General features: G+C 36.6%; 1 protein-coding gene and 1 long non-coding RNA gene across 4 annotated transcripts; one reads left to right on the forward strand and one right to left on the reverse strand.

The window, feature by feature from the left end:
* Positions 1-41,858: 41,858 nt before the first annotated feature.
* Positions 41,859-397,367, reverse strand: cdi (serine/threonine kinase). 3 transcript variants are annotated; one of them, XR_014128697.1, is made up of 10 exons: positions 396,522-397,367; positions 212,570-212,691; positions 154,269-154,317; positions 121,367-121,516; positions 94,632-94,720; positions 87,539-87,791; positions 75,339-75,519; positions 56,960-57,082; positions 44,051-52,665; positions 41,859-43,865 (listed from the first exon to the last, which is right to left on the reverse strand). XR_014128697.1 is itself a non-coding variant. In XM_081742092.1 (9 exons), the coding sequence occupies exons 1-9, from the start codon at positions 396,777-396,779 to the stop codon at positions 51,158-51,160; spliced, it is 2,733 nt and encodes a 910-aa protein (XP_081598218.1). In that variant the 5' UTR covers positions 396,780-397,367; the 3' UTR covers positions 41,859-51,157. The 3 variants fall into 3 exon arrangements, 2 of the variants coding, with proteins under 2 accessions (XP_081598218.1, XP_081598219.1); XM_081742092.1 differs by having other exon boundaries at positions 41,859-52,665; XM_081742093.1 differs by lacking the exon at positions 56,960-57,082 and having other exon boundaries at positions 41,859-52,665.
* On the forward strand, positions 378,578-411,779 carry LOC145672897 (uncharacterized). The gene is made up of 3 exons (XR_014128698.1): positions 378,578-378,939; positions 399,494-399,754; positions 409,324-411,779. It is a non-coding gene; the product is annotated as an uncharacterized LOC145672897 (long non-coding RNA).
* The last annotated feature ends 164,937 nt before the right edge of the window (positions 411,780-576,716 follow it).

The following is a 576,716-nucleotide window of genomic DNA, read 5'->3' on the forward strand; positions in this document are numbered from 1 at the left end:
TAGGGAATGAGAAGTTCTCGAAATAAATTTGCAAGCTGAATATTTGTTCGCGACATAAGTGAAGAGTAAGTATATACCCTTGAAGAGTACCCTGGAGAGTAAGAAAGCTCTAAGCAAAATAATCATTGAATAAATAGCAATGTAATCACAGTAATGTTTATATATGGCATGTTGTATTTCTACCAGATTGTCAGAGCACTAATTCTCTCATTTTTTGATGTGAGCGATCTCGCTATCGAATTTCCAGAAGAACATTTAAAAAAAGTTGTATTTAGGTCTATTCCATTTTAAACAAACGAAATACGTTGCGTAAAAGAACTTTCCATGTTAAAATATTTGATGGGTAGAGTAGTTTGTGTGGGATTTGATTGTTATTGCATGTATCTATTGCATGCTGAATAGGTAGCTGGGAAAGCAGCCAGGATATTCATTCTGACGGTTGCAAGCCCGTGAAAATACAGAGCAACAGTTACTCCAAGGGAGTAGATAATAGATAAAAATTCTTAAAACTACCGTGGGAGAGAGAGCCGAAAGAGGGTATAGTGTGAAAGTTTGGGCCGGAACTAGGGAAGTTCTGCCAGGAACGCAGAATCACCTGTATACAGCTCTCATTGTTGAGACACTAACATTTTTCAATTACTCGTGTACGGAAGATAAACATTACGAAACTATTTTTATTTATTTATTTATTTACTTATTCCTCGGGGGGTAGTCTATCTCAGAAGATTACGATTAGCATAATTCTATGTTTCAGGAGTGCGCTTCGAATCCACCCCCCAGAGGCGTTTTTTTGGGCGGGCGAACTATACCTTGTCCGCAGGTCCACACATTAATTAAAGTATATGTAACACACATGTACGTATATATATATATATATATATATATATATATATATATATGTGTGTGTATATATATATATATATATATATATATATATATATATATATATATATATATATATATGTATGCTAAATGTAAAATATTTTTGAACCAATGTTTCCAATCCAAATAATAGAGCCCCACGGCTCCAACTCGCCAAAGGCTCCATAAGAACAAATTCCGCCTGTGTCACCTTCTACACATCAGTGGCTATGCCCATAGTATATTCTATGATAACAATTGACTGAATGTGCTTTTCAAGTTTCACTTTCTTGGAAAGAGAATGCGTAAGAGTCTCTTAGTGTTCCAACGAGACGGGACTCGACTCTTTGAAGCGAGACACGATACAATACGAAACGTTTTGTGAAATGTGTCGTTTCGTGTCTCGAAAAATACAAACACAGTTTCTGAATTTGCTTAAAAATTTATTAACTCGGAATAAATTATTTGCCTTCGAAATGTATACCATCTTTTATTATTTCAAATGATCGAAATAATTCAATGTTTCAAATCCTACAAAGAACAGGGAATACCTAAAGATTTTTTAAAAAATGATTCTTACAAACAGCTTTCACTTCCATTTTTCAATCGATTCAAGTTTAATTATTTTGTGATAGTGCTCCAGATTCAAACACAAATGTAAAGCGTTCATTGAGATCAGTGTTTCAGAAGATTTTATTCCAGGGGCTGGTGGAGATATCTACGTATAAAAATCCTGTTATAGAAGTACAAGTAGAAGTGGCAATTTTATCAGTAACTAACTTGTTTCATGGTCTTTCTCGTTCCGAACCATGACAGAAACGTGTCAGCCTTTCTCGATACTGAGTTTTGAAAAGATGCTGATTTGACAACAAAATTTATCTTTTTTATTGTTTTATGATGTTATTCGAAGCTAAACCATTTTTTAAATGGGAAAGTTACATAGGCCTCCTTATTTGTTGAAGTGGCGCCAGGGGTTCTGAAAAAAGTATATCAGAATAAATGGGGAAATCTTGCCTTTCGACTGTACTGACGGTATTGACAAATGTTCCTATCGAAGTAATTACTGGTTCAGTCGAATCTAAGCAGTCGTTGCTGGAAGATTGCAGTCGTGTTGTGTGTTGTGCTACCAAACAAAACTTGGTTAAAAGTTGTAATTTTAACCACTTGGTATAACAGCTCTTTTGTGGACCTCAGCCTTTCTGGTGTTGCCACGAGACGAGACAGAACCATTCGATACGAGACGAGACGGGCAGATCTTTTCTAGACGAGACGACACAGCCAGAAATCTCGTCTTGTCTCGTGGCAACACTAGACTCTCTAGATATATCAGTAAAAGGAATGACAACGTTCCTCACGGAGCACGTGTTAGCTCTCAGCCTCTTTCTTTCACTGATGTTTGTTTACATAGTAGATGAATATATAGAGAATAACAAAAGGATGAGATATGCAGATTCTCCTGAAACCACATTAAAATTGTAGCAATATTTGGAGCTTGTTATAAATGGATTTACCGGGGAACTAAAATAATTCTTGGAATTGATCATACAGTATTGATATTAAAAAAACATGGAAACAAGTAAAGACAAAGAACTGAAATCGTGAATTTGTTTTCAAAATACAGAAATCTCGAAGGAATATCTGTTTAGCCGACTTTAATTGTAAACGAATTTTGAATAAATTTGCATTCCTTGAATTCTTATACATAAAAAATAGAAATCTTTCTTTTAGCGTACGAATGAGAGGCTTTAGGAAATTAGGCCAAAATAATTAAAATGATACTGTCCTTTACAAAATTTAAGGGGAATACCATGATCGAAAAAGCATCAGTCAAACTATAAAGGTCAATGGTAGCTTTTGTCATTTCTTACGACCACTATATGCACCTTATTGCGAAAAATTTATTCCTATTATAAAACCGCTATCGTTCAATAAATGTCAAATTTAATAGATCTTGAGAGATGAAATTGTCATTACATCTGTCGCGTAATATATTCTAGCTTTGGGACCCATGTCATTATATGACTTTCACGATAAGTGACAAGAAGAATATAAATCCCAAGTTCAAAACGTAAGGAAAGAAACCGGCTGTTCGCCCTTCAAATTATGAAAAATGTACCAAAATGGTTGAAATTATGATTTTGTATTTCTTTACGAGAAAGAATAATAAAAATAAAAATTGGAGCAATTATGTATGTATAAGGCCACTATCTTCTTCAAGTTACTAAACTAACTTTAAGTGTTTCAACCATTTTTGACACATATCTCGAAAACTTTTAGTGATATTATAGGCAAGAATACGTGGCTGATAATGAGCTTTTTAATTATGTCACAATACTTTTGAACTTTACCTTATGAGAAATTGCATATTCCGAAAATAATTCAGTACCACCCTAACCTGAATTTTACCAAAAGATTAGCGAAAGTGATACGGTGTGCGTCGTCCAGGGTTTAATTCCCGGTGTGGCACTCAAACATTGCTGTGTTGACCAAACATCGAGAGAAAAGTTGGGAACCTAAAAGATAGCGGACTTCAATCTAGACAGCCGGCTACGTTGGGTGTAGTTGTGCTGACCACTAACATAAGCCCGCTGCAGACTCAGATCACAGGGACTGTTGCGCCAGGAGTTTATATATATATTGGTGTTATTATTTTACCTTACCTCTCAGTAGCGTAAGTAAGGACGAATGGGCCTCCCCGCAAAAATGTTAAACGGACCCCCTCTATCCACATCCATGAGTCACGTAAAATTTACAGAGAACAGTTTTGACTTTCTATGTTCTATCTAGTGAGTCACAACTTGCTCATATGCAAAAAAGGCACATTATTATTATTATTATTATTATTATTATTATTATTATTATTATTATTATTATTATTATTATTATTATTATTATTATTATTATTATTGTGCTATAGTTTTCGTCTATTCTGCTGTACCAACCTCGAGAGTCTACGACATCCGACATTTTTAATGAGGTGTAGTCGCCCCACTTTTTGTTGTTTGGTTCGATGCTGGTTTCACTGTCCTTTTCCCACCTTTGAAATACATAAGCACGGCAGATCGCGAAAACTCGACAAGTCGCGCTGTTTCCGAAATGAAGCTCCCAGCCATTTACTCACCCTGATATATCGTCGTCCTTCCCCATTCAAGGCACAATCACCACACTGACTAATCGAGTGAGATTCTTGACACGTTTGGCGCGCGGTTGTGTTATGCCTTGTAGCTCTTATCTCTACACAATGATTTCGTTCAAAAAGTAGCGAGTGGTCATAATGTTTTCGCTGGTCAGTATAAGATTTGTTGGCATTTAATTTACTAAATAATCGCTCAGGTGTTACCGTCTTCACAGGTAAAAATGAGATATAGTTGGAACATCACATAATTTTTAACATCCTAACATTATAAAGTTTAACTTCGAAACTGAAATGGGCTTCTCAATGTTGCGGGCTCTGCAGGCTCTTTAGTTGCGCCACAGCATTCTCTCTACTCAGAAGGATAGGGACAAATAGAAAAATCAAAATTCATTCTGTCCATTTTTCAAGCATCATACACTTCAGGAAAAAAAAAATCACATAATACTGATATGTAAGAAAGTATTGGTATTGTTTGTTTTCTGTATACAAAGAACCATTTAGGTTTTTTATCTCATATTCTGGTAATAATCGAAAAAAAAAAAGAAAAGAACTTCATGTGATAAACGGACGAAAAAAAAAATTGTCAACGCGATGCGAATGACGTTCTCTGCAACCTAATTCACGTTTTTCGTACAAAAACTCTATTCCTACCTGCAAAAAGAAAAGATTTCTGTTACCCGTCAATGGTTGAGATTTTGCCCTGCGGTTGAACAACACGGCTTGTAAAAATAGACTCTGACTGACTGCAGGTGCACGAAGAAAAAAAAACTGTTGGATTCCTCTCCCCGCCCACTTCAAGTGTGGATATCCTGGACACATTCAAACTGAGCGGTACGATCTTTCAGTTCTTCCCAGTAGAGGTACCAGCAGTGATTGCTAAATGAAAAAGTGAGCATCTGGTAGCGAAAAGGCGAAGTGCTCGGACAAGGGGGTGGGCACAGTAACCTTAATTCGAGTGGATTTTACGTGTTACTTACGCAGATATTCGGTATCTTCACCACAGATATTCCACTAAAACAACTTCTTAAAATCACACACACACACACAAACTATAACATTAACTCAGAAAAAAATGCATTTGTAGACTAATCAAGAATCATCTTCATTCTCTCCACCTTTTCTCACTTATGTGGGATCGACGTTTCTGAAAAGTCTTCCCCATAAAGCCCTGTCCGAGAATTCTTTCCCTGTTGGATCTTTCTCTCTGAAGTCATTCTTAACCATGTTCATTCATTTTCTTGTGGGGCCGCGGTGGGTCAGTAGTAGAGTGTTCACCTCTGGTGTGTAGGGCCATAGTTCGATTGCAGGTCGCGCCAAGTGAACTTTGTGGTGGACAAACACTGTGTACATAGATTTTCTCGGGGTTCTTTTGTTTTCTCCCACTTTATTCATTCCACAATTTCATTCATTCTTCATCATCATCGTCTCCTTTAGCCTAGCCGGTATCACCATGGGCGTAAAACTAAAAGATTTCATTTCATTTAATTTTATCCACTTACTTCTTGGTCTCTCTCTGTTTCTCTTCCCAATCACTTCTATTGTCATCACTCTCCTGACCACATGTTCTTTTCATTAGATAGCAACACCATTACAGTCTTTTTTCTTGGATCTTCTTAGATATCTCTGCAACCTTGGTTGTTTCTCTACTGTCTCATTAATCACTCTGTCTCTCTTGTTATCCCATACATCCAGCGTAGCATTCTCATTTCGGTAACATTCAATCTTTTTTCATGTGCTTGCTTTATTGGTCATATTTCTGGTGGCCTAACTGTAGTTTTATAAATCATCTGTTTATTCTTTATCGTAATTCTTCTGTTACAAAGAACGCCACATGCTTCCTTCCAAATTTCGCCATACTGTTTGTATTCTGTGTTATTTGCACGCCCAAATAACCGTTCTTGGGAATAGTTGAGCCTAAATATTTAAATATTTTCACTTCATTCAATTTTTTATTCTTTATTTATTTATTTATTTACTTATTTATTTATTTTTAGTTTATTTGTAGTTTTATTTCCTCATTTCTTTCTCCGTTAACTCGATATATTCAGTTTTCTTTCTGCTAATATTTAGGCCTCTATCTTCCAAAGTCTTTCTCCAATTGTCCACTTTCCTTTCCACTTCATTTCACCTTTCGTGTGTGTACGGCGTACCTGTGGGATTAGGTCAATACGCTGCTGTGTCATACGTGTTAACTACAAAGTAGGTTAACAATTTATGGTATATTGCACACAAGGTTTAGTACATAAATTATGTTAATAAGCAGGGGCTTTTAATACAAATAACACAAAGGACTCCAAGACACTGCGGGAAGCATTTGTAAATATTACAAAAAAAGAAAGAAAAAGAAAACAGAAAAAAAAAACGAAAAATCTATCTGCTTCTGAGAATTTATAAAGGTTATTTGAATTCTATAAATTCTATTAGTATCTGCATTTATCTTCCTTGAACTTGCTACCTGCATAACATAATCTCTTTTTCGTGAGTACAAATTTAACATCACACGATATCCTTACATACGACATGTACAGTACCAAATACCGGTAACACCGTGAATTGGCTGTGTATCGTGAAAGAAAACATATATAATCATGGTCATAGACCTACCTTGAAACTGGAACCCAGGTTAGTGTAAAGAACTTCCAAAGACTCCATTTCACCACAGATTAACTTTTATTACACCTTTGAGCAGTGTGCGAATTAGATCATCTATATTGGGGGGGATAAAATTAGGCCAAAGGACATAGTCTGAAGGTTCAAATTTCAAAATGAGACAATAAATGCCTTACCCCCCATATATATATATATATATGTGTGTGTGTGTGTGTGTGTGTATGTGTGTGTGTGTGACATCTGTAATAAACAAGAGATTCATTAATTTAATAATCTACCGACAATAACTATGCACATATATATTGTCTGACATACACACACCCCACTAAACCTTTCTGAACGTGTTTTAATGTTGTACTCACTCTTGTCCCCGTAGCTCTCTTTAAGGTTTATTTAGTTAATAATTCGCCTCGAGCGATAGCCATGATCACAAGCATATGTTAATTTTTCCACTCATATTGAAAGCTTCCACTTTGCATTAATACATACAGGTTGCGAAAAGAAACCTACTTCAGTCTTGTGAAAACTACTAAAATTATCAGATAAACCGGACATTTTTCTTTTTAAAGAAAATCTAGATATTAGCCTATCAAATAAGAAATGGATTGTTGCTGGTCCCGATTTCTCACATCAAGGTCAAATCGAAGGCCAAATATTTAAAATCTCTCAATTCAAATTTCGAGCTTGTGCTTCTACTTCTCGCTAAAGCTGTGCTCATCACGACTTTTTTTCTCCAAATATTGATTCCGTGATGGGCACAGGAAGTCAACACTTAAAAATTACTTTACTGTTAGGTTGAAGATGAGTTGATTCACTATGGGCTACGTTATTCAAATAAAGTAAAAAATTACAGTGAAGTTTTTCAGACAACATTAATTGCGTGGACAGCAAACTGTACAGCGAAAAGATGGAAAAATGAAGGGTTAACTTAAAAAAAAAAAAAAAAAAAAACGCTTCAGTTCAAATGCTTATACAGACACGGACAATGACACGGAGAACCAGTCGTATTAACAAATGCTAAAACAAATCTTGAATTATTCGCTTATTCACCTAAAAATCAACTTCATTAACATGTCTGCTCACTAGGAGTGTATCCCCCAGCGTGTACGTTAACATATACTTACGAGAGAATACCTATATCTCAGATTTTGAGTACAGTTTCAAAACTTCATTTCCGTAAACTGTAAAAGCAGTGATTATTATGCTAATTATCACAAATTAAATGCAACTTTTGAGTTGCATACACACAACCTACTAGGGAATGAAGACCATGTGCTAACAAAGAGTACACTGGAAAATGAAATAACATGTTATAACAAAAATTAAAATAAGATGATAATCGATACAAATATAGAGGATGAATATGACATATCCGAACTTCGCCAAGTATGGTAGAAGAAGCTATTTGTTTACTTCTTCTTGGCCAACCGCTAATAACATTTATAAATCTATATGTGGCTTTGTTATACGCAATTAGTACATTCAAATTCACAAACGATGACGAACTGAAGGGTACGAAGGTACAGTTGCAAGTAACAACTGTAGTCATAATAATATAGTTCTACTAAACAACGTTGAAAATAGTGGGTAATTAGGCAGTAAGTAGAAATGACCAAGATTGAACAGTTTACATCGATCATTTCGAAATACAGCTAGAAGATTAAATTTACAAGAAATAACAAAAATCAGTGAAATTTGGAGTTATACTAAGCATAGTTTGAGGGGGAAAGCGAGCATCCCCGGTAGGGATACTTCAGCTGACTTCTTTGGGGGGGGGGGGGGACAAAATGTGATTGAGGGGGGAAATCCCCCTCATCCCCCCCGGTAATTCGCACCCTGCCTTTGAGTGTATAAAGAATAAAAAAATATATACACCAATGAATATTTAGACACACAATACCTTCTCGAACTCGGTAGTGAATTTTATTTTTTGGACTATATTATGTAGTTTCTTTAGTAGAATGTTCAAATTCTTGTTCTCTCTCTGTAGAGAAGTAATGTGTCTTCTGCATATCTATAATATTTCAGATATCCCTATTAAGTATTCTTGTTTCATAATAATTCATGACTACATAACATGTGACAGAGAAAGAGTATTGCCCATTACCAAATCTTCAATTGGTAATAACATTTGTCTTCAAATAGGGAATAGTTAGTTTGTGAGTAAAGGTCTAGTATTTTTGTGGTTTTAGATCAAGTCTTTCGTGCTATATTAGAGGATTTTTTAAAAGTAATATTTAGTAAGCGTAAGAAATTTATTAATTATAAGTTTGGTTGCTCTGAATTATAATGGTGAGATGATTTTGCATATACGTTGGTTAAAATATTTTTATTATTGTTGATTAATCTATAAATATGTTTTTCTTAGTAAGCGTTGATTTTTTTTTAAGTGACTAAGAAATTATTTTAGTGGAATACCTATGATGAAGATACTGAATAACTAACATGTAAATATCTACTCGATTAAAGGTTCAAAGGTGAAGTCCACTCTGACAAAGATACCAGGATCACATGCATCGAAATCATCAAGAGTCTAAAAAATTAAACTTTCCAAAAGACGTGTATATATTTTACTTCATTATGTAACTCCTTTGTTCAATATACTTTTCTACATATTTAGCTAATTTGAGTGCTAATGTCTGTGAGAAGAAATCAGACTGATTTGAACAATATCGTTGTGTATATTTCGTAATCCACAGATGATTGGAAGAGATAAAGCTGAAATGACTTTCCTTAGTTTACATTTTTTTCGTCCAATAGCTAAAATTCACAGTGTCCGTATTCCTTGCATCATGTCTAAGCGAAGCATTTTGACATTATTACCCAAATAACTCTTTGATACAAGCCGCATACGTACCAGCAATACTTACTGTCCTGTGGTCTTTTTTCCTAACTATGAAAACATTTGTGTTGAGTTGAAGTTTACACAAAAATAAATCTTTCACAGTCTTTGATAGTTTCAGAATCCAGGAATACTTGAGTTTTCTGTGTTTGTTAATTTCTCTCTCGCACACACACATAGAAATGGATTATCTTGTTGGGATTCTATCTTCCGCAAAATGGGAAACCCGAAATCATACATTGATAGTACACTGACGATACACTTGTCATATGGCTCATTCAATTAGTCATATCGGCATCCATTTGTGCAGTCAGTCAGTCATCGGATTATATTTAGTCTCGCAGCAACCAGTTTTCATTTTAGCAGAGTCCGGCATAATAGCTATAATTATAGAGATCTATTCCTAAATCTCTAGCTGACAATAACTCACAAAGATATTACAAATTGAATTACAACAATATGACTCATGGTAATGACTTCTCGCTTAGCTTATTTTATTTATTTATTCTTTCCTTCTTTTTTTAAAAAAACTACGTTATTTAAAAAAATAATTCACATTAATAATCTATCTTAGTAACAGCTGAAACCTCACTGACGATGGGCCATGTTGATTTCCCCAAAAGAAATCCTCTGTTATGGCTGAAACCTAGAGATTCATATTCATATATCTCTGGCCATGTTGCCCTCTGAGGAAGAACCTCCATAACGTACTAGCATTTGCTAATAGGCATTAAATTGATATCAAATAGTTGGTTTTATTTCAAAATTTCTTTAATGTTAATAATAAAATTGAAAATATTTACTTAAAAGTCTCCGTTACCTTTCTTCTTTATTTTTTTCAATCTTGGTTTCGCATTCCCTTTATCCAATAAAAGAAATCAACTCAAAATAGAAAACTAAATGAAATGATGATCCATACAAAATTCAACTAAATTTTCCTATTATTTCTTTTCTTGTCCTTGATCATTAATATTATGACTTCTTCTTGACTTCTTATTCTTTTTGCATAATTTTCATTAAATAACATTTTTTATAGACTAAAAGTCATATGAAGAATATACATACAAATAATTAAACATATGTATACAATGATACTATTGATACAAAGTAAAATCTTTTAATTCATTAAAAACTGATGCTTAATATTCATTTTCTTTTCTTTTCTCTTAATACACAACTAAATAATGAACTAATGAAATTAAAAATGTATAAGTTTCAAAGAAACGAAACATTTAAATCGACAATACTTCAATAACTATTAAACGAAATATTTTCAGGGATTCCTATTCGCCTTTTCAGTAACTTATATATCACAAAATCATCAATAATGGCCATAGCATTTGTATAAAAATAAAAAATGGGAACTAGAAATATATCTTTAACTGTAAAAATTGTATAACATGATAAAAATTATTAAATTATTGACTACTGAAGAAAAATAAAAAATTTGTTTATATAAGAATATATGCCTACTCGTTTTCGAAATGTACTAAACAAAACATATTGTTTTTTTTAAAACGGCATATATATGTACGCCCTGACGTAAATTATTCGGACTGACGAAGATTTATAGATACATCGAAACCTAAAATACTAGACACGAATCAAGCCATAAATAGACAAGAAGAACAAATCGACTGAAAAAGATTATATTTCACACCTAAACTATAACATAGTAATAGCATAAATGTTGTCGACAAACATCGTTATTGGTTTCCTAACGTTATTGGTATTTATGCTTTTTCTAGTAAAAGCGCTTCAAAAAGCTGCTTATGCTGTAGTAAAGATCGGATGTTTAAAAATAAGAAAGAGCGCGCGATAGTGCAATGCAGAATATTCATATTCATATTCATATTCATATAATATGGATTGTGACTGGATACCGTTTAGACTTCGGTTTCAAGGACATTTGAGTGATAATATACATTATTGCCTGAATATGTGGGACAGATGTTGGCGTGGAAAATTGCCTTGGCCGCGGATTGAATTTGTTGAGCGATGTGATCTCGTAGGAATGGGTGGATGTTTTGTAGCGAGAGGGTTAGAAACGTCAGTAGCTGATGAACAGTGACAGGTTGTTGTAGTGCAGGATTGGTGGAAGTTGGATTTGTTCTGCTATGCGTCATGGTGCTACAGTCTCCGGTTTCGATGGCTCTGGATCTGGCTTGGAACGACATTTGTAACTGTATGTCACGGAGAATGATCTTGAAATGTGGAGCAGATCGGAGGTAGTTTTAAATTTGTACAGCTGCGTGTAGGATGGGGTCCAGAGCAGTAGCCACACTTGAACGGGTTTTTGCACTGTGAAGTAGAGTGCTGGCCATAAACCTGACATCGCTCGCAGCGAAGAGGTAAAGGAACAGAGGGGCTTGATAGTTCAACGCGATGATGCTGTTTGTATATGTATGCGCCACGAGTTAGTAACTCATCGATAGTCTGTTTAGAGTTGGTGAGTACTCGCACCATATAGGTCAAACCATGGTCATTTTTGATCCTGAGACATTTAATGACATTATGACCTTCCAGTTTTAGTTCTTCAAAGACTTCCTCGTCAGTGTAACTCGGATCTACCCCTCGAATCACGACAGGCAGTGTGGATGATATTCTCTGTGATGGTGGCTGTTTCGTGCGTTGATCAGTGAGCTTGGTCATAGTTGACTTAGATCCAAAGATCTCAAAACTGAATTTGTTCCTAGTCGTACAGAGAAATTCCGGATCTGGCGTCTTAATAATCATACCGTTCCGTGTTCGGACTATCTGAGTGATATTAGCCCGAGGCCTATACTTTGTGATCTGCACCAAGAGAAGCTTTGGATTTGAAAATTTCGGATCAAAATTCTGGAGTAAGAAAGAATAAGTTGGTGGTCGACTCGGTGGAGGCAGGTTGGGACACTGGGCGATCATCCTGAATGTCAATGATCATTGATGCTTCAGAGCTTGCATCGCTTAACTTATGCTGGCGTTTAGCAGGCGGCAGCTTGGTGGATGCGACAGGAGAACGTTGGCGAGAAGTAGAGCCCTGGCTGGTGTTAGAAAGTCAAAAATTAGTGCAAGGTATTTATTTTTAATTAACCTTCTAAACTACTGTAATTCCCAATGAATATCAAAGCAACTTCCTGATTACTTCAACTCTTTAATGCACCTGTATATCTCTGGGTAATTAACATACACTTTACAACCACTAAGGTTCAGAGATAACTACACTTCAACTAACTTTCACAATTATACAAAAAAACTCAGCCACATAGGGCTCATATCCAATCTACAGATAACTTCAGCCACTTATGGCTCCATTCCAACCTAAACACATTTACACATTGTTTATATTACATAGTTACACTAGTTACGCCCTTCATTTGTTTTTACAATTTCTTAACACCTTGTCCGATTATTTAATAGCAAACATCTTGCCCAACTAATTGACATCTTGCCCAACTAATTGACAACCTAACCTAACAGCTGGTAGAAATGCGTTCCAGAGAATGGCATCTCCGTCTAATCGGTTTCCCGGAGGAGCAAGAAGGTTCCGGTGCTATAGGCGGCAAGCCAGAATGTTGTCCAATGACAGGTTGGGACGCCATAAATCACGGTGAAGATAATGAGTAAAACAGTGTAACGAAATGAAAAGATGAAAGGAATGAATGAATGATGAAGCTAAGCTTCCAAAAATATGTACACTAATGTGTACGGTAACGCAGTCTCCACTCGAGTGAAACCCTTGATCTCTCCCACTCTCTCGCCCGTTGCTGAGACTTGCCGTACTTGCGTCCACAAATACGTAATAATCACAGCCTGGACTTGACACTGAAAAACAATGCCTCCAATGGGAAAGCTGGAAACCAGCGAAGTATGATTTATCCACTTTTTGTAGGAGCATTAATAGGTAATTTATGCCTTTGTGCTTCCGAGTATTTAGCGATACAGTCTTGGTATTTGGCACAATAGCCAACGTTACTTTTTGGTTATGACTTCGTTTATTTATTTATTTATTTAAATTCATTCTTAGCATTACTTGCACCTACAGCATTAAGCCAATCCTTTATGAGGTGACATTCATCTAGGGTTGCCAACTCCGGAAAATAAAATAAAAAAAAAAGACACTCCCTTAGTTCCCTACGATATAAGTCTAAGTTTGAAGAATCTCTGTTCGGATCCATCCATGGGAAGAATATGTACTATCGTAAACAAAAATGCATTAGCACCTGTATTCTGCATATCCTTAGTACATTCACTAATAAGCTTAATAGATACATTGTGCTAAAAATGAGAAACTGAAGTCGGTGTTGATCATTTTATTGTATTTACAAGTTCCATTTCTTTGAAATTATCGAAACAGATTAACAAAACTATATTAATCTTTACGTGACAATCTTGGATTTGGAAAATGAAGTTTATTCTTTAAACTTATACTGAAAATATAGGAAATTGCTTTAAGAGGAGTTATTGCATTCTGTCCAAGTTCGCTATTGCCATTTAAATCCATGGTAATCTATTTTCGCTTTAATTCTCTTATCATGTGAGATATCGTTGTGCTCTTTTTTTTGTTAGATAGATTAAATTGTATGTAACAGTTGTCTGTAGTTCTTTCCTCCATTAAGCATGGTAAAATAACTTTAATTAATAAAAGTATTAATAAAATATCGAATTGACAGCTTGTCTATCAATTACTCTTCAACAGAGAAACAAATTGTTGCGTAAAAGAAAAAGTAAAAACAGGGATTTGTAGATTGTTCCTTTTGCTAAACGTTCCTGAAATCAAAATCTATTTTGAATGCATATTAGCAAAATTATTACGTAAAAAAGAAAATGGTACGTTAAAAAAAATCTAGCCAGCATAGGCGGCGTTTGCTGCAAGCATAGACCCACCCACTTTCTGACGTCAGCGCGGAGTGATACTATTCCTTGCAGTCTGCCTCACTCAACTTCTTTGAGGCGCGAAATACGAGTTCAGTTCGTTCAAAATCGGCTGCTTGCTTATGTCACGTTCGGGAATCCTTTCCTCTGTTGATAGGTTTGTAATCTCCGAATTCCAGGGCGAACGCATAGTGTGTTTTTGTTTTGCTTCCGCACTGTTTGTGCAGCTTTGAAGAAAGTAATCGTTAGGAAAATGCCATCTCAGAAAAGGAAGAAGAGCGGCCTTTATCTTTCTGCAAGAAGGAAGAAAAATCGAGGCGAAAATTTAGCTGCCTGGAGGGGGTAAATTTTGAAACTATTGACAAAATTTTCTTCATTCATTACTTGGGTAGATTTTTAATTAAATTTTTAGATAAGTTGTTAGTTTAAGATTTTGATTTGTAATTTAGTGCACCGAATACCCTAAATGTTGATGGCTTTTCTATCAACTGAACATCTTCAGCATAAAAATTCTGTCTTTCTTTTATCAAGTATATCACTGTTATGTTTATTACTCATCAATAAAGACTATAAGTATTTTGATATTTTGCCTATGCGAAAGAAGTAGTAAAGAGCTTGAAAGCAATGTAAAGTAGGCGGGGGTGGTCGCATAATTCACAATCAGTAGCGTACCGTACGTAGGAATTTATTTCGGAGGGGTCAAAATGAGGGTATTTTATATCAAAATTCCTAAAATTGCCCCTAAACTTAGGCTAAATTTATACAAAAGTCGAAATTTCGGGGGGATCCGGACCCCCAGGACCCACCCCCTGCGTACCTCCCTGTTCACAATCCTTATCAGAAGGACTTCTTGTTTTATAAATATTCTCGGTTCTGTGGCAAAATAGCGACCGAAATCACTGAGGGAAAATCAAAAGAAAAACACTACTGACTAGAAAATCAGTTTATCTAAGGAAGGTTACGAGAAATTCAGAAAGCTGGAGTCATTATCCTTTCTAGGACCTCACAAATAGGCTATAATTTTGAGTACATTTTGTTGGTGTGCTGCAGATACATTCTTGGTATTGTCTCACCTATTACTGCTATTTGACTTCGGTTTCTCTTCCCGAACATCATTTCACAAACCGGGCTAGTATTTAGTCAACGGACATTGCTAATATTAAATGATAAGTTACAGTACCATGCCAGTGATAATAGTTACCCTGGCAACAAATACTAAAAACTTTTTTTTTTTTTTTTTGCGAATACCACGCATCTAACATTACACGTGCCTGCAGCTATTTATTTCTTTTCTTTTCTTTCTTTCTTTCTTTCTTTTTTTTGTTTGTTTGTTTTTGGTGAATGTATCACTTTACTTGTACGTATCGTAAGGTGAGGTTACTAGCGAAAAAAAAAAAAGTCTTGCACTTGAAGTGATGTAGAAAGAAAACGGAACTTAAAAAATGAAGACAACTAACGATGTACACTCATGTCCAAAATTATTGTCGCATGTCTATAACTGTCTTCTTGTAAGAATATAATTTGATAATGATTTTGCGGGGTACTTTTAATACTGATACTATGTGTATAATCGGGAAATGTATATTTGTGGTAAATTTCATAGGAAAAGAATTATAAATACGAAAATTAGAGTGAGTAAAACATAGGGTGACCAGACATACTCTTTTTAAGAGTATTATACTCTTTTCGAGGTTCATATACTCTATACTCTTTTTTCTTCCAAAAAACATCGAATTATACTCTTTTAACGATCTTCAATTTCATTTAACGTTTAATGCATTTTCCCATTGAAAATCGCATTTTTTTCCTGTAAAAACTTGAACGTCGACAGCACTGTTTAGTACTTCGTAGTAGCAGACCCGCTGTGCTGTGCTGCGTTTCTCATCCTCGTTGCATTGTAGGGTTGTCAGATTTTCTTTTTGCAAAAGAAAAAAATAATAATATAACTAAACTGTTTTTATTAGTTAGTACTAAAACTATAGTAAAGACGGCAAAATTAAAGTGATAGACTTATCCAGACTTTCAACGTTTTAATTATAAAATTGTTAATTAAATTGATTGAGTACCTGGAATGATTTATATTTTCGGAATTTATATCTGGTATTCATACAGTTCATGGCACGGGGTTTTGTTTTCCCTTCAAAGTGAGTCAGTTTTTGGTAGTGGGAATCGCGCAGTAATTATTATTCTCATTAACGTGCGTACGTACACTCAATGAATTATATTATTCGAGGATTGGAAGGATTTATTTTATTAACAATGTCGCGAGGAAAATGTCAGTATAATCAAGAGTTTGAAATAAGCTATCCTTGCATTAAAAGGGCCCGCAGTAACGATGTTTACAAAGCATGGTGCACGGTATGTAAGAAGGAGTTCTCTATAAAAAAAAAAAAAAAAGGTAAATATGATATACAACAACATATAAAATCTAAGTCGCACACTGAATGCTCATCAACTTCCGAAGCAGGTAAGTTGGATAGTTTTTTCACCACAGAATCTTCAGAAGAGTTAGATTTAATTCGACTAGAACATGTGTGGTCATACCATAATGTTAAACATAATCGTAAAACAACCAAACTCATGCCTGTTTTAGTGCGCTACTGTGAAGTAGATGCTGATATTAATATAAAAACATGTCTTCTAAAAATTCATAGCATGTCAAATGAAACCTCGGAAACTGTGTCGAACGTATTAATGGGTACATTACGTCAGTTTTGTTTGGAAAATAAGATAATCGGTTTTGTAGCTGATAATGTACCAATAAATTTTGGAATCATAAAAAATGAAACAACAGGAAACGTGCATAGCGAACTAGAGTGCAGGTTGAAGAAAAATGTTTTGCCTATCGGGTGTGGGGCTCATATCCTTCACAATGGAATTTCTGTGGCGTGTTCGAGAGTAATACCGATCGATGTTGAGAATTTGGTTTCTAAAATATACAACCATTTTAGTATTTTTACTGTAAGGACAGAAAATTTGAAAAACTTTTGTGAGTTCAGTGGCTGTCATTATGAGGGTGTTTTGTTTTACTCAAAGACGAGATTCTTGTCTCTGCTTCCGTGTGTAGAAAAAATTATACGTCAGTATGAACCACTTAAGGGGTACTTTTTTAGTGATTAGAATGCTCCAATAGCTATAGTCAATTTCTTTCGAGACGAAACAAGTGAGTTGTGGCTGTATTTCCTGCATGCTCAGCTAATCTTGTTCACTGAAACAATTACAAAAATTGAAAGGGAGGATATAATAGCGACTGAAGTTTCTGTTGAATATTTTGAACTTCTGAGGAAATACAAAGATATAATTGAACACAACTTTTTCCCGTTTTCTGCTAGAAATTTACAAAACTTGTAAAAGAAGGGAATATAAAAGAGGAATATGCCTACTCAGTATCAAGAAGGTTTTACTTTGAAGTGATAACATACTTAGAGATGTGGTCACAGCGTTTTTTCGGAGAAGTAAACAAGATGAAATAATTACTACTTGACACATCAGTTATCTATGAAGAATTTCAGGAGTCGTTTGCATATTTCTATGAGCAGGTAAAACATGTAGACAGTTTGTTAGAATTCAGTGATAATGATATTTTTGACACTTACTGTGCAATATCCAGATGTGTTAAAGAACACCTTGAACAATGGGGAGAGAAAAGAGAGACAATGATGGGCAAATGGAAAATAGTGTACAAAGATTTAGTGCGGACTGGGTCAAATTTAAAAGTGATTGTGCCACTCGTGCAATCCTTGTTTACTTTACCGGGCACTAATGTTGATTGTGAGAGGCTCTTCAATGCTATTAACACTTACTGGAGCGAGGAAAAAAGTCAACTCACAGTGTCGACACTGGAACAAGTGATGAAAGTGAAGTTCAATGTAAGGATGACCTGTGAAGAGTTCAGACTGACAAAGGATGACATTAACTTACTCAATAAAGCAAGATCGTCGCAGAAGTATGAATGATGGTGAGTAAAACTGTTTTAAGTATTTAACTCATTTGCATGCGCATTGGATAAAATACTGTAATTCATCTTGTCTTTATACTTACTGTCATTTTTTTTTTTTTTTTTTTTTGAATATACTCTTTTGGATTTAAACAAATCTGGTCACCTCAGTAAAACAAAATGTTGCTAAATGGACAAGAAAGTTTTATTTTCGTTTTATTGTTCTTATTTACTGCTCTTTTGACATGAAATTTACCACATACATGTCTTTGCTGATTATACACATACTAACATTATAAGAAATACCGGGAGAATTCGTTATCAAATTATATTCCTACAACAACATATTTATAGACATGCGACAATAATTTTGGACATGAGTGTACATTTTATGATGATGAGTGTTCTGTCCGAAAGTAGGTCTTTAACCCGAATATCTCTTGGCAAGGTGAGCCCATTATCTTCTACGGGATTATGATGTCCAAAGGACGGGATCTATAGTTTAACGTGAGACACGAGCCACTTGTGTCCCACAGGGAATTGAACCCAAGCACTGGTTAGAATGCGACGAGCGTAACCACTCATTCCACCAGGGTCACTGTATAGTATGTAATTGACTTGTATTTTGCATATTTTTACTGTTATATATTTTACTATGAAACATGGTAATATAAGGCAGAGGTAATATTATCAATGATTATAATTCTGCTAGAGTAAAGCAGAAATATCAGGGCAGCAACAGTCCCTATTGGCGAAACTTTCCATTTCTCTCTGAAAAACCATATTTGCCCATCTCCTGTTAATGATGATAAGTAATCATATTCCATATAATACAATTTTCACAAATGAGAATGAAAGTTCAATTAGCTTCAAATCATACTAGGCCAAAATTGTAATAATGGGTATAATGATAAATAACAACGTATGGAGATTAGAAGTTTGCCCCAGAAACTCCCTGATTTGACATCCGTTTCACCGTTCCAGGTTTCTAGGGGTGGCCACTGATTTATCAATGAAGACTGTAATACTTAGGGATGGGCACGAGCGAGTTTTCTTTGAAACTCGACTCAACTTGAAACAGATATCTTTGAGCTCGACTCGAAAACTCGGCTCGAAAAATTTCTTCCAACTCGACTCGAATTTGGGTCAAGTTTCGAGTCGAGTCGAGCCAAAACGAGCCAATTTGAGCTAAACCCTGTGTAGTTCCAAGTACTCTCTTCAAATATCCTACATAGACAGTATAATTATCAATGATGATGATGATGATTATACTACTACTACTACTACTACTACTACTAATTATTATTATTATTATTATTATTATTATTATTATTATTATTATTATTATTATTATTATTATTATTATTATTATTATTATTATTATAACACTGTGTATAAGCACGAAAGGTCGGCGGTTTGGACTGAAATACTTAAAACAAGTTGACTGTCGATCTCGGTCTTCGAGGAGTCTTCAGGAGGCAAGGACATCGGTCACGAGGTTCTAGGTTTGAGTTCCGGAGGAACAAGTATTCGGGCTTGAGCCAAATATTGTTAAAACTCATAGAGCGTCGGCCAAACATGTTCATAGCTGCTCGGCCCGAGTTTAGGGTTGTCAACGGCTTGATGATTAGCATTAGATTTTTTGAAAAAGAATTTCGGTGGACTTCAGCCTGAAAGTCTCAAACTCCGTAAATCTTCCACTAATTACGGTTGGGATGATATTCTTGGGTGTAAGGAATAACCTAGGCAAATCAGTTCACGGGGATTTTTTTCTGTTCCTGAGTTGGCATTTATGTGGGACATATGCTGAACTATTAGCATGTAGTCCCTGTGCCGGTACCAGAAAATACATAATTTTCTTCACAAATATTGGTAATTCATACTTAGTATCGATACCAGTACCCTCGTTCTAATATCAATATTTGTAAACTGTATGCACTTTTATGTAGTAAGTAAATGTATAAATTCTGAAGGGAAAACATTGCACAAAAACGTTATATTCGTATGTTAACATACTTTTTTGTATGTTGTGCAAAGTGACCCCAACTATGGGGTTACTTTTCACCAAAGTTTATATTTCAGTAACTATGGTCATACTGAATGTTTACTAATGAACTTATACGAATGTTTTCCACACATATCTAGCTATAATATGTTTAAAATACAGTGTTCTAAATCATTACGTTTCTAAGTTACATGCGATTTTCTTTAAAATTCCTTAAATCATGTGCAAAGTAACCGTGTCTGACGGTACCTGCAAAAGAGAGAGGGGATGGGAAAAGAAACAGAATCGAAACGTAAGTTATTCAGTGTATGGATAATATGTAAATATAACTAATTTGAGCATGTGTCTTTTTTTTTTCATCATCTTGTTTACTATGTAGTCATATAAGGGAAATAATGGACCCAATACAAAGTGTCTGTTTCTGTGATATGAGACTTTTTATTGTATGCAAGTTCAGTATGTAAGCACTTTATTTAAAAATATACATATTTACTTACCTAATTTCGTTTTGATTTTCAGAAGACGACTATATGTACAGTGGCGTCACTAGGCCTTATTTGGGGGTTAAAGCCCGGAAATTTCTTCCAAGCTCCCCTCCCAAATCTCACACTGAAAATACGTTATATACTGAGAAATTTATTTCAAAAGTAAGATTCTAACGCGCCATCAGTAGACTCATGATATATTGGGTTGCCTTCTTTTTGCTTCAACAAACAGCAACGCGTTCTGTATAGAGTTCTCAAGTTCAGTCTTCGGCGAGCGACTACAGATACTTGTTGATGTGTTAGATTTAGCTGAGAAAAGCGTTAGCTATTATGATTATGACATAATCAGTGGCGTATTTAGGGGGACTTCCGGGCTTAACCTCCCCCCCCCCGAAATCTTACTATAATAAAATAACTGAAAAATCTTGCAGAATTTTCACATTTCCAGGCAAAGCTCCCCAACCCGAAAGTTAGGAAAGCCCCTTCCGAAACAAAATCGTAAATACGCCACTGGACGTAATTATGCTTTTCTATCGTATTTCTCACTTAGAAATACTATGTGAACTGAACTTCTCATTCCTTTACTTCTTAGTTTCCGCAAGGTGAGGTCTCAATTATAAACTATCTCATGCGGCAAATTTTAGATGGATAACTTTTAAGAAATTTTATATGTTATTTATTATTGCCTATTTTTATCTTATTGTATTACTATTTCAGGCAGGTCAGAAGTCGAATATAAAAATAAGATTGCTGAGAAAGAAGTTTTTCATGAAGTATTTTTAAGAAAAATAACTATCAAGGAAAGAAGGAAATGAAGGAAGAAAAAAATTGCATGATTGTCGCGTATCTGAATGAATCGATGAAGCACAAGATGTGCATTTCCGCAACGATAAAAGTGAAACAAATAAACATGACTATGATAAAAAATATGAAAGCGTAGAGCAGCAACAATATTCTCCACCCACCCACCCCTTCCCTCGCCCAAAAGCGAATTTCATTGTGTCCTTGATTGAAGATGATTCTAAAATACTAAACGGAGTTTTTGGGTTGTTGGGGAGTATGCCCCCCAAAAGATCTTTAGCCCCCCCCCCAAACAAAATATTACTGACGCCACTGTATATTAGCATTTTTTGCGTGTGAAGTATTGTGATATACGTTTCTGAAATTGCATAGGGCATATGCTTTCTTACAATGGGAGACTAAAAAATAAATCTTCAGGAAACGCAACACAGCAGTTCTCATTACGAAGTCCCTTCATCTTTTTGACAAACTGAAAGGTCTCCACAGCTGGAAACCGTGTCAATGGACTGTGGAGCGCGGCAATAATTTTACTATCTGTCCGGCAGGTATCAAAAGTCTGCGCGCGCGTTTCTAAGAAGAACCTGTGTTCACACGTTGTGAGTGTGTGTGTGTATTTGTGTGTGTGTGGTATGTCGCTTATTCATATCTCTAGCGCTGTTGCAGAGTACAGGGTAGTTTCGAAGTCGACTACAATGCAACTTCATTGCCATTCAAGCATCGCGGAAGTATTGCAGTAAACTGTCCCAGAAGTATAGGATTCATCGTTTATGCTGAGATCAGTGTCTGTAGGGATGTCAGGAAGGTTCACTATGATTGTTTTCAAGCAGTGAAAAATTTTCAAGAAAACTTATAACCGAAATTTACACGTTTTATTGATGGAACTATTTTGGGCGGAATTTCAAGGTTACCATATCTGATATGAAAGAATTGTCTAAAGGAAAAAAATAATTCGACAAGAAAGTTAACGTTCTGTACGAAATCTGCAAGAAGAACAGTAAGAAATTTGTAGTATCTTTTGTGTGAATACGTCACCTATGAGAATGTGGTAGAATTTTCCTAACAAATGACAAAACAAGAGGAAAATGTTTAAGTACCGATAACGATATTTAATGCAAAGTGGAAACACTACAGAACGAGTTCGACTGACAGACGAATGGCCACACCTACGCTACCCTTCTCCCCGCTCCCAGAACACTGAAATCTGACATGCTAGAGAAGTAGTGAGGGCTCTTAAGAAGTCCTTTTTCACTCTCAATAAATGTATAAAATTCCTTACAAGCAAATTTCAAATTTTCCCTAATACAGTTCCTGTCATCTCTGTAAAGTTATCAAAACAGATGAACAAAATATATTAATCATTGATAGACGTAGAAAGATGACAGTTGTGGATTTATACAATGAAAGTTACTTTCTAAGTCTTTATTTCGAACTAGATGAAATTGCTTCGACCTAGATACAAATTTGATTAAAACGGTCATAAAGGGGCTGGTAAGAAGTTTGTACCGGTCACCGGCTTTAATCAAAATCACAGCAATATTTCCGGCCAGGCCGGTGAAAAACCGACCATTTGACAATCCTGCATTTCTCGGCAAGTACACTATCTGCGAAATGAAGCAGCCGGGAACCTGTATGATACTTTTTCAATGTTTGCCAGGTATGAATCAGGAAAATCGAGTGTAAAACTCACTCAGGATGCGGATTGGTGGCCTAAGAAAGCTGTTACATCTTTTCGACCGAGCGTTCTCACCGGTAATCGGATCCGAGCGAGAGCGTTGGGGACTAGACTATGCGAGACCATGGTTATGTTTTTGTAAGAGAATCTTATTTTTTACTAACTGCTATTGCAAAAACTGTGCAAATTCTGGTTCTGCACTTTATACGAAATATACAGAGCAAGTTTTGTCTAATTTAGAGGAAAAAAAATATATATATATTTTTGTGACATCGTTTTGTAACAGAATGTAAACATCTCTTATCTTAACTATATATATAAAACTACATGAGCTGACATTAATTATTGAGCACTTCCTGTAGGGCTACAATAATTAAATTTGGCATGATTGTAGCTTTCCGAGACTAACCGACAGGAAAATTGCCAAAAGTGTATATTTTTAATTTTTAGGAGTCTAAAGAGGGGATGAAAAATTTCCCCATGTTATTTAAATAGGCCTTTTTTTTGGACCTATAATCTCATGTTTTAGGTACTTGGAATTGGAATAAAAACTTGAAATTCGGCATGCTTGTACGTTTTCGTTAACACTACCTAGACACGTAGCCCAGATTTCGTGAAGGGGGTGGGGTCTGTGACATGAAATACTGTGGTCATCACACCAGCGACTCGATAATTCTAAACTTTTTTACTGGAACATATATTGGTTCGTTTAGCAAGGATTTCGTAACGGAGGGGGGGGGGGGGGGCGTGACATGATTTTACAATATCTGCGTTCCTTTCTCTCTTGAATCAACTGTTAACAACTTTCTTTCCACATAAATTTTTGTTTTTATTATTCCGTCAACTACTGTCTGTTCCAAATGACAGGTCAAAAGAGCAGTAGGAAATTGTTTTTGAAATAACATGTTTGATACTGCAAGGATGCGATGAAAAATTATGATAGAAAAAAAATGTCCACGCTGTTACACAACGGCACTATCTTTTCGGAAGCTTGAAATATTCCTGGCTAGTAGCAGAAATTCTGAGAATTCCGTAACTTTTCTAGAAATTGCAAATTCCCTGACTCTTCCAGGATATCTCTCTCACCTCGCCACCATGTATTGCTAGTAATACAAATCTCCTCATAAGAGAGTAACCAAAAGCTTCCTGTATTTTATTTTCAACACTGATCCTTCTTTTTCTCATTTCATTTTGTTTCATCCTTCCTTATTTTTTTCATTTCTGGTCTCTTGGCTACGTGCCTGCACTACCTAAGTAAATCAGTAAAAATAAAAAAATCCAACTTTGGAGTGGTTTTATGGGGAACTGAAAAATCTTTCCCATGTTATTTATATGGGACATCTTTTAGACCCCAAAATTATTGAGCACTTCCCGTAGAGCTACAATGATGAAATTTGACATGATTCTAGCTTTTCGGGACAAACCTACAGAAAAATTGCCAAAAGTGAATATTTTTATAGAGGGTCTAAAGAGGGGATGAAGAATTTTCCCCATGTTATTTAAATGGGCCTTTTTTGGGCCTATAATCCCATATTTTAGGTACTTGAAATTGGAATAAAAACTTGAAATTCGGTATGCTTATAAATTTTTTACGTTTTCGTTAGCGTTAACTAAGTAAATCACTAAAATTAAAAATTTCCAAGTGTAAAGTGTTTTATGGGGAACTGAAAAATATATATCAAGTTTTATTTATATGAACATCTACACCCGAATGTTTAGGCACTTCTCACAGGATTAGAATGATGAAATTTGGCACGATGGTAGCTTTCCGGGACTAACCTACAGGAAAATTGCCAAACGTAAATATTTTTAGTTTTTAAGGGGTCTAAAGGGAAGATGAAGAAATTCCCATGTTATTTAAATGGGCGTTTTCTTGAGTTACAAAATCTTATCTTTTAGATAGTTGAAATAGGAAAAAAACTTGAAATTTTGTACAATTGTTGATTTAAGAGGTGAGAGGCCGTACGCCGAGCAAACGCGTGGGTCTGGGGGCGAAGCCCCCAGTTAGCCAAAGGCTAGTTTTCTACATATAAAGATATATTTACAACAAACAGCGATAAAACGCAAACAGACAAACGATGCCATGCTTAACTAGCTATGCATAGGCTATTGCTAATGAACGTAAATGTGGTGGAAGTGGTAAAATGGCATTCCTTTGCTCCGGGAAAAATGGCATAGTGAGCCATTCTACACTGTTAGTTTCAAAATTTACGAACTTTGTTTATACCTTACACATCGAAATTGTGCTTCAAAAAAAAAAAGCAATAAAATTTTTAAATGTATCCCCTTTAATGACATAACACTAATTGATATTATAATTTTTTATTATATTAATCGAGTAATAAAGCTTGTAATAATGTGTTGATGTGAAATATAAACAAAAGAATATTGACAACAATCAAACTATAATCCATGGTGCCAGTGCCGAATGCATTTTCAGTATGCTAGTACGAGGGGAAACTGAAAATTTTTTGAACCTAACATAGGAAATGAGAATCTAAAATAGAATAATTATATGTATTAGAATAGTACAACCTTTGATATTAATGTGTATCAAGCTCTTGGTTCTAAGTAATTTCTTTTGTCTTTTACATGCTCTTGAAGTGAGTAAGATTTCAGAAGTTGGAAAAATGTTAAAAATCGAATACAGGTCAGTCATCAAGTATCTGCAATTAAAAGGAATGTCAGCGTCTGAGATACACCAGGATATGGTCAGTACCGTAGTTGAATCTGCCCCTTCATATGCCACCATCAAAAGATGGGTGCAAGAATTCAAGTGTGGTAGGCAAGAGTGTTGAAGATGAACCGAGATCTGGGAGGCCGTCAAGTGCTACTACCACGGAATACATTGGCCCGGTACTTGATATGATCATGGAAGATCGCCAATTGTCAACTCGACAAATAGCAGACAGGCTGGGTATATCTAGTGATGGGCAGTGGGAATATTCGCGGTGGGAAGGAAAATAAAAAATGGGAATATTCCCGGGTTTTTTTCCCTGGCATATAAATTCTCGGGAAGGAATTTATTTTTATTTCTTTACTTTATCTTCCAAATTATAAGAACCATATGACTAATTACTTTATTTTCATTTATTATGATTTATTTTTAGGTTTTAAATAATTTGGAGGTTAAAAAATTAAAATTCGTTGACTGTACTTTATATAACTAATAATATGATTTTTAAAGTTCCATTTCCATTTGCACTAAAAAGTAGCAAAGTACTTATTTACAAATGATGAAAAGGAACCAGTATGTAAAGTAATGTAGAAATTATGTAGAAATAGAGATGAAGTACTATTAATACACCCCGAACCACCGTTAGTATTAATAGACGCCGGTCTGTCTCCTGTCTCCAACTCGAATTTCTGAAGAGGTACTCTGACTTCTCTTACATGTGAATTAGTACATGAAATTTCGAGAACTAGGTAGGAGGAATGGTCGTGTATGGCAATGTTACGTGCAAAATTATAAAGATAAGTAAGCATGTTGCAAATATTGTGAACATACATATTTATGCGCAAATGTTGATAAAATGGTGAGACATGTGTCTTCTGGCAGTTACTAACCTAATTTGTTTATAACATTTAAAAATTTAATATGTTTATATTATCAGTAGTAGAGGTCAAGTTTAGAAAATCAACTTACATATAAATTTAAACTGTTTAGCGGTGTAAAAGTATGTGGACTTACTATACCATTTTCTCCACATATTTACTTCCATAGAACATATTGTAAGTAAATATCCATTTATGCGTACTCTCTAAATTTAATAAAATATTAATAAAATAACATAATACCGTTCAGAATATACATTTTAAAGAATCCTCTGGAGACAATAGTAATAATATACTGTAATAAAAAAACGAATTAAACTTTGAAATCATAATATAGTAATAGAATACAATTTTCTTTGTGATTGTACATAAATTCCCGGAAAATTCCCATTTTTAGGAATATTCCCGAAAAATATCTTCCCGGGAATTTGCCCATCACTATTCGCACCTCATTCTCTTTAGAAGAGAACAGCTTTCGAACGTTACTATTCACATCTCCATCACGAATCTGAAGCAGGAAAATCGCAAAAAAAAAAAAAAGATTTTTTGTTAATCTTTTTGCCTCTCTGGACTCTCCCCCCCCCCCCTTTGTTAATGCAGAGATCTGAAACAAATCTAAAAAATAATAAGGGGCGCACTGAATGCGTGTGCAAAATTTCAATCTTCTAGGTCACCGCGCTCGTGGGTTTTCTCGGGATCCTCCCGTTTCCTCCCACTTTCTTCATTCCACCATTTCATCCATTTCTCATCATCACCGTCTCCTTTAGCCTAACCGGCATAACCGTGGGACGTAAAACTAGAGATTTCATTTCATTTCATTTCAATCTTCTAGGTGCAAAAGTAAACTTGTCAAATATAATAAAAATAGGCGTAACAAAAAATTCGCTTGTCCTCACAGCCCCTGTCTCCACGCAGAAAGGCATGAAACATTACCTAACATTTTCTACAATGCCTCCAGGCTTGAAAAATAAAATTAAAAATAAAAAAACGAAGTAAAAAGCCTTATTAGTAGACCCTACTTTTTAATCGAATAATGAATATACTATCCAATCGTATCCTAATCTTTATTGTATTGTTAAAACTTCAAGCACAATCAATCAGGGGCGGCTTTAGGATTTTAATTTTGATCCCTCGCTTATGGATACATAAACACGTTTGATTGATTAGTGACAGTATGAAAATTACTTTCACAGTAGTGATTGATACTATTTACAAATATATATATATAATTTTTTATTTATATATTTATTTATTCACTTTCCATTGGCCCCAACGAGCTAATGCTGACATTAAGGGGCAGTACAATCTACTACGTACATATTTCAATAATAATAAAACATGACAATATATGTTTGTCATAGACTAAAAAAGAGACAAATAAAATAAAGAAAAAATAAAGAAACAATAATGGAAATAAAGTACAAGAAAAGGAAATACATGGTAACTACTAAATACACGGAACAATAATAGAAATTCAAAATATTGCATAAGATGTTAACTAGAATCAGGGGCGGATCCAGGGGGGCGATTGTCCCCCCAGAAGAGGAAAATTTCTTATTTTATATATATAAATAAAACCCATCCCAAAGTTTGGAGCCCTTAAAAGTAGCAGTATGACAACCTACCCCCCCTCCCCCAGAAGTCGGTCCTGGATCCGCCCCTGACTAGAATAACAATATATGAAATACATGAAACTTTTATAGTTATGGATTATATATGAAATTTACATTAACAACAAATTTAGGAAAATGTCATATAGCGTGAAAGTTATATACGATTAATATAAATAGTGGAAACTATATTTACTCTTTATTGTATCTTTTAGCGTTTATATATTTTTCAAAATTTTGGATAGGACCGTGCCTATCCGCTAAAGCCGCCTCTGCTATCAATGTACTCTAATCCGATGAATGCCCTTTATTTATGCTCAGTGTTTTGAAGTATTTGATTATTGAGAAATAGTACAGAAACAATAACTAGATGGCAGCATGTTACAAACAGAACTTTCATACAAGCAATTTCAAACAGGAGAAAAGTCATATAAATTTAAACTGGTATCGTAATAGCTAAATGTGGATACAACATTTCTGATTAAAAAGTAAGAATTTTTTTGCTGTGTGTTAACACTTTAAGGAAGAAAGTATAAGCTCTTAAAGTAGAAACTTAAAAAAGTTTATTATTTCTTTCAGAGTGGGTGCAACACTAGTTGCCATATTCGATATCATACCTAGTCTCGCACGCGATAATACTTTTTAAAGAAGCATTAATAGGTCATTTATACCTGTTGCTTCAAAGTTGTTACTGATCAGATATTCGTCGCAATACGCGGTGCCAGATCTATAGAGCGTCCCACCCTTAGATTGCAGTACAGGAGTAAATGACAATGCTTTTCCTTATGCCCATTGTTGCCAAACTTAGCCTGAATTTTAGAAATAGTTTCTTTTAGTAGGTATGAATAAATTATTGTAGAACATTATATTCTCTATCAAATAATCTGTTTTTCTCATATCAAGAATAATTTTCAAATATTGAAATAAATTGAAAGAGTGAAATCTTGCTAATGGCAAATTCTAACGTCGCGTTAAATATATCACGTCATAAGTTCGGAACTCTAAGAGATACAACGATGAAACTTTTACAGCTATTAATACCATATTTGGTGCCAATGTTGGAAAAGTTTGCATTCAAAAAAACTTTTTGAATTTTAAAATAAAAAATAAAATGTAAGAGAAAGTGCATATACTATTCTAATGCAATATCTAAAAAGTTGACTAGTGAGAAACTTTTTTATTTTTCAGGTTAGATGGGGGTGCAAAGCGAGAAAAATATTGAGAAAAGATTGAAATTATTTTTAAAACAATTCGCAGGTCAATATCTTTCTTTATTTAGGTTTTATGACTTTTAGTGTTAAGCATCAACTTTCCAAAGCGGTCGCATCTGACCAGAAGAAAAGCAGTGATAAAACTTGCCGATGATATTTTCCTTATAATGTTTGTTTTAAAGTTACTGATGTAGAGTATTGTGCTATAACGATGAGTGTTTACTGTTGACGGTATGCGAGCACGAATCTACTGCTTAACGTAAGCTTATTCGCAAAATCGAATCCTGGACCTCACCTACGATAAACATTGCGTCAACTCCACTCAATCTCACGTTCCACTACTTACTTCGCTCGTTTTCCTTGAATTGCACACACACACACACACACACACACACACACACATATATATATATATATATATATATATATATATATATATATATATATATATATATATAATATGACCAATATCTATTAATAATAAGTCTCCTCATTCCTGGTGATAAAAAGTTATTAGTTTTGTAATTGATTCATTTATAGTAGTCCTTAATGCTGTTTCAGATGCTGACAATTTTGACAATAAAAGTTGGTTTCGTTTGCAATTCCACTTCTCTTATAATACTTTGAATTGAATACACATATGAAAATGACAAAACCGTTCATAACAAATAACTTTATGAGCTCACAAAGCAGAATGAAAGGCCTCTTTATTCTCCCCCCCCCCCATGCTTCTTTAGGAAGCAGGGTTTGATAATTCTGTTTGGTTTTGTTTCCTTGCCCAACGATCTGTATCTTGTTGGCTGTCACTATACGTGATTTAAAGTCACAACTTGCGCGTTTGTTTAATGTTAGAACGGACATAATGGGGTTTCTTTTCATTCTTCTTCTGTTTCCAGACTGATAGAGGTGTCAGAAGTGAGTATAGAAACTAGGGAGGTTCAGTTCCTATTCACCATTGCATTTGTCATAATCATCATCATCATATTTTATTGGCAGGCCACTTGCTGCAACTCAAAAGCTTCCACGGTCTTCGGTTAACCTCTTCGTCTTCACGTATGATTTTTCTATTTTGATATCGTCCAGTAATTGTAGTCTCTTTTCGTCCCCTCCCTCTTTTTCCTGCCACCACACTCTCTAGCACGTCCTTCATACAGTCTTAAAACATCGGAAGTGGGGAGAAGCCGCCTTCACAATATACTTTATGATGTAACTTGTTTGACAAACGGAATTGGATTAGCGGATATTTTGCTTACACAGACGAATGAGCGTTCTCATACGTCACATTTTCTCATCACTTATCACTATCACCCTACTCCAGTTTTCACTCTTATCCAACTTCAGTAGCAGTATCTCACCCATTGCTATTCCTTAGTTTGCCGCACAATCGGTACAGGAAATTTGTGTGTGGAACTGCTTAGCCTGCCATTTATTTCAATCATATGTTTTCTATTCGTTTCATATGTTCTCTCGATTTCGTATTGCTTCCATCAAAATTTTATTGCAACGATTTATAAACCATCATTAAAAAAAAAAAAAAAAACTTCTAACACACAATTGTTAGACTGTTATTTCGTACCCTCCAATTCGCCGTTCTAAATGAATTTGCGCGATTGGAATGACAAAAGAGTTGAAAATATATGAATTTAAGAAGGATTTATTTACAGACATCACTCTTTCTGTCTTTGTTGTTCTTTCTTCGAAAGAAAACATACGGCGGAAGAAATGTGGCAACAGCGCGCTCCATTTACTCTGTACTGCAATCTAAGAGTGGGACGCTCTTTAGCATCTTGCTTTTAGAATCCTGCCCAAATCTAGCATAATAGCAGGAAGTTCAAAAAAGCCTCAAAACCTGGAGATGAAAAAGAATTGCAGAAATGTATCCTCTCCCCAGGGGTGTAGCCAGCAGGTTTGTGTAGGAGTAGGAGGGGCCCGTCGTTTTTGAGGGGGGGCAGCTACAATGTACAAAGCCAAAAAAAAAAAATGAGTTGCTGCTTGTGTTTTTGAGGCCTGAAATAAAGGAAAATTTTGGTTTCCTTCTGGAAAACTAAAAACACTATTTTAGCTTCTTCTTCTTCCTATTATTATTATTATTATTATTATTATTATTATTATTATTATTATTATTATTATTATCCATAAATTATATTCAAGATACTTTTTATTATGCTTAATCTAGAACTACTGCCCGGGACCAAACGCTATACTTTTGTGCATAACTATAAAGGTAACCAAGAAAGTTCTTTCCCTTTTCGTGGAGGTCTGCGTTCAATTGGATCTCACACCGTGAGTTGAATGCGAGTGGAGATAAGGCGAACGTCAGTTGTTGGTGTGGGTATATCCAACATACGACTTGGTTGTGGCATTTCAGATACACCGTGAACTTGCGTAAAGACAGAGGGAACATGGGACATCCACAGAGCGTCATAAGAGCATGTATGCTGAACGAGTTCAAATGGGGGTCAAACGGTGCTGTAGCGGGACAGAAGATATGCCAGGCCTTTGATGAGGGTGTCGTGACGACGCGGACATTGCAGCGATGGTTTAACAAGTTTAAGGACGATGACGAAACACCCGAAAACATCACGTGTCAGAATACCAACACATGTACAAAGAGGAACTGGGACTACAATTCAGTGTGTGGAGAAACCATTCGGCAGCTCATCCATCCACTTGTGAAGCACTACAAGTTGGGTCGATTATTCTCACATGTTTTGACTCCGGGCCAAAAGGCGATGCGGCAGTCGCCTGTGTTTATTTACTGTTTCGAAGCCATTTCTGGGCAGGGCGTTGACATGTAATAAAAAGTGGATCCTATACAAAGCTCCACGGCGCCGTCATCATTGGTTAGCATCCCATGAACCGATTTCAAAACAGCCGAAACCAGCACTGTACCAGAAGAAGGTCCTTCTGTGTGTTTGGTCGGTGCATCGTGCACTCGTTTACGGGACAACGGCAAGTCCCACGTGGCCAGGATGACTCAGGCGAACATTTTCGGCCTTGGATGGGAAACAATATTGCAACTACTATATTCCCCGGGTATTGCACCGTCCGATTATCACTGTTCCATTCTTTGGACAATCACCTTAGACGACGCCAGTTCAAATCCCTAGTAAAAGTCCAAAATGTACCTGATACTTTCTTCGTTTCACGGCACACCAAGTTCTACCGCGATGGATTCCATGGCCTTCCAGAACGTTTTCAGAAGGTCGCCGATGCTGGTGAGGACTATTTTTGATCTTCCAGGTTAGGTGACATATCGATGTTCGAAGGTAGTGGGTGAAAAAGCAACAAAACTTTTCTTGGTTACCTTTATATTTAAATTTAAGACCTTGTATACAGAACCTATCTACACAAGATTGATTTTCTTTGAAATTTCACTTAATTTCTTTACGGTTTCCTGACAAAAATATTTATTTATTATTCGTGATTAAAAAAAAAAAAAAAAACAATTATTTTATTACACTGAGTAGAAATAAAAGAGAGAGCGAATGAAATCCAAATTGAATAAAAGCATTGTTTCTCACCAAATTTTCATCCTCTGTCTTTTAAAACTCTTGTTAGAGCATATAAAAATATACTGTACTTACAAATCAGTTTAGTACCTTTGTTTTATGGCTGTATTTGTAGTACCTTGTTAAAACGTTTGTCTTCAAATTGTCAAATATAAATTGCAGTATTATGTAATCTGCTGTCACAAAAAAGTATCCTATTTTTCGATTGGTATGGAAAAACAATATTTCTCCATACTATCTTACCGTAAATTATTAATTGTCAAAACCTTTGTTACTTTTAAATGAATGAAGCGAGATAATTTTACTATGATGTTTTAAAAGCTGGTCATTTGGGGGGGGGGGCAGGAAATCATTTGGGGGGGCGATGCCCCCCCCCTTGGCTACACCCCTGCCTCTCCCATTGATTTATACAATCGGTAAAACATACAGGCAGTCTTATTGTACGAAGCAAATTTGAAAGGGCGGGAGGTCATCCCTTTACCGATGCCTTTAGAGAAGGGGCGTGGGAGGAAAAACAATTTACTGTTTCTGAAAATGAGTTTTATTGGAGACAGTAGCTTCTTGACGTTAAGATGAAACATATTCCACACAAATGCAGGTGACCCAAAGGCCTTTCGCCATGTGTTTGACCCAGTCCACCCCAGAGATACTTTATTTTCTTTTCTTTTCTTTTTTCTTTTTTTTCTTTTTTTTTTTTTTTTTTGATCCACCCAGGGTTTTCTAATCCTTTGACTGCGAGGTCATTTTCTTTCAAAATATGTAAACAAACACTTTGCATTCATTTATACGGCATAATCTTTTTCGTTATTCTTAGAAGCCAAGCTAACAAAAATGTAAAAATAAATAAAATAAAATAAAATAAAAAGACTTTCCTACATCCTGAGTTATTTTTAATTTTAGAGACTTGTTTCATATAAAAAACAATTAGTAATTATGAGGATCTAGCATAATTTGACCGAATCTAACAAAATTTCGATCAGGTTTTGGAATAATTCCGAGCCGTGAGTCTGGCAACGCTGGACACAATATCCGACGCTACTTTTAGTTAAGAATTTGTCTATGTTCATGCGCAACCTACGGTAGGTTGCGCATGAACATAGACAAATTCTCTACTTGATGATTAAGAACAACCAATAGCACTCTTCTTTGCTTATCGTTTATGCTTATAGTATTAGTAGTATGACGTTCATTTCTAGACGAAGATATATATATATATATATATATATATATATATATATATATATATATATATATATATATATATATATGTTCTATATGGAATACTGAATCACATAAGGATATGACAGTTTTGAAGTTTGAAATCATGCATGTTAGAACGCACACACAGTCATATAAAAATTCTAGTTTCTGTTGCTCCTTGAACCATGATTCTCTCTGTTCAAGATAACGTCTGGCTGCAAATTTACGGTCAACATTCCTACTATGAATGAATGAGATATTCGATTTCGCTACATATCACGCAGCAAACCCTTGCTCTTTGCACTTTTAGTAAGTCTTGTTTTAAACACTGAATCTAAAAGTGGACTGGACTCCTCTGATTTGAATCAAATCTGGGATAACAGTTGATCTTAAACGACTTGAGAAGATTATGAAATATCTGGTCTGCAGGCTTTCGGTTCCCGAATTATGGACCATCCAGTATAGGATGCAGACTTACTGAAATTGTTGCCATCCATTTTTATTAAAGATTTTCTTTACAAAAAATCAATGAAAGATGGCATCGTTGCTCCCTCCCCCCACAATTGGATAACTAACACTTGTTAGACGTAGCGATTGTGTTGAAAAATATCTGTGCATTTTTCAAGAAAACTGGCATTTCAAGTATGCTCTAAAATACTCCAAGTAACCCTCACAACATTCACGTGTTCTCTTTATACGTGTATATACGAAAGAGAATTCAACATTGCATTGTAAATTAGATTGGTGCAATTGAAATGTCCATACCTGTGCGTCATTTCCAAAGAAATGCGCTGATACATACGCTCATTCAAGTCTCCCTCTGTCAGTAATGAACGCTGGAGCTGTTGTTAATCGCAGAGAAGCTGAAAAGCAAAGAAAATACAACCACCTTCTCGAAAAGTTTGTTTTCACTCCAATCGCTATTGAAATCAGTGGTGCTTGGGGTGCAAGAAGTCTTGAATTCATTAGGGAGGTAGGAAGACGCATTTCTTGTGTTTCCGGCGAAGTTCGCTCCACATCTTATCTAATACAGCGCATATCCGTTTCTATCCAACGTGGTAACGTCTCGTCGGTCCTTGGCACTTTACCACCTCACAAGGAACTGGCTGAGGTGTTTATACTCTGAGAAGAATTGTTTTATATATAATAGTTCCTGGACAATAGTTTTTCTTTTGACGTTATAATTACATATTTAAATTTAAAAATTCAATGGTGTTCATATTTAACGTCAAATAACAATGAAATATATTTAAGTTCTATTCCAAACAATGATTCAACAATGTGTAATGGAATGTCAACAATGTTCTCGATTGCCGGAATTTGCAGAAATAATAGAATGTATATATTTTGATTAACTAAAAAGAATTAAAAAATACCTGCTAATCAAAACAGTCATTATTAATGAACATTAGAAACAATATATATATGACCTGCAGAATGTATGAAATTTGTTTCTGGTTTACACGTACTTACAGAATGTTTAAGACTGTTTAACGTTTCAGCACTCTTTAACCAATGTTCACAATGGTTAATGGAAATAATGACATCTGCTACAGAAACCGATAACCTGCCGATACTGAATGTCTTAAGCACCCCGTAAGCATCCTCCATACCGTATGTATGGATTTATGAATTTCCATTTAAATCATCTCCAAACTTGCTTATTACCGTGCGCATTTTCGCCGAACCCAAGCGTTTCAGTATTCGCGCGCTACCCTAGCCAGCTGCATGTAATATGTACAGAAAAATTCGGGCAAGTCTTTAATTTTCCCATTTGATGTTGAGAACAGGACCCAACCAACCCCTGCGGGGCTTCTAACCCGTTCCTACTACTACTTATACTATGGATCCGTATAGTAAAACTGCACGCTAATTTTAATGAAAAAAGTGTTATGAAAATTAAAATAAATAAATAACTAAGAAAAACTTTCCTTGAGCCGGGTTTAAATCCACAACCAAAAGTGACTTTCGCTACTAGTCCGCTCGGCTACTAAGGCCGACAGCAGCTGGTGTTTGCTTTCTGCTATATATGTATGTCATGATTCTTGATGTCTTATCTGTATCGGCCAATAAGATCAGAAGATATCTGAAACGCTTACCGTGTGTATCTGCAGGCTATCCTAGCAGTGTTACAAACTACAGACAATTATCTCTAAATCGTTCGCTTCGCATTTTTTTTAAGGGGAAAAATATGATGGAAATCTCCAAACCAAGCGCAATTTAACGTTATTTGCACTTGGAAGAAAGCAAAATAATATAGAAAATAATAATTGTCAAATAACATTGGAGCATCACTATTATATAATAATACACAAACACACATTATATATAGTGTGCAGCGGCGTGCCGTCAAGGGGACTAGGGGACTAGGCTAGTCCCCTGGAATTTTAATTAAAGTATTTGTGATAAATATATACCAAAGAAAACGAAAACATTTCTCTATTTTTGTAAAATAACACTCTTTCAATTGTTCTGACACAACTATCGTCAGCGCCCGTGTGCTGGGTGCGATAGCGAAGTGGAGATCGGAAACGCTCGGGTTTTAATCGGCTTTTCTCGGGGAAGGGAACAGGGTCCAGTCAGCTAGTCCTCATATTATGTTGTCTAAGCTCTAAGCACGGGCGTTCTGCCGTAAGCGAATTTATTTCTCGTTTGCTTTTTACAGTTAATAGTTTTAACGCTATTAAATTTACAGTATTAATCTTGACACTTTAAGAAATCTAGTGAAGTGTGAACTTTTTAGATTATCAATATATTTTGAAAATGACTCAAAGAATAAAGTATGGAAGGGGACTCGTTTGAGAAACCGAGTCCCTTGCAGCAAAGCGATGGCGCAAGCAGTGATATTACTTCAATTGGTATAGGGGACGGTAGGGGTGGGGATCGGCTGTTTCAGTCTTGTATTCTGGACCATTGGATTCCTTAATTTTCAAGAAATGCAACAAATAATAACCAGTGGTAGAACAACTCCAAGCATTTCCATTTAGACAAAAATGAAAGATTATATACATAATATCAATACGGATTATTTTGCTTCTTCAAAATAGCTAACTGCATGTAAGACAAGAAACAAACTGTATTGCTGGCCTTGTATTCTGTTCCACATAGAAAAGGACGTCTGGAATAATGATGGCTTTTGTGAATGAACAATTTTCACAAACCCAAGTTGCGCCAAGAAAAATGTTATTCACACCTGTCCACAATAACTAAATTGAAAACTTTTGGGAAACCAGAATTGATTTTTAATTGAGCAAGCAATGCAGAAGTTGATTCAAACCGAGAACTAATGAACCGATTGATTTATTCCTCTTGTTTTATGGCTATCATTTAGAGGTCTTAACGAACAGGAAGATTCTGTCAATTAGAGAAATTATATTGAAGTAATTCAGTTACTTTCTAAGTACGATACTAAATGGACTTGCAGGGGCGCCTGAAGAAAATTTTCTAGGGAGGGGCCCATCTCCATGGTTGCTATGTTGCATCTGGTATTTCTGGTATTTAATATACGTGGTTTGCTATATTACGTATACATTTTCGTGAGCCAGAGGAAGGTCCGGGCCCCACCCTGCCCTCTCGTTCGGGCGCCCATGTTGACTTGTCATCTTCACACCATGGGAGTGTTTAAAGGAACGTCAAACAGGATTCAGAATTATATTATTAAATATGTTGGTGAGTAATTCTGGATAAAATTAAGTCAGAAATAAACAATACACTTCTTACAGCAATAATGTTGGACAAAACTACGGACATTGCAAAGATCTCTCAACATTCAATCGGTACGTGAAAGACGGCAATTCGTGAAAGATTTATTTGTTTTGCAGATGTTACTACTAAAAAAAGCAGTGATTGCACTGCGACTGCTCTAAGTAAGCATGCTTTCCAAATTCTCTCTCATTTTAATTGTAAGCAAAAGCTTGTAGCACTAGGCTATGGATGGAGCTGCCACATTTTCTGGACATTTGAACGGTTTACAATCTTTTGTGAAATGATATTTTTGAGTTTTACGTCCCACGGTTATGCCGGTTAGGCTAAAGGAGACGGTGATGATGAAAGATGAATGAAATGGTGGAATGAAGAAAGTGGGAGGAAACGGGAGAACCCCGAGAAAACCCACGCACACGGTGTTTGTCCATCACAAAGTTCACTTGGCGGGAGCAGGGTTTGAACCCGGGACCCCAAGCACCAGAGGTGAACGCTCTACCACAGATTGTGAAAAAGTGTTTGAGTGCACTCACCATACACTGCTATCATCACAGACTCAATCTCGTTGTTCCACAGTCTGTTAATCACATCAAGGATTTTTTTTTTTTTTTTTTTTTTTTTTTTTTTAAGAATAAGTGGCATTCCAAATTTCTTTTGATATTCATCGAAACGCTGTAACGCGCTTGCTGAATCAGAAGTAATTAAGCGATTTCCAACGGTTGCCACTATAAGATGGAATTACAATTCCAAAATTGTGAATGCAGCAAATGAACATCAAATAGAACTCTTACGGTGTTCTGAGAACATTGTAGAAGATTCAGATAATTGCGACACCGAAGCTTTCATGACTACAAAAAAGAAAAAAAGAAAAAATGTGAGAGTTATCATTGAAGGATTTCGATTTTGCATTTCTCCGCACGGATATACTATTCAACATTCTTTAAAGTAAAACCTTGGATGTAAAATATTGCATCCAAAAAGTACAAAAGATGGTATCTCAACTTAGAAATGCAAGAAACGATTTTGAAGACTTATAAAAAAGTAGAATTGGATGACAACGGGAATCTTCTAATAAAAGACGTAAAGTATGTAGATGACTGAACAGATTCAGAAATTAAATATGTGTGTATCTTCAATGACATTATTGATATTGTGATTTCAAGATCTCAGTGAGTTACAATTTCTTGAGCTATTAGATTTAAAGAATTTTCAGTGCCTGAAATCTCGATTTCCTGATTGCTTGTTTTTGACCCTTAAATCAATTTGCGGGAGTTTTTTTTTTTTAATTTTAACAATTTGCGGAGTGAATTAATAAAGGTTTACAGACTCTTAGATTTTTCAAATAAAACTGTGACTGAAATTATCCATTTCTTGAAAGAAAGAGGCTTGGTAGAAGAAGCGTTTACAGAAACATATAAATTGTGTTATTTGGCGTCAACAATACTACTCAGGACCTCCACTCTACAGTACACATTCTCTTCGAACCTAGTCCCCTGTGAGAAAAGTCACGGCACGCCACTGATAGTGTGTGTGATTACATATATATGTCCAGAATAAGTCCATGTAAGAGAGTAGGTCGTATGATCGTTTATATGCGTGCAGCAATTTTTTTTATATCAATAATGAAATTGCTGCACATTTTATTTAAGCCATAAAATGATCTTGATGGCTTGGTTTTCCACCTGTAACATGTGCTTGTTTAAACTGTTTATTATCCAGAGTAATGGCGAAGTATTTTGCAGTATTACTGACGACTAGAATGGTCAAGTCCCTGGTTTTATCGGTGCGTATACATTTGTTGCATCTAGATGGATGAATTTGTTTTCTTAGGATTAGGTTTGGGTTTCCAAATAGGACACTAGCCCATGATGTTTTTAATCTGTTGACGTATTCGGAGATAAATGGTTGTTGTTGATTTGTCAGTAGTCCAATACGAGGTATCGTCCGCAAATAACACACTTGATATGTCGTATTCAAGATCTTTTGCTACAGCCCCAAATGTTTGAAATCTCTAAGAAAAAAGGGCTGACATTCAATAGCTATCATCCTGCAAAGGGCTCACTTGCTTCGTTTACAGTTTCTAGAGATTTCATCCTCGGAAGATTTGTCTGTTGAAGGAAATGTATCCTTCTTCCCTGACTTTCCAGTTTGTGGAAAACCCGGGAATGTATGCTCTAAAAGTAAGAGGGAAAAGTAACATAATACTAAGAATTTTGGATTAAATACAAATGATATATTAATTATAGAGTACATTTTAACCTTTTCTAACAAACAAAGGCCAAGACCCTTTTAAAATCTGGCCTTTTTAGGTAAATTATAGACTTGCAGGATTATGGTTCGTACCTAGATTTTCTCACAATAGAGTCTTTTCAAAAGGTACAATTCACATTTCCCTATCGTGTCCCTGAGGTGGGAAATTTTGAGAGAAATCGGGATTTTTTCAGAATTTTTTTTTTCGAATTTTGAGCCCCACTGGACCCCCTGTGTTAACGCACAGATCTCAAAATCAACTGAAAAATACTGAGAGTGTACTAAATGTATGTACAAAATTTCGAGCTTCTATCTTGAAAAGTAAGAGAAAAAATATTTACCAGTAAGCCCCACAATGCTCCAAGATTACCACAAAAGACCACCCGCATCTCAGGTATATATATATATATATATATATATATATATATATATTATATATATATATTATATATATATATATATATATATATATAACCTCCTCTGATATCCTTATTTATTTTAGGATCATGGTTCGTAACCTCATTCTCTTCAGAATAGAACAGCCTTTCAAACGGTACCATTCACTTGTCTCGATCATGGATCTGAGGCGGGAAAATAAGGAGAAAAAAAGATTTAGTGAAAATAGTATCCCTTTCTTTACCTTTCCACCTCTCAACCCCCCCCCCCCCCTTCTGTGTTAACGCAGAGATCTAAAAAATACTAATCGGTACACTGAACGTTTGTTGCAAAAGTAAGCCTGCCAAAAAATATTAAAAATAGGCCTAAGAAAAAATATTTTTTAAAAGGTATGACGTCATTACATATGTCTCGGCGCAGAAAGATGAGAAACAATACGTAACGTGTTGTACAATGCCTCTATGATTGAAAAAACAAACAAAAAAAAACTATGTAAAAAACTTTTATTGGTACTTTTTGAATCAAATAATGAAGACACTACCCTAGTACCTAAAAATAGGTACTAGATTTGAAGTCTTAGACCGGGGGTATAGAATCCCGGCAGGAGCCTCACTTGGAGAGCCCCTCTTCTCTTCCCATGGTGGGAAGGTGGCTTTTCTTCATAAAGCTGTCAGCCTTATTTATGAGGTAATGGGGTCCCAGGCTGGGGACCTATTGTTTCTTTATGGTGTTGCAATAAATTGTTAAACGACTAACAGAGGGACTGACAGGACTTTATAAAAGTCAGTCTCATTTCGGCATTCACGGGGCCCCAGTACACATTTAGACAAAATGATGCTGGGGCCCCATTCTTCATATTGTTGAAGTATATTCTTACTAGGCCACAAACAGAGCTTTATAACACTGTTAGTTTCATTCCAATAATGGGACACCAAGACTATATTCAATGCTGGGGGTCACCGAACTCTGGGAACGGAATAAACTGCAACGAGTAACTATGCTCCAACACAGCAGACATGTTTTATCTTACTTTCCATGTTAATCAATATTCATTATTTATATATATTTAGAGGGGGCCCTGGCAGGGATCCCTGCCCTTCTGCCCTAGCCAGTCAGACCCTGGAACTTAAAAGGGATAAAAGAAAAACACATCAATTGCAAGGTAACATTTTTATTTTCCAGGCATCTGAAATATTTAAAAGTAATTTAAAGTCTTACGTACAATTTATATATATATATATATTTATTTATTTATATAGAAGTGTACAGGTATGTATATATGTATATCTATATATAATTACTTACAATGTAAGGTAAGACGTTATTACAGAGCAAACACTTTTGTTAAAAACACAACTGAATCAATACAGAATCAGCAGAGATCAGTCTCTAAGTACTCAGGTTAACAACTATATATTTACCGTCTCAGGGAAGCCTTGATAACTTCCAGTAACAGAGCTGTGAGCGCCATGTTAACACTCGGTACACAATACTGTGGAAGACACAACCATTCAGTAGTACCCTTTTCAACACGAAACAAAAATAAATAGAACACAGATACAGAAAGTAAAATAATTACCAAATAATATCAGTAATAACAAGTTTGCTGATGATTTTACATATCATTGAAAAAAAAAATCTCATTATCATTCCCACTCGTAGAATCTGGTCCAAATAAAATACCAAGGCAAATTGTAGAAATTATTTTCAAACGACTTTTTAAAAAGAAATTTTTGTTTCTCTTTCTCCCAGACCACTTTTTAATATTTAACAATCACACAACGCATACATACGTGTAAAGACAAAAAGATTTCTGTCATCAACGATGTATATATTAACAAATATAATAATAAAGTATCAGATTTCACACTCTCACATTCAGTAAACGGAGAACATTATAAAATCTACGGCATTCTTATTAGATAGTTACTCGGATGTAAACAAACATATGTCATAAAAATTCTCGGTAGAAACGTTTGTCCTATATTAACTTCTTGCATATTGTCTCACGGGCTAACAAAAGCATTCTGAATATTTTCTTCGACATTAAATTGGACGAACACACACCCTCTCTTCCTCCTAAAAACAATGCTTCATAAATCATTGGGGTTTTCAGTTTTTTTTTTTTTTTTCACACATGATTACGAGAAAAATAAATTAAACAATTTTTGCTTTGTTTGTTACTTCCAAACAAACAAATGCCAGAGTTTTTATGATATCCTTAGTATATATCGTTTTACTCTCCAAGACATCTAACAAAAACTTGGTGGACGTTTCTAACATGAGACATAAGTTTTATATTTACAATAATTTTAACTTTTCTTTAAAGTACAATCCCTTCATTCACCTCGAGGGATTAAAAGAGAAACAGTATAAGTCACCATGATTGATCGGTTGAGTTGCTGAAGACAGAATTGGTGTAAAATGTTTTGATAGTTAGAATAGGTATCGACGCGTAAAATAGTTATCAAAAATTTTGATAATGAGGTGTAAGATATCTATTAATAAATACCAAACATTACTGATCAACAACAAACAACTGCGCTTAGGTCAGATACATTCTATTTAATTATTTATATTAAAATATGCGCCACACTAGCTAACCTAACATTATCATCATAAAAAGAAAAAAGCGTTCCCGCCTTGAGTACATTTTTGCTGTTGTAATTTGACTTATAACGACGAACATTACTGATCAAAAATGTAACTGAATCACAAAAAATTAACATTTAACAAAAGTTGACCTAAAAGTATGAAAACGAATTGTCGAAACGGAATAAGCACAAAATGTAGAAATATCCCAAAATATTTTTACAACTGAGAGAAAAGGCTGTTAAACCAAGTTTAGAAACAAGTAACTTTGACAAATTTCAAATAGGTACATTTAAATAATATGCTCGGATTAACGGGAGATCGAGTGTGTTCGAATCATGATTTTCCCAAAAATGAGAAGTTGATTTTTATATATCATCGGCGTTCAGGCAGAAGTCACCAACTCTAAAAACATACGAATCGAGTTAGGTACTTCTTCCAGTACGACAACGATACACAAGGTGAAATACACGACGTTCTAACATTGTCAGGCTAGATGTAGCAGATGAAAATTGTGATGCTAAGCGTACTTATCCTTAGCGTAACAATGCCATCTGCTACATCTAGCCTCATAATATGTATCAGAACGTCGTATATTTCACCTTTTATATAGTTCTCGTACTGGAAGAAGTGCCTAGCTCCATCCGTATGTTTTTGGAGTTACTGACTTCTGCCTGATGAGACTAGATGTAGCAGATGCATTGTTATGCTAGGGATAACCACGCTTAGCATCACAATTTCACGTGCTACATCTAGCCTGACAATGTTAGAACGTCGTGTATTTCACCTTGTATATCGTTATCGTACTGAAAGAAGTGCCGAACTCCATTCGTACGTTTTTGGAATTAATAAGTTCTGCCTGAACGCCGACGTATCATTTAAATGAAAGAATGATAAAATTCCATGGCGATCACAATTTTAGCCTTGCTCTTAACAATACTCAGAAAGGGACATCTTACAATGCAGATTATACCGTATTAAATTGACAGAAAACCCCAATGATGTGTCGCATAGGAAATCAAGCACAACAAAAAAATATACCTTCAAAAGCTTCTAACGAAAATTCTGATAATTAAGTAGCTGAATTTCAATTAAAAAATACACTCTGTCGTCTGCAATTCGGATTTTGCAAACAAAATATGCACACAAGAAAGGAAGAAGAAAAAAAAGTAAGTTCCAATGGTCCTACATTTGTAGACAACTTACCTTCAAGTAGTGTACGAAGTACCTGACATAAAGACATCACGCTATACAAACAACTTAATAATTATTAATTACTCAGTCTTTGATAATTAGGCCTTCGTCAAAAAGTGTAAATACCAAATTATTATTTATGCAGCTATCATTGCGTGTACAAATTATTTCCAAGTGAAGTAAAAGAAAACCTTGAACAAGAAATAAATATAATACTGAATACACTTTTCATGGTGAAAGCAAATACACCTTGTAGTAAAAATTGCAGACAAATACTGGTATAGTGTTTCGAGATAGAAAATATGAAGTTATTGCAACTTTTCAGGTGTTTCCAAAATTAGCAGACAAAACACAGAAAACTGAAAGATCGATGAGTGTAGGTAATCATATTTGCTTCATGGTCTATGGTTGAGGTATTTTAGTTCCGGCTACATACACGTAAAACAGAGATTACAGAAATTCTGGAAACAATCCGTCTAGATTCAGGAATATGCATGAATTATTTCAGTTAATGGGACGGCTCCCCATTGATTTATAGGGATAAACACTTCGATAGGAAATCAATGTTTCTGAAGGAGATGGGTTTTATCTCTACTAAGCAAGGAACATTGAAAAAAATATGTAAAACAAAGGAACTGAATGCGCCCAAAATCTATTGTACAAAATTTAAATGTTTGTTATTTCGTTCCGAAACAATGTCGATAGCTTGGTTTCCAACTGCTGTGCTACGTATTTCAACAAAAAACATTGAACCTGTCAGGCGTTAGAGGAGAAAGAAGGTCATGTAGATGCACAACTGTGTTGGACAAAGATGGTAAACATCAACTACGTTTCGCAGAATGAATAAAAATGTCCTCTTAATCAAGGGAGATCTCTCTCATAGATACACTCTCTTGTTTTAATCGGTGAGTTTTTTAATATCAACCACGCCATTTGGACCGTATTACATTCCCTGGTCAGCAGGGGCGGACTGGGATATATAATAATAATAATAATAATATATTTTCACATACTACCACTGAAGAAGAACTAATTCTATGCGAACAGATATATATATATGATGAAGCCCCCTTGAGTACGGCCATGTCCACATGAGAATTATAATCTGTTTTATCGAGTGCCTGACTACGCTCTTCTAAAAAGAAGTGCACCAATAGCCACAGGACTTCATTTTGGCACGCGAAGTTTAATAGCCTATTTTAAAAAGAATAAACCCCTAAGGGTAAAACTGCCATAACGCCATATTTTATTAGGTATAGGGGCGCTGTGGCTCAGTGGTAGAGTGTTCACTTCCGGTGCTTGGGGTCCCGGGTTCGATCCCAGCACGCGCCGTGTGGACTTTTGTTGTGGATCAAACACTGTGCTCGTGGGTTTTGTCGGGGTTCTCCCACTTTCTTCATTCCACCATTTCATTCATTTCTCATCATCATCGTCTCCTTTAGCCTAACCGGCATAACCATGGGACGTAAAACTTAAAGATTTCATTTCATTTCATTTATTAGGTATATTGAATACAGCCATATGAAGTTACTCAGTACCTGATTACGGGACCTGAAGAATCGTCGGGGCCATTTGTAAATTTACCGAGCCACGACCGCTTTTTATCGGTAAAAATTTGCATTATATAATTAATTTGATTCTTTAGATCAGGAATTTCTCTACATCATGGACACTTGGAAAATGATGGATACTTGTATCATGCAAAAGAATCATCAGAATCACATGACGGCAGAAATTTTTGAAAAGTATTGCTATCAGCTTCTCATTTAGATAGTATATTTACAACGAAGGGGGAGGGGGGGCTGCATGTGGACCCCTACATCCGGCCATATATATGTGAAGTGAGAGAGGACCTCCATGATTAAACCCCGCCTGGCCCTCTACGTCTCAGTCCGCCACTGCTGGTCAGTGTGTAGTAGGGTAAGAAAGTTAGAATTCAACAGCAACTAGAATGAGTGACAAAGTCTTTAATGATTTTTTTTTCCTTTCCTTCTTTCGTTCCTTCGAAAGAGTGATACTCAATAACTAAAGACGAATTTCGCACTGGTATAAAGAAAGCCTTCTATTAATCCAAATGCCCCTTGAACTCATGCAGATCCTCACAGTGGATTGCAGTACGGTCCCTAAAAGCTTACGTGAAATAAAACATCACAGAACAAAACAGGTGACGATCCTAACTAAACTTCGACGATTTTGTAACAAATTTTCACTCAATTCAAAGCAATTTATATTTCTCTCCGAACGTTACAGAACTAAATAAGATTCTACAAGTATTCTCATTAACGTAGCAGTCTTGTATATGTAGCTGAAATCCCCATTTCTTCATTTAACCAACAATACCAAATGGAAATATATGTTTATATTTTATTTTTTCAGAGTGTTTCGTCGAAACGTCGCTACAGTGAATTACGGTATTTCACATACACTTAATATTTACCAAAATGTTTATAATTATAGAAAACATCTTTCGTTTGTAACACAATAATGAAAAGTTAAGTATTTTCTTTTATTAGAGGTGATTTAACGTTTTACTAACTGAAGTAAAGACACCCTACTATACAAAATTCTGAATTATTAATGAGCCATTCCATGTGAAATCAACCAAATTTTCAGAAAAAAAAAAAAATAATAAAAAAAATTCGTCGTCTCAGAATTGGTATCCCAGGTGTTTCTCCCGACATGGTCACACGAAAATCATTGTAGACTCCAAGCCCATTCTTGGCCCAAGTTGACATTTGGCACACTTATACCGAACATATGGGGCTATCTTAGTATCCAATTTCCCGGCAAATGATATTTGATTTTCAAATAAATGTTTCTCACATATCTTATAGCCTATTCTTTCCTCTTCAAAATGGTATATTATTTTTCTCTCTAGCTTAATACTTACTGGAGATATGATTAATTGAAGCCAACAAGATTGTACAGAAAACATCAAATTTGTCTATTTTTTACCACCCTCTACTCTGAAACCATAGGGGATACAGGGCTACAATTTGGTGCATGATCATCTCTCATAGGGGCCTACATGTACACCAAGTTTCATCGAAGTCTGACACCATGAGGTTTTGGGCTTGATTGATTACACATGGGATGACCCCAATTTATTATTCACGTTTTGTATCAAACTGGAAGGAAACCTGAAGATATCGAGAGAATTGCACAGAAGAGAAAAGAACTGAAATCTACATTGTACAACACGCCAAGGACATTATCTGCATGATGACAACAAATATATTGATATATAAAATTCTTGAGTTATCAGTCTACCGTTTACTTGGCGCCACCAAAATTTTATTGTATTGTTTTGAAAAAGGAAGGCTTGTCTTACGACAGATATTGCTGTAAAACCATTTATATTTTTAACATGATTTTTCCAAATATAGTATACCGAACACATTTTTTTCACTTATTGTTAAAAAAAAATACACACACTGATCGCAGCTTTGTAGATGTATTTTCTTTTTTATATCTTGTACCAAGGCACTACAGAAGTAATCTAATCTAATTTGAGCAAAATTTTGAATACTAAAATGCTCTTTATCATTCAAATTTATTAGGTAACAATGTGTACTAAGATTATATACCTGTTCCTTGAAGTTTGTTTTCTTTCCATTTTTTTTTTTCCAGTTCTAGATTTTGTAATAAAGAAAGCTCAATCAACCATACATATATTTATCACCCTACATCCACACACGCAAATACACACATATTCGCACACCTGATTATGCGTACACATCTAGCCACCAGCAACTGTGCATATCTACTACTTTTACATATTCTTTTGTTAGTACGTGAACTGATGGGTCAATTTAGGTACAGTTTTCGGTAACTAATTATGTTCTGTATGGGTTAGAAAATGATACTCAAAATCGGCTCCATCGTTCATTTGGTTATAGACAAAAGAACATCTAAAGGGTAGATACGGTAGTGACTGTAAAAAATTCTTTTTTACATATTTTACAAACATCAACGTTCTTTTCTTTTTTAATTTACGTTCTTACTCTTCTCGCTAATGAGAAGAAACATTGAGGATTATACGGAAGGACTGTTAATTATTAGGACTATATTGCACTCTTTAATTAGATCCATATACGGATCCATGTTAATTATTAGTTGCACGGGTGTTTTATTCACGGAAGTTCAGTCAATACAGAAAAAAAAAAGCTGCACTGCAACAATAATTAAGAAAATTAACAGACAACTGCAATGATTGACTTCCTTACGAATTAATTAATATTTCGAAGCTGTCAAACAAAAAACATATAAACAATCTTTCTCTCAGTTTCAAATACAAATATACACAGATAAGTCCACACCGTAGTCAATGCTGAAATTATTTCGCATTAAATCACAATATTAATTGTTTTGCAAATAAACAGTTACAACTTGTAGTATCCTTGTGCATTGTTGTACATATTGACAACAAAAAAATCAGACTTTCTTTTGTCACACAGCAACTCATAAATCTATACACACTTTAGGAAGGATCTCCTTACACGTAAATGGACTTGAAAACAATTTTTTTTTTTGACGAAGTTAAGTATATACATACAAAAAATTCAATATATTACGCACTTCTTTCTTTACATCAACGGTAACTATTATTATAACCCAGTTGAAAATTGAACACTATTTTTTTTTTTTTTTTTTTGTTAAATTATGCACTTCGACCGATTATTATCGTTTATCGTTCACGAATTACTAAAAAAATATAACTTCTTTCTTTATTTTTGCACATCTCTCGCTTAATTATATATGTACACACACATAAAAGTCATTCTTTTTCGAAATTAGTTCTTTTTTTCTTCTTTTCTTAAAGAAGTTTAACATACGTAGGAACTCCTTGTGTGACTCTCCTCAATATATATATGTACATTTTGTTTGTTAATACCATATCCATTGCTTATGACTAGAAATGTTTCCTATCTATAATTCAGAACGCGCGGAAGAAGCTCTCAAACATGTATTCCATGGATTATTTAAAAAAAAAATCTAACCCGTAGAAGAGAGACATGTAGTACTGTAACCTCAAAGCTGTAAAAAGCATATACCCTATGTCGACAAAAGGAATTTTTATATTGATGATCTGGTTTTTGATACTCTATCGGAAACACCAGAAAATCATTAAGTATGCAGATATTACTTTTATATTATTTAGCTTACCGTCAAAATCACAACAAGCAATCAAAACAATAAGAATATAACGGAACACTGCAGAAAAATTTCGAGGTTCGAGTCCTTCCTAATATATTTATATATTTCCTGTGGCATTGTAATGGGTGTGCTTCCATCTGTATCTATGAAAGAATCATCAATCTATGGAAACTGTCACCTATCTTTTAACGTAACTTTACTTACCTAGGCATGACCTGCTATACAGTACTACCAAAGTACGCTTATAAAAGAGCAGTTTCCTTATCAAAAAAGGTAAAAACAATTTGTATAGAATTATGGCCACGATATTATGGCCAACACCGAAAGTTGATTCAGAGAGCGGAACAATAATAGTTCACACGTTACACCACCCTCTTCATTTATTAATTGTACTTGAGTTTGCATTTTCATTCTCTGAGCCAGAACAAAAAGGAGGGAAATTTATATATAGGGTGTTACAAAAAATTTCACAATATTTTGGAAATACATTCCTCACAACAAAATAAGAAATAAAGTTCATATGAACCTGTTGTCTCAACTGCATAGTTTCGTAGTTACAGGGTGCCGAAAAGTAAACAAATTAACTTTAAAAGGTCCGTAGTTCCACTACTATAGGGTGGTCGGGTCAAGACATCACTGAGGAACTATTATATGAACTATCCAAATATCCATCTTTCAGAACCTCCAGTACTTACATAAAATTTTTTAAAGAGGCTGTTTGGGAGTACTTGATCACTCTCCACCTACATCTCTAAAAAAAATGGTGTGTAAGTACTGGAGCATTCTTAAACACGGATATTTGGATAATTCACCTACTAGTTCCTCAGTAACGTCTGGACTAGACTACGATAGGTCTCATAGGAGTGAAGCCATGAACTTTTAAAGTTCAGTTGTTCCACGTTTCCGGCACCCTTTTGAGCACAGGTTCATATGAGCTTTTTTTTTTTTTTTTTTTGTCTATCTTATTTCGATGAGGAATTTGTTCCCAAAATATTGACCCACTTTTGTAACACCCTGTATATATATAGAAGTTGTATAAAGCTTTCTTTCTTTAGCTTTTCCAGTTTTTACCAATGTGGCGTCCCTTAAGAGCCATTACTGTATACACACATGTTGCACATTAGCATAATAGTATTACTTACAATCTTGTAAGTAAAATTATTTACATGATAGCTAACAGAAGGATAAACCAAAGATTACTGATATCTTCACAGACACGGGTGGAAGATGAATGTAAATCATTACACAGCCAAAATTACAAAATCTCGCGGCTGGAACACTCTTCACGAAAACTATGGTTATTATCAGCGTTATGGAACAATAAACATTACGTATTTTACGTATTTATAGGACAGACAATTTGAAATTTCCACTAAATGAATATAAAGTGACCAGAAACAAGTAACACTAATTACCAGATTTCAATTAAGGAAAACTCATATTATTTCAAGAAAAAAAAATCCATGGAAAACATGTTTGATTTCGTTTCAAACATTTCTTTTAAATGAAAACAAAACTCTATAATTTAAAAAAGAATTATAATCAACACCACATGAACACACATCAGCTATGTTTTCACTTCTTGTCAAAAATTTGCAGTTTCGATTTGACTGCTCCTTCACAAATCATAAGCCTTTGACTATTCTTTTTAACACCTATTTTATCGCCTGGTTCCACCTTCTCCAACGACTTCTGCAACAAAGCTATCTTTGGTGACCTGATGCTGCTACTATCCTGACTAATCACACTGTAGTCCATTCGTCTGGCAAGATTTTCAATGTCAGAGAATTTTTTAGCGTAATATAATTCTCGTTTTACGTCTAGCCGATCTTTTGGCCAATTCGCTGAATCAGACTCTCCGCCCTGTTTACGTTCAAAGTACTCCACTATCTTGCTTATCTGTTGTGGCGTGTTCCGTTCTCCCGTCCTCTCATCCCAACCAATGTCACCACCAAGACTGGAAATATCTTCCGAGCTGTCGGTGTAGATGGACGAGGAACGTTTCCCGAATAACGAATGCACTGGATTCTTCGTTGGGTAGTCATCCAAATCACCAAGCTCACTGCTCCCAGATCGCAGTGACGCTGCAGCTTCATCGAAAGATGGATGGCCAAATTCCGGTGATAAATCACTGGTACTCATCCGCTCGGCATCACCAACACTGAAGAATCCGGATTCACACGATCCTCTTCGGCGAAGCAACGGGTAACCCACTGGCGGGAGAACTGTGTCGAGAACGGAGTCATCCTGTGCCGTGGTGATAGTGTGCAAATTTGAGCTTGAGCTACAAGCCCGCTGCTGAAGAAGCGGGTGGTTAATGGTCGGATGAGTATGGAGAGGGGGTAACTGTAAAGTACTGCCCATACTTCCGCTACTTCGATCTCCTTCCTTTTTGCGCCGCTCATCAGGGACTTCGGAAGAGAGTGTACTTCGATCCTTACTACAAACTTCTCCGCTTTTAGTCTGAAGAACCCCTTGCGCGAACAGTGGATGGCTGAACAGTGAAGATCCTTTCACAGCTGGACTCGGGCTAATGGACACTGTTGCTGCAGGAACCGGCAGGGCAGGAGGCACATCTGATATGGAGCTGATATGATTGGCACAGTCTTTACATTGTGGATGGCTTAAACCCAGAGGCCGCACCGAGCGTCTGGCCGCCGTCGGAGACGATGGAAGAGAAAGGGCTTGCGAACGGGACGAACACTGCCACTGCTCACGCGGGATTACTTCTAAATCATCGGACGTCGCTGGCGTACTGGGCGGCGTCGGGCCGTAGAAAGGTGACGGAAGCTCACAGCAAGAGGAAAACAAATCTCCCTTCATGTTCCCAAGTATTTTCTTCACACCACGGAACTGAGAGAGGTTGGCGAATGGGTTCTGGTTTTTGGGACCTCGTTTATAATGAGGATCAAACTGGCACATGCTCTCACCCACATGTTTAGCAGTGAGAAAGTTCTCCTGTTCGTTTTCGGAGTCTTCGTCACTTCGATGTCGAGGCAGCAGCACGTGGCAACGAGCCTTGTCACTTGGGGTGCTGTGAGTACGGACGCCAACATCTTCGGACAAAGAACGACGATGGCTTACTGCAAAAGAGAAACAAAAATAAACTTTGTATAGAAACAGTTTGCAATTTCACTACAAGAAAACAACAAACTTCATAAAGTTTTCATACAGATCAAGATATACTAACGGAGAAAGTTACGGCATTTTATTCATGTTTTAAGCTACTTTAAAATCATATTACTTAGATTTCGAAAACTGAAATTTACGCAGATGGGATTTAAAATGTAATAATTAATGAACACACAAATTATTATTATTATTATTATTTAAAAAAAACCTACAGGTTTCGATGTATTCATATTAAAAATTTCATTAATATATCAAACACTAAGCTGAGTCAAAAATGTTAGCACTGCAAAACCATGCATATTCTAGACCCACGTTTGTGCTTTATTAGGATTAAAAACCGCAAGTGTATAACTAAAAGAAATCTATATTAAATACTTCTTAGAAACTATTGTAATAACTTATTTATTTTGTAATAATTTATGAAAGTTTTATAAAATAAATAGAAATATTATTTAAAAAGTAGTAAACAAGGAACATAGACAGCATGATAAGTCATCAATTACCGTTGAGTTAATTTTTCTAGTCACTGTCTTAACCTAGATTTTTGACTAACTCAAATTCTGGTCATACTGTAATTTCTATGGATGGCAACACTGAAAATTCTTCCGATTCGTATTTTCGGGTGTAGAATAACATTATCTATTATTGTGGTAAGTTACATTTTATTACCTCTTTCCATTTACGAAAAACGGGCAAAAGAAAAAAATATTAGGTTTTCAAAAATATTTAGTAGTCTGCCGCCTTAAGAAAGTAAAAATATTTATTACATCAGGATCGATGTGCTTACTATACGCTGAATGACAATGAATTTCGTGCTGCAACAATTCTCTCAATAAAGTAGTCGCATAAACTTAATACTTTCTTTTAAAAGGTGAAAATTGAATAACGAATTTGAAGAGTATTAAGCTAACTTTACGATCTAGCAAAACAAATGTAAGCGTTTATTTTCTGTTTATCAACATTTTTAGTGATACCATAAATTAAGTTACAAGACTTCCGACTCAACTTTGTCCTGTAATTACCACATACACTCAGTAATAGATTTTAAGAGGTATAATCACTGAGAAATTAAAATACCGCTAATTTTACAGTAATCATGTTCAGTGTTCAAATAGATACAAGATAATCAAAATGTGCAACAAAAGCGCACTAGACAATATAATTTTCCATGAGGTACCGTTATCACGAGTCACCTAGTAGCTTTCCGATTGCAGCCATTTAGAAACGCGAAAATAAATGCCGATTTTCAAAATGGCTGGAAATCAAAAGCAGATAAGTAAGTCGTGATAACGGTATCTCATGTAAAATAAAATTGTCTAGCGAGCTCTTGTTCCACATTTCGATTATCTTTTATGTATTTGTAGATATCACATCATTACTGTAAAATTAGTGGTATTTTAATTTCGCCGTGATGGAGCTTCTAAAAAAATTTTAAAAAAAAGAAGACAATTACTAGTAGTCTTACACAACAGTTTTTATTAAATACAAGATTTAATACGAATATTTATTCATTAGAAAAACGGAATTTTACACGTATTATATACCATATACCAATCATGCTCAGAAAACTTTGTGCTCTATCAAAAATATAACAGAAAAAGATAACGTTATATACAATAAATACATACAAACAGACTGCATTATGAAGTATGAAGCAGTAAGTGTACATGCGGATTAATATAATGTCTTCAAACAACGTGTGTCAAGAAAGAAACTTTTTTAAACACACAATTCAGTGATATTATCATATATACACATCATGCTCACAAACAAAGCAATTTATGTACCTCATTTGTTTTAACAAGGATAACATTAAATGTTTCACTTTCCAGTAGACACATCAATTGCAACCATTTGTAAAACAGTTCAACCATAGTACAAGAATAGGGAGAAAAAGAGTAAGAAAGAGTAAACATAGGTTAAAATTCAAACTTAAAATAGAATCTAAACAAACATATTTAGCTGTTATGCATCGAAGAGCCTATTCGTCCACGTGTAAAAACGATACATGAGTGTGAGAGAGAAAGAAAGAAAGAAAGAAAGAGAGAGAGAGAGAGAGAGAGAGAGAGAGAGAGAGAGAGAGAGAGAGAGAGAGAGAGAGAGAGAGAGAGAGAGAGAGAGAGAGAGAGAGAGAAAGAAAGAAAGAAAGAAAGAAAGAAAGAAAGAAAGAAAGAAAGAAAGAAAGAAAGAAAGAAAGAAAGAAAGAAAGAAAGAAAGAAAGAAAGAAAGAAAGAAAGAAAGAAAGAAAGAAAGAAAGAAAGAAAGAAAGAAAGAAAGAAAGAAAGAAAGAAAGAAAGAAAACAAGAAAGAAAGAAAGAAAGAAAGAAAGAAAGAAAGAAAGAAAGAAAGAAAGAAAGAAAGAAAGAAAGAAAGAAAGAAAGAAAGAAAGAAAGAAAGAAAGAAAGAAAGAAAGAAAGAAAGAAAGAAAGAAAGAAAGAAAGAAAGAAAGAAAGAAAGAAAGAAAGAAAGAAAGAAAGAAAGAAAGAAAGAAAGAAAGAAAGAAAGAAAGAAAGAAAGAAAGAAAGAAAGAAAGAAAGAAAGAAAGAAAGAAAGAAAGAAAGAAAGAAAGAAAGAAAGAAAGAAAGAAAGAAAGAAAGAAAGAAAGAAAGAAAAAAGAAAAAAAGAAAGAAAGCAAGAAAGAAAGAAAGAAAGAAAGAAAGAAAGAAAGAAAGAAAGAAAGAAAGAAAAAAAGAAAGAAAGAAAGAAAGAAAGAAAGCATATTAGAAGATTACAAAGTATAGGAAAGTACAGATTACGGTTTGGCATGGATTTCCAAGAAATTAAGTTACTTAAAAGGATCGAGGAAGATAATGTTGCAACTTGCAATTGTAAGTAGGAGAAATTACGTTCTTTATCTATGCAGTCTCCTTTATAGTGCAAAATGATGCTATTCCGCCGGAGATGTAGAGCACACTTCCAGTAAAAACAAACTTCAGCTACTGAGGAAGACACGAGGCTTTGTCGAAAATGTTTGGAATTTTTGAATCAAGCTGTTTAGAAAGCAACTTTTGCTAAATATCGTGTCCTTGAGAAAGAGTCGACCAAAACTTAGTTTACATAACACTGACATTTATATTGAAATACCTGCACCAGCGATTGTTTGCATCGAATAGAACGTCGTGAAATCCTAACCGAAATGAAGCTATAGGTGCAATCTTTTTGATACAATTGGTTGCTCACAGTTTCAACTAATTTCGCCATCTCGTTTTGAGTTCTTTTTAACACAGTAATAAATTTTTGCAAAAGCTAGAACAACATGAATCATTTTCGTTTTTCAAGTAATGCATTATGACATCACAGAAGAACAAATACAGCTTCGTTGAATAATAATAATGAAACACGTACGTACATAAATAATGTTAATGAATATAATTGGCTGATTACTATTACCAATTTAATTAAGCACTTTTAGTTGGTAGCAGTAAGCGAAATACAGAGACAAAAGAAACAAGAATTTTAGGAACGCTCAAAAAAAATAATAATAATAATAATAATAATAAATAAATAAATAAAATAAAAATAAAAAAAATCAAAACATTGGGATCTTAGCCAAGAATTGTAGGAATGATCAAAAAAAAAAAAAAAGCATCAAAAGATTGCGATTTTGGCCAATAATTAGTTTTTGGATCAGGGGTCACAAAATTTTTGAACGGCCCCTAATTCGAGTTTTAGTACGTTTTACGGAATAAGCACATTATACTGAATTAAGTGATAGTTTGGACTTGGCTACACTATATGTAGTTCTCCAGATGTAAGGTGCACAAGAAAATTTTTGATTGAAATAAAGTGAATTTTTGATTAAATAAATACATAAATAAAACTTGAGTGACCATCACATGTAGCCAATATTTCGTCAGTTTCAAACAAGTGTTCGAATAAAAAGTGACCATACAATAAAATGAAATGAATCTGATTGCTTCGAATTCGTTCGGTTCAATTTCACAGACTTTAGACGCAGACTTAGTGCCTTCAGCTTTTACAAAATGTTCTAGCACTACGTGTAAATGTTCTTAGAACTGAAGTTTAAGAAGCCTTCAGTAATAAATAAAGTACTTACGAGCCTGATACGTTGTTTTACGCAATTTTACTTTTTACAGTGTTCGAGAATCAGGTGCTGGTGCTTGAAATCAGTATAAAAAAAGAAAGAAAAAAAAACGAAGAAAATCACATCAATGTGAAGCAGTCGTGTGTTCGAAAAGTGATTTTGTTTATAAAATTACACAGCAATGCTTAAAAAGTTCTTACAATTCTGAGTGCCTAGATCAATGCTTTGCATTGCAAGATAGGCAAGTCCAGGGGGTGAGGAAGTAGTATTCTGTCCAAGTCTTCGATTCCAGTGACGCTTCGCCATTGCACTCGAAGAAACGACTGAAATCAACCAATAAACACACATGGAGGTAAGAATTATAATTAACACAAAAAGCCACAACCATCCCAATTCAATGCCCCACATGCAGTTAAATAGCGGAAGCTCAATTTTAAGAGAAAATTGTTAAAAAGCAAGGTTTGATAAATCGAACATGAATTATACAATACATGTTTAGACAACGCAAAAACCAAGCTCGGGAATTCTATCATCCTATTTACAGATTCCTGTAATTCCTAAATTTTCTTTGAACTTCCAAGCTTTTGACTCTCCCCTGAAGTCTTGGTCACGGAGGTTAAAAACAAGAAGAAAAAAAGAATAGAAACATCAAGGAATAAAAACTGAACGAACTTAAGAGAAGAGCTGTGTGGTACGAAAACACGTTGTCAAGTACGCCAGTGGGCTCCAGATGAAGATACAAACTAAAATATGGCGGAGTCAATTTGTGCGCCTTTGTTGTTCCTTGTTGGACGGTTGCCAACTCATGTTGTTAATTTTTTTGTCATGCCAATCCTCTGAAAATTTTGTAGTTGCCGCCTAACATTCTTCACTCAACTATCCTGTGTCTAAATTTAATTATTAACTCCGCCATATTTTAGTTTCCATCAATTTCATCTAGAGACTACTGACGTACCTGACAACGTGTTTCCGTACAATACAGCTCTTCTTTTGGTAAGTCCGTTCCATTTTTATTCCTTGATGTTTCTAGGGGGGCACGGTGGCTCAGTGGTAGAGCGTTCACCTCCGGTGCTTGGGGTCTTTAGTTCGATCTCAGCTCGCGCCGTGTGGACTTTGTGGTGGACAAAACACCGTGCCCGTGGGTTTTCTCGGGGATCTCCCGTTTCCTCCCACTTTCTTCATTCAACCATTTTCACTTATTTCTCATTATCACAGTCTCCTTTAGCCTAACCGGCATAAGCGTGGGAGGAAATAAGCGTGACTTCATTTCATTTTTGATGTTTCTATTCGTTTTCTTCCTGTTTTTAACCTCCGTGACCATGACTCCAGGGCAGAGTAGAAAGCTTGGAAGTTAAATAATAATAATAATAATAATAATAATAATAATAATAATAATAATAATAATAATAATAATAATAATAAAAATCAGGAATTACATTAAGCTATAAGTAGAATGATTGTTCAGTTTGGTTAATATAATTTCAAACTACAAACTAGACGACATCTTGGAAAATCAACCAACTATCTTCATCTTCCTTCCTTAATTTGATTAATAATAATAATAATAATTAAAAGCGGTATTTATTGAACTAAATACATAAATATTTACCTCCTACACTTATATCCTTGTTACTACAGCCCGCAGAGAACTATTTCTGATCAGATGGAACACGTTCAACTGACTGATGCATCACAGCTCCTACCTCATTATTCCTAACTTTCAGAGTTAAGTTTTTTACTTAATAATTCGAAGCTTAAATTACCTCATGATGTTGCATTACAGCAAATTCAAGCCTGGTTTACAGAGAATCGAACCACGACTTTCCTAGAGCTGACATATTGCCCCCCCCCCCCCCAAAAAAAAAAATACTTCCCACACTTCTTGTGCTTCGCATATGTATATCTCACATCTGAGATCACTTTCCTGCAGACTCCATCGACATGTATGTTTAAAAATAATTTTATTGAATTAAACGTCTTCAAATTAGTATAAAAAGTCCAAGCGTGGACGCTTTCACTATTGAGATAAGTGGTACTTCGAAGATCCAATTCTACTGGATGGAAAAATAAAGAATTTCAAATCATGTCATTTTATGTAGCAACAAGTTTTCTTTCGATCTGCTGAGGAAGGGGTGAGGAATGTCTCGAAACTGTTCGGAGATTCGTGTCTTTATGCTTAACGTGCACGAATATATATTTACTATTAATATTCACAATAATCCAGTCATATTGAAGGAGCCTGTGCTGTGAAACTTTGTTGAAAAAAATTAAATTAATCAATAATCAGAGACTAAAATGTGCATTTTTTCATTTTGATATATTTTGTTTGGTTGGTTCTTTGCAAAGAGAGTATTGTAAGATTTTTATCGAGCTGTAAAATAAACTCTCTGCAAAAAAACGAAACAACTGAAAAACTTTACATGGCTTATCTTCTTCGATTAAATTTATTTAATGGAAAAAAGTGTAACTTTGAACAGTCATTGAATTTCAAGCGCACAGTCAATGACTTTCTTTTTCTTCTTCATTTGAAAGAAAGAATAAAAACAACATTGGAATTTTAGTAAGTTACTCGGGCTATCAGTCAGGTGAAGGTATTCACGCCCGACGTTTCGAATGCAGACATTGCATTCATCTTCAGGGATTATAATGAAGAGCATGTATATATGATGACTATTTAGAGCCAGAGCTATGAATGGGGGCTTGTGATTGGCTCAGGAAAATACTGGCTTCTGATTGACTGAGCGATGCTAGCTCCTGATTGGCTGTTGTTATGATTACGAGAAATGGCTGTGTTGATTTTTTTTGTTCCTGAAAACGGCCAGAAAAAAAAAGAAGACATTCAACAAAGCCATTTCTCGTAGTCACAACAACTGCCAATCAGGAGCCAACATCTCTCAGCCAATCACAAGCCCCCATTCATACCTCTGCCTCTAAATAGTCACCATATATACATGCTCACATCTGAGGTCTCTTTCTTACAATTCCTGAAAATGAATGTCTGCACTCGAAACGTCGGATGTCAATACCTTTACCTGGCTGATAGTCCGAGAACACTTACTAAAATCACGTCGCCAGAAAACATTCAATTCTTTCATTGGAATTTTCTAAGATGGCGTCTTCAGTGACCAACCTATAGCGTTATATTGTTTTAGATTTTTTTTTTTTTTTTTAGTTGAAACTGCTTTATTTAGGGGGAAGAAGAAAGGTAAAGTATTATTTGTATAAAGAAAAGGACACTTTTCTGTTATTTGACCTACATTACAATATATTTCCAGAAGGGGGAGGGGGTGAATTCGCTCCCTTACCCCCTCTGCTGTCATCGTCACTGATTATGCTATTTTCAGTTTTTTTTTTTTTTTTTTAACATTTCTTGATTTCTAGAAATGCAATATTGTGTCCGAGATCTCTGTTAATTTATTTGAAAGAAACTTAATTAACTTTCCAATTCTAAATATTCCATCAAAAAATGAACAAATAATGTACGTAGAAAGTTCAAATTTAATCTGATTCTAGTAATTATGCTTGTCAATCAATGCTTATTATTCAAATTCAAGTACATTGGCAATAGTACGATCTCATGCTAAGACAGCGTATTTTTTCTGTTCATTTTCGTTGCTAGAACTCCTCCTACAATGCAATAAGACAATGACAAATTAACATGTACGTCGGTCTCCATGCAACAGTGCATAAATAGCGAATTCCAGTTAACGAAAGATGTGAATAGCTGTGAAATTCCCAGAGATTTAAAAAAAAAAAAAAAAAAAAAAAAAAAAAAGTTTAGTAAATCTTCCCATTCAGCAGAAGTTTAGAAGCGTAAGACATTAGAGGGGGGCAAAAAAAAAAAAAAAAAAAAAATGTGTTCATAAAGCTTGCCGGTCATACCTTATGCGGTTAATTGCCGACGTACTATCTACCTTGTTTGAACGCTCTACGCCATTATTAAGCACTGATGAACTAAGAAGGTAAGATTCACAAAACTGTGCTTGAATTAGGATTTCGATTTCTGAGTTTTTGGCATCTATGACCATGTTAGCCCGTCATGTTTGAGGGATGACGTCCCATGGCGATCACATTTCCGAGGAAAGGGAAGGAAGAAAACATTGGGGAAGGAAGGGAGCGGTCTGGGGCCTATACGTTAGGTACCACCCCAGTATTTGCCTGGTGTGAATGAGGAAAACCCAGGAAAACCTCTTGCAGGATGACTGGCCTGAAAAAGCTTTTTACACTTTTTCAACTGAGTGTCCCACCGAGAATCGAACCCGGGACCGAAAACTGTGCCTGAAAATGCTGATGAATTTTACTACCGTTCAACTTCCTGCCTTAGAAGCTAGAAACACATTCACTTGCCACTGTCTCTTGCAATGTGAGGATTAAAGAAAACCAATGAAAAATATGATGTTCTGTTAGCTTGAGATTCCAATGTTCCAAACAAAATAAAGACATTTATTTCAGAAAAAGGTATCAGAAAATCAGCTTTGAAGATCCCTCGTATGCAGTTTAGTATTACGATAAACGTGGTACCAACACATTAAGTACTTGTATCACTACAAACGTAACTACTAAATGTAAAATGTGTGTTCCTAAATATTTTTGAATCTGAAGATTTCAGCAATAAAAATGCGTATTCATCAAACATTTTGTGTTTTTGTCAATAAGACAGGAGTAAATGGAACAATCTGATATATACAGAAGGAGGTCGGGAATTCTGCTCGTATCACAAACAGAATCTCGAAATACAAACGTGACATATCAAATTGTATGTGCTAACTTTAATAGTAATGCTTTGAAAAGTGAACACTGAAGTGCTCCAATTGGGTTGAAAGTCCATCTCTCTCTATATATAGGCATGTAACAAATTTTGATGCAAATTCGGAGTGTACGCACGGAAATGAGAAACTTTGGTTTTTAAAATTTTTCCTTTTGGTTTTAAAATGACATTGTAAACCTAATCATTTTCACATAAGGGACATCGCTTTTCATTCCTTTCTAAGATTACTGTTACTGAATTTTATTCCAATGTTAAACGCAATAATAACTAAATCCTGAATCTATTAAGTATCAAAATATCAACTTCCAGGAATGGACCCGAAGTACGTAGTACAGTGTACTAACTTATCTTCCGATTTGGAATACACACAACAAAATAGGAAAATTTGGTTTAAATGTACTTTCACAGTGATATACAAAGAGTGAAAAATTCTTCACAAAGGATAAAATTTTCAAATCTCACTCTTATGGATGAAGGAAATATTGTCGAAATATTATAAACGGAGAAAATAAACCGATTTTATATCACACCAATACATGCGAATTCAATGATAAATACAAAGAGAAGCCTTCCCTACTGGTCTAACGGCAGCGGTTGTGTTTTTGGTGCACGTGATCCCGAGTTGTTCTGAATAATTTACTTTTAGTACTCACCCATCTCCTTTAGCCTAAGAGTATATCCGTGGGACGTTAAAAAACAATTAATTTCATTTTTAGAGTGAACAAATGCACGACTGAACCGAGAATCGAACCCGGGTCTTTGGTTTACCGTATCGATTCAAAATGAAAAAATGAAATCTTTAAGTTTTACGTCCCACAATTATGCCAGCTAGGCTAAAGGAAACAGTGACGATGATAAATCAATGAAATGGTGGAATGAATGAGGTGGAAGAACTCCGAGAAAACCCACGTACACGGTATCTGTCTACCACAAAGCTCACTTGGTGCGAGCTAGGATCGAACAGAGGATCCCATGCACTAGAAGTGAACGCTCTAACCCTCAGTTCCCGTGGCCTCCTACCGTCCCGATGCGTTACTCACCACACTAGCTAGCCCTGTTCCTTAACAGCAATACATTCTATCATTTTTGACATCAGTGCTATGAATATTCACAGTGTGGAGTGGGTAGCGTAGTGGTTAACGCATCGGCACAAAACCTAAAGACCTGAGTTTGATTCCTAACCTAGTCGTGTTTTTTTTTTCACTCTAGATATAATTTAATTCGCAGATACAGAGAAATTAGTGGTTAACGCATCGGCACAAATTCTCCACGATGTTTTCTTTATCCTTACACTGACAATGAAAATTGTCATTTACGTAAAGCGTTTTCTTCGAACTTTCGACACCATTTGACGGGCGTCTTCAAATGTTAAACACAATAATAACTAAATCCTGAATCAATTAAGTATCAAAATATCAAATTTCAGGATTAGGCCTAAGTTCTAAATGTTCGAAGGAAATTATATAAGTAGATTCCAAATCTATATCAAAATCTACCATATTGTGTTGTAAAAAAAAATCTGAACAAGCCACTTGCGGTTTGGTGTGTTACAAGCTTTACCATTTAATAAAGCACTTCAGTTTTAATTGTCATAGTATTTAATATTCTGACAAAATTTACGTTCCTCAACCTTAGAAGGGATAAATGAGTACTGTCCTATATTAAACTAATTTTTACACTATATTTTTAATGTAATTAGCTCAAAAAACAATTTAAATGAAAGAAAAGTATAAAACAAAAAATTCTTACATTCTAAATCTGGGTAAAACTTCCTATTTTTAAATTAAATAATAATAATAATAATAATAATAATAATAATAATAATAATAATAATAATAATAATAATAATAATAATAATAATAATAATAATAATAATAATAATAATTATTATTATTATTATTATTATTATTATTATTATTATTATTATTATTATTATTATTATTATTATTATTATTATTATTATTATTATTATTATTATTATTATTATTATTACACACTCCTTGTTTAGATAGGTTGGTTTTGGAAGTTTAGAATACCACCATTAAGTATGGCATATGCAATTTGATACGTGATATTCTTGTTTCAAGACTCTGTGCAATATGAGCGGAATTTAAGAGCAGATACGAAATAATAGCCTCAAGTTCTATATACTAAAATACACAAACAGAGGTATGCTACCGGAGACTGCCGGGAAATTCGTCCTTCCGAACTTATAGATTAGGGATAGGTATACACTGTCAATAGAGATTGTACACAACATATGCATACTTCTACACATACCTACATATACAAAATTAATATATACAGCCTGCCAAACAATAGCATAACCAAACTTTGAGACGGGATTCCTTATAACAAAATTCTAAAAAACATGGGTTTTAAGAGAGAGATTCCTTCGGAGCTGTAAGCTATCGAAACTGAGGACTAGCTTGGACCTTGTGAAACTGGAAACCAGGTAGGGTAAATGATATAATTCTAATCTTGTACAAGGTTAGTAGTATTTTACTTATAAATATGTACTATAAAGCGTCCATTAGCAAATAAGGTAATCTGTTTGCAAAATATTCATGTTCGCCAATCGTATGCTTCATTCATACAGAAATTATGTAATTGCTGGATATCTATCCTTCCAATAGTCACAATCATCTTTTGTAATTCACTGCTTGGTTTTCTGGAACATTTATTATTTAGCTATAACTTAGACTGTTCATTTAGAACTTCCCGTAGTTCCACATTTTTGAGCTACGATTTTATTATATACTCATGAAAGGAGGAAGCAACCGATTTCTTTTCTACACACCAGATCCTCTATAAGTGCGAATTCTATAACATACAAAGAATGAAAAAGTGACTGACTGGACTGAGAGTCGAACCCGGGACTTCCGCCATACCACGCCGACGCGGTAACCACTACACCACCCAGTCCGTTTGTCAGAACAGCCACTCACTTTCTTATTTTCGAGGTCGGTGCTCTCATCTCGCACCACGTGGGTTGCACCACAGCTCCTTGCTCTGATTGGACAATCCTGTGTCCATATACCGAGCATCTTACGACGGTTGTGATAACGTCGTTGTGGCGTAGTCCGAGGTAAGAGCACCGACATCGAGAGTGAGTGGTTGTTCTGGAAAGTGGATTGCGTGGCGTAGTGATTAACGCATCGGAACGATATGACGGAGGTCCCGGGTTGAGTCTCGGTCCACACGTCATTTTGTAACAATAATAAGAAAACTTATTTGACAAATTTCCAAAAATAGAAAACCAGAACCTTACATTTCATCCCTACACGTGAGTAGTTGTAAAAGGTAACACGGAGGAAATACATAGTTTCTAGTACTAACAATATGGTTTTCGGAGGATTACCATGTAACGTTTCTACTACTTTGTTTTCACATTTTCAACAGCTTAAAGCTCCGAAAGGACGCGTCTTTTGGTCCATGCTTATTGGCAATACCTTCTTGTGCTATAAGGAATCACTTCTCGATCTTTGATAACAATGTCTGTAAGTAGGCTGTATATTTTTGTCATCATTTTTTTCTAAAACAAATAATGACTTTACCTACCAGAAACACAGGATCTGACTCAAATTTACAAAATACTTCTAAATTGCTGATACGAGTAGTAATTCCTTGAGGATGTTTCAAATGCGGTACAAGTAACGAAAAAGTAAATATGGTACCCGGTCACTTACTGATTTGTCTTAATTTCCTGATGCATTTCCTCGTTTCTTCTTTAAAACTGCCCTAAAAATTTTCCTATCACTTTCTTTCCTACCTTCCGCAGCTATCCCAGCATTCCATAAATCGCCATTTTCTTAACCTTCCTAATGAAGAAGATATCAACAAGAAGAACGGAACAATTAGAATGGAACAGTTTTCGTTTTGCTTTAGTGTAGACAGAACATATTCGTATCATTCACTGAAATTTGTTCGATAAAATGTTACATGTAAATATTCTGTAGAAGTGGAGTTTCATTTGGTAGTTCCTCGATTCTTATTATCTATCCCATCTCATGTCTAAGCAAGCACAAACAACTTGCATTTTTTTTAATAAAAATAATAAACACATACGTTTCAAAGATCAACTGTAATCATCCTCTGTGTGCCTTTCTGAAGAAATCATGCTACTTGTACATCTATATATTCTGATAAGTTTCTTCTACTATAGAAATAATATTAATGGGTCTTAAATTACTGGCATCTTTATCCTGACAAGGGAGTTTAAAGGCAGTGTTTCAAGATACATTAACACTAATTTATTATCCACAATGGAGCTAACAACTCAAAATATGTAGTTCCTACAAAAGCAGCATAATTTGTTAAGAATATGCACTAAAGATGCTGACAATTGGTCGTTGAATTGCTATGCAACGTGTCCATAAATTACTATCATATTTTAAAGTGGTATTACGTCACTTTGGATAACCATATTTAAATGAAATTGCTCACATTTGAAAAAAAAAATGTGCATGTCAACAATAGACAATATCAATAATGGACGAGATCAAACAATGAAAAAGTGAACTCCCTCATGTTTACTTTGTAATTAGTGGATATGGGTTCATTGTTGGACATTTAGCAGGCAGTTGCTGTTTCTGCTGAAAGTCACTCGGGAAGCTTTTATGTTTCTGTACTGTTATGCCGTAATGTGATTACGTAAATTTATTTCCTTTCGTTGTGTTGTGTTGTTATTAAGGAGTTATGGCGACCGCACAAGAACTAAGTTAGTATGTTTTGGAATATCATAGCACGCAGAGTCTGGTGCAGGTTCAGAGTGGTTTTAGGCGAAGGTTTCAACATTAGGCTCCTACACACACGCGTCAATTTTGAAGTGGTACCGTGATTTTGTGGATCGTGGCTGCATATATCATCAAAGGAAAGGACATTCAGGGAGACTATCTGTCAATGCGGGAATTATGGAACAAATACGGGAGGCTTTTGTACGTAACCTTAAGAAGTCTGTCCGTCGAGTCCTGCGTACGCGGCTGAAGTTTCACCCTACAAACTGCAATTAGTGCATAAGTTGAAATCTAATGACACTGTAAAATGATTAGATTTCTGTGAACATTTTATGGTACTAATGAAGGATAATAAAGAAGTGTCAGGAAAAATAATTTTCAGTGATGAGGCAACATTCCACGTTAGTGGAAAAGTGAACAGGCATAATGTTAGGATCTGAGGGAGCGAAAATCCACATGCCATTTTGGAAGTTGAAAGAGACTTCCCTTAAGTGAATGTCTTTTGTGTCGTATCGAAACGTCAAGTCTATGGCCCACTTTTCTTTTGAGAGGCCACTGTCATAGGTCCAACTTATCTTCACATCCTCACTAATTGGTTACTTCCACAATTGGAAGAAGAAAGCGGCGGCAATCACTTTATTTTCCAAAAAGATGGACCACCTCCTCACTGACATTTACATGTTTGAGAACATCTGAATAAGCAACCACCAGGAATATGGATTGGACATGCTGGAAATAATGATAATGTCTTCTACAAGTGGCCGCCGAGGCAGCCTGACTTGCTGGTTTGTGACTTCTTTTTATGGGGTTACGTAAAGGATTGTGTCTATTTACTCCCATTGTCTCAAAACCTGCAAGAAATGCAAGTTCGTATCAATGCTGCCATCCAATCCATTTCATCCGATATGTTGGAGCGTGTGTGGCGTCAATGGAAATATCGTCTTGATGTCTGCATCGCCACTCGTGGGGACCATATTCAATGTCTTTGATGTATCGTAAAAAAAAAGTTTTTCTTTCGAATGTGACCAATTTTATTTAAATAGAATTATCAAAAGCGACGTAATACCACTTTAAAATATGATAGTATTTTTATGGACACGCTGTATGTGTCCTTTGATGATTACTTCTTTCTGAATAATTGGTATGCATCCTATCGCGTTATTAAGTATACAACGAATAATTGAAATACGCTTATTTGCTGCTGAGTTACTGATGCATGTACTTTTGCCTGTCGCTAGTGTTAAAAGAGTCATATAGAGTAAGAGACTACGGGATGCGTATCAAAAGTACGTGCTGTTTTGACATAATTCAAAAGCTAATAAGGATAGGTTAATATAATTACATCTGAATGGACTTTAAAGCTTAACTGTGCACAATTTTAAGCTTCTATGTTTGTTTTGATATTTTCAACTGAGAAAGCTTTTTTCCTTATGCTCATCTGAAATGACATATTTCACTACAGAGGTACCTAATAAAGATTTTGTCCATTTGTTATGATAAAGATATCGACATTTATCGCCAGTTCAAGGATTTTTGTGGGGACACTACCCTTGCCAGTTGTATTGTGCGGAAGTGGAGGCGGATTTCAAATGAAGAATACCAAGGTTCGCAAATTTAATTTGTTCAATCACCTCTTAAAACACTGTTCCTGTTGAGGTCCTGGTAATGGAGGACAAAAGGCTAACCTTTCAGGATTCTGTCATTGCATCGTGAAAAGAATTTTGACAGCCACTTGAAGCTGTCAAAGACGGTACGTGTTTAGGTCCCTCGACAGTTGGGTGAAGACATGGTCTTTCAGATAAAAAGAGGACTCTTTTTTTTTACACAAGATAAGCTCAAAGAGGCGTTCTTCATCTGTTCTGCCCCCAACTCAGTGACTTCTGTATGGTTTGGAAACGGAAAAATTCAAAGCAAGATAGGCGTTTTCAGTCCAGAAATGCGATCGAACAATGTTTTCTAGTATCTATAACATACCCTACAAAAAGACTTTTCAGACGCTTCTGATAGCTAGATACAAACTAAATAATAAACTAATCGCTGAAGAAAGCAAACCAACTTTATTATAAAACGTAATAACTTGTGACAGTCGAAACTACTAACCTGTGACAGTTACTTGGCGAAAGTGTCACAAGTTATCAGTTTTATGATTAAATTGGTTTGTTTTGCTCACCGATTAGTTTATTTAATTATATATTACAGGCAAAGCTGGTATAATGGAGAATATTACAGTTGAGATACAAAGTTGTGTGGAAATGGACGGGAATTGCGTTGAAAACAGAGAAATATGCAAATCGAAAATAGAATACTGTAGAAATTATGAGAAAACGGCACGTACTTTTGGAATTCATCTCGTATAATGAGAAACAATAACAAGGTAACCATTAGGTAATAATAGTGCTAGTATACTTAATGAAATTAAAGTACTGCTTCCTGGTGCAACGAGTTCAATCATATTTTGAATCGTGTTTTGGTATGAATGACTACACGTAAAAACACTTGTTATATTCTGAAAATACTTTATCAAAGATATCTTAACGGATCTCCAATTTATATTCGGGCATGAGATGCGCGAACATTTTACACCGAGGATAGTTAGGGCTTGGGTTTCCTTCTGTAATTATTTTCAGTTTCAGGCACAAGCATGGGAAAGTTTCTAAGTTCACTCCAGGGATGTGTATACCTAGTACATTATTTCTTGGTAAAGACTCGCCGGATTTAAACCAAATTTGGCAGACAAGTAACACATTATCTACGAAATACAGTTCACTATATTTAGCGGCCAAGCTCGGCTCAGGTTGTGTGATAATTTATTTCTCGATAACTACCAGCCGGAATAGAATCGAATTTGGTGCAAAGTAGCCTATCGTCTAAGGAATAAAGATTGCTATATTTGCTGGCCAACAACAGGCTCGGCTCGGCAACACAGGCTGCACCCAGATGCATCTGAGATCGGTTCACCAACTATTCTCTCCTTTCTATTTATTATTAGGGAAATCAAATTTATCTGTGAGCTCCCACTTTTGAACAAGATTGTGCAATTATGTAACATCAAAAGTTTCTAACATTGTTCTGTAATTCCATATTCTACTAGATTTCTGAAACTCTGTACGTAAGTTTATACAGGGTGTTACAAAACTTGTGGAAAATTTTGGGTCAATATTTTAGAAACACATTCCTTACATCAAAATAATAATAATAATAACAAAGGTTTATACGGACCTGTGCTCAAAAGTGGATAGTTTTGAAGTTATAGGTTGCCGAAAACGTGAAATAAGTGAATTTTGAAAGTACATAGCTCCACTACTATGGAATCTATCGTAGTCGGGTCACGACATCACTGAGGAACTGGTATGTAAACTATCCAAATATTCATGTTTAAGAATGCTCCAGTACTTGACACCAATGTTAGAGAGAGAGAGAGAGAGAGAGAGAGAGAGAAAGAAAGAAAGAGAGAGAGAAGTGGGGAGTGATCAAGTACTCCCAAACACCCTCACTAAAAATGACTGTGCAACTACCGGAGGTTTTGAAAGATGGATATTTGCATAGTTCCTCACATACTAGTTCCTCAGTGATGTCTTGACTAGACTACGATCGGTCCTATAGTAGTGGAACTATGGACCTTTAAAGTTTTTTTTTTTTTTTTTTTTCGGCACCCTATAACTACGAAAATAAGCACTTCAGACAACAGGTACATACGAACTTTTCTTTTATTTTGTTGTGAGGAATCTATTTTCAAAATATTCTGACAAATTTTTGTAACACCATGTATAATGTCAAAACATTACACGAAAATACCGCGCAGCAGTTCAGACACTTAAATTTGATCACCTTAGTACAAAAAATACGTTCTTTCTTTTCTTTCTTTCTTACAGCACGTAAAATATGTTTCATGTTCATATCATTTTATTTTGCAATTCGTCAACTTTTAGCTACTAATATGACATTTTTTTTACAAAATCATATTTCATAAATAATTCCTAATTCTACTTCAGAGTATCTACATTACTACTCCCTTTCATAACGTTAAATTGATGGTGCAAGTAAACATATATCGAAAATTACTAGTGCACAACAGACAGCACAACGAAAATATGGTTATACACCAAGAAACTACTCGTCCAAAGATCACACTACTTCTGCGGTACTTTCTGTCATGATGTATGTTTTTATAAAGCATGATTTATATCGAAAGCTTTATAAAAGTTCCCATTATGTAACTGAAACGTCCTAAAAGTTTATTCACAACAAATTAAGACTATGCAAGGTGTTTCCAAACAACACGACAACGTTTGGGAGGTGATTCCTGACACCAAGATAAGACAAAATGCATAGACCAACTTGGGTGCACAAATGCTTCCTTTTGGAGTTATAGGCTGGCGAAAACATGAAAAAAATTACTTTAAAGGTCCATAGCTCCAAAACTATGGGACCTACCGTAGTCGGGTCAAGATTTCACTTAGGAACTAGTATGTGCCCTATCCAAATATTCAAGTTTCACAATTCTGCAGTACTTCAGCAACGATTTTTATAGAGGTAGTTGGTGAGTACTTCAAATTAAATGCCTGTAGCCAAACTCACTGAAAAAAAAAAAAAAAAAAAAAAAGTTGCGTGAGTACCTTAGGATTATGAAACTTACTTTTAGATAGCGCACATATTAGTTCCTAAGTGAAATCTTGACCCGACTACGGTAGTTCCCATAGTTTTGGAGCTATGGATCTTTAAAGTTCAGTTTTTCACGTTTTCGGCAGCCTATAACTCCGAAAGGAAATATTTGTGCACCCAGGATGGTCTATACTTTTTGTCTTATCTTGGTGTCAGGAATCACCTCCCAAACGTTGTCGGTGTTGTTTTGAAACACCCTGTATCTATAAAAATAGTAGTTTCAAGTATATAAAAGTCTACTATGTGTATATGACAGGGTAGTCGTGTAGGCTATTGAAACATTTGTACCTTACGTAATAAATAAGTAGAGAGGTTACAAAGTTATTCGTATCACGATTTTCTAGTCTCTCTCTTCGCAATCACTATCGACTGCTGTTATCCATCTTCCTGCCACTTCTATAGGGGAAGTACGCGGTAATTAATAATGTTCTTGCCGTTTTCAAAGTCTCATTTGATGAAGCGCTCGCACAGACAAAACGAAGTGACTTTCGCGCCAGAAAAACGAGGAGGAGGTACTGTAACGCTTTTCCTTATCAATACAGGCACGTTCGACACCCACAGCGATCACAACTTGTCCAGTGTCGAAAAGAAATGGAGGAATTGAAGGAGCTCGTTCGTCAAAAAAGTCTGCAATCGTTGTCTGCTGTAATCCTGCGAACACTAGTTTATGATCGAAATTTGCTTGTAACTACTGTATCTGCTGAAGGTATCAACTGAAAATTTTATTTTTAAATTACAGGAAGTACTTTCTGTGCTAAAAACATCCGAACTGAGAATAAATCCTATCCGTTATGAAGACGTTACTAAAACGTTGGGAGTAACAAAAGTTTGTTCGTGTCCGTATCTGACAAATGTCCGTTAGAAGGGGGTTTCTTTTCCATAGTAATACACACAACTCTGCCAGAACAAAAAAGTCTGTCCGTATTATATAGGTGTCCGCTATTGAGAACAGGTGTTTTTCCAGGATTTTCTGTGTTACATATATATATGAGCTGAGGATAATTTCTGTCCGTTATGAAGAGGTTACTAAAACGTTGAGGGTAACAGAAGTCTGTCCATGTCCGTTAAAAGGAAGTTTCTCTCCCATAATAATACATATAAATTTGCCGGGGCAAAAAAGGTCAACTCATATTATGGAGGTGTCTGCTACTGAGAGATGTTCCTTACGGTTTCACTGTATGTACCACTCAAAGTTCTCTCAACAAAATCTCTACTGCTCTTTGATTATTTCTACAATTGCCACCAGAGAGCTGGTCAAAAAGACTTCAGGAATAAAGAATGAAAAATACAGAAAAACTTTGAAGAATGCACTTAATGCCTTCTATATTAGGATAGTAAAATAATTTATCCGTTGAAACGTTATGTTAACCATAATTCATTACAGTACCGGTATTTCGTTTCAGTTTTACTTTGCTGGAAATATTTTCAGGTAGGTATATTAAGAATAACATCTTGACCGCTTTTATTTGACATCCTGTAGGTTGCTTCTACCTGTATATCTACAGACAAACAAAACAAAGACTTCCATTAGTTATCTTGAACCACACTTGATAAACTGTAATATAACTAGAAAATCTGAGAAAACAAAGCCATTCGAGCGAGTAATACCATGTCTCAATTTTGATGGTTGTTCTGGTTTTTAGTGGTTCAACCATGTTAGAGTTCAGCTCCTTCGTGGCTAAGCGGTTAGTGTAGGCGCCTTTGGCGTGGGAGACCCGGATTTAATTCCTGACGGAAGCTCATGTGGTTTGGATTCCACATTAATCAGTAGGTCCCGTCTCATAATTCGTCTATGTTTTGTAGTTCTTTGCATATTATTGATATGCTAACGTTTAAAAAGTGTTTACGATGGCCCATATACGAGATTCTGTGCTCAATTGTCAGCCAATGAAATCATATACAGAGTGTCTCAAAAATCCAATGACATAGGGAAACTATGTTATTATCAGAGTTACAACAAAATGTAAGAGGGGAAACCGGCTCCAGATATGATGTTTTCAATCTTAAGTGAAGGAATTTTTTAAACCGAACGAGCCGTTTGGGCTGTACACTCTTTATGAGCCTAATGAAAATGTAACGTTGCCAATTATCTGTATCCACAACATAAAGTGAATGGAGCATGTTTGAAATGGGGGCGGGGGGGGGGGGCATCGATATGTTAGCGTAAAAGACAGTAACTTCATTCACTTATGTTGTGGGTCCAGGTAAATTGCAACGTTGCATTTTCATTTAACATTGGCGCATAAAGAGTGTACAGTCCAAACGGTTCGTCCGATTAAAAAAAAAAAAAAAATCTTTCACTTTAGAGCGAAAACAACATACTTGCCCCCCCCCCTTATATTTTGTTGTGACTCTGATAATAACAGAGTTACCCTATGTCAGGAGACTTTTGAGACACACTGTATATATATTGGGCGTCGCTGATATTCCAACGAGCAAAACTTAAGGGCTCATGTTAACATATCAACAAAATATATATATTAAAAAAACTACATAACATGTAACATTTGTTTTTCTTTCGAGTTTCTGTCACTACATTGACCCGTATATTTTAAAGACAAAAGTAATACGTTACCTCCCCTCTACACGTTCTTTTTTGGTAATTGTCTCTGTGTGTCTACTTCAAGAATTTTACTTGTTTATATCATCTGCAGTGTTTCTTACATATCGATTAAACTGTCGTCAAATTGTATGAGGACTTCTGATATACCGGGGTAAAGTTCTTGCGCCAAAATAATAGGTGCACCCCTAGTAGATGTTCACTCAAATCTGGAGTGTTCGATAACTTTTGAGCGGTACTGTACATACTTGACAGTGTTTTCAGCACGGTAAAAGTTAAACAAAATATCATAATGAATTATGATATAACAAAACTTAAGGGCTCATGTTAACATATCAACAAAATATATATATTAAAAAAACTACATAACATGTAACATTTGTTTTTCTTTCGAGTTTCTGTCACTACATTGACCCGTATATTTTAAAGACAAAAGTAATACGTTACCTCCCCTCTACACGTTCTTTTTTGGTAATTGTCTCTGTGTGTCTACTTCAAGAATTTTACTTGTTTATATCATCTGCAGTGTTTCTTACATATCGATTAAACTGTCGTCAAATTGTATGAGGACTTCTGATATACCGGGGTAAAGTTCTTGCGCCAAAATAATAGGTGCACCCCTAGTAGATGTTCACTCAAATCTGGAGTGTTCGATAACTTTTGAGCGGTACTGTACATACTTGACAGTGTTTTCAGCACGGTAAAAGTTAAACAAAATATCATAATGAATTATGATATAACAAAACTTAAGGGCTCATGTTAACATATCAACAAAATATATATATTAAAAAAACTACATAACATGTAACATTTGTTTTTCTTTCGAGTTTCTGTCACTACATTGACCCGTATATTTTAAAGACAAAAGTAATACGTTACCTCCCCTCTACACGTTCTTTTTTGGTAATTGTCTCTGTGTGTCTACTTCAAGAATTTTACTTGTTTATATCATCTGCAGTGTTTCTTACATATCGATTAAACTGTCGTCAAATTGTATGAGGACTTCTGATATACCGGGGTAAAGTTCTTGCGCCAAAATAATAGGTGCACCCCTAGTAGATGTTCACTCAAATCTGGAGTGTTCGATAACTTTTGAGCGGTACTGTACATACTTGACAGTGTTTTCAGCACGGTAAAAGTTAAACAAAATATCATAATGAATTATGATTAGCACAACGCTTTAATCCGTAAATTATTTGACTATTCTAGAACAGAAAAACTTGTTATATTGTTGATAGTGACATTTTTAGAATAACTACTAGACAAGTAGGGAAACAGGGCGTCGAGTCTCTCACAGGCTCCAGATTTTTCAATTAAATTTAAAAAATTTAATAATTGTTAATTTTTGAGAACATTCATTAGTTAGAAAGAAAAGCATATCTACTTACAGTCGTAGCCATCGGAAAACTAAAAATTCCCATGCCGCATGCATTATAATTACAGTGAGAAATTATTTTTTACGTAAAGAAAAACGGAACACACAATTACATGCGTATTATCTCTAAAAAAAATTAAATAGTAATTTATTTACATAAATCTTTTACAATTACAAAATATTAGTTTTATTTTTACTAAGTAAAATCTTTAGGATAAGCCAAAGAATAACTTTATGCCCAAAACATTAATCAACAAAACATGCTGACAAGCTATTTAAAAAGTTATTTTTTTAAAAAAAAAAAAAAAGTATAAAAATTAGTTGGTACACGAAACACAATTAGAAGTCAAATTTACACACAATAGAGACACAGACACAGAAATACACAGTAAAATTTAAAAAGAAAAAAAAATCAGCTACAAAATAGACTGTTTCTAGAAAATAAACATACAGAAACAGTAATTTTGATCAATCTTACGTTTCCTTAATGGTGTTTTATCCCCGTTGACTGCTGTGATGGCTTCCTCACTCTTGGCGCCCGCAGTCTTCATAGCAAGCAACCGCTCTTGTTCTATTTGGCAACTTCTCTCATAATCCTCAATCACCCTCTCCAGCTTCTGTACGATCTCCTTGAATGAGGGACGGCTTTTCGGCTCAAACTATCACAACGATATAAACATACGCATTAGAGTAACGCCAAAAGATTCTTTCCAAATAACATACATTTATAAAGGTTTTACCAGGGAAGTAGTAAGACAGGATATCTACTAAAATTCCAAAATGAAATTTCGTGACCTTTCCCTTCCCACATTTGGTAACATTCCCAAGAGCGAATTTGGGTGCGAATTGGGCCGAATTTTCATGCATGCGATAGATGTGTGGTTTGTTTGCGATTTGGTAGCGTCTAAAGCCGACCAGAGACATTTTTGGTGGTGAAATTTGACGTTTTATAGATAATTTTCCAGTCTATACTTACTTGTTTGATTTGCACAGATAAAAAATAATTCGTGACCCAAAAGCCTAATCTCGTGACTTTTTCTTGACTTTCATGACAGTTTTCTGATTTCGTGACTTTTTCATGACTTCCGTGACTTTCGCGACCGATAGACACACTGTAAGAATGATTTTATCCCGCCAAAACGTGGTGAAGGAGGGGGATGTTACTACGCTGGTTGGGTGGTAGGAGGTCTTAGCCACCAACGCCCAGTCATCTCCAAGCCTTCACAGAGTGTAGATCGAATTTAACGTGAACCCCTTTCAAGGTGCAATTTAATAATATAATTTGTTGAAAGATAAGGTAAAAATCATATACATCCTATTATTGTAGAACTAAAATAAAACTTCCTTCTCATTTCCACAATGAACAGTTTGTTAGAGCAGCGTTACGCTGTGAAGTTTTGCATCAAGCTAGGTAAAACTGTGAGTGACCCATGACATGATCAAGACTGCTTATGGGAGTGAGCAATGAGATGATCAAGTGTTTTGCAGTGGCACAAATTGAGCAAGTCGAAAATAAAATTGATGGTGATCATCTTTCTTGACTGCAAAGGAGTGGTTCATAGAGAGTTTGTACCACCTGGTCAGACTGTGAATGCTGCGTTCTACGTGGAAGTACTTGAAAGTCGAAAACGAGTCGCCCGCGTCGTTTCAGCAATCGCTAGATCATGGAATCATTATCACGATAATGCACCGAGCCACACCGCCTTTGCTGTCATGGACTTCCTGACTAAACATAGCATCATACAGCTTCCCCAGCCACTCTACAGCCCAGATGTTGCTCCTGCAGACTTCTTCCTCTTCCCCCGTCTGAAAAATGTCATAAAAGAACGGGACAACGGCTCGATACACGCCATTCAGGAGCCCATGACGAGAGAGAGCTGAAGAGCATTTCAGTTTCTGCGTTCGAGGGAGCCTTCAGTGGTTGGCAGACTCGCTGGAAACGCTGTGTTGATACAGAAGGGGCATATTTTGAAAACTATTAAGACGATGAGTCAAAACTGTGAATATATATATAAATTATGTCCTACTACTTTCCGGACAAACTTTGCAATTTAGAGGTTTTTCTAATCTCAGCGACAAACATCGTCTATTTTGAAAGTGAAATGCACAATGCAAACACAATGAAGCTTATTCCTTTTGCCACTGTGTTTGTGCAATAACAAATAGCACAAATATTTTTTTTAATTATTACTACATCATTTTTTAATTATTACTGAATCAGTCATTCAACCGATTTGCGTGAACCATTCGTTAAAATTTTTCAGGTTCGCGAATCGGCTGTTAAAATTCCCTCTCATCTCTAGATCAAGTACTCAAAATTATTATTATTATTATTATTATTATTATTATTATTATTATTATTATTATTATTATTATTATTATTATTATTATTATTATTAATAATAATAATAATAATAATAATAATAATAATAATAATAATAATAATAAATAATAATAATAATAATAATAATAATAAATAATAAATAATAATAATAATAATAATAATAATAATAATAATAATAATAATAAATTCTCTAGCACTTCTTTTGAGAACTTAGTATATATATATTTAATTATTCAATGTAGAGTTTAATTATTCTTTAATGAATCAGATCTTACTAAATACATTAAATTCAATCAAAGATCTTGGAGTTACATCCGATACGAAACTGATATTTAATAATCATATAGTGAACATAGTTAATGAATCTCTCAAGATGTTAGGGTTCATAATTAGAGCTGGAAAGGAATTTAACAATATTACCACACTAATAAAAAATGTATTATTTCTATGTTCGATCAAAACTGGAATATGCTGCTGTGATCTGGAACCCATCACAACAACAATACTGACAGCAATTGGATAAAGTCCAACCTAAATTTATCAAATACTTGGCATACAAGAGAACAGGAATCTATCCGTCTTATGAAAATGATCTAACATTAAGATTGGTTTAAAGGGACAAGTTTTGTCGATAGATGGCAGTACTATCTTCGTATCTCTTTCATGTATTTTTTACCTTTCACGAAAATTCACGATTTCTGTTACAAATTTCAACCTACACACTTCAAATTTTTAGAAAAGTAACTTCATAATCTACGAAGGCAATAATTCGTGCCGATTTTTTATTGAGAATTTTCTTCATTGTTGAAATGGATATCTAAACCTTTAACAATGGAACTGTTTCAACAATGAAGAAAATTCTAAATAAAAAATCGGCACGGATTGTTCCCTTTAATAGGTTATGAAGTTCCTTCTCTAAAAATTTGAAGTCTTTGCGTTGAAATTTGTAGAAGAAATTGTAAATTTTCGTGAAAGGTAAAAATACATGGGAGAGATACGAAAACTGTAGTGACATCTATTAGCAAAACCTGTCCCTTTACACGAACCTTAATACACAACTTCTGTATCCCTACACCTGAAGAAAGGCAAAAAGTCATAGATCTGATTTTTCTCCATAAAATAGTACAAAACGAGTTTAATTGTACAGATCTCATATCGACACTAAATTTTCATGTCTAGACCCTTAAAATTCGTGCTGACAACTCTGGGTTGTTCTATTCCAAAAAAGTAAAGACCAATGCATTATTGAAATCACCAATCTGGAGAATGTGCTATTTTTATTACAAAATATGTATCGAACACAAAGAAATTGACATATGTTATATGAACTATAAGAAAACTATTGTAAATTTATTTTGTAATATAACAACATTATAATTGGGCTTATGCCTGTTGTGTTGATGACAAATAAATAAATAAATATTTTTTCCCTATCCAGCTTTTAAAGACACAATTCAAACTGTTCCAATTGAGACACGGCACTTCAATTTTCTCCAGTTCATCAACGGAATAATTAAATAATCTATACTAATCACTGAAACGGTTAATAAATAACTTGAATGACATCATTGATTACAACCATAACTCACAATATTCATTTGATGAGTCTTGCAGAAGAAACAATACAATAATCCGCCTTTGACAATACCCAGCTATAAACTTCAGTTTCAGAAAAGACTAACAGGAAAATACTCTCTTGTTTCACAAGTTTTCTATCTAAAGGTTATAAACTATTACTTCTCTGACATTTTCAGATTTCTGACAAAGCTAAAATTTAAAGGATATTATGCTAAGTTTAACGCTAAATCTTAAGAGCCTGCCTTACTAAAAATAATACAAAATTGACCATTTTTCTTTTGTCTGTTTATTCATAAGTGAAAGGAGATAATGAAATGCAACTTACCACAATCATAGATAATGTTATTCTACAACAGAAAATATGAACCTTAAGAATTTTCACTGTTGCCATCCATAGAAATTTTAGTGTTGTCCGAATAACAATTGCCCCAAAATCTAAGTTAAGGCAGCGACCAGAGGAATGAACTGAATTGCATTTGATTACGTATCATGTTGTTTTGGTATCCTGTGAACTACTTTTTAAATAAAAGTTGTATTTAGTTTATAATAAACAAAATAGTTTAACATAAAGTTATTAGAATTAAATAATAAAGTTATTTAAAAGTAGTTCACAGGATACAAAAAAAAAAAAGTAATCAAATGCAGTTGAGGTCGTTCCTCTAGTCGCTGCTTAACTTAAATTTTGAGAGAATTGTTATTCTAACAACACACAGAACTGTTATTCTGTAATTTCTATGGATGGCAACACTGAAAATTCTTGAGGTTCATATTTTCTGTTGTAGAGTAACATTATTTATGATTGTGGTGAGTTGTATTTCATTATTTCTCTCCACTTACGAATAAAGAAGCAAAAGAAAAATGGTAAACTTGGTATTATTTTTAGAATGGTAGGCTCTTAAATGGGTGTATAATACCAATATGCCATGTATCTGAGGCACGAAATACTGAGAAAGAGAGATTTATGACATATGTAAGGTTGGGACAGGCATACCCAACACATTAGTCCTATGCTATCTTTCACTTGAGAACACTGTCTAAAATATATGACATGATATTGAATATTTAAGTTCTTTAATTCACATACTCCTTTCGACTCTTTCGTTTAAGATTACATTCTATATTTACTTGGTATGACAGGGTGTCTACTAAAATTTCAAAATGAAATTTCGTGACCTTTTCTTTACCAAGCTATAAAATTTCGTAACATTCTCAAGAGCAAATGTGGGTGCGAGTTAGGACGAATTTTCATGCATACGACAGAAGCATGCTGTTTTTGTGATTTAGTAGCGACTAAAGCCGACCATAGACATTTTTGGTGGTGAATTTTAACGTTTTTTAGAACAAAATTTTCCAATGTGTACTTATATTATAACAAATAATAATAGAAAATTAAACCTCGTGACCCAAAAGCTAAATTTCGTGACTTTTTCTTGACTTTCATGACCGTTTTCTGATTTCGTGACTTTTTCATGACTTTCGTGATCGATAGACACCCTTTATGATTTATTCATAAACAAAGTTTATTCATACACACAATACGAGATAATTTTACTTGGTAGACTTTTTAATATGAAAAAAAGAATTTGGGAACAAATCTACAACGCTTCATATTGAGAAACTTATCAGCCACCTGATAAGACTCAGGAAATTTTTTTTTGTCTTCTGAAAAAAAAAAAATCTTTAAATCAGCCAATCCTAATTTGTATTCAATTAGTTATCTCCATATTTGAAAGTGGCAATAATTTGTTGTATGTAAAAGTACTGTAAAACTTTGAACTGCTGTGAAGTGATAAAATGTAGTAAATTACTCATTAGATATACCTGTTAAGTATGTCCGATAATACACACGGTAACTCTAGAACGTAAGTGATTTTTTTAACCGTTACTACACATGGTAACTCTAGAACAAAAGTGAATTTTAACCATTATTACACATGGCTTTAGTTTCGCATGATCTTTACTGTCTTTATTATTATTATTTTTATTTTTGTTATTTTTTTATTTTATTTATTTATTTATTTATTTATTTATTTTTTTTGCCTGGAAATGTTTCTTCCACATTTCTCGATCTTCAGCTTCCTCTTTTAAACCCCAATATTTTCTTCTATTTTTCAAATCATCGATCACTTGTGCTCTTCTTCCTATTCCTCGTTTTCCTTCCATCTTTACTTCTATGGCAGTATGAAGAAGACATTTTCTTCGCAAGATGTGTAGCATCTAATTGGCCTTCCTACGAAGGATGCTGGTTAAATGGATCCTCTTCTCTCCTATCCGTTTTAAAACATTTTCGTTTATTACTTTCCCTGTCTATTTTATCTTCTCCATCTTCCTCCAACACCACATTTCGAAGTTCAATAAATATTTCTTCTCTAACTTCCTTAATGTCCAAGTCTCTGAACCATAGAGTCCAATGCTCCATATATAGCACTTGACCAACTTCTTCTTAAGTCCAATATTGAGCCTGCTAGTTAAGAGTGATCTTTTCTCGTTGAATGCTTCTTTAGCTATGGCAATTCTTGACCTGATCTCTTTGGTGCAGTAAGCATTTCTCGTCAAAATACTTTCCAGATACTTGAAATGATCGACCTCTTTAAGTTATCTTTGTTCTACTCTGATCCATAAGGGCGCGTTTCCACGGGATATTTATTTATTTATTTATTTATTTCATAAGGACAACACAACAGGTTTAATGCCCAGTTATAGTGTCGCAAACATAATTATCTAACTTACATTTTTGTACACACATTATTATACATACACAAATATACGTCGTTTAATTATGCAGAGATTATTGCCTGACAATTGTTTTGAACTTGTTTTTGAACGGTATAAATACATCTACTACAGGAAATCTAATCATTTCGTTATATGAAGCACACATTCTTCACAGACGAGACTTATGTAACATGTTAGTTCTTACTTTTCTACAACAGAATTTTCCCCAGTGTTTGCTGTTCTAGTCTTACCTGCTGGGGCACGTAACATTACTTCTGAAACTAATTCTGAATAATCAATTTTACCGTTTAATAATTTATGTAAGAACAACAAATCAAAAATTCATCTTTTTTCTTATGTTTAAAGACTAAAATTCGTTATTAAGTCTTCGTAGGGGACATACTTTGGGTAGAAACCGGTTTTCTTGTATGCAAGCATTAAAATAAATAAATAAATAAATAAATAAATAAATAAATAAACTGCATATTTTCTACTGCATCAGAGTATGACTTTCCATTTTTCAATGTTGATTTCCATTCCATTCCTATCTTTACCAGAATTTACTTTAAGTTAGATTTAAGTGCCTATTTAGATGCTTTCAGTGCATAAACATCCGGTTTCTAGTTATGGTTCATTCTTTTTTTTAATGAGTTTAACCACAAAAGAAGTCTAAAAGTGGATAAGAACGAAACAAATTTATGTAATTTTTCTGCTTACTTCTGTTTCTTATAAGATTACGTAAGATACGATACGATCTTTAAACCTTCCCGCAATAAATTAAAACGTTATCTGTTGGCAAGGACAAACTAATTTAGCAGCTAAAAATGGATTAAATACAATACTTCCTCAACTTTACGACAGAACAATTTCATACATGTGTTGTGTTTGTTGTAAGCATGAAACAAAAATTCCACCTAAAGAAAAAAATATAAGTAATTGTAGTTGCAAGGAAAATTATCTACCAATTAATGCAACATACATCTGCGTAATCGATATTAATAATTAAGAAAAAATAATGCACTTGTTTTATGTATTTATGTACGTATAAATAGTAAGTCTTACAAGGGTTAAGCGTTTCACACTTTCTCAAGAGCAGGGTTTTTTCAACCTTGGGGTTGCGACCCTTAGGGGACTCGAAGATAAGCAAAAGAGATAAATATACTTAGAATCTAATACCGAAAAATATTTAAATGAAGAGGTACGTTATGAAACTAATGAGAACTGCATATTGAAATACAACTAAAATTGAAAGGTAATGAGATACCTGAGCATGGTATGATTTCACTAGTGCGGCAATGTCCGGTTCAATCTTCGTGACGCACATTATTAAGTAATTTTCAACTGATAAGCGATTTCTTGTCTTTCTTTTAATGCTTACCATGGAAGGAAAACCATTCCGGCCAATGGTATTCACTTTGTATGACGGATCGGATTAGATATTTTTAATATGAATCAACTGACCAAATTTGGTTTTAATCCATTCGCTTTTAGGGAAGTCACTGTATCCACTATGTACAAGAAATGGATTCTATTATTATAGAAATAGATGGATATCGTCAGATCTTCGCAATAGGTATATTAAAAATCCCACACAAGATTATTACAAACCAGAAATTATAACGTCGCCGGCAAAAGGATGGTGATAGGGGGGTCGTGATAGGGATTAGATTGAGAATTACTGCTCTTGAGGAAAGTAAGATACTATTTCTGAGTGAGTAAACAAAGAATCTTAACGTTGGAAATATATTTTCTATACATATACACATTTTTTGTTCTTGATATCCCTGAAACTACGTGGCCCAGTGTAGAAGGATGCTGCGTTTGCAGCCTAAGTTTGCATGTTTGAACCATTATCATGCTTATAGATTCTGTTCGATGCTTATTTACAAGTAAACAGATAAACTTACCGTCGAAATATCTTTTCTTTATATATATATTATTCATGACACCTCAGAAACCACCTAGTACAGTGGCAGGGTGCTCATGTATACAGTATACGTTCAGGGTGCGCCAGGATGTAAGCTGAGAGAATAATTTGATCATTATTTAGTCTGTGTTACTGTACGATATACTGACGAAACAAGACTTAAAACTGTGGCCCCGCGTAGCGTAGTCGCTAACGCTCTCGCATTCGATGCGAGCGGTCCCAGGTTCGATTCCCGGTGGGGTTACTCGGTCGAAAAAGTGTAACACGCTTTTTCAGGCCAGCCACCTTGAATGAGGCTTTCCTGGGTTTTCCTCATTCACACCAGGCAAATGCCGAGGTGGTACCTACCGCTTCCTTCCTTCCCTTTTCCCGGATTGTGTACTCGCCGAGGGACGTCATCCCTCAAATCGTGAAGGGCTAAATGGCCTTAGATGCCGAAAGCCCAGAAATCTAAATCCTAAAGACTTAAAACTTCTCTAACACTGCTTAATCTCAACTGACAAGGACCCGGAACATATTAAAAGAATATTAGGATTAATCGAATACGTTATAAGGCGCTATTATTGTAACTTGTGAACTAACGAAGGAAGACCTTTGAAATTTTGCACGATTTGATGATTATTAATGCATATATAATTACATTAATCTACTCTTAAGTTTTTCAACTATGGCAAAAGGGAACGTTCTTTTAGTATAAACCTCGCACATCGGTACTTCTAGAATAAATGGATTACATCAGCCATAGGTAACTTCCCTTTTTGTACTTATTCATTATGAGTTATCTTATATTACTATGAAAACGTCTTTAAAAAAATGGGCAAGTTGGAAGCACATGTACCACTTCGAATCGAAAGTTAATCACTTTGATCGTACTTCGATAAGCAAACTACCACGATGAAGACCACAGGTGGCCTGAGATGTGTGTATAAACATCTATTCAGAGGTTAAGAAACTCACACCGACATGTTCAATTGGGTTCCTTAACCTCTTGAGCTGTTTAATTGACCGAACCGTTTCAAGTGAACAACTTCCGTCTTCATCAGATAGAGGAAAGTCAAAGTCCTACAAATTCATCACATACTGAAATGAACATATTTGAATCTTTTTACATCAGAACCACAGCGCAATACTGAATTTAGACAGAGGAAACTTAGATAAAAGATGGGACATTATTATTAAAATACAAACGAACTAACAAGTACTTTACAGATAGATGTCCTATACATAGGTAGGTCTTTGCGACACATGGTCGCTTACTCTGAGGGAAGAACATAGATTGAAAGTATTTGAGAACAAGATCTTGAGACGAATATTCGAATGGGGAATGGAGGAAACTTCATAACGACGAACTACATAATTTATACGGTTTACCGAGCATTGTTAGGGTCGTCAAGTCTAGGAGGCTTAGGTGGGCGGGTCATGTAGCTAGAATGGTAGAAAGTAGAAACGCTTTCAAAGTCTTGACTGGAAGACCAATCGGAAAACGACCATTAGGAAGACCTAGGCGCAGATGGGAGGACAATATTAAGATGGATCTCACAGAGATAGGAATACAAAGTAGAAACTGGATCCAATTAGCTAAGGATAGAAGTCAGTGGAGAGCTTTTGTGAACGCGGCATTGAACCTCCGGGTTCCATAGGCCATAGAGTTAGTTGGTTAGTTATACATAGGTAGGTCAAAGGCCTTTGACTCTATTGATTATAAATTACTTCTTGATAAGCTAACAAATATTGCACTATCGTTAGCATTGATTAGATAGTTTTAAAACTATTTATCAAATAGAACTTTAAGGTAAAATTGGGACCGTATCAAATAGTCGAAATCACATTTGGAAAGGAATACCTTAAGAGTCTCTCTTATGATCTCCCCCCTCCTTTCTTTCTCTCTCTCTCTAAATGATAACCCCGAAAAAGTAAAATATTTGAGAATATTACTGTACACAGATGACAAATTTTTTAGAATAGTTAATAAATATGACAATTATTTGCCACAAAACGATTTACATACAATAAATATAAACAAGAGTTAGCTGCCTATTGATTTCGAATTCGACCTTTAATTTACGTCGATATGATGTGCTTCAGTTCCTTCGCTGCTTTATAACGAAACGAATTCATGTTATTTTCATTAACAGGTTAAAAGATTTGTCCAAACATTAAACTCTGTACTGAACTTTTATGTCTACGAAGAAGTATAAGCCAACTACCATCTTTTTAAAAATTATCTTTGTGTTGAAAAATTTCTTTGGAAAATTTAAGTGTTTTAGCAACTATTGTTCCTTTTAGAAGTGAATACTTATTCACATTTGAAAAGTTTTAATCATAAGTTACTTTTATCTTCAATTTAAGGATTTCAGGATTTCAAGATTTCAACCATTTTATTGATGTTTTCTGCAGGTTAAGTTTTACTCTACCGCCGATAAAGGCATGAGTTCTTGTTGAAACAGATTGGTCATTTACTTAATAAGTAGCTTTAGGTGAGTTTCATAACATTTCAATTATGTTCCTATAATCTTTTCACAAGCCTTTGAGTGATGGAGTCACAAATGCCTGATATTTCAATTTTATTTACAACTAATGTGTGTGTCACGGTTAGGAATATGCTTCTTAACAATGTACTATTTTACATGCTTAGTACATAAACACACAAATGATCTCAAAATTATATTGGCACATGAGAGGATGGATGATTCATTAACAAAAAATTGGCTACTTACCAATGATTTCTCCCTTGGGAGCCTAAATATTTTCCATATGTTTCGGAACGCCAAGCTGGTTCCGTTTTCAGTGGCAAGGTTAACAAGGATAAAAACTGATAGGAGATAAAAGGAATACATACCATTAAATAAATGTGACGTAAGGAATGGATCCTGAAATGTCACGAGCAGAGCAAAGCGCAAAAAGAGTGAACTGAATGGAAGGAGGCGCGGTGTCTATGTTACGTCACTATTGCCAGATTCAAAATATGCATCAAAGATTGATAACCAAATTCTATCAGTGTTGCCGATATCCATATTTAAAGCAGGTTTATATTTATGAATAAAGAATGATTCTTTAATCTCCAGTTGTTTCTTTGTTTTTGCTGAACCTTGGATAAGAATTCTTCACTTGCCACAATTATCGACAAAAAATCAACGTATTTTTGCAAAGCATAACATATCTGCTTCTAGTATCCCTCCCTTCCCGAAAAGTCTACAAAAACATTTCACCGGATTTAAGTATTTTTGTTGATCCACTAAATAAGTCAGGTATTTACCACGTTCAATGCGAATGTGACTCCTCATATATAGATCAAACGAAACGCAGTATTGACACCCGAATTAAAGAACATATTAGACAATCTAAAAGGTCCCAAGAAGACGGCATGTTGGGACTGGCGTTTCATTTAAAACAACATACACATAATTTAAAACAAGTTAATGTAATAGGTTTACCAAAAACAAAGAAACAACGGGAGATTAAAGAATCATTCTTTATTCATAATTACAAGCCTGCTTTAAATCTGGATACTGACAAAATTGATAGAATTTGGTTACCTAACTTTGATGCATATTTTGAATCTGGCAATAGTGATCTAACATAGACACCGCGCTATCTTCGATTCAGTTCACTCCTTTTGCACTTCGCTCTGCTCGTCATATTTCAGGATCTACTTTTTACGTTACATTTATTCATTTAATGGCATGTATTCCTTGTTTTACACCTTTTATCTCCTATCCGTTTCTATCCGTTATCTTGCCAGTTTGGTGTTCCGAAACGTATGGAAAATATTTAGACTTCCCAAGGGACGATTCATTGGTAAGTAGCCAATTTTTCGTAATACAAATTACCTGTTTCTGCAAAATGAAAATTATCAATTACTATAGGTAACGAAGACATACTTTAGCAGCATAAAAATTAGCTTCTCTCGATTCTAAGAAGCCAGCATGACAATACACAAGGAATCTATCACTGCGACACCCTGCTACTAAATTACGCCTTTTTCCTTTCTTTCAATATTATATATTTTCACATTCAACCACAACAAATTCTGGCAATTATTTTTAGTCCCACTGAAACTAGTGGTAACCTAAATATTGGTGTTTGAGCCGTTGATGCTATTTTGGGTACTCACTGTACAACAAGAGAAGGCTAATTTGAGGAATTCTGGCGGACAAGGACCACACATTTCACTGAAGGCAATGTAGTCGAGTCCAAAGTTTTCAGTCCGAGGAAGCACATCTGGGTCAGCCTCCACACGCGCTATAAGTTCACACAAGACAATGCCATAGGAGAAAACGTCAGACTTCTCGTTGTACCATTCTCCTTTCAAGCACTCTGGAGACATCCAATACGGTGAACCAACTGTGGGTAGGCGATACCGGCTCCTACAACAGAAACATTCATATTACTTTTCTACAATGACAGCAAAATAGACAAATTATCTTTCTAATTAGCGAATCTTGTACATTCATAATCATTAAGTTTGCATTATAATTAAAAACAACAGATTTTCAAACTTAAAACTAACACGCTAGAACTCTAATAATAAACACTACTTGTTACCTATTAAAAATGATCTACAGATACTGTTCGTTCATCTGTGTGATTTGTGGTTAATTCATCAGCTCTCAATACTGCATATAGGTTTAGGATCAGATTTCTGGGCTTTCGGCATCTAAGGCCATTTAGCCCTTCACGTTATGAGGGATGACGTCCCGGCGAGCACACAATCTCAGGAAAGAGAAGGAAGAAAGGATTGAGGAAGGAAGGAAGCAGCCTGGGATCTATAAGTTAGGTAGCACCCCGGCATTTCCCTGGTGTGAATGAGGAAAACCCAGGAAAACCCCATTCAGAGTGGCTGGCCTGAAAAAGCGTTTTACACTTTTTTCGAACGAGTGCCCTCACCAGGAACTGAACCCGGGACCGCTCGCATCGAAGGCGCGAGCGTTAGCGACTATGCTACGCAGGGCCACTATACTGCATTTTCAAACAACAGTACATGGAAAGGCGAATATTGTTACTTGTGTGGTGAGCGGATTATTATTATTATTATTATTATTATTATTATTATTATTATTATTATTTCCCAACCCCACTGTTTCCTTATTCCTGTACTACTCCGGACTTCTCAATTCATACAACTCTGGCATTTACGAGGACTGATCAATAAATAATGATCATAAATGAATAAAACATAATTATATGTACTAATCCTTCAAATGTTGATGGTCTTTTCAAAATAGTCTCCATTAAACGCAATGCAACGTTTTTGCCAGCCATGAAAGACATGCTGGAAGTCATTTTTGGACAGATCCTTCAAAATCACCTCCGTACCTCTCACCAGTGCCCCGGAGATTGCGAAACGCCGTCTCCAGAGGAAAGAAATCACTATATGGAGGATGGGGTATACATAGAACGTTGAGCTTTGCAAGACAGTCAACAGTGTACTGTTCTTCGCGTGTCACTTCCATATTGTCTTAAGCGAAACTGAAACTACGTGTGCTTGAACGGCTGCTAAGGTCATATTCCTGACGTCATGGCCTTCAAACTTGCTCAATCTATCCGTCACTTCTGCCTCTACACAGACGCGTTTCGTTTTCTGTGTCTCGCTGTTGTATTCACCCCATAAACACTGATGATCAGTCTTTAATGATCAGCCTACGTACAAGCTGGTACGCACTTGTGACCAAACCTACGTTGGTACCACAAAGAGAAACATTGGAACTAGAACTACAGAACATATTAGAGACTCCACGATAAGACCCAGCAGTTTTAGGATTACCAAAACACCTAAGCGATTTAACCATTCCAGCAAACAAACGTTTTTCACAAAATTTCCCCGTTTCTAGAAAAACAAGTGTACGAATTATTCTTCATCAAGACCAAGAACCCAAAATTAAACGCGGACAAGGGTAGCTTAGACAAGCAACATTATAAATTGCCGTAAACAATATCTTATATTCACTGTTAATGGATATAAAAACACTGTTTCAACGAAAGTCCTCGTCGTCTTCTTTCTCTTGTTAATCATAACATGGAAATTTTAAAACTTTTCTCTCTCTTGGGAGAGCTGTTTTATGCTCTGATAAGTCTCTTCTTCATAACTGCATCTAGATATTCTATCTTCGGTCTTCCTCTTCCTGGTTCTCCTTCTGCCTTTCTCTCTATCACCACGGTGATCCAATCGGAGTGCCAAATAAGATGGCCAAGCATGCTGTTTCTTCTTTTTCCTATTATCATCATAATCTGTCGTCCTTCATTACCTTCCTTTAGTACGTCTTCATTCCTTTCCCTTCCAGTTCATGATATGCGCAGCATTCTGCGCCAACACCACATTTCAAATGCTTCTAGGTTGGATATTTCAGCTTTTCTCAATGTCCACATCTCTGATCCGTAAAGCGGCCACGCTCCATACCAGAGTCTTAATAAATCGTTTCCGAACGTCCAATGGCACATCCTCTTTTCCTATTGAATGCTTGTTTGGCCTGCACTATTCTTGAACTTATGTCTTTTTCACTTCTTCCGTCCGAGGATGTTAGACTTCCTAAATAGGGGAACGTCCTAACGTCTTCGATTTTCTCTCCCTCTAGCCATACGTTTGTCTCTTCCTGTCCTGCTCTTGTGCCTTTTATCACTGTTTTTTTCTTTTTTCTTATTTATCTAATGCTTCCTGCAAGTCCTTTTCGTTCTCCGCTATCAGTGCTACAAAAAAGTCATACATTTAATTAAATTTTGATCCCAAATCTTACAGTTAACACAAGACAAAGAAAGAACGAATGAAAGAAACAAAGAAAAACAAGTAAATATGAAGCAGTTCGAGAAATAATCTGGAGAAATACGTAAATAAGAAAGCACTAACTATTTGAGAACTACACAGTAGGCAAAGAACCCTTGACGCACTACACAGGAAACAGTATTTAATCTTTTATATATTTCTGTTCGATAATATACAGAGAGTCTTAGAAATCCTCTGATATAAGATAACTCTTATTGTCAGAGTTACAACAACATGTAAAAGGGGAAACCGTTTCCAGAGATGTTGTTTTCAATCTAAAATGAAGGAATTTTTAAAATTGGACGAGCCATTTGAGCTGTACACTCTTTATGCGCCCAATGTTAAATGAAAATGCAAAGTTGCCATTTACCTGGATCCACTACATAAAGTGAATGGGGGCATGTTTGAGATGGGGGCTGGCCATCGACAAGTTAGTGTAACAGACAGTAACTTCCTTCACTTATGTTGTGAGTTTAGATAAATGACAACGTTGCATTTTCATTTAACATTGGACGCGTAGCCTAATGATTGTACAGCCCAAACGGCTCGTACGATTAAAAGAAAGAAAAAAATCCTTCACTTTAGATTAAAAACATTATATTTGAAGACGGTTTCCCTTCTTACATTTTGTTCCAACTCTGATAATAACACAGTTACCCTATGTTAGAGGGCTTTTGAGACACCCTGTATATACATTGATATACAGTATTAACTTTGGATGAAGTCTATTATGTGACACCATATGGGGACAATGTGACCGATTTACAGCATATGAACTTTCATGTCTCAAAATACCAGGTGTTTCCGATTATTCTTCCACACCAAGTCCTGCAAATTACTGTTTGGGAATTTTCCTAACTTTCCAAGCCCTTTGGGGAAAAAAAAATCTCCTCTCATAAATATTAAATATAACAGCTAGAAAATAACATTATCTATGATACTCAGCAAACTTACCACAGCTTTATACAATATTTTAGAGTTCTTTTCCTGATGCTAATTCTGGAACCTTCTTTTACCTGTTTTCCTCGTTCTTAATTACAAAGCATTTAAATATTTTAAACGTTTGAGCAACACAGATGACCCAAACAACAATATTAAAACAAAAGAACTTAGTTTTTCTTATTATTTTCTTTTAACTAGTCAGAAAACAACAACACAAGTTTTCCAACTATTTCTACTACAAAAAGAAGACAGGTTTATAGTTACCTTATTACTTAACAACAAAAATAAAACTGAAAAGAATTAAGCATCGGGATGATTGTCTACAGAATCACGTGTGCTCATACCGTGTGTTTAACTGTTCTCTATATTTACCAGAATTTACACACGCTATTTTTTTATGTATATTAAAAATTTTATTTTTGAAAATAAAAAAGAAACGGACTAAGTTTCTATAAACAAGAAAATACACTTTCAAGGAAGTGAAATCAGGAAAATAAAAATTACAATGTCAAAAATACAAATCACAAACACCAAAAGGCCAAAAACAAAAATATATAAACTGACTAAAAAAATAAGCAAAGAGGTCAGAACGTCAGGAACGTCAATTGCGACAGACTGATTAAAGACGACGTTATAATTTGTATTAAGTTTAATTCACGTTACTTGACAAACAGAGTTTAACTTATCAAAATGGCCTACAGTTTGTTCAAATCTTCAACTATCTTGCAAGTAAAACCTTTAATTCAATTATGTAACGAAACAACATAAAAGAAGTTCATAAAGCATGGAGGTATTCCTCCTTCACAGATTTAATCTATTGAATTCAAAATTCTGTAATTTTATTGTATCAATGACTTAATTAAACTCAATGTAACATTATATATATATATAATATAAACAGATAGATGCATCTAACTTAATTCTTATTACTACCGTGATATCAACCACATATTTTCTCTCTCAAGAGTAATTGTTTTCATATTTTGAATATTAACATGAAAATGTAACCAAATATCTATCAACTTGAAACAGTATCATGATTTTATTATTTAAAAAAAAAAAAAAAAAAAAAAAAAATTAAAAGTTACGAAACCATATTATATTTCATGTCAAAATCGATCAGTCACTAAATAAATAAATAAATACACTCATGAGCAATTGATTACAGACAGCTGCTGTTCTCGGAAAATGGCGCTGTGCTCAATCCGGTGAATTTAATAGAAGGGCGTGTCATGTTACAGCCAGACACAGATGACCCAGACTGTTTGGGTCTGATCTCGTACGAGCTGTGTGAGTAACAGCTGATGCGACGGATATAACACTAGACCTGAACTCATTCGTTTGCGACCAGACTGTCGGGGCTATATGTATGGACTACTTCAAATGTGAAGTCGTTCAAGCACTGGATTTTCCAAGATTAATTGTATCGAGAGTGTACCACAGGTAACTACATAGTCTGGTCAAAAGTTCTGTCCCAAGGTTAGCAGACCATAAAAATGAAATGAAATATGGAAAGAAAGAAATGTGTAATTCAATATCTATATATACAAGGGTAAGTGACAAATCATGGGTACAGCAGTTATTCAAAATGTCGTCTCTGTTCATGGACACAGGCTCGTAAAACACGCTATCAATGGCAACACGCACCACACTCATGTCTATGTGAGTCACTGCTTTCACTACATCAGACTTCAAGCGATCCACAGTCATAGGAGGTTGAGTACACTCCTAACCGGCCGACCCTAAACAGGCCCTGGCCGATACCTTCCCAGATCCTTTCCATTGTTATTATTGTTGTTATATATCCAGTGTAAAATGGCTTCTGAACTGTATCTGGTGATTGTTAAATAAATAAATAGATAATCTAAATATGACCAGATCTTGTGCTCTTGAAGAGGATTTAAGTCTGGACTGCTGAACGCAATTTTGTTACGACGAAACAACTCCTGTGTCATCTTCGCCTTCTGAGTTGGTGCTAAATCCTGTGGGAACACTCAAGGCGTATTTTTTAACATATTGGTCTCTGTTGAATATAGTGGTGCACGCTGTTATACGTTTTCTTACGGCAAAACAATATTTGGTAGCAGTCATTCATCGAGAACTTTGTGCCATGTATTGACCAAGTGTGATGAGTGAAGGAGTTGGTCGTGAATGAGTTCGTTCATTTACAAGTGGACGAACAAACACTCATGACGAAGAGAGGAGTGACAGGCCATCAGTGATCACTGAAGAACTCGTTCAGAAAATTGATGGAAAAGTTCGTAAAAATCGACGTTTCACAATCTCGGAGCTTTCCGATGAATTTCCACAAATTTCCAGGACTGTGTTATATGACGTAGTGACACAGAGGTTAGGCTGCAAGACAAGAAAGTGGTGGTGGTGATGATGATGAGAAGGAGGAGGAGCTAAAAGATGCGGTCACAGGCTGGCTCAAGGCACAGGCGGGAGATTTTTCTGGTGATATAATTTCTAAACTAGTGCAGAGACACGATAAGTGCTTGAATGTTTATGGGAACTGTGTTGAAAAATAGAGCAAAGAAGAATTTTTCGGATGTCTATATAACAAATTCTTATTTACTTTGGTGTTTCTTTTTTAATCAATCGGATATTACTTTCCGAATGGTCCTCGTAATTAGACAATATTGTTCTATAACAATTTTATGCTTCTCCTTTTTAACTAATTTAAGACCATTGACTTTTTCTATAACATTTTATGCTTCTCCTTTTTAACTAATTTAACATCATTGACTTTCTCTACAACATTTTATGCTTCTCCTTTTTAACTAATTGAACATCATTGACTTTCTCTATAACATTTTATGCTTCTCCTTTTTAACTAATTGAACATCATTGACTTTTTCTATAATATTTTATGCTTCTCCTTTTTAACTAATTGAACATCATTGACTTTTTCTATAATATTTTATGCTTCTCCTTTTTAACTAATTGAACATCATTGACTTTTTCTATAATATTTTATGCTTCTCCTTTTTAACTAATTGAACATCATTGACTTTTTCTATAATATTTTATGCTTCTCCTTTTTAACTAATTGAACATCATTGACTTTTTCTATAATATTTTATGCTTCTCCTTTTTAACTAATTGAACATCATTGACTTTTTCTATAATATTTTATGCTTCTCCTTTTTAACTAATTGAACATCATTGACTTTTTCTATAATATTTTATGCTTCTCCTTTTTAACTAATTGAACATCATTGACTTTTTCTATAATATTTTATGCTTCTCCTTTTTAACTAATTGAACATCATTGACTTTTTCTATAATATTTTATGCTTCTCCACTTAACTAGTTTAAGATTATTGACGTTTTCAATAATATTTAATGCTTCTGTATTTTACTAATGAAAGTTACAATGAAAACATAAATATTCAAATTTACTTATGCGATCAATATAATTAAACAAACAAACAAAAACTTACGGCTATGACTTTACACATGCACCAGTATTACCTTCAAATCTTTTGTATAACAAATCACTTACAATGGATCTGGAATTTTAGCTGCCAGCCCAAAATCTCCTACGACCGCTTTCATGTCACCAGTCTCTTCATCTTTCTTAATTAGCACATTCTGTAAAGAAAGAAAGAAACAACATTAATTAGTTTATTTATGTACAAAACTCAGCGGTAATACCTGAATTTCAGATAGCAAGAATTATTTTCTACCTGATCACCACAGAAGTTAAAAAGCTGAACATAAACGAATACAAGTAACTAATCTGCATATTTTAAAACCAAGTTTAACTATCAGTACACAAAGGTGTGTGATACAGATGAAATTGTTTGGACCGTTCTTTCTTTAAGTCACTTCATCAGAAAAGCGCTGTTTCTTTAATGGGGGAAAAGACTACTAAAATAATGTACGAGGGCATGCTAATTTTCTCCTAGTTTTTATTTTCTCAGGTAACTTAAAAAATTATTGAATGAGGGCAGCACTGTGACTGATGGTCTGTGACCTTGAGATATACCAAGCGTGACTGTATTCTGGGAAGCTACAGGTGTAAACATGACAGTATGTTTGGATATATGTTCAAACAGCGGGCAGTGATACAGTTTCTCACAGAAGAGGGTGTTCCACCTACTAACATTCATCGATGAATGATGCAAGTGTATGATGCAGCATGTGTTGATGTGAGTACAGTGAGACGTTTTTGTCCGAAACGACAAGGACGCGGATCCAAACACCTCATTACTGAACGATGAACCTTATACAGAAAGATCAGTGAGTGACACATATGATAATCACAAATATCATGCTTATGAATTGATTCCCGGCCTTTGGTTCCCTTCTCACGCGAAGGGATGGCACACATTATTCAATGTTTAGTGTACCGCAAGGTGTGTGTCCGTTGGGTGCTTCGTCTGTTGACAGAAGAAACGAAGCAGAAGAGGTTACACATTTGTCAACAACTTCTGCACTGGTACGAGGCTGAAAGGGATGCATTTCTGCAAAGAATTTTCACAGGTGATGAGTCATACGCCATCATTATGACCCTGAAAACAAAAGACAATTTATGGAATTTCGCTACAGTGGTTCTCCAAGACCCAAAAAAGCCAGAACACTGCATCAGCAGGAAAGGTGCTCTGACAGTGTTTTGGGATAGCCGAGGTGTTGCTCATTGTGAATTCTTGCACAACAGGGAAAGTGTAAACTCTGAGCTGTATATGGCAACATTGAGACGATTAAGGGCACGTGTCAACAGGGTTCGACAGGGAGTGGATGTCCTCTTACACTATGACAATGCAAGGACATAGAAGCCACATGATTACAGCTGCTCCTGAAACCACAAAGTTATTCGAATTTTAACAGAATTAGTTAAAACGCAAAAAGCATATCACAATGTCAATCCATCGTATTTTCCATGTTTAGAGACACAAATGTTTCATTTGAAAGATCGCAGTCTTTTTACATACAAGAATCGTCAATGATGAGGATGAGAATTTGTAGTGACTATTCACTAAGTAGTGAGAGCATACTATAAATACAACAACAAGGAAATTCCTGTTAAAGTACTTGTTTATTTAACCTTGGCGATTGTAGTAGAGGATTTTAGTGATGAACTATAATGCTGAAGATAGAAGATATCGTTGTTGATAATTATTGTTGAAGAATAAAAAATATTGTAATTAAGAAGCCTTTATCATTCGGATGGGTTACAATGTCGTAAACCACTTTTCCAAACCAGTAGTGTAAGTGTGACTCGTACAACTTGGCTGATAAACAAGAGTTCTTTCCTTTATCACTAGGACAGCCATTGCCATCTGTTGGCAGTTGAATGAAGCTCTGACTGACTTCACGTTTTCTGTTAACAGACTGACTCATATCTAGATTTGGCTTCTGATTTGATTCCAAATTTAGTGTTCCTTTCAGTAGCGAAGCTATATGAGACACGGATCTACAGCTTAAGGTGAGATCTGAACTACATGAACTTCCGCCGGGAATCGAATCCACGCCGAAGGCGCGTACGCTAACCGAATCTGGCTTCTGTGTCCTTTTCTTAAGTGACTAACACCACTGTAACCACTACATTTGTATGAACTGTATGTTGCCAGAGATGAAATAAATACTATGAAATTACACTGAAGTAACTACTCGATAATATGACGAAAGTAGGGCTAGTAAGCTGAGAATAGCACGCAGATAAAATAGTAGTTAACGTTCCACTTGTCTTAAACCTGAAATTGTTAATCAAACATACAAGATACCTACATGTCTTTTACTGATCTATCAAAATCGAAAAACCGATACAATTGCATATTTAATAACATTTCAGTATGTTACATATAATGCTTTTCATACAAATAATGATAAGGTTCTTTGAGGTGGTCCCGACACTTGACACTTGGGGAATTCCGAGATTTCTAAGCTTGCAGCCCTGTAGCTCACTTGATTTTCGAGGAAGACAAATGGAGTTAGTAGACTAACAAGGGTTCGAGTGTGCTGTAAGCTGTAAGAGCAACTCATCATTTCTATGATTATTATCCTATCGGATAGACGCGTTTAAGTCAGATGAGCTGTTTAAATGCCTATCTATAAGGTAGTGTCATGCAAAATACGGTTTCACGCAGCTAAACCTAAACTTGCTTGATAAGAGAGATAGGAAGAAATAATGCACCATATGTAAGTTGGCGCTCTAAAGGCTAGAGTATGGCGGGTGGCTGTTGCTGTTTCAGCATTTCTATATAACGATGAATTTAACTAAATGTGGCCAAGTCGTTGCGGGGTATTCGCAGCAGTGAATGTTGGGGAGTTCCGACACTTGTGCGTTTTTGCAATGCGTACAAATTATTATACTAGCATCAAATCTAAATGTTAAAATTAACCTACAAGTATTTTACATTTATAACTGCAGCAGACTGGTATGTACTTATCAACTTAAAACTGGTCAGTGCAGTTGGTCAGTAAGAAATATGAAGTGCCGTTGAGGCTGCTCGAAACGAAATGCCACTAACAACTGCAGTCAGAGAATTTGATGTGCCTAGAAATAAGTTACGAGAAAGGGTTTTCAAAGCAGATAGGCTCATTAATAGGAAGTTCAGGGGCTGTCCAATCTTCTCAGAAAGGAAAGAGAAGCAATTTGTAAAATGAATCCTAAAATTTGATGCCGTGGGATTTGGTCTCACTATCACAGTATTCCGTCGGCCAACTTTTTCTTTTACTGCTAAAATAAATAACTAAATAAATAAATAGAACACCAAGAAGTCGGAAATAGCTGGATATGACTGGATGTATAACTTTTAAAGTCGGCATTCGTCAGTGACTACACAGTAACTTCAAAGATTAGTATTTGCTAGAGCTAGAGGCCCAACAAAAGACAGAGAAGAACATTTTTTTTTTTTTTTTAATGTTCGGAAGAATGTTATAAAAATAATAATTTTTGGGATAAACCAAGACAATTTTTAAAGATCGTCTAATATTTTAATGTATGGATGTACTGCTTACATATGACACTTTTATCTATACCTGTATTGCTGTATTTTTATCTTTTCATTTCTATTTAAAAGAAGTATCGGAACTCCTCATAGCAAGTGTGGGAATTCTCCAAGAAAATTGAAGAAACACGGCACTGCGAAAAATTGAACAGATTACAATTACGTTTGAGGTACGAAAGTAGTACGGTTATGAGAAAGAATGTTTAAAGTATTGATGAGAGTGCAATCATTTCGATGCAGATAAACTGAAGTTGTCTGAAGACGAAAATATGCTTAGCGTGTCAGGACTACCCCAAATTACCTTAATTTGCTATACTTTTCATGATACCATTTCAACTACCATTCATTACCCAAGATCCAAACGTAGCCTTACGAGAACATTTTATCTTAGACATCTTATCTACACAGAATCAAAAAGAATATTTGGAAGGAAATTGGTCTGTCTATATATTGACATGCACCCTCTCAGCATTCATTCCGCAAACCCCGTGGAAATAACTTGAGCGTCTACAGGATTCGAACTCAGTCTTCCTGATTATGAGACAAGAACGCAAATTTTTAATTTACGCATGTTAAACTACAGAAAAAATCTGATTAGTTCTATGAATTGAAACAGAGACTTCTTGATTTCAGGGACACGAACGACACCACAGTGAATAGCTTTTCTTCTGAAATACACGTACATTTGAGTCATAGGACCAAGGACGAGTACAGAAATAGCGTGGGATTTCTAAGAAAACTCATACTTCCCGCATTTTCACTTTTATTCACTTCTAGACTATTATTTACTCCGTTTTTGGGTATCATACTACATCTTAATACTATAAATGTGTACCGGAAAGGACATTTTAAATCTCTAGATAATCTACAGTTGTCAGGATAACATATCGTCTTCTACATACGTTGGTGGAATGACATTGCTACTCTGTGCGTCACCACCAAGGTAAGATTACCGAAAGACAACGCAGCATGAGGGAGAACCAGTTTCCTGGTCAATATTTATACACAGAAACTTCTCTCAACAGGAAGCCAAAACACAGATGTTCCTCCTACGAAGTGGAAGTTACTTAGCATATCTGGTTTCCATTTGGATATGAGTGGATCATTGTTACAAGACCTTCTTTCCTTTCATGGGAAGTGAAATAATCATTTTATATCTTCACCAAACGGGGCACCATTACCATTTGCAGAAATAGTGGCTCTCTCTGAAAGATGGGTAACTCAATAAATATGTCAAAATGGCTCCAACAATTATTAGCAAGTGCATGCAGACGTAATCAATAACCAAAAAAAAAAAAAAAAATATATATATATATAACGTCGCATTATGCATCCTTATACGCTACATATTTTACAGAAATAGTTTTATGTAATAAGTAAAAGGTCAATTTCAAAACGTCATGGAAACCTTTTTCAGTTATAACGTAGCTTTCCATAGTATTGTTTTTAAAATATACGCAGATGTTTATTTTTGGATCAAAAGATCCAATACATTTCAGGCAAAATTTTTCTTGTAAGTCTTATATCTGGACAACTACATATAGTGTGTTCAAACCCAAACTATCACTTAACTCAGTATGATGTGCTTATTCCGTAAAATATACGAAAACTGGATTAAAGGGCCGTTCAAAAAGTTTGTGGCCCCTGATCCAAAAATTAATTATTGGTCAAGATCGTAATCTTTTGATCCATTTTTTGATCACTCCTGAAATTCTTGTTAAAAGTATGTTTCCTTCAATAAGTTCTTTACCGAATGACGAAGTTCAACAATTCGAGTTCTTTCATAATTGGGAGTGTTCTGCGTTCGAATATCATGGCCGGTTATCCTGTTTTCACAAGGTTTCTCATAAGTAACACCAGACAAATGATGGATGGTATTATGCTTAGACCCAGGCTAGCTTTTAACCTGAATTCCTTTTCTGCCTTCATTGCTTCCAGCCCTCCTTGTTGGTCTTGTAGTTAGCACGTGCGCCTGTGTTGCACATGTCGTCCCGGGTTCGATTCGCAGTCAGGGAGCATTATGGTGGCTCGGATTCCACCTTAAATTGTAAATCCACGTCTCACATAGCCCCGTGCTGAAAAGGGAATTAAAGAAACAAACATTATTGATTGAGTTGATTTATAGTTTAGCGTCCCTTTCAGCAACGAGGCTATATGAGACGTGGACCTACTGATTAATGTGGAATCCCAACCACATGAGCTCCCGCCGGGAAAAACAAACATTATTATTTTGAATGGAGTGCCGTATTAACAGTATTATGGGCCCCTGGAAAACCCGTGTGCTGGGTCTCTGAGTCTAAATTTTACGTAATACACATAATTAACACATTGATCGCCGGTGTATATTTTGTAAATTTTACTGTCAGTGCCAAGTTGACGTGTATCAGAAATGATATACGAAGCGCGGGCGGAATACACTTAAAGAAAAGTATTCAACTGACACCAGAATTACTGCTGCAATATGATTTTCCGGCGCTCTGACTACAGGTAAGATGTGTTAAATGAGCCAGCATGTGTATCAGATCATATACACGTAGTGATACAAAGAACGTTCGTTGTGTATCAGAAATGATACGCGAAGCGTAGGCGGAAGAGGCCGTATGTATCACCTGTGATACACATGGCGATCGATGTGTTAATACTGTAATTCTGTTAGTGTGGCTCGCGAGCAAGTGATCTGCCAGCCTATGAGTTAAGACGGACCTGTTCCAAAGTAAAGTTTGGTTTCACAATTGTATTTAAATTAATGATAAATATACGTACAACAACGACAATCTTTAAAAAAAATAATTTTTCTCTTCAACAATGATGATTTTGTTAATTAGTTGTTAAGATGTCTAGGGGAAACGGTGGCTCAGTGGTAGAGTGCTTACCTTTGGTGCGTGGGGTCCTTGGTTCGATCCCCGGCCAAGTAAATTTTTGGTAGACAACAACATGTGCCTGAATTTCCTTGGAGTACTCGTTTCCTCCCACTTTCTTATTCCACCAATTCTTCCATCATCATTCACTTGCCTTAATCTTCCTTAACCTAAAGGACATAATCGTAGGACGTTAAATTGAAAGATTCAATTTCATATTTCAAGGTGTTTACCAAATTTGTTAACTTTTATACTGACTATTCACTACTTTTTTTTTTTTTTTTTTAAATAAGTTAAGCGAGAATATCAAGAAAACGATACGAAGGAAAATCAAAAAGTGAGAGGTTAGCTCCAGAAATTCGAGCATTGCGACAAATGATTTCACCATTGATATGTACGGGGGAATGCTTTGTCATACACTTTTTTGTTTTCGTAGGTATTTCTCAGTGTGGATTCAAGGATGACACAAAAAGACTTCTTGGCAATAGAAGGATGATCAGCTGCTAAACTCCTGCATGGCCATATATATTAATCATAGGAGGAAATAACCAATTCTTTATTTTATTTTTATTTTTATTTTATTTTATTTATTTATTTATTTATTTTTTTTTTTACACACCAGATTCTCTGTAGGTGCATATTCAATAACAGACAAAGAGTGTAAAAGTGAATGACTGGACAGAGACTCGAACCCGAATCTTAGGCATACCGTGTCGATGCGTTAACCACTACGCTACCCAGTCCACTTTTCAGAACAGCAACACACTGCCTCACTCCTGAATTGATGCTCTCTACTCTCTGAGCCGTTAGTGTAGTGCTTAACGCATCGACACGGTATGCCGGGTCCCGAGTACGAATCCCAGTCCAGACATTCGCTTTTTCACTCTTTATGTCCCCCCCATGGCCAGTTTAATAGTGTAGCATGAGGCAATGCTCTAATCTATGGGTGGCCATTGTCATCCCATTTAACCTACCCACCACTGGAGGAGGCTCAGATACGAATATGAATGTATAAATAAAACATAGAATAGGTTCACCACATAAATCAAAGATAAATAAATAAGTACACTAAATGAAATTACATGAAAATGTGATCTGGGCTCACTTCAGTAAACTGTGTAGTATTAGAGCCTCCAATATATATATATATATATATATATATATATATATATATATATATATATATATATATATATATATATATATATATATATACAGGGTAGTAAGAAACTATTTGTTTGGTCAGTGAAGGGTAGTTTCGGCGACATAAGGTGCCAAAAGCGTGGGAAAAATAAACTTCAGAGGGCTGTAATTAAAAAAACAACGCAAAGTAGAGAATGCGCTTTAGAACATAACGCTCGAAGTCATACCTGCTCGACTGAAAAATGTATGCTTCAAACCTGCGCAAGGTGTGTGTGTGTGAGGGATGCCCCAAAGGAACGTAGGGATCCGATATTACCTGGCAAGTAATCTCTATATATATAAAAATTGAGGGGAACAATATTTGACACAACTGGAAGCATTATATATATAAGGCTTCCAGTTGTGTCAAATATTGTTCCCCTCACTTTAACTACTGAAACATGTCATGGGCCTACCATCATACCATTCCCAAAAGAACTGAAAATAATTTAGTATGTTACTGTTGAAAATATATTTCCCTAGATAAAGCATAAATGCAATCTGGGCTCTATTTCAGTAAAACACCAACTAGAGCCCCTAGAAGTAATAACAATGTTTATTACACGATTTAAATTTTAGGGGAATTAATAATACATACTAAATAATAATAATAATATATATCGAGAGAGAGAGATGAATGAAGATTGATCAGAGAGAACAGGAGAGCATTTTACTCAATTTTCAGCAAATACGCGCGTAATTACATAAGAACCCCTCCCCTTGAAACAATTATTTTTTCTTATTGTCCATCCTCACGCAGTTTTGTGAATTTAAAGTGAGTATACCCTGCACAATAGAAAAATTAAGTAGATATTTGTCAAATGAGTAGAGAGGGCCTCTTTACTCGATTGTTTCCCTCTGATGTTTTTTGGATCGTATATGCACGCTCCTACCTCACACGCTAATCAGTTGGATATGGCTGCCTTAAAACTTAATTGTTCCCCGAAAGTCTTGGGCTTGTCTCCAAACTGACCGCAAGCTAGCCAAATCGCTCAGCGTTAGATAGGAGGCAGTGCATCTTGCGTCAACTATCAGACCGTAAACTAGTAGGAATTATACACAGAGTGAAAACGTGAATGACTGGACCAAGATTCAAACCTGGTATCTCTGGCATACCGTACCGATGTGTTGACCAGTATGCCACACAGTCCGCCTCCCAGAACAGCTACACGCTCTCTCACTCATGAAGTCGGTGCTTTCCACTCAGGCAAAATGACTTGTATCACAACCTCCTGCTGTGCTTGGACAATCCAAATGACCATATATTGTGAACACTTTTGACGGTTCTAATTTCATACGTATATATTTATTTCGTATATATAATGTTACTCACAGACTGAGACGACCTGCTATTATAATAAGGATTTTGAAATTTTCAAGACTTAAGGCTATATAGACGACGCAGACCAACTTAACGAGACATCCCAACTACACAAGTCCCTCCTGGATTCAAACCCAGAAATATTGAACCAAAGTCATGTATGCTGACCATACAGTTGCGAGGGAGCTTATTTGACATGCGTCCGTTTCAAGGCAAAAAAAGAAAAAAAGGCATCAAGTATAGAGAGATTTATAACAACAACAACAACTTGTATCATTCGTAATCTTTTTTAATATTTTTTAAAAAAATCTTCTTTCGTGCCTTGCCCTTCCCCGCTCTTCGTCAACAGAATGATTCATGTGATGCCATCTGGAAATATCATACGATCAGTCAGTCTCCTTCAGAGAAGACTTACTGCTGCTGTTGAGGGTATTTTCGTTTCGGGATGCAACGCAATGATCTCATAAACTGTCTGAGTTCTAAAAAAGAAACACGCTACCTGCAAACTGTGCGGATGTCCAAAAGAAAGAAAGAAAGAAAAAAAAAACACATTTGAAAACTCACAAGTGAACTTAAAAGTGAGAAAAAAAAAAGTGCTTTTTAAACACCAGTAGTTCATTCCAAAACCATTTCTTGTAACATTTTGGACTGAAACACCTGTACATCATTGAAGTCTCAGCTTTCGTCACGGCATATACATTTGTAGCACATATTAAGTTGGCACAATATATTTATGAGAACGTACGTTAAAAAGTGACACCATTTCACTCTTGGCATATGCGATGGACACGCCCTTCTTTAGCCTACTTGTTTGCTACTTTGGTAAATAACAACAATGCCAATTTTAACTGTTAAACTCCAGAGATACATTCTCAAAGACACGTGTACTATTTCGAACTATTGTATTTCAGAGGAATCTCGAGTAATTCGCACTTCAATAAAGGCAGAATTATAAAGATTATGCTGAAGCTTCGAAAACTTTCGTTTTTTTGCGAAAACTAAAAACCAGAGATTCAAGCGATTTTTTAATGATAAAAGAAAGTATGAGAAGTAGAATTGCTAGTATCTATCCTTCCTACCCATGCTTACATATCTGGGCTCTCTTTCCATAAATCTGAGGTGCTTCCGCAATTTGAATAACGTCTGTTATATTTTCCCCACAGTATTCAATGATTTATTATATTATACTTTATGAACGTCTTCAAGAGATGTTTTTGAAGACACCATGTTTGCCGAAAAGTTATCAATCCTAAAAAGTAAAAGAAAACACCTTCTACGATTTATTCACTTTTAGAAATCACCTATTAGAAATCAAATCTTCACTCAGAGATGGAACTAACAGAGAACTTATGGAGGCAGGATGGATCAGTGGTAAAGTGGTTGCTTCTGGTGCGTGTGGCTCATAGTTCGATTTCCGGCCAAGTAACTTTGTGGTGGATAACCTCGTGCCCGTCCGTTTTCTAGGGACACTCGTTTCCTCCCATTTTCTCATTCCACTAATTCTTTTTATCATCGTTCACTTACCTTAATTAGCATCAAGAGCCTAATTATAGGACGTTAAACTAAAAGATTTCATTTAATTTTCGAAAGAGATTTCTTGGTTTACGTCCCGCAGTTACGCTCTTTAGGCTAAAGGAACCGGGTGAATAGATGAAAGTGAATGGTTGAGGAAAAAATGAGAAAAAAATCTCTACAAAATCCACGGATATGATGGTCCCCATCACAAACTTATGCACCCGGAGATTGAACCAGGAGACCCTCGCACCAAAGGTGAGCACTGAGTCACTGTGACCCTCTAACATAGAACTAAAGAGATTGATACCCATTCCAAACTGAATGCTCTGTGATGTCGCAGTCTGCTGCTCGAATTCTTAGCAAACTTCTCACATACAGCAAGGAAAAGACAGCAAATCTGGTGTTCAGGCCCGTAGCTAGAGACGGCCAGTGCAGCTCAACTTTCTGAAACTTTTTTTTTTTCATGTGGATGTATACATAAAGGTGAATTCAATTAGCTCTCTCCAAAAACGATCTCCGTCTCCGTTGTATTAGTGTTCTGGTTACAGGCCCGTTAGTGCTGACACAAGGCAGTGATGAGAGGCAAACAATGCGTAGAGATGGTTCTGGAGATATACTATTCGTGAATTCAGAATTAACAGATCACTTTCAACTATGTTTTATTCTATTTCATCTATCTCCTTGCCTCCTCTTCTTTGCTCAATCTATTCTTTTTCCCCTCGCTCTGATTGTAAAACTCCTACGTCAGACATTGGTAAGTTGGAAATTACTGGAGTAGGCTCTGCAAGCGAAGTAATGCCTGTAGAACACAATGTTTTACGTAAATTAATCATAATACTTGTACTATTCTTCCGAACAGGATTGGTAAATTGTAGTTTTGACAAAGCATGTTCCGTGGTCTTCTGATAAAAGTTCCTCATTTCATGCAAGAAAACAGAATCGAAATAATTATTTATGAAGAAGTACGCTCAGTCATTCGATTTCTGTGAGCGAAACAGGTAACCGCTGCTGAAATTCATCGGTAACTGGTAGAGGTTTACGGATAAACTGTAATGTCTCGTCAGCATGACGCAGAATGGTGTCGAAAATTTAGGGTTGATAGAGAAATGGTCACCGACGAGGAGTGCAGTGGCCAACCCACACGGCATCAACACATCTTCAACCTCATCCCACGATGCGATAAGTGTCTCAACCGACACGGAGACGATGTCCAAAAATAACCTAATGTATGCACTATCTGTTGGCTGTATTGGTTGTATGACATCATACATGGTGACCCAAATGTAGGTATACAGTCCCGTACTGATCAGCTCATTGCTTTTTTATATCATTTCTTATCAGGTTGACTTAGTTTCTTTATTATTTGTTCTTAATGTATTTTTACTTATATCTTAAGCTCGTAGTAGCCGAAGCAAACAAAGCTACAAGCTAAACCCTGTTCGGCCTAAGCTCTAAACTACGATAAATAAAGCCACATGAAACTAAATCACGCTGATTTGCTGTTGGCCTACAAACGCCTCCGCAAAATAGTTCATATGATTTGATTATTACTTTTACTATGAAGCTCCATATAAAACTACTACATTATTATAAATGACAAAAATATAATACAGATTATCTTATAATACTGCAATCGAGAATGGTTAATGAAACAATATAAATAAACACTAAGCATGCGCAGTAATTATGGCGCCAATTCAACTGTGGAAGCGTATTCTGCTTTTAAGTTTGAAAGATGTCTAACATGAACCTCAGTTCCGCGAGTGTTGTGGTGAAACACCAACACGGGAAAACCTATCCTCACTAAGTAACAATTGCTTACCAGATAAATTTAAACTTATCTTTCAAATCTTTTTCTTTCTTTTCTGCTGCTGTCGTAAGTATCTGGACAACACGAGGAAGTATTGTCACAATGCAGGTATATAATTTGTTTCTCCCCCTGGGGAGTGGGATTGATACATCACTAGCCAATCGTATTTGTGACGAGCGGAAGGATACAAATATTTTGTTTATCGGAGTTTAGAGCACACGCTGAACAGGGAATAGAAATAAAATGAAATCTTTAAGTTTTGCGTCCCACGATTACGCCGGTTAGGCTAAAGGAGACGGTGATAATGAGAGATGAGTGAAAATGGTGGAATGAAGAAAGTGGAAGGAAACGGAAGAACCCCGAGAAAACCCACGGGCACGGTGTTTGTCCACCACAAAGTTCACGCGGAGCGAGCTGGGATCGAACCAGGGACCGCAAGCACCGGAGAACAGGGAGTAGAATGTTATACTTGATCAATGCAGTGTATACTTACTTTTGGACCACCCTGTATATACACGTTTCAGTACAAATTTTGTAACCTTACTTTCTGATCACCCTTCGTACAGTTCAACGTGGGATATAACCAGACGAGCTTCTGGGGAATCGAACGGATAAATAACACCGAAAGCTGTATAAGTAACCATTCAGCCAGAAGGAATGCATTTCCTGTACGAAGTTAACTGACCTTCCAATGTTTCAGTTCATTGATCATTTGCACATGCCTGTTATTGAGTCAATTGCTTTTGGATACCACAACTATGCAGGATGCATTAAAAGCTTTCTCTGTCAATCTCACTATTAGTGAGGTGAATATACGATTTAAAAGTAGGCTAATGTATATCCTCCACTTCAGCCTTAAACAGAAGGGAAGAGTTCTCAAATCGAACAGTTTCAATTACATGGATCAGATAATTATCTATCAAGTAAAAAAACTCTATTACAAGGCTGGCACTGGAATTTTATGTAAATTACATTATACATACTTGTTTTTATATGTCAAGAAGACAAAAGAGATCAAAAGTTTCGAGTGTAGCAAGCAGAACAAACTAAATGCATATTTGCATGCAAAATGTTTATAATGAATTGCTTTTCTGTCTTGCAAGCTGATGCAGGCAATAGTTTATATATATATTTATTATATATATATTTATTTGGTTGGAGTTCGTTACGTTTCAGTGAAGACTCAGATAGAAATTCGACCGACTAAATGTTTTAGTGTGTGACCATGTAACACCCAAACGCCCAGCTTCTTTTTACACCCAGGTTTCTCCAAAGGATTTAATACTGTTTTGTGATGGATGTTTAGGTCATGACTGCTCAGGACGAGTCCTAGGCAATTTGCCGCCCCGTGCAATGGCATCATTTGTAAACCCCTTTCTCCAGGAAGACCAAATCTTAAAAGCTACGATTTTATGTATGCTACCTCATCATGAACAACGATGGGAAGAGAAAGGCCTCAGTTTTTCCTTTAAATAATGTCTATTATATTAGTGGAAGATAAAGCAAACACACCTGCAGAGGAAAGATGGTAATAGTTTTTATAGAATTCAATATATCAGTTTGCAATGCCAATGCAATTAACTGTTTTATCTTTATTTCTTGATTTTTCCATCTACATCTGTTAAAAAAAAAAAAAAACTTGTTTCCACCTTAAATGATAAGGAACTTATTTGTGACGAAGACAAGACTAGTTTTCATATCAAAACTATGATAACTAACTAAATAGAACAGGTGTTCGCTACTGTTCGAGAATTAAGCTCTTGTATTTGATAACAATCAAGCAATTAATGTTGTAATTTGTTTGACCATTTGCTTTAGCACTGTCCATGTGATCTTAATCTAATGCGACCTAAACATGATTTATGACTGTAGTATTCAAATAGAAGGTCAACTTAGTAAACTTAACTACCATCATCATGAAGTCTGTTTCCAACAAGAAACATTTATTTTATATAATATAGTTATGACATATTTTGTCGCCCCGTGCAAATGCACGTGTTGCACACATCCAGCCCTGTGTCTCCTTAGATGCCGGTCTTACTCAGCTTTTGCCACAATATGATCCACTGTTCCTGTAATTGGTCGCCCACTGCGAAAAACATCTGAACACAGAAATCGGTTCTCGAACAAAACCGACTGAACAGATTTGAAATCTTCTATATCGTTAATTGGTTAAAGTGGCTTCAGTTAATGAAAGTTGGAATTAGTTATGTACGGGTAACGTTTAGCGCAATGGTGCCTCCAAGGTTTTATAAAGGAATCTCCACAACTATGGGAGACAGTTTATAAGGATCCTCCTTCGCTCAAAGTGGCCCCCGGAGGTGGGTTGGGATTAGGGATTTCTTTTGCCCAATGCAGCTACCGGAGATTATGTAGGTAGAAAAACTCCTTTGTCCAATGTGACATCAGGAGCGGGTGTTTTAGGTTAAGTGATCATTGGTCAACTAATAATTTGGTCCTCTTCTGGTCTTCTTTCATAGGTAATTTCTGGATGTTTCGTCCAGGGGCGTCACTTAGGGAGGGAAGGAGGGGGCAATACCCCCCCAAGAGTTTGAGGAATATATATACTTTAGTCGATTGTCTACTAATATACTAGTACAAAAGCGGGAAGTATTATGTCTGTGGTGCTTTTGCTCCCCCTCAAGCGAAGTCTGAAATGACGCTCCTGGTTTCGTCCATCTTCGGATTACACCGCATCGGCTTCGTTTCTTCCTGTTTTTCTCTTTTTTGTATCGCCTGTTTTATAAATAGCACGTGTTTTACAATTATAACATGTGCTTAAGAAGTAATACACAATGAGGTGGGTATCCTTATAAGATTGTTTTCCAGTTATTTGATAATGTCCATCACAAACTCACGTGGCTTGGGATCTAACCAATGACAGATCACATTATAGCTAAGTACTCTACTACTGGGCCACCCGTGTCCTTATTCAAAAAAGAGTTCCTCTCTACATTTCAGTGGCTACTCAAAGGGAGGTCCTGGTTTTGACCCTTATGGAACAAGATATTACGAAAAAAAAATACCATACAAAGATATGTACACAAAAATCCTGAAATTACGAATATGAGCTTGACTTCCACCCCTCTTGATGAAATTTCGTGTACGCCACTGCATTTACATATGGCATTAGTATCATAATCTTGAGTGTAGCATCGAAATTCCAAGAACTAGTTATAAAGAACACATTTCCACGACACAATTTCTTACACCGTACCCTACACTAATTTTCTTTTTATAAATAAGATCCCGTTCAGAAGTAAAAAGTCCCGTTTCATAGGATGTACGGATGTTTGGGTCATTAAAATTATTCTACTTTATATACACAAATATATGAGGCATCCACGTGAATTTAATTTAGAAAAATGTTTGTTGTAAAGAATCTCAGTTAATCTGGCAACACTCACCCTGTTGGCAAGCAAGGGGAATTGCAAAATGCCGGATCTTCATACCGTGACAAGAGAAGTCGTTACCGAATTCAATGGCACTTAACCAATCTTCAACTAATTACAGCCATGCAAATGCATTACATAAGCATATAGCACTTGTTTCTCGGGAAAAGAAATAAAATCGTGGAGACTGGTTGCTTTTCCTCTGATTCCACAATACGTTTTGTTCTGGTTCCCTTCATTCGCAATCCAATGACGCAAAATCTCTGGACAATTTGTGGGTTCTTTTTTCCACTAAGGATTTCCGTTGGGATCACGCAAGCAATGTGAATGTTACCTCAGCGCAGAAAAAGAGCCATTTGAACGCTGAAGAAGTGAAAATTGGCGTTATCCTCTCATTACAGTCAGGTCACAGCGTTAGAATCGTATAATTCAGCGATTGAGAACAGCCATAGAAGACTCTGAATGGGTTTCTATTAAACCTCTCTACGACCAGCCAAACGGTCTCCACCTCATTTTCTTATATAGATGACATCATTAGAAACATCACAGAGCACATAATTGGATCTACATACAATATTCTATGATTCAATTCTTCATGTGGAAACGACCTCCACAAAGATATGCTATGGAAGAAAAATGATAAATAACCAATTAACGATATAGAAGATTTCAAATTGCTCAAGTCACAAAGCATTAAATTACAAAGCCACCAACTAAAATTGGCAGAATTAATTGGAGTTAATTGGATTGCTTGAACTTGTTTAATTTATGAGTTTACAAAAAGTATAAACACGTTGTTTGTTTATACATTCTGCATAATTTTCACGGAGATATCTGTAATTAAATGAATTAAATTTTTTGTGTTCCCCACCCGCGTTTTATTTATTTTAACAGGCGTTTGAGAAGAACGGGCAATCATTATTATGAATGTTTCACCCTACTGGTGCTGATTATAAAGACAGTCAGTTATGAACAGGGCCCGGATCTTGTTGACAAGTCAACTTTTTTCTGTTACGCACAGGACAAGGCAAGTTCAAATAAAAACGTATCCATCAACTCTAGGTTCTAAATATATAGTTTTTTAGGGTCAACTTTTGGTCACTTTTTGCCGTTTCGAAATTTCAGGTCATTTTTCTAATATTTTAAGGTGATTTTTAGGTCACTTATGGTCTTTTTATTCTCTTTCTTCTTCATAAGGAAATCTTTAAATGAACACGGTTTACGGGTGTGGAAAAGACGAAGTTGAATAATATCTTTTCTTGCTTCCTGACTATTGGGGTGGAAAAACTGCATTCTTAACAAGCTAATGAAAACTAAGCTGTAGCTGGTTAACGAAAGGTGGGGTTGGTAGGTGGCCTAACAGATAGTTTTCGGTTGTTGAGCACAAAGGATGTGATCACGTGAATAACTAAAAATGGATTAGAAGGCGTACACAGATTTTAAACAGGTTTTTATCTATTATTCTCATGTAGTGTACACTTGGGAACTTTTATTGTTTAAGAGTGCTTCTTAGTTTCAACTCGGGAGTGAATTGACGCTTTGAATACTTAGGACCTACAATGCCGTACAATGGACCGATCAATAGAAATAAATGATCAATGGAGTGCAACTAACTGAAACTTTTTTTTTTTTTCAATATGAGTAGAAATGTTAATTAAAAATCCAATGGATATTAAAACATGTCAATATTTAATGAAATAAAAGTTTAAAAAAACGCAAGTTTTAAGGTCAATTTTTGTGATTTTTAGGGTCATTTTACAGGAATTTTAGTGTCATTTTATAGGTCACTTTTTAGAAAATTTTAGGTCAACAAGATCCGGGCCCTGGTTATGAAAAATGAAATCAAATGAAATTTTTGGGTTTAATGTTCGACGAGTATGCCCGTTACGCTGAGAGAGACACTGATTAAAGCAAGTACATGATAATGGAAAATTGGTGGAATGAGAAAGTGGGAGGAAATGGGAGTACTCCGAGAAAACGCGCGAACACAATGTTGTCCACCACAAACTCACTTGATCGGGGATCGAACCAGGGACCCCACACAGCAGAGGTAAGCGCCGTGGCCATCGACAGTCAATCATCTTCCAAACGTTTGTTTAAATAAGTAAATCACGGATGAAACACCAAAAGTTTAATTTATGTAATCGCATTTTATGCCATTTAGATGAAGGGAGACAGACAGAGGGATTTAAAAATGAATTATTAAGTAATTAGTGAGGGAAAAACAGAAATACCCCGAGAAAAATCGATACGGTGCTGTCCACTACAAACTAGTGTGGCAAGAGATCGAAACAGGACACTGTTGAAGTAAATGTTTTTAATTTCTTTACCTTTCTTATATTGACAGTTTATCAAGAGATTAACCTTTAACGAACCATGTTTTTGTAAGCTAATGTTTAGTCTATTTATTAAAGCCTTTGATGTTGAAGTGATATATTGTTCCAGGGGATCATGTTCTTTGTAATCTGTTTTGAATCTCCAGGTCTCTAATCTTGTTTTCATTCCCGTTTCTTGGAGCTTTACATCAATTGGTACTGATTCAGGTTTCACTCTTGGTTCTTCAAATATCTCTTCTTTACATGGAAACAGTTTTAAAGCTCTCTTTCTACCTAATCTCTTAGGTTTTGGTTTTCCAAAGATGTCTTCTTGAAACGGAAATGTTTGCCTAAAGTTTAATCTGTTTTGTTTATCTTCATGTTGTTTAATACGAAGATCAAAGTATTCTAGAGAGTTTAAAAGTTTATTATTCCATCCTGAAATTCATCATTAGTGGATTGATTATAACTGTTTAAATCGGAATCAACACTCGCCGGCTAATTCAACTCGCCAACTACACTCTTTACTAACTTTCTGATTTAGTCTCTAAATCGTGATATTAAAATCTGTTATTTACTTAAGAACACACAAAGAGTGAATGACTGGACTCGAACCTGGGATCTTCGGCATACCGTGCCGATGTATTAACTACAGCACTACCTAGTCCGCTTCCCAGAACATCTGGGACTGCCAAAATTGACTGTTCATACAATTGAATGTGTTTGGGGGTTTCCTCTCGATCACTAGTAGCAAATCAAGCATGAAAGCTAAAACATTGTTCAGTTTCAGTTCTTAAAATATTTTGTTTCCTGTCTTTTTATTATTTTGTTAATAACTTACAAAACACTGGCACCTGACTTTTCTATGCATAGTCTTCAACATTTTTTCCCATATACTTTTCTCAACGTTTAAGTCCTTTAGGCTAAAAGGGAAGGATGATTAATGAGAATAAATTCTAGTTAAAGTAAAATTTTAAATGACTCTTAAAGGGAATCCAACACGAGATATCAAAAATTATAAGCTCTGCTTTAACTATCTTCATCGACAAACGATTCATTTCGTCACTCCAAAATAATCTAAATGGAACAGAGAATAGGGCTAGTAAGTGAAAAAGTTGCCGGACATTTAATGTCCGGTTTTGAGGTCGTACCGGACACCGGACAAGGCGGTCAAAAACCGAACTGTCTGGTAAAATACCGGACGGTTCGCAACCAGGCCAATAAGGAAGATGCATGAAGATAAATTCATCTCGGATTTTATTTTGGGAAGTATTTGGTAATGATTAATGAAATATTCTTGAGTTTTTAATGTGCTTTACAATCCTCACCGTTGGTCTAATGGTTTACATATTTGAATTGTGAATACTTCTGTCCCTAGTTCCTGAAAGTGGCCACCATAAGCCTCAAAGGAGCGAGAATATAATATAATTCATGTCTACCACTGAGGATCTCTTGTAACAGCTACAAATTGGCAGCAGAAATGTTCAAACTAACAATTCTGGCTCTTGAGTTCAATCTAGCTGGAACTCATTAAATGATCGGGAGATCAAGCTAGGACGAGTCTAACTGAAATTCGAAAATCGAAATATATAAATAAAATAAAATAAATACATAAATAAATAAATAAATAAATAAATAAGAAAACAATTGTGTCCTTTAGCAACGAAGCTCCTTCTACAGATGTGAGGTACCAATCTATAGGTACGTGTCCCTATTTCATGGTCAACAACAAAACCGTATGCAATTTGTCGCGAATTCGTCAAGCGCGGCGAGGTCCCCTTTGAGCGTGAGCTGAGCGCACGCAAGCCCGAGTGACCAGTGACTGCAAAACGAGCATCTCTAATTGATGGTCTGTATTATCCTTTTATATAGTTCCATGTAAGATGGAAAATGTTCACTTGTTTTGATGTAATGCACACAAAAGATAGAACTGTTAAGTAAGACCAGTAAAGTTTAAGCTAGGTTGCCCTGCTGCAAGAATCTTGTAGCTATCATTAAAGAGTCTTGCAACCCCATCTTTCTATTTACTGTTTACACAATACAACTTTCTGAAAGCAAAAAATATATCTCCACCTATGCAGCACTGCACGTAAGTGGACAAATAATGAACCTCCTCATTAAAAATGTGTATTTTGGGGTGATTCCCTCTCCGTCCAAAAGAAACCGTCGTTTCGGAAGCGGCGAAACTTTTTTCTTTGTGTCAGTGGGAGGACGATAACAGGTAGCAAGCAAGACCCAGAAAGTTGCACATGGTTTGACTTTTACCAAGATGAAAACATTGTTGCATGTCCCTTTTAAGACTGACTATATTTACATGGAGAAACATTGTAGGGTTGCAAGATTTTTTTTTTTTTCATGACGGCTATAAGATCCCTACAGCATGGCAACCTAGCTTTAGAGAGTGTGATAGGCAGCGCCACCACATTAACCACTCTTGTGAAATATCTTTGAAGTCCCTATCAGGCATATTGGCTGGTAGCAGCAGCGAATATCGAAGGTATTTAAACAAGGAAAGGGTGTGGACTCTCTCTCTCTCTTGACCATCACACGGAAGAACAAAAAAAAAAATCTTTCAGTTATGTCCTTTAGGCTAAAGGAAACAGATGATTAATGCAAGTGAATGATAATGGAACAACTGGTGGAATCAAATGTGAGAAGAAACGGGAGTACTCTGAGAAAACCTACGGACACGATTTTGTCCACCACACTGGCCGGGGATCGAACCAGGGATTCTATGTACAAGAGGTAAGCGCTCTACCACTGAGCTACCATGCCCCTAAGAAAGAAAAAAAGAAGTCTATCCATGGGAGCACATTATTTTCCAATAGATGAATGCATCGAGTGTAATTTGGAATAGTGCACTATTCAATTATTGAGTAATGTGACCAGTTATGGACATTGTGTCATTATACAACGTCACGGTGGCTAAAAAGTATACTGGACTAACACAGGTTAATCTGTGTGGCTGAAGGACTAAGACAAATCACAGAGGAATAATCTTGCCATTCTAATTACAGCTATCTGTACAGTCTTTACGAAGCCATCCCTTGTAACTAATCAATTTTTATATACGTCACAGGCTAACACTTTTGCCTTTTCTTTCTTTTTGAAACCACTTTACTGACACCGTAGCTGGCTTTCAAGCTTCTGTGTTGAAACAGGAATCCTGAGGAAACTCTGACTGGAGACAGAACTCGGAGGTACAGTAATCTCTCTACACGATAAATCTTGGAAGGATTCTCACGCGACAAAACCTCATCTATGTTTACAGAAGCACTTTACGAAATCGTTTATTTCCAGTGTCATTACTCCTAGTTTGTCCTTCTTTCAAATCAACTGTTAAAGCTATTAGCGAGTCAGAAAAGCAGCTGTAACCACAGAGTGGGGACACAAGAACAAGGGAAACACCAATTTCTGTCAACCTATAATGACGGGAAAGTAGTAGATGTAATGAGTGCTTTATGTAACTGAGCAGCAGGTCAAGATCAGGGCAACGATGCCTGAGAACTTTTCGACGGTTCACTTCATTCAGACGTTCACACGATGTTAAGCAAGGCAGAAGAAGCGGATGGTCGTCTTCTTTGGAATACTCAAGGACATTCCCTATTGAATAAACAAGTAACACTCACTCATTTAGGTAATTAAACATTCACTCTCTAACAAACAGACGAGTGCAAAAGCGCTGTTTCCTCCTATATATCACTTTTAAATATAGTGTTTACTTTTCACAGGGTGGTTACAAAGTAAGTAACAAGTCATTTCTAACTGATCGAAGTATGACGGAGGAGCTGTGCACTTTTTCAATCGGAGAAAAACAAAGAGGGAAACACAATGACGAAAGGAGGGCAGATAATGAGGTAGGACAGCAAATGTTGGCAGCGTATGTGCGGTCATGGATCCATGAATAGTATGCCTTTAGGGCAGTGTAGATATGTGTAGTCATGGATCTAAGAATAGTATGCCTGACAATATTTGTGAAAGGTTATGACAGCCAATTTTGTTGTCAAGGTAGACGGAGACATACAAATGTAGTAAATCTAACATTCATCCCATCCTTATTCTGGGGAGGAGGAGTACCCCACTTAAAGGTTGTGAAAGATAATATGAATCATGTGATATAAGTTTAAAAAAAAAATATTTCAGTCTATTTCCCAAAATATCATGCAAGTTGTAAGTTGGTACAATATTCTAGACTTTTATAATGAATTTTATTCTTTTAAAAAAAAACCTCAGTAATATTTACAAATATTATTTGAACTAAAATAAACTGATGGAACAGTATTCCTAAGAAGTATACAATGAACTTCCGTCCATCTCCAAATCTTATAGGACACAACTTCTCATAAAGTTCTCACCTAATTTCAGAGAAAATTTTCTGGAAAGACGATAAGAAAAACCTTTTAAACGTAAGTCAAGATAATTCACTTACTTAGAAATATTGTGTGTACGCAGGCCGTTTCAGAAAGTGATTCTGGAAGGTTGACTACATTTTTAGACTTAAAAAAAAAGAACTTTTTAACTTAAAACAGCAAACTTTTTAAAAAACGAAGAAAAATGACAGGTCTTAATACTTTTCACGAAAAGGAATTGATTCAGAAATAATGCAGGTCGGAACTTATATATAGGCCTATATAGGGTACACTATACAGACAAAGTGTACCAGTGAACTTCATTTAAATTTGAACAATCCTCGTACTTTATGGTCTTGCTAAAACTGAATCGATTATTGCAGAAAAGCACCTGGGTCCATTTTATGTAGCTCTGATATATTGAAGGAAACTTTAAATCCTGAGCTGCAGACCTCTCTTGCGCTGAAGGTTGTAGTGTGCCACACGCGCCATCTCAATTGGCGCCAAAATTTTTGCCACACTCCACAATTACTCAAACAATTATCGACAATTATTTTTCTAATTGCGTAGACAAGTTTATTTTTTCTTAAATCTTAAAACAAGGAAAAACGAGAGAACAGGGAAATGTTAGTCATTCACTTCGCGCTCATTCGGCTCTTTCCAGCTGTCTTTATTTTTTTTTTCTTGGATGAAATATTCTGTCTGCTTCATCCCTCCCAGCCAGCTGACTGCCTGCTCAAGAATCAGTTAAACTATAACCTTTCTCGTCTGGAGAAGATAATATTTCCGCCTACAGGAAAGTAATAGATTCCTACTTTTGGTTATCACAACTCTTAAATAAATAGATACGACAGCATTAATCCGATTTTCATTTAGTTAACTTAAAGGTTAAAAAGGTTATTTTGCTAGCCAGTAATATATTCAATAACTCTGACACAGAGTCTCATCTTCCCGCAATACAACCACAAGTGTTCGATTATAAATTTGATTATTCACTCTGTTTTTGGACGTTTTAGTAATATAAATTGTCACAGACCTAAGTTATTATTTTTAAGCACACTTGCAAAGTTTGAACTTTTGAACTCTCGAAATTTTATTAGAAATATAATGTGTTTGGAGAGTCATGGTGTAATTAAAGTTGTCTTAGTAAATTGTACTATCTGTAACTAAAAGTGACTCTTTGTACACATGAGGTCAAAAGTTAACCTTCTCAGGTTATCAGGGTTTTTGGTATCAAGAAATTTTCTCATGTAAAGGAAGCTTTTAGGATACGCCCTCCGCCTGCTTACGCAGTCGCAGAAACTTAAATTCGTTTCATAAATAATTAGAAATCCAATCAGGTAAAACCCTGACTTACCCCTGTATTCACACGTCCCTATTCTAGTACCGTGTGAACATGATAAGGGCTAAACAAAAAGTGAGTACATCTCTCTTTTGTGGGTCATTAGGCAGTTAATTGGGGGATTATTCGATAGCTTTTCGAAGAGGCGCGGGCCTCCGCCCGTTGCCCCCTTCGGGGGAATTCCGATAACCTTAGAAGAGGCACAAGCTCCCGCTTGTTGCTTCCTTCGGGTAAAGTTCCATCAAACTCCAAGACTTGGACTTATCGTCCGCAGTCTAACTTGGAACTACGCCGGAACGTTGACACTCTTGTTCTAGCCCGTTCTTCGGTCGGGAGAAACTTTGTTACATCATTCTCCGACTTGTGCTATTGTGTCGGCAGTGACTGTTAATTTCCATCATACGGCGTAAGGACGGTATTCCTTTCACTACGGTCAATTCATAAATATTCATCATTGGAGACGAGCAGTGTGTGTTATCGTTAATTCAATCCTAAGTGCTCAACTGGACAGTACCTCTGTTCTCACTGTGAGTATACAATCAACCTACAAACTTAGTTACTTCTACTCAGATTCTGTTTACCTAATCTGAGCACTGGCTCTACACAGATCTTTTCAAGATCTCTCATTAACTCAACCTTTGTGTACCTAAACGCTTCCTAAAACAATACTCGTTAGTCTGTGCTAACGCTGAGTTACGTATCTATCGAAGACCTCATGTAGGAAAGTCACCCTGTAATGTATCAAGTCCACGGACTTATTCGAGCCAGCTAATAAAATTCTTCCTAACTCGAACTTGCGTTGTTTACGTCATTCCAAAACAATCTCAATACTTCCTTTTGGTGAACGTTTCATAATCTTTCTCAATATCTATATTAACGCCTCGTATCGACGTGCCCAATGTTGTAGTCTACTGGAGATAGCAGATGACCTTTGGAATGAAATCCTGTTGGACGTAGTTCGAATCTGGGAACTGCATTCACCATTCGTCTCACCTCTATTCCATCATCCATCCAGGAGAAGACCAGCCTGTGCGAAGTCCCAAATTTCCGAAGACTTCTAATCCCGTACGAAGCTCAGTGACGACATCGTCTTACATGAAGTCCTGATCGTCGTCCGTCTATCCTGCTCTTGTATTTCAGCCGCTCGAAGTACAAGTAAGTTTTATCGTAATAGTGTTTTTAGTGCTGTTAAGTGATTGTGCTACCTGGTGCGTACGAAACGGCTACAGCAACGTCGAAGATAACCCCGGAGTCTTCCCATCTCGACTTGGAGTGCCTGGAGGTAGGACCACGGACCTCAGGTGGGTTATCACTGTTTATTTAATATTTTCATGTAACTGTCATTTGCATTATCTTTTCATCAAGTCGCTTACTGTAAAGGGGATCACCTCCCAAGTAGTTTCAAAATTACTTTGAAACCTTTTTTTGCTTAAATATCGTTCGTGTGAATGGCTAATTACTTTTGATTTCCTAGATCTCTTTTAATTCGAGCAGTGATCTCGTGTTTTATTATAATGATGTAATATGTTCTGATATGCTAATTTGCTAAGTATTCTGAACTGGCTGATAGCAGTGGTATTCCAACTCGCCGACGCCTTCTCGCTAATATCTTAATACTCGTAATCATTGTTTTCTTGCGTACTGACCACACTCGTCCTCATTCCGACGAAAACCGCCTTGCTTTTGTTATTTGTCTTGTTACGGGACCCTAAAGCTGTCTCCCTTGACGAGTGGTCATTCGATAGCCTATTTGCTTGAGATGGACATCTGCGCCTTTGCGCCCTCACTTGGTTGTTATTGAAATTGTATGTCATTTAACCATCTATCATCTGAGCTGCATAGCTTCTCTTTGACACGGACTAATTTAAAGTCCCTATATAAACAGCCTTTTTCAAGGCTACCTCTTGCTATTATTCATTATTATTGTGCTAATAACAACCTCCTCCACCAAGACATACTTTGGTGACAGATTGGTGGAATGTGCACGCGCGACATAATTGTTGTCGGCCTGTGACATGCGATACCCCGCGTCACGCACATAATTTGATAACTGAATCGGAAGGATATGTCACCGCTGACATAAAATGGTGGCAAGCGGTAAGGATCTGTAACCAAAAAATGGTGGCTACATTGAGATTCGAACCCTGGTCCACATAAATGGTGGCCCCGATGTGAATTAATCTTGTTGTGATATAATTATCCTCTGGCGGTATATAAATACTTGTTGTTCTTGGCTATCGTTCTCTATATCGGTGTCTTCACACCCTGTCAGTACGCCCATAAATTAGTTAAGCGCTCGTGTATATAAACCTATATTTTGACTTCTACCAGAGCTTACTTGGGAGCGTGAACAAACTATTCGTTGTTCTTTAAATGCAAATGATAGAATCGGTGTTTTACAACTTTCTAACACTGAGAATCCTACCAGTCCACCACGAAGGTCTAGTGTTCCCCTTGAGACCGTTCGTGGCCGCGACAAGGTGTAGTTTAATGTGTGTTTACCCGCTGCAGTACCTTCGACACCTGATCTTTCTATACAAAAATTGCGTCTACCATAAAGCAGTGGTTATCAACCTAATTCCTATCACGGCCTCCGTTTTATCACCCCCTTATAATTTCTGATTTGTAATAAGCTTGTGTGGGATTTTTGATATACCTATTGCGGACATCTCACGATATCCATCTATTTCTATAATAGTAGAACCCATTTCTTGTATATAGTGGATACAATAATTTCCCTAAAAGCGAATGGATTGAAACCAAATTTGATCAATTCATTCATATTACAAATATCGAATCTGATCCGTCATATTGTTTCAAAATGGAGGCCATTTGAAAATTTTAAAACTTCATAACTCCCTTAATTTTGGGTCATATGATAAAAAAAAGAAAACCTACTGAAAATCTCTATCTCTTGTAAATGTTTTGTAGAGCTATTTTTTGTTGGTCTTGAATGTATAAAAATAAAAAAATGCCTATCAGAAGAAAATTCAAAACAGCATTTCCAAATATTTTCCAGTATTAAGTTCTAATTGTATTTATATCTTCCGTTTATCTTCGAGATCCTCAACCCTCTCGCGACCCCCAGGTTGAGAAACCTTGCCCTAGAGAACTGGAAAATGTCATGAATCAAAATCCAGAAAAGTGTGACTGCAATCACCGATTCAATAGTTAAAGATAGAAGAAACGAACTTGCGTACTTTGGAAGTGAGATCCCTATGGAAGACGCCCCTCGAATGCAGGTACTCCATGCCTCGCGCTATGTCAAGAGCCAATTTCATTCGCTGCAAGTACGGTAACTCAACTGCTCCGTTTTGGATTAGCTGCTCCAAGCTGCCGCCATTGATGTACTGGAAACAAAAGAAAAAAGAACACTTTAGGATGCTAAAAACATATAAAAACATTAGTATCTATCTATAAATTGGAATTAACAAATTCGTAAAAATTAATTAATTTCATTTCAAATAAATCTCTGATCTCTTCTGGTACTGTCGGCTCATCACAACTGCCTATCTCTAATCAGGAAATACCAACACGTACACAAAATTATTCATACTCAAGGTATTAGTATATCTAAATACATAGGCGCCGAGCTTGGGAGGGCAGGGCACTTTTGGCCCCCCAATATTTAAAGGCGGGGTCTTCACCCCCCCAATATAATTCAGTTGAGGAAGAATTAACAAAGAGGAGCAAGAATATCTGTAGTAAATTTCGTCTTGCCTTTAATTCAATATCAGGAACAGCCTTCTTATTCGCTAGAAAGCGCCGTTTTCGAAACGGTGTTTAATAGAGCACTGAAGCTTCAACCAGCACTATGGCAACACTGATATGACAAGTGAAGATCAATGTGGTGCAGCGAAGTTTCCAGAATTTGAACTTGAATTTGTTTCAATGCCTGTAGACAAATTTGACTTAGCTCATGAATTTCGCAGCGGACCGAGATCAGGGGGAAAGGGGGTCTTTATCAAGCAGTTGATAGAAAACGGCTGAATATGACTATATATTTATTCATTGTTTGCCCCCCCCCCCCGAATATTTTCTTCAAGTCGGCGCCTATGTCCATTGGCGTCTCTGGCATGTAAAATTTGGGGGGGACATCAAAGGAAATGATCTAACTGCTAGTATCTCAGCGGAATTTTAGATCATGTCACTTCAAAATATTGGGGGGGACGCGTCCCCCCCGTCCCCCCCGCCAGAGACGCCCATGCCTATGTCTAAATAGACGACTGACTTGAATGAAAAAGATTAACATGGTTAAATCAGTTTTAAATGTCATTTATTACAAAGTTTCCTTTTGCACTGACGTGAGAACTGCGTGATTTGCAGCTGTATATTCACTGAACACTTGGGTTCATTGCTGAATCGGCACTTACTGACGCGGCACAACGAGGTTTTTATTCACGATCTACAGACGAAATGATAATGGAAAAGAAAATAGGGTGGGAACTAAGTGAATCCAGGGGCGGCTTTAGGATTTTAATTTTCGGTAGGCCCGCTTCCTCACTTATGGATACATATATACTTTTGATTCATTAATAACAGTAGGAAATTACTTTTACAGTAGTGGTTGATGCTATTTGTTAAATAATTATCGACCATCAATGTAAATACAGGAAAATACATTTACTCTTTATTTTATCTTTTAACGTTTATTTTTCAAAATTTTTAGATACGCCCGTGCTACCCAGCCTACCCGCTAAAGCCGCCACTGGGTGAATCATTGAACATATTTGGTCTAGGAATTAATTCGTGCGGGTGGACAAGAGATGGCGCAACGAACTGAGCGTCCCACAGTTCCGTGTATCCACACATGTGTTGCAAATCCCTGTCATCGCGTATCGTTCGTAGTATAGGGCAGTGGATTAAAGCGTCAACAACACCAGTTTGTAGTTAAGTGAACATGGCGCAATTTGTGCCTGATAAAGTGTTTTTGCGGGGTGTCCTGCTGCATTACTTTAACATGCAGAAAAGTGCGACTGAAAGTCATCGTATTTTGGTGGAAGTGTATGGTGACCATGCTCTAGCTGAGCGAACGTGTCAGAAGTGGTTTGCACGGTTTAGAAGTGGTGATTTCGGCTTGGCAGACCAAGAGCGAGCTGGACAGCCAAAAAAATTTCAAGACGAAGAATTGACAGCATTGCTCGAGCAGGATTCGTGTCAAACGCAGGAACAACTTGCAGCAAAGATGTCACATTGGGTTCCACATGAATTGAAAGACAGAGACGTTGAAAGACGAAAAACCATTTGCGAATTGCTACTTCAACGACAGAGCAGAAAGGGGTTTCTGCATCGAATTATTACGGGTGATGAGAAGTGGATCCATTACGAGAACCCTAAACGAAAAAAGGCCTGGGTGAAACCAGGTGAACCAGGTCCATCACAACCAAAACGAGATATTCACTGTGCAAAGGTTATGCTGTGCATATGGTGGGATATGAAAGGTGTGGTGTACTATGAGCTGCTGCAACCGGGTGAAACTATGAATGGAGAACGTTATCGACGACAATTAATGCGTTTGAAGCAAGCTCTGGCCAGAACACGACCAGAATGGGAGAACAGACATGATAAACTTATTGTTCAACATGATAACGCTCGCCCACATGTCGCAAAACCGGTCAAAACCTATTTAGAAAATGTCGGATGGGAAGTTTTACCCCACCCGCCGTATTCACCAGACGTTGCTCCTTCGGACTACTACTTGTTCGATTGCATGAACAACGATTTGATTAGACAGCGGTTTACTTCTTCAGAAGATATCGAAACATGGGTCTCTGACTGGATCGCTTCCAAGGATGAGGACTTCTTTCGCCACGGAATCCGTACATTGCCTGACAGATGGGCGAAAGTGGTGGCTAGCGATGGACAATATTTTTCTTAAGGTATTTATGTATTTTGTGTTTGTACTACAGCTTCAATGTGTGCGTACCAACCGCACGAATTAATTCCTAGACCAAATACTTCCCTGCTCACTTGAAATTCAGCTTTCTATGAAAATCTACAGATTATTCATGACTGAATCAGACAATTTGGTCTAATAATACAGAAAAATGGCATGGTACAAAGGCATTCTTATTTCAGAGAGAAGAGTTTTTATCTGCAAATCGAATTTCAGTATGCGGATAAGGTCTTATGAAGGTGCTTTTCCGTTTCATCACGGTGGAGTTATCTGTCATCTCCCAAGAAAACGATCTGGGATGGAAGATTTGTCGTAACACTAAACGTATAGGAAATTAAAAAAGAAAGAAATAAAGAAAAATAAAATCGAACGGTTGGCACCAAAGCCTCTTCTGTTGGGAAATAGTGCCAAATTCGCCTACATCTTCAGTTTTTCTGCTCATTCCTTGGCGAGCACACACCTTCTGCTGACCTTCAACCGAGCCAGGGCGAAATGAGCGCTGCTTGTAACCTAACACGAACCACAACTTCATCTTTTCTCCGCCAGATGCTGCTGCTATCTTTTGGAGATGGTGATTCCAGTGGCATTCTTATTGGCTCTTCAATCGGCGAGGTCTTTCCTCGTGTTACCCTTTCCTTACAGCATTAGTTCTTCAAGTGGAGTCCGCGGGACCTGGCCAGGGCCCCGCGACGCCTTAAGAGTCTTCAACCCGGCGAAATTAAAATACCGCTAATTTTACAGTAATTATGTGATATCTTCAAATAAATAAAGATAATCGAAATGTGGAACAAGAGCGCCCTAGACAATATTATTTTACATGAGAAATCGTTATCACGACTCACTTATCTGCTTTCGATTTCGAGCCATTTTGAAAATCGGCATTTATTTTCGCGTTTCTACACAGCTGAAAACGGAAAGCCACTAGGTGACTTGTGATAACGGTACCTCACGCAAAATAATATTGTCTAGGGCGCTCTTGTTCCATACTTCAATTATCTTTTATCTATTTGAAGATATCACATAATTACTGTAAAATTAGCGGTATTTTAATTTAGCCGGGATGAAGACTCTTAAAATTGAAATGTGTTGTAATAAAATGGAACTCTCAGCTGTTATGCAAAAAAAAAAAAAAAAAAAAAAAAAAAAAAAAAAAAAAAATCAGTTACTAAAAAGAAAGGAATTAGAAATTATACCTACGTTTATAAACTTAAATGTTTTCCTACTTTACTAAATTTCTGCCCTGTGAGTATGAAGAGTTGTCTAAAAAGGCATTGCAACATTTGATGCCTTTTCCTAGCACTTACTTACGTGAGCAGACCTTTTTTGCTCTTTGCAATATCAAAACTTTAGAGCGAAATCATCTTAATCTGGAATCGGACCTAAGATTGATGGTGACAAAACTTATTCCGGATTTTAATGCAATGAAAAAAAGAAAGAAAGAAAGAAAGAAAAGAATTTCATTTCTCATATTAGTGATCCCACATTTGAGAACACTGTTTATCAAATGGATTTCCTTTTAAAAAGAAAATGATTTTCAGTCTTGAAAGTTACTGTATTTTCAATTAAAATTTCGTTCACTAGGGAACAATAATGTACATTGAGAAATAATTACTTATTGCATTATTTTTCTTGAACTTTTTCTTGTCAGTGGTAATTCTAATCAGTGTATTTTCTAATACCATGTTAAATTTCAGATAGCATTGCAAGCGGGTCCGCAGACACTTCCCGAATGAACAGGGGTCCGCGTTATCGGAAAGTTTGAGAACTACTGCCTTACAGTAAACTTCTGATTATCCGCGGAATGGATGGCGCGGCAACCACAAATAACCCGCAAAATGACCGAAAAAGGATACAAATCAACATGGAAATGGTTTTGAACTTTTTGTGTCTAAATTTAAGTACGGGCATACACCTATAAGTATCCTTAATCAACAGCAGTTTTCTGTACTTACAAGTTTGTTGGTTTACTTTTCCATACAGAAAAATTGGTCTAGTTTTTCTTTTTTCGTGTTAAAATATATCTTCTTTATTTGTGACTGAATTTTTTTAACAACATTTTGTCAAAAAAAAAAAAAAAAAAAAAACTGAATATCCCTAGGATCCTATGGGACTGCGCGACACACCGGAAACCATAACAAGAACCATCAAAGTCTTAACAGAGGCAATAAAAGAGCATCTGAATATAAAAGTTTTCACATTAAATACAATCATATACGTAAAAGAAAACAGCTCTGATACTGCTCATTACACATGTACAGAAGTGACACCATGCATGTAATAAGATCTCGGGTGAAAATAAAACTGTTCTTCAAAAACCACACGCGAACAGTGACCCGAGAGACACGCTAGGTAAAATTTTCCGCACCACGTGCAGAATGAATAGAAATTAAATAACGGTTTTACATTTAAAGCATTAGAACAAAACGTAGGTCATACAATTAAAAAGGCCCTTCCTGACAGGTATCAAGGAGTTCTTTTAGCACGAAAAAAATAAAAAGTGTTTCTGTCTCCGTACATAATACAGCCCAACACAAGCGTTCATTGAAACTCCTTGATTTCAGAGCTCACTCTGTTCATCAATGGTGCGTACATAACAGGTGTATTAATCTGTTTTATTCAAGCAATATCCGAGGCCTGACGTGTACACTATTTTTATTAACAAACCAGCAACCAACGTGCGTGACTTGGGAACAATGCGATGTGTGAGTAAAAGTTTGGATATGCCCCGGATGTGTGTACGATATGCATGTTGTATTTGTCAATACAATACCAATTCAAGCTGTAAAAGCAACCAAGAGGGGAGAGGAAGAATAAGGTAAAGTAAAACTGTCATAAACAAGGATTATATTACCAAACACACAAATAAACAATTTATCCCAAATCAAAACTAAGTTGCAGTTCTCGAAAGTTATATTAGGGTCGATTTGAAGTTTGCCATACCTTGTCGGCTCCGAAACTATAACTTAGTGTGGCATCCGACCCTCCTCAGCTCCCACTGGGAATCGAACACCGCTCTCCCGAGCATGTATGATACGAGGGAGCTCACAATTGAAGATGTCTATGCTTCAATAGAAAAACCTTTACGCTAGATTGCCATACTGCGAGCATCTTGTAGCTGTCATTAAAAATCTTGTAACCCCATCTTTCTATTTACTGTTTACACATTACAACTTTCTGAAAGCAAGAAAGGTATATCCACCCATGCAGAACTGCACTTTAGTGGACAAATAGTGAACCTCCTCATTAAAAAGTGTATTTTGGCGCCCCTCCCCTCCCCGTCCGTCGTTTCGGACGCGGCGAAACTTTTTTCTTTATTTCAGTGGGAGGGCGATAGCAGGTAGCAAGCAAGACGACTCAAAGTTCAACATGGTTTGACTCCTTGCAAGATGAAAAAAATGTTGCACGTTCCTTTCAAGACTGTTTGCATGGATAGAGACTGTAGGGTTGCAAGATTTTTTTTTTAATGACAGCTGCAAGATTCTTGCAGCATACCAACCAAGCTTTAGGTTAATGTCTCACAATTATGTTTTGAGGCTTAGAGAGACAGTGATCAGGTAGAGGAAATGGAATTACGAGTGGTAGACGAAACGGAAGAACCCCGAGAAAATTCACACGGTGTTTGTTCATTACAAAGCACATTTAACAGGAGGTGAGACCCAACCAGGGACATCACGCGCGCTCTACTACTGAGCCACTATAGCTCCTTGAAGATTATTCAAAAAGAAATCACCCATTGGTATCGGCAATGATAAGCCACGGAAATTTACACAGGACCATTCTGATACAGTTAAATTCCGGTGGTAGTTTAAGAATAACCAACATTTATGCTGTGGCCAATATGCCGTTTGAGAAACTGTCTGTGTATATATGATGCATTCTGGTACCATTCTACTGAGACAACGAGTTTATCAATCAAATTTAAACTCCAGTCAGATTCTCTGTCGAAAGTAAAGCCACCATTTAAATTCAAAATATCAAACACTACTTGTTTAAACTGGAATTCGTATCGCAGATACCATCGGTCGAAATTCAAATTCAGACACGATATTCGTCGAGATCTAATTCTAAACTCCAGAACTTTATCAGTCAAATATTTAAGTTCTGAATTTTGTCAGTTCAAAGTAAAATTTTCTATCTTTCCCTGTGCAAAATTTTGATTTTTTTTTTTTTGTGTGTGGGGGGGTCCAAAATCAGAGTTTATCGATCCGAAGTCAACAGATTCATCATTTAATTTCTTAAACCTCAATAATAGGTTTATTCCATATACTTTTATACTACCTAGGTAAAAGGCATTATATTATTGTTAGTATTACTATTATTATTAGGTAAAATTTGGACTAAATTGAAACCCGAACTTTGGTGATCATAACTTGAGAACCACGGCCTCCAAATAATATTTGATATACATCGCGTACGATATATACTGTAATGGTGGGCACAAAAACAGGTTTTTCGGTATTTCTACAAACCCGTTTCGTCCATCCCTAATGCACACCACCCTTGTAACAAATAAATAAATAAATAAATAAATAAATATGGACAGAAAGATACTGAATTTAAATATAGGGGTTATAACTGTGAATAGCTTTTTATTTATAGTTTCCATTGATATTTCACAGACCAAGGATGAGAGATTGTTTACACTTATGTGTGGAATATAATCGCAGGTAGGTGTTAGCCATTATGGGCCTCACGCATACAGATCCTGTGTAGCACCTGATTCATAACAGAGGTCAACACTTGTGGTCCGAGTGCTGGTATTTCTACACGAATATTGACCTTAAGTTGCTGTATTGTTTGTTGTTTGTTCACATACACTTTGTCCTTCAGATAGCGTAGGAACAATATTCGTGCGAAACTACGGGCACTCGGTTCAGAAGTGTAGCTCCTTGTCATGAATTATGTGATATCCTGGGTTCGTATCTGTCAGGCCCATAATGGCGGACACGTATCTGACATTATATTGTTCACATAATAATTGTATTTTTATTGTAAACGATCTCCCACCTTGGGCTTTAAATCTATAAAATATCAATGGAAATCAATGATAAATAAAGAAGTTACAGTTATAATCCCTTCATGATTTTTGGCCCACTCTTATAGAGGCGAAATTAAAATACAGATAACTTTACAGTAATTATGTGATATCTTCAAATAGATAAAAGATATTCAAAAAGTGGAACAAGAGCTCCATAGACAATATTATTTTACATGAGATACCGTTATCACGACTTACTTATCTGCTTTCGATTTCCAGCCATTTAGAAAATCGGCATTTATTTTCGCGTTTATAAACGGCTGCAAACGGAAAGCTACTAGGTGACTCGTGATAACACAACCTCATGCAAAATATTAATATCTAGCGAGATCTTGTTCCACATTTTGATTATATTTTTATCTATTTGAAGATATCACAATGAGGCCTCTTCAGCTGGACTAGAAATGGTCGCTTACGGAAGCACTGACTGTAGTACAATTATGTATTCCGAATTTAGTAAAAATCCAATGAACACGAAGAACGAAGGAGACGGGGAGGTCCTAGTGCTGATGTATGTGAAATGACTTCTGGCGCAGACTACAGACGTCAGGGCAGAAGAAAAGGGATAAAAAAAATGGCCTGGGCAACGCAAGTGGAGTTGATGGCCAAGTAAAATACTCCTCTTTCTCCGTTGCCTCTCAACGGAGACAGACATTCATCCTCGATCTTTTCCAAAACAACGCCCACTTTCACTGGCGCATCATCATAAACAAGTTTCATCATCTACCCCCAACAACACAAGAAATTAAAGAATGCGTTTCTCTCTCGGTGCAGAAATGAGAAGATTATGTATGTAAGCTCTAAAGAAATCAAGCCTAACTCCGGAAAAATTCTTCCTCATACTTGTCATCATAGCGTGTGCTACCTGCGAAGAATAATATTTGGTAAATATTCACATTTATTATTATTATAAAAAGCAGGAAGAATATATACAGTCGAATATTTAAAAATATCGCATTAAATCAACATGAAGCCTGTTCGTTTATTTTCAATCTCGGAAAGACCGACATTCAATACCATCAATGTCAATATAGCCTTCTGTTGCTGTATTCTTACTCCAGAACCCTAACCCACTCATATAAGACCTCTTTTGGAATGAGCTTCTAAGCACGTATAGTATTACGCTTAATGTCCTCAAAATTCTGCACATTTTGTTCTTTCAACTAAAGATAAAAAAAAAAAAAAACTTTTTAAAAAAATTTGCACCAGCTTCAAAAAAGACGCTGAAAGGCAGGAAAATAATAATAGGACCGCTAAAAAGTAATTTATAAGAAAATAATTTATTACTATTATCTATAAAATATTTTTGAAGTCGTGCCAAACCGAAAAAAATTAATACCTAATATAAAACTACTTCGATGGAAACTTTATGAGGTACTAGCAGAATACACGTTCTTCGCACCGCAAGAATACGTTTCATTTTGAACATAAAGGGCTGAATTTGGATTTAAACGGCATTGGAAGTGTCACTATTCGTCTCAGCGAACCCGACACCTATGGATTCGACATTAATACCGGTCATTTTCTATCATTTCTATATTTCTTCTCCACTCAAGTTGCGGGGCTGAATTTGGAATTTAAACAGCACCAGAAGTGTCACTGTTCATCTCAGTGACCCCGAAAACTATGGGTTCGATACTAATTTCGACCATTTTCAAAATATCTTCCCTCCCCTAAGTTGGACTGGCAAACTGAAATGATAAAAAACATTCCAGGTCCGAACCGTATCTATTTTCAAAATTTGATCGAGATCGGTTCGGTGGTTCAAAAGTTACAGTAAATTTATTTTATATATATATATATATATATATATATATATATATATATATATATATATATATATAGATTAAAATGTATGGCTTGGCACGACCTTATTTTTTTTAAATAATAGTAATGGGCTATTTTATAGTAATATCTTACTTTCTATCTTTAAGTACTTTGTTACTATTATTCTCTGATTTTTAGTGTTTATTATTTTCTGCCTTAACGCTTTTATTGAAGTCACTTCAAATTTATTATTATTTTTTGCTTTTTAGCGCGTTTTTGAAGTCAGTTACTTTTCTTTTAATTTCTTATTCCCCCCCCCCATTTTTTCGTTACTCTGATAGGTTAGTTACATACTTAAAACTAAAGGTAGGTGACTGACTTCGTATAAAATGAGTTTCCATACGAAACATGCGTGAAAATGAAATGCAATCAACTCTTTTAAGTTTTACGTCCCACGCTTATGCCGGCTAGGCTAAAGGAGACGGTGACGCTGAGAAATGAATGAAATAGTGGAATGAAGAAAGTGGAGGGAAAACGGGAGAACCTCGAGAGAACCCAAGTATACGGTGTTTGTCCACCACAAGGATCCTATGCACCAGAGGTGAATGCTCTACCACTGAGTCATAGCAGGAATTTTCAGTGTAGAAATTAGGGATGGGTAAAACAGTTTTTTTTTTATAAAAACCGGAAATCGGTTTCTGGAAAAACCGAAATCCGAAAAAAACATTTCGGTTTTCTCCTATGGCGGGGTTCGGTTTTCTTCAAAACCGGTTTCGGTTTTCCCCGAAACTGGTTTACGTAAAAACTTTTGGAAAACAAAACTATTTCTGTTTCGGTTTCCGGAGAACGACACACTATTCTGGTCAGAAATAGAACAAATTTTGGAAGAAACCGGAACCGGTTTTGAAGCAAACCGAAACCGGATCCGTGAAAAACCAAACAGATTTTGGAGAAAACCGATAACCGGTTTCGGTGAAAAAGTTTTTGAAAATTTTCAAAAAACGGTTTTTCGGTTTTTGTGCCCACTACTAGTAGAAATCTACCTAGAATGAGTCACCGGAAAACGAAAGATAGACTCAGAAACTGATCATTATAGCCAATTACCTGATTCCCACAGTAGGAACATGAAGATTTGACTTTTGGTAGATGTAGTAATGGTTCTAGGCTTGTGGTTTACTTGTATATTTATTAATTCTGTTTGTTATTATTAAAAACAGCCTGGCACCCACTTGTTACTTTTCTTCAGGAAATTCCACCCTTCTTCGAAAACCTCTTGGTATACTGGTGGAGGAACAATACTAGGCACCTAGTTTTTTTTTCGTGAAAAATACTAAACTACCCTTAAATTGGTTCGTTAATCTGTCTACTACAATTTAAAATACCGTAAACTGGGGTTTCTTGGATTTTTCTTCTTTTTCATACTACCCCTTGTTATACTGTATATTGCAAATAAATTTTCTTTCTCTTGTGATGTTTCTAGAGCTTAGTCCATGTTACTTTTTTTTCTGCAGTCATAACAAAATTTTAATGAGACTGAAGCCTCCCAGCAGTCAGAATGTGCTGTTTCCAAGTAGCCCCGCTTTTCGGGCTATTTGGAAAATATATGCCTTTTCATAGTAGTAAGAGCTGTGTGAATCATTGGTCTATTTGCAAGGACCACTTGCAAGATCACACTTTCCTGAGAAGATTGATACACAACATGCCTATGTTTCTTTCATAGTAATACATTCCTAAGCTGTTTTTTAAAAAGAGTACTCTTCTTTTCGCACAACCTTTTAGTTAAACAATAAATTGTTGAACCAATTTAAAGTAACTACAGTGGTAAGCTTGTCTTTCTGAAGACCTACAGAACCAATATGCTTTTATAAACGGTAGTTTTTCAAACAATGTAAGGAAAATTTTGGCAAATGTCAATACACGCATAAGCTCTTGAGACTTTAAGACACTAAACTATGCCCTACATAATTTTATGAAGTTGAGTTGATTTTGAGTTTAACGTCCCTTTTCAGCAGCGAGGCTATATGAGATGTGGACCTATTGATTAACGTGGAATCTGAACCACATGAGCTCTCGCCGGGATTCGAACCCAAGTGTCCCATGCCAATAATTTTATGAAATTCATGAATGTTTCAGATCAGTAATTGCCTTACAAAATTAGCTGGTACCATTTTTACAAGTGTACATTTACGTTAAATCTCTGCAAAAGTATCGTATGGTACTGTTATAATAATAATAATGTAACATAGTACGATAAGGACAAAAATTCACATAATTGAATTTCTTTACTGCAAAGTCATATGGAAAAATATCTTGTTCTCTGCGGTTAATGGGTAGGTTCAGGCAAAACTTCAATAATGTCATCGTTGTCTATCCCTTGATTAATATCATTTTTACTAAAATAAATAAATAAATAAATAAATAAAAATAAAAAAAAAATGAAAATGGCCACAAATTGTCCCAGAAAGGAAGTGAAAATGTAAAGCTAATTCGTCTCATTAGGAAATTTCTGAAGGCAATGATATTTAGTACAACCAGGTAAAAAAAAATCACTTTTCATTAAGGAAACACAGAGACAATTTACAGAAAATTAAAAAAACACACACACACACAATTATTAATTGCTGTGAGAATTTTTATACCAATCTATAAATAAGACACAGCACTTATGACCATCCATATTGTTTCTTTTAGGTATATACTTTTCATTGATCTGAAAGAAAACGACGGATCTGTCATAGTTCTCTCATTATTATACCATATAACACAAAAAAATTGTCAGTTTTCCAAGTAGCCCCAGTTTATGGTACCAGAGAAAAGAACTATTGTATTTCGTTTTCGTTTCTGCCTATCGGTTATTTTGTTTCAATTATAAAATGTTATGGAGAAGCAACGAAAACCTTCAACACGACTTTTTTTTTTTTTTTTTTTTTTTTTTTTTAATAAAACTCGTGTGCATATTTTCTCTACCTCGCTAACAGTTCGCTATACCTTGAACAGTTCGCTATACCTTGAGGAACTAGGACGGAACAAGAATACTTCATTATTTCTTCTTCTTTTTTTTTTCTTTCAGCATCTTTCACTGGAAACTTTACTTAACCTCTTTGCAAGGTATTTCGTGGCATTTAAAATATGGATGAATTCTTTCTCAAGATCATTGTTTTTAAGTGAAAAGAAGAACACAATCTGTGCTCCTCTAAGATTACGTCCATGTCGCTATGGAAACCACAATGACGCAGGTTGGAAGTCTGCAATATCCGAAATGAAATATACAAGCGTTACTTGCAATGCAAGGATTTACAACAACTAGGTGGCTTTCCTCTTGCGTCAAATGCTATATTCGTATCAGTGATGCAAATTTATTAAAATTTTCATAAAGCCTTGGTGCACCAACCTGCATACGCCAATGTGTCTTTAGCCTATTCTATGTTTATTCTCTGCAGCAACCTTGTACAGTCCGCAGCAAAAAACCCTACCTCTAACAGCGCAGGGAATCAACATAACGTCTAAGTGGCATGAATCACACCAGAAGAAACCTCGGCATTCTCACCTGCACACTAATTTTGGAGCAAAAGAATTCGTCGTTTCACAATAAACTTACATGCTCATGTTGCAGGTTTTTTGCTGCGGACGGTACCTAGGATAATTACGCAACTACCCTAACTTTGCAGGGTATTCCAGCTAGAGGATAAAATAGTCAAATTCCAGACGCAGGGCATGATGGAAAATAACGTCAATTCTTCCAAACGAGGAGAGCGCAGTGGCTCAGCGGCAGAAAATGAAATCTTTGCTTTTACGTCCTACGATTATGCCGGTTAGGCTAAAGGAGACGGTGATGATGAGTAATAAATGAAATGGTGGAATGAAGAAAGTGGGAGGAAATGGGAGAACCCCGAGAAAACCCACGCACACGTTGTTTGTCCACCACAAAGTTCACTTGGCGGGGGCTGGGATTGAACCTGGGACCCCAAGCACCAGAGGTGAACGCTCTACCAATGAGCCACCGTGGCCCCGGCTCAGCGACAGAGTACTTACTTCTCCTGTGTGGAGCCCCTGCTTTGATCTCCGGCCAAGTACGTTTGTGATAGACAACATCGTGTCCATGGGTCTTCTCAGGGCATCCCGTTTTCTAGCACACTGTCATTCCATTATCACTTACTTGCCTTAATTATCCGTTTCCCTTAGCCTAAACGGCATTTCACTTTATTCCATTCTTCTTACACGAAATAATTCGTGTGGCAATGTAATCTTGTAATTATAAATTAAAATAATTATAATATGAAGAAAGTATACGTTGTTAGTACTTGTCTATCTAAGTTCAAAGTCTGTCTATATATTGCAGTGGCGGTACAGAAAGGCCATTTGGTGGGGCAGATCGCCTGGACGATGAAGGTGGGATCAAAGTACAGCGTTTTACATCAAAACAATATAAAGCACCGATATATATCATCATATGGTAAGGTATAATGTCAAATTGCTTATACATGTTAAATACCTGAATTTTGAAAAAATGATAGCCTTTGCGGGAAATGTCACCCCACCACCCGCCCTAACTCTGAACTAGGGATGGGCAAAACCGGTTTCTAGAAAAATCGAAAACAGACATTTCGGTTTTCTCCAAACCGGTTTTGGTATTCTTCAAAACCGGTTCGGTTTTCACCGTAACTGGTTTCGGTGAAAACTTTTGGAAAACACACAAAACTATTTCTGTGGAAACAGATTCGGCTTCTGGAGAACAACGAAACACTATTCTGGTCAGAAATAGAACAAATTTTGAAAAAAAAAAAAAAAAAAAAAAAAACGAAATCGGATCTGTTCAAAAACTGATAACCGGTTTCGGTGAAAACCGAAAGTTTTTGTAGAAAACCGAAACAGTTTTTTTGAAAATTTTCAAAGACCGGTTTCGGTTTTCTAAAAAACGTTTTTTGTGCCCACCACTACTCTGAACTCCTCGTATCCGGTTTTCCTCCATGGCGGTTAATGTTGAAATAAAAATGGTAGTACTGTATGACGACTTAGTATGAATATAAAGGAAAGGATGGAATTTATACTTCAGAAGCTGAATCCATCTTGAAAAAGGGCTTCTTGCTATCTATTACCGTTTCTGGTTTGTGGTGATCAATGTTATAACCGAAAATAGTACGTTATACCACTTCCGGTATGAATACAATGTTGAAAATATAATCTGACTTTAACGTCCCATGATTATGTCCGTTAGACTAAGATCGTTTATTAGACGATGATTAAAGCAAGTGAATGATGGAAAAATTGGTGGAATGAGAATGTGGAACTACTCCGAGAAAACCCACGGGCACAATGCTGTGCATCACAAACTTACCTCTCCTGGGATCGAACCAGGGATCCCATGCACCAGAGGTAAGCACTCTACCGCTGGAAGTAGATAGAACAAATTCTTGAAAGTGACTCCATAATATATTTTTTATTTTTTTTTATTTAGGGTTTTGTATTGATACTTGTGAACCGACAGACAGTCGGACACGGTGATCCTATATAAGACTTCCTCTATTTATGTACAGCATAGTTTGAAAAGTCTTAACAATACAACTTCTTGTTGATTCATTTTGCATTTGCAATCTTTATAAATGTTACATGTTTAGAGAAACCCAGTTGTATAACTTCACTTTTGAGGGAAAGGTAGAAACAAAAACATCTCTTTTCACAGCTTTAACTTCTGATTTAAAAGTTGTACCTGATCACACATAACTTTCTACTAGTGCTCATGCAAAAATAGAAAGAAGTTGAACTTTAGACAACTGCCCAGTCACATGTTTCAGCTAGTTTATTTTTTTTTTTTTTTTAATTTTTATTTTGCTATTTTTCTCTAGCTAAGATATGCAAGAAAGTAAATCTGCAAGCACAAGACGGAATCCACCACAAAATTTAAATGAGATTTTCTAAGCGTCTTTTCTTCTTTTTATATTATTATTATTATTATTATTATTACTGAACAGTACATGCACGAAGTTAAACTGAGTTATTGCATTCTTGTTTTTCAAGTTTTCACTGGTGTTATACACAAACTAATAGTAGTAGTAGTAGTAGTAGTAGTACAAGTAGTTGTTGACATTTTAAATATTAATGTAAGAAACTAATAAGGATTTAAGAAACGAGCAGTATTAAGGGGAATTTGGTTTTGGTTTTTGGTAAACCGAACTCATGAGCAATCTTCATTTTACGAAGCCTAGTCTGAAATATAGCACTTTATCTTAAATTAAATTACGTATAGACCTACTTTAAGAGCTTGAATATTTGGAAATAGAAAACATTTATGTTTTTAAGTTTGTCGAATAAAAAAAAAAAAACATTTAGTTTCATTAAAGCGTTGTATTCCAAGGACAAATTAGAATTTTGTATCCTGAGCATTATACTAAACCGCAAATTGAAATTGCACTGCGGGTAGTCTACCAAGCAGGATGATCGATAATTACTTCCATACGGATACATGGGTAATCGAAGTTTGTCCATATTATGGGTTCAACTTGATGTATAACCTCCTTCAAAGAACATTATTCCTAACTTTTTACCCTCTCTATTGGGCAGAATTATTAACCCATCAAGTAGTTTTTTGAAATTTTTTCGTTCCCGAACAGACAGTAAATATATAAAAGGAGGTTTTGCTAAAACCCAATTCTTAAAAAAAAAAAAAAAAAAAAAAAATATTCTTTTATATGAAATAAATTAAATGGCTCAATAAAAAAACAATAATCGACTAAGCATTGAGGACGTCAGGGTGCCTCACATGGCGTCTGTAATAGTGGAATGAAGAAAGTAGGAGGAAACGGGAGAGCCCCGAGGAAACCCACGCACACGGTGTTTGTCCACCACAAAGTTCACTTGGCGGGAGCAGGGTTTGAACCCGGGACCCAAACACCAGAGGTGAACGCTGAGCCACCGCAATCCTTCTAACTGTTTTCATGATGTGGTATAACTTCAATAAGCATGGTGCATAATATTCTTGTGTAAACATTACTTGTTCGCAAAGTACTTTTGTTGCTTTAAAATAAAAACACCGGAGGACAATAATAGTTCAACAGATGCAAGATGTGTTCAACTGAACATGCTCAAAGCAGTGGAAGAAATAAAAGGACAGCAACCAACTGCTGTTAAATTTGTTCATGAATCTGGAAACAAATGACAGTTTATAGAAAGGGGGAGAAATCTTAATTTTCCGAAAAAGACAACCATGTTCAAACCAAACGCCATCATCTCCAGACAATGAGATTTTCATTTCCCCCTCGCTCGTGGCATCCCAATGTCACGTGATGTATACGATGATTCCTTTCCCACATTCAGTCGATGTCTCATATCCCACCCTTTTTCCACGTTCATACATCCACGTCAACTCCCAACAGTGTCAAGGTATTAGCAGGCCGCTGCTCTTTTCAAGGGGGGAACGCCAAAATCAAACTGTCGAGCAGCTTCTTCCCTCACTGTGGTCTCATTGTGGATTTCACCCTCAGAAAGGGAAACAGCTTTTATACTCATCCTCAATGTCAGGTTTACTACGACAATTTTCAATTCTACAATATTATATATATATATATATATATATATATATATATATATATATATATATATATATATATATATATATATATATATATATATATATATATATATATATATTCGATGTGCTTGAACGAAAAATGGTTTAACAATGGTATTAGTTTTATCATTTACAATCTACCGCTAGTACACAAGCTCCATCCAGAATTAAGAAATACGTTTTCTAAAATTTTTTCTTCGTGATACTCTCCTAAATACAGGGTGTATTGAAAAAATGCGGCGATTTTTTTTTAGCAGCAACTACTGATGATGCTACAACCATTTGATGTAATGTGTCCAATAGCATGATCTCTTGAGATAAGCAGCGTCAAGTTAGAACACGTTCTGACTTGCCAGTCAGCGTCCAGAGCCACTAGAGTGAGTGTGTTTACTGTGTCTGTTGCGCATTAACAACGCGTGAACACTAAGTTCTGTTTCAAGTTGCAAAAAAGTGCCAAAGAAACTCATCAAACGTTGAAATTGGTGTATGGTGATAATGCTATAATTCTGGAAACTGTTTACAGATGGTATGAGTGATTTCAAAAGCGGAAATAAGTCGGAAGAAGATGAGCAACGTTCGGGACATCGTTTAACCTCAAAAACAGCAAAAAAGTACAAAAATAAAAAGGAAAAAAATTGCTCGTTCAAACAAGCAAATAACTTTTCGAGTGTGTTCCAAAGAACGAAACATCTCGTACAGGTCCGTACCAAGCACTTTAACCATCGATTTGGAAATGAGAAGTGTGAAATTCGTTCCCCGACTTTTCAATGACCAACAGGAGTTTTTGGCCGAACTATTCCACGTTATGCCTATCTCTTCACATCCACCGTACTCTCCAGATATAACATGACGCGACTTCTGTCTGGCTCTTTCGAAAAATTAAAACCATGCTTAAAGGAAAACGTTTGGACACCGTTCCTGACACTGAGAGGGCCACAACAAAGCAGCTGAACGCCCTTCCAAAAGAAACCTTCCAGAAATGCTTCCAGTTATGGATTCAATGTTGTGATAAGTGTATTGCTAACCAAGGACAGTACTTTGAAGGAGATTAAATCAAATTCCATGTAAGCTTATTAGTTTGTTTCTAACAAAATTATTCACGTATTTCTTGATCACACCTCGTATTAAATTTTAGAACTTCAAATAAACAGGGTCTTCGACAAAGAATGGTGGGGTTTTGTGGAGCTGTAGTCTAGGAGTGATAGCACTTCGATAATTGCAGCGTATGCTGTTAAAGTGCATTTGCATGCCAGTACGTTTGTATGTATACTATTCCCAGCTACGCGATAACAAATTTCACACTACAAAAATATCAAGCGGATCTAGCCAACAATCTGAATCCCCTCACAGCAGGTTCACATTATAGACTGTAACACAGTGCACAGTATCTGATAAAATTCCACAAGAAACATACTAATACATAAACACACTAATTTCTTTTATGCCATAGTACGAAAGTCATCTTGAAAATAAAACATGTCTACTGATACAAAATGGAAAACACAATATTTATTGAAAAAAAAAAAAACAGTTGTTATATCTGAAGCTTCCTTTAGTTCTCCACATAATCACCTCCTGCATTTAAACATTTGTCGTATCTGTTTACGAGTTTCAGAATTCCCATGTTATATTTTCTCCCGCCAGTTAGTTACTGCTGCTTTAACTCAAGAATTGCTGGATCAATTCGGATGCGAAATTTTTCATCATCCACCCTAGAGTCCGGACCTTGTTCCTAGCGATTTCCACCTTTTTCCCTAAGCTGAGAGTTCTAGGCAGTAAACGTTTTGGAAGTGATGAAGCGTTGGAGAATGCAGTGATCACCTGGCGTAATGAACTGACTTTACAGATGATGAATGATGTAGGGTTTCAATGTCTATATCATCCTACTTATTTCGCAGATCTAGCTCCGTCAGACTATTACTTATTTCTCAAACTTAAACGCTTGAAAGGGTGCTATTTTGGTTCTAATACGGAGATGGGTAGTGCTACTGAACACGGTTGCGGGGAACAATCATTAGATTTTTTTAAAAACAGGCCTGCAAAAATTGGAGCACCATCCAAGGAAGTCTATTGAACTTCGGAGAGGGGGGGATATGTAAAATAACTTTCATAATTTCGTGATTTCAAAAGTTCATAATTTCACGTGCACTCCTTCTAGGTTGGGCTACAAATGGTTCAGGAGCCCCTCGTATACATACAACATATAATTACAACAAAACTACTAACAGGGGTAGTATTTACGTAATTATAGTATACGGACAAAAATCCAGAAAGGGGACTGCGGTGGCTCAGTGGTAGAGCGTTCACCTCTGGTGCTAGGGGTCCCGGGTTCGATCCCAGCCCCCGCCAAGTGAACTTTGTGGTGGACAAACACCGTGTGCGTGGGTTTTCTCGGGGTTCTCCCGTTTCCTCCCACTTCCTTCATTCCACCATTTCATTCATTACTCATCATCACCGTCTCCTTTACCCTAACCGGCATACCCGTGGGACGTAAAACTCAGAGATTTCATTTCATTTCATTTCAAAAATCCAGAAAAGGGAAATCTCTACCATTCTCGATATATTTGTGAATGCACTAATTACATTCGTGGATCTGTTATTGTATTAAATTTTAACTCTTTTTCTCATTTAGCAGCTATCATCTCGGTTGACTTTCTTTCTATAGAACATGATTTAAGTAGAAACAACCACGAAAAAACAAAATTTCTTGGTGTTCAGAGAGGAGGCAAACACGTAACTGGCACACAGCCACTCTTTGATCACCTTAAAAAATTAATAAATTTATGCTTAATCAGCGAATGCATGGAGGAGCCATTTCACTTAGCGGTTCGTTGAACTTCGGTTGAAACACTCTCGCCAGTGCATCAAAAGAGAGATAAAACCAAGATCTTCCAGATTACGACACTAATATCGTATAAGAAAGATTTACACACTTAATCTGGTAAGAATCTCAACTTTTACCCAGCACGAAATAAAGAAGAAGAATATGTGTCAGAATTGAACAAAAAAAAAAAAAAAAGTACAAGTGAGTGAACAAACTGTATGGTACTTGTGTATAGTTAATGTGCCACATTTGGATTACTTTCTCTGTGGAGTACACACGGTCCAGCGTGAGATGCATTGTTTGCGGGTGAAATACCTTCACTTCAATAAAAATATCTCTCTCACACTTTCTCCTGCTCAAAATGTCTGATCTACTTTCTCCAAGGTCACTCCGGAAACGGGACGCCCTCTGACTGACAGACAAAAGGTATTATCGCATCGGGAACAATTTGTTTCAAATAAAACACTTCAGAAGGTGAGAAGGAGGATATCGGCATTTAACTTTTTGTAAACACTTCGTTCAAGTAAAAACGATAGAATGTATAGCTCAAGGTCTTTCCCTTTATTATGTATTTCCGCACAGCTTTATACTATCGCAAAGTACATTTACACCGTTACTAATTACCAAAACAGTCCGGAAGAGGGCTGCAATTATTTACAGTGACTGGGAATGTCATTAAAAGGAATACAATTGTGGGGTCATCAAAACCAAAAAGTTGCTCTTACACAAAAAAAATCTCTCCTTAAACTGAGTAAAAGGAACACTAGTCATTGATTAACACATAGCAACAAGTTTTTAATTTCTTCGCACCAGTGTTTCTCCAACTTTTCTCAACTGGGGGCCACTTTCATTAGTAACAGAGTTCAATGGATCACTCTACTCTTGTCCCTTTCGTATATATATATACCGTAGTTCTTCGAATATAAGGCAGACCTTTTTGTCAGCTTTTAGACGTCTAAAATTCAGGTGCGCCTTAGATTCGATGTATATACTGCAATATACATATGTATTCATTCCACCAGACCCGAAACCAGCCATAGAGGTTTGGGAAGCCATGGATATGTTAGGGGGGCCAAGTCATTAAAAATGCTCTTACACATACCTAAGTCGTGTTTATTGTGTTGAGGTCTGGAGGGGCCACGAAAAGTTTAAGGGGGCTCTGGACCCCTAGCCCTCCCTCTGGTTGCGGACCTGCATTGCACGTAGATTACAACATAGAAACTACTGCAGTCTTTAATACTGTTAGTTACAACTAATTTGCTTAAAATTGGTTGTATTACAACAATGAGAGACTGCACAAAGATGGTAATCGCTCATGAAAAATGAAAAAATGAAAATGTTTATCGAAGGAATGTATTTATTTGTACATTAGTGCTGCGCCATAGATTCGAAGCTTTTTTTTAAAATGAGTTTAAATGAGGTGAAATTTCAGGTGCGTCTTAGATTCGATGGCGCCTTATATTCGAAGAAATACGATATATATATATATATATATATATATATATATATATATATATATATATATATAGGGTGTCTCAAAATTTCCCAGACATAGGGTAACTCTGTTATTATCAACAAAATGTTAACCGTCTCCAAATATGTTTTCAATCTAAAGAAAAGAAAATTTTAAAATTGGACGATCCGTTTAGGCTGCACACTCTTTATGCGACCAATGTTAAATGAAAATGCAACGTTGCCATTTACCGGGAGATGGATAACTTTTGTAAGAGTATGATGAATGGGGGTTGGCCATCGGCACGTTAGCGTAAAAGACTAACTTCATTAACTTATGTTGTGGATCCAGGTAAATGGCAACGCTGTATTTTCATTCGGCGAATTTGACTACGGGCATTTAATTTCAAGTACTCACCAAGTCCCTCTATACAAATTGTTGCCGAAATATCTTAGGATTCTGACACATCGATTTTTGGATAGGGCACATACTACTTTCTAAGTGAAGTCTTGACCCGACTACGGTAGGTCCCATAGTATTGGAGCTATGGACCTTTAAAGTTTATGGTTTTTCATGTTTTCGGCAGCCTATAACTCCGAAAGAAAGCATTTGTGCACCCAGATTGGTCCATATTTTTTGTCTCCTCTTGGTGTCAGGAATCACCTCTCAAACGTCGGTGTTGTTCTGAAACATCCTGTATATGAAAACTATCGATCGATCGATATATCGCATAGCCCTATCTGCATTTTTGTGATTCTTTTCCAGTTAATACCCAACTGTCCTTCTCTTTGTTTAATTGGCTCTTTCCTCTACAGATGAATTCACCATAACCAACAACTATTTTGTGATTTCTTGTTGCTTTGACTGGGATCATGTTTACTTCCGTGTTCACATTTGCTTTGTGAAAAATTCAATCAAATTCAGATGGTATCTGTTACCACGGTCCACAGTTACTATCACAATATGTAACCTTTTCTCCCCATTCACGAGACTTTTTTTTTAAACGTAATCGTATACAATATCCTCCTAATGCTCATGCAACCTGCAAGGTCACAAGTGACGTGTGGGTTGCATAATAATCACTGCAAGGTCGCTCTCGAATTTAAAAAAAAGTATGAACCTTATGGAGAGTCGTTTTGACGTATGGTTAGCACCATATTAAGGGTTCGACTAACGCATGGTTATTAGATGTGTATTCAGAATCTCTGATTAGCAGATAGTAGTTGACCAAGTAAATCACATGTGAATTAACTAATTTAGAGCAGATTTAAACTATGAAGTAGCTATTTAACCAAGTCCTCTACAACAAAACTGTTTCTTAAAGTGAACAGTGAGAGAGGAATGAAAATTGTCAATTTTTGAGGGATACATACAACTGACCTATAAATTATCTTCCCTTATAATTAGAACATAAACTTTATATTGTCTCTAATATTAATTGACTTCACTCATTCCCCTCGTAAATACATCCCTTAGAAACGAATACATTAATTATAATCCGATTTCGCAACTAGTATTTTTAAGCTGTTGTGATGTCTAACCACAAAGAAAACATTTTCAGTTTCGTATTTCATATATTTTCATTTTTACAGACTATGCACGCGCATGTCTAAATTTCCGTAGTTGCCACATTTATTTTTCTCACTCGAGGTATTGGGGTTATATTAGTCAATCATATCTAAATCAACCTATTAGCTGAACTCCAAGCAGATTCTGAATACCAAAAAGTACTATTTCCTTAGTACAGAGCTAATACGACACTAACTAATTGCATGACTAATGTTTGATTAAGGAATTCTCTCTGAATGCCACCCTTATTTATTTATTTTTAAATCACTTACATCTTTTCAGTATAAGAATAAGGCTTTTTAAACACCAATTTAAAATTCTTACTAAACAAAGTTTTAGTAAATGTTTCAAATGGTCATTAAAAACTGTTTAATTAACTAAGTCTTCTATAAAATTGAAGTAGTTTCAAAACTCTCATTTACAAATGTTTAATAAGCTAAGTATATATATTTCCCAAGGAAAAGTTCAAACGTTCCGAACGTTATTTAAAAATATTTAATGTAACAACGAACGTTAAACCATTCTGCACAGTGCAATCCGTAAGTTCCCGGACTAGGGCCACTCGAAGAAAAGTAAGAAGGCTTGTTGTATCATGTTTTTAGTTTGTTTATTCAAAATAGGCTCCATTTTAAGAAATACACATTGCTGAGCATGTACACTCATGTCCAAAATGATTGTCGCATATCTATAACTGTCTTCTTGTAAGAATATAATTTGATAATAATTTTGCAGGGTACTGATACTATGTGTATAATCGGGAACTGTATATTTGTGGTAAATTTTATAGGAAAAGAATTATAAATACGAAAATTAGAATGACTAACACAAAATGTTAAATAAACAACAAAGTTTCATTGTCGTTTTATTGTTCTTATTTACTGCTCTTTTGACATGAAATTTACCACACACATGTCTTTGCCGATTGTACACATACTAACATTATAAGAAATACCGGACGAATTTGTTATCAAATTATATTCTTACAATATCATATTTATAGACATGCGACAATAATTTTGGACTCGAGTGTACCTATTTCCAACTTTTTCATGATCTTGGAAATCTTTGGTGGAAATCCTGTTTAACTAGTCAATCAGTTTTTTTTAATCTCCTTAATGCTATCGAATTTTTCCCATTTAGCTGCAACTTCACCTTAGGGAACAGAAATTAATCGCGCGGAGGGAGGTGTGGAGAATGAAGGGGATGGTGCAAGGTTATGATTTGTTTTTGAGTCAGACACTGCGGAACAAATCTTGCGCACACTTTCCATTTTCTCAAGTCTTCGGTTAAAGTTCATAAAACACAGTTTTTGGTATATCTGTTATTAACTGAGTGTATCTGTAATTAATCGAGACGAAAATTATCCATCTACTTTGACCATTTTAGCGATGTTGTAATCGATTCGGGTTGTTGTGGGTCGACTAGTGCGCTCGTCATCCTTCACTCACTCCGTATCCTCTCGAACCGTTTGTGCCACTCAAAAAAGGTTGTTCGTCTTAATGTTGCATCACCATAAGCTTTCTGATTCATTTCTAATGTATCTGTTGCATACATATGTCTTGTGTTCTCAGTCAATTTGCACTCTTGTTAAGTAGGCCTAGTACTACGTAATTCAATTGCTGTCAAACAGATAGTGTTGCTACGAAAGTAGGAAAAAATCAGTCAGGAAACTTCAAACTTGCCCAAACGTTTAAACTTATTAAGATCATAATCATCATCATTATAGGTATTTTGCCATTATTGACAGGAACTTGCCGCAACTGAGCTTCCATGCTCCACGGTCCTCAGCTAACCTCTTCGTCTTCACGTAAGATTTTTCTGTTTTGATACCGTCCGTCAACTGTACCCTTCGCCCCCTCCCTATTTTTCCTGACACCATACCGTCTAGCACGTCCCTTATGATACAGTTTTTTTTCTCCACCAATGTCCCAACCAGCTTCTCAATCCCATCCAAACGAATGAAAATTTTAATAAAAATGAAATACACACATAAGTGGCTGTAAATCTGTAATGTTCCATAAAAATAGGTGAAATCATAAATAAACCATAGAATCGTAATTAGATGTCCACTGAAAACAGTGCTCGAACATACGTGTACAATTTGTGTGTGTGTGTGAGAGAGAGAGAGACAGAAAGAGAGAGAGAAAAAGAAAGAGAGAGACAGAGAGAGAGAAAGAGAGAAAAAAAGAGAGAGAGAGAAAGAGAGAAAAAAGAGAGAGAGAAAGAGAGAGAGAGAAAAAGAGAAAGAAAGAAAGAGAGAGAAAAAAGAGAGAGAAAGAGAGAGAGAGAAAAAGAAAGAGAGAGACAGAGAGAAAGAGAGACAGAGAGAGAGACAGCGAGAGAGAGAAAGAGAGAGAGAGAAAAGAGAGAGAGAGAAAAAAAAGAGAAAGAGAGAGAGAAAAGAGAGACAGAGAGAAAGAGAAAGAGAAAGAGAGAGAGAGAAAAAGAGAGAGAAGTCTTCACCACCACAGCAAAGAGCAGTTTAACAAAAAAAAAAAAAAAAAAAAAAAAAAAAAACCTTCGGAAGTTCAAGATTTATCATACATATGTTTATCAAAAGGCTGATTTTGTCGAACAATTCAATAATCCCTTAAAGTGAGTTTCTGTGTCCTTTTATTTGACTTTCGTGTAAAACAGGAAATTACAGCATCCTCCCCTTTGGTCAACAGAAAGTTTTCAACGACTCATGCGATCCAACTAATAGCTTTTTCTGCTGACTACAACAATCAATCATCGGAAATCTTCCAAGCTGTCTAACAAGGGGAATCTATATTAAGATTAATCGAAGAAGAATTTTGGCTGCCTCTAGTTTAATAAGCGCTGATAATAGCACAGACAGGCAATTTAAAACGTAAATCAATACTTGTTGTTCACCGTGAACTTTCAATTGATTCTATCTGTCACGGTTGTTCTTTTTTTTTATATTATATAAATGCACTAATTACGGAAATATTGTACCTAGAAGGAAATAACGAAGAACCATCATTTATATGAAGACAGATTATAATTGTCTACTTCTCCCCAACATCAAAAGGGTTTTAATCTCACCGCTAGGAACGGATTCCCTTGGGATAACCTGGAAGATATTTAACCACTAGGGATTATTTCGCAGTAAGAGGTGGATTAAATTCCTCTAGAACAGAGAAGAAACAACCCTCCTCTTTTCAAACTATTTTCAGTAACATTTAAAAAAAATGTGTTTCGAAAATACTATTCCCAATAATTATCTTTCTTAAATATCGGTATGAACAAAAATGCTTTGGTTTTCCAGATTCTGCAACATACTCTGAAAAACCATTGTATATATAAAGAATGTTTCCTTAATGTGATGGTGTCTTCTGTCCGCAAATTGTAACTTCTACCTTCTGTGAATATGCAATTCCAGAACACTTACTGTAGGTTTTTTTACCCCCGGATATTTCTGTCCGGCACTGTATAAGATGATTTTTAAATATCTCGTCGGGCTTAAGAGTAATGGCCAGTTCTACTATCTGTGCAGCACGTGCATTTGCACGGAGCGGCAAATGTCTGTCAGAACTATATTATTTAAAATAAACTAGTTGAACCTGCGCTCTCTACACAGCGCATCATTCGCATATGAGCATAAATCATCTCCTCATTCCTCACATCTGTACATGTCCCTTTACAGACACAAGTGAAAGAAGTCTTGATTTTAAAAAAAATCGGCAAGGTGTATCATAAAGGGGATCTCAATATTACGCACCGTTTGCAAGATTTGAGCCTACTTCCGGTTGGATTATCTAATTCATGCATGACCAGTGTTTTCTTTCTTCTTCCATGCAGTATGTAATAACCAAATACATTACATACGCAATTAATTATAATCGAAGTTATATATGGTGTTCATTGGGCAAATCACTCTAAAAATAAAGATTCATCTTCCTGGTTAAACTGGAGAAATGGTTATCGTTCCTTTTTCATTATTTACTTGGCCATGAAATAAACGCCTGAGATATATGCAACCCCTATTTACAATAGCGTGGTTTTGGAATGTATAACGCGTAGGTTAAGTTGTTTAGTTTCTTTTTTTTTAAAAAAAATTCAACGCTTCCATGTGTACCCTAAAAAATGTAATAAAGAAATAACGGCCATGTTTTTAAAATATTCAAGTAGAACTGGACAATCTACGCAAAATTTCCAATCGATCAGTGAAAACGTCATCTTTCTAGAGCCTGTAGTTTCCGAGATCTCATTGTCGAAAGGATTGGCCACAAACATATAAATTTCCACAACATATAGTTTAAAAGAACTCGGAAGATGGAAGCACAATTCATGTGCATTGATTTTAGAGAAGGCTTATTAAAATACAAAGGCTTGGAACAACAATTTTATATCAAACTTTATGAAAAAGATCTAGTTAACTGATTTATTTAAAGTACTCGTACTTAAAATGTTTGTCTCTGTTAAACGTGAAATCACACATAACCGTAAATGAAAGATTTGAAAGCCATAGTTATACACTGGAGCTTGGGCGCCTTTAATTGCTATTGTAGCATTTTAATAGATAGATACTTCTTGTTGGAAACAGACTTCATGATGATGGTAGTTAAATTTACTAAGCAGGTTTTCTATTTGAATACTACATTTATAAATCATGTTTAGGTCGCATTAGACTAATGTCACATGGATAATACTAAAGCAAATGGTCAAATAAATCCCTGCATGAATCGCTTGATTGTTATCTAATGCAAGGACTGAATTCTCAAACAGTAGGAAGCAGCTGTTCCATTTAATTAGTTATCACAGTTTTGATATGAAAACTAGTCTGTCACAAACAAGTTCCTTATCATTGAAGGTGGATATTTTTTTTGGAGGGGGGGGGGTAATTTTAACAGATGTAGAAGGAAAATCAAGAAATAAAGATGAAAGAGCCAGTTGCACTGGAATTGCAAACTGATATAGAATATTGAGATTGAAGCTTGGTATTGAATTTTATAAAAGGATTACCATCTTTCCTCTGTAGGTGTTTGATTTATCTTTCACTAACATCATAATATGTTAGACTATTGTTTAAAGAAAAAACAGACACAACGTGATTGTTGTAGTGTTTTAGCCCTTTCCCTCCCCTTCGTTGTTCATGATGGAGTAGCATATATAGAATCATGGCTTTTAAGATATATTCTTTCTGGAGAAAAGGGGGACAAATGACGCTATCGCACGGGGCGGCAAATTGCCTAGGACCAGCCCTATTAGAAGTATAGTCAGTGGGGAATCTAGATCGGAGCCGGAAGCCTAAGTTCCCCAGTTTTTTGAATGACAGAAACAAGCTATTACTTACATATTTGTAAAAGTTTATAGTAAACTCATGATATACCTATCATAGTCTGGGTTCTGGCTGTCTCTCAGTTTCTACCTTCTAGATCCTCCACTGCTTAAGCTATTATTTATATATTTTTGAAAGTTTATAGTAAACTCATGATATACCTATAATAGTCTCGGTTCTTGCTGTCTCTCAGTTTTTACCTTCTAGATCCTCCACTGCTTAAGCTATTATTTCTATATTTTTGAAAGTTTATAGTAAACTCATGATATACCTATCATAGTCTGGGTTCTGGCTGTCTCTCAGTTTCTACCTTCTAGATCCTCCACTGCTTAAGCTATTATTTATATATTTTTGAAAGTTTATAGTAAACTCATGATATACCTATCATAGTCTGGGTTCTGGCTGTCTCTCAGTTTCTACCTTCTAGATCCTCCACTGCTTAAGCTATTATTTCTATATTTTTGAAAGTTTATAGTAAACTCATGATATACCTATCATAGTCTGGATTCTGGCTGTCTCTCAGTTTCTACCTTCTAGATCCTCCTTTGCTTAAGCTATTATTTCTATATTTTTGAAAGTTTATAGTAAACTCATGATATACCTATAATAGTCTGGATTCTGGCTGTCTCTCAGTTTCTACCTTCTAGATCCTCCTTTGCTTAAGCTATTATTTCTATATTTTTGAAAGTTTATAGTAAACTCATGATATACCTATAATAGTCTGGATTCTGGCTGTCTCTCAGTTTCTACCTTCTAGATCCTCCACTGCTTAAGCTATTATTTCTATATTTTTGAAAGTTTATAGTAAACTCATGATATACCTATAATAGTCTCGGTTCTTGCTGTCTCTCAGTTTTTACCTTCTAGATCCTCCACTGCTTAAGCTATTATTTCTATATTTTTGAAAGTTTATAGTAAACTCATGATATACCTATCATAGTCTGGGTTCTGGCTGTCTCTCAGTTTCTACCTTCTAGATCCTCCACTGCTTAAGCTATTATTTCTATATTTTTGAAAGTTTATAGTAAACTCATGATATACCTATCATAGTCTGGGTTCTGGCTGCCCCCCCCCAGTTTTTATCTTCTAGATCCGCCACTGAATATAGTAGATCCCGGGAGGAGAATTGCGTAAGGTTCAAGAGAAGGCACAAGATACTTCCATGATACCTTTTCGATATTAGTCCCAAATTGTCTCGAAGGTAACCTTAATAAAGAAGGCACAGTGAGTCAGTCGTACAGCGATCACCTCGAGTACGAGGAGACCTTGATTCCACCCCCGGAGACGCGAGTGCGTGCTGGACAACACTATGCCCGTGGATTTTCTCGGAGTTCTCCCGTTTCCTACCACTTTCTCATTCTACCAATTAATTCGTAATCATTCATTTTCACTACTAATAATCCGTTTCGTTTAACCTAAATGACATGACCATCAGACGTAAAATTGGAAATTTAATTTAATTTAATTCTCTGAGACATCGCGCTCTAGCTATCAGACTATAAAAGAGGTCTGTGATTCTGTGCTTCCAGGACGTTTAATATTTCAATGTTAAGAATTGTCTTTTCCCCTACATACTGCAGAAAACTAACAATTCGCAAGTGTGGAACACTTTTTCTTCTTCCTAAAATAAAAAGACTTTCTCTTTAACACCCTCATTAATATTCCCAACGACGCATTAAAAACCTGAGAAAGTGAAAAACACTTTTAATGAAAAAAAAGGAACATAACGAAGTCGTATATTTATGTGCGAATTTTGCTGAAATAAAAGAAAAGAGCATTTCCCCATTGAGATTCGCCGTCGATGAGCCTGTAGTAAACCCCCTGAAGCCTCGTGTTAACATTTTTTTTTTTTCCTTTCCTGAAAAATTAAAAAAAAAAATAGTCTCGGGACAGGAGGGAACAGATACAAATCAATACAAGGCGCTACACGCGTTCTGTGGCTATCCCGTGATTATACCAACTCGTCTGTGAAAACCATATATTCGCACGACAGCACACTAACAATGGATGAGACACGAAACAATAACAATGTGTAGTGATTTCTTTTCTCCTTCTTCTGATTGCGGCTTTTCAATTACGATTCTTTGTATGGAGACTACTGTTAGCTTCGGCTCCACCTATCCGTTAGTTTATACTCACCCACAAGAGATCCTCATCTACCGAAACAATATTGCCCATAAGGGGCGGAGGGGGCGGGGAATCATATTGAAACATCACGAGAGATAACCAGCGCGTTTTCCTTTCTGGCGGTACAGAGTATCGCCACCCTTGAACTTATTTAAAACTATGAGACCCGTAAACATTTAACAAATCGTATTAATGAAAACATGATTTCAATGTAAACTTACTAGTTGTTCACTCCGAGCCTTAGGCTCGCTGTACGCTATAAGCAGAAACGTCACAGGATTTTTTCCGAAGAGGAGCAAAAAGCTGATATACAAGCTTAGCAAGGGCGCCCATGTTGTGGTTTCTAAGGGGGGGGGCAAGTACAAGCGACGTTTGAAATATAGTTTCAAATTTTGCTCTAACGTAAAAACTCTATTGGGTTTTCGATATTCCCAAGTACAATTTCCTCTTAGGGGGGCAATCGCCCCACCTTGCCCCCCCCGTGATGGGCGCCCTTGAAGCTTAGTCGTGATTATACACACCTTGATACAATATTTCATCATGTGAAACAACTACTATTGATGCACAATACGTACCTTGCTTAATTACAGTAAATATATATCTGATACTTAAATCTAGCCTAGTATGTTTTGACATGTATTTCGAAGAAATGAACCTTTTCAAAAATCTAGGGGAGGTCAATTGCCCTCCGCTGGGGGCTTCCATGGCTAAAGTTAACATCGTGCTTAATTAAAATTTCTAATTACTATTTAGAAGTTCACGATTAACTTTTTTTTTAATCTGCCCAACTTTTCAGTTTAACGCTGTACGACTATGCCCTCTAGGCTAAGGGAGACGATGAGTAAGGGAAGTGAATGATGATGGAAACATTGGTGGAATGAGAATGTGGGAGAAAATCTACGGACACGATGTTGCCCTCCACAAATTTACTTGGCCGGGAATCGAACCAGGGACCCCACACCAGATGTAAGCCCTCGGCCAATGAGCCACTGTGCCCCCTTCAGTTTGCCCAACTAACTTGTGGTTACACAAATATTAATACTAAAATCTTGATATGGTTACAGCCTGTTAATGGCAGTAGTACAGGTGAAGGTAAACTGTAACAACTGTGTTTATATACTGTGTTCATGTTGCTTCGTTAATAACTTATACTGTGACCGACATGGAATAAATATTTGTAGATTTTATGGAAGTAATTATAACCTTATTACGTTATAAGATCGTACACATAAAACGGTAATAAGAGTGACAATGTTGTACAGCAATGAAACCTGGGCAATCAGAAGAGCCCAGGAAAAGAAATGCAACTGGCGGAAATGAGAGTGATATGGTGAATGTGTAGTGTGATAATGAAGATTAGAATAAAAAATGATTATATAAAAGGTACTATTAAAGTAGGAACCTAAAGAAAAACATTCAAGTATGGAGGCTAAAATGGCTTGGAAACGAAGAAACGCCGATTACATGTGAAAGAGAATCGATTAGCTCTCGAATAGATGGAAAGACAATATACAAGATAATGGGACGTCGAGGGGATGGAGAATAGAGGACGCCCAGGATAGGGGAAAGTGGAAGAAAAGACAGTAATGCTGACCTTATATCAGGGTTTCCCAACCGGTGTGCCGCGAATGGTCCGCTGGTGTGCCGCGAGGAAATCGAAATAAAATTATTAATTCATGGCAATCAAATTGCAAAACATAGGGGAAAATGTATATTTGTATTTTACATTACTATGAACCTCTACTATGAATCTAGAATTTTAATTTTCATACTCGGTTACTTTTCTGTACATTTTTAATGTTGAAAAAAGTAAATTTGTTATCATTGTTATGACCATTATTGCTTCTTTATTGTTGCAGGCTGTTTCGTAATATAATTCAATCTTTTCGACAAAGCAAACATGCATACAAATATGTTTTAAAAGTAAAAGAGATTTGTTTGTTCGTTCGTTATTTAGTAATCTTCCTTCTTAGTGAAAGGCTGGATACAGTTTTCGAAAAAGAACGTGTGTCTTTAAAAACCTGAGTCTTATATCTCATTGCAATTGTTTTCTATTTTTAAATTAGAATGAAAAATAAGTATAATAATTTACCGGAAACCAGTCATCGAGCTTTCTTGTCTGTGAGGAGATCAGTAATCACAGAAATAAATTACCACGGTATTTTATATTTACAAATAATAATAATAATATTATGTACATGAGTGTGCCACGAAAATTCAAGTTACACCTGTAGTGTGCCGCAAGTTGAAAAATGTTGGGAAATGCTGCCCTATATAAACATGGGAAAAGGTGGAGACAAAGAAGAATACGTGGCATGATCACTCATTTATTCTCATTCTGAGATTTCTCAAACATTTACTTAAAACCAGGGAGATAAAAGTGAGGGGGAATGTACGATGACGCCGTTCCCCCATTTCCAAAAAAATATACATGCCGTCCCAGCACTTAGTAAAAAAAAAAATACACTCGGCAAAGATAGGCACAGGGGACGGTGTGCCGTCATTCGTCCTCCCACATTTTCATATCCACTTTTACCCCTGCTTAAAACTATTACTGAAAGTTATTAAGGCAATACTTACTTCAGTCAGCGCGTGCAGCTGCCCTTCATGGACGCACACACCCATGAAACTGTAAAATAAAGAAGAAACATTCTGTAAGTTAATCAGTATACACAACAAGTATAACAAATAATTTAAAGTTTCATTGTTGGACGGATAACGCTTCATCTTGTTTAGTCATATTGAAACGTGATCTCATTTCGTCACTTTTCATTTTCCAATGAGTTCGGGCAGATTGACTAATACTAGCTTTCCTTTGCCATTCACAAAAAATAATACACACATTATCATAATTGAATTCATTAACAAAATAAGATTGAAGAAGGTTTTTGTTAAGAAGGAACCTATTTTTAAATGTAATTAAACGCTAGACACAATACTCGAGACAACATAAAACTTACTTCGGATTAGTTTATTTAACAAATTTCTCAATACATGGCATGAGAACAAACAAAGTAATAACAAGGACGTTAAAAGTACAATAATATAGTATTATGATGAACTATTGTTTTGGTACAGGAAAAAAATTTAACATTCAGACAAGTCCAGGTAAATTAAATCGATAATCAATTATACCTAAAAATAACCAACCTATTAGGATTGTTGCAGTGGATGGCTATATATGCAAGGGCGCCGATCCTGAGGGAGGCACCCCCAATGCTCATGTGGGCCCGATGCATTTATGAATATGTATTTTTACATGCATATTTTGTTACATTTATGTTTTTAATGAATATACAATATTTCCCATAATTTGAACTCAATTTCGCTTAAAATCCTCATATATGACTTCTTGGACCCTTGTCTGCAACCAAACACACATCTGAATGACCAGAGAAATCGGCGCCCACGTATACATGGCTCACTGTTCTGTTCGACTACAGATTCTAGCCTACTTACAAGAACATAGCCTGGCGGGGCCACCAAGTCCGTAAGCAGGGATAGGACAGCCAGTTCATTTCTCTTGCTGTTTTTTTTAAGTGTTATGGAAAACTGGAAATTGAAAAGCTGGGAATACAGAAATAGGCTGTGAATTAGAATTAGTGATGCCACACATACGAAAATTATATAAGTATAGATTCGTTACACAGGTAGTCACTTGAATATGTCAATTAATAGGCTATTCCTCCAACAGAAAGCACACTGATTGGCTACAACACATAGTACAACAACCAGGACCTTGTACTTGTGAAATTGTATTAAGACTGCTCCTTACAGGCCTCCAAGTTCCAGAGGACACCGAGTAACTAAATGAACTAAATAAGTGAATTTGATTCGTACTGTGGACATACGTAGAATTGTAGGAGTTGGTCCACTTTTGTAAGGAACTCTTAAATAGTAAATCCAATATACAAAGCAGCAGTGATGGGAAACTGTCAAAATACGTCCACCAATTCTGTAACTTACAATCAGAAGATGAACAATTACAGCCACTTCATACTAAACGTGGACTGTCCATGAATAAATACAGAAATAAATAAATAAAGATTAGATAGGCGGACGATAGGCGGTAGCCGCAGCCGACAGAAAGAAAAAAAAATGAAGCAGGAGGTGCTTAGCAGCAAATTCAACACAAAAATTAAGAGCAAAACAAAAGTTATGAGATGATTATATACATGTGACTTAATAACTCTTCAGCCACAAGACCAATCTCGATCAAATTTTTATCATAGATGAGATTCGAGCATGGTATGGTTCATATCACTTCACTTGGACGGTGTAACTTAAGGAAGGGGCAGAGGGAGATGATCCAAAATAACAAATATAAGTGCCGAATCCATAGTTTTCGGGGTTGCTGAGATGAACAGTGACACTTCCGACGATGTTTAAATCCAAATTCCAAATTCAGGACCGCAACTCATCAGAGAGAGCTTCAGCAATATTAAAAAGTGACTGACTAACGGAAGATATTACTATTTTTTCGTATTTTAACCAACGAAGCGGATAATTGACGCTGGTATAATGGTATAGAAGAACGTTAAAAATTAGACGAGTGGATAAGCTATCATACAAAAGAGTTCGGAATGGTAAAATAAACTGAATACAATAAAGACTTTCGAAAACAAGAAATAAGATGATTAAGAGTCTTCATCCCGGCGAAATTAAAATACCGCTAATTTTACAGTAATTATGTTAAATCTTCAAATAGATAAAAGTTAATCGAAAAGTGGAACAAGAGAACACTAGACAATAATATTTTAGATGAGAAACCGCTATCACGACTCACTTATCTGCTTTCGATTTCGAGCCATTTTGAAAATCGGCATTTATTTTCGCGTTTCTAAACAGCTGAAAACGGAAAGCCGCTAGGTGACTTGTGATAACGGTACCTCACGCAAAATAATATTGTCTAGGGCGCTCTTGTTCCATATTTCAATTATCTTTTATCTATTTGAAGATATCACATAATTACTGTAAAATTAGCGGTATTTTAATTTCGCCGGGGTGAAGACTCTTAAGTACGTTATTAAGACATGGAAAGTCCGAGTAGGAAATTTTTTGTCCACGAGCTTTTATGTCGAGAATGACCTGAAACAAGGAGATGCATTGCGCCATTATTATTCAACTTTGTTCTCGAGTACGCTATAAGGGGAAAAAAAATTTAAAAAATAGCAACCACGGTCTACAGTTGAACGCTATTCACCACATTACGGCGTATGCTGATGATGTAGATTTCATAGGGGATGACAGAATAACAATAGAAAGAAATGCAGAAGTCTTATTAAACGCTAGCAGGGATATGGGTTTAGAAGTAAATGCTGAGAAAACTACATACATGAAAGTTCGTTAGGATTGTAATACGGCAAATTATGGATGCATTAAAATATCAAATAATACTTTCGAAAAGCGAATGCTTTCAAATATCTAGGATCAATATTAACAGACCAAAACGATATTTACAAAGAAATTAAATGTCGACTAAAACCAGTCAATACTTGTTATTATTCAATTCAAAATCTTTTGCCGTCGCGAATTCTATCAAGGAACTTGAAGCTTAAAATATATAAAACGATAATCATGCCTGTTGTCCTGTATAATTGCGAAATACGGTCGCTTACTCTGAGGGGAAAAACACAGACTGAAAGTATTTGAGAACAAGATCCTGAGACGAATATTCAGTCCCAAGAGGAACGGGAATGGGGAATGCCAGAAACTTCATAACAAGGAACTGCATAATTTGTACTGTTTACCAAACATTGTTAGGGTTATCAAGTCTAGGAGGCTTAGGTGGGCAGATCATGTATCCAGGATGTAAGAAAGTAGGAAGGCTTTCGAGTTTTAACTGAAAATACAATCGGAAAACGACCATTAGGAAGACCTAGGCGCAGATGAAAGAAATAGAAATACAAAGTAGAAACTGGATCCAGTTGCCTAAGGACAAAACTAAACGAAGAACTTGTGAATCTCCGTGTTCGATAGGCCATAGACTTAGTTTGTGAGACATGGTTACAGAGGGAATGGCAGAAAGAAAAATACGGAGAGGAATGCAGCAATTAAAATATAGAGACCAAATAATAAAAGGTGTTCGACGAAAAAAATGAAAACAAACGAAAAGTGTGGCTAAGAATAGAGAAGAACGGAAAGCTGTGTCAAATGAATCAAGAGAGTGTTGACCGAAAAAGAAAAATACCAAAACATGGACTGCTTGGAAATTTATCTTCACTGGATGACATTTAATGATACAATCCGGTCGTCTGCCTTTCATTTTCGACTTAAAAGCATAAAATCTTCCTTTTTCAACACAGGGAAATTGCTTTATTGACATCCATGGGAAAGCATATTTACTTAAAACTTTCGTGCGTACACACGCACACTACATATCCGGATGTAGCGTCTATAAATTTTGTGAAGAAAGCGCCGCTCAATAGGTACCAATCGGAAGATGGTGAAAGTAATGTAATTAAAAAAGAGAAAAAACGGAGATGGAGTTTCCGTACGAAAAATCGATTACTAGTTTCCTATTTTATGACTAAGGGGAAACCTACAAGGAAAAAATGGCTTCCTCCAAATTGAGCTTAACACAAGAACAGCCTCCGATATTTGATGATACATATAACAATCCATCCCAGTACATAGTTTTTACATGATACAAAAGGGACGTACGATGCACATACACAGTTAAGAGGGGGTTCTTAAGATTTTTTCCCCAATATTTGGAATAATAAAAGACAAAAGACTACATTATAATTTGGGATATAAAGTGGTTGTGATATTTATTTACATTTGTACTTTATATAATTCACTAGCTGAACCTGCGCTCTCCACACAGCACATCATTCACATATGAGCATGAATCTCCTTGTTACTCCTCACAACATCTGTACATGTCCTTTTACAGACAAAAGTTACAGACGTCGTGATAAAAGTCGGCAAAAGGTGTCATAATGGGGAGATTTTTAAAATTATTTTTTCAATACCTTGCACCGTTTGTAAGATTTGAGCATACGTCTAGTTGGAGTTTCTAATTCATGTATGATCAGTGTTTTCTTTTTTCTTGCATGCAGTATGTAATAAGCAAATTCATTACATACACAATTAATTATAACGTTAGTGATATATGGTATTCATTGGGCAAAACACTCCAAACAACAAAGATTCATCTTAGACTGGAATAGTTATCCTTCATTTCTCATTATCATCTGACCATGAAACAAACGCCGGAGAGATATACTAATCCGGTATACAAATGTGTGGCGTTAGAATGTATAACTCATAGGATGTGATGCTTTACTTTCCAGTGTACCCCTAAAAACTGTAATAAAGAAATAATAGCCATTTTTAAATATTCAATTAGAACTGAACAATCTGCACAAGACCTGGAATCGATCAGTGAAAACGGCATCTTTCTAGAGCTTCTGATTGCCGAGATACCACTGTCAAAAGGATTGGCAGCAAACGTTTAAACGTCCACAAACACACAAACTTTTCTTCACCACAAACATACAAACCTAGCATTTTAATATAGAGAATATCCCATGCTTTATATTATCATCCCATATATTTTGTAGCCAGCCCAATATATTTACAATCGTATGTATTTACTCACAACTCATGTATTTCTTTCACCTGGTATCTCTATTGTAATCTTCACTTTCCTTGTTTCTTTTCATGTGCATTTCATAACTTTCGTTTTGCTCTTGTTAATTTTTGGGTTGAATTTACTGTTAAGCATCTCCTACTTTTATTTTTTTTTTCTTATTGTCCGCCAACAGCGCAATGTGCGTCCACGTTCAGTATTAAGGGTCTTCACTACAGCGAAATTAAACTACCGCTAATTTTAGAGTTTTTCTCTAATATGTTCAAAACAAATAAAAAATATTCGAAAAGCAGAAACGTAGTGAACTAGACAATACGATTTTGCATGTGATACCGTTATCACAACTCATCTATCTGCTTTCGATTCGCAACTGGAGATAGATTTAGCATTTTTTGCGGGTTCTGTAAATAGCGGCATACCAAAAGTAGATAGGTGAATTGTGGTAAAGGTAGCACATGCAAAATCGTATTGTCTACTTCACTACGTTTCTGCTTTTCGAGTATTTTTATTTGTTTTGAAGATATTAGAGAAAAAAAAACTAAAATTAGCGGTAGTTTAATTTCGCTGTAGTGAAGACCAGTAAGTGGCTGTAATTGTTCGTTTTCTGATTGTGAGCTATAGAATTGGTGGACGTATTTTCACATTGGCTCCCATCACTGCTGCTTTATATATTGCATTCACAACTAAAACTTCCTTACAAAGTTGGGCGAACGCCTGCAGTTCTATGTCTTTCCACAGTATAGTAGGAATCAAACTCATCTACTTAGTTCAGTTACTTACTCCATGTTCTCTGAAACTTGAAGGCCTGTAAGAAGCAGCCTGTAATACAATTTCACTAGTATAAGGTTCTGGGCACTGTACTCTGTAGTAGGTCTGTTGGATGAATAGCCTATTAATTGACGTGTACAAGCATTGCTTGTGTAACGAACCCATACTTACATAGTTCTCGTGTATGTGACGTCAGTGAATCTAATTTGGCAAATAAAATTTGAAAGAATTTCAAACTTAGTCTCCCTTGAATTTAAAAATTCTCTATAACGGTATGTTTTAGAGGGGGCACAAAAAAAAATAGAGGTGCCCGTTTTAGTTCCTTCCTGATCACCGAGCTGTGCAAAATACAGGGTTAGCATAAATGATTTATTTATTTTGGAAAGGCTATATTTTCAAAGCTATTACATATACACACACAAAAGATATATGAAAAGAATCACAAACTCACCAAGTTTATACACCCTCTACAAATGTTCAATATGTGCCTTTTTGGTGACACGACACACGCCCAGACGATACTCGACGTCTTTTTTCTTGCTTTCTTCCCATTTTCGACACGTACTAACCTCGTAGCTCTGCCAGACTGTTACACCCGATCGAAAAGATAATGGATCGTGCTGCCACACAATACAAACTTGTGAGTTTGTGCTTCTTTTCATATATCTTTCAAGTGTGTGTGCGTGTAATACTTTTGAAAATATAGCCTTTTCGAAACAAATGAATCATTTATGCTAACCCTGTATTTTGACGACGACAATGAGGTTAGGGGAGAAGTCACAATGTAGTCCCAGATGCAAGCGCCGGATTTTTATCATTCTGGAATACAAAAACTTGTTCCGCGTTTGAACGAATGCTTGGATAATTCCAAGGATCTTATAAAATAGAGGATCTGCCCTTACAACAAAATCTTGAAGCCATACGTCACAGTTTCGCCACCCCTACTCTGCCCACTCCGTCCAATAGGATCGCAATGTTTTGAGCCAACAATCATGGCGGAAACTAATTTAATAGGATGACGATACATATGGGCAGATCCTCTATTTATAACATCCTTGGATAATTCTATCATTATGTGGAGAATACCCTCTGTACCAGTGTAGCCTTCTTTACGTCTAATATTTTTCTTATTATATGTCCCTTATTTTCCGTTTGTGTATTTATTTTCCTGATAACAATAATAATAATAATAATAATAATAATAATAATAATAATAATAATAATAATAATAATAATAATAAAAACCCCTGTTGAAATCCCTATCCAAATACTCAAAACTATCACTAAGAATGTAATAAACTATTTGCAGAACTATGTATTAAAAACGGGGGTAGGGCAAAATACTACCTAAATACCTATAATTTATATCCAGTAGCTTTTACAACCTGACAAGAAAATGAAAACATTACACGCAAGGGTTGGTAAAGTACAAACCACGCAAAATATATTGTCACATAAGCAAATAAACAGGAACGCCCACTTTTGGACGTCGTTCGCATGCTGATTAATCTACGGACATCTATCTACTTTGCATGTCCAGTTGTTTTGAGCGTCCCAACACCAATCATTTTCTTTTGTACCACGAGCTGTTAACCGTTTCAAATGAGTCACGTCACCGCAAGCAAGAATACCATTAACACACACACACACAAAACATGCATGCTTCGTAACCTAGTTTCCAACTCTGCATAATAGCTTTAAATATTTCGCTTATAAATACCTAATTTTCATTTTATTAATAATAACATTGGAAGAATTCCGTTGGAGCACTAATAATTAGCATACCATAAAATAAACTGCAGTGATAATAATTTGGTCATAAAAGAAGAATCTCAAATGCTTTTTCTTGCTTCAAATACAGTATTGTTTGTATCACGTTATCTACGGTGATATTTAGTATTTCTCTCAACACAGTGGTTTTGTCAATAACAAAATATAGAAATAAACTTGTCTAAACTGGCAAACCTACTAATCATTCCCAGATTAGCTTTTAGCCACTATCAAACCCCATTACCAATAATTACCATTTTCAGTCACTATCAAACCCATTACCAATAATTACCATTTTTAGTCACTATCAAACCCCATTACCACTAATTACCATTTTCAGTCACTATCAAACCCCATTACCAATAATTACCATTTTTAGTCACTATCAAACCACATTACCAATAATTACCATTTTTGGATCAAAAGATCCACTATATTTCAAAAATTTTCTTGTAGGCCTTATATCTGGAGAACTACATATAGTGTAGCCAAACCCAAACTATCACTTAACAGTATGATGTGCTTATTCCGTAGAAAATACGAAAACCCGTTTTAGGGGCCGTTCAAAAACTTTGTGATCCCTGATCTAAAAACTAATTATTGGTCAAGATCCATTTTTCTCTAAAATTCTTGTTTAGATCTATGTGTCGTGGGGACAAAACTTATTTTGATCTATCAGATTAATCAAGAATGAATTAAAGTTTCTCGAGGCGAATTTCAGACGATGACCAAGCTTCCATTTATTTACTCCAAGGTTTACTACTGTGGCTTTATTTTCTAGATTATGATCCTTACCTCTACTCTTACAAAGATACGATGATAAGGCTATGCCAGTATTGCAGAAATACAATCCCATCCTATTAGTTATTACCACCTCCCACAACGATCCTTCTCAGATGGAACAATAGGATACCCTTCCAGTTATACCTCTGCCGTGTCGTGACAAAACGCTGTAACTTTGGCGAAGAAGTTTTGCGAAAATGAGCCTTAAAGTTTTCATCCGAAAATGTGATCTGTATCGCGTAGAAATAGTGTATCTTGACTTTGGAAACACGTGGTTACATGTGATGGTACGTAAATGCATGTTGTGTGATTAAATTTGGTGAAAATTGATTGGTTGGTCATTATTGCCTAGTTACACTAGTTCTACACGATACAGATCACATTTTCGGATGAAAACCTTAAGGCTCATTTTCGCAAAACTTCTTCGCCAAAGTTACAGCGTTTTGTCACGACACGGCAGACCTATTGCTTGTCGAACTCTCCCTACTACGTAGAAGTTCACTGCTAAATCCAGTTCCGCTTTAAGGTTGTTCGCGAATTTCTTCATATTTTACGTCTAGCGTACAACAAGTTAACTTCACAGAATAGAACCAATTGAAAGTTGTACTAGTTATTTAAGGAACGCACCAAAGACTTCCGTAACTTGTTTAATATATTTATTTGTATTTTCACAAAAGTACTGAAAGAAACCGCGAATATAAGTATCTGCTTGTGTTTCAACATCAAGGTACAGAATATCTTCTTAAAACAGACAGGAAACAAAAAAGTAACTCTGCTGAATAAATTCCCTAAATAATGGGAATATTTTTTTAAAAAAATTATTTTCGCAAAAATTCGAAAGATTTCGATGTATCCGCTTAATTCTTGAAACCAATGGTTGTCTAGTTCCCATATGACATGGTGGTTGGGTGACACTTTTCAAACGCAGAATTAGGATAACTGTAGAATAGTCATTACGCTCACCTGACCACGTCCACGGACTTCGCCATACCAAGACATGTATGCTGTGAAAAGCTGGTCTTAGTGGGTCACTTCAAGAAGAATAACCACTGCATCCGCTGCTCTTGCTCTTAGACCACATTTTTAATAAGACAATGCATTATTTATGTTCTGAAAGTACTTGTGAACAACATACTAAGAAGAATATTCGGATCCAAGAGGAATGGGAATGGGGAATGGCGGAAACTTCATAACGAAGAACTATATAATTTATACCGTTTACCAAACATTGTTAGGGGCATCAAGTCTAGGAGGCTCAGGTAGGCATGTCATCTAGCCAGAATGGAAGAAAGCAGGAACGCTTTCGAAGTTTTAACTGGAAGTCCAATCGAAAAACGACCATTACGTAGACCTAGGCGCAGATGTGAGGACAATATTAAGATAAATCTCCTAGAAATAGGAATACAAAGCGGAAATGGATCCAGTTGGCTAAGGATTGAACTCAGTGGAAAGTTTTTATGAACGCGGCATTGAGCCTCCGGGTTCCATAGGCCATAGAGTTGTGAATTCCTAATTTTAGAGTTACCTTGTTCTTCGTAGCTGTGAATTCCCAACTTGGACCGCTCGCCGGATGTGAACAGAACAGTGTAAATGACCTTTTGACAGAAGGTAGTCTCATCATTTTCAATAGTATTGAAGCATCAATTTTGTGCGCATCAATAAGCGTGCATGAGGGGCGTTTTCACAATATGCCATGAGAAGTAGATGCATATGAGAAGAAAACCCGACCGGAAGATCAGTCTTTGAGGTATTTCCGACACTTTTTACTCCGTTGCCGGAAATCTTGCCTGAATGCTTACAATCCGAAGCGTTCGTGCACGCGCAGTGTTGTAGCCGAGAAAAATGCAATTCTTTCAGAAGGTTACATCACTGTTGTGTGTAGTTTGCGTGCATTCTTCCACTATATAATTAATTTGTTGGTCTTCTGGCCGCAGCGGCGGAAATATGCTTGCAAGATATCGTATTAACAATCGTCAGGTGAAAGTGAGAAAGCTGACAGTCAGATACCTTGCTCTAGCCACTAAAGTCCTAAGTCCACTATTGTACGTTGGTCTATTCTATATTTGACTTTTCGAAAAAAAATCAGCGAATTTTCTGAATTTCAAGGGTACATCTACAACAAGAACCATATTCGTGCATTTATTACTATGTAGTGTAACATCTGTCATTAGCATTGAGGATAATACGGTCTTTAACTTGTTATCTGAACTAACATACCTTTACCAGGAAATCAAGTCTAGGTTTACTGCAGCAAAGGCGAGATTTTAAACAATCCAACTATGAGGAAGATAGCTCTCAAACCGTATCAATTATTTGAGTAACTGACATCCGAATGCGAAATCGTAGTACCAAATTATAGCATTTGATCAAGCTTCTTGATTACAGAGAATGATGTTATCAATTTGAATTTTCTAATACGTAAATAACCAAAGTCTTGAGTTGAACACACACAAAACTACTTGGAACACACTTTCGATCGTTAATAGGCCATCGTCAAATAAGAAAATCGAAATCTTTTAAGTTTTACGTTCCACGATTATGCCAGCTAGGCTAAAGGAGACGGTGATGATCAGACATGAATCAAATGGTGGACTGAAGAAAATGGAATGAAACGGGAGAACCCCGAGAAAACCCATGTAGATTAGATAAAGTTAATATTTACGTATATAGATATCTGAATTTGTTGGTTGCTACACAAAGTAATGTTTTGACATCCCAGCAACATCTGAGAATTAATCTTATGCCTGATGAAGGTACTGATATGGTATGGAAAGATTACAGTGAATATTGCTTTTTGTTAAGTGTACATGTCTTACGATCACAACATCAAACCAATTGAATAATAATAATAATAGGTCTGGTTTCGTGCTGCAGCATTATGAAAAATCAGACTTTTTTGATACCGTTCATTCCTTAAATGAGCTTGACTGAGTTTAAGGTCCCATTCATCAGCAAGGCTATATGAAACGTGGACCTACTGATTAACGTGGAGTCCGAACTACATGAGCTCGAATCGAGCCGGGAATCGAACCTGGGCTTCCCACGCCAAAGGCGCGTACGCTAACTGCTTAGCCACGAATGAGCTCTCGTTCATTCCTTACATTTTATCTCTACATTCAACTAAGTTTACACAGTGTTGAATGACAATAGATTCCCGGATCTGTGCGCTTTAAATTTATATTGTTCTACATTCTAGTCAACGAGTATATGGAAAATACACTGTATATTATTAATGTACCCCAACTTTTCGGTTTCAACAGAGGCCAATCATCGGAGCACTGTCGATAAGAACAGGTTATGTCATTATAAACATATGAAGGTTGTGTAATGCCGGTTAGTCAGCCTACATTCGCGCAAACACCTGCTTCCACAGCCTACAAACCCTGTCGCTGACAAATTAATATTACACACTTGCTTACTACATAGTGAAAGCTCGCGTTTATAATGCAACTTTCGATTTTTTACAGTATGAAATTCTAAACAAACAACGGATTCCAGGCCTTTGGAAACATCCAGGTGCAATCCAAGCGCATTAACCTTTGTTCAAGAGCTGAAGAACATACATTGGAAGGTCGCATTCACTTTCTCCTAAGACTGCTATTTTACTACTAGTACACTGCACAAAAGGTACGCTTTCCCCTGCGGCAGCTGAATGTCCATCCGCGTATGCTAATCAGCTCGTGTTTCTCACACGCGACATCTCATTAGCACACAGCAACGAAGCTCACGGATACACAATACGAATTAACTCATAGGAACAATAAATATGTTTCGTGTGACACAATATTCACAACACTTATCGCGATATTATGTAAGTTTGATGCTCTATTAAGTGTGTTCCCTACATTCCCCAGCAACTGAACAACTTAAATACAATAAAATAAATAATTAAACAATTAAGTAATGTGTCAGATATCATCTACAAAATGCAATTAGATAAATCATATCCAGGGCTTTTTTTATAGACCACAAATCTGGATGCAGTTTGATATCACGATTGGTGCGCACTGAAATTTCTGCGAGTTCTTGAAAATATAAATGTAATTAATTATGTAAGTGTTAAACAATTCACTTTACAAACTTGTCATGTATATTGAGTTTATTTATTGAGTCATTGACAATAAATAAATAAATAAACAAACAAATAAATAAATAAATAAATAAAATAAATTTTAAAAAAATGGTGGTAGCCAAGGGCGCCGAGGGCGTCCCCCCAAAACTCATGTAGGCTCCCATGTATTTTTATGAATATATATTTTTAAATGCATTTTTTATTGTTATAGTATTGTTAAATGTATTTTTTGTGAATGCCTACCCCCCCCCCAAGTTATAGGGAAATCGGCGTCTTTGGTGGTAGCAAGTGAAGACGCTAAAAGCTACGAAGTGTGGGAATTTATTATACATTATTATTATTATTATTATTATTATTATTATTATTATTATTGCACCAGAGGCGAACGCTATACCACCGTGGCTCTCCTACAAAAAAAAAGTTTACACATGAAATTGTGAAAGTGTTTTCTTTAAATATTTGTTGTACCTAAATATTAAGTTAGATAATGCCTAAAGCAGTGTTTCTCAAAGTGTGGGTCCCGCCCCGCTTTTTCATGGGTCTCGAAAAGTTTCTCCTTTTAATTATCAAAATTTTATTTTGATGCAGAAACATATGTTGTGAAGTATTATTCAGAACATGATAATTGGAAGCGTTTGTTACTGAAGTGAAGAGTAAGTGGTTACTCAGAGCCCTGCCCTGTTGTACAGTCAGTAGAGATGCTGGATTAGGATTGAAACAGAATGGGTGAGTCAAAATCTGTCACGGAGTAGGGTACTGCGTCGGAACTAATGTTAGTTCTGTGTAATCTTTTTTTTTTTTTTAAACACTTTAACCCTCTTTCCGCATGCGTACAATTTCATATAACAAATACAGTTATTGAGAAAGAAATTTACATTGCACTTGCTCGATAGTCACCGACTGACGTTCTTGTACCGACAGGACCACTATATTCATAAATTTACATTACAATTTAATTTGAAAGTGAGATATTTACGGTAGATATGAAAGCAACCAACTAAATTTTGCTTTATTAAGATGTAAGCATCGAGTTGCACTTTGTAACATTCGTGGTCGCTAGGGGTGTTTACAACATTCCCAAATAAATTTAACTTTAATCATTTATACGGACTGTTATTGAACGAACTGGAATTAGAGATATAATTTATAAAATTTAACTGTTTTGAAATACACAACCATTACGTAGAATGCCAATGTGTATTTGAAAAAACGTAGGTGGGCCACAAAATACCTTTTATTATTTAATGCGGGTCGCAGTAACAAGAAGTTTGAGAACCAATGGCCTAGAGTATATATAAAAGCTATAGGCACAAACGATCTAACCATTGTAGGACGTTCAATGTTTACCTATTGGGGATCTAATTGGAACCTTGTACACGCGCGCTAAGATACACACTAGACTAGTGAAGATGTATATCTATTTCTCTCTCTCTCTCTCTCTCTCTCTCTATCTATCTATCTATCTATCTATCTATCTATCTATCTATTATATAGATAGATAGATCCACTCGACAGTGGTGTGTACGTTTTTACATTTGGCGAGTATAAACACTGACTATTAAAAAATGGTCTGCCTAGTAGAATTTTTGATTAGCTAGTACTTGCAAGCAAGATTTTTCAAGTTCTGTATATTTGCCACCCCCCAAGCAAAATCTGAAATGACGCCCCTGTAGGGGAATGCATTTTCGATAACTCAAGGTGTTCCATTGGAGCACAAATTCGGACACACTTTTATAGCATGTATGGCAGGAATAAAATTCATGTATTAAGAAAATAACATGTACGTTTCATTATTACGATTTAATGAACTTCTTATTCTTAGTTTTGGAATTTTTCTGGCATGTTGAAATCTCAACAAACACAGAAAAAAAATAAAAGTATGGAATCACCGTAAGCATGTGCACATGGTGCTATACAAAACAAGTTATTAAAAACAACAACAAACTGCTCTTCAAAACATCACGTAACATGAGAAAGGCTGTTGGCTGTGGGATGTATTATCCACAAGGTCATTTTGTATTATCTCAGTTATAACAAGTTACGCAAGAGCGTACACCACAAAATGTACAGTTGTGTAAATTCCTTCTCTAAGCACAACTAGACTAGACTAACAACTCTGGTGTTTATTGTTTTCCAAATCCATTGCTAGTTTTCAGTTAACCGTAACCATTCTACAAACACGTAATAACGAAAATATTACTAGGACATCTAATGCTGGAATGGCCTTAATAACGCTTCAGTAAACCTGAACAAATTCGCTTCACTTCTACCTACATACTTCATCAATGTTGACGGAAATTCATTATCTGATTCGTGCTAATAATTTCCGTCATTAAAAAAAGGTCTTAATTTCATCCGTCAGTGATAAAGACTTCAACCGCTGAAGATACATGGAATTACATACAATGTTAAGAAGTATTCCCCTTTTCCTAATTCGATCTTTATAACGTACAACGGGTATGACCTGTGCCTTAAAGGATATGAATAAGAATTTATCATTAATTTGTAATATTGTTTTTATTATTAATTCACAGTAAACCTAGTCCAAGGCTTTCCACAATTTCCAAATTTATCAAATTCTGTCAGCTGGTCAATATAAACTTCTACCCTCTCAGTAAGCCTTCCAAAATATACTATATTAACAAATGAAGGAAACGGTCCGAGTGGTTGGGGACAGACTTCTAAATGATACAACATATCAGGTCCGGTGTATGGCCGTCCAAAAAACAGATTGGTAACGTAGAAACTTGGGTTCGAATCTCCGTCCAGTCGTGAATTTTCACTCTTTGTACTTTCCAAAATATAATCTAAAAGTATCATTGGGTAAATATACTTTTATTTTCCACTTTGAGTCGTCCACACATGCGTATATGTGTACACTCACCTCGGACCTATCACATTATATAATACTAGTATGTCCATTACACCAATTTCGTGTGCTCCTGCTCAACTACAATATCGTACACTATTATTTCCAACATGTCCTACACAGCAACCGGACGGAATAATATACTCCTTCTAATCATTTCACAACTTCTAGGAAAGAATGTGCTAAATGTCTTAATTTCTTATATTTTCGGTACTCTTCCCAAACGCCAACAGCTATAAAGATCATAACTATAAAAGAGAAACATATGTATATCGAAATATGTATAAAATAAAAAGTTTCCCTACAGGCCCGTAGCCAGGAAAGGGCTAAAGTGGGGAAAGCTCGTCCTAAATCATTTTTTGCCCGCTCTACCAGAATGTTGTCGATTTTTTTTTTTAATTGAAGCGAAACTAGATATGAAATGTGTGCAACTTTTATATATTATTATTTTTTATTTATTTTTTATTATTTTTTTTTACCACGCTAAATTTAACTTAGCACACATTACTAATTTCTGTATAAAATCATATGATTTTTGCTGGATGCATCAAACAACATCCATTGGCAATTTTTCCAATCTAAGAATTTCAGAAGTACCCTATGACTGGACTACGACAAAATCAAGGGGATGTGACCAAATCTTTTTTCAAAACTGTAAACCTGTTCAAAAAATTCAAGACTGTAAAGTGAAAACTAGTTACGCCTCTGTTATTCCATAAATAAACAAACAGCTTTGTGGTGTTCTTTGATGTCTGTCATTGCTTCCTCTAAGAAATCGGGCTGGTTACAGGGTTGTTCCCAACTAAAAGCACTACCGTTATATTCATCTACTCTAACAACCACTATACTTAAAGAGGGATCGTGAACACTCAAAGGAAATCCATGGAGAAACTCTACCACAATGGGTGTCCTTGATTCAAACTCATACCACACGTGCATGACCTGGCCTGAGATCGAACCACGAATCCTTCCGCATCAGACTAAGCTTTTCAGCCTCTACTACTAAGTCATTGTGCTCTCTGGGTAGCTTTATGTTTAGATTTGTTTCTCTGTGAATTCAGGTATCATAGTGTTGACAAAATTTGAATTTGGTAACACATATTAGAAACAAAAGACATGTACTTAAGCCAAGATTGACTACAATTTAACCTACGTATCAATATTGTTGGTAAGATTAATAATGACCATGAACCCATAGTACTGAAAATAACCCTCATGGTATTAACAATATGCAAATACATATTTTTTGATGATATATCATTTTTGCACAATAATAATGTTCCAACTTATTTAATGTACACCTGTCAAGTTTTAAAAAATGATAAGGCTTGCAGCTAAGAGAGCATGAATTATACAACAAATTTTGTTTTGTCTGTAATAATAATAATTTAGAGATATTAAAGAATATGTTGGACAAATGTGTATTATAAACTAAGAAAAGTAGTGGGTCACGAAGCGAGCCTTGTGGAACACCTGTACTTTTTCTATATTTTTTGTGAGTTATATTTCTGTATTCAGCTCAGCAAGTAGAGAGAGAACGAGATTTGCAAATTGTGTGGCAGACCTTTTTGTAACGTAAAACTACTAACATGGTATGGTGACAATACGTAACGAGAAGAACCATCAAATAAAGTACCTCCACGGTGAATTTTAACTGGTCGTACAGCTGCAGGAAGCATGATTTGTAATCCGTGTCGCCTGTCATTTTTCCTCGGCTGTCACACTTCAAATTGTCTCAAAGCCTTTGTAACTCTCCGACATCCGACAAGAAGAGAGCTCACAAATTACTTTTCCTTTCTTACGTTAGCAATCCCCTTTTCATCTCGCAGTCTTCCATGTTCGCCATTACTTCAGTAAAACACAGAAACTCTTTACTGACGGACGAATGAAGTCATCCGTAAGTGAATGTCGTACCCTCGTCTTGTTCTGGGGTATTTTTGTAGTGGTATTTTCTGTTTCCTTAACACATTGTGTTTTTCTACAGAATTACTTCTTACAAAATAATCGAAAATCAACTCACATACACAATGTATTTTTTTTTTTTAATTCATACTTTATGTCTCATAAAGATACTGAGCATTTTTTAACCTTGAGATGATGCATATGTGAGTCATGGCTATCACATGCATCCACATGTAGCAAATACGCAGTTGATTCAACAGGTAATACAATACGTTTCATCGTGGCTACATGATTAGCATGCACTCTTTTTGCATACGAGACCCGGCTTAGCTTCCCGATGGAGCTTATATAGTCCGAATCACTGTTATTTCTTTCAGGCATACTTCCGGGGAAGTCTGCTTCCACGGACATGTCGACAGCGTTTCTCTAACAAAAAGAATGTTCAGGAGGGGCCACACTTAGTATTCGGAAGCGCATTGCTGGTACTATTCTATTTATTATTATATTACAGACCGTATCAAAAATCTCCTCTGGGGAACTTCAGAGCTGCGGGGGGCAGTGCTCCTCCCCAAAAAATGTCTAGAAGAAACATTGGGTGTCAATTCTCCCCTTCTCAGGAGCTACGATGAATTAAATTATGAAATCATGTTATTCTTGTGCACGGCACGTCCGGTTGAGCACGGTGTCTCTACCCTCGTATTTCGTCTTTGTCTTCACGGACAAAAGGTCCTGGAAGAAAGCCTACAGATCCACGTTAAATGGTAGATCAACGTCTCATATAGTCTCAGTGGTCAAAAGGGCACGTTAAACTCCTCAATGAACCTTCAACATCTAATGTTTTGTCGGGGAAGGTTCAAAGCATGAATTTGACTGTTGAATTAATTGACTCGTATTTTGGAAAGGTAAAACTTTTGTGTGTAAATGCACTATGTAGTGCATAAAACACATGCACGAAACATATGTAGTGCATCCATTTGTAAACCTATGCTGAATATTTCGAACATTTAAATGACTAATTGTTAGGATAGCAACGAACTGCAAAATTCTCATTATAATTATTACAGAATTTACATTACATATGGAAAACTCAGCAAACAAATTTCAAGAAGATTTCCATAGTTTCTACTTAGTTATCTTCTTTTTCAGCATTCTGCAAAAAGATAGGTTTTAGCCCATGTACTGTACCTCGCCTAGGTGAGGTCGTTAAGGTAACAGAATACAGGTAGGTTCTGTTACCTTAGGTCCTTTCGATCGTCTCTGTTCTCGAAGAATTTTTTGTATGTACAAAATGTATTCCCTAATTATCCTCCAATTTCATCTAGAAGCTACCACAACCGTTTCGCGTCACGAGAGCTCCACGAAGGATGTAATATAACAACAGTACGCCATATTTATTACTGAAGTATATTGTGTGTATAATGACTTGTGCATATTTTAAACATTGATAAATGCTATTTATTGTGTTTATACCATCACTTTATCAACTTATACTTTGTTACTATGAAACATGTAACACTAAAACATAGGATATCAAACTTTTAAATTTTACGTCCCACGCATATGCCGGCTACACTAAAAGAGACGGTGATGATGAGAAATGAATGAAATGGTGACATGAAGAAGGTAAGAGGAAATGGGAGAAGCTCGACAAAACACACACACACACACACACAGTGTTTATCCACCACAAAGCCCAATTGGCACGAGCTGGGATCGAACCAAGGACATTATGCATTAGAGGTGAACGCTTTACCACTGAGTCACTGTGCCCGTTAAACAGTGTTTAAGTTCTAAGACTTGGGTGAAGAATAGTTGTCCACGATTAGGATTAGGAATTGGAATTAATGTCCGGGCTTTCGGCAGCTATGGCCATGTTGGCCCGTCATATATGAGGGATGATGCCCATCGGGGATCACTTTGCCTGGCAATTGGGAAAAAAGAAAGATGGAGAAGAAAGGAAGTGGCCTGGGGTCATTATGAGGTACACACGAAAAAGAAAGTATTCTTCAGTTGACAAATTTTATTTTTCCCAATGGCTCGGGAACAAATGAATTAATCTGGATCCTTTTGTCGTTATCCTTAGAATAGTTATAGTTTGATAACTTGCCAAAATCAGTACTTTAATAGATTAATTTATTCTTGAATTATTAGGAAAAGAAATTATGTCAACTAAAGAATACTTTTTTTCGTGACTCTACCATCCCGTCATTTGCCTGGTGTGCATAAGGAAAACAAAAAAAAAAAAAAAAAAATCACTAGGGATGGTTGGCCTAAAAAAGCTGTTACACCTTTCCCACAGAGTATCTCCACTGATAATCAAATTCAGCGTTGGCGAATCCACAACGCGGAACCATTGTTGTCTACGACAGTCGAGAAATTTCTCGTCTCGTCTCAAATACATTTTTCCTCTTGTTTTCGAGACGATAAATTTCTCATACTGTGGGCAACACTGCTTAGCACATTCCTCCGGCAGTCAAAAGTTTTAAGACAAAAAGATATTTGCTATTTGAATACTGAAACAGGTGAATTACTGAAATGGACCACATACATGGGACCACTTCCAAGGCTTATAATGAGTCACTTTGTCTTTGAGTGTGATAACAAATGCAACGAGGACAGCCGCTGAGGACAAAGCTGATGGCAAGGACCGCACATAAGAGAAATCCATGACCTTATTTGCAATTGTTTACAGATGCAACAACTTATCTCAACTGATCCTTCGCAGAGTGGATATGATGAAACCATTGGTCACACTTCACGTGTTATTTATACACAAAAGAAGCGCTCTATAGCGGAAGTTAGGAGATGATGAAGCATTCAGGTTGTTTTCATTGATCAGCAATCCATCCATATCGCTCTGACGTAGACGTCAATGCCACAGTTGATTGGAAATTCATAGTGCTTCACATCTGGCTTAAGGTGTGTACATCCTCAACGGATTATGACAACTAGCTAAACCGTTTTGTTAACACTGACGAAAGTTTATATATACAAGATCATCGCCAAGATCAACAGGTGCAGATCGACGACTTGTGTCGGCAAAGGTAAATTTACGGTTAAAATGAGTGATTGCGCATGAAACTGGGGTATGTTAGATACAATTAGCATTGGTTCTGTACTCTTCCATAACACACGAAAGCTAAATCTTATGTTTAGAAGGTGAAGGCTACAAGTGTGAACGATTACTGATACCACAGGAAGTCATATTACTTGCGCGACATCAAACGTGGTTAAGTGCTCGGAGAAGGCTGCAGAGTCTTAACTTCACCACGTAAAAGAAGTCATAAATAAAATAAATAAAATGAAATGAAATGAAATGAAATCTCTTAAATTTTACGTCCCACGATCATACCAATTAGGCTAAAGGAGTCAGTGATGATGAGAAATGAATGAAATGGTGAAATAAATAGTGGAAGGGAATGGAAGAACTCCGAGAAAACCCACGTACACGGTGTTTGTCCACGACAAAGTCCACTTGGCGCGGGATGGGATCGAACCAGGGACCCCGCCAGAAGTGAACGTTCTACCACTGAGCTACCAGGGCTCTGCGTGACGTCAAGTACTTGCCTATGTAATAATGAAAGGAGATGAAAAACACTGAATTGAAACAAATGACTGACTGGCTTGTATTCCATGAAATAGAAAGTCCTCTCAACGTTAAAGTTTGCGCTCTTATAGTTCGAAAGAAATAATGTTCCCCCTCAGTCTCTTTAAGCGAAACATTTTTAAAATTTGTGCCAGAAAATAAGATACTTCTATTCTATGTATCAAAATTCTCTCGTATACAAAAAATCACTATTTGATTTCCTTTATACTTAATTGTTTTATAAACTAATTATCATCCCTTTCTCCTCTTGGGACTCGGCTTCCAAAACCCTGAAATTCGAGTCGGCTTACGAGTTTACACATCGAATTTCACATCTCAATTCGATCTTCCGATTTATTTCCATTTTACCTTTGGTACTTGAATGCGAAAATGCTCAAATACTTTTTTAGATAGAAAAAATATTTTTTCATATGGTTTTATGTTCAGTTTGATAGTATCCTTAACTTCAGGAAATCCTGTGAGACTGTTCCTAAGTAATAATAATCTTTTATATAAAATAATGTGTGTGTGTGGGGGGGAGGTATCATCAGGTTTTCACATACAAAGGAGTGACCTAGAGCTACCTAATTTGGTACAAAGATAGAACTTCACTAGCTCTAATCCTGTAGGAAGACCTTTTCTCGATTTTCGGCTCAGGGGGGAAGAGAAAATGTATGCACGTTTTTCGGAATTTCTAACGCCTTGTGTGTATGCAACCCCATTACGATACTATTACGCGGGCTTACATAACAGCACAGGGTAAACACCGGGGAATGGAGTAAAAACATTTATTTCCTCTTTTTCAATCAATACGAATTAAGACCTGACAACAATGGTGCTTATAGCTAATAATAATAAAGCCTTCCTTATCCCTCTTTTGCATTTTCCATTATTTTTAAAGCCCCTATCTGTATCATGAAAAAGATATGAAGACTGAGTTACCTTGAAGGAAATGAGCTGTAAGCTGGAACTTCTATGGTACGTCAATGCTTCTATGCTTAATGCTGCAAAATGCGACTTACTATGATATTAACTTCGATTTTTGGTATAAAGTGGGAATGGTAGCACTTCAAGAAAAGTTCAATAAAGAAGGACATAGGATCATAATCAAATACCTATTTTTGCAAGCAGATCCACGAAGGAATGTCACAGACTTCTGGTGAGAATGGCAACAGTTAAACGGGCCATTTTTGTGTTGACAGTGAGAAACTCAATGGAAGGCGTGTTTCTATCCTTGAAAATGTGAAAGACATTCATGACATGACCATCGCGAATGTCAACCAAATTATCGCTCTATGTTTGAGCACATCATGTGAAATAGTTGAAGCATTATTCACAACTTAAGACATACGGAAGCAGCAAAGACGGTCCCCAAACTTTTGAGAAGCGAAGAAAAGAAGGAGCATGGATATTTCGGTAGCTATTTTGGAACATTTTGCAAAGTGTGAATCAGATTTGGTGGACAACCTGTAACTGGTAGTGAGATGTGGATCTACTTTTACGCGCCTGCGACCAAGGAACAGTCTAAGGACTTGGGTGTTTCGCCCTGTGCAGAAGTCAGCGCAGAAGCTAAATAGTAAGAATCTTTATGGATACGAAGGGAGCTCTGTTACTGGATTACCTTCAACAAGGTTCATCACTTTGGCGTGGAAGACCCGGGTTCGATTCCCGGCGGAAGCTCATGTGGTTCGGATTCCACGTTAATCTGTAGGTCCACGTCTCATATAGCCTCGCTGCTGAAAGGGACGTTAAACTCAAAATCAACTCAACTCAAGGTTCATCCATCAATGCAACATATTACTGTTCTCTAAGCTGAGGGAAAACACAAGGAAAAACAGCGAGGAACGCTCTCCAAAGGCGTAATCATACTGCGTGACAATGGCTCGTCACACTTGGAATAGCGAAATTGACCTTTTTAGACTTTACAGTGTTATCCAACCTATCTTTTCACTTGGTTCGGCACCCACAGACTACCATCCATTTCCTAATCTCAGGAAACATCTAAAGAGACAACACTAGCGGCAGAGTTCAAAAGACAACTAATTCTGGAGATGAGTGGCAACACCAGTAATCGTACGAATTTTATTTGCTGAGACTTCGTAGTACAGGGCAAATGCACTGACTTACAGAGGGATTATTTAGAACAAGTGGCAATTTCAGTTTCCTAGTTGAATTCCTTCAAGTTAAAGCTGAAACTTCTTCAGTATCCCCTTCTATATTATCCACATTTGATATTTCTGAGTACACTACTTTCAGCTGGACGTTGCTGAATTAGTCATTGAATCACTTTACCCTGTTATATTTAGATAACAGTTTTCTTTCTTCCTGATAGTTATAGAGGAACAAAACAAAATGTAATTTCGCAAGAAAACGGGGAAAAGTATATATTTCTTATATAAAATACGTAACAGTGTAGTAACATCTGAGAACACATAAAGGAGCAAGTCACTCGCTATCGCTATGACTACAAGTGTAAGTATTCACAGATAGGAGTAACATTTCCTCATCGGAATACTTTAAAAAAAATAATAGCTCGTTTTCCCGAAATACAAAGAACTCATGGGGAAACCCCGAAAATACTTTTCCAGGTTTTTGCCTATCACTATTATGTGGTTAACGAAAGCTGGCGTCTCACAAATAGCTGCATGTGTTGTAAACAAAACGAAGCGGACGGCTGTTCCCCGATCACTGCAGTATTCTTTCACGCTGGTCACTGACCGCACTGTTACCGGTAGTTGAGTGTTGAAATGAAAATGATATGAAATCCTCCTGTTTAACGTTGCACGATATTGCCCTTTACGCAAAGGGAGAAGATGATTAAGAGCCTTCATCCCGGCGAAATTAAAATACCGTTAATTTTACAGTAATTATGTGATATCTTCAAATAGATAAAAGATAATTGAAATATGGAACAAGAGCGCCCTAGACAATATTATTTTGCGTGAGGTACCGTTATCACAAGTCACCTAACGGCTTTCCGTTTTCAGCTGTTTAGAAACGCGAAAATAAATGCCGATTTTCAAAATGGCTCCGAATCGAAAGCGGATAAGTGAGTCGTGATAACGGTATCTCATGTAAAATAATATTGTCTAGGGCGCTCTTGGTCCACATTTCGATTATCTTTTATCTATTTGAAGATATCACATAATTACTGTAAAATTAGCGGTATTTTAATTTCGCCGGGATGAAGACTCTTAAGGTAAGTGAATGGCGAAGGAAGAATTGGTGGAATGAGAAAGTGGGAGGAAACAGTATCCCGAGAAAGCCCACAGATACAATATTGTCTACTACAAACTTACTTGACCGGGGATCGAACTAGGGACCCCATGTAACAGAGGTAAGCGCTTTACCACTGAACCGCCGTGCCCCTCCGTGAGCCTTACTCAGGATAATAAGCCTGAGCTCACGCGAAACTTCGTGACTGCTAAATGCTCCGACTGCAAAATGAACATCTTTGGCACAATCATGCAAGATCATCCCTTGCATATGGGTCCTATCCCCTTGAACCAATCTCGCGTCCACGCGAGCAGAATTACATGACCATGCTACCGATTTAAAGTAATAATCCAACCACTGTAATGCACACGATGCTCTTCCACCAGGAATCGAATCGCTGTACTTAAGAATTACACGGGCTACAAAACATATACCCAAAAACTACAAACAATAAATTTCTTGTGGAGTCAGATGAATTTTCACAAAGATGCTGACTTTTAAACCAGTTTCAGGGTAACCAGGAAGTATAGAGGTTCGAGTAATGTTTACTGATTTCAAGAACTACCGACGAATAAAACAATGCTTACAGAAAAATGACCATCGCCGCCAATAAACAATATTGGCGAACACATGTAATGGCTCTTTCTTCTAGAAGCACAGACGGCATATTTTGTAAAAATGCATCCGTTTTATTATTTATTGCAGTAAATTTTGTGCAATCTTGAAATTGAGTGTCCTACTGGCACCCCTAAAATTGGTTTAAAAGTTAGCAACATTTTTTTAAAAAAAAGAAATACATATTTATCTGGTTCCACAAAAAAAGAAAAAGTGTTCGTCAATATGATTTGTCGGGGCTAGTTTTTGGCTAGACACTTTGCACCCCCAGTAAGTCTTGAGTACGGTAAAATTTGAGCAGCACACCGAAATCTCATGTACCAAAGTCATGCACGCGACGTGATTATATTCTAAGTGTATGGCCTCACGAGGATGCATTTTCGATGTGTTACCCCTGTAGCGAACGAGACCTAGGTGGCTATTCGGTAATTTTACTTTCACCAGTTATAAATCATACTGTGAGTCAGTCAGGGTTTCCAGCTTACTGCCACACACTTATTATTCTCATTCATGCGAATCACGAGAAATTACCCTATTGTGTTACATAGATTTTTCTGTGATTAGCTAATTTTTCGGAATTTCCTTGTATTTTGTGAATTTTCTTTTGTTATACACACACATACTTTATAATAGCAGAGTTCCAATACTTTGCACAAGGCATCATCCAAGCAGCTATTTCTTGCTAAAATACCCTTGCCTGGCAACACGTCTTAACTTTTCTCCCCTTCCTTTAGTTATCTTTTACTCATTCCAAAACAGCAGGTGGTCTATTGTTCCCAAACGCACCAAATACGCTCGTGCGGACGTATTCTTCGAGTTTTTATTGCTTTCGGGTCTGCAGCACATTGTGATTAGCCATCCACGTTTAAATACATGGTCAGCGTATTCCAAGCGTACGCATGAGCCATAAAAACGCGTTGCGAACGCATCGGTTAGCCGTGCACTAACTCTGAATCTGTGACATCTCTACCGTCTCTACATCAACCACTCATTGCATCATTGTTTCGGAATATCCTCCCCAACAACACAGACACTTCCCTCTTCTTCAATACCTTATGTTAAGATTGGCACGTACATATTACGACCACCATGGCAACTGACTGTTCATAAAATCTTCAAGGGTGGAAGAAAAGAAAGCGACCAGACAGACAACCTGCGTCAGTCCATTAGCACGATTAATGAGGAATTTCACGGGTCCATCGACTTTTCACACACTCCCTCAAGGGTTTCACGGTTTAATGAGATTGGGTAGAGAGAGTCTTCAAGGTGTAAATCAACGCACTATACCACAAGAATCCCGCTGGGTGAAGTAAAACGCTCTTACCCTCTTGGAGACGTAAGAAAAGCTAATATACGGTGTTGAGTCATTTCATTCCAGTCTTCAGACATTGTTCCTCCAACAACGAAGCTGGAACGTGTGTAAAAGAGGAAGGCATAGCAACTAAAATGACACAATGAAGCAAGTCAATATACATTTTAATTCCCGTATCGTATGTTTACAAATCTAGCACAACATTCAGTGAATAACGACTCCACGGCTATCAAGAACTAAACTACTTCAATAACTTCCTACATGAGCAGCCTAGTTATCCTATTAGAAGTGGAAATAGGAACTAATATTGTAAAGCCAGAAAATTCATGCAATAGCAATCTCTTATATGCAAATTCATCGTTTAATGATCGCAAGAGAAGCTCTGTCGTATCTTCTATCTATTGAGATTTTCTATATACTGACTCTTCGGAAAGATCACCCTCATTTTCATTTTGCAATTTTTATGAACATTCTGTTCACTAATTTCTCTTAATATCAACAAGGTTTCTATATTTTTAAGCAATAAACTGAAAAATAGCAGAAATGGGAGCTCTAATAAACTATATCACAATTTAAAATGTAAAATGGCTGGGAATTCATCTTCTGATGTATATCTCCATGGAACAGATACAAGGTTCAATGGTGCCCACAGACGGATATTAGGGACCAGGTAGCGCTAATGAGATTATCTGAGGTGAATTTTCATGAAAATTATGCAATTAAACTGAAGAATGGTATATAGTGGATTAGGATTAGGAATTAGATTTCTGGGCTTTCGGCATCTATGGCCATGTTAGCCCATCACATATAGAGGGGTGACGTCTATTGGAGATCACACTATCTGAAGAAAGGATTGGGAAGAGAAGGAAGTGGTCTGAGACCTGTATGTTAAGTATCATCCCGGCATTTGCCTAGTGTGAATAAGAAAAATCCAGGAAAATCTCTCAGGATAGCTGGCCTGAAAAAGCTTTCACACTTTTTCGACCTACCGGAAATCGAACCCAGCACCGCTCGCACCAGTAAATTAGCGGAAAATGGTTGTGCGATGGTCCCTTTGGGAGTATAGACACTGCTGTAATAGTCAGTCATGTTGTTCGAGTCAGTTCGACCTCCTAATGTTGTCCAACTTTGCTAGAATGTTGCTCCGGTGAGACACACTTATTGCTCTTAAAATCGTTTGAATAAGTGTCCAAATTCTCTTTCCACTCTTATTCGAATGTTCCAATATTCATTATCTGATTAATTCTACGAATATTAATGAGATATTTGAACATGAGATATTCAGGCTCGGTGCTGAAAGGAATATTAAATTGCAACTCAACCAACCGAACTCATTTCCCATCTGCAGAGCGACCACAAGTACCAACGTCTGACTGTATGCTGCTTTGAAAAGGTAGTAATTAACAATTACATTATTTCCAAAGCCATTAGCTACAGCATTTATTCCCACGATACAATGACAGGATCACATGCAGCTGATCTCTCTCATTAGTCTTCAGGTCTCTTACTTGCCTCATTTGTTCCATGAATTGTAGGGAGCACGGTAGTTCAGCGGTAGAGCGCTTACACCTGCTGTGTGAGGTCCCTGATTCGATCCCCGACCACGTTATGTCTATGGTGGACAACACCGTGCCCGTGGGTCTTCTCGAGGTACTGTTTCCTCCCACTTTTTCTTCCCACCATTCTTGCATCATCATTCACTTGCTTTAATCAGTCTCCATTAGCCTGAAGAATATAAACGTGGGACGTTAAACTAAAAGATTTCATTTCATTTTTTTCATGGATTTACTGAATTTAAAGTCTGACTCCATGTACAGTCGTTAAGTTTAACGTGACCCGGTTGTGCTCTATAGGCTATAAGAAATCGATAACAAAAAGTAAATGATGATGGAGGGCTTGGTGAAATGAACGTATCGGAAGAAGGCCAGATAACTCCAAGAAAACCCACGAACACAGCATAAAATACGATCGAACTAGGAATCCTTTCTACCAAAGCCGGTTTCTCTATCTCAGGATCACTGCGTCGCTAAGATACTTTAATCAAAATAGTAAGCAATATTTTATACATAATTATTAATTACCTTGCAACATAACATTATATGAAATTGTGTGTATGTATGTGTGTGTGTAAATTATTTTCTTCTCACAACAACCTTTTCAGTCTTTATCGCGACTTTTCATCCATGGAGTGTTCACCTCTGGTGCATGGGGCCCCTGGTTCGATCCCAGCTCACGCCAAGTGGGCTGTGTGGTGGACAAACACCATTTTCTCGGGGTTCTCTCGTTTTCTCCCACTTTATTCATTCCACCATTGCATTCATTTCTCATCATCACCGTCTCCTTTAACCTAGCCAGCAATAACGTGGAACAAATATTTCATTTCATTTTTTCATTCACGGACCATAGTTTGCGAAGCACAGCTTCAGTGTTAAGAATAAAGAGAAAGTATTCTCCGGACAAATACAAATAGTATTGCTTCACCATATACATCAAATAATGAAAAAAAAAAAAAAAAAGCGAACAATAGTTCTTTGGTTAAGTGATCAGAAAACTCGTATCAAACAAACTTGACAATACTCCGGATGGAGATTCGGCTAAATTAGGTTACAGTGAACAGGGAAAGTGACCCAGCCTCCTTCGTCATAGCTATGCTTTTAATGAACCGATACGGTCAGTGTAACGACTGTGAACAAGAGAGAAGAGAATCAGGTCACGGAAATAACCTTGAATGTACATTGACCCCGTCATTTCTCGGATCTTTCCACATTTTACAGCATTTCTTGTAGGTTTTTCAGCGTTTCCTGGAAATAATCCTGCTCCTATTTAAATTTGCATAATCACAAACACTTCCGAATTCAGAGAACACTGAGCTTATTTTGCACTAGTATAGAACTATAGAGGGTGCTGTACAGATGCTCAGTGTACCCAACCTAATTAATTATCAGTTATGAAAGGCAGCAAGGTAGCTCAGTGGTAAAACGCTTATTCCTGGTGCGAATGGTTACTGGTTCGATTTCATGCCATGCTTATGGAGGACAACGTGTCGATGGGTTTCCTCGGGATTACCCGCTTACTCTCACTAATTCTTTTGATAATCATGGGATACCTCGTAGCCATATGGGTAGCGCACGTGCCTTTGGCGCGAGAGACCTGGCTTCGATCCCCAGTTTGGAACCCACATTAAGCCGTATGCCCACGTCTCATACAGCCTTGGTGCTAAAAAGTATGCAAGACTCCAATCCTACCAATTTTCATAAATATGGGAAGATAGATTTCCTTTCGTAGTTCTAAAACAAAGAATGAAATGAAATGAAATATTTCAGTTGAACGTGCCATGATCATGCTCTTTGGGACAAGGGAGACGGATGATTACGGTAAGTTAATGATGATGGAAGAACTGATCGAATGAGAATGTTCGAAGAAACGAGAATACCCTAAGAAAACTTTCGGACACGATGTCGTTCAACACAAACTTACTCGGCTGGGGATCGAACCAAAGATCCATGCACCAGAGGTTAGCGCTATACCACTGAGCCACCATGTCCTCCTACTTCTAAAACGAGATTATCATATTTCAGGGGAGAGACAAGTAATTTTGCACCATAATTACTCCAGCGAATTTTATTTCACAAACCATCTTACATCAGCACCTAAATAAGTAAGGTACGGACACCACTTTGAGCATCAGTTTCCGGTGAAAGGCATATTAGAAACATTGAGATTTTCTTTCAGGCATAATCATTGACATATTGTCTGTTTCAGGCTTCCTCACTGGGCGATTCAATTTCTCGCTGGCATTCCTTATCTTTATTTATTCATTTTGCACAGGATAATGATTGGCCAAAATGGCACAAGATGTTAAGTGCCAGGCGTACTGCATCTTGTTGCATGGTTATCCAAGTACCTACTTTTTTAACCACCAGAAATATTTTCCAAATGTTGAAGCAGTGTTTCTTTTTTTCACTGCTCGTCATTAATCACGCATTTCACAAAATTTCGCACAAGTTGAAAACAAAGAAAGAGTGAATTACGTTTATAGTTGCATGACTACTGCAACTAATCCAATAACATTGCCCATATGGCAGAGAGCTTCAACATTTATTTCTTAACATGGAAAAGCACATCACTCACGTCTTTTCATACAGTTGACAAATGCTTGTGATCAGTTGAGAATCGCCGGTCTACTTACATAATAGCTATGGATTTTTCTACTTAGCAGCGTTTAGTGTTACTCACGAGACAATAAATAAGATTTTCTCGTCTTGTTTCGATTCTCGAAGAATTCTTACTCGTTCGTCTCGATTCTCAAAAAAAACATATTCTTGTGTCAGAACGATACATTCCCACCCAATCCACCCATTAAGATTCCCATTTGTCCACAAACAATGCCACACTTGTCTCCTATTCGTGGTTTTTCAACGTTTCGTAGGAAAAAAAATCATCAACGTCATCATTACCTGTGTTTCTTCCAGACATGTTTTTGGGCCCCGAAGGAAGAATAAGATAATATGTCCATAATAAATAGAACAGTACTAGTAGTGCCCGTCCGAATACTAAGTGTGCCCCCCCCCCTCGTAACATTTTTTTCTGAAAGAAACAATGGTCATCACTTTCGTGTTTCTGGCATTCGTGAGGAGGAATGTCCAACCATCTCTCCATGTTTTACGTCTCAAAAATATCTACAGAGATAGGCCTTCTGTGGGTAGCAGTTTAACTTCATTCGCACTTATGATTCTAAAGTTTTAATGCTGCACTTTGGGTTGCACGACTTTCCGGACACCCTGTAGTAATAATAGCACATGTAAACTTAAGTCAATAAATATGAAAACAAATAAGGTATTTTTCTGTTTATCGAAGTAATATTACTAAATATCGAAGTAATATTCGGGAATACAAAGAAGACTTGTGAATGCGCACATGCCTGTCATTGCAACCACTGCTTTCAGCGGCCACAAATCACTACTGGTAAGTAATTTATCTAACTGGGGACTACGCATATCAAAGAAACGAACGATAATCATTTGGAAAAAAGGGGAGCACTTAAACAAAAGTGAACTAAAATCTTTCAGTTAATACTGCGTTTTGTAAACTCAAAAATATGTTCCGACCTGAAATTATTTACTTATAAAAAGATAACAAAAAATCTATCTTCGTAATGCATTAATAATCCATGTTGACTTAACTTCCATCCATTTGCACGTAGAAAAATGATGAAGGCAAAAAAAGAAGAAAAAGATCTTATATCAACACACGAAGACTTAAAATTATCTGCCTGTTGGCAAATTAAACATCCGGACGCAATTAACGTGACAGTTCACATATACAAAGGCAAGATTTTTGGCATAATGATACGAAAATCTACACTACACGGTAGCCAACTCAATAATAATAATAATAATAATAATAATAATAATAATAATAATAATAATAATAATAATAATAATAATAATAATAATAATAATAATAATAAAACTTGAAGAGCATTACTGCTATTTTGGTGGCAAGTGGCGTACATAAGGGTCGGAATATAAAGAATATACCAACATTGCTTGCCCAATTTATTTAAAATGTTTTATTTGGCCACATGTGCATCTACTTTTGATTCTAATTCCATGGAGTTAAACAATGCATTAAAATATTATGTACCGAAATGACAATTCACTTCGTATAACGCCTATTTGTAATCAATTTCTTGAAGTGATACTTTTCCGTGAAAAGTGACGAATATCGCACGAGTTACGACGTTAACCTGCTTGGTATTATGAGCAGTTTGGTGTAGTAAAGTGTAACTTAACATTAGTTGACTATTAACGTGGCAGTAACCACCTTGCATGTAGATAAATTGTTGAATTAGTCCTTTTCCGTGATATTCATAAATACCCTGTTTGGGCTTCGACAGATGGAAAAACACCATCAAACGGATCACGTTTTAGCAGACAGAAGATAGCATAGCAACGGCCAGGCGGGAAACTTAGGAATTTCCCGGTGGGCCCTGGACAGTGATCTTTTTTTAGTGGGCCCTCCGCCTCGTGTTATAAGTAGCGGTACATGTACAAAAAAAGCACACGTCACGCATTCCTCACATACGGGAGTGAAGGAACGAAGGACGATAACACGTCGAGTACCCGCAATATAATCAGCTAATCCCAGACCAACGTTGTCAGCCATGATGATGTGAAAACAGCCTTTCACATTTTTCGTAATTGAACCCTTGAAAAATTCCTGTTTCCCCACTCTGTTTCATAATTTTGCTAATATTGAAGTATTCAGCTAAATTTAAATCTCAAATGACGCCATAACTTGAAACTAAATAATAATTTACATTTTACAGCACAGTTGTTTTCCGTATGAAAAATATAAGTTTACATGATCGGACTAACACTATTTGGGGCCCTGGAGCTGGAGAATACAAGGGAGGGCATCAAAAACTTTTAAGATGGGCCCTCTCTCAACATGTTCAAAACGGTTCATGAATTATATAGGAGTGATTCATGTCATGCGTTTCTGAATTTTTATGGTATTTTTTTTTTCAGTAATTATTAAAATATTTGGGGCCCCATTAGTCATGGAGTCCTGGAGCAAAAAAGTACCTTTCAGGTGGTCCCCTGGGTTGCACTACAGCTCTAGTCTCGCTCAATTGATAGACTATGCGATCGTTTAGAGGAGTTGACTGTGACACTGCTTGAAGTACCGTACATTATTTTCAAGCATCCAATATTATACACGACTTCCGTTTTCTGATTCTATGGTTATATCCCCTCTTTTACTTGATCTTAACTATGATTCAAGAGAGAGGCTATTTTGCGTAAATGAATCTTTGAAAGTAGTCAAACACTTTCAGCCTTTTCTTTCCTTTCTTTGAAAACACTTTCAGGCCCCCATCCTGTTGACGTATACTTTCACTGTCCATGCTCTTGGGAGGAACATCTTTCACTGTTGGTAGCTTTATTGTTGACGTCCACGTGAAAGGAGAACACAGCCGCTCCTAAATGTGAACGTACTGCAACTGAAATAGCAGGTCACAATTCTTCATCACGACGTCAAGTAAACGAGTGGACGCAATTTATATCTTCCACACACTTTCAGATACGTCAGCGTTAACTTTACACCAGCTGAAAGTACCGTTTATAAAGCAGCTTCCTTGCAAACGATTTTTTAAACACATTCTCTTCATTATCTTTTATAGTATCTAATTACATTTATCCACAAAACATGTTTTTTTTCTTTCTTCTTAAGAGGTTTCATCCCGGCGAAATTAAAATACCGCAAATTTTACAGTAATTATGTGATATCTTCAAATTGATGAAAGATAATCGAAATGTGGAACAAGAGCGCCCTAGACAATATTATTTTGCGTGAGGTATCGTTATCACAAGTCACTTAGTGGCTTTCCGTTTTCAGCTGTTTAGAAACGCGAAAATAAATGCCGATTTTCAAAATGGCTCGAAATCGAAAGCAGATAAGTGAATCGTGATAACGGCATCCATATAAAATGATATTGTCTAGGGCGCTCTTATTCCACTATCTATTTGAAGATATCACATAACTACTATAAAATTAGCGGTATTTTAATTTCACCGGGATGAGGCCTCTTAACGGACTGTAATATAAAAGAACCCCATCCAGTTTCAGTGTCCACAGGAATTCACTCAGGAACGGGAATGCGCAATATCGGAATCAACATATCGAAGAACTGCATAATTCATATCATTTACCGAACATTGCTAGAGTCATCAAGTCTAGGAGGCTAAGGTGGGCAGGTTATGTAGCCAGGATGAGAGAAAGTATAAACGCTTTCAAAGTTTTAACTAAAAATCCAATCGGGAAACGACCATTAAGAAGACCTAGGCGCGGATGGAAGGACAATGTTAAGATAGATCTACTGACACCGATCTTGATTCTCCTACCGACACCTAAGCCGCAATGAATTCAAACAGCAGCATAAATACTCCAATCAAGACAATAACGATAAAGACAATAATTTGCTGGACAATGTTACTAAAGATCAAAACACACAACGTTAAATATTCAAGAGCAAATAATTTTCCAATTCTAATGATACTACCTCATCTAATGATACTACGTCAAGGGTGCCCATCACGGGGGGCAAGGTGAGGCGCTCGCTCCCCTCTAGAGGAAACTGTATTTTGAAAAGAAAAAAAAAGGCCGAAAACGCAATAATTCTTTTAGAATAGTTACTGCAAAATTTGAGAGTACATTTGAAATGTCGCTTATACTTATACCCTAGAAACCACAACATGGGCCCCCTTGTACTACGTTAAGGTTTAACTCAGCCAATTTACCCCCTTCAATCCGTTACACAAGCTAGGGTTAGAGTCAGGAATTATATTTCTGAGCTTTCATCATCCATGGCCATGTTAGCCCATCACACATGTAAGGACGATGACGTCCCTCGGCGATCACATATCGCGGGGAATTGCGGAGGAAGAAAGCAGCACGGAACTACTATTTTAAGTACCATCTCGGCATTTGCCTGTTGTGAGTGAGGAAAACCCAGGGAAAACCTCACTCAGGGCGGCTGGCATGAGAAAGATATTAATCTTCTCGACCCAGTTTCCCCACCGGGTAATCGAACCCGGGACCGCTCGCACCAAAAGCGAGAACGTTAGCGACTACGTTACGCAGACCCATCCGATACACAAGTATCAACATTTAATACTCTACACTCACGAAAACAAAAAACAACAAATTTTTTAGTAAGACGTAATTACACCAGGGTCGATGGCGCGTTCTTGCAATTCAGCTCTCTTGGAGGAGAACTGTTGTGGTGGGGAACGGCCAATACTATAAGGGTTGATCTTGCATGATGGTGTGGCACCTGCTAATTGTACCAATTTAAGCCCCAGTCATGAAAAAAGAAATTAAATCTTTCAGTTTAACATCTCACCATTATGTCCTTGAGGCTAAGACTATGGCCAGACGCGGATGAGTTTCCGATGTGTTGCCCCACGCAGCGAACGAGACCTAGGTGGCTACTCGGTAATTTTACTTTCGCCAGAGTTATAAATCATACTGTGAGCCAGTCAGGGTTTCCAGGCCTTACTGCCACACCCTTATTCTCATTCATGCGAATCACGAGAAATAACCCTATTGTGTTACATAGATTTTTCCGTAGTTAGCTACTTTTTCGGAATTGCCTTGTATTTTTTTTTTTTTTTTTTTGTTATACACGCACATACTTTATGATAACAGAGTTCCAATACTCTGCACAAAGCATCTGCCAAGCAGCTGTTTCTTGCTAAAATCTCCTTGCCTGGCAACACGTCTCCTTTTTCCCTTCCTTTAGACATAATTTACTGATTCCGAAACTACTTGTGGTCTATTGTTCGGAAACGCACCAAATACGCTCGAGCCGACGTATTCTACGCGTTTTTATTGCTTTGCAGCGCATTGTGATTAGCCATCCACATTTAAATATACGGTTAGCGTATTCCAAGTATACGCGTGAGCCATAAAAAAACGCGTCGCAAACGCATTATATAGCCATGCACTAAGGGAGACGGATGAATTAAGCAAGTGAATGGTGATGGAAGAATTGGTGGAATAAGAAAGCGGGAGGAAACGGGAGTATCCCACAACCTACGGACACGAAGTAGTACACCACAAGCTTACTTGGGCGAGGATCGAACCAGGGACCCCACAGACCACAAGTAAGCGCTCTACTACTGAGCCACCGTGCCTCCCGTTTATGTTTGCAGCTCACGTTAATAGTAGGTTCCGTCCTTCATAATATCGCAGTTACATAAAAACGGAAAACACAATCTCATCTGAATGTCAAGTCAAAAGAATCCCAGAGAAAACATGACAATACCTATTTTTTTGACCTAGCAGACTTCTAAAGCCCCAGCATACATTTCTATTCTCTTTAAGAGTCTTCATCCCGGCGAAATTAAAATACCGCTAATTTTACAGTAATTATGTGATATCTTCAAATAGATAAAAGATAATTGAAATATGGAACAAGAGCGCCCTAGACAATATTATTTTGCGTGAGGTACCGTTATCACAAGTCACCTAGTGGCCTTCCGTTTTCAGCCGTTTAGAAACGCGAAAATAAATGCCGATTTTCAAAATGGCTCGAAATCAAAAGCAGATAAGTGAGTCGTGATAACGGTTTCTCATGTAAAATAATATTGTCTAGGGCGCTCTTGTTCCACATTTCGATTATCTTTTATCTATTTGAAGATATCACATAATTACTGTAAAATTAGCGGTATTTTAATTTCGCCGGGATGAAGAATCTTAATATTTTGTACTATGCCAGTGAAGAAGTCAAGGCTACTTCTTCTCTCTTGTTACAGAAAATTCAACTACCAGGTCATTTTCATGCAACTGTAGCCTTAGTTACGTAACAATGTTTTATAAAGCTCCTCCATGGTAATTTTTAAATTTATTTGCAAATACGGCTCTCAAACTGATGACACAGCAGGTATTCAAGAATTTCTGAGTGACATCTCTGTCAGTGTAAATAAGTGTTTTTGAAGTGGCCATGAAACGAGTGAAAGTGATGTTCAAAATTAAGTTGTTGAAACAAGTAATGCTATTATAAGGGGAAAAAATTAGGTGAAAGCCATCCTCGTTTGAACGTCTCTCCTTGATACAAGATATAATTGACAATATTTGGCTTTAACAAAACAGTTATAATTAATTTGGATATTTGACCTCGAATATGCTATTCCTTAAATCTTTAATTTTATAACTGTTGTACTCGTGTTAGTGATTGACTATACTGATTAAACACATACTTTCAGTAGACAAACAGTTTGGCTATTAATATCGCATTATAACTTCTTACTAGAAATGGCGTGGTCAATCAAAACTTCATTCACTGTGACCCACTCTGACCCACCAAAACCCATCATCAACTCTGACCCACGATTCACGTCCTCCTCTCTACTGGCTAAACAGTTTACACTTGTAATAAAACTAGGCTGTGAAATTATCACTAATCGAAGTTTGAATTCTACGGTCAATCGCTCAAGCACCACTCTGTTACAATACCAGTGGATCTTACCTTCACGATATAAAACGGTAAAGCGTTTGTCACGGGCGATATTACGATCAATTTTAATTTAATAATCATATATGATTATTTAATTGTTGAATTACAGATGCTTTTCAGTAGAAAATAGGATGAAATTTGAAAGCCTCAAATAAAGGTAAAATAGGCCAATGTAAAGGGAAAAGAAGTATAAAATTCGATTGCGTCTCGAAAGCCAAGTAGTAAGTGCTACTGCTTTTATTCCAATTATAAATACTCATCTCAGGTAAGTAATTAAAAGCAAATGAAAAAGGAAGAACAATTAAAACCCTGAACGCAATACGTAGACAAAATCACCAGTGTTCAGAAGATGCTGTCTACAATGCACTGAGCAGAGTGAGTCTAGTGGTATAGTAGGTCAGGGTGGGTCACAGTGGGTGGTGGGTCATAGTAGATCACGTCCTATTGGCCCACCACCCACTCACAAATCTTGACTCACTTGAACCACGACACACTCCATCTGCCTCTTACAATAATCCATTTTTCATCGGGCGAAATGTTATACTGGTATTTCAGGTGCAACTGTAAAATATTTTAAATTTGTAAAACTCTGACTTTTCGATATTTTTATTTAGAAATCCCGCTCCAACTTGTCCTCCACAGCAAAATCTGATTCGGTTTCAGTGGCTCAGTGGTAGAGCGTTCGAATCTGGTGCGCGGGTCCATAGTTCAACCCCAGCTCGAGCCAAATTAACTTTGTGGTGCACAAACATCATGTGTGTGAGTTTTCTCAGGGTTTTCGGTTCCCCCACTTTATTGTTCCACCATCACCATTGATCTTACCATTATAGCCTCCCTTAGCCTTGGTACATAATCGTGGGATGTTAATTTTTTAAAAAAAAGCAAAAACTAATTTGTCCTAAAACAACCCAATTTATCTCCCACTGATAGGGGGTCATTCTGACCAGTCTTCACATATTACAGTGCGTAAAGCAATGCAAAACACCCAAAAAATCAATTACAACTGCATTGCGTTATATCGCAAACGGAAAAGTAGATTTTGCGTTGCGTTGACGCAAACCGTTATAAAATGTTCCGATTTAGCGTGTTATTTCAACACCGAAGTCATCGCCTATTTAGTAACTAACAGTGAGAATCTGTACGTGTATTCTACAAAAAAAAGTACAGACAGGAACAACAGATGGCAGGACTTCTACTGTGTACATGATGCCAGAAAATTCATACGCTCAAAAAATTATTTTCGTAGAGGATTACAGGAAATATAATATGTTATTCATTACTTGATATACATGTGAAATACACTGCGTATAGCTTTGCTCATACCAAAAACTAACAACTAATGCAAAATGAACAAAGGCGATAGCCTTGGTGTTGATGTAACATACCAACGGGTGGTAAACAAATTTAGTTGCCTTAACACAATCATTTTTTTGTATGTGTGTATAGTGATAGACGTACTTGTATTAGATGGCATGGTGGTGACTGAAGATACACCATATTGACTTGACACCTAGTCTTCCGTTCCAAGCGGTGCTATCGGCTAAATGAATTCCACTACTTTTCTTTCACTTAGCAACAGCTGAACCCTTATTGTCTCAACGAGTGGGTGTGAGCTTTAGTTCACACTTTTGTCACGGATCAAGACATTTTCGCAGCATTATAGTGAGACAATTTTCCAGTGAGCATTGTCGATTAACATAACGGCTGAACGACCGGTATGATTATATGTAACACCATTGGCCACAACACACGATCTCTGCTACATGTTGAGGGCAATCCCACTGGTGAACGATGTATCAGAGAAGTTCTACGGCTAAGATCATACCATTTCTTGAGACAAGTTCGAAAGCCATATTTCAACAGGACAACGCCCGCCCACATGTTTCCTGGGACGACGGGCATAGCTGCTTCCCTGCCCTCACGGTCATTTAACATATCGCCTATCGAATGTGTAGGATACGGTTGGTCAATATTTTGTTCCTTACCACCAGATAATGTCGATGTATTGTGGACTCGCATACAAGCAGCGTAGCTGGGGATTCCTCAGAATCACATCTAACACCTATTTGATTCGATGCCACTACGTACAGAATCATTCAACTAACACTTGACTTTCTTGGTGTAATTTTCACGAACAGCAGTGTGTAATATACAAATTACATAGATATACACATAGAGAAAAGTGCGAAAAAAAATGACTGGATCAAACTGACCCAACAGTGTAAGTCATGTAAGCAAAATATTAAATCTCCCGTAACTAATTTTTACTGTTCTGAGGACAGCTTCAAATCCAGCATACGTACAACAGATAGATTTAACAGTAAATAGCTATATTATAAGGATTCTTTTTATATCAAACACACAGGAGCCAAGTAAAGTGTTGGCAACATTACCATTTATTGTTTGTTTCCACAACTGTTGACAAATACTGGCTCCTTACGTTCTCAATTTCACCACACGATGATTTTTTTTTTTTTTTTTAATGTTCCACGTGCAAAATCGCACTTGCATCCTTTCCGAGATTAGCCAAGATAGAGGATGAAGATTTTTAAGAGCTATTTATAAACTTCCCAAGGTTAGTAGCCAATGGATGGTTGCAATTTGCCTGGCCTCGCCTCGCCAGATGTTCCACGCAACATGATCCACCGAGGACAGAGTCTCCGCACACGACAAGAGAACATTCACTCACGGCGTGAGTCATCTAAAAAATAAGTTTACTTTTCTAGTCAGTTTTTTTCTTCTTTCTTTTAATTCATAAGGCAAGAGGTTCAGTTCCTTCTCGTCAGTAAATTAATAACAGTTTTTCATCGATTTTCAGTTTTGTTCCGAGACGCAACAATAACATTTTTTCTTGCAGAGAGATTCAGCCAATCCTGTAATACAACTCTGAGTCATTACTTTTTAGACAATTGGAGGTCTAAGTTCATTAAGCCGATTGGTTGGCGATTATGGAACAAAACATCGCTACAGCCATTTTCGGCAATATCGTCTTCCAGCTAACTACGCATATGTTTAGACTTAGGTGAGAAAATTTTAAAACTCCCTATAAATCAAACAGAAATGAAATGAAATATTTAAGTTTTACGTCCCACGGTTATGCCGGCTAGGCTAAAGAAGACCGTGATGATGAGAAATGAATGAAATAGTGGAATGAAGGAAGTGGAAGGAAACGGGAGAACCCCGAGAAGACCCACGCGCACGGTGTCTGTCCACCACAACGTTCATTGGTACGAGCTGGGATCGAACCAAGGACCCCATGTACAATAAGTGAACACACTACTGCTGAGCCACTGCGGTTCAATAAATCAAACAAAAATCGTAAGTTTAACTGGTCTTGATATTTTGAACTATGTAGACTGCAGGCCTCACAACACGCCGATAAATGACAAAACGAATATAGGAAAAACTCTTTTCCAAAATGCAAGACTATGAAACATGAAAACACGTTGAAATTAAGGACGTGCAAAACCGGTTTTTTAAAAAGTGTTTTCTCCAAAGTCAGTTCAGTTTTGCATTAAAGTGTTGAACGGGTATTATTCTGGACCCCAAAAAACGATAAATAATTGTAAAATACTTCATTCTATATTCTCAGAAAAAAATATAGAAGTAGATTGTCTTTATAAGATCAAGAGTACAGATGAAGTGCAAGATCAAATTTTCGTGTTACAACAATCATTTCCCTGTTAAATAAATATATTTTTATTGAGAAAGTGTAGAAGTGTATGTTGAGTTAGGAAGTTTTTGGGGCGAAAGTCCGGACCAGGTGGACTCTCCGTGGGTGCGCTCCTGACAATGTTATTTTTTATTTTTTATTTTTTTTAAGGGAAAGCCTCAATACAGGACTAAAACAAGCCAGCATGTGTTTCAGAGTTTACCTACCAACTAACTAACTAACTCTATGGCCTATGGAACCCGAAGGTTCAATCCGCGTTCACAAAAGCTCTCCACTGACTTCTATCCTTAGCTAATTGCATCCAGTTTCTACTTTGTATTCCAATCTCTGCGAGATCCATCTTAATATTGTCCTCCCATCTGCGCCTAGGTCTTCCTAATGGTCGTTTTCCGATTGGTCTTTCAGTCAAGACTTTGAAAGCGTTTCTACTTTCTTCCATTCTAGCTACATGACCTGCCCATCTAAGCCTCCTAGACTTGATGACCCTAACAATGTTAGGTAAACTGTATAAATTATGTAGTTCCTCGTTATGAAGTTTCCGCCATTCCCCATTCCCGTTCCTCTCGGGTCCGAATATTCGTCTCAGGATCTTGTTCTCAAATCCTTTCAGTCTATGTTCTTCCCTCAGAGTAAGTGACCGTGTTTCGCAATTGCATAAAGCTTGTTGTTACTGTGCAAAGAACTAAGCATTCTGCTCGGGTTATTGGTATCGTAAAAATTGCATCCTCTTTGCAAGTGTGTTGAAAGAATTTGAGAAGTGAAGTGGGTTGTGATGGGAGACTGATGATTTGCATACCAAAATATCTTAAACTATCAACAGACTTGAAATTACAAAAATAACACAAAAGTCGTGTATCATTCGTATCCATTAATATTGCAGAAGGTTAAACGAAAGATACTAGCGCCATTACGAGTAATGACAGATTTGCAGGTTCACGGTTATCTACACACAAAATATAAAATTACTTCTAAGGTCAGATGCACTCGTGTGCAAGACCATGACACAGAGACGACCCGTCGCCAAGTTCCGTTTGCTGTTCGCCGGAGCGTCTTCACCGGAGACGTTACTTTCCACAAAACAGAAGACCAGCCACCACCTTCATGCACAATGATTCTAAAACTATAAGTCTCAACTTTGTCTCAACAATATAACTTTCAACAATTGTCATTTGCCTTCAGAGTAAGTAAGTAAATGAAATGAAATCTTTAAGTTTTACGTCCCGCGGTTATGCCGGTTAGGCTAAAGGAGACGGTGATGATGAGAAATGAATGAAATAGTGGAATGAAAAAGTGGGAGGAAACGTGAGAATCCCGAGGAAACCCACGCACACGGTATTTGTCCACCACAAAGTCCACACGGCGCGAGCTGGGATCGAACCAGGGACCCCAAGCACCGGAGGTGAACGCTCTACCACTGAGCCACCACGCCCCCGGGATTTCATATCATTTTCAATTCAACACTCAACTACCGGTAACAGTGCGGTCAGTGATCAGCGTGAAAGAAAACTGCAGTGATCAGTGAACAGCCGTCCGCTTCGTTTTGTTGATTCGCTTGTTGTATTCTTTATGTAACATAAAAAAAGAAATTTCGATTATAGCTGGAACGTTCCTCGTATTATTGTTGTGAAGCACCGAACGCGGCTGATAACTTAAATGTTTTATTTGCTGGAACTGCACTCAGGCACGTAGCCAGACTTTCGTAAAAGGAGGGGGGGGGTTCGTGACATGAAATAAATACTGTCGTCATCACACCAGAGGCCCGATCATTCTAAACTATTTTACTGGCAACACACAATAATCTGTTAGGACAATAAAATGAGGATATGTTACTAACTATTTTAATTACAAACTATGAAGAAATCTCGACTAAAACAATGTAAAAAAGTATTGAAAAAGATTTTATAATATCTTCCTCGGTTCATTTAAATTAGTGGTGGGCACAAAAACCGGTTTTTCGGTTTTTAGAAAAACCGAAACCGGTTTTAAATTTTTTTTAAAAAACCGGATTCGGTTTTCTCCAAAACCGACTCCGGTTTTTTTCCCCAAAATTTGTTCTATTTCTGACCAGAATGGTGTCTCATTGTTCTCCGGAAACCGAATCTATTTCCACAGAAGTAGTTTTGTGTGTTTTCAAAAAGTTTTCACCGAAACCAGTTTCGGTGAAAACCGAACCGGTTTTGGAGAAAACCGAAACCGGTTTCAGCGAAAAACCGAACCGGTTTTGGAGAAAACCGAAATGTCGGTTTTTGAGGTTTCTGTTTTTATAGAAACCGGTTTCCGGTTTTTATAAAAACCGGTTTTGCCCATCCCTAATTTAAATATAACAATTTTCCTTTCATTATGACCTCAACTATTATAAAAAGTATATATTTAATATTGTCTTGTAAAATATTTAACAGAACTTTCCACATAACCTTTTTGTTTTCATTATTCCGTCAACTACTGTCCGTTCCAAATGACATATTAAAAGAGCAGTACAAAACTGTTTCTGAAATAACATGTTTGATACTGCAGAGAAGCGATAACGAAAAGTTATGATAAAAAATGTCCACACTATTAGAGAACGGCACTATGTTTTCGAAACCTTGAAATTTCCCTGATAAGTAGCAGAAATTCTGAGAATTCCGTAACTTTTCTAGAAATTTCAAATTCCCTTACTTTTTCACGATATTCCGCTTATCCGCCATCATGTATTGCAAGTAATACAAATTTCTCAAAGAAAGAGTAACTAAAAGCTTGCTATAGCTTTTTATTTTTAACGCTGATTTTTCTTTTTGTTATTTTTTTTATTTCTGGTCTCGAAGGGGTCCGGACCCCCCTCTTGGCTACGTGCCTGCTCCACTGTACTATTAATCCGTGCATTCTTTTAATATTTTGTTCCATTCATTATTGAGCGAATCTTATTAGAAATATCGTTGTCTCGGTAAAATTAAGGAACAGTCAAGAACGAACAAGTCTGAATAATTCAAAAGTAGTACACGAATTATTCTCTAAAGATTTGTTCAATATGTCGTAGAGTAAAGTTTTAACGTTCACCTCGTGAATTTGATACTGTCAGTCTAGTTCCTCCGCCAGAAAATTCAGTGAAAACATAGTAAAGCGTGCTTCCTTCAATATGCTACACTCACCTTAACATAAAAATCGATGGTAAAACGATAACTTCACTACCTATTAAAGCTTAAATTGATACGAAAATATACAACCATCAACAATGTCATTATGACATAACAAGACGACAGTACACGCTATTGTTAACAACATAAAATTAACCTACGTAATCTCAATCAAAAGAAGTGATCGAATTGTAGAAAATAAAATGCGTGAAGCGATCATTAATAGTTAAAAGTCATAATACAATCCTGTTAAGTATGTTCGTAAACAAATCAAAGAAAGGAAAATGAAATGAAATCTTTGAGTTTTACGTCCCACGGTTATGCCAGTTAGGCTAAAGGAGACTGCGATGACGAGTAATGAATGAAATGGTGGAATGAAGAAAGTAAGAGGAAACGGGAGAACCCCGAGAAAACCCACGCACACGGTGTTTGTCCACCACAAAGTTCACTTGGCGGGGGCTGGAATCGAACCCGGGACCCTAAGCACCAGAGGTGAACGATCTACCACTGAGCCACCGCGGCCCCAAATCAAAGAAAGGATTTTCTATATTGCGTACATGGTCGACAAAATGACAAAAGGAATCAACAGTTGTAATTAAGTACGCTATATAAATGAAACAAATCACAAGCAGTAATCCATAGTAAATATTTACTACTTGCAAGACATGAAAAACAAATTATACACAAACAATATCTCTATTTTTCTTTCGCTTGCATCAACTGTACTCCAGTGTAACGGTTTTTATATAGCCTACTCAGAAAATTCACGATAGCATGGATTTATTACAATAAACACTACTTATACTTCTTAAAACTTTAAGCGCTCTGTGCATATATGCTATGTACACTTCACGTGTTATTCAATACAGTAAAATATCTGACTTGCAGGCTTGGCGCATAAAGTGTTGAATACACATTACCCCTTTTAAACATTTTAAAAGGTAAATTATAAACTTTGAGTCAATCGGCTACAGCATCATCCCTATTTATGCTAGGATCATGGTTCATACCTTTCTTTTCAATTGGTACAATTCAAATTTCCCTACCATGTCCCTGAAGCGGGAAATTTTGAGATAAATCGGTTTTCTTTTTGAGTCCCTCTGGATCCTCTGGTATTAACGCACAGATCTCAAAATTAACTGAAAAATACTAAGGGTATACTAAATGTGTGTATTAGATGTCAAGCTTTTATCTTGAGTAGTAAGGGAGCGGGGGGGGGAATGTTTACTAATGAGTTCCAACATGTGTCAAGTTACCACAAATGACCCGGCCGGATCTCAGGTAAAAAAAAATTTCCTGAGACATCCCTATTTACCCTAGGATCATGTTTTGTACCTCATTCTCTTCAGAACAGAACAGCCTTTCAAACGGTACCATTCGCATGTCTTCATCATGTATCTGAGGCGAGAAAATCGCAAAAATGGACTTTTTTGGTAAAAATAGCCCTCTTCTTTATCTTTTCCCCCTCTGAAACCCCCGTGTTAACGCAGAGATGTGAAAAAAGATCTGAGAAATAGTAATCTGTGCACTGAATGTTTGTGCAAAATTTCAATGTTCTACATGCAAAAGCAAGTCCGCAAAAAATAATAAAAATAGGGCTAACTTTTTTTAAAAGTTACAACGTCATCACCTCCTACGTCTGGACGCAGAAAAGCGTAAAATTATATATAACGCATACAGCAATGCCTCTATGCTTGAAAAAAAAAAAAAAAAAGAAGAAGAAGAAGTAAAAAGCTTTTTATTGGTACTTTTTTAATTGAATAATGAAGACACTACTTTAGTACCTAAAATAGGTACTATAACTCCAAAGGGTTAACCAACGAATATTATCTATAGAAATTTAAGTAAGGCATTTAGTAACAATCGTTCTATCTTCTTATTGGACCAAATACAGGAAATGGATATTTTTTATACTCTCTTGACTTTTGTGAATCATATTTGACCGTTATAACACAAATGAAGGAACTCTAAAGGTATGAAGGCGGGAGCTTATGTGGTTCGGATTCCACGTTAATCAGTAGGTCCCGTCTCATATAGCCTTGCTGCTGAAAGGGACGTTAAACTCAAAATCAACTCATCTCTACAAGTATAAAATCTGTAGGACGCAAAGTTTGGAGTACCTCAAGGATCGCATTTAGCTCTGCTCTATTTTTTTTTCTTGTCTATACATAAAAGTCTTCGCTTTATTTATGGAGCCATGCTGTACGTATTTGAAGATATGCAGGCGCTTAAAACACAAACCCTCTTTGTGTTTGGGCACACATACATATCAGTTCACAATGAAATTCATACAGAAAACGACAAAATGGCCGTGAATATAAACCCATGAATGTTCTGAAATACTCATAATAACGACAGCCGCTTTTATATCCTTTGAAAATCATTAAGCGATTAGAACTTTTTGGATTTTATTAATGATTCTATTTGATAGTCAATTGTTCAATATGTAGCATTATCATCAGTGTGTGCTTAATTACAATCTGCATCAATAGCAAAAGGAAATAAGTCAATTAAATACTGTTTAACACATGTTTTCAATTCTCGTTTATCATACAGCCATGAAACTGTTTCAGAACAATGTATAGCAAAGTAGTATTTCGTAGCTTTGAAAAAACTGCTCGATTTTAGACTTGAAGGAACTGAACATTATTATCGTTAGGAAGTAAAGTATTATGGACGAATCCTTGAACGACTGATAAGCTACCACTTCACGTGTACACCACAAGTCTTCCGAAAGTAATTATCTACTCATTAGCTACAACGGGGCATTTTTCACATATAGGCCTTACATGAACAAAAGATTTCTCATTCACTTTCAGAGATATGCAAGACTATGAAAGGAAAAGCGGCAACCTCTATCAAGATTACAAATTAAATTCCAAATGTCTTCATAAAGCATACATTACGGAGCAACATATACCTTAGAATTAAAAAACTAAAAAAAAAAAAACTTGTCACGCAATAAATGAAGTTCAATTCTATACACAACATAATAAAAATGATAATGCGCATCATCACTGCTGGAAATACGAAGAAAGAGTAACGAATACGACTCCGCTTTATTGCGTTTATATTGCAATATTTTGTTTGGTAAGTCTAATAGAAGTCCGGGATATACAGCTCCTCACCTTTTTATTTACAAAATGGATCTTTATAAAAGTTTTAAAAAGTTTCTTTGTAATTCTCTACATGTTTTCAGAGTTTTAGTGAGTCCTCGGCGCACACACACTAGTGGCTTCGGAATAAAGGTTTCATTTGTCTTAGGTTATGACGGGAACTTAGGAATGCGCACGAGACGAGTCGAGAAATGATTTTCCTGACAAAATTCTAGTCGAGACATCACTTTTACAGCACACTTTCGAGACGAGACAGCCATAAATCTTGTCTCGTGCGCATCCCTACGGGAACTCCTTTGCTCATTGCAGCCTCCGAAGTAGGTGATTATACAGGGAGTCTCCTTTGCCTATTGCGGCCTCGGGATACAATTATAAAATTTCTCCGTAGCTCATTGCAGGCCCGGGAGAAAGATCATTAGAAGATATCTCCTTTGCACATGGCAGCCTCCAGAGATAGGGTTTTAAAGGATCTCTCCAAAGCCCATTGCGGCCCCAGGAGAAAGGTGTTGATAGGTTATTGATCATCTATAGACTGACGCTTCCGTCCTCTTGGAGTCTTCTTTTATATACGTTCTCCTGGAGGGGAGATTCGTGAGGGGAGGTAGGCCATCTTCGGTTTTCTTCCGATCCTTCTTCGTATTTGTCTTCCATCGTCTGCTGGTATTTATGCTTTGAACACAATAACACGTGTTCGTGATTGAAGCACATGTTTAGCAGCTGCTTACACGTGAGGGTATGGAACCTTACAATATAGTTGGCCTCCTGATAACTTTTTTTTTTTTTTTTTTTTTTTAACGAACAAATAACAGTGTCATACTGTACAGCACGCGAAGAAGTTTGGTTTGATACTATCTATACAACATGGAAATTTGATTTTTTTAAAATTTCAACTCACCCTTTATTCCCCATTTAAGTAATATAAATACGATGCAAATTTGAAAGTAGAAAATATTGAGGTTGTTAGGTTTGTCGCTTCATTTTAGTGTTATCCAGTATATTCTACGAACAAATTAATAATTTGCATCCTGTGTGTTATACTAACCCGCTAATCTCAAGAGCACTGTGGGAACTCTATCAACTGAGGATGACATCCGTAATTACATGGGGAATCAATTTCTTATTGCCCATAACTTAGGATTACCTCCATCCACCGAATTCGATTCCTAACGTTTGACTCTCAACATCCTGGCTACATGAAATAGTTCTTAAAATTTTGTGTCTCCCGGACGAACACACGGAAAGACAGAAAAAATCCATAAAAAGTGTTTTTGATAAAACGTCCCACAAACTATGCCCTTCAAGCTGAAGAAAGTTACTAACCTTTAGTTAAGAGCCTGCCTTACTAAAAATAATACAAAATTTACTATTTTTCTTTTGCTTGTTTATTCATCAGTGAAAGGAGATAATGAAATGCAAGTCACCACAATTATAGATAATGCTTTTCTACAACAGAGAATATGAACCTGAAGAATGCTCAGTGTTGCCATCCATAGAAATTACAGTGTTGCCAGAAAAACAATTTCCCTAAAAATCTAAGTTAAGGCAGCGAGTAGAGGAATGAACTCAACTGCATTTGGTTACGTATCATATTGTTTTGGTTTCCTGTGAACTACTTTTTTAAATAATAGTTGTATTTAGTTTGTAATAAACAAAATAGTTTTAACATACAGTTATTAAAACTAAATAATAATGTTTATTAAAAAGTTGTTCACAAGAAACCAAAAGAACATGATACGTAATCAAATGCGGTTGAGTTCATTCCTCTTCTCGCTGTCTTATCTTAGATTTTTAGGGAAATTGTTTTTCTGGCAACACTGTAATTTCTATAGATGGCAACACCAAAAATCCTTTAGGTTCATATTTTCTGTTATAGAACAGCATTCTCTATGATTGTGGTGACTTGCATTTCATTATCTCCTTTCACTGATGAATAAACAAGCAACAGAAAAATGGGAAATTTTGTATTATTTTTAGTAAGGCAGGCTCTTAAGGAAATAACTTTTTAGTCTTTTCAGGAAATGCTCAACTGACGAAGTAAGTGTAAACTGTTATTTCGTCAACTCAGATTTACCTGAAAAGAGTTTTTTTTTTTTTTTGTCAACTAATGGTTAATGAAAGTAGGACTGTGAAATAATTGGTGGAATGAAATTGTGGGAGGAAACGGGAAAACCTCACGGATACGATATTTTCCACCACGAACTCAGATGATTTGGAATCAAAAATGAAATGAAATCTTTCAGTTTAACGTCCCACGATTATGTTCTTTAGGTTAAACAAGACGGATGATAAACTCAAATGAATGATGGAAGAATCGGTGAAATGAAAATATGGGAGTGCCCTGAGAAAACCCAAGGACACTAGGTTGTCCACCACAAAATTATTTGGTCAAGGATTCATCCATCGACCCCTCGCACCAGAGGTAAGCCACTGAGCCACCGTGCCACCTGGTAAATGGTTTTATACTCATTGTCGTGTTCACGCTGTACACATATTACTGTCAGTAGTGTCACTGAAAAATTACTTTCACATCGCATGAAGTAATACAAGCGTACTTGTCGTTTAGTATACACCTGTAATTTGCATCAGAACACAGGCGCATCCACAGGGTCCAGACTCCCTCCTCCCGAAAAAAAAACCTTGGTAACTAGACGTATATTTGTAGTTTCTTTTTCTTTAAAAAAAAAAAAAAAAAAAAAAAAAACTATACTTATTTAGTAGAGAAATTATTAGTGTAGTCTGAAGATTTTGATTATATTTCATTTTTACTCTTTTTTCCCTTATGAAAATAATCCACTTCTATCATTTTTCTGACAATATAAGTGACAGTATTTAACAATTACTTATCGTCTTTTCATATGTAAAATAACACTGGTTCAATACTACTAAGACGCAGTGTCTTGCAGTATTGGATCCCCCTCCAAATTTTGGATCCCTTCCAAGAAAAAAATGTGGCTGCGTGTCTGGTTGAGAAAGATGGTATTTCTTTAAGTTTCACGTCCCATGGTTATGCCGGCTAGGCTAAAAGAGACGGTGATGATGAGAAATTAATGAAAGAGTGGAATGAAGAAAGTGGGAGTAAACGGGAGAACCCCGAGAAAACCCACGCACACGGTGTTTGTTCACCACAAAGCTCACTTGGCGCGAGCTGGGATCCAACCATGGACCCCAAGTGAAAGCTCTACCAATGAGCCACCGCGCTATGCAGCAAAGCATAGTGATACGGGAGGCTGTGTGTGAGGGGATCGATTAAGGAACTGCGAACGGCACTCCCAAATCTTTATTATACTAATAAATAGGAACTACCATGTGTATGTCTAGATATTGATGGTTAAATAGAAATGAAAGAAGTTACGTGCATTAATTGATATTACTAATTATGACAAATTAAGAACCAAAAGCTGACATTCCTTAGATACTTTCGTTATCACACCCAACCTCGCAATATAACAATAAAATTAGTCTGATGACGAAAAAGAACTACAAATACAATTATTTTATCTTAATAATCAATTAAAGACCTATGTCAATGACTGAGTTACAGCTTTATCTGAAGATAATTACAAAGATTAACACAAATATAATCCGTATAGGATCAAAAGATGAAGACATTATATGTGATATGACTTATTGGAAATAGCTTCACTTCCAACAGCGTTCATTCGCACAAAATACAACGAAGATAGTAATAAACTTATCCTCTGCAACATCTTTATGAGCAGTATTGCTTTTGAGGTGTCTACGAGATAATAATAGCAAACACCACAAATAAAATTTTATTATCAATAAACATAACCATTCAAACGAGAACATGCACTAGAAACCAACTTGAATCAAACTTCCCTAGAATGTTTGTAACTGTTTGAAGTATCTATGTCACTGTTATCAATATACAGATGGTGATCAGAAAAATGGAAACACCTGAAGGAAATTGCAACTTACCAGATTAATATGGTGTCGGGCCACCTTTCGCCTTCAGAACAGCCTTGATGCGACGTGGGATGGAGGCATAGAGGTCGTGAATGGTAGCAAGTGGAATTTTACACCATTCCTCGTGCAGAGCATCGGCCAGTTCTGTGAGAGAGGATGGAGGTGGAAATCGTCGCCGGAGTCGTGTTTCCAAGACGGACCACAGATGTTTAATAATGTTGAGATCTGGGGATTGGGCGGGCCAGGGGAGGTCTTGAACTTCATCCCGATGTTCCTCAAACCACGCTGCAACAACGCCAGCTGTGTGAATGGGTGCATTATCATCCTGGAAGATGGTGTTATTGTCCGGGAACAACACCCGGACCATAGGATGCAAGTGGTCTCCTAAAATTGCGACATAATCATTGGCAGTGATTTGTCCGCTAAGTGTGACCACAGGACCCAATGAAAACCGTGATATGGCGGCCCACAGCACTACCGAGCCGCCGCCATGTTTCACAGTTGGGAAGAGACACTGCAGATCATAAGCTTCTTTGGGCGTTCTTCACACATAAACATGGCCCGTGGTTGGGAATAGGGTGAAGGATGACTCATCCGACCATATCACACGTTTCCAGTCCTCAACGGTGCAAGTTGCATGCTCGCGGCACCATTTGCGGCGTGCGAAGGCATTATGGTCCCTGATGAGCGGTTTGGCCCGTGCAACACGACCCCGTAAGTTCATGTCATGTAATTCGCGGCGGACTGTGATTGTCGAAAGAGGGTGGGGGAGGTGCTGATTGAGTTCCTTCGTCACTTGCTCCGCAGTGGCACTACGGTTCTGCGTGACAATGCGCTTTAATACCCGGCGTGACCTGTCACTCATGATTTTCTTCCGCCCACTGTTCCGCTTCCCCGATGTGGTTTTCCCGTGTGTTGTGTAGGCCGTCATCACCTTCAACACTGTCCCACGTGACACACCTAACACAGTAGCCACTGCCGTCACACTCACTCCACATAACCGCGCACCAACAATTTGCCCTCTTTGAAAATCTGAGAGGTCTCCCATTTTTCACTACCTCCGTCTGCTGCAGATACTGGACACTGCTGTTCCACTGCGCCTGACGTAGTATGGAGACCGACCTAACACACCACCACTAGCGGTCCTGCGCTGCGGGCGCCAAGACACCACTGCCAACCCATACATCTGACGTGTTGCCAACTACAGGTGTTTCCATTTTTCTGATCACCATCTGTATGTGTTGCATAAGAAAATGAAATGAAATCTTAAGTTTTACGTCCCATGGTTATTTATGCCTGTGGGATCCCTGCTTTATTGCATTGCAATCTAATTCCACTGTCACCTTCGACATCAATGACATCATCGTCATTCAAAATATAAAAGAAATAATTCACGATTTTGTCACCAGAAAACAGGCGCAACTAATACAATCCAGGATAGTCAAGTCATATCATTTTCTTAGGGTTGTTGGTAGCAGTAACTGGCTGGAAAACTTGCCACTTTGTTATTTACGAGCTGCTTTAAAATGTAAGTAGGTTTCAAAATATCTATTGTTTCAAACAGTAACCTGAGGAAAAAAGATACAAGGTACAAAAGAGTAGTGTAATGCAAGGAAACTTTTTCTTCTGCACACCCAATTTATTACTTTATTATGTCAATAATGAAGTAAACTACTAATGTTGATCGTTTGGTTAGAAACAAAAGAAAGAGAAATAATTGACTACTTACATGCAAGGAGTTATAAAATAGAGGATCTGCCTGCACACACACACACACACACACACACACACACACAAAAAAAAAAAAAAAAAAAAAAAAAAAAAAGGTGAAGCCATTGTCACAGTTTCGCCACCCCACTCTGCCCGCTCCGCCCAATAAGGTCGCAATGTTTTGAACCAACATTCATGGCGGAAACGAGAGTAGTTAATCAGACTCAGTTATCGTGTCGATGCTCGGTTGTTTTTCGACTTCATTGAGTTAATAGTATGAAGATACATATGGGCAGATCCTCTATTTTACAACATCCCTGCTTACATGTTTTAAAAAGAAACACAAGAGATTCCTGGTGGATAAAGTATATTACAGCGTAGCAGATTATCTTTGCAATAATGTGTATTAAATAGTGTAACATATCAGGGGCGTCATTTAGGGGGGGCAGGGAGGGGTATTTGCCCCCCTGACTTTGAGATGTACATAGATTTTGTCAATAGAATAGTAGTAAATCAGAGAAAAATGCGAAATTTTACTTATATCAAGGGGTCTTGCCCCCCCTCCCAAAGCAAAATCTGAAATGACGCCCCTCTAACATATTTATTTTTCTAAGTGTGTTTGAAACAAGAAAGAGGACTGTCTGAACCCTCCAAATACCAAATGTATCTTGGTTTCAAATGGAGTAAATAAATACAAATACATAGCTATTACCTAGGGGTCCTTTTACGACCTTGGTGGCAAATATTTTTTTACATAACAGCAAAATAACAGCAAGCGATATTTTGTACTCAATATATTAAACATACACTGGGGAAAAAATACAAGAACAGACTTTTAGATACTGAAGTTCATTTAAGAGGTATACTAAATTAAATATCTCTGAGGTCTTAAAAGTACCGCACGGTAGTACACAAGGGTTAAGCTTTTCTTTCGTCAAAACTAATATGAACCTGTTTAGAGACCTATATCCTATGTTCTTCGCTTTTGTGTTCTCTTTTTTTTTCATTTAATAAAATTAAATTCGAGAAAAATCTGTTTGTATGTTATTGTGCAATAAATTCTTTATTTCCGCGAAGAAAGAAGAGAAAACAGCGGGAAAACAAGAGAAGGGAGGCAACAGAACGTTTTATGGACGAAAGATGTCACCTAGGGATAATATTTTATGGTACATCATAATTTATCTGTCTATTCAATTTAGAAACAATGCATAATAGGGATTCAAGGCCAGAAATCGAAAACAGAAGATACATGACCAAAAAAAAAAAAAAAAAAGTTATTATACTTTATCACATGTCGACTGAAAACAATACTCCAGAAGTATAAAAGAAACGCTCGAACTCTTTCTCAGTTACGGATTTTTACTTTTGTGTCTTTTTAACAATATTTCTCACGTGAGACAAGCAACTGACTGTCCTCTACTGTGTTACGTGATTCCAAGACTTTTATCTCCTTACTGAAAACCGTGTATGAACTAACAGCACAAAACGGAATTTTAAAAAGAACTTTCTCCCGTCCATTCTTATACTTGATGTTGATAAACGTATTGTAAGCGTTCTTTACATAATTCTTTTCATGGGAACGTATTTTGTTTTGCATTTCACGACTTCGTTATCTTAAAAATATATATACTGTTAGTTCTTATCCTGGTTGTAACAGGAACTATTTTTAAAATTTTAATTATCCTTTAATTTTTTCAAAAAAAAAAAAAAAAAAAACGGTTTACTGAAACGAGTATTTAAAAAAAAAAGTTCTATACTGCAAGGGCGTCGGTAAAGTGGCTGACCTGGCTCAAACGTAGCTATCAGTTAACTCATTATTATGTGCTTATTTTCTATTCCGTAAAAAAAAAAAAAAAAAAAAAAAAAAAAAAAAAAAAAAAAAAAAAAAAACTAGATTTAGGGGCGGTTCAAAAATGTGCCCCTGATCCAAAAATGCATCTAAAGATCCAATATATTTTTTCAATCAACAATTTTCTTGTACGTCTTATATCTGGAGAACTACATATAGTGTAGCCATACTCAAACTATCAGTTAACTGAGCATTATGTGCTTATTTCGTTAAAAAAAAAAGAAAAAAAATTGGATTTTGGGGCCGTTCAAAAATTTTGTGGCCCTGGACTCAGAAACTAATGGCCAAGATCGAAATCTTTTAATCCATTTTTTTGGATCATTCCTAAAATTCTTGTTAGTACAGTGATGGAAATTAATTCTGTCTAAATGCAGTATGCTCAACTTCAAAACCCGATGTTTACGACCTAGTTTTTATATAATTTATCACAAAGAAAGGAGTATTGTACACTCATATCCACAACGCAAAACCTTATTATTAACCCTAAATAAGATCTCAGCAAATTATGTACTGTATTCATAATCTTTCTTGGTTTCTCTCTCACTAGCATATGGGTTAAAATTTACCATCTGCGGGTCCGAATAGATAGCAATAGAAAAGGAAGTGCAGGTGCTCCTTACTTATATTTTTAGTCGTCCTCCCGGAGGTTTTATTATCTCCTTCCATGGAAATTAATCTTAATATTACTTGCTGCTATTACACTTATAATCATAATCATCATCATAGGCATTCTGCAATTATTGTCAGGTTAATTGCAGCAACTGAAAAGCTTCCATGCTTCACGGTCTTTCGCTAACCTTTTCGTCTTCAAAACCTCCCTCTCTTTTCTGCCACCATACCCTCTAGCACGTCCCTCATGATACACTTCCCTCTAACCCAATGTTCCAACCAGTTTCTCTTCCTCTTCTTAATAATGGGCTATCTAAAAATGTTCTTTTCTTTTCTCCTCCATTATTTCTAACACTCTCACATTCGTTTTCCGCTCGACCACGCTAATTGTTTCTATTCTTTTTCACACCCACATTTCGAAAGATTCGAATCGTTTTTCGACGGGCCAGAAACAGTGAAACTATAAACAAAAGCAAAAAAGATAAGTTCTTGAAATATGAGTGATAGGAAAATCTTCAGTTGAACGTCCCACAATTATGCCCTTCAGGCTAAGACAGATAATTAAGCAAGTGGATCATGGAATTTGTGGAATGAAAATGTGGGAGGAAGCGGGAGCACCCCGAGAAAACCAACGAACACGATGTTGTCCACCACAAAGTTACTTGACCTAGAATCTACCCAGGACCTCCATGCACTAGGGATAAGCACGAGGACCTACAATCTAAAGTGGATCAGGATTAGGAATTTGATTTCTGGGCTTTCGGCATGTTTGGCCATGTTAGCCCTTCACGTATGAGGGATCACGTCCCCCGACTATCACACTGTCCGAGGAAAGAGAAGGAAGAAAGATTGGGGAAGGAAGGAAGCGGCGTAGGACCTATAAGTTAGGTACCATCCCGGCGTTTACCTCGTGTGAATAAGGAAAACGTCAATCAAAATGGCTGTTTGGGAAAGCTTTTACACTTTTTGGACCGTGTGTCCTCACCGCAGTCTAAGGTGGAATCCGAACCATAATGCTTTCAAATTTCACAGCGCTTCCCCGGCAATCGAACCCGGGACCCAGTGGAGGAATACGCACGTCCTAGCCATTAGATCAGCGGGGAGGGTCAAAAGAGGACGAAAAACTGGTTAGGACTATATATGGTCAATTTGCAATTGGGGCTCACTCAGGCTCAGCGTCCTCAACGTCGATCGGCCTCACTAATGTCGATAAACATCACGATACAAGACTCGCACTCATTTGAGCTTAGGCTCGCTAGCCTCAAAAAGGCTCGGGTTCACTTACCTCATTGGAGTCAGGTTCGGCATTCAGAATGAGGCTTGCACTTGCTCGTACTTGAGCTCACTACTTATACACATTGAGGCTGGAGCTCGCTTGGATTCGGGCTCTAGTTCGCTTCCAATTTAAGAGGGCTCGCGCTCACACTTATTTGCTCCCAATTATATAGCTCGAGCGCGATTTATTCCGAGAGCCGGGCTCTCACGAGTTTGGACATCTGTGGTTAGGACACTACCCGAGACCGGACGTGATATATGGTACGATGGAAAGAAAAAGAGGGATGGGAAAATAAGCTCTACAACTGATTGACGGTATTAAAACGAGTAATTGCAACCTCAAGGACAAAAGGTTATCAGACGGGTCTGGTGCAAACTTACTGATAATGCGACAGAAGATAACGCTGCAACAGATACTCTGTACCCTTGCGTAATAAAGAAACTTCAAACATGGTTGGAACATTTTGTGTGTGCTAGGAATTGTGAAAGGCATTTGGATTATTAATGTATTATTAACGTTATGTTCTGATCATCAGTTTTGCTAGTAGTTCCACGACACCCAACCCAATCCATAGAATGTAGTCGAGTACCCTTCAGTCCCCTTTTCACATTAAGCAACTAACTGACGAAGGAAAGAAAAAATAGGTACGTGCCTCCAACACAGCATGCTCATTAGCGAAACATGAACACCTGGAATCGTACATGTCAACAGCGAATGGCATAAACAGGGCACGATCACTTGGCCCAAGCACCGCAACCGAGAAGAAACGAAAAGTGACAGTTAACTTCGGAAGCGCCCCACTGATGAGGAGGAGTTACCAAGTGATTTGGCCGAATGCCCTAAAAATCCTCGTTGGTGCTGCATACCAACTCTCGAAGTGCCTACGGATCTCCTACTTAGGAACCAGACAAATCACCTTCACGGAAACGCTTAACATTTCTACTCTAATGGTTTAATGAGACAAGAATGTAAAAAGACAATAATAATATTCTTTATAGAAACAGTGTATACTCATCGCTCATTTTAACGCATAAGGGAGCAAATCTGCCTGATGGTGGCAATTGCACGTAAGTTCCGACACTAAAGGCCTTATTCCAAAAATTGCGGAGATCAATTATGAGTGCTATGCCTATTATCGCAAACTAAAACGCAGATTTTGCGTTGCGTTGACTCAAGCCGTTACAGAATGAGGATCTAAGTCTACAATAAGTAAATTTCTGTAAACTCCAAAATATTGTGAAAATGGCTACTATCTCCTACTACTTTTCTAAATATTACATTGGCAATCTAGTTAGTTGGACATATTAGGTGATCACAGATAGCTTATCTAATAAATCATTTTCACGAAAGAGAGATGAAATACAGGATGTCTGTAAAGTCAAGCAACCCGAACTTTGGAGAATCAAAACTTTCGAATCATAAGCGCGAATGAAATGAAACTTCCATCCACGGGAGGTCTGTTATTGTAGATTATTATTTTTTATATATAAACCGAGGGGCGGGTAACACATACTATATGTGGTACCTTCTTTTTTTCTACTCACGTACAAAATTTCACCTACTTCAGTAACAGAGACTATACATGATGTCCCATCTCTCCTACTGACGTGTGAAATCACCCAGTAGGAGAGATTGCGCCTTGTATCGTCTATCCTACTCACGCACTAACCTCACGTATCCTAATAGAGGAGACTGTGTAAAATACGATTTTTGAAAAGCAGTTCCAATTAATCCTATAACATTTAGCTTATAGCACTACTGGCTCTAACTGTACAGAAAATACTTAACTACGAATTTCTCTGTATTAAATACTTTACATATAAGTTTTAGTGGTCATTTTATAAATTGTGTGCCACCTCGATTTGCTTCACATTATAGAGAAAACGACAAAAATAGCTCCTGCGCAAAACACCCCACACTTCTATCCTTTCGTTAAAATCTATTAGAATAATATTAAATTATTGGAAAATAGCTCAGATAGTTTGTAAGTATATTTTCTGTTGGTATTAAATACATAAACTACTTCTCTTATAACAACATTGGAGACAAAATGAGATTGTAAAGAAACTGAAAATTAAACGGTGAAAGTACTTACCCTAAGATATTAGGATGAGATAACTGGTTCATAAGCTGCACTTCTCTTAACATATTCGGCCGATTCGACCTGAGCAGATTCATTTTCAGCACCATGACTTGACCTGTGGTTCTATGGGTCACCTACAATTAGAAAAAAAAGAACAAAAACATTACATTCTACTTGCTTATTTTTTGCGTTAGTAATTCTAGATATAAACTGTATTACTATTATTCAAAGAGGATACAAGGAAAATATACAACACGTTTTCAAGTGGGGAATAATATTCCCAACTGGACTGAGATGATATCTGATAGAATCCAATGAAGAACCCTTGTTTCTTCGACGATACGATTTGCTTCCTTTAACGATGGGCTGATTCATTGATAATTTTTTTTTTTTAACAACGCGGCTACAAGATGGAATTTGCTGCTCTAAAGCGAATATGAAACACTACCCGGACTTATATCCGATACACACATCCCACTTGAGGTCAAAGACAGGACAGGACCACGCTGACGATTTTTATTTTCAAAATGAGACGAGAGCAGGGAGAAGAAATACTTTTTATTATTTTTATTATTATTATTATTATTATTATTATTATTATTATTATTATTATTATTATTATTATTATTATTATTATTATTATTATTATTATTATTATTATTATTATCTGAAAGAGGACAAACATGACAGTTTTCATCTCGTTTTCCAGACGAGAAATTTCTTAAGTAACTAGCTCACCCAAATGTTAGATTTCCCCACCCAACCGATCTCGATCAAATTTTGAACATGGATACGGTCCGGGCCTGGGATGGTTTTTATCATTTCACTTTGACGGTGCAACTTAGGGGAGGAGGAGGAGGAAATATTTTAAAATGATTGAAAATGACAGATACTAGTGTGGAATCCATAGTCTTCGGGGTTGCTGAGATGAACAGTGACACTTTCGATGCAGTTTAAATCCAAATTCAGCCATTTATATCCAAAATGAAACGTATTCTCCCCGCGCGAAGAACGGGTATTCTGCTAGTAATAAAATAAATATGGTTTAAATGTTGTATATCATACCCTTCGTAGACCTCCCGTGATGCGGAAGAATTGTCTAAATGAAATTTAGAAGATCAGGGCTTAAGGTTTGTACATACATTTATAAACCAAGACGAGATCAGAAAAGCTTTCAGAGAATTGAGACGAGATGGGAAAGAAATCATCAAAAATCGAGACGAGATCAATAAAATTTATTTCCCCTCTCGTCCTATAGGAAACACTATGTGTGGCCGAATAGTTAACGCATGCCCCTTGCGCTCATAGTCCAAGATTTGGTTTCCGATAACATACAATATTTTTCGTGTTAACCGCGTTTTATGTTGTAATTTTGGGAATTACCTCAATTAGAAGGTACTCAACTCCGGTTTAGGAAGTCAAACATAATGAATCTCTGAAGTGTATGTTCTAACTACGCATTACCCAGTCGAACTTACACTTAACATCTGGCGCCTTAGTCATCCGTGATCTATAGTGCCAGGAATTTAATTTATTATTTGTAATATTTAGTACTTTTCACGACGCTACAACACACGAAGCGTGCCCACCAATCACGCGCCCTTATTTGAATGATGTAAAAATCTTTCAATTTAACATCCCATAATTATGCCTGTTAGGCTACAGGGACGGATGATTAAGGCAAGTGGATGATGAAGGTAGAATTGGTGGAATGAGAAACTAGGAGGAAACGGTTGAGCTGATTTTGAGTTTTACCTCCCTTTTCAGCAGCGAGGCTATATGAGACGTGGACCTACTGATTAACATGGAATTCGAACCACATGAGCTCCCGCCGGGAATCGAACCCGGGCCTCCCACGCCAAAGGCGCGTACGCTAACCGCTTAGCCACGGAGGAGCTCTAGGAGGAAACAGGAGCACCCCGTGGAAGTCCACGGACACGATGTTGTCCACCACAAACTTACTTGGACGGGGATCGATCTAGATTTGGATGATATAGGATCATAGAACACGCGCTTAGAGAGAGACATATTAACAATCCTTGAGAAGGTTGAATGGGCATCGGATGGATATCGCTGACACTTTTCTGTAGAGAAGAACATAAAAATTGTTAAGTCATAGCATTAATTCGTTTGGAATAACATACCGGTACTTCCTTTCAACATATAGTATATCTAGTATTTAATATATGAATGTAATTAAATTTAACACTTTTAGAAGCGTGTATGTAAGTTTAGCGTGTGGCGAAAGTCCAAATCGCTTAAGAGCTAGATTTTCAAGATCGAAGACTGATTTGAGGAGGCCGAACACCATACAAAACTATAATTAATTGACTTGTGTTTATGCTATTATACTATAAGCAATACTGAAAATTAATGTTTAATGTCCCATTGCTATGTCTTTTAGGCGTATTATTTAACGAGAGTGTGTGTGAAAGAAAACATGAAATAAAATATTTGAGTTTAACGTCCCACGATTACGTCTGTTAGGCTAAGGGAGACGACGGTTAAAGCAAGTGAATGATGATGGAAGAATCGGTAAAATGAGAAAGTGCGAGAAAACGGGAGTACCTCGAGAAAGCCCACGAGCGCGATGTTATTGAAGACAAGCTTACTTCTCCGTGGATCGAACCAGGGACCCCACGCACCAAAAGTAAGCGTGCCCCCGTGAGTGATAATGTAGGAAGAACTGGAGAATCTCGAGAAAACTCATGATGTTATTCACCAGAAACTCTCATGACCTGGATTCAAACCAAGGAACTCCACATCAGAGATGTAAACGCTCCACCATTGAATAACATTGATTTGACGTCAGCGATTGACTAATGTTCTTGAGACACAGATTTCTCTTGCATTTGAAGTTGTCTTTCGGAGAACTTTTTTTCTAGTAGAGCGTGGATTCTACTTTCAGCGCTTACGTGGAAGGAAAACAGTTACAAGTAAAGTAAACTGCAAGTAATCGTACGCTCTGTTAATGGTGTATGTCAAGTTTTCAACGGCTACGAAACTTTTTTTTTTTTTTTTTTTTTTTAGCTTTATCTTGTAGTCACATATGGTAATTTTCCACGATGTCATTTTCTACGTTGGTTTTTTAAAATATATATACACCAACTGAAATTAACATTCGTTTATCAATAACAGATGATGACATTTATTAAAAATATGTTTAATATACAAGAATTTACAATGTTCTCGTTTGGAAAGTCCTTGACATTAGCAAACCAGTAAAGAAATGGCAGAGGAGAGTGCAATTAAAAGGGGAGTTTCACAGGGACCACTCATCAATGTTATCCGGGGAGTTTCACGGGACCAGTCATCAATGTTATTTGGGGAGTTTCACAGGGACCACTTATCAATGTTATCCGATGTCTGTTTAGAAGAGGAGTTTGCAAACGAAAGACGGTCTTTCGGTACAGACGGGAGGACAACATGGCTCTTCTTGCGATACCTGGACTGAAAATTGACAAAATATTTATAAACTAGACAAAACATTAGAAATAGTGATTCCGTAGGCGTTCTTTAATCCGGCATTCTACGACTCGGCACATTATGTAATTCGACATTGTATGGTTCGGCACATTGTGTAATACGGCACCTTTTTTTTTTTTTTTTACGTGAATTCGGACGTTTGTTGATCTGAACCGCCCAGGTCCCGCAACTGAGCTGCTCGCAATTTTAGTTCGCTCAGCGTTCATTATCGATGACAGCTCTTCTTTCAGTACAGGGTTTCCTCTTTTCTAGCAGGTTGCACATCACTTTTGCACAACACAGTGTGTTCCAAAAAGAATCATCCATTTTCACAAGGTTATGTCGTTTACATGAATGAGGATATCACATCGCAATACTTCATCCGTTCCATAGTCACGATCACTCATACATACCGCTTCTATATCGTGCCGCTATTGCTTTCTGAACGATTTCCGAAGATGCACAGCAACAAGGAAGATATTATTATTGGTTATAGTTAAGGAATAACCTAGTGTCGCTTTGAGTACTCCGAGGAAAAGCCGAAGCATTGCGGCCGTCGAGTCGTGACCAGTTTGGTTTCTCTTCAAGGCGGCCTGTCATGGCACGGCACGTCAGGCAACAATAAACACACACTTAATGATTTTTTAATGTTACAGTCTAAACAGAAACTTCGTGGAGCACGCCACGGATGGGGTACGTTATGGGAACGCCATCCTATGTGTGAATTACGCTTAAAACTGCAAGTTGCCAGTCCACGTAGTTGACCAGTTTCGTGATGATTATCAACAAAGACGTGTACAGTTTTTGTATGTAGTGGCAGATCTAATTTTCTTTTACGCTTAGAGCTCAGTGATAAGGCCACATTTTATTTAACTGGAGAAGTGAACCCAGTGACCACATAACCCTATCATATGCAAGCATCAAAGACACTACGAAGTTTAGTGTGTTTTGCACCATTTTCCGAGAAAAGGTTTATGGTCCATTGCGAAAGACACTGTTACAGAGTGTCATTTGAATATGTTGGCGAGCTGGCTTTTTCTACAATTACATAATCATACCGAAAATTTCAATTTTCAGAAAGATGAAACACCACTAGCCTGCCACTTACATGCCACTACATTTCTTAACAATGAGTTACCTCAACGATGGATCGACCGTAAGAAACCTATAGATTTCACATTCAACCACTGGCTTCTATGGTCGCCTGATCTCACGGTGCGCGATTTCTCTGTGCGAGATAGTATAAATGAAAGCTTTATATTCCTAAACGTATTTTACAATATACTCCAAGGTTTTGTATCCATGTATGTAAAAGATTTAACCTCAAAAATTGGATCTCTCTTTATGAAACACCTGTATTACAACCGTGCACAGGCAATGTAGTGTATTCACGAAGAAATTAAATATCGACTAAAAGCAGGAATTCGTGTTACTATTCAGTTCAAAATCTTATCGTCGCGAATTCTGTCGAGGAATTTGAGTAAAACGATGATCATGTCTGTTGTTCTGTATGGTTGCGAAACATGGTCGCTTACTTGAGAGAAGAACGTAGACTGAAAGTATTTGAGAACAAGATCCTGAGACGAATATTCAACACAAGAGGAACGGGAATGGGGAATGGCGGAAACTTCATAACAAGGAACTGCATAATTTATACGGTTTACCCAACATTGTTAGGGTCACCAATATAGGAGGCTCAGATGGGCAGGTCATGTAGCCAGGATGGAAGAAATTAGGAACGCTTTCAAAGTTTTAACTGGAAGACCAATCAAAAAAGAAATTAGGAAAACCTAGGAACAGATGGGAGGACAATATTAAGATGATCTCGTGGAAACAGGAATCCAAAGTAGAAACTGGATCCAGCTGGCTAAGGACGGGTCAATGGAAAGGTTTTGTGAACGCGGCATTGAACCTTCGGGTTCCATGGGCCATAGAGTTAATTAGTAGTACATCTATAGCTACTGGTTGCAATAGATTAATGAAAATGAAATGAAATGAAATTTTCGAGTTTTACGTCCCACGGATATGCCGGTTAGGCTAAAGGAGACGGTGATGATGAGTAATGAATGAAATGGTGGAATGAAGAAAGTGGGAAGAAACGGGAGAACCCGAGAAAACCCACGAACACGGTTTGTCCACCACAAAGTTCACTTGGCGGGAGCAGGGATTGAACCTGGGATCCCAAACACCAGAGGTGAACGCTCGCTCTACCACTGAGCCACCGCGGCCCCTACAATAAATTAATAAGAAAGGTAAAAGATAGAGCTTGTTTCTCGGACGCTGAACCCATATCAACAAGCCATTACTCGTTATGCCTTAGTCCTATTATTATGTTTTTATTCCATGACGATAACGATTCAAAACTGAAATCGTTGATTTGAACCACTTCCGGTTTGAATAAATGGTTACGGAAGGAGATAGAACGTATTCTTGGGAAGCGGAATCGATTACAAAAAAACCTGCATATGGATCTCACTGTTTTTGCTCTACAGAAATCAGTATTCACACCAAAGTAGTCGTAAATTAGAACTACTTCCGGTTTGGTAGAGTGTTGCGTGTTGTAATATGTTCTCTTTACACCCTGAATCGATTGCAAAAAACAGCTTGTCGCTATCTATTAAGATCTTTTCTATGCCGATAAATGTTGAAAATGAAATGGCTAATTTGAACCACTTCCGGTCTGAACAGAAAGATTTTTATTTTATTTTTATCTTGGTAGTATTTCTACCAAAAGCCTATTGAAATTTTTGCCAATGTGAAGAAAAAAATCGATGTGCTGATTTAGCATGGAATGAGGAACGTGATACACAAGGCGTGAAAACAGGTAGATAACAAGGGGGGGGGGGATACATGAATGAAAGTCATATTAGATACTTGGTGGGGTAATACTTAACATCTAAAACAAGAATTTTAGGAATGATTCAAGAAAATGCATCAAAAGATTGCGATCTTGGTCAATAATTAACTTTTGGATCAGGGGCTACAAAATTTTTAAACGGTCCCAAAATCGAGTTTTCGTTTTTATTATTATTATTATTATTTATTTAAGGAATCAGCACATCGTACTGAGTTACCTAAAAGTTTGAGTTTGGCTACACTATATGTAATTCTCTAGATATAAGGCATACAAGCAAATTTTTGAATGAAACATATTGATCTTTTGATCCAAAAGCCACGAGATTTAACGGAAGGCCGCAGAATAATGAACATACTCGGCTTAGGGCGAGTGACCTAGTGATGGTAATGTTGAAGCTGATGACCCGAATGTATATTTATTTTACAAGAATGCTGTTTCTCTGTCGCTCTCTCTCTCTCTCTTTCTCTATGCCTTCGACAGACAATACAGCTCTGTAAACTAGAAACCGAGAGCTTGCTAATTTATTATTCGGTTAAATATTTTCCTAATTGCTACGGAAGTACAAAGCGCTGAAGTTTACTCAAGGGAAACTGATTATATGTGAATGGATAAATAAGGGATTTATTAGCACTGGACATCACTGGAGACTTTCTCTTCTTTTCCAGGAAGGAAGGAAAAATAAAAAGACCATCCCAGAAGTAAGACGAGAAATGCATTCATCTGTTGAAATTAAATACACAGAAGAGCTTCCTGTTACCAATAGAGTTTTAGTGAATTCATTTATGTTGCAGGTTTCATTTCAAACAATGATTCTGCACCTGATCGCTTCCTCGTCATTTCCAATCGTAACTACGAATTTGTACGAAGAAAGAATTGTTCGAACCAACTTAGATACATCAATAATCTGTTTGAACACACACCGCTGGATGAAGATCTCTCCAACTCTTCTCCACAATCATCTATCTTGAGGAACTTTTTCTCACATTACTCCGCACAGTGCTTTCCAGCTACGTCACACCGTCTTTTAGCAGGACCCTTCTTAGCTGGCTTCTACTTTTGGTATCCACTCAAAGATGGGCTTTGTCAGAAAAAATGAAAATCTGTAGCATTCTGCCTCCATTTTCATGTCACCCGATCAGTGTTTCTTTCAGACGTGTTTTTGGAAGAGCAGTCCCCACCGGAGCAGATAAGGGTAATACGTACTAGAATAGTACCAGCAGTGGGATATATATAGCTGGTGCTGAAGCTACTTTTCCCCTCATATTTAGAGATTAGGTATTGTCTTGTGTCTGTAACTATCAACCCTGAACAGATACATGATAACTGAACGTCTTGCGCATATTTCAGAAAAAAATCAGGATTAAGATTTCTTGGCTTTCGGTATCTGTTATGGCCATGTTAGCCCGTCAGGTTTGAGGGATATCGTTCATCGGCGATCACACTATCCGCGAAAAGGGAAGGAAGAAAGGATTGGGGAAGGAAGGATGCAGCCTGGAACCTATATGTTAGGTACACCTCGGCATTTGCCTGGTGTGAATGAGGAAAATCCAGGAAAACCTCATTCAAGACGGCTGGCCTGTAAAAGCTTTTTACACTTTTTCAATCGTGTCCCCAACGGGAATCAAACCCGGGACCACTCACACCGAAGGCGAGAACGTTAACGACTACGTTACGCGAGGCCACTACTTCAGAAAAATGTAAGACAAGTAACCACACATGATGTGCCGTGCCTCGACATACCGCCTTGAAGACAAACCAGCCCGGTCATGGCTCGTCAGCCACGATTCTCTGTCTTTCTTCAGTGGTAAAGCGCTTATCTTTGGTGCGTCGGTCCCTAGTTCAATCCCCGGACAAGTTAGTTTGCGGTGGACATCATCATCTCCGTGAGTTTTCTTGGGGTACTCTCGTTTCCTCTCATTTCTCATTCCACCAATTCTTACATAATCGTTCACTTGCTTTAATAATCTATCCTTTAGTCTAAAAGTCAAAATGGAGGGACGTTAAACGGAAATATTTCATTTCATTTTTTTAAATATATATATATATATATATATATATATATATATATATATATATATATATATATATATATATATATATATATATAGATATATAGATATAGATATTCACGTAGCATTTCATTGAAGCTCCAAAGTTAATATCGTTTAAGGACTTTTATATACGTAGGCTTAATTTGATATTTTTTTCATGTTGTTCAATGGGGTAAAATCCGGAAACCCTTTCGGCGTACGCCTATGCGATAAATACCAAAGAAAGGCACTTCCCTTGAGTTCTGATGATGTTTCAGTAGAAATCAGAATTTTAAAAAATGAAATCTTTGAGTTTTACGTCCCTCATTTATGCCGGGTAAGCTAAAGGAGGCGGTGATGACGAGAAATGAATGAAATGATGGAATGAAGAAAGTGGAAGGAAGCAGGAGAACCCTGAGGAAACTCACGCATGCGGTGTTTGCCCACCACAAAGTTTACTTGGCGCGAGCTGGGATCGAACCAGGAACCCCAAGCACCAGCGATAAATACTCTACCACTGAGCTACCGCGGCCCCAAAATTAGAATGAATGATGCAGTGTTTACTTTGCAAATGATGTGACAAAAGAGTTGAAGCTGTCTCGTTTCGAAAAATGTATTTTTCTATTGAAAAAAAACTTTGTATAGTCTCAAATATCGTCACGAAAATTCTGCGTCTCGTCTCGTCTCTCGCGCAGTCCTAGATGTGCCTCTTATTGCGAAATCTGAATTAAAAATGAGATATCAATAAACGTTTCCGCGGATTGTTATCCGCGTCAGAATACGTTTTATTGATATATTTTTTCATTTCTTTGAGGAGACGCATGAAACTGTGGATATAGGTGAAAAGAACAACTTTTGTAATCAACATTTGAAGCACTATTAATTAATTATGGATTTATTGTATTCAAGTGTAATTTCACTTTTGGGACTAATAAATGCCAGAGAAAAATCGTGTTTTGCTCGATATTTCTTTCTTCTTTTCTTGATATCCTATTTTTAAAATATTAAGCGCTCAAGTGATTTTATGAGGGCGTGAATCACATGGCAGTTTCTTCTTTCTCAATGACATTTACTCTATTTCACTTTTACATTCAGAACAGACATTCATCTCTTATGACTAATGAGGCTATTAAAAAAAGAAGTTATATGTTTTGGAATCGTCTCATAAATACCGTATTACAAGTTTTCAATTTTCTTATCAGAAACATGTATTTAAAAATACACTCATTCTGCCCCCTAATTTTGTAATTTGAACCTGAATATACTGAGGCTGAATTCTTACATTTTATACAACGTCCTTCAGAGTTTTTCAAACTGTTTTCAAACGGGAATCGCTTTTATTAATCAGTGCTTCCAGATTTTGTTCTGAGAGATTTTGCTTTCTCACAGTCAGCACGAAATCGCTTTTATTAATCAATGCTTTCAGATTTTGTTTTGAGAGATTTTGCTTTCTCACAGTCAGCACGGAATCGCTTTTTTAAATCAGTGCTTCCAGATTTTGCTTTCTCACAGTCAGCACGGAATCGCTTTTTTTAATTAGTGCTTCCAGATTTTGTTCTGAGATATTTTGCTTTCTCAGTCAGCACGGAATCGCTTTTTTAAATTAGTGCTTCCAGATTTTGTTTTGAGAGATTTTGCTTTCTCACAGTCAGCACGGAATCGCTTTTATTAATCAGTGCTTCCAGATTTTGTTTTGAGAGATTTTGCTTTCTCACAGTCAGCACGGAATCGCTTTTTTAAATCAGTGCTTCCAGATTTTGCTTTCTCACAGTCAGCACGGAATGGCTTTTATTAATCAGTGCTTCCAGATTTTGTTTTGAGAGATTTTGCTTTCTCACAGTCAGCACGGAATCGCTTTTATTAATCAGTGCTTCCAGATTTTGTTCTGAGAGATTTTGCTTTCTCACAGTCAGCACGAAATCGCTTTTATTAATCAGTGCTTCCAGATTTTGTTTTGAGAGATTTTGCTTTCTCACAGTCAGCACGGAATCGCTTTTTTAAATCAGTGCTTCCAGATTTTGCTTTCTCACAGTCAGCACGGAATCGCTTTTTTTAATTAGTGCTTCCAGATTTTGTTCTGAGATATTTTGCTTTCTCACAGTCAGCACGGAATCGCTTTTTTTAATTAGTGCTTCCAGATTTTGTTCTGAGAGATTTTGCTTTCTCAGTCAGCACGTAATCGCTATTATTAATCAGTGTTACCAGATTTTGTTCTGAGAGATTTTGCTTTCTCACTGTCAGCACATTATTGTATTCCGAGAAAAATCTTTCAGAGTCTACGTTCGAGACACGAAATAATATTCCTTGAATAGCGTAAGCACCAAACTCATTGTGTGTATAATTTCAAATGCACACAGATTTTCCACAAGGTTCACGGTGGTCTTAAGCTCTTAGAACACTAATACTTTAACAGAATAATATGTCGAGATTTTATTTGTATGCTAGATAAAATTCGGTGTTATCCTGACAAATTACTCATATTCGCGTTAATTCGCGATTCAAATACAGTAAAAGAAAATCACTTTAATGATTCTAGATGTATTTATAAGATTTATTTTTGCTTTCCGTGACTTCTCGTTGTTATCGTTAGAATGAAAAGTTCAGTTCAGGTTCCTCATTATGCGCAATCTTCATTGCCTTGTCTTTCTTCAATGAAGATTGCAAACTCCTCTTTGCTATCTTAAATAGCTTCAAGTAGAAATACAGAACAATTCACTGGAAAAAGCAACGTTTATTTAAGGGTTAGGCTACTTGAGAAAGCGTTTTTGATGCGTTACCCCCTGTAGCGAACGCGGCCAAGGTGGCTATTCAGTAATTTTACTTTCACCAGAGTTGTAAATTATACTGTGAGCCAGTCAGGGTTTCCGGGTTATTTTGCCAGGTCCAGGTGTGTAATAGCAGAGTTCCAATACTCTGCACAAACCATCTTCCAAGCAGCTGTTTCTTGCTACAATCCCCTTGCCTGGCAACACGACTTGCCTTTTTTCCCCTTTCTTTTGAAATCTTGTAAACAGCAGGCGGTCTATTGTTCCGAAACGCACCAAATACGCTCCAGCTGACTTTTCTCCGCGTTTTTATTGCTTTCCGATTAGCCATCTACATTTAAATACATGGTCAGCGTATTCCAAGCGTACGCATGAGCAATAAATACGCTTTCCGATCGCCTCAAATAGCCGGGTACTAAAATAACAAATATGTGACGGTTTCACCAACGTTTTGAACATATTGGCTTCACCAAATAACTGAACATATTGGTTTCGTCAGACACTGCCAAAATGTTCAATTTGTTGCCGAAACTCTCACATTTTTATTATTTTAAACGTAGTTTTGTTCAGTGAATTGTATTTCTAAAGTTTGTAAACAAGGTTGCATTTCATTGCAGGATAGACTCATAAACTAACATTTTTAGCTTTTATAATTAGGATAGGCTTAGACTAATACATCATCAGTGCAGCCTTTAATTCGCATTAAACAATCACAGATAAGTAAGTCTTCTAAGGAAACAAATACTTTGTCCACATTTTACGAAAACAGATGCAAACGTGTGTTATTCTGAAGCAATAACAAAAATCTAGGACGGAGCGCCTGATAAGTTTGGCATATATTTACCTATTCTTTATCTTGGAGCTCGCAGCACGTTAACCCTAAATTCTTATCATATAATACACAAAGAAAATCCGATCCTGTAACTTCTTCAACTATTTTCAATTTGCTGAAGGAAAAACAAGTCATTTTGTTACAGAGTCATGGCACGTCGAGGTCAAATTGACTAAAACTGTTTCTTCTCATGTACCACCAGTGTTTCTTCCAGACATGTTTTATGGGGGGCACTGCCTCTTCCCCCCGGAGTTCTGATAGGCCCGACGGGGGAGACCAAAATAATACATCTATAATACAGGGTGGCCCAAAAGTAGGTATACAGTCCTGTACTGACCGGCTCATGGTATTTTATATAATTTACTTATTGTTATTCATACCAACAGTGACTTACAGTTTCTTTATTAGGGATGCGCTCGAGTCGAGACATGTCTCGAATCTCGACTCGACTCGACTCGAATTCGAGTCGAGATTCGAGTCGAGACACACTTTGTAAAATTCGAGACGAGTCGAGACAAACGTATTTCTCGACTCGAATTTTCGAGTCGAGACACGAGTCGAGTCGAGACGGCTCTTAAAAATATCGACTCGACTCGAATGTCTCGAAAATCTATCTATAATTTTTAATATTATTTTGAAGAAAGTATTCACTCAGAAACAGCCTTGAAACCAATTCCAGCTTTTATTCCTTCAGAAAGGTACAGAACGCATAAAATTAATAGTTAATCTTTAAAGATCAAGATTTAATTTTCAGCTCGATTGAGTTAATTAGAAATAATAGTTAATGTCGTTGTATTTGGTTGTACTGCAAATATAATGATAATAATAATAATAATTGATTATCTAGTTTGTATAAAACTATTATCCGCAGTCTAAATCTAGTTTGTATAAAACTATTGCGATAAAGTGAACTTCATAAATTCTCTGAATGAGCAGTTGGTAGTCTATAGTAATTTAGCATAGTTATAATTATTGTGTTTTCGTTCCCATGAACGCAATAGGGTTACGTAACTTCTGGATTATTCGCTTGCCCAACTATTCTGAGGCTTTAATATGTTGCAGCATATCACGAGCTACGGATAATATATAATGTAACATTTGTTGTACATCACATATTATGATACGAGACTATTTTACATAGTATATCTTATCTAATATAAATAAAATAAAGAGTTTGTTTGTGTGTTTGTCTGTCTGTCTGTGTGCGACCTGGGGACCAGACGAGTGGACCGAGAGTTCCCAAAACTTGGTCACGGGTACCTTAGTCCAGGCCCCAGATCAAGACGAAGCGTTTTTTTTAAATTTCGAACCAGGGGGTCTCGGGGGGGGGACGTTTACTGGGACCGACCTGGGGACCAGACAAGTTGACCGAGAGTTACCAAATTTTGGTCACGGATACCTTGGTCCAGGTCCCAGTCTAAGGCGAAGCGTTTTTGTCAAAATTGGAACCAGGGGGTCTCAGGGGGGCGTTTAGCGAGACATGTAGTAAAAGTAATCCAAATTGATCGACATTAGTGTCAAATCCATAGTTTTCACGGTCGCTGAGATCAATGGTGACACTTCCATCAGCGATGACTTGCAAATTCAGCTACTACTGTATGAGGGCCGGGTGTCAGCGGGTGAGGAATACCGAGACATGTATAAATAGCCCATATTGATTGATACTAGTTGTCACATCCATAGTTTTCGCGGTCACTGAAATGAATGGTGATACTTCCACAGGTGTTGACTTCCAAATACAGCCCCCATGCGAAGAATGGGTATATTAAGCTAGTATTACAATAAATGGACTGCTTGGATGCCAAGAACTAGTACAGATAAGTACCATTCACTTCTATGAATAGGTATTTTTTTAAAGGATTTTTGTAAACACTAAGTTATAAAACAATGAACTAACTGTTACATCAGTAGTTATGGTTTTGGTTCCCAACATAAAAGAAATATGGATTGTTCATGAGATATTGAACTTCAACTTTCACTCCTGGAAAATTTCAATTTTGGAGTTAGGCTACTTGGCATCAAAGCAGTTCACTGTAAGATAAATACATTCCGCACATTAGTAACATAGTTGCTCAGGGGCATTCGATTTCCATCCTCTCAAATGAAAGCTGAACGATTGCTTGATACATGCTGACTATATAGGAGAAATAGTGTATTAAGTTTTCGAGCTTTGGTGCGTATCCGTATTTACACCCTGATATAACTTTAAGTTCACACTCAAATCGAGCTAACTGTTTAATGCATTTCGAAAGCTTTTGTTTTTATGCAGCTCATTAAGGAAAATCTATTTCATAATCGTAACATTTATGTACTAAGAAACTATGAACGTAAAGTGGACTCGACCTAGCCCCGTGGCCGCTGTGACTCAGTGGCACAGCTCTCGCCCTTGGTGTGTGAGGACTCTGATTCTGTGTGTGTGTGTGAACTCCGCGGCTAGTGTACGCGTCTTTGCCGTGGAAGACTCGAGTTCAATTCCCGACGCGAGCTCATGTAGTTCGGATTCCACGTTAATCAGTAGGTCTACATTTCATATATCCTCGCTGCTGAAAGAGACGGTAAAGTCAAAATCAACTCAACAATATATATGTGTGTGTGCTTATGTGAATTTCCTCGTGGCTGTATGGTTAACACATACGCCTTGATCGCGGGAGACTCTGGTTCGATTTACGGTGGAAGCTCATGAAGTTGTTACCGGTATCCCACTTTAAACTGTAGATCCATGCCTCATATAACCATAGATATAATATATATGCCTTTGATACACTTATTTTCCGACTTGGAAGCCATCGAAAATTTCCGGACACAGAGTCCCGTAGACCGAAAATGAGAAACATGGGTACAGAGTAAAACAGCCACAGAAATTTAAGCTTTTTAGGCTAACTTAATCCTTACATATAATGCAACTAGCTTGGCCAAGTTATAATGGAGGAAATGCTATCATTGCAACACTCTGAGAATAGAAAATGTTCGTCAGGTATTACTATCCCCCCTCTCCTGCAGAATGAAAACCCTGACTAAAACTATATATATATATATATATATATATATATATATATATATATATATATATATATATATATATATATATATATATATATATATATATATATATAAAACTATTTTGTGTAATGTAACAAACAGTGGCGGATAGTATTCATGTTTCCTTGCAGAGGTCCTTACGAGGGTTCGCTTCCATCTTCCTCTCCCCAAGAACTAAAATAAATTAAAAAATTGCTATTACTTGTTAATCTTGTACAAAGGACGCAATTAAAGTCCCAGTGTAACACCCCTTCACATTTAGATTTTTCCCCTGGAAGAAAACCAGTTATTATTGTTTCTTGATTTCTCAGTCTCACCTACATAAACATGCGAATAGAATTACAGGATAGGACATGTTTAGAGTGCTTGCACGTGACATCTAACTATATTTCTCATCAAATGTGTTACAGATGAAAATTTCCGTTTGTACTGCCTCTATTTTCTGGTACATATGTTTCATTTATGTTATGTTGCTAAAATTCGTTAGGAAACAAGTACAGACTGCGCCTGTGTGCCTGACAAAACGTAAATGTACTGGATAATTATTTCTTCACTTTCTTCCAGAAAAAAAGTAACCCATCTCATGTCGGCTAACAAAAGGAGGTAGCGGACCAAAGATAGCCGTTGTTTACCTAAGGTCGTTACACAGCAGGGGTTTCATTCAGTCAGAGGGAAAAGAAAAAATAATTTAAGGTTTCTACATTTGTTTTGAACTGCAATATACTTCTTCCTTTTATTTTAAGAACCATTTCCTTCTCATTTGTCTGCATCAGAAAAAAAATGCAAAAAAATCACTAGAGTGTGCCTATTTAGCCAAAGAACGTACTAGATCACTAGTTCAATAGTAAAATTACTAAATCTAGTACGAAATCATAAATGTGTCATTCCTGGGTTGGAGCGAAAGTAATGGTTGGAGTAAAAACTAGTCCATATTTCTACTGCGTTCTGTTGTTGAATTCACAGAAATGTTCAAAAATAAATTCAAGAAGTACAACACGATCCTACAAAAGACTGTTTACTTGCTCACTGGTTTTCGTATTGTGAACTGAAACTCAAGTGCGCAGTCATGTTGAATACTTCTGTCCCTTTCTACTTTACAACTTGAGGTGGGATGAGGGTCAGGATATATCTAGTGATATACCGCTAAAGGAAGTGCTTCAGTACAGAGTCGGAAGCGGTATGTATTGTTTATACTACTTACAACGTTACCCCCACATAAAATATAAATTCACCCTTTCTCCCTTCCCTTTTTCGAATACAATGAACCGACTCTTTTGCTGAAGAATGATGCTAAAAGAAAATTGAAACATCTGTGTCTAAACTTTCTTTGAAGCGCAGTCTTTTGTATTTGTAAGGTTTTGCGAGTGTTTTCGAGATAGCCAAATCTTTTACCATGGACTCCTGCTGCGAACTGACCGTGAGTAAACACCGGTTCTCGCTGTGCTCAATTTCTCTCGCACACATGAAATGGGTTTGTTGTTTCCAAAACAAATAGGAAGTTACCTTGTGCTTTTGCATTTTTGCACGCACACAGGTACCATTGTTGTTTTAATGATCAGAAGAAATATCAAAACTATTTGATATATATGATACGAAACATCTAACAGAGGGAGGCAAAGATAAAAGTAGGCCTATACCAAGTTTTCCGCGTGGTACCATTATGGAGAATAAATATTTGATAAAGTCACGTAGATGCGCTTAAACCTATTCCATCTGTCCTTATAACTTTTCTGGTCTCATTAATTTCTCAGGAGAATACGTACAACATATGTCCAAATTCCATATATACTCTTTCTAAATTAATGAGTAAACGCATTAAGAACACCAACTGATATCAATAAACAGGAAAGAAAACAATACTTTATACTTCTATCACTTGGTACACATCTCTATGAAGCACAGCTTTTTTCTTTTCGAAATAGCTCCTTCGTGTCACAGCTGTGGTTAGTTTTGTTTTGTGTTAGGATGAAAGAGAGAAATGCAACATTTGCTTCGCGGTGAAGTTATATATATTATTAAGATGAGCGGTGATAAGCGAGGTTTAACAAAGAGTGCCTTTCGGATGCACAATTTAAAGGGAAGTTGCAGTCCGTGTTGAGAATCGAACCAAAGCTATGTAAGACATATTATGACAAATCCAAAAGGTGTGTTGTATCGGTGCAGTACCAGTTTTTCACGTTTTTCAAAATCTTCCAAAACCCAAAGAATAATCTTTAATTTCTGATATTTTAGTCGTCACAAATTACAATTTTATAATGTAGTCAATGTTTATAATTACTGGGCAGTTGGGCGTTTAAACTAATGACATCATAATCAAGTCAAAACCATAATTTTGAGTTGAATTGATTCTGAGCTTAACGTCCCGTTCAGCAGCGAGGCTATGTGAGACGTGGACCTACTGATTAACGTGGAATCCGAACCACATGAACTCCCACCGGGAATCAAGCCCAGGTTTCCCACGCCAAAGGCAAGTATGCTAACCGTTAGCCACGAAGGAGCTCCACCATAATTTTAGTGGTCGATAAGAAATATCTCGCCAGTGCTTTTACAATAAATAAAATTTTATAAGTATTAAAGAATAGTGGTAAGAGATTTTATAATAGCTCTTTTATTTATGAGATATGAGTATTTTGAAAAAAAAAACTAAAGAATAGGTTGGCGGAACCACAAAAGACTCGTAAAATAAACTTTCTTATAAATACATACGCATCTTACTCACCTTTTATAATTGCTATGCTTACGTTCTCCATAAAAACAGAAATTCTCTTTTAGTGATACTTTACACAAGATCATGAAGTGGGTTCAAATTTAATTAAAGGCAAAATACAATACAATAATCCACAAATATTGCCTCAAGTGAGATTAAAGATTTCTAAACACTAGTGCGAAACCGGGCTCTGCCGTTGCGATCGATTTACAGGTCTTGAGACGAAAGTAAGAAGGGACTTACGCACACAGTAAGTAAAAACAATTAATATGCCTGTAACTTTCCCCCAAATGGGTGTATCTTAAAACTAACCGTACCATTATTCTCCGGACATTTGAGTGATGTCCCTTGTGGGATGTGATTGAACATGACGTCAGAACACATCGCCCCCCTTCCCGGAATTTACGGGAATTAGGTGACCTGAGTGTGCACATGTGGTGCCAGCTCTCTCCAGGGACCTATCAAGGATTATTGCGTGTATGCCAAGACGTGTCGCCGTTTTTATCCATGCCAAAAGTCGACATACTGACAATTAGGTAGGTAGTCATGATGGTCTGGCTGATGTGTGCGTATATTTTAACTCGTAAATTTTGTCTCGACTCGAATTTCGAGACGTCTCGACTCGAATTCGAGTCTAGTCGAGACAGAGACTGTCGAGTCGAGACAGAAACATATTTTCGAGTCGAGACAACATTTTCTCGAGACGAGTCGAGACAGGCTTAAATCTCGACTCGAATGCATCCCTATATCTTTATTATTTGTTTTTAATTTCTTTTCACTCATACTTTCAGCTTGGAACAAACAGAAGCAAATAACCTAATTTCTTAATAAACTAAAATGTCATACATGTAGGACTGTATACATACTTTTGGGCCACCCTGTATAATAATGAATAGAATAGTACCGTGTGAAAATACATGCCTCTCCGAATACTAAGAATGCCCCTCAGAACTTTTTTTTTAAAGAAACACTGTGTACCACTGTTAGAGATGGTGGACTGATTTGGATTGGGATCCGGGTAGGTGGGGATCAAACCCAGGACTTTCGCTGATCCGGCACCCTCTGTGTAATAAATGGCCGAATGAGTGATAGTATCGTACAAATAGTAAACGTTTTTATTTTCAAATGGAAACTACTTTTATTAGCAAGCACGTTCTACAGAAAACTCTACCCTTGTTCTCTTCAAAAGCAATTTTTTTATCACTTTTTCAAAAGCAAATATGCACCCACGGGGGCTCCATTCGAATCTCTAGCCGGATCCACCGGCCCCCCACCAAAAAAAAAAAAAAAAAACTTCCTAACATATATTTGCACACTTTCTCAATAAAACTATAGCTAGCCTACTTGTTTAAGGGTCTTCACTACAGCAAAATTAAACTACCGCTAATTTTAGACTTTTTTCTGTAATATCTTCAAAACAAATAAAAAATATTCGAAAAGCAGAAACGCAGTGAACTAGACATGTGATACCGTTATCACAACTCTTCTATTTGTTTTCGATTTGTAACTGTAGATAAATTTAGCATTTTTTGCGGTGTTTGTAAATAGCGGCCTACCAGAATCAGGTAGGTAAATTGTGGTAAAGATATCAAATGCTAAACCGTATTGTCTAGTTCACTGCGTTTATGCTTTTCAAAAATTTTTGTATATTTTGAAGATATTACAGAAAAGGTCTAAAATTAGGGTAGTTTAATTTCGCTGTAGTGAAAACCCTTAACAGAGAAATAACTGATGTAGCATAAACATTACACTTCACCTGTACTCTTTCTCTTATGAAAACAATCTACATCTATCATCTTTTCCTGAAATATACGAAATATTTTACAATAACTTTTATGGGGTACAGAATAATACCCGTTCAATACTACATAGACGTAGATATTGATCCCCCACCAGAACTTGAATCTCCTAACAAAAATTTCTGCGAGCGCGCCCGATGTTAATACTTATACTTTTAACTAGTACTAAATGAAATATCCTGAATTGTATATTGGCAGTAGTAAAAGAATATAATATTGGTTAGTTTTTAAACGATTGAAGTAGTTTTAGAATATTTCGTATTTACGAAATTATTCCAAGGATTTCGTTATATTACAGACAAGAAATAGCGAAGGTAGCGACATCTACTGCGGTAATTATTATTAGAATTAGTGTGACCCATGGACTTAGACATTTATTATTAGAATTATCTATTATTTGTATCACCTGTACCACTTCGAAATTCTCAACTATAGTGTGATACACAATTCACCTGAATGTTATTACTTTTTTTAATTATTATTTTTGTTTGTTGAATTTGAAAGTACTTCAAGAACAAACCTGGGGGCTACAACTTGAGAAACGTTGCCATAGTGTATTTCCGTGCTAACAAGATTCAATTTATTTATTTATTTATTTGAAAGAAAGAAAATTTGTACTACCGAAAATCTAAAGTACTGTGTGAGTTCTATCCAGATAATCAAACGTTTCTTATACAGTTGCGTTTTTCCAACAACCATACCTTACATATTTTGCACTACGTGGAACTGCGACAGTAGAACACAAACAGAAATAAAAAGTTCGCAAACGAACGTTAAGTGACACATTTGTCAGAGTCTATGCTTCAATGTCTTCACTCAAGAGCGCAACAGAGAAGACAAAAGGAAAATCTGTTTGTAGATCAAACTGATTTGTGATTTTTCTATTGTTCAAGAGATTTGTAGCAATCATTTTACATCAAATAAAATAAAAAAGAAAAACTTTCACACGTGTCAATAATAATAATAATAAGAAGAAAGCTCAGTATTGCGAATGAATTGATTTTTTTCCCTTGAAGTAAACAAAAGTTTCATGGGAAGCCAGCCTTGAAACTCAAAGAACAATGTAATTTTTAAAGCTTTCTTTCTTCGTCATAAACTCTCGCCGTAATTAATGGTACGGTACGCGTTAAGATACACTCAATTGACTGTTCTTGGAAAACTGCGAAGATTACCACATTCACAGAGCTCAAACAAAATGTATGCATACAGATCACAGTTCCAATCTCCTTAAAACAGTTGAGCATAGGTTTTAAAATCATCAACGTGGTATTTTCGTGTCATTCTCATATGTCACTTCATGCAAACCAAGAAGCTTTCAGCTCATTCCTTAATCCTGGTATGCTCACAAGGGGTCGAACGCAATGTGCGTCATTAAAATTTATAAAAAGATGCTGACATTTGTTAAAAACTAAAAATTTGTATGCACAGTGCGCAATGAAGGGAGATCGCGGCCGGCCCAGCAGATCAAGGAGCTTTGATATCCTCCACTGATCAAGGAGTGCCCAAAAGAGGAATTATGACGCAGGATGTTTTGATTTCAAGTTTAGCATCCCTTTCAGCAGCAAGGCTATATGAGAGTAGACCTACTGATTAATGTGGAATCCGAGCCACATGAGCTCCCACCAAGAATCGAACCCTGGTCTCCAACGCCAAAGGCGCGTATGCTAAACGCTTAGCCACGAGGGAGCTAGTGACGCAGTATGTGTCATTGGTATTTTACAGGTGGCAAAACACACTTTTCGGGCAACAATTAACTAAATATTTGGACAAAAACTCCGCTTGATCGAAGAAAATAACTTATAACCAATACTAATAATAAAGCTGGGTTAAGTACTCTAGATCAGTGCTTCTCAAACTTGTTGTTATCGCGACCCACATTAAAAATTAAAAAGTACTTTGTGGCCCACCTACTTTTATGGTGGTATTTCAAACCAATTAAATTTTTTAAATCATATTTCTAATTTTTTTTTTTTTTTATATAAAGGTAACACAGAGCTAACACTATTTTTAACGCAATGCCCTACCCCGTGACAGATTTTGACTCAGCCATTCTCTTTCCATCTTAACCCAGCATCTCTACTGACTGTACAGTAGGGCAGAGTTCTGAGTAACCACTTACTCTTCACCCCATTAACAAACGCTTTCAATTTTCATTTCCTGAATGGCGCTTACTTTACAACATATGTTTCTGCTTCAAAATAAAATTTTCACAATTAAAAGGAAAATTTTCTCGCGACCCACCAAAGAAACGACCCGCGACCCACGCTTTGAGAAACACTGCTTTAGATAGTAAACACCGCTTCTAGAAACTCTGCTACTTTTGAATTGTAAGATTTCATAATACACTTAAAAAAGAAAGTTTAACGTCCATTTTCACCGCCGAGGCTATAAGCTATGTACCTTTAGTTTAAGATGCAATGCACCTGCATCGCATCTTAAAGATGCACGAATTGCAATTGAGGTGCATCGCAAGATGTACGTCAATTCTCTCCCATCGGGAATCGAACCTTGGCACCCCGTGCAACAAAGGGACGTGACTTATCCACTAGGCCAGCGTGAAATGAAATGAAATGAAAGTTTTACGTCTCACGATTATGCTGGTTAGGTTAAAGGTGATGGTGATGATGAGAAATGAACGAAAATGGTGGAATGAAGAAAGTGAGCGGAAACGGGAGAACCCCGAGAAAACCCACGCACACGGTGTGTTTGTCCACCACTTGGCGCGAGCTGGGATCGAACCAGGGATTCCATGCACCAGAGCTGAACGCTCTACCACTGAGCTACCGCGGCCCCTAGGCCAGCGTAAAGCACTACAGTGATTAGAAAAGGTTGCATAAAGTATTACGTAGAAGCCAATGGGAAAAGAAAAATTACTCTGCGAAGGTTTTAATTCGGTACTCCTATTTTCGTCCTCAATTCATTTTTCTTTGTTAAAAAAAGAAGAAAGAAATCTCAAACTAGAGTCGTTATACTTGTACGACGTGCTCGATGAAACTCATTAAATTGTGACCAAACAAGGTATGGTTGTAGAAGCTGAGGAGCTTAGTACGCGTGTGAAGTGTTATGGTATGGACCTGGGCTTGAATATTGAGTACCATTGGTGCATTTGCCTGGTGTAAATACAGAAAACCCTGGCTAGCCTGGAAAAAGCTGTATATAGCCTTTTAGACCGAATGCTCGTACCGGGAATTAAACCCAGAACAGCTCGCACCAAAGGCAAGAACGTTAAAGAATACGCTACATGGGGCCACAGCTGAGGGGTAAGGTATACCCTCCTCATATAAGAAATAACATTGAATGAGTTGATTTTTAGTTTATCGTCCCTTTCAACAGCGCGGCTATACGCGACGTGGACCTACTGAAGTATTAATTTCGAATATTTAAAAGTAAAGGAATGCATGTATTGTCCTAAAGTGTACTTGGGAATAAGAAGAAAAAACAAATAGTTTTTTAATACATTAAGGAAATGAAACCTTGCTCACATACCCCATTGCAAATGTTTTTTTTTTTTTTTTTAGAAGTATTTTCTGACTTACCTAACCCAAATAGTATTTAAAATGGCATTAAAAAGATTTCAGATTCTAATAATAATAATAATAATAATAATAATGTCTGTAAGAGTAGATTATCAGAGAAAAGAATAATGTAAGAGATCTGAAAAAGGTAGAATAATATTCGTGATTGAATTGGAACACAACAGAAGATTTGCAGGTAGTTTTTTTTTTTTTTTCTGCGCCGTTGCACCGAAAGGTTTTTTAAGCTTTAGAATCCTTTTATTTTTCATAGAGACACGTAAATGAAAACTCTGCTTCTGATTGTAGAATATTCTTAGAGCTCTCAGGGCTCAGCCAATGACCCTACTCCTACTGAACATTGTCCCACGCCTTAAAAAACCAGAAATAATTCTAATCTAATCGCCTACGTTGAATGCGAAGACAAAAAACTTCTATACAGCCAATGTTTAAATCAGCAGGAAAAATCCTATTTCATACATCCATGTTGAGTAGACAGCGGAATGACATACTCGCCAATACACCGATCACATACGTAGAAGCAACGAATCATTTAATTGTATTGGAGTTATAAGAACTTCTGATCACTACTTTTAACTATCACGATGAAGGAGCTGAGTGGTTGGTTAATTTGCTTTATGATCGATATATCTGGTTTCAAGTCCCGCGACTGGCCTTCCTCAGTGTTCATCAATTACACTAAGCAAATGTTGGGATAGTATTTTAAATGCATTGTCCTATCTATTTCATTCTCATTTTCCAATTTCATTCCATTTTTTCGAATGCAAAATGACTTCACGCTCTTGTTATAATAATAATAGTAATAGCACGCACGTTCAGCCAAGAATTTTACGTCCTCTCCTAACTTAACGTATTTCTTTCAATTTGGGATAAGCAGTGTGTTCAGTAAGGCCTTTAGAATAGTACAAAACTTGATGCCAAGTGGACTAAGCTCTGATGTCTCCACAAAGGTTAAAATTTCGTTTGCTCAAGTTCTCATGCATCTCCTCCTGAACCAGTGATGGGCAAATTACGGCCCGCACGCCATACGCGGTCCCCTAGAAGGTTCTATCCGGCACACGACATGATTCCTAATCTGACAAATGAAAAGAAGAATAGTTACTTCCAAAGAACTATACTATATCAGAAACAGACTGTCAGGTAAATACTTTAACTTTACTTTTAAGAATCAGTACATCCCAGTATGAACCAGATTATGAGGAACTTAGTCATTAATAAGGCTTAACATTACAATAAGTTTCTAAAAATATGTCATTGTTGATTTTAATAAATTATATTGCGTAAGTAAAGATTTTTCTTCGGTCTACTCCTTAGAAAGTTTGCTCATCACTGTCCTAGACAATTACACACCGAGAGTGAAAAATTAGTTACAAGAAGATGGAGGATATCCAATTTGCACTTACAAAAAGATTCTCCTATATTTACTGTAAAATCCAGAACTAATTACACACGTTTGTTATGATTTGTTTAAGAGTTGCAAGGTAATAAAAGATAAAGGTTTATTAGCTCTATATGATACAACAGACATGGAGATTACATAAACACACTAATTTATTATCCTAAGAATTTCGTTACGGAGCATAGCAAATTGTACATCAACTGAATTAAGCAATGACTTTTCCTAAGTGAAAGCATATTCATGAAAACAACTATGCACGTGAATTCATGCCTAAAATTATAGCTTGTGTATCAAATTGTTCGTTTCTTTTCACAGTAGAAACAGTATAATTAGAGCTAGTTCATGTCCTGAGAAGTGTTTCGTGTCATTCAGCGGATACTCTGCAACAATTACTGCATGCAACAACAAAGGTGAAGTTGTTAACAACCACTGAAAAATAAAAAAAAAAAATGTACTCATGACAACTTTTCTGTTTCTACTGAATTCAGACCCAAATTCAGTTGAAAACTTTTAGGAATTCTGAGTAATTCGCATGTCACTGCCGAGTACATATACAATTTCCACAGTTAGGGTTGGCTACTAAGACAAGAGCTATGCTGTCTCGTCTCCATAAGGTGTAGTGAAACTGGTCTCTCGTCTAGGAATATGTCTTTTTCTATGGATAAGTAATTTCGTTTCGTCCCACAGTGAACTCAAATCCCAAAAAGCTGATCAAAATACGAAAACTTTGTTCAATTTGCATGATATTATGAATGAATAAGTATTCGAGGTTGCTGATAGAAAGATTGAGAACAAAAATTTAAAAAAATATAAAATGGCGAATCAATATGGACGACAATGACTTTAAAAATTCTAAAAATAGGCTGAAAACTAGTTTAATCATATTTTTAAGGCCACTGATAACAATTATGAGGTGAAAGATCAAATAATTCAAAATGGCGGATACAATATGGCGGGCAAATGTTGTAAACATTCTCCAAATACGCTGAAAACAACTTTCATCATATTTTTGAGGTCGCTGATAACGATTATAGAATCAAACTGAAATATAACAAAATAACATATTGCTATAGTTTCATATTACTAATTGTTAGAAATTAGTATTCGTGATATCTATTCGGAAACACGAACATTCATTTTGCAAGTGCAACTATGGGCTTTTTTATTTATTATTATTATTATTATTATTTTTGTGAATACCGTTAATTTATAGTAAACCGTGTGGGGTAAAATCAATATGCCCATAGAAATATGTGAATTCATATGTTTTTGTCCATTCATCTGCTTTTGTTTCTTAAGTTATCTTTATTTTCGTTAACTAATGATAATCTATTATAATTTCAATTGTTTTCTCACTTTAAATTATTTAAATGACAATTCTACATGTCTTCATCTACTGTATTAATTGCATAATCTCTTAAACTGAGTTGAAAATTCTTCCTGGATAACTGATGCCCACCTTGAAAATATCCTCCGCGTTGAAACATTCAGTGTACCTCTATATCACTGAGAGACTAGATCTGAACACGAAGGGTCAAGTTTCTCCACTAAAATGATTTTTTCTGCTTTTCTTAGTAAGTAAATATTTTTTTCTATCATATTTTTGTATGCCTGTGATGTTAAAAGTACCATGAACCAATTTCTCCATTGAATATACATAGGCTACTCAATTCTCGTAAAAATGTTATACATTATCTCGCACAGCCCTCAATGTCAGTAAGTCCACTGTGATTGGCCCACTCTTTCTTCCAACTTAAACACGCCTGTCTTATACTATACTTCATGTTCTTCCTTTTCTTCTTCTTTGGCCAGACTTTATTTATTTATTTAAGTGAGAAGCAGAGTTTTGTCTTGTATTTTATTTAGTCTGGAAGACCAATCCGAAAACGACCATTGTTAGGTTCATCGAATCTAGGAGGGTCCAGGTGGACAGGTTATGTAGCCAGAATGGAAGAAAGTAGTAACGATTTCAAAGTTTTAACTGGAAGTTCAATCGGAAAACGACCATTAGGAAGACCTAGGCGCAGATGGGAGAACAGTATTAAGATAGATCACACATAAATAGGAATAGAAACTAGAAACTGGATCCAGTTGGCTAAGGATAGAAGTCAGTGGAGAGCTTTTGTGAAAGCCGCTCTGAACATCCGGGTTCCATAAGCCATAGAGTTAGTTATTTTATTTCGTCACGAAAATTCTGTCCCGTCTCGTGTGCAACTCGATTCACAACCTATAAAAGTTAATGTACTGTAAAATCTTATATAAAATTGATTTCAATTTATTATTTTTATTTTCTTCGAATATTATTATGTAATTTTCTGAATATTTAGAACAGTATTTCCTAATATTCGTTCATTTTTTGTATATTTCCCGAAATACTGACTGAACGTCAAGGAATTTGGTTGGCTCGCGTATCTTATTTGTCTATGGCTATACGCAAAGTTGTAATATAATGATAGAGACAGTACAGAGGATTGTTTTTTCTTTACCTTTTTTATTATTCAAGTTTTATACAAGTAATGTGCTATAAATAAGTACTTTATACAAGGACTTAAAAAAAAAAAAAAAGTTGAACCCTGCCCAAAGCACCGTGGAGACGGAAAACAACATCCTGCCCAATGTACCGCAGAGATGAGGTAATATCTTTTGATTAGAGCAGTACGAAGATAAGAGCTTCTTGTCCGAGCAGCTCAAAAAGAAATATATCCAGGAGCGGATCCGGGATATGATCAAGGGGGGAGTTAAACCATATTTTGCCGTTAAAGCAGGATTGAAGTCCATTTTATCCAGTGTATACCTGAGCTTCAAGGGGAGGCTATAGCCCCTATAGCCCCCCTTGGATCCGCCACTATATATCGGTTGTAACATACTCTTTTACAGCCGTTGTTTGGAGAGGAAACCTGTGAAGGAGCTGTTATAGTTTTTTTTTTTTTTTTTTTTTTTTTTGTACTTCTTTGGAGGTGGTTTCTGTTAGCTGCTTCATGATCTTTGTGAAAAAGCATATGCTGTTGTTTATAAATGTGAGTGAATATTGCAATATATAGTGTATAAAAAGACAAAAACTAAAATAATTCACCTAGCTAAAATATTAACAGATATTCCCAGGATACTAATAAGGGAACCTAAATTCGAACCAAATACGATCCGAAACCAGGTTTTCCCACCAAAGGCTCAAGGTGAGTTACAATGAACCCTAGGTTCCTATTTGTATTGATGCTTACCGTATGAAAGAATATCGTACAAATCTTACTGTAAGAGGAAAGGAAAATATATATAGGCCTACATAAATTATGTGAGTAATACCTAATTTTGCTTCGTGCTACATCAAATGGATCCCTGGAAATAAGAGCATTCATTCATTTTTCGAGTGCATAATCCTGTTCCCTAAAAATGTGTGGTATAGCTGTTATGTATCCGTTTCTCACCGAGAAAACTGAAGCCGCCATAATAACGATACCGGTCTTTAATGAACATGCATCGCACAGACAATCGCCTGTTTGGGCTATTATGAAATGAAGCTGCTTTTTCCAACTGAAATATTATCCTACATATCCGTGGGAAGGGTTGGAGGTCGTAAGTTCTAGCGTGGCAGTATGTCAGCCAAGTTCGCTATTTATTAAACGTATAATACGTGGCAGGAGCGTTTATATCGTCGTCATTAAAGTTACATTTGCGTTGTACTTGTTCTCATGAGAACACCAATCCCGTTGTTGATCCGGCTCAACGAGGAGGATAAAGTAACAGTTATCCATGTTATATTGTTTTTATATGTCCGTTTTTAAATAATATTTGCCTAAAATGTGTGTCACAATAATATGTAAATAAAATTGTGTATCAAAATTGTATATTTTCCTAATACAGTACATTCATTGTCATTAACAACGCATTTACTACCAACCAATCATATTACCAAGATACGAATATATTTTTTGAAGCGCGTACCGTGCATATTGTATCTGTCCCTTCACAGAAAGCCACTGAAGGGTCTTCACTACAGCGAAATTAAACTACCGCTAATTTTAGAGGTTTTCTGTAATATATTCAAAACAAATAAAAATATTCGAAAAGCAGAAATGTAGTGAACTAGACAATACGATTTTGCATGTGATACCTTTACCACAATTCACTTATCTGCTTTTGGTGTGCCGCTATTTAACAAAACCAGCAAAAAATGCTAAATCTATCTACAGTTGCAGATCGAAAGCAGACTTACGATAACGGTATCACATGCAAAATCGTATTGTCTAGTTCACTACGTTTCTGCTTTTCGAATATTTTTTATTTGTTTTGAAGGTATTACAGAAAAACTATAAAAGGGGCAGCGGTGGCTCAGTGGCAGAGCGTTCACCTCTGGTACTGGGGGTCTAGGGTTCAAACCCTGCTCCCGCCAAGTGAACTTTGTGGTGGACAAACACCGTGTGCGTGGGTTTTCTCGGGGTTCTCCGTTTCCTCCCACTTTCTTCATTCCACCATTTCATTCATTACTCATCATTACCGTCTCCTCTCAAAAATTTTATTTCATTTCAAAAACTATAAAATTAGCGGTAGTTTAATTTCGCTGTAGTGAAGACCCTTAAATGTTTTTTTTTTTTTTCATACCTATTGCCCAAAGCACCTACTGCACTTTTCAAGTGCCAACTACCTGCAGAATCTTCTAATTCCTGGTTTGTATAGATATACTGCATTGACTTGACACCTAGTCTTCCATTCCAAGCGCTACTATCGGCTGAAGGAATTCCAGTCCCTTTCGCTAAGGCTCTCTTGCTTAGAAACAGCTGAATCCTTATTGGCTCAACGCGTGGGTGTGTAGCGGGTGTGAGCTTTAGTTCACATTTTTGCCACGGCTCAATACATTTTGGCAGCACTATAGTATTGTAGAACGTGTTGAGAATGTCTTCATTCACCGGAAGCTGTTACAATAATCCACGGCCAAGTAGGGCCAGATTAAGGGAGTTAGGGAGGTTGTAGACCCGGGCCTCCACTCTGTTCACAACCTCAACTGTCTGTCTAAAAGAATCATAGCTATACGATACAATCATCATAATATTAAAAAATGATCAAAAATATGAAACAAATTTCTTCGTTTGCTACATTCACCGTCTTAATAAATTAGCATAAATCAGTTCAAAAAATAAAAAAATAAAAAAAAATCGAATATAGTGCATGAGAATCGTGAATCATGTAATGCATGCCATGGTTGATGTAGAACAATGTGTACTCCCGTAACTTTCCTACTGTACTTTCCAAGGATCTTATAAAATAGAGGATCTGCCCTTACAACAAAATCTTGAAGCCATACGTTACAGTTTTGCCACCCCTACTCTGCCCACTCCGCCCAATAGGATCGCAATGTTTTGAGCCAACAACCATGGCGGAAACAAAAGTAGCCAATCAGACGATGGCAGAAACGAGAGTAGCCAATCACAGGTACCGATGCTCGGTTGTTTTTTGGTTTCATCGATTCAATAGGATGAAGATACATATGGGCAGATCCTCTATTTATAACATCCTTGGTACTTTCACAGAAATGTATTAGGCGAAATCAGCCACATTTTTCGTAGCCCTGGGCTACCAGGGATAATCCGGCTCTGCTCCCAAGCCTATTGCTTAGGTTACCCATAGTATTTTTCAAAGGCAAACAGTGCAGAGAACATAATATGTCCTTTATTGGAAACTACATACGTAAACATGTTCTTTCGCTACGCTCTGCATACACACTAAATCTTTTAAGTACATACAATGTGAAGAACATACATCCTTCACTCACAGCCCCTTTGTCATTCAGGGCTTGAACCTTACTTCTGAAGCGCCCAGTGCGTACATCGTACAACAAATGAACGAAGTTCATTAAAAATCAATAAGTAAAAGATTTTCAATAAACATGTTCGAAAGTAACTTCTATTCTGTATCAAAATTGGAGATTCTTACAGCACGGAGATAAATCTTCTCAAATCTGTATGAAGGCAACTTGATCACTCTAAAACATGGCTATAGTGTATTTGTAATTTCTTGAACAGTATTTTCTACTTTTCACAGTTCCCGAGTTCAACACTTTAAAAATTAATACTCCATAATTTTTCGAAACCCCATAACTCTGATGGGTAATCAATCAATCGCATGTATCCAAACGATTATTGGGGCTTGGTCTCGAGTTCGATTTGTGGCTGGGGCAAAGAATTTGCATGAGACAGCTGAATGAATACATGCTTGAATCACTAGACAGTGAAAATCAGAAATAATGGCGAAAACAGCCGATGTGCTGGCCACACGCAACTGAAACAGATTGAAGTTTATCAATACAAGCGGTATCGACACGTGAGGATTACAGACAAGCTTATCTCTCATCTCCTTTTTACAGTAAAATGAAATTACATGAAATTCCTCATGCTTATAAACGTTAGGCTAAAGGAGACGGGTAGTGGTGTCCAAGTAACGAGATGATAAGACAAAAAAGGTTGTTTTGTCGTCTCATAAATTTTGAACAAGTCTCGTCTCGATTCTCGAATACTTTTTTCTCGTTACGTCTCCATTCTCGAAAAAGAGCCCCTTCGTGGCCAAGCAGTTAGTATACACGCTTTGGCATGCGAGACCCGGGTTCAATTCCCGGCGGGAGCACATGTGGTTCGGATTCCACGTTAATCAGTAGGTCCCCGGTCTCATCTAGCCTCGTCGCTGAACAGGGCGTTAAACTTAAAATCAACTGAACTCAACTCCATTCTCAAAACACACTTCGTCCAGTATTGTTAATTTAATGTATACAATTTGTGGCTTCTTCTTCTTTATCTCATCTAAAAATTATCAATGCTTCCTCGCTCACGAGAAGTCCATAATGATGTAATATAACAACGTTTAAACCATATTTATTATTACAGTATATTGTGTAATGACTTGCATATCTTTCAACGTTGGAAAATGCTCTTTGTTGTGCTTATATTATTACTCTGCCAATTTTAAGTTTTGCTATGACGAATCACGTAACACTAAAACAGTGTTTGAGTGTTAAGACTTCTAGTTGATATATATATATATTTATACAGGGGCGGATCCAGTATATGATCAAGGGAGGGGCTAAACCATATTTTGTAGTTTTATCCAGTGTAAAGCAGGATTGTAGTCCATTTTATCCAGTGTATACCTGAGCGTCAAGGGGGGCTGTAGCCCATATAGCCCCCCTTGGATCCGCCACTGTATATATACATTAACGACAAGATCAGATCAGAACAAGATCAGAATTAGCAGGCTTTTTGCAAAAACTCGAGAGATGAATGATCAATGAAAGTGAATCAAAAATAAAATTATGATTTTTTTCGTGTGGATTAAAGGAGGCGGTGGTGATCAGAATGAATGAAACAGTGGAATGGAGATACTAGAAGGAAACGGAAGAACTTCAAGAAAACCCACGCAGCGGTGTTTGTTCATCACAAAGTCCACTTGGGGCGAGCAGGGATTGCCCCAGGAACCCCACACATCAAACGTTAACGCTCTCCATTGAGCACCATAGCCGTGGAATGGAAAGAAGGAAGAGACCCGAGAAGATGTCCACTATAAAATTTACATGGTCTGGGATTAAACCATGTGTCAGAAGTCGTCCCGACGCTACCAGTTATTGCGCCTCAAGGTCTGACCATAACCCAGCATATACCAACCCAACCTAGAAGCTTCTCGAAACTAAGAACGGGATCGAGTTCCAGCCCCGTCAACTTCATATTAAGGAAGAGGTAGCACATGCACAAGTGGACTCAATTACTGCACATACACGACTGAAATCTTTCAGTTTAACGTCTCACGTTTTTGCTCGTTACGTTAAGGGAGACGATGATTAAAGCAAGTGAATGATGATGGAAGAATTGGCGGAATGAAAATGTGGGAGGAAACGCGAATACACCGAGAAAAGCCGCATACGATATTGTCCACCACAAACTTACTTGGTCAGAGATCGAACTAGGGACCCAACGCACCAAAGGTAAGCGCTCTACCACATTGAACCACTATGGCTTACAACTGAAAGAGAGGTTCAAGCCCCTCCTCTCTCAGAAGTATCTCCATTTTGGCCCACCTAACTGTATACAAGAGGAGGATAATCTTCGGAGGGCTGTGGATAGTAACGCTCCTTTCATCTATTACGCTCGATAATATGGTTGTTAGTGTTGTCTAGTGTTGCCAAGCTTTTCCAGTTTCGTCTTGCAAATTTTGTAGAAACCTTTCTCGAAGGATTTTTTCTCGCCTCATCTTAAAATTACCTGATCTCGTACTTGATTTCTCGAAGTATCTTGGTAGATTTTTACAATCAGTAACAGGAAATTTAAATGTTATATATAGAATTAACTGTTGAATCATTAATTCAAATTAATACAGACAATCAGGTTTCCTTAATCAAAGTTCATACCCAAACGAATATAAAAGTCCTTCTTTACAGCACAGAACTGCAGGTAAATTATTTTCACCAGGCAAATTTCCAGTCTATATGAAACACAAAGATACTAAGTTTCTGAACTCTTATAGGTGCAAATACCCTTGCACACGAGACTCGTAAGATTTCGTGTATCGCCTCGATTTTAAAATTGTATTTCTCCTATTGTTTTCCAGACGAGAAATTTCTCGCTTCGTGGGTAACATTACTATAAATATACCACATTGACTTGATCCCTAGTCTTCCGTTGCAAGTGCTGCTATCGGCTGAAGGAATTCCACTCGCTTTCTCTCGCTTAGGAACAGCTGAACCCTTACTGGCTCAACGCGTGGGTGTGTGAGGGTGTGAGCTTTAGTTCGCATTTTTGCCACGGCTCAAGACATTTTGACAGCACGATAGCACAGAGACTAGCACCAGACTATACCAGACGAGAGCTAAGATCGAGTAACTTAGAGAAATTGGTCTATTTTATTATTATTATTATTATTATTATTATTATTATTATTATTATTATTAACAATAATAATAATAATAATAATAATAATAATAATCAAGTGCTAGACACACATTTTACCCACTTTCAATGATTCATGCCAGGGAACACATTTTACTAGAGTCTTCATCCCAGTGAAATTAAAATACCGCTAATTTTACAGTAATTATGTGATATCTTCAAATAGATAAAAGATAATCGAAATGTGGAACAAGAGCGCCCTAGACAATATTATTTTACATGAGAAACCGTTATCACGACTCACTTATCTGCTTTCGATTTCGAGCCATTTTGAAAATCGGCATTTATTTTCGCGTTTCTAAACACCTGAAAAGGGAAAGCCGTTAGGTGACTTGTGGTAACGGTACCTCAAGCAAAATAATATTGTCTAGGGCGCTCTTGTTCCATATTTCAACTATCTTTAATCTATTTGAAGATAACACATAATTACTGTAAAATTAGTGGTATTTTAATTTCGCCGGGATGAAGACTCTTATAGAACTTTTTGTTCGCCAACGTCATCAAACTTCATAATGCCCTCAACTCCTTTCACAGCAGTTAATTTGATATTCATCTGAGGACACGAAAGTATACGTTACGCTGAAGTTGCAGTAGGAACAGGATAAGCAGGCGAACAACCTTTTTATTCCGAATGATATACCGGCTGCCTTTGCGGTAGAAACGACCTGAATCAAGGTCACTTATCTGGACACCTTTACCACACAACATTCACTCTTGACTTTCAAATCATTCACAAACGAATTGATATGCTACTCGGTAGTCCCAGCACAGAGTGCCAACAGGACCCACATTCCTCGCTTTTGTGTCAATCGGGATTATTTGTCTCGCGCTCCCACAAATTGAAATGATTTCAATTAACAATGTGTAAAACGACATATTGGTCATTGATTGTATCTCTCTTTCTCTGCCTCATAATGGCCCATTAGCATTCAATGGGAGAACATGGGAAGCGGATGTCAAAAAGACGAAAGATGACAATTTGTTCCCAGACAATAGTCAGTCGTGTTTGGAATTCACTTTTTTTCTTTCTCTGTAACAATGCTTATTTATGACTTCAAATAAAGCAAATTACTCACTATACAGCTTTTCTAAAGGGCGCCAACAAAGAACGCAATTTTTCAGTGCATAATAGCACAGCTACAAATTTAATGATGAAATTAAGTATTACATATTTATATATTTTTGCAGTGCATCCTACCTCCGGTTATGAATGAAATATGATACCACACAAATGCCCTCCTGCAGGTACATTCTCGTTCTGAAATTACACACTGAATCTCGGGCTTGAGCTCTGGAAATGTTCGTGGTTTATTGGCGTACACACATGATTTCAAATACTCCCAGAAGAAATAACATGGTGTTAAATCACAAGATTCACCACATTTGTTGTAAGTTTTCACTATGACAACACACTGTTCCGTGTTGTCATAGTGAATTATAAAGTTAACCAAGAAAGTTCTGTCGGTTTTTTTTTTTTTTTTTTTTTTTTTTTTTTGTGGAGGTCTGTGTTCAATTGGCCCTCACATCGTGAGCTGAATACGAATGGAGATAAGGCGAAGGTCAGTTATTGGTGTGGATAAATCCAACACATCACCTTGTTCTGGCAGTTCAGTTACTCCGTGAACTTGCGTAAGGATAGAGTGAACATGGGACCTCCACAGAGGTTGTAAGGGCGTGTATGCTACCAGCTGGTCAGAGCATCAATGCAACTGTGTACTGTGAGCAGTTGAGCAGTGTTCAAGAAAAATTCAAAATTCTGGAGCCAGCACTTCTGAATAACAACGCTAAGCCCAACGTCGTTAGGATGACTCGGGACACCATTCTACGCCTTGGATGGGAAACACTATTGAATCCGCCATATCCCCCGGACATTGCACCGTTCGATTATCACCTGTTTCATTCCTTGGACAATTACCTTAGAGGACGTCAGTTCAAATCCCTAGTAGAAGTGCAAAATGCGCTTCATACCTTCTTCGCTTCATGGCCCATCATATTCTGCCGCGATGACATCCACGGCCTTCTAGAACGTTGGCAGAAGGTCGTCGATGCTGATGGAGACTATTTTTGATCTTCCAAGTACGTCTTACGTGACATATCGATGTTCGAAGGTGGTGGGTGAAAAAGCGACAGAACTTTCTTGGTTACCTTTATACAAACAAATATGTAACTGTATCATTCGCCAGAATAGGCTCCATCAATGCTCTTACGATATAGTTCATAATATGGTGCAAGGTGTAACGTCACATTAGGAGGAATTTAGTATAAGTAGGCGATTTGTTACTTCCAAGAGCATAATTCACAGAGCTCCCAAATGATCTCACGGTAACTCAATACCAAACGCTATGCTGCCCCGTCAGTAATCGAACCTGGAAGCACGAATCTATCCCGGAGCCAACACATCCTTCACTCTGCTTCTCTATGTATTACTTGTTCCTTCATATTGCACGTTGGCCTCGAGCGACTACGGCCACAAACAGAGACGTGATCATAAGATAAATCAGCGACCTTTCTAACGTCCAAGAGAATAGAGAAATAACAGTGTTATTATCACATTAGAATGATAATAGGTGAAATGGCATTTTCAACGTGAGTCTTATTCTGAAAAATCCTTCAGAGTGATGCAAATTTCTACGATCTTACCGGAAGTATTACATCATAGAACAAGGCCCATTGCATGAACGAATATTTATTCAGACAAGTAAGGGCAATGTGATTTGCTACGTAAGTTAGTGCGAAAGATAATGACCCTCCGTAATGACTAAATAATAATGTAAAGCCAGCTAGCTATGAGAGGAGAGTAAAAATATTCAAAAATATTTGTCCCTAAACTTTTCTAGAGAGAGTGTGAATCTTTAAATTCTGAAACAAGAAATATATTTTTACATTATTAATAAATAAGGACCGGATTTTAAGGTGCAAAAATGTGGTAGACAAAAAGGAATAAAGGGGCTGAAAAATCATTCAAAAAGGTGCGAAAAAAAAAGAGAGAGATGCTAATGGGATATCTTTATTAAGTGCTATAGTATACAGTTACTTCTTTATTCATTACATCAACAAATATTCTTAAAGTCTTGGCTTTAAACATTGGACATAAATTGCAAAATTGTTTTATTTAATCCCAAACTTGTACAACATTCAACATTCTTGAAATAAAATTGTGGTTAAAACGAACTCGGTATTTTAAAAAAGAAAACTTTAATTTAGCAATATTATGACTTGAGAAACCGTCACATACTACTGGGTCTTCAGAAACTCATTATACTTGATTTCTATATTTTCAAATGTTTGTTTCTGTCGCATGGAGCTCAGGAGATCCTTGTGGAGAAACTTCGCTCGACATCAACGGAAACTAGTGGTACACATCTTGTAAGCGCAGGGACAGGAAGTTCAGTTGACGTTGCAAAGGTTTTTATGTCCGGATTGTTTCGCAAATTCAGTTCAAATTTATCCCTAGCAAATCCGTCAAGACTGCGTCTAAATTTATGGAATGTTATGTGTAAACTAGATTGAAAATAAAACATATTATTGTGTCCAAATTTTTAAAAAAAGAGAGAAAAAGGGACAATAAAGGTGCTGAAGGCCAAAAGAATTAAGAAAAAGGGAAATTTTATGAAGGGGCAAAAAAAAAAAAAAAAAAGGTGCAAAATTCACGAAAAAGATGCAACAAAGTGCATTCATTTCAGTTCGTTTTATACCCGGAAATACACATTTAGAACTTTGGTTGTTATAACAACTACGAAGGTGCTGCACCTTAAAATTCGCTCTCTATTAATAAAAATTACTATTCTCGTCTGAACTAGTGGACAACACTAGTTCACTCAAGTCTGTTTCAAACACTGTTTTATAGTGTTCTCTAGTGCATGTAACTATTAAAAAAAAAAAAACTGTAAAGTGATGAAATGATTGTACAAAATAATGAACACCATTTATCAACGTTTAATGAGTTGATTTTGAGTTAAACGTCCCATTCAGCAGCAAGGCTATATGAGACGTGGACCTACTGATTAACGTGGAATCCGAACCACATCAGCTCCCGCCGGGAATATTAACGTTTAAAGATATGCAAATCACTGCACAATATAATCCAATAATAAACATGGTTTAAATGCTATGTTACATCTTTCGTGGACTTCTCGTGGCGCGAAAGCATTCTTATTGGTGTTTGAGACGAAACTAAGAAAAAATTAGGTCATAAATTTACGACTACAAACTGACAATGCGAGAAAATAGCATTTCTCGTCTCGTCCCGAGTTCAATACTAGTGATGGTGATTACTCACGTGACCAGAGACCTCTGCGATGCGAGGTCGACCTTAGGATTAGCATTAGGAATTACATTTTTGGGCATTTGGCATGTATGGCCATGTTAGCCCGTCACGTATGAAGGATGACGTCTCTCGACGATCACACTGCCCAGGGAATCGAGGAGGAAGAAAGAAGCAGTCTGAGACCATGAGGCACCATCCCGGCATTTGCCTGGTGTACCAGCAGATTTTGGTGAAACTGGAGGACGTGAAAGAAAATGACCCTTTGTGGAAGAAAAATGAGTGTGCATCACAACAATGCTGCTTTGACCGTTAAGCACTTTCTGGCAGTGTTCCAGATTCCAGTGTTGGAACTCCCATCTTATTCACCGGACTTGGTACCATGCATTTTTTACAGCTCCATCTTATTCACCGGACTTGGTACAGTCAGCAGCAAACAACCTACAACATAAACATGTAAGTCTATTGTAAAACGACGAAGTCTTTTGCTCCAAAATAAATGTGCAGGGGAGGACGCCGAGGTTTCTCCTGGCGTGATTCGTGCCACTTAGACGTTATGTTGATTCCCTGCGTTGTTAGGCGTAGTTTCACAATAAACTTACATGCTTATGTTGCATTTTTTTTTTTTTTTTTTTTTTTTGCTATGGACTCTACCATTCTTTTTTTTTCAGAAAGTGAAATCAGCCCTTAAGGAAAACTAATTTTCAAACTGTGAAAGACAGCGGTATTCAAAACGGTGACACCTCAAGATTTCCGCAACTGATTCCAATAATGAAAACTTCGTATGCAAACATGTATAGAGCGGGGAGGGGAGTATGTTGTAGAGGACCACCTTTAATTTGTAAGTTTGTGACAATAAATTGTACTTTTGGCACCAGTTATTATATTTTAGCCAAACCCCGTTAAAAAAAAAAAAGTTTTGTTAAACCAAACTTCATATACGAATGAAAATTTGCACGGATTATTCTTGTGGTGCCTGGTGCTACGGTATTCAAATATATTTAAAGCAGGGGTGCAAATAAGCAACAAAATTTTACTAGCCCAACAAAAAAGCTACTAGCCCACATCTCACAATACAAATCATTTTCACTGAGTTCCTCCGTGGCTAAGCGGTTAGCGTATGAGCCTTTGGCGTGGGAGGCCCGGGTTCGATTCCCGGCGGGAGCTCATGTTGTTCGGATTCCACGTTAATCAGTAGGTCCACGTCTCATATAGCCTCGCTGCTGAACGGGACTTAAACTCAAGTCAAGTCAAGTCAAATTATTTACTTACTTTCGGTATGATATCAAACACTCTCCCACACCGATGAATCACTCGCCTCGGGCGAGTACTTATTTGCATCCCTGATTTAAAGCCTTTTTTCCATATTTTTTTTTCTGAAATATTTATTTGAGATACGTAGAATTAAAACCAAAACACAAATACTCACTTAATGCTAATTTGTGTAACGTTAGCTTTTTATTTTATTTTATTTTATTTATTTATTTTTTTTTTATGCGTACAATCAGACTGCGAAATAATCATCAAGAGTGAAATATTGTAGTACATTATCTATGCACACCGTTCGCTCGTTAAGTGCAGTCTTCTGTTTCACGTCGTAACCAAATTATCGTGGAACTCTCTCTCATCCATTCTTTATACACACGGTGCTTCATTATCCATAACTGACAAACAAAACTGGAAAGCTCATCTTCTTAATAATGCGTCGTGCTCGTGACCGAAAGGGAAGAGTTGCTATGGGCTACTGGTTTGTTGAATTTGCTTTGAAACAAGAAAGAAAAAAAAAAAATCAAAGACAGACACCTAACTTATTAAAAGCCAAACTCTTTTCAGCAGAACCACTTTTTCTTACAAGACTGTCTCAATGGAATTAAATTTTAAAATCTGGGCTTGCTGATTTACGACAAAAGACGCAATCATGTTCTAGAACAGAAGTTTCCAACTTTCTTATACTCGCTGACAAAAAATTAGAAAAAAAAAATAATGAAGCACATCAGTTTTATTAAACTGACATAACATTAGTGCATTTATTTTTCGTACGTGGGACAGTATAGAACAGTCAGCAGAAAGTGGACTGTCTATTTCGATGTACGCTTTTAGGTCGGAGAAACGACACAGAGAAACAGGTAAAACCAATGACGACGTGGCGAAAAGCTCCATTTAGGATTTAGATTTTTGAGCTTTCGGCATCTATGGCCATTTAGCCCATCATGTATGAGGGATGAGTTCCTCGAGGAGCACACTATCCGGGGAAAGGGAAGGAAGGAAGCGGCCTGGGACCAAGTAAGTTAGGTACTACTCCGGTATTTGCCTGATGTGAATGAGGAAAGTCCAGAAAAACCTCATTCAGGATGGCTGGCCTGAAGAAGCTTTTTACACTTTATTGACCGAATGCCCCCACCGGGAATCGAATCCGAGATCGCTCGCACCGAAAGCGAGAGCGTTAGCGAGCACGCTACGCGTGGCCACAGTGGAAGAGTGTCACCAGTGGACAGTAACAATGAATCCACGATTGTTGCACCTGAAAACCATCCTTGACTACTACTGATGTTCGTGTTTTCCTGTCATCTGTATTTCTCGAATTCACTCTGTTCCTTGCGTTCGTGTCAGTTTGTCTGGTTTACTGAGAATGAGATAAGCAAGCTATGGTATCACGAGAGCTCAAACTGTGACTCCCAAACCCCGAAATACCGCACTCAACAAATGTAACTCTAGCGCACGAGGAAAGCTTAACCCCTATTCAGAGTAGTAAGCTCGAAAGAGCGTAAGCTCCACCGAAGGTAGCAAACATCATTAAGAGTAGTGAAGACGAACAAGAATAGTGAGACCACTGAGAGTACTGAGCCCCAGTCCCACTGATAGTAGTTACCCAAGAGATGATACCATCGTACGAGACGAGACAGCACCTTCTCGGCATCTTTTCCAGATGAGACATTCCAAACTTATCTCGTGAGCAAAATTAATTAAGACCAAACGCAAGTTCCACTGAGGGTAGCGAGTCGATAGATTGTGAATTCCATTAGGCATTGAGCACCAGCTCCAATGAGGGTAATGAGCCACAGCCCCATTCCGAGTAGTCAGCCCAAACAAGTACAAAGTCCACTCAGGGCAGCGATTCGAGAAAACGCAAATCCAACTGAAGGTAAAGCCCCAACCCCACTAAGTATTGAGCCCCAGCTCCACTGAGAGTGCTGATCCCCACCCTCATTCAGAGTACTGATCCCCATCCCCAATGAAAGAAGCGAGCCCAAACTAATGTAAAATACACTGACGGTACAGAGTCAAGAAGCGCAAACTAAATTGAAGGTAATGAGCCCCAATTCCATTGAAAGTATTGAGCCCCAGCCCCATTGCGAGTAGTAACCCCGAGCGAGTGTAAACGTTCCATTGAGGGTAGCGAGTCGAGAGAGCCCAAATCCCATTGAAGGTAGGCGCCCCAACCCCAGTGAAAGTATTGAGCTCCAGCCTTACTGAGAGTATTGAGCCCGTCTCATTAAGAGTGCTGATCCTCACCCTCATTGAGAGTGCTGATCCCCAGTCCCACTGCGAACAGTGAGCCCAAACTAATGTAAGTTCCACTGAGGGTACCGAGTCGAGAGAGCAAGAACCAAATTGAAGGTACTGAGTCCCAACCCCACTGAGTAGTGAGCCCGAATAAGTGCCAGTTCCATTTAGGGTAATGAGACGAAAGCTCGAGTCCCATTGAGATTAGTGTTGCCAAATAAGTGCAAGGTCCACTGCGAGCAGAGAGGTCGAGCGCCACTGAGGTTAACAACGCCTAGTAAAGTTAGCCATCTGTGGTTAGAAATGATTGGTGTACAGGATGCAGATGACTACAAGTTCGGAAATTAATGGTTTATTTGTTATCACACTCACTGGTTAAGTAACACGTTTTCTAAATCCTGGATTCGGAGAAGGGAATCTATAAACAATTAGTAACATAATACAGTAAAAAAAAAGTGGGAAGGTAACCAACACAGCAGCTTCTCTAGATCGTCACATGTTCAAGAAAGTCTAAAAGAAAGAGGATAGAAGAGTTGAGGAAGTGTCGAGGCTGGTATCGAATATGTGAAGCAATTTCGCATTAAAGTAATGTGATTTTCATCAGATAGCAGCCGATTACAACACACAGCTTTAGACATTGGAATCATACTTAACCGACCGAAAAGGGAAAATAGTTTCTACGAAACATGTATCAGTTGCTGAAAAACAATGCCTTTAAAACAGTCGGTGTCAATTTATCATAGAGTAAAAAACTTTTTAACGCTCTCCCAGTGTGAGACGAACGGAAACATTAGAAGGTCAGAGCACCTCTTTTATTGCTCTACAGTCGGTTAATTTTAGGCTGTATAGTTTCTCACCTTCTGTTTGTGTATGTTGATTTGCACACATCATCCGTAAATTTACCATGTCATTGATGATGCACTCCCAGACAGCCATTTTCACCGAGCTCTATTTCTTGGAGATAGCTCTTGGCAATTTATCAAGGTTCATTCTATATATTTTTTCCTCAATCCACTCACGGCGTGCCTAACCTTTCGCATTTTACATACTGAAATCCTCGCATAACATGATATCGTTCAATTTATTCAAGTATGTGTCTACGATTAAGGGTATTAGTGAAAGGAAGTGGGACTACACATAACCCATACATTGCATTAACTGCTGAGGAGTACTATGTGAAGGAGTTACTCAATGGTGAAAATTTCTCTCCTGGTTAAATGGTAGTGTTTCTAGTGTTGGAAAATTTCATGAAAAGTTTAAACATGAAAAGTTCGCGCGAAAGTTCGGCTCATTTTTTTTAAATTGTCCATTAAAAGATCCCTGTAAAATTACAAACATTTTGGTATATAACATGGCTATATTAAAAATCGAGGTAAATTTATTTTAGTTTCTTTTTTTCTTTCTAATAGTACATAATTTTCACTTTTTTTTTTTTTTTTTTTTTTTTTCAAAAGACGTTACGGAGCGTTCCGAGCATGTATTTCAAATTCCAAGCCTATATCATAAAACAGTATGTTTTCGGCAGAAACCTTCAATTTTATATGATGCTGACTTGCACAAACAAGTTTATATCATAAACTCACGCATTACCAATACAGAATTAATCATTTTATTTAATATTTTTTTCTTTGTGGAAAGCACTGATTCGGTTACAATAATGTGTTTTACGTGTTTATCCATATCATGTATAATGTCAGTGTGTGTCAGTCCATCTTGTATCATTATGGTGCAAATAAATATACTGTATAACACATAGCTAGCTCACAGTTATCACACAATGTTCAGAATAAGTTATTATAAAATTCAATGTCGCTAATTAGTAAATAAAAGAAAGCGAAAGTTCGGGAAAAGTTGCAAATGAAAAGTTCGGAAACGAACTTTCGAAAATGAAAGTTCGCCTGAAAAGTTCGCTCATTTACATCTCTAAGTGTTTCCCGTCTTGGATCAAACAGACTCGAGTTCAATCTTCTGTGGCAGAACAAGAGCAGCTTTAATTTGCCCGCAAGCTGATGCTCTGTAGGAGAGACAGATGATTAATGACAATGAATTAAATCTTTCAGTTTTACGTCTCATGATTATGTCTTGTACGCTAAAAGAGACGGTGATGATGAGAAATGAACAAAATGGTGGAATGAAGAAAGTGGGAGGAAACGGAAGAACCCCGAGAAATCCCACGCAGTTCACTTGGCGTGAGCGGGGATCAAACCAGGGACCCTACGCACCAGAGGTGAACGCTCTGCCACCGCGGCCCCTGTGAAAATGAATAACTGGTAGAATGAGAATGTAGAAAAATCCTCCAAAACCAACGGACACGATACCCGTCTAAAGTCACATATACTGCCATTCAATCAGGAACCTGTAACATTAAAACAATGGACTGTACAACTGATCCACCGTTCCCTATTAGAGTTTCACAGTGGCTATAAGGTTAGCAAATCCTTCAGCCTTGGTTCAAGTTTCAGTAGTCGCTCATGTTGTTCTCACATTACCAGATGTTTAGGTCATGTCTCATATATCTTCGATGCCGAAAATACATACCACGAGTCCAAATCAATTAATCAATCACTAGTGCAACGTTCTATATATATATATATAGACATCCACTTTAAAACAGCGAACAAATATAGCGAAAAGTATTCTAAGTTATACACATTCCGTACTACCGGGAAGCATATGGAATATTAAATGTTCTAAACGTATCTGAGCAGTGAGTCAGGCCCGTATCCACGGGGGGTCAAGGGCGCCGCCCCCCTAATTTTTTACTGTTCGCCCTAAAATTTTCACGGTAGGCTTGCAAATGAACTATATGATGATGATGCACGGTACGGTACGGTAGAATCTCCCCCCTCCCTAAGTTCTACCGGGCCCCGCTTACATTTTTGGGCTGGCTACAGGCCTGATCTGAGCTATCCATCCATATACAATTTTCTTAGTTAATTATCGTTTAATGGAGATACATTTCCCGCTCTGCTGGTAGTACGATAATAATAATAATCACTAACCGTATGGCCTATGGAACCCAGAAGTTTAATACCCCATTCACAAAAGTTCTCAACTGATTTCCATCCTTAGCCAACTGGATCCAGTTTCAACTTTGTATTCCGATTTGTGCGAGATCCATCCTAATGTTCTCCTTCCATCTGCGCCTAAGTCTTCCTAATAGTCGTTTTCCGATTGGATTTCCAGTTAAATTTTGAGTGTACGTACCCTCTTCCATTCTGCCTACATGACCTGACCACCTGAACCTCGGAGACTTGATATTAGGTAAACCGTATAAATTATACAGTTCTTCATTATAAAGTTTCCGCCTTCCCCATTCCCGTTCCTCTTAGGTCCGAGTATTTGCTTTAGTATTTTATTATCAAATACTTTCAGTCTCCGTTCTTCTCTCAGAGTAAGCGACCATATTTCGCACCCATACTGCACAACAGGCAAGATTATCATGTCATGTATATTTTAAGCTTCAAATTTCTCGACAGAATTCGAAGATAAAAAGTTTTTGAACTGAATAATAATACGAATTCCCTGCTTTCAGTTGGCATGTAACTTCTTCGTGGATACGGTGAATAATAATAATAATAATAGCCCAGACACTCCGACGGAAGACTAAGTTCCTTAAACTCGAAGTATTCACTAATTCTATCTCAAACTACAGTACAGTATTAACTCTGAATTATTTTATAGTCTCAGTAGGTAAATATAAATTAATCAATTGACGTTTGAGGTGCAGAAAGTCACAAAAATTTGATGACAGGCTTGGCAGGGAGTCGAACACAAACCTTCTACTTGTTGGGCGTATCCTTTACTGTTACAAGACTCGATTAGTTCGTGTTTGTTGCTTATTCATCTAGCTTTAATTAGTCAGAAAGCATTTAACAATTTCACGAAGTGAAATCCCCTTCTCATGGATATTTTGATTCGGGTCTTTGTTGCTTATTGGATATGTAGTACACCTATATAAGGAAAAATGATTTGTCTGGGCATGAAATCGGAGTAAAGAAAGATAGAGGGCAAGGAAGAAACAGATTTGAACTGATGAACGATATTAAAGTGTACTAGGTGAACCTGTGATGTCTACACCTGTGATGTAAACCTGTGAATCATTCTAAACATGAGCATGACTCTCCTTCCTACTTCCTCACTATCTGCACATGTTCCCTTATAGACACAATTGAAGCACAGGAGAACTCACAAGAGTGAATTGCTATGATTCCACAGATTTTTAATGTTGCCAGCATGAAATAGGATTTGTCCTCAGACAAAAGCAAAGCCCTGCATGTCCGTCAACCAACTATACCAAACTCTTCTGCTGGTTGTCTAGCACAAGGATAACAACCAGCAATGCCCTACCGACAATGTATTCTTATAGGCTCAAAACGACCTCTGAAACGTTAAATAAGTTCCAAAAAAAAAAAAAAAAAAATCAATGAGAAATAGAAAATGTACACAAAGTTTGTAATCGATCAGTGAAAACGACACTTTTCTAGAGCCTGATTTCCGAGATCTCACTGTGGAAAGGAATTGGACACATACACAATATAAACATAGAATTTTAATATACTAGCTGAACCTGCGCTCTCTACACAGAGCATCATTCACATATGAGCATGAATCTCCTTGTTATTCCTCACAACATCTGTACATGTCCCTTTACAGACACTACTGAAAAACGTTTTGATAAAAATTGGCAAGGAGTGCCATAAAATGTTTGAAATACAAAACAAAAACAAAGGTTTGACGGATTAAAAAAAAAGTTTAAAAAAAACAACCCATCTGGGGCCATATGTTTTTTCAGGTAGTTTCGGATTTAATTGGAGTTTTTCGAAATATCTAAATGTCTATGGGGTAAAAGTGTTAAAATGTTATATATAATACAAGATTGTCATTGTCACAAGTTGCAACAATTTTCTATTCATTGCTGTTTTGAAAACATGGCCGCCTTTTGAAATTTTACATTGGACCGCCAATAAAATCTATTCGGCAACTCTAGAATGTCTCGTGCTTCTACCCCTCAAAATTTCAACTTAAAAGTCCGAAAATTGTACAATTTTTATAGAGGGAGTTTGGCTACGGGTATATCATTTGAAATAATCACTACCTCTATAAAAATTGTTGCGAAAGTACCTGAGAATTTTGAAACATACATTTTTATATAGGATATGTATTAGTTCCTAAATGAAGTATTGACCCGACTGCGGTAGGTCCCATAGTTTTGGAGCTATGGACCTTTAAGTTTATTGTTTATTTATTTATTTATTTATTTTAAAAATCTTTTCGGCAGCCTATAACTCCGAAAGGAAGTATCTGTACTCCCAGGTTGGTCTATACTTTTTGTCTGATCTTGGTGTCAGGAATCGCCTTCTAAACGTTGTCGGTGTTGTTTTGAAACACACTGTATAGTGTTATTCAATCTTAGCAAACTGTAAAAATAAAACCTTTAAGTGACAATCAAAAATAATGCCTTTGTAGCCTGGGATTTTTCCTGTGCATAATGCTCTTAGCCATAGTTTATGTGACATTCATGTGATTTAACATCGGATGCTTTTGTGTTTGTGTGTGTAGTGCATTATCACTAGAAGCCGTAAAGCGTCGGAATGTTAAAACGATGGTGATTCACGTCAAGGTCGGATGGAAAAAGTGATCAGCTGGTTTTCGAAGTAGGCTACGATAAGATATTTTCAAAGCAAAATAGCAGTAATTCCTCAACGGAGCGATAAACTACTTACTGCTACGACGTTCTTTACTGAAAATTATCTGTTGTGCCGTTTTAAAACCTTTGTATTACGTCACACTAATGAGAAATTACCATTTTCCAGATACTGAATGAAAATGAAGACAAGACTTCAAGATAAGCAAGACAATGAATCAGCAACTAAATAGATATCATTTCTGCCTTGTGTGAGAGAAACATGGGTTCTCATGAGACCTCACGCCCTTTTCGCTAATCCAGTGATTAGCACGTATGCTTTAGACGAGTGAAATTTCGGACTTGGTTTCTGATGGAGGAACATCAGACACAATACACGTGGTTACATCCCACATTAAGTTACAGGTTGAGCGAAGAGTAACTAGGTGTTAAAAATTATTATAAATTCTGTAATACTGATTCTTATTTGTTAGCAAAATATGTACATGGCCTTCGTTACATAAGAAAACAAAAGAATTTTAAATCTCAGCACAAGCACCTATCTCAAACGGCAAGAGATACAAATGACGCTTTTCTGAAAACAGTTAATTGGGATGCTGCCAATAATTTCTTGAAACCGTACCTCCAATTCCTCCGCTTTACGAGATTTAAAGCTGTATACATCCTCCTTAGTGTAATCCCACAAGAAAAACTACACGAAGTGAGATCTGGACTTCTTGCTGGCCATTTGCGATGATCAACGCAGCTATTTGAGCCCTCCCATAAACGGGTAAGCAGTCCGTCATGTTTGTTTACATTGCGCGTGCTGCTTCCAACGATCAACGATTGAACTAAATGAAGTCCACCACAGTCCACATAGCGCGAGCTGGTATCGAACCAGGGACCCCAAGCACCGGAAGTGAACGCTCTACCACTGAGCCACCGCGTCCCCTGTCAAAGAAATAGTAGATAGATAGGCACTTAAATATAACTCTTAGGAAAACAAACCATACAAGGTACACAAAAGCAAAATTTTTACTGGATACCACAAGTAACAAGTAGGGGCCTACACAATATCCTAATATAAGGGTGTGTGACAAAATTACGTAGCACTGTGAATATCTTGGAAACGAATTATCCAAGATAGATGGTTGTCAAAAAGTACTGGGACAATCTTAATCCAGCAATGGATTGACAATCATTGATAATGGTATGTATAAGTTTGGAATATATATACCACTGCACTCATATGATCCCAGTTCTCATTCTTGATATCTGAACATTTGAGATTAAAAAATACACTATCATTCCTTGTTTTGAGAGATCATAGTTTAATTCTGTAGCTGTAATTTCTAAAAACAAAATAGTTAAACTAAAATTTACACTGATGCTGGAAATAATTGGGTAAAATTTACTGTTATTCCTGGGTATAACAATCGGTTCTGCAAACTCGAAATATTTTAAGAGCCGGTGTGAACCGTCTGAATAGCATCACTGCCTGATGGATGAATCACTATCTACATCAGTATCAACAAACTGGAATCCTAACATCTGACCCTCTGCATCGTGGTCAAAAGTGTTGATGGTCCATTAAGTACTTTTTGAGATTCTTTTGCCTTCCGGATGGACAGGCAGACATGGTCAAATCAAACTTCTTAATAATAAATGTGAGTCATATACAGGGTTGGCTGGTTTAAACCAACGTGGTTTAAGGGCCAGACTACTAAATATTTTTTTTCAAAAGCTAACAATTTTTCTTTTGTCCGTTTTTCGTAAGTGAAAAGAGATAATGAAATGTAGCTTACCACAATAATAGATAATGTTAGTCTACACCCGAAAATACGAATCGGAAGAATTTTCAGTGTTGCCATCCATAGAAATTACAGTGTGACCAGATTTTGAAGTACTCAAAAATCTAGGTTAAGGCAGTGATTAGAAAAATGAACTCAGCGGTAATTGATGATTTATCATGCTGTCTCTGTTCCTTGTTAACTACTTTTTACACAATCTTTGTATTTATTTTGTAATAACGTACATAAGTTATAACTTTAGTAATAATTACATAAGTTATTACAAAGTTATTACAAAATAAATACAAATATTGTGTAAAAAGTAGTTAACAAGGTACAGAGACAGCATGATAAATCATCAATTACCGTTGAGTTAATTTTTCTAATCGCTGCCTTAACCTAGATTTTTGGGTAATTCAAAATCTCCTGACTGTAATTTCTATGAATGGCAACACTGAAAATTCTCCCGATTCGTATTTTCGGGTGTAGACTAACATTATCTATTATTGTGGTAAGTTGCATTGCATTATCTCTTTTCACTTACGAAAAATGGGCAAAAGAAAAATTGTTAGCTTTTGAAAAATATTTAGCAGTCTGCCCCTTAAACCATGGTTTAAACCAAAAAAACTAAAAGTGTTCATGAAAGTGTAAGTGTTCGTAAAATCTTGATGAACACACATTTATGGGTTATCACGTTTCACTCCTGTATATTATTCGTATTATATTCAGACCTAAATTTCCCATTCATTACTCAGAGAGATTATACTACAAAAGCAACTTCTTTTTTCATATATATATATATATATATATATATATATATATATATATATATATATATATATATATATATATATAGGGTGGTCCAGCCATTAATGGGCACAGGTCCAGTAATGAGCCCTAGCTATGGTTTTTCGATGATAAGTTTTCTATTTCAGTAAGTATACGAATTGCAATGCTCGGAATTTGAACATTGATTATTCAGTTCTGCCCCACCTTTTTATTTAGCACGTCTGTCATTCGATTGTGTGTTGGTGGGAGAGAGAAGAAGATGACCTGGAACTATGTGCGTGTTTTGCTTGTTTTCGGAAATTTTTTAAGTTCGAAGAAGATTATTTCAGAAGAATATTAAAGTTAGTATTGTTAAAGGTAAGAGAAATACATTGTTTTACCTTATTTATGGAAGTCTTAATATGTGATAAAACGTAGAATTTCAAGTGTAGAACCATTCTTGTACCGTCTGACCTTGGGTGCTCATTACTAGATGGCTATTTTATCTCCTGACAAGTAATGAGCCCCCCATGCTCATTTCTGGTTCAAATGATTGGCATGCTAATAAGGCACAGAATTGTTTGAAATTGTATCATAATGTGATCCTTATTTGCCTACGAAATATCAAGGAAATAACTTAACTCCTTCCAGTATTGGGCATGGGGGTGCTCATTTCTGGTCGGGAGGGGCCCATTTCTGGTTTTCACTTATATTGAAGACGCAGGAGTTTTCTATTTCGAAACTTTAGGCCTTAGGCCTAGAATAATATAGGCTAATTGTTTTGTGTCCCTTATATTAACATTACTAATTGTGGGTAATAGCTTTTCGCATAGCACTGCTAGACCCAACTCAGTCATAAATTTCTCTGTATAAAATTCTTTTTTACTCATTACTTTGTAGAGTATATACATTACTGTAGCACAGAAAACTAAAAGATGATTTTGTTTTTAATTATTCATATCTTTAACTAGTTGTCATGAAGTGCCTATGTAACTGAAATAAGAATAGCTTTTATTAAATTATGTAAATAAATCCTGAATTGTTTTCTTAATTTTGTTCCAGGATTATTTTGGATATCCAGCTTTGACAATGGAAGGCACTAAGAAACGTAAATCCTTAAATTACACCATTGAACGATTACAATCAGCGTTGTTAGCTATCGATTCAGAAAGGAGCTTTAAAAATCTAGCACAAAATTAAATGTTCCTAGTGCAATATTACAGAAGAGATTAAGCAGCCCACCGAAAATCAGTTAGAAGCATGGGCCCTTCTACTATCCTTACAGATGCTGAAGAGGCAGCTTTAGAAAACTGGATTTAAAATATAACAATATTTGTGTTCCAAATCAGACAAGAAGAACTTCTTGTCATAGTTAAAAGTCGTACATGACGACGGAAGAGAAAATTCTTTCAATAACAACAAACCTAGTTGTAAGGCAGCAGGTATATTTCCATTTGATGCAAATGCCGTAGATTATACCAAGTGCATAGATGTAAGACAAAATCTTCAGGAAAATCCAGAAGAGGAAAGACAGTTTGTGCCCAAGGACTTTGGTTATAAAGCACTCATTTCTTCACGAACTGGAGAGTAAAATTGATATGGAATTATTGGAGCAGTTCTATGCGCAAAAGGAAAGTACCGGTCTGAATGGAAAGGAGATTTAGCTTCTAAGTACTTGTTTGTTGTGTGGAAATCATTTTACACGTGAAGCGCCAGGAAGAGAAGAATGAACAGCCGCTACCTGGTCCTGATCCTGATGTTCCAAGTTGTTCATCAATGCAAGTGTTGAAGAAGAAATAATTCCTAAAAAAACAATCCGAAAATTCCCCGAACACAGAAGATCCTATGCGTTTTAATATTGATAATAGGATGTCTCAAAGCAACAACGGAAAGTTCACATTCTCAGAGAGCAAGAAGAAATTATCGGAACACCAAGCGAGTGGTGCCTTTGCAGGCCATCTTTTCTAAGAGGACTTGAAGAAAGAAACTCCCCCTCCCCCAAAAAAAGGAGCGTAGGAGAGTTCCAATGGCCAATGCTGCGAGTTCTGAGAAATAGCAGCAATACTACGAAGAAAAAGAATAGAATAAAAAAGCTAAAAGTAAGAAACCTCAAACTAAGAGTCATCCCAGTGTCATTTGCAATTCAGCAAATAAACTAAATAAACTGTTGAGTGAAAGTGTAAAAGTTCGAACCCTTCCTCGAAAGAAATCAAAGAACTTGCTGTCAGAAAGTGATTCCTCGTCTGAACATTTACCAAGCCGGAGACACAGATCTCGAAGTTGACCTTGTTGAACATATTGGGCCAGATGAAGATACCGGCAACTTGCCTAATATTAATGACTTCGTACTGGTTAGTGTTGACCGTGGTCACTCCAAGCAAGCAAGTGTTTCATAGTGTAGGTAAATTCACGAGCATTGCAACCGTTAAAGATAACAACAACACAGGAAACACATCATCTCAATTTCAAGTAAAACTTCTGCGCTATGAGACTGGTAATACGTTCAAATGGCTTGATCCTTAAGAAACAATAGAAGTGAAAGATTGTGATATTGAATTTACTTTGAATCAGCAATTTATTGACAAAAGGGGTAAATTTGTGTTTGGAACGGGATTCCATGGGTTTTACAATCATAAATAAAGCATCATTCATGATGCTCTTTTTCATACAATATTTCCAATAATTAGTTACTTCTGTTTTATACAATTGTAGTGTTCTTTCCTTTAGCTTTTTGATAAGGGGAAAACTTTGGTGGAGAAACTGAGAAATATCCAACCAGAACCTGTTTTTTTTCTACTCCACGCTATACTTTAATGAGTAATACTTTGTAAGATCTAGTAAAACAATTTAGGAACCTTTACACAAATATATAAATCTACATTAAATTGAAAGGTGCTCATTACTGGCATTGAACGTGTCCACTACTGGTATTTGCAGTGCCCATTACTGGACTTTTAGTAGTTCTTTGGCTTTAGTTTCTACTGTGTCCAAATTACTTTCAAGAAACAAATCTTAAATAGCTAATCATGAAGAGGGATCACCAATATATGCGCAAGAAAACTTTTGTTGAAATACATTCAATATTTAAGCCTAGAGAGCTAAATAATTTTGCATGTTTCGAAAAAGTGCCCATTACTGGGTGGGTCACCCTATATATATATATATATATATATATATATATATATATATATATATATATATATATATATATATATATATTAATGAATCTTTATTTTGTGCTTTTTTATAGTTTGTTATTATTGTTATGCAACTGTAATAAAAAATTCTAAATATTGTTTCGTTTTAATAATATTTACTATTGATAAAGTACATTGAAATGCCGTACTTTGGGGGGAGGAGGTATACAAACCGCACGAGAGGCGTTTATTGAAATCAGAAGTATCTTTTGTAACTATTTATGTATAAATGGGACAGAGCCAAAGTGGACTCAAATAATTCGTATCTTTATTCACTTTTCTTACTGATATGCAAATTAAGTCGTTGTATTTCTTAAACTTGGACTAATAAAAATCGTAGTGAACCTACTTGGAGTAAATTAGTTCTTCTGTACTCTGCAGTACTTTGAAATTGTCCTTATGTAATTCTGTATAATGGTTTCATTTGCAACTGATTATCTTTTTTCCTTCTGAAATGACTCTTGACAATTATATTAACAAGTATGTAAAGATTAGTACAACTTTTTTTTTTTTTTTTTAATCAGGAGCCCTTCGGAAGTGAGTCGGCAGACGTATCGCATTTGTGGGCCAATTAGTCCCGCTTCCGAGTTCAAACGGAGGTCAATTTCTCTCGGATGTAAGCCGAGAAGCGGTTTGGATTCCACTTTGGGCTTATGTGACCACTTCTAGCATAACCCGGTTGTTGCATAATAACACCACGGAGAGAGAGAAAAAAAAACTTGTTTCTGTCCATATGTGGCGTAAGTACATAGAACAAATTATTTAAACCAAAAACCGGGTTAGAACAAAAAAAAAATGTTTTTTTTTTTTTTTTTTTTTTTTTTTTTTAAATAAAAACCATGGTTTTTGCCAACCCTGATCATACACGCCTATGCTTTCTTTTACCGAACTGCCATTCTATTCAGAACCAAAACACAATATCTGGAACGTTCTATTTTGTACTTTCATTATCGCCGGAAGTAACTTAATTGACTACTCCATTAGCTGGTGGCCTTACGTGGCACCATCCGAAAGAAAAGGGTTCATCCAGTCATTCCTTTGACTCTAAACTTTATGGCTACCCTATTAAATATTCGAAGAAAAAAAAAAACGTAAATTTATTTGCGATAAAGAATGGATTATTCCTCAAAGAAATGGTTCTCTCTCAGGCATTAACACAATCCATTTGCGTTCGTTCTCAAGTGAGAAAGTTTAAGATATAATCAGTCTCTTATATCCAAGTGTTCCTTTTCTCGTTTTACAAGATTACTTCTGGAAAGTTCACACAGAGCCATGGAGAAAAGTATAATGCGTGTAATATGATACTACTTTGATAGTCATCAGGCAATTCCATTTTAATAACCAAAAAGAGAGGTTTTGGCCTTTAGTGGATGTAAATTTGCCATTTTATTCGGAAGACGAGGAAGAAAGAGAGAAAGTGTAAAAGATTTTTTTTTAAAGAAAAAAGTTCTCAGATTCCCTCTCTAGAACATTCTTCTGCGCGACCCACCATTTTGCCCTACTTCAGCTCTTTATGAGGTTAAAAGCTTGGACCTTAATTGTATTACTTATGAATGTGAGTGCTGGCTCTTAAATAATTCGCTATGGAAAGCGCGTAATTGCTCCAAAAAAAGACGAACAAAAGTAACACAAATTCATCCTGAATTTTCTTTCAGGGAAATTAATGTTATTAGGGTACAGCACAGCTCACTTCTACGTTCATGAGCAATAATTCAGCACGGAAGAGTATACAATGCAATGCTGCAATCATGGAAGGTATTATACACAGTTACTTACTTATGTCCGTACAGAAGAGTCTTTTTTTTTATACGGAATGGAGCTTAAAATGCGTTTGAATGAAGTTCCTGTTAAATCAGATTACAACTGGTCGCATGCATTGGTGCGCCAATCTCGTATATTTCTCTTAACACACACACACACACTAAAAACGAAAGAGCGAATCATCCAAGCTATTTACGAAGATCTATTCTTAGCCTATGAGCTGGAGAATGGCGTTCTACTTCATCCTACACAGGTCGAACGGTGTGCACACGGACGTCGTCGACTGTTCGCAGCCAAGCACTAGGGCGACGGGATTACCTAAGGAAGATCTAATATCAAACGGAATTAACTTTAAAATAATAATAATAATAATAATAATAATAATAATAATAATAATAAAAAATTCGGTTATTGAGTATTGAACTCCGAACTTTCTTTTGCCTTGTATACAAGTTAACATGTACACTACAAACACATAACTAAGTTTACATTTAATTTAAACTACTCACTGATCAAAACAATACGTTTATTGTAAAAATTAAGTCTTCATCCCGGCGAAATTAAAATACCGCTAATTTTACAGTAATTATGTGATATCTTCAAATAGATACAAGATAATCGAAATGTGGAACAAGAGCGCCCTAGACATTATTATTTTACATGAGAAACCGTTATCACGACTCACTTATCTGCTTTCGATTTCGAGCCATTTTGAAAATCGGCATTTATTTTCGCGTTTCTAAACAGCTGAAAACGGAAAGGCGCTAGGTGACTTGTGATAACGGTACCTCACACAAAATAATATTGTCTAGGGCGTTCTTCTTCCATATTTCAATTATGTTTTAACTATTTGAAGATATCACATAATTACTGTAAAATTAGCGGTATTTTAATTTCGCCGGGATGAAGACTCTTAACGTGTAATGGTTTCGCCAACTATCCACTTGGCTTCATCAGACACTATGAAAACACAGGTATGGACAGAATTAATATAAAAAGACAGCGAAAAAGAATTCCTGAATTTCTGAACAGTTTCACTGTCCCTTATCTTAAATCTGAATTGGTGAATAGCCTCTAAAGATACGTGGTTCTTCAACGTGGAATCCATCCCTATTATCAGAAATATGGGGGGAAACAAGTCAAAGGCGCCGATTTCTCTGTATTCTTTTTTTTGGGGGGGGGTTCAGATGCAGAAGGTACAGTGTATATATATATAAAGATTTTAAGACAAAATGCACTCAAATTATGCCAAATATTGTATACTCATAAATACAATAGGGAAGCTCACATGAGCTTTGGGGTGTTCGTAGGTTTTCTCGGGGTTCTCGAGTTTCCTCCCACTTTCATTCCACCATTTCACTCATCTCTTATCATCACCGTTTCCTTTAGCCTAACCGGCATAACCGTGGGACGTAAAAGCTAAAGGTTTCATGAGCTATGGGGAGGCCCGGGCCCCCTCGGCCTCCCCATGATCCACGCCCTTGAAAGTAGTGCTCGCGATTGACAACACTTTCAATAATCAATGTGTACCCATTTTTTCACGGTAACTCCTACTGTTACCAACAAATCCCATAAAATTTATGCACATTCCGGATAGACGAATCTGCCACCAATTAGCTGTTACAACACGCTAAAACTTTTTTTTTTTTTTTTTTTTTAATAATGAAAGTTAATCATAGTTTTAATCTCTAGGATTCAGTTTACTTATTAAAGGAAAGAAATGACGTGCTTATGAAAGAGTACTTCACAACATGTTTGTTTTTCCTTATTCCTCTGAATGACATTATGTTTACTAAATACTGGCTGTATAATTTATTTTCTAATGAAAATACCTAATTGAATCATTAGCTTTGATAAGGTCGAGTCAAAAAAAAAAAAAATAGATTTTGCTTTAGTCCAATGTTTTTTTTATTTATTTTTGAACATCAATTGCTAACAGCAAGTCATTCATTTCGTACAATGACAAGAAAATTCCATATATTTCAATCAAAAATGCTCTTGTAGGCCTTATATCTGGAGAACTACATACAGTGTAGCCAAACACAATCACTTGACTCGGTATGATGTGCTTATTCCGTAGAAAATACGAAAACTGGATTTAAGGGCCGTTCAAAAATGTTGTGGCCCTTGATCCAAAAACTAATTATTGACCGAGATCGCAATCTTTTTGATTCATTTTTGGATCATTCCTAACATTCTTGTTCAAACAGAGGTCGATCAGTTCATATCTATCAGGATTTTTAAAAACTGGACAGTTTTTAAAGTTTCTCATAACTTCACTTTTCTGACTCATGACCTTTTCAAAACTACTGATTCAATTCTAATACAATAATAATAATTTCTGAACTAAATGGAAAATAAAATGGAAAACTGAAAGGTATTTGTTAAGCTGATTCAGTGCAATCTAAATTTAAATCTGTGTGATTATCATCATATCTGAAAGAGTTGTTAACAACAACACGAATCAATGTTGACACACGGTTATCTATTTCCAAGCACACACTGGCAAAGTATTTTTCCAAATGTAGAGAGTGAACGAGTCTGTCCTTCAGCTGTACTTGAAATTGAAAAATCAACAGAGAGCTTGAGTTACGATAACCTACTCTCTTCGTATCAAGTATATGCTTTAACAAGGCAACATTCTTCAGAGAACGAGCAAACAACAGACAAGCATCACGAAAAGAAATCGCAACGCAAACAACCTTGAACCCTGAGTTCGATGGACTCCATCTTCAGCTGAAAAAAGTTATCGTAACTACAAAATGGTTTAGCAAAGAAAATTTTTTCGTCATTTCTATATCCAGTTCTAAGATTAATAACTAACATACTTTATGAGGTAAGAAAGGTAAAGGAGACAATCATCAAGTGTCTTATCTTGTGTGAAACCAACATAGTCAGGCTGCTGTTACCTACCTTCCGTATATCCTTTATACTAGCAAAATGCCCCTTCTTTGGAAGGGAACAATAACGCCTATGGAAAACATTTGGAAAATATAAACTCTTTATTTCTGTTTTTAATGAAAATTTACTTATATGGATACGTAAACATAACTAACTAACTCTATGTCCTATGGAACCCGGAAGTTGAGCGTCACATTCACGAAAGCTCTCCATTGACTTTTATCCTTAGCCAACTGGATCCAGTTACTACTTTGGATTCCTATTTCTGCGAGATTCATATTAATACTGTCCTCCCATCTGCGTCTAGATCTTCCTAATGGTCGTTTTCTGATTGGTGTATCAGTTAAGACTTTGAAAGCGTTTCTACTTTCTTCCATTCTAGCTACATGACCCGCCCACCTAAGCCTCCTAGACTTGACGACCCTAACAATGTTGGGTAAACCGTATAAATTATGTAGTTCCTCGTTATGAAGTTTCCGCCATTCCCCATTCCCGTTCCTCTTGGGTCCGGATATTCGTCTCAGGATCTTTTTCTCAAATACTTTCAGGCTACGTTCTTCCCTCAGAATAAACGACCATGTCTCGCAACCACATAGAATTACAGGCATGATTATCGTTTTATATATTTTAAGCTTCAAAATCCTCAACAGAATTCGCGACGACAAAAGATTTTCAACACGAATTCCCCGTTTTTACAGACATTTAATTTCTTCGTAAACATATATATTGTAAATCCTCACCACCGTTTTTTCCCCCTTAGGGATCACATTTCCTGAAACTTCATTTTATAGTCAACCTATGGGAAATATTTACAAAAACTTTCTGTTCCATGCCTATTACTTTCGGAGAGCTGGAGAATGACAAAAACATCAAGCTCTTTTTCCGCCCATAAGATTGTATGCGAGAAAATCCTGTTTGACCTTAACCCTGGGGACAATGTTCCCAGAAAAGTTTAAGTTCTACGAGTAACAACTTCGGAAGTCATCAGAACGACTAAAACAACAAAACGCAAAATCTCGTTTTATCTACAGTCTAGGACAGGGTTTCACAGTCAGTGGTACGCGATCCGCTGCTGGGTGGTAGCATGGTGGTATGCCAGGGTAAAAGGTTGAGAACCTGTGGGCTAGAATGATAAGAATATTTACACACAATTTCAAGGTTATGCACTTAACTTTGGTTTAACGTCCTACGATTATGTACCAAGGCTAAAAGATATATTATATATATATATATAGGGTCGATTCCCTTTCCTCACTTTCCCCCCACTATTCCTTCTTTTACGTCCATAAAAATACAGTTCCTTTCCGGACAATTTCCCAATCAGATTCTCTTCCTCTTTTAATTATAGTGTATTCACTCAATACGAGTACAGTTCGGCAAATGTCTTTGAAGTTCCCATGCTGAATTTTACAAAAGTATCTCTTCCTCCCTCCAACCCTCTTTTGACCGCATTTGCATGGTTGCAATATCCTCACACCTACTGTGTCTGTTCTTTTTTCCTGTTCAGAATACTATAGCTATCATATGAAACAGATGCCAGGCAATGTAAAAGCAAAAGGACAGTGTTTGGAACTGTGGCAACTAAGAGTCCACGTGGAGTTGACAAGCGAGTGTCAATTGTTTGAAATTTGGGTTTTGGGTTGGCCATTTAGTTATCGGATGTGTCTTTTTACCACAAGTTTCCAAGGACGATGACTTATTTATGGTACGAGGCACCATACGCAGAAGACGGTATCCTTTATATATAAACTGCACTTCGGTTGAAGAAACAGACTGTACATTAAATACTGTTCTCTCGTCCTATTCCCAGTACTACCTCACGGTTCTTCTGTTTGACCCAGCAAGTTGTCTTTCTTTTTGCGTAGTATTCATGTTTCCGCCCCGAAAAATACGATGCACTACAGACTAGTGCTAAAAGTGGTATTGGTTCAGTGCTTCAAAGTGGTATTTATCGGATTTTAACCACGTAAATGACACCTTATGTGAATCAAGAAAATACAGAACGGATACTATTATTTTCGAGTTTAACGTACCACGATTATAAACCAAGACTAAGAGAGATGGTGATAATGAGATAATCACAATGAAAGAATGACAAAAGTGGGAGGAAACAGGAGAACAACGAGAAAAGTTACGCATACGGTGTTCGTTTACTACAAGGCCCACTTGGCGGGAGTTAGAATCGAATTAGCCTCACGCGCCAAAAGTATTATTATTATTATTATTATTATTATTATTATTATTATTAAGTGCTCTGTCCCCAGCAGAGTTTGGGTCAGGAAATGCTTATTTCCCGTTTCCCGATCTTCAGTTTCCTCTTAACTACGGCGTTGTGCAAAAGACAACTTCTTTGCAAGATGTATCTAATTCAATTGGTTTTCCTACGAAGGATGCTAGTTAAAAATGTTCTCTCCTACCCGTTTTAAAACATCTTCGTTTGTTACTCTCTCCGTCCGATTTATCTTCTCCATCTTCTTCCAACATGACACTTTGAAGCTCTATAAATATTTCTTCTCTAACTTCCGTAATATCCATGATTCCAAATCATACAATTTAATTCTTGGTAGATTACTTAACAACTGTGCCTGAATTAGATTGGGATACGATATGACAAAAAGACGGGCTTCTGTTTCTGCAGCGTTAAACTTTTACTTAAGTCGAAAATTCGTATTGCATTACATTACAAACACGAACTTAATTTTCTGACTCAAATTTAGAATTGTAAATTATCCAAACTGCTATTTAGTTGTTACCGTAACAGTCTCTTAACCTCTGAACCGGTTATCCTAGACATTTAAAATCTTCTGTGTATACATTTATACAAGAAACGATTGGTATAACTTGCGATAAATATAAATACTTACAAAACAATTTTATTTGAAGGTTCATTTATCGAAAGGTATGCACAGTTTCTCTCTCCTCTCAATGGCTACATAAAATCAAATGCGGGACACGATTTCTAATATCCACCGTCCTTACCAACATAATTTCCTGCAACTAATTCGTACCATATAAGGCTACGATTCGCAGGTTATTAGCAAGTTTTGTTTTTTTCTTAAAGGACACTCCAGTAGTTCACTGCGAGGTATTTCCTTCTGAAGTCACAAAGAGTGTTTCTGTTTCTGCTATGTAGCCAAGTGAAAGTGTGATAATCCACTACAAATTAACCAGATAATCCGGTGCAACCACGTGGTTTCAGAAAGGAAACAATTACTTAAGTATGGTCTGCTGCAGATTTCAACTGGTGTCTACTGTTTGTCCGTTTTAAGCATTACGCAGTAACATAACAGACAGGGCTGCTGATTAGATAACAGGTGAACGAACATATAAGGAATAGGTAGCAGATCAGACTGCCTGCTTGTACAAAAACATGATGAAGTGTTTCTCCCTTAATACACGTAGTTTGAAATTATATTGCATTGCTTCGCATACCAATTATTTCATACAGTTATGACAGTTAAACTGTAAGATTTTTGACTGCCATTTTAAATATTGGGGGAGCATACTACATTTACATACCCTAGTTATTTTTTAACTGCACGTTATAATTTGGTTTGGTGTAATTTAGTAGAAGAAATGTAATGATTTATTGTAACTCATATAATACAAAACGACTGTCATGAATAAGTACATAGGGGCGAATCAAAAGGGGTTGGGATATATATTAACTAACTCGATGGCCTGTGGAACCCGGACGTTCAATGTCGAGCTCGAGTTCACAAAAGTTCTCCACTGACTTCTGTTCTCAGCCAACTGGATCCAGTTTTCTACTTTGCATTTCTATTTCTGTGAGATCCACCTTAATATTATCCTCGCATGCGCCTAGTCTTCCCAATGGTCGTTTTCCGATTGAACTTCCAGTTAAAACTTTTGAAACCGTTCCTACTTTCTTCCATTCTGGCTACATAACCTGTCCACCTGGACCCTCCTAGATTTGATGAACCTAACAATGTTAAATAAACCGTATAGGCCTAAATTATGTAGTTCCTTGTTGTGAAGTTTCCGGCATTGATCATTCCCTTTCCGCTTGGGTCCGAATATTCGTCTCACGATCTTGTTTTCAAATACTTTCAATCCACGTTCTTCCCTCAGAGCAAGCCACCATATTGAACAAATATCTCGGTATATAGGACTATACTGAACACATAGTATAGTGTATATATACCGAAATATGGTCATTCAAAACAGAGGATTATGAGAAAAAAATATTCTAAATCTCCCTCCAAATAAAATCGTAGGCACGTCCCTGAAAGTACCTACAATCTGCATGGCTACCACAACAATTCTACAAATAAGTCTGTTTTTATTATTATTATTATTATTATTATTATTATTATTATTATTATTATTATTATTATTATTATTATTATTGATATGTCATTCGTGTCAAAATAATATACATCCAATAAAAGAGGATCTCTTATATTGAAAGACCAAATAGCTATCGTCTAAATTATAATTCTTAATTCTTAGTGGTCAGTGCCAAATTGTTTTTCTTTCGTTCTCCGAAACATTTCTTTTTCTGTCAACACTATCTGAAAGGTATTACTGAGTATAACAAATTGCCATCGATATCACAAAGAAATAACGTAACAAGAATATAATAAATGAACTACTATATCTGTATCTGAAAATACAGATACGTAGAACAACAACAGTTCTTATGTGAAGTTGTAATAAGTCTGTTTCAAGTTTTAATGCTGTAATTTATTCAAACTACATTTAACATCGAAGAAAAATTAGACCTAGGGTTGCCAACTCTAGGAAATTAAATTGCCGGCCTCTCAATTGCCTATGATAAGGAGCTGCCTTAAACTAGCAGTAATATCTCCGCCCCAGCCGGTAAAATACCAGCCAGATGACCACCTTAGACATGACAGAGAAAAACACTGGGTGGAACATGTCCCCCCCCTCTAACGACGCCCTTGAGCCAAACGATGAACGATCGGGGAAACTGTAATAAAGTATACTGCTTATTTCATTTGTCTGGTAATTCTGTACATGAAATTCGCCTGTGACCGACATGCTATACAAATTAAAGAATAAAAACAATTTTCCAATCTTTCCAGAAGGAGCAATCCACTAAAATCAAGATCCAATAGACGAAAACTGCAAATTTGGAACCCTTTATTAATTTATTTTGTTTTGGGGGATAGAATGGCTCAGTGGCAGAGCGCTTATCTCTGGTGTGTGGAGTCCCTAGTTCGATCCCCGACCAAGTAAGTTTGTGGTAGACAACATTGTGTCCATTGGTTTCCTCCTACATCATCATTCCACCAAGTATTCCATCATTATCATTCGCTTGCCTTAACCATTCGTCTCCTTTATCCTAAAAGGGCATAATCGTACGACGTTAAACTGGAATATTTCATTGTTTTTGTTTTATGGTGAGATATTGACACAAATCCCATTTTTTTTTTTTTTCAGAGTTGAATCTTAATAGCTCTTGGAGTTTTCCGTGTTTCACAATGTGAAACGAAACATCTGTTTACAACAGAAACTACATAAGTAAGTGTCAGTCTTTAATGGTTACTGCAATATTATAACAATGAAAGTAGTTTGTGATGTACACTCATGTCCAAAATTATTGTCGCAAGTCTATAAATATGTTGTTGTAGGAATATAATTTGATAACAAATACGCCTGGTATTTCTTATAATGTTAGTATGTTTATAATCGGCAAAGACATGTATGTGGCAAATTTTGTGTCAAAAGAGCAGTAAATAAGAACAATAAAACGAAAATAAAACTTTCGTGTCCATTTAGCAACATTTTATTTTACTCATTCTAATTTTCGTATTTATAATTCTTTTCCTATGAAATTTTCCACAAATATACATTTCCCGATTATACACATAGTATCAGTATTAAAAGTACCCTGCAAAATTATTATCAAATTATATTTTCACAACAAGACAGCTATAGATATGCGACAATCATTTTGGACATGAGTGTACCTAAGTACAGGGTAGCTCAAAAGTAGGTATACACCCCTGCATTGATCAAAACTAACATTCTAGCTTATACGTTTATCTGCTTTGGCTGTTCTGAGTTAAAGATGTAACTAAAAACACATTAAGAACAAATAATAAAGAAACTAAGTCCACCCTGATGGATAACATTAAAAAATAATATAAAAAGCAATGAGTTGCTAAGTACGGGACTGTATACCTACTTTTGGGCTACCCTGTAGTAACAAATATGGCGTGGTTAAGTTCTTGAAAATCACTTTGCAAATAGGTGACAATATGTCTTCGAAGCTGAGAGAGGAGTACTGACTAATCTTTTTAAGTCCTCGAGTTTGGTGCATGAACAATATTCACCCACTTCTCTTATGTGTTTACCTGAACCAATTTTGCGTGTGTTACGTTAGGATTGCAGTCGTTCCATAACACTGGATGCAGGAAGTTCGCTGACCTAACCAACAGCTATTGTGACAAAAGATGATCACATCGATAGAACATCGGTCTTGTTAGGCTGCAGTGAAAGTGACAACTTCCACAAACTTCCGTTTCAGCACTCGAATGATGAAAATGGCGAAAACGTCGTAAAGATAGAAAACGAAACCACTCCCAACTGATGAATAAAACAGAAACCTATCTCTGGTAGTTAAAAAGAAAGGAGAAGAAATATTTGAAACGAAAAGCGTAGTGTATAATTTATATTTTTAAAAACCTCTAAATTGATAAAGACTATACAAACATAATGAAGAGCATTTATCAATATTTAAAGACACACACGTTTACACAATATACTTCATAATGAATGTGATGATTTTACTTAATCTTACAAATACATTCAAATCGGTTAATACCTGGAAAAAGAAATGACGTATTATTATTATTAATTATTATTATTATTATTAATTATTATTATTATTAACAACAACAACACCCTGTAAACTATTAGCCAAAAACCTAGGGCTGTTACGAAGTCACTTCAATTCTGGAGTTATGAAATTTGAAAAATCCGGAATTTTGAATTAAAATTTCACGAAGCAATATCATCTCCAACTTGCGGATTTTCGAAATAAGATTACATTGAAGTGTTTTGGTTCCAACAAGGAGTGACGACACGGGAAACACGTCAAGAAGCGAAGAGTGCAAGTGAAATTTTAAGCGAGCAAGAAATGACATTTTAGAACGTCAGTTGCCAACTGAAAACTGTATAGAACAGAGTTAGCTATTAGACACCAGAACCATTGAAAATGTTCGCACATATACTGCTTTTGTGGGCTCTATGGTTACCTACAAGACGAAGTGAGATGGAAATCTCGTAAGCGGATATGAGAAGATACAGCACTCTTCCAATGAAGCATATACACATTTTAAGACACCATTTTCGTGATACCTTTTCGAGACGAGTAAACTTTTGTTTCGCACAGTGTTGCCCATGAGACAAGAAGTATGTTTTTAAGTTTGAGATAAGACTACACGAATGAGAATTCTCGTCTTCTTTCCGAGACGAGCGAAATATTTTACGAGTTTCGTGGGCAACACTCGTTCATGAACACCTAAAACTGAAACACTGTAGACCAGAGTTTCCCAACCTTCTTCAACTTCGGCACACTACGGGTATAACTTGAATTCTCGCGGCACACTTACAGATATTATTATTTGTAAACATAAAACACAGTGTATTTTTTTCTGTGATTACTGATCTTCTTCCCACAGAGAAGAAAGCTCGATCACTAGTTTTCCCCAATGGTAAATCATTATGCTTATTCTTCATTCTAATTTAAAAATAGAAAACAATTGCAATGAAATATTGGACTCAGATTTTTAAAAATACGCTTTCCTTTTCGAAAACTATATCCAACCTTTCACTAAGAAGGAAGATCACTAAATAACGAACGAATAAAGAAACAATAATGGTCATAACAATGATAAATACTTTTTTCAACATTAAAAATGTACAAAACGTAACAGGGTATGAACCTAAAATTGTAGATTCATAGAGGTTCATAGTAGTGTGAAATAGAAATGTACATTTTTCCCTACGTTTTGTAATTTGATTGCTATAGAATTAATAATTTTGTTTCGATTTCCTCGCGGCACACCAGCGGCCCATTCGCGGCACACCGGTTGGAAAACGCTGCTGTAGACTATTAAACTGCTGTGTCGGGGCTTTAAACCTCAATAGTTCTGCCCCTAATTAAGGTAGGAAGATTATTTTAATACCAACGTATTCCTGAAGGATACAGTTTTTCGCCGGTGTGCATTTTATGTATGTGGGGGGTACAACGGCAGGGTGAGAAGAATTAAGGTCGTGTTTTGTGTTTTTTCAACATTTTTTTGGGGAGAGGGGGCATTTCTTCCTTGGGGTACACTAATAAAAATTGGTATGTGAAGCACTCAAAATTGGTATCAATTTATACTTTTAATACGATGAATCTTGAAACACTAAAACGGTGTTTGAGATCTAAGGCTGGTTTCGAGACGAGACAAGATCTGTTTCGTCTCGTTAGCACCATTATAAAATAAGGAGTAAATAGATAATCACATACATGAATTAGAAAATATTCGTCTTGTGTTAAGATAATCTCTCTTTTACTTTTTTTTTACGTAACGAAGCCAGAATCATTACGGAACTAGAAAAAAGTACAGAGAAAACTGGACAGTATGGAGCTGTAGTGAACGGAAAAATTGAAAATTGTAATTACCGATACCAAATACATAACTGCTCATCAATGCATTACACACAGCCCCATACTTCTGCAAATTTCAATTAATCTTACAATATAATGCACTTTTACTTCCTACACAGTGTCAAAAACTAATCACAGTTTTCAAATCTCGATAGCTCAGTGGTAAATCTATCATATATGGTACAAGACGTCCCTAGTTCAACCCCCAGACTATGCGAGTTTGTAAAGTACAATAAATTATCTGTGGGTTTCTCGGGTTCTCCTCTACCTTCCGCATTTTCATTCCACCATTTTAATAATTCACTTTTCACTTTCATTATTATTCGATTCCTTTAGCTTATAGGGGATGTAAGAGGCACGGTGGCTCAGTGGTAGAACATTTACCTCTGGTGCGTGAGATCTCTGGTTCAATCCCCAGCCAAGTAAATTTGTGGTGGACATCGTGTTCGTGGGTTTTCTCGGGGTACTACCGTTTCCTCCCACTTTCTCATTCCACCAATTCTTCCATTATCATTCACTTGCTTTAATCATCGTCTCTTTTACTCTAACCCGGCGGGAGCTCATGTGGTTCGGATTCCACGTTAATCAGTAGGTCCACGTCCCATATAGCCTCGCTGCTGAAAAGGGACGTTAAACTCAAAATCAACTCAACTCAACTCTTTTACCCTAGTGGGGATAACGTGGGACGTTAAATTTAAACATTTCATTTTCATTTCCTATAGGGCATGCATGACTGCGGAATGTAGAACTGTTCGTATAGTTTTGTTTGTTTGTTTGTTTGTTTGTTTAATGTCCCAGGATTATATACAGAAGCTACGGAAGATTGATAATAAATGAAAATGGTGGAAAAAAGAAAGTGGGAAGAAATGGGAAAATTCGAGAAAATCTACCCCAAAGCCTACTCGGAGCAAGCAGACATCGACCCAGGGACCCCACACAACAGAGATGAGCGAACTTTTCACTCATTTCGAGATATTTTTCTTCCTCTCTTGCCTATGGCCGTTACAAAAAAGCTGACGGAAATCTGAACTTATAACGTCAATTAGGGCTTTGTGCCTCTGTGAGCTAATAACCACTTTCTCTCAACCCTTAATGAGGGAAGATGACATGAACATGATGTCTGTCTGCTTTTCCCATCCACATCAGTCAGTAAGCAGCCTTCAATGCAAACTGCGGCCGACCGACTGACCCATGCAACAGTATAAAACACGCTTTCGTCCCACACTTCCGTTCCGCTCTCCACACTACAGGATGTTGACTAACTAACGCCTCATGACATGAATCAAAGAGAGAGAGACTTCATTCTACACCAAATACACACTTCATGAACTCCACAACCTAAAGCCAGTGAATTTTTTCCACGCAGTTCCGCTAAAGAACTTACAACAGAAATTCATATGATAAAACAGCGTTTTTCAATTCCTTTTAGTTTCAGGTAAATTGCATTGACTGTGTAATTTACAATCTTACGCTACGCTATTGATATTACTACGGACAAGTTACTTCGTACGTTTGATCACAAAGAACTATGACCTATGGAACTCTACCTACCAATCAAATATCGAAAACTAGTTATTGTTACCATTTTAAAACATATAAATACTAAACTTTTATATAAAGCATGCTTTACATTCCGTAATGTTCCAACTTTCTACTGGACATTAGTGATCAAGTGGCAGCAAACTTTCAAAATGTGTGCGTTAAAATTTGGCTTAATCATCAGTTCCACTGGCACCACAAGACAAACAAAGGTTTTGCTAATTTTACATTTTTTTAAAAGTTATTTTCAAAATTCTGCTTATGCTGATTTACTGATAATAGTAAACAGATATACGTATCTCGTTCTGCAGTTTAGAGGTCCCGGACTCATATCTCATCTCTGACTATCATGACACTTCTTATTTAGTATTTATCCAAGTGAACACTGGGATGGTGCTTTTAATATACAGACCCTAACCCATTATTTCTAGTGCAAATCACCATCACAGCTGCATCTGGAATCTTTTCGCTTTTCAAACCGCTCCAAGTTATTCTCGAAGCTAATTAAAATGACTTAAGAACACATTTTCGTATGACCATTCCCTCAATTAAATTATTATTATTATTTTAGAATGTGATAAAGCAGAACATTACCTTCATGTGGTCATTTAATATTCAAGGGCTGAATAAAAAGTAATGACAACATTGTTATAATTCGTATTTGCTTTATGCACAGAAGAATACCTGTTACTTATCTTCAATGTAACCGCCAACCATCTCTTATCACCTTCTGCCGTACGTGTGGAAGGTGTCGTACACCGTCAGCGCGTCAATCCTTGTCGATGTCCTACACAGACCACCATATGGCACGAATGATTGCTTCTCTTGTGTCGTAGTGTTTCCCGCGATGTGGTTCCTTTATTTTGGGCAGAAAGGTCGTCACGAAGTCCCAGAAAACATTGTTGTACACTGTTATCACGTGCAACTTTAATCTCGATCCATACACGTTGTTTATCTTTCCGAAACATATTGTTATGGCGCTTCCCCTTTTCCCTTCTACTTTACAGTACTCCTGTTTTTGATTGAATAAATTCACAGTAATTACCACTCGCCACACTTCATCGCCTGACATTAGCCTTTTGATATGAGAACAATGTTGCCATTACTTTTTACCCAACCTGTGTATAAGCTTTATGTGAAAAAAATCCAATAAGGATCATTTTGTGCTGTTAAAAGCAGAAAAGCAGCCTATCGATAGATTTTAAAACTTTAACAAATATAAATACCGTACATACAGACTTTGGTCTGCTTAAAAAAAAAAAAATCCAATTGATGAACAGGTCTTCTGAAGCTCCAGGTGGGATTGGTTGAAATAGCTTACCTGCAAAGAGAAAGGAGAATAATTTATTAAGTACTAGGAAATAAAATTTCAATTTTCAAGGAAAAAATTCAACATTATACAGTATATCTAACCTTGCTACAATATACTGCTAACTAGCATTCGCACTATCACAGTAGACTATTACAGTAAGATTTGAGTATAACAACTCCAAGCTCGTTCTTGGTAAGAACAGCCTCCCGCTTAAGACTTTAAACATATGGAATTATACAAGAAAATTTAAGGAATTCTAATTTCTCCCTCCTTTATGGGCGCTTTCTAATGGAGGCAAAATTTTCATACATTTCAATCTCTATTGTTAATACGCCTGTATGATTATCTCAACAAAGCTCGTCCATTAACTCGTCACAGGTAACGACGACTTTAACGCTGGCTACTCGTATCCCGCTTAAAATCTATAGCATTCCCTAGCATCTATGAAACCTGCACAGTAGCGACGAAATGCCGGTTGCCTACAATTACAGGATATGTAGAAAAGTAGCTACGTATATCACATTTAATATCTACATGATTCCCTAGTATATATGCAACCTGCGCAGTAGCAAAGAAATGCTGGTTGCCTATAGAAAAGTTGTTATCCATAATCCACATATGAAACAACGTAATATTCTTTACTGTCTGTAGTAGAATCGTAGAACTTTAGGGAGGAAAATGCACATACTGGGTCAATCTTGCCTACAATTGTAAGCATGTTAACATAGTAACAGGGATGAATTAAGTCTATGGACTCCATGAAATGCACATGAAGATGCGAATGTGTTGGGAAACATTACTTTATTTCTGTTTGTTTGAAGATTAGCCTCCTCCCCCTCTACACTGATACTATATGAAATATCACTATAGAACTTTTACTTTAGATCCAAACTACGATTATTTCTACCAAGAATCGAGGTAGTCTTTCCCGCACCACATTTACACAAAAGGGAGTAATAGCTATTGCGGCTTCATTTGAATCGTGTTCTTCACCGATGTTTCTCACCATTTAGTAAAATCCACGGTTGTGCTTCGGACATCAATCTCTAGTCATGAAACTTTCTCCATGTCTTCTATTCCGTTCTAGAGAGACGTCGGATTTCAACGAGATTTCTTGTTCACTTTGTCAGTGCATTGCTTAATTCTTTTCTTTAACCTAGCCTACGGTTACTATATTGCAAATATTTTATCCTTGTTGTCTACTATAGACATATTACTAATTAGCTTTCATTAGTGTGTTCAGTTCAGTCAGACCAATTTTTTTCCTCAGTTCCCTAAATTTTATTTATTTTTTTTTTTTAGTATGTTTTGTTTCTTCTTTTCTTAGTATGATTTAGCAGCGACTTTACGACTGTGAACGAAACCGTCGAAGGAACAAGCAAATTCCTCAAATTCGCATAGACCTCGTGATTCAACTGATGATGGGTATATAATATTTTACTAGAAACAGAAACTTCAGTTATTTAATGAGTCAGTCAGATGAGAACCTCATCTAATTCTAATTTTTAAAGGGGAAACAAAACGAAAGGTTCAAGCAAAATAAATAAATAAATAAATAAATAAATAAAAGTGGGTATTGCATTTTACAGCCACTCTTCCATGTAGAAATAGGCTTGTAGAAGCACCCCTCAGATGGAACATATCAGAACAAAAAGAACCGAAAAACTTTCTATATTATATTAATAATAATAATAATAATAATAATAATAATAATAATAATAATAATAATAATAATAATAATAATAATAATTAATTAATTAATATGTATCTCACTTTTCAAATCTCCGATACGGCGACTTTTGTATTTGATAACTCAAACGTTAATATAATTTGTTAATTTTCCAAAACACATTTTCTTAATTTCTTAAAAATGTGGAGTGGAGTTCGTTAAACATCCTTAAAAACTAATGAACCACCTTTGAAGCAAACCCTTTCTCCCACAAACACCCGATAAGAACTGACGAACTGGTTTGGAAGCAAATCTTCATCTCCCATAAACACCCTTAAAAACTAAATTGGTTTGTACGTAAATCCTTTTCTCCGATAAACACATTCAAAACTAATATCCAAGCAAATGGTTTCCTCTTGTCAACACCTGTACCTGCACTAGTTTGTACGTAAATCATTTTCTCTGACAACTTAGTTCCCAAGCAAATGGTTTTCTCTTATCAACATCCTTATAACTGATCTGGTTTTCACGTAAATCTTTGCCTCTGATAAACACCATAAAAACTTACTTTGCAAGCAAATAGTTTTCTGATCAACATCTTTAAAACTGAACTGATTTGTACGTAAATCCTTTTCTCTAATAACTTAGTTTGTAAGAAAATGGTTCTCTCTTTATCAACACCCTTAAAACTGAACTGATTTGTACGTAAATCCTTTTCTCTGATAACTTAGTTTTAAGAAAATGGTTCTCTCTTATCAACACCCTTAAAACTGAACTGATTTGTACGTAAATCATTTTCTCTTATAACTTAAGTTTGTAAGAAAATGTTTTTTTCTATCAATACCCTTAAAACTGAACTGGTTTACACGTAAATCCTCCTCTCTGATAAATACCTTAAAAACTTACTTTGCAAGCAAATGGTTTTCTCTGATCAACATCCTAAACTCTAAATTGGTTTGTAACCGAAACTTCTCCCCGTAGGAACATTTTTAAAAACTGAATTGGTTGGCAACCGAATCCTTTCCTCTCCATAAACACCTTTAAAAACAATCGGTTTGCAAGCAAGATGCTTTTCTCTGATTCTACCATAGTACTTTTAACCTCTTCTTTATATTCTTCTTCACGGCGCAAAAGTAGTTTCTCCCACCTTAACGTCAAGGTGCAAATGAATGCAAAAGATGTGAACCGTGACGATCTAATTTCAGGTCATTCATTCATCGGTCGGCCACTAGGAAAAAAAAAATACAATCAACTATGTAATTACTATAATCTACATCACAGGCATTGTGCTTCAATTTGGAGCTGGCACGAAGTAGGATCAGAACTCATGGTCTCGAACAGAATCAAATACCAAGATATCTTGCTCCTAAAGCTGTAATTTCATTTATACTAGAACCACGACGAAGTAAGAGTGTTTCAGTGGTATTTGTCATAAAGTTCTTTTCTCTCTCTCTGTATTTCTTTAATCCTTTAGGTGAAAAGAGAATGTGCTCCAGTTAAAACATCAGAATGCTATTCAGCGCTTTTTAAGAAAAATGGCTACATAAACTGAAGAATGGTACGACAAAATACATTCAATTTCTAAGCGTGACACTATACAATACAAGACAAGCTGAAGTTTACAAGCTCCCGTAAGAATGGTGACATAAATAGCAGCATTTATACAAACTACTTGTACAGTCCTGTTAGAAGAAATGAAATCTATTCTTCTATTGACCATACTTTCGCAACTGTATTTAAGTTCTGATACTTAACTCAGTGGCGATTCTTGAGGTACGTCCATGTGGTAAAATTTAACATTTTATCGCTAAAGCTAAGGAAAGAAAACTCAAAATATGCAGTAACTCTTGTATATAGCTTATAGCGATAAAATTTCAATTTTTACGTATGAACCGCCACTGGTTGACTTGAAGTAAGGATCTCGTTGGGCGAAGATTTTTTTTTTTTTTTAATATTATTATTCGTATAAAATAGGTCTTTACAAATATCAATAGATGTGGGTTAGAGGGTACACGGATGTGCACAGGAATTTTAAAAGATTTTACACGAATGTGCACTACCAGGGCCGGATCCATGATTTTCTGAGGGGGATGCACCAATAACTACCCAAATAACCAATTATAGTGAAACTCTTCAAAGTGACATGTGACAATATTCTTTACCCCTGACAACGCTGACAAATACAACAGAGGAAAGTATTTTAAAGAGGGCTCACAAGTGTTACGCACGAAAAAAAAAAAAAAATGTTCTCTCCTTCTGGCTTCTGTTTTCTTTCCTACTTGACAAATGTTATACTATTTTGCTTGGCAATCCTTGTCCTTCAAATCTTCAAAAAATCGACTCAAACTACTGCTTTTGCAAACCTTTGCTTTCTTTTAAGCCCCAAACGGAAACAGGATGGAAGAAAGATTCGAAAAGTGTTGCTATTTTCAATAGTAGTTTCTCATTTTAGATAGTGTATATTTACAACGAAGGGAAGGAGGGGTCGCACGTGCACAGTTGTACCCACTAAATCCAGCCCTGTGCACTACTAGATACAACTCACATGAAAACTTTCCGTATCGCTACAAAGTAACGCAATCTGCTTAAACTTCCTTTCCCGGTTCCTTTTGAGAAACGAAATCTTAAATTTTACGTTCCACGATCATGCCGGCTAGGCTAAAGGAGACGATGATGAGAAATGAATGAAATGGTGGAATGAAGGAAACGGGAGAACCCCGAGAAAACCCATGCACATGGTGTTTGATCACCACAACGCTCATTTGGCGCGCGGGCTGGGAATGAACCAAAGACCCCATGCACTAGATGTAAACCCTCTACTACTGAGGCCACCGGTTCCTTTTGAGAATTTAAATCGCTTTGTCTACAAAGTTAAGAGTTCGTTCGCGACTGAACAGTCAATACAATCACATTTGATATAGAAGACCCAACCTCGATCCTCGGAATACCAATCGTTCGGATTTCACATTTAACACGTCCCATGTATCCTAGTAGCTAAGAAGAGGTGTTAATTCCAAACAATGACCACCTACAAGTTTAAGCCACAGCCGAAACGAAGGAAAGGTCAACTTGCTAATTGATTGCACTACGTGAGGGCTGTTATCAGGATAATTCTTTAATTTCTCCCCCGTTGTCATGTCCTTGGAATGAATGATTCTTCAGTTACTGGAACTTGAATATCATTATTCAGCACAGATGATACATGCATAAGATAGAACTTAGAATATAAAGTAGGAATCAAACCAACACTTGGGTTCGTATCCGAGGCAGGCACTCCTAGTCCCATCACATCCATATTCACAGAGATCATGCGCGTTGGGAGCTCGATCACGAAGGACTATTGTAAATCAAAGGAGACGAAGGATATAATGAATGAAGGATGCAAAGTGAGTAAGGGAAGAATTGATAAACGAAAAAAGTGTGAGGAAGCAGGATAAGGAAGGGAGAACATGGACACAATCTTTATCCCTGGAATGGAACTTATGGTAGATTATCGTGTATGAAAAGATACGCATATCAACACCTTAAATTTATCAATCAAAGTGAAAATATAGGTCGTGTTCCAATTTTCTTCCACTTCTTTTCCAATTGTTGGTATTGTTGAGTTTATGCAACACCAAGGTTATAAAGAGCGACGCTTACTGTTAACGTAGGCTTCGAACTACGGTCTAGGGTTGAGTCAGATGCACTTGGTGGGTACACATACCATCGTGCAAGATTAATCCTCAGTATAAGCCGTGCCCCACCTCACTAGCTTACCTCCTCGAAATTTGGATTAGATTAAGAGTAATGTTGCCGATTTATTTTTTTAATTCGTGACGAGACGAGAAATTTCACCTGTCTCGTGGACAGTACTATAGATATACTACATTGGCTTGACACCTAGTCTTCCGTTCCGAGCGCTGCTATCGGCTGAGGGAATTTCACTCTCTTTGGCTAATGCTCTCTCGCTTAGTAACAGCTGAACCCTTATTGGTTCAACCGTGGGTGTGAGCTTTAGTTCGAATATTTGCCACGGCTCAAGACATTTTGGCAGCACTATAGCTCACCTAAGTTTTAGATCTCAAACAGTGTTTTAATGTTACATAATGTATAGGACAAATCAAAATGATGGACCCGATTTTAGAAATTTACTCTGTGAAATCTAATAAGTGAGACTTGCCCTTTGAAAGGTTAACTTTCAAAATATAGTTTCCACGCAGTGTTTCCTCTTTCACCACTAAACGTCAACAGCGAGTACGAAATGAAATGAAATGAAATTTTTGAGTTTTATGTCCCACGATTATGCCGGTTAGTCTAAAGAAGACGGTGATGATGAATGAATGAAATGGTGGAATGAAGAAAGTACGAGGAAACTGGAAAAACCCCGAGGAAACACACGCATACGATGTTTGTCCACAACAAAGTTCACTTGGCGGGAGAACAGCGAGTACGAAATGAATTGCTGACATTCATCGCAGCATCCTACAAAAGGTTTGGCAACAGAGAGAGAGAGAATCGGCTTGATATATGCCATGTTATGCGGGACTCGCATAGAACATTTGTGATATGTTTGAATAAAAACCTTGACAGTACCATTCTTAGCACATGTCTCACAATATCATAAGTACATTAGATTTCACCGAACAAATTTCTGAAATCGGGTTCATCATTCTGATATGCCCTGTACAGTAGGAAACTGTAAATTGATAAAGTGGTTGTAAGAAAACAACGAAGAGCATTTATCAACGTTTAAAGGTACGCAAGTTGTTAAACAATATACTCCGATAATAAATATGATTTAAATGCTATTATATAACATCCCTTGCACGTTGTTATATCGCACGCTTCGTAGAACTCTCGTTACGCGGAAGAATTCTTGTAACTTCAAGACGAAATCACAAAAGTACATGGGCATACATTTTGTAGATAAATTTACAAAACGAAGAGAAAGACAATGAAATGAAATCTTTTAGTTTTTCGTCTCACGGTTAGACCGGCTAGGCTAAAGGAGACGGTGTTGACTAGAAATCAACGAAATGGTGGAATGAAGAAAGCGGAAGGAAACGGGAGAGCCCTGAGAAAACCTACACACACGGCGTTCGTCCACCACAAAGTTTACTTGGCGCGAGCTGGGATCAAATCAAGCACCCGTTGCACCAGAGGTAAATGCTCTGCCACTAAGCCACAGCGGTCTCGTTTACAATTCCAGTATAAATCGGCATTGAATATTGTGAATAAAATTTGGTAACAAAATAAATGCAATAAATAAACTAAAATCTTCTATTGTGCAACTTCTTCCGAAAAACAATGCGTGTCTACGTTCCACATTGCAGACGTTTTGTTCCTTTTTAACTAGACCTCAATTACAAATCCAAATAGCCCTCGGACATATAAATTTACCTTAACCCAGACAGAAGAGGAAAGAAGAAAAAGGAACTGAAGTGCAGAAAAATCTCTCAAATATTTCGCTGATATGAACAAGTTCTTGTATTTCATCGCCTGACCCATAAATAGCCGGCAGTGTCCTCCTACTGTAACAATTATGTCGGTAGTCGGCAGGAAGTCAAAGGGCATCCTGCAACACACGTGATTAGCAATAAAATTCCATTCTTAAATCAATGTGGGTCGACGCACTATTGCAACGGAACCAGTAGACAGATGGAATTCAAAGCATATAGCCATCACAACCGCGGGCGATATCTTTCATTCATGCACAAAATAAATAAAATTCTGGATTATCAGTGGCGATCAGAAGAACTGTTCGATAGATCTCATTGCGCTTAACAAAATGATGGGTGTTTAAACCCCCAAGCGTAGTTTTCCAGAAGAGGTTTTACAAAAAGCAGAAATGTTGAGTTTCAGTTTGTTCTTTTCAGCAGCGAAGCAATATGAGACGGGACCTACTGCCGGAAATCAAACCCGAGCCTTCCTCGCAAAAGGCGCGTACGCTAACCCTCAGCCAAGAAGCAGAAATGTGTTTGTATTTCCTTAGACATCCAAAAGTATGAAAGGATAAAAAATATGACGTCATAGAAGCGTGACCTTTACTGATCAGAAATAAATATCAACGCTTTCTCTCTTTAAGAAAGAGAGAACATCCAGAAATGATTCTTTCAAAAATAAATAAATAAATATGTTCTTTTATATCGCACACTTATAACCTACGGGCTACAGAAGATGGATAATTAACGAAACTTAACTCTTTTAGGATTTCCACTTTTCCAGGTAAATTCTACGCTTTTAGTCAGTTACTGCTTCCTTACTACTTACTGTAGGATCATGGTTCATACCTCTTTTTCTTTCAGAATAGAACATCCTTTCCAACAGTACCACTCGCTTGTCCGTATTATACACCAGAAACGGGAAAATCGGGAGTTTTTGCGAAAAATATTCAGAATTTTTTTTTAAATTGCTATTTGGCCTAGGGTCATGGTTCAAATACCGTTTTCTTCAGTATTTTCATTATCTTTCCAGTGGTACCACTCATATTCGTATCATACACCTGAACCCGGGAATTCGGGAAAACGGATTGTCTTTCTGAAAAATCACCCCCTCGACGTAGTGGTGCCCCTCGGGCCCGAGTTCACATAGAGAACTAATAAATAAATAAATAAATAAATAAATAAGAAATACCCAAAGGTGTACACAATCCGTGTGCAAAATCTTGAAAACAAAGGGCAGGAAAAATTTTGAAATTTGCCTTAAGAAAAAAAATCACGTCCCTCCACCACAACTTGGCGCCGCGAAGTTGACCTTCCGGTTCCAAAACGCATTTGGGGTGTTCTTTGGTCCATGTTTTACTTGACCAATAATAATAATAATAATAATAATAATAATAATAATAATAATAATAATAATAATAATAATAATAATAATAATAATAATAATAATAATAATAATAATAATAATAATAATAATAATGGGTTCAATACATGTTATATTAGCTTAAGACGCGTTTAAACAACTCCAGTACATGGTACAAATTCGTATCAAAAATCCCAAAAGGGTTAATGAATATGAAATTGATGGAATGAGAACATGGGAGGAAAGGGAAGTCCCAAGAAAAAACAAAATAACACGGCCTGGGATCGAACCAAGAACCCCTTCGAACAAAGATGAGCGCTCTTTGCATTTCGCGTACAGGCAATTTGTCCATTTAGAGAAACACATCCGGAAAACTTCGTGTATCAATTACCTCATTTCAAAGCAGTGCCTCCGTTCTACGGAACCAATTCACAAGCCACAATTTTCTCCGGTTCGTTTAATACACAATCCAATCATAGTGGGAGACATTCAAAGGGAATTCGTGTTTTGGAAAACAACACTATTTGCATAACAGTGCAACCTAATAATAGAGTTCCAGTAAGCGAAGACTATATAATCCACAGAATCTGATTAACATATTACAACATGACCTTCAGCGAATTACGCAACAATTATACGAAATTTTATTTGATAATCTTCAAAAATCGCAACATAATTTCATTTCAATAACAGTGTATACCAATTTTCGACCGGCAATAAAAGAATTTAAAATTCCGCAACAATATGATTTACTGAAATGTTTACTCTAAAACGGAGCAAGTTAGCGAAGAATTGTTTGCTTCTTTTTACCAATTGCTTTTGTTCCTTTTTTCTTTCTCAATCAGTGACACCGGGATCAATGACTCTTTCCAAAGATCATATTTCATATTTATTCACACTTTTTTTTTTTTTTTTTTTGCATCTACTTTATGTTTGTTTCCTACACTTATTTCCTTGCTTACGCCTAATGTTTTTATCCTTGCGTCTACCTAATATTTAATTCCTATATTTATTTGCCTGGGTCTACATAATCTTTCCCTCCTACACCTATTTCCTTTGTCTATCTAATATTTCTTCTCTACATTATTTACTTGCGTCTACCTAACGTTCTTTCCTCACTCAACCTAGTTGTTATATCTGAGTAAGTATATCCCTTTTAGAATTTCCACTTTTCGAGGTAAATTTTCGACTTTCAGTCTAACAACTACTGCTTTCTTACTATTTATCGTAGGATCATGGTTCATACCTCTTAAAAAAAGAAAAGAAAAAGAATAGAGCATCTTTTCCACCGGTACCACTCGCTTTTCCGTATTATACACTAGAAATGGAAAAATCGGAAGTTTTTCGAAAAAAAATCAAAATGTTTGTGATCCTCTGGCCCGGGCCTAGGTTCACGTAGGGATTTGAAAATCTATTGAAAAATACGTCGTTATGTACACAATGCGTGTGCAAAATTTCAATTGGATATGTTGGAAACGAAGGGCAGAAAGAAATTGAAAATCTAAAGGTGACCCATTTATATATACAGTGGACTCTTTTTAATTCGAAGTCCAAGGGGACACGAAAAAACTTCGAATTATCCAACAACATTCATTTTCACATATATAACAACAAAGAAACCAAAGTACTGTGCATCAAAAACATATTCATATGGTGTAGACTATACCTTTAAAGCAGCTTATTACTGTATTTGCGTGACCGAATACCGCAAACTAACAAACGAAATTGACTCCACATAATTCAAACTACGTGTATAATGGAAAATATATTTACTGTACGTACAACACTACAACATACATCGAGTAGCCCAAACAATTAAACATCAGTAACAATTTGAATATTCTGTTCTCACTTTTAAGAAGTCGTAAACCTAATTTGCTTAAATTTGATTGTTTTTGTACGGTCAATAAATCTTGAATTTCATGTATTGCGTGGAATACGATATTAATAACCTTTGGTTGACTTTATCAATAATTCATCTTAAATTTTCAACCAATTCTGAAACAAGATGAGATTGGCACACGTTCTCTATCTTTACTTCTTCCCCAACTCATCTTCATCATTACATAGATTTTCTATTTATCTTTTGTATTACTCTTCCCTATGGCTGCATCTGGATAACTGAAAACACGTTAAAACCGTATTTCTCTGTTTACATCTGTCCAACATTAAAATTTTTCAACTGTATTTACTTCGAATTATCCAAAACATAGGTTCAAAAGTTCGATTTATCCACGATTTTTTACTATTGTTTTCAATACAGTTTTCAAGGGGAATGGACTTCTGTTCGAATTATCCAAGTTCGAATTAACGAGAGACTACTGTAATATATATATACATACAACAATATAATACAACATACAATATATATATATACAACTTTACTATTTAGTCTAGGATTCAAACGTAATTTTCTTCAGTATAACACACCCTTTCCAACGGTACCGCTCACATGTCCGTATCATACACCTGACCCGGGAAATTCGAGAAAAACGAATTTTTTCTGAAAAAAAAAACCACCTCCTCGGAATACCTGCGCCCATCGGGCCCGGGTTCACGTAGGATCTCAACAAAATTGGTAAATACTCAAAAGGTACACGCAATCCGTATGCAAATGTCGAATCTGGTATCTTGAAAACTAAGGACCTCAAATTTTTTTGAAATTTGCCTTAAGAAAAAAAAAAAGCAATGTCACACCCCTCCGCTCTCAGTTGACCATCCGGTTCCAAAACGCATCTGGGGTGTTCTTTGGTCCATGCTTGACTTATCAATAAATTTAAAAAAAACTGCTTAAATGTCTGTTATACGACCTAAATAAGCGGTTGAAGACAACACTATGCTATGGTAACTTTTGCTACCATAAATTCTAAAAGGGCTATATGACATGTGTACCTGCAGCTTCAACAAGAGATTCGAAACATATCAGGTGTTGCCTCGTGACCAAGTGGTTAGTGTACGCGCTTCTGCTGTGGGAGACCCGGGTTCGATTCCCGGAGGGAGCTCATGTAGTTCGGATTCCACGTTAAGCTGTAGGTGCATGTCTCACATAGCTTAGCTGCTGAAAGAGACGCTAGAATCAATCCAAACCCAAAATCCAAATATTACAGCTTCCATTAAGAATCGAACCCGGGTTGGCGTAGGAGACCCGGGTTCAATTCCCGGCGGGAGGTCCTGTGGTTCGGGTTCCACGATAATCAGTAGGTCCCGTGTCAAAGCCTCGCTGCTGAAAGGGACGTTAATCTCAAAATCAACTCAACTCAACTCGAAGCCGGGTTTACTGCACCAAAGGCGGTAAATCCGACCATTTACCCACAAGGCAGTTCTACATGCGATACTAATTTTATGACTATGCATCGTACAAGCAAATGAAAAATCAATAGCATTATAAAATTATTAAGAGATGAGACGGTGAATTTCTGTTACTTGTCTACGTAACAAAGAGGACGTTCATTAATGTGCCCCAGTTCCATCTCACAACGAGACGTTTACGTGTCAATAGCTTCATGATTACTTACAACCAAATCAATAATGTCTGGTCGCATGTAGTGCATGTTCTATAGCAAAGGACAATGTCCTACTTCCAATTGTCACGACACCACTGATCTAAATAAATGCAGGAAGAATAAGCAAAAAGGGGTCCTCGATACAGGAACGTTTGCACTGAAACACTGATTTCTACATTTCAGATAAACATTGTATGTTCCTGAAACAATACCTTTGGCAGGGATCAAACCTGGGAACGCACGCCAAAAGTCTTAATCGTTCACCAATCAGGAAATATCACTATGCAAATATATAGATTCTATTGATTGTTTCATATGAGATAATAAATTTACGCCAGTTTACTGTCTTTTAAGATATTGAGAAAACAAAAAGCAATATTAACCAGTTAAGAATGCTCTAAGAGAACGCACTTAAAAAGAATTATTATTTTCTGAAATTTATATGTAACCGTATATTACATTTATTTGATTAACTAATGACGCTATAATAATTGAATCGATAACTGATATTGGTGAACACCAATATAATCTCTCTATGACTTACGATTCCCCTGATATGGCTCCTTAAATCTCCCGAAATCGGAACTTTTTCGGCCAATATCTTGGGAACGGTAAAAGTGACGACAAAAATTCCATCACTTCTTTCAGATAGTTTTTGATGCTCCATCCAATGGAGAGCTCAAAATTGAAAAATTTGCAAATGACAGACAGACAGACACACACACACACACATACATACACACACACACACAAAATCAGAGCGAGAGAGAGAGAGAGAGAGTTCAGTAACAAACTCTAAGTTCGTTGAAAATTTGTACAATTTTAACTTCCGTAACGCAGAAAGCAGAATTATAGTTTTTTCTTTCTTTTTTTTTTTTTTTAAATGTACATTTTCTCATATATATAACATGTCAGAAATCAACATTTACGAAAATGCACTTAAAATATACCGGTGCAATATTTGTGAGCGCCAGGTTCAATTTGGGACAACGAAAAGTAAACTGTAAACCGGTTGAATTTAACATTCCGCGTTGGATTTAACACAATAAGATCAAAGCAAATAATGTGTATTGAATTTATACCCTTATTATGAACTTTTAGAATAAATTACAAATGTTAACTAAAAATGCAGTTGCATTCAAAATGAAATAAAAAGTAGTAATAAGAACGTATGTTAAACATAACGTATGCTAGAAAATTGCCAATGCAAAACATAAATCACACGAAAAAATGATTTTACCACCCAAAAAAGTAACTTTTAGAGACAAACTTGAAAAAAGTAACTTTAGTTTTAAAAAAAAAAGTGACTCGTTATGAGCTCTGCATTCAAAACGACCCTTCCCACTTTATTTCCTAGTTTTGAAGGTTCTAATTCTTCCCAAGTCTATTACCGTTACTTTATAGTCAAAACTTACTCTGAAATATACAATAGCGCGAATTCGAGTTCCTGAAAGACTATCTTCACAGGTTAATTCTTGAAACATCTTAGTATTTATGTTGAAGATTTGACGTTTGTATTCTGCAACTTTTTTTGCAGTGCAGTGCAAATAGTTCGGTTGCAGTATTGCTCTTCAATCGACAGACAAGAATACTCCAGTAAAGTGATCGCCCGCGGATATGGAAGCACGATTGTTTATGATGAGCCTACTTCTGTTGTAGAAACTTTTTTTTTTTTTTTTCTGTCTGAAGATGCATTCCTTAAATGAATTGAAAACATCCGTTGTTTGCCCTTGATCAGCTCGTTCAGCGTTCATCAACCTGTATATCGTATTCTATTTGATAAGTGTAGTGATTTTTAAACAGAGTGAATCCGAATTTAAACGAATTAGTATACTTAACATAAATGATCGAAAGTGACTTACCATGTCATTTAAGCAAAAAAAAAAAAAATAAATAAATAAATAAATAAATAAATAAATAAATAAAAAATAAAAAAAATACTGAATTAAATTAAATGATCTGAATGTTTTACGTAGGCTGCAGCGTTCTGAGTTCGTGTCCTTATGCAACAGGGACATTAAGAACTGACATTACTATTAACGCAAATAGCGAACTACGAATGCAGTTGGCAGATCCACAAAATACCATGCTAGAGCAGTGATCGCCAAATTTATGAAGCTTATGAACTACCTACCAAGTTTTTAATCCTACCAAATCCTCCTGTGAGATACACACAAAAGACTTATTAACTTATTTATTTATTTATTTATTTATTTATTTATTTACTTAGTGGAGGAATCAAGGTTAACCAACCAAAGCGTTAACGCGACCTAAAGAAAATGTCCCCGCGAGCTACTAGTAGTAACTGATCGACGGTATGGCAATCACTGTGCTAGAGCAACTCTCACAGTATAAGGCAGTTTCGTACATTACCTCTTACGTGACAAAGTTTCGAATTTTGTACTCCAGAAGCCCGAGTGGCTCTGTCAGACAGTTATGACGAAATAGGTCACATAAATGGGCAGGCAGTATGTATAAGTGAGGGTACTAATGTACATCTAACAAACTCTGTTCCTCCTCTGTTCTCTCTCTTATTAGATCTAGAATTTTTCTTACCGTTGTTGTTGTTTGCATCTATCAAAGCATTGCACTGAAAGATAACTGCAAGTTTTATCAGAGTATAAATGCGTGAGGATCACAGAAAAGATAAGCTACATGATTTTCTATTAAGGATCGTCAAAGTTTGAGAGAGGAAACTTGTAAAAATTGTCGTTTAGAATATAAAAGATGTCGCTGAGACCAGTGTTTTGTACACTTTGCGATTTAAACGCCACTGTATTGTTTTGTAGTATAGGAAGACGAATAAACATCAAATTATATTTCAAATATTCAATACATGCTACCTTAATTTAGAAATGTCAGACCTGAAATGGCTGAACATAAAGAAATAAATGTTTGAGCTCGAATACTGAATGTCATTAAACAACTATAAAATTCTGCAACACTGCTCTAAAGTTGATATTTCGGCTGTTTCCGGGACGCCGCGGCAAACTGGGATCTCAGAAGTGAGATCCAAACTTCGGATAACCAGACAAAAGTCGTTACCCATCAACCATTTTACCGTCCCCATCAACAGCTAAAGCGGACGGATGACCAACTGAACTGAAGAATTATAAAAGAATTAGGAAAAGAGCGGAGGAAACAGAACACATCAACTCAATGATACCCTGTACAATAAAAACTCACATGCTATGGACTCGAATTATGAACCTTCGCACCAGTGTTTAAAAAAAAAAATAGTGAACGAATACCAAGGATCGAAGCCACAACAACGTGAAAAGAAATCATACATGCTTTTCACTAAGCTACTCGAAAAATCTTTTTAATTAAAACCAAGAACTCCAACGCTGCCATATATATATATCAACAAAAAGACAGATGATGTAATAGTTGCAGTAGAATCACGAAATTCTTAATTGATATTTAATGTATTTCATTCTCATGCTTTGCCAAATATAATAAATGTCGTCCGACACTCGTTTGGAAGTAATTTTTTAAACATTTATCAGAAAGGGATATAATTAAATTATTGTAATCAGCGACTGAAGTTTTTAATTTAAAGTTGTGATTAATGATGCACTGTCATATTTCTAAAGCGCGTGCATTATTAATTGCACTTTTATGATTCAGTTCGGAAAGTGTTTGATTTACAGTTCAAGTCAATATTGCCCAACAAAAGTTACAAAGAAGTTAAGAGTCTTCATCCCGGCGAAATTAAAATACCGCTAATTTTACAGTAATTATGTGATATCTTCAAATAGATAAAAGATAATTGAAATATGGAACAAGAGCGCCCTAGACAACAATATTTTGCGTGAGGTACCGTTATCACAAGTCACCTAGCGGCTTTCCGTTTTCAGCTGTTTAGAAACGCGAAAATAAATGCCATTTTCAAAATGGCTCGAAATCGAAAGCAGATACGTGAGTCGTGATAACGGTTTCTCATGTAAAATAATATTGTCTAGGACGTTTTTGTTCCACATTTCGATTATCTTTTATTTATTTGAAGATATCACATAATTACTATAAAATTAGCGGTATTTTAATTTCGCCGGGATGAAGACTCTTAACGAGACAGAGAGAGAGAGAGGAGTATTCTCACTCATGAGGTTCGTCTGATCCTCATTGTGAAGTATGTAAGGTTAAAGGCTCAACAGGAGGCACATAAAGCTGAGTGACGTGCGACATGAAATGTAGAACGGTTAATCTGTAAACAGCTTTAGAAAAATTAAATATTTCAGTTTAACGTCCCACGTTTACGCCCTTTAGGCTAAGGGAAACGGTAATTCAAGCAAGTGAATGATAATGGAAGACATGGTGAAATGAGAAAGTGGGAGAAAACAGGAGTACATCGACAAAACCTACAAACACGAATCTGTCCACCACAAACTTAGTTGGTCGGGGATCAAACTACGGACCCCAGAGGCAAGCGCATTACCACTAAGTCACCGTGCTCCCCAAAATAGCTTTAGAACCAAACTTAAAAGACACTTGATAGAACAATGGTTTTACTCTCTTGAAGAACATGTTCAAAATAATTCGTATGCATAAAATTAAATATATATAGTAAGGTAAATTTGTGAATCTAGAAGAATTCATATGTAATAATTGCATACATGTTTATGTATATAATTAAAAGTAACATATATCGAATTTTGTTGCATATCCAGGCCCGTAGCCAGTCCAAAAATGTAAAAGGACCCGGTAGAAGTTAGGCGGGCTCGATCCAACAATATTATAGTTTATTTCCAAGCATGCCGTGAAAATTTTACGGGAGAGCAGTAAAAATTTAGTGGGGTCCGGCCCCCTATACATCCCGTGAATACATGCGTGTGAAATGAACAGTTGCAATAAATTATGATTATGGTTAAGGAAAAATTTTTTTCAATGAAATTAGTCAAGTATTCACAAGTAGTGCTGCCTATACGAGACGAGAATTTATACATTTATGTACAAAATACAGGGTGGCCCAAAAGTAGGTATACAGCACCGTACTGATCAGTTCATTGCATTTTATATAATTTCTTATTGTTATCCATCAGGTTTATTTGTTCTTAATGTGTTTTTCCTTATATCTTAAGCTCTGAAGAACCGAAACAAACAAACCCATAAACTAGAATGTTACACTTGATCAAAGCAGGGGTGTATACCTACTTCTGGGCCTGATTTCTTTTCTCAATCTCATCTAGAAGCGAGCAGAATCCTTCCGCGTTACGAGAGTTCCAGGAAGAATGTAATATAATAACTTTCAAACCATATTTATTATTGGAGTATATTTATAATGACTTCCGTAACTTTAAACGTTAATGAATACTCTTCATTATGTTCGTGGAATTACTTCATTAATTTATGTTTTCTTATACTCTGTAACATTAAAACATTGTTCGTGATCTAAGACTTGGGTGAACTAGTCTTGCCCATGGCACTCATGAATTTTCATGTCTCGTCTCGAAAAAGACGAGAATCGTCATGTTTCTCGTCTCAACTCGAATGTGAAAATGTACTTCTCGGCTCTGCTCTTCCCTCATTTTCGAAAAAAAAAAAAATGAAATAAAATATTTTAGAACACAGTATGACCTTTACAAAGTTCATATGATCTGGGAGAATAACACGCACCGGAAATGAATATACACTACGGATAAATCGTATACTGTTTACCGTATTTAAGAGACCTAATCACTGCGAAATTAAAATACCGCTAATTTTACAGTAATTATGTGATATCTTCAAATAGATCAAATATAATCGAAATCTGGAACAAGAACGTCCCTAGACATTATTATTTTGCATGAGGTACCGTTATCACGAGTTTCCTAGAGTAGCTTTCCGTTTGCAGCCATTTATAAACGCGAAAATAAATGTCAATTTTCTAAAGGGTTGGAAATCGAAAGCAGATAAATGGGTCGTGATAACAGTATATCGTAAAAAATAATACTGTCTAGTAAGTTCTTGTTCCACTTATCGATTATCTTTTATCTATTTGAAGATATCATATAATTACTGTAACATTAGCGATATTTTAATTTCGCTGTGATGGGCTTCTTAAATCTTTCTTTTAGTTTAACGTCCCACGATTGTGACCTTTTAAGTTAAGGAGAGACTGATTAAGGCAAGTGAATGATGATGTACGAATTGGTGGAATGAGAAAATAAGAGGAAAGGAAGTGCCAGATAAAACTCACGAATCGTCCATCACAAATTTGATTGGCTGGGAATGAAACCAGGAACCTCACGCACCAGATGTAAGCGCTCGACCACTGAGCTATTAAATCCCTCTCATTTTCGATTAGAAATTTCACTTTTCATGATATAGAATTGGAAAAATAAAAATCCATCCATCCATGTATATATCGAAATCGTTCTAAAATTATAGTAGATGTTTTGAACTTTGGATAAGGAGGACATAGGAAATATATGGAATCATAAGTGTCCAGAACACAATTTCAGAGCAACTCCTATAATGTAGGGAGCAATCTTCAGTCCTCTAAATTTAAACACGGTTTTGTTTCACAGTTTGTTGGAAACAAAGGTTTAACTGAGATGATTTTCAATCCCTTTACACTTCGAATCCCCTCATTATTACAACTATGTGTTTGCTACATTCTGTTCAATATCAAAGACACATCCGTTTATTACTTGTGTCACTGATATTGTGAAATTCTTATGTGTTGAGAAAGATACAAATATAACCTTCATTGATCCTCTTGTAAGCCTTCTGCTCTGTCGTCTATTTTCATCACTTGGATGTCTGTCGTTACAACACAGCCACAATTAACTCATTTGCTTGAGGCGTCCCTGACATCGATCACAGGAACTTCCAGCTGGAATTTTTGTTACACATTGCAGATGCTGTTTGACCCAGTTAGACTCGCGCTGTAATGAATTCACCTCCAGGGAGACTGGTAAAGGCAAATTTTTCCCTCTTGTAATTTGCATCTAGTCACACAAGAATTCCCTCATAACTCCGAGAATAATTGTTCAATGAATTCATTTACTTATCTATTTCACCACTGACAGTTTTGCTCTTAGGTGTTTATGCAAACACGTAAAGTAAGAAAAGTGTTTCATTTGACTGTGTTTCAATACAAATGAAATTTCTTATATACGTCCCACGCTAAGCTCTGTACACAACAAAAGTGAATGATTATCAAGTAAAAATAACTGGTGGAATCAAAATGTGGGAGGCAATGAGAGTAAACCTACACTGAGTGCTCACTGAATGGCGACCACCTCGTGGACGACCTGCACACGACATGGCAGGGATTCTAGTTGCTGATATGTTTATATGTCTCCACGGGAATCTGACACCACCAGAATGAGCCCATAGATATCGATGCAGGAGTCATGACGCGAAGAGTTCGTTTCCACAACATCCCATAAATGTTCTATAGGATTAAGATCTGGTGAGTTAGGAAGCCATTTTATGTTACAGCTCCGTGGAACGCTCTTTAAACTAAGCAAGTACAATCATGGCTTCGTTGCACTATGCACTGTCGTCTGGAGAATCCACAGTAGGAGTAGCACAGGAGTAGGTGACGAGTGGGTCGTCTGCTGTGGAATTTTTCATGAGTGCCAGTGGACGCCGTATAGTTATGTGGAATATGGGTGTTGTGCATCCACCATCGTATTGGTCACGTAATTCCCGGACACTGATGGTTCGTTTGGCCGTCATGAGCTGTTTCAGGCGACATTCGCCTCACGTTTTAAATTTCCGTACGCCCTTTGGAGTCCGTCACTCCATTTTCTTCCACTCCTTGTACAGTTTCACTACACAGGAACGGGTGCATCCGATAAGTATCGCTATCTGGGTTATTGATGTACCTATTGCTCGGGTATCCACAATCATGTTCCATTAGAACGCGGATAAATCCTGCCTACCTCCGAGTATAACAGTGTGCCGTCTGCCAACATGTAGCCTCGAGTGTGTTCTTTCTCTGCAACACTACCAGTCAGGGTGGTCGCAATTCAGTGAACATTCAGTGGATGAAAACGATGTTGTCCATTACAAAATCGTATGGTTTGGTGTCGGACAAGGGACCCCTTGCACCACAGATGAGACATCTACCACTGAGTCTCCGTGGTAGCTAACTCAAAAAAATACAATATGGTTTATATCTTACAAAAAGCTTTCTTACAGTCCTACTGATTAGAGCTGACGAAATGAATTTACGAAAAATTCGAAGAAATTAAAATAAAATCTATCAAAGCATAATCACCGCCCACTGTGTTTGTGTGAATGTCAAATTGTTATTTTGCAAGAGGAAGGATAAAGATATTCGAAAATAAAACCTTTAAAATTTTATTAGAAAAAAGACTAGTAACAAGTGAATACATAAAGCTTCATAACGCAGAACTTCGCAATAGTTCAAGAAGGTCCCCGAATACTATACCAGGGTGTCTACTAAAATTCCAAAATGAAATTTCGTGACCTTTCCTTTACCGAACCATAAAATTTTGTAACATTCTCAAAAGTGAATTTGGGTGCAAATGAGGCCGAATTTTCTTGTATGCGATAGAAGCGTGCTTTGTTTGCAATTTGGTAGCGTCTGAAACCTAAGATAGACGTTTTTGGTGGTGAATTTTGATGTTTTATAGAACATTTTTCAGTCTGTACTTATATTTGTACATATTTTAAAAAAAAAAAATCGTGACCCAAAAGCCAAATTTCGTGACTTTTTCTTGACTTTTATGACCGTTTCTTGACTTCGTGACTTTTTCGGGACTTTCGCGACTTTCGTGACCAATAGACACCCTGTATACTAATAATAAGATTCGAATCTCTGTCACACTCCTCCTACAATAACTGCGAGAACGAATGCATGTTTTAGCCACAACGCCTTTGAGAAAGATGCTTTTCGGAAGGCCAACAACAAAAAGTACAATATGAAGATAACTAGCTCTTTATCACGAATACCTGTAAAATTCGTAGCTTGATTGGCTTGACACAGACGATCAAATAACGTTGCTTTTGTTTCTGCGTCGATTAATCTTAGCGTTTCCTAAACAGCAAAACGCAAAGTTAATGGAGAATAAATTAGAAAACATTAGCGCCAATATATTTAACTGCAAATCAAATCGGATCACTGATGCTGACAGGGCAATTAAAGTAGTTTACTTAAATCTAGTCCAACTGATGAAAACTCCGCAAGGCTGGGATCTGTTCTCGCGAGGGTATTTCTATCCCATGCATACGTCAACCGTCAGCTGCATAAAGACACACAAATATACGTCAAATGAGTCACTCATTAGAGCTTCCAACGATTCAGCTGACGGCGACTGCAAAGCAGGTAAACCACATGTAAATTTCTGCCAAAAAAAAAATCTCTCGCCTACCACATCCTCTCTCGCCCACACTGCCCGCAATACTGAAGAACTTTATACTACGACGTGCTTCTAGGGAAAGAAGCTCCACTTTATATTTTCCCAAAGATACGATAATTTTCACATTTATAATTATATTATCTTTCGTCTATATTATAACTGAAGAGCAGTATAACTTCTGTTTAATGTCTTTCAATGCGAAACCAAACTATTCAAGTAAACATCAAAGAACTTTTTCGGAGTATCTAATTCGCTAGTTTACTGCTCGTTTTCTGTAATTTAAGTTTTAAAATTGAACCCTACGCAAGATTTCTTCAGTTCCGAGAAGCAACGAAAGTTCCCGAGTCAAATTCTTTTCCTTCGTTTCCCATGCTTATGTTGCCTTGTATTATCACGTTATTATCACGTTACAACAATGGTCAATTATAGAGCTCTTGACTCTGTGTACGATAAGCATTGGACGTAGTGGACGGTACAAAAGATTAAACCAATAATATTTGCCGTGATAATGGTTCCTTTTGGTAGGTAAAGCATCAAATTTGTCACATCACAACTGAAGAATACCGTAATGTTTACTTCACCTACTGAAACAACAGACCGTTTATGCAAAGGTTCCTCACCTGGCTTAAGGGGACAGACTACTAAATATTTTTCAAAAGCTAACAATTTTTCTTTTGCCTGTTTTTCGTAAATGAAAAGAGATAATGAAATGTAGCTTACCACAATAATAGATAATGTTATTCTACACCCGAAAATAGGAATCGGAAAAATATCAGTGTTGCCATCCGTAGAAATTACAGTGTGACCAGAATTTGAATTACCCAAAAATCTAGGTTAAGGCAGCAACTAGAAAAATGAACTCAACGGCAATTGATGACTTATAATGCTGGTGGCTATGTTCCTTGTTATTTACTTTTTAAATAATGTTTGTGTTTATTTTGTAATAACTTACATTAGTTTTTACAAAATAAATAAGATTTTACAAAATAATTAGAAAATTTGACCAAGCTTATCATTGGATTACGCAAGAAATTGGCCAAGTGAGTACGTTATCAAATTGTTATTGTAATAACTTATTTGTTTAAGTCTAGCACTACATTTTCCTGCCCCACCCTGTATAAAGTAAAATCTTACGGTCAGAATGGACTGAATTGCTTGAAAGATAATATAACCCAATGAAGAAATTTGCCTTTTGCAGCCATGAACCTTCATTTTTCTAAGTCATTGAATTCATTTAGTTTTTACTTAATAAAGAACTAGTCTTAAAGAAAGTAAATAAATAAATAGATATACACGTTGACGGTGCCAGCAACGGGGGTTCATTTCCCTTGTTTGTATGTTACTTCAAGGTTAATGCCAGGTGATGTCTTCTTATACATCTCCGAGCCAACTACGTCGTACGTCCAAGCGAAGAGAAAACGAATACTATTCGACTAGATTTCAAGTATGTGCCAATTGAGAAAGACGACAAATGTGCCATCCGAGCTGATTTAAATAACCCATTTCAACGGATCAAGGTCGTTGAAAGAGGGTCAAATACATTGCTTGCACAACGAATAGGATCCAATTCAATTGCAATTTGTTCCTTAGCACTTGAAAATTTAAACCATCCGAAATTCTTAGCATGAGCTAGTTTTCACTAACGAAATATTTTATTTAAGGACCAAAATGAAGTAGCTTTTACCACTTTTTTTTTGGATTTCATGTATAGGGGAGACAAAAGAAACTTTCTAGGCTTGAATATGTGAAACAATTTATTCTCGCATTACATATAGTACATGTATTATTATTATTATTATTATTATTATTATTATTATTATTATTATTATTATTATTATTATTATTACTGCTAGTTACTGTTACGCACAACCTGTATCTCAACATGCAGAGAAACGCGGTTTTACTAGATAATGACTACTTTCAACACGACAAAGCTCCTCCACACTGTGTCATAGCAGTGAGTGAATTTGATTGAAATGACATCAAACCTTCGAGTTTAACGTCCCAAACGATTATGCCTGTTAGGCTAATGGAGACGATGATTAACGCAAGTGAATTATGATGGAAGGATTTGTGGAATGAGAATGTTGGAGGAAATGCGAATACCTCGAGTGACCCTTTTCATTTTTTAGAAATCTCCTTTCGGTTTTATTATTATGATTACATTTCGTTTGACAATGCATCAGACTTATATTTACAGAGGATAAATATGACAACCCTAGGCCGACGGAACTTTCCAGATAAACTCTTTCCAACAAAAAACGTTGATACATGTTTAAGCAGTTAACGAAAATTGCACTTCTAAAGGGAGAAGGGAAAATTTCCGTAATTTTACCAACACATTAAAAATCGACGTTATATGTCTCATAACGACACAGAGGGAAAAACGTATATGGCGTACGTAAAAACGTAGGTTACATGCGTAAATCCTGTAGTTCTTGGACTTAACGTACGACTGACTACACGCAACATCCTGCAGCAAACGTAGAACTGAAAATGTATGTTCTAGAATACTTTCCGTGTAAGGTCCGTTAAACAGACACGCGGAGCTCCGCGCGCGGAGTCCCGCGTGGCAAGATTGTTCTATTGTTTCTTATGGGTACATACATAGTCACGCGGAGATCTCGCGCTCCGTCCTACGCGAGGCGGATAGGCCTATTGAGCAAATGGGTGCTTACATAGTGAAGCGGAACACAGCGCGCGGAGCAGTCACTTCCCTTTAAAATGTAAAGAGCAAGATGCATAGTAGCAAAACCAAAATGAAGATTGATCCAGAAAGATTTATTACAGAAGCTGAATTAAGATTGTTTATGGGATCCCGCTTGCGTAGAATACAAAAATCGTGATGTCCGCAATTTTTGCAATTAATTCATCGAACGACCTGACTGACATGCGAAAATAATTTAAGAACTTTTTCTAATCTTCTCGCAAACCTACATAAAGAGTCACAAAAGCTCCCTTCAAACTTATTTGAGTAACTAAGGGATGACTTTGGAACCGCCTATTTTTCCGTGTTCTTGGTTTTCTTTCCTTACAGAGATAATAAGAAGCCACTATTGTCGTTTCGATCTTACTCATGTTGACTCGCAACACTGACTGAGGAGAATTGTGTATGTAATCACGTGACGCGGAGCGCGTAGCTACGGATGACTGTGTAAGCACAGACGCGTAGCGCGAAGCTCCGCTTGACTGTGTAACGGGCCTAAGTTTTCCATCTATACATACTTTCCTTATGAAAGAAAGAACTGTATATAGGCAGTCAGGATCACACATACAGATGGAAGTATATAACATACAGCTGACGTGTGTAACATACGGGAAACTAAGATGTCAGACATCCTGCAGACGCATGATGTAACATCTAAGCGGGAAAAGGCGTATCTTGTATAACATATACTCCGTACAGATTTCCGTAGTAAACTTATGAATTCCGTATGTATGTACAGTCCGCAGCAAAAAAACCTGCAACATGAGCATGTAAGTTTGTGAAACAACGAAGTCTTTTGCTCCAAAATAAGTGTGCAGGGGAGGACGCATAGGTTACTACTGGTGTGACTCGTGCCACTTAGACGTGTTGATTCCCTGCGCTGTTAGGCGTAGTTTTACAATAAACTTACATATTCATTTTGCAGGTTTTTTTTTCTGCGGGCTGTACAATATACCGCTGTCCGGATAATGGATTTTTCTTATTGTACAGGAAAAGGATTAAACATTTCGAATGAAATTTTGATCATAGAACATTTGAGTTGCGCTGGGGACTTTTATCGTTTCGATTCAAATATACATTTTACGCGTGGGAACAGGGATTCAAATATATCTTTCAAATATTTTCATGAAGCTTTTCTTCTCGTTTGAATCTCAAATATTTCTGCTAGTTTTCATAGAAATACCACACTCCTTGCTTTACTAAAAAAAAAAAAAAAAAAAAAAAAAAAAAAAAAAAAAAAAACTCAAGTTTAGCCCACCAATGTGTACTTATCACTCCACAATGAATAGCTAAATAAGAAAACATTTACTTTATTTTCTGCGTTCACTTCATAGCTAATGCTTCACAAGATATGTTTGTGACACCCTTAAGTCTTTTCAAACCTCCATCTTCTGAAATGGAGCCCACTAATGACCACGTAAAACAGGAGAATGTGTTGATGAATGCGTTTATGCTTAGGCAACCACTGACGAAAAGCCATGTTTATTTGGGTCACAGATAAAAACTCTCATTTTGCTGCGAAAGCGGAAACAGAAGTTCGAAATAGCATCGAGGCCATTAAGAAAACCGAAATACTAAGTTATATAAATGCACAGAGGCTTTTGACTTCGCATGTTCACAGCCAAACAAAAGAAGATAATCAGTTATCCATTAGAATAAGATATATATGAGCATCAATGCTAAATGTTAAGTAAATCTCCTCAAGCAAATCTATTTTGCTTAAAAAAAAAAAAAAAAAAAAACTATTATTTCAATTTCCATCTCATTTTCAGTAGCGCGTATGAACCATTCTGCCATTACAGTAGACTCCCGAAAACTCGACCTCACGTGGACCCCGAAGGGAACCAGAGTTTGTGAAAAATGCCGGGTTATCCGGAATGGGTTTTAAAAAGAATAAGTACGAATGTTTCCTCAGATAATACAGTGCTGTAGTTGTATGTATTCGTTGCTTGAGAATACAATAGACAATAAACTGCCTTTACTATACATAAAAATAAAAATTAATGAATACACACTGTAGAGCAATTTATCTGATAGGACAGACCTCAGAAAAATACTTTATGAAGCCATAAAGCTGTCCATAATGAAAATTAACTAGACGACTTAGCAAAAACTAGCTACTTAAAGAAAGAAATATGTAATGGCCTGTTGTTCATTTGCCAGAGTATAGCCGATTTATTCGGACTGCCAGGTTATCAATTACCGAGTTTCAGCGACTCTATGATAGGTCACTTATCGCAACTGAGAATCTTGCATGCTTGACGGTCTTCTGCTAACCTCTTCGTCTTCAAATACGATCTTTCTATTTTAAAATCGTCCCTTAATTGTAGTCTACTTCGCCCTCTCCCTCTTTGTCCTGCCACTATATCGTCTAGCTATTCTATACTATATATATATATATATATATATAGTACTTTCGCGACACCTTGTCGAGACGAGACAGCCTCAACTCTGTCTCACAAATAAGCCTAATGAACATTTTTATGGTATCCTTGAAAGATAGATACTTTGAATGGTAAGAGAAAAGAAAGATGAACTGAAGCCCCTGTGAAACCCTATATCTTCTGATCTAAATCAATATCTGGTGAAGTGTCTAGGAAACGAATGTTTTGAGAAGCAGTTTCGAGGTGCCTATTAGTTTACATAGTTCGCAATTATGATGTGTCATTGGATAGGCTGCTTTCAGTTACGGCACCTCTATTCTGAACATCTGAAACAATAGTGTAGGTCGGAATAGGACGTACTGGATAGGCATTTATTTAAGTTTGAAAGGAATGAAAAGACCCCTCAACAGTCATCTGCGTACACAATTTAAGTTTCCTGATATATATAGGTAGTCAACTTAGAGAGTAATATACCTTAGGAAAAAATGGTTCCTTTTACAAAAATATATGGCCAAATTGAGAGATGTGGCAAAATTAATGGGTTCTAGTGTACATACAAATTGCGTAAAATATAGGCCTAACCGATTGCTCAACACGCATGCCTTTGATGCAAAGGGTATTTACTTTCTCCCCAAAATTACTAGGTAGTAACACGGTTCGTTATTTGTAACCGTGGCGTAGTCATGAGTATAAATACAGTGTGGGCGTATTGCATTAAAGCTACAGTCCATAAAACACGAACCAACTTGTGCTAAGTGGCCACTAAAAATCACGAATGCTATCCAACGGAGTCAGGGCAGAAGCGCAGCTGGGAAACCCGAGCGGCAGCGAGGTAGTCCGTCTGTAGGAAGCACGCGCGTCAACGACAGTGGGTATACGCATAAACGAGGTCTTTACAACGGCTCACTATGTCAAAGTTGTCCGGAGCACTTGATGGATTTGAGGGAGACACTAAATGCCATTCGATGCAAATATGTGTTCCTTTTAACCTTAACATATCAGACAAGACTAATAGTGTTGCTCTGTGACTACGCGCAAATGAAAAAAAAAAAAATGAAATTAAATTTTTGAGTTTTACGTCCCACGATTATGCCGGCTGGGCTAAAGGAGACAGTGATGATGAGAGATGAATGAAATGGTGGAATGAAGAAAGTGAGAGGAAACGGGAGAATCCCGAGGAAACCCACGCACACGGTGTTTGTTCACCACAAAGTTCACTTGGCGGGGGCTGATATCGAACCTGGGACCCCAAGCACCCGAGGTGAACGCTCTACCACTGAGCCACCGCGGCCCTACGCGCAAATGAGTGTCAAAGAACAGCTAAGCGACCTTGGCGTGGCATGATACACTAGGGGAACCCTGTATTTGATTTACGTTATTTGAGGTCAATGCTCTGTGATGCACCTATGTTGTTCTTTCTGAGGGATTGTTTCCATTATAGAATAAGCCAGTGGTTAATGGCAAAAGTGGACAGACTATAGATTTTTTTTTTTTTTTTTTTTTTTTTGCAATGGTGTTGTAGAAAACATTATATTAAACGTTTAGCCACAATAAGCTGTACTTTAAAAACATGCTTTCGAAATCTAGGCGGTGAGAGAAGAAAATAACGAAAGAGAAGAGAAGAAAAGATATTACGGAATTGCACGTATTTGATCAGTATAGAAACCCTGCTCATTTTGGCGGAAATATTTGAAGAGAAAGCAAGCTTCTTTTTAACTTTGTGACTGACCCAATGAACATTTCGCAAATTTACGATCTACATGGATGAACGGGAGAAAAATCTTTGACAAATGCTCAGCGGGGGACTCCCGTACAATGGATTTTACTAAACGACCCTCGTTAAATATTTTTTAAACTTTTTTTTTTAATGTCTCCTGTACAATACTGAAAGATACGGAAATAAAAAAAAATCTTTTGAGAACCGTTAAGCTATTTCGTGACTTCCAAGTTTGTTGAGGGATCTTCATGGTTTAATGTACAAATATCCGCATTTTCGATTCCAGCGTTTCTTAGCAGGCACAGTTTACCCTTCTTTTCGGCTGAATGGCGCCCAGTCAGGCGTTGGTACTACCGGTCGCCATTTTCTCTTAGTCGAAAGCCGCACACACACACACACATCTTTGTGGAAAGCGAGAGTGGAAATAATTCAGCCAGGAATGTCCGGTAGCTTTTCTTCTGGAAGTTTTATGCAAGAAGATTGTTTACAGTTTGTACACATTTTCATCCAAATCTTATGTATTTTGTTTTTTCTACATTAGTGCTTCATACACAATGTTCCGAGTTCGAATTCCGTGGACGCCCGTCTAGAAAGTTTTCCTAAAATTGTACGTGCACCAGGAAACTTCCAGGATGACACTGGCGATTGATTAGTGTTACTTCCCTTCGCAGTCGAATATGTGAACTCCTACAATCAATGGCTCAATGGTAGAGCGCTTACCTCTTGTGCGTCAGGTCTCTGCTTCGATCCCCGGCCAAGTAAGTTCGTGATTGACAACATCGTATTCATGGCTTTTCTCAGGATACTCCCGTTTTCTCCGACATTCTCATTCCACCAATTCTTCCATCATCATTCACTTCTTAATTATCCGTCTCCCTTAGCCTAACCAACATAATCGTGGGACGTTAAACTGAGAGATTTAATTTACTTTAATTTTACGAGACAGCCTCAATTCCCGTCTCGTACGGAACAGAACCTATCAGCACGTCACTAAAGTCTTTCCAGCCTCAGAATAAAGTAGACGCAAACAAAGCGAAATGTATTACTCCGCGGCTCACACGTGCTTCGGCAGCGAGAGACGTGAACAGCAAGATCTTCTGCTAGCTTATTGTCGTCGCATAATTTCCAAAGTGTAAGGCTCTGTTGGTTTGTATATAATTATCGCACTGACACTGACTGCCCACTGTTATGTTGGAAATACATATTTTCTTAAATCATTATATAAACGAGATTGATTCTATTCCTGATGTTCTCTTTTGTGTTTTATAACACGAGAGGAAGGTGGATTATTGTAACACTTTTTCGCCATGGAACACTCGGCATTCTACAATTTCAAATGAGTGGAGTCGGCGCGCGAACGCATACGCATGCGCAGTAAATACTATATGTCCACGAAAGGTGAGATTGAAATAAAGCTACATCTGTTGTTAAATATTATATATATTGCGTTTATTGTCACAAAATAGAGGATACATTCGGATATTTTAATTTGAAATTATTATTTTAGTAGGGATTATATTGCGGTAGGATATTAGTGCAGTGAGACCAACAACCAATCACTGGTCATCGATCCACTGGTAGTCAGGTGGGTTTGTTTACATCCACTTTTTTCTAAGGCTGGAAAGGGATTAGGAAAATTTTTGGGGATTCGTCAGGACTGTGGGCAAGAAATGGTACTCTGGTTTAGGGGGAACATTTCCAACAAATTCGTATTACAATGAATGGATTCATATTCGGATAAAACCAAATACATACGTACTCAAGACAATTTTAAAATGTTTGAAGAAAAATTTATAGTTATGAGTGAGAGTAGTGTGTCGGGATTAAAAGAATGGCGGTTTGTGTGCTGTATTACTAAATACGGTTTCACACTTTCTATTACATAATCACCTTACTCTTGGATATTCGTCCATTCTATCATTATAATTTCCATCTATGTCGTTAAACGGGTATTAATATAGGTATATTTTCAAAGATGTGTCTGGAAAATCAATCTTTGAAGGGCTGAAACTCCAAATCAAAGCTAAAAACCAAGCCATGCTCAACAGGAGTTCATGCGTGCACCATTTTGCGTTCACTTTGTATATGATAGACACACGATTACACATAACTGTAAAGGCACTGAAGAAGAAATTTGTGATTTGGATGTTTCCAGTTCATATGAAGGAAGGGTTACATATGTCCACGCGCAAACGCCGTTTCCGTAACAACAGTTTGTGTGTATATTTCGTCGCTTCGGTGCTCCACGTGTGTAATACACACAACAAATCAAAACCAACGCAAGATTTCGATTTTAATTCTTCTCTGACACAAAAAATCACACTATTGAAACATTTAAAATGTTTTCTTAGTATCCTCTGCTTGTGAACTGAATCCATGTAATCTCATTTCACTCGTTATATGTTTCCTTCCCTATAACATTACATTACTCAGAGAAATTACGATTGTTCAATCCTAATTTAGTTTGCTTCGAGTATTCGGGCAGAACTGCCCATAAACGAACGTCTCACATTTCTACCCTGAGAAATGAAATGGCCACAATTTGCTCTTCATAAACTGACATGGACTGAAATCGGTTTCGGACAGAAGTGACCGTTCAAGTAGTGAGATACACCTATTCTGAGATATTCTCACTCACACAAGGTCAACGCCACTTTTAGAATTTTATTTCCGAATTCCATTCAAACAAACACGTAACACAAATCTTTTTCATATAGTATGACCTAGGCTTTCAATAGTTCAGTGTTCTATATTCTATAGGTTTTCTAATTGTACAACGAATTGTCACATACACCTGTAGATTTAATTAATTCTGAAGCTGTATATAACTGTACATTATGACGTCATTTTAGTGAATAAACTTTGGTCAGCTATTGTCAACCTTTCTTGTTATTACGTAGACGTTGTTTTATTATTACTGTTATTGTATTGTTAGATAAACCTATTCTAGTGTAAACTGGCGTTAGCTGTATCCGGAACTGTCTTCGAAAATAAATAAATAAATATTCTCTGAGGACGCTCAGCAGCAAATGCTAATAATTTTAAAATCGGAGGACACTTATTTTAGATAACAGAAAAATCCACAGTAAACCACAACGTTTGGCATGTATTGAGTGTGAGATCAGCTTCTGTCTGATGAGGTTATACATGAACAGATTATTAAAAATACCTAACAAATATATATACTTGAAGCATGCGCGGAATATACTGTACTTCACACCCTAAACACGGAAGTGTTAATACAAAGACTAGTAACGGGTTAGGTTATCCCAGCTATATTCAATCCTAGGGTATTGGAAATACACCACGAAGTTTTTAGAATGAATGGACAAAGTTAATAAATATAAATAGTACGAAATTTGGACAACTATCAATTTCCTTTGATTATATCTTTTCTTAGTGCTTCCAATTAAGCTTTAACCATAATATGTTTCTCTTTTTGTTATCCGGAACCCGGAGGTTTAATGCCGCATTCACAACAGCTTTCCACTGACTTCTGTCCTTAGCTAACTGAATCCAGTTTGCATTTTGTAATCCTATTTCTGCGAGATCCTTCTTAATATTGTCCTATGGTGGACAATATCGTATCCGTGGGTTTTCTTAGTGTACTCCCTTTTCCTTCCATCATTTTCATCCCACTAACTCTTCCACCATCATCATCCACTTGCCTGAAACATCCATCTCCCTTAGCCTCATAGGCATAATCGTGGAACGTTAAACTTAAAGATATTTCTATTTGATGCTTAGTGGCAAATGTTAAGTAATTTAGCACCAGGTTGTGAAGAATACGTTATAAGTCTGTGTTTGTGTGATTTTGTTGTATGACACGCGTTAATGTTTGGTATAAATCCTACGATATGACAAGGCGACTAGGTAGTCCTTCAAGTATTTTTATGTGTAAATATGGATATATGTTTGTAATTAAGCTGTTTCCATAACCGAGTCAATAAAGGAAATAAAGGTCAATAGTGGAGTTATGATTTCTATACTTTCTTTACCTTCGCAACCACTATTTCCAGCTGGAAGTTAATTACCTGTTATGGACATTAAGTAGATATTAAGTAATAATTCCTGATTTACACGTTAAACTTGGGTGCAACTGCAAATATACTGTTAGGTTACAATATTCATCAGTTTCTAAGTTTAATCTGCTACAGACTCACTTTTTCATATGGCTTGTGTCCACAATGAACTGTGTCCGTTATGTAATACCTTATCATGATAAAATGTATGCATTTTTTGTAATTTTCATCAATTATGTCTTATACCTTTTCCTTTAGCACCTTTTCCTTAGTACCTTATATTTTTTCCTTTAGTGTCCTATAGTACCTTTTCATGAATCCTGTGTATACAACTGATCAGAACTCCAAACTCACAAGGTACACTCGCGAAATGCTCCCTCGGGATTCGAATAAAATTGATTCAAATGCAAAGTTCTCCGCGGCCCGTGCTAATTTCAGCGGCTCATACCGATAATTTGCATATTCATGGGCCTTCATATCTCCGGAATTCAATCATACACCACTATAACGCTCGGACATAAAACTGCTTTTAGTTCCTTTAGATGTAGTGAGCTTGTAAAGGATCACATATACACACGGGGCCCTGCACAACTTTCTATTTTGGTTCAATATGTGTGAAGTTTCTGACATTTAACATGCAATATACCTTGCAAATGGTACAAGCTACGGCAGAACTCACTGCACCAATGAATTCCCGAGAAAACTCTACATGAATTTGATTCATCACTTGCACCTATTCCCATTTGAGAAACCGAAAGTTGATTCCAATATGGCGGATCCAAGATGGAGACCAGAGTGGGTAAAGTGTCAGACAAGTACTACTTAATCCAATTTGTTTTCCATATGGCCATATTCATGTCCAATTACATCTAAAGAAACTAAAAGCAATTTTGTATCCGAGAGTTATAGTAGTGTATGATTGCATTCTGGATATATGAAGGCCCATAAATACGCAAATTATAGGCCGTTAAAATTAATACAATATACATCCCGGAGAATTTTTCATTTGACTCAATTTTACAGGAATCCCGAGAAGACACTTCGGGAATGTACCTTGTCAGATCTCATACATTTATGCTTTCCATTAAACATTTTCATTTCAGCCTGGTTTGATTCCGAGGTTGCACTTTCACGTAATTCTCTTCTTAGTGTATCAACTGTTACCGTCAAACCACTGCACCTTCTAAACACCACTTCGTGACAAATACGGAAACATTCCTATCACCGCAGGGATATAAACAATAAGAAATATATGTGTGAGCATGAATATACGAGATGTTAGCATTCATCCGTGCTACAAGAATCGTGACTACTCATTGATGTTAGCGGAAAATGTAAGGATTTTGACAGACGCTTAGAAACACGAGAAATCCGTTTACTTTTATTCTCATAAATCATGAGAATCACATGTTTGACCTGATATGCTTGTTCAAGCGGAAAAGAGAGACTAAATGCTCAAAACCTACCTAAATCATGCATATTGAATATCAACAATGACTCGATTATTTGTATGCTGTTCCATGCTTTTGAGAGCTGCACGCATTGAGCACCCATCAGCACACGTTTTAAAAAGCAAACTGTTGTGTTTTCAGCAAGCATAAACGAAAACAGTATTCAAAGAATTCCTCATCCATGGACCGATCACGTATTTTAGTGCTTTGAAGCGGTGATACCAGTGAAAAAAAATCTTGTAATGGTGGGAGAGAAAGAGGGGATCGAATTCGAAACGCTGATGGATTTATAATTCTCATAAGTCTAGAAATTGCTTTCTTGAAGATTCCGTTTGTTTGTGTCGTTCCGTATGTCCTACACTATATCCTATCGACACTAAATTCCAAACTTGAATATCTTGTAGTCTGAACGCAAAATTTGGATATCTTTAATTCCAAGTTCCACATTTTTCTTCCTTTCTTTATCTCCCTCTTTTTTTTTTTTTTTTCAAAATCAACACAAAAAGCTAAATACGTGCATACAGTACAGGCAATATGCATTAACATGTTTAACTGAAGAAACGTGAGGTGATTTTGAGTTTAACGTCCCGTTTAGCAGTGAGGCTATATGAGACGTGGACCTATTGATTAACGTGGAATCCTAACCACGAGCTCCCGCCGGGAATCGAACCCGGGTCTTCCACGCCAAAGGCGCGTACGCTAACCTTTAACTGAAGAAAATAGAATAGGTGACTAGTCTGTAATACTTTGTTAGTATTATTACTGATGATACGAAGTGTGAACGTGAAACAAAAGCAAGAATAGGAAAGGTAAAAGAAATCTTTGGGAGGAAGAAAATAATATTCTGTGGGATCTGGAATAAAGAGTAGAGAAAAAGACTCATAAAATGGTTCGTGTGGAGTATCGTACTGTATGTACTGTACTGGTGAAGTACGCAAAAATTATGAAAAACAACTGGAAGCATTCGAAATGCAGGCGTGGAGAAGTATGGAGGGAATTAGTTGGGTCGAGCGAAAAACAAATGAGAAGGTATTAGAAATGGTGAAGGAGAAAAGAAAAATTTTAAATATTATTAAGAAGAGGAAGGGAAATTACTTGGGACATTAGCTCAGAAGAAACTGTATCGTGAGGACGTGCTAGAGCGTATGGTGGCAGGAAAGAGAGGGAGGAGGAGAAGGAGGACACTAAAATTAATGAACGATATCAAAACAGAAAAATCGTACGTGAAGATGAAGAGGTTAGCAGAAGACCGTGGAGCATGGAAGCTTCTCAGTTGGGGTAAGTGACCTTCCAATAATGGCAGAATACCCATGATAATATATATATATATATATATATATATATATATATATATATATATATATATATATATATATATATATATATATATATATATATATATATATATATTTATTACAAATTCATTTTGAAAATGTAAGGAACTACACTCGAAAAAGAAATAAGTAAAATCACATAATTAAAGCCACAGTTCATTTCAAAGAAAGTAAAAAAAAAAAATCAATTCCATATAAATCAATAGGCTAGAAAAAATGGCGTCGGTAGTAAGCACCGTTAAGGCTAAGACAGCAAACCCAATTTTAAAGTTATAATTTTTAGAGATTGACTGGGTGGGACACAACTTTGCTTTCCAGGCAAGAAGAAAATGCCACTTGGAAAATCAAACATGTTAGTCAGCCGCGAACTGAACCCAGGACTCAATAGTATTGTACGCTGTAATTGTGATTAGTCGTGAAATCTACAACACAACAACGAAGTTCATAGCTGAAAAAAAAAAAACTTCATCTTTAAAAATAAATAAAAAGCCTATTTTTCTTTTAAATCTCTATTTTTGACAATTGTCATGGCCAGAATTAAATATTGGACCTATCAAATATTTGTTCATTTTGTATTTTTGCAGGACAAATGTGGCACCATTTTAACTTGCGCATTAAGTATACAGTATTTCTCCTCATACATGCCTCTAAATGAGATGTCGTGTCTAGCCTACGAAGAAAATGCCCCATAAATCTTACAAAGCTCAGCAAATACTGAAGACAGTCAAATGTAGAAAACGTATGCAACATGCGGATTAAAACACCATCTCTCTTTTTTTCTCCTTATTTTACCTGAGTAAGCAGTATAAGCACTTTTCCTTAATGTGTTATATAATACTGTTAAATAATGCAGACTGATTTACATACCACAGACCATCTACGAGACTGCTGATTCTATACACTTTTATAACCCAATGTGACACAGTTCTAAGTTCTGGAATAAATTACAGTTTGTATATTGGGTCTCGGATGTAATATTGACATGACTGATAATCAAACTCAGAACAACTCTTCTAGGTTAACCTAGGCTTTACTATCGTAGGAACCAGGGGCGGATCCAGGACCGACTTCTGGGGGGGCGGTGGGTTGTCATACTGCTACTTTTAAGGGCTTCAAACTTTGGGATGGGTTTTATTTATATATATAAAATAAGAAAGTTTCGTCTTCGGGGGGGGGGGGGCGATCGCCCCGATCGCCTTCCCCCTGGATCCGCCCCTGGTAGGAACCCTATCATTTATGAACCCAGGGGCGTCCACAGACCACACAGACCACGGTGAGTGTATTTATATTGATGTATACAGCAAACTATGATGCTTATGTGATAGTTTGCTTCTTAAATACACAAGCGATACCTCCACAGAAGTTTCTTAACTCGCTTAATGACTTTATTGAAAGTAACCCAATAATAATATAGTTCATTATTATTAAATATTGAACATATAAACAGAACTAACCAATCACGACGATTTATGAATTTCTTGAGGGAAAGTCTGTAATAGTCAGCCACATAATCTGCAGACACTAGATTCTGATCAATATATATTTGTGATGGTTAGTTGAAGAGTGAACTGAATATTTATTTCCACATTCCTGTAAGTAATTTTCTATGCTAAATAAGTATGAGCTGTGAATAATTCCTGTTCATTATGAAGAGGCTCCTAAAACGTTGGGGTATAAAAGAAAATTGCCCGTATCCGTAAAGGTGAGAGTTCTTTCTTGTACAACATTTTCGACGGAACACAATATTTTGTCCATATTATGGTGTCTGTTACGCAGGGTTTCACTTAATAAATTTACAGAAGAGACGAGACCAGCTTTTCGAGAATCCACTCGAGAATTCTACATAATTTACGAGATAAGAAAAAAACGAGACTCGAGACAAGAAATACATTTTTAAATTCGAGACGAGAAATTTCAAAAAGGTCCGCTGTTTCTCAAGTTTCATATCGTCTCGCGAGCAACATAATCAGAACTCATCAGTCCAATGAAGTCGATGTGAGCTGAAATCTCGGTCCCTGCCTACTTCATGTAACAGCAGATATCACGTGCATTAAAGGACTGAATCACACATGCAACTTCCTCGTTTGGTGGGAGTAATATCTCTCCTTTCCCTGCAGAATATGTACAGGACCGGCCCTAGGTAATTTGCCGCCCCATGCAATGGCATAATTTGCCGCTCCCTTTCTCCAGAAAGAACAAATCCTAAAAGCCACCATTTTATGATACTACTCCATCATAAACAACGAAAGGAAGGAAAAGTGCACGCACTCAAAAAGGTCTAAACACTACAAATACAATCTTGTTGTGTCTGTTTTTTTCTTTCTTTCTTTAAATAATAATCTATTATGTTAGTGGAAGATAAAGCAAACACACCTGCAGAGTAATCCTTTTTATAGAATTCAATATCCAGCTTCAATATCAATAAATCATTTTGCAATTCCAGTGCAAAAAAACGTAGCTCTTATTTTTTTATTTTCCTTCTACATCTGTTAAAATTTTTTTTTTTAAAAAAACTTGTTTCCACCTTCAATAATAACGAACTTGTTTGTGACAAAGACAAGACTAGTTTTTATATCAAAACTGTGATAATTAACTAAATAGAACAGGTGTTCACTACTGTTTGAGAGTTGAGTTCTTGCATTCCACAACAATCAAGCAAATTCATGCCGGGATTTATTTGACCATTTGCGGGGGCTCAGTGGTAGAGCGTTGCCAACCGGTGCTTGGGTTCATTGGTTCGATCCCAGCTCGCGCCGTGTGGACTTTGTGGTGGACAAACAGCGTGCTCGTGGTTCTCCAGTTTCCTCCCACTTTCTTCATTCTACTACTTCATTCATTCCTTATCATTACCGTCTCCTTTAGCCTAACCGGCATAACAATGGGACGTAAAACTCAAATATTTCATTTCATTTCATTTTTATTTGACCATTTGCTTTAGCACTATCCATGTGACCTTAATCTAACGCGAACTAAACATGATTTATGAATGTAGTACGTTATTCAAATATAAGGTCAGTTTAGTAAATGTAACTAATATCATCATAAAGTCAGTTTTCAATAAGAAATATTTATTTTAAATAATATAGTTATGACAGATTTTGGCGCCACAGTAGAGCCGCCCTGAATTGTATAGTGGGTGGTATGTTGTCAGCACATCGCTCCAAATGCAATACTTTCCGGTTTTCTACACTAAAATTCGTTATCTCTCAAGCTTGAAGCTTCGCAATTGCTTCAACATCGAAAATTACCTTTTCCTTGAGAATTAAATCCAAAACCATCCACATCACAGAAAATGTGCTATACATTCCTCTACAAAGACAATCCAGAAAAAAAATTCATTTCATAATCTCCAAAATAATGAAACTGTTGACGTTTTGGTCTTTTGAGAAAATTTAGCAAGTTTACGTATTCCAAACACATCAGAGTTGATGTTTACGTATTTGAGACGATTCTTTTGTACTTTCATGGTATTCCCATACACAACAATTGCATCGGGAAAGTGGATTTCTTTTGTGTTTACGTTGTAGGTCAGGCGTTAAAGGGAATACAAACGATATCTTGGTAATCTCATTAGAGCGTCTGCTATACAATAGAAAGTAAACACAAGACAGTCTTATAAACACCTACACAATTGAAGAGCAGGCCAACCATATACGCTCATGAAAGACGGCAAAAGGAGTCAAGCAATGTTCTCTAAATGCAACAAAGCGCTACGGAACAAACAACATATGAAACTGTCAAATATTGCGAACATATCAATGGTTACTACATGCGTTATGCACAAGCATTGTCTTCTTGTTGCTGCGAAATATTGTTTCTCTTTTTTCTTTCTTTTCTTTTCTCAAATGTTGATTCTTTATTACCAGTTTAACTTATTCTCTAAGGCCGAAGTTCTCAACCTGGAGATCACGATCTTTAGCGGGGTCAGGAGAAGAATATACATAGAGATCGTGACGGAAGGTGAAAAAAGATAAATAAGTATGATTAGGGTCTAATATCATAAAAATATTTACTGCATATGAAATATCAAAAATGTTTACTAATATACGCTATATGAAACTACACAGAAAGAAGTAACAATTGTCAGTTAGAAACTATTTTTGAAATCACAATTGTTACAGAACAATATGCTATGTATGTTTGTTAATCAATCTACGGATGCGAGTAGGGATACGGTACAGCTGAACTAAGTGGCTAGGAAAAGTAAAGGCATTATGGGGCGCAACTCTGCACTATAAACGTTTACTGCCGACAGCAGCCACACATATGTAAATTCTTTCGGTTCTATCGGTGTTATCGATAACCTTTAATAAAGTTTAGTTCAACTAGAAGCAAGTGGTTATTTCGGTAGAAAAAAATAATGGGAAGTGGAAAGCAGTTTGTATGTTTTGATTGGATTTTTAGCGTCCCTATTGAGCACGAAAGCGATGTTAAATGTGATCTACTACTGAAGATGAATCTAACTACTTTGCATTGAAGACAAAAAAAAAAAAAAAAAGAAATCTTTTAAGTTTTATGTCTCACGGTTATGCCGATTAGGCTAAAGGAGACGGTGATGATGAGAGATGAGTGAAATGGTGGAATGAAGAAAGTTGGAGGAAACGGGAGAACCCCGAGAAAACCCACGAGCACGCTGTTTGTCTACCACAAAGTCCACACGGCGCGAGCAGGGATCGAACCAGGGACCCCAAGCACCGGAAGTATTGAAGAAATCACCACCCATGGCAAATCGAACCCGGGGTCAAACTTTACAGCAAAAGGGCGTGGAAAGGAAGTCTTATAGGGCCTACATTATCACAACGTTTGCCTCATCATAAGACTCACGCGAAAAACCGAGAGAACATCGAAAACTATCGGTGGTCGCGGCATTCGAAAACGGAACTTCCCGATTGCGGAAGGATTTACTTAGAAAGTCTTCAGTAAATTTACCTGTTCTCTTTCATCCACTCCTAGAAAGGCATTTGACAATGCATGAAGAAGATGAGCATATAAGGTCAGATCTCAATGATAAGAAAACACTAACTGAGTTCTATCGGTACCGGACAAGCTGTTTTTAATCACGCATTGAACCTTACATAGTCATACAGTTAGTTAACGGTTAGTACTATGTCGCTTATTACAGGATAAGACGAAAAGTCTTCTTTTTTTTTTTTTTTTTTTAAATAGTTTATCTAATTATCTGAAGTTCCGCTGTTATCGTGATAGCAGTCTACTTTTGCATCCGTAAGACTGTATTTGGATTGTAACATGATATTATCATGAACACATTAAGTACTTTACCATACACAAACGTGTCATCTCTTGCAATTGACACTTATGTAAGAGGCACGTTTTGCTATTCCGACATAATCTCAATCCCTGAATACCCAATGAGTAAGCAATACGGTACAGAGATGAGTTACATATCCCACTAATTCAGTTGAATATATTAAGGTCTTTAAAAATAGGAGTGCTGTTGTGAAAAAAGCATTTTTGTTATACAGTTTTACATCCTAAACTTTTGTGTGGAGAGTTTATGACGGTAAGAGGAACAGCATTATTTACGTTTGCCAGACCCCAAGCAACACTGCGTTACGAAATTTATGAATGAGAAGTATGTGGGAATTTTCAACTCGTTTTTGAGAGCAGAATCCAGACGAGGCAAGAAATTTCACGGGTTTCGTCGACATCACTATAGTACTCGCGCCGAGTCATGAAGCTTGGGCTCTAAACCAATCATAGAAATACTTTGCTTGAGCTCCAACACATCGGAAAACTTCGGTACAATTCGTGGAGCCGCTTCCAGCGCACACTTTGGGAAACGTCAAATAGCTGAAATTCACCAACAATGTTGCCAAACTTTGAAGACATAGTAAACGAGTATATATATATATATATATATATATATATAAAAGCATTTTAAAATTACCAATAATAACACTGCACAACAATAACTGTAACAACTAGTTTCAAATGGTAACAATAGCACAAATAGTAACAACGAAAACATAACGCAACAAAAAAGAATTAACAAAACGGAACTTGACGCCAATCCGACAACAGTGTATTCTTGGGAGATGTTTTCCGTGTAGCGCGATAGAAGACACAAAATTTGATGGGTGGGGGTTGACGACTAGAACACACCCTCGCGTTCTATTGGGTGGTGAAATCCGTAGATCTAGGTCAAGCTTCACGAGTCGGCGCGAGTACTATAGTTCACCTAAGTCTTCGATCTCGAACACCGTCTTACATGTTAAAGTTACAGGATTCATAGTATAAAAACTAGGCACTAATAAAGAGATTGGAAAGATGAACACTGTAATTGGGTATAATACCTGTTGTGTTCTGTTTCAATAAATAAATAAATAAATAACATAACATAACATAACATTTGTGATTGTTTAAAAATAACAACACTCCAGTACATAATATGGTTTGAATGTTTGTATCACACTCTTTGTGGAGTTCTCGTGACGCAGAAGGATACTAAAAACTTCTAAATGAAATTAAGAAAAAAAGAAAAAGGTCGTAAATTTTGTACAGATATTTATAAAACGGGATTAGAAATATTTCGAGACGAGACACGAAAAGCTTGCCGAGAATTGAGAAGAGTCTTCTACACAATTTACGACTGGAGACAACCTCATTTAAAATCTCGTTTCTTAGGCAAACTACGTGTAATACAAGTATGTGGGCTGGTTTGGTGTCTAACGTACGTTTCAGAATTGAAAATAAAGTGAAATCTTTGAGTTTAACGTCCAACGATTGTGCCCTTTAGACTAAAGGAGACGATGACAATCAAATGAATGGTGATGGCAGAATTGGTGGAATGACAATGTAGGACCAAACAAGAGCAACCCGAGAAAACCCACGGACACGATGTTGTTCACCATAAACTTAATTCGTCGGGAATTGAACCAGGGACCCCACGTACCAGACGTAAACGCGCTACCACTGAGTCACCGTGCCTCCACGTACGTTTCAGCACCGAGACTATGTGAGACGTTTCACATTACGTGATCTAGGATTAAAGTGAGATCCGAACCACACTGAGCTTCCTACGAAACAATTTCCGTGACGACATACGAGACAAGACAAAGATGGTGCAATTAGTGTTGACTGCGAGACGAGAGGAGAAAGCATGGTTCTCGTTTTGCGTCGCAAATTTTTGAAGAAATCTCGTTACGTCCCGTTTCTCGAAGACTTATTTCTCGTCTTGACTCAGTCTCGATTCTCTAAAAGCTTTCCTCGTTTCGTAAATATTTGTTCAATATTTATGCCCGGATATCTTTCCCTTAATTTTACCTAGAAGCTCCGAAGGATACGATGCAACAACAATTAAACTATGCTTATTATTGAAATATATTGTACAGTCAACAACAAAAGTTTTATTCGTTCGGTAAAATTTATTTTGGTAATAATGGTGGTATGGCTGGAACGTAGAGAAAATTACATTACTATAGTCAAATTGTCCTTTCATTCTGAAGTTACTTACGAAACTAATTTCACCACCAAACAGAAATAACTTTTGTCACTGCCTGTACAATGGCTTGCGTATTGATAAATATTCTTCATGGTGTTCACACAATCCCTTTATCTATTTATAGTTTTTATGCCATGGATCATGTAACACTAAAACAGTGTTTAAGATCTAAGGCCTGAGTGACTACTGCTGTTCCACTCGAGACTATTCGTGAAATTTTTGCTAATGTCTCGATTCTAGTGTCGAAAACAAAATGAGAATTGTCATGTTCCTCGTTTCGTCTCGAATTTACAGAAGTACTGTTTGTCTCGTGAATAACATTACTTGCAAGACACACAGAGATAGCTTCCGAGACGAGACATTATTGTCACTACATCTTTTCGAGACGAGACAGTCTCAACTCTTGCCTCGGAGGCAACCCTCGCAGCTAGAATGAAAGGAAATATTCAGATCATGTTTATTATGTGTAAAAGAAATGTGCAATTATAGGTCTCTTACGAAGATATTCCCACCTATTCATTAACATTCCTTCGATATAAAAAAATGTCATTTTCTGTCATATATATACACAGTTGGACCTTGAGTCAAACTTCGATACCTCGAATTGTTTCATATTTCCTTGAACTCTCCATAAAACTCGGCAATGTCAAAATAACCTCTATAAATCAAATGTTTAAAAATTACAACCTCGACAAGTCGAATTTTAAGGGTTTCATAATCATATCTTAAAACCTCGATAACTCGAACTTCCGTATTTACGAATCTACAAGTCGAAGTTTACCTCTATAAATCGAATTTCTTTTGATGTGACTTCGATAACTCGAAGCTATAGCTCTATGCTTTTATGTAATTGTCATTGTTTCTGATCCTGTCATTGTTGCTAATATGTACTGTAATTGTGTTTTACTCGTGTCTAGTATTTTATTTTTACTATTCATGTTATTTAAAGAACTTTCACAACTTCGAGTTACAGAGGTTATATAATTACTTTTTGATGAGGAATGCGCAATCTCCATATCTCGAACTTTCGTTGTGGTCACCTTGATTACTCGAAAGACTCGATAACTCGAATTTTTATCTATGGGAGACCCGGGTTCGATTCCTGGCGGGAGCTCATTTGGTTCGGATTCCACGTTAATCAGTAGGTCCACATCTTATATAGCCTCGCTGCTAAACGGGACGTTAAACTCAACTCAACTCGAATTTTTATCTATTCCCTTCATCTTCGAGTTATCGGAGTCCCACTGTATAAACCTTTACAGAGAACAATCGACCTGAAAAAGAAGTAAATGTTCTTGTAGTTTGAATATAATCTCGTACATATTTCCCCTACCTTACTCTATTCGTTTGCAATTAACAATTCAAATTTGAACACCTTCAGAAATTACCCATTAATTCCCACATACATACTAAGTTATTCATCCATCATTAGAAATAAATGAATGCCCAAGGTGACGCGACATCTTAATTTTCCCTAACGCACAAATACTATGATTAAATCAGAGACGATGCCCGAGGCACATTCTCTCGCTGCCTACCTGCTGTGTGCAAAAGCAACAAGACTAAATAACTACTATTTGCTTCCCCACTCCTTGTCCCGTAATACAAACTTACATTGTGGAAGCGCCCGCCTCCTTCAAGTGTAATTACCAAGAGAGAAACTTCTGTTTGCACAGCTTCTTCTCGTAATATATGCTACACAAATGGTAACAAACATGATTAAAAATGGTGGTTAACATTGCAGAGCAATCAGCAACATTAAGAACAAATACTTCACACAAGTGAACAGACAGAGTGCAATACACAAGTGCATCCCACTTATGCTTCCGTGTTGCTTGGGTTCATGATTCTATGAATTTGACTCGCTGAAATAAGAGCGCTTCTCTTTTTATAGTACAACAGTTACAACGATCAAACAGTTGTATACTTCTTTACATCTGAAATTCCCCTCGGAAATCATAATTACTTAATCCTAACTATACGGAGTGTTCCAAAACAACAACAACAACGTTTGGGAGGTAATTCCTGGCACCAAAATATGACGAAAAGTATAGAACAACCTGGGTACACAAATGCTTCCCTTTGGAGTTCTAGGCTGCCGAAAATACGAAAAAATGACGTTTAAAGGTCCATAGCTCCAAAATTATGGGATCTACCATAGTCGGGTCAACACTTCACTCAGGAACTAAAATCTGCGCTATTCAAAAATATATGTTTCAGAATCCTGAGGTACTCATGCAACAATTTTTATAGAGGTAGTTTGTGAGTACTTCAAACTATATGCCCGCAGCCAAACCACCACTATAAAAATTGTTGTGTTGAGTACCTCAGGATCTTGAAACATATTTTTTTGGATAGCGCAGATGGTGTCCCGACAAAACGTACCACTTGAATTTTCGCGACAAAACGTACCACTTTTGACGACCTGTCATAAATGACAACCTGTCATGGATTAATTAAAGCATTTCTGATATTTATTCCACGACAAAACGTACCACTTATATAAATTACAACCTGTCTTGGACTAATTAAAACATTTTAGATATTTAATCCGCGACAAAACGTACCACTTGATTTTTTTGTGTGTGTGTGTGTGTGTGTGTGTGTGTGTGTTCACAGATTATTCTCCAGATCGAACAAACTTCTCTTAAGGAGCTCCTCCCTTGCTAAGCGGTTAGCATACGCGCCTTTGGCGCGGGAGACCCGGGTTCGATTCCCGGCGGGAGCTCAGGTGGTTCGGATTCCACGTTAATCAGTAGGTTCACGTCTCACATAGCCTCGCTGCTGAAAGGGACGCTAAACTAGTTTCAACAACATTCAAACTTCTCTTAAAGGTTCTGTACGTGACAAACGTAACATTAAACACGTTTATCAGCGAGTAAGAGAACACGAGTCTTCCAAAATACATTAGACCAATGTAGATGCTTACATATCTAACAAAAGAGAACATAATGTTAAGAAACTACTTCCTCATGAACAGGTAAAACAACGGCAGTATAAGGTTGAGAAGAACAGACAGGTAATGTATCGAGTTGTCAAAGTGCAGAAACTCATTGGTAAAAGAGGGCTCATTTACAGAGGAAATGTAGCAGCCTATAAACTGAAATACACAGCTATAGATCATGGAAACTTTTGGATATATACGAGGAAGTAAGCAGGATAGTGGTCACATAACTTTTACTAAACACGGTAAATTTTGTTTTGAATACTATCACACTTATCAGAGAAGATATTTGGAAAGAAGTCTCTCAAGCTTCAATATTTTCTGTTCTATTAGACACTACTCAAGATATAGTAGTTTCAGGCCAGTGCTCTGTTGTTTTATGGTATGTTGTTAAAATGGTTGTTAAACAAAGTATTGTTGTCATTGTAAAATGCATATCTACCACAGGCCAGTGTCCTTGCGGTTTACTACTGGACATTCTGCAAAGGTTGAACCTTGATATTAAGAAGTGTATTGGAAATTCAACCGATGGCTCAAGTAACATGGAAGGACAATATTCGGATTTTTTCAATTCACCTATGATCAGTTACACTGTGATTCAGTTGATTTTGAGTTTAATGGCCCTTTTAGCAGCGACGCTATATGAGACAGGACATACTGATTTACCGGAAATCCGAAGCACATGAGCTCTTGCCAGGAATCGAACCCAGGTCTCCCACGACAAAGGCGCATACGCTAACCGCTTAACTACTAAGAAATTCAGTTATACGTGTGGTGTTACGCTCATATACTCAATCATGTCATATGTGATCTGACAAAAAATTACATTGATTCTGTGTCATTGTTCTGCTGAATGACTGTGCGATATTTATGCGTGAGTCTTATAAGCGAATGGACATTTGGAAGATCAAATGTTAACAAAGGCGTCTTACAGTTATTGCGGAAACAAGATGGTAGAAAACACACTGTTTTTCAGAAAATGTTTGGTCATTTTTCGAACCCAGAAAGTGCTTTGTATATAGAGTTGACCATAATAATTAAGAAAATTGCTTCTACAGAAAATATCAAACCAAAAGCTAGGTGTAAAGCGAAAGGATATATAAAAGATCTTCTCAAGTTCAAAACAACTCGGACAACACGACGACCTCTCTGTCAACCTATCTCCAAATAGAGGGTGCTGCTAGTGTAGTCCTATCGGATGGTGCAGACTACTCTGTTCCAAGTGAAAGAGTAGAGAGATGATTTTTGAATCCGTTAAGAATGCAGCATTAAGCTTTGTAGAATGTGCCAATAAATTTGAAGACTTAGAACGTGATTTCTTTCTTTTTATTTTCTATTGAGCTGTCGACAATTCGCCTTCAGAGATGGACAAAGATTTTCCCGTGAATATGAAGATGAAGGGACCAATGACCAGGTATTGCATCGAATCATTCAACACAATATTGGACATGGTAGTTTCGAGTATTTCTTCAAGATTCAAGAAGCAATGTACTTTATGGATTATTTGGACCCTAGCCACTTCAACCAAGTAACAGAACTTCCAGACGTGCCTTTCGATAAACTTACATATTTTCTGAAAAACTTCAGTAAAGAAGTTTCCAAGCATACTATAAATGTATTCTCTTGGACTTTTGAAGGATGCGGATATCCTTGAAAGTCAGTCTTGATGACGAGCACAACCGAGAAAAAATGAATGTCCTGATGGTGCAAGTGATTCAGAATTAGGAGAAAATACATTTGTTTACAAGGAAAGCGAATGCAAAACGTGTTGCAAAATTGTCCAATGTGCTGCTTTTTAATTTTGCAGAATTGTAAATTTTGCAGTAATACTTATCCAGGTTTCCAGCATACAAATTTTTATTGACTTTGCCCGTAACTCAGGTAACATGTAAAAGAAATTTTTCAAAACTTAAATAAACTGAAATACATTAAAAATAGGATAACGAGTACCATGTTTCAGAAACATTTGAAAACATTTATGTTGATGTCTATTGAAAAAGATTTATTAAAAAATATTTCGAATACAAAAGTGATAGATACAGTAGCATCAAAAACTAGTACACTAAAACATCTGCTAATTTTGTAATATAGTATACGTTCTCCTTGAACTTCATATAATATTTTGAACAATTCAGAATAATATACTGATGAAAGAATATCAGGTTTTAATTGTCAATTGTTAATACTATTGACTTACTGTAGAAAGAAAACTGCAATTGCTTTGTGACATTGAGATGCTAGTGGCCCTTGTGGGAGAAAGCGCCCGTGCCCCTCTAATAATGTCTATCCGTCTCTGCTCCAAAGCCTGGATAAAGTGTGATGGAAATCAGCAAATATTCAAACATTGGATATGCAAGATTCTTGCTGGTCTTGGTCTGGCGAGAATCTTGCCGGTATTATCTTGGTCGCTAGTATTGTCTTGGTGTTGCGAGAATCTTGCAGGCATGGTCTTAGTCTTGGTCTTGCATCGCTACTTTTCTCAGCACCAATCTGTTCAACTTTTAACCTTATTTTGGCCGGTATGTGTATACTTATATACCGTCCTATTAAGTGGTACGTTTTGTCGCCTGTCATTATTTGATGACTGATTAGAAGACTCTTCACAAGTAGCCCTCCAGGCAAGTGGTACGTTTTGTCGCTTGTCATTATTTAAAGTGTTTTTAGAAAACCCTTCACAAGCATCCCTCAGGGTAAGTGGTACGTTTTGTCGGTGGTACGTTTTGTCGCTAGTACGTTTTGTCGCGTATTCAGCGCAGATTTTAGTTCCTGAGTGAAGTGTTAATCCGACTACAGTAGGTCCCATACTTTTGGAGCTATGGGCCTTTAAATTTCCTTTTTTCATATTTTCGGCAGACTGTAACTCCACAAGGAAGCATTTGTGCATCCAGGCCAGTCTATACTTTTCGTCTTATCTTGGTGTCAGGAATCACCACCCAAACGTTGTTGTTGGTGTTGTTTTAAAATATCCTGTATATGATCCACAAAATGACCTTTAGGCTAAAGGAAAGTACGATTAATCAATTAATTTCTGGATTGAACCTAAGAAAGGAAAAAGAATCGTGGAAACATGCACGGGAATAATAATCTCACCACCAGTTCACATTGGCCTGGGGTAGAACCTGACAACTCCTCGTATCACAGATGAGCGCTCAACCACTGAGCCACAGTGTTCCCCGAGACGCCGTGGAGTTTGTTAGATTTGCAATTGACATAATAATCTATATATTAAAATGCTAGGTTAATATGTGTGTGGTCAAGAAAAGTTTTGATGTTTGTCCCATTCCTTTTGGCACTGAGATTTCGAAAACCAAACTGCTAGAAACGTGGCGTTTTCGCTGATCGATTCCAAATTTTTTGTGGATTGTCCAGTTCTAATAGAATATTTTTAAAAATGGTCGTTATTTCTTTATAACATGTTTTAGGAGTACACTGGAAGTGTTGATTTTTTTTAAAAAAAAGCACTATATCCTACGAGTTATACATTCCACCACCACATATTTGTATACAGGGGTTTTATATCTCTCAGGCATGTTTCATGGCAAATTATAATGAAAAACGAAGGAAAACAATTCCTCCAGTCTAAGACCAATCTTTGTTGTTTGGAGTGTTTTGCCGAATGAACACCATATATCAATGACATTATAATTAATTGTGTATGTAATGTATTTGCTTATTACATAGTGCATGCAAGAAGAAAGAAAACACTGATCAAACATGAATTAGAAACTCCAACCGGAAGTAGGCTCAATCTTGCAAACGGTGCGAGATATTGAAAAAATAATCGAAAAAAAATCTCCCTTTTCTGGTACCCCTTGCCGATTTTTATCGAAACTTCTTTCGCTTGTGTCTGTAAAGGGTCATATACAGATGTGAAGAATGACACGGAGATTCATGCTCATATGTGAATGATGCGCTGTGTAGAGAGTGCAGGTTCAGCTAATAATAATAATAATAATAATAATAATAATAATAATAATAATAATAATAATAATAATAATAATAATAATAATAATAATAATCTTATGTAATGCAACACAGTGTCATTAGTGGAAATTCCCACACTTACAACAGCATAATCGTCTTATAACGTACCCTGTATCCTTTTGGCCCAATGCTCTTGCGTGAAGTTCAGTAACTTTTGGACAAGTTCTAATTTGTAGAAAACCTAATTTATACACTAACAGTGTTTAGTTCTGCCACGTAACATTGAATACATATCAGTATTTCCATCAATCAACATCATATAGTGTATCTCTTGCATCTATTAACACAATATTTTCATTAAGCAAATTAAAATACAAATACTGTTTTGTCACTAAATAAGTTCTTTTTTTTTATTAAATAGCCCATAAAAAGTAAGAAAAGATTGCGATAATAATCAGTGTTGCAAGACATGGTCATAAAACCGCTGGTCATTACCATCTTCAATTGGTGTTGAAATGAATGACTGTAATTTTTCTTTAAGTAGGGCACTTCAAAAACGGACTGCTTAGCACACGGTCTTCTTTCGACGAACATGTATTGTGGAATGCAAAACCACAAATACACGTACATACATACACATATAGGAAATATGTATATTCTGAATCATCCTTCAAATTGACCTTTGTTTCGTCTACATACTTTTTTTTTTTCCTTACCTGTTCTAGGTACACTGTCCACCAAGTGTTGCTCCTCGTCCAATGCTCGGAGGACGGCCAGCCAACAACCAGCTTGGTATGGAAGGAGAAATTAAGAAAATGTGTGTCAGACTGCCTTATGGCCAAGGTGACGGAACAAGGCGAAACAAATAAATCACGAACTACATACTCCATATGCTCATAATCGAATGCCCAGTGAAAGATTCAAATGATTTTTTTTTTTTTTTCAAGAGTGATGAATATTCATTTGTACGGAAATAAGTTAATAGATCATTCGCGGCTGTAAAGAAAATTTCTGCATATTATGTGAAAATATTACTCTGGTTAAGAAGTTCCTCATACAGATAGTCAGACTGCTTACATCGAAGGTATATTAAAGTTTTTTTCGCTTCGGGGCTTATATACCGATGCAAATTCCCGCTTCGTATCAGTTTCGTGTATTTTTCTTTTAAGATATATCAGGTAATACCAAGAAAATGGCATGCCAAATATATAGCAAATAAATCTTTCAACATTCTATTTTAAGATGAATACAGCATTTATTGGTGACGTCGGGTGAAACTGCTACAACATTACAAGAACCTGTGATGAGGCGGTTGTTGATAAGTTGAAAAAGAGCTACACGGATGAACTTGAAACGTACCAAATTACTAAATAACTGATTGAAGACTAATATTTTTAACTAAAAACTTATAGTTTTACACTATTATCAGTGGCGTACGCCAGAAGGAAGGTTTCGTGATTTTTAACCCCCCCTGAGCAAGACATTACGGGTAAAGAAACATTTACTCTATTAAGTTTTACTTTCATGTCCCGAAAGGAAACGAGATTGAATGCTTAACAGCCCCCGCTTGATGAAAGTCTGCGTACTTCACTGACGTGAATTTTTTATAATTTTAATATATCAAACAACTGTGTCGCGATTAGGAATGCGCACGAGACAAGATTTGAGGCTGTCTCCTCTGCAAAATGTGCTGTAAAAATGATGTGTCGACTCGAATTTTGTCAGGAAAATTCTATCTCGTCTTGCCTCGTATGCATTCCTAGTGACGATGTCGTAGGTGCACAGTAAAGTGTCTCTCAGTCAAAACAAGGTTGAGAACCACTAGTCTTACTTGTATGACACTATATTCAAAGTATGTTATTGCATGATTTATAACTATTCTTGCCTATATTAAGATCTTCTAATAGATTCACCTTCTAGCAACAGCATAACCCTGAAACACTTTCCATTTTTGTCTGTTACAACCTTGCAAGGAAAGAAGAAAGAAAAAAAAAGAAAAAGAAAAACAGATTTGATCGATCAATTTAGTAAACGTCCCCGTCACGAAAAGAAATCGCAGAAAAGTAGGTTTGCAAGCAATTCCCAATTCAAACTATAGAGAGTAGGCAAAATACAACATAAATTACTTTCTGTTTATAAAGAATACATTCAATACTCTTTCTCTCTCTCTCTTCGGCAATCACTTCTATCATCGCATATGCTAATAATTTGATCGTATGACCCAATTTTTTTTTACCAACAAGCATTCTCCATTTGTCTGTCTCTGCCAGCAATTATGGAAAAGTGTTCCATCTACTACGCAAAGGAGATGGACAACCCATTCTGATATCTCAGTTGTTGTTTCTCAAGGCCGTTCTATTTTAATTCAATATTATATACCACGATTCCTTATCTAACTATACATTTATTTAAGCATACAATGGGCCTTTAGAGCCCAATTACAGTATTCTGTATAGTATTCTAAAGTGGTTCAACAGTTCAACTCGCAAATCGTTTACAGACATATTACAGAATTCTAAACTTTCATTTACCTTGCTAGCACATATTTGCCACACAGGAGACTTCATTAATACATTCGTCCTAGCTTTCTCACAGAAAAAGAAATGTGTTCGCTTGCCTTGTTCTTAAGGCAAGAACCTGAAGTTTGATCTTATTCGCTAGTACCGAACAATCTATCTCATTCTTATTCGTTAGTACCGAACAATCTATCTCATTCTTATTCGTTAGTACCGAACAATCTATCTCATTCTTATTCGTTAGTACCGAACAATCTATCTCATTGTTAATGATTTTAAATAAAAATAATACATCAAGAATGTTCCTCCTTTAATCGAGGGTTTCAAAATGAAAATTTGCTACTAGGGTAGCAGCTGAATCGAATTTAGGGTAATGACTTGTCTGTTTGTAAATGAGATATCTTCAGAATTTAGTCTGTATCGTCTCTATTTGTTTTGTATAGGTAACATACAGTAGTTCAGGTTCCATATTTGGCTGGCATACTCTAATTTCGATCTCACGAAAGATGGGCACAATCTCTTGAACACATACATCGTATTGAAGTCTCTACCTATTCTTACTATCAAGCCTAAGTTTCTGTATGCTTCATTAGTTTTATTTCTTAAATGAGTTTTAAATGACAAATAGCTATCATGAATAAACTATACCTATAAGGGAAGCATTTATAACAATTTTACAAACAATTTCAGAAGTTGTATAGGTGCTCATACTTGGTCATCTATTACCACGTCAGAACTTTTTTTCTTTTTTTTTTTTTGCAAACGTTGCTTTCTGAAGAAAACTTTTTTCATGAGTGTCAGAAAAAAATAAAGACGACATACGAAGGTAAAACCCGAATTTTAGCATACAAGTAAGAATGAACATGTAAAACAACACATCATACAACGTTTTAACCCTTAACGTTAACCCTAGGAGCTGAAATGAAATGAAATGAAATATTCAAGTTTTACGTCCCACGCATATGCCGTTTAGGCTAAAGGAGACGGTGATTATGAGAAATGAATGGAATGAAGAAAGTGGGAGGAAACTGGAGAACCCCGAGAAAACCCACACACACGGTGTTTGTCCACCACAAAGTTCACTTGGCGGAGGCTGGGATCGAACCCGGGACCCCAAGCACCAGAGGTGAACGCTCTACCACTGAGCCACCGCGGCCCACCTAGCAGCTGAAAAACAAACTCTTTCACTTCGTGAAAGCACAACGAACAATGTCGAAGATCAGTGGTTGCAGGCAATGATACCAACTGAATATACAAAGCCATGAAAATTTCTCTTTCGCTAAAAATAAAAAGTAACAAATAAAAATATTTCGGAATGTTAAACACCCCAGTGTGTCTCCCGAGGATTAACATAACTCAAACATGTGGAAAAATTTATTACTCAAAGGAAATTATAAATGGATAGATATATTACAAGAATTATTTAATGAGTAAGTACATACAACAATTGGTATAAAAAGCCTCTAGAAGTTTAGAAGAAAAAATAATTATTTTTAAAGTTCGTTTTGGAAATGCTCTTAGAGCATTCTCAACTGGTTTTATTTGTATTTATTTATACGTATAATTACAAGAAGCAAATCTTGCGAAAACGATCCTCAACCATACTACATTATGTTTAACCATAAGGAAGCTATATACCACTACGACTGTATTATTATTAGACTACCAGAATGGAGAGACAAACAGGATAAATACAGGGTAAGTCAAAATGATGGACCCGATTTCAAAAAAATATGCTGCGAAATCTAATAAACGTATGTTATTGTAAGACGTGTCCTAAGAAAGGTAAACGATCAACGTTTGTTTAAAATATCAACAAGTGTTCTGGGTGAGCTCCTCTCGTAACACGGCACACATGAAGCCAATAGTCTATCTCCTGTCAAACCTTTTGTATAGTGCTGCCAAACTGTCTTGAGCCGTGGCAAATATGCGAACTAAAGCTCACCACACCCATGGTTGAGCCAATAAGGGTTTAACTGTTGCTAAGCGAGAGAGCCTTAGCCAAAGGAAGTGGTATTCCTTCAGCCGATAGCAGCGCTCGGAACGGAAGACTAGGTGTCAAGTCAATGTGGTATATCTATAGCATGTTGCAGCCCATATCAGCAATTCATTTTATGCTCTCTCCCGACTCTTAGCGGTAGAAAATGGAAACACTGCGTGGAAACTAAAGTTCGAAAGTTAACCTTTCGAAGCGCATGTCTCACAATAACAAATAAAATTCTGAAATCTGGTCCATCATCTTGACTTGCCCTGTATACAGTATGAAGCAGTTTTGGAATAATAATAATAATAATAATAATAATAATAATAATAATAATAATAGCTATCCATTACTGTTTTTGCTCAATGGCGATTAACAGTGAAATTGGATGTAGTTGATTTGTACCACTTCCGGTTCGGACAGAAAATTAAGAGGCGAGACAGAACCCATTCTTAGGACTGTGAACACTTATCAAACAACATTGCGCTCTCTTTTATTGTGTTCGCTCTGAAACCTGTCAACAGGCAGACGTAGACACAGCCATTTAAATGAAATGAAATGAAATCCCACGATTACTCCTTTTCATGCTCAGGGAGACTATGATTAAAGCAAGTAGACGATGATGGATGAATTGGTAGAATGAGAAAGTAGAAGGAAACGGGACTACCTTGAGAAAACTCACAGACACGATGGTGTCCACCAAAAAATTACTTCGCCAGGGATCGAACTACGGACTCCATGCACCAGAGGTAATTGCCGTACCACGGACAAACCCTGCCTTCCATAGGCAGGCATTACGCGAGACTTCCTATACTTATGCAGAACGTAGTTTGGAAGCATTAAAAAAAAAAAAAAAAAAAAAAAAACTTCCAGTAGTATACAGTGTGTCTTAAGCAGGGGCAGACCCAAGACGGATTTCACTACTTAGAGCTACTTTTAAGAGCTCCAAACTTTGGGATGGGTTTTATTTATATATAAAATAAGAAGTTTTCCTCTCCTGGGGGTTGGGGACGATTGCCCCCTGGATCCACCCTTAGTCTCAAAAGTCCTCTGACACAGGTTAACTCTGTTATTATCAGAGCTACAACAAAATGTAAGAGGGGAAAATTGTCTCCATATATGATGGTTTCAATCTAAAGTGAAGGATTTTTTTTTTTTTTTTTTTTTAATCAGACGAGCCGTTTGGGCTGTACACTCTTCATGCGCTCAATGTTGAATGAAAATGCAATTTACCGGGAAGTGGATAAATTTTGAAAGAGTATGGTGAATGGGGTCATGTTTGAAATGAGGGTTGGGCATCGACACGTTAAGTGTACAAGACAGTAACTTCATTCACTTACGTTGTGGATCCCGGTAAATGGTAACGTTGCATTTCCATTTAATAATGGGCGAATAAAGAGTACACAGCCCAAAGGGCTCGTCAGGGATTTAAAAGATTCCTTCATTTTAGAATGAAAACATCTTATTTGGAGGTGGTTTCCCTTCTTACATTTTGTTGTAACTCTGATAATAACAGTTAGCCTATGTCAGGGAAATTTTGAGACACACTGTATTGAGGAACTGGGAATCAGACGAAATGATATCCCTTTTAATCACTTTATCATGCTAAATTTCACCTTTTGGTTATGCGGCGAAATGACGAACAACCATAATAAACTAAATGTGGCTCATCTTTCCATTTACTACAAATCAAGAGGTAAAATACTAAAAAAAAAATAAAAACACATTAAAAATGGTACGAAGTACGCGAAAGACATAAATATCACTTTTGCCTTTCTCTTTCCAAGGGAGCTGTTGTATTAGTCGGAAACTTTCTCCCAGATTTCCCACGCACACGAAAGATGAGATGCTACATTGTGCAAGCATTTACTCAAATTCTGCTCTTTTCTACATTCAATTGAAGACTGTCATCAAACTGTGAAAGGAGAAGGTGACGAGCGGAAGACACTAATAAAAGCCAAGCACGCTAAAAAGAACAACAAATAACAAAAGTTGAATTGCTGTCTAATGAAAGCACAAACTTGAAAACGCACGGATTTTACAGGAGCACAGAAACATGTTTTTACATATGATGTAACAGAGGCACTTAGCATATAAGCTTCGGCAGTTCAGGCAAAAATTTCAATAACATGGCTCATTGTCAGTCCAAAGAAAAAATTTGATTTCCTTGATTTTCCTGCATTTCTTTTTTATTTATTTATTTATTTACAAGTAGATGTGCAGCAGTGTTAGGATTACGTACATCACAGTTAACAGTATTCGTGTCACTGTTACTATCATGTATGTTGCTATTGTTTATATAGAATGCCATGGTCTCAATACTGAAACCGGAAGTAGAAGTACATTTCTATGACTTCCGGTCATAGCAGAGCCGCTTTTCGTTGTCACTTACCGTCTTTGCTATATACCAATATTAAAAAAAGAAGTGTCGTGGATTTCTATCTACGAGTATCTATCTATGGCCTATGAAACCAGGACGTTCAATGCCGCGTTCACAAAAGCTCTCCACTGACTTCGTCCTTAACTAACGGCATCCAATTTCTACTTTGCATTCGTATTTCTGTGAGATCCATATTAATATTGTCCTCCCATCTGTATGTCTTCCGTATGATCGTTTTAAGATTGGATTTCCAGTTAAGACTTTGCAAGTGTTCCTACTTTCTTTGATTAGCTACATGACCTGCTCATCTGAGCCTTCTAGACTTGATGATCCTAACAATGTTTGGTAAACGGTACAAATTATGCAGTTGCTCGTTATGAAGTTTCCGCCATTGCCCAACCATTCCCTTTTCGCTTGGGTCTCAGGATCTTGTTTTCAAATTTCCCTTCAGAGTAAGCGATCACGTTTCACAACCATACAGCACAACAGGCATGATTATCGTTTTATATATTTTAAGTTTCAAATTCCTTGACAAAATTCGCGATGACCAAAGATCTCGAACTGAATAACAACACAAATTCCCTGCTTTCAGTCGACATTTAATTTCCTCGTGGATATGGTTTGGGTCTGTTAATATATGTCTGTGGATATCGATTCCTGATTGGTAGATTCGGGCTCGATTCTTGGCTGGACCTCATGTGCTTCGGATCCCATATTAAACTGTAGGTCCACGTCTCATATAGCCTAATTTTGTTATTTACTGGAAGACACGGTAGCTTAATAGTAGAGCACTTACCTCTGGGGCGTACAATCCCTCGTTCGATCTCCGGCCAAGTAAGTTTGTGGTAGACAATGTCGTGTCTATGGGATTTTCTCAGGTACTCTCGTTTCCTCCTACATTCTCATTTTACAAATTCTTGCGTCACAATTTACTCGCCTTAATCATCAATCACACTTCGCGTAAAGGGCATTCAAGCTTCAAGTAGTATAACTACTGGTTGCAATAAAGGAATACGATAAAAGATAGAACATGTTTCACGGACCCTGAATCTATATCAAAAATTCATTACTGCTTATATCCTACTTCTTTTGCTCTATGTAGATTAAAATTAAAACCGGAAGTAGTTACTGAAGTCTTACTTCCGATTGCAATAAAAAGAATAAAATCAGACGTGCAACATATTCTTGGTATTCAAATCGTATCCAAAAAAAAAAAAAAAAAAATACTTGTCGCTAATTAGTTACCGTTTTATCCATTATGTGGTCAGTGTTAGAGCCACACTGAACATTCTTACTGAAAAAAAAAAAAAATCAAGAAACAGATCAACATTCATTATTATTTCACTAAACCGAAAAATCTTAATTTTCACCAGGTACGGTATCAACAAATAGTTAAATGTCAAGACGAAACTTACTTTTGGGACACTAAATGTGTGTCAAAAACATTTTCTAATATCTCTTACAGTTTTGTTCTCCTAGTAAATTCCAATCACTTCCGGTTTTAATACTGTATTGCTGATGGTAATGATAAGTTCTCTTGAGACGCTAAATCGACGAAAACTGACTGCTGTTATCTATTATTATTATTATTATTATTATTATTATTATTATTATTATTATTTATTTATTTATTTTTTATTTTTTTTCTAACGGTACGGTACGGTTGACTTCTGCCATTTTAGGTTTGAACAGAAGATTAATGGAATAAAATCTATTGGCTTATCGTTACGATTATCCTTGCAAGGCTAAGGGAGAGACGAATGACTTCGGCAAGTGACTGGATGATGGAAAAATGGGTGGAATGAGAATGTAGGAGGGAACGGAAGTACTCCGAGAAAACCCATGGACAGAAAGTTGTCCACTACAAACCTCCTCGGTCAGGAATCAAAGCCGGGACCCATCGCACCACAGGTAAACGCTCTACCACTAAGCCACCGTGCTCCCATGGCTTAATGGAAGAGATGATTCCTATTCTTGCAACGCTGGACCCGTTGCAAGGAACAACTCGCTATCTTTTATTGTTTTTGCTCTATGAGAATAAATCCAGAAAACGGAAGTACCAGTAAAATAATTCAACCACTTCCGGTTTCGATAGTGTGTTGCAGGTGGTGATGATATGTTCTCTCGAGACGTTGAACCGATTGAAAAAAAAAAACAGCTTTACGCTATCTGTTACAGTCTACAGCGAAAAAGATGGAAACCGGAAATGTTTAATTTCAACTACTTCCGGTTTGAATAGGAGATGAAACCTATTCTTCGGATGCTGGGTTGATTGCAAAAAAAAAAAAAAAATCACTTCTCGACATCTCTTGCCGTTTTTTTCTCTGATACCTGTCGACAGAGAGAGAGAGAGAGAGAGAGAGAGAGAGAGAGAGAAAGGGACATAGCCGTTTTATAAGACTTGTTTTCAGGGGGCTTCACATAAATAGATGACGTGATTAAATGAACACAACCCAGAGCAAATATCGGTGTTCAAAGATACGGAAATCAACTGTTATAGTGAATATCGTTTAAATCAGAGATGCAAATAACCACACGCCCACTCGCCTGGGGTGAGTATTTAATATCATATCGGAGGTAAGTAAACGATTTCTATTGAGATGTGGGCTAGTAGTTTTATTATTGGGCGAGTAAAATTTTCTTGTTTATTTGCATCCCTGGTTTAAATGTTATATCATATCTTTCGAGGTCCCCTGGTGGCCCGCAACGATTCTGTTAACTTCTAGACGAAATTTTTAAAAGATAAAGAAAGACATTTTGTACAAACCTATATATAAAACGAGACGAGGAAACTATATCTCGTCTCGTTTCGAAGGCAACACTATCAATGACACCATTCAGTGTGGTCAAAATAATAACACGAGGCTTGAATATTATTACAAAGAAGATTGTTGCAGACATGGTACAATTTGCATTGACAGTTTCAGAGAATCGCTAGTTACTGATACGACACGACATGGGGACGTTGTCAGGAGATAGAGGTCTGCACGGACTCGGGTCATAAATTTTTAAATATACAACCATATTTGTCGGGGCTTTTCAAGCCTAATTTTGTAAATATACTGTAGAACGATAAATTATCGTTCTTTCTAGCGAACTTTTAAAGCACAACTGCAAAATTAAACCGTTAAGGCTGTAAATAAAAATACAATTTTGCGTTAATTATTGAGTTTCTGTAATTCGGGCTTATGTCGAACTCATTTGATTATCACACGAGCTCTGGCTGGGCTCGGGCCTAAATGCTAAAACATATTTCGGACTCGGGGTGGGCCTCACATAAATACACAGGGCGGGCCGGCCCCGAGCTAAAAATTCAGACCCGTTCAGACCTCTATCAGGAGGTCTCACTTTTACGCTTCTACTTATTGAGGCTTTGGTATAAGTATTTTCCCCTCATTCACTGGAATGAACAAAAGAGCGTGACAAACATCTTGGCATTTGAAGGCGGCGCTCCAAATTCCCTTTAAATGCTGCCAGCAAATGAGAGACCAGCGGTATTGCCGCGTTTATTTTGTACACATCCACGTTTATCCCCTATAACATGATCGCGCTATAGTATGCCTGCTTAGCCATAGTCACACCCTTTAGCACTCGGCAACGTCGCGTCAGAGCTTGCGTTTTATTCGTTTACCTGAAATGCCAAGATGTTTGTCACAGGCTTTAAATCACTCATAAACAATTTACGGAAATAACCGAACTAGCTTGATAATCTCAAGAAGGATTCAGAACATCAAGTTTCCATATTTTTAATCAGAAAATAATTACTGTAACAGTACACCGATACATAAGATGACAAGTGTAAAGGTGAAACTGTTATACAAGTTTTCAACTAGAGATTCTCTCTCTCTCTCTCTCTCTCTGGGAGTTTGTATGGCTGCATGAAACCTTACGGTTTTTGATGAAAAGAACTGCAGTGCAGACCTGGAAAAATGATACGATCGACAAAAGGAAGGAAAAATGCAGTCGGAGCGAGAATGATAGGGAAAAATAACGTTTGGGTTCAAGACTACATAAACACGCGAAACAATATTTTGGAACAAGATTTAACTGCGATTTTCTTATCCTTCTCATTCCCATACAGCAGAACACTCCTTCTCACTGTTCTGTCATCGCGTTTAGCAGACACCAAGCCATGTCTTTAAATTTTTGTTTAAAACACTGTAATAACTCATTATCTACCAAATTCTATAGTATTGTATTTGTGTTTAGCGAAAAAAAAAAATCATCCAAAGATAAGACAGCCAATCGATGGATCCCGTTGAAATTAACAAAATGATAGAGGGTGTCTAAATTCTCATGCGAAGTTTTCGAAGAAAAACTAAACATTGATACTGTACCACAATTACGCCATCTATTGAAAAGAAACGGTGTCTGAGTGGTAGAGCGCTTACTTCTGTTGCGTGGGTCCTGGTTCGATTCCCGGTAAGTATGTGGTAGACATGGGTTTTCTCGGGGCTCCATTTCTGCCCACATTGTTATTCCATCTTCATTGAAACTTAAATAAATTTTGATCCCCGCCAATCTTCCAAGATTAAGATTTTTAAAAAACAGAGCTTCGTACACGATTAGATCATGTGAAGATTATGTGTATAAAATTTAGTAACTCTAGACTATGACTTTTTCGAATAATCGAATTCACGATTTTTTCACGGTTCAATATTCTCCTATTTCACGATTTAAAAAATTATAAAAATTGCCTTTAGTGGCCGCACAACAACAAAAACTGCCCGGTGCGGAATTGAAGCGTGGACGGGACCCAAGGCGCGACACTGCGTCCGGTACCTTGAAGTGGTATAGTTAAAACGTAACTTCGTTCAATCTTACGATGTCAACTGTAGATATGAGAAACAAGGAAAAAACAACAAAAAACTAAAATTCATATTTGTTTTTTCTCTTTCTTTCTCTCTCTCTCTCTCTCTTTTAAAAAAATTAGTATTAATGTACTTTATCCTGTCAACAATTTGCTATTATACTGAGTCCAATTATCTAGGTTTTCTTTTCAACTTGCAAATTTTTTGGTTTCAAGGTTTGATAACGAAATGCATGACTTATTCCAAGTTTTTTCACGGTATTCCAAATCTACGGCTAATTAACGGTTGGGTGAATACCCTGTAGGAGATACTTTTCCATACAAAAAGCAGATGACAGACACATATACATCTTGTTTTGAGCATATTTAAGTAATTATCCAAAGACTTCGAGTGTGTTAGAAACGGTGCGGAAAAAGAACAATTTTAAATATTATTAAAAAGAGGGAGGGAGAGAAATTGGTTCGGACATTAGCTAAGAAGGAATTGTATTATGAGGAACGTGCTAGAGGGTATGGTGGCAGGAAGGAGAGGGAAAGGATGAAGGAGATTACAATTAATGGGCGATATGAAAACAGAAGACATGTGAAGACAAAGAGGTTAGCGGATGACCAATAATAGCAGAATACCCTGCCAGTCACACAAGTAATTGTTGAGCAAGTGATACCGAAGAATCGACACCAATTATCGTAAACGCAGAAATTCACAGACTAAGACGTTCGCTTTTACTATTAGGCTTACAATTTAATTTGTCTAACCCCGAGAAAGATTTCTGTGGATATCCATGACATACGTACAATGGCGGCGATTGGACGTTAAAAGTGGAGAAGCAAGACATGATCTGAATATTTGTATATCAATGTTGGTTTTCCTGGTTGTTTCTAACACTGTTTAACGAAAGTTTGTATAACTAATAGGATACTATCTTTTTCAGTTAAAATGCCGTATATAGTATTTCATATTTTATTAAGTAAATTGACAAGAGCAACGCAAGTAGATACTAGCCCTTTGTACTCTTAAACAACGAAAGTGTAAGAAGAGATTTGTTTCCTTGCTCATGAACATCTTAAAATTTTGTTTGGAAAATTGTGTGATTAGATTATTTAATAACAAATTTGCAAAACAAATAAATAGAAAGGGTAATATTAATCATAGTAATGAATAATGAGGCTTGTTTTGTAGAAGTTAAATTGAAATTGGGGAGTAATGAATAACATATTTTTAATTCTATACATGCCATTAAATGTGTTCTTACTCTTAGAAAATGAAAGACAGTAAATACTATAAGCATATGCTACGACATTTACAGAAATACGCAATTGCAGATATTAATTGCTTTGAATTGCAATTAAAACGCAATTCCTGTAGTTTTCTAAACTCCACAAGAAGAGAAATAACCAATACGTACTCACGCAACGGCAATTACTATATGCGTATGAAACTATATACATTAATGGATTACTTCAAAACAGTGGGGGGCAACTGCAACCTCTTTCCCCCTCTAATCGCCGCCCCTGCATACGTACATAAAAGAACATTGTGTGACAAGGATCTTCCGATTGGAAACATGTAGATTGCGTGTTAGAGAGAGATTCTTCTTCTTCTTCTGAGACTCTCTTTCATCCGTACAGATTGTCATCACGCACCTCGTTTTCACTCCCCTTCACCTGTCGCTGAATTCACATCCACTCCCACTGCACCCATTATTTTTTTTTTTTCCTCTGTCTCTCAGAACGCGCTTTCTCCCAAGAAGCATCTTCCATTTCTTTCACCTTCACAGCTCCCTTCTCATTTGGGTTTCAGAGAGCAATTGTTAGAAATCAGAGATAACGACGATTAACAATCATCATTATTGTGCGTCTTTTAGTGCAGGTTGTAAACAGTCATCTACTTTTCTGGGTGAAACTTTTTTTTAAGTTTCGTATAGCCATCATCACCATTATAAAAGATTTTATTTTGCATTTCTAGATTCTTATCTTGTCCTAAAACTTTAAACCTGTTCCATTTAATCCAACCTTCCAGCAGCTATTTATTACGCGACCAACTTACATTAATCCCACCAAAATAAACAAGATTTGAATCGTCTTTCTGTGACCTGAAGAGCTAGAATTTCACCACCTTGTTCGATCATTTTTTCAACCTTTACACTTGGCGTGCTAATTATCATTCGTAAAACTAGCTTAATTCATTTCAATTTAACGTTTCTTTCCAGTACTGATAACGGATCGGAGTTGGAAATGAAATCTTTAGTTTAACGTCCCACAATTATGCCCTTTAGGCTAACAAGGGAAGTTCAGGAGAAAGCACTCGCCTGCAGATAAACGAAGCATGCCATTTGGAAGACCAATACAGGCTGATTACAATAAGCTAATAAAATTCCTGTACGGTCGAGAATTTTTCAAGAGATTCAGCGTTAAATGAACAATTGCTCCTCCTAGCGACCTCCCGTTATTATCCAGTTTAGGGATGGGCACGAGACGAGTCGAGACAGAATTTTCCTGACAAAATTCGAGTCGAGACACAGCTCTTCCAATAGAGAAGAATACATTTTTCGAGTCGCGACATCACTGTTACAGCACATTTTCGAGACAAGACAGCCTCAACTCTTGTCTCGTGCGGATCCCTAATCCAGTTTTGATAGTTTGAACTTGCTGCAGCTTGACCACTGGAGTTTATTCACAGACAAACTGCCCATTGCAAGTTGGATGACGGATGACAACGTCGTAATGGTTGATAATATACCAAAGAACTGTATACGATTTGTACAACCATTTGATGTGTTTGGATTCCGACCAATCACAGATTATGGCAGAAGATATGTACACTCATGTCCAAAATTATTCTCGCATGTCTATAAATATGCTGTTGTAGGAATATAATTTGATATCGAATTCGCCCGGTGTTTCTTATAATGTTAATACGTGTATAATTGGCAGACATGTATGTGGCAAATTTCATGTCTAAAGAGCAGTAGATAAGAACAATAAAACGAAAATAAAATTTTCTTGTCCATTTAGCAACATTTTATGTTATTCATTCTAATTTTCTTATTTATAATTATTTTTGTATGAAATTTTCCACAAATATACATTTCCCGATTATACACACAGTATCAATATTAAAGGTACCCTGCAAAATCATTATCAACTTATATTCTCACACGAAGACAGTTATAGATATGCGACAATAATTTTAGACATGAGCGTACATAGTATGAAACTTCTTCATCTGGACGTTATGATGTACCAACAAAACAATCACAAAAAGTTCGTGTCCATGCTAATGAATCAGTTCCGATCACCGTGATGCATTGATTGTTTCAGTTTGCGTTCCAACCTTTTGAATCACCTGTCGAATTTGCTTTTCGCTTTGGTTATGCGAACTGTTCTTTTGAAATATGCAACGCAATTGCACATATAAAATGTTCATGGTGCAAGAAAGTCTTTTACCTGCGTCATTTCTTCATAGAACAACAGTGATCAATTTTCATCTCTAAACTAACCTATCATTGTTGTGAACAGTACAATGACTAATTTTAACTAACAAACTAGTTAGTTATTGTAAAACAGTTTGTTTCTGTTACTTCCGATTGATTTCATTTCGTATGTCAATATTCGTCGCTAACAATGTTGTAGTACTTAATGCGTTTTACTGTTTTTTTTTTTTTGTTTTTTTGTTTTTTTTTAACATAAACTTCCAAGTTGAAGCTCTCAACCAGTTCTCAACCGTACACGAATTTTATTAGCTTGTTGTAATCAGCATGAACTGATCTTTCAAATGGCATGTTTAGCTTTTCTGCAGGCGAGTGCTTTTTCCCCGCACTTCTCTCGTAAGGGAGACGATTATTCAAGCAAGTGAATGATGATGGAAGAATTCGTGGAATGAGAAAGTGGGAGGAAACGAAAGTACCAAGAGAAAACCCACAGATACGATGTTGTCCACAACAAACTTACTTGACCGGGCATTGAATCAGGGACCCCGTGGACTAGAGGTAACCACTCTATCACTGAGCCACCGTTAACCACCATTGCAATAGATTATTTATGTACTGTATACAAAGAATAGGATATAGATTATTAACTGGTTTCCCCTAACAGTAATGCACATACTACTTGTTTTACGCTCACATGACAATATGATGGTTTGAAACAAGTGGAATTCACAGAATCTACCAATAACCTTCAGTGGCCACTATTCTTTTAGATCGGAAGATTCCTCTCTCAACATATTACACAACTAATTTCAAGGATTATTATTATTATTGATACTAGTATGGCATAATTTTGAGATGAATTCCTGTTTTATTATTCAAGTCAAAATGTTTTCAATAACTTACACTAAGTATTGTATTATTATTATTATTTCGAAACTTGTTTAACTATTACACAACCTGATGAACCAGAAATATTTTCATATTCCGAATATTGTCCTTCCTTCCTTCCTTTCAATGTTCAACATTCTATTTTAAGCTTTGTTTATTAAGAGTCGCGCTTCAGGAACGCTTACATGAAAGTACCCAAACAGAGCACGTATCTTGGGAAAAATAACTTTGGGTATGAAAAGAAGGTGGAGGGGCATATTAAACTATAAAACTGAATTAAGGGAAATTAGTAAGGAAGAACTAATGCAATCACATTATATACATTAAAAAAAAAAAACGAAGTACCCTACTAAATAGGGACACGCTGTTGTTGAATCATCAACTCACTTAACCGGAGATCGAACATGAGACCCCTTGCACGAAGAGTGAGCGCCTTACTACTAAGCCATCGTGCCCCGTCTTGGAAGTAGATTACACATGAAAGTGTAAACGAAAACAAACCAACAGCTACGCAAACTGAAATTCGGTTAGCATATTCGCTACGCAAAAAAAAAGAAAGGCTACGGGCATATGATCTGAAGTACTCACCAAGTACCCCTATAAAAATTGTTGCGGAAGTACCGCAGAATTCTGAAACTTGGATATTTGGATAGGGCACATACTAGTTTCTAAGTAAAGTCTTGACCCAACTAGGTAGATCCCATAATTTTACAGCTATGGACCTTTAAATGTTCAATTTTTCATGTTTTCGGCAGTCTATAACTCTCAAAAGAAGCATTTGTGCACCCAGGTTGGTCTATCTTGGTGTCAGGAATTATCTCCCAAATGTTGTCGGTGTTGTTTTGGAACACCCTGTATATATAAATTGTCTAAGTTATTTACCAAAATTCAGAAAAGATGTGAAGAGCCTAGGGAACACAAAATATACCAGAGAAGCGCTCGTCTGCTTTTACAGTATCACATTCCACTGTACCACAAATGGTACTACACGCTGTTTCTTTCTACAGACATGCACTAACGGTTTGCTTTGCTCGCGAAGGATAACAGTTTCGGACTTCCTTGTCTAGCAGTTTGACACATACACTTCAGTTAAACACAGGTTGTTACAAGTAATCTCAGCCATCACTCCCACATGCTTATTAAGCTAACGTTCCTTAATTATACAATGCACAATAACAAACTTCAATAACACACAGAAACTGCAATCAGTTCACCAAATGTTACTTTGCCACTGATTTAGTAAGGTCGAAAATCATACAGCGTTGAATTTATATATACAAGAGAAACTTGTTTGAGAAATTTGATTTATTAGGGTTCTAAAAAAGACTAAAATTGATAGAAAACGGGATTTTTATGTATATGAAATTTATTAACATTGATGTGGTCATTGTGTTTCTGAGTATTAAAAAAAAAAAAAAAAAAGTTACGCTATCTTGCTAGTCACGGGTGAACTGGCCCGGCAGTAACCACGCTAAATAAGCAGCTCGCTCCCTTTCAAAGGAGAAAAACTATTAAATAACGAAAATGTAATTAATCAAACATCACACTCAAGCAGCACTTCCGATTGAAAAATCTTTATTTCAAAATTATGTCTCATGTTATACCGGGTGTTCAGAAAGTAGCTATGCAATGCCATGTTGTGGTGTGTTAAGTGCTCACTGATATGATTGTCAATTAGTAATACATTTTCCACTGTTTAACATATTTGAACCATATTTGACCAGGTATTTGTATTTGTTCACAGGTTTGATCGAAGACCAACGTCTTGTGTGACATCACTGGGTTGACATCTTGGGTGTGCACAAGACGATGAGACTTTTACAGGACATCTTCGGTGACCGCATCATCTCTCGAGGACTCTAGCCTCTGCGTTCACCCGACTTGACTCCACCGGATTACTTTCTATGGGGTACGTTGAAGGGAAAGACCTACGAAGACAATCCGCACACCATACAAGAACTCCAAGCTGCACTGACACGTCACACTCGGAACATCACTCCCGCGTGTTGTCCACAGACGTGTTCTGCACAACGTCTTCAAGAAAATGCAGAAACGTGTGCAACTGTGTCTTTAAGTGCAAAGGGACCACTTCCAGCATCTCTTATAACTTCCATGATATTAAAGTTTAGCTTCGAGTTAATTTCAGTTGTTTAAAGTGGTTCATGGAAAATAAAATACGGCAAGTTATGAACTGCATAGTTACTTTCTGAACACCCTTTAGTTAAAATCATTATACGGTTCAAGACACAAATATCTATAGTAACATACATCTATAAATGACGTAATATCACTCTTCTCCAACCAAATCTGTACCATCGTCTTTTATAACATCACTTTTTCCATGGCGCTCTTCCAAATTCCATAACACTACCCTTATCATGAGGTCAATCCACACGGATGTCACACGTGATGTTATTTCATCCATACTTCTTCTAATCGTACTATTAGATTAGAAGACAGCTTTCGGGGTTTTGTTATATTCCAAAAATTCTATGAAAGCACAGCTTAAACACAGTAAAATTACTTTTTAAAAAGCAGTCAATTGTCATGCTAATTCACACAAGAATTCAGAATACGATGCGTTTGACTTAATGGTACAATGAAGAACTATCGTATCTATGAAATTCATACATACTTTATTTTATAATAGAAAATGCGAATAGAGTTTCCACAATAACTAGTTTTTGATCAGTAAGAATCAACAACTCTTCCGTTAAATGATGAAGTAATGTTTGCTTCTTACCTGAATACATACTTGTTGCTTTTCGGTAACAGTATTCAAGTTATCAACTTACCTAGAAAAAAAAACGAAAAATATTTAGTACATTCAATTAACATATACAAGACTATTCTAATTATTTATGTTTTTATTATAGCCACACAAGGATACAAAAGTAATTAATTCTCCAATGGAGAAGTCTTATGCACTAGCAAATGCAGTCACGTGTTCCTGGAAACCAATATAATTACACTTCTCCATTTAAGTCTTTCATACGAAATTCCTCCGAACTCCCAAGTCTCGTACGAAATTCGAATTGGTCGTTTCAGAATCTTTCCGAATCATTTCCATTTCTTTTTCTTCCATTCTAGGTCAAATACCCAAATTTAATGTCTGTAACCTTAAGGAATTGTGAGGTATCGATATTGGTAGGTAATAATTGCAACTCAGATTTTATTCCTTCCACGTTGAATTTCTAACCCGTATTTCTAACCCGTTTTTCTTCCCCTGTACTGATTATATATATATATATATATATATATATATATATATATATATATATATATATATATATATAACAATGAAAACATCTTTATTTATTTTAAATGAAAACTCTACACACCGAATTTCATGTCTCTAAACGTAAACAACTATGACATATGGACATATTATTGTAACAATTGTAATCTCACCCCTTTTCCATCCCACCACTTTGCTTCCCCTCTAAGTCAAATATCAAAACACGCAGAAACATTTTAATTCAAAACCTTGAACATCAAATGTCACATCTCTAATTTATTAAGGCCCAAACGAGTTTTACCAATGATGGTAAAAGTTGTGTAATCAAAATATACACCTTGAACCGTTTAATTAGATCTCACATTTATAAGTTTCAAAAACCAATGCATACACTAATACACAGTAAAAGTACACTACTACACAGTACAAATACACTAATACACAATATATCATTACAAGTAAAGAAGTACAATCGTGCTCTGTAGTACACGTATATCTAAAAGGTATTTTGTGGATGAAATAATATCAGCGGGCAATAGCTACCACTTCTTGGATTAAACCAGATGTATTATGCAATTTCATTAAGTGTCTGATGCAACAAAAATATGAGTAGAGTTAACTTTAAATAAACACAATTATAAATTTAACAAAATTTTAAAAACCTCCGCTCATAAATGGTTTTCAATATTTAATGTTCTTAATTCTTCTACGAGACTATATATTTATTAGGGATGCACACGAGACAAGATTTGTGGCTGTTTCGTCTCGTAAATGTGCTGTAAAAGTGATGTCTCGACTCGAAAAATGTATATTTTTCTATTGGAAGAGCCGTGTCTCGACTCGTCTCGTGCGCATCCCTAATATTTATGAATAATTACTAATTACTAATCAACTGAATGATCATCCTTACGTCCACAAAATACCAAAAACATAGACTACTACAAAAGGCCTAAATTAACCATTAAAGTGAATCTAAAAATTTCCAATAACAAGTTTTATACATCTCTCTACTAAATTACAATAACAGGATAATTAAAAAGATATGACACGAAACACTTAAAGAATTCCGAGATATGGAGATCTTAATCTGATAACTGCAAGCTCTATCCTTTTTCTCCACTTCTAGATCAAATATCTTCACACTGAAACAAGTGGTGATATTTTAATTATCTTAAATAGAGTACAATTGCCAAAATTTGTCTCTAATCTTATGAGATAATGAGATCCGAATATCTTAAAATATTATCAATTGAGGGGATAACAGACGGAAATTTACACGAAATATGGAAGCAGTTGTCACACTAATCACAGGCTAAGTCGAATTTACCACAGTATTAAAAACAACCTTCTTAACTTACAGACCTATTTTCAGAAACTAAAGCAATATCTCCATTATTCGATTAAAAAAGAACAAATAAAGCTTTTTACTTCGGGTTTGTTTTGCTTTCTCAAGTCCAGAGGCATCGTAGAACACGTTACGTATGGTTTCACGCTTTTCTGCGGCGAGAGATACAGGGTGATGACGTCATAACTTTAAAAAAAAATGTTAGGCCTTATTATCTTTTTGGTGAGCTTACTTTACCAACTAGAAGATTGAAATTGTGCACAAACATTCAGTCCGCGAGTAGTATTTATCACATTTTTTTCCAATCTCTGCTTAACACAAGGGGTCCGGAGGGGCGAAAAGGTAAAGAAAAGGAATATTTTTTTTTAACCAAAAAATCCCTTTTTTGCGATTTTCCCCACCTCAGATACATGATGGAGACATGTCAATGGTATCGTTTGAAACGATGTTCTATTCTAAAGAGAATGAGGTACGAACCATGATTCTACGATAAATAGGAATGTCTCAGGAAATTTTTACCTGAGATCCTGAAAATTCTGGGGGGGATTAGGCCTATTTTTATCATTTTATAGCCGGCTTATTTTTCCACATAGAAGATTGAAATTTTGTACAAATATTAAGTCCACCGAGTAATATTTTAGCAGATTTTTCCCAGATTTATGCGTTAGTATAGGGAGGTCCAGAGGGGCTTAAACCATGATGTACGATGAATAGGGATGAGCTGTAGCCGTTTGACTGAGTCTACAATTTAGCTTAAAAGAAAAAAAAAAGATAATCACTACCCAGCAGTTCAGTGAGCAATCATCAAAACATGCTTAATTAGTACAGCTGCATTCTTATTCACACTCCAAAAGTTTGTTTTATGGTAAGTGCATTCTTTCTTGAACTTTTCTGAGGAAAAAAAAATAATCCAAAGACGACTTCTTTCCTTGGAGAAGAAGTGCTAAATACAACGAGCATGCAATTCTGGTTTTCTTAATGTGTGGAAAGTGACAAGGGAATAAAGAGAAATTTATGGAATGTTTATTCCAAGAACTAAAAAGAAGACGTTCTCTGATGCACTCAAAAAAATAAAAATAAAAAAAAACTCTTCCGCTCTGCAAAATTCATCAACACACATGGAAGAAGAAAAAAGAAATTATTATTGTTATTATTCTGTTATCCTCCGTGCAGAGCCTTTCTCTCACGCTTAAGTACTTCCACTTCCTAGTGGAATTTAAATCTACACCTCACTGTTTTAGAAACTTCTTTGTAAACGATGCAGGATTGTAATAATAAAGATTTTTACAAAGATGACTTCCCAAATATAAAAGTAGGAAAGTAGTTAGTATCCGTCCTGAGATTTCTAGGAAATCACTGTTTAACTTCATTATACACTGCCTTCATAAAAACCATGCAATGATCTATAATATTTAGTTGTCAACATTAATTCCTTAAAAAAAAAAAAAAATAGTTTAACATAAAACGATTATGCTCCAAGACTAAGGGAAATGATGAGGATGATGATGGAATAAAATGGTGGAATGAAGAAAATTAAAGAACCCTGAGAAAACTCAAGCACACGAGAAAATCCTCAATCAGAATGAACAGCTACCGAATTCGAACCCGGGACTTAACGATTGTGAAATAATACCGCAAATAATTCATTACCTATGACCAGGCCTGTATTTATATATTATGCGCCCCTATGTTCTAAATAATCCTCCCTCCTCGCACACTTATATCTCAAACAAGGTAACAAGCCGTGATTTTGCAAACATGTCAGCTCTTGTTGAGTAGCAGTTTAAATATTACAAGTCACGGCGTAATTGTAGATGGTCTAATTCTCTCAATGATGATTACGTTCTGCCCGAAGGTCCCTGGGCAAGGTGAACCCATGGTAGTTTGCTATTGCATTCTATGGTGTGATGATGACGTACTAAGGACGGAACCTACAGCTTAACTTGCATCCGAAATACTTGTGTCTCACTGGGGGGGGGGGCGCGGTGGCTCAGTGGTAGAGCGTTCACCTCTGGTGCTTGGGGTCCCGGGTTCGATCCCAGCCCCCGCCAAGTGAACTTTGTGGTGGACAAACACCGTGCTCGTGGGTTTTCTCGGGGTTCTCCCGTTTCCTCCCACTTTCTTCATTCCACCATTTCACTCATCTCTCATAATCACCGTCTCCTTTAGCCTAACCGACATAACCGTGGGACGTAAAACTTAAAGATTTCATTTTCATTTTTTGTGTCTCACTGGGAATCGAACTCGGGACCCTTGATTGCAAGGCAACGAGCTTAACCACTCATCCATTGAAGACACATTTTCTCAATACTAGTTTTCTCAAGAACCATAACAGTTAGAAATATGAAATTTTAATATGTTTTAAAGCTCTCAGAGAAACGGTACAAACGACCTGTTCCATGTCCCTAGGTCACACCTGAGCTGAGATATGGGGGTGCAAAGTCCCTATAAGAATAACATGGGGGCATTTTAACAATAATCGAAAACGACCGTATTACAGTTGAATTCATAATTTTTGGGTCGCTGAGATGAACAGATTTTTTAAAATGCAATTCAACTTCAAGGTCATAAACCACTCCCCACGGAGGGGAGGGGGGCGAAATTTTAAAAGTAATCGTAAACGACAGATATTACTGTTGAATTCATAGTTTTCGAGGTCGCTAAGTTTAACAAAATCAGTTTTCATGATGTTCAAGTTCATCCTCACCCCTTGGGGTGCGGGTGGAGAGGATGACTTTTTACAAATAATCAGATAAACCATCTAATTAGTAATTACCGTAATTCGAACAAATTAAATACATATTAACACATTTTCTCGCGCTTGTGTGGAACTCTCCGGGTTACTAGTTTTAAATATTACTTTATTGTGAATCCTTAAAAAAAAATCCAACATTTTGGCGCCCCTTAATTCTGCCGCCCTGTGCTCAAGCACAGAATACCACTTAACCAAATACGGGTCTGCTACGACCGATCGATTTTCAGTGGCAAGTGGCCTTCGATATGCTGTGATGGGAGATTAATACCCATTGATGTATGTTTATGTTCTTTAATACTCTCCCCACTGGCTTAGTGGCTAGCGCGCACGCCTTTAATGTTTAGTTCAATTCCTGGTTGGAGAACATTAAAATTTGACCGCTTTACCATAGTTCGGATTCCATCTTCAACTGTTAAGTTCACATCTCATATAACTTCAAAGCTGAATAGGGATGCTACACTTCAAAAAACGAACGAACAGTCTTCCCATCATACATTTTTTGTCTTCGCTCTTTCATAGCTGCTAAATGACGCTGATACGTGAAACTAGACTGAATTTTTTGAGGTGACTATTATGTACAGATGTATAATGGGCAACTTCTAATAATAGGCATAATGACAGGGCCCAACAATGCAAGCTGCTTTACACTGACTGAAGAAATATTACCTTAAAAAAATCTCAATATGTCGAGAAATTACGCAGCAATAACCTAGAATTATTATGAACTTGCCAACGTCTCTGGCAACAGAACAAAGAAAGAATGGATAACACAACAGGAATTACATTCAAAGCAGTAGACACATGTCGCGATTTTGTATTATCATAGAAAAAACAGCTGTTACTTCCGGCTTGTAACGCTTTGCAATTCCTTTCGCCCTACGTATGGTGCTGACCATTTGTAATTCCCAAAGGTGATTATGGTACTATTATTAATGGACAATGCTTGCAGAAGCATCTGCTTGGTCAATGTGCATCAAACAACAGTTCAGCGGACGTTCATCGACACTAACCATATGCTACTGCTCCAAAGATGTACAACACACTAAACTGTCATGAAACTGCATTTTCACTTGTAAATAAAATCACGAAATTAGCCAAAATGCTTGGTAGCCTAGTCATTATGGCTTCCGCAATGCTGTACACAAAACATCGACTATAGCAGTAAACATCGACTACAAATGGTGCTAAACCGCTTTGTTTTTATACAGTTATTTCTCTTAAATCTTCATCTACTCCTTTACACATTTTTTTTTTTTTTAATAAAGAATATCCTGTTTTATTTTATTTATTCAACAATTAGCAGATACAGCTCTGAGGCCATTTTATACTGGATATCTAACAATAACAACGACAATGGAAAGGATTTGAGAAGGTATCGGCCAGGGCCTGTTTTAGTAGGTACCATCCCGGCGTTTGCCTGGTAGAATTGAGGGAAACCCTGGAAAACCCCAATCAGGATGCGAACCCGATTGCGAAACCAACGCTCTATTACTTGAGCTACTTCGCTCCGTAAAACCCGCTGTGCTACAAATGCTAAGTAAAACCCACAAGGCATCTGTGACCGCATCTAAATCCTCTAGTTTTCTCTCTCTCTCTCTCTCTCTTTTTTTTTTTTTTTTTTTTTTTTTTTTTTTTTTTTTTGTCAAAGTTTGATCAATTTAATTTCGGCAATTTTGAAATAAACTAAAACTCGTGGCACAAGAGTCTGTAGGGGGCCATGTCTATAAGCCGGTTTGTGGTACTCAAGCCTTTAGGGTAATGTGAGATCAGCACATCGGCTTTCCCTCACCGTTCCTGCTGGCTTTCTAGACCAGATATGAGTTTAATATAGTTAGCGTCCCTTTCAGCAGCGAGATTATATGGGACGTGGACCTACACCTTAACGTGTGATTCAAACCACATGGGCTCCCGCCATGAATCGAACCTGAGTCTACCACGCCAAGGGCGCGTACGCTAATCGCTTAGCAAAAAGGAAGCTCATTTCTAGACTGGAGTTTGCTACTTCTTTCTTTCAAGCAGCTCCCCAATAGACCTCACGACGCTGGGTGAACGCCGCGATCCCAAATGTCTCGTGAGTACGAGCGTCACCTATATTCCCGCTGACTAGACCCAGTACTGCTGATCTCAGGAGAAGAGGCATTCCAGTGCGGAATAAGCTTAGGTGAACCACGAAAGTTCGAGATATGGCAAAATCAGTGCAAGTAAACTTCAGAAAATGGGGGCAACAGTCGTTTTAGCAGGGGGGCGCAGTGGCTCAGTGGTAGAGCGTTCACCTCCGGTGCTTGGGGTCCCTGGTTCGATCCCAGCTCGCGCCGTGTGGACTTTGTGGTGGACAAACACCGTGCTCGTGGGTTTTCTAGGGCTTCTCCCGTGTCCTCCCACTTTCTTCATTCTACCATTTCACTCATCTCTCATCATCAGTCTCCTTTAGCCTAACCGGCATAACCGTGGGACGTAAAACTAAAGATTTCATTTCATTTCGTTTTAGCAGGCCCGTATTTCTCAATAGGCCAATCAGATTCATGCCCAGAACGCAAAATTTAAAATTTGAAAAAAAAAATTAAAAAATGCTATTCCTAACGTTTCACCCTTTACATCCTGCCCAAATTGATATTGATCCATTAAGTAGTTCTTCAGAGTTTTCCCTCTCGGGCGGACGGACATACAGCTTTACATGGTTAATATATAAAGGAGTTTTGGTCAATCGAACTCCTTGAAAAAAACAATGATAACGCTACTGATCACCTGCTTAACACACCGCAATTAAACCCGGTACGCTCACAAAATTTTTGATAAGGAGGCAAAGAGATGGATGATAAATTTAAGTATTGATTTTAGACTAGGCTATAGAAGGATGATAAATATAAGCATTGATTTTAGATTAGGCTATAGAAGGATGATAAATATAAGCATTGATTTTAGACTACGCTATAGAAGGATGATAAATATAAGCATTGATTTTAGATTAGGCTATAGAAGGATGATAAATATAAGCATTGATTTTAGACTACGCTATAAAAGGATGATAAATACAAGTATTGATTTTAGACTAGGCTATAGAAGGATGATAAATACAAGCATTGATTTTAGATTCCGCTATAGAAGGTTAATAAATACAAGTATTGATTTTAGATTAGGCTATAGAAGGATAAATACAAGCATTGATTTTAGGTTCCGCTATAGAAGGTTAATAAATACAAATATTGATGTTAGACTAGGCTAAAGGAAGAGGACGACGATAAACTCAAGCACTGATTTTACATCACCTTAAAAATTAGTGATGAAAGCGAGTCAGTACGAAGGACGAATTAAGAGAATGAAAAGTGTGAAAGGAAATGCTCCCTTCTCCCCGAAAAGAGGAAACACGTTGTCAGCTACAAGTTCATAGCCCTAAAATCGAACAATGGATCCCTCGCACTGCTTTTATATTGAACCATTATGCCGCTGTATATTTTATATCAAACTTCATCTAAACCAACCTATTTTCGATTTCCTGAAGAATGTACGCCTTCTTGAACTGACTGAACAAAAAGCGAGTTATAAGTTGTAAACACACGAAATAGTATAACAGTCGTGTTCGAAACTGAATTATAAAGAAGGGATATCTTCAAGAGAATGGAGAACGATATAAATCATACATAATTAGGCTGCATCTCCATAACACATTCAGAAGGGAAAAGGTAAAATCTCCATCTTCCACTATCTTTTCACTGTCCTTATTTCTTTTAACTTCCGATGGCGATCTAGGAATAGCCATTCTAAACGACGCCTTTCGCTACGAAAACTCTTGTGTGCCACTTGCCTCTTCACGCATCAGTACACCAACAACCATCTGTGTGTATGTGGCCGGCCATTCCGTCTGCAGCCACTGACCTAGCAAAGCCCAAGTCGGAAAAATGGATTGGTTTCTTGTTAACTTGTACGGCCTTGCCCGAAGGGGAATCTCTGCCGGTCGCTACCTTATAAAGAAGACGTGACAATGAACTTTTCAGGATTGCCTTGTCTCTCGTGCCGGCACACATCCATCACACATACTGCACACATACTTTAATTATCAGCTCCACTAAAGCCTCTCGATGACCTAGTTCTATCAATGCTGCAACTTTTGACTGCTTAATGTCAGTTTCCAGATGGAAGTCGTCGGTAATCATCAACTATATTGTCAAATAACGCTACTCAATTGTGAAAAGATATTTTATTTCCTTTTGGACAAGAAGGAATAATTGGTTGACCTCAAATGTTCCACAGGTACTTAACAATAACTACTCCAAAAACTGGTTTTCACATTTACACGTTTTGACACGAATTAATGGAATATCAGAGATTTTTCCCGTGGTTTCGGGTCACTTATTTCGAATATCCGGCACGCGTACACTCGAAACACAACGGAAGTCTGATGTTACTACTTTCTACACAGCTGCTCAAAAGTTTCTTATAGCAGGGACGTCTTCAAACTGAAGATGAGGAAAAGCTCATTTAAAATTGGAAAAGAAACATTTTAACATACTTTTGTAGTATTCTACAAGCATAATTGGCTATGCAAATATACTTCAGTGCGTGAAAACTGAAAACACTACAAACCCACGAACACACGGCTGAGGATTGCAGCAGAGAAAAATAATTTCTTCAATATCAGATTAATATTTTTTTACTGTCAACGATTAAACAAAGAAAATTTTGTAAGGTAATACACAGACAAACGAGAAGAAGTGATATTAGACATGAAATTAAGCTGGAAACATGTACTGAACCTGGAGTCGAAAAAGGCACCGTTTCGTACGAGGCGTTGAAAAAATAGCGAAGGTGCTGGTATAATGCCGATTACTTTATATTATGAACGTGAGTATTTATCGCTGTTGGGTCAAAAGATTTCGCAGAAAGCCTCACCAAATGCAATAACGTATAGATGGGAACGGTGCGGACGCTGCACAACAGGGATCTCTACAGATGGATGGGGAATTGATACATGTACGGTCCATCTGTAGGGGTCATTCTGCTCCCATCTGTATGCCATGGCATTTGTTGGGTGAGATTTTCCGTGTAATCTTTTAATCCTATACGACAACTTACCACTTTTATGAAACATCAGGCATTGCATCAGCACCATCGCTGCTTTTCTAGCGCCTCCCACATAAAAACGGGTCCGTCTTCGTCCCATGGTCATTAGATATTTCCTGCTTAATTTCATGCCGAATATCATTTCCAAGTTTGTATGTGTATTATTCTTACTACCCTATAAAATGTTACAACAGATATATTGATTATAAACACCCCTATCGACACAGATAACGCCGATGCCCAACACTATTTGATGATGTGTAGTTTACGAGGATTTGATAGCAAAAAATAAAAAATAAATGAATGATTGAATAGACGTGTAGGAGAAAATGAGACCCCTGAGGATATCTACGAACACGATTATATCTATTGTACACAGCCTGGGATCGAACCAAGGACCACACGCAGCAGAAATGAGCTTGTAACACAAAACAACTATGGTAGACAAAATTTTTATTTAGAAATCATTTATAGCAATCTAACTTATCACGAGTCAATTTTTAAAACAGAAAATTTATTTAAAGTTACAAAAATATATAAACAAAATGGACAATAATCTCCACACCAAAAAAACGCGAAATAAAACTGGAAAAATAATTAGTAAAGAAAAGTTACAGTAAGAATAAACATCATGCAAGTTGGTGGGTTTTGGAGAGGAAGTCACATCAGTAAAAAATAATAATTAAAATTCGAACACCTGAACTCGCATCTAAAATTCGAACATGCATCTCATTGAATCGCCCCAAAATGTTTTCCCTTCTAGATCAAGTATCAAAGACGCTGAAATACTTGTTTAATTATTTAAAATGAAAACCCTAAATACCAATTTCATTTTTCTAAATTTAATGAATTTCGAGATAGAAATCTTAATGAATACCCATGCCCCTTTTTTCTGTCCTTCTTTCTAGGTAAAGTATAACATAAAAAAAAACAAAAACAAACAACAACAAAACTTTGAAACATGTCTTTAATTATTCTAAATGAAAAGTCAAAATACCAAATTAACCCTTGTCTAACTTTAAGGGATTTCGAGTTTATTATATCTATAGCGTAGTCTAAAGTCACTCCTTGTGTTTATCATCTTTCTATAGCCTAGCTTAAAATGAATGCTTGCGTTTGTCATCTTTCTATAGCCTAGTCTAAAATCAGTGCTGTATTTATCATCCTTCTACAGCGTAGTCTAATATCAGTGTTTGTATTTATCATCCTTCTTTAACCTAGTTTAAAATCAGTGTTTGTATTTATCATTCTTCTTACCCTAGTCTAAAATCAATATATTTATAATCCTTCTATAATCTAGTCTAAAATCAATATATTTATAATCCTTCTATAATCTAGTCTAAAATCAATATATTTATAATCCTTCTATAACCTAGTCTAAAATCAATATATTTATGATCCTTCTTTAACCTAGTCTAAAATCAATGCTTGTATTTATCATTCTTCTATAGCCTAGTTTAAAATGAATGCTTCCATTCCGAAAATTCTTTCCCTATGGTATCTTACGTCTCAAATGCTACATACTGCCCAAATCTCAAGTTTCTAACTGAACCAGTTTTGCCCAGTCGCTGATCAGTCAGGGCTTTTTTTCTACAGAGAGAGAGATTTGAACATTACATAATTTTCCCTAACTTGGCTGGTACCGATATGACTTCCCTCAAAAGCCACCACTGCAGCAAACACCTTACAGTCGCAGGAATATAATATTCCGAATTTACATAACATGGTGAACCTACTTTGGTGTTGATGATGCACACACAAAAGACGTAAAACAATAACTAATTATAAGCAATTTTATGTTTCGAAACAAGCAGGGGCAGACTGTGGTGTGAACGAAACAAGCAGAACTTCTCATATAAATCTGTCGGGCAATAGCAATAGCATGGAAAGGCATGGGCGCTCAACTAGAGAGCATATTTTATATCTCTATCTCTGGAGAATCTCCCCACGCTCACATCATCAACAATCAACCTCCTCACACAATGAACAACTACGAGTTCTAAATAGCGATATAATCATACAACTGACAACGTAACATAAATTCACATTATACACAAAAGTTACTCCAATGGAATATTATGTAAATAGCAGCCTATATAGCTGCCCTGCAAAATTGTGTGTCTCAGCGAAAATACCTGGTAAACGCTGAGCAAAATTATGTAAAAGTAAGTCTTGGACTAGTTTCCGTCCTTTTTTTTTTTTTTTTTTTTTTTTTGGCGTAATAAGCTTTTACAATGAAATTGTTTTAAAATGCTTAAGTTTATTTAGTTATCGTGAATTTAATTCCTCTGAAATAATAGGAGAATACTTTAATTTTCTACGTACAAACATGACAATTATCTTACTTCTCTAAACTTAAGTGTTGCTCACGAGATGAGGAATTTCTTGTCTCGGGAAGGAGACGAAAAGCATCTTTTTGAATTCGAGACAAGCTTCATGAGCAACACAGGTTCATTCGAATCTTAGGTCTCAAACACTGCTTTATTGTTTCATGATTCACAGTATAAAAACTACAAACTATACCCCGGCCAGCGAACGATGATTTCTGACAGCTCAGCTCGCGAGGACGACTGAGGAGTGCGGTGTTGCCATGTGCTTCTCGCGCAGGGGGAGAATCGTCTGCTTCCTCGTTGAGGGTGGAAGGGGGTAAGTGAAAGTTTGGCAATGTGCGGTGGTTACCATGGAGACGCGACAAGTTCTGAGCCTAAGGTTGGTTGACCTGCTGTCTTCTGCTCGCTCGCCGCGGCCTTGTGTAAACCTGTCAGAAATCATAGTTCACCGGCCAGGATATAATAAAGTACCTGTACGAACATAATGATCATGTATCAACGTTTAAAGATAGGCATTAACTGCTGTTATACCACACCCTTCATGGACCTCTTGTAACATACGAGGATTCTGTTAGCTTCTAGATGGAATTAAGAAAAAATGAGGATATAAAATTTAGAAAAGGAGACAGACAAAATTCGACAAAACTTTTTTCGAGAATCGAGACGAGACAACCTTATTTCCCGTCTCACGGGCAACACCATTAACTTTTCTTTCTTCTTGAGACGCACTAACGGCAGGGGTGCTCACAAAGGGGGACTATGACGCAAACTGCGTCATTGGAATATTTGGGGGGGAATCTATATAAATATGTTTGATGGGGTGTAAAAATTAATAGAAAAGAATTTTTCATGGAAGAACACCTATTGATAGACAATTGGGGGAGGCGTCATGGACATAAGGGGGTGGGCACCACTGCTAACGGTAAGACAGATTTGGAACGAGTGGCCGTATGCTGAACTCCTCATGTCCATTTTGCAATCGGTGTTAACTCGGGTTCTGACTCTCCGTCCTCGAAGGTAAAAATGGAATGAGATTCTTCAGCTTTACGTCTCATGGTCACTCCGACTAGGCTAAGGAGACGGTGATGATGGGTAATGAATGAGTAAAGTGGAAAGAAACGGAAGAATCCCAAGAAAACCCACGAACACGGCGTTTGTCCACCACAAAGCCTACTTGGCGCGAGCTACGATCGAACCAGGGACCCCAAGCATCACAGGTGAACGATCTGCCACTGTATGAATGTCATCTAAGGTGCTCACGTTCTAACTAACTAACTCTATGGCCTAAGGAACCCGAAGGTTCAATATCGCGTTCACAAAGGCTATCCACTGACTTCAATCCTTAGCCAATTGAATCCGGTTTCTACTTTGTATTCCTATTTCTAGAACAAAGAGAACTTTAAGTGGTGATGATTTCAAATATTTGGGAAACACTTTGGAGAGAGAAGATTTCTGCACCGAAGAGATCAGATCACGAATTGCCGTAGCCAAAAAGCCACTCAACAAGAAAAGATGACTTAATTAGCAGGCTTAACACTGAACTAGGGAAGAAGTTGGTCAAGTGCTATATATGAAGCATTGGACAGAACGGAAGTTAAAGAAATATTTAGAGAGCTTCGAAATGTGGTGTTCGAAGAAGATGGACAAGAAAATGGACAGAATAAATGTCAACTAAGAGTAACAAAACGAAGATGTTTTAAAATGGATACCAGAGAAAGACGAAGCTTTCCGCCAGTATCGTTCGCAAAAAGGCCAACTAGATTGGACATGTCTTGCGAAGAAATTCTCTTCACCATAAAAAGGAAAGCATTGAGTTAAGTGGATTTTGAGTTTAACGTCCCGTTCAGCAGCGAGGCTATATAAGACGTGGACCTATAGATTAACGTGGAATCCGAACCACATGAGCTCCCGCCGGGAATCGAGCCCGGGTCTCCCACGCCAAAGGCGCGTACGCTAACCGCTTAGCCACGGAGGAGCTCAAAAAGGAAAGTGAGGAATAGGAAGAACACAACTGGTCGATGATCTCAAAAACAGAAGAGAATATATTGAGAGTTAAAAGAGGAAGCTGAAGATCGAGAAACGTGAAAGAATCATTTCCAGGCTCAAACCTAAACTTAAAAAAAAGAAGAAAAAACTCATAAGTCTCAGGATCCCAGGCCTAAAGCCAGAATACTTAATAATTATTATTACTAGACCTGTGACAGAAAGTGTGTATAGAGATAAAACGAGTCAATGAATAACAGAGTAACTGCATCGTGATGCGTATAAACAACAATATTGGCGGAACACCACAGTGTATGAAACTTTTAAATCTACGGCAAATGACTTGCTATAATGGCAAAGTACTTATGATTGTGATGATGATGATGTTGTGAATGAACATCTAAGATTCCTTTCGTGCGGCATCGTGATACTATCCAAGACTTAATAAATCTGGCTGTTTCATATCGATGGACACAAACTCTGCATGCTAGCAGCTTATTATGATTCCAACACACGAACAAATCTAAACAGAGAAGCGTGCAACGTGCACCTTCCAAGCAAGCACAAGTCACGCAACTTGAAACACAAAAAATATTTTACAGAAGAAAAAGGTCCTTTGAAACAAAAATGTCTTTGACTTGGAAAGCACAATGCGGAACACTACTATTGGACTGAAGTTAAAATTCATCCCCTTCCCCCCCCCCCCCGACAAACACAGAATGAATACTTCAATAATCTTGATGTACGAACAAGCTTGAATGAGTATTTACATCCGTAAACATACCAACTAATTTCTAATTGGTTCATAGCTACTAAATATTGCTGAGGATATACAACAATATTTATATCATATGACCGCAATGCGCTATTCAAAGAACAAGTTTAGTGGCTAGCACGTGTGCCTTTGGTGCGTGTGGTTCCAGTTTGATTCACGGTGGGGCAGTACAAAAATTTAAATTTCACAATCTTTAAGTTCACTTATCTTCAAGGGCATAACCGTAGGGTGATAAACTAAGCAAGAATTTTACAATGATTCAAAAAAAAAAAAAAAAAGTCAAAAAATTGCAATCTTGGCCAATAATATATTTTTTTTTTTTTGATTACGAGCAACAAAATTTTTGAACGGTCTCTAAATCGAGTTTTCGTTTTTTTTTTTTTTTTTTTTTTGGTTTGTTTGTTTTCAGAATAAGCACATCACGCTGAGTTAACTGATAGTATCGGTTTGGCTATACTATACGTAGTTCTCCAGATATAAAATGAAAAAAAAAAAAATGAAATGAAATCTGAGTTTTACGTCCCATGGTTATGCCGGTTAGGCTAAAGGAGACTGTGATGATGAGAGATGAGTGAAATGGTGGAATGAAGAAAGTGGGAGGAGACGGGAGAACCCCGAGAAAACCCACGCACACGGTGTTTGTCCACCATTCTCCAGATATAAGTCTTACAAGAAAAGTTTGTAGCCTAGTAATTAGTTTTCGCATCAGGGGCCACAAAATTTTTGAACAGCCTCTAAATCGAGTTTTCTTTTCTTTTTTTAAAAAAAAAAAGAAATAAGAACATCATTCTGAGTTAGGTGATAGTTTGAATTTGACTACATTGTATGTAGTTCTGCAGATATAAAGCGTACAAGAAAATTTTAGATTGAAATATATTGGATTTTTCAATCAGGAGACACAAAATTTTGGAAGGGCCTCTAAATCGAGTTTTCGTATTTTCTACGGAATAAACACACCATTCTAAATTGTTATACTTTTTTTTTTTTTTTATGTGGCTACACTATATGCATTTCTCCATATATAAGGCTTACAAGAGAATTTTTGATTGTATTGGATCTTTTGATGAAAAAAAAAAACTATTTTCGAAGAAGAATTCTCTGTAAAAAACAAAGAAAGAAAGAAACGAAAAGAAAAGAAAAAAAGAAAAACAATGCACTAAATTTAAGCACGTATTGAAAGGCCGCTCACAGTCATTATTGATGGTATTTTGAGCAACTTCTATAATAATTAACTTTCACTTTATCACATCCTGTCAGGGAAGCAATTACTTCACATGCCAAGAAGCAATTTACTTCAAAATCCTGTTGCTCACAAAGTTTCCAACATCAAGGCATCTAATTATTAAATTAGCGGCAGTGCATTAATCGTTTAGTGCAGGCAATAGTTTATCAGATGAGTTTTCAATATGACTACTCGGGTTTCATATTTGGTGGTATTTACACAATTGTTTATACTGATCCTGCATCCTGAGGCATCTCAGAAGCTACTGGAATAAGGATTAACAAATCTCTGCCCGACCTTCCTCCTCCCCCCCCCCCAAAAAAAACCGATAAAGTTGTGATTCCAACTCTTGCCCAAATCATTACCTGGCCAGTTACAACCTCATAACCTTCTATAAGGAGTAGAGACAGCCAATTTAGTTTATCACTATCAGAATTAAACTCTGAAAATACTGATCCGTTCTTTACTTAGAAGACACGGCGTCTCTCACTTGCTTACCGAGGGATGCATCAAGTGTAAAGTTACAGTTAAGAGCTCTTTAATGCCTGCGCCACCTTCATCATTCAGCTATTTATTTGAGCAGGGATATACTGGTTTATTTTTTCTTTGTAATAATTAAGGCTTTTACTGTTTCTACTGATCACATTTTCAGCTGTAGTAAAATGTCTGTTACATTGCAAAAGTAATTAAATTTAACATTATATTATATATCTGGTGTTCTAAAAATGACACCCACGAAGAACAGAGCTCTATTCTTTAGGTCGAAATAAAGCGAAATGCCGCTATAAGCAATTAAATTTCGTGGCAACGTTGCAGATTAAGTTGGAACCACAGGCATTGCTGTACGAACCCATCAAACAGTTACATCGATTGTTATGCTAATCCGTGGTGCTACTGTCAACGTTTATCGATTAGGACAGCCATTTGGAAGGAATCGATTTAACTATTCTAAGAACTGGTAGATTTTCTTATCTGTGACATTGCCACATAGTGCAATTTGCGCCTCCAGACGAGGACTCGAAAGGTGTACAATAACATATATTTTTCGCTTTATTTTGACTTATAGGATGGTGCTCTGTAATTTGTGGGCGCCATTTTTAGAACATTCTCTCTCTCTCTCTCTCTCTCTCTCTCTCTATATATATATATATATATATATATATATATATATATATATATATATATATATATAACAGAAACAAAAGTCCTAAAGATTGAAGGAAATATCCATTTACATTAAATTTTGTAAAGTTCTCAAATGTTTGCATTACTATTGAATAACATCTTACTATCACAAAGAACAGAGCCATTTGTTGTTTTAAAAAAAAAAAAGGGGGGGAGCTCTAGGGGTACATTTGGACCCCAAAAATACAAATTTCCAATTATTTCAATAATTAATTATATTCACCGGAGCTTTCATGTACACTCATGTCCAAAATTATTGTCGTATGTCTATAAATGTGTTGTTGTAGGAATATAATTTGATAAGGAATTCGCCCGGTATTTCTTACAATGTTGGTATGTGTATAATTGGAAAAGACATATATGTGGCAAATTTAATGTCAAAAGAGCAGTAAATAAGAACAATAAAACGAAAATAAAACTTTCTTGTCCATTTAGCAGCATTTCGTTTTACTCATTCTAATTTTCGTATTTATAATTATTTTCCTATGAAATTTACCACAAATATACATTTCCCAATTATACACATAGTATCAGTATTAAAAGTACCCTCAAAATCAAATCATACTCTTACAAGAACACAGTTATAGATATGCGACAATCATTTTGAACATGAGTGTACCAGCAGAAAATGTAGAAGGGACAAAAATATTCAGCTAGAAAAACAACAGCCAAAATCGAAGAAAAAATACAGGAAACAGAAGCAAATTTGAAAGTGTGGGGTACAAAATGTACCCCATTGGAATTTCAAAAAGTTAGTACCTGCGAGCCTCATTGAATATAGCGAGCCCAAGCTCGAGCAACTGTGAATCCGAGATGTCGAGAACCTCACAGAGAGAACTCATTGCAAACAATCTCTCCACTACAGGTCTCCTTTGACTAAGCCAACCGGAGCTGCTTTGAGGAACTCATATTTTACCTTTCCTAATGCACGTACCTACAGTAATTAAATGGACAATACCAGAACTACTCAAATCATTTCTCTAAAACAACATAGAACACCATACGAAGACAACACAACGATAGTAGGTCGACGACACAGAAAATGCTTTGACACGTGGAAACACGTAACGGATGCTAGGCAAGCAGCTGTTGGTCTCTCCAAGCGTGAAGTGCCATGACTAACAAACAACGCTCATTAGCGAAGAGGATTCTTTCGCATGTATACGCATTAATTGATTACCCATCAAAAGAAGTCAGGGAGTCAAATCCACAAAACGACAAGTCAAAGGAAAGTTAATACACTAATATGCATTCAAAACGGACGCACAACCAGTACACTAACTCAGAGCCAAAGATCAAGATCAATACCCTGTTTCTCTGTCAACAAGCTGGACATTCATCATCTTTCTGATATATTTTGCAGGATTATGTATCTTTGTTTTCAGATGTTTTTTTTTTTTTTCATTTGTTCCACAGTTAACAAGAACAATGTGAAGATTTGCGCACCAAATGACTGACCTATAAGGGATGGAAATACTAGGTGCAGGTGCACACCCAGAGATTTTTGCTGGAGGGGGGGGGAGGTGAATCCAAGCTTTGAGTGGATACACCAATACTACAAGCCACTACAACTATGTAGTACTGAAAGGGTATTACTCTGCATCCGAAGAAATGTAAAAACAAATGTTCATGCTACATCAATCATTTCCCTGTTAAACAAATATAGTCTTACTAGGAAAGTGCATAAATGTACGTTGAGTTAGTCTGTGGCTATTTGAGAATGCGTTTTCGAAGCGTTACCCCCTAAAGCGAACGCGACCAAGGTGGCTATTTGGTAACTTTACTTTTGCCAGAGTTATAAATCATACTGTGAGCCAGTCAGGGTTTCCAGGTCTTTCTTGCCAAGTCCAGGTCTATAATAGCAGAGTTCCAGTACTCTGCACAAAGCATCTTCAAAGCAGCTGCTTCTTGCTAAAAATCCCCTTGCCTGGCAACACGTCTTTACTTCCCCCCCCCCTTACTTTTGACATTTCTTAAACAGCAGGCGGTCTATTGTTTTGAAACCCACCAAATACGCTCGAGCTGACGTTTTCTCCGCGTTTTTATTGCTTTCGCGTTTGTGATTAGCCACGCACATTTAAATACATGGTCAGCGTATTCCAAGCGTACGCATGAGCAATAAAAACGCGTTCCGATCGCTTCAAATAGCCGCCCTGTTAGGAAGATTGGGGGGGGGGGCACCTGACCCGGTGGATCCCCATGGTTGCGCCACTGACTAGGTGTCTTATTTTCTATTTTTTACGGTCTTCAAGTTAACCATTAAAATTTAACCAAGGCTCGCACTCGCTAATTATCTAGAAACAAAGAGCCCCAGATTCTGCAAGATAGAAGGAAAGAAATGAAATCTTCAAGTTTTACGTCCCACGACCATCCCAGCTAGGCTAGAGGAGACGGTGATGATGAGAAATGAATAAAAATGGTAGGATGATGAAAGTGGAAGGAAACGGGAGAACCCGGGAAAACTCACGCACAGGGTGTTTGTCCACCACTAAGCTCACTTGGCGCGCAAGCTGGGATTGAAAAAAGGACCACATGCAGAGGTGAACGCTCTACCACTGAGCAACCGCGGCCCCCATAGAAAGAAAGAGTTTGGCTCTTCACGGAAAGTAACAACTTTATTATTTCTAATTCATTCTTGGAATTCAAAATATTTAGATAGATCCATCATTTCGCAAGTCATATTTACGATTACATACTATTAATGTCATGAACTGTACTCACAACAAGATATCACTACTATTGATATAAAAAAACAAAGTTGGCACAAAATAATTTATTCATAGCTATGCTTGATTAGAAATACAGTGCCGTATTATTAAAAAAAAAAATGAAATGAAATCTTTAAGTTTTATGTCCCACGGTTATGCCGGTTAGGCTAAAGGAGACGGTAAAGATGAGAAATGAGTGAAATGGTGGTATGAAGAAAGTGGGAGGAAACGGGAGAAGTCGGAGAAAACCCACGAGTACGGTGTTTGTCCACCACAAAGTCCAGAAGGCGCGAGCTGGGATCGAACCAGGGACCCCAACCACCGGAGGTGAACGCTCTTTATCACTGAGTCACCGCGCTTTTTTTTTTTTGTATCGATATATATGTTTCAGTACGAACAGAATTCTCAATATTACCAATTCCCCCTTTTTGGCTCTTTGATTAGCATATGGGTATTTGGTGCGCGAGACCTGGGATTCAATTCCCAGCTTAATATGCCTAGAACATGTGGAAAACATCGTGACCGCTCCGATAAAATTATATAGAAGTCGGATCTGTCCTATAAAATTCAACTAAACCTATATTTAATTCGTCATTACTACTACCTAATTCATAGCGAAATATTTTCTTTAATACTGAACCATTACCGGTTAATTTACGATGAAAAGTCGCTGAAGCCATAATACTTCCGACATAATTAGGGTTGGAAATTCTTGAAACAGAAAAGGCTAATGGAAGATATTGGTGTATCTACCAAGAAGCATACATGTTAAGTAGAAAAGGTTTTTGATTTCAGTTTAGCGTCCCTTTCAGTAGTAAGGCTATATGAGACGTGAACCTACAGCTTAATGTGGAATCTGAACCACATCAGCTCTCGTCAGGAATCGTACTCGGGTCTCCAACGCTAAAGGTGCGTACGATAAGCGCTTAGCCACGAGGGAGCTCTTAAGTAGAAAACAGTAGAGCAAACTGAAGGCTGTCAATACAATAAATAATACACACATGAAGGCTGTAAGCGAAAACACGCGAAATATTCCAAATTAAAAGATCATATGTTCATTGCTTTTGCTACGGAAACCATGGGAGTTTTAGCCAAGAAGCTAGGGAATTCTTAAAGGAAATCGAATAGAAAGTAAATCTCAAGACGGAAGACCCAAGAAGTACACAATTTTTATTTCAACGCATTAGTCTAGCGATTCAGCGAGGTAATGCAGTTAGCATTTTAAGTTCTTCCCTTCTTCATGCTACTTCCAAAGATGGGGAAGATGGACTTACTCGCTCTTCTCAATCATGAAGTTACTTGTTCTATATAAGAGTTGTCCATTAAACAATTGTTAGGAATGCTGGTATAAATAATATGAAAATGAAATTTTAAGTTTTAACGTCACACGTTTATGTTCTTTTACCTAAAGAAGACTTAATAAAAGTAAATATCTATGAATGTGGGCGAAAGCGAAAAAAATGAAATGAAATCTTTGAGTTTTACGTCCCACGGTTATGCCGGTTAGGCTAAAGGAGACTGTGATGATGAGTAATGAATGAAATGGTGGAATGAAGAAAGTGGGAGGAAACGGGAGAATCCCGAGAAAACTCACACACACGGCGCTTTTCCACCACAAAGTTTACCTGGTGGGGGCTGAGATCGAATCCGGGACCCCAAGCATCAGAGGTGAACGCTCTACCACTGAGCCACCGCGGCCCCATGGTCGAAAACGAGGAAACCCACAAACATGATGCTCCACAACACAAACTTAGATGGCCAGAGAGCGAACCAGACTTCTCACAGCAGAGGTAAGCGCTGCATCACTGAGCCATCGTCCTTCTATCTCTTAATAGAAGTCTAATCTAATCTATGAGAACCTAATCTAGGAGAAGTATATTATCTAATCTATGATTGTCAATCTAACAATGTTTATCCTCTATTTCAACACCACAGACTCCTAACGTCAAAACTGATAATAACTGATCGACATCTCCTTTTACTTTCGAGCGATTATGGGAAAGGGAAATGCACAGTAATCGTGAAAACATAAAATAGATTTCGAAATTTTAACGAATTTACATGTATCATGGCCTCCTATACAACCAAAAAGTTCTCTCAGAATATTCGTCCCAAACTATGCATACATCCCTACATGTCACACCATTTCAGGAATTTGGACCAATCGCAATGGTTACATTATTTATAACATTCTACAGTTTACTTTAAAAAGAAATCCATTCTACGCCCCAAAATAAAGACTAGTTTACTACAGGATGAACACTGAAAATTGCTATTTTCTAGTATACTGTTTTAAGGATTTTGTTTGTATTTCGTAAGTCAATACTCGTACTTCACTAAGAAATATAGAATATGGTATAAACTGGAAAAATACAGAAAGAGTAGTTTACTTTTAGGGATAGTTTTACTTATTTATTTATTTTTGACGAATTATCCAAAAACAACCCGACAATTCTGTTTACATTCCATAAATAAATATTTGATAATATACAATACAACATTTATTATTTCTCATGAAAGCATCCATAAGGGGTAATTTAATATTCGGCTCAGTTTTTTTTTTTTTCGACAATCTTTTTCCTATACGGTTACGATTATTAGTATTTACCAAGAAGCAATGTCATATTAACAACTAATTTTTCTTGAAAAACTCAACAAGGGCTAGATTACTCTTCAAGCGCCTCTTCTTTGTTTTAAATATGCAATAGTGTTTGTATTTCTGAAATAAATGTAACATAAGCAACCATATAGATAATGTAAGTAATTGTTATCAAAAGTTCCGAGCTCGCTTGTGACTAAGCGATTAGTGTATGCGCCTGTGGCACGGGAATCCGAGGCTCGATTCAAAACGAGAGCTAAAGTGCTTTGAATCCCACATTAAGCGGTAGGTCTAAGTTTCATATAGCCTCATTGCTGAACGAGGCCCTAAACTCAAAATCAAACCGTGAGAATTTCCGTAAGTGTACACTGTTCCCTTTCGAAGATAAGCTTCCGTAAAACAATTTCTGAGAACGGCTGGGATAATTATGTTTGTATTATATAAATAAATACTCTAGTAGTAAATTTATAATATGACATTACTTCAGAAATGGAAACGACAAAGCTTAATTCGGCGGTCCGTACTTTTTATTGTGTCCAATACAAACTAAAATGTGTGTCTTACTATTGGAAAAAAAATGGTGTGCAGGATATCCGGACCTCAAGTTTGAAGGCCATTACCTTGGGAACCAAATATCTGCACATCATTTTTTTTTTTTTTTTTTTAATGCCCATGGACTCTCAAAGTATTAGGCAAGATTTGATTATTTTAATCCACCGCCTACGATTAATTCCATCCCAGCGACTGACTGACTAGAGCAAAGTCAAATGAAGGGCGATGACTTTTTTCTTTTCCCACACACATATCCACATAAAAGGCTAATCACGCGCAAGCTCCCCTTGAAATCTTGTAAGGGTCTTGAATTTGAAAAAATGAAATGAAATATTTAAGATTTACGTCCAACGGTTATGCCGGCTAGGCTAAAGGAGATGGTGATGAGGAGAAATGAATGCAAATGGTGGAATGAAGAAAGTGGGAGGAAACGGGAAAACCCCGAGAAAACCCACGCACACTGTCTTTGCCCACCACAAAGTTCACGACGCAAGCTAGTATCGAACCAAGGACCCCACGCACCAGAGGTGAACGCTCTACCACTGAGCCACCGCACCCCGGTCTTGAATTTGAGTATAGCACCAACTCACACCAGAAAATTCTGTGAATCACAAAATATAATCTGAGACAAACTTACTTACATTTAAAAACTGTGTTTTAATATTTCTAAAGCAAACGAAACAAAGGCAGAAATCTCAAATGTGTATGCGTAGCACATAAAAATATGCTTTTGCATAAGCAAAGATTTTCCCACGAAAACAAGCCATTGCCAAAGGTGAACTTGGGTAGACAATAGGTAAGTGCTGCTATATCAATGACTTAAAACAACGAGAGAGAACAAACGGTCCGTAACACAAGAGATTGGATATTACTCATAACAATTACAGCCTCCAGTAATCTCTCATTTTATATAGTAACGTCATAATAGCAAAAAAGTTATGATTTGCATAGAATACACAACACAAGCTCTCTACCGTTAGGCCACGTCTTCAGTCCACACTTTTTGTCGCTTACATAACGCAGCCTACGTACATAACGTTGTGATTAAGTGTAAATTTAAACGCTAAGCAGCAAGCTGAAAGATGGTTAACGCAGATACTAATAGAGACATGCATGCTTTTACACACGGAAAACTTCAGAGTATTTAACTTTACATACATAGCCTATAGCAGAACTAACTCTTACAGGTTTAGCTAATACACAACTCAAATTTTTACGGTGAAGAGAGGTTCAAATGATTGTCCGGCATTTATATCCTATACGCTGCTAATGAAAACAGGTGATATTTACTAGTGAAAGATTGTGAGGAATCAGCAGAACTGAAAAAAAATGAAACCATGAAGTTTTACGTCCCACGGTTATGCCTGCTAGGCTAAAGGAAACGGTGATGATGAGAAATGGTGGAATCAACAAAGTGGGAAGAAATGGGAAAAGCCCACGAAAACCCATGCACACGGTGTTTGTCCGCCACAAAGTTCACGTGGCGCAAGCTGGGATCGAACCAAGGACCCCATGCACCAGAGGTAAGCGCTTTACCACTGAACCACCGTACCACTTAAAACGGAAATGAAAGCCTTTTCATATAAACCAATGGGCTAAATCTCAAGTACTTGCTCAAGAAAAGAGGGAGTACTCAACAAGAACTTAACAAAAACCTTACGAAAAACTGGGACAGGAGAGGTAAGGAAGAATTTAAAAGAAAAGACGGCATCTTCTCAGCAGAAAGTAGAAATCATTTCAGCGAGACGACTATACCTTCAATATTTCAGAGTTGCCCACAATAGTACAAGTACTAAAACTTGCAGTTACACGAAACTCAACAAGAAGGCATTCAAAACAATATTGTTCACGTATCCTCCTGGAATTTCGATTATGTAAATATTCTAAATTTGATAAGAAGTGAAAGATAACAGTGACCACATTTGATATAAAATGACGTAACAGCAATATATCAACACTCTCAAATATGACAGATAAGAAGAAGAATCTCAATATCAAAAGGTCTTTGATTGACAATGTCTATCTCCCCTCGACATAGGCACAAACTTGACATTTCAATATATTAAAAACAAGTGATAAAGTACACAACCACGCCAAATACACCAAATCCTTAGCAAATACATACTATAGTGCTGTCAAAATGTCTTGAGCCGTGGCAAAAATGCGAACTAAAGCTCACACCTTCGAGACACCCGCGCGTTGAGCCAATAAGGGTTCAGCTGTTGCTAAGTGAAAGAGCTTTGAAACTGTCTACGCCAAAGGGAGTGGAAATCTTTCAGCCGATAGCAGCGCTAGGGTCAAGGAATTTCTAGCTAGATCCCCGATGGGGCCAGTCTAGTCTACCGATAGGATTAGGATAAAGTTAAAGGAACACATCTGACACATCTATTGGGCGTTTTCTGATAGATAAAACTAGTCTTAGATGTAGTATGGTGTCTCGGGGATAGTGCGAACTGACTTGGTTCGACCCACGTCTATGTTGAGTTCGTTGTGGTCCACAGCGTCTCCGTTGATTCTCTCGAAAATTTATGCGAGTCATACCAGACAATCTTTCTATGTCTCCTTAATACATAGTTAAACCAGTTCAGAAAGATTCAAGAGCATTGCCAGAACGAAGAGAATCGAGAGATGGAGCGGGAAGAATAATTGTGATTGTTCCTACATATAAAAGTAAATCTTTTTCATCCACATCATCTTCTCTTTCTCGCAAAAAGTCGCACAGTTCCCGACATACGGCTCCTTAAATCTCCCAAAATCGGAACTATTCTTTGGCCAATGTCTCGGGAATGGTAAGTCATAGGGAGATGATATTGGTATTAATCAATACCTAAGAGGATGGTAAACATTTTGATGCCGATATTAACTGATGGCAACTAGCCAAACCAGTCGCCAGTTGGACAGTGTCCACAGGTTACTATTTGGTACCAAAATATCCACTATCCTCTTAGATATTGATCAACACCAATATCATTTCTCTATACTTATGGTTCTCGAGATATAACTCCTTCAATCTCCGAAAATCGGCTATTTTTTGGCCAATATCTTGGGAACGGTAAGGGTGACGCGAAAAATGCCATCACTTTCTCAGACAGTTTTTGATGCTTTACCGAATGGAGGGCTCAAAATTAAAAAAAAAAAGCCCAAATAACAGACAGACACACAGACATATAGAGAATTCAGTAACGAACTTTTTAAGTTCGTTGAAAATCTCAAAATTGGGTATTGATGAGCAAGCCACGCAAGGCCCTCCTGAGCGTGTATCACATGCTCAGCTACAGATCTTCATAGGTAGGTTGGTGGGTTTATTAGGAGTCTAGCGTCCCGTTCAGCACTGGGGCTATAGGAGACCTGGATCTACAACATAACGTGAGATCCGGTCCACATGAGCTCAAACCGGGAATCAAATACGGATGTCTCATGTCAAAGGTACAACGGTATGTTGTATATTTCTTACTTGTAACGAACTTGTAACGATTATTAACATGTAATTTTCGGCCGTAAGGTATTTTACATATGTACTAAGCTGGATTCTACTATTAGGAAAAGAGAAAGAAAAGGAAATAAATTAGATATAATGTCTATAAAAAGATATTCAAATGTTTTTAAATAATCGGATTTTGGAATGTCGCTGTCAGGACGACCAAAAATAAATAGTTTTTATTGAGTGAGTTAAGTAGACATATTGAAGAAAAAGTGTGTAAAAGGTATATGTACACTTCTCCATTTCATTTATTAACGATAAGTACATAAAGTATACCTTGATGTATTTTAATGGGCTCAACAATTAAATTGATAAACGAACCGTTCTAAAGGCGCGTACACTAACCATATAGCCATGAGGTGGATAAGCAGGCCTTCATAATGTGTAACCTCAGTATCTAATAAATTTCTCTTTAAAATGTAGGGATGCTCACGAGACAAGATTTGTGGCTGTCTCGTCTCGAAAATGTGCTGTAAAACTGATGTCTCGACTCGAACTTCGTCAGGAAAATCTGTCTCGACTCGTCTCGTGCGCATCTCTATTAAAATTAAATATACAAAACACACAAAAACAATTCTGCTGAAACATTATGTCATTACCCGACAAGAGGAATGCAATTCCATCACCCGTATGCAGGCAGTAAGAATGCTGTGTTACACCAAAAACACAAGTATTCTTTGTGGAAAGAAGTAAAAGAAGAAAAAAAGAGAATTCTTCAGAGGTTCAGGGGAAAAGCGGGATGCTGTGTCCTTGCCTGTGCAACGGTGGATAAGCAAGAACGGCGAAAATTTCAAGAATTCCCGTGCAATCATTTCCGCCAGTGGAAGAAAACACCATCATTCTTCACAGGGACGTTTTGTGCCAGATTCTTGTTTTCAATCTCAGCTGACGGCATTTCCTTCTCTCAGCTCCTCGAATGAATGATCCACAACAAACAACAAATACAGGAAATGCAGAGAGATAACTCTCCTACGAACAAGACTTTGACGACCGACTTTTAACACATGTGACATATGATATGTTCCTTCAGCTATCTACATTTATATACACAAACAGTTCGCACCTTAGATTCATTTTGTATCATAATACTGATATTAGCTTCTCTCCCCTATCATCACGGAAAAGCGGCTGAACGCTTTGTAACGAATTCTGGAACATTTGTCAGTACCAGTGTTTCTTTCAGGAAAAAAAATCCGGGAGAGGGGGGCATATTTAGTATTCGGAAGGGCAACTGTTTTCACACGGTACTACGCTATTTATTGCATATTATCGACGTATTGTTTTTGTCTATTTCCGAGGGCACTCTTAGAGTTCCGGGGGCAGCCCCCCCCCAAAAAAAAACCTGTCTGGATGAAACACTGGTTAGTACCTACTTCAAAATAAGGGTTTATCAGGTCATTTTCATTTAAAAAAAAAGCATATTTTAATAGAGTGAGGAGGTTCATTACTATGCCGAAAACAGAGCGTCTCAGAAGCCCCTCGAGTTAAGGAGATTAAACTCGGAGTAAAAACTCCTTATTAAAAATAAAAGACGCAGAGAAAATTGCCTGGTACGAAACAAAATCAAACCAATGTTGATTGTGATCTTCGATTAGCGTGACAGACAATATACGTCATGACATGAGTACGTATAGATACAAAGGACTTCTCTTTAGACATTTCCCGTCGTTTACATGACGCTCTTTGTCCGAAATAACCAGTCTTACGCATTTTAAAGCCTCGAAGACTGTACCAGGATAATGATTCCATTCATGCAGCTCATCTGGTTGTCCTTTTTACCACAGCACAAGATTTCGATTTTTCGTCAAGTTCCCTACTCTCTCGGTATTGCCTCCTGAGGCTTTTTTTTTTATCTGTTTGTGAAAATAATTTAAAAAAAAATATCAAATAGAAACTCGCTTTCGCACCCAAGAGGAGATCTAGTGCAACCCGACGGCTGCTGTCGTAGCACTTCCCCAAGAGGGGCTTCAGGCCTCTTTCGAGCAGTAGAAAGACGGGTCTAGGTCAAAACCCCCACAGCCAAAACCCCCACATTCAAGAAATGTCAAAACGCCCACACGATCGGTCATAACCCCCACACAAATGGACAAATCTCCCAAATACACGAACGGTCATAACCCCTACAGCCAAAACCCCCACACTCAAGAAATGTCAAAACGCCCACAAAATCGGTCAAAACTCCCATACAAATGGACAAAACAGCCACACATAGCAACGGTCATAATCCCCACATAAATGGGCAAAACCCCCACACAAATGGTCAAAACTCCCACATGCAGAAATTGTCACAACTGCCACACAAATGGACAAATCCCCCACACTCTGAAATGATCGTGATTGCACGTCTTTGTTGCGGCTCTTTATGAAGCCCACTTTAGTGTTTCTGTCATTAGAAAACAGTGCAAGAAGAATAGTTGCAACACCAGTTTAAGTGGAATAAAAAATTATTAAAAAGTACAAGGGCAAGACATGCAACTAGGATCATTTCAGAGTGTGGGAGATTTGTCCGATTGTGTGGGGGTTTTGTCCATTTGTGTGGGTTTTTTGTCCATTTATGTGGGGATTGTGAACGTTGCTATGTGTGGCTGTTTTGTCCATTTGTGTGGGAGTTATGACCGTTGGAGGTTATGACCGATTACCAGTGTGGGGGTTTTGGCTGTGGTGGTTATGACCGATCGTGTGGGCGTTTTGACATTTCTTGAGTGTGGGGGTTTTGGCTGTGGGTTATGACCGTTCGTGTATTTGGGAGATTTGTCCATTTGTGTGGGGGTTATGGCCGTTTGTGTGGGCTTTTGACATTTCTTGAGTGTGGGTGTTTTGGCTGTGGGGGTTTTGACCGGTTCCCAGAAAGACCACCAACTTGATGCGTGGAAGTACGTGAGAAGTTTGAAGGGGATTAGAACAACGAAAATGCCAGGTGAAAGTACTTTTTTCTTTATCAGAACCATGGTGGTGTAATATAATTTCATCTCAATGTGTATTAAACTTCCAAAATTAAAAATATAAAAGAAACAAACAGGATGAGGTTCCGTAAACGAACTTTTAAGAAAAGGAAAGCTAAAAATGAAAGTGAAAATGTCCAAATAAATAAAAACAAAATAAGGAACTGCATATAGGTGAAAAGCCAAAAACAGAGTATATAAACGTAAGAAATTGTAAACAATGGGTCAGTTTTTGGTCATTCATTGGCAGTCAGTCAGAACAGACAGAGTCGACCATTAGAACCTCATCAGGATGGACCTCAGCCTGTACCGCTATAACCTTCTGTAAGTACTTATTAATTATGCCGAGAAACAACGCATAAGAAGTTTGTGCATGGAGGTCTTCTCCATGACAGGCACATTTTGTTAATCTGTAACTTCTATATTATTGTCATGACTTTCTTTATGTACTACATATTATTGTCATAACCTTTCTTTATGTACCTTCATTAAATTATCAAAATGCATCAAAATAGTATTATCCTACTACCGAGTATAACAATAAGCAATCTCCCATAATCACTTATTCCAAATAGTAACAAAAACGACATTTTAAGTTACGAGACAGTGGGATACTTTACGGACAGGCCTCATACACAACAGTGTGCTGATGAAAATTATTGAGGAGGAACAGATAGCGCAGTAGCGACATCTACTAACGCACAAACATTTTCCTTTTACTTCTAGGATGTTAAACGGCCCAGAGTGCTCAACTTCCCCCGTTTGTTACCCAGTAGCCATTGGCATGTTGCAACTTATAACAAATCCACTATTATCGCCGATTGTCTGATACCATTATGAACAACATCTGGATTATTTACAAACTGATAAGAAATACGGATAATAAAATATAATTTCAAGAGGATCAATCTGGCTATCAGAATGACCGAACATTAACAATAATATTACAGTTTCGAAGCTTGAAAAAAAAAAAAGAAAGAAAAAAGAAAAGAAAAAAGGGACATAGTGACGTATCACGTGCTGATCATATGTTGCCAAAGTACCTGTTTTATCTAATCACAATAGAAACCATGTTAATCACAAGAACAATAAGAACTTTGGCCATTTAAGTAGAAACAGCTGCTTTTATCTATAGTTACCCCTCTCCCCTTTAAAAATGGGGTTTCAGTGTAAAATTTCCCCTCGCTACTTTTTTTTTAAAAAAGGAAAGTTTCAGTGTGCAGTCATCAATCGAACTATAAGTACCAATCAAAAATACAAGGTCCTACTGAAACATTTATATAAAGTCGTGCTACACAACAACAACAAACACTGCATCTCAACCGGTATGCCGCGAGATTCAAGCTAAAAACTTGAGAACAAGAAAAATATTTATTTTCTAGAGATTCTCAAGAATGAAAGCCAGACAAATCTGTTTTTTTTTTCTTTTTCTTTTTTTTTAAGTTGGGTAAATTCGATTTGAAATTAATGATAAACTGCACGCGGTGCAATGTGGCGCAGTGCTGCGAACTCATACGTTAGTGTGCCGCAGGTGTGCCTTGATCAAAGTAAGGTTGAGAACTACTAACATAATAACAAACAAAAATAAAGGAATAGATGCCTAAAAGCCCTTGTGTACCCTGCTCGCATGAGCTGCATCGAGCGATGATCTGTATGTTTTATTGATTGAGCAGGAGTTGAATGTCCGTTGTCAAAACCGAGATTACATGTAGCGGGACCTACTGGTTGAGCCGGGCACATATCGAACAGAAGAAGGCTAGCCAAGCCGAGATAAACGAGGATTCGGAGGAAGAGGCTTGAGTGCATTGATTATGTCACAGTTAATGTTGGAGAGGCATTTGTCAGGCACGCAATCGAGTGAATATGCGGTACGAGGCTCTATCACGTTGCTCACACCACAGAACCTCGGCTCAGGAGTTCTGTCCTCTAGTCAACGCCGGGCTTAAAGCGGGTTACGAATCACCACCCCAAGCCTGATACTTCCAGTAAAGATGGGTTACCACGTTACAAGAACTTGTAGCTGTCATTAAAAAAAAAAAAAAAAAAAAAAAAAAAAAACTACCATATTTCACCGTGTACACAGTCTTGAAAGGGTCATAAAACATTTTTTTTCATCTTGCAAGGAGTCGAACAGTGTCCAACTTTCTGTGACGTCTTGCTTGCTATCTGCTATCGCCCTCCCGCTGACAAAGGAAAAACCAGATTCGCCGCTTCCGAAACAACGGATTCTTATGGACAGTGAGGGGGAGTGCGCCAAAATACACGTTTTTAATGAGGAGGTTAATTGCTTGTCCACTAGACTGCAGTGCTGCATGGGTGATGATACCTTTCTTGCTTACAAGAAGTTGTAAAATTTAAACAGTAGATAGAAAGATCGGGTAGAAAGTTCTTTTTTGTGACAGCTACAAGATTCATGTAAAGTGGAAACGTGGCTTAAGTCAAATCCAAGGATGCAAGCAAAGACCCCCACCTGGTCAGGAAGAGCAGAAGTTAAAACGGTGAATAACAAAGGAGTCACCACTGGACGTAAACAACTGAAAGCTTTTCAGCCAAGCAGGAGTCCTCAGAGGAGGGTTGCGCCCATGAGATCTTGGGGCAGGATATAATTTTCCATTGTAAATACACTCGAACTTCAACTATACCATAAAAAAAAAAACACCAACCCACATGAAGCATGCCACCATTAAGACACCATACCCACATATATACCTGAGCACTAATAATTATGTAACCACAAGTTAATTGTCACATATAAAGACAAAAAAGATGTAAACAATTAGAAGTTCTAAATAATCACGATCTTGACCCATAGGAGAGAGAAATAGCCAGTGTTTATAATCGTTAGTGATCAAAATAGATCATCTGAGATAATTGACCATATACTAATTGCAATCTTTCCCAACTGATGTATCGCGCAACCCCATGGAATTGTCGTTTAGGAAATTTTAGAATTTAAAAATTAATTTGATCCGAACCATAAGACATTAGAATTTATACAACAACTTATTTTTACGATGAAGCCTTTAACAAGTTAGGATCAATTTCGAGACATATTGTAACAAATAAAACGGTAGCAACAATGCCCAATTCTGTCTTAGGAAAACTTATAATTTTATACTACGTATTATAATTTATGCATGGTATTAATTCAACTAGCAGGCTTAACATTGAACTAAGGAAAAAGTTGGCCAAGTGCTATATATGGAGTACTGGACTTTATGGTTCAGAGACTTGAACATTGCGGAAGTTAGAGAAGAACTATAAAGAAATATTTATAGGGTTGGGAAATGTGGTGTTGGGGCAAGATGGAGAAGAAAAACTGAACAGAAATAGTAACCAAAGATGTTTTAAAACGGATAGGAGAGAAGAGGATACTTCTAGCCAGCATTCTTCATAGGAAGGCCAACTGGATTGGACACATCTTATGAAGAAATCATCTTCTTCATACCGCCATAGAAGAAGAGGTGGAAGGGAAGCGAGGAATAGGAAGAAGAGCACAAGTGATCGAAGATTTGAAAAATAGAAGAAAATATTGCGAGTTAAAAGAGGAATTTGAAGATCGAGAAACTTGGAAGAAACATTTGCAAGCCCAAACCTTAGCAGCAATAATAATAATAATAAAAATAGTCAATAACGTGTCACAATGTTGTGGGCGTTGTCAAGTATGTCACCAGTAAAAAAAGATTGGGAAGTACCATGCTAATGACTGGAATTTTACATTTCTTGGGAGGAAAGTCTGATAAGTTTACTACGAACATTAAAAAGAAAACTTAATATTGCACGCATGCACTTTTTTGTTTCTTATGTTGGCACGTTCTTTGCGTGCGCGTCCCATTTGCATGCACTGAGTCCAACACCAATGTAACGACCTCAATAATAGTCATAGCCTTGATTAAATTATAAAAAATAAAAAGAAAGAAACGAAGGAAGGAAAGAAGAGGAGAGCTTTCGGTTGCTGGATATTTTAAGGTTTTGTACAGTCTTTTTTTCAACCCACATCAATATCACTGATCTCTCACAAGAGTCGTCTAGTTCCAAAAAGGTTCTTGTCCATTTACAGAAAATCCCAGAAAAGTGAGAAAAACAGTAGCATCGATTCGTGGAAATATTTGAGGATATTCATGTTTTTCACATGAACACACTGAAGCATCCCCAGTTCTACAAAACATGTAGATTCTACTTTTTATCTAAAATTTTCTGTAAATAGAAAATGAACCGGAAATCTTTTAGTTTTACGTCCCACGATTATGCCGGTTAGGCTAAAGGAGACGGTGAGGATGAGAGAAGAGTGAAATTGTGGAATGAAGAAAGTGGGAGGAAACAGGAGAACCCCGAGAAAACCCACGAGCACGCTGTTTGTCCACCACAAAGTCCACACGGCGCGAGCTGGGATCGAACCAGGGACCCCAAGCACCGGAGGTGAGCGTTCTACCACTGATCCATCGCGGCCCCCTTTCTGTAAATAGAGAAGAGCCGTTTCGAAACTGCAAGATTCACATGTAATACAAAAAACACATGTAAACCACTGATTCTTCTAGACTGGTTTTACATACATGGATGTTAGTGAATGGACTAGCGTATGCACATTCGGTGCAGCAGAACCGGAATCGATCCTTGGTGCAACCTCATGTGATTCAGGTCTCACATGAAGCTCTAGGCGCAGGTATCCGATGGTCAACGCGATACGTAATGAAACGTAAGTTAAAACTCCAAACTAACCTGACCTAAGCCTAATTACTTACTGAACTGAGGCACTAGGAAAATCATACGCGTTGCCACCTATCAATATGCTAGTAAATGCATACCAAGACTGGTATGGAACGCGGGTTTTCTCGGGGTATTCCTGCTTCCTCCCACTTTTCATTCCTCCAATTTTTCCATCATCATTAGCTTTAATGATCGTCTCCCTCAGCCGAAAGGGCATAAAAATGGGACGTTAAATTGGAATATTTTATCTTTCTAATTCAGCTGTCTTGGAGGTGGCTCATACTTTAAGAATTGTTGCTACATGATAGCCTGTACACCAGGTGTTCAAGTTTCGGGTGCCGTCCGGAATCTATGTCAGTAGCAGTTCAATTCCTTCATAACCACGGTGTTGTTAAGGATGTAAAACACACGAATCTGCACTACTGTGTAAGGATCAAGCTAGTGGGGATTAAAGATTGTCACGTCCGTTACTCCACACAATTCTGGAACCAAAGCGAATCTATCGAATTCTATTTTTCGTAACAGATAGCAAGAGCGATTATCTCGGCCAAGCTTGTTATTGGAGTCAATCCCTTAAAAACTTAACGCGTAACGGAGACTATCCATATCTCATTAAAAATGTCTAACACTCCCTAGCTTTTATGCAACCTGCACAGTAACAAAGAAATGTTGGTTGCCTATAATTAAAGGATAAGTAGCTTTTCTTACTGCAATTATCTTGGCCGAGTTCGTCAATGGATTAAATTTGTTAGCATCTTCACGGGTAACGGTGATTTGAACTGTGACTCTCTACACCCCATACATAGAAATATGAGCATTTCGTGTGATCCTCTTTATTGCCTGTACCAGTTTATTAAATTTGAAAATACTTGCTCGATTCCCGTTCAGCACCGACGCTATATGAGACGCGGACCTACAGCTTATTGTCGGATCTCTCAAACACATGAGCCTCGACCGGGATTCGAGCCCGAGTCTCCACCTCGATATTTTAGGAATTGTTTTCGGGGTGGGGGGAAGCAAGATACTCCACCATAAAGTAATTCGATTTTATCTATTCGTATATGACTAATACTATCGATTACAGTACTATATATAATACAAGGAAAGCAACTGGCCGCTTGACCAGTGTTGCCAATTTAGCGACTTTGTCGCTAGAACTAACGACTTTTGGAAGTGTCTAACGACAAAAATTTTTATTTAGCGCCTAGCGACATTTAGGAATTCAAAGTTTCCAAAGTTTTGCAGTTTGTGATACTAATAATTATTTTTACCCACTCGGTTGCACTACTGCTATGAGCGACTTACTTCGTTGGATTCGTCGCTGATATGAGGATTATGCCCTTCTTCACTGCGGTTCGGAAATCCGGGAATTTCCCGTATCTAACTAGTTGCGTAATAGCTGGTAATCTCTTGCATTGCACAGTGTGTACAGTGACAGTGACGTTGGAGAACGTTGTGCTTTTCTGGTTCAGTGTAGTGCGTGTGATTTATATATTAATTTAACTGCGGTTGTTCTTAATATAAATTACACAGAAATTTCGTGGGGTGAATTCGATGAAGTGTTCTAATACGAAAGCAACATAAAATTTCCCAACCCCTCCAAAAAATATAATCGTACTCTATAAGAAGGAATGGGAAATAGTGATCCAAAATTAAGTATTTGCAAACTTTTAATGCTATATTTATTAATTTTGTATTCTTCAAAGCCCATAGTGCAGTGGTTTTGTCAAGATGGTCATTTTTTAAAAGAATAAATACTCGAGTCTTCCACTGTACATGAAAAAATATTTAAATTATTTTAATTCCTTTGTAAAATTATATATCGACTTTTTTAACGACTTGGCAGGAGACGTTTAGCGACTTCTAGCGACTTTAGAGTACTAAACTAGCGACATTTCACACCGGCGAGTTGGCAACAGTGCCCTTGACTCCTAAGTAACTACACATTAGGAGAAGTATCAAGTATTTTGGAAATGACAGAGAAAAAAATACCATGACAAGTCGTGTAATTAGAACGGACCAACATTCTTTGAAAGAAAAACCAGAACAAGGACACGCAAAGAGTTCGGAAACTGCGAACTATATTAGCATGTAAAGTAACTTGCACCCAATTGACAGAAAATGTGATCCTTCCTCCCCACGACGCAGGGCCGTGCCGTGGAAAATCAGCGCCCGGGACTAGAGTATACGACGACGCCCCCATACATATATTCCAAACAGTTTTTCGTGTTTTTTCCTTTTTTCTCCCAATTTTTTCGCCCCACTTACTTCGGCGCCCGGGGCCGACACCCCGCTCGCTCCTCCTCCCCCCCACGGCACGGCCCTGCCACGATGCACCCTTGTAAAAGCCTAAATGGAAGGAGGATGCAAATGAAGCTGATGTAATTGGTTCCTCTGCCCAAAACAAGAAAAATCTATGAAGAAACCTAATTTTTGAATGTATAAGATAGAAGGGTATGTTAAAAAAAAAAAACTCTTTGATCTTCCACAGTCAACACGTCTGACCTCTACGCACATCTCCAGCCAACTCATGCGAAAATAGAAGGGGGAGGAGTGCCTCAACTTCCCGTCATGACGTCATACACAACAGCACACCTTTCGGAGGGAGAAAAGAGTAGCGTGTGTCAAAGTGTACGTTATATCGATGACACCATTATACAGTATTCCCGCTAAAATAACTAGCAAACGTCCATAAGCAAAAATCTGTTTGAAAAGTCAAACCGTAAGACTCCTTCTCCAAAACAACGGCAAGCAAAAAAATTACCAGAAAACACAGTAGGTAAGAGTTTCTCAAACTCTGGAGCGCGATCCACTGGTGAACACCATGAGTGTGTTTGTTCTGTGGGATGCGACTTTATCCTACTTCATGGAGCTCAAAGATATCCCTCACGCACGACTGAAAATTAACCAGCCACGTTTGGTAAACGCAATCATTGACAGAAGACATAGGTCATAGTTCCGCACCTCATATCCCGAAACCCTAAAGACGAAAACGGCCAAGGAATAAAAGTTTCAATTAAAAACCATGGGGAAGCAGCAACGATAGGAAAATCATACTAACAATGCTTAAAAATAAATAAATAGACAAAAACCAACACACAAACACATGTCTTCTTCAACTTCAGTCATGTGTACATTTCTTTCCTGCAGTATATTACACAGTGTAAAACGCTCAGTAGTTTCTCACCACTTAAACACGAAGTACCGGTACTTATTAGAACTCGATTAAAATTCCCTGCATCAAATAAGAAATTATACACCGTAAATATTTCTATCCGCATCTTAAATACTGTATTTCCGACCCCTAGGGCCAAAAAGTGCACAGGAATATTCTATAGTAAAATAAGCTCGTACATTGGGCCATGAGTTTGCAACTCATAATTCAAAATGTATGAGACCAAGATCTCGTTCGTTGTCAAGATTAGCAATAAGAACTCTCCATGCAGCGGGCACATTCCATTCCTGATGGAAGCTTATGCGGTTTCGATCCCACGTTAATCTACAGAAGCACGCCTCATGCAGTATCAGTGCTGAAACGGGAATTAAACATCAAACGAACTAAACTAGTCGCACAGGAGGAAGGCGGGTCAACTGTTAAAAAACATTCATTCCAAGACGACGACCCAAAAACACTATAGGGCTCTTGTTTATTTCTTTATATATGTTAAACATTTTGTGTCCATTTTTAATGCGGGGGCTATATGAGACGTAACACTACAAATTCTTAAGAATGTTGCCCAAACTTCAATGGTGCATGTGCCAGCCACTAGGCCAGCGAGGAAGGTACTAGGTATATTTAATAATAATAATAATAATAATAATAATAATAATAATAATAATAATAGAGTGTCTCCAAAAAAACCCTCTTGATCACTGTTAATGTCCTAAAACCAACTATGAGCGAAATTCATCCGTGCCAAAGACGCACCTTGGGTAATAAAATGAAGCAAAGACGTTATCATTTCCTGAGATAGCACAAAAGAGAAAACATAAAAACTGTAAGGAATCGTCGTCTGAAAAGCCAAGAATTCAGTTAAAATGAAGAAGTGAACCAACTTAAGGGGGAAATCTGAATCCCCCCTCCCCGCTCCCAGTTCTCTTTACGACCAACTCATATCGATTCCCCCGATCCCTTCAGAATGGGGGAAAACTGGTGATCTGCCAGAAGATTCTAACCCCAAAGCAACTTCACGGAGACTCATGTAATAAGTTCTCCGCTTTCAACTGCCACAGACAACAGCTCCCAAAAAGCCTTTGCACGTTGCCTTACATCAAAAGTTCTTTGACCTAAACAATCTAAACAGGACAACCAGCGGAGTTTTTTTTTTTTTTTCTGTTATTTAAAACGATTCCCTCTTTTCTCTGATGTATGCGTTTGTTTCTTTAAGTAAACATCTTCCACATGATTCAGCAAATAATGTTACATCCTCGTCGGTCATTCCTCATACACTATAGGAACAAATTTGTAGAGAAGCCTCAACAGAGAAACAAATTCAGCATCCACGATTGCTGTAAATAATTCTTCACAGAGCAAACAGCCAGTGTAAAGTTGCCAGACGTCCTGGGACCCAATGAGTTGAAATAGCCCATTTATTTGAAAAATCAAGTGAAATCTTTTAGTTTAACGTCCCACGATTCTGCCCGTTAGGCTAAGGAAGACAGATGATTAAAGCAAATGAATAATGATGGTAGAATAAGAATGTGGAAGGAAACTGGAGTACCCGAGAAAAAACGCGGATACCACAAACTTACTTGGTCGTGATCGAATAAGGGACCCCATGCAGCAGACATAAGCGCTCTAACACTGAGCCGCCGTGCCCCCATACTTCTGGATCTAGGGCTGCAAACTCTTTTTTTTTTTAAAAAAAAAAAAAAGGCACCCCTCAAAATTCCCTATGATGTAGGACTAAGCAGACCCGCATCCAGCGAAGTGTACGGGGGCGGCCCCCCTAAAATTTTCACGGTAGGCTTCCAAATGAACTATAATATTGTGATGAACTATCATATGATTGGATCGCCCCCCCTAACTTCAGCCGCTCCCCCCTACATTTTTGGACTGGCTACGGGCCTGGTTCTAAGTGTGAAGTATCCCTGTTCGGACTCATCCATGAGAAGGAAATGTACTATCATGGACAAAAGTGCATTAGCACCTGCATTCTGCATATCCTTAGTACATTCACTAATAACCTTAATAGATACATTGTGCTATAAATGAGAAACTGAAATCGGCATTGATCATTTTATTGTATTTACCAGTAACTGCCACTTCTTTAAAATTATCGAAACAGATTAACAAAAGTATATTAATCTTTACGTGACAATTTTGGATTTGGAAAATGAAATTTATTCTTTAAATTTATACTTCAACTACACGAAATTGCTTTAAGAAGCTCTTTTTCACTCTCAATAAATGTATAAAATTCCTTACAAATAAATTTGAAATCTTTCCTGGTTTTGACTGAGAATTTTTCAGTCCCTGTCATCTCTTTAAAAATTATCTAAACAGACGAACAAAACATATTAATCGTTGATACGTGGTGAAAGGTGACAGTTTTGGATACACAGAATGAAAGTTACTTTTTACATCTATACTTCGAACTAGATACAAAATTGAAAAGAAAAAAGTCATAAAGGGGCTGGTAAGAAGTTTGTACAGCCGGTGAAAAACCGCCCAGTTGGCAACCCTATCTGGATCTATCCCACCACTTCTTTCGACTGCAATTGGGACGAAAATAATGTCCCCAACTATTACCTTAGTACAAACTGGGCATACATTCTGTTGCATCAAGTCCGTGTATGTGGATAGCTAACATAACTGTGGGATAGCTAAATAAAGATACATCATTAATTTCTTATTCTTTGCAACAAATTTAATTCCTCCTAATAATTTATAATTAAACTGAAGAACGTAATTTGGTTATCGTACATTTGAAAATCGCAAACTTGTATAGAAGTGTCTGATTTGGATCGTTTCTCTTGTCAAGAAAATCCCGAAATATCTTAATTGTTTTTAAAAATATAGTCACCGAACTACACATCCTTTGGTATTTTCTCTCCTTGTATACAAAATACTACACTATCATTGACCACACACACACAAAAGCCAAGAACACTGTAAATGTTGTACTGAAATAGAAATCGCATTATTGTTAAAAGGGAAAAACTTTTTACGACTACTGTACCTATTAATACCGATGATTGTTTACTATGTTAATGCTACCGGCAGAATAAGTCAGTCCTGTGATTCTTTTCTTTTAGCTTAACGTCCCTCGGATATGCACCAAGGCTACGCGGGCACTGATAAGATGGAATGAAAAAACTAAGAATGTTAAGAAAAGCCACGCACATGGTATTTGTCAACCACAAAGTTCACTTCGCTCGGGATCGAACTGAGGGACTTCAGACACCAAAAGTGAGCGTTTTACAACTGAGCTACCAAAGACCCCCGTGTTTCTTATGGTGTGTAAACTGCTACAATTATTTTAGTAACTATGAATCTATAAATATGTATAAATGGGAAATTACACACGCTGATTGATTGGCTAATTATAGAAAACTTAAACGTAAACTATATCGCATAATAATATCCAAGACTATTAAAAATAATGTGGTTGTAATGGCAAATCTGCTGATTCTTCTACTTTCCAGTGCCCTCCACATAGGATCATACACAAACACCTTGTCATAGAAAAGTAGGGGTAGATTCACCATAAGTAATTTTTTTTTATCGTAACGTTTTTTTTTTTTTTTTTAATCTAGGTAAGTGTAGGGGACATTCACCATATGCTTCTTTCGAGCCTTTCTACGTCTAGTGGCTACCACGGACAAATTTGATCTACGGAGTCCCGAGATCAATTCCCGGTAAAAGCCTTGACATTTGAACGCATTACGGTGGCCCAGATATAACCTATAACATCAGGTCTACGTCTTACACAGCTGAGATGCTGAAAAGATACGCAGCACTTCAACAAACAATACGAACACATTTACGTAACATTGGCAACCAATTCTAAGAATACAATGGTCACAAACACAAGAATACGTAGGCAATCAATGTATAAATAAAAAAAAAAAAAATAATAATAAAAGAACAGCTTCCTAGACTCTACTGGGTACATTTAAATATGCACAGACCGTACGTATCTCATCGAATATGGTGAAATGGGTGATATAAATTAAATAAAAAAAAAAAAAAAAGAACATTGGAATGACATGGTACGCTATGTAAAATAAATGGGAAACATGTCTCCAAAACAAATTGTATCTCGTTTACTTGAACGACAGAAGGAAAATTATGTGTCTGTAGCCCATCCCACAACCAATCTTATGAATACAACATGATGCCGGTTGCCTTTTTCAGTCAACTAAGGCAGCAGGTTTCACTAAATCAGAAACAACAAATAAATTCTACTCGTCCTCTCGACCATTTTGGAACTAAAACACGAAATAAGTCTAAACAATACAAATAAATAATCGAATAACTTCAGCAGAAAATATATTTCTTACCAGGCCTGTCAACTTCATCTAAGTAATGCACAGTTAACGTTAAACCCCATAATGTTGATGGACCATGGTGAACAGGCAATTTATAGTTAGCTGATGTGTGGTCAACCAATACCGTGATTTCTGGCTATTCAGATCGAAATCTACTGCTTCTTATTTTAAGCGGGTCCCTAATCACCTCATAACGTTGGTTCAACACTGAAAATCATTGCCACAACCTGGGATTCCATTCAAATAGTTCAGCTGTCAGTAGGGTTGCTTACAAGCCAGGAATTAAGGTTATCTCGTCTGGAAAAGATGTCGTCAAAGTTACCTCCTGTCTCGTACTTTATCAAGGTAATCCTGACTATGGGAGAACGAAATAAACACGAAATTACGAAATTACCGGCTTCTGCTTATTGGACTTTGAAATGAAATTTTTGAGTTTTACGTCCCACGGTTATGCCGGTTAGGCTAAAGGAGACGGTGATGATGAGAGATGAATGAAATTGTGGAATGAAGAAAGTGGGAGGAAACGGGAGAACCCCGAGAAAATCGGTGTTTGTTCACTTGGCGGGATCAGAGTTTGAACCAGGGACCTAAAGCACCAGAGGTGAACGCTTTATCACTAAGCCACCACGGCCCTTCTATTGGTCTTTGATTTCTATCACGATCATCATCATAGGTATTTTGCTATCATTCGCAGCTTACTTGCCACAAACCAAGCGAACCATGTATCCCAGCTAACCTCTAACCCTTAACGTAGGGATATTCTGTTTTAAATACCGTCCATCAATCGTAGCCGTTTTCACCCCCATCCAGGGACGTATGCAAGAATTTATTTCGGGGGGATCCAAATTCAATATGTGGATAACTTACATTAAAATTTGTGCAATCATCCCTAAAATTAGACTAAATTCACAGAAAAGTAGGGATTTTGGGGTTACAACTCAGCTTTTAGTTACCTACATCCAGCGTTCTCAACGACATAATATCAAGCACTACTAATAATACTTCGAATTTCTCTTCTTTAACTCCAAAGTAAGAAAAACACGAACTTGACCTGTACTTAAAATAAGCTAGATTCAATCAGTAATTTAATAATTTCAAACATAATATTCAAATCTAAATGTTGTTTTATTAAAGCAGGCAGGACCCAGTCAAGACTGTTTTAGCACTTCTACTTGTCATTAAGAATTATTTATTTATTTTTTATTTTATTTTTTTTATTTTTTTTTATTTATTTATTTATTTTTTTTTTTGAAAAAGAGAAAAATTTTAATGCCAATAAACTCCGAAGTAATAAGGCTAACCAAATATGAAATTGTGACGCGGTAAAGTTCCCCACACATTTTCAAACTTAAAAACAGGAAACACATGAAACCAAGTGAGTATGGCCATAGCGCTATGCACTTGCATTTTGTTGAAATATTACAATTAATTCAATAAGATAACACTTTACAAAAGTAAAAATGAAATGAAATCTTTCAGCTTTACGTCCCATGGTTATGCCGGCTAGGCTTAAGGAGACAGTGATCATGAGAAATGAATGAAATACTGGAATGAAGAAAGTGGGAGAAGCCCGAGAAAACCGACGCACATGCTGTTTGTCCACCACAAAGCTAACTTGGCGCGAGCCAGGATCGAACCAAGGACCCCACGCACCAGAGATGAATGCTCTACCGCTGAGCCACCGTGGCCCCTTTCCAAAACTGAATGACAGACCAAATGATGCGTATTAGTTGAGTACTGAGAAATAATAAAAGAGATACTTTCAGCCGTAAACATGGTACGTATTTAAATTAAAATATGAAATCAGCGACTCGCCGATATCATAAACCAGATACTCAAAGCCGAGACAGTGCACTGAGGATGGAGAAAGATCATGTCTTTAAAAGACGATCTTACATGACGACATGTACACTACCAACCGGTAAGGTATGGAAACCAGTTCATAGCAGACCCATTCATCTTTCAGAAATCCGGTTTTCCATAAGAACTTGAGCTCTTCCCATTGAAACAGATGCACTTTTAGAGACAAGAAAACACTTCCATGATACTTTTCGAGAAAGAGACAGACAGAATTCTCTGTCTCGTACGCAACCTTAACAAGAACACAATAAGAGTACTGTGACTGAGTGGGGAACACTCATTTCAGGCCTGAGACGTCTCTAACTAGAGCTCTTTTTCCACTATTATAGTGTCACTATTCACTTCCAGCAATCATCCGTCTATTTTAGCCTAAAAAATGATTAATAACAACCTAACATAAATGCGTCGTGATATCGTGAGGGGTCAGTAAACTGTGTCGTCACATATAAAAACTAAAATAATAATAATAAATAAATAAAGCTGGGAAGCAATCGTATAATATAACCGGAGAGGTACCCTCTATACTTTATAATTTCAACACAAAATCCACAAACTGTTTGTGCAAAGTATTAAGAAATGAATTATATTATCAACGATAAATGAATTATTGAACACTTAGACATTGTAATACCCGCCAGCGGTGTACGAAGAGCTTCAAGGGAAGAAAGGGGCTTCGAATATTCAATCTAGTAGCGTAGGGAGGGGGGCAAAGGCCCCCCCACAGAGGTCCGACAATGTACTTTGGTACTTTGATGATTGTAATTTTTTTATATATATTTTTTGTACTTGCCCCCCCCCCCCTACCCAAACACACATCCTGGCTACGCTACTGATTCAATCTCATACCCTCTCGCCACAAGTATAATTTTTTGAACATTCACGACTTTGTAGCAAACAGTAGGAGGGACACCAGGAAATTGGTACCGAATTGCCGTTGTTTCAGCCAATTTATAAAGGTCCTTTGGTGCCGGTGGTGCTGCTGGACCTTGGTGTAAAATCTTTTTGCTAAACCACGTGGTGGTTTTTGTAAACAATAACGTGTAAAATTGTTTATACAGAACACCATGTGCGACATTACAATACAATAATATAACAAATATTTTTCTTCATATCTTGTTCGAGGGGTGGGTGAAACTCCGAAGCTCTCTTGCACAAAGGCATAATGATAATAATAATAATAATAATAATAACAATAATAACAGAATAATGGATAAAAGTGTGAATTTCGATACGTACACCACACGGAACTTCACAACTGCTGAACTACGAGCCAAAGAATAACATATAATATAGCCAACAAATTCTCGGATCGAATTTAGCTTATACAAGCAAAAGAAGCATGTATACTGGTCCTGATGTGATGAGCACATGAATATTCTAAGCTAACACACAGAGTCAATTAAATTAATAAGAATTATGGCATATCTAGTATAATTACAATCCAGTAGCACGATCCCTTTCCGATCTGTACCTAAAATGCTATTGCAATACCTAAATATTTCATCCCACCTTTACTATATGATCCATCGATAGCTGCAGTACAAGCATCAGCAGATATTTAAACACACAACACAGAAAAGGTTACTTCCCTGTCAACTGCTCCTTGAGTACGACCTCCAATTATAAACAATTAATTCATCCTCAATACAATTAAAAGAAATTAGATCAGAGGGAACGCATCCTTTATGGGAAAGTTAACTTATCAGCTCAAATATATACATCAATGTAATCTTTTCAATAATTTAGCTCTTTAACTGTAACAATCTCGAAACAGCAATGAGTTGTGTGACCGTTACAAACACGCAAACATTTTTATTATAAACACACGTTATCAGATTACACATGTTTTGAAAATTAAGTAATAGCGGACTGTATTGGGCATTACTGTCTTTTAAAAATAATAAAATTAAATTATTATGCGTAACAATTACTATGTTATAACTATTAACAACAGACTCTAAAGGAATTATGAAAAATATCACCATCGAACGACGAAGCTGTAAGTTTAATTAATGGTTTCTTTACATGCTACGCGCACCCCCGGCAAACCCTTAAAAACAATCTTACAACCTCATCTAAAGTGTAAAATCAGTCAACCTCATTTAAAGTCCACAACAGGAACAGGAAGGCACACACTCGTACGAATTTATAACAAATCAGTAATGTAAGAAATTTGCAATTCGTGGCGGAAAAAAAAAAAAAAAAAACGCTCTCTTTAAATTAAATTGTAGATGATAAATCATACACAAACACAAAAAAAAGAAAAAACATATTATCGGGGAATATAAGGGCTACTAAAAAAGAAAAAATAGCTTGCAAGCATTATTATCATGCATTCTATTCTTATGAGAAAACAATCTCATAAATTCCTATTACTGTTTAACTAATATTAAAAACCCACCTATCAACTAGTAGGCCTACTAGGTACTATTAGGTATTGTTCCAAGGATATTTCAGTATTTCGTAACACAATCAGCTCTCTCCACACAACAGAAAGCAAAAATGTGGAAGTAAGCAATTGAATAAAGGACTGCAGTGGTACTAGGACTTATGTGACATTGTGGTATTAAATAAATTAAGTTACCACAGATCCACTCAGTTTTAGTAGGGATTTGACGAAAAATTGTGGTGTGTCCTAATTTATCTGACCAAGACTACACTCAGTGACATAACTAGGGGGAGGGCGCAAAATTGGGCAAACATTTGGGGGTGTTTTGGTTTGGTTGGTCAGGGGGACGCTAAGACGAGATCATGCCCCAGGCGACAACTATGTTAGTTACTTTGTTGACTACACTATACTAACAAAACAATAACTTTGCATACTTTATCTTCTGAGTACGATTTTTTTTTTTTTTTTTTTTTTCGGATCGCGTCAGTGCCAATATTTGTTTCATTCACAGCAAATACTAGAACGTAAGGTTGATATTTAGTTTCCCAACCCAATCTTGCACATATAATATCTCTAGTATTAGTTACTTCACAAAATATAGCTGAGCGAGCGAAGGGGGATGGAAGCCCCGTAGGGCCCGTTATTTTCTACGTTCATCACAATTTAGACCAAAAAAAAAAAAAAAAAAGTACTCGGTTCTGGAGCCATGAAACGAGATTGGGGTGATACTAAATACCATCCGAAAGTATTATGAATCACGATATGTAAGAATGTTCTTACACACATGATGGATCTGCCATACAGTAAAAATCTTCCTAAGAATAGTTTCACTCTCCTACTATTCCTTTCCTCGGATCGTATAAACATTATTTTACAACATTTCCAATGTTTGACATCTTGTACCCAAAACATCTCATTGAAATTTCCTACAAATAAATACCAGACACTGCACTTGTCTTTTCCCTAACACTTAATAAAATTCTAGATACAAACGGTATCCATCATTATGCAAGACCGTAATCTCTATTCCATTTCAAGAAAGAAAAAAAAAAAAAAAAAGCCGCCTTAACCAGCAGAAAATATAATGCATCGCAAAGCTTTCGATTGATTCGATTCAGTAACGGCCACTTAAAACATTGAACACATACAAGACATTGACCAACATGTCAACATGAGATTCGAACTACACGGCAGTTGTCTGGAATCGAACCCGGGTCTCTCGTACCAAAGGTGCAAACTTTAACCTAAATACGTTATATCTAGCCTTCTAACGGATTTTTTTTTTCTTTTTTTACTATAACAGAGCTAACCACCCACAAATACAAGATTACCCGACGTAAATAGCACCTTGCACTAAACTAAACAACTATCACTGTTGGCGAAAAAATAACGCACTTAATGTTACCACTCCACTAGTCACACTAAATACCAAATTTACACAAATAAATCAGCTTACCTTAAAAACTTCTGAGAAAAACCCAGATCCTATCTTCTCACAGGTAAAATCATCCAGCCTATTTAGGGCTGCCACAGCATGTCGGAGGGCCTGACATGACGAACCTGTCATCCGGGAGTGTTTGACAACAGGTTCGACAATCGGCTGGGATGCCGTGTTAATAAGTTCCCCACTACAATTATTAGAACGAACAGATTTCGATGTTTTGTCACCATTACACTGTTCACAGTAGCCACTATCATTTCCAGAAGTAAACATTATGATTGTTTTAAGTGATAAACAGACACATCTCTAAATTTAATACTGGTGAAAAAACGAAGCCAGTACTAACTGTCCACATTGCACTTTTTCTCTATAAAATTGCTTCCATAAATGCGTGAATAGTACTGAAAAAAATATATATACTTTTGAGATTCACTTGCTAAATGCAACCTTTGACATTGGCATCAAACTATACCACTTTTCTAACAGAAACCACTATTACGTATATCCCTAATGCTTTCCATTATCAAATTACACCTGTCGAAACAATATTTATGCAAGGAAATAATTAATACCGATACACACACAGTTTTTAGGCATTTTTCGAATCGAGTGCACAGGTAAAGTCACTCCTTCACTCACGAAAAGTTGTCAGTGTCACTTTGAAAAACAAAATAAATATATAATCACTTAATTCATTTACATTCTTTTCACAAGAATCTGTAAATAATACATTCACAAGACAGAAACCGTCCTCAGCACTCTCACGCACGAATGCCAATGCAGTCAAAACTGAACACAATTCAACAGATCAACAGCCATCACCTTCACTCGCCTAACGCCATATTACAACTGCAACGACATCTGCCCGCAGTACACCGACACACTTGCACTAAGTCACGTGATCCTGTTTACACAGCGAGAGATGCAGAGCCATCCAGCGGTGAGAGTACAGAGTCGGTGATAAATAATATGAACCATTTTCACGTAAATGATTCGTTTAGTTGCATCGTTCAAAATCATTCAATTTTTATTTATTTTTTTTATTTATACGATTCCCTTTTAAGTATAAAAATGAAAAACTAGTTCTAGCCTAAACCCACCGATAAAAGCTAAACAGTATTGCAGTCTTTTGACCTGGTACGCATTCGATAAATTTTTGTTGGGAGGGTTGAAACTTGGGAGGGGGTGTCCAATACTAGCAGTGGTGCCTACCCCCCCCCCTCATGTCCATGACGCACCCCCCTCAATTGTCTATCCGTAGGTGTTCTTCCATGAAAAAAAAATAATTTCTATTAATTTATACACCCCGTCAAACATATTTATATAGATTTTTAACCCCCCCCAAATATTTCAATGACGCAGTTTGCGTCATAACCCCCCTTTGTGGGCACCCCTGAATACTACAAATCACTACGGCTAAGTAGTATTGAACACATACTATTCTGCACCCGAAAAGGCGAAAAGTAATTGTAAAATGTTTCCACCTACATTTTCCAAAAAAAAAAAAAAAAAAAAAAAAAGAATTAGATTGTTTTTATAAGAGAAATATGAAGTGTAAGATCAAATTTTCATGTTTCATCAATGGTTTTCCTGCAAACCCGGATCTAGCCTGGGGCAGGGGCAAGGGCGCCCATCAGGGGGGAAATGTGGGGCGCTCGTCCCCCTAGAGGAAATTGTACTTGGGAATATCGAAAACCCAATAGAATTTTTACATTCGTTACAGCAAAATTTGAAACTATATTTGAAACGTCTCTTATACTTGCCCCTCCTTGGAAACCACAACATGGGCGCCCTTGGGCAGGGGCGCCCTTAGTTTTTTAAGTGGCAAATATAATTTAACGTATTATTTATGTATTTCTGAAAGGTTGTAATAGCTATAAACTCATGATATATCTATCATAGTCTGGATTGTGGCTGTCCCCCCCCCCCCGGGATTTTACCTTCTAGAACCGCCACTGTTTCTTTGTTCAAGAAGTATAGTTTTATTAAGAAAGTGTACAAATGTACGTTGAGTTAGAAAGTTTTGGGGACGTCCGGACCCTGTGTATTCCAGTGAGTGCACCCCTGCTTGCAAGGGCGCCGATTTCTCTGTAAATTTGGGGGGGGGGAACAATTCAGATGCAGAAAGCATATATGAAGATTTTATGACAAATTACATTCAAATTATGACAAATATTGTAAATTTATAAATACAATGAGGGGGCCCACATGAACTTTGGGGGGCTCGGGCTCCCTCGGCCCCCCAGAATCGGCGCCCTTGCCTGCATGTGATAAAGTCATAACAGGCAAAAGAAGTCTCTGCCACAACATAGCCACGTGTAAGGGTTATATCTCATGACGTTCACCCTTACCAAAATAAATCGGTGGTGATGATTTTTCTTTTTAGAAAACAATGCTTATGGGAAAGACTTGAAAATGTCTTAAAACGCTACTTTGTCAACGGTAATTTTGAGATTTTGGGGACGTTCTAACCTCAACATCACCTTTGACGCTAAAAGCAGTCTTATCTCACAGTACGGGAAACTCGGATTCGATTCCCAACGGGACATCATGGACTACGTATCACTCTTAAGGTGTACAACAACGTCTGATTTAGCATTGGTGCTTAAAAAGAAAGTTAAACAGAAAAAACAATCTCTCTATATAATGTTAGTTAAGAGTGTGGTCCATGGAATACTGGGAGGGCACGATGGCTCAGTGGTAGGGCGCTTGCCTCTGGTGCGTGGGTCCCTGGTTCTATTACCTGGCAAGTAAGTTTATGGTGATCAACATCGCGTCCGTGACTTTTCTTGTGGTACTTCCGTTTCCTCCCCGTTGTCATTCCATCAATTCTTGCATCGTCATTCACTTGCTTTATTCATCGTCTCCCTTAGCCTAAACGGCATATTTATGGGACGTTAAACTAAAAGATTTCGTGTTTTTTTTTTTTTTTTGTTGTTGTTGTTCTTCTTGTTGTTTTTTCATGGAATATTCTAATTTATTCTCAGTGTCAATAATGGCAGAGTACCAATGACGATGGTGTTGAATAAAAGAAGTCCTGAGTAAGTGATCAAACCCAGGCCAAGCCGCTTGAGCCAGAAACTTCAAATTTGGACAATGCATAGGATTTGTGACGAAAGGTACCACCAAGGAAGGATTTTTGGAAATTCAAGAGAAATGGAGTGGCAATTATCACACTAAAGAGTGCATATCTCCAAATTTCTGAAGATTAAAGACTTGAAATTTGGCATTTGGAATTGTCATTTAAAGTAAGTAGATAAGCCTATGTTTCAATGTTTTTTTTTTTTTTATTTGATATAAAAGAGGAGAAAATAGTAGAAAGAAAGAAAATGACTGATGGTTTCAATCATTATAATAAAATTGTCATATCTCGAATTCCGTTAGTTCAGTTTAATCTCCCACGATTATACCCGTTAGGCTAAGGAGGACGATATTTAAAGCAAGTGTATAACTATGGAATAATTAGTGGAATCAGAATGTGGGAGGAAACGAGAGTACCTCGAAAAAACCCACGAACACGGTGTTGGCCACCACAAACTTACTTGACCGGGGATCGAATCAGGGACCTCACATACTAGATGTAAGCGCTCTACCACTGAACCCCTTCGTACCTTGGAGACATTATATATATATATATATATATATATATATATATATATATATATATATATATATATATATATATATATATATATATATATATATATATATATATATATAGGGTGTTTCAAAGCAACACCGACAACTTTTGGGAGCTGATTCCTGTAGTCGAGTTAAGACTTTATTTAGGAACTAGTATATGTCCCATCCAAATATTCATCTTTGAGATCCTGCGATACTTCTGCAACAATTTTCACAGAGGTAATTGGTGAGTACTTCAAATTATATGCCCGGAGCTAAACTGCCTCTATAAAAATTGCTTTGTGAGTACCTTAGGCTTCTGAAACATTTATTTTGGATAGAGCACATATTAGTTCCCAAGTGAATTCTTGACCCTACTACAGTAGGTCCCATAATTTTGGAGCTATGGACCTTTAAAGTTCATTTTTTCTGTCTTCGGCAGCCTATAACTCCGAAAGGAAGCATTTGTTCACTCAGGTTGGTCTATACTTTTTGTCTTATCTTGGTGTCAGAAATCCCCTCCTAAACGTTGTCGGTGTTGTTTTCAAACACCCTGTATATATTTGACCTGGAATGGAAGAAAAGGAAGTGGGATTAGTTGATTCAGATGCCCAGACGAGACTTCCTGAGTTTAGACGAATTATTTATGAAAAGCTGAGAAAGAACACAAAATAATACCCGCAGTATCACAAGAGGGGGGGGGGGGAATTTGGTAGTTAATATATACAGTAGAGATGTCCAAATCGCGAATCTGTGCCTTGGGCTAGAGCTCAAGAATTGACCAGAAGGTCTTGTAAACGTGACCAATATTAAGTTGATTGCGCGCCATAGCTCGAGTCCGATGCAGGCACGAGCCGTAATCACTTTAACGAGTGCGTGTCCCATTGAGCACAGTAAGCTCGAGCTCAATACGGTTAGTGAAAGCTAGATCGCGCGAGCACGAGTTCAGCATGAGCCTGTGTGAAATTAGTGAATCTATGCTTTACTGAGAATTATAACCCCAAGGCCGTGTTGCCATCAATTGCAAAATGGTCGTCTCTGAATAAGAAGAACTTCACAACCAATTCCAAGAGAATACAGTGGCTGAAGTGGTAGAATTATCACGTTCGATACAACGGGGCCCTTTTTCTATTCTAGACCATGGGAGTTCATGGGAGATAACATCGTGTGTGTGGGTTTTCTCACGTTTCTTCCTGAGGGGACACACTGGCTCAGAGGTAGGGCGATTACCTCTGGTGTATGGAACCCCTGGTTCGATCCCCGACCAAGTTAATCTGTGGTGAACAACATGGTGTCCGTGTTTTTTTTCAGGATACTCCCGTTTCCTCCCACTTTCTCATTCCACGAATTCTTCCATCATCATTCACTTGCCTTAATCATCGTCTCCCTTAGTCTAAAGGGCATAATCGTGGGACATAACTTTGAAAGATTTTCCTTTCCTCCCTAATTTCCATTCCACCAATTATTACATAATTAAAGTAAAAGGCATAAGCGTGGAAGGTAAAACTTCATTTATCTCAGAGTGAACTCGTCAGAATGCAATTACCTTCTCTATCCGTTAAACAAAGCTATTGTGTACCCAAACGGTTACCGTGTGGACCCAGTTTCGATTCCCAGTGAGTGTACATAATCTTCTTTATAGATTAAGGTTAGTGAGGTAAATTGTGAAGATTCTTAAATTAAGAAATAGCGAAATCCATTCTAGAAAGTCAAAAAATAACGGCGATGGAAGGCGATGCGATAACCACACATTACAATAATAATAATAATAATAATAATAATAATAATAATAATAATAATAATAATAATAATAATAATAATAATAATAATAATAATAATAATAATTTCCCTTTATGTCAGCAATGAAACGGAAGACCATGAAACAATCAGATATATGAATTTATATATATCATGAGTGAAAATATATATGAGTGAAAATATATATGAGTGAAAATACGAGAATACAATATGAATTCTAATACTTTCGCAAGAGCACAAATAACAGAATTCGGCCTATAATTTTCCACCTTTAAATATAGGTGTAACTGTAGGTATTTTCTACATATCAGGAAATACCTGTTTTCTTATAAATAAATTAGTCTATATAAAATGCATAAAGGGTGCCTTAAAAACTTCCCAACATACTTTGAATGCATACGGAGGTATACCATCGACATCGCAAGGTTTGTTTGGTTTCATGTAGCCTGATAATGTCGGTTTTCATTTATTATTTACAATGTTAAAGTACTACATAATTACATATCCTTAATATCTCTTTAATTATATGTTGGTACATCATTAGCATACACCAACTTAAAGTAAGTTGCAAAACTATTAGATATTGTTTTAATATCATATACATATTGTAAACGTACTAACAATGATAAATATTATATTAGTAATTTTCAGATAACCAGAAAATATTAAAGATTTGGGCGTTGTATTTACACACAATATGTCGTTTAGAAAGCGGTGTAGTAGCAGAAGCAAATATGACATTGGGTTTTGTAGAAACACGCAAAGTTTGACGGATACATAATCTATTAAATTATTATTTAATAATCTAATAAGAAGTAAATTGGAATATGCATCAATAATTTGGTCACCGACCTTCAAATCCAATCTTATAAAAACCAATTAAAAATATATAAAACAAGTTCTTATGATACCTCTGTTACAAGAGATATGAATCGGCTTTAACTAAAAGAATTTTATATGTGGAATTATTAAAAAGAGTTTAATTGTATATCATTGACGTGAAATTTTGGATCAGATATTTTTATATAATTCAATAACTGGAATAATGGATAACATTGATTATCTTCAAAGAATTAGTTTTTTATGTTAGACAATGCAATTTGAGATCAAGAGATTTATTATCAAATAATATACCCAGATCTGTTTCTTTACAAAACTCTTTGTTATTTATAGAATGTGCAAGACGTATGATAAATTACCTTGTAAGCACGGAGAATTAAGTTTCAGTATTAATTTAGCAAAGTTGGTAAATATGTTAAAGAACTCTCATGTATTCTGGTTTGAAATTTACTCAGTTTGATTGTTATTTCTTTCGTATATTGTGAATAATTTATATTATGATATTACGTACAGTAAAAATTATATAATATGTCAACATATACTAAATTGATTGATAATGAGATTGATTGTTAATATTGAATTAAAGAATATATTTTAAATAAATAAAAGATTTGGATGTTTAAAAAAAATGTTAAAGAATATATATTCAAAATGAAAATATTGTTATCATTGCTGTTGTAAAATGAATAAATTGAAACTGTTGCAATGTAATGATTGACTGGCCACACTTTTCTGTGACTTTTTTTATGAATGAGTTTGTTTCCTTTTTTATTATTTATTTATTTATTTTTGTTTTCTGTCTAACATCAAGTGATGTACTATATTGTATAATTAGGAATTTATCCCTGTTGAAATTCGGAGATAAATGTTTCGTCGTCTACGAGTCACTTCTAGCTATTGGTCTGTCTGAGTCGCCGGTCACAGATCTGACTGCTTTCAGGTCACGCGTCATGAATCACGAGTCACGGGACACAACATGAATGTGAACCAAAACAGTAAATAGTGGCAATGCAGTCAATGGGTTATTCCGTCGATGATGTATTATTTGTATGCTCGCAAAAGCTTCTTTCAGTTAAAAGCGGAATTATTGCACAGACTGTGGTACGACGGATGTATTTGTAGAGAAAGAGAAGAAATAGGGAAGCTAATAGCGTGTGTCTGGCCGTACAAAGCATCACTTATTGACTGTGGATTTTCTCTCTCCATATCTTTTACCGTATGCATCGTAAATGGTTGAACAAGAAGATAATAATATTAATAATAAAATGGTTCCGTGTGACTGAAGAATAGAGTTACGGAGAACAGATTGTGCGATACGCGCACACACGAATTCAATAACAAAAGAATTCGCTGCACAAAATAATTTTTTTTTCTTTCTTAAAAAATGTTATGACCTCCTCACATGCTGTACTGTTTATAGTGTCCATTTGAAATGAAAACCTTGTAAAAAATTCTTCATCACGTATGGCTTATGGAACCTGAAGGTTCAATGTCACCTTGACAAGAGCCTCTATTAACTTCTATTCTTAGCCAACTGGATCCAGTTTCTACTTTGTATTCGTATTTCTGCGAGATCCATCTCAATATTGTCCTCCCATCTGCGTCTAGGTCTTCCTACAGCAGATTTCAGATGAGAAGCGGCATGGCCTTGAGTTGGCTTTACGCGGCGTCCAATTGGCTTTGAGCGGTGTTGACAATTCGCGAAAAGCAGTTCTGCACGCTGACTTCTCGCGCTACTGCGAATCTTGACAATAGCAGAGGCGCTTATTAGAAATATTGTATTAGCACATTAACTGCTCACTTTACGAAGTAGAGAAAAGAATTACGAAAACATACGTGAAAACTACATCTTTTTATGATAACTGGTTGTCATGATACACGCTTTGAAAGGTTTCCATATAAAACAATTAGTAAAACGAGCGTTGAGTCCCGTCTAATTTCCAGTGGATTTTTCTTCGATTTGGAAATGGAACTCAACTTTTATTAAAGGATAATCAGGGGTGTAACCAACAGGTTGTTCTAGGGGAACATTACTTTCAGGGGGAGGAAAGCTTTTCACACATTAAAAACAGAACAAATGACCTCTTTCAGAATATGAAAGCATTTTAACTCACCATGTATACTATACACATATTATGTTTTCTCGATGCTACCTTAACAAAAGACGGATCTTAACAGTACTGAAGTTGAAAAGCGGATTGTAAGAGATAAATCAATAAGCTATTCATAAGAAAACAAATGCTGTTTCTAGCAGTCTGTTTATCCGACTTTGTGTTTATGTAGGTTAAAATACTAAAAGGAAAAAACTCGAAAAAATATCAACTCAGATATTATTATGCAATAATATAGTAGTGAGAGATCCTGGGGGGACTGAGGGAGCCAGGGCCCCTCATTTTATTTGTAAATGTGCAATATTAGGCATAATTTGAATGCAATTTGTCTTAAAATCATCATATATGCTTTCTGCATCTGAATGCACCCCTCCCCCCAAATTTACAGAGAAATCAGCGTCCTTGTAATTAGGTACAGAAACTGTATTGATGGTGTTTTCTTTTTTCTTTTTTTAAAAATCTTATTTTATTATAAACGTTCCTAATTTGCATTAATTATTAAATAAGTTTACTAAACATATACTAGATGAACCTCATTTCGGGGCTGGAAATAGTTTGGAAAGTCAAGGCCCGCTTTTCCCCCGTTTCTACACCCTTGAGAATAGTAAGCGATCGAATTAAATAACAAGCCTCTGCAATTTGATTCACACACACATATATATATATATATATATATATATATATATATATATATATATATATATATATATATATATATATATATTCGATTCCCGGCGGGAGCTCATGTGGAAGAACAGAAGGTATGGGACATTCGTAATATTGTTTTGAAATTGCCTTCATGCAAGATTCTTCCTTATTCGACAGAAGAAACGCAGTATGATTTTTTTTCTTCGTTTCAATACCTTACGTATGTGTGGTCAATTACGTACTCCTTTACTCCTCTAGCAGGGATGCAAAAGCACCAGGCGTCTGAGTGGTGTCATAAATTATTGTAACCCAAAACAAACTCGACCATATCGTGTTGCTTACGAATCAGATGGATTGTTGTTGTGAGACCTACATCAAGTATACGAGTATGTTATTACATGGAAGCAAAGGAGCTGATTGTGTGTGTAGGAACGCAACTTCTCTTCTTCTAGCATAAACATTATTCATCAGTGTCTAGGTTGCTTTCTTTCGTGGTAGTTCATTTGTTCTCCAAAATTATAGTTGACAATGTCTTTAAGGAAACCGAGTACAAGTGCGGAATTTTCTTTAAAAAAAAAAGTGCCACGAAGTGAAGCTCGAAGAATTATTTTTTGTGTTTACAATTTTTGGAACTCATAATAAAAAATTTACAAGAGTCAGATTCAGACAATGGCGAAATATTAATTGACATAGACGATAGTGAAAGTAGTGTTGAAGACGAACGTTTAGCAGTTCCAGTGGAATAAGTTAATAGGTAGGTCATTCAGTTGCTATATATACTTCTAGGATACACAGCCAAAATCTTTGAGTTTGCTGGAATAGTATATTTACATTGTGAATAATGTTGCCAATGTATGTGTAATAATCTCAACTAGAGGAAGAGCGAGAAGGGAAAGGGGAGTCCGAAATCCGGCAACACCGCGCGGAATATCGCACAGCATTGGCTACTGCCCGTGATGCTTTACATCTGAAAAACACAATAATGGTCGTTTTCCAATTGGACTTCCAGTTAAAACTTTGAAAGCGTTCTTATTTTATTCCATTCTGGCTATATGACCTTCCCACACGAGCTCCCTCGTTTGCTCAAGCGTCTCCCTTGCAGAAGGCCAGGGTTCAGTTCCTGGCGGAACTTCATGTGATTTCGGATCCCATGTTAAGTTGTAGATTCGTGTCACACCCTGGCGTAGGGAAGGGGGGCCCAGAGGAGCCGGGTCTCCCCCAAAGAGGTCCGACAATGTACTTTGGCACTTTGATGTTTGTAATTTTTTATATATTTTTATGTTTATATATTTTTTTGTTTGTAATTTTCTATATGTACCTATAACAGCACTTGCCCCCCCCAAACACACATCCTGGCTACGCTACTGGTGTCACATATAGCTTAGCTGTTGAAAGGGATTCTAAACTTTATTCCACCAACCCAGTATAAACCACATAAAAATTATTCAATTTTGATCAAAAATGGTATATATTTGCTGTAGGGTATTAGGATCATCCCCTATGGTTGCGGTCAAGGATAGGCAAGATAAAAGGGAGTAAACTTCTCCAAATTTTGAAGTACCTTTATTTAAATATTGTAATATGATAAATATAGGCGGCTTTAACCTTTGCGGGCTCATTCGCCGGTAACATGACAAACGTGTCGACGATAGAATATCACCTGTCAAAATGTCTTCACGCACATATAAAATTCCTCTCAATTTCAGTGGTGCTTGTTTATTAGTCGCAAGGCAATATAGTACGGACCTGCTAAGCATAAAGGATGGTATTAGAGAGAATTCGTTAATCAAGAATTAGTTATGTGATTAATTAGTGTCGTATTAGTTCTGTACTAAGGAGGGTGTACTGTTTGGTATTCAGAGTCTGCTTGGAGTTATGCTAATCAGTTGTTTTGGATATGATTAACTAATATAATCCCAATATATCGGGTGAGAAAACTAATACAAAATTCGAAATGCTTTCTTTGTGGTTTGACATCAAAACAGCTTATAAATAGTTACGAAATCCGATTATAATTATTTTTTTTTATTTCTGAGGGATGTATTTATGGCATGCATAAGTAGAAGTCAATTAATATTAGCTACAATGGAAGGATTGTGTTGTAATTATAAGGGAAAATAATTTATCGATCAGTTGTATGTATCCCTCAGAAAACTGAAAATTTTCTACTCAACTCTCACTATTCACTTTAAGAAACAGTTCTGCTATTGTAGAGAACTCGGCTTAATAGCTGCTTCATCGTTAAATCACCCGATAAGGTGAAAGGAAAGAAAGGAAGAAATGTAATTAATTGCCTTTGTTCTCACAATGTAAGTTTAATGTGGCTAACCCAGGTACTCTCTGCTCTAAATCAATTAGTTTCGTTTAATTACCTTAGTCAACTACTACGTACTAATCAGTGATTCTGAATACACCCTTGATAACCATGCGTTAGTCAAACCCTTAGTTTGGCGCTAATCACACATCAAAACAACTCTGCATAAGGCCCAAATTGTTTTGTGTACAATTAAGAATAATAGAGTAGTACTAGTACAGGGCCGTGCCGTGGGAAGAGCGAGCGGGGCAACGGCCCCGGGCGCCGAAATAAGGGGGGCTAAAAATTCGATAGAAAAAGGGAAAAAATAGGAAAAATTGCTTGGAATATATGTATGGGGGCGCTGTCGTATAGTCTCGCCCCGGGCGCTAATTTTTCACGGCACGGCTCTGTACTAGTATTCTAATAGCTTTTCTTATTTTCCTCGTTGCTTACCATATGTTTTATAATTTATTTTGAATGTTTTTATTCCGAGATGGTAATGGTCTTGTTAAAATTCAAAACATTACCATCAAAATTGATGTTCAAATCAGGGGCGTCATTTCAGACTTTTGTACTAGTATATTAGTAGACAATCTACTAAAGTATGCGTATTCCTCAAACTCTTGAGGGAAGCAATTGCCTCCTCCTGCCCCTCCTAAATGACGCCCCCGGTTCAAATTTTCTCTGTGATTATTGAATGCTAAATTCTGTGAAGGCTAGAAACATCACCTTTCTAAAATATATTTCTAGCGCTCATCTACTCCAACTTGAATCTGGGATTGGCACACAATACTTGTTCTACGTAAGTTTCACTCCTTGTTCGAGATTGAACCACTTCAACTTACGCTCTTTGTGACTGTAAACTCATTGGGCCTTATGCAGAGTCGTTCTGACGCGTGATTAGTGCCATACTAAAGAGCTCGACTAATATATGCTTCCATCAGTAGTCAAGCCTTTAGTATAACGCTAAACATACGTCAAATCGACTTTACATAAGGTCCATTGTGTTGTTTTCGTGATGCTTCATTCATACTCCAACATGCTTCATGTCTCGTATTCTCTCAGAGGAAACTCTTATTTTATACGTATAAATAAAACCCATCCCAGAGTTTGAAGCCGTTAAAGGTATCTCTAAGTAGCAGTATGACAACCCAGCGCCTCCTCCCCAGAAGTAGGTCCTGGATCTGCCCCTGGTTGAATCGAAGCCTTGTGATCAAAAGTGAACGGACGACACGGTACTCAGAACTTTTAAATTTGAAATATTTATTAGCGTCTATTTTGTGTTTCAAGTGAAAATTTCAGTCTAAAATTTACTAATATGCCGTTCACCTTCACTTTAGTTTTTTTTTTTTTTTTTTTTTTTTTTAATTGTCGATCGAGCAGAACAGTCAGTAACAATGCATTCTACTTTATGCCACTTACCTGCAGTGATCATATTCCCGGATTATTTTGTGAATTCAAATATTTGGTGGAATTTTAATCGGCTGCTACAGGGTGAAGCAAAAAGATGTTAACATTAAGATGTGTTCTTTTTGTTTTGCAGATTAAACCATGGCGTACCTATATTCCATTGAGGAACGAAGGAAAATAGCTGCATGAATGGAGGTTTTTCAGTTCCTAAGCATCGTACAAGAAAAATTCACACCCTGGACCGGACGGGATGCACCTTCGCGCCTCATAGTTGGTAGAATCCACGAGAAGTTTGTAAGGATGGGGACCTTTCAAGCCGATTGTAAGGGAAATAGTGGTAGAAAGAGATCTGTCCGAACTGAAGAGAGTATCATCTTAATCCAGGAAGCAATGGTAGCCAGCCCAACCAATTCCTCGCGCAGACTTTCTCTAGAGACTAACATTTCTGAAAGGTCAATGGTTAGAATTTTACACCGTGATTTAGGAATGAAGGATACCACTTGCAGATTGTGCACCATCTCACAAACGCGGACAAGCAAGCACGCGTGAATGCTGCAAAAGTTATCTTGGAAATGGTGCGCATGAAGCCGGACATTCTGTTCATGTTTTCTTACGAAGCAACATTACACATCAGCGGTCGTGTGAACAAACACAGCTGTGTCATCTAGGCGACCGAGCACCCACTGGAAGTTCGCAAGCACATGAGAGATTCCTTTAAGGTGAACGTTTAGTGTGCAGTGAGCAAATTTGGAGTGATTGGACCCTTCTTTTTTGAAGAAGAGACTGTCAGGGGAGAGAATTACCTTGCCATGCTCATGGAGAACACTCCACTTGCCACTCTCAAGCAAAGGTACTTTCAGCAAGATGTGCCCATTACATTCAGATGGTTCGGGATTACCTGAATGACACGTTCAGTAAATGTTGAATTGGTAGAGGTAGTCCTCTCCCATGGTCAGCACGTTCCCCCGACCTGACGCCATGTGACTTTTGTTTGTGGGGCATGGCCAAGGATCGTGTATATACCAGCAAACCTTGCAAACTTGGACGATCTGAAGCACTGCATCACTCAGGTCATCGCTGCTATCCCTGCCCAAATGGCCCAGAAGGCCATACAATCAACGATGGAGAGACTCCACAAGTGCATTGAGCGGGATGGGTGACAAATTGAAACCCTGTAACGAAATCTTTGCCTTGTAATTTCACATGAGTAAACCCCATTTAATGTTAACATATTTTCGCCTCACCCAATATATATATAAATCTCATATAATATATAAATCTACGCAAACTGAAGTGAACTATACACAGGATAACACTAACAGCCAAGGGCGCCCAGGTTGTGGTTTCCAAGGGGGGAAAGTATAAGAGACATTTCAAATATAGTTTTAAATTTTGCGGTAATTATTCTAAAAATTCTACAGGGTTTTCGATCTTCCGAAATACAATTTCCTCTAGGGGGGTGAGCGCCCCACCTTGCCCCCCCCTGATGGGCACCCTTGCTAACAGCTATTTATTATGCTGCCATCTAGGAGTGACATTTCTAAATGTCAGTCACATCTCCTGCAAACGGTGCCCACCAACTTATAATAGCAAATTTATATGTTACACTAACATGAAGCACCCTGAAGTACACGGGTTAAGACTAACCGCCAAATTCAGAAAATGCGGAATACGGCTATTTATTATACTTCCATCTAGGAGAGACAATACTAAATATCAGTCACATTTCTCACCAACTTAAAATAGCAAATTTTATGAGACACACTACCATTCAATTTGAACCTGCGTAAGATATTCGCTCTAGCTACACATGTAGAACAATACCGTATTTTCTTACAATTTTAAAGAAACGATTAGAAGACTACAAAAAATATAAAATTGTGGTGGGCACAAAGTAACCTCCCGTTGGTAGTCAGAGGGTTAACCCGGAAAGCTTAGACGTGAACCAAGATAGGTATGGATTTCGAAAAGTTCTTAGAAATAGTCAGAGGCGTACGCAGGGGGTGGGTCCTGGGGGTCCGGACCCCCCCCCCGAAATCCCGACTATTTTGTAAATGGAGTCTACTTTTAGGGGCAATTTTAGAAATTTTCATATAATTTAGCCTTAAATTATACTTGGACCCCTCCGAAACGCTTTAGACTCCTCCCTAAATAAATTCCTGCGTACGTCCCTGGAAATAAATAGTTAACGCCAGTTTTGTTCTGTGGCACTACATATTTTCACATTTCAATTTCACTTCTAAGTCAGAGTAATAATATTACTCAATAATATTTTCCCTCCATTTTTAAGAATAGAAAATTAAATATAGTGAACAGAGGCAACACAGTTAATGTAATAAAAACAAAGAATTGTAATAACTTAATATTATTACGTTTATTGTTATTTGTGTGATATTTAAAAAAAAAAATAATGTTAGTGACAAAATTAAAAAATCACTTTCTCTGCATATGACATACATTTTTTTTTTGTTACACAGAATGTCAACACACGCGTAGACAATGCGTAATCTATGCACAGAATCACTCATTTATAATATAAACAGAGAAAAAAAGAAAGACAAAAACATGTTCAAGAGGTATGTAACTTGTACCGAGTACTTCGTGAATATCAATAATCTTAAAATATGCATACATTTCTCTTTTCATTATTTCAAAACTTGCCTTTCCCTTTTAAAATGAAGACGGCTAATTTGTTATTATTTTTTTTTAACGAAGCTATGAATTAAACTCAAGAATTCGTAAAGAGCTAGATAAGATCCATTACATTTTTTTAAAAGAATACTTTTTTTCTTTTAGAAAACGAAAGTTGATATGAACATATGTGACAATTTATTTGTTCATTGGGCCGTTTGATGTTACATGAACACGAAGTTTATTATTCCCCTTCCTTTTTATATATATATACACATACATATGAGTATATTTATTTTCTGATAAAACGAAATCCTCTTGAAAATTTCACTCACAACTTTCACTATTGCTTCGCAGATTATGTTACTGGACATTTCGCTTTCTTTTTCACATCGATATCGGTTACGTTACATTGGCGAAATCATTCGATATCATTTACATCTTCTTTTGTCTGTATTTATGTTGCCTCTAACATTCTCAGCTTTAACATTCCCCCTTCCCTCCTCAATTTCAGATAACAAATATTTGCAAGATATCCGAAAGAATGTCCATAAAGTGTCCTGGAGATGTCTACTGTCTTTTCTAAATTAATATATTTGCACTCCGTACCGTCTTTAGTCATGCAAATTGTTTTGTAGCACATCAACGACTCTCGTGTTTCTTTGCTATAAGAAAGTGTCATTTCTTCAATTTACTGAATACATTAAAGAAAAAAAAATGAAAGAAACATGCATTATTAAGTCTCTGGAGTTTATGTCAATGTAATTAATAATACACAATAATATACAATTCTTAATACCACAGCCACAATAAATAAATAAATAAATAAATAAATAACATTAAAATAAAAGTTCTATGCAGCAGATCCCCGGTTATGGATTCAATGTATTTTGTTACACAGAATCTAAATTTCGAACCCCCCGGATATGGATTCAATGTATTTTGTTACACAGAATCCAAATTTCGAACCCCCAGGATATGGATTCAATGTATTTTGTTACACAGAATCTAATTTTCGAACCCCCAGGATATGGATTCAGTGTATTTTGTTACACAGAATCCAAATTTCGAACCCTCAGGATATGGATTCAATGTATTTTGCTATACAGAATCCAAATTTCGAACCCCCAGGATATGGATTCGATATATTTTGTTACACAGAATCCAAATTTCGAAACCCCAGGATGATTGACCCCAGGATATGGATTCGATGTATTTTGTTACACAGAATCCAAATTTCGAAACCCCAGGATGATTGACCCCAGGATATGGATTCAATGTATGTTGTTACACAGAATCCAAATTTCGAAACTCCAGGATGATTGACCCCAGGATATGGATTCGATGTATTTTGTTACACAGAATCCAATTTTCGAAACCCAAGGATGATTGATCCCAGGATATGGATTCGATGTATTTTGTTACACAGAATCCAAATTTCAAAACCCCAGGATGATTGACCCCAGGATATGGATTCGATGTATTTTGTTACACAGAATCCAAATTTCAAAACCCCAGGATATGAATTCGATGTATTTTGTTACACAGAATCCAAATTTCGAAATCCCAGGATGATTGACCCCAGGATATGGATTCGATGTATTTTATTACACAGAACTTAAATTTCGAAACCCCAGGATGATTGACCCCAGGATATGGATTTGATGTATTTTGTTACACATAATCCAAATTTCGAAACCCCAGGATATGGATTCGATGTATTTTGTTACACAGAGTCCAAATTTCGAAACCCCAGGAGCATTAACCTGTCATTTTTTTTGTTATGGAGAAAAATTTGAGCAATTTTGCATAGGGAGGATACAGATAACACAGCAATACATAATAATAATAATAATAATAATAATAATAATAATAATAATAATAATAATAATAATAATAATAATAATAATAATAATAATCTGTACAGCGGACCCAGGATATGGATTCGATGTATTTTGTTGCATAGAATCCAACTTTTGAAACCCCAGGATGATTGACCTTGTAATTTTTTTATGGGCGAAAATTTTGAGCAATTTTGGATAGGGAGCAGACCCGTTTTTCGCCCACAAAATAAAATTCACACGGTCAATCGTCCTGGGGTTTCGAAATTTGGATTGTGTATAACAAAATACCTCGAATCAGTATCCTGGGGTCCGGCGCACAGAACTTTTTTTTTATATGGCTGTATTACATGTATCCTCCTTTCCAAAATCGCTCAAATTTTTCACCCATAACAAAAAAATGATACGGCCAATCGTCCTGGGGTTTCGAAATTTGGATTCTGTATAACAAAATACATCGAATCAGAATCCTGGGGTACGGTGCACAGAACTTCTATTTTTAGTGTGTGTGGTTGTGTAATTAATAAAATGTTCGATTGAGGATTTCGAAAATGATACCCTGCCTACTCTGCTCATTTCGTGTTTGTTGATCCCCATTGTAGGTCTAGTGGCTAGCACGCTTGTCTTATAGGTTCACAGTGACCCCTGTTTAATTCCCGGTGGGAAAGGGTGTTGCGTTATGGTGGTTTGGATTCCACCTTAAACTCTAAGATCATGTCTAGAGACCGGATGTTAGTCAAAATGATTATTCTTTAATATTAAAGATATGATCAAAAATTTTGTTTTAAAGTTTATATGGGGGGTTATAGTTTCGATTTCAGCCAATTTTATTTTGCCTATTTTGCCTATTTTGCCTATTTCGACCTTTACTGCCTAAATAATTGCTTTAGTACCTAATGTTCCCTATTCTATGCATTTTCTTTAAAATAAGCCTTCATTGGGAAAATATATAATTTGTATATCATAAATAATACACACATATATACGTATATTAGGTGTTTGCACACCAAAGCACGTGGTAAGTTACAAATATAGAGGCTGAACTTCAAAGATGTGCACATGCTTCGGGAGGTGATTCGTGACATCAAAAGAAGACAAAAGTCATCTAGTATTTTGTCGAATTCCTTGTCGTGTACGAGTGACAGAGTGCGAACTTGGAATCGAAAACCGAATCCTGACAATTGGAACGGAACCGAAAGATGTGCACATACTTCGAGAGGTGATTCGTGACATGAAAAGAAGACAAAAAGTCCTCTTGAATGTCACGAATCACCTTCCGGAGTATGTGCACACTTTTATGTCTCGTTGCAATTGTCAGGATTCGATTTTGGATTCCAAGTTGGTTCCCCTGTCACTCGTACACGACGCGGAATTCGACAAAATGCAAAAGAACTTCTTGTCTTGTTTTCATGTCGCAAATCACCTTTCGAAGTATGTGCACATCTTTCAGGTTCACCCAGTATATATGGAATGCGTAACAAGCTTCGTTTTCATATAAACAATAAAAGAAGATATTAACAAACAGGTATCGTATGTTTCTGTATTCTTTGAACATTATCTATGACTTGAGTCTATTTTTCAATGGTATTGAGTATTTATCTTCATTATTTCGAGTTACATTTTAGTGCCTATTTTACTGCCTATTTTTTAAATTTTTAGTGCCTATTTTCCAGGTTTTTAGTGCCTAAACATCCGGTCTCTAATCATGTCTATAATAGCCCCGGTGCTGAAAGAGAAGCTAAGCTAAATTCAACCAACCAATCGTGTTACTTGCTTCTAAAAAAACGAGATATCGCTTGTTTACACTTAAATATATTGCACAAAGAGTACAGTTATAAGAAATTTCATCAATTTCTTGGGCACATAAAACAACTATAATTGAAACGTATTCCTCAATATTAAGATGGATTTCGCGGAAATGGGAATAACAAACAGAAACTGGATCCAGTTGGCTAAGGACAGAAGTTAGTGCAGAGATTTGTGAATTCAGAATTGAACCTCTGAGTTTCAAAGGCCACAGAGTCAGATACTTACAGTAGTTTGCTCCTAAGTAGAGTTCAGCCGGCCATTTTGCTATTTAATCTATTCTAGTAACAAGCGTATCTATTATAAACAAGCGAATAACTGAATCCGTTTACATTTCTCTACGTGATTAGACACTTAGTTCGTCTACGGTTGTTGTATACTACCACCTTCACCAATTCTGACCCGAAAACTGACACTAGGCAAAAAGCACAATCTTCTGCAAAAATAGTGGCCATCCACTTCGTTTTAACAGACCATATTCTGGTAATCGTTTGTAGCGAATTCTAATATTTTGGTCCTAAATAGTTGTTAATTTCTTTAAGAAAATCTACATATGCTTGATTCTTTCTAGTTAAACACCCCACTATTATAAAGCTAAGGAAGACCTAATGATGAGATAGATGGTAAAGATGGAATGCTGAAAGTGGGAGGACATAGGAAAACAGTGAGAAAACACACGCACATGGTGTTTGTGCATCAGAATCCCCACTTTGTCGGAGCTGAGATAAAACCAGGGATCCCATGTGTCAGAGGTAAGCAATCTACCACTGAACCACCGATTCTATGTTTGATTTAATTCTGATTTTGGATAAGGGTGAGTTTTGCAAAGAGAGGTGATTGGTCAAGTTTTTATAAACAAGACTGTACATACAATGTTATGAAGAAAATAAATTGGCCGTCTCTCTTTTTAAAGGATTTCTATTTACAGCAGCGGATGTCATACTTATTAATAAAGGTTCTAGGGGTGAACTGGCCCACTGAACAACTGGATAATTGTCCAGTATGCTTTCTCTTTTATGATACCCATCGCAAAAACTCTATTTAACAAAAATAAATAAAAAATTCTTAAAATTTACATTATTTTTATGGAATAATACACAAAATATTTTGTGTGTCTTTGTTGGTAGTAATTTTCCAACGAGGATGTATAGTTGGTTAATCTGAATTTACAGCTAATAATACCGTGGCGTCACGCCTGTCTTCTGTGATCAAACATCAAACCTAAAGCAGCACATTGAAATCCTTCCACGTGGGTGTTGCGGCTCATAAGTTGGGTTTCCGTCTATTGGTGTTACTGTATGTGGTACATGGATTCATGAACTAAATAATATAAGTTACTCTCAATAATCTTCTTTTCTGACCAATCACTAGGTGTGGAAAATTATGTCCTTCAAATGATTGCCATTCAAAACCTCACAAAGGGTGGCTCTTTTCAGTTCATTGTCCATAACTTTGAGGAGAATTCCTGGCTGTAACCAGGGGCGGATCCAGGACCGACTTCTGGGGGGGCGGTAGGTTGTCATACTGCTACTTTTAAGGGCTCCAAACTTTATTTATATGGGTTTTATTTATATATATATATAAAATAAGAAATTTTCCTCTTCTGGGGGGGAGTGATTGCCCCGATCGCCCCCTGGATCCGCCCCTGGCTGTAACTCATGAATCTCGATCTGAATATTGTTTTCTAGCTGCTCTTTGGTGGCTGGATAGTTAATATTTAGTCTACACATTTTTTGAGATTTTCCCAGAGGAAAAACAAATCTGAGACTGTTAGATCTGAGGAACGTAATGGCCAGTTGAAATCTGCCTACCTTTAAATCACATGCTCTCCAAAAAATTGTGTCCGCAGTGTCTTGGTTTCATGTGCTGTGTCACCAGTGGCCTCTATCTTGCTGGAACCAATGTGCAGAATTGTTCACTATAGCCAGTCTAAAAAATATTTTTAAAAAATCCCAGATCATTGTGCGATACTGCACCCCAGAAACTGTTACGGCATCACCTTCTTTAAATAAATAAGGACTGATGATCCCCTCTGAGATCACAGCATACTAGTGCTGTCGAAATCGGTTTTTGAAAAAACCGAAAACCGGTTTTTGAAAAAAGTGAAATTTCATAAAACCGAAATGTTTCGGTTTTGAAAACCGCATTTGCGGTTTCGGTTTTGAAAACCGCAATTGCGGTTTCGGTTTTGAAAACAGCTTTTGCGGTTTCGGTTTTGAAAACCGCTTTTGCGGTTTCGGTTTTGAAAACCGCTTTTGCGGTTTCGGTTTTGAAAACCGCTTTTGCGGTTTCGGTTTCCTGAATTGGTTTTCTGAAAAACCGAAAACCGCAAATGTCACAAAAATACGACAGCACTAATATCAAGTAACGACGAGAAAACAGCAAAGAATCTGTCCCCACTCCGGCTCACAGTTGCCAGATGGAGGGAAATTTCCCTCGGCGTAGGGAAAAAATGATCAAAATTTGCAGAAGGAAAAAAAGATATTTTTTCTTAAAATGTCTTAAAGTGTGGGAAAATTCTTGGTGAATATACTTTTACAATTGGCAGAATAAAAAAATAAGTTGCAATTTCTCAAAGAGGCACGGCTATCGTTATTGGTAAGTAAAAAGATAGAATAAAATATGATCGGTGTTTCCTTCACGTATAAACTACTGCAGGTGTCTGGGACTTGCGATAATAAGCCAGTCAACACATGCAAAACCACAACATTCACATTTATCGGAGTGGCAACAAATCAACAATAAAATTGTGTATTGAGATAGAGATTTTCTTTTTTTTCTTTTTTATTAAGAAAGGGAGGTGGTGCCTTTTTGTTAACAAAAGAAAGAGTGACAGTACTATTTTTAAAAACAAGGGGAAAGAGTAATAATAATATAAAAGATGTCTGTCTAAGTGGATGATATTTCAAATTGAATTTCATGAGTTGCATGTGTATAGGGATATACCTCATTTCTATTGAGCTTAGTGTTGGCTTATTACCCCATTTTAGCGGGTACCACCCGATTTTCAGGTTCTATATTCGTCCCCCGCTTAAACATATCTTAATCACGAAAAACCACCCGCTTTTTGGGATTGGAGAAAAATCTAAGAGGACTTAGTTGGTATGGTACATTCAACGTAAACCGTTACACCTCTGACAATCTCAATCGCGATTGAGTTAAATTTGGACTCGCGCTCGGGCTCAGGCTCAGGCTCTGGGCTATCTGAGCAGTGCACGTGTGCAGAATCATTTGCTAATAAGAGATCTGCTCTAATGCACAATGGTTTTCTTTGTGTAGTTCATGTGTTTTTAATGTAATGTATTGGAAGTTCTATACGAATGAATATTCGTTTGTAGATGTGACAAACATACTTGAATTAATCATGCCTTCATAAGCTACAAGAATGCCGAACGACAATTTCAAGTGTAACTTTCAAGACTCTTATAGAAGCGAATTTACGTTTCTTAGCCAGGGCAGAACTCAGTTTGAAGCAAAATGTACACTCTGGAAAACTGTTTCGTTTGAAAAGTAGGATGCAGGGAAGCAAATTGGACCTCCCCTGATTTTTATATAGTTTGTAAATTAGACCACAAGGAACACGAATCTGAAGGAAATTTGACATTCCGAGTTTCGGAACTCGAGATATTAAAACTTAAAGTTTAATATAGACGCTATCTATCTATATGAAAAAACACAATATTCTCTATACGAAACATATGTCCTGTGAGATATATAAAGGTAACCAAGAAAGTTCTGTCGCTTTTTGTGGAAGTCTGTGTTCAATTGACCTTCATACCGTGAGTTGAATGCGAATGGATATAAGGCGAAGGTCAGTTGTTGGTGTGGGTATATCCAATATTCTACCTGGTTGTGGCAGTTCAGTTACAACGTGAATTTGTGTAAGGACTGAGTGAATATGGAACCTCCACAGAGCGTCATAAGGGCGTGTATGCTATACGAGTTCAAACTTGGATCGAACACCACTGCAGCAGAGCGGAAGATACCTCAGGCCTTTCGTGAAGGTGTCGTGATTACGCAGACAGTGCAAGGGTGGTTTAACAAGTTTAAAAACGGTGACGAAACACTCACGAAAGACGCACCACACGTGCCGGAAGACCAACACATGTACAAAATGAGGATCTTCAGGTAGCAGTTGAGCCGAACTGTGGACAGACATGTGAGGAACTGGGGCTAATATTCAATGTTAGTGGAGAAACCATTCGCCAGCACCTCTATCAATTTGGGAAGCACTGATTTGTCTCCGGGCCAGAAGGCTACGCGTGCAGACACCTGTGATTCTTTGCTGTCTCGTCTGAGGAAGGAGCCATTTCTGGACAGGATGTTGACATGTGTTGAGAAGTGGGTCCTGTACGAAGCTCCACGGCGTCGTCATCATTGGTTAAAATCCCATGAACTGGTTCCAAAACAGCTGAAATCAGCAATGCAGCAGAAAGTCCTCCTGTGTGTTTGGTGGACTGCTCACGACATCGTGCATCAGGAACTGCTACCGGGTGGTCAGAGCAGAACATCAATGCAACTGTCTACTGTCAGCAGTTGAGCCGTGTTCAAGAAAAACTCAAAACCCTGGAGCCAACACTTCTCAATCGCTATGGGGTTCCCCCGTTACGGAACAACGCTATACCCCACATAGCTAGAATGAGCCGGGACACCATCCTACGCTTTGGATGGGAAACACTATTGCATGCGCCATACTGTCCGGACATTGTACCGTCCTGTTATCACCTGTTCCTTTCCTTGGACACTCACTTTAGAGGACTCCAGTTCAACTCCGTAGTAGAGGTGCTAAATGTACTTGATACCTTCTTCGCTTCACGGCAAACCAAGTTCTACCGCGAAGGAATCCATGCCCATCCCAAACGTTGGCAGAAAGTCATTGATACTGATGGGTACTGTTTTTGATCTTCCAGGTACGTCTTAGGTGATATATCAATGCTCTAAGTCATAGGTCAAAAAGCGACAAAACTTTCTTCGTTACTTTTTTACATATTACATAAAACTACTGTATAAGTTCTAGTATCTCGAGTTCGGGAAGTCAGAATGTCAAATTTCGTTCAGATTATTGCTCATTTTGGTCCAGTTTACAAAATATATAAAAATCAAATGGGGTCCTTTTTGCTTCCTGGTCAGTTTATGATCGAATATCTCGAGTTCCGAAATTCGGAATGTCAAAATTCCTTCAGATTCGTGTTCCTCGTGGTTTAGTTTACAAAATATATAAAAATCAATTGGGGTCTAGTTTGCTTCCGTGTTCACTTTATGTTCGAATATCTCGAGTTCCGAAATTCGGAATGTCAAAATTCCTTCAGATACGTGTACCTTGTGGTCTACTTTACAAAATATATAAAAATCAGGTAGAGTCCAGTTTGCTTCCATGGTCAATTTATGTTCGAATATCTCGAGTTCCGACATTTGAAATGTCAAAATTCCTTCATATTCGTGTTTTTTGTGGTCTAATTTACAAAATATATAAACATCAGGTAGAGTCCAGTTTGCTTCCATGGTCAATTTATGTTCGAATATCTCGAGTTCCGACATTCGAAATGTCAAAATTCCTTCATATTCGTGTTCCTTGTGGTCTAATTTACAACATATATGAAAATCAGGTGGGATCCAGTTTGCTTTCCTGCAGCCGAAAAGTACATTGGAAGTGTCATCAAAGAAATAACTAAAAAAAAAAAAAAAAAAAGGACTAAGGATCGCAGGTCAGTATTTGTAACACGGAAGTTCACATCAATACTTACGGTTTAGAACCCTCACTTTTCTGATTTTAAAATATGGCAACCCTAATTTAACTGTGACTTGTACAACCATCGAACTATCCCTTTCGCACTGTGCTGCACATATTACCATAATAGCCTTGGAGCAAAAAAAAAAAAAAAAAAAAAAGTTAAAACACACATATAAATCAATTTATTTGTCTCGATCGATAGATGCTTTCACAATTGTTAAAAGGTGTAATTAAAAACAGCAAACATTGTTTCTGCTTTGAAAAGGGCAATCCCTTATAAAACCGCAACCTGCGGTTTCGGGCGGCTTTCGCTTTCGAAAAGAGCTTTTGCGGTTTCAGTTTCGAAAAGAGCTTTTGCGGTTTCGGTTTCGAAAACCGCTTTTACGGTTTCGGTTTTGAAAACCGCTTTTGCGGTTTCGGTTTTGAAAACCGCTTTTGCGGTTTCGGTTTTGAAAACCGCAATTGCGGTTTCGGTTTTGAAAACCGCTTTTGCGGTTTCGGTTTTGAAAACCGCATTTGCGGTTTCGGTTTTGAAAACCGCTTTTGCGGTTTCGGTTTTGAAAACCGCATTTGCGGTTTCGGTTTTGAAAACCGCTTTTGCGGTTTCGGTTTTGAAAACCGCATTTGCGGTTTTCGGTTTTCAGAAAACCGGTTTTCTCAAAAACCGAAAACCGCAAATGTCACAAAAATTCAACAGCACTACAGCATACCACGCATTCATGGAGGCAAATCACGGTGACAGATGACTTTGGACTCCTCCCGGGAGAGAAGAGGTTTCCTTGAAATCGATTTAGCGTCCTAAGAAAAAAGTACCATAATCTCTATTAACCCTCTATTCAAACTGAAAGTAGCAAAAATCAACTGCTTCCGGTTTTAGTGTTGATCGTTATAGAGTAAAAACAGTAATAGATAGTGAAAAGTGGCTTTCTACAATCAATTAAGCGTCCCAGCAATATTTCATCCACATTTTAATCTCTGATAAAATCAGATGTGGTAGAAATCTACAACTACCCCTGGTTTTAATATTAAATGAGAAAATATCGTGTGATAGAAACCGAACTCCTTCATGTGGTATACATGTTGCATTGTTACTTGTTTCTAACCACAATGATACATGGCAGCAACCACAATTGCATATAGACAAGTTGTGTCGAGTTCACCCTTAAACATGAAGAAAATTAAAAATGAATTTTTATTAATACAAAGAAGTCTTTGTTAAGTTCGCTGTTAATACACAGAAAGCCTTATATTAATAACACGAGCGATTCCACTTTGTGGTATTTATTTTCTAAGCACTAAATAATTACGTGGAGAAATTTTGGGATTATATTTTTCTTTTTACCTTCGAAACAGAGTTTGAAATGTGAGCACCATCGGGGACAACAATACAATAGAAGTGCTAGTAGAAGGTACTTGGATTAGGGTACCAAAATTTTATAGGTTTCAAATAGGTTTCTTTAATCACATTTATGCACAATTATGCATGTATAATTTGAAAATGATTACCGTAGGTATCAATAGAGAACATCGTCATAGGTATTCTGCCATTATTGGTAGGTTGCTTGAGGCAACTGATGAGAAACTTCCATGTTCCAAGGTCTTCTACTAACCTCTTCGTCTTCACGTACAATTTTCCCGTTTTGATATCGTCCATTCATTGTAGTCTCCTTCGCTTTCTCCCCTTTTTTCCTGTCACCGTACCCTCCAGCACGTCCCTCACGATATAGTCCCTTCTTACTTAATGTCCCAACCAGTTTCTCTTCCTCTCTTTAATAATATATAAAATTGTTCTTTTCTCTCCCATCATTTCTTAAGACCTACTTATTCGTTTCCCGCTCGACCCATCTAATTCTCTCCATTCTTCTCCACACCAACATTTCAAAAGCTTCTATTCGTTTCTAATCATTCTTGCATAATGTCCATATTTCTGATCCATACAGACACTACTCCACACGAAACATTTTATGAGTTTTTTCTCAACCTTTTATTCAAGGTCTCACAAAATAGTCTTTACTTCCTCCTAAAGGCTTCTTTCGCCATTCCTACCCTTGCTTTCATTTCATCTTCACACTTTATATCATCAGTAATAATACTATCCAGGTGTCGAAAACAAGTCACCTGTACTATTTTCTCCCCTCCTACTTCTATATTTGACACTGACCGCTTCGTTCCAATCACCATGGCTTTTGTCTTTCTAACATTTATTTTCATCCCATATTGTTCTTCAAGTTTTGTAACATCTTATTTTGTTTTCAGATTCCGCAACAAGCCCCATGTCACCTGCAAATCGTATACACCTAGTCATTGTACCTCCTACCGAAATATCGTCTTCGTTATGTACAGTTAACATTAAAAAAATAAAATAATAGAGTATCCGTCAATAGTATAAAAGCAAAAACAGAACATAAATAATATGTTATCTCTTGGTGTGAAACTAATAGAACTTGTGCCCCGTGAGCACAATGCACGGAACCCCCTTTGTGGATACGTTACGTTTAGCTTTCTTTTCTTACACAAATTGAATTTTCATGTCCCAAGTGCGTTATTTGTTCAATTTGTAGTTTCCAACGATAGACTATGCATATGGGATAATGCAATATTTTGTCTTAAGAGTGGCTGGTGTTACTTCTGAAATAAAATATCAGGAGTCAACTAGTGCCAATAACTGTTTTACACATTGTGACATCACTTACAATGAATTTTGTGAGCTTGTGATAGCGCACATAATCTCTTGTATCTGCGCTCTTCGTGAATATGATTTTCTAAAAGCAGGGAATTCGTGTTACTATTCGGTTCAAAATCTCTTGTCGTCGCGAATTCTGTCGAAGAATTTGAAGCTTAAAATATATAAAACGATAATCATGCCTGTTGTTCTGTATGGTTGCGAAACATGGTCACTTACTCTGAGGGAAGAACATAGACTGAAAGTATTTGAGAACAGGATCCTGAGAAGAATATTCGGACCCAAGAGGAACGAGAATGGGGAATGGCGGAAACTTCATAACGAGGAACTACATAGTTTATACGGTTTACCCAACATTGTTAGGGTCGTCAAGTCTAGGAGGCTTAGGTGGGCAGGTCATGTAGCTAGAATGGAAGAAAGTAGAAACGCTTTCAAAGTCTTGACTGGAAGACCCATAGGAAAACGACGATTAGGAAGACCTAGGCGCAGATGGGAGGATAATATTAAGATGGATCTCGCAGAGATAGGAATACAAAGTAGAAACTGGATGCAATTAGCTAAGGATAGAAGTCAGTGGAGAGCTTTTGTGAACGCGGCACTGAACCTGCGGGTTCCATAGGCCATAGAGTTAGTTAGTTATCTGCGCTCTTGGCCTACGGCCATTTTACAGCACAAGAAACGTTTCTGGATTTCTACTCGTGACTCTAAAGGAGAGATTAGCCATTTGCTTACGAAATTTAAACTTCCCGCTAAACCTAAAGAAACAGATTTTTTTTTTTTTTGCATGACTTCGTGGTCACGCTGTGTGCATTAGTTTCCTTAAAATGTTGAAACTTTATTATTTATTCATAGTTTCTAACGAAACAATAAATAAATAATTAAATGTAACAGCTACTGTGATAATGTATTGCAATACTGTGTGTATTATTTTCAATTTGAGAATATAGGGAAATATCCGCCGATACTGGAAGGACAAAGGTTTTAAGTTCTTTTCCCATAAAACCGAAATCTCTGCACAGTTTAAGTTGTTCATTTGGCGATATTTAGTTGTGGAATGTGTACTTGTCACACCATGATTCCCATCGCCGTGGCTACTGGTTATCTTTCCCGAAGCTTACTATTTTTTCTAATGAAGTACCTCCCTAATACCTTCACAACGCTGAATGAAAGCCGCACTGCCATTTCCACGGTTGTATGAAAATGCTAATGAGTGATTCCATTTCAAATCGTCCAGGGTGGTCCACACGACTGCCTTAGACTTAGTTTATTTTTTAAAAAAATAAAAAACTACATACAAAATTATTAGACCCGTATTTTTTCTTTTAGCTGAAAAAAAATTCTCCTTCGATATACAGCCTTTCAAAATGGTTGCCCTCCTCTCGGATTGCTCGAGAAACTGAAAGACATGTCAAATTAAAAGTTTTATTGTAGAGAAACGAGTGTACTTAGTAATATAATCGCAATAGTAGGAAGAATATAAAGTAGTGTGTTTCGATAAAGTGGAAAATTTCGTCTGTTGGTCCAATAGGAATCGCACAATTCACTCGCAATGTTGCCAACTTTGGTGAAAATTTTGCTAACTTCAAACATTTTTTCTGTCCTCACGAGCCATGTCAAGCTTCTACTTCTAGCATCGAAATCGATAAAGTCGCTTGAAAATGTAAAGGACTTACGTTTCTGATTATTACATCCTACGTTATTCTATGATGAAAAGCTGAAAATTTCATTAAGACGCCATGATTGGTTGAAATTTTCTCATAAACCTCACCTTTTAAAAATCTGAATTTCTTACAACTATTGGAGAAGTACCTAAATATTTAATATCCATTAACCGTTCATGCTGCAGCCCCTAACGTTCGCAGTAAATACTTTTTTTTAATTTTGTTTCGATGATCAACTATGCAAGTACAGACCATAACCGGTGATACTTGACTTGAATGGTAAGGGAGAAAAAACAAGGAATGTCCATGTGTGTGCTTTGGCCTATCTGTTGGTGACTGCTAGTTCTATTTCACTGCGTACAATAACGAATAGACAATAACCATTAACTTTATTAAGTAATTGTTCGTGTAATTCAACCCTATTCATTTTGCACGCGGTTTTGAATACTAAAAAGCCGTTTTCTGGAAAAATGTAGTTTTGTGACATTTCTTCTTTTCCCCCCTTACCCTTCACTTAGGTTATGCTGAGAACGGGCACAGTGTTGACTTCAGTTTCTTTTTCATTCCGTTTAATTTACAACCAATAAAGGTAGACATACAATTATTTATGGTTGTTCGTTCCGAATTCGAAAACAACATGACGGTGATATGGCTTGTTCAGAGTATAGGACTCCACTTAGGAGAAACGAATAAATAGAAAGGAAAAGGGCTTCGGTCTATGACAACAGCAAATGTTACTATAGAGGAGGCAGCAAGCGAAGAGCTCCGACAGCTCGCAACAGCGTTGCTACTAATCACGTGTCAAGGCTTTTTTTGGTGCATCTATAATGCCAATTTAAAGACTGGTGTAAGACAGAATGACCGAGGTTGGTAACACTAGCACCAAAGTAGGGACTGCATTGTCCCTCTGCATGTACGCGTAGTAAGAAACTTCAGAGACCATCTCTTGTTGGCCCTGCTATAGCATAAATGAATGTTAGGCATCCATTCAATACTGGAAGCACTGGCGAAAATCTCAAGGGGGATGAGAGGACTTGCTCCCTCCAATCTGGGAACTGGGGAGACTGTCCTCCCCAATAATCCCATTTGAAATGTGTCTCTCGGGAGATATGTGATGATTTGTGTCCGATTGCCACATACGAAAGTGAGATAAAATTGATGTCCGCCCAGAATAAGTCTCAAATATGCCAGCCTCCCAATATTGAAGACAACTCTGCTCCCCTGATCCTCTAGAACATTGTTTTCAACTTCATAAATATTTTAAACATCACTAAAAAAAAAAAAAAAAAAAGTATTATCCGTCCCCCCAATGTTGAAGGCAAATTTGCGCCACTGATTGGAAGTACTCTTAACTCTGTACATCTCTTATGTTTCTGAGTGAAGCTTCTAAACCAGTTTTACGGTAAGTTCGTAGTCAAAACAGTATCAGCTAGCTTACCAACAGCAATTTAACATCAGATATGAACATCTTTATCCAGGAGACGAGATAAGACGATGAATATGGTTGTTTAGTCTCGTCTCATCTTTATTTACGGAAATCATTTCTCGTCTCGTTTGGTTTTGTAAATTTCTGTTCAAAACTTATGCCTGCTTTATTTTATTATTATTAATTTCATATAGAAGTTATCCGAATCTTTGTCGTCAGAAGAAATCCACGAAGGATTTGAAACAATAACATTTAAACCATATTTTTTATTATTGGAGATGATCTGGCGCTTGTTGTGGAATCTGAAGAAAAAATCAGTAACATGTTAGAAAACTTGAGGAAGAATTGTGAAGAATTTGGGATGAAAATAAATGTTAGACAAAAGCCATGGTGATTGGAACGAAACAGTCGGTGTCAAATACAGAAGTAGCAGACGAGAAAGGAGAACAGGTGACTACTTTTCGATACCTGGGTAGTATTATTAGTAATGATATGAAGTGTGAAGGTGAAATACAAGCAAGGATAGGAATGACGAAAGAAGCCTTTTAGGAAGAAGAAAATACTATTTTGTGGAACCTTGAATAAAGGTTAAGAAAAAGAATCATAAAATGCTTCGTGTGGAAGTATTGTACTGTATGGGACAGAAACATGGACATTACACAAGAATGATGAAAAACGACTGGAAACTTTCGAAATGTGGGTGTGGAGAAGAATTGAGAGAATTAGCTGGGTCGAGCGGAAAACGAATGAGAAGGTGTTGGAAATGGTTGGGACAAAAGAACAATTTTAGATATTTTTAAAAAGAGGAAAAGAAACTGGTTGGGACATTGGCTAAGAAGGAACTGTATCATGAGGGATGTGCTAGAGGATATGACGGCAGGAAAGAGAACGAAGGGGCAAAGGAGACCACAGTTAATGGACGATATCAAAACAGAAAAATCGTACGTGAAGGTGGAGAGGTTCGCGGAAGACCGTGGAGCATGGAAGCTTTTTAGTTGCAGCAAGTGACCTGTCAATAATGGCAGAATACCTCTGATGATGATGATGATAATAATAATCATGATGAAATTATTGGAGTATATTGTATAACGATTTCCATATATTTAAACGTTGATATATGTTTTTCATTATGTTCGTACAATAACTTTACTTATAGTGTTTATACTATTAACCATGCAACATTAAAACAGTATTTGAGATGTAAACTTGGATGAACATCTAGTGCACACGAGACTCGATTTCTCATTTCTCGACTCATTTTGAATTCGAAAATGTACTTCTCGTTTCGTAGGCATTACTAGATCGAAGGGCGCCCATCAGGGGGGCAAGGTGGGGCATTCGCCTCCCCCCAAGAGATAATTGTACTTGGGAATATTGAAAACCCAATAGAATTTTTACATTAGTTACAGTAAAATTTGAAAGTATATTTGAAACGTCGCGTATACTTGCCACCCCTGGAAACCACAACATGGGCGCTCTTGACTAGATCTGAATCATATGCTTCATACGAGTATCGAAACTAGTTTCGTACACGGACAAAACTGAAGAATCAAATATAAGATTTCAGATCTAAATCACACATGCTTCACTTGGCCTCAAACGTCGATAAAACTCAACTACTAAATGTAACATTTGTGCCGATATGCAATAACAAAAGGTTAAATTACCAGTGGGAGTTCATGTGGTTTGGATTCCACGTCAAACTGAAGGTTCCCGTCTCATACGTATAGCCTCACTGCTGAAAGAAATGCTCTAAATACCAACTGAATCAACCAGTAAACCGAGAAATACTAAAGCTACAAGAACTACCTATGCACTATAATTTAATTGGGCTCCGCACATCTGTTTAAGTTTAACCAAAATTACTCTTGGATGTGCGGTCAAAAATGAGTGCTCTGCTAAACTAAGTACGAAAAATAGCATTTTTTTTCATTCGTAACAGCTAATCAACGGTGTACCTACAACATATCACAGAATCGTTAATACATAATAACTGATCAACTCTGGTTGGCATGCTAACAATAGAAACAATACCTTTAAAGGCCGGAATAACGTCAAAATTAGCAACAATAGAAATTGCCAGAAATTCCTGTGTATAATACTCCACATAATAATACGATAATTTTCATTCGTAACATCTAATCAACGGTATGCCTACCAGTGCCGTGCCGTGGAAAATCAGCGCCCGGAGCGAGAGTATAAGACGGCGCCCCCATACATATATTTCAAGTAATTTTTCCTTTATTTTGCCCTTTTACCCCCGATTTTTTCGCCCCCTCACTTCGGCGCCCGGGGCCGTCGCCCCACTCGCTCCCCCCACGGCACGGCCCTGGTGCCTACAACATATCACAGAATCGTTAATACATAATAACTTATCAACTCTGGTTGGCATGATAACAACAGAAACAATACCTTTAAAGACCAGAACAAAGTCGAAGCTAGCAACAATGGAAATTGCCAGAAATGCCTATGTATATACAATAATGCACATAATGCTATAATAACGTGCATATAATAATAGGATACTCAGCGGTGATTTCCACTACTGCAAATTTCGTATTACAGACAGACATGAATGCCAAACAGTCGAAGAAGCTCATTTTGAAATTCACTTCTCAAAAATAAATAAATTTTATGTTTTACCGATCCGTGAGTATAAAATGTTTATGGCCTTTGTTCTAAAACATTGGAGCATTAGAATGTAACATGTGGTTTCTCATTCAGAGATCTTTCTTTAAGGTGAGTCATTTTATCACAACTTTGTGTTAATTCTTATTCACGTGTAGACAGTAACAAGATTCTTATAAAGTGAATTTGTTAGCAGTAGTTTCCCCATGAACTTCAGTAAGTTGTAAAAGTCACCTTCAGTTTGGCATTGAAAGCTCTTCCAAACATTATGGTTAATTCATTATTGAACGGAAAAGTTCTCTTCTAGGGTGGGTGCGATGGGAAGAAAAGTACAAGATGCCTATTTGTATGTCCGAATGTCATTTTCTTCAAGTCAATACATATTCGGATGTTTTCATTTACATCAAATTGGGTACTGAGCTAAATCTGTAAATGTTCTTCTTGAGGTTCCGGACTATCTTCAGAGTTGAGTTTAAAAGTTTGTTCGTTTGAACCTGACATTTCCAAGTTAGTGGCTGAAAGACAACACCAACTATCACATTGACTGAAGTTATGTACTCGTACCTCGGTGATTCATACACTTATCATGTTAACTTGTTCAAGTTAATACATTTTATTTTTTCTAGAAAAATAATCTTACTTGTTTTTTATATAGCTGATGGATAGGTTAATTGTGGTTTAGTTTTGTTTACGCACTGGTTTTATATATATACTATCTGATCAAAAGTATCCGGACATCCCCCAAACACGTTTTTCATATTAGGTGCATTGTGCTGACACCTACTGCCAGGTACTCATTATCAGCGACCTCAGTAGTCATTAGACATCGTGAGAATGCAGAATGGGGCGCTCCGCGCAACTCACGGACTTCGAACGTGGTCAGGTAATTGGGTGTCACGTGCGTCAGAAGTCTGTACGCGAGATTTCCACACTCCTAAACATATCTAGGTCCATTGTGTCTGATGTGATAGTGAAGTGGACATGTGAAGGGACACGTGGAGCACAAAAACGTACAGGCCGACCTCGTCTGTTGACTGACAGAGACCAACGACAGTTGAAGAGGGTTGCAAAGTGTGATAGGCAGACACCAATCCAGGCCATCACACAGGAATTCCAAAATGCATCAGGATTCACTCCAAGTACTATGACAGTTAGGCGTGAGGTGAGAAAACTTGGATTTAATGGTCGAGCGGCTGTTCATAAGCCACACATCAAATGGCAAACGACGCCTCGCTTGGTGTGAGGAGCGTAAACATTGGACGATTGAACAGTGGAAAAACGTTGTGTGGAGTGACGAATCACGGTACACAATGTGGCGATCCGACGGCAGGGTGTGGGTATGGCGAATACCCGGTGAACGTCATCTGTCAGCGCTTGTAGTGCCAACAGTAAAATTCGGAAGTGGTGGTGTTATGGTGTGGTCGTGTTTTTCTTGGAGGGGGCTTGCACCCCTTGTTGTTTCGCGTGGCACTCTCACAGCTCAGGCCTACATTGATGTTTTAAGCAACTTCTTGCTTCCCGCTGTTGAAGAGCAATTCGGGGATGGCGATTGCATCTTTCAACACGATCGAGCACCTGTTCATACTGCACGGCCTGTGGCGGAGTGGTTATACGACCATAACATCCCTGTAATGGACTGGCCTGCACATAGTCCTGACTTGAATTCTATAAAACACCTTTGGGATGTTTTGGAACACTGTCTTCGTGCCAGGCCTCACAGACCTACATCGATACCTCTCTTCAGTTCAGCACTCCGTGAAGAATGGGCTGCCATTTCCCAAGAAACCTTCCAGCACCTGATTGAAAGTATGCCTGCGAGAGTGGAAGCTGTCATCAAGGCTAAGGGTGGGCCAACACCATATTGAATTCCAGCAGTACCGATGGAGGGCGTCACGAACTTGTAAGTCATTTTCAGCCAGATGTCCGGATACTTTTGATCACATAGTGTATATGCGCAACATCTTGGTCAAGGTGTCCAACTCCAGGTTTGAAACCCAGGACCAGCCGATTACGGATTAGGCACCATAACATATATATATATATATATATATATATATATATATATATATATATATATATATATATATATATATAGGGTGTTTCAAAACAACACCGACAACGTTTGGGAGGTGATTCCTGACACCAAGATAGACAAAAAGTATAGACCAACCTAGATGCACAAATACTTCCTTTCGGAGTTATAGGCTGCCGAAAACGTGAAAAAATGAACTTTAAAGCTCCGTAGCTACAAATACTTTGAGACCTAGCGGAGTTAGGTCAATTTTTTTTAGGAACTAGAATGTGCTCTATCCAAATATACATGTGTCAGAGCAATGCGGGACTTTCGCAACAATTTTTATAGAGGTAGTTGCTGAGTACTGCAGATTATATGCCCGTAGCCAAAATTCCCCTATAAAAATTGTTCCGTGAGTACCTTAGGATTCTGAAACATGTACTTTGGATAGAGCACATATTAGTTCCTAAATGAAGTCTTGACCCGATTGCGGTAGGCCCCATAGTTTTGGAGCTATGGATCTTTGAACTTAATTTTTTCATGTTTTCGGCAGCCTATAACTCCGAAAGGAATCATTTGTGCACCTAGGTTGGTCTATACTTTTCGTCTTATTTTGGTCTCAGGAATCACCTCCCAAACGTTGTCGGTGTTGTTTTGAGCATTAACAAACATGGGCAAGAGAAAAGTGCCAAGAGCACAGAGCCGAATTGGAGTGGGGCTTTAAAGCGTTCCGCTGCAATAACATATTCGGTTCTTAAAAGTGTTTTGTTGATGTGTGTAAGGAAGGTGAAGAGGGATGGGTTATTCTGTTGCAGATAAGCTGCCTTTTGTTCTGCATTTCGACAAGAAACATTAGGTGACAATTTCGTGAGCTTTTCTCTTATCGATGCAAGTACATTAAAAAAACTTTGCACTCAATGTGGGGGAGAGGGCTCGAGCCGGGTGAACACCTTCGCTGAATACGCCACTGAATGCAACCATTGTAATATCTAGAAAATCATTCGGGCATTATCCACTCAGGTAGATCATGTTAGTCTGTGGCTAATTGGGAATGCGTTTTCGAAGCGTTAACTCCTAGAGCGAACGCGACCAAGATGGCTACTTAGTAAGTTTACTTTTGCCAGAGTTATAAATCATACTGTGAGCCAGTCAGGGTTTAAAGTTTTTTTTTTTTTTTTTTTTTTTTTTTTTTTGCAAAGTCCAGGTCTATAATATCAGAGTTCCAGTACTCTGCACAAAGCATCTTGAAAGCAGCTCTTTCTTGCTAAAATCCCCTTGCCTGGCAACACGTCTTTCCTTTTTTCCCTTTCTTTTGACATCTTCTAAACAGCAGGCGGTCTATTGTTCCGAGACGCACCAAATACGCTCGAGCTGACGTTTTCTCCGCGTTTTTATTGCTTTCGCGTTTAGTGATTAGCCATCCACATTTCAATACATCGTCAGCGTATTCCAAGCGTACGCAAGAGCAATAAAATCGCTTTGTAGACGCTACAAATAGCCGGAGACTTATGTGAAACTCAATACTTACATTGCATTGTCTTCTAATCCCTTCAGTGTCGTTTCCAGCGGCCTTTCTCTTTATTATGTTTGAAGGCTTGTACTACTTCACTTTTCAGTATATTGGATCCTTTATCTTCTTCACCTACTTCTTCTTTAGCTTCGATTATGGTCTCTCTTTTGGGCGGTTCTTCCGGTCATATAAGTCTTTTAGTATGTCTCTCAGATCCTAAGGAAAGGAACACGGTGACTCACTGGTAGAGCGCTTACCTCTGGTGCGTGAATTTTCTGGTTCGATCCCCGGCAAAGTAAGTTTGTGATGGGCAATATCGTGTTCGTGTGTTTCCTCGAGGTACTCCTGTTTCCTTCCACATTCTCAAACCATTAATTATTGGATTGGGGGGCGCGGTGGCTCAGTGGTACAGAGTTCACCTCCGGTGCTTGGGGTCCCTGGTTCGATCCCAGCTCGCGCCATGTGGACTTTGTGGTGGACAAACACCGTGCTCGTGGGTTTTCTCGGGGTTCTGCCGTTTCCTCCCACTTTCTTCATTCCACCATTTCACTCACCTCTCATCATCACCGTCTCCTTTAGCCTAACCGGCATAAACGTGGGACGTAAAACTTATAGATTTCATTTCATTTCAATTCAATTATTGCATTATCATTGATTTGTCTTAACCATTAGTCTCCCTTAGACTAAAGGGCATGATCGTGGGACGTTGAACCCAACGATTTCATTTTTCATTTTCATTTTCAGATGCTAAGGACTCTTTGATGGTTAGTGACTATGTAACCTTGTAGAACTTCGAATCCAAACTTACATACTCTTTTGTTAGTTTTTCTCACCCAATGGTTGTGCTTTCTGATACATCACAACATATCTACCGAGATTTTGAACTTGCATTATTTGTTCACATATTGCTTCCATATATTTCTCTCTGGCTCTTTCGGTTTCTCTTCCCAATTCATTACTCAGCCTTCTGTATTCTTTCATGTCAGTGGTTCTCACCCTTCTACCTTCCTCCATCTTCTTAAGTATCTCTTCAGTTACCCATAGTTTTCTCGGTGTTCTTTTCATCTTGTCAACTGAACATATCTAACATTCAATGTTTTTGAATATATCTAACAAAGTCTATTTAACTTTTTCTATTTTTCTTCCACGCTGCCTATCCTAACCCCCTACTTCGCAAAATTTTCATCTATCTCTTCTGTTACATTATTGTCCATACTTCTTAGTCGTTCTCAATTCCGTTTTCGGTTTCTCCCCCTAATTTTTCCTTATTCATAGGTTTACACTTCCGCCACTGGTGATTGTAGCCAGAATCAATATCTGGTCCTGCCAGTGTTTGTACACTGCAACGTGGTGCGGAAGTGGGCGTACCCCTAATTGGTGTTTTCTGACGGTTTTAGGTTTTACTCGCATTTGTCTGGTAACATTGCTTGGTATTGTCTGGCAACATTGCATCAATGTTCATTTGTTTTCTGCTTGGTAGCATTTATTCTCAGTGAAGTTGGAGTAATCAGCAATGTGTAATCAAAGTCCATATAGGATTGAACAAAGATTAATTGTTCATCTTCACCAGCTCCCGTTGCCTGGTCTCCAAGAAGTCCCGATCTGACGACACTAGACAATGCTGTCTGGGGGTTTCATGAAGCAACAAGTAAGAAACACTCGATATCACACAATGTAGGAATTACGAGCAGCTGTGGAACACGCCTTCACCCTCGTGACTCCGGAGTATCTCCACAAAACATCTGCGAGAACTTGGCGCGGAATTCAGCTGTGTTATGACATGGATGGTAATCATACCGATATTTATGACTCTTAAGACTTCAAGGTAACTGTGTACAGACATTCTATCATAACTAACACTATACTGTTGAAACTAAAGAGGGATACGCCCACTTCCGGATCACTCTGTATTTCTGCAATGTTGCTTCAGAAGACTGTAATCGATTTGGTAGCGTGTTTTATCTCCTCGAGATTGTTTTGCTTCCTAAACCACGGATTTGTTATCACCAAATCATGTTGCCTATTCAAATGAATCAGTATCTGGCATAGTGCGTTTCTTGTGTCTGGTCCAAATGGTCCACTATCTTATTCTCAGACCCTTCTTCCTACTACGCTGTTGAACTCTCCCATTACTATGGCGCTAAGCTGACCTCTTCCCTCCTGATGCAATATGTCACTAATTTCGTCGTACATTACTTCTACTTTATTATCATCTGGCCAGTTGTTGGCATACACACTTGTATTACAATAATATCTACTGGTTTTGGACTTAATTTTACAAGTATCAGGTGGTCACTACAGCACTCCACTTCGGTTACACTTTTGGCTATTTCGTTCCTCATTGTTATTAGCACACCATTTTCGACCTTAATATCACCCGAGTAGAATATTGTGTAATTTCTAGTGGTGAGCACAAAAACGGGTTTTTCGGTTTTCTCCAAAAACTGGTTCGGGTTTTCACCGAAACCAGTTTCGGTTTTCTCCAAAACTGGTTCGGTTTTCACCGAAACTTGTTATCGGTTTTCTCCAAAATAGGTTCGGTTTTTCACCGGATCCGGTTTTCTTCAAAACCGGTTCGTGTTCTCTTCCAAAATTTGTTCTATTTCCGACCAGAGTAGTGTTTCGTTGTTTTCCGGAAACTCTAGCCGGTAGTGTCGCCGAATCACTTTCGTTGCATTGTGGGAACGATTTGAATTTCCATTTGGAATATAGGGTGTGGTTCATTAGAGTAATCAGTGGCCGTTTGCATCTTGTGGAAGTTGACTTCTTATCCCGAAAGTCAATCGGCCCCCACCCACGTTGGCAGCCTAAGGCGTTGCTCACTTTCTGGGAGACTTACTGCAACTGAAGGCTTCTACAAAACTGGAGGGAATTCGCTGTCATAAGAATAATACAGGAGGGAAGTGTACTGTAACATTACATTGAGTTGAGTTGATTTTGAGTTTAACGTCCCGTTCAGCAGCGAGGCTATATGAGACGTGGACCTACTGATTAACGTGGAATCCGAACCACATGAGCTCCCGCCGTGTAACATTACATTGTAGCGAAGCCAACTCTACTGCTTGTGGCATAACTGATCTATAATAGTGGCGCGTTCCAGAAGATTTGCTAGTAGGCTAGATCTTTCACTCAGCAATATTATAACACAAATAGTGCTCTGCAACGGGTCGGGTTGACCCGACCCGACTCAGATCGGATCAACTGAGCTCGGGTTGTCGGGTCAGGCTACTCGGATCGGGTCAGTTAGGTCAGCTCGGGTCGGGTTGTCGGATCGGGTCAACTCGGGTGCCAGATTAGTCAATTCGGGTCACGGGTCGGGTCGGGTCGGTTTTCAACCCGATCCGTTGAGAGCACTAAAAGACAATACCGACATTTCAGAACTTGCTTGTAAAAAGTATGTGAAATCTTACAGTTGAATGTCTCACGTTTATGTTCTTTAGGCTAAGGAAGACGGATGATTAAGACAAGTGAATATTGATAGAAGGATATCAGTGGAATAAGAATGTGGGAGGAAACTGGAGTATCCCGAGAAGACCCACGGACAGGCTGAGCATTTGCTTGCAGAGGAAGGGAGGGAGTAGATATTTACGTGTATCATTTGTATATTAAAATGTAACCAATTATTCACGTAACGATACTTATCAACTGAGAAATATTTCTAATTGAGGATCTGAATGGGAAAATATCCCAAGTCCACAAACATATATACACATATTTTTCACGTTGACATATCTGTTTCACGCAGTTAGAACTTTCAAGAGGAACAACAAAAAACATTAATAACAGAAATCACAAAAAAGCACTTCCAAACAAAACATTCAATATTGTAATGTTCTTTTGTTTATATATATACACAAGGGCGGATCTAAGGGGGGCTAAGGGGCTATAGCCCCCCCCTTGACGCTCAGGTTTACACTGGATAAAATGGGCTTCAATTCAGCTTTACACTGGATAAAACGGCAAATTATGGTTTAGCCCCTCCCTTGATCATATCCTGGATCCGCCACTGGGTATATATATATATATATATATATATATATATATATACAGATATAGATACACTCCGGTGGACTTTAGACGTTTTCCAATTCAAGTCTTCAAGTAAGAACTGTGCAAGTGAACAAAAGAATGGGGGGGCCGCGGTGGCTCAGTGGTAAAGCGTTCATTTCTAGTGCATCGGGGTCCTTGGTTCGATCCCAGCACGCGCCAAGTGAACTTTATGGCAGGAAAACACAATGTGTGTGGGTTTTCTCGCGGTTCTCTTGAATCCTCCCACTTTCTTTATTCCACCATTTCATTCATTTCTCATCTTCACCGTCTCCTTTAGCCTACCTAGCATAGTCACAAAAGAATGAAAAAGTATAGTATACACGTTTTCCCTTCTTTTCCCGCAAAAATCTTTTGCAATCAACACTGAGACAGCTCGGTTCTAGTTGCCAAATAGTTTATTATTATTATTATTATTATTATTATTATTATTATTATTATTATTATTATTATTATTATTATTATTATTATTATTATTATTATTATTATTATTATTATTTTGTGGTGATTGTTTCTTTTAAGGTCAAAAAACTGTATTGTTCTTCACATTGTTACATTTATCTGTAACTGGATACGTATGCAGAATGTTGTACGTACGAATAATGCCAATCTAGAACGTAATGACAAGTATAAAAAACGAAACGCCACCTGTTTCACACAGTTGGAGTTAAAGCAGACAATAACTTATCAAAATGTCCGAAACAATTTCCCGATATTCCCTGAAATAACTGCTCTGTCCTTACTCATGTAACTTCGGTTTACTCTTAAAATATTTAAATAGTAGAGCTCTCTGGTGGCGCTCTGGAGAACTACTTCGTACCTCGAAGCCTGATATGTTTTTTACTGCTGCCACCTATTAACGAAACAGAAAACTCAAGTTTAATCGATACCAGGCGGAAGTTTTGGAACCAGATAAATTCGTAATTAGAATATACATTATTTGTAAAGTACGGTTAAAATTAGAACAATGGATTCTTTGAATGGATTCTTTGAATATTCGAAAAATGATTAGTTATTTGAATAACGAAAAATCGAATAATTTCAGAAGCATTAGCACGTCTACTCAGTTTTAGAACCGAAAATTGAGATAATTAAGAAATAAAATTATAGGCCTATTTAACATTCGTACTACATTTGTGACATTAAGCCAGAAAAGCAATTTTGAAATAGCCACAAGCGATATTCCAAATGTAACAGTTTCAACGTAATACCGGCCATCTATCTATCTATATATACACAGAGGCGGATGCAAGGGGGGCTATAAGGGCTATAGCCCCCCTTGACGCTCAGGTATACATTGCATGAAATGGACTTCAATCCTGTTTTACACTAGATAAAGCGGCAATCTATGGTTTAGCCCCTCCCTTGATCACATCCTGGATCACATACATATATAATAGGCTGTATTGGTAGTATTCGAATTCGAACACGATTTGTTTTTACAGTATTCAAATATGTATTCCGTTCGGTCTATCACTACAGTGAAACCTCTCTAAAGCGGATAGCCGTGGGGAATCAAAAATTGTCCGCTGTAGAGAGGTGTCCGCCTTCAAGAGGTTTCAGTATTTTGTTATGTAAATTAGTGAGGAAGGTAATATACAATTAGAAAAAATATTTTTGCATGAATCACGTATTTACGAATATTACATGCATTATCCTCCGTCATCCAATACTCTATGTTCGAGGCACAACATGGAAATAACATGTTATAGTTCTGTGCACTTTATACTCATCAGTACTTCCTTCGTTTTCAGTATGGCGCTTTAATTTGTGGGGTAATTGCAGTCCTGAAGTGTCCTTTTTCAGACAATATACATACCTGAGGGCAAAAATTACTAAACTTGTCTTCTGGTTGGTTAGAGACTCCAACGGGACAGTAGCATAACGTGTCATGCTACGGCGGGCAACTGCCCACCCAACACAAGTACATACTGGTCATGTGTAAAGAATGTTCCTCGAGGTACATTGGAATGTACATGATAGGTACGTGAATAGAGCAATCATGTGAAATACACATGTAAGGAATAAGGTTACTTCCGCCCAAAAGTACGTGCATGACACATGTACTAGGCATGTCAGTAATGTTCCTTAGGGCAGTGCTATTCAACCGGGGGTGCGAGTACTTAAATCCTGAAACCTTAACGCTTCGTTTTTACGTTCGAATGTAGAAGCATGTACTTTTAAAAAAAGCCACGAAACTCACTGAAAATAGATTCTCTCCTCCGGCTTCCGTGTAGCATTTTATCTATATATTAAAATGATACAGTAACATTTAAGAACGACCGAGCTCTAACCTATAACCTCAGCATTCAATCCTTTGACTTGCGGTTATTTGTGATTTCACGTTTATAACAAAGACAAATATATTTAAAAGAGTGCAGTTTAAATAAATTACTTAAAGAAATATTTTTCACAAAATTATCCTTTTAAATTATTGTTCAAAGGCCTTTGCCTTTAGTAAGTCTTCTCCGAAATAAATGCAAATAAATTGTGCTGCCATCTTTGGATCTCTTTTAAAATACGCATTTTTTTTTTTTTTTTTTTGCGGCCCATCCTGTCGACAATGAGATCTCAGAAACTACAGTCTCTAGAAAGATGACGTTTTCACTGATCGATTGCAAATTTCATGTAGATTGTCCAGTTCTAATTGAATATTTAAAAAACATGGGCACTATTTCTTTATTACATTTTTACGGGTACATTGGAAGTGTTGAAATTAAAAAAAAATAAATAAATAAAACATCACATCACACTGTTGTATATAGGGGTTGCATGTGTCTCCGGCATTTGTTTCATAGCCAAATAATAATGGAAAAGGAAGGATAACCATTTCTCCAGTCTAAGATGAACCTTTTTTGGGAGTGTTTTGCCCAATGAACACCATATATAACTGACATTATATTAATTTTGTATGTAATATATTTGCTTATTACATACTGCATGCAAGAAGAAAGAAAACACTGGTCATACATGAATTAGAAACTCCAACCGGAAGTAGGCTCAAATCTTGCAAACGGTGCGAGATATTCAGAAAAATAATCGAAAAATCTCATCTTTATGATACCCCTTGGCTATTTTTTAATCAATACGTCTTTAACTTGTGTCTGTAAAGAGACATGCACAGATGTTGAAAATAATGATAAGGCGATTTATGCTCATATGCGAATAATGCGCTGTGTAGAGAGCGCAGGTTCAGCTAGTTTCTTGCAAAAATTCTTCAATTGAAGATTTATAATCGCCACTGATTTTCAATTTTGTCGATATTATCTTCAAATTCCACACAAGGTGAAAGAAGAAGCTAAATCAGTAAAAGATGTTTCACCGGTCTCAGGCTTATTGCCACTGAAAAGCGACATTTCCTGAAGGATGTCTATATTATCAGGCTGAATTTCTTTAAGGAGTTAGTTTATACTTAAACTTACGTCTTCCCGAAAATTTTATTTAACGTATAGTTTCAACGTACAGGTTTTGAACTAATTCTCTGCTGTGTAACGTCACAATATAACCAAAAATGCTAATTTTATGAGGACAATTCTGACAGTGGGGTTTAGAATGTTACAACCTAGAGTACGCATCAAACGTCAGAAAATTGCAAAATGACACACAGAATATATTAAAATGTGGCTAAACTCAGAAAGTGGCTATAGAAGTGAAAAGCATATGGCTAAAAAAGCCACTATTGGCTCTTTGGAAATTATGTGACTAACGACGTTCTCAAAATGGCCAGATCTAGTCACAAAGTGGCTAAATTGGCAACCCTAGTCGCAATACGAAGCAACTTACGCACAACCATGCCATGGTACATGGGGTATGTGCCATTCACATTCCTCACATTCCAGTGAAGCATGTAAAAGTACCTTTCAAGTGTCAGAAATTCCTCGAAAGGCACGTACCTAGCGACACATGCTATGCATATGAAATGTACATTTCTCAAGTACCAGGTACGTAAACGATACATATGGAACTTAAATGGCACGTTCCTAGAATGTACCTGGTTGGGTGGGTGTCAATCACTTTTGTGTCTAAAACAGTTTGGGTGGAAGTGGGATGCAAGCAAAGGACATAAGAGTGTTGTTAAACAGAGACGCTTCGTCTGGGTTGCTGAGCAGATAGTTGAAGGGGCAAAATGTTGTCACAATGCTTCCTTGGTGACACATGTATGAATTACTAAAAATGTATTTTTACTACACTTTTCAATATATTTCTAGAGAAAGTGTCCGTAATATGGAGGTAAATAATACCTATAAAAGACAGAAAAGACTGTCCGTGTCCGTACTAGAGAGTGTCCGCTTTAGAGAGGTTTGCCAATATGTTTTTTCCTATTCCAATGTTCGGGGATTACAAAATATGTCCGTTAAAGGACGTGTCCGCTTTATAGAGGTGTCTGTTAGTAGAGGTTCCACTGTACTTTATATCAGTGTTGTCAGATTCAGAATAACAGACTTCCCGCCCAAAGCACTGAAATTTCACGATCGCTTGCAAAATTTCCCGCTAAGAAAGAATATCACTCATTAATGATTAATTAATCAATCATTATATTAATAATTTCAAATTAAAATCAAATAACTATGAACAATCAATCAGAAGTACATTTTTTCCTGCGGAAGAAGAAATCAATTATAGAGTTATCCTTCTACAGGGGATAGACAAAAAAATCTAAAAACACTTCAGGGATGGTACCGAGACCGAGATAGAGATAGGCCTCTATAAATCGAGACGAGACTTAGATGAGTCTTGAAAGTCTTGGTCTCGTCTCGAATATTGATAAAAATTAAAATTGTCTTCACTCAAAATTTCTTTCATCGCAGTGTTAGATAATATGGGAACGGTTGACTGATGTACAGTCCTGTATTTAGGGGGTGCCTATCAGGCTCAAGCCTCTCCCGAAATAAATTTGTGATCATTTTTTCGCACTGCACGTACAGCACAAATGTTTCTTACCCGTTCTTCAAACCTCTTCCGAAACAAAATCCACTGTTGATGTAGTCCTCTCTCTCTCTCTCTCTCTCTCTCTCTCTCTCTCTCTCTCTCTCTCTATATATATATATATATATATATATATATATATATATATATATAGGGTGTTTCAAAACAACAACGACAACGTTTGGGAGGTGATTCCTGACACCAAGATAAGACAAAAAGTATAGACCAACCTAGGTGCACAAATGCTTACTTTCAGAGTTATAGGCTGCGCGAAAACATGAAAAAATGAACGTTAATGGTCCATAGCTCCAATACTATGGGATCTACGGTAGTCGGGTCAAGACTTCACTTAAGAACTAATATGTGCCCTATCCAAAAATACATGTTTCAGAATCCTGCGGTACTCACGCAACAATTTTCAAAGAGGGAGTTTGGCTAAGGGCATATAATTTGAAGTACTCTCTAACTACGTCTGTAAATAAAAACTGTTGCAGAATTACCAACCGTAGGATACTGATACATGCATATTTGGATAGGGAACATACTATTTCTTAAGTGAAGTCTTGACCGAACTACGGTAGATCTCGCAGTAGTGGAGCTATGGACCATTAAAGTTAATTTTTTTCATGCTTTCGGCAGCCTATAACTCCGAAAGGAAGCATTTGTGCACCCAGGATGATCTATGCTTTTTGTTTTATCTTGGTGTCAGGAATCACCTCCCAAACGTTGTCGGTGTTGTTCTGAAACACCCCCTATATATATACAGGCGGAGATTCAAGGGGGCTATATTGGCTATATCCCCCCCTCGACGCTCAGGTATGCACTGGATAAAATGGGCTTCAATCCTGCTTTACAGTGGGTAAACCGGCAAACTATGGTTAAGCTCCTCCCTTGATCATATCCGGGATCCGCCACTATATATATATGTCCCAGACCAAGACGATTTTTTTTTTTGTTTTAATTGAAACCAGAGAAACTTCCAAAATCACCCCATTCGGCTGAGGACGGGAGTTACCGTGACATGTAAAAATATTAAAACTGACAGATATGAATGTCATTTCCATATTTTCGTGGTCACTGAGATCAATGGTGACACTTCCAGTAGCGATGACTTCAAATTCAGCTACCATTGCATATGGGCCGGGGGGGGGGGTCACCGGGGGGATACCGAGACATGTAAAAAAGAATTTAAAACGACAGATATTTGTGTCAAATCCACAGTTTTCGCGGTCGCTGAGATCAATAGTGACACTTCCATTAGCGATGACTTTCAAATTCAGCTAACATTGTATGCGACCAGGAGGCCGCTTGCGGTGTGGTTATCGATAAGTAGTAGAAAATGACCGATATTAGTGTCGAATTCATAGTTTTCTCGGTCGCTGAGATCAATGGTGACACTTGCATTAGCGATGACATTTAAACTCAGCTACCATTGTATGCGACCCGGGGGGCTCCTAACAGCAAAATTACATAGCAGGCATATGCCTATCATGTTTCCTCAGGAACATGGGAATGTGTCCAGTATGTGCCTTATGTACCTTTGAGAGAGAAATCACATGGATGGCAAGTGATAGTCACAGTCCATGTCTGTCCCTGGGCACATGCCTGACATGTACCTGGGGAACGTGCCTGTGTTCTAGGTATGTTCCCCATGCCGTAAGTGTCAATGAACAACAAAATTACTCCCCCAAAATATGTTAAATCGCCTATATGCGTAATGGGTTTACTACATTAAGGAGAGTCTAAAAAACACTTTAAACAGGTAAAAAAAAAAAAATGTACCCCAGGATGGACGCGAACCACCAACTATGTAGAACTATGTAGAAGTAGAGATGAAGTACTATTAATAAACTCTGAACCACCGTTAGTAATAGACGTCGGTTTGTCTCCTCTCTCTGACTCGAATTTCTGAAGAGGTACTCGGACTTCTCTTACATGTGAATTAACGCATGAAATTTCGAAAAATGGGCAGGAAGAATGGTCGTGTGTGGCAATGTTACATGCAAAATTATAAAGATAAGAAAGTATTTTGCAAATATTGTGAACAGGGCCGGCGCGAGGGGAGTCGAGCCGTGCCACCGCCCAGGGCGGCACGTCTAGTAGGCGGCAAAATTAAAAAAAATACTATTAAAATATAATTCTTCGTAATAGGCCCACATGGAAAAATAAAATTGTGTTCCCTGAGAATGTAATTAAACTTACTTCACTCACATTCAGGAAAATACTCACTCAGGAAATTCAAAGCATTCTTCCTCATTTCCGATTATCAAACTACTAGCCACAGGTATCGTTCAAGATTTCCCTTGCAGCGGCGTAGATAAGATTTTCAGCTAGGGCGGATAAGATTGTCAAGTGTCTATTATATTTTTTCTATTCAGCAATATTCTAACGCTCCACTCAAAGTACGCAAAAGGTTCACTCCCATTTGAGACAGGCCGATCTAGCCTACAGCACCTAGAGACATTTAGGTTCTAGCAGCGAGTTTTTAACCAATTTACAAATTGTTCATTATCATATCTTATCAACAATATATATATAATTGTTTTTATATTTAAGCAATACAAGTTTGACAACGTCATGGCCGAACACATTAAAAGAACCATGGGAGGACAAAATAAATACCACCATTACTAAGGAAAAGATGTCCAAAAATTTTTATTCCAATTCTTAATGAGTAAATTGAAAATAAAATACTGTTTTTGTGAGAGCTGCAACATATTATACTATAATGCTAGACTGTACACCAGATATTTCCGGTACAGAGCAAAGGATCGTTCGTTTTGTACAAATTACATACAGTAATGGAGAATGGCTTGTAAAAATTTGCGAATACTTTCTTGGTTTCGTACCAGTAAAAGACATCACTGGTCTAGAACTGACAGCAGTAATAATTAAACAGCTAAAACAAATGAACTTCTATCGAAGACATGAAGGGCCAAAGATATGACAATAGTTCCAATATGAAAAGCAAAAATAAATTCCCAAGCCTTCTATGTTCCTTTACTAAACTTTGTCGTTAACGATGCAGCCACATCATCTCAGTCCAACGTTTCATTTTTTTTATTTTTTATTTTATTTATTTATTTATTTTTCTTTTGTTAAAAAAAGTTTATGACTTGTTTTCTGCGTCAGTTCAACGTTGGGCCATACTAAAGGAACATATTAGCAGCCTCACTTTAAAACCATTCAGCACCACAAGATGGGAGAGCCGAGTTGATGCTCTGACTCCACTTAGATATCAAATAGAGATTTATGAACCTTACTTTAAATAAATAACGATAATAGAATACATACAATGGTCGCCTACGATGCTCTGTGTATAGCAAACCAGCTGCGTGACGTTACTTTCCTTTGCTCTTTTGTTATCTGCTCTTTTTACTCCACCTAAACATAGTAAGCAAAAGTCTCCAAAACATTGATTCTCATGTTTTGAATGCAGTCGGGGTTTCTTGAACATATATCTGAGTACTTTGAGAGGAGTTGAAATGATGCAAAATTTCAATCTTAGTTGATATGATTTGGCATCAGCATTAGATATGGATGACCCACAGATAGGTAATACAGTGTAAGCTCGAAGTCGAAAGAAAAAGAGAGTTTCAGTACGAGGGAGAGGATGAAGCTATTAAAGATCCACATAACAAAATACAAGAACGATTTTTATTACAAACTTCTAGACGTGATTGTGTTAGCTTTAAGAGAAAGGTTTGAGCAACTGAAACATCACAGCGAGTATTTCGATCTTCTTTACGATATAAGTAATCTGAACGATATGCCATCTGAAATTTTGTCTGAAAAGTGCCTGCATTTTAATACGCGAAGAATCGAAAGATATTAACCCCAGTGATTTGAAAGACGAACTGAAACTATTAACCGCTATAATTAAGCCTAAAAGTTCACCAAAAGAGACTAAAATTAATTACGGAATATGACTTTGCTCCCTATGTCTGTGTTGCAGTTATGATTTTGTTTACCTTGCCAGTAACAGTGGCAAGTTGAGAAAGAAATTTTTCGAAACTTACTCTAAGTTTATTAAAAACTATCTACGTTCTTCCATATCTCAAACACGTTTAAGTGGTCTAGTGATGATATCAATGGAACATTAATTGGCTGAAACATTCGACTACGCGAATGTGATAAAGGAATTTGCTCATATCAAAGCAAGAAAAGTTTTTTCAATTAAAGTATGTTAAATTTGTGTATTTCTATTGTGTTTTAGTACATTATGTCTTAAGCTAATTACTTACTTTTGCCGTAATATTTGATTCACTATATTATCTTTTGGCCATACTCTATTGGAAACACCTTTTGATATAAAATAAGCTTAAAAATTAAAATTCTTAATCGAACTAAAGCATATATTTAAAAAAAAATGTGTATACCCTGCTGTATATCACGTACAGCGAAATCGATCATACAGAATATTGTGTCATGTATGGAGTCGTTTAAATATTACGTAAGCATTCGAGGTCATGTATGTTCACCTTTTTGTTTAATTTTCCTTTTCATACATGTTTTTAAATATGGTATCTTACCTTTTCTTAATACCTGAATGTCTTCTGTCAAAATAAGGTTTGCGATTAAAGGGGCGGCATTTGAAAGTACCGCCCAGGGCGGCAAAGCTGCTAGCGCCGGCCCTGATTGTGAACATACATATTTATGCGCAAATGTTGACAAAATTGTTTATAACATTTAAAAAAATAATATGTTATAATATCAGTAGTAGAGTCAAGTTTAGAAAAGCCACTTACATGTAAATTTAAACTGTTTAGCGGTTTAAAAGTATGTGAACTTACTATACCATTTTTGAAACGTAGCCTATTTACTTTCAAGGAACATATTGTAAATAAATGTCAATTTATGTGTACTCTCTAAATATAATAGAATATTAATAAAATAACATAACATCGTTCAGAATATACATTTTAAAGACTCCTCTGAGGACAACAGTAATAACATACTGTGATATAAAAACGAATTTATCTTTGAAATCATAATATAGTAATAGAATGCAATTTTCTTTGTAATTGTACATAAATTCCCGGAAAATTCCCATTTTTGAGAATCTTCCTGGGAATATTCCCGAAAAATATCTTTCCGGGAATTTACCCATCACTACTTCCAATCCATGTATTATTATATGTACAAAGAGATGAAAACAAATAGTTAGAAAGATACAGCATGAAAAGAAGACAGAATTTTCCGCCATCTGACAACACTGTTTCATAGCCTTCGAATCTCAACATAAATTTTATTAAATAGCCTCCTGAAGCATGGGCATACATTACCCATTTATGCTTCTACAAAAAGTAAGCTGATTAAAGCAGCGACTCCAGAATAAACTCGTGCGCGCCTTTTTTTTTTTTTTTTTTTTTTTTTTTTTTTTTTTTTTTGCTAGTCGTGGACGACTAGCTCCCGCCCAAAGGGTACCGCCCTTTATATCGGGAAGTGGAGTAAAGGAATGATGGGGATTGGAAAATTGTGGATGGGTACTGGTAGATTTATTAAACTTTATTTCAACATTTTATTTTACATCATCATAAATATATTGGAGCATTTTCAGATCAACAGACTAGTATATCATATAGTATGAGAAGGGTTGGACATTATGGCCGTTAACCATAATCATAGTTGAAGGTGGATGGGAATGAATGGTAATGAGGTGCACAAGACGTCACAGCAACGGGTTTTGTTAGCAAGACAGATGTGTGTTATCTTCTGATCCGGGGGCAACTCCGGATCTGATGGAGACAGGGGAAGCCCAGTTAAACAAGAGGACTACTGTGCATAAGATGGAATAATGCAAGGTGATGCCGTGTCGGTGATGTAGTCTGTGATGAAAAGATGGTCAGGACTGTCAGGTGGTAAGGAGAAGTGGTACAAGGTAAATAGGAGCGAAAGAGGGGTATGACGGAGAAGGACATCGGTCGGGTGTAAAGCAAAGTGATGCATCGTGTCTAGTAGGAGGGGGTGATGAGTTTGAAAGCGAGTTGAAATGTAGCGGAGGCGTAGGGTTTCAAGGTGATAGAGTATGTGGGGAAATGGGGTGCGATCATAGAGTTCATGAGTTGGGCTGGGAAGGCGGATACGGAAAGCTAAACGGAGAGCGTGCCGTTCAAGAATTTGAAGTCTGGTATAAAATGAGGGAGCTGCGGCTATCCAGGCTGTAAAACCGAAGGTGAGAACTGGGCGGAGAAAAACTTTGTAGGTGGTTAATAGGGTATGGGTGTTCAATCCCCAGGTAGTACCAGTGATACGGCGTAAAAGGTTGAGGCGATTATAGGCTTTGGCGCAGATGGACTTGAGATGAGCAGTCCATTTAAGATGTCTGTCAAAAACTATACCGAGATAAGTGACGGTGTTTTGAGGCTGAAGAGGAACGGTGTCGACATGAACATGGAAGTTAGCAGGGTTGCGATACACGCGAGAGCGTTTGTTTGGAGGAAGAAAGATAATGGTTTGTGTTTTAGCAGCATTTAGGGTCAGTCGCCAGCGATTGCACCATGAGAGAAATGAGTCAATAGCAATCTGCAGAGTTCGGTTTATCTCTTGGATAGTGTTGGCTATGGCGAGAAAGGCTGTGTCATCTGCAAATTGATATAAACTGATATTTCTAGGCAGAATAGGAAAGTCGGCCACATATAACAGATATAATAACGGAGATAGTGAGGAACCTTGAGGAACACCAGAATGGAGAAATACAGGGTGCGAGAGGTGATTGTTGATAGATATATAACTAAGGCGGCAAGAAAGAAAGTGGAAGATGAAACGGATGTAACAGAGAGGAAGGCGGTAAGAGAAGAGTTTGTACACAAGACCAAGATGCCACACCTTATCAAAAGCTTTTTCCAAATCGAATAAGACAAGGCAGGAAGGTTTGGATGTGTTGAACTGCATTGTGATATGGGTGGTAAGGCGCATAAGCTGATCATTGATACTATAAGAAGGTCGAAAGCCTGCTTGTTGAAGAGGAAGAAGATTATGAGCGGAAAGATGACGATGTAGACGTGTGACAAGGATGCGTTCCAGAATTTTGCTGAATACAAGAGTGAGCTGAATAGGCCGGTAAGAAGAGACATCATGTGGAGGTTTGTTTGGTTTGGGAAACATTAGAGTGATCGATGATTTCCACTGAGTCGGAATGTAGGCCGTACGCAAGATAAATGTGTAAATAACTGAAAGTAAATGGAGAAGAATATAGGGAGCCTCTTTGATATGTCGATAAGAAATACGATCAGCGCCTGGAGCCGACTGACGTTTTCTGGCGACTGTACTGCGGATATCTTCGACCGTAATAGGGGCAGTAAGATAATTATTTGCAGGTAAATGGTGGTTGGAGTTGGGTTGGAGATCGGGTGAAGAAAGATTGAGATTTTCTGCTGGATGACGGCGTAATGATCGGTCAGGTGTAAGAGGAGTGAAAATGCCTTGAAGATAATCAGCAAAGGCGTTTGCTTTAGCAGTATCGTCAGCGAGAGCTTCGTCTCCAGCTAAGAGAGGGTACGGTTTACGAGATGATCGGCCAGTGAGTTGGTGGAATCGCTTCCAGTACCTGGTAGGATGGGTGATGGTGGAAAGATCATTGCAGCTAGTAATCCAACGACGACGTTTATATGCTACGAGGTAGTTGTGAACAGTGCGTTGATACTGACGGTGGAGACGGAGGGATTCAAGGTTACCAGTGTGAGTGAAGTCGCGATAATGTGCCCGGGAACGTTTGATAAGTGTAAGATACTGAGGAGGAAGAGCTGGTTTATAAGCATGTGCGGTGCGATGTGGAATATTTTGGTCAGAGGCAGTATGGATGGAAGTTGTAATAGTATCTAATGCGATATAAAGGTCATCTTCTGTTTCGGGATCCGGGACATTTTCTAATTGATTTTGAAGTGAGGTACGGTAACCGTTCCAGTTTGCTTTGTCGAACAGAAGATAAGAGCGTGGGGGTGGAGGTGTAGTGCGAGAAGCAGAACGTGGGGTTGTAATGGTCAGAAGGATTGGCACATGGTCACTGCCAAGAGGATCCAGGACATCTAGGTTGCACCGAGTCTGGAGGTTGAGAGAAGTGATAACAACATCTGGTGTTGTATTACTGCAAGGTCTTGTAGGCTTAGGTATCGGAAGAAAGTGGCCTGAAGTATGCGTTAGAAGGTAATTGCGGAAATCCTGTTGCTGGCGAGGAGTGCGACTGTGAAAATTCAGATCCGCTAGAATGATGTAGGTACGATAGTTATCAGAAATGTACTGAATAAACGGATAAGGAAGAGGATGTCCAGGACGGATGTAGATGGTCGCAACAGTGATGTTGAGCTGTTTGAAATATAAAGTAGTAACTAGATGTTCGGGGAGTGGAGTTATGGGAAGAGTAGTGCGGCGAAAAGGAAGAGATGGTGAAAATCCTATGGCGACCCCACCACTTGCCCTCCTCGCTGGTATCAAGTTATCGTGCCGAAGCATAGTATAATTTGGCAGCTGTACGTGGGTGTGGGCCTTAAGATGGGTCTCGTTCAAAACGAAACACTCAACATGTTTTTCAAAGAGGAGCTGTTCAAATAAGATTTTATGTTGAGATAAAGAACGAATGTTCAAAAAGAGAAAAGTAATGTCCATAATGATGTGAAGAAACCAGATGTTGTCGGAGAGAGTCTTAAACTTCTGTTTGCAACGGATCTGAATGAAAGTAAACAGTTTGGCCAGAGTAAGTAGCTGTAAAGTTGATGTTAAGTATGGCTTTGGCAGTTTGTTGGATTTGACAAAGAATATGGTTGCGAAGTAGCGGATGAATGTTTTGTAGAGTAACAGTAAGAAAAGACAAGAATTGGGTGATTGTAATTGGTTGACAGATATCTTGAGGAACAGAGGCTGATTGAGTGATATGTGGTTTTAATGGTACCGTTAATTCTGGCTTAAATGGATCCGCAGTAGGTTTAGCCTTGCATTTGTAACTGTAAGTAGGATGTCCAGTTTCATTACAGGTGGAACATTTAGGAGTTTCTTGCAGGTTAGAACAATTGCGGGTGCTATGAGGGCCAGTGCAGAATCCACATTTGAGTTGGTTTGGACATGCGCCGGTCGGATGATCGTTATATACTTGGCACTTTTCACACCGCATAGGAAGTGGAGCAGGAGAACGAGAAGGCTCGACACGATGACGTTTGCGGTAAATGAAGGCGCCATTTGAGAGAAGAGAGTCTATGGTGTCGTGAGAATTGGTTAAAACACGGACCATGTAGGTGTTTCCTTGTGCGTTTTTGATACGGATGCATTTAATGATAGAATGTCCATCAAGCTGGAGTTCCTGACTGATTTCTTCGTCTGTGAAGGAGGGGTCAACACCTCGGATGACGACAGACAGAGCAGGTTGTTTGCGTGGTGGCGGCGGTTGTTTGGCTGATGGAGTGTTGAGCTTAGAAATAGATGCATTCTTCCCAAAGATTTCGTACGAATATGTATTACGAATTGTTGTAGCGAATTTATCGTCTGGAGTTTTAATGATGATGCCTTTCTGTGTATAGATGATTTGAGCGATACTTGTCCGTGGGATGTATTTGGTGATACGATGATAAAGCTTCTTCAGATCGAGGTATTGAGGATCATAGTTGGTGAGCAGAAATGAATGAAGAGTAGGTTTGACAGATGTAACAATAGAAGTTTCAGCGTCCATGCGATGAGATGAATTTGAGTCAGTTGATGATTCACTGAGAGTGTGATGGCGCTTTGCTTGTGGTGACTGAGGCTGATTATGATGAACTTCGTTACGTGAGGTACGTTTAGAGCTCTCCCTTCGCTTGTCGGCAGATGCTGACGGAGCGGAGGGGCCCAAGGAAAGATGAGTAGAAGCGTGAGGTCCAGTAGCCATGATGATTACAAAAAACACAAACAGCTAATAAGGTCTGGTAATCAGGTAGAAGCCACCCATTCGGATAGTGGCTTAGGTGAGGAAATGCCCCAGTCTAAACGTGTCGCAACGAGCTACCCTTGGCTGAGATAAGTCTGATAGCTGTTGCTCAGCGAATATCTGACGAGCAAGTCCCAGGATCGTGGACAGGATTACAAAAAGCAGCCGTTCTGACGTGTGGTACGTCACAGCTGTTGTAGTCGATATCGATATTGCTACCGTTATCGACCTGAAAGATGTGTCGTGCGCGCCCTCTTTTCTCAAACCCACTTCCCTAACAACGTTTTTCCATTGACGACTGTTCTTAGAATTTATCCTACAGAATTAAACTAGCGAAAAACGTATAAACATTCGTATCATCTTTTAAACTAGAATTTTCTTGTAAATTTAATTCTGTAAAGTAATTTCACCCTTTTCTTTACTGCGAGTAGTTTTTTCGTAGTTTACACGAAGACTCCACTACTGCCATCTATAGAGAGATTTTGTACTATTCTTCAGTATAAATTTTGTGATCTTTTTTGGGTAATTCTTGACTAGTCCTTCGGAGCATTTTCGCCGATTCCAAGAGTTTTATTAAATTATTGTTCCTATTGGCCCATTTATGTAGCGACGTATTCACGTACCGATGACGTCACAAAGTTTCATGTTTGTTGACTTCGTATCTTTTTAATACCGGTATATGGGACAGAGAGAGAAAAAGTGTGTGAGGAGAAATTACTACCATAATTGTTAATTTTGTTGTATCATTTTGATTATTTATGTTCATGCTTTACGCGGTACAAATATATTATGCGTTAAATATTTGTCCAAGTAGGAATTTTAAAAAGGAAACATACATATATTTTATTATGTTATATAATTTTAACATTTTTTAATAAATCTCATATGGGCCCTACTTATTGGTGTATACAACGAAAACACTCATTTTTACATAAGATCGCTGGTACATTTTTAGAACGTATTTTTTTGCTTTTAAATTTACATACGAAAACTGCAATTACTTAATTGTGAAACTGGGGCATAATGTCGCATTGTTTCATTTACCACAGAAGTAGAAAAACAAAATGTCTTGCAATGTGTTTTTCGGATTAACTTTGTTGCACGCTACAGTTCATCTTAAATAAGTCTTGAAAGAACTGATTTAGAATTATTTTCTGAAGTTGAAATAGCAATTGTTGTATTTTTACAGATAAGTTATGATCGATATATTAATTTTGCGTAGTCCCGCTTCCAGAGGTGGATCTAGGAGGTGAAAACAGAGGGGGGGGGGCAACCAAAATCTAAACTATGGTAGATATATCATGATTTTACTACAAACTTCCAAAAATATAGACTATAAATAAGAGCGTAAATTACTTTGTCACTCGAAAAACTTTGTGCCTAGGCCACGTGGCTAGTTCCACCACAGGTCGCTCCCTTGCTTAGGCCTATATATATATATATATATATATATATATATATATATATATATATATATATATATATATATATATATATATATATATATATATATATATATATATATATATATATATATGATTGAATAATGACACTAGGAAATTACTTTTACAATAGTGGTTGATGCTATTTGTTAAATAATTATCTACCATTAATGTAAATAGTGGAAAATATATTTACTCTTTATTGTTTCTTTTAGCATTTATATATTTTTCAAAATTTTTGGGTAGGCCTGTGCCTACCCGGTCTACCCGCTAAAGCCGCCACTGGGACCACCTACCAATTTGTGCTATATTATTACCACAAGAGTCAAATACAAGTCAGGACAGAGTGAAGTAGGAGGGTTCGTTTGTCACACAATACGAAGTGTGTTAAGGGGGCAGACTACTTTTCAAAAGCTAACAATTTTTCTTTTGCCGGTTTTTCGTAAGTGAAAAGAGATAATGAAATGAAACTTACCACAATAATAAATAATGTGATTCTACACCCGAAAATGTGAATCAGAAGAATTTTCAGTGTTGCCATCCTTAGAAATTACAGTGTGACCAGAATTTGAATTACCCAAAAATCTAGGTTAAGGCAGCAACTAGAAAAATGAAAACTGAACGGTAATTGATAACTTATCACGCTGTCTATGTTCCTTGTTTACTACTTTTTAAATAATGTTTTTAGTTATTTTGTAATAACTTATTTATTTTGTAATAATTTATGTAAGTTTTATAAAAATAAATAGAAATATTATTTAAAAAGTAGTATACAAGGAACATAGACAGCTTGATAAGTCATCAATCACCGTTGAGTTCATTTTTGTAGTCGCTACCTTAACCTAGATTTTTGAGTAATTCAAATTCTGATCACACTGTAATTTCTAAGGATGGGAACACTGAAAATTCTTCCGATTCATATTTTCGGGTGTAGAATATCATTATCTATTATTGTGGTAAGTTACATTTTATTACCTCTTTCCCCTTACGAAAAACGGGCAAAAGAAAAAATAATAGTTTTTCAAAAATATTTAGTAGTCTGCCGTCTTAAGAAAAGGAATTTTTGCTGTTCTTACCAGTGGCTCTAGAAGGTAAACACTGAGGAGAGGGGCAGACAGAACCATGACTATGTTCGGTATATCATGAGTTTACTATAAACTTTCAAAAATATATCAATAATAGCTTAATCTATTTTTGTCATTCAAAAAAATGGGGGGCCTGAGCCACCCGGTCCGGGGCTAGATCTCCCACTGGTTCTTACTTTATTTTTTATTATCTAAACTTTGAGCCCCTGTTTCCTTCTCAAAGTACTTCCCTCTGTTGTAAATACACCATTGGAACAGTTCCTTCCAATCTTGGAATGGAAAATGAAAATCTCTTTTTCCAATGTCTTGTACTACTGTCATCGCATTTTACTAACTAGAACGTCCTTCGAAAGTGACTTTAAGTTTTTGAAAGAGGAGGAGGCCTGCCTGGGGCAAGTCCGGAGAATAGGGCCCGTAGAGCACAACGGAAGTGTGATGTTTTGATAGATAATTTATAAGTTTTTTTTACTCAAGATTTGATGGTAAGGTTCTACGCTAATACCAACGTCTTCAGCAACCTCACAAACAGTTAAACGAGAATTTTCACTAATTACAGCACAGTTTGGGTCCGAGTTTCGTGTCGAATAGAGCCATAACGAGCTAAATCCTCTTTATAGTTTTAAGTATTCTCTTCAAGTATCCTACATAGACAATATAATTATCAATGATACTAGTACTAATGCAACAAATTATTAATATTATCATTATAACAACACCATGTATAACCATGAAGGATAGACGGTGTGTATCTGAATACTAAAAACTAGTTGGCTGCCGATCTCTCTCGTCGAGAATACTTCAGAAGGCAAGGACTCGTTCATGAAGTTGTAGGTTTGACTTTCGGAGGAGCAAGTATTCGGACTCGAGCCAAAAATTGTTAAAAGTAATAGGGCGCCTGCCAAATATGTTCGAAACTGCTCGGCCCGGGGATAGGGTTGTTAACGGCTCGAGAGGCTCGGCTCATAGCTCATTCACTATTCAGTCGAACCGAGAAGTGAGCCGAATGAACTGCTCACCCAATCGAGCCAGCTCGACCCGATGGCTCACCCGAACCGAACTGAAGGCTTACTTCAACTGAGCCGATTCGAGCGATCGGCAAAGTTGAGGCGAGTCGAACCAAGCCGATGAACTCGTTTCAACGGAGCTAGCTCGAGCCGATAACTTACCTAAACCGACTCGGTAGCTCATGATTTGAAACGAATTAAAACGAGCCATTTATCAAACTCGACTCGACTCGAAACTCGACCTCGCAAACGGTGCCTCACCTCGGAACTCTGCTCGAGAAAGTTACCTTAGACTCGACTAGAGCTTTGAGTCGAGTTTTAGCTCGACTCATGCCCATTCCTATTTGGTTGTTTCCAGATTAGCGTCCCTTTCAACAGCGACACTATATCAGACGTATACTTACAATTTAATGTAGGAATTGAACCACATGAGCATCCACCAGCAATCAATCCCGGAATTCCCAGTGAAAAGACGCCTAAGCTAACCATATAGCCACTAGAAAACTCTCTGTTCCTAAGGATGTGTACAATTGCAGACTATTTATAAAAAGGAATATGCTTTTTAGTCTTTATAATCTAGTAGGATCCGTATTCTCTCCCCATATTAAAGAGATATCTCCCCAACCAGCTGAGTGAGTTAACGAGGAGAAACCATTGATTGAAATTGACTTACAGAGCACTCTACTCAGTCCAAAGCTTGAAGTTAATTTTCATTATTACAAGCCAAAGCTGAAAGTTCATAACTTCACAGTGTATTCGCTAAACAACAACGAGGTCATACTCTATGTGTAGCGTGAAGTAAACGGTGGAGTAACGAGCAAGGAATTTACTTCATGCATTGACAATTACGTATCAGGAGTTACAGAGAACTTTAAGCAGTTCGCAATCACTTCAGATAGTTGCTATTACCAAAGCAGACACAGATACTTGGCAAGAATGCTTCTAATCGGACTATAACCAAAAACATTACTATAAAACAGCTAATTTCAGGCCCTACAGAATGCACAGAGGTTTGGAGGGGTCATGAATGTGTTAGGGGAGTCAAGTCATTAAAATTCTCTTACAAATATCTAAATTGTGTTCTTTGTATTGATAATAGCATTTTGTGTGATATAGATACAATGATGAGCAGTGATATTAATAAATTGACCAATATATTGTAAAACAATATATACGATGTACTAGATAATTGTTTACGTAAGAAACCAATTAGCAATAGATCTAAATACAAAGACCTCTGGATGAACAAGGAACTGAAATCATTAATTAATATGAAAACCAAATATTTTGTAAAAACAAGACAAACAACAACAACAACAAAAAATAATACATGGTATCAAAGATACTTCAATTTACAAAAAATTGTCAAGAAGAAATACTTAGAGGCGAGAAAATCATGTTATATGAGTCTAGAAAATATTATTGTAATATGACTGAAGCGAATTGGTAAAGGGCAGATAACATTTTATTAATTTTGACATTAATATTTTGTAAACTTTCATATTTTAAATACAAATAAAACTCAATTCCCAATCTGGTGCTGTTAGGTCGTTCACACGTGTAAAGAAATTAAGGAAGTGTCGCAACAATTCAAAACTATGTCTAGATAAAACATTCATTTAATAGGAAATATAATTTATGTTATGTAGCAATGTGTCAAGGCAATAACAAACACTTCCTACTTCAAGATATGAAGTAATTCTAAAAATGTAATTGTAAACGGAAGAAATGACGCTACCAAAAACTAGGAAGAAAAGGTAGGTGGACAAAAGAAAAAGAGTAGTGAACTCGAGAGAGTTTTGAAGTGACCATCAGTGACCGAAGGATCAACCTCTCAAATCTTCACTGATCAAAATCTGGATGAGTACATGCTGGTTACAATTTGACAACACACTTTTATTATTCGACTTTGTCAGCAAATTCGTTTAATTCATAACCTAACTTCAAAATTCAATATGACAGTTGTTATAGATTTTGACGGAAGGCCACAGCACCAGTTTGGGTAATTATCTGATCTGATATCTCTACGTTTATTTCTACAATGAAAACCACCTATCTTAACAAATTAATTGCTCTACCTAAAATTAAATGGTTAAGTTTGTTATGAGAAAACTCATCTTAAAGTACGGGGCATCATCATCTTTAATATTAGACCGTTTTCCAGCTCACAAAAGTAAGATCATGTCAGAGTTAGCGAAATTATTGGGAATAGAATTGAAATTCATTCCAGTTAATTCACATTATTCTCTCAATTTGGCTGAGAAAACAAGCAACACAATTCAAAGAGCGTTACGTCACTACATCAAATCAACTGGAAATAATTGGGACATCATGTTACCGCAAATTGTGTTTGGATTAAATAATTTGAAGAATCAAACTACTAAATATTCGAGTTTCTACTTGCTTCATGGATTTGAAGCAAAGATTGTTTTTGATCTTCAATTTAATACTCCAATTCAAGAGGAAGAAACTGTCGAACGGATGGAAACGATGCGACTCGCGGGAGATGATGCCTATCAGAATATGTATAAAAGTTATCTCAAGCAATTGGAGAAATACGAAGACCTTCATGAGCAAACACAATTTCACCCTGGACAAAAAGTGCTCATTCAAAACGTGACAAGACATAAAGGAATACCAGCAGTATTTGATTTCCGTTATGACAAGCAAGGTGTGATACTATCACGTTTGCCCAGCTCAAACAAATATCTTGTTTCTTTTAAAAATGCAAAAGAAGACGATGTCCAAGATGAGATAGAAGTACGTCGATTAAAGCCGCTGCAATCTTCAACAGCAAATGAAAATTCGAACAAAGGACAAGAAGAGACAAACGTCATCCTTGGAAATATGCAACCAGTGAAACACAGTTTAATTGTGCAAGAAGAAGTTTATATCTAAATTATCAAAATAACTTAAATATCATAATTAGTGAAATTCATGAAAGAAAAGAGTAAATTAGAATATTTTTCATTTCATCCCCTTTTCCCCTCTGTAAATACGGTTTAAGTTAGGTTATATGTTGGTGTGGTCTATTTGTACTAAATAGTATTCTTTGTGGGTGAGCGAGTATAAGGCGCTCTCCTAAAACTTAACCAAACCTTAAGCTAAAAGCTGCAAAATCGAGCTGCAGAAATGTAGTTCAAATCTTCATTTTTCGAACATTGAATACGATTTAGTACTCTTGTAACATTGTGTTGTCTCTTTCATGGATGTTTGGGGTAGAATAGGACGTCATTCGAATCGGAATCCCCTCCCATTCCCCCTAGAATAAAAATTTTTCGTCGGAGATATTAGCTGAAACTGATATATATATATATATATATATATATATATATATATATATATATATATATATATATATATATATATATATATATATATCATTTTAGATTAATTATTGTTATATTTTCTGTATTAGCAAAGTACACAACCTATTATTTCGTTTTCTCCTTTTATTTCAGGCAACATGAACGAAATCATTAGGAAATTGATCATAGCTTCAATTATTATTTTCGCTAGTGTCGATACATACGCAAGTGTGCACGATTTAATTGAAAATTTTCAGTTAACCTTACAGAAGTTCTGCGTTGCTATTCATAAAGTTGGACTTTCGCTTCAACATAATGACCAAATTTGGTCATTATTCATCCCTTTAAGGATACATTTTGATTTGAAATTTGAAACAATACGAATTAACCACTGTTATAATTCACATTTATTTGCGAAATCTTGGATTCAAAACGACACGACATTTTACGACCAATTAGCGAATCTCATTCCATGTCATTTCATGTTTTCGGAACAAAACAACACGTTAGCATGAGAGTCTAAGAAGAAACGTTCCTTATTCTTCTCAGCTTTATCTGGACTTTTAAGTCTTGGCTTTTCATCATATAATTATTACGAAACACAAAAGTTAAAGCACGTAGTTATCAATCTTAAAAATCACGATCAAATTCTCACTACTAAAATTTCAAAATTGAAGGCAGATTTTAAAAATCAAATGTCTATTCAACATGACACTATTTTGCTAATACAATCGGCTCTTCATGAATTAAAGAAGGACATGTTTGAACAATATTGTTACCATCTGTCGTCTGATGTTTGGTTATTAGCTAAACAAGCTTACGAAGCTTCAAAAGATGAAACCTTACGTACTTTTAGAGATGCGCTATCAAATAAATTAACTTTTTGAATTCTAAATTCTATTCATGCTAAAGAACTTATTACTAATCATTCTTTACTCAAGTATAGTGTGTTTCAAAAAGACTTAGGTTTATTTTATGCTATTACAAAAACGCTTCTTTTAGAGTATAATCCCAACATTCATCTGTTTTATTAGACATTCCATTAATTCTTCTACAAAACATAAATCCTCTATACCAAGTAACCAATTTGGGTTATTTATCACAAAATCGTATTGTTTCCTTCAAGCTTCCAGAACATGTATACTTATACCAAGATTCTCTTCACTTAATAGAAAAAGATCAGTGCCATTGGATTTCTTTCTTGTTTCTTTGCTACACTAATCGAATGTCGATCTTACCTAAAGCGAAATGTTTATCAAACCTATGTTTTCATAACTACAGAATTTTGTGAAATGCAAACCAAAGAAACAAATGCCAAGTTTATTTTCAAGCATACTCCTTTGGGAATAATTCTCTCCACAAGTGTAAATGTTCACCTAATTAAAAGGATACACGGAAAACCAGCCTATAGCAGTGTCAACGTCAATCATGAAAATGCTTCATTTTTCGTGTACGAAGATTTTGAGTCCATAACAATAGCCGATCAAATTCTTGACTAACGACGCACTTTAAATTTAACTCACACATTTCTAATGCGTAACATCACTTATCCTCCATTTTCTCCACATATGGATACTTTTTCAAATAAGTTGGAATTTTTAACACAGCAAACAGAAAATATAACTGTAAATGCCTACACTCCATCTTTACAAATTTCTAATGACCCAATGTCATTGCTATTAATAATATCTATTACAAGTGCTGTACTGTCACCTCTCATTATCATATTTTTATCTATAAAATTATTTAAAATTAATAGAGAGTTATCGAATATAATATGAATTACATTTACATAATGAAGAAACTTTAAACGATTTTAAGCACGTGCAAACGAATAGTGTATGAAATGTTTCTTTATACGAAAAATATTATTGCAACATGATGGTAGAAACCTAGGTTATGTTACTGAAGTAATCAAATAATAGTCGTAACATGATTTGCAAAGCAAATACAAAGACAGACTATTATTTTCTTTGAAAGAAAAATTCCAGTTTTGAAAATCAAATTCTTGCAAAGCGAGATGAAGACATCAAACTGGACAAAAATAAAGTACACAGAAAGGTATTCGCAAAGCGAATTTTTGGAAACGTGTATGCGGATATAAAACAAATATATGTTGTGTCTTATGTAATTATATAATTCTATTCATTAAACTCCCATACTAAAATTATATAGTATTTTCTTCTGTTTTCCTTTATAGGCAAATAATCAACATGAACTTCGCCATATTCTATATAATTATATTCACTGTCATTTCTGTCTTAATTTTCCTTATGTTAGCCATTTTTATTTATTTTCAATGCAGAAAATCTTCAGAAAATGTAATTCAACAGCACAGCAGAAAATTAGTTCTATTCAAATCCCATCTTTACCTCAACTAAACCCAGTATATGAGGATATCTACTACGAAAATGAGCAAAATCAAAACATACCTAATTTTTGTTCAGATAATATTTCTCTGCGCATTCATGGTTTAAATTACATAGTTACTTATTCCAACTATACTTCAAATATTTCTCCTTAAGTCGAATTTGTGTCGTGTCAATCAAACCAGCAAACATGTACTCTAAACACCCGAAGAGTTTTGTAATTACAAATTACCAACCATCGACTGTAAAGAATATTTTCAAGACGGCTATGTCGATTATACCTATATGCTAATAAATAATCATCTGTACATCAAGACGATATTAACGACTTAATTCCACAAATATATTTTCCATGGACACTAAAATTTCGCCAAGTACAGCGGAAGAGGACACATCTGGATTCCTGCCATATCAACTGGAAATAGGATGAACCAGAAAATACTCGTCTGAGTCCCCCCCTCTAGTGTGAATTTCCCTCCCCCAAGTCTATATATGAAAATGAACAGTGATAAGTGATTGTGTGAAATAATGTCGTATCAATAGTGAAAGTGTTATCTATCTATCTATCTATCTATCTATCTATCTATCTATCTATCTATCTATCTATCTATCTATCTATCTATATATATATATATATATATATATATATATATATATATATATATATATATATATATATAATTATGTAAATAGTGTGGTGATTTTAGTGCATATTTAATTTTAGTAGAAAAGGTGAGAGTGAATCCACAAATAGTTATGGTGTTCGATATAATTATGATTATCTTCATGTTACTTATATATATATATATATATATATATATATATATATATATATATATATATATATATATATATATATATATATATATATATATATATATATACGTATATTCACAATTATTCAGTGTTAGTGCAGTTGCGAATATTAGTGCAAATTCACATAATCCGAAATCAGTGTTAAAAAAAACGAGCGAATTTTTGTTTTGTATAATGATATAAGACATACTTACCAATATATCAGCGAATAAATCTCGAAAACACATACAATTCACTCCATCACAAAACACAAACAATCTAAAAGTGACCTATAATTTCTGTTTTGCTGTGTGGAGATTTTTCCTTACCTGTGACATTGCAAGGACGCATGCATATTCTTGTGACTGTAATACTGACCTTGTAATATGCAAACGCAATCATAACGGCTTTGTTTCTATGTTTGATATGATTATCTTGGACTAAGCAGTGTTTATTACTCATTCATTTCAGCCTGCTACAAACTGATTGTATTTTAACAAAATGTCATACAATACATATATATTCAATTTATTTATGAATTGGTGTTACTTTGATTTTTAAATATTTATATCGACATCGGAGATGCCGAATATTCAAGCGGGGAGGAGTGTAATATGATTGAAGCGATTTAGTAAAGAGCAAATAATATATTATTAATTATGACATTAATATTTTGTGAACTTTCATATTTTAAATACAAATAAAACTCAATTCCCAATCTGGTGCTGTTAGGTCGTTCACACGTGTAAAGAAATTAAGGAAGTGTCGCAACAATTCAAAACTATGTCTAGATAAAACATTCTTTTAATAGAAAATATAATTTATGTTATGTAGCAATGTGTCAAGGCAATAACAAACACTTCCTACTTCAAGATATGAAGTAATTCTAAAAATGTAATTGTAAACGGAAGAAATGACGCTACCAAAAACTAGGAAGAAAAGGTAGGTGGACAAAAGAAAAAGAGTAGTGAACTCGAGAGAGTTTTGAAGTGACCATCAGTGACCGAAGGATCAACCTCTCAAATCTTCACTTTTCAAAATCTGGATGAGTACATGCTGGTTACAATTTGACAACACACTTTTATTATTCGACTTTGTCAGCAAATTCGTTTAATTCATAACCTAACTTCAAAATTCAATATGACAGTTGTTATAGATTTTGACGTAAGGCCACAGCACCAGTTTTGGGTAATTATCTGATCTGATATCTCTACGTTTATTTCTACAATCAAAACCACCCATCTTAACAAATTAATCGCTCTACATAAAATTAAATGGTTAAGTTTGTTATCGTTAATTGAAGCTGATCGAAGCTGATCGTTAATTGAATATGAAGGACGGAATCCTGTTTGGTGAATGGGAAGAAGATATTTAGTTTCGAGATATGGATATAATTTTTTGACGATGATGCGCTCCAGGATTTTACTAAAAGTGGATGTCAACTGAATAGGACGGTAAGATGAGTATCAGTAGGAGGCTAGTTACGCTTAAGAAACATGAGTGTTTTGGAAGTTCTCCAGTCCGTCGGAAAAAAGCTGGTTCGAAGGATGAATGTGTAGATAAGTGCAAGCAGATTGAGAAACAATAATGGACCTTCTTTAATGTGGCGATGTGTAATATTATCAAAGCCTGGGGCGGAATTTCTTTTTCGATTGACAACAGCCATGATTTCATCGGTAGTAACAGATGTGGTAAGAGAATGATGTGAAAGTGAATGATTGACGTCAGGCTGTAATTCAGGAGATGCGAGATTCAGGCTATTTATTGGATGCGGATTGATGTGAGTGGAGGGTGCGGCAGGTGTAAAGATATCTTGCAAGTTGTCTGCAAACGTATTAGCTTTCTCCAGATCGGTTTGAAGTGGGACATCATTATGAAGAAGAGGATAAGAAGGCTTGGTGTATTTGCCACATAGAGCATGAAATCTTTTCCATAATTTGGTTGGGTGACTGGTTTCGTTGAGATCATTGCAGGTCTTGACCCAGTTCCGCAGTTTGTACGCTTTGATGTAATTGTGAACGGTGCGCCAAAACAAGTCGATCGATTCCAATTTTAACTACTTCCGGTTAACAACTTCCGATTTACTGAGCCTAATTGTTTCCGGGGATGGGATATAATCAGCAACGAAGCATATACAATCCATATACCAATAGATTCAGCTTGACAAAACAAATCGATCGATACCAATTTTAACTATTTCCGGTTAACAACTTCCGGTTTATTGAGCGTAATTTAGTTTCCGGGGGTGGGGTATAGTCCTCGACGAAACATCTACATTCTAAATCTCAATCGATTCAGCTTGACAAAACAAATCGATCGATACCAATCTTAACTACTTCCGGTCAACAACTTCCGGTTTACTGAGCCTATTTTAGTTTCCGGGGGTGGGGTATAATCAGCAACGCATCATGTACAATCTATACATCAATCGATTCAGCTTGACAAAACAAATCGATCGATTCCAATTCTAACTACTTCTAGTATACTGAACCTAATTTAGTTTCCGGGAGTGGGATATAGTCCTCAACGAAACATCTACATTCTAAATCTCAATCGATTCAGCTTGACAAAAGAAATCCGGTTACTAAGCCTATTTTTTCCGGAGGTGGGGTATAATCAGTAACGAAAAGTACACAATCTATATATCAATACATTCAGCTTCACAAAATAAATCAATCGACACCAATTTTAACTCCTTCCCGTTTACTGAACCTAATATTTTTTTTCCGGGGGTAGGGAATAATCAGCAACGAAACATATACAATCTATACATCAATCGATTCACTAGAGTAAAGAAATAGGTCGATATCAATTTTAGTTATTTCCGGTTAACCACCTGCGGTTTAATGAGCATAATTTAGTTTCGGAGTTCAGGTTGTGGAAATGTCAAAATTCAAAGAATTCTTTTAATAAAGTGGATACTTTCTAATATCTGCCATAACAGCACAAGATGTGTTAGGCATGTGCCATTTGGGTGTCTCAGCTACTTTATAGGTGAACGACATTTGGTACATATGGTATCCGTGTGTTAAGTATGTACTTCAGCTAACTAAAGTTTTAGGTGCTTCTAATACCTAATTGATATTTGCGACTATGTATCACAAATGCAGCACTTATATGCCTGACTCAGTTTAGCACTGTGATAATGATTTGCTTTTATATCGTCACTTGGGTCATATATCTTTCATGTTCGAGGTACTTACTTTAGGTGCATACTTTTTCAGATACTTATGACATAATTGATATCTGCAGCGACACACGAATGACAGTCAGTTCTTAGAATTTGCTCATGCGCAGTAATATGTAACGGTTTCTCGCGCTTTCTGATCCACTTTCTGTCCTACTAGTACACAATCGCTTAGAAGAAAGAAGCAACAAATGCATGAAATTTTGGAGATGAATGTAGAAGAAAGAAATGACATAACTAATGAATAAAAATTAAGATGAATCTTTCATACACATGTGAACAGTTATTTATTTACGTAGTTAGGGATAAAGAGTTGTATTTTTTTAGATGCCAATTGTCGCCGATCATTTGAAAGTGAAAATGGAAAAAACATGAAATAAAGTGAAGAGACGCGCGTCATTTTGTTATGAAATTACGTGGCAAGCGGATTTTATCTGATCCCAATTGGCTATCGTCGAATATACAGGGTTACAACAGCACTCTGATTAGCGAAATTAAAAAGATCTCTAGGATTTATCCCTCTACAAGCAACATTTTCCCCATCGACTTTGTGGCCATATCGGAAGAGAACGCGCCTAATAATCAAAGGATTGGTGGTTCACACCCACATTGAGGCACATTTTTTTTTACTTGTTTAAAGTGTATTTTAGACTCACCTTAATGTAAACATATAACGCATATAGGCGATTTAACATATTTTGGGGGAGTAATTATGTGGTTCATTGATGCTTGTGGCATGGGGAACCTACTAGGAACATACTAGGTAAGTTTCCCAGATACATATGAGGCATGTGGTTACGGGCGGGCATAGACTGTGACTATCACTTGCCATCCATGTGGTTTCTCTCTCACGGGTATATAAGGCACATACTGGGCACATTTCTATGTACCTGATGGAACATAATAGGCATATGCCTGCTATATAATTGTGCTGTTAGGGCAGGATCAATATTAACAGACCAAAACGATATCTACGAAGAAATAAGATCTCGACTGAAAGCAGGCAATTCGTGTTATTATTCAGATCAAAATCTTTTATCTTCGAGAATTCTGTCGTAAATTTTGAAGCTTAACATCTGTAAAACAATAATCCATCCTGTTGTACTGTATGGTTTTTGAAACTGGTCGCTTACTCTGAGAGAAGAACATAGACTGAGAGTATTGAGAATAAAATCCCTAGGTGAATATTCGGTCCCAAAAACGATAGGAATGGGAAATGGCGGAAATTTCATAACGAGGAACTGCATAAGTTATATTGTTTACCAAACATTGTTAAGGTTATGAAATCTAGGCAGCTTAAGTGGGCAGGTCATGTACCCAGAATGGAAGAAAGTAAGAGTGGTTTGAAAGTTTTAACTGGAAATCCAATTGAAAAAAAAAAAAAGCAATGGGAAGATCTTAGGCGAAGATAGGAGGACAATATTAAGACGGATCTCGCAAAATTGGAGCATAAAGTAGAAACTGGATCCTGTTTCCTAAGGAGAGAAGTGAATGGAGAGTTTTTTGTGAACGCAGCATTCAATTTCCAGCGTCTATAATCCATAAAGTACGTGCGTAAGTTAGTTAGCAGGCCTTTTTGCTTAAGAACAAAACAGAAACATGAAAAAGCATTATATGAACAGAGAGCATTAAGAATTTTGATGTTTTTATTTCGGTTATATAGTTACATCTACGTGAAGTTAGCTTTGCTTTGAAATTTCGATTCAATACCAAAATCTTTTGTTATTGATTGTTTCAAAGAAAAACCCGCTTGTTTCGAAAAAAATAAAGAGATATTTACAAAATAAAGTTGAGGGGGAAGAACAAATTTACACTGGCCCTGTACTTTCAAATATCGATTCGAAATCGAAGTCAATCATTTGTGTTTCGTTTGATTTTGATTGTTTTGAAGAAAAAAAATTGTTAAAAAAAAACGTAAGGGTTGCAAAATTCAGTTGAGAGAGCAACTTCACACTGGCCCCTCTTATTTTCAAATTTTGATTCGAAAACGAAGTCAAGAGTTTGTTTTTCATTTGTTATTGATTGTTTTGAAGTAAAATCGTTTCTCTCAAAAAACGTATTGAGATATTTATCCAATAATCGAGGGAGTTCCGAGGCAACTTCACACTGGCCTCTCGAATACTTTCAAATTTTGCTTTAAAAGTAAAGCCAATCATTTGTTTTCTGTTTCTTATTAATTGATTTGAAGAAAAAAAATAGCTTTTTTCGAAAATAGTAAGAAGATATTTGCAAAATAAAGTTGAGATGTGGCCAAATTTAGCCAGGTTCCTATACTTACAAATTTCGATTGAAATCCAAAATCAATTGTTTAATGTTCGATTGTTGATTATTTTGAAGAAAAAAAAAGTTTTCCAAAAACATAAAAAGTGTTTACAAAAGAAATGAGTGATGAAACTTCACACTGGTAACACCGTCATATTTCGAATCAAAGCAAAAGCTAATTATTTTTTTATTAGTTATTTTGAAGAGAATTTTTTTGTTTGGAAAAATAGAAAGAGAGACTCTTCTCTGTTGTTGATTGTTTTGAAGATAAAAATCCCCTTTTTCAAAAAAAAACACACACACACACATACACGCAAAAAAATAAATAAAAATAAATAAAATAAAAAGAAAAATAAACGTTTGAACATATATTTGGTGGTCAACTTCACACTGGTCTTCACACTATTTTTCTGCTTTTAGATTTCGATTCAAAAATAAACCAAATTGTTTATTTTTCCTTTCTTATTGAGTGGCTTCAAGAAAAAATAATTTATTTGGAAAAATCTTAAAGGTTATATAAAAATAAAATTGAGTAAGCCAATTCACACCTATCTTTCAAATTTTAAATTTCAATAAAAACAATAGATAAAATAATTCTTAAATGTTGACGTGGCCAAAAACGTGCTCATATTATTGTTTAGTAGTTTTCCCCAAAACATTTGTTTCTTTGAAGGCACACGACTTTCTTAGTTAAGTTTACGAGATTTATATTTGTTTAAAAGGATTTCTGACAAAAAGTAAAAATGAGATAAAAAACAAAATGAAAAGGGCGAAAGAAATAAAGCTAACCGGAAGAAGTTTAAATCTGTATCGATCAATTTGCTTGGTCAATCTGAGTCAATTGATATACAGATTGTTCGTTGCTGATTATACCCGATCCCCGGAAAATAAATTAGGTTCAGTAAACCGGAAGTGGATAACGGCAAGTAGTTAAAATTGGTATCGATCGATTTGTTTTGTCAAGCTGAATCGATTGATGTTTAGAATGTATGGGCCTTATGCAGAGTCGTTTCGTTGCGTGATTAGTGCCATACTAAAGAGTTCGACTAACATATGTTCCCTGCAGTAGTCTGGCCTTTAGTATGCGGCTAATCATACGTCAAAACGACTCTGCATAAGGCGGTATATGTTTTGTTGCTGATTATATCCCACCCCAGGAAACTAAATTAGGTTCAGTACACCGGAAGTGGTTATCGGGAAGTAGTTAAAATTGATATTGATTGATTTGTTTTGTCAAGCTAATCGATTGATAGATTATATATGTTTTGTTGCTTATTATACCTAGGGCTGTTCTGATAATCGAGTAATCGATAACAATTCGATAAAATTTCAAAACCGTTTCATCGATAAAGAATTTTAATTTTATCGAATTATCGAACTTTCGAGACTCCCGAAATGTTTGAGACTCTCGAAATGTTCGAGACTCTTGAAATGATCGAGACTCCCGAAATGATTGATACTCCCGAAATGTTTGAGACTCTCGAAATGTTCGAGATTCCCAAAATGTTCGGGACTCTCGAAGTGTTCGAGACACTCGAAATGTAAAAACCATTAGACAACTTCGAGACACTCGAACTGTTCGAGAGTCTCGAATTGTTTGAAAGCAGCAAATACAGAAATATATCAATATGATCGCATTTGTCGAGTCGCTTGAGTATTTTGAAAAGTTCGGGATTATTCGGAGTGTTCGGAAGAAACAATGTATTCGAGGTTATCATAGTTGTATATAATATGTATTACATATATGCAGGGTGTTCATTTTAAAACTTCTCTCTTTAGCAATGAAGTGAAGGAAAAGTTTTTCCCCACAGATCTGTACAAGGTTTACTCAGTCTGTCAGAAGAGAGAAAGAAGAAGAGAAAACATGCATCACCCGAATGGAATTGGAATCCAAGACACCATTAGGCAACTAATAGTCATTTTGACGATTGCGCCAATAACGGGGCAGGCAGAAAAATAATTTTACATGTGATTTCGACAAACACAACTTTGCAATATCTTATCAGATGAAAAAAGTTGTTTGACTAGTTTGGCTGCAAGAATGAATCATTGGAGAGGTGAAGGAACCGAACTGTCCATCACTACTTTTGATAATACCCGAAACTTCGATAACACTCGAAATGTCGATAGGGTGGCTGTGCCAGTCTTCGACCACCCCCCTAGTTGCCGACCACTTTTCACTTTAAAACCATATATTAGGCTTATTTTCCGATAAAAAAGCATGCTTTTCCGTTATAATTGAATTGCAGCTTGTTCTGAACCAATCACAAAGATACTGTCAAAATATATTGCACATGCATTCGGTAATAGCCAATCAAATGTATGCCTACGGAAGACGCACTGAATTTTCGACAACTTTAATCTGTTGCAAATGGGAACGACAGCGCCCTGTTTTTCGTGCTTTTCCATAGTTTTATCTCACCAGGTAAGAAATGCACATATTATTCTGTTACATGGAACTGTAGAACACATTTTAGTAATTAAATTTTAGTGATAACTGTAAGGTATGAAGAATAAATCAATAAAATGTAGTGGTCGGACACTGACTCATGAAATATTCTTTGTTAACTAGTGTTCGACCACAGGGTGGTCGAGCACTGAAAAATTGTAGAAATATCAATAACGACTAACTTTCGATTCAGTTGCATGAAATGAGTTCCTAGTTACCAATTCTGAAGTTATAATGGAATACGAGAACATTTACTAGTGTTCGACCACTACTTTTCGTAATACATTTGTACTGGTCGAAAATTAGCTGTTTCTTTCTCAGTGTCCGGCCATGCTTTGCGTTTGTATTTTCTCGCAGAATTTCTTGATTCAACCACTAATTCAGTGATCAATTTACATTTGTATAATCATCTGCTGAGTCTTACCGTTAATACATGAATATTCACCTAATGACCGTGGCTCAGTGGTAATGGTGAAGAGGCAATCCATTGAGGGTTCGAATCCCTCTCAAGAGCAAGGGTATTTTAATTGTCTTCGATATTTCTGTGTTTGTGTCCCTGTCAGGATTGGATTACCTCCAATTGGCTCGAGGAGCATTCAGGCTTAATGTCTCGGTTGAGACGAACTTTCGCATTTCGAACTTAGCATTCGGAAGGTCCTCGGTTCGATCCCAGCGGTCGACCATCTTGACTGAGTTTTTTCGTGTTTTTCCTCAGTCACACTAGGGAAATGCTGGGATGGTATCTTCAAAATAGACCCTGGCCGTCTAACTTCTAACATCCTCTCCCCCACCCTATCCCGGTCGGAACCGTAGATGCCTAAAGACCATAAAATAAATTCAAATAACTGAATATTCATGTAGTTTCCCAACATTTTCATGGAAAATTAACGGCACTCTTAGGGTATGACATTTAATTTGAATAATAAATTTATTATATTTGGTCTAATTTGTTTAATACTGAACTACACTATTCTCGCTTCGTCGTGGAACGCATTCAAATATTGTTAGCGGAATAGCAACTATCAGCTTACGTCTGGAATAATCTGTTTTCCTTGCATATCCTTAAGAATTTTTGTTTCTTTCAGAGATAATGAGTGAGTATAGGCCTAAGCTTAAACTGCCAGCTTATTCAAACGAGGATCTACAAAAAGGTCTGGAGGCTTGTCACGAAAAAAAAAAAAGCGCTCCATACGAAAGGCATCAGTAATCTATGGAATTCCTCGGGTAACGCTGATGGATAAATTTCATAGTCACAGTCCCAAAAAGCGAAAAATAGATTCAGAACCATACCTAACACAGAAAGGAGAGAGGGATTAGCAAACTGCTCCTTAATATCAGCAAAAGGGCTTTCTACAGAAGAAATACGATCTTCTGAACAGTGTTAAAAAATTGTCGATTCAGAAAAACGCAAAACGCCGTTCAAAGACAATCGAGCCGGTGAAACCTCGTACTACACTTACTTGAGGAGACACCCACAAATCGTGTTCCTGAACTTTGAACAAAACGCGATATGCTGTAACCGAGGGGAACATTCGCTTGTGGCTTTCGGAGCTTGAGAAATACTTGAAAGAAACGGGACAATGTGGTATTCTAAATGATTCTGAGCGAATATTTAATGCTGATGAATCCAGCTTTTAACTGTGTCACAAATCAAGAAAAGCGTTCGGGTCCAAAGCTGGAGAAATATGTACGAGGTGAAGGGCAATGAGAAAGAAACATTAACACTGCTTTGCACTTTTTCCGCAGCAAGAAAAATTGTATCCCCGATGGTCGTATACCTGTAAGAGATCCTCTAAAGGACGCTATCAGTGCAGTTTCTTAAGAGATTTTCATAGGCAGGTCAGGTCAGATAGCGGCTGGATGCGAAGTGAAACACTACGAATGGATAGCAAACGGCTTCCTAAACTGGGTGAATGATCCCTCTATTAAGAAACCAGTCCTTCTGCTAATCGACAGCCACAAGACTCACTTGGCAATGGAAGTCAACGAATTTTTGTTCCAGCCATGCTATAGTACTCTACTGCCTTCCACCAAACAGCACACATATTCTTCAACCCTGCGACGTATCAGTGTTCAAATCGTTTTCGAGAGTTCTACATGGAAACTGAGTAAAATGTTACACGTGTTATTTCTGCACCACTAATTAAAAGAGTGATATACAAGGTAGCAACACAATTAGTAATTAAAAACGAATTTAGAAGATGGGGTTTATACCCCTTCAACCCAGAGAAGACGAAGCATGTTTGGTGCTGCATTCCACTGAACCTTAAATGAATTTGGTGGTCCCTTTCTTGACAAAACTATCACAAAATTACTTAATCTCAGCGACTATTGTGCGAAAATGCGAAGTGATACCCGAAAAACTAATGATGTAACACCTACAGATGCTATTAGTTTGGTAAAGTTATGCTTTAGCCTTCATACTGTAATTAAAAGCACATTAATCGAGTAGTGGTCGATGACTAAACAGTATGCGGTCGAGCATTAACGAAAAATGGTCGAACACTAAAAGAAATCAGTTACTGGTGTTCCTCCGACTAATATTACATAAATGGTATAAGTTATCTCAGTTTTGGATAAAGTATAGATAAAATATAGTTTTAGGAACATATGTGAGCTACTTGCATCCTCCTATGTTGTTCCATTGAGTGAAAAACGATTAAGGACCATAAGAAAATGAGTTAGGTGGTCGAGGACTGGCACATTTACCCTAATACCCGAAACTTCGATAATACTCGAAATGTCGATAACACGCGAAACTTCGATAATACTCGAAATTTCGATAATATCCGACACTTTGATAATACTCGAAACTTCGATAATACGCGAAACTTCGATAATACTCGAAATTTCGATAATACTCGAAACTTCGATAATACGCGAAACTTCGATAATACTCGAAACTTCGATAATTTCAAATACAGGAACGGTTTCGAGTAACCGATGACAACTCGATAAATTTTCACTCCCGAAGTTCGATAGGTCCTCAGCCTTATCCAACACCCCTAATTATACCCCACCCAGGGAAAGTAAATCATTCCCAACCAAGGATTGCAATTCCGGGATGCGAACATATCGTCCAGAAAATTAGTACAAAATTACTCCATAGATGGAACTACCGCAGCTTTTGCACACAACGTAAAAGAAAATTCTGAGAATGAAAAAAAAATGTTGTAGAACTTAGAGAGCTGAATTTAGGACTAAACTTCCAATTAAAATATGCTATTAGCATTTAGATATTTGTTGATAATTCAATTCTGTAAAATAGAACATAAGAAGGCTCAATAATAGATCATATTTATAGAGCAATACGTTCAAGATGAAGGACCGCGCTAGCTAACGTTGTGAACGGACAGATATATCTTGTCTTCCTGCCTTACAACCTTCCACGGAGCACGTCATTGACCCAAATCATCCTCTTACTTCACCCATCACAGTCAATGAACTCCATACGGCACTAGCACGGAAAAGAAATACAGCACCTGGGATCGATTCGATATCTTACAGACACATCAAAGAAGCCCCGCCATCACTCCTGCTACTCCTAGTAACAATATACAATTTCATCCTTAAATCTGGTTTCTACCCTTCAGATTGGAAAGTCTCCAAAGTTTGCATGTTTTACAAACCTAATAAACCTATACATTCAGTATCCTCTTACAGACCCATTCAGCTCACTTCAGTATTCAGTAAATTACTGGAAAAAATTCTCGTTTGCCGACTCCATAAGTACCTTGACACAACTTGTCGGTTACCTATCCATCAGGCGGGCTTTCGTCCTGGATTTTCCATAAATGACCAGCTACTTCGTCTCAGCACAATAATTACTAATCAATATAACAAAGCTTTACCATCATGTCTTATTCTTATGGATTTAGAGAAGGCGTTCGATAAGGTTTGGCATTATGGCCTCATTAAAAAACTGCAGTCGTTCAAACTTCCCGTGTGCTATCTCAGGTTAATATATTCTTTCATTTCAAATCGCATAGCTTATGTTACAGTTGGTACAGCACTCTCTTGGCCGATTTTTCCTCTAACTGGTGTACCGCAAGGATCAGCTCTCAGTCCTTTATTATATATCCTTTATGCGTCCGATATTCCTTCTGTACCACGCAACGTCTTTATTTTTCAATATGCTGACGACACAGCTTTTCTTGCACTCGGAAAAACTGTACATCAGCTTAACATTGCTTTACAAACAACACTCGATAATTTCGTCATGTGGTGTAAGAAATGGCACTTAATGATCAACTCCGAGAAAACACAAGCTCTAGTATTTCTACCGCCTAAATGTCGTTCCAAAGTCCATAGAAACCCAACTCTCTTAAGCATAACTGTTGATGGGTATCCTGTACGCCCTTCCACCACTGCTACCTATCTAGGCGTGGTTTTCGATTCAAAGCTCAGCTGGAATGCTCACTTGAAAAAACTAACGGACAAGGCCAATCTTAGATTAAATCTTTTGCGACGCCTCACAGGAACAACTTGGGGACTTAAAGCCGATATTTTGCTTCATACTTACAAAGCATTCTTGCGTCCGATCCTTACTTTTGGGCATACCGCTTGGTGCAATGCTTCTGTTTCTTTTTATGAAAAGCTTAGCATACTGGAACGACATGCTATTCGACTGGCGTATCGAATTAAACTTCCATATCCGACGTGGCTCACGTATGAATATATAGACTTTCCTAAGATCACCGAGCATCTCGCACAACTCCGCCTTAGGTACATAACCTCCCGCATCCAAACAGGCCATCCGCTATTCTTGGATATACTTCACACCGACTCACTTACCGACGCAGCATATCGATACAAACACTCACCTTTAAATATATTCATGTCTATGTATGTGAAACACGAACATCTTCCTGCGGCTGAAAGGGAAATATATGAAGTATATGTCATTGATCATCATCTTCCTCATCTCTTTCCATCTTAGCACAGAGATCCTCATCACTAACAAGGGCTTCCAAATGTGTTCATTAGTCCCGAGCCGCCCCGGGACAGAAGATTTAACCCTGCATCTGTCTTACTAATATTAATCTGTTTGTGATGTGTAAGCACTTCACCTCATTTTTCATAATCATCATTATTCTTTATTCTATTATATTTATTATGTATTGTGATTTCTATTAGTATCTTAGCACCTCAATAATATATCTGCACTTTTTGTTATATATTTTTTCAGAAACAATTTATTAATTTATTATGCATTTAATAATATTTGTGTTCATGATTACTGCACTTTGCCCATATATCATTACCTTGAACTCAATAGTGATGCTCTAAACTCCATGCCAGAGAGAGGGCGTAACCCTCTACTGGCTGGGAGTAGGAACTTATTTTCTGCATGATGAAACTTAATTGATGAATAAAGATTTCACTGTTACCCTATTCCCGTAACCCTTAAAAAAAAAAAAAAAACGCGCTAGCTAATGGAGTGCTTTTTAAAAGCACCTTCTCACTTGACAGTTCTCTTTTTGTAGAAGCAATAATGGGTAACTTATGCCCTTGCTTCAGAAGTTTTGACGAATGAGTCACTCATGCTAATACTTATTGGCATCAGCAAAATGTTAAGTTCCAACTAAAATTGTAATTATAATTTACGTATGGGCAATACATTATTATTTGTCTCTATAGAATAAATGTTCGTATATATAAATATTTTCCGTTACGTACCGACATCTGTCACGAAAGTCATGGATTTTCCTGCCAATGGTCATGTAAAATCAGGGAACTAGATATCTCCAGGGGAACCATGTTCTATTGTTCTCTTAATAATTTCCCTTATCCGTGATTTTTATTTTTCAATTCTTTTTAACAACCTATCCCATAATTCATGCATTTGAAGTCCAGTTCATTAATGTGCCACATTTTTCTTTCTTAATCCTATGCGCTTATTATTGTTCTATTTTCTCTTTCTATGCCTTAGACTCCTTCCCAATATATATATCACACTCCATTTCTTTAACATGTTTATATATAGCGTTCTTTCGTTAAGCTTTTTTACATGTTTCTCCAATGTATATCATACTACAACTCTTACACTTCACTTTATACACTGTTCTTTTATCTCCATTTATGTCCTTCCTCCTATTTTTCATTTTCTTAATCACTTTCAGAATTCTCCGTCTTTCTTTTCTTTATGTCTTCACCTCGTCCTTTTCTTAATAAATTATTCAGTATCTGTGTTTCCTCCAATGCTCGCTATTCAGAATGGCCCTTTGCAGAAAATGTTAAAAAAAAGAAAAGAAGTCGTTCTTTCGAAAAATTTTTCGTTTCTCGAAATATGTTTAGTTTTTCGATTTCCAAAAATTATTGCTTTTTTGTTTCTCGAAAACTTCGTTTCCAGCTTTCCGAAAATTTTATGTTTTTGGAAAAATATTTATTTTTTCGTTTTCCCACTATTTCTCGTTTTTCGAAAAAAAATTCCTTTTTCCGATAATTTTGCGTTTCTCGATGATTTTTTATTTTTCATAAATATTTCTCTTTTCTAAACAATCTGTAATTCTTCATTTTCTTATTTTTGAGAAAATGTTTTTTGAAACAATCAGAAAGCTTTCTCGTTTCTTTGATTTTCCGTCCTTCATTTGTTTTTCCTTTTAAAATATCAATTATAACCCTTTATTTGATTTTTAAAAATTAAACAAGGGTGCATTATATATCGTAAGAGATCGGTGAATCTGATTCGATCTTGAGCAAAATTCGCATGGTGGTTGATTTGGACAAAGTCCATGTGTAATGTTATGGTGTGCATGTGTCTGATTCTCGAGTTATAGGCCATCAAATGTGGATTTGATTTGTTTGAAATCTTTCAGTTTTTCCTCCAACGCTTAGACAATTTATTCTAAGGGAGACGATGATTAGAGAAAGTGAATGATGATGGAAGAATTAGTGGAATGGTAATCTGGGAGGAAACGGAAGTACTCCAAGAAAACCCACGGACGCGATGTTGTCCACTACAAACTTACTTGGCCGGGGATAGAACCGGTGACTGCACGCCCCTGACCTAAACGCTCTACCACTGGGCCACCGTGCTTCCTTGGATTTGAATTTAATGAATTGTATAACGCATGCTATCGAGGAAACTCATCCAATCTTGACCAAACTTAGTATAGTTGAGTATGTATTAAGCACGTTAAATATTGTAGTATGTGAGTTTTCGGTTTCAGAGTTATTGTCTATCAAATTTGAGTTTTAACTTAGTGACATCAAGAAATTTCACTAACACGGGATGTACTTGAACTTGAACCCATAAAATGGAGGTGATGTATATATTTCCTGAAAGCTTGGGTTAAGGTAAGATCAAAACAAGTTACCAAAATTGGGGAGGTCTCATGCACTCTGCTCACTTTACTCATTTTTATTAAAATCTTTAAGCCTGTCTACAAAGTCCGTTGCAATCCCGAGAAATCTGAAACGAAGAGACATGTATGAAAATAGAAAACATACCTTTCATCATTTCAAACGTACAAAGTGTAAAAGTAAAATAAATAAATAAATAAATAAATAAAATGTACCATGGTCCCCCGCAGGGTCCCAGACGATGTTCACTCAAAATTTTGAAACGGAAAGGGGGATCAACTTGCATATCTAATGAAAGTTGGTGTTAAATGAAACAAGATAAATCAAATCTTGACTCTCTATGATAAGCCTGTGCAAAATTGCGGTGGGTCAAAGTATCAACACAATCTTCATTGCAAATTCTATAGCCACTCGTATGAATCTGAAACAGTGGGATAGGTGTAAAAACTAAAATACTGATATGTTATTTTTTCAAAAGTATAATGATTCAAAGTAAAAAAATGTTCCAGGTTAGCTCGCAGGGCCCCAGATGGGGTCCAACTCAAAATGTTGAAATGGAAAAGGAGTTCAAGTTGAGTATCGTATGAAAGCTGGTGTGAACTGAAAGATGAAACAAGACTCGACTCTTGATAATAAGCCTGTGTAAAATGGTGGTGGGTCAAAATGTCAACATATATGGCCACTCCTTTTAATATGAAACGGTGAGACAGGTTTTTTTTTAAAAAAAACTAGAATGTTTCAACACCCTTGTGCTGACATTTTGACCCACCGCCTTTTTGCACAGGTTTATCATCAAGAGTCGACAATTGTTTCATCTTTCACTTCTCACCAGCTTTCATACGATACTCAACTTGAACCCCTTTTCCATTTCTACATTTTGAGTAGGACCCCGTCTTGGACCCTGCTAAGAAACTTGGAACATTTTTTTTCACTTTGAATCATTACACTTTTGAAATAATAACATACCAGTGCTTTTGTTTTTACACCTGTCCCACCCCTAATAGTGATATGTGGAGAGACGCACTTTAATCAAGCATCCCGTTAAAATACGTACAGAAAGGGGTTTCAAATCGGTCAGCAACCTTCTCGCAGTAACCCCAGCTAACAATGTTTATTGTTGCCTAACTACAGACCATTTCAAACCAGAAAAATTTTTGTAATTGTACTGTAATCTTCATATTGGATCCGCCATTTTGAATTTTGTAATTTTGATGTCAGATTCTGCATCAGCTGTTTTAAAAAAAACCCTGTCAGTATGTTTTCTTCTACATTAAATGATTGTTTTCTATCTATGCTTGGAGACTATCCCTACCGTTCAAAGGGTGGTTTCTACCCTTAAACCAGCACCATTGCCAAAATACGTACGATTATTTTTCGATGTTCTACCAATATGTAAAGTTTCATTCAAATCGGTGAGTGACGCTTCCGTAAGTCTCCTTGTGAGATGAAATATTATTTAGTTAATTGGTTGTTTAATTTTAGCGTTCCTTTTCAGTATCGAGACTATAGCAGATGTGGACCTACATTTTAAACTGGAATCCGAACCACCATTAGGCCTATACGTTCAATGCTTTCCCACTCGGAACCACGTGCATCAAAAGATCACGCGCTAGCCACTAGACCAATGTGCAGAGCTGGGAAAATTTTCTTGGGATTATGAAATTATTTTTTTTTTAAAAAAAAGTTTGTTTCTTCCTAGTACCTTTCTCGTTCTATGAGCATCATTATTGTAAACGGAGGAGTAAGTATGTATCACTTCCAGTTGCATTAGGGTAACAAACTTAGAGATGAAAACTACTGTTGTGGCACATATTTCGTATCAATAATAGCTTCCTGTTATCGTATTTTTCAGTATGAAACTAGAAATGGTAGTTTCTCGCCATTTAAGGTTTACATAGAAAGATAAAGATCGAGATGACATTTTTTGAATGCTGGATTTCTGTTAAAAAAACAATATCTCGATGTCTCTTACAATTTTTGCTCTACGGTGATTATTGTTGAAATTAGAAGTGTTAGTAAATTTCTATCAGAGGATAAAACTTGGAGATAGTCTATTCTTAAGGTACTGAATTCATGGTTCTCGCTAACTATTATCATGCATGCTCTGTGATGATCAATATTGAAACCGGAAATTGTAATATATTTCTCCCACTTACTGTTTCAGTAGTGAAACAATTGAGTTTCGTTTCACAGTGTAAAACTACGGTAGTCTTCCAATCTATGCGAATTAAATACTAAAATTAGAAGTGCTACAACTATAATTCCTGGTTGCAAGAGATAAATAGGATCAAAGGTAGAACCTGTTCCTTGGATACTAATTCTGTATCAAGAAGCCATTACTAGTTGTCTCTTACCGTTTTTGTTGTATGGAGATAAAGATTCGAACTGGAAATGGTTAATTTGAACCACTTCCGGCTTCAATAGAGAGATAAGAGAGGAGATGGATGGAATCTATTCTTGGGATGCTCAATCGATAACGGAAAACCTATTCTTTATATCCCTTACAGATTTTGCTCTATGAATATAAGTTTTGAAAACGAAAGTAGAGTAAATTTCAAGCATTTTCGGTTTCGGAAGAGTGGTGCGGGTTGTGACAATATGTTCTCTTGAGATCCTGAATCGGTTGCAGAAAATTGCTTATCGCTATCTATTGCCATTTTTGTTTTATGGTGACAAATGTTAAAACCGGAAGTGGTTAATTCGAAAACTATTGGTTCAAATACAGGGTTAACGAAAAACGTGGAATCTCTTCTTGGGGCTGTGAATCAACTGCAAGCAACCGTTTCTCGATATATGTTACCGTTTTTGCTCTGACACCTATCAAGAGACGGACTACCGACACTATTAGCTACCATAAGCAGGAGTGTAATAAGGGAGAAAATGGAATGCATTCTTGAGACACTTAATTAGTTCTGGAAAACTGCGTCCCGCTATATATTACCGTTTGTGTTCCGTGCTGATCAACAATGTAACAGAAAGCGATAGATGTCTACCACTTCTGGATTAAATAAAAGTCAGATGGATTAGATGAATTGATTCGTGTTGCAAACCTGCGCATCTCGCTATTACTTACTGAGCTTGCTCTGACGCCTGTCGACAGACGAATGAACGGATAGTTAGACAGACGAACGTAGCCGTTCTATAAGACCTTCTCTATTTATGCATAGTATATTGTAGGTTGGAAGTCTTAACCACTGAAATGAATTCAGTTCTTTGTTTTACGAAAATTATCCGTTTTGCGTTTTTCGAAAGATATTTTCGTTCTCCATTTCTCGGAAAACTTTTCGTTTTCCGTCTTTCGAAACAGTTTTTGTTTTTCGAAAATATTTTTGGTTTTCATTTTTCAAAAACATTTCGTTTTTTGTTTTTGGATTTTCCGTTTTTCGATTTTTTTGTTTTTTCAAAAAGAAACTCTTGTTTTATTTTTCGAAAAAATATTGCTATCCGTATTAAAAACAATTTTTTCTTTATTTTTCATTTTTAATATTATAAGAGGCATTTCGAACATCTGGACGTGATTATTTTAGGCGCTAAAAGAAGGTTCAAATAGGTCTATTTTTTTTAAGGTTAGCCGGAGGTTAGTATCCTTTTAGAGGGCTACATCCTCTTTTAGGTGTAGGATGTGATAGGATAGTTTAGGTACATAGGAAAATGGTTGGGCTAAGTGATATTCTTTAGGGATCCTTTATTATTCTCATTTATCTGAAACCAGGACATTATGATCTTTGCGACCATAATCATAACGTTGAGAAAGGTATTCTACGTTTATTAGACAGAACTTGCAATGTAGATTAATTGGTGTCACACATTGAAATATATAATAACAAGGACTATGATAAAATACATACAAATAATAACTATTAACGTAAGCGCAACATAATGGGATACAGTAAATGATTATTTGATTTGAACACCTACAAAATAATTAACATGTAAAGTATTAATCAGACAATAATGAGGGCGAAGAATAGGATGAAGTGCGATACACGGGACAACACAGGGTTATATTAGGAAGACGAATGAGTGTTATCTTCTGCCTAGGGGCATCTCTATTCTGATGAGGACGATGGGAGCCCTGTTAGGCACAAGAGGTATCACTGTGCAGTAAATGAAGGGAAAATGTGAGGTAGATGGGCATGAAGTTGATAGTCTTGTAACAGGACTCGATCTGGATGATCGGGAGCCAGAGTGTAGCAGTAAAGTGTGAAAAGGAGACAAAGCGGAGAGTAAACGTACCGAGGGCGGACAGGATGAAGTTCATGAAAATGCATACTGGACATGAATAATGGATGCTGAGAGCTGTAACGAGCTGAGATGAATTTCTGTCGGAGAGAATGAAGATGATGTGTGATGCTGGGGAATTTGATGATTTCATAAAGTTCTATGATGGGGCTGGGTAGCTGAATACGGTGGGCTATACGGAAAGCATGACTTTCGAGAATTCGCAGCTTTTCGTAAAAGGAAGCGGGTGCAGAAATCCAGGCGGGGAAGACGTAGCTGAGAACTGGACGCATGAATGCTTTATATGTATTAAGGACTACGGTCGGTTGGAGTCCCCAGGTCGTACCAGTGAGGCGCTTCAGGAGATTTAGGCGTTGGTAGGCTTTGGCGATGTGCTGTAGGTGAGCTTTCCAGGTTAGGTGAGTATCATACATGATGCCTAGGTAGGTGACTGTTCTGGTTGGAATGATGGGAGTATCGTGAACCCGAAGTGAGAGTAACGACGGGTTTCGATGGACCTTAGAACGTTTGCGAGGTAGAATGAAAGTGATAGCTTGAGTTTTCGCTGCATTAATAGAGAGGTTCCACCACGTGGTGCACCAACGAGTGAAGCGATTAATGGCCTCTTGCAGATGCTGATTAATTTGCCGAATAGTGTTACCCAGGGCTAGAAAGGCAGTATCGTCCGCATATTGAAATAAATAAATATCAGGAGGAAGCGAAGGAAAATGGGCCACAAAGGTGATGTACAACTGAGGTGATAAAGCAGAACTCTGAGGTACTCCAGACAGAAGAAATATAGGATGAGAGAGCTGATTGTTGATGGAGACGTAAGAAAGGTGACAGACCAGAAAGTGATAAATAAAACGAACGTAAGCAGTGTTAAATTTAAGATGAATAAGCTTGTAAAGAAGTGCAAGGTGCCATACCTTGTCAAAGGCTTTCTCCAAGTCAAATAGTAGAAGGCAAGAGGGTTTGACGGAATTGTAGTGGGTTGTGATTAGACTGGTAAGGCGAAGGAGTTGATCGTTGATGGAGTAGGAAGGTCGAAAGCCTGCTTGGTGAATGGGAAGTAAACTTTTTGTTTCGAGATATTGATGGAGCCGCTTAACAATGATACGTTCTAGAATTTTACTGAAAGTAGATGTTAACTGGATCGGACGGTAGGAGGATGTGTCGGTTGGAGGCTTACTGGGCTTTAGAAACACCAGTTTTAGAAGTTTTTCAGTCTGTTGGAAAGAAGCCTGTTTGGAGAATGAATGTGTAGATAATGGCAGCAGAGTCAATAATAATGGAGGACCTTCTTTGATATGTCTATATGTAATGATGTCGAAGCCTGGGTCTGAATTTCGCTTACGGTTAACAACAGTAATGATTTCATCGGTAGTGATGGATGTTGTGAGTGGATAGTAGTATAATATGGAAAACCTTACCTTTTTGGTAATTACTGTAATTAGAGTGTACCTAGCGCAACGAAGTTTTTGCAATTAAAGTCATGAACGTGTAACGTTCAAAAGCTCCTTTAAGAACAGGTATTTCCTTTTATGTAACAAAACCTTTGTTAACTAGTGTAATATGTAATATTAGTAATAGGTTTAATAAAGATTTGCCTGTTTATCTGCTCTGCTTGTAAGTATATTATTTCTAACTTTAAGATATAGTTATACAGCTCAATATATAATTGATCTGTTTCTTTCTAATGTGATTCGTCACGTGTATAAAAACTGGACAAACTACAAATTAGGATACTATACACAGGAAATTAATAGTGATAGCTTTATTACTCAGATATTAACCTGCATACATCAATAAATATGAGGATTTAGGTACTTAATAGAATGCTTTTTAATCATTTATTTTTTTTAAAGAAAAAAGTTTTAAATTGTCATTATAGACAGAGGGTCTGTCGAATAATAATAATAATAATAATAATTTTCGTTTTCCGGGTGTCACCATTGTTATCATGCTCACCACCGTTATAGTCTCCGTTCTCTGAATTAACTGGTTTATGACTCGATAAAGACTGATTTCACGGTTTGGAAAATCCTATCTCCCCGCGGTGTCCCAGGGCTTTAGGGAAATAAGATCCCCCAAACCGAGAGCAAACGAAAATTAACTTTATTTGCACCTGTATCCAGGTATCCACATGCTGCAATGCTGAAAAAGAATCTTGCTCTAATTTCTAGTTTGTAGGGACGAACTAGACTGATTTTCACTTCCCATGAAAATTGAATAATGATAATAATAATAATAATATTGCAAGAAATAAACAAATATCTTGAATTTAAAATTTTGATTGAAAGATCATGAAAATCAGTTCAATTCAGTCCATGGCAGATAGAATTAGAACATTGCCTATATTGCCTTAATAGTTTAACCTAACAGACTTTAAAAAAAATACCGTTGAGGTTAGGGATGTAATTTGTTTATGAAAGAAAAAGTTCACGAATTTTAGGTTAACAAAACAATAAAAGCTTTAATGAATAAAAACAAACAAAAATGTTTAGATAAAAAAAATCGAGTATGATGAAAATTAACACTGCATTTGGAATATTGATAACAAGTGTGAAAAATAAGGCAGAAGGCCTTAGCACCAAAATTAATTTAAATGAATTGCATCTGTTTTCTTTCTTGATCTTCAGCTTGAATGACTTATTACCATTACCTTGACATACATAAACAAACTAGTGAGATCGATATACATAAACAGTCATATCTGAAATTTACGATTGATTATCCTTTCATAACGAGTACAATACAAGCTGGTTAATTTTACGACCTTACATTTGAAAATACTTATTTACGTAACATTGGATAATTAAAGATTTGCGTTGATCAGCTGATACTTTATGACTAATTATATTCCTAAAATTATGAATTTAAGATTTGTAAAAATGGGATGGAACCTGAATTTAATTACCTACGATTTAAGTTAAGTAAAATTAATATATATATTCCCGAATAAGTTGGAATACATTGAAATAGTAATAAATCGAAATAAGTTGAAATAGGTCGAAATAAGTTGGACTAAGTCATGACTTTGATTTAGAATTTAGTGAGAAATTTGAGAGAAAAGTCGAATGAGCTAAAGAAAATGAGTAAGCTTAAGCCTGACTTCTAATTGTACTTAATTATCACTGAGAATTGGAGATAATTACACCAGATATTAAAATTGATATCATCATAAGCAACAAGAATACCTCATACATAATATTAATGTGATTAATATAGTGATTTAACCATGCATAACACATACATATATACACATATTAGCGAATATGGCAAAATGTAAAGACACAAATATACACAGATAAATCATAGATATAAGCATGCATAAATACACAGAATACAATTTATACTAGAATGTTCATAATAAATGCAAAGACGTCTTTTGAAATATATTTTTAGACAAATGTATTTATTTTTCATGATTTCTCTTGTGTTGCAACAGTAACTAACATACGCATGTATCCGTAGGTTGTCGTAATTATTGTGGCCTATGCGCATAGACTTCTGATCGCTCTATTGGCTTGAGGATCAGAATAATTCATTCAATGCGGATTTGCTTAGCCTACTTCAAGGTTATTACCAATACGTACTTTTCATGATAGAAATTAACAGCTGTTCCGTTCTTAATGACGGATTCCGTATCTCTAACAAAAATGACTAATCGTGAGAATATTCGCGTTTTGCTGATTACTAATTAACATTTAAGCTCTCTACGTCGCATACTTTCTTTGGAACATGATACAGAATTTTTATAAAGTTCCTATTATCATATTGCTTGAAATGAATTTACTCAGCTACCAACTCCTTTATAAATGACTCTACAGACATAATGATTCCATACACTTTAAACAATACACTGATTACACTTTTAAAAAATTATCAAGCTTGGTTTTTAATTATTTCACATTTAAAAGGAGTGCCTGTCAATGGCTTAGACGCATTTTCACTGCATACAAATTTAAACATTCTAATTTGAATACTTAATAGTCATATATTATCAAGAATTGCAGAATTCGAGCCACTAGAAAGTCTACATATATTTTGTTTACATCTGGTTTATCTCTTTTTATCCTTAATTATGCTTCATGAGTGACAAAAAACAAAAAAAAATATAGGGATTAATAATTCTTGAATGAGAATGATGCGGTCACTAATATCACATACTACATAAGTAAAATTGGCAAAGTGTCTCTACAGTTCAATGTAGGCTGACTTTAAGTTTAAAAAAATCGAATCGCTGATAGCTCAAGTTCGAATTATAATGTTTATTTTCAATGCGATGGAATTATGCTTGGAAGTCTAAACTATTTCCGATCTTTAATTTTCATAGAGAGAACGTCTTGCATTCTTACTTAATGCTGAGAATTTTTCCGTTTTCTAAAAATAAATAATTTAGATGGATCCTACCTTTCGTCGTCACCACTGCCTTGACCACTTTCGTTGCTTCCACGGCGCTGACTATACATACAGAGGTTCTTACGTCTCCTCTTTCTATGCCTGCGCGACGAATGTCTTGGATCCTGAGTTCTGTCCTCAGACTTCTCCTGAGTCTTCCTTCTGAACTGCCAGGGGCGACGTCCATCGAAATAAGCACTGTTCCGCTGATTCATCTCTCCAACAATGCACTTTTCTGCACTAAAAATTCCAATTATTACACTGCACCATCACTCTTTGTGTCGTGAGTGTTGTGTCGCACGGACTTATTATATTAAATGTTTCTATGAAGTGTGCATGACAATTCAAACTAATTTAGTATTGTTAGGGCTAGTCTAACTGCTGTTTGAAAGTGTGTATGCAACGTTCGTTTCCACGTCTAGTTAGAAATCGTAGCGTCTTAGCGAAATCAGTTTATTAAGGCTTGGTGTGCAAGATTTTTCACAAATGTATTGTGAAAAAATATCACTCACACAAAATGTCTGTAAACGTTTACGTGATTTTCGAATTAAGAGTTTTTGTTATTTAAAAGAAAATCTAAGTATAAATGCCTATACTTTAGTGTTGCTGAAATATCTTCCACCGGGCTACTTGTTAACCTAGCCTTGCATACTGTTTCTTAATTGACGTTTAACTTAGTGTAGTGTGTGTGTGTGTGTGTGTGTGTGTTCCGGGTAAAAGTTTTTTTGAACACAGTGTTTCTTGACTACGACTCACTGACTGACTGACTGAAAATTTCGAATTATCAACTTCTCGATTGTTTTGGACACGCCTCTAACTGCGTTTCTGCTCCCCCTTATTTTCTTTCATTTTTCAGATTATTTTGGTGTCCTCACTTTTTATTTTCTTGGTCTCCGCCTATTTACGGTGTTCGAACGTCGTCTCTCCAACGTACGTGATTTTTTTAAATTTCACATGTTATATCTAAAATTTTTATAGGGGTTGATTCGGTGCCTCGTAGTCTCGTGCGTGCTTTTAAACCAAGATACAGACCTGTGTCAAAATTTTATCTAGGTTCTACGCGGCGTCATTCGGTCTAGGATGTGATTTTGACAAATTCACAGAGATTATTTTCCACTTGGATTCTATTCAATGTGTTCAGATTTTATTATTTTTCTCAATTTCACAAAAAGATGCTAAAAGCTGTTTTGTTTTTCTTTCTTGGGCTCACGCAGGGTCCTCTGTATGTGTGGTCTTCTACGCATGTGGCTTAGGAGCGGTATTAAGAGACAATAGAAGGGTCTTTCAAATGTCCTAGCCGCAACGACAGGTATACAGAATTAAAAAAAACATCTTACTCTCGGAGAGTGGAAGAAAAATAAAGAACGTCCTTTGCTTCTTTAAATACACAAAAATGAAAATGAAAATGATATTCACTAACGTTCATAATTATATGCAAAATTGAATTAAAAAGATTTATTTAAAAATTTAAATAATAAATGGTAAAGATGCAACTGTCACAAATAATAATAATAATAATATTTTCCCAGGGCATTGAAGAAAGTTATCGTGTCTTGCAAAATATTTTTGATGGAGACGAAGATCATATTGTCATCGAAATAGATCAATCGTCCTCAGAAACTGAAAAAAAAGCGAAAACGAGGATATGTTTTGAACTCTTGAGGTGTTAAGTTCCAATTGTTTATTTTATCTATTTATGTGAGAATTTTCAAAATTATGTTGAATCAGGTCTGATATAGTGCTTTATGTGAGATTGATTCTAAGTTGCATGAAGGACATAAATAATAATAATAATAATAATAATAATAAGAATATTAATAATAATAATAATAATAATAATAATAATATTATAATAATAATAATAATAATAATAATAATAATAATAATAATAATAATAACAACATTTATAAAAAACTAACATTAGTGCATCACGCTATTAGTGCCTAATAGTAAATCACGTTGATGTTCATTGCAATAATATAATGCCATAATTTAGATTTGAGCATTTATATTTATGTATCCGCAAGTTCGTTGGTTGGCTAACTACAAAAAAGAAAGAAAAAAGAAAAAAGTGAATGTAAACAATTAGAGCTCTTAAGTATTGACCTTAACCTATATTTAGTGCTTGAACTTTTCGGGTAAACTGTACCCGCCCGACACCCATTGCGTTTGGTTTACTCGATCCTTAGACCTGATAAGCCCGCTTGACCCGTGTTTGGCCTGTTTGGTCCGTTTGACCCTATAGACTCGTTATGAGTACGTATATGATAATTAGAACAATTTGTGTTATGATAATCAAGTGAAACAACACATTATTTACAATAATGACAGAGTAAGCCTGTTTTCATAAAAACGGGATTATCAGGTCATCCCTATTCATACGCTTTACGGGCAAACCCGATTCATACGGGTAGAAATACAATATCGGTCCAACGTGCGGTCCAGAATCTATTCTATTTTCCGAGCATTACCGCAAATTCACAGTATATTATTATTATTATTATTATTATTATTATTATTATTATTATTATTATTATTATTATTATTAATAATAATAATAATAATAATAATAATAATAGGAAAGAAAATTACTTGTTGAATGACCTGTACGTATTTTATCCCTATTTTAAATGGTTATTCTGGTTTGCAACACTCAGAAAGAATAGTTCGAAACTTCATTGTTTACCCTGGCTACAGATCCAACTGGTTGACAAACAGCACGTGGCCGCTAACAACCATATGACAGTTTTACTGCTGATAAGAAAACTTGGTTTAGCTTTGAAAACCACTATAACACGTGAAATTAAATAAAATTCTGTTTTTAAAAAATAAAAAAATGTAGAACATTTTATCCGATTAATCACTTTATTTAATTAGTAAGTTCATTCTCATCTCTTTGATTGGAACAAATATGTCTAATACATGCTGGTTGAACTCTGGTATTCTTATTGTCAGGTCTTTTTCGATGGAAAGCATAACCAATGGTGATAACCTTTCTTGGGACGTTCAATTCTTTTCGTGTGGAAAAAAACTTTCCCACTTTTTTGGCGCTATGGGTACAGTTAATATTAATTTCAGAAGCTTTGTAGATTCACTAAATAATTTTTCTAGATTATTGGGAACGATTCATTCTAGCTAACTCAGTCCCTGACAGTGATCCGAATTCCTCTTCAGCGTTGACTGAAGAGAGTTCGTAGCAGAGATTAGTGTTATAAAAAAAATGTACATTGAACACACTTTATTCGGAGTTTATCTAGGAAATTTTAAAATAAATTGAGAAAATGTATCTAGTGCAAACAACATTACTGCCATAAGATATCCTGTTAATTTAAACTGGACTTTTTTAACACTCCTCTGAATTGCTCTTTGCTTGTTTTGTCTAAGCCTTAATTGTAAGTTTTTCCTCAGTTGAAAGCTGGTCAATGTTTTTTCGTAAGTTATTTACAGAAGTCACGGTATACAATTCATTCAGAATTTGTAGGTTATTTACAGAATTAAAGCACACACAATAAAATTAAATCTAATAATTAAAAATCAAAACAGCTGATACAAAAGAGGTACTGGTATATGAATTCCGAATGTCAAATATTCATACATCAACATACACGCATGTGCGTAAAAGAAAAACCTACATTTCAAATCATCCGTCTTGGTTGTTACGCAATGCACGATGAACACATATACTTTCACATGAGGCGAAACAACACTTATCAATGTCGTATGTTCTTGAAATTAAATCTCGAAATCCGCCACTTGTAGGATCAGTATGTAACAGAAGCCAAAAGTCAAAGAACATCAAAACAAACAGCACTGCCAGTTTTACACCCAGAAATGTTTGTCGTGAAGGGTCCGAAGTATTTGAGGGGGTCCAATACGTCTATGCAATGTGGAACCTGTCTTTTTTGCATGCGAAAAAAAACGATAAGTAATTAATTAGTGTCCCTATATTTTTTTAAGGAAAAATGATAGAACGATTATTTTTATAAGAAAAGAAAGAGTACATGATGAGGTTTAAAATAAAATATTTAGCCTACATCAATGGTTTCTCTGTTAAACAAGTATAGTTTGTTAGGAATGTCTACAAATGTTAGTCAAGTTTTGAAATTTTTGGGAGGTCCGGACATGGTGGACCTCTTTAGTGGCTACGCCTCTGAGCATTGCTAACTAGTCCCAAATTCAATGTGGCGTTCTCCATCATACAGTTTTGTGAATTATCAAGAGTAGAAAATATACTTATTTTATAAAAGAAATATGTATATACTAAAATACTATCCACAGAGGGGGAATTCTATATATTGACGTATTAATATTTGGTTAACAAATTGCTATGCAAGAAGCCTTCATTATATAAGCTAAGAATTAACTTGTAATGGGGTCTACCTTCATTTGTTTTCTGCTCTATTACATATTTCTTTCTTATTTTGTAATTCTGCAATCACTGTTTTTAATTGTCATTATATTGATTTGTTTCAGTTCAGTCCCGTAATTTTAAAGTATGAATGCATAAAAACAAATTCCATTTGTTAATTGCTAGTGAAAGAAAATTCAGAAATCTTATTTAGCGTGAAAAACCTCGTTCTCTTGGAAACCGTGCTGTGTTGCAGAAACACTGCAACGACCAGTCCATTTAACTTCTGAGATAGGGGAAAGGAGACTTAACATTTGCTCCAATTTCTGCGCTGAAGGAATCTGGTCGTTGTATGCTAGCTGCAACACAATATAAATTAGAGACTCTGTGACGGATTATTTTTCGCTTTTTTAAAACGGATTAACGGAACGGACAGTTACAGAAGTAAAAAATATTTTATTTAAAGTGTATATATGCGAGTATTAGAAAGTATTTTTTTCTATTCTTTACTACTACTACTATTCTTTACTACTATAATAATATTTTTTTCTTGAAATACTTTGGTCGTTGCGCAACGCTGCAACACTAACATTAGCCGCCACTGGTCCGAGGAATGCTCTAACGTCACAATATCCAAAATTGACACGGATTGTTCCCTTAGAATAGGTTTGCACTTTCTTTACAGAAAGTTTAAACGCTCTAGCATTAAATTTGTGGAAGCAGCAGAGAAAATATAAAAATACGTTACTTGTTTAGGAGAACACTGCTGCCATCTATTGCCGCCCATCTCCCTTTACACCAACCACCAAGGAATAATTTGTGTCAACGAACTTGTGGATAACGCAATATGTTAACAATTGCGAGAATCCAAATATCCAGCAAACTATACTTGATACGAAAAAAGTTTTCTGGATCAATTTCCAGATCATACAGTTAAACTAACTACAGTATTGCCAGATTTCGCATTTTATCAACTTTCGCTTTCAACTTATATAGTGTTGCCAGATCTAGAAAATAAATTTACTGACAGATATAGGGCCATTCCTACCATCTCCCACCAAAAGCTATAGGGCCATCGTACCAAACCAGTGTTTGAATTAAACTTCCGAACTAGAGGGGGATGTTTCTGATAAATATATGGAAAGAAAATACTTATTCCATGTAATAATATCATGTAATTTCTGCGAGCCGGGCCGGGGATAAACTTTGACGAGAGGGGATTTCCCCGCCATCCCCCAACATTAATCGCTAGTAGTAATGTGAAAAAGACAGAAACAACAGAAATATCACATTTCGAAGCACAGACCAAAAACAGAAGTTCATGTATTCGTGCGCGCCCGCGTGTATGTGTTTGTGTCGCAAAATAAAGTCCTAAATCAATGCTGTAATAAATTTCCAATTTACAGAGTTTTTTCTTTGTTAATGATGTTTAGAAACTAAAGAAGGCTTTAATTCTGAAAACCAACCTTGAATAATAATAAATCTCATAAAATGTCTATTGCCCCAATCACTTTTTTGTTCCTGGAGGCATTAACGCTCAACTTAGAAAACTCAATAAATGTAAAATCACTAAATATACAATTAAATGTAATTCATAAATGTTGCGAGACTGCGAGAAGTCTCGCGAGACTTCTCGTGCGAGACATAATCGAGTCTCGTCTAGCGTCTCGTCTCGCATGGTTTAGTCTCGTCTCGCGTCTCGCATAAAATTTTCAGTCTCGTCTCGTGTCTAGTCTTGCGTGCATCCCTAGGTGGTCATGTAGCTAGAATGGAAGAAAGAAGGAGTGATTTGAAAGTTTTAACTGGAAATCCAATTGGAGAAAGACCAATAGGAAGATCCTAGGCGAAGATAGGAGGACAATATTAAGACGGAGCTCGCAAAATTGGAGTATAAAGTAGAAACTGGATCCTGTTTCCTAAGGCCAATAATTTGTTTTCTGTTTCGTATTAATTTATTTGAAGAAAAAATTGCTTGTTTCGAACGTAGTAAGAAGATATTTACAAAATAAATTTGAGATGTGGCCAAATTTAGCCAGGTCCCTAGACTTACAAATTTCGATTGAAAACCAAAATCAATTGTTTGATGTGCGATTGTAGATTATTATGAAGAAAAAAAAGTTTTCGGAAAACATAAGAAGTGCTTACAAGAGAAATGGGTGATGAAACTTCACACTGGTAACCGGTCATATTTCAAATCAAAGCAATTTTTTTTATTGGTTATTTTGAAGAGATTTTTTTTGTTTGGAAAAATAGAAAGAGACACTCTCATCTGTTGTTGATTGTTTTGAAGATAAAAATTCCCTCTTTCAAAACACACACACACACACACACTCACACACACACACACACGCACGCACGTACGCACACACACACATACAAAAACAAAAAAAAAAAAAACGTTTGAAGATATATTTGGTGGTCAACTTCACACTGGTCTTCACACTACTTTTTCTGCTTTTAGATTTCAATTCAAAAATAAACCAAATTGTTTATTTTTCCTTTCTTATTGAGTGGCTTCAAGAGAAAATAATTTATTTGGAAAAAATCTTAAAGGTGATATAAAAATAAATTTAGGTAAGCCAATTCACACCGATCTTTCAAATTTTTAATTTCAATAAAAACAATAGATAAAATAATTTTTAAATGTTGACGTGGCCAAGAACGTGTTCATATTATAGTTTAACAGTTGTCCCCAAAACATTTGTTTCTTTGAAGGCACACGACTTTCTTAGTTAAGTTTACGAGATTTATATTTGTTTAAAAGGATTTCTGACAAAAAGTAAAAATGGGATAAAAAACAAAAGGAAAGGGCGAAAGAAATAAACCTAACCGGAAGAAGTTTAAATCTGTATCGATCAATTTGCTTGGTCAAGCTGAGTCAATTAATATACAGATTGTTCGTTGCTGAATATATACCCCAGAACCCCACCCCCCGGAAACTAAATTAGGATCAGTAAACTGGAAGTGCTTAATAGGAAGTAGTTAAGATTGGTATCGATCGATTTGTGTTGTCAAGCTGAATCGATTGATACATAGATTGTATATTTTTCGTTGATGATTATACTCTACCCCCAGTAACTAAATTAGGTTCAGTAAAGCGGAAGTAGTTAAAATTGGTATCGATCGATCTGTTTTGTCAAGCTGAATCGATTGATATATAGATTATTTATGTTTCGTTGCTGATTATACCCCACACCCGGAAACGAAATTAGGCTCAGTAAACCGGACGTGGATAACCGCAAGTATTTAAAATTGGTATCGATCGATTTGTTTTGACAAGCTGAATCGATTGATGTTTAGAATGTATATGTTTTGTTGCTGATTATACTCCACCCCCGGAAACTAAATGAGATTCAGTAAACTGGAAGTGGTTATCGGGAAGTAGTTAAAATTGATTTGTTTTGTCAAGCTAATTGATTGATATATAGATTATATATGTTTTGTTGCTTATTATGCCCCACCCAGGGAAACTAAATTATTCCCAACGAAGGATTGCAATTCCGGGATGCGAACATATCCTCCAGAAAAATAGTACAAAATTACTCCATAGATGGAACTAGCGCAGCTTTTGTATACAACGCAAAAGATAATTCTGAGAATGAAAAAAAATGTTTAAGAACTTAGAGAGATGAATTTAAGACTAAACTTTCAATTAAAAGATTATATTAGCATTTAGATGTTTGTTGATAATTCAATTCTGTGAAATAGAACATAAGAAGGCTCAATAATAGATCAACTTGATAGCGAAATAAGTACAAGATGAAAAACCACACCACTTAACCGAACACTACATAGTTAGTACATTACGCCTGATTTATGTGGCGTTTTCTTTTTGTAGAAGCAAAAATGGGTAATTTATGCCCTTGCTTCAGAAGTTTAAGCGAATGTGACGCCAGAGGGCAGGCGATAACCACTAACTCGTCCATACTAACATTACCCTTGTCTTTTGTGATGTCCACTTGCACTTCATCTAATCTCTCATAACATACCAATAGCCCGGCCTCCATCGCAATAGTGAATAATCACTAAAACCTACCTACTGCAAATTGATGTCTCCAGGGATATATTTTTAAAAAAATGATGCTCACAACTAGGAATGAAATAAAATAAAATAAAATAAAACAATGCTCCAAACCCTTAATGCCTCCTATAAATAAAGAAAATTCCCTATACCTATAATCCTCGTCCCGAAAAAAGGGCGTAACCGTTTGACCACTTAACTCTTAAAAAAACGCATCACGTAAACGAGCACTTCGATTTTTCACACCTTATTCACTTGACTTGTCTCTTTTTGTAGAAGCAATAATGAGTAATTTATGCCCTTGCTTAAGAAGTTTTAACGAATGAGTCACTTATGCTAAGACTTATCGACAAAATGTTATTTTCTAACTAATATTGTAAGTAGAATTTACGTATGAGCAATTGATTATTATTTGTCTCTATAGAATAAATGTTCGCATATATAAATATTCTCCGTTACGTATTTCTTATTTATATATCAACGTCATCCGACACCTGTCATGAAAGTCATGGAATTTCCTGCCAAAGTTCAGAGAGAAGTCAGAGAACTAGGTATCTCCACAGGAACCCTGTTCGATTGTTTCTCTTCATAATTTCTTTTATCCGTGATTTTTATTTTCAATTCCTTTTAACAACTTATCCCATAATTCATGTATTTGAATCCCATTCATTAATCTGTCAGTTCTTTCTTTCTTAATTCTATGCGCTTATTATTGTTCTATTTTCTCTTTCTAAACCTTCCCCGTTTCTTTAACATGTTTATATATAGCGTTATTATCTCTTTTAAGTCCCTATATTGTTTTAATCTTTCTTTAAACTTCTTTTTAAATGTTTCTCCAATCTATATCATATTAACACTCTTACACTTCACTTTATACACTGCTCTTTTATCTCCTTCATTTATATCTTTCCTCCTATTTCTCATTTTCTTAATCACTTTCAGAACTCTGCGTCTTTCTTTTCTTTATGTCTTCACCTCGCCCTTTTCTTAATAAATTATTCAGTATCTTTCTTTCCTGCAATGCTCGCTATTCAGAATGGCTCTTTGCAGAAAATGTTAAAAAAAAATCGTTCTTTCGAAAAATTTTTCGTTTCTCGAAATATGTTTAGTTTTTCGATTTCCAAAAATTATTGCTTTTTTGTTTCTCGAAAACTTCGTTTCCAGCTTTCCGAAAATTTTATGTTTTTGGAAAAATATTTATTTTTTCGTTTTCCCACTATTTCTCGTTTTTCGAAAAAAAAATTCGTTTTTCCGATAATTTTGCGTTTCTCGATGATTTTTTATTTTTTATAAATATTTCTCTTTTCTAAACAATATGTAATTTTTCATTTTCTTCTTTTTGAGAAAAAGTTTTTTTGAAACAATCAGAAAGCTTCCTCGTTTCTTTGATTTTTTCCCTCCTTCATTTGTTTTTCCTTTTAAAATATCAATTATAATCCTTTATTTGATTTTCAAAAATTAAACAAGGGTGCATTATATATCGTAAGAGATTGGTGAATCTGATTCGATCTTGAGCAAAATTCGCATGGCGGTTGACTATACAAAGTCCATGTGTAATGTTATGGTGTGCATATGTCTGATTCTCGAGTTATAGGCCATCAAATGTGGATTTGATTTGTTTGAAATCTTTCAGTTTATCGTCCAACGATTACACAATTTATTCTAAGGGAGACGATGATTAGAGAAAGATGATGGAAGAATTAATTGGAATGGTAATCTGGGAGGAAACGGAAGTACTCCAAGAAAATCCACGGACGCGATGTTGTCCACTACAAACTTACTTGGCCGGGGATAGAACCGGTGACTGAACGCCCCTGACGTAAGCGCTCTACCACTGGGCCACCGTGCTTCCTTGGATTTGAATTTAATGAATTGTATAACACATGCTATCGACGTAAGTCATCCAATCTTGACCAAACTTAGTACGGTTGAGTATGTATTAAGCATGTTAAATATTGTAGTATGTGAGTTTTCGGTTTCAGAGTTATTGTCTATCAAATTTGAGTTTTAACTTAGTGACATCAAGAAATTTTACTAACACGGAATGTACTTGAACTTGAACCCATAAAATGGAAGTGATGTATATATTTCCTGAAAGCTTGGGTTAAGGTAAGATCAAAACAGGTTACCAAAATTGGGGAGGTCTCATGCACTTTGCTCACTTTACTCATTTTTATTAAAATCTTTAAGCGTGTCTACAAAGTCCGTTGCAACCCCGAGAAATCTGAAACGAAGAGACATGTATGAAAATAGAAAACATACCTTTCATCATTTCAAACGTACAAAGTGTAAAAGTAAAATAAATAAATAAATAAAATAAATAAATAAATGAATAAAATGTACCATGGTCCCCCGCAGGGTCCCAGACGATGTTCACTCAAAATTTTGAAATGGAAAGGGGGATTAACTTCCATATCTAATGAAAGTTGGTGTTAAATGAAACAAGATAAATCAAATCTTGACTCTCTATGATAAGCCTGTGCAAAATTGCGGTGGGACAAAATATCAACACAATCTTGATTGCAAAGTCTATGGCCACTCGTATGAATCTGAAACAGTGGGATAGGTGTAAAAACTAAAGTACTGATATCTTGTTTTCTCAAAAGTATAATGATTCAAAGTAAAAAAAAAAGTTCCAGGTTAGCTCGCAGGATCCCAGATGGGGTCCAACTCAAAATGTTGAAATGGAAAATGGGTTCAAGTTGAGTATCGTATGAAAGCTAATGTGAAGTGAAAGATGAAACAAGTCTCGAATCTTGATAATAAGCCTGTGCAAAATGGTGGTGGGTCAAAATGTCAACATAAGTGTCATTGTAAATTTTATGCCCACTTCTTTTAATCTGAAACGGTGAGACAGGTGTTAAAAAAAAACTAGAATGTTTCAACACCCTTGTGCTGACATTTTGACCCACCGCCTTTTTGCACAGGTTTATCAAGAGTCGAGACTTGTTTCATCTTTCACTTCTCACCAGCTTTCATACGATACTCAACTTGAACCCCTTTCCTATTTCTACATTTTGAGTAGGACCCCGTCTGGGACCCTGCTAAGGAATTAGGGACATATTTTTCACTTTGAATTATTACACTTTTGAAATAATAACATACCAGTGTTTTTGTTTTTACACCTATCCCACCACTAATAGTGAGAGGTACGGAGTCGCACTTTAATGAAGCATCCCCTTAAAATACCTACAGAAAGGGATTTCAAATCGGTCAGCAACCTTTTCGAAGTAACCCCAGCTAACTATGATTATTGTTGCCTAACTACAGAGCATTTCAAACCAGAAGAATTTTTGTAATTGTGCTTTAATCATCATATTGGATCCGCCATTTTGAATTTTGTAATTTTGAGGTCAGGTTCTGCATCAGCTGTTTTAAAAAACCCTGGCAGTATGTTTTCTTCTACATTAAATGATTGTTTTCTATCTATGCTTGGAGACTATACCTACTGTTCAAAGGGTGGTTTCTACCCTTAAACCAGCACCATTGCCAATATACGTACGATTATTTTTCGATGTTCTACAAATATGTAAAGTTTCATTCAAATCGGTGAGTGACACTTCCGTAAGTCTCCTTTTGAGATGAAATATTATTTAGTTAATTGGTTGTTTAATTTTAGCTTTTCTTTTTAGTATCGACACTATAGAAGATGTGGACCTGCATTTTAAACTGGAATCCGAACCACCATTAGGCCTATACGTTCAATGCTATCCCACTCGGAACCACGTGCATCAAAAGATCACGCGCTAGCCAGTAGACCAATGTGCAGAGCTGGAAAAATTTTCTTGGGATTATGAAATTATATATTTTCTTAAAAAAAAGAAACTTTGTTTCTTTCTAGTGCCTTTCTCGTTCTATGAGAATCATTATTGTAAACGGAAGTAAGTATGTATCACTTCCGGTTTCACTAGGGTAACAAACTTACAGATGAAAACTACTGTTGTGGCACATAGTCCGTATCAATAATTGCTTCCTGCTATCGTTTTTTTTTTCAGTATAAAACTAGAAATGGTAGTTTCTCAGCACTTAAGGTTTACATAGAAAGATAAAGATCGAGATGACAATTTTTGAATGCTGGATTTATGTCAAAAGACAATATCTCGTTGTCTCTTACAATTTTTGCTCTACGGTGATTATTGTTGAAATTAGAAGTGTTAGTAAATTTCTATCATAGAATAAAACTTGGAGATAGTCTATTCTTAAGGTACTGAATTCATGGTTCTCGCTAAGTATTATCGTGCATGCTCTATGATGATCAATAGTGAAACCGGAAATTGTAATGTATTTCTCCCACTTAATGTTTCACTAGAGAAACAAGTGAGTTTCGTTTCACAGTGTAAAACCACAGTAGTCTTCCAATCTATGCGAATTGAATACTCAAATTTGAAGTGCTACAACTATAATTCCTGTTTGCAATAGATAAATAGGATTAAAGGTAGAAGCTGTTCCCTGGATACTAATTCTGTATCAAGAAGTCATTACTAGGTATCTCTTACCGTTTTTATTGTATGGAAATAAAGATTCAAACTGGGAATGCTTAATTTGAACCACTTCTGGCTTCAATAGAGAGATAAGAGAAAAGATAGATGGAATCTATTCTTTGGATGCTCAATCGATTGCGGAAAACCTCTTCTCTATATCCCTTACAGATTTTGCTCTATGAATATAAGTATTGAAACCGAAAGTAGTAGTAAATTTCAAGCATTTCCGGTTTCGGAAGAGTAGTGCGGGTTTTGACGATATGTTCTCTTCAGATGCTGAATCGGTTGTAGAAAATTGCTTATCGCTATCTATTACCATTTTTGTTTCATGGTGACAAATGTTAAAACCGGAAGTGGTTAATTTGAACACTTCTGGTTCAAATACAGGGTTAACGAGAAATTTGGAATCTATTGTGTTCTGTGCTGATCAACAATGTAACAGAAAGCGATAGATCTCTACCACTTCTGGATTAAATAAAAGTCAAATGGATTAGATGAATTGATTCGTGTTGCAAACCTGCGCATCTCGCTATTTCTTACTGAGCTTGCTCTGACGCCTGTTGACAGACGAACGAACGGATAGTTAGACAGACGAACGTAGCCGTTCTATAAGACCTTCTCTATTTATTCATAGTATATTGTAGGTTGGAAGTCTTAACCATTGAAATGAATTCAGTTCTTTGTTTTACGAAAATTATCCGTTTTGCGTTTTTCGAAAGATATTTTCGTTCTCCATTTCTCGGAAAACTTTTCGTTTTCCGTCTTTCGAAACAGTTTTTGTTTTTCGAAAATATTTTCGGTTTTCAATTTTCAAAAACATTTCCTTTTTGTTTTTGGATTTTCCGTTTTTCGATTTTTTTGTTTTTTCAAAAAGAAACTCTTGTTTTATTTTTTGAAAAAATATGGCTATCCCTTTTAAAAACAATTTTTCATTTTTAATATTATAAGAGGCATTTCCAACCTCTGGACGTGATTATTTTAGGCTCTAAAAGAAGGCTCAAATAGGTCTATTTTTTTAAGGCTAGCCGGAGGTTAGCATCCTTTTAGAGAGCTACACCCTCTTTTAGGTATAGGATGTGATAGGATAGTTTAGGTACATAGGAACAATGGTTGGGCTAAGTGATATTCTTTAGGGATCATTTATTATTCTCATTTTTCTGCAACCAGGACATTATTATCTTTGCGACGATAATCATAACGTTGAGAAAGGTATTCTACGTTTATTAGACAGAACTTGCAATGTAGATTAATTGGTGTCGCACATAGAAATATATAATAACAAGGACTATGACAAAATACATACAAATAATAACTATTAACGTAAGCGCAACATAATGGGATACAGTAAATGATTATTTGATTTGAACACCTACAAAATAATTAACATGTAAAGTATTAATCAGACAATAATGAGGGCGAAGAATAGGATGAAGTGCGATACACGGGACAACACAGGGTTATATTAGGAAGACGAATGAGTGTTATCTTCTGCCTAGGGGCATCTCTATTCTGATGAGGACGATGGGAGCCCTGTTAGGCACAAGAGGTATCACTGTGCAGTAAATGAAGGGAAAATGTGAGGTAGATGGGCATGAAGTTGATAGTCTTGTAAGAGGACTCGATCTGGATGATCGGGAGGCAGAGTGTAGCAGTAAAGTGTGAAAAGGAGACAAAGCGGAGAGTAAGCGTACCGAGGACGGACAGGATGAAGTTCATGAAAATGCATACTGGACATGAATAATGGATGCTGAGAGCTTTAACAAGCTGAGATGAATTTCTGTCGGAGAGACTCAAGATGATATGTGATGCTGGGGAATTTGATGATTTCATAAAGTTCTATGATGGGGCTGGGTAGCTGAATACGGTGGGCTATACGGAAAGCATGCCGTTCGAGAATTCGCAGCTTTTCGTAAAATGAAGCGGGTGCAGAAATCCAGGCGGGGAAGACGTAGCTGAGAACTGGACGCATGAATGCTTTATATGTATTAACGACTACGGTCGGTTGGAGTTCCCAGGTCGTACCAGTGAGGCGCTTCAGGAGATTCAGGCCTTGGTAGGCTTTGGCGATGTGCTGTAGGTGAGCTTTCCAGGTTAGGTGAGTATCATAAATGATGCCTAGATAGGTGACTGTTCTGGTTGGAATGATGGGAGTATCGTGAACCCGAAGTGAGAGTAACGACGGGTTTCGATGGACCTTAGAACGTTTGCGAGGTAGAATGAAAGTGATAGCTTGAGTTTTCGCTGCATTAATAGAGAGGTTCCAGCACGTGGTGCACCAACGAGTGAAGCGATTAATGGCCTCTTGCAGATGCTGATTAATTTGCCGAATAGTGTTACCCAGGGCTAGAAAGGCAGTATCGTCCGCATATTGAAATAAATAAATGTCAGGAGGAAGCGAAGGAAAATCGGCCACAAAGGTGATGTACAACTGAGGTGATAAAGCAGAACTCTGAGGTACTCCAGACAGAAGAAATATAGGATGAGAGAGCTGATTGTTGATGGAGACGTAAGAAAGGCGACAGACCAGAAAGTGATAAATAAAACGAACGTAAGCAGTGTTAAATTTAAGATGAATAAGCTTGTAAAGAAGTGCAAGGTGCCATACCTTGTCAAAGGCTTTCTCCAAGTCAAATAGTAGAAGGCAAGAGGGTTTGACAGAATTGTAGTAGGTTGTGATTAGACTGGTAAGGCGAAGGAGTTGATCGTTGATGGAGTAGGAAGGTCGAAAGCCTGCTTGGTGAATAGGAAGTAAACTTTTTGTTTCGAGATACGGATGGAGCCGCTTAACAATGATACGTTCTAGAATTTTACTGAAAGTAGATGTTAACTGGATTGGACGGTAGGAGGATGTGTCGGTTGGAGGCTTATTGGGCTTTAGAAACACCAGTTTTAGAAGTTTTCCAGTCTGTTGGAAAGAAGCCTGTTTGGAGAATGAATGTGTAGATAATGGCAGCAGAGTCAATAATAATAGAGGACCTTCTTTGATATGTCTATATGTAATGTTGTCGAAGCCTGGGGCTGAATTTCGCTTACGGTTAACAACAATAATGATTTCATCGGTAGTGATGGATGTTGTGAGTGGATAGTAGTATAATATGGAAAACCCTACCTTTTTGGTAATTACTGTAATTAGAGTGTACCTAGCGCAACGAAGTTTTTGCAATTGAAGTTATGAACGTGTAGGGTATATGTAATTGAAGTTATAAAAGAGTATGGGGTGTTAATGATAAGATGAATTATTTTTTTGCGTGATTTACATATGTAATTGCTATTTACGTATGACATAATGTTCCGCACGATGAGATTAATCTATTAATTTATTTAATCACAGATGATTTTCTAGAATTAATGTAATCGCGTATGATGATACACTTGACGTCATTACCTTATAGTGGTATTTACTTACGAACGAGTTTAACGTATTATTGAAGTAATGACTTTGCAATTATTTTGGATTGATAACGCGTGTTAGAAGGTGCCGCTGGCGCCCTTATTGTTAGGTTATGCTGGGACTTTGTTTTATACTTTTACCGCTTACTTTGTATATTTTATTACGTATGTGTAACCTTTGCGCTGGCGCCATTACTGTTGTGAGTTTTTTGCCCGTCCGCTTTGTATATTTGCCGCTCGGTAGCCGTGGACGCTAATGGTATTTTCCTTTATAGATACCGGCACACTTTGTATGTTTATCTAATATTTTAACTTAAGTAAAAAGAGAAAGTTTACTTACCTTTGATATCACCTCCGCTGCTACCTATTTCCTGATTGTGGATCTTAAATGCGCCGATAAATTTTTATTAAATCTCGACAAAAGTATAGAAATACTCGACAGAAGCGAAAATAAAGTTTTTAATATGTAGTATATTTTGAAAAATTATTTACTAATAAGAAAATTTATTTCATATTTTCATGTTACCATATTATTGCATTATATTTGAAATTAACTAATAAGTTGATATAATGTAGTTTAAATGTTGTATTTTACATGTTTGAATAATGAAAATAATACATTATTAAAAGTAATTTTGAAAATTAGTTATAAATGAGTACATATACGTATAAAAATAGTTACCTTTGCATTTGTTATTTTATTCTTTTTAAAATGTTGAGAATTTAATACATTTAGTGTAATATAATAAGAATGTCTAGTGTAAGACGTAAGAACACGAGTCAGACACTTACAAAAAACAAAAAAAAGGTTAAATATGTAATGGTGTACGAATTATATAGGTCATTTGATATGAATAAACATAATATGAAAAATATATATAAGTAATATAAAATGAAAATATAATAGATAATCAATATGTTATTCAATTTGTATTAAAACGTGTTATGAACAAAGATATGATCTAGTACTTGTACAAAAAAAGCCCATATAAAATGAATAGCCCATAAAGATAATTAGCCCATCTACGTTTGTGTGAAGAGTGTTAGTGAACCATAATATATCAAATGTTAATAGTGCAAGAAAGAAGAGGAGTAATAACCGGAAAAATAAATTTTATAAAGAGGAAAAATTCAAGATTCCAGGATTCTGATAATCTTCAAAGAAGATCATTGTCCCTCTCGGGCGCCATATATAAGCGTATGTCCTCCCTGACTCCCATTCCATTTTAAAATTCCCAAACAATCTCATCTGAAGTGGAATTAGGCTCTGTACTCTGTACGTTGACGCAAACTTTATAAAATGGTACTATCTGTTTCAAGGTGCTGGCAACACTAGGCTATGGTGACTTGCTTTACATGCTTGTGATACACTGGAGAGAGTAAAGTGTTTGTTCTTTGAAAAAATAGTTCTGCGAACTCTAATATAATCGATGGTTAATTTTGCCATTCTTAGTATTTTGGTTTAGTTGTTTTAATGGCAAAAAGACGTGATAGCTGTTAGTACATATATTGCTTATAAAAGAAGACTTTGCATTAATTTCTTAATATCTTCTTTTGTTGCCACCGAGCGCAAGCTTACAGACGCTTGGTAGGAGAAGGCGGGAACTGTTCTAGGCTGATGGAAACTACAGAAAGAAAGATGTGAACGATTCGCTATGGAAATCAACGAATAAGTTGTTAATCGTTTATGTTATTGTGCTAAAAAGTGGATTATTGTATTACAGAATTTATACTGTTTCGTTATATACGTAAGTTGAGGTAAATTTTAGCGAGAATACATCGAAATACCTTGACTTACATAAAATCAATGATGAGCACATTGTCACAATCATTGTAAAGGTTGCTAATCAACAACAAAATTTACGTTTTGTGGTGAATTTTATCCATTTGGTGACAAAACGATGCAAGTAAGGCAAAGGACGAATTTGTTTCGTGAATCATTAATTTGTGGCACAGTAAGCAAGTTCACGGTCAACTCCTCGATCAGAAGATGGAAATTGAAGTAATTCAGCAAGAGCATTAAAATCCACACCGCAATGAGAAGAAAAATCTAAAAAGATTGCCCTCATAAATTTCAATGATCCCCTCCTCCTCTTTTGAAACCTCTAAAATTAAAGTGTTGTGCAAATTAGTGTCTAGTGAGTAACGTGTGTAAAGTAATCGTATATCTCCAATCACACAATGAACCGGCCTCGACGACGTATCATATTATTTTGAGTTAATCTTTCGTAATTCTTTTTATTTTTTTATTTTCCTACAAGTATACATGGGCTTAAATATAATAAACTAAAATGACATAAGGAAGGTGTTACACAAAAATATCAAAAAGGTATTAATACAATTTACATTGATAAAATACAGAAGTAAGTACAAGTGACATGTATAATAATTCTGTTTGAGTAAAATTCATTCCATATATTTGTTTGTTTTATATTGTTCTGTTCATGTTTCTCGCACGAATCACTACAAAAACCGTTAAACTTAAGTACTGGGATTTATGCATATTGTGAAGATACGAGGTAGGCGTACCAGTGATGGTGGGTATGTGCGTACGCTACCTTGGTTCGAATCCATTTTGATTTATGATTTGTTGCAGTCCCTCCCACGATTTCTAACCACTATTATACAAAGAGTGGGGTACTTAGTTGTTCTAACCATTGAGCCCATATTTTTATCCAATGTTGGTAGGCCCTGAACACAAGAATCGAACCCAGGCGGGTCACAAGAATGGCTTCCCGAACAAGAACAGGTAAGAAAGTAACCCAATCAGACTCAAGTAACGTATTTTTATATTTTCTCTGCTGCTTCCACAAATTTAATGCTAGAGAGCTTAAACTTTCTGAAAAGAAAGTTCAAACCTATTCTAAGGGAACACTCCGTGTCAATTTTTGATATTGTGACGTTAGAGCATCCATCGGACTAAAAGCAGGCAAAGACAAGGTTGAAATCCGGTTAAATAAAGACGAAGAAATTTACATATAGATATAGTAAAATCCCGGTTAGATATAGTAGATCCCAGTTGGTTCAATGAGTTCACAAAAATATATACGAAAACGTTATATTCTTTATATCCTAATTACATTGGCGACTTTTTTTTCGGGGCAAAAATGTGCCCGCATGGCATACTGGAAAACATTGCTGGAGACCTCTAAGCTGGAAAACTATGTTGGATCCAGTGACAATTTATGCTGGTTTTGCAGTAAATTATGCTATTAATTTGACGAAAATTAATGGACCACTCATCAAATTCCAGCACAACTTTTTTTTTAATTTTTAGCGGAGAGGACACAAGATCTGATACCATGTTGAACTCACGGTTCCGTCTCCTTAGGATGTTATGAACATTCATCCCATGGGAAGCAATGGCAAATCACCATGGATAAACCTTGCCAAGGGACTTTTAGGTGAAATACCTGTCTTCGGACAGAATATCACATCATCATTCATTAACAGCCATAGAATAACACGTTGCAAAATGTTAACCCAGAATATATGCGAGACCATACGAGAAAGTCTCACGCGAGACGAGATTCAAAATTTTATGCGAGACGAGACTTGACATTTGCGAGACGAGACCAACATTTGAGGCTGCGAGACGAGACGAGACTTTTCCATTTCTCGTCTCGTCTCGCGTGCATCCCTAGTTGTAAGTGAGGAGATGCGAGATTCAGGAGATCTATTGGATGCGGAATGATGTGATTGGAGGGTGCGGCAGATGTAAAGATAGATTGCAAGTTGTCTGCAAAGGTGTTAACTTTCTCCAGATCAGTTTGAAGTGGTACATTATTATGAAAAAGAGGATAAGAAGTTTGGTGTATTTGCCTCATAGAGCATGAAATCTTTTCCATAATTTGGTTGGGTGACTGGTTTCGTTGAGGTTGTTGCAGGTCTTGACCCAATTCCGCAGTTTGTACGCTTTGGTGTAATTGCGAACGGTGCACCAAAACAAATCGTTCGATATCAATTTTAACTACTTTCCATTTACTGACCCTAATTTAGTTTCCGGGATGGAGTATAATCAGCAACGAAACATGTACAATCTATACATCAATCGATTCAGTTTGAAAAACAAATCGATCGATACCAATTCTAACTACTTCTTCTTTACTGAACCTAATTTAGTTTCTGGGGGTGGGGTATAATCCTCAACGAAACATCTACATTCTAAATCTCAATCGATTCAGCTTGACAAAACAAATCGATCGATACCAATTTCAACTGTTTCCGGTTTACTGAACCTAATTTTTTTTCCGGGGGTAGGGAATAATCAGCAACGAAACATATACAATCTATATATCAATCGATTCAGCTAGAGAAAGGAAATAGTTCGATATCAATTTTAGTTATTTCCGGTTAACCACTTCCGGTTTAGTGAGCATAATTTAATTTCCGGGGGTTGGGTATAATCAGGAACGAAACGTATAATATATATAAATCGATTCAGCTTGTCCAAACAAATCGATCAATACCAATTATAACTACTTCCTGTTAACCAGTTCCGGTTTACTGAGCCTAATTTAGTTTCCGGGGTCAGGTTATGGAAATGTCAAAATTCAAAGAATTCTTTTAATAAAGTGGATACTTTCAAATATCTACCATAACAGCACAAGATGTGCTAGGCATGTGCCATTTAGGTGTCTGAGCTACTTTATAGATGAACGACATTTGGTACATATTGTATCCGTATGTTAAGTATGAACTTCAGCTAACTAAAGTTTTAGGTGCTTGTTACAACTAATTGATATTTGCGACTATGTATCACAAATGTAGCATTTATATACCTGACTCAGTTTAGCACTGTGATAATCATTTGTTTTTATATCGTCACTTGGGTCATATATTTTCATGTTCGAGGTACTTACTTTAGGTGCATACTTTTTCGGATACTTATGACATAATTGATATCTGCAGCGACACACGAATGACAGTCAGTTCTTTGCATTTGCTCATGCGTAGTAATATGCAACGGTTTCTCGCGCTTTCTGCTCCTCTTTCTGTCCTACTAGTATACAATCGCTTAGAAGAAAGAAGCAACAAATGCATGAAATTTTGGAGATGAATGTAGAAGAAAGAAATGACATAAGTAATGAATAAAAATTAAGATGAATCTTCCATACACATATGAACAGTTAATTATTTACGTAGTTAGGGATAAAGAATTGTATTTTTTAGATGCCAACTATCGCCGATCATTTGAAAGTGAAAATGGAAAAAGGATGAAATAAGGTAAAGAGACGCGCGTCATTTTGTTATGAAATTACATGTCGAGCGGATTTTATCTCATCCCAAACGATCGTCGTCGAATATAGACGGTTACAACAGCACTCTGATTAGCCAAATTAAAAAGATCTCAAGGGTTTATCCCTTTACAAGCAATATTTTCCCCATCGACTTTGTGGCCATATCGGAAGAGAACGCGCCTAGTAATCAAAGGATAGGTAGTTCACGCCCAAACTGAGGCACATTTTTTTTACTTGTTTAAAGTGTCTTTTTAGACTCACCTTAATGTAAACATATAACGCATATAGGCGATTTAACATTTTTTGGGGCGAGTATTTATGTGGTACATTGATGCTTGCGGCATGGGGAATCTACTTGGAACATACTAGGTAAGTTTCCCAGGTACATATGAGGCATGTGGCTACGGGCGGGCATAGACTGTGACTATCACTTGCCATCCATGTGGTTTCTCTCTTACAGGTACATAAGGCACATACTGGGCACATTTCTATGTACCTGATGGAACATGATAGGCATATGCCTGCTATATAATTGTGCTGTTAGGGTAGGATCAATATTAATAGACCAAAAGATACCTACGAAGAAATAAGATCTCGACTGAAAGCAGGGAATTCGTGTTATTATTCAGATCAAAATCTTTTATCTTCGAGAATTCTGTCTTAGATTGTGAAGCTTAATATCTATAAAACAATAATCATCCCTGTTGTACTGTATGGTTTTGAAACTGGTCACCTACTCTGAGGGAAGAACACAGACTGCGAGTATTGGAGAATAAAATCTCTAGGTGAATATTCGGTCCCGAGAACAACAGGAATGTGAAATTGCGGAAATTTCATAACGAGAAACTGCATAACTTGTATTGCTTACCAAACATTGTTAAGGTTATGAAATCCAGGTAGCTGAAGTGGGCAGATCATAGGGGAGCACGCGAGACGAGACGAGACGAGAAATGAAAAAGTCTCCTCTCGTCTCGCAGCCTCAAATGTTGGTCTCGTCTCATCTCGCAAATATGAAGTCTCGTCTTGCGTCTTGCATAAACTTTTGAGTCTCATCTCGCGTCTTGCGCGAGACTTTCTCGCATGGTCTCGCAGTCTCGCATATATTCTGGGTCAAAATTTTGCAACGTGTTATTCTATGGCTGTTAATGAATGATGATGTGATATTCTGTCCGAAGACAGGTATTTCACCTAAAAGTCTCTTGGCAAGGTTTATCCATGGTGGTTTGCCATTGCTTTCCATGGGATGAATGTTCATAACATCCTAAGGAGACGGAACCGTGAGTTCAACATGGTATCAGAACTTGTGTCCTCTCCGCTCCAAGTTAAGAGATAAGTTGTGCTGGAATTTGATTGCTGGACCATTAATTTTCGTCAAATTAATAGCATAATTTACAGCAAAACCAGCATAAATTGTCACTGGATCCAACATAGTTTTCCAGCTTAGAGGTCTCCAGCAATTTTCTCCAGTATGCCATGCGGGCACATTTTTGATCCGAAAAAAAGTCGCCAATGTAATTAGGATATAAAGAATATAACGTTTCTGTATGTTTTTCTGAACTCATTGAACCAAACCCGGATCCTTTTACTATATCTATATGTAGATTGCTTCGTCTTTATTCAACCGGATTTCAACCTTGTCTTTCCCTGCTTTTAGTCCGAGGCAGTGGCGGCCGGTGGATTGTGGTTACGGGTGTTGCAGTACAAACGATCGGAGACAGAAGATATAAAGTGGACTCATAGACTAATCAGCATAACTTTAGATGCAAATGCTATGTATAGTACGCGAGAAAACATAAAAAATTTTTTCCTCGAAGGTCAAGATCTAAGGGTTTACTTGTCCCTACCATAAAAAAAACTTCATTGTAACTAGATTCCGGCGATGCCGCTCCAACTGAGGTAGAACTGTATAAAGCTCTCAGTATGGCTAACCCCATTACGGTTATCATAGTAGCCCGAGCCCGTGCAGACTTCTAAACACATTACCCCACAGAAATGAGTGCCATAAGTCCAGGCCTCCCAAAGGCTGTTGCGCCAGGAATTTAGTTACCGTTATTATTATTGCTAATAATAATATGTAATATTAGTAATAGGTTTAATAAAGATTTGCCTGTTTATCTGCTCTGCTTGTAAGTATATTATTTCTAACTTTAAGATATAGTTATACAGCTCAATATATAATTGATCCGTTTCTTTCTAATGTGATTCGTCACGTGTATAAAAACTGGACAAACTACAAATTAGGATACTATACACAGGAAATTAATAGTGATAGCTTTATTACTCAGATATTAACTTGCATACATTAATACATATGAGGATTTAGGTACTTAATAGAATGCTTTTTAATCATTTCTTTTTTTTAAAGAAAAAAGTTTTAAATTGTCATTATAGACAGATGGTCTGTCGAATAATAATAATAATAATAATGTTTTCCCAGGGCATTAAAGAAAGTTATCGTGCCTTGCAAAATATTTTTGATGGAGATAAAGATCATATTGTCATCGAGATAGATCAATCGTCCTCAGAAACTGAAAAAAAGCGAAAACGAGGATATGTTTTGAACTCTTGAGGTGTTAAGTTCCAATTGTTTATTTTATGTATTTATGTGAGAATTTTCAAAATAATGTTCAATCATGTCTGATATAGTGCTTTATGTGAGATTGATTCTAAGTTGCATGAAGGGCATAAATAATAATAGTAATAATAATAATAATAATAATAATAATAATAATAATAATAATAATAATATTTTTAAAAACTAACATTAGTGCATCACGCTATTAGTGCCTAATAGTAAATCACGTTGATGTTCATTGCAATAATATAATGCCATAATTTAGATTTGAGCATTTATATTTATGTATCCGCAAGTTCGTTGGTTGGTTAACTACAAAAAAGAAAGAAAAAAGAAAAAAGTGAATGTAAAGAATTAGATCTCTTAAGTATTGATTTTAACCTATAATTAGTGCTTGAACTTTTCGGGTAAACTGTATCCGCCCGACACCCATTGCGTTTGGCTTACTCGATCCTTAGACTTGATAAACCCGCTTGACCGTGTTTGGCCTGTTTGGAGCGTTTGACCCGATACACTCGTTATGAGTACGTATATGATAATTAGAACAATTTGTGTTATGATAATCAAGTGAAACAACACATTATTTACAATAATGACAGACTAAGCCTGTTTTCATAAAAACGGGATTATCAGGTCATACTTATTCATACGCTTCAATCGGGCAAACCCGATTCATACGGGTAGAAATACAATATCGGTCCAACGTGCGGTCCAGGATCTATTCTATTTTCCGAGCATTACCGCAAATGCACAGTAGCCCGAAACACCTCAGAAGTGAAAACTTTCATATTATTATTATTATTATTATTATTATTAATAATAATAATAATAATAATAATAATAATAATAATAATAATAATAATAATAATAATAGGAAAGAAAATTACTTGTTGAATGACCTGTAGGTATTTTATCCCTATTTTAAATGGTTATTCTGGTTTGCAACACTCAGAAAGAATAGTTCGAAACTTCATTGTTTATCCTGGCGACAAATCCAACTGGTTGACAAACCGCACGTGGCCGCTAACAACCATATGACAGTTTTACTGCTGATAAGAAAACTTGGTTTAGCTTTGAAAACCACTATAACACGTGAAATTAAATAAAATTCTGTTTTTAAAAAAATAAAAAAATGTAGAACATTTTATCCGATTAATCACTTTATTTAATTAGTAAGTTCATTCTCCTCTCTTTGATTGGAGCAAATCTGTCTAATACATGCTGGTTGAACTCTGGTATTCTTATTGTCAGGTCTTTTTTGATGGAAAGCGTAACCAGTGGTGATAACCTTTTTTGGGACATTCAATTCTTTTTGATATGGAAAAAACTTTCCCTCTTTTTTGGCGCTATGGGTACAGTTAATATTAATTTCAGAAGCTTTGTAGATTCACTAAATAATTTTTCTAGATTATTGGGAACGATTCATTCTAGCAAACTCAGTCCCTGACAGTGATCCGAATTCCTCTTCAGCGTTGACTGAAGAGAGTTCGTAGCAGAGATTAGTGTTATAAAAAAAATGTACATTGAACACACTTTATTCAGAGTTTATCTAGGAAATTTTAAAATAAATTGAGAAAATGTATCTAGTGCAAACAACATTACTGTCATAAGATATCCTGTTAATTTAAACTGGATTTTTTTTAACACTCCTCTGAATTGCTCTTTGCTTGTTTTGTCTAATCCTTAATTGTAAGTTTTTACTCAGTTGAAAGCTGGTCAATGTTCTTTTGTAGGTTATTTACAGAAGTCACGGTATACAATTCATTCAGAATTTGTAGGTTATTTACAGAATTAAAACACACACAATAAAATTAAATCTAATAATTAAAAATCAAAACAGCTGATACAAAAGAGGTACTGGTATATGAATTCCGAATGTCAAATATTCATATATCAACATACACGCATGTGCGTAAAAGAAAAACCTACATTTCAAATCATCCGTCTTGGTTGTTACGCAATGCACGATGAGCACGTATACTTTCACATGAGGCGAAACAACACTTATCAATGTCGTATGTTCCTGAAATTAAATCTCGAAATCCGCCACTTGTAGGATCAGCATGTAACAGAATCCAAAAATCAAAGAACATCAAAACAAACAGCACTGCCAGTTTTACACCCAGAAATGTTTGTCGTGAGGGGTCCAATACGTCTATGCAATGTGGAACCTGTCTTTTTCTGCATGCGAAAAAAAAACCAATAAGTAATTAATTAGTGTCCCTATATTGTTTTTAGGAAAAATGATAGAACGATTATTTTTATAAGAGTACTTGATGAGGTGTAAAATAAAATATTTAGCCTACATCAATGGTTTCTCTGTTAAACAAGTATAGTTCGTTAGGAAAGTCTACAAATGTTAGTCAAGTTTTGAAATTTTTGGGAGGTCCGGACATGGTGGACCCCTCTAGTGGCTACGCTTCTGAGCATTGCTAACTAGTCCCAAATTCAATGTGGCGTTCCCCTCATACAGTTTTGTGAATTATCAAGAGTAGAAAATATACTTATTTTGTAAAAGAAATATGTATATACTAAAATACTATCCACAGAGGGGGAATTCTATATATTGACTTATTAATATTTGGTTCACAAATTGCTATGCAAGAAGCCTTCATTATCTATATAAGCTAAGAATTAACTTGTAATGGGGTCTACTTTCATTTGTTTTCTGCTCTACTACATATTTCTTTCTTATTTTGTAATTCTGCAATCACTGTTTTTAATTGTCATTATATTGATTTGTTTCACTTCAGTCCCGTAATTTTAAAGTATGAATGCATAAAAACAAATTCCATTTGTTAATTGCTAGTGAAAGAAAATTCAGAAATCTTATTTAGCGCGATAAACCTCGTTCACTGGAAACCGTGCTGTGTTGCAGAAACACTGCAACGACCAGTCCCTTTAACTTCTGAGATAGGGGAAAGGAGACTTAACATGTGCTCCAATTTCCGCGCTGAAGGAATCTGGTCGTTGTATGCTCGCTGCAACACAATATAAATTAGAGACTCTGTGACGGATTATTTTTCGCTTTTTTAAAACGGATTAACGGAACGGACAGTTACAGTAGTAAAATATATTTTATTTAAAGTGTATATATGCGAGTATTAGAAAGTATTTTTTTCTGTTCTTTACTACTATTGATAATAATATTTTTTTCTTGAAACACTTTGGTCGTTGCGCAACGCCGCAACACTAACATTAGCCGCCACTGGTCCGAGGAATGCTCTAACGTCACAATATCCAAAATTGACACGGATTGTTCCCTTAGAATAGGTTTGAACTTTCATTTCAGAAAGTTTAATTTCTCTAACATTAAATTTGTGGTAGCAGCAGAGAAAATATAAAAATACGTTACTTGTGTAGGAGAACACTGCTGCCATCTATTGCCGCCTATCTTCCTTTACACCAACCACCAAGGAATAATTTGTGTCAACGAACTTGTGGATAACGCAATATGTTAACAATTGCGAGAATCCAAATATCCAGCAAACTATACTTGATACGAAAAGCTTTCTGGATCAATTTCCAGATCATACAGTTAAACTAACTACAGTATTGCCAGATTTTGCATTTTATCAACTTTTGCTTTCAACTTATATAGTGTTGCCAGATCTAGAAAATAAATTTACTGACAGTTATAGGGTCATTCCTACCATCTCCCACCAAAACCTATAGGGCCATCCTACCAAACCAGTGTTTGAATTAAACTTTCCTAAGTAGAGGGGGATGTTTCTGATAAATATATGGAAAGAAAATACTTATTCCATGTAAAAATATCATGTAATTTCTGCGAGCCGGGCCGGGGACAAACTTTGACGAGAGGGGATTTCCCCGCCATCCCCCAACATTAATCGCTAGTAGTAATGTGAAAAAGACAGAAACAACAGAAATACCACATTTCGAAGCAATAGGGAGTCTTATTCGCTTCTCAGACCAAAAACAGAAGTTCATGTATTCGTGCGCGCCCGTGTGTATGTGTTTGTGTCGCAAAATAAAGTCCTAAATCGATGCTGTAATAAATTTCCAATTTACAGAGTTTTTTCTTTGTTAATGATGTTTAGAAACTAAAGAAGGCTTTAATTCTGAAAATCAACCTTGAATAATAATAAATATCATAAAATGTCTATTGTCCCAATCACTTTTTTGTTTCTGGAGGCATTAACGCTCAACTTAGAAAACTCAACAAATGTAAAATCACTAAATATACAATTAAATGTAATTCATAAATGTTGCGAGACTGCGAGAAGTCTCGCGAGACTTCGCGTGCGAGACTTAAACGAGTCTCGTCTCGTATGGTTTAGTCTCGTCTCGCATAAAATTTTCGGTCTCGTCTCGTGTCTAGTCTCGCGTGCATCCCTAGCTGGTCATGTAGCTAGAATGGAAGAAAGTAGGAGTGATTTGAAAGTTTTAACTGGAAATCCAATTGGAGAAAGGCCAATAGGAAGATCCTAGGCGAAGATAGGAGGACAATATTAAGACGGATCCCGCAAAATTGGAGTATAAAGTAGAAACTGGATCCTGTTTCCTAAAGCCAATAATTTGTTTTCTGTTTCGTAATTATTTATTTGATGAAAAATTAGCTTGTTTCGAACGTAGTAAGAAGATATTTACAAAATAAAGTTGAGATGTGGCCAAATTTAGCCAGGTCCCTAGACTTACAAATTTCGATTGAAAACCAAAATCATTTGTTTGATGTGCGATTGTAGATTATTTTGAAGAAAAAAAAGTTTTCGAAAAACATAAAAAGTGCTTACAAGAGAAATGGGTGATGAAACTTCACACTGGTAACCGGTCATATTTCGAATCAAAGCAAAAGCTAATATTTTTTATTGGTTATTTTGAAGAGATTTTTTTTGTTTGGAAATACACACACACACACACACACACACACACACATACATACATACATACACACACACAGACACACACACACACACACACACAGACACACACACACACACACACACACAAAACGTTTGAACATATATTTGGTGGTCAACTTCACACTGGTCTTCACACTACTTTTTCTGCTTTTAGATTTCGATTCAAAAATAAACGAAATTGTTTATTTTTCCTTTCTTATTGAGTGGCTTCAAGAGAAAATAATTTATTTGGAAAAAATCTTAAAGGTGATATAAAAATAAATTTAGGTAAGCCAATTCACACCGATCTTTCAAATTTTTAATTTCAATAAAAACAATAGATAAAATAATTCTTAAATGTTGACGTGGCCAAGAACGTGTTCATATTATAGTTTAACAGTTGTCCCCAAAACATTTGTTTCTTTGAAGGCACACGACTTTCTTAGTTAAGTTTACGAGATTTTTATTTGTTTAAAAGGATTTCTGACAAAAAGTAAAAATGAGATAAAAAACAAAAGAAAAGGGCGAAAGAAATAAAGCTAACCGGAAGAAGTTTAAATCTGTATCGATCAATTTGCTTGGTCAAGCTGAGTCAATTAATATACAGATTGTTCGTTGCTGAATATATACCCCAGAACCCTACTCCCGGAAACTAAATTAGGCTCAGTAAACTGGAAGTGCTTAATAGGAAGTAGTTAAGATTGGTATCGATCGATTTGCGTTGTCAAGCTGAATCGATTGATACATAGATTGTATATTTTTCGTTCATGATTATACTCTACCCCCAGTAACTAAATTAGGTTCAGTAAAGCGGAAGTAGTTAAAATTGGTATCGATCGATCTGTTTTGTCAAGCTGAATCGATTGATATATAGATTGTTTATGTTTCGTTGCTGATTATACCCCACACCCGGAAACGAAATTGGGCTCAGTAAACCGGACGTGGATAACCGCAAGTAGTTAAAATTGGTATCGATCGATTTGTTTTGACAAGCTGAATCGATTGATGTTTAGAATGTATATGTTTTGTTGCTGATTATACTCCACCCCCGGAAACTAAATTAGATTCAGTAAACCGGAAGTGGTTATCGGGAAGTAGTTAAAATTGATTTGTTTTGACAAGCTGAATCGATTGATGTTTAGAATGTATATGTTTTGTTGCTTATTATGCCCCACCCAGAGAAACTAAATTATTTTCAACCAAGGATTGCAATTCCGGGATGCGAACATATCCTCCAGAAAAATAGTACAAAATTACTCCATAGATGGAACTAGCGCAGCATTTGTATACAACGCAAAAGAGAATTCTGAGAATGAAAAAAAAAATGTTTAAGAATTTAGAGAGCTGAATTTAGAACTAAACTTTCAATTAAAAGATTCTATTAGCATTTAGATGTTTGTTGATAATTCAATTCTGTGAAATAGAACATAAGAACGCTCAATAATAGACCAAGTTTATAGCGAAATAAGTTCAAGATGAAGAAGCGCACCACGCAACACTTTCCCAGAGCTTGCTCTGAAGCGTTACCTTGTATATGGTGACGATTTTTGAATTAACCTTCCGTTTCCATATCCTGAGCCTCTTTCTCTGCTTCTTTCTAGAGATCCGTCCGTCAGACTCATCAAGCCAAGGGCGTCCGGATCTACGGATCGAGCCAGAGGAGCTGCTCCTCCTGGGCAACTATCCAAACGGGTTGTCCTACCTTCATCATATTCATCAATCACTACACTTCATCTTCGGGTCTCACGGCTTTCTAGAAATCTATCGGTCTCTGCTATGGCAGATCAAGCTGCTTCAGGACCAAAGGTGGATGGACGGCACGGTGGTCTTCCTCCGGTATTTGTCACTCCGTCCGCTTCGATCACGAAGGTGGTCAAGCGGAAGGACACTGGCAACCGGCAGCGAACCATATCCGGTAGCTCTACAGCTTCATCAGCTTCAAATGTCTCCACCAGGTCTAGGTCTCCACGAACCACACAGCTGTATGCTGATACTATTAAGGAGCCTCGACATCAGTCGAAGAAGCAACACAGAGACAATATTTCAGACAACTCTGATATGGATGCAGCCGATGACAATAGCAACACACCCATTCCAAATTCTCAATCATCTCACACCAATAATCAGCCTTCTCATCGCCCGATTCTACATTCGTTCCTTCTTCAAAATTATGACACGAAATACAGCAATGAAAAGTTCATCATGTTACAACTTAGGAAATATCTTCCAAGCATTCCACTAGCAGAAATAATTAAGACACGTAACGGTTACATCTTAAAGTCCATAGATCCGCAGTTTGCTATCACCATCAGAAACAAGGCCTCGTTTGAGATCTTTGGGAAAAATGCTACTCTTACATCTCTCTCCTCTACTCGTCAGAAACAAGCACCGCCTCCAAAACGTCCACCATATCTATCAGTTGTCATCCGGGGGGTTGACCCAACATATTCTGACGCCGAAATTCATGAAGAGCTTCAACATGAAGGGCATAACATTCATAAGGTCATCCGCATACGAAACAATCAAGGCGCAACTTTTATGGTACGCATTCTCACCTCTTCCCAAGATACAATAGACGCATTACTCACTACTGGCGCATACATCTATAAACGACGCCACAGGGTTGAACCTTCACGCTCTCCAGCTCCTCTTCCAGTGAGATGCGAAAAATGCCAAATCTACAATGATCACAACACTGTAAATTGCAAAAATCAGCCAGTCTGTGGACATTGCACAGGACCACATCCTACGCGCCTCTGCACCAACCTTCAACAGCCACCTGAATGCCCCACATGCCATGAACAACATCCGGCCTATAGTTATAAATGCAAGAATAAACCTCAACCTGATCAACAACATCCTGATTTAGTCGTACCGCTCCGGATGCCAGACTCTCCACCTAAAACCGATCTTCATACCACTGATCCAGTTACCATCCAGCAGCTTCTTCAATTTCTCACGCTCACCCTACAAAACATTCATCCTTTTCAACGCAATCATATTCTACAACAACTTACCAAAGCTGCTAAATCAGTCTTCAATGTCAACTTCTACGCCACCTATACCAACAATTACGTTCATTTTCATACATCCCGTCAAGAAACAACTGTTTAACCTACCCGTCATTATGGATTTAGTTTTTCTTTTCATGAATATTCGCTCCTTACCTACCAACAAAACCCTTTTCGAAGCACTGTTACTCGAAGAACACGTATCTGTATTTTTGCTGAATGAGACCTTTCTCACCAAGTCTACCGTATGTAATATTCCTCGCTACACACTCACTCGTCATGACAATACAGCTCCTGCATTACGGGCCAATGGGGGAGTAGCAATTGGCTTTCGCAATCACATACCATCTCGCCATCACATTTGTCCTGTTCCACACCTCCCTGAGCATATCATCATAACATTGTACTTCAAGTCAATCATCATCACTTTTGCTACTATCTATGTTCGACCTGGTCACCCCATCCCACTTGAATTTTTCAGTCATATTTCTAATACCTATAAACATTTCATCATTCTCGCCGATATAAACTTTCATAGTCGCACTCCGAATGAACGCACACGCTTTACAGATCATATCACCACTCACACTACCGGCATTATACATACTCTCCCATCTGCTACTAGACCTGTGTCCAATACCACTCCCGACATCGCCATCACCTCAAATACACTCGCTGCTAACAGTACCTTCACAGTTCTTGATCTTCTTGGTAGTGACCACGCCCCGGTCAAACTTTCATATCATTTTGGCACCACTCGTTCACATACTGCACTTCCTCCACTACGAACGCCTCGCTTTGATAAAGCCAACTGGAATCAATATCGCACATATCTTACCCATGCTGTCGCAGATCTCCACCCTCCTACATCATCTGACGAGCTATATGCTCACGTTTCTACTATCACTTCCGAGATTACCCGTGCATCCGAATTATTCATCCCAACTTCTAGCTCCACTCCATACCAACCTAAATTACCTCCGCACTATCTAGCTCAGATCAAACGCTCTCGTCAAGCATATCGTGACTACGTCCGGACACGAAATCCCGAAGCACTACGTCTTCACAATCAGCTCCAACGTTCTGTAAAAAACTATATTGAAGCGTACAAAAAGCGCCAATGGATTAAAACTTGTAACACTCTTGCAGACACAGCACATCCATCACGTTACTGGAAACGTTTCAATGCGCTTTGTGGTAAATTCAGCAAAACGTCTTACCCACTCATCATCAACAACAATCAAGCCGCTTCTGATCAGGACAAGGCGAATGCGTTTGCCGACTACCTCCAAGACATCTTCACCCCTCAACCCTCAGATCATATTTTTTCTCATCCAGTCGATAAAGTCAACACAGCGAGTCATCTCTTCCAACCTAGTGTCAGCCATACATTACCGCCCAATGAACTCACTTCTCCCATTACTGTTGCCGATATCACTTCCGTTGTCCGGACTAAACGAAACTCTGCTCCAGGTTTTGATTCAATTACATATCGCCACATCAAGGAAAGTCCACCGTCACTACTCCTTTTATTAGCCTCTATCTTCACTTTCATCCTTCGAACAGGCTTTTTTCCTGCCGAGTGGAAGATGTCCAAAACGCTCATGTTCCTAAAACCGAAAAAACCACCCAGTGCTGTATCTTCCTATCGCCCTATACAACTCACTTCAACTTTTAGCAAAGTACTTGAACGCATTCTAGTCAATAGGCTCCACCCTTATCTCAGTGCACGCAGTCTCATCCCATCTTTCCAAGCCGGTTTTCGCCCGTCATACTCCATCAATGATCAGCTCCAACGCCTAAGCACCCTTATCACAAATCATTATAATTCTGTACGCCCATCCTGTCTTGTGCTTTTTGACCTTGAAAAAGCATTTGATAAAGTCTGGCATCTCGCCCTCATCTTCAAACTCATCAAACTTAAACTACCAACATCATACATCCGTTTCGTCTCACTTCTTGATTTGCCGCATTACATATGTTCATATTAACAATCATTTATCTCATCCAATCTTTCTACACTCAGGTGTCCCTCAAGGATCAGCTTTGTCCCCCTTACTCTACTTGCTATTCGTTTCCGACTTTCCACCTCTGCCTGCAGACGTACATATCTTTCAATATGCCGATGATACCGCCTTCCTTGCACTCGGCCGTACTATTAGACACATCAACCTAATATTGCAGGAATCAATTGATCGTTTCTCTGAGTGGTGTCGAAAATGGAAGCTCACTATAAATGCTTCAAAAACTCAAGCCATAGTATTTCTTCCACCACGCACACGCTCCAGAATTCACAGAAATCCATCACTTCTCTCTCTCTCCATACAGAATTCGCCAATTCGTCTCAGCAGAACAGTAACTTATCTCGGCATTATATTTGATCAACATCTTACTTGGACTCCTCATCTGAACTACGTTCAAACTAAAGTCTATAACCGCCTCAATCTCCTAAAACGTCTGACAGGCACGAAATGGGGACTTACATCGCACCTCGTTCTAAACACGTATAAGGTTTTTCTCCGTCCCGTGCTGACCTATGGGTTCACTGCCTGGATATCAGCTCCACCTTCGTTCTACTTCAAACTGGCAACCTTCGAGCGCCATGCCTTTCGTATCGCTCACCGTATTTCTCTTCCCAGTCCGACTCGTTACTTGTACTCTCTCATAACCTTTCCTACACTGCTTTATCACATTGAATCTCTCCGCCGAAACTTCATCACCATTCGCTACCAGCAAGAACAATCACTGCTTTTCGAAACTATGCATCACCTCGCCCTCTCATCTATCCGCCCCCGATACTACCATCTCCCACTTAATTTACTCTTCACACTATATTGCTATACCCTACCGCCTAATCATCCAGACTTAGCACTTGTGCAGGATCACCGCCTTCATGTCCATCTTCCGCATATCTACCCGTCATATCAAGCACAGTAACCCCTCTGTCATCTAACAGGGCCTCCTCTGTCTACATTGGCCTAGCGTCGCCCCTAGGCAGAAGATAACCCGCATTTGTCTTTATTAACAATACCTATGTGTTGTGGCGTGCATCGCACCTCATTTCATACCTCATATTCATTTATACACATTTGCATTATTTGCACAATAATTGTATCGTTGTAATCATCATTATTATATTTATAACTATATATAATTTTGTTAATTACCTCACCTCTAAAATGATTATAGTCGCAAAGACTATAATGACCGAGTATATACAGTAATAAATAAAGTAACATCTCTTAGCCCATCGATTATAACCTTTAATTCCTTAATTTCCATTCCATCCCTTTCCTTAAAGAGGGTGTAGCCCTCTACAGGGTAGCTAGCCCAAGGGCTAGCAAAAAAAAAAAAAAAAAAAAAAAAAAAAAAAAAGCGCACCACTTAACCGAATACTACATAGCTAGTTCATTACGCCTGATTGACGTGGCGTTTTCTTTTTGTAGAAGCAACAGTGGGTAATTTATGCCCTTGCTTCAGAAGTTTATACGAATGTGACGCCAGAGGGCAGGCGATAACCACTCACTTGTCCACACTAACATTACCCTTGTCTTTTGTGATGTCCACTTCCACTTCATCTAATCTCTCATAACATACTTATAGCCCGGCCTCCATCGCAATAGTGAATAATCACTAAAACCTACCTACTGCAAATTGATGTCTCCAAGGATATATTTTTAAAAAAATGATGCTCACAACTAGGAATGAAATAAAATAAAATAAAATAAATTAAAACAATGCTCCAAACCCTTAATGCCTCCTATAAATAAAGAAAATTCCCTATACCTATAATCCTCGCCCCGAAGAAAGAGCGTAACCGTTTGACCACTTAACCCTTAAAAAGACGCATCACGTAAACGAGCACTTCGATTTTTCACACCTTATTCACTTGACTTATCTCTTTTTGTAGAAGCAATAATGAGTAATTTATGCCCTTGCTTAAGAAGTTTTAACGAATGAGTCACTTATGCTAAGACTTATCGACAAAATGCTATTTTCTAACTAATATTGTAAGTAGAATTTACGTATGAGCAATTGATTATTATTTGTCTCTATAGAATAAATGTTCGCATATATAAATATTCTCCGTTACGTATTTCTTATTTATATATCAACGTCATCCGACACCTGTCATGAAAGTCATGGAATTTCCTGCCAAAGTTCAGAGAGAAGTCAGAGAACTAGGTATCTCCACAGGAACCCTGTTCGATTGTTTCTCTTCATAATTTCTTTTATCCGTGATTTTTATTTTTGAATTCCTTTTAACAACTTATCCCATAATTCATGTATTTGAATCCCATTCATTAATCTGTCAGTTCTTTCTTTCTTAATTCTATGCGCTTATTATTGTTCTATTTTCTCTTTCTAAACCTTCCCCGTTTCTTTAACATGTTTATATATAGCGTTATTATCTCTTTTAAGTCCGTATATTGTTTTAATCTTTCCTTAAACTTTTTTTTCTACATGTTTCTCCAATGTATATCATATTAACACTCTTACACTTCACTTTATACACTGCTCTTTTATCTCCTTCATTTATATCTTTTCTCCTATTTCTCATTTTCTTAATCACTTTCAGAACTCTCCGTCTTTCTTTTCTTTATGTCTTCACCTCGCCCTTTTCTTAATAAATTATTCAGTATCTGTGTTTCCTCCAATGCTCGCTATTCAGAATGGCCCTTTGCGGAAAATGTTAAAAAAAAAAAAAAGAAATCGTTCTTTCGAAAAATTTTTCGTTTCTCGAAATATGTTTAGTTTTTCGATTTCCAAAAATTATTGCTTTTTTGTTTCTCGAAAACTTCGTTTCCAGCTTTCCGAAAATTTTGTTTTTGGAAAAATATTTATTTTTTCGTTTTCCCACTATTTCTCGTTTTTCGAAAAAAAAATTCGTTTTTCCGATAATTTTGCGTTTCTCGATGATTTTTCATTTTTCATAAATATTTCTCTTTTCTAAACAATCTGTAATTTTTCATTTCCTTCTTTTTGAGAAAATGTTTTTTGAAACAATCAGAAAGCTTTCTCGTTTCTTTGTTTTTCCGTCCTTCATTTGATTTTCCTTTTAAAATATCAATTATAATCCTTTATTTGATTTTTAAAAATTAAACAAGGGTGCATTATATATCGTAAGAGATCGGTGAATCTGATTCGATCTTGAGCAAAATTCGCATGGTGGTTGATTTGGACAAAGTCCATGTGTAATGTTATGGTGTGCATATGTCTGATTCTCGAGTTATAGGCCATCAAATGTGGATTTGATTTGTTTGAAATCTTTCAGTTTTTCCTCCAACGCTTAGACAATTTATTCTAAGGGAGACGATGATTAGAGAAAGTGAATGATGATGGAAGAATTAGTGGAATGGTAATCTGGGAGGAAACGGAAGTACTCCAAGAAAATCCACGGACGCGATGTTGTCCACTACAAACTTACTTGGCCGGGGATAGAACCGGTGACTGCACGCCCCAGGCCTAAGCACTCTACCACTGGGCCACCGTGCTTCCTTGGATTTGAATTTAATGAATTGTATAACGCATGCTATATAGGAAACTCATCCAATCTTGACCAAACTTAGTATAGTTGAGTATGTATTAAGCACGTTAAATATTGTAGTATGTGAGTTTTCGGTTTCAGAGTTATTGTCTATCAAATTTGAGTTTTAACTTAGTGACATCAAGAAATTTCACTAACACGGGATGTACTTGAACTTGAACCCATAAAATGGAGGTGATGTATATATTTCCTGAAAGCTTGGGTTAAGGTAAGATCAAAACAAGTTACCAAAATTGGGGAGGTCTCATGCACTCTGCTCACTTTACTCATTTTTATTAAAATCTTTAAGCCTGTCTACAAAGTCCGTTGCAATCCCGAGAAATCTGAAACGAAGAGACATGTATGAAAATAGAAAACATACCTTTCATCATTTCAAACGTACAAAGTGTAAAAGTAAAATAAATAAATAAATAAATAAATAAAATGTACCATGGTCCCCCGCAGGGTCCCAGACGATGTTCACTCAAAATTTTGAAACGGAAAGGGGGATCAACTTGCATATCTAATGAAAGTTGGTGTTAAATGAAACAAGATAAATCAAATCTTGACTCTCTATGATAAGCCTGTGCAAAATTGCGGTGGGTCAAAGTATCAACACAATCTTCATTGCAAATTCTATAGCCACTCGTATGAATCTGAAACAGTGGGATAGGTGTAAAAACTAAAATACTGATATGTTATTTTTTCAAAAGTATAATGATTCAAAGTAAAAAAATGTTCCAGGTTAGCTCGCAGGGCCCCAGATGGGGTCCAACTCAAAATGTTGAAATGGAAAAGGAGTTCAAGTTGAGTATCGTATGAAAGCTGGTGTGAACTGAAAGATGAAACAAGACTCGACTCTTGATAATAAGCCTGTGTAAAATGGTGGTGGGTCAAAATGTCAACATATATGGCCACTCCTTTTAATATGAAACGGTGAGACAGGTTTTTTTTTAAAAAAAACTAGAATGTTTCAACACCCTTGTGCTGACATTTTGACCCACCGCCTTTTTGCACAGGTTTATCATCAAGAGTCGACAATTGTTTCATCTTTCACTTCTCACCAGCTTTCATACGATACTCAACTTGAACCCCTTTTCCATTTCTACATTTTGAGTAGGACCCCGTCTTGGACCCTGCTAAGAAACTTGGAACATTTTTTTTCACTTTGAATCATTACACTTTTGAAATAATAACATACCAGTGCTTTTGTTTTTACACCTGTCCCACCCCTAATAGTGATATGTGGAGAGACGCACTTTAATCAAGCATCCCGTTAAAATACGTACAGAAAGGGGTTTCAAATCGGTCAGCAACCTTCTCGCAGTAACCCCAGCTAACAATGTTTATTGTTGCCTAACTACAGACCATTTCAAACCAGAAAAATTTTTGTAATTGTACTGTAATCTTCATATTGGATCCGCCATTTTGAATTTTGTAATTTTGATGTCAGATTCTGCATCAGCTGTTTTAAAAAAAACCCTGTCAGTATGTTTTCTTCTACATTAAATGATTGTTTTCTATCTATGCTTGGAGACTATCCCTACCGTTCAAAGGGTGGTTTCTACCCTTAAACCAGCACCATTGCCAAAATACGTACGATTATTTTTCGATGTTCTACCAATATGTAAAGTTTCATTCAAATCGGTGAGTGACGCTTCCGTAAGTCTCCTTGTGAGATGAAATATTATTTAGTTAATTGGTTGTTTAATTTTAGCGTTCCTTTTCAGTATCGAGACTATAGCAGATGTGGACCTACATTTTAAACTGGAATCCGAACCACCATTAGGCCTATACGTTCAATGCTTTCCCACTCGGAACCACGTGCATCAAAAGATCACGCGCTAGCCACTAGACCAATGTGCAGAGCTGGGAAAATTTTCTTGGGATTATGAAATTATTTTTTTTTTAAAAAAAAGTTTGTTTCTTCCTAGTACCTTTCTCGTTCTATGAGCATCATTATTGTAAACGGAGGAGTAAGTATGTATCACTTCCAGTTGCATTAGGGTAACAAACTTAGAGATGAAAACTACTGTTGTGGCACATATTTCGTATCAATAATAGCTTCCTGTTATCGTATTTTTCAGTATGAAACTAGAAATGGTAGTTTCTCGCCATTTAAGGTTTACATAGAAAGATAAAGATCGAGATGACATTTTTTGAATGCTGGATTTCTGTTAAAAAAACAATATCTCGATGTCTCTTACAATTTTTGCTCTACGGTGATTATTGTTGAAATTAGAAGTGTTAGTAAATTTCTATCAGAGGATAAAACTTGGAGATAGTCTATTCTTAAGGTACTGAATTCATGGTTCTCGCTAACTATTATCATGCATGCTCTGTGATGATCAATATTGAAACCGGAAATTGTAATATATTTCTCCCACTTACTGTTTCAGTAGTGAAACAATTGAGTTTCGTTTCACAGTGTAAAACTACGGTAGTCTTCCAATCTATGCGAATTGAATACTCAAATTTGAAGTGCTACAACTATAATTCCTGTTTGCAATAGATAAATAGGATTAAAGGTAGAAGCTGTTCCCTGGATACTAATTCTGTATCAAGAAGTCATTACTAGGTATCTCTTACCGTTTTTATTGTATGGAAATAAAGATTCAAACTGGGAATGCTTAATTTGAACCACTTCTGGCTTCAATAGAGAGATAAGAGAAAAGATAGATGGAATCTATTCTTTGGATGCTCAATCGATTGCGGAAAACCTCTTCTCTATATCCCTTACAGATTTTGCTCTATGAATATAAGTATTGAAACCGAAAGTAGTAGTAAATTTCAAGCATTTCCGGTTTCGGAAGAGTGGTGCGGGTTTTGACGATATGTTCTCTTCAGATACTGAATCGGTTGTAGAAAATTGCTTATCGCTATCTATTACCATTTTTGCTTTATGGTGACAAATGTTAAAACCGGAAGTGGTTAATATGAACACTTGTGGTTCAAATACAGGGTTAACGAAAAACATGGAATCTATTCTTGGGGCTGTGAATCAACTGCAAGAAACCATTTCTCGGTATCTGTTACCGTTTTGCTCTAGCACCTGTCAGCAGACGGACTACCGACACCATTACCTACCATAAGCAGGAGTGTAATAAGGGTGAAAATGGAATGCATTCTTGGGACACTGAATTGGTTCTGGAATACTGCGTCCCGCTATATATTACTGTTTGTGTTCTGTGCTAATCAACAATGTAACAGAAAGCGATAGATCTCTACTACTTCTGGATTAAATAGAAGTCAAGTGAATTACACGAATTTATTCGTGTTGCAAACCTGCGCATCTCGCTATTTCTTACTGAGCTTGCTCTGACACCTGTTGACAGACGAACGAACGGATAGATAGACAGATGAACATAGCCGTTCTAAAAGACATTCTCTACTTATGCATAGTATACGGTAGTTTGGAAGTCTTAACCACTAAAATGAATTCAGTTCTTTGTTTTACGGAAATTATCCGTTTTGCGTTTTTCGAAAGATATTTTCGTTTTCAATTTCTCGGAAAATTTTTCGTTTTCTGTCTTTTGAAACAGTTTTCGTCTTTCGTTTTTCAAAATTTTTTCGGTTTTCGTTTTTTGAAAAATATTTCTGTTTTTCTTTTGGAAATGTTGTTTGTTTTTCGTTTTTCGATTTTTTGTTTTTCAAAAAAAACTCTCGTTTTATTTTTTGCAAAATATGGCTATCCCTATTGAAAACATATTTTTCTTTATTTTTCATTTTTAATATTATAAGAGGTATTTCCAACATCTGGACGTGATTATTTTAGGCTCTAAAAGAAGGTTCAAATAGGTCTACACACCTTAAAAATTAAATAAACTGTATAAAAAAAAAAAACTGAAAGCAAACTTGGTCAATCTCTGCATTAAACGTGTCATTTTTTTGAGAGCTAGTTTCATTGTTTCCTTTGTAGCTTTTTTTTTTTTAAAAAAAGAATGACAATTTTATATTTCCGTGAATGTGGAAACGTCGTTCTCAAAATAGGGATAATTTTGAAATGCAAAATATTTCCACAACGAAAAATATTTCTTGTAAACTAACGAAAACGACAGTACAGCGGTATACGTGTTCGATTCTGCAACTAATTCAGGAGCGACTTAAATTAAGATGTAATTAAATTAGGTCAAGAAATCCAGAAATAATGTAGACAAGAATCGCACTGTGTCAACTACACATCCTAGCTGACAGAATTTGCCCAGTGCTGGTTGCTCTAATCTAAATTGCATTATTGCCTGTTTAACTTGTTTGCTGATTTTACTTGTACTTTCTAGCTATGCTTAATTCGTTATTGTACGACGAATTTTGATCTAGGTTTATGTTCCTTTCTGTTTGTTAAAATTTATCTATCCCTTTAGTGGGCAGTGTTGCTCTCAAGCAAACATCACATTCTATTGCGTTATCTGCACGAATTATAACATCAGTGATTATTTAATTGAAAGTATCCACTTCATCAAAAGTATTATTTAATATTTTAATATATTAATATTTAACGCATTCATAATTTGCCGTATTACGGTCCCGACGCACTTCCAAGTATTTAGTTTTCTCTGCATTTACTTCTAAAACCATGTCCCTACAAGCGTTTAATAAGATCTCTGCATTTCTTTCTATTGTTCTCCTATCATCTCCTATTAAATTTACATCATCAGCATACGCCACAACCTGGTGAATACCGTTCAACTCTAGGCCCTGCTTGCTATCTTTGATTTTCCTTATAGCGTATTCCAGCACAAAGTTAAATAATAATGGCGACAACGCATCTCCTTGTTTCTCGACATGAAAGATCGTGACCAAAAATTTTCGTACCTGGACTTTACTTTGAGATTCATCTAAATATGTCTTAATTAATCTAATTAGCTTTATCGCCCAAATTCTGTAAGAACGTTGTATAATATCTCTCTCCTAACGGAGTCGTAAGCCTTTCTAAAATCAATAAATAGTTGATGTACCGGGCTACTGTATTCCCACTTGTTTTCGAGTATTTGGCGAATGGTAAATATTTGGTCGATAGTTGATCGATTTCGTCTAAATCCTCACTGATAATCTCCAATAATTTCATCTGCGTATGGGGCCAATCTTGCTAATAGAATGTTTGAAAGGATTTTATAGGATGTTGACAGAAGAGAGATGCATCGATAATTATTACAATTAGTTTTATCGCCTTTCTTGTGGATTGGAACAATGATTGATTCTTTCCACTCTTGTGGCAATTCTCTCTTGTTCCAGATAAGGAGAATGAGTTTGTGTATCTTGTTCCATAATTTTTCGCCTCCAGCTAAAATTAACTCACCCGGAATTTCGTTTACACCCGGAGATTTGTGTTTCTTTAATTTCTTTATATCGATTTCTACTTCTATTCGGTTGGGTTCTGCAATATACGGTTCTGCAGTGTGTATCTCCCTTTCTCCACGCACATTAGTTTTTGGCTGCGTGTTAAGCAAATCGTCAAAGAAATCTTTCCATCTATTTAAGAGGCTATCCGTATCAGTGAGAACTGTTCCATCAGCTTTCTTTAATATAAGCACGAGGTTGATAGCCTTTCTTAAATTCGTTGATCCTTTATACATGTCCCGAATGTTTTTGTTTTTACTATTATCTTCAAGTTCCTTAATTTCAGCTTTCAAATAATCGTGTTTCTTTGTTCTAAAAGTTTTGGAAGTTTCCCGCCTGATGTCTATGAAATTTTGTGTAGTTATTTCATTTGGATTTTGTAGGCAACGTAATTTTGCCTGTTTTCCCTTCTCTGCTAGTTCGAACCATGGTTTGTTCCTACGTATTTCTGCATGTCCCAATTTTTCTTTTGAGGGAGAATGCTTCGTAAGCAAAGAAAAGAATTCAATTGCTAGAATATTTTCTCCATAATCTGAAGGTTACATCTGTTAACTAAAGAGTATATGACATGCGTCAGATTTCTGTAACAATTCCTGTAATGTTATTGAGATTATCATCATTTTGCTCAAATAAGAGTATTGTTGAGTCATACATAATTAATATTCTTTGTTCATACTTTGTGGGAAATCATTATTTATATTATTAAAAAAACAATTTTAAAGTTGATCTTTGTGGGTGCCTAATTAGGAACATACCAATTATAAATATGCATGTATTCAGATTTCAGAATGTGTTCAAGGCAGTGATTTGTAATACTGATATGTACTACTACTTCATCTACATCGCCTAATATATAATATACTCTACAACAGTTGATCAGATTCATCTACCGTAATATGAGTTTCATCTCCCTTCTCTAGAATAAGCCTCAAATCCGCCCACATCCTAATGTTGAAGACAACCAATGGCGTATTTAGGATTTTGTTTCGAGGGGCTATGCCAAGGAAGAAAGTGGGCAATTGTCCACCTGAGTTTGAGAATTAAAATATATTTTAATTTATGCATAAATTGAAGTTATAATGGCAAGAATTGCAAACCGATAAATCCTATATGATGTGATACAGAAATTTAGGAGTGAATCTAACCCTTTATTCTATTCATACAAGAAAAAGGAAGCATCCTCTTGGCCTTCCTAATTTCCTAGTGTAATTATTCCCTCGTTTTGATTTTCTTTAATTCAAACATTTCCTTCTTTTAAAAATAACTAAACGATATAAATTTCCCTTTGTTATAATAACTAAAGTCCTGTCATGTTGATATCCGCGCAAGTTGATGTAACACCAGTTTCGCTTATCAACTCATCTTAGTTTTGGTGTTACTGATGACGGCTGACTTGAAACACAACTGACAACGTTCGATAAAATATGATAGGCGAAATGAAAGAAAGTAACATCAAGAAAAAGAAACAGAAAAGTAGGAAGGACGAAAGAAATAAAATGACGCAGTTCTCACATGGAATGAAATTTTGACAAATACAGTATTATTTCTGAACAAAGAACATAAGAAAATGGAAAGTCAATGACATTCTTAGAAATGATAAGAAGGATTATAGTTGTACGTGGAATGCGGAAAACTAACAAATTTATTTTGAGGGGAACTTGAGCCCGATAGCCCTCTAAATACGCCACTGAAGACAATTCTGCTTCCCTGATCCTTCACAGCATTGTTTTTCAACTTCTTAAATATTTTGAACATCGCATATATTCAGTGGAGTATTTAGGAGGGCGTCCGGGTTTAAGCCCCCCCCCCCCGAAATTTCACTTACTATAGTAAAGTATATGAAATATCTTGCAGTATTTTCACATTTTCAGGTATTCTTTTAAACTTTTTTCTGGGCAATATGTGATATTTCTTTAAAGATGTACTAGTGAGCTATTTATGTGGTAGAAGAAGAAAAGAAGACACAAAAATAATTATATTTTAAAAATCAATGTTTTTTCGTGTATGTATTTGTTTGTCTTGGTAACCATGGCGATATATTGAGTGTCGACATAGAAACAGATTTAGTGTAAGCCATAATATAAATGACAACAGAGAGATCACGACGAACATAAAAGGTATAATAAACGACATTTTGTTATCATATTAATTTTGTTTATTTTGTGTGGCTCAAGATATATCTAGGGATGCGTTCGAGTCGAGTCGAGACAGGATTTTCCTGACAAAATTCGAGTCGAGACACAGCTCTTCCAATAGAAAAATATATATTTTTCGAGTCGAGACATCACTTTCACAGCACATTTTCGAGTCGAGACAGTCTCAAATCTTGTCTCGTGCGCATCCCTAGATATCTAAGGATCAGGACTATAGAACATCGATTAAGAGCAAGTAGATTTATTATTCGTTCTAGTATCCTAAACACTAGTGCACTCCGAATCTTCTAAAACCGAGAATCTATTCGAAACTTTAATCTGGTATTCCTCTCTTACCTGGCTCTCTTCTATTTTCTTGAAATTAAATCTCTCCGTTTTTGGACATTGAATATTATCTTTATTCAATGATAATCTCTCTCGTATTATCACTACTGCCAGGTGTCACAATCAGCCCCTCTAAATGACCGGACATCCACGAAGAAATTAATGTCGACTAAAAGCAGGGAATTCTTGTTACTATTCGGTTCAAAATCTCTTGTCGTCGCGAATTCTTCCGAGGAATTTGAAGCTTAGAATATATAAAACGATAATCATGCCTGTTGTTCTGTATGGTTGCGAAACATGGTCGCTTTCTCTGAGAGAAGAACATTGAAAGTATTTGAGAACAAGATCCTCAGACGAATATTCGGACCCCACATGAACGGGAATGGGGAGTGGCGGAAACTTCATAACGAGGAACTATATAATGTATACGGTTTACCCAACATTGTTAGGATTGTCAAGTCTAGGAGGCTTAGGTGGGCGGGTCATGTAGCTAGGATGGAAGAAAGTAGAAACGGTTTCAAAGTCTTGATGGAAGACCAATCGGAAAACGACCATTAGGACGACCTAGGCGCAGATGGGCTGACAATATTAAGATCGATCTCGCAGAGGTAGGAATACAAAGTAGAAACTGGATCCAATTGGCTAAGGATAGATGTCAGTGGAGACCTTTTGTGAACGCGGCATTGAACCTCCGGATTCCATAGGCCATTGAGTTAGTTAGATTATTTAATTGGCATTATTACTTTCATAGAATATTCATATACATCATTTGCGTGGCCCTTCTTTAGATACTTCTAATCTTCGTTAACGGGCATTGAATTTTAGTATTGCAGAAGCTTTATCTCCTACGTTCCGTGAAATTTCTTTTTTATTTTTTATTTGTGGTTTTTTGCTTTGTAGGAAAATATTTCATCGAAACTGTTGGTAATAACTGAGAGTATTCTTACGATATTTTACCATAAAAGGGCAATGCTGCTCAGTAGCTACGCATAAGATCTATTTTATGGCAATGTTGCTTTGAAGTAAATACTCTGTATTTTGTAGCCAAAGTACAAAAATACTTTACAAATTACGAAACCATAATCAGGGAGATATGGTTCAACCATAAAAACAAACCAAATATTTTAAAGGTAATGCTATCAATGCTTGCCCTTTAAAGGGCTATTTACTTGTTTATACCTTCTTTTAGAGTTAAAAAAAGAAAAGAGCTCTTCCCTTAATTCTGTCACCAATCATTACATAAACACAACAATAACGACACTGAGAAGACGTGTTGACGTGCTCATGTTCTCCCGAGGACTAACCAATGTGACCACCCAGCTAAAATATTTTGCACTGACATATGCAGAAAAGAGCTGAGTTGATTTTTAGTTTAACGTCCCGTTCAGCAGCGAGGCTATATGAGACATGGACTACTGATTTACGTGGAATCCGAACCACATGAGCTTCCGCCGGAAATCGAACCCGGGCCTCCCACACCAAACGCGCGTACGCAAACCACTTAGCCACGAAGGAGCTCTGCGCAGAAATGAGTATTAGATCTGAAAAAAAGTACTAAAATTTGTCTGCTCCCGTTTCACCCTATTTAACACATTTTATATTAACATCTTATTAGAAGGTTTACGGAAGCTCCTCCTCCTGTGGGAGGGAGAATAACCTCATACATTCTTGAAAAAACCCCTACTTCATTTTTTTTTACAAAGTTAGATACAAACTGTGCAAACCACTTACACCTTCCTAATTTTGACTTTACACAGGATACTAAAAAACCCTGGCGAAATCCCTGCTTGATTGTCGTATTAAAACTCACTGTAAAACTTCTAAAGTAACCCAAGTATGACGAATATAGAGGATGTCAGAAATAAACAAGAAATATAAAATGGACTTATTGAGAAAAGCGAGTGTTAATTCCTTAATAGCCTACTGTTTAAACGGATCACCAAATATGTACTATCGTTTACTGTGTTATTTATTATATTTATTAGTTTTAACCCTTCGTTCTTTTTGACACTTTTGTACTTCCTATTTTCTCCAAGAGAATGAACTGTAAGCAGGGCCGGATCTTGAATCCTCCGAACTACGTGTTCGGAGGAGGCGCCAGGTGAAGAGAACGCCAAACTGGAAAATTAATTTCGTGCTTTAAATGTAAATATTTATTAGAGAAAATGTTATGATAAAAAAATTCCAAATAGCTGTAAATAAATATTGTAAAGACTAAGATACAGATGAAATACAGCAAAAGGACAATAAAGTCCTTACTTTGCGTGGTTGGTTGTAAGACACCCCTTTAGAATTAAAATTGACTCGTACATCAATTGGCGCCAGTGTCACACTCACAAGTGATGCTAGTTTGAGGAAAATTACCGCAGCGCAGAGAGATTTAGGAAAGACTTTTTAAAGAGCGAAAAAGGGAGATTTTAGAATATGAGATAAAATGTAGAGAAATTTAGCTTTTCAATTGATGTTATATAAAGTACTACGGCAGTACGACTAAAGACAGCGGCATTCTTTCCACTATCCCACCATATGCTCAAAGTACAAATAAAACAGTACAATTAATTACTCTCCCAATAACCCTTAGAGAATATCATTGCCGAATATGTCTTTGAAATGGGAATGGATCAACAAACAAAAAAAGTTAGCTGCACGTGTTGCTCATGGAGTGTGTGGCATTATCACAATATGTCTTGAAGGGATCTCCGCCTTGTCAGAAACGGTGTTGCCGCATAGTGCTTCGGTTTAATGACCACAGAAGGTGAGCGTAAATGAAATGCACATAATCGACGTTCAAGCGATTCATCTTTTGTTGTTCATTGATTCTGCGAAAGGGGGCGAATACTAAGAATAGACGGGCGGTACAAATGGTATTTTTGATCATTTCTGAGGGAAATTTTAACTTACCGATAAGTTCCTAATATCAGAGACTCATAATCGCTGTACATTGCTTAATGCTTACTTTGTTAATGTCTACTTGTCCAATTGTTATTCGTCAACATTTTCGTTTCCATACTGACTCTTTAGGTTTTTCACATATATATAATGTTTGTTTTCACTTTTCAATAATACTTTGTTTTTCATGTAATAATGATGGCCAACGATAAAAATAACCAGAAGAGCATTTTATTGGAAAAGAAAACTACGAAAATTGAAAGAAGATGAGAGACAAGCGAAGGCTCTTAAAAAAAAGTTTCTTTCGGCTTCTGAACAGAAGTTCGAAAGTGATAATCATATTAATGTTGAGGTGAGGAAGATGGCAATACTAGTTACTATTAACGAAGTGTTTGGAAGTCGAAGGACTTTTGAAACTGTAAGTTTATTTTATTTGATTGCAGTAATTTAACTGTTAAATTAAAATGAAATAGTTACGGCCTCTTCAGATACGGGTCGAAGTTAAATTTAATATATTTCAAAATTTGAATACGATTAGCTTTCACGCAGTATATATATGCTTATTGTAATATAAGAGTGTAACAATCATTATCAATCCATTCTCTCGTATTAAATTTAGATGAAGCGATATTTTTTTAACATTTGGTAATAGTTCTAATGCAAAGTAGTGTTTTGATTGTTATTTACTTATGTTCATGGATATAAACACTGTGGTGGTCCGAAAGTGTGGATCTCCCAGAACTTTTAATTTTTAAGAAAATTAGCACAATTTCAAGGAGCAAATACACAAAATTATTTGCATTTTTTTAAGGCTACTCAGAAAAATCTTTGGACCCGAAAGAGAAATCTTGGATTCGCCAGCGCTTCTGTTTACATTGTGTTACTCATTGCCTGATTTCGAACGTCTATATTGGAAAGAAACATGAAAAGATTTAATTGTTTTATGGGGCCTCGAAAAGAAATGTTTCGGGGGGGGGGGGATGATTTTGAAGTTCTGCCAGTTGCTTGAAGGCAAATTAAATATCGATTAAGGCACACTTTTGTCATTTGTTGTGTACTAAACAAGTTCAGCTAAAATTAATAAATAATTATTTGAGATCAACTATATCTCAAGAACGATTAAATGGATTAGTTTTGGTAGCCATTAAAATGGCATACTCAATGAAATGGATATGGATGCAATAATAAGAGATTTTGCAGAATTAGAAACCAGAACAATGTCTTCATAACATGAGGAAGCTAGAATTAAAGTAATTACCATAATCGTATTACTAGAAAATACTATGTAAATATGGTTTTAATGAAGCAAGAGCATACCTCTTTGTCAAAACCAAACATGTGTTACTGTTAGAATTGAAGCTCATTAATGTTATTCTGTTTCGACTTTTTTATGTTTCAATCGTACTTGTCAAAATACATCTTAGGTATGTATTTTAGTTGTGTCTTGTGCTAATTTAATAAAAGAAAGCTATTAATTATTAAAATTCGAACCTTTTTAGTATTTATCCACAGTCAACTAAACGGCGTGACAAACATCTTGGCATCTGAAGGCGGCGCTCCAAGTTCCCTTTAAATGCTGCTACCAAATGAAAGGTCAGCGATATTGCCACGTTTATTTTGTACACATCCACGTGTATCCCCTGCCACCTGATCGCGCTTTAGTTTGTCTGCTTATCCATAGCCACGCCCATTAGCACTCGGCAACTTCGGGTCAGAGATTGCGTTTTATTCGTTTAGCTGAAATGCCAAGATGTTTATCATAAGCTTTAGTTGTAATTTCGCCACTTTTCGATAATATTCACAGAGGAACTACAGATATTGAAGAAATTTGCAATTGTAACAGTTATTAGAAAAATTTTTGTCCATTACAACATTTTATTCTTCTATTATCATTTAAATGGGGGCGCCTGAATAGACATTGTTTGCTTATATTTAAGAAATGTCTAGAACCGGCTCTTAATGTAAGTTGCCAGAATCCTTCTCGTTGGAAGGGGTGACCGGACGGCTCGTATGTTCTACTTTCGCTCTTGTAAATACCACTGTTAAAAAAACAGGCAGAAAAAGTTACCAGCAACTTTGAAATTTCCTTACATTGTCTAATTTTCATGAGATTCCTTTTTTTCTCCCAAATGTATTTATGAGAAAAAAAGAGGAGGAGAAAAATACTAGATTTGTTAGTCAATGCACTAGAACACTAAAATGTTTTAAAAGGTACTAAATCTAGTACGAAAGTACTAGCGGTGGTCTCACTGTGACTGACCAAGGATTGTAATTACGGATAGGGTGGTCCTTATTTCTAAACTTGTATATATCTGAGACCGCATCCTTTAATTTTTTTCCTTTTAATGAGAAAAGTGTCCTGTGTAAATTTGAGTTCGTTATGGCGATGATAAATGGTGCCGCAAAGACATTTTAATCTTTGTGGGAATAGGATTTAGAAAACAGTAGCTTCCTATGTTGCTCAATGTATTGCAATGCATTCACAGGCTTAAATTCTTGTATTTAATTCCGTTTTATGTGTAATTTAGAGCAGATTTATGAACAAAATTAAATTGGAAATAAGAAACAAATGTCAAACAATCATCTTTTTACAACTATTTACAACTAAATCGTTCTCTCCCTTTGTTTTTAATTACAACTCCAATTGTAACTATTTAAATTTAGTCTATTTATAATATGTAATTGAATTTTTCCATTTTCTAAAACCTCGCAAAGATCCAATTGCTGTATCATTCTCAAGACCCATTAGCCTTACTAACGTGTTTAGCAAGACACTAGAACGCCTTATAGTAAAACGACTACATCACTATCTACAAATCACGAACAAACTACCAACTATTCAAGCTGGATTCCGTCCACTCTATAGCACTGCTGACCAATTACTCAAACTTTCTACACTACTTGTGAACCATTTTAATAAGCGTTTACCATCTGTTTTGATCTCCTTTGATATCGAACGAGCGTTCGATACTGTTTGGCATGGGGGGTTAATTTATAACCTCAAACGTCTGCTTCCTCACAGCTATGTCCGAATTATAGCCAATTTTCTACATCGGCGCCAGGCTTTCGTTCAGATCAACAGGGCAAAGTCCCACATCTTTCATCTCCGCGCCGGTGTGCCCCAAGGATCTGTTTTATCTCCTCTATTATATATACTTTATGTAGCCGACATGCCTCAACCTCAGCCCCCACTCTATGCCTTACAATTTGCTGATGATACCGCTTATGTAGCATTGAGATCTTCTGTGGATCGCAGTAATCAACTCCTACAACCAGCTTTGGACAAATTAGTTACATGGTGCCTGAAATGGAAGCTCAAACTGAATTCAACTAAGACTCAAATGACTCTCTTTGCGCTCAAACGCAATAAATACTGTAACAGTCGCAACCCGGAACGTCTACATTTAACCCTTTTTGACTCTCCAATCCCAATTCAAAACAGTCTCAAATATCTGGGTGTAATATTCGACAAACATCTTACTTGGAAGCCTCATCTGAAACAATTGGAAGCTAATATCCGGTGTCGTTTGAACCTTTTACGAAACCTTAAAGGCACCACGTGGGGTCTTAATACAAAACTTCTACTGCTAACATATAAAGTCTTTGTACGCCCAGCACTCACGTATGGACATCTTCCCTGGTTATCAGCAGCACCAACTTACTATGAGCGTCTGAAAGTTCTCGAAAGACATGCCTTACGTCTGACCTACTCTCTCGTTTTCGATACTCCCATTGCTGAAATATGTCGTCGTGCGCAATTTCCAACCATTTTGCCACACCTCTACCATCTACGCCAACGCTACATAGCAACACGAATCCAATTGGCACGTCCCATTGTCCATGAGCTGTTAGACCAAGTTCCTGCTGTACCACGCTATGCCTACCCACCACTGGATCATCTGTTAGCAATATACGAACGCACCGAAGCCATAGATCAGTATAATCCTGACCGCCGTATCTACCACCGAAATCCACATATATATTGCCCATAACCTCCATCCATGTCGTCAAGAAACATTTTTAACACAATAGCCAACTCTGATACATTCTCGTCACCTTGATTTTGCTATTAGTTCCCTACTTCAATCCACATTATTATATAGCCTGAAATTATTCTCCATGTCCTATAAATAAAAAAAATGAAAATATCTCTGGCCACAGAGAAGGTGTTGCCTTCTACGGCCCGCCCATCCATTGGATGGGAATGAAACTCTTGTTAAAAAAAATCCATTTCGTATTGTAGTCTTTTGATATGGTAATGTCAACATTATTTTCAGAGGATTGAAGTTTCCTTCTGGGTCTTATATCATCACGTATGATTAAATAAACAAAGTATTCGTTATGCGTTCAATGACTAGTGAATACAGTTATCGCAGTGTATAACGATCTTACCAAAAGGTAGTCGTCAACCTGGTTCGGCTTAGTAAGATATATAAATCTTAAGTGGTAGTATTTGTTTGCATGTAAAAATTATCTTTAATAATTATATACCATTATTCTCACCTTTTCTATTAGAATGATAACGTCGATGAACGTTGCTAAAAAAGGGTTTATTAGCTGATATACTTTATAATATATTTTCTTTCAAACTGTCAAGCACACAAACTTGCTGACTAGGTATCCATAAAAAATTTACATAGCCACAACTATCCCGTAATAATATTTTACATATATTAAAAACATTCTTCTTTTGTTATTATTAAATTAACATTCTATTAAGTATAGTGCACATGTATGAGCACTTTCTGCCCAAGGTACAGGTAATTATTAATCTATCCAAAGTATTTTGTTATATAAAAATGTCGCCCGACAAATGGACTGAATATAAAAGTCATGAGTGAGCTTGGCTTTTATCTTCAAGAACCACTGGTCCGTTTACAATAGTATTCTTACATTACATATGTTCTTTATATTTTGATCACACCTCATATATATCTTCATTACATTTCATATATATATATATAGATACATTTATAACAAATCTTTAATTTCGTTAATACTTATTTTTAACAATAAAGTTTCAACACAAATTGATATAATGAAAACAATTTTTGTGCTTAATCAATCATGAATTAAATTATAATCCTTCACGTTAATAAGAAAGAATTCAAATCATTGAAAACTTATCGTTAGTTAATGAAAATCAAAGAAAATTAAAGTGAACAAAAATCAAAATTTAAACATAACCTACGTTTGAATAACCAAAAAGGAAGAAAATAAGTCTATTTTTACATAAACAGAAAACACCCTTTTGGTATTATATATTTTTTTCTTTCAGTCTTCTTCATTCCTATTTATTTGAGCAAGAATGTCAGGCGCAACTAACTCTTTCACTAGATGCATCCATTTTTCCTTTGTATACTGAGTAGGTTTCCAAACCTTTAACTCATCTATATTACGAAGTCCAATTGACGTACCCGTTTTAGCGTTCAACAATTCGAAAACTTTAGGATTTATTTCCTTAAAACATAAATAAGGACCTGAGAAAATGTCGCAAAATTTATAAATCTTCTTTAACAACATATTACTTTGTGGATGTTGTTTAACAAAAACTAAGTCATTGACCTTGATCCGATATTTTCCTTCTTGCAAGGTCTCAACTTGTGAATTACGTTTCAAAAATTTGTTATGTCTTCGAATTTTTACCATATTCACTAAACTGGAAGAATCTATAATTGTCGAATCTTCTAATTTGACATCAAAATCTAAACCCATAATTAATTTCTCGTTAAGTTCCTTTATTACCAGAATAGGAATTGATATTTCAAAATCTTGAATAATTATTGTCACACGAGTGATTTCAGCTACTCTCTTTTTATGTTTACCGGTAAAATCAACTATAATAAGGTTCTCAGCCTTTTGTAATTTAGGATTCGAATAATTACTAGTAATTGCTTTCCACAATGAATACGATAATAGAGAGGCATTTGCTCCTGTATCAAGTAAAGCTTCGGTACTTAACCCATTGACTTTAATAGGTATTTTAGCTGTACTATAAGATTTTAAAAATACAAAATTTTCTTCAATATTAAAACCATCATTGACAGTATCATCTTCGAACCAACAACGATTTACAACAGGTATAAATTGGTACTGACATCTATTAATTGCTATTTCCGAATAATTATTTACAGAGACGTCATGTGAAAGATCATTTTCATCATTAACATGAACATGTAAATTGGAAGATAAATGTTCATAAGAATTATCGCTTAAATTTTTAGATAAATGTTCAAGAGAATCTACAGCTGATATGGGTTTAACCCCTACCACATCAGCCGTAATTAGTTTAAATTCATACTGGTGTATGGTTCTAATAAAGTACATTGCACAGCACAATCATGGTTATGTCCCGTATTATTGTTCTGTACAGAAATTACTTCAATACCTGGATCTTGATGCGAAGTGACATCTCTTGTCCTCCCATTACATTGCTACGATTAGTTAGGTTAGGCGGATTCCCTACATAACTTTGCCTATTTTGCTCATTTTGATTGCTAGAGTATACTCGGCTTAGGTTATGTTCAGTATTATTCACACTTCGGATATTTAAATTCCGAACAGGCACCAAATGATCTGAATTATTCTTATTTTTACCCATTCCTGCTTGTTGATTCATGGCATGGTATTGAGTTTCATAGCATTGGACAAGCATTAATAAATGGTGGAAACTCATACACTGTGTGGAAAATAAGATCTGTTGTAATTTAAATGGAAGCAAATTTCGAATCGATGCTATTATTCTCGATTCCGATTGCAATGGATTAACGACCTTTAATTCGTTGTAGGTATTTACAACAAACTCTACAACAGATTTATGCAATCGAGGATTGAAGTGTTGATTTCTAATGGTAGCATCTCTATTCGCAAGCAAAAAGTCATTTTCATAATTAGCGATCAGTGCCGCTTTGAATTCTTCATATGTACTGATGTGATCACGTACTGCTTTAAACCATAATGAACAAGGTGGGAGTAATACATGAGGGATTAATTTCATATATATTGTGATCTATCTATACACATTATATTGCATTCGTCCTGGAATTTCTCTAAGAAAGAAGTAGCATTCTCGTTACACTTACCACTGAATTTGCTCATAGCTCGAATTTCACTCATCTTAACACTTAATTTTACCTTCCTTTTATCATTCCGTGTACTTATTGGGTGATAGTTCCTATCCATGACGTGATGTGTCGTTACACCATCTATGTTTCGCCCATCTGTACCCTTCGGATGTATTTCTTCCAATATAATATCCTCATCAGACACTGGCGAAGGCGAGTTCATCTCTGGTGAGTGTGGAAACTCCAAGCGATCATCACACGGGTTATTGTAGTATGTGTGGTCCTTAACCTGTAGCATTCTAATTTCTTCCTGTAACGTAGCTAACAATTGCGTGTTTGTACGTATGTTGTTAGCATTACTGGTGACCTGGATCTTTTGTTGTTGAATAGAAGATTCGGTTACTTCTAAATCCTTTTTTATATTACTGATTTCTTGGCTCAGGTGGTTGTGATTACTCTGGCATTGCTCCGATATTCCTTTTAACTTTTCCTCGAACTGCGAGGTGATATCGCTCATCGTCTGGATAATTAATTGTTTCGTTTCATCCGACTTCTGTTCCATCTTCTGTTCTATCGTCTGCTTCAATTCTTCGTATTGCTTGTTAGATTCATCAAACTTCTGTTCTATTCGTCTACTTAATTCTTCAGAGTTATGCTTCATCGTCTGCTTTAACTCGGTAGACATTTGCATCAATTGCCGCTGTAAGACTAGCAAGATTCGGTCTTCTGATGTCAATCCTGATGTTACACTAGGTTCACCGTTGTCACTATTAGTGGATTCATTCTCCATTATTTCAGTGTCCATTTTCCTTATAATTATTCTACCACTTCTCAATATGGTGAAATTTGTACTCATTAACTTTAAGACAAAGGTAAATTCAACCTTACTCTGCTTCGGGATATGAATTTACAACAAATCCCGGGTGAGGTAAACCAAAATTTTTATAACGATCTTACCAAAAGGTAGTCGTCAACCTGGTTCGGCTTAGTAAGATATATAAATCTTAAGTGGTAGTATTTGTTTGCATGTAAAAATTATCTTTAATAATTATATACCATTATTCTCACCTTTTCTATTAGAATGATAACGTCGATGAACGTTGCTAAAAAAGGGTTTATTAGCTGATATACTTTATAATATATTTTCTTTCAAACTGTCAAGCACACAAACTTGCTGACTAGGTATCCATAAAAAATTTACATAGCCACAACTATCCCATAATAATATTTTACATATATTAAAAACATTCTTCTTTTGTTATTATTAAATTAACATTCTATTAAGTATAGTGCACATGTATGAGCACTTTCTGCCCAAGGTACAGGTAATTATTAATCTATCCAAAGTATTTTGTTATAAGTGGTATTTACCTCGTTGGTAATATGAGTTAACAGATATTGGATTCTAAGTTAAAGTCCAACAGACAAGTACTTAGTGCGTAACTTTTAAGGGAGAGTGCTCGGTTAGCTGTTCGTGAAACAGAAATGTTTTCGTGTAAAGCAAGAATACCGATCAAGGATACTCGCGACAGTAGGGGGTCTATTAATAAACTCATTGGATTGTACGAAATGTGGCGTCGGTTTCAAATTTCAAGTATAAGAAGTGGTGAAGGGAAGAAGAGACAAGACACATATTTCTTAGATATGTTAGCCGATTTATTTCATAAGGTTGGTAGGGACATGTGTCTAGCTCGTAAAGAAGAAAGAGTAGAAAAGCGACTAGAACTTCAAACGTCTCGCAAACAGAAATATAAAGAGGAACAGTGTAAAGTGAGTGTGTTGGGTGAATCGTCGATTATCAATTCAAAAGGTGAAGACGAAGGTGTATAGCAAACAGAAAATACAATTCCAATGGGTGGAGTAGAAACTGATGAGGCAGCGACAGGATCTTCGAGAACAACAGGGAGATGACCTTACATTATTCCACGACTCGTTGCGGCTCTTGATTGCTATAAAGTAATTGATAGAGGTCCATACACATATTAATCGCAACACATTGGCAGTAGAACACAACTTCTAATACTGAACGTATCAATGGAGATAGTATTCTTCTTGAACAGAAATTGAAATATATATATATATATATATATATATATATATATATATATATATATATATATATATATATATATATATATATTGAAATATATTACATCTTCCGTATAGGCATCACATTTTTAAATTGATTTTAAAGTGTGTATTTGAAAGAATCTGTTTCAGTTTCTTCCTGTCCAGAGGTGCCAAATTTTAAGCGTTTCTAGAAAGAGTGCCCAAGATTTCAACACATTCATTTTGTTGTAGAAATTTCTGATCGAAGTGTCAATTCAGTTCTCTGCAACACAAAGAAAGATATGCTAGTTTTTGCTGTTTAAAATTTAGAAATGGAGAATTACATAGAAGATTACAAAGAACTTTTGGAGTTAACAGCATTTTTTCTAGAAAATACGCCTCCCGGAGGTATTTCTTTCCGCTTCCTTGGAGTTGTACATCAGAGAAGTTGAATGGGAAAAACCTTATATGGCTTAAAAATATTTCTCTTCCGTAATCATTTTAAATTAAGTGAGCGGGAAGAAGAAGGACTGCATCAAATGTGTATTTTTCTTTTTCTATTGTATGTACAAACTTGGTTTACTTATCCCAATGCATCTTTTGTACCACATCAAGATTTACAATTTTTGAAGAGTCTTCAAACGTACGAACTCAAACTCTATCTCGAGAGTGGCTTTATTGAAGTTTTCCTGGAATCTTTGGTACCACTCAGAGGAGTGTGTGGCACTTTCATTTTTTGACGAGAGTGGCAGTAATGAACAAAAGAAAAAAAAGAACAATGGCAGAAAAAATTAAAAATGGTAAAAGTTCATATAAAACGATGAAGCGATTTGAACTGCACGCTGGTGAAATAGGTGGTATTGAAGGAAAAGAAATTACAGATTTGCTGACAGGGAACACGAAGAAGTTCTTTGAAATTTTTTGGATTTCTATAGGTTCTTTGGTGGTCCACACATAATGAATTTCTTTTCTGGAAAAAAGTGGTTGATAAGCCGTATATTACAAATGACGCAACCGAAAGAGCGTAAACGTAATGGAAGATTATAATGCAATTCTAACTAGAAATGACGAACAGAAGCAATTGCTTTTGCAAGTGGTCCAAGAGTATAGAAATGTGTAAACAGGAAAAGCTACCTTGTGTAAAAAGCAAAAGTTATCGTTAAGTCGATCTACATTTCTCCAGTTAATATCAGCCATTATCATTTTTATTGTATTTACTAGCTGATTGATTCCTAACTAATGTAACTTTTATTTAAGAAGCAAGTGGCATGAGAAAAAGATCCAAATATCTTTTCCACAGTGGTTCATAACGCTATATATTACTATAAGTACTATATGTACAGACGATGATTATGATAGCTGATAGTATCATAATAGCTTGTTGCCTGATAATCAACCAACTGTATTTGAACACCAGTCAATTCTGAATTACGGAGGAAAACTTTACATTGTTCTATTTACATTTGTGATAATTATTATGCGTTTATTGACAAATAGTAAATCGAGTGCCATTGAAATTCTAATGGATTTTTTATTTTCAGAAATCAAGTGCATTGCGGCACGGGTTAACGTTTATGAATTTTTGTGAAATTTCGTATATGATGTTTTCATTACTAAAGGAAAACAAATAGGGGGTGCGGCGGAAGAAATTCGAAAATTTATTTTTTCCCATATACCTAAGGACCACCCTATTGATACACTGATATTTTTGATACTCATTTGCATAATCATTCTTTCTGTTTACTTCTCTTCCCTCGTTTCTCGTTGGTATGTGTGTTTAAACGATTTTAATCTATTGTTTAATACTCAGAACAACCTTCAGGCTGGTATCTAAAAATAAAACCAGAACAGGGCTATCATTGCATGTTTTTTCTCTTTTTTATTAGTTTCTAAACAAATGACACAATAGAAAAAGGATTGGAGATACAAGTGTAATGGAAACTACAACCCACAACCAGAAATAACGTAATCTTAAGAACAAACAAAACGTAACAACAAAGAATTCAGAATTTATCCTACACCTAAGTTATACATTCCTAGTTTAAACGCGTACTGTAATTAGATGGAACAGTGGAAGTAATGATCCTAATAATACATTTAGTGACAAATACGTACAAAATGTAACAATGAGCTGATATTGAAAACAAATACAAATAGTGCGATTTCTAACTGGTTATAACCAATGGTGCTATATCCAGGGCTATTCTGAAATGTGTTTTTATAAGAGATAGATGTCTGTAATGAAAAAAAAAATAGGTAAAAATCCTTGTTAAATGGTACCTTCCATTTTGATTACAAGCAATGATTTGTGCAAAAATGAATCAACTGAAATGCGAAACCAATTTGTCGAACAATGCAATTTTAGAACAATGTGTACAAACGTTGGTTTTGCTCAAAAGTCGTCTGTACAATATTGTTTCATTACAGTACCAGTCACTTGTACACCCAAGTGCTTCAGACAAATCATACCCATTGCAAGTAAAAGTGGGGTTCTCATTTGAGATTTTACCATTCTTTCCTGCTCCACCCACTTACGGAGGGAGATCAGAAAGATAATATTCTAAGAATTAAATTTCCTCTTTAGTATTTTGTCACATACTTTAATAATCTTTGTCTCCGTTGGATTATTCTCGAGGCGTGGCATGATAAATACCCTCTGTGATTTCCTGTACGAGTTTTGTCCTGTTCATTTATCTCCTACCGTTTTCATATTAGTGGTACTGGACGTTTTATCTGATACAGGCACCATGTCTTGGCGGTCATTTTGAAACCGGTGACCCATATGAACAATCTTTTGCAACAATGCTGTTTAGTGTACGAAAATCTATCGAACGAAGTATCACTTGACCCACATTTTCGTTTAAAATTTCTAAGTTGTGCCTCGGAAGCCATGAAAGGTAGCGCTGGGGAGCACCGCGACATCATTCGATTTGCCCCATGGCTTTCCTATTTGAGTTTTTGTTTGGTTCATTTATGTTCAACCGTCTTCATATTAGTGGTACTGGACATTTATCTAATACAGGTAACATATCTTGGCGGTCATTTTGAATACGGTCACCCAGATAAAAAAAGTTTTTTTTTACCACATCGCTCTTTAGTTTTTAAAGATCTATCAAACGAGGTTTCACTCGCCGAATGTTTCCATTTAAAATTTTGAAGCTGGGCCCAGCCCCCTTGAAGAGCTGCCCTGGGGCGTACCGCGACATCACCATTCGATTTGCCCCATGGCTTTCCTATTTGAGTTTTTGTTTGGTTCATTTATGTACAATCGTCTTCATATTAGTGGTACTGGATGTTTTGTCTGATACAGGCACCATGTCTTGGCAGTCATTTTGAAACCGGCGACCCATATGAACAATCTTTTGCAACAATGCTGTTTAGTGTATGAAAATCTATCGAACGAATATCACTTGACCCACATTTTCGTTTAAAATTTCTAAGTTGTGCCTCGGAAGCCACGAAAGGTGGCCCTAGGGAGCACCGCGACATCATTCGATTTGCCCCATGGCTTTCCTATTTGAGTTTTTGTTTGGTTCATTTATGTTCAACCGTCTTCATATTAGTGGTACTGGACATTTATCTAATACAGGTAACATATCTTGGCGGTCATTTTGAATACGGTCACCCAGATAAAAAAAAGTTTTTTTTACCACATCGCTCTTTAGTTTTTAAAGATCTATCAAACGAGGTGTCACTCGCCGAATGTTTCCATTTAAAATTTTGAAGCTGGGCCCCGGCCCCTTTTGAAGAGCGGCCCTAGGGCGTACCGCGACATCACCATTCGATTTGCCCGATGGTTTTTCCTATTTGGTTCTTGCTCTTTTCATTTATGTTCAATCGTTTTCGATATTTCCGTGGAAAGATTAAAATGGGCCACCCCAATATATATATATATATATATATATATATATATATATATATATATATATATATATATATATATATATATATATATATATATATACATACATACATAGATACATAGATAGATAGATATAGATATGGATATATATGTATATATAACCGGTTGTTAAAAAATTAGAATAACACCACTGGTTATAACCGATACCATTTCTAAATGTAAGCTCTAAGTTTTCTAGAATTTTCTTGTTCGGTTCTCGTCTCTTTGTGTTTCTCCTGTGCATTTTATCATATGGTTAAGTTTATTCATGGTTTATTCATGTCTGAGTTTAAGCTACATGTGTTTTATTTGATTAGAGTTTTCTCCTACAATTAACTCCATTCAACATTGGGTTTCTCTCCAGTGAACATAGATAATAGTTAAACACTTTTTTTTTAAATCGAACTATTAGTAAATAATGGCTAAAACAGATTTCTCTCCTTTGTGTCTTCTTCACTTATTTTTTACTAGGTTTCTTTCCAGTGATAACTACTGTAGAATGTTCTTCTCCTGCTTATCTCTTTTACTGTTGTCTCCAGATTTCACACTTGTTTTATGATTACATTATTTTATATTTCATAATTCACTCATATTTATATCCTGTCATTTACGACTGTTTCCGTTAGCACTTACTAATGCACTTAGTATTAAATATATTATAACAAAATATCCTAAATATATATAGAATAATTAGGTATATACCATTAAATATGTGAGCACAGAATTCTGTTACGGGTTGTACAGTCTGCAGCAAAAAACCTGCAATATGAGCATATAATTCTATTGTGAAACTAAGCCTAACAGCCCAGGGAATCAACATAACCTCAAAGTGGCACGAATCAGCGTCCTCCCCTGCACACTTATTTTGGAGCAAAAGATTTCGTCGTTTCACAATAAACTTACATGCTCATGTTGCAGGTTTTCTACTGCGGACTTTCCATTACCACCCATCATCAGTCAATTGACAGATCTTGACGGGTTTTTATTATTCCTTTGCGACTTTTGTATTTTTATTGTCTTAAGTTGAAACGTGAAACTACTGTCGACGATAGTTTCACTATCTTATTAGCCTGTGTTCCACCTTGCTTTAGCATCTGGGTAAGTCTCAACTGCATTATCAAAATTCAAACTAGATGCTATTTCATTTTCGATAGAAAGAATAGCCAGGATCGTGAGTATTTCTTGACGCATTGTGGAGTACAAGTCTGATTTTATCAGTTTCATTTGCTGAAAGACCTTTCAGATTATGCGACAAATACGGGCAGTATTATCAAAATCTGAAGGGCGGTTGCCAAACTTTTGTGAGCTTCAATCCTCATTGAATATACATATTTCAGTATGCCTTGTGAAGAAAAGTCAAGTTGTTCTTTAGTTTTTTGTTCACACCTTAGTAAAGGGATTATATCCTTACAATCCTGAAATAATTCTACGCCATCCAGATCATTCGGGAAAACAAAGCCAAATCAGAGCAACACGGTTTTAGCCATTCCTCGCTGTTATCATCTAGCTACTGCACAAAATTGGCTAAGTATAAATATAGCTTTGTTTTATTTCCATTTAAATATAGAAGGAAGCAATATAACATATAATGCGCGTAAATATTTTTTTCTTTTGAATATTGGAACAATTGTTTTCTTATTGAACATTTTCTTCACTCTAAATTTTTTGGGCTGAAGTGTAAATTCATATGCCAAAAAAGAAGAGCGAAAAAGGGGAAGCTAAGCAAAAGAGTTTCGCTCGCTGAAAATTCGAATTGTGAAGGACAAAATAAAAAAGATAGAAGTAAAATAGGTGAATCAACGACTATAGCGTCTACAACAGAGCTTTTAGTTAGCAACAGAATGCTAGTACCCTAATAAATCATTATGTACGTTGATCCTTTCTTTGTGCCCTTTCCTTGAACTGATAAATAAATAGATAAACATTGATATTTTAGGAAGCAAGTTAGCATACGGGGCCGCATTACTTGCACCATAAGATCTTAGAATGGATACAACACAATATACTTCGACTTTTCTTTTATTATATTTTAATGTACACTCAGCTTTTTCCTTTAAGTTTCTCTGAGGTTATTGAACAGAGTGAAACTTTTATTTTATTCCACATACAGTTTTCCCTTTAAATTTCTTTTGGGGCCCCAATATAATTAATAATTTTTTGGCCCCCAAGAGAGAGAAACGTTTATATTATTTTTACAACTACATTCAGCCTTTTCTTCTAAATTTCTTTGAGGCTTCCCCAAGAGCATGAAATGTTTACTTTATCTATTTTTCACCTACATTCAGCATTTTCCTTTCAATTTCTTTGTAGGCCCCCAAGAAAATTAAACCGTTATTTTGTTTATTTTTAATCTACATTCAGTTTTTTCTTTAAATTTCTTTGCAGGTCCCCAAGTATAACGACTTATCAAAAAGATAGTCGTAAACCTGGTTCGTTTGCTGAGATAAAATAACAAAATACTTTGGATTGAGTAATATTTACCTGTACCTTGGGCAGAAAGTACTCATACATGTGTACTATACTTAGTAGAATGTTAATTTCATATTAAAAAAAGAAGAATGTTTTTAATATATGTAAGTTATTATTATGGGATAGTGGTTGCTATGTACATGTTTTATGAATACCTATTCAGCAAGTTTGTGTGCTTGACAGTTTTAAGAAAAGGATATTATAACGTATATTAACTAATAAACCAGTTTAGCACCGTTCATAGACGTTGTCATTCTTATTAAAAAGGTGAGATTAATAATATATAATTATTGAAGCTAATCTTTACATGCAAAAAGAAATACTACCACTCCGAATTTTTATCTCAGCAAACGAACCAGGTTTACGACTATCTTTTTGATAAGTCGTTATAAAAATTTTCTAACCAAATTTCATTAACGGTAATCAGGTTACATTCGTACTTGCATACGATCCTAATAAAGTACATTGTTCTGCACAATCGTGATTAGGTTCCGTACTATTTTGTACATGTATTTCATCATGATTCTGGTTTTGATATGAAATGCCATCTCTTGTTCTCCAATTACGTCTATCCACGTAGTTCGCTGTATTTCTGTAATTTCGTTCAGTACTTCGATTATTTTTATATCTACTGCTGTTAGGTGATCTGACATCATAATTACCATGATTAGTTAGGTTAAGTCGATTCCCAACATAGCTTTGCCTATTTTGTTCATTTTGATTGCTAGAGTATACTCGGCTTAGGTTATGTTCCGTATTATTCACACTTCGGATATTTAAATTCCGAACAGGCACCAAATGATCTGAATTATTCTTAATTTTACCCATTCCGGCTTGTTGATTCATAGCATGGTATTGAGTTTCATAGCATTGGACAAGCATCAGTAAATGGCTGAAACTCATACACTGTGTGGAAAATAAGATCTGTTGCAATTTAAATGGAAGCAAATTTCGAATCGAAGCTATTATTCTCGATTCCGATTGCAATGGATTAACAACCTTTAATTCGTTGTAGACATTTACAACAAACTCTACAACAGATTTGTGCAATCGAGGATTGAAGTGTTGATTTCTAAGGGTGGCATCTCTATTTGCCAGCAAAAAGTCATTTTCATAATTTGCGATCAATGCCGCTTTGAATTCCTCATATGTACTAATGTGATCACGTATTGCTTTAAACCATAAGGAACAAGGTGGGAGTAATACATGGGGTATTAATTTCATATATTGTGATCTATCGATACACATTATATTGCATTCGTCTTGGAATTTCTCTAAGAAAGAAGTAGCATTCTCATTACACTTACCACTGAATTTGCTCATAGCTCGAATTTCACTCATCTTAACACTTAATTTTACCTTCTTTTTCTCGTTCCGTGTACTTGTTGAGTGATAATTTCTATCCATGACGTGCTGTGTCGTCACACCATCTATGTTTCGCCCATCTGTACTCTTCGGATAACTTTCTTCCAATATAATATCCTCATCAGACCCCGGCGAAGGCGAGTTCATCTCTGGTGAGTGGGGAAACTCCAAGCGATCACTACCCAAGTTATTACGGTAAATGTTGTCTTTAGCCTGTAACGTTCTAATCTCTTCCTGTATAGTAGCTAATAATTGCGTATTTACACGTATGTTGTTAGAATTGTTGATGACCTGGATCTTTTGCTGTTTAATGGAAGATTCTATTACTTCTAAATCTTTTTTTTACAGCACTGATTTCTTGGTTTTGGTGATTGTGCTTTTCCTGACAATCATCGGATATTCTTTTTAACTTTTCCTCGAACTGTGAGGATATGTCATTCACCACCTGGACAATTGTCTGTTTCGTTTCATCTGATTTCTGTTCTATCCGTTCTATCCGTCTACTTAATTCTTCATATTGCTTATTAGATTCGTCAGACTTCTGTTCTATAGTCTGCTTTATCTCGGTAGACATCTGAATCAATTGTCGCTGTAAAGCTAACAAGATTCGGTCCTCCGATGTCAATCCTGGTGTTACACTAGTTTCATCGTTGACACTATTATTTGATTCATGTTGCATGGTTTCGTTATCCATTTTTCTTATAATTACTCTACCACTTCGCAATATGGTCAAGTTCGTATTCATTAACTATAGTATAAAAGTAAATTCAACCTTACTCTTCTTCGGGATAAGAATTTACAGTAAGTCCCGGGTGAGGTAAACCAAAATTTTTATAACGACTTATCAAAAAGATAGTCGTAAACCTGGTTCGTTTGCTGAGATAAAAATCCGGAGTGGTAGTATTTCTTTTGCATGTAAAGATTAGCTTCAATAATTATATACTATTAATCTCACCTTTTTAATAGGAATGACAACGTCTATGAACGGTGCAAAAATGGTTTATTACTTGATATAACTTATAATATCCTTTTTTTAAAACTGTCAAGCACACAAACTTGCTGACTAGGTATTCATAAAACATGTCCATAGCATCAACTATCCCATAATAATAACTTACATATCTTAAAAACATTCTTCTTTTGTTAATATGAAATTAACATTCTACTAAGTATAGTGCACATGTATGAGTACTTTCTGCCCAAGGTACAGGTAAATATTACTCAATCCAAAGTATTTTGTTATACAAGAGACTGAAGTCCTAAGGTAGACATTGTTTAGCTTATACGGAAAACCGACACTGATTAGTTTTATTAGACAGATATTTCTGTTGTTTCATCCGTTATTTGGTTTAATATTGATTGACAATTAATTGCGTTTACTTTTAGGAAAAGTGTGGATTATAAACCTTGACGGCTCTTGTACAGCTCATGCTAACAAGTTCTTTAGTAATTATTTTTTACCTACCGTCCGGGGGCCTTCCACAAAGTGGCAAAGGGCACCGCTCGCCCCGCCCTTACACGGTCATTCTCATGTAGATCAAATAGTTCAGTCTTGTACTGTTTTCCTATCAATTTCCTCTTTGGTACTGAAGTCTTGGCCTTCTATTTTTTAGTTTCAACATCCAAAGAGTATGAATTCATAAAGGTCACGGAGTGGTGACAAGATAAATTAAGAAATGGTAGAATCAATAAAATGGGATGAAAGGAAAACCTTGAGAAAAAAACTATACGCTCACGGTATGTGTCTACAAAAGAGAATTCCACTAAGGACATACAGGATGCTATAAGAGGACGTCCAGGTCACCAAAGGGTGCGCGGTTCTTCAGTAGTAGAGCGCTGACGTCTGATGGGTGAGGTCTCTGGTTCGATCCCCAGTCAAATAACTTCGTGGTGATCAACATCGTGTCCGTTGGTTTTCTCGTGGTACTTCCGTTACCTTCCACATTATCATTCCATCACTTCTTTCATTTTCATTCACTTGTCTTTATCATTTGTCACCCTTAATCTGATGGGCATTAAATTGAAAGATTGCATTATTCCAGATGCACCAAGGACCAAAAATTGTCAACAGCACAGTTGGAGAAATGGAAATAAAATAAATAAATAAATAAAATAAAAACTCAATGTTAACCTTGCGAGCAAGTTGCAGAGGGCATATTGTTGTCCGGTGATGACACATCCTCGTAAGCACTATTTGAATCTTAGTGTAGTATCATGGGAGCCATCATTACTCGCAGTACCTCAATGAAAGTTTCAATTATACTTACGCGTTTCTCCGCTTATCAGTACTTTCACGTATGGTTCAAATTTCATTAACCTATTTAGGTACGACATCATCTTATTTTGTTCAGATTTTAGACCTCAGTATTCGTTCCAGTGTTGCCAACGATACGGATAAGTCGCTAAATCTAGCAACTTTGGGGAGGCAGTTAGCCACTTTTTTATTTTATTTTATTTTTTTTTACAAAAGTTACTAAGCAGTTTTTGAGAGATTTTTGAAGTGTCCTGGAGACAGAACTGGTGATCTTCTTCTTGTGCTTTGCTTTTTTTAAATTTTGATATTACTTACTCAGCAGTTGTTGAAGAACGCGAATCAATTCCACAGGGTACCACTCGAGTATATACCCTAATAGTTCATGACGTCACACCGTAATAGTTCATGAATACACAACGTGTGATACAATCGAAAATTTTGGTGGCTTGTTACAACTGACAACATAAAAAAACAAACTGACAGTGATGGGCAAACTTTTCTAGACGAGGGACAAAGAAAAAATCTTAGACAGACCAACATAATTTATGAAAGTAAGAATGGTACATTTCAAATAAATTAAGGCCTGTGGCAAACATCTTGGCACTTTAGTTAAAAGAATGAAACGCAAGCTCTGGCGTGACGTTGCCAAGTGGTAAAGGGGTGTGGCTATGGGTAAGCAGACAAACTACAGCGCGGTCAGGTGACAGGGGATAGACGTGGATGTGTGCAAAATAAACGCGGCAATACCGCTCGCCTCTCATTTTCTAGCAGCATTTAAAGGGAACTTGGAGCGCCGCCTTCAAATGCCAAAATGTTCCTCAGCAAGGATTAGTTTCTGGATCTGGTACGAACTGTGATGGAGCGACTCTCAGAAATAAAGTTAGTTGCCCTGTTTCTAATACAATTTTTTTCAAAGAAAGCCCATTCTTCATTTCATTCCTTAGATTAGATAACATGTCGCGGGACGGATATGACCTTTCATGGAATAACATTTGGCACGCGAGTTGTAGTTTGTCCTTTAATGAACTAGGGTATCTTGAATGTTTTTAAATATATATCTATTTTAGTGTGTACTGTGTAGTGCAGTGAGATCTAACTGTTAAATTAAGGGGACTAAAGTGCCCGACCTGTGTGTGTGTGTGTTTTTTTTTACTCCCACTTAAAAGTACCGTATTTTTAAAACTGGGAAGGAGAGGAAGTATGGAGGAGGAGACAAAGTTTCTTTGCGAGTGAATAACTATGTTACATGATTTCTGATTTTCGAATTACAGCTTAACGGGATTTAAAACTAAATGAGCTCCCGCCAGAAATCGAACCTGAATCTGTCACACCAAAAGCGTGTACGATAACCGCTTAGCTAAGAGGGAGCTCTGCTTATGTTTATGTACGGTAGACCTACACATGGTGTTTTACTATACTGATCCACAGATTGTAAAATATACGAATAAGATTGGGGAAGTCTTTAATTTGCTCTTTTTATGTCGAGAACAAAACCCAACGAACCCCTGTGGGACTTCTCATCTGTTCATACTGCTATTGCTACTCCTACTACTACTACTTATACTATGGGCCCGTATTGAAAAACTGCACGGAAAAAGATAGTGAGAGAAACAGTTTTCAGGCTTAAAGCCGATAAATTTCAGTTTTTGCGACTTTCGGAGCTTAATTTAGCGACATTTTGCTAATAAGTATTGGCAACAGTCTTAACTGGAAGACCAACCGGAAAACGACCATTAGGAAGACAGAGGCGCAGATGGGAAGACAATATTAAGAAGGATCTCGCAGGAATAGGAATACAAAATAGAAACTGGACCCAATTGGCTAAGGATAGAAGTCAGTGCAGAGCTTTTGTGAAAGCGACATTGAACCTCCGGGTTCCATACAGCGTTGCCAGACTCACAGCTCAGAATTATTCCAAAACCTGATCGAAATTATGCTAGATTCAGTCAAATTATGCTAGATTCTCATAATCACTAATCCAGGAGTTTTTAAAGAAAAAAATATCTAAAATTAAAAACAACAACTCAGGATGTAGAAAAGCCTTTCTATTATTTTTTTTTTTTTTGTTCGTAATTCAGACAAAAAAGAATAATTGAAATTCCAACACAAATATTAAAACTTCTGGAAAATAGAGATTTTTTTGTAACTTCTGCTTTTTTTTTTTTCATTTTTGACTAGGGCTGTTTTTCTTGTGATGCACGAATTTCATTAACAGTTTTAGGCTGCCACTTAAAAAAACTCATTTTCAGAAACATTAAATTGTTTTTATCCCCACGCGCCATCTCTGAAGGTATTCGTAAAGACATGATCATCCATTTCAAACTTGTTTCGAACAATAAGACTGTCTGTATGGTTTACCGACCGTATGAATCAATGGGAGAGAATACATTTCTGCCGTTCTTTTTCTTCCCACGACCAACTTCTTTCTCATGTCCAGGTTTTGTGGTTTTTTGATAAATTTGCTGAAATTATGCTAGATTTGGGCAGGATGCTAGATGCTAAAGGCATGCAAATTATGCTAGATCTAGCACGATTATACTAGATTTGGCTACATTGGTTCCATAAGCCACAGAGTTAGTTTAAGTATTGACAAAAGTGACTCATTCATTTGCTTAAAATTCTGAAGCAAGGGCATAAAGTACCCATTAATGCTCCTACAAAAAGATTAACAGTTCTTTGACAGTAGTATGACAAAGAAGAACCTCAGGTATTTTTGAGGTTTCATTTTGAACCTTTACAAAGTTTATTCATTATTAAGCCGCCTTATGTTCTTTTTTTACAGAATTGAATTTTCAACAAACATCTAAATGCTAATAGCATCCTTTAATTAAAAGTTTAGTCCTAAATTCGTCTCTCTAGGTTCTGCTACATTTTTTTCCATTATCATAATTTTCTTTTGCGTTGTATGCAAAGGCGGTGGTGGTTCCATCTATGGAGTAATTTCGTACTATTCTTCTGGAGGACATGTTTGTCTCCCGTAACTACAATCCTTGGTCAGTCCCAATGAGACCACCGCTAGTACTTTCGTACTAGGTTTAGTACCTTTTATAGGGGAAGGTCGGGTAGTATCGGACACTTAAGGAACGTGTGATGTAACAACTTTATGATAATCAGAAATTAAATAAAAACCTCATATGTGCAATCCTCATACATATCTTTGTAACAATATATAAACCATATTTCACTTTTACTACAAAATTTAGAGAAACAGAAAAAAATGTAGTCTAATTTTTCAAGATATAAAAAAACTGGCGGGTTATATCGGACAGATACAGATGGTGATCAGAAAAATGGAAACACCTGTAGTTGGAAACACGTCAGGTGTGTATGGGTTGGCAGTGGTGTCGTGGCGCCCGCAGCGACGGACCGCTGGTGGTGGTGTGTTAGGTCGGTCTCCATACTACGTCAGGCGCAGTGGGAACAGCAGTATCCAGTGGCTGCAGCAGACGCAGGTAGTGTAAAATGGGAGACCTCTAAGATTTTCAAAGAGGGCAAATTATTGGTGCGCGGTTATGTGGAGTGAGTGTGACGGCAGTGGCTACTGTGTTAGGTGTGTCGCGTGGGACAGTGTCGAAGGTGATGACGGCCTACACAACACACGGGAAAACCACATCCGGGAAGCGGAACAGGGGCGGAAGAAAATCGTGAGTGACAGGTCACGCCGGGTATTAAAGGGCATTGTCACGCAGAACCGTCGTGCCACTGCGGAGCAAGTGACGGAGGAACTCAATCAGCACCTCCACCACCCTGTTTCGACAATCACAGTCCGCCGCGAATTACATGACATCAACTTACGGGGTCATGTTGCACGGGCCAAACCGCTCATCAGGGACCATAACGCTTTCGCACGCCGTAAATGGTGCCGCGACCATGCAACTTGGACCGTTGAGGACTGGAAACGTGTGATATGGTCGGATGAGTCATCCTTCACCCTTTTTTTCCAACCACGGGCCGTGTTTATGTGTGGAGAACGCCCAAAGAAGCTTATGATCTGCAGTGTCTCCGCCCAACTGTGAAACATGGCGGCGACTCAATGATGCTGTGGGCCGCAATATCATGGTTTTCATTGGGTCCTGTTGTCACACTTAGCGGACGAATCACTGCCAACGATTATGTCGCAATTTTAGGAGACCACATGCATCCTATGGTCCGGATGTTGTTCCCGGACAATGACGCCATCTTCCAGGATGACAATGCACCCATTCACACAGCTGACGTTGTTGCAGCGTGGTTTGAGGAACATCGGGATGAAGTTCAACACCTACCCTGGCCCGCCCAATCCCCAAATCTCAACATAATTGATCATCTGTGGTCCGTCTTGGAAACACAACTCCGGCGACGATTTCCACCTCCATCCTCTCTCACAGAACTGGCCGATGCCCTGAACGAGGAATGGTGTAAAATTCCACTTGCTACCATTCACGACCTCTATGCCTCCATCCCACGTCGCATCAAGGCTGTTCTGAAGGCGAAAGGTGGCCCGACACCATATTAATCTGGTCAGTTGTAATTTCGGTCAGGTGTTTCCATTTTTCTGATCACTATCTGTAGGTTATTACCTTCTTAGATTCCTTACATGTCTTCTTACATACCTTACAAACTGCAGGTTGTTATGTTGTATTGCAAATATCACATTTATAATAAAATGCATCTCCCTCAAGACTTGCACAGTTTTCATGTGCCCAACCGTTGCACGAATTACACTGTATCCAGTCCTCATCAGTTTTCCCCACTAATTATGCAATCAGTCTTTGTTTCACCGTCGAATGTCAGAGACTTCCTTGCTGATCCAACCGCTTGGTTGAGCATCAAATACGGCTTCCTTCCGGAGCATCTTTAGTAAGTTCTTTGTCCATTCTTACTCTTGGAAACCAGGGATGACCTTTTTCGAAAAATCTGTCTTTCGATTTTCGGAAATTTCATTTTTCGTTTTTTCGTTTTTCGTTTTTTTTTCTAAAAATTTTTCGTTTTTCGAAAAAATTTTCGTTTTTCTTTTTCAAAAAATTTTTCGTTTTTCGTTTTTCGTTCTTCGAAAAATTTTTCGTTTTTCGAAAATTTTTCGTTTTTCGTTGTTCGAATAAAATTGCGTCTTTCGTTTTCGAAAAAGCCATTTTTCGAAAAAGTATTTTTCGAAAAAATGTGGCCATCCCTAATCTCAAGATTAAAGAGATTCGCAGTCACGTCCGGATGTGTGCAACACTGGCACTAGTACCCGTAGAGTATATTTCTGATGGTTTGTTGATCAACATAGAGGCGATCCGATTAGACGAAAGAGTCGAAGTCTTCAATGATTACGGAGCAATGGCTGGAAAATCGAAATTTTTCTCCGGAAAGTTGGAATTGTAGCAGTCACAGGAATCGAACAAATAAAGCAGTAGAAGACTGACACAAATGCTTAAACAAAATATTATCCAGAACCCCTGCACATTTCCAGTCTTGTGAAGACTATTGAGGGAAGATTCTATATGTAATCATGTTTTCAGAAGAATGGAAATGCTGAGCATTACTCAAGAGAACGGAAAAGCCATGTATGTGAAAGTTGACGATAGGATACAGTCAATACTTCATAATTTGAGAGAACATGTTGACCTGAGAAAATGTCTCAGTCGCTTGAGCTTTGTATGTACATAACCTTGAACAATTTCCTATGTGGGCGCGGTGGCTCAGTGGTAGAGCGTTCACCTCCGGTGCTTGGGGTCCCTGGTTCGATCCCAGCTCGCACCGTGTGGACCTTGTGGTGGACAAACACCGTGCTCGTGGGTTTTCTCGGGGTTCTCCCGTTTCCTCATTTCGTAGCGTTGCACCATTTCATCCATTATTTTGCTCATTAGCATCTTCCTTAGTTACGCAGCCCCATTCGAGGTCTAGGGATGCGCACGAGACAAGATTTATGGCTGTCTCGTCTCGAAAATGTGCTGTAAAAGTGATGTCTCGACTCTAAAAATGTTATTTCTCTATTGGAAGAGCCTTGTCTCGACTCGAATTTTGTGAGGAAAATCCTGTTTCGACTTGTCTCGTGCGCATCCTTATCGAGGTCCCTCGTGACTATATGTTTAGCGTATGCGTTTTCGGCTCGGGAGACCGGGTTCGATTCCAGCCTGGAGCTCAAGTGGTTTGTATCTCATGTTACGCTGAGTTCACGTCTCTATAGCTGAGTAGGACGCTAAACCAAAACCAATATCCTCATCATCATCAGAACACATTTGCAAGGTGTTAAGCTTTAAATAAAAACTAGATGGCGAATCTTCTATTTATATGTTTTCTTTTCACTTGAAAAATATTTTGAGTCTCTTTGAAGGAAGGAAACACAACAATCATTTGTGATTTTACATTTAAAGAAAAAAAAATGATTAATTAGGCTTATATTATATGGAACTTCTCCACTTGATATTGTAAAAATTTGAGATGGACCATTTATCTTGATACGCCCATGTAATTTTGAAACTAATTGATAAAAATGGCTGGAAGTTTGTAAGATGCAAATAACGACAAGGGAACTCTGTCTAATAAACTCTGCAGTACCAACAAATTAATAGTGTTGCCAACATAATATAAAGTTATATTTTTAACGCCACTATGCCATGTTATTACATATCTCAAATCTAAATATTAAACGAAACCTTACAACACAAATTTGTTATTCAGTGTTGCAAATAAGGACGGTGCAATATGACAAGCATCTAAACTTCAGAAACCTGATAATAGTATTAATAAAAGCAGAGGCGGATTCAGGACGAACTCAACGGTGAGGAAAGAAGGTAGTGAAAGATTCTGTTTTCTCTCTCACCGACTTTTGCAGCACTGGTGATTGTGAAACTTAGGGAGGTGAATAACCTTTCCCCCCCTGGATCTGTCTATGAATAGAAGTGAGACGGACAGTGAAATGCAAACCCGAAATACTTTAGTGTCGAATACTATGACCATGGCTTATTTCGAATGAATACAAGAAATTGAACATTAGACTTTTTTCGAAAAATTTATTACATAAACAGAACGTCTAATCACGTAGATGGTTCTCAAAAGACGTAAATTTCTCGGAGCCGTTACAGCAATTTGATATCTCAAATCGTTCAGGAGATATGAAAAACGTGAATACTGATAGTGATACTCCTAAAAATGACGTATTTGGGGATTGTTCGTAATGTATCTTGATTCTCTTTGCTTTTATAACATTACAGAAACAGATTTTGGTACTTGTAATTACAATAAATTCTTGCAATTACATAATTTTAACCAGTGTTGCAAACTTTACCAATGTGTATCACATCTCCAGATCAGTTTGAGATATCAAATTGCTGTAAACTGCATTATGATCATTACGTCCGTTGAAAACCTTCTATGTTGTTGGATATGATACTCCTTTCTAAAAAAAAAAAAAAAAAGTCAAATTTTCAACCCCTTATGTGAAGACTAAGGAGCATGGAAGCTTCTCAGTTGCGGCAAGTGACTTGCCAATAATGGCAGAATACCTATGAAGACAACTTTGTACCTATTTATTTGAAATAAATCATATCATGATCATAGTATGTAACACTAATGTACTGTGGATGTGCATGCCCCGTCCAAGTTATTATTTATTATTATTATAGAAGCCTAAAACATTTGGATCTTTGAAGGCCCGTACTGGCCCACCGGGACATGTCCCGGTGCGCCCTCCGAAACATCTCATTATAAATAAAGGTACAACTTTTTTATATATATAGATCTAATAAATTCTTACATTTGTTATTGCTAAAGAACTAGTGGTGAATACAGCGCGTTCTTTACATAAGGCGCCCTCGCGAACTACATCAAAAATAAACAGTTTTATTTATTCTGCTGTGTGGCACAATTTTGTACAATGAATACATACTGTCACTGTTGGTAAAAAAATGCATGAAAGTTACAGTGAGCCCTCTATATAAGGCGCCCTTGCGAAACCTCACCAAAGATAAACGCTTTTATTTATTCTTCTGTATGGCATAGTTCTGTACAATGAATGCATACTATTACTGTTGGTAAAGAACCCGTGAAAGGTACAATGCGCCCTTTATGTAAGGCGCCCTTGTGAAACCAAATCAAAGATGAACGGTTTAATTTATTCTTCGGTATGACACAGTTCTATACAATAAATACTTAATGTTACTGTGGATAAAGAAACCGTGCAGAGTACAGTGCGCCTTTTACGTAAGGCACCCTTGCAAAACAACATCAAAGATAACAGTTTAATTTATTCTTCTGTATATTGCTGGATCCACGACCACGTGGGGGCGCTCCCCCAAAGGTCTTTTACTTCCAGTTTACTTTCGGAAATAAAAATATTGTCTTTTCAATCTGGCCGATCCAATCTGTGTGACAAGCCTAGCAGAGTCTAATCAAAATGTATGGTACTTCATACAGACATATTTGAATTGTGAATACTTCTGTCCCTAGTTCCTTGAGACTGTCACCATAAGCCACAAAGAAGCGAGAATGATTTATTCGTTGAACGAACAGCTGTAGGAAGAAGGAAAGATGGATCACTCTTTGAACTAAAAATGTATATTTTAAAACTATATCTTAGAAAGAAAAATGATGTGTGATTCAAAACCCGAAACTTCAATTACGTTTACCTTGAATAAAGAGAAATATAGAATATTCAGCGCTCCTTACCGAAAAGCTCTCTGAATCTAAGAGGAGACTTTTCGGTTGGTTGATTGATTGATATGTATTTAAGTCGTTTGTCAAAAGCGATGCTTTACAGAGCGAGAACTAGAGTTTAAAGTCGGATCTGAACCACTGCAGAGCGTTCTATGTTCACTTACCTTGTATCCATCCACAGAACCTCATGCATCAAATATCAAAGATACGTCCGCTAGCTACTACATCAACAAAGAACTGTGACTTTTGGGGTTCAACACGGAAACATTTATTGTGACTTTTAATAGCATTTCATCTTTTCTTAGGAAATAATACAAGCTGTTATTGTAATCATATATAAAGAAGTCGTCCTGATCTTCGCACAGGCCAAACCGCTTAAGGGTAAATCCATATCAAGTGGTCCAATGCATGTTGCTCGACAATTTTTAAAAATTCTGATTTTTTGTGTGCTGTTACCTTAACATGTCGTTAGTTCAAAATTAGCATGATTTTAATTTTATTGGCTTTTGGTTTCGAGTGGCAGCCATATTTGTTTTCCAAGATTTGCCATTTTGTGGTGTTGTAAGGGGTTACAGAATCTGAAATATCTCAGCCCCTAATTACCCTATCGATGTGGAACTAAAACCAAAATGTTCAGTAAGTTCTGCACTTTAAGAGTATATATTAGTTATTGCCATTCATAAATTACGAATGGGTAAAAGTAAAATTTGAAAAAGTAGATGATTGACGTTAAAAAATCCCAACTTTGGCACCTATTTTTGTTTAAAAAAAAAGAAGGAAAGGGTCAGGAAGTTGAGCTTTACTGAATAAAGAGGTCTGATACGGTTCTTATTACTCACCAAGTTTCAACTTTTAGACGTGTCCCCTTTTTCTTTTAGAAATTATCAAAAATTCAGAGAAGTGGAAAAAGTGCATATTTCACAGGTATATATCTCTGGTGGGGGACCTGATAAAAATATATAATTCCTCCCCATAACAGGTCTACATGATGTTATTCTATACCGAAAATTAGGAGTTTCAGATTAGATTATAAGTACCTTTATTATGAACACAAAGTTATACCTATAAATAAGCATAGGTAGAAGTACGGATAAACGAGAGTTTACTGTATGCATTTAGTGAACATATGCATTCAGAGAAAATATGCATTCAGTATCGCTGGCCGAAGAATATGAAGTGCTCATGGAAAAATTGAAACAGAAATGCACTCTTGCTGAGAAAGAAGAACAAGTGAAAATAATAAGCTTACTACCCGAATCTTGGTCAAGAAAAATGTTGTGTGCTGAATTTAATGTTTCAGAACGTTTAGTTAAACTGGCTAGGGAACTTACGAAAACTCAAGGAATACTGCCTGATGTATGTAAAAGAAGTAGTAGTAAAACTATTAATGAAAGTACTGTGAAGAAAGTTGTTGATTTTTATACAAGTGAAGAAAACAGTAGGATCCTTCCTGGCAAAAAAGACTATGTATCTGTCCGAATTAATGGCGTTAAAGTTCACAAGCAGAAGCAGTTACTACTTGGTACCTTGAACGAGTTGTACTTATACTTTGAGACAAACCCAGATTGTAAAATTAAACGATCAAAATTTTGTGAACTGAGACCCAAGTATTTGCTGGTATATCAGGAACACATTCTGTATGTGTATGCGTACATCATCAGAATGTGAAGTTAATGATCGACGGTGCTAAATGAAATGTGGACTATAAAGATTTGCTTGAAATGTTGACCTGCGATCTCAACAATGAACAATGTATGATGGATAACTGCATCCAGTGCCCAGATCCTGCAAATCTACTTCAACAACTATTTCAAGACGAGTTAACATACGACCTTCCTTATAATATTATTTAAAAGCAGTGGATAACAACAGATCTGCTGAGATGATCACCATAGTTAAACCAAAAGAAGACTTTCTTGAGGACCTTGCAGCAAAACTCAAAAATCTCAAGTCATACCACTATGTGTCCAAAGTACAATCTAGTTTTCTTGCAGACAAAAAAGATATCTTTCACACATTGAATGCATTGTTTTAGCTGATTTTTCAGAGAACTTCTCATTCGTTATTCAAAACGAGATTCAAAGTTTTCATTGGGTGAACAAACAGGCAACGCTTCACCCATTTGTTTACTATTATAAACCAAGTGATGGAGGTGATTTAAAATCTAGAAGTCTTTGTATTACCAGTGATTATTTAGAACATACCACCACAGCAGTCCACACCTTCCAAAGTCATCTGATTGCAGATGTTAAGTCACATGTTCCGTTGCGTGACACATATCATATACTTCACGGATGGGGCTGCAAGTCACTATAAGAACAGGAAAAATTTCATCAATTTGTGTAATCACAAAGATGATTTTGGTCTTGAAGCGGAATGGAACTTGTTTGCTTCCTGTCATGGAAAAAAAGTGCTTGTGATGGGATAGGAGGGGCAACAAAGCGAAAAGTAACCAAAAGGAGTTTATAGATGATACGTAATGATCAAATTTTATCTCCACAGGACATGTATGATTATTGTGTAAAAAACATTTCTGGTATAAAGTACATTTATGTCAGGAGTGAGGAAGTAGTCAACCGTGAAGCTGAACTGCGAGGGAGATTTGCTACTTGTTTGACTGTTCCTAAAACACGTTCATACCATAAATTTGTACCTTTCAGTGACGCCAAAGTTAGATACTTTCGCACTTCAGTTTCTATTGACTTTCAGGAAGTAAATGTGAGAAAAACGTCCTTGCACTGCGTCCAGTTGCATGTATTTATGAAGAAAAGTGGTATATACATTGGAATTGTTTTAGATGAGAGTATCGAACATGATTACGTGAAAGTGCATTTTTACGAACCCCCAGGACCACGAACTTCATTCAAAATTTCAAGAGACAAGACATGGGTATTTTTCAAGAAAAATTTACGAAAGCTTACTCCCAATGAGCTTACAACAGTAACGGGGCGGTGTCATACTATCACTCAGCAGTTGTGTGATCAAATACCCAAACTTTTTGTGGAACAAACTGTTTGTGGTACGTAAGAGCCAGTATTGTTCTTGTATGTTGTGTTTAACCACTTTATGCATTATTCATCCATTGCCAATCGATTTATGATGGATATACAGTAAACTTTCGTTTATCCGTACTTCTACCTATGCTTATTTATAGGTATAACTTTGTGTTCATAATAAAGGTACTTATAATCTAATCTGAAACTCCTAATTTCCGGTATAGAATAATATCATGTAGACCTGTTATGGGGAGGAATTGTATATTTTTATCAGGTCCCCCACCAGAGATATATACCTGTAAAACATGTACTTTAAAATAATGCGTTTCAACATTTTTTTATACTTCAGTAAAATGGGGAAAAGAGGTGTAAAGAAAAGGGGGCGGGGATTGCAATTATCATAATAAGATATCAATATCTAAGAATCTTTGAAGGTTAGAAACATGGAATTAGGTATATGGACTTCTCACTTAAAACAATTCAATATATATATTTCAACGTTTTGTATTATTATTATTATTATTATTATTATTATTATTATAAGATGCCTATATTTCGGGATTCCTTACGGCTAGAGACATGAAAGTTGCTAATTTGATTATTCATTTAAAATAATGAAACATGTATTTGAGTTTTTTTGCCACTTAACGTACAGTAGAAAGGCAAAAAAATAGGTGAGGGTTGACTAAAATGCCTTGCGAGGTGCTTGAATTTCGTGAGAGCGTTTTAGCTCGATTCAATTATATGTATATGAAAGACACAGAAGGGACAACGTGAAATATTGTGCCACAGTACACGTAGAAGCATTTTTTACATTGTACAGGACCGTATTCCGAACAAATTGGGGGTCTGGGAGCGAAATCCAACCTAGGTAAAGGCTACGATAATATAATTTTATTGTTGTTGTAGGCATACATGTTTCTAAATGCTGCTTTTAAGAAATAAATTAATAGAGCAAATTTCCAACACCCTCTTCCTCGTCTGGTCTAATGCTTTTTTTTTTTTTTTTTACATACTCAATTATACCACTGCAAAGGCAGAGTATTCGGACAAAATACCCTATACGGTGTTTATAGTCCCCAGTTTGATTCCCGGGCAACAAATCAAAATATCCTATGTATAGAGGTTTACGCTTTTGTAATAGTGTCCTATATTTGTCTTCTTGCTCTCTCCTGCTTAAGTTAAAAATTACTGAATGTACCAGAAATTGAATTCCTTACACATTCATCTTTAAATGCATCAATTGAGTACAGTTGGGAGCTTTTCTTGAGAAATGAAGTATTCCATGCACACATAACGTCAAGGCTTATCAATGACTCCCCAACTCCTCGTGAATCCTGAGTTCTATACCAATCATAGAAATGTTTTCTTCACCTTTGATACATCAGAAGATTTTGGCACGACTTATGTAGCCGCAATCTCAACGCACACTTAAGAAAATGTCAACAATGTTGATAAACTGAAATCATGGTGAAATATTGAGTTTAGCAAAAGGAAACGTAACGGAAATCCAACATCTTGCCCTCAGGAAATGTTCTTTCCATAGCACCATAGATCAAAGATAAGATCAGAGAGACAGTGAAAAAAAAATGTCATGAATAGGGGTCGACGAACGTCAAGGCATTCTATTGGATAATGAAATTGATAGTTACGTCAAACTTCATGTTTTCTTGCGATCACTTTAGTGAAACAAAGGGAAGCTATATTTATATACACAGAGGAGATATGGGAGAGGCTCGTGGCAGATAACAGATGACATATAAATGCCATCGTCAATATAGTACTTTGTGTAAGTACTGTGCAAGACAGTGCATCTGATATATTGTGGTGACTAAGTGTGAAGCGAATTATGATACCGCCACGCCTCCGAAACGGAAGTTCGTATTTAATTTAACTCTAGAGAAAGAATATACTTTCATAATAATAATAATAATAATAATAATAATAATAATAATAATATTAAATAATAATAATAATAATAATAATAATAATAATAAAAATCGGGTCACAAAATATAATCTGAGAATCAGGTTTACGCCCCCCTCCTCTCCAGCCCCGGATTCATATGTGTCCCATTTTTGCAAATTAAAATTCTGGTCACTTTTAGGCTATCTCATCTTCCAGAAAGCGAACCGCACCTCCAAACGATACCTCTGGATCCGCTAGTGCTTCTGTATGGCACAGTTCTATACAATATACATACTGTTATCGTTGGAAAAGAACCCGTCAAGGCACCCTTGCAAAACAACATCAAAGATAAACGGTTTTATTTATTTTTCTGTATGGCTTAGTTCTATAAAATGAATACATGCTGTTACTGTGGGTGAAGAACCCGTGAAGGGTGCAGTGCGTCCCGCGCATAGAGCACCCTGCGAAACACCACGTTAGAGGGAAGTGGTTTTAATTGTCCTTCTGTATATCAGTTCTATATAGTAAATTCATATAGTCATTGGCGCAAATCCCGAGAGGATGAGGGGGACATGTCCCCAACCTTGGAACTACGGGGACTGTCCCCTCAATAATTCGATTTGAAATGTGTTTTTGGAGGAGAAATGTGATGATTTGTGTCCGACTGCTACAAAGGAAAGTGAGATGAAATTGATGTCTCTTGGCTTGTTTCATTTAAGAAAAAAAAAAAAAATCGTATTTTTTCATATTTCAAACTGAACTTCGTATCCTGGCGTATTTACGTCACACCAATCTGTATTAATTCAGCTCCCGTTACTTGGACACAAATTGCAATAAGTGTCAGAAAAGGATATGTGCCTCTCCTCATGCTGGAAAATTGTATCAGCTGTAGATAGGGCATAAATCCCGAGGAAATGGGGAGCCTGCCCCCCAATTTCAATACATTAAATTCGTCTTTAATTATTGTTAGTCTATTTATTTAATTCCTGTAACGATTCCTATAATGCTATTGAGATCATCATCATAATTTATTTGCTTTCTTCATAGTTTTGGGAAAGTCATTATTTAAGTTATTATAAAATAAGTGTCCTAAAATTTAATGCGGTCTAAGTAGAAGCATAGAAATTACAAATATGCATGTATTCAGATTTCAGAATAAGTTCATGGCACTGATTTGTAATACTGATATTTACCACTATTTCATCTACATCGCCTGATATATAATATACAACATGTTCACCTCAGAAAGCAGATTCATCTGAGTCTCATCTGCTCCTTCGCCACCAAAAAAAGCCTTAAATCTGCCCGTCTCCCAATATTGAAGACAACTGTGCTCCCCCAGTTTCTTTGGGAGCCACCCTTGCACCGCCACTGCACTTTATCCGATTGTACACTAATGGAATCAATAACTAAAAATAATGGACATTCACTTTTGCCCAATTTCAATCCGACATTTTGTTCTGGAGTATGTCTTTTTTTGCATTTTTCCGAAAATTTTCGGATGGTCATCGCTCCGAGGCATTTCTACACCCAGGTTGGTCTATACTTTTCTTTTTATCTTGGAGACAGGAATTAAATCTTCCAAAAGACACAGACAGACACACACACACACACACACACACACATATATATATATATATATATATATATAACGTAATCACGTTTGTATGAGCGCCCTCTTGGTAGACTTGTCCACCGCCCTCATTAGTAAGCCAGCACGGCCTGGATCTTTGTGGATGTTTGTGATACTGTAGCATCCTTAGTTTGTAACAAAATTTCAGCCTTTTTTTATATTATTCTAAAAGTTACAAGAGTGTAAAGATAAATAGTCCACTAAGTGTGTTCGTGTCACGTTATTTTTTTATTTTTACTCTAAGAGTGTCAAACACGAGTGTCCTCTAAATAAATCTTATCTACCCCACTTGGGGGGGGGGGTAGAAGATTCAAATGACACCAATGCACAATCACTTACCTCTGTTTCTTTTGTGGCTCCATCTCTGGATCACCCTCGGCCGCAGTAATCTCTTCCAGTGACTGCTATCTTGATGTTTCCTGTATAACACCAACGTGTCGTGATCTTAAATGGTACCACAAGCCAGTCGTTGAATTTCGATTGTGGATAATACTTCGACAGTAATTGCATTTTGAAGAAACACCATCATTTTCACGAGTGAAATGTTCCCATATATTAGACTTTCCCATTGTAAATACTTCCCGAAAATATCTCTTCTTGCAGTTATCTTATATAGTTCGAAACAAGCTCTGCGTTGGTAACTGATATAATGAACTCAGTTGGGTATTCCTCATAACGAACTAATGCTTCTCCCACTAGGCCAATAAACATATCAGAAGTGTTGATATCGTAGGACACGTGTCCTTTCTCTAGACAACAATCTTTTATTGTTACCAAAATATTCAGTCACAGCGAATACGAAACCACGTACCGTATCAACAAAGGCGAGTACGAGATAGCTAGCTAAAAGCAGTCTCAAATAGCTATTACGATTAGAACACGCCGCATCAGCGAAATAAGATACTATTCAATTTCAGTCAGGGAGTAAAGCTTATCTGTATGTAATGATGCGTTTCTTTTCTTTTGTTTATAACTTCAATCAAACCAGGCAGGGAAGGAAATGTTGCTCTTTCGCAACTTCAAATTTCTCATCAGTTTCGTTTCGTCCCTTCGTGTTCCATCTCCTTCTGTTTCGATTTTTTTCGTTTTTCGATTTCCGAAAAATTTTTCGTTTTTCGTTTTTCGTTTTCCGAAAAATTTTTCGTTTTTCGTTTTCCGAAAAAATTTTTGTTTTTCGTTTTTCGAAAAATTTTTCGTTTTCGAAAAATCAATTTTTCGAGAAAGTATTTTTCGAAAAAATGTGGCCATCCCTACTTTGTACAGCTCATGCTAACAAGTTCTTTAGTAATTATATTTTACCTACCGTCCGGGGGCCTTCCACAAAGTGGCAAAGGGCACTGCTCGCCCCGCCCTTACGCGGCGACTCTCATGTAGATCAAATAGTTCAGTCTTGTACTGTTTTCTTATCAATTTACTCTTTGGTACTGAAGTCTTGGCCTTCTATTTTTTAGTTTCAACATCCAAAGAGTATGAATTCATAAAGGTCAGGGAGTGGTGAGAAGATAAATTAAGAAATGGTAGAATCATTGAAATGGGATGAAAGGAAAATCTCAAGAGAAAAAATATACGCTCACGGTATGTGTCTACAGAAGACAATTCCAGTAAGGACATACAGGATGCTATGAGAGGACGTCCAGATCACCAAAGAGTGCGCGGTTCTTCAGTAGTAGAGCGCTCACGTCTGATGGGGGAGGTCTCTGGTTCGATCCCCAGTGAAATAACTTCGTGGTGATCAACATCGTGACCGCTGGTTTTCTCGTTGTACTTCCGTTACCTTCCACATTATCATTCCATCACTTCTGTCATCTTCATTCACTTGTTTTTATCATTTGTCTCCCTTAATCTGACGGCCATTAAACTGAAAGATTGCATTTTTCCAGATGGACCAAGGACCAAAAATTGTCAACAGCACAGTTGGAGAAATGGAAATTTAAAAAAAATAAAATAAAAACCCAATATTAACCTTGCGAGCAAGTTGCAGAGGGCAGTTTGTTGTCCAGTGATGACACATCCTCCTAAGAACTATTTGAATCTTAGTGTAGTGTCAGGGGAGCCATCATTACTCGCAGTACCTCAATGAAAGTTTCAATTATACTCACGTGTTTCTCCGCTTCAGTACTTTCACGCATGGTTCAAATTTCATTAACTAATTAGGTACGACATAATCTTATTTTGTTCAGGTTTTAAACCTCAGCATTCGTTCCAGTGTTGCCAACGATAGGGATAAGTCGCTAAATCTAGCAAAATTGGAAAGACAGCCACTTTTTTTTTTTTTTTTTTTTTTTACAAATCTGACTAACAAGTTTTTGAGAGATTTTTGAAGTGTTCCGGAGACAGAACTTGTACTTTTTTTCTTGTGCTTTGCTGTTTTTAAATTTTGATATTACTTATTCAGCAATTGTTGAAGAACGCGAGTCAGTTTCACAGGGTACCATTCGAGTATATCCCTAATAGTTCATGATGTCGCCACCTGAATACACAACCTGTGATACAATCGAAAATTTTTGTGGCCTGTTACAACTGACAACATAACGAAAACAAACTGACAGTGATGGGTAAACTTTTCTAGAAGAGGGGCAAAGAAAAAAATCTTAGACAGGCCAATAGAATACAATAGAATAGAATAGAATACGTTATTAGTCATTAGACAACATAGTTGCAATAGACTTCGTCCAGAATAGTATTTAACTTGTAAAAATTATTGAAAAGTAACAAAAAAGAAACTATGGCTATTACTAATTGACAGTTAATAACTAATTGAAACTATTACTAACAGTTATAAAACAATTTGCATTCTTCATATTTACATACTTCATATTTACATACTTCATATTTACATCTGGACTTCATAATTAATTCATAGAAGTATTACTACATATATACTTCATAGAATGAATATTGTGAACGGGGGAAAGGATTAATGCATGTGATGAATAATTTAGGAAATTAATTACAATATTAGAATGCAAATGTGGGAGGAAACTTCACATGCACGCTGAAAATTACTCTAATTTTGCACACCCTCCACTCACAAAGTTGATTAAATGAATTTAGTTCAGTCGGTAGAGTCTTATTCAATAAAAATTAAATTTTGAAAGGTTAAACTATGTTCTCTGTAACATGAAACTCTAATTTACAGGTTCCTCGTAGTTTTAACAGCCATCCTGAGTGTGAAAATTACCCAATGCAATGTTAACATGAAACACGCTTACAGTATTCACGACTCATACGTAATCCCAGCATCTGGCCTGAAAAGCAAACAAATAGACAGGAAATGGTAACACATACCTGGCAGCCAAACTGATGAAAGTAAAGAGAATCCCAAATTTTCGGTTGTAATCCTTTTAATGCGCAGATCCAACATTCCAAGTGCAAAAGAATATAATATCATACAAAAGCACTCGCGCGCAGTCTCACACTGAGACACGAAGAAAAGAAAAAAAATATTTTCATTAAATTGTAAATCACCCTTTTTTTTAAAAGCAGAGATCTCGCTTAATTGTTCGTGCACTTTATTACGTTAATTTCGCCGATTTCTTCTTTCTTGAAGTGTCCATGCATGTTAAACTCCTTACACTGCACTCTGATGTTTCTTCCGAAGTTGGCGGCCAAGGTTGTCTGCGTTTACTATCCTCCTTCTGCTTCTGGATCGCTGCTGCTCTCCTTCTACATGTGTGTATCCATCCAACACCTGAGTTACGCTCCGTCAGTGGCGATTAAGCGAGTTGTCCTCTGGGTCATGGTACTAACTACCATTTGTACGTGTAGTGGAAGCTTGTTCTATTTTGCCGTTACATGCAGCACTTAAATTTTATACTTTTAAAGCACGACTGCTATGTACAAGGCTGTTAGCTAAGTCTCTTGTACCGTATATTTTAATCACTGAAAACAAGCTGTACAGTATTGCACCCTTGGTCACAGCCTAAAGAGACAGGCATTGAGTTTGTTTTGACCAATAATTTAGAATAAAACTTAGTAATCATGCATATGAACGATGAAGATGTTTAAGGCGCTCGAAGTAATATTCAAATATTTAGTCTGGGCGAAGCACTTCACAAATTATTATGAAGAAATGTCTCTTCAAACCCGCATTTGCCGTACATGATTCTACGTAATAAAATATTAAATCGCTGACATATCAGACATCAGAACTTTCTCAAATGTTAAGTGTGCTTCCTACACTCTCATTCCACTAGTACTACAGAAAACTGAGTTCGTAGTAAATGCAGCCTATATTACGATAACTAAATTTTTAGCGGTCATTTCACACAGCTCAAGTTCCACACACACACGATGAGTTTACTTTCAACTAAAATAAACTGTTCTCTCCAACCCGAAGTTATCGTTGACGATGTCTACGATTCGAGAACTAAGAAAAACACTGTCCGTTTTACAAAAACTAAGATTTTTGCGCCCGATGTTTCCGATTCGAAGATTCAGAATTAACTGTCACTCGTGTTCCGTACACTACTGTTTTATTGTAACCGAAGTTCATTGTTTGCTTGAACTTCGTGTTGGGTCAAACCACTATTACCCGCTTCTTCCAAAATAGGTGGGGAAGGTACATCCTTCACTGGAAGTCTTCCAGTGACCTACTTAATTCTTACATTCAACAGGTTTTCTTCTTTTTTTGCATTTCCTATCTCACGCCAATTAAATTGTTAAATGTCACTATATGTGCTTATTAGTTTATTTAATAAGCTTTACTACGGTGTATAACACACACAAACACTATGCCAGGTTAGTTGGCAATATTTAAATAAACACACAACATTATAGTAAACTGGTCACTCAACATGTTCGCGTACTTGTCTTGACAAGTGGAGCCACCTAGTGGCGACGAACATAACCTTTTGTCCAAGTGACATTGAAATTCGCATAAACCTGAAATTGATACATTGAAGGATTTTGATTGTAATATGATTTCTCATCGTACATACACGATTTAAATACACTACACATATTATATTATATAAAAAGAGTCCCAAACAGGGCTGTCATGGTCTGACACATTAAAACGAGTATTATAATATGGTTTGAGAGTTCTCTTCTCTACCATTCAGCATTGAATCTGGTCGATGTTTAAAAAAAAACTACGGTTTGTGTTTGTCTGTCGATTACTTCTCAAAACCATCAACCAGGCTTATAATTAATATTAGTACAAGCCATTATCATACTGCAAACTAAATATCGATTTAAATATAACTAAGTAATACGGATACATCCAGAAAGTTAATTTACATATTTCAAAACATACTATTGTAGCAAATCGTGCCCGGGAGAGCAGACGAAAATGATCTCGCAACAGAGACATCTGACGGATGTTTCTGCACTATTACCACCAGGATTCTGAACGACTACAGCCAGGACTCAAATAGACTCGTCCAAAATTTCAAATTTGTCAAACTTCTCCTCTCCGATAGGAGTTCGTTGACCAAGCCACGCATCCAGTAACTAGAACGCGAAAAAGAGGTGTGTCTTGAAAATATCACACTCCATTGTGCTGCCAATTCATCACAGATACGCTAAAATTTTGCTTGCTACGAAACTATTGTACAGACGGACTTGCTGTCTCCATAGTGTCAGTGTATGTCCCTAACTATAACTACACTAGAAAGTGAGACTAGCTCTGCTGATATACGAAGTGTGGAGCTCATAGTTATTCTATCCGAATAAAGGTAGCTACATTGGCTTACTGTTCATTCCCACGCTGTTGAAGAACAAGGCTCCTTTAGAAAAGCAAGCTTTCTTAAAGTTTTTTTTTCTCTGAGGACTTCTCTGCCTCTATTGCAAGCAAAATAGCATATGTGATTTCAAAATCTTCTATCTTCTCCAATGTTGTATTTAAATTATATTAAAATATCGGTGTACCCATATGATGTCCAGTCCTGTAGTTACTCTATCTTTAATTACATACTCTAAATAAACAATATATATACATAAAATACCAATAAAAGTTATCTGCTCCCGCTGCTACATATGCAAATCCAATAACATAAATATATAAATTCCCTAATTAAACGATTAAATATTCATAAAATAACGCAAAAATTTAATATGCAAATATTATATAAACACAGTTCATGTGCTGTTCACAATATACTTCATATTTACATTGTTGGCACTACCACATATCATAAACAGAAAGCCCATTATTACCATTATTAGGGTTAAGCGTTCTATTGAATTACATCTTTCAAATTTGGGTGAAGATCCGTAGTAGCAATAGCAATGGTAACAGTAGCGATAGTAGTAGTAGATTAGATAATGGCAGGTTTACTTGAGTACTGCTACCATGTTTGAATCCTTTAAGGAGGTATGTCGTCTACGGAACTTTACCCTCAAATTTTTACTAGCTATTTACATTTTATTGAATACAAATGCATTCCTCAAATTCCGTAATACTATATTGACAACCCAGCCACTCAGTGCCTAGTTGGGGATGCAATTTCGAGTGCAACTGGATGCCTTCCACTCACCATCTACAATGAGTGGGATAAAACTAATATTCATTTGCGAGAGGTTTCTTAATGGGGATAAAATGAAATAAGAATTCATCAACTTCATTAATTTGATATCACTGTATTTCTCAAAACTTATGATTTTACTGTAAGATTTTCGTAAAGCATTTAATGACGGATATTAGGAACGATTTGCCAGACGAGCATAGCAACGGTCGAGTATTGAGCTTTTGAGCCCTGAGTCGGTGTAACACATACCTGGAAAATCTGGTGTTGTTCCAACGATGCTCTGGCGTCGAACCTGGCTCCTCTATGATGATTCTCCTAACTGCTGAATTACGAGGACGAGCATTGAGGTATGAATCCTCTCAATAGCTTCTCTGGACTTGACGTGCTGCGTTGTTAAGAATGATGTCGTTTACAAAGTATCTCCTTTCGTTGTCATCTGGCAGACTGGCGACTATAAACTCAGTTCTCCAATAACTTGATTGAATCGGTATTCGAAGACTGATCTCTAAGACTCGATCTATGACTCGACGGAACACTCTCCAAGACTCGATCCAAACTCCATCAAAGACTCGAACCTCTCTCATCCTCCGTTTTTGTTGAGCTAGGCCCAACCTCCGTCGTCTGCTTGTCATCTGCTTGTCGTCTGCTTGTGGCACGTGCAACCCCTTTTCACATGGAAAGACAAATTCCTTCCATGTGTCAAGACTCAAAAACTGCAACTCTCGACACACTCTGATATCTCGATTCTAAGCAATTTCCGCATATCCGTAATTTCGTGAAATCTTACAGATTCTCTTTTACAATGTATAGAATCTGGCTAATGCGAGGATAGACGCATTGTCTACATTTCCTTCCTACATTGCCAGACTCTCAACGAAGACATTCTTATTCACATTTATTTACAACAGACTGCTGACACTGAAATTAACTACATTGTGCAGCTTGCGTTATTCTTCATACACAACATTCAATTACCTTCACCTGAATAAATGAATTTTATACCGTAAACATTAAAACAGAATTAAAATATACAAAATAATTTACTCGAAAAACGAGTGCTGCCACATGGCCCCCTTAAAATCTTGGTTGCTCCGCAAACCAAATTAGACCTCGTAAGAGGGCGATTTTCCATGAACACCCTGTACAACAAACGAATCAATCAATAGTAAAAGATAAATATGAATTGAAACTAAATAAAACATGTATAATTGTGCAATATAGTTATATAGACAATAATTAATATTCCTTCACCTAAACTATTAATAATATATATATTTCAATTTTTAATCATTTACTTAATTCCTATAATTATAAAATACAAAACTTCAAAATGTAATCTGGCAAAGTATATGCTCACGACATCTAGTGAGTTTTCGATGAATTACTTGCTCATCACATTTGCTCAAGAGTGCTTGTGCAAAATTATATATATATGTTCATTTACAAGTACTCTTGGTTAATTTTTCTCTTCGCAACAGCGCTTTTAGGGTTTCATGTTACTAAAACTTTCCACTACTCTTTCTGTCCATACGTGCCAACTGACGAATTTATTGGCCGTATTAGTACTGGTTAATCATCCTTTATTTTGCACTGCTACTAGATTGGAAATCTAAAACAAAACTTGTAACATAGTATTAAAACATAGTAGGCTGTTACTTTTACGTAGCACTGTAAAAAAAAATGAAAATATAATTGTTTTATTTTCTTCCTAAAATTCAACCACAAATATTTTAGAGTTGACGAAATAAAATATTGCCGCAGGGCGTTGGATATACTGTTGAAAGTTCTAACTTGGTAACTGCTTGTTCATCATTTTTCGACCAAGGTTAATCTTACATCCTGTTCCAGCAAGTCTGTTTGCGCGTCACTCTTGTACGGATAACACTGGATGTTAATATTCACTACCAAATATTTCGTTATTTGTATGAAAACACTGTGTTTCATATCACAATTACATCGCACGGATAAAAAAACTCACTTTCCATGTTTTTCGGGCACTCAGTTTTCCAGTGT

Source organism: Thermobia domestica, chromosome 16 (genome assembly GCF_964235325.1).
Source record: "Thermobia domestica chromosome 16, izTheDome1.hap1.1, whole genome shotgun sequence".
Lineage (NCBI taxonomy): Eukaryota > Metazoa > Arthropoda > Insecta > Zygentoma > Lepismatidae > Thermobia > Thermobia domestica.

What these genes read in the sequence shown, in the direction of transcription:
- cdi (XM_081742092.1), bottom strand. Translation starts at nt 396,779, where the DNA reads ATGTTTACTTCTGGAAATGATAGTGGCTACTGTGAACAGTGTAATGGT. An exon ending in GCTAAAATTCCAGATCCATT is followed by an intron (nt 87,792 to 94,631) that starts GTAAGTGATTTG and finishes TTTCTGTTGTAG; the next exon opens with GAGCCGGTATCGCCTACCCA. An exon ending in TAGCCTTCTCTTGTTGTACA is followed by an intron (nt 75,520 to 87,538) that starts GTGAGTACCCAA and finishes TCGTTGTGATAG; the next exon opens with TTTGAGCCGAAAAGCCGTCC.